Source organism: Notechis scutatus, chromosome 3, assembly GCF_049901735.1.
Source record: "Notechis scutatus isolate UNSWTSFEM ecotype Mainland chromosome 3, rNotScu1.2, whole genome shotgun sequence".
Lineage (NCBI taxonomy): Eukaryota > Metazoa > Chordata > Lepidosauria > Squamata > Elapidae > Notechis > Notechis scutatus.
In genome coordinates, this window is record NC_142011.1 from 70258811 (window position 1) to 70761409 (window position 502599).

The 502599-nt window shown below is 36.2% G+C and overlaps 6 protein-coding genes and 2 long non-coding RNA genes across 37 annotated transcripts; 4 read left to right on the forward strand and 4 right to left on the reverse strand.

Annotated features, from left to right (window-relative positions):
• Positions 1–4816: 4816 nt before the first annotated feature.
• LOC148131230 (uncharacterized) lies at positions 4817–7835 on the reverse strand. Its single transcript, XR_015748601.1, has 2 exons — positions 7258–7835; positions 4817–6912 (listed from the first exon to the last, which is right to left on the reverse strand). It is a non-coding gene; the product is annotated as an uncharacterized LOC148131230 (long non-coding RNA).
• A 2402-nt stretch (positions 7836–10237) lies between these two features.
• On the forward strand, positions 10238–243559 carry PDE4B (phosphodiesterase 4B). 4 transcript variants are annotated; one of them, XM_026665988.2, is made up of 17 exons: positions 10238–10610; positions 32177–32286; positions 34270–34499; positions 183210–183404; positions 186211–186247; positions 187809–187879; positions 190609–190658; positions 214600–214712; positions 229780–229873; positions 230860–231038; positions 231787–231885; positions 232077–232241; positions 233140–233239; positions 234106–234260; positions 234361–234483; positions 237346–237528; positions 241548–243559. In XM_026665988.2, the coding sequence occupies exons 2-17, from the start codon at positions 32245–32247 to the stop codon at positions 241911–241913; spliced, it is 2202 nt and encodes a 733-aa protein (XP_026521773.1). In that variant the 5' UTR covers positions 10238–10610; positions 32177–32244; the 3' UTR covers positions 241914–243559. The 4 variants fall into 4 exon arrangements, with proteins under 4 accessions (XP_026521773.1, XP_026521775.1, XP_026521776.1 ...); XM_026665990.2 differs by lacking the exons at positions 10238–10610; positions 32177–32286; positions 34270–34499 and adding an exon at positions 81840–82439; XM_026665991.2 differs by lacking the exons at positions 10238–10610; positions 32177–32286; positions 34270–34499; ... (2 more) ...; positions 187809–187879; positions 190609–190658 and adding an exon at positions 200768–201059.
• LOC148131231 (uncharacterized) lies at positions 191269–213355 on the reverse strand. 2 transcript variants are annotated; one of them, XR_015748602.1, is made up of 5 exons: positions 212526–213355; positions 207871–207973; positions 207023–207130; positions 192870–192896; positions 191269–191995 (listed from the first exon to the last, which is right to left on the reverse strand). It is a non-coding gene; the product is annotated as an uncharacterized LOC148131231 (long non-coding RNA). The 2 variants fall into 2 exon arrangements; XR_015748603.1 differs by having other exon boundaries at positions 207023–207133.
• A 21409-nt stretch (positions 243560–264968) lies between the features above and the next one.
• SGIP1 (SH3GL interacting endocytic adaptor 1) lies at positions 264969–379802 on the forward strand. 22 transcript variants are annotated; one of them, XM_087960422.1, is made up of 26 exons: positions 264969–265358; positions 302279–302342; positions 306322–306346; positions 310931–311008; positions 312865–312921; positions 314378–314432; positions 314960–315147; positions 323849–323860; positions 324772–324796; positions 326184–326235; positions 328711–328796; positions 329692–329790; positions 330306–330380; positions 332065–332520; positions 338840–338964; positions 340697–340823; positions 344960–344992; positions 346094–346150; positions 347366–347425; positions 371887–371998; positions 373117–373272; positions 373722–373854; positions 374006–374208; positions 375484–375548; positions 376514–376678; positions 378043–379802. In XM_087960422.1, the coding sequence occupies exons 1-26, from the start codon at positions 265349–265351 to the stop codon at positions 378063–378065; spliced, it is 2541 nt and encodes an 846-aa protein (XP_087816548.1). In that variant the 5' UTR covers positions 264969–265348; the 3' UTR covers positions 378066–379802. The 22 variants fall into 22 exon arrangements, with proteins under 22 accessions (XP_087816548.1, XP_087816560.1, XP_087816549.1 ...); XM_087960423.1 differs by having other exon boundaries at positions 264970–265358; positions 344963–344992; XM_087960434.1 differs by lacking the exon at positions 332065–332520.
• Positions 379803–394109: 14307 nt separating this feature from the next.
• DYNLT5 (dynein light chain Tctex-type family member 5) lies at positions 394110–405496 on the forward strand. Of its 3 annotated transcripts, none has more exons than XM_087960446.1 (5): positions 394110–394323; positions 395774–395926; positions 396543–396634; positions 401762–401886; positions 403064–405496. In XM_087960446.1, exons 2-5 carry the CDS (start codon positions 395814–395816, stop codon positions 403265–403267), a joined length of 534 nt encoding a protein of 177 aa, XP_087816572.1. In that variant the 5' UTR covers positions 394110–394323; positions 395774–395813; the 3' UTR covers positions 403268–405496. The 3 variants fall into 3 exon arrangements, with proteins under 3 accessions (XP_087816572.1, XP_026521466.1, XP_087816571.1); XM_026665681.2 differs by having other exon boundaries at positions 394112–394323; positions 395809–395926; XM_087960445.1 differs by lacking the exon at positions 394110–394323 and adding an exon at positions 394338–394388 and having other exon boundaries at positions 395809–395926.
• INSL5 (insulin like 5) lies at positions 404960–406440 on the reverse strand. The gene is made up of 2 exons (XM_026665683.2): positions 406272–406440; positions 404960–405402 (listed from the first exon to the last, which is right to left on the reverse strand). The coding sequence occupies exons 1-2, from the start codon at positions 406438–406440 to the stop codon at positions 405209–405211; spliced, it is 363 nt and encodes a 120-aa protein (XP_026521468.1). The 3' UTR covers positions 404960–405208.
• A 3323-nt stretch (positions 406441–409763) lies between these two features.
• DNAI4 (dynein axonemal intermediate chain 4) lies at positions 409764–455406 on the reverse strand. Of its 2 annotated transcripts, none has more exons than XM_026665992.2 (17): positions 455199–455406; positions 437895–438081; positions 434144–434334; positions 432842–432948; positions 430375–430531; positions 428394–428533; positions 425727–425882; positions 424787–424984; positions 423936–424177; positions 418309–418395; positions 417466–417617; positions 416457–416614; positions 415328–415443; positions 414183–414281; positions 412403–412629; positions 411828–411981; positions 409764–411029 (listed from the first exon to the last, which is right to left on the reverse strand). In XM_026665992.2, exons 1-17 carry the CDS (start codon positions 455249–455251, stop codon positions 410979–410981), a joined length of 2475 nt encoding a protein of 824 aa, XP_026521777.1. In that variant the 5' UTR covers positions 455252–455406; the 3' UTR covers positions 409764–410978. The 2 variants fall into 2 exon arrangements, with proteins under 2 accessions (XP_026521777.1, XP_087816570.1); XM_087960444.1 differs by lacking the exon at positions 455199–455406 and adding an exon at positions 441387–441636.
• A 93-nt stretch (positions 455407–455499) lies between these two features.
• On the forward strand, positions 455500–500996 carry MIER1 (MIER1 transcriptional regulator). Of its 2 annotated transcripts, XM_026665993.2 has the most exons (13): positions 455500–455872; positions 468353–468377; positions 476924–477069; positions 479987–480130; positions 488272–488392; positions 490182–490246; positions 491318–491390; positions 493027–493178; positions 493606–493687; positions 494472–494566; positions 496342–496469; positions 497883–498022; positions 500199–500996. In XM_026665993.2, the coding sequence occupies exons 1-13, from the start codon at positions 455864–455866 to the stop codon at positions 500516–500518; spliced, it is 1500 nt and encodes a 499-aa protein (XP_026521778.2). In that variant the 5' UTR covers positions 455500–455863; the 3' UTR covers positions 500519–500996. The 2 variants fall into 2 exon arrangements, with proteins under 2 accessions (XP_026521778.2, XP_026521779.2); XM_026665994.2 differs by lacking the exon at positions 479987–480130 and having other exon boundaries at positions 455502–455872.
• Positions 500997–502599: the final 1603 nt, after the last annotated feature.

A 502599-nucleotide genomic window follows, 5' to 3' on the forward strand; every position in this document is an offset into this window, starting at 1 on the left:
TTTCTAGAAAATTGAGATATTGGAATTATGGTGGAACATTGAGTAATATTTAAAATATTAAAATATTAGTGGATACAAAAATACATTGTATGAACAAATGTTATTGATGTTGAAATATATTTATGAAGAAAGTGATAAAGAATTATAAAGAGAGAATGGTAGGAATATATTATCTTAAGACCTCGGTATTAGGCATTACTCTAGTCCCCCAGGATGAGAATCTAAAGTTGCAAACAGAGAGAGCCTTTTAAGTCAGAGTTCCCCAAACTTGGCAACTTTAAGACTTGTGGCTGAGGAATTCTGAGAGTTGAAGTCCACAAGTCTTAAAGTTGCCAAGTTTGGGAACCTCTGTTTTAAGTTGACCTGGCTGTGAATAGGCTTCCAAGGAACATATTCACATGTTTGCTTGCTATCATTTTGGTACTAGGCAACCTCCTTATTTTCCTAGTTTTATTTTAACATTGATAACTTTTAAGGTTTAAGAGTTTTCTAAACTGATAATAGCCTTCATTAACTAAGGTTTATTCAGTAATGTGCTAATTTTCTATTAATGCCTGGAATGCTTTTTTATTATTTATATGATACATTTTTATATATTACTTCTAAAATGCAAGTTTGTAGATTTCAAGTTAATTCCTAAAACGGTTAATGCTCAGTTGGTTAAAAAGTTGATTAAAAAGAAGGGATAAAGCTTCAATATCCCAATATTTATAATCATGCTACCTTTCTTTTGTGTAAAATCTTTGCGACCTTTAACAACTTATCACAATTTTAATGCTCACATATTTTATATTCTGGTTCAATATGATATAGCTTTAAATCAGCTATTTGCCAAGTAGTGTGCTTTAGGCAAGGAAGATCAAGAACAGAAACAAGAATAACTAGATCAGTGGAATCAGAAAGGATACATCTAATTCACTCTGAAAAAATAATTAAAAAAATTAGCAAGATTTGTCAAAATTCTCATGGTCCATAAGAGGAAGACAAACCAAAATTATTTTAATACTGTGTGTCCTAAGTCCCAGTGCGGAAGTCTTGGGGATGGTATTCTCCTGGGGATGGTTTTCTTTCCTGTCTTCATATGATTTTAAAAAATATATTTTAATTTAAAAGGCAAGAAAGAAAGAAAGAAGGAAAGAAGGGAAGAAGGAAAGAAAGAAAGAAAGAAAGAAAGAAAGAAAGAAAGAAAGAAAGAAAGAAAGAAAGAAAGAAAGAAAGAAAGAAAGAAAGAGGGACAGCACAATGCAAAACAAAGCACCAACTTTAAGAATGATATTTATATATGTCTGATTCTTCCAGATCTAGAATTGATTCCAGACTATGTTCAACAAGTTACTTGGCATTTGTGTACAAAAATAGTTTTTTTAAAAGATTCGAGATCATTGAACAATTCCATATGCTGTGACTGTAGAGTCAAAATAAGCCAAAAATGAAGAAATCCACTATGTGGATTGAATAACCAACTATGTGAAGGCCCAGCCTAGATTAGTCATTTACTTTACAACCCACTCACATATACCTCATAAGAGGCTAGAATCAACACCTACCTAGCCGCCTCTGAGTCACCTGCTACAATATTCTTCTTGAGCTCATAAAAGTTCCTCAGTGATCCTGATCTGTTGAAAACATTAACTTGCTTTCAAATTCTATAATAAGACAGTACTGACATATTCAGTGAATAAAAAGAAGCCTGGCAGGTTGTCTTTATGATGGCTTTTCTACTAAGTTAGATTTCAGAACAGAGGCAAGCAACCTGGCATCTTCTAGAAATATGGGCTGTTCTTCCCTGTTCTCTTGCCTTTAGGTGAACTGGGTGATAGGTTAAAGTGCAGATCATCAAGAGGGCATTAATTTCTTGGCTCAGATCTAGTGGTTGAAGACAATTTAGATGCCAAAAGAAAAGCAAAATTAAGCTTTAATGTTTTGAAACATAAAAAATTGAGGGAGACAAGAAAAAGAAGAGGGATACAAAAATTAGGAATAGGAACAGCCACATTTCTAGTGAACTTTCAGGGTCAATATGACACATCAGTCTTATAAGATTTCAGATCTCAAAGTATATATTGTTAATTAAAATAAGGGAGGGAGGGCGGAGAGGGAGAGACCGCATAAAAGCAAATCCTACAAATGTATGTTGCTCTTTTGCGTCTTTGTGGTACTTGCATCAGTTTAGGGTGGCTGTTAACTCAATAAAATAATGAATCACTCAAGTGTCCTTGTGTCTTTTTGGGTGAACTAAGAGATTCTTAATTCTTATTATGGCACATCAGTAGAAGGGCAACTTGCTTTGACAAAAAACCACAAATTGAGTTACCCACATGATTTCATTACAATTATCACTGAAATAACATGTTACTGGACCATGAAGACTTCAGGAAATTGGCCCACAAATACCCTAATCTTTTAAAAAAATTTTGCAGCAAAGTCATGGAGGCTTTGTGTCTTAAAAACTCTATCCATGGGATTTGTTTTGGCCTCAGGAAAATAAGCCCAGATAGGCTAATTCTTCAACCAATCATTACAATGGAAATACATTTGCCTGCAAAGTAATAGAAAATGAAGAAGTTAAGATGCTCTGGGACTTTAGAATTCAAACAGATAAGCATCTGCCACATAACACCCTAGACTTAGCAACTGTTGATAATAAAGACAAAAATGTCTGGATGGCATGCATGGCAGCATCTGGGGACAACAAAATAGAAGAGAAAGGGTTAGATATATTCACAAAATTTAAAAACCTGCAAATAGAATTAAAATATCTATGACAAAGGAAAGCAAAGCTGGTACTAATAGTTATAGGCACATTGCATACAATTCCAAAATAATATTCTGAGCACCACTTGAATACCTCTGCAGTGATCGAATCACCATGAGTCAATTGTAAAAGTCAGTTTTACTTTGTATGAATAGTTCACATCCTATGATGGTACTTTTAACAACATCAAACAACATCTGACTTTAGGTGGATAAAATGCCACATCCAGTCTAAACATCTGATTGCTGTGTGATCAACCATGATAATGAAATAGTCATGCTTGTACTTTAGACTATGACTTTTTATAACACAGATTTACTGAATAAGGCAGACTGGCTGATTTCATATATGTTAATGATAAACTACAATTTAAAAACTATAAATGCTGGGTCAATATTGCATGCCAGCATAAGTCAACCATACTATGTGAACCTACTGTGGGAAAAGTACTAGCAGAGTTCGTACTAAGGCTGGGTCCTAATTAGCACTTAATTAGAGCACAACTTTTTCTTGACAACTGCATTGGGAATTGGCTTAAACAAGATAGTGGGAATAAAAAAATAATAATGCCCCTGTTGTTTGTTGGGAATTCAAGGATGATTGGATAGCATTTCAGTTCAGAAATGAAAAAAAAAGTCCTAAAACTGAAAGCTAAGAGCTAAACTGTACTTTGAGTAATTGTATTATTATTAAATAAGCAGGGACAAATATTGAGGTTGCCAAAGAACCTGGTTAGTGCAAAGCTACTTATCAAAGAAGATGGAGAATCACTGAGTGCACCAAAATCATGTATATGCTACTTTACTAAGATCCAGGACTGATCTATCCTGCTTCAGTTTACATGCCTCATAGCTTTTTGTTAGATTAGGAGACTTTACTGTGTTGATCAAGTAATGTTCATCTTATTTTCTGATGCAATTTTGCTTAATGGCATTTTTTATTTTACCAAAGGCGATTGGGCTGATCAATTTCAATTACAATTTAAGCTGTTCTTGCAGCATTTACTTTCCACAAAGTGTTTGCAAGAGACCAGTTGAAGGGGGAAGCTCCCAAGGAGAGTACAAAAACCTCTTTAAATAATATTTTGTGTGAGGCAATTAACACTGCTCGAAACATAGAAAAAAAGGTTCCCTAAATCCTAAATATTCCCTAAATCTTATTTTCCTTCTCCATGAGTCTACTGAAAAAAATGGGAGGTATGAAGTAAGAAAATATGGCAAAATTATAGCAGAGACATTTGTCTGAAGAGAGGAAAGGAACGAAGCCACCATTCTTCTGAGCCAGGGTTTCTCAACCTTGACAAGTTGAAGATGGATGAACTTCAGTTCCCAGAATTCCTCAGCCAGCTGAGAGATTCTGGGAGTTGAAGTCCATTTATCTTTAATTTTCCAAGATTGGGAAACACTATTCTAAGTTGTGTAGTACGAATTCAAAGGAAAAATGGAGCATTGCAGCAAATAAGAGGTACTTCTGCCTATCTGTCCTTAAACCCTTTCCAGCTTAGCCATGCATTCTCAGAAAAAGATGCAATTGGCATGTGTTACACAAGTGCCACTCAAGTTCTTTCCTTTGAATACAAAGTACTGTAAAACCTAATGCTTACTTTAGAGCTGATGCATGGCTTGGCTTTTTTACTCTTTCACTGACCCAAGTACTAACTGGACATTAATAATTGAAGTTTCTCCCCCAGTTACTAACATCACTGACTTCCACTTCGAGGAATCGCAATTCTTAGATGAAAGCTTCCACATGGCACTGTAATAATTTCATCCTTCTCATCTCTGTTTATATATAAGAGATATACAAGAGTAGTCTTTTTTCTCAAACAATACTTTACAAACTACATCAGAGGTAGGATGTTGCCTAAAAGAATATGTTAAAAATCCCTTGCAGCTATCATGGTCCAAACATCTGTTTTTGCTAAGTTGTGTTAGAAGGGCCATAATTTCATTACAGTGGAGTTTTGGATTCAATAAAGTTTGACATAATGTTGGCATAAATGTTCTTTCATAGGTAATAGTCTTCTGGAGAAGAAATCGGTTAACAAAATCAACAGCAAAATTAGACAACTATTGTCTTTATTCCATGAGACACTGAATGTATTGGAGAAATGATCAAGAATCACCTGATCTAAAGCAAATGTATTATACAGTACTTGGCCTATTGTGGGCAATTCTTGTTATTGTGCTTCGACATACATCATATAGAATTCAAATTCTATGGTGAAATATACACAGTCCATGCTGGCATATTAAGCTAACCAATTAAAACATTGTTATTCTCTGCTCACAACAAATTATATATAATGTAATAATATATTATAAGCAAACAAATTATTTTTCCAATACATATTTTTAAAAGGTGACATCCTCAAATAAACATTCAGTCTATTGTATTTATCAACATATAAATACATTTACTTATCAACAGGACTAATTGGTGCCAATCTAAATGAGCATAATTTGCTCTTAATAGCATGACTGCCTGAATTGTAATTATGATTCAGTTTGTTTGCTTTTTCACTGATGTACATAACCCAGATAACCACAGCAGGGTTTCACTTGGGAAAATTAGTGAGAATCTGTCTCACAGCTTCCAATTAAATTATTACAGAGACAAAAAAGATGTTTATAACTAGTTAAGAAGTTAATTCAGCGACTTTTCCTACACTGTCATAATTTGCATTTGCCTTTTTGCATCCATATCATTGTAGATATAATCTCTCTCTAATTGAGTGACTGCTTTTGAGTGCTTAGACATGTCCAGATTTTTCTCATTGTAATAATATAGAAGTGATTTGCCATTGACTTCTTCTCAAGTCTTGTGACTTCCTAGTTTAACCCACAATCTTTGATTTTCTGATGGTCTTTTGTTTTTAAGTATTAATCCAATATGATCATATTTGAGATTTACCAATTAAATAAAATCTAGTTGGGCTCTCCAGATTGGTATACACAAACAGCATATTATTAACTAAATTTTAGATGAACTCAAAATGAACTCAACATTTATTTCATTTATACTTTAAACCTATACCTATTATACTTTCTTGATTCATATCTAATGTGAGAAACTGAGGGCCTGGTTTTGAATTAGTGAGACCTAAAAGATGTCTGCCAATTTTATAACATTCAAGGAGAAAATCAGTTCATAGATTTTATAATAATATGCATATGCTTTTTTAAAAAAATTGTATGTTGCCTTGGGCATAGTTTGCTGTTGATAAACACATTAGGTACAAATATAAATGTAATTTATGAAATAGAATTGACTAGGTCACACATATTAGTGTTTCATAATTACATTGGTAAAATATAATTATGAGTGGAAGTTAGGGTTCCTTGTTTTCATGCCAACATAGAAGTCAGATTTATTATTCACATTTAACACCATGGAATTTTCTAGTTATTTTGATGGCAGTAAGTGGTGGTATTTTCAAGTGTATAATCATGTTGGCTGGTTAGGACTTAATGAAGATAATCAAAGGACCAGTATAAGAAAATATTTTAGTATAATTATAATCTTTGATAATATCACATATATGCATACAGAGAGAAAGACTTTGAAGTAAGAATTATAGTAAGTATCAAGGAGCATAATCCAATTAAGAGACTATAGTAAAGTTACATGAGCTAAAACTGCAAGATTGCACACTCCCCACTACACAAACTTAGATATGTTGCACAATCTCCTGTGTAACTAGCCATCCCAGTTGCAATTTTTATAATAAGAGAACAAGCTAAACATTAAAAGAATATGCTTGCAATTTCATGATTTGCATTGAATTAATAACATTTAAAAGTAACAGAAAAACTAATGAATTTAATTTTTGCCCTAGCTCCCTTCTACTTCTTGATGTTCTCTTTACTCATTTGTGACAATTCATGGTTTGCCGTGCCTAATAGGAAAAAACATACTTCTATGCCTGGCACAAGTGTTATTGCTGTGCCATTTGCCATTGTATGGATTCCTTTCCTTTAGCAATATTGACTCAGTAGGATGCGGCTACTATAATTTCTGTTATGCATTTCTTCCCGTCCAGCTCTGCATCCAACCACAACACACTGCATCTACCATTCAGACGATACACCAGCCATCTCCTCATAAATCCGTATCAATGCAGCCTCATTTATATTCAGAATGCAAAAGGGAGAGACCTAATAATAAACACAATAAAGAAAGAGTCCATGGTATAAGACAAATTAAAAAGAAAAGGAATTAATTGCTGTATTTGCCGTATCAGCAGCCCAGGACTGATTGATTCATATCCTACCTTTGTTATTTTTTATAAATAATTCAAGCAGTGGTGGGATTCAATTTTTTTTACTACCAATTCTGTGGGCGTGGCTTGGTGGGCGTGGCAGGGGAAAGGTACCGTAAAATGTCCAGTCAGAGGTAGTATTTGCCAGTTCTCTGAACTACTCAAAATTTCTGCTACCAGTTCTCCAGAACTGGTCAGAACCTGCTGAATACCACCTCTGAACTCAAGGCAATGAACATACCTAATATTCCTTCCTCCTCTTATTTTCCAAGGAGTGTGCCATTATTCTTCTTCTTGAGCTGTAAAATAAGACAGACATCATGCCAGGATAATATAATGCAATCCCTCTAGAATAAGATGGCACCTACTTTCCCAGGATACTGGAAAGCTTTGAAAACTTGGTTTTGCTCCTGTCAAGGCTGTTTGTTATTTATTTAATGGCTCTTGTGGATTTTGTTACTATAATGTGTCAGCCTGTGCTGTCTGCTGATTTAGTATTGTAGCTATTTTTATGTTTCTTTCAGTTTTATGTGCCACCCAAAGTTCACCGGAAATTGTCAGCCAATAAATGCAAAAAACAAACAAACAAACAAAGAACACCAATCTATCAAAGTAGGTAGCATTGCATTTAAATAAGAATCTGCTTTTAGTTTAGCAATTGAAACCCTTGTTACTTACTGCTCATTTTCTTCACTGCTGAGTGAAGTCAAGGTTGAATACCGCACAACACAGATGGTTTTTCAACACCTTTCCCTTAGCTGATTGTCTATTTCTTATTAAGATTGAACTGAATGTTCCTCTGAATGTATATGATGCAGCTACATCTTTGTTTTTATCTTTTATTACTTAAAGTCACAGAAGGGGATTTGAGGTATATTGATGAAATAATCTTTCTACCCCAACAGTTGGGAACATACAGTTGCTTACATACTGGATGAAGCAATGCACAGTAAAGGAAAAAAAAATCTTTTTCTGCCTGATCAGTATTTTTTTAAATACCTTCCCTTCATGATTATGAGTCTTAAGGGGGAAAAAATTATGAGACTGGGACGAGTAATAAACAGGTCACATTAAAAGGCCACCAGGGTCCCATACACATATCTCTCACATGTAATTCTGGTTAGTTGGAAAAACTATGATAATGTAAACACTATAACATGAATATGTGGCATAATATGGAAAATGAAGATATTTAAAAGATTGTCTTGCTCTTAACAATATTAGATTTGGCCACTGAAACTAAAGAGAGGTTAAGACCAGCAAAAGAAGAGAATATATATTTAAATGACTAAATATACATAATCAATCAAACAATATTTATTTAATTGGAATAGGACAAACATGTGGAATATAAAGCCACAATGTCTACTTGTTATTACCTATTACTAGCTGCTATTCTAAATGAATTAGCAGTTGATTTTCAATATCAGTTCCTGACTAGCAACAGTGCAGCAAATTCTTGTTTTGCTTGTGTCTTTCCCAATAGAACTTGATTGGCTATTGGATAATGTTGAATTACATAGAATATAGAAACAGATGAATGTTTTTCAATTATTATTTTTATAATGCAGCAATAATAGGAGATGGGGCCAAATGAGGCCAAAAGTGATACTACCTTCAAAAGGTTGAAAGCAGTGGTGGGATTCAAATATTTTTACTATCGGTTCTATGGGCGTGGCTTGGTGGGTATGGCTTGGTTTGGCTTGGAAGGCTTGGCTTGGTGGGCATGATAGAGGAAGAATACTGCAAAATTCCCCCTCCCCACCTCAAGCAATAACCTGCTTTCCAGCTCTGTTCTCCTGTGCAGGGCAACAAAAGAAGACCCAGCTAATCAGCTGGGACTTGGGAGTCAGAGAATAGATGGGGGCTGGGCCAGTCAGAGATGGGATTCCAAACTGCTCAAAATTTCTTCTACCGGTTCTCTGAACTCCTCAAAATTTCTGCTACCGGTTCTCCAGAACTGGTCAGAACCTGCTGAATACCACCTCTGGTTGAAAGGCTGAGTCAACCTTGAACTGGTGAGACTCAAACTGCTGAAGTCAGCAGAAGAACTGTGCCACCACCGCTCAGTAAATAAATATAATTTTAATATTTGGCACTTCACTTTGCAATATCTTTTTGAAATCAGATCCAGGTTAGACCCTGGTGTTATTGGGACCACCCTTGATTTTATTCCAAAGCGATACTAAAAAGAATTAATCTGTGTCACTGATCAATGAATTAGATCTTGCTTTGACATAATTCACAAGTATACCTTTAATATTAGCATAGAACTTAGAATATGGATCTTTTCGATCCAAAAATCCAAATTTGAGACTCCAGGACCTATCATAGAATAGTTGAAAGATAAATTCCCCCACAAAAATTATTTTTCCTCCTAGAAAATTAATATTTTTATCTCCAATTATGGAATTCATGTGATTATTCATCAGACAAAAGCCCTAAGAATAGTAGTTGTGTAATGGGGTAAAACAACAACAACCCAACGAGGAATATTCATGTTCCCCACACAACGACAGGATTTTATTTATTATAAATATTTTGATTCAACATTTGTATTGAAAAATGTTTCCTTAGAGTATCTTATTAAATGTAACATTAAGAGAATTCCCTGCCTTCCCATGCACCATCTACATATTACACCAGAAATGCAATTAGGAAATAATCTGCTTTCAATCCCATAGCCTAGCCCATGGCCATAAAACAGTATTTGATATAAAAACAAAAAAAGGGGGGGTGGCATCTGCAGATATTCTTCATGAGATGATACTCTAAACAAGTCTAGCTTTAATACTGTTTCATTGTGATAAATCATAAAAGACCTGGGCAATCTCAACGCTATTGCTAATATTAACTGTGGGGGCTTTTTATAGAAAAGCAGCAGTTTTAAATGTGGAGATATTCTTCAAAAAACAACAAAGCCCAAACATCTGTTTAGGCCAACATGGCTAGATGTTAATATTGGAAAGCATCATAAAGGGCCTATTTTATAGCTTCCTTTGTGCCATGGCGATATTAAGAAGAGTGGGAGGAGTGGGGGGGCAGTGGAAAAGAGACTGATGTGGATCGTTTCTTTTCCACTGATCTCCAAGGTTAATCTTTTCATCCTCCCGCTTCCCAAGAGCTTAATATTCTTTATTTCCCCACCTCTCCATCCCCTAGAGATTTATGCTGCCTTCCCATTAACTAGGGCATCTGGCTGGGATCTGTTTACGCATGGAGTTGCCTGAGTTAACTGGGCAGCATCGACAGGTGGTGGCCCGCGTTTTCTCTCTCTCTCTCTCTCTCTCTCTCTCTCTCTCTCACACACACACACACACACACGAGAGAGAGAGAGAGAGAGAGAGACGACGCACGTACACACACACACACACACTTAGTCAAAGCAACATTGTCATTCAGAGCAGCAGGCAGAGCTCCCTGACGCTGCTGCTGCAGGCGGAAAGGCGCTGAGGGGAACCGAGAAGGGTGGGCTGCCCCATCTCCAGGCAGCTACAGGTTGGACCGCGGCCGCAGTCAGGGGAAGATAAAAAAGCCCGCGCCTTCTCTTTGGGCGAGGAAGAACAAACGCCGACGACGGGCTACCGACAAAAGGTAAGAGCGCCCTGAGGGCCGTCAGGGTGTCCGCCTTTGAGGGAAAGCAACGTCGCGGGTCCCCTACTCACTGAAGCAATGGCCGCGGGTTGGGTCCTGTAATAGCCAGCCCTCCCAGGCAGAGATGGGGGGGGAAGGATCGAAAAGAGGAGAGAAAATACCTAGTCCTAGGGAAATATCTGGTGGGGGAAGTGGCCAGCGCGCCTTTTAGGTCGCAAAACGCGATCTAAGAGGAAGTGCGTGCGCGCGCGCGTGTGTGAATCCTTTCTCTCCTCCCTCCCTCCCACTCACTAACCTCCCCCCCTCCCCCGCAAAAGTGACCGGTGGGTTTGTTTGAATCAGCTAAAGAGAGAGGCACAAAATGCCTCCCCATCTGCGCGGGAAACGTGCCTCGGCGGCTGGAACAGCTAGTGCCTTCTCCCCGCCTGGGCTGTCTGGCGAGCGACAGATTGAAAACTCCTTTCTCGCCTTTTCAGCGAAGCCCCGGCAGGAAGAAGATCTCGGTGAACTTTGAGGCGTCGTGGTGCCCGCTCCGCTTTCTCTTCCACGGCTCTTGTGAGAAGGGGCGTTGGTACTTACCTGACACGCCCTTTCTCTGTGAGCTATGAAGAGCATCCATTGATTGGGATGATGCTTCTGTCGCTCGTTTGATAGGCTGGGCTTTAATTGAGAGGACGCTCCTCCTCCTCCACGGGACTCCTCCCTAGCGTCCCCAGTTTTGGCAAAGTCGAAGTGATGAAATATTTCTTCTCCTTCACCCTTTCTAATACTTGGCCGGAATAGCATCCCACCAGACGAATAAGGGTGGGGATGGATGCTCTTCACAGTTCACAGAAAAAGGGCGTGTCAGGTAAGTACCAACGCCCCTTCTCCAGATGAGCTGTTCAGAGCATCCATTGTTTGGGACATACCAAAGCTTGGCGTGTCTTATGGGAGGGCTTCCGTCTGGTTCGGATTCCCCTTTTCTTGGTCCCTATGGACCCTTTGTAACACTTTCCTGTCAAAGGCAGCCTCCGTAGAGGCGAAGACATCATTCTAATAGTTTCTAAGTAAAACACGATGGTGAGGCCCATGTTGTCGCCTTGTAAATTTTCGCTATTGGCGCATGTTGTCAACATCGCAGCGCTCCAGGTCGAATGAGCAGTGATGCCCCTGGGTACAGGAAGAGATTGTGTCTCATAGGACTTGGGAATTGTGCTCTCAGCCACTTACTGGTCATTGAGGAAGGGGTCTTGCACCCAATGGTGGGTGGTTGAAAAGAAACGAAGAGAACCTTTGTTTCCTAACACACATCGTGCAGTTGAAATATATGCAGAAAGCATCTAGATTGTGGCTTTGTCGTGCCAGATTTTATGTCGGTTTCAGACAAATGTATGGGAGTATCAGTTCCTATGGTCTGTGGAAACCCAAAATTATCTATGGGTGAAAGATGGATCTGGACTAAGGACCACTTTGTCTGTGTGAAAAATACAGAGCTCCTGTCTAACTGATGAGACTACTAGATCCAAGATGTAACTGGCCGATGTAATGGCAACCAAGAGAACCACCTTGTACGTTAGGAATGGAGACGCATGGTCTACATGGGCTCAAAGGTAGTTTTCTTGAGTGGGGTAAGGACCTTGTTGAGGTCCCACATGTGATATCAATGCACTACAGGAGGCTGTAAGATTGTAGCCCCGTTCAAGAAAATGGCATATGCGTGGGTGATGAGAGATGGACTGCAAGTCTCTCCTAGTGATGACCAATGCTAAGGCCTCCCCTTTGCCTGTTTATATGAACAAGATAATAATGAAATGTCATATAAATAACACTGCCATTTAACAGGTGTTCCCCTGAGATGAACAGCCAGAGCCATCAGAACCTTCGTAAGAACCTTGGGCAGATGACAACCCAAAGGACAGTGCAATGTATTCAAAACGTTGAGTATTATAACAAAAATGAAGAGTTTTGCTATGTGAGGATCTAATTGGAATGTGGGGATGGGCCTCCATTAAGTCAATGGAGGGTAGAAAATCGCCCCTTCTGAAGCTCAGAAGTATATTCAGTATATTCATCTTAAGCCTCCTATGAACTATGGATCAATTAAGTCATTTTAAAACTTAAATTGCCCTTGCTGATCTGGTGCCACAGGTTGGTTGCCTGGATCTCCAATAAATGAACAATAGCTGTCTCCATCATGCTCCCTTTAACAGGATCCCCAGAGAGAAGGCAAGTAATGCAAAGGTTCTGGGGAGAGGATGGAAATTCTATAGCCAGGCCTAATCTTCTGATACCTCTAACCCAGGAAACAGAGGTAGAGGCATCCCATCTGTCCGTGAAAGGCTTGAGCCTTCCACCAATAGGGGCACAGTTGTGAGGCCTATGTTGTGCCTCGGAGACCTCTATTTCATGTTTCTCAAGAGATTCTTTTGCTCGAAGTTCCGGTTTGAAGGGCTTTGGCGACAGGCAGGAATCTGCGATCATGAGCGGTTTCTGCCTGGGCTCGCTGCTGGAGCGCCCTGAGCTGACTGGTTTCGGGGCTAAGCCACCCCGTAGAGGTGGTAAAGAGGGGGGAGATCGCCAGCAGGGTCGAGGAGAGCCGCATCTCTCCTCAGCTGGTCAAACTCCCTTTCCCGAAGGTGGTAGGAGCGGCGGTCAGAAATGGCCACCTCAAAGAAGAACTCAACCGGAAAAGAAAGTGCAGGAGGAAGATAAGAAGTAAAAGTTTTGGCTGACCGGGTTAAGCTGAGAAAACAACAATTAAGGTACCCTGGAATTTAAATTTTATAAAAGATTACATCGCTCCCAAAGAAGAGTCGGAAGCAGCAAAGAAAGTGAAAAGGAAAAGTTTTTTTTTCCTTCTCTCTCCTTCCTTACATTGACAACCAAGAGATTTGAATAAGAAATCGGAAAAATCCGCTTTGGCATCAATAGGCAATTAAGCTGAATATATAATTAAATGCCAAAGGGACAATAAAGATTTCTGGACATTTAAAACTTTTTTTTCTATAAGCAGGAAGGGAGAGGGAAAGAATAAGGGCAGGATCTGGAGGGAGGAGACTGCCTGGATTTCAAAAGAATCTAAAGTAAAATCTCAATAAGACTTCTAAAAGATACATTTTAACTGGAATTTTGCAACTAAATAGTAACCCCAGGAAGAGAAAGTGAAAAAAGAAGAAAGTGTAAAAAAGTAACAGCTTGTGTGTATTCGGATTGCTTGGATTTTTTGTTATTATATTTGAATGACTAAAAACAATTGGGTGGTTGTTTAAATTTTTTTTACAATGGCATCACTTCTGGATGAATTGAAAATGGAACTTAAAAAATATAAAGAAGATGCACAAGAAGGGAAGGGCTCTTTTGGCTTCGTTTTTCAATTCCTGGAAATGGAGATTTGCAACTACGAGAAACAACAAGCAAAACAAGAAGACTGGCACAAAGAAGAAGCCATCTTTAATGAACAAGTAACTTTACGTGGGGAAGAAAGGGGAAAGGGGGGAAAGAGAATGGAGAATTTAAGACCTAAAAAAAAACAGCCAAAAAAGGAAAAAATAATTTGAAAAGTGGATATAATGTTGGAAAGCTACAGAAAAGGGGAATACAGAAGAGGGAAATGGAGGTGGAGAGACAGGGGGGTAAAAAGAAGGGAGGGAAGAAGGAAAGGAAGAGAAGTTACAAAGGTTTGGAGCAAGATGTAAAGAAACAGGACTTATTTAGAGATAATGAGTGAAAATTTAACTGAAAAATGGATTCTGTGAAGGTACATAAGATTGTGTTGTTATATTTATAATAGAAATAATGTTAGAAAACTGGAAACAATATATGATTAATAAGAGGGATAAAATAGTGTAATTTAGTGAAATGTTTGTGAATAAAATAAATGAAATAAAATAAATGAGAAAATTGAATTAGGAAGGAACTGGAACATTTTAATTAGTTAATGTTTTATAAAATATAAGTGAAGAAGGGGGGGGGATTAACTATGGAAAGTTTTATAAATGTTCCCATAGAAATATGATATTTATTTGAAAAGTAATGTGCAAAACATTAAGATTTAAATGAATATTAACATTAATGATAAAATTGAAAAGGAATGGATTGTTGTTTTAATTATATTATACATTTATAATTTTTTCTTCTTTTTAAGAATATAGTGTGTAGTTTTAGAATGTACCAAGCAGAATCCGGATTGAAGTTATGTATTATATTAAGTGTTATAATTTTAGGGAAAAGATATAAAGGCGTCATACTCCAATCAGTGATTACAGGAGAAATTTTGTTTAATGAGAAAAGATAGTAGACAGTTGAAACAGGACAGACAAAGAATATAAGTATAATGATTTGAATTGAGATGAAATAAATAAAATAAAATTAAGAAAGTTAAAAGTGAGGAGAAGCTATATAAACAATGTAGAACAGTAATAAGATATGGAATGGAATATAAAAATGAACATGAACTTGAATTTGTGTCTGTACGAAGAGATGCAACCTGGGATTATGCTGCTTTCAAAAAAGATATTTTATGTTTATATGTTTTGTTTGTTTGTTTTTAAAAACCAATAAAATTTGCAAAAAAAAAAAAGAGAGAGAGAGAGAGAGAGATTCTTTTGCTCTGCCCTCCCCTTCAGTATCTATCTCCAGATTGGAAACTATCTGACTGTTGGTGATTCATGCGTCCAGACGGTCCCTGGAGTTTGGAGAGAAAAAGTCCCTGGTAGAGAGAACGAAGGAACCCTCCAAAAAGCTGGGAAGGACTATTTTGGGGTCTATGAAAACAGAGGAACTTATTTTCTGCTTCTAGTCTCTATCAGAGATAGGTCGGGGCACCACCAACCAAATTATCTCCCTATATTGGGGAGGAAGCAAGCTTCCATTAGTTGTATGATATCTGCTTGCCAATGTCTGAGCCATAGCAGTAGGATTCCCTCTTGTTTATTTTTATTTATTTATTTTTTATTTCCTCTTGTTTATTTTATTTATTCTATTTATTTATTTGTCAAGCAAGTAACAGGTATAAGTATAAACATGGTTATGAATACATGAAATGGATACGAATAAAAAAAGAAACAATAGGACAGGGACGGTAGGCATGTTGGTATGCTACAAGCCTCTTAGGAAAGGGGTGAGGTCAATAGTAGAAAGTCTAAGGTTAAAGTTTTTGGGGTTTGGGGAAGAAACCAAGGAGTCAGGTAGAGTATTCCAGACATTGACCACTCTGTTGCTGAAGTCGTATTTCTCTTGTGCTCTAGATAAAGATTTTAAGAGATGGTGTTAGGTGTGAACAACCAGACCCACAAGTACAGAAGTCAAGCTAGCTACTTTATTGTGACTGGCTAGCCTGGATGCTTTATTTATTTATGCTACATTTAGGCAATGTCATCTACAAGAACTCCAGAGATGGGCATTCTCTTTCACGTGTTCTATGGCCAAGTTCTATGGCATAATATTCCTTTAGAAATCGTGTTTTGTAGCACCATCAAGATCTGTCAGTTTCAGCAAATATTTGGGGCCTCAAAGATAGGATGTTTCCTTTCTTAGTATTTTTCAACCTTGGCAACTAGATGTGTAGGCTTGAAGTGGTTTAGGAATTCAGGGGGTTGAAGGCTACATATCTTCAAGTTGCCAAGGATGAGGAACATTGCTCAATTTTAGGGGAAATATTTTTGCTTATGTAATTGTTCTGGTGCTATGTTCTTGTTGAATTGATTATTAATATGCTTTATCTTTATTATTATTTTGTATTTTTAAAACTTGATCAGTGAATGAAGCATCTTAGCTCTCAGAGTTACTTGAATTGACTGGTAAATGCTGGTAAGGCTTATTTAGCCACTGTCTTCTACAACGATTATTCTCAATGAAGATGGTGATGGAAAAATAAAATTGTGACCAATTTTCGCATTTACAACTGTACACAGAAGCGAAATCCTGGAGCCTTACTTAAGTCAGACATCAGGATACGTGTACTTAATCATGACATTTACATCATGACATCACTATGCCTATATGCCATCATTTTGGGGTTTACCTAGGAAACTTCTGGCTGTGTTCTGCCTGTAGATTTGAATAATAAACTTATAGAAAGTAAGTGCTATGGTTTCACTGTTTATGGAGGGCTGTATTTATTCCCAAGAGTGGCAATGTGTGATTGCTTATTTATATGCATTTATTAATGTCTTCCTGACATGGCTGCCAGGCTATTATCTACAGTCAGTGTTATGATTTCCAGTATCATTATTGTCAGGGCTGATGTGACATATATCTATGGGCCTCCTGTTAACTTTTTCTTTCTTTATTCTGCTGCTGGCCATGCATAGATCGATTGTCCATAAGGTATAAGCCATATATTTAATATATATATATATATATATATATATATATATATATATATATATATATATATATATATATATATATATATATATATATATAATATATATATATAATATATATCGTATGTATGTATGTATGTATGTATGTATGTATGTATGTATGTATGTATGGTATTCAGCTTTGTTCGGGTATTTTCCCACGTCATTGTAGTTGTGCTTTTAAAGTTGTAGCAAATTTTCGGCAGAATCTCATCTGCCATCATCAGGCTTCTGTATTGTGTTCGTCTGTGAGTCAGACTTTTACAGTTGTTTCAGTTTTAAATTTGGGGCTAGCCTACTGCTGTGCCAGAATGGTTTTTTCTTCATCCTGATTGGTTGGGAGTCTTGGTCTTGGAGTTTGCTGTGTTCTGCTTGATTGGTGTTCTAATATCTTCTGTCTGTTTTGTGGCTTTTTTTGTGTCTTGATTGGCTGGCAACATTGTGTTCCTGTATTGGAAGCTTTTAGTGCAGCTTGGCTCCAAGTAAATGGATGGCTATCATTTGTTAGGAAGCTAGGTTTCATCTGGGTGCCTGGTTGGGGTGTGTTTGAGCTGGAGGTATCAGGGGGGATCTGTTTGTGCCCAGGTGTTTGGTTGGAGATTTGTTTGTTTGTGAGTGCAGGCTTCCAAATAATTGACAGTCTGGTGGAATCATCTCTTCTATTCATGCTTTCAGGTCTTTTTTCAATCTCTATGGCTTCTCTGATAATTCTCTGGCTGGGGTTTTCTATAGTGGCTAGGGTTTTGGTGCCATTGAAGTTGATGCTATGACCTGTGGCTTTCATGTGTTGGACTAGTGAGGAAGTGTGTTCCAGCTTTTTTACTGCATTTTTGTGTTCATCCAGGCGGGTACTTATTACACATATACATATAGACACACATCGGCACACATGCACACATACAGATCCATACCCAGGACTTAGTAATTTATGTGAGTATCATACTGTGATTTTTAGCGGGAGAAAGAAAACAGCAGCCACTGAACTAGTTTTTATGTAATGAAAAACTATCATGTATTTTGTATGAGTATGTTAGTTTCAGCACAGTTTTATCTGTCTTTCTATACAGCAACTAATTTTCAGATTGTCTTGAGCTTTTGCTTCCATTTTAAGCTAAACAAGCTTGATTTCTATCACAAAATCCAATAAGCTATTGTAAAATTCAGTTCTAGTTTAAGGAAATAATGAAAATCACTTTCTATGATACTTTTAATGTTAATTGCCTATGTATTGTTTATAAATCAGATTTTGAATGTTTTGTAAAAAAAAATTTAAACAGTCTTTTAGTTTTTTAATGTAATTGTATAATGCAGAAATTCAGTGTTTTAATTTAATTTTCAATATTGCTCACAATCATTTTTAATGCTTTTATTATATTTTATTTTTCTACAGCAGAGATGGACATTAGTGAAATATTTCAATGTGAAAATGGAGAATTTTCATTATTAAAAGCTTATAATAGTTTTGTGCATTTATAGCAGAGATTAGTATGATAATTTGCTACACATTAGAAAACTGTAGAATTTATTGTGCATAAGTATAACATTAAAGACCTGAGAAAAATTTCATTGAGCAACTATTACTCATACAAAATGCAATTATTTTTACATTGTGACTAATCTTTATAGCAGATGACAAGTAGAACTGACTAATATGTAATTTTTTTAATTAAAGGAGTGATAGAATTGTTCAGAGATCACATTTTCTATATTTTCAGTGCACTCCTGGTTTGACAAAAATATATTGATCTTTAAAAAATTGAAAAAAAATTACTAACTTAAAATAATATAAACTGTTCCTAACTCCTCACAAATGTAACAAACAAAATATTAAAAAGTTATAATATTTATATAGTTAGCAAATCTAAATTATATTAAAATAACCAAAGTATCTTTATAATCCCCAAGGCATGCCACAACTTTTAAGCGCTCCTAAACAGAGGTGGTTTTCAGCAGGTTCTGACCAGTTCTGGAGAATCGGTAGCAGACCTTTTGAGTAGTTTGGAGAACCAGTAATTACACCTCTGACTGGCCCTGCCCCCATCTATTCTCTGCCCAGAGTCCCAGCTGATCGGTTGGGTCTTCTTTTGTTTTCCTGCATAGGAGAACGGAGCTGGAAAACAGGTTAGTGGGGTGGGAAGGGAATGGGATTTTGCAGTAACCTTCTTCCAGGAGTGGGGAGGGAATGGAGATTTTATAATATCCTTTCCCTGCCACATCCACCAAGCCACACCCACCACGCCCACCAAGCCATGCCATGCCCACCAAGCCACACCCACAGAACTGGTAGTAAATTTTTTTGAATACCACTACTGCCCCTAATGTTTGGAAATTGAAAGTTGAAAAATTTGACACGCTCCAATTATTGTTTGTTCTAAAACATGTCAAATTTATAGTTTCTCTGTAATTTATAATCAGTTTATATATTATTGGCTTAGTCTTTATTTCAAATAGATATAGAATAGATAGATACAGAGATAGATAGATGATAGATAGATGGATGGATGGATATAGTATAGAGACATAGATATATAATATACACACTCATGCACACACATAGAGTATACATTATAATTTCATTTTTCTTTTTCTTGAGAAAGACTCCTTTCTTCTTTCCAAACAGATAAAATGACCAAAGATATTTTTTAATAAAAGTATTAGGCGCTTTTCCTGATAATAACAGAAAGTGAACAACTCATGTAAATACGTTTTAAAAGCCATTTGAAAGCTTCCCTGGAATAGATTGTATTATTCTTTGTTTAATGAACTCATTTTACATATGAAAAACAAAGAACAATGGTTTTTAGTCAATTGCATTACTCTTAACACAGAATTATTAATTTCAGTAGCTCATCTTGGACATCTCTAAGTAATTAAATTGTTCCTTTAAATACTTGAATAGCTGCCTCTAATTTGTGCCTCCCTAGTAAGTCTCACTATGAATTATGGATTATTCAGAAGATCATGTAACCTCACTATGGGGTGCATTGCAATTATTAGAAAGTTAACTTTTGAATCCATCATATTGTCTATTGAGTTGTCAATGGTTAGCATTACAAATATAGAATCAGTTTCTTTGCAAATGAAATTTTCTTACATAAACTAAATTTATAACTATAATGGCTGGAATCTTGACTACATCAGTAGATATATTGGTCATGACTAGGGCATTGTTTTGCAATATTAATTGGATTACCTTTGCCCTGTAAACTGCAAAGATGTAAATAAGGTGCTGTCTAGGTTGTCCTTACTACCTAATGTTTGAATCTCTGCCTGTCCTGGTTACTCTTGGGAGTGGGTGAGGAGGTAACTAGTTGGTTCTGAAATATTGTCAATGCCTCTTTGTGGTAAAAGAAATTATGAGCTGTTGTGCCCTCTTCTAAACAGGCTAGTCCTGCCAGAAGACAATCTAGTCAACATTATATCTAGATTATCTACTTTTTTGCTGTTTTTTCCCTTTTGGGAGAAGGTTGTTGAGACAATGGGAAGGAGCCAAAGTGTAACACTCTAGAAGAAATGTATTATTTTGACCATTTTCAATCAAGGTTCGGCAGACAGCATCAGTTGCTCTCTTAGTTGGCATCTAATGAGCTGGATGGAAATAATGGTCCTCTTCTTGTGGTTTGGGTGTCTTGCAAGTTTTGATACCATTGACCATGCATTGTTCTGCAGTGGTTCTGTTTCATTCTCAGTGGGTAGAGGGCGGGGGATCATTCTTGTGCCTCCTGATATATTCTCTTTCCCTTACTTTTTAAAATGGATATGACACTGCTAGGAAGAGATCATCTGATGGTTCCATGCCATCACAAGCTGTAGGGGAAATACCATTGATGCCTGTGCTGGTGTTGTAGAGGCTGTAAGGATCTGCATGGGAAAGAACAAGCTAAAGTTTTGGATGAGCATGCAAACTGGATCAGGATAGCTTCTTGGTCTTCGGGAAAACATTGAAAATGTGTGATTCCAGAGATTTTTGTTGTTACTGTTTTGCTAGGGGTTTTATGATATTATTGCTATTTTAACCATATTGTGACTATTTTAAATTCTGTTACAAACTTTGTGGGCAGTCAAAATAATCAAGAGCAGCAGTCACCAAACTTTTGGACCTCAGGGACCACCAAACTCATAATATTAAATCCCGGGGACCACTAATATGAATTTTGACTGATGGTGGCTTGCTGACATTGGTGGGAGGGAGAGAGAGGGGGGGGAGAGAGAGAGGGAGAGGGAAACTGAGACTGAGACCTTTAACTTCACGCAAGGAAAGCAGCAGAAGCAGAAGAAGTCTTTCTTACTCGTCCCCAAACTGTGCCAGAATGGCACAGCCTCTTGGAGCATGATACCTTGCAGGGTCCCAAAGACTAATTTCTGGTGGAGTTTAGGGGAGAGAAAGAAAGACTTTTGCTGCTTTCCTTGCGTGCAGCCAAAAGCAGAAGAAAGAAGTGGAAAGAAGCAGCCTGGTAGCTAGGCGAGGCGCTTGGGGCAAGTTCTCCCCTTCCACCCTTTCCCCCCTCCCCTCACTACCCCGTGTTGTTCGCAATGCAAGCAACGCAAGCCTTACGTTCCTGTGGGCCATGTGGGCGGTGCAGCCTGCATTAATTGTTTTGAGGGGGTGCTTTGGTGGTGACATTTTCTCGTGGACCACCAGTGGTCCCCGGCCCGCTGGTTGGCAACCACTGCTCTAGTTGACAGAACCAATTCTATCTTATTCTCATTGATTTTTTTAAACAGAGAAATTTGAATTTGTAGTCCCAAATTATTTTCATTGGTCTTCTCTGCATCTGTTCTAGCTTTCCTTAATGAAGCGCTCAGAACTTGGCACAATACTAGGTTTGAATAAAATAGAATAAGTGGAATGATTACTCCTTGTGATCTAGAAACATAATTGTATTAATGTAGCTAAAATGTCATTTTTTTATTTTTTGAAGCCACATTACATTTAGTAACATATATTTAATATAAATCAAGTATTATTTCTAGGAATTCCTGTATATTTTGTGTCCAAACTTTACATTTATTTGCATTAAAGTTCATTTGGTTGTTTTTGACCTATTTCTTTTTCTAACTGTACTGAATTTTAATATATTTGGTAGATTATTAGCTATCCCATTTATGTTGCTCTATCTACAGATCTGTATATGTTATAAGGATTTCCTCCACATCCTCATCCAAGTCATGAATAAAAATAATAAAGAATAAGGGCCCAGGACCAATCATGTAATGTCCTACTTGATATTTCTCTTTAGTTGAATCATTTATGAGCACTCTTTGAATATGATTTTCAAGCCAGCTGTGTCCTGTTATGCATCCACATTTATCTAACTTGATAATTAATAATTAGAATATGATGAAAATAATTCGCTGAAATCAAAATATGATGCTATAGCATCTCCACAATTTGCTAAAGAAATAACATAGTTAAAAAAAAGAGAGATGGCTTACTCTTGCCAAATTACTGTACTTACTGTTTTCAAGGTGCTTCTAGATCAGGGGTGTCAAACTCGCAGTGTCACAGCAGCGTCATGTGATGTATTGGGACTCCCCTTCACTAAACCGGGCATGGGTGTGATCAGCGTTTGACACATCTGGCCTGCAGGCCAAGAGTTTGACAGTTTGTTCTAAATCATTGGTTTTATCTGTTTAGAATTTTTCCAGGAATCCATGTCAGAAAGCCAACAATTCTTGGGGTCCTTATTCCTATCTTTTTTTGAGGGCAGAGACCACTTTTGCTTTCTTCAGTCTTCTGGCTACTAGCCTTTTCCCAGCATTTCACAAAAATAATATATAAAGCTTCGGTCAGACTATAATGTCTTCCTTTTGTGCTATAGTATCTTGCCTTAGTTATATAAGCACAGCCAAGAAAAAAGGAATCCCTCAGTATATTTTTATTGGCATCAAATTTTAATTCTACCCTTTCTGCAATAGTTGAAAAACTGGTGATTACTTGCAGTTGGTCAAATGGATTCAGAATATCTGGGATAATAACATGATTTTAGGAACTATAAGCTTAGAAATGCTGTTTCATTATATAGACAACTGACATTGAAGTGGATTTGGTGTGCAACATAGTGTGTGTAAAGAGTAATTCGTTTGAAAGGGGTTTTAGTAGAGACAAAATGTTTTCTTCAAACTTAGAAAAACTCAGTTGTTGATCCTTGAATAAGAAAAGATTATCTTCAAATTCTGAAGAGCCTTTGATGGATTAAACTCAGACACAAGCTAAGAAGAGATTTTGCTCAGAGTTACTGCATTCAATATGCAATTAAAATATTTTGTGTAAATGCTTTCATATTACCTAAATGATTAGTTTTTCCATATCCAAAGTACTATAAGAAGTCTGAGAGGGCAAAAAGATAAAGAAAGGAATGGTAAAAGTTTTGAAAATTTGAACCAACTTTTCTATATAAAAAAGTTTACAAGGCTGTAATTGTAATTAAAACAGTGTTTAAAATGGAGTAAAATGTTATTAGATAATTAATTCAGCCATTAGATTATTAGTGTTCATTACTATTTGGAAAAGTGTATATATTTCTTTTTATAGGGCTCAAATTGTGACAATCAATGAGAGATGGAAGCTAACAACTTTCTAATATAGATAGTGCATGATGTAATGATACTAGACTCTCCATTCTATTCCATTTCTTTACTATGATAAATGTTACTTCAATTAAATGACAGAAATGAGGGAGGAAAAAGAAACATGAATTAATATCAGTGTCCTGTCATTCAGAGGAGATAAACTGGCTTAAGTAGAATAATTCAATGAAGTTATATGAAAGGTACAACAATTTAAAGCTAAACAGAACTCTACACAGTAAGGATGTTTGTCTAAGAATGATTGTATTCTCTTGCTGTTAAAATATTATTTCAGTAGCTTCATTTACTTCACCCAATGCTGTTTATTTACAGTCTCTAACAGTAACATTATAACAGAGTTAGAAGTGACCTTGGAGGTCTTCTAGTCCAACCCTCTGCTCAAGCAGGAGACCCTGTTCTATTCTGGACAAATGGTTGTCCAGTCTCTTCTTTAAAACCTCCAGTGATGGCACACCCTCAGCTTCTGGAAGCCAGGCATTCTACTGTTTAATTTTCTCGCTGTCAGGAAATTTTTTCTTAGTTCTTGGTTGGATCTGTCTTTGATAAGTTTCGAACTGTTAGCTTCTTGTCTCACTTTCAGGTGCTTTGGAGAAAAGGTTGACCCTCTTCTCTGTGGCAGCCCCTCAAATATCGGAAGACTGTTATCAACAGTTCCCTAATCCTTTATTCCCTGGGTTAAGAATGTCCGACTTAAGGACAACTCCTAGATATGAACTGTGTATTAGTAAAAATGGTGGTTGACACTGTCCTTCCTTGAGTCAACAAAGTGTTGAAGCTGCATAATGCTTTCAGACAGTACTGAAACCTCACATTTCTAATATACAGGTGTTTTCTGCAGTTTCTAAAAGGATTGCATGGCTGCAGCTTAAGAAGGGACAATGTTGACTACCATTTTTAGTGATATGCAATCTGTAAGTACAAATTCTGACTTAATTATAAATTTGGGCTAAAGAAAGAGTTAGGGAATGAAACTAACCTACAGACGACTGCCTGCATTTCTTTAAACAAGGGAGGTGCAATATTTTTATGCATCCATAGTCTATGCCTAACACCTGTCTCAAGCTATTTATTGATGGATGGATGGATGAATGGATGGCTGGATGGATGACGGAACAGATGATATTGTGCCTCAAAAGTATATGCTAAGGGACTGTTTACCATCACTGTAACCACACCCTTAAAAAATTGTGATATTTTTCTGCTGTATTTAAGATAAGCAAATTCAACACTTTCTGTAGCAGCAAATGAATTACTCTTTAAGATGTAAAAGAACAACTATTTTATCCCGTGCAGCAGATTAAAACAAAAGTGATATTTTTTGTTGCTACTTTTTCTTTCCCTCTTTTTTGTTAATGCTTTATTAATGGAAGAAGCCCTGTTTCACTGATTATCCACTTCATTTGAATAGTAAATGAAAGCAATGTTTTCCCAAGTCACATTTGCTTAAAGAAAAACATCTTTTTGAAAACACTTTTTAATAATTTGCAGATAGCCAGAAGACCATAACAGTTAGCAATCTACTTTGTATGTTTGCAAAAATAAGAAATCTAAGTGGGCTATCTAATATAGGTAATCCTCATTTTGTGACCATTTTGTTCATAAGCAGAATTTCAGTTTCACTTAGCAATCATTCCACTTAACCACAAAGTTTCTAATCTTCATTGTGGTTACTAAATGAGAATCATCTGTAAGCAGCTTGTTATGCGCATTGTGCTTATTCCAATTTTGCAGATATACTTTCCATAAACCTATTTGGTCACATGTGTATGAGTGGGGATGTGACCAAACAGGATAATGGAAAGCAATTTTGCAAAATAGCAATAAACTTACTGCATTGTATGAATAGGAATGAGATCCAGTTTGATGCAGTGGTTTAAGGCACCATGCTAGAACCTGGGAGACCATGTGTTTTAATCCTGTCTTATGCACAAAGTCAGCTGGTGGACTTTGGGCCAGTTCACCCATAGCCCTAGGAAGGAAGGAGGCAGTGGCAAACCACTTCTGAAATCTTGCTAAGAAAACTGCAGGGAGTTGTCCAGGCAATTCGCAGAAGTCAAGGCTGACTCAAAGATGCACGCACACACAAACACACACGTTGTATTGAATGTCACTTTATTAAAATGTAGTGTATGTACACTGTCAATAAAGCTTTAAACATAGGTACATAAAATTTACAAGGTAATGAAACAAAGAACAGAAACCAGATCAGAGAGATAGTTTGCTGCCAATAAAACTGAGACAAAAGGACTGGTCTTTTGGCATAGGATGTGGGTACAGAAATCCTTGCTTACAGACCACAATTGGAACCAGCACCTCTGTCAAGAAGTGCTGGATTGCTAAGTGAAAAATCACATGATTGTACCAAACTTACAATATCACTTCCACTTCCATCATTAATAATTGTTAAGCGAGACATCATATGACTGCAACTTGTGATTTCACTTCTTCATTCTCTGTTAATTATGTTTGTTGGAAGACAGTTTAAGGTTGCAAACATGTCTGTAGGAATCACACAAGTCTTGAGCCTGGGAATCTGTTTTAAATGTGGTGTGCAAACTGCTATCAATCACCAGTTTTAGGAAACAGAAGCTTTTTATTTAAACTCGATTGCTTCTACCACCTCTCTTTATGGGCTTTTCCCTTCTACTGTGTTAAAGTGTTATCCATTCATTCTTAAGTCAATATACATGCTACCATAAGATAGCTGTTCATGTTGCTTATTTCTGTCTGGTCTTTTCTGCATCTGTTGCAAAGCACTGTGAAAATGGTATTGTCCTGTTGGGCGAGTTTCTCTTTTCACCTTTCAGTGTATCATCAACAAGAAACAAAAGAAAGCACTTCAGCAAGAATGATGGGAGTCTGTTTTTCAAGAATCTGTTTTTCTTGTGGATTTATCTGTCCCTCCTCTAATAGCTATCTTCTTGAGACCTCTCAAGTTATGGGAAATAAAGAAATGTGTAGAAAACTGACAAAAATCCTCCCAGAGAGGAGGAGAACATCTCAGAATTGTCATTTTTGGTAATCTCTGAAAGAGAGAAATTATACTCTCTCAGATGATGCAATTTTAGGAACTTTAGCTAAAACTACATAAATTAATTCAGTTTATTCAGTTCGTTTGTTCAACTGTTTATTTGCATGTTTTTACTGCCATATTTCCATTTCTGGCTATGGTAGTGACACAGTAGAACAAACATCCCCAGCCCCTGGGCTGCAGCCCATTACCGGGCTCTGGCCTATTAGGAATTGGGTTGCACAAGTGGCTGGCCAGAGTGTGTACATTGTGTACACAACTCAACTTGTGCGAGTGGTGGGCTGGTGGGCACTGCAAGGGCTGTATGTGTGCAGCCCAGTTCCCCTTTACCCCTCCCCCCCACCCAGGCTGCCAAGCCACAAAGGTTGGGGACTGCTGTAATAGAAATAGAATAACAGGTTGGAAGGAATCTTGGAGGTCTTCTAGTGCAACCATCCTGTTCAAACAAAGGATGGATACATACACACATACACAAACACACACAAACACACACATACACATACATAAATACAAACATACATACATACATACATACATACATACATACATACATACATACATACAGTATAGGAGGCCCTATATTAAAGCATGTCTTTAATATTTTCTGTGTCATTGTGATTTGCAAAGATGTGTTTGAAGCATTGTGAATGAAGCAGTGGGGAACTGGAGAAGATGTCTGCAACAGCAGATAAATTATACAGCTTTTAAGAAACATTGTAAAAGAGCAATGCAAAACCGACAGCTTTATAGGCAAAGGTATCTTTTAGTGTTCTTATATTTACATTATTCAAAACATTGTTGATTATCATTAAAGTTACCATCTGGTTTATTTGAGATTCAGTACAAAAAAGGAAGAAATACTGTGTTCAAAAATTTATTGCTGAGAGTTTATGGTAGATCGGGATTATTTTTTGTGGATCCAGCTTCTTGAAAGCATGGCATATTTTTTAGATAATGTTATGCACAAAGTTTTTGCAGACACCAGAAACCTTTCAAATATTACACAGAGATATCTGGGCCATTACATAAAATATTGTTTTGTAAGCATTCTAGGACAGACTGTTCCTGTCTGTAATAAATCATAATGCTGTCATTTCTGTCATATTTAATACAGAATGAAAACTGTTCTCCTGTCTTCAAGTAATTGGAGTAGAAAGGCATCCATAGCCAACTTACTGTATATACAGATATTTTTATAAATATCAAATTAGACCTTTCATCTTTCTCTGCTTTACTGTTTGTTAGCTTGACACTGTAGATAATGCTTAGTATTTGGCAAATTATATGCTGTGTTTATGTGAGGGCTGAAGCAGTTCTTCCTAATTATTTTCAAACTATACCATACTCTATGCTATACAGTAATAATTTTCCATGAATAATTTCAGTACAGTAACTTTCAGGACTAACAAAGCTCTGTACCCCTATCATATAGAATAACTATAATTACTACTGGTGAATAAAATAGTTGCTATACATTGTGCTGTACATTGGGCAGCATGATGGCTCAGTGGTAAGATGCTGGACTTGTCAGCTGGAAAGTCAGCAGCCCAGATTCAAGACCCAGATACCGTGTGAAGGGGTGAGCTCCCATTCTCACCCCAGCTCCTATCAGCCCACCAGTTTGAAAGTATGCAGATGCGAATAGATAAATAAGCACCACTTCAATGGGAACGTAACAGTGCTCCGTGATGCCATGTGGGCCAAATGACAGTGGAAATGTATTCAGATAGTGCTGATTCAATGGTCTTGAAACAGGAGCACCGCCCCTAAAATCGGCTATAGCTAGCAGAGTAAAATCAGCAAGGATTCCTTTACCTTTTTATACATGATGCCATCCATGTGTTGCTTTGATTTGATCCATGGAATATTTTAGGATTTCTTTTGTTCTTTGTGTATCCTGAAAAATCTATGAAATTTTTAGCTCAGTTTCTGACTGTTAAGAAAGGACTGTGTGCTATATCTCTACCACATATAATTTCTAAGCAAAGCCAATTATTATTTTTAAGAAAATGGATGTGGTCCCATACAGATCTATAAGTTTTTGCGAAAAATAAAATGGTACTAGAGGCTTGCATATTGTTCTGCTGTAAGCTGACTATTTCTTAAATGAATATTTTTTTAAAAAAATAGTCAAAATAGAGAATTTGGTAAGGTTCTAGGCATAACTTCATGGTTATCTATTTTAACTTCTGAAACAACAATATTTTAGGCAGTCTAACAATCTATAACATAATATTTAAACATTTTGATTTGGGAAAAACATACTTTTTATCATTTTAGTATTGAGAACTATGCACACAGTTTAATTCTCACCAATGAAGTGGAAGAATTATTTTTCTTTTCAGTTTAACTCTGCACTCAATTTAATCTATGCAAAGAGAAGTAATATAATGTAGTTGAAATAGTATTGATTTTCTCATCAGAGCTGAAGGAAATTAAAACTGGTGACAGTATGATTATACCTTCTGTAAGAGATCACAATTACTGAAATGCATAAAGTATCATTTCTTGGTTTATGCAATCCCTTTAACCACTATTAAATCATTTTAGAGAATATCTCAATGCAGCCTTTTGCAACCTGGTACTCTCCTAATGTGCTGGATTTCAACTTCCACATTGTTCAGCAAGCACAATTGGATAATTGCCAAATGATTGTATTTACAAATACTACATTTATATGTATGTAATAATTTCTTTTATCCAAGTGTTTGCTTAAAGTTTCTAAAATTCACTCTTTTAGGACTAATATAATCTCTGACGGAATTAATGAAATAAGACTTTTCATGGACATGTATGAATATGGTGGCTCAGTGGTTAAAGACGCTGAGCTTGTCAGCTGGAAAGCTGGCAGCCCAGGTTTGAGCCCTGAATGCTATACAATGGAGTGAGCTCCCATTACTTGCCCTAGGTCCTACCCACCTAGCAGTTTGAATAGCTAACTCCCAAGAAGATAGGCTCAAGATCCATCTGGATCTTGACAGACTAGAACACTGGATCGTATCTAACAAAATGAAATTCAATGTAGAGAAAAGTAAAGTCCTACACTTAGGCAAGAAAAACCAAAAGTACACATATAGACTGGGTGAAACCAGGCTCAATAGCAGTAACTGTGAGAGGGATCTTGGAGTCTTAGTGGACAATGAGCTAAATATGAGCCAGCAGTGTGCAGCAGCAGCCAAAAAAGCTAATGCAATCCTAAATTGTATTAACAGGGATACAATCGAGATCAAGGGAGGTACTAATACCACTCTATAAAGCCTTAGTAAGACCACACCTAGAGTACTGCATCCAGTTTTGTTCACCACATTATAAAAAAAGATGTTGAGACTCTAAAAAAAGTACAGAGAAGAGCAACCAGGATGATTAGGGGACTGGAAACTAAAACATACGAAGAACGGTTACAGGAACTGGGCTTGGCTAGTCTAGTAAAGAGAAGGACCAGGGGAGACATGATAGCAGTCTTCCAATATTTGAGGGGCTGCCACAGAGAGGAGGGGGTCAAGCTATTTTCTAAAGCGCCTGTAAGGAATAATGGATGGAAACTGAACAAGGAGAGATTTAACCTGGAAATAAGGAGAAACTTTCTGACAGTGAGAACAATCAACCAATGGAACAGCTTGCCCTCGGAAGTTGTGGGAACGCCATCACTTGAGACTTTCGAGAAGAGATTGGACTGCCATTTGTAAGAAATGGTGTAGGGTCTCCTGCTTGGGTGGGAGGTTGGACTAGATGACCTACAAGATCCCTTCCAACTCTGATTATCTGTTATCTGATTATCTTTTATCTGTTATCTGAAAGCATGCAAATATAAGTACATAAATAGGTACCACTTTGGTTGGAAGATAATAGCTTTCCGTATTTCTTGGTATATAGTCATGCTGGCCACATAACTATGGAAATGTCTTCGGATGATACTGACTCCCTCAGGTAATAAACAGAGATGAGCACTGTCTGTAGAATTGGAAGCAACTGGACAGGGAAAAAGTTTACTTTTATGAATAATTTATCATTAAATCAATCTTTATTATAACCATAAATCAGCATAAGGAGGGTGGTATATAGTCAATTATCAAGCATAGAAAATACATCATTGTAAAATATTATAAAAAATTAGAAGGTATTAAAACATAAAGTAGATATAAAAAGAAAAGTCTAAAATAATCTAATAGGAGGAATAAGAACATTAAATATAATAAATCCATTCTCCAAAATCAATCTGATCTTCCCAAAAGAGTCCAGATGAGATTGTTTTCCAGTTGAGTATAATAAATCCATTCCCCAATCTTCTTCAGTCTTCTTTTTATCACTTATCCAGTCAGTCAGTTCTAAGTCTGTAACGCCCATATTTCTTTCAGTCTTCTCCACCGAATCGGCCAATTCTCCATTGAGTCGACGGGAGAATCCAGGCTGGGTAGTCTCTAGTCTCATTGCTCTACAGACTGTGTTGAATTCTGAAGACATGCCCCCCTGGTAACAGTCCCCAGTTCTTCACTCGGTCTCAGCTCATTCAGACCACCCTAAAAGGGCTCTGAATTATTTGAGTTTGTTGAAGAATTATTCTACTCCCTGGATTCTCTTCGCCGTTTAGATTTACGGAAAGGTTTGACAGCTGTCTGGCTTTGTTGGCTCAGCCGCCTTTTGTTTATTGCACCCTTTTTATTTTTGCGCTTTTTAATTTTCCTTTTTTAAAATTTCAATTCCCTTTGCTTTGTTGACATTTTGTGTGTGTGTGTTTCTGGTGTGGATTGTGTACTGAGAGTGCCCCAGAGAGCCCATGTGGCCCAAATATAAAGTATAAACCAAGTTCTTTTGTAAATCTAACTAGATTTTACAGTTACTTGGAACTGGGCATTCTTTGTAGCCATTATTGTCAAACTTTTTATAAATGTTTTCAGATTGAGTTTGTATGTTAAAAAACAGTCTTTGCTCAAATGTCAGCTATAGTGTCTGTAAACTGATATATTACTTAACAGATAACAGATAATCAGAGTTGGAAGGGATCTTGTAGGTCAGTCCAACCCCCTGCCCAAGCAGGAGACCCTACACCATGTCCGACAGATGGCAGTTCAATCTCTTCTTGAAAGCCTCAAGTGATGACGCTCCCACAACTTCCGAGGACAAGCTGTTCCATTGGTTGATTGTTCTCACTGTCAGAAAGTTTCTCCTTATTTACTTATTTAAAATCCCTGTAGTGAAAATCCAATATAAATTAAATGAAGTCAAGACACTTTTCACTACCCAAAAATGCACTTTGTCTTCATGGTTATCTGAAAGTTGTCTTGGGTCGTTCTTAAGTGCTCCTGTTCAAATCTAGGAAGTAGCACTGCCAAAGAAACAGCTTTGGCCGCAAAATCAGCAGATAATTGGCAGGGGGAAAAAACCCTCCTACTGTTCAGCAACCATCTTGGGGGAGGATCTCCGAGGAATATTTTTCAATTAGACCATACTTATCTGGTAGGGAAAATGTCAGGTTCATGAATAATTCGTCAGACATTTCTACCATTCTTGGTAATATACAAGACAGACCTTGTTTCCATTCTTAAATTTGAAGACAAATATTGAAATATAATTTTCTTCTTCCTTTTTTTTTTGACCAGGTTTATTGGTTAGGCAGAAGCACAATTGGAAAGGGTGCCTATAATTGAAGTGATTTTCCATCACCATCATGAAGAAAAGTAGGAGTGTAATGACTGTCCCTACAGATGGTGTAAGTATTAACACACATGTCTGTCCGCCTGTCTGTTTCAGATAAAGTATAACTAATCCTGTATTGTTGTAAGTTACAGGTAGTTCTCGACTCACAACAGTTCACTTAGTGATCGTTTGAAGTTATAACATCACTGAAAAAAGTGACATGACTATTTTTCACACTTACGATTGTTGTAGCATCTCCATTGTCATGTGATTTACATTTAGATGCTTGACAACTGACTTAACAGTAGTTCACTTAACAAATGTGGCAAGGAAAGTCATAAAATGGGACAAAACTCACTTAACATAAATTTTGGGCTCAATTGTGGTTGTAAGTTGAGGGTGCTGATTATATTAATGACTTTTAACTTGTATGTAATGCCTTACAGTGTATCTTACAGTGCTTCTGATGCAGAAAATTGTCCAAATATACATTTATTGAATAAATGAATGCCTTGTGAAGAAAACAAGTTATTATAAAATGATGATTGAAGATGATGAAAGTTTCTGAGATGGTCAAAGAAACTTTTTTTGCTTAGAGAGAAAACAATATCTATTTTTATGGCTGACTGGAAGCCCCTTATGTACTGTTTGCATACAATGGGGAAAATTCATGTATCATTTGTGGTTTTGATGATGAGAAAAATACTGAATAATAGAACGGAATTAGCTTTCTTTTTTAATCATAAAATAAGAGATAATTTTGTAGCTATTTTTTGTGCAAAGGACATAGGAACCACCTTCATTTTATTTTTCTTTTCTTGTTTCTGCATTTTTGTCTTTTTTTCTTTCTTTTTTGTCTCTTTTCTGCTTTTTCTTTTTATTAGTTTGTGTTAGTTTTTATGTTCTTTGTAGAAATTCTTAATAAACATTTATACAAAAAAAATGAAACATTGTATATAAATGTTATTTATATTAATATCCTATTGTGTCATCTAGAATATTCTCCAAATATAAACAGCAACCCTAATATGTCTGATGTTGACCGAATACATTTTTTTAAAAAGCCCAAACACTTAGAGATATTTTATTAGGGGTATTGTTCTATCCTTGATAATTTTATGTAACTTTGTGGTCTATTTTTTAGCTCTACAATATTGTTTTAAAGAAGAAGAAAGTATAGTGTTTGAAATATGATTATCCCGTAAGATCTTAGCATTTTTATTTCCAACAGTTTTTCTTAATGACCAATAACAAAGAATTTGGCTTTTTACAGTATCTGTACACAATGCCAACAATTTCACTTAACTTAGCACCCTATTCAAAGTTTTTTCCTGTTTTGTATGTAAGTGAAATTTAAATTTTGTTTTTGCTCGTGTATATGTCTTTAGATATACTATATTCAATGTTGTTAACTCAATTTGGGCAAATCTTTCTTGTCTTTTTTCAAGCCCCTTTAGTCAACATTACTTTCTTATTGTTGTTGAAGGATTATTGGCTCCATTCCAATGGGACTCTTGACTTATATTTAGCTGAAATAGCGGTTCTGATCATTCCAACAATACAACCATATTCAATCTCAATTTCTTGGCCATTACAAGGAAAGGGAGGTGTATGTGTGTGTAGACATTGATAATGATTGTTTCATCCCAGTAGTACAGTTTTTGTTTAGTGCCTGAATAGGGTTCAAATCCTAGTTGGGATTTGCAAAAGTTGAAATTTTGGGAGGACATGGAATGCTTTGTAATGTAATTACAAAGTAATGCTTTGTGAAGAAAGAAAATAATGTATTATAAAATTAATACTATAACCTATAGAGTCCTGTGTAAGAATTAATGATGTGTATTTGCATTCAGACTAATGGTTGAATTGAAGCACATTTCATTTTTCCTCATTTGTAAATTTTTAGTGTGAAATTTAATGCTTATTTTAAGAATCTCTTTTATAGGAACTGTCTGCATTCAATTTTGTAATTAACTTGTGCTGTAATTATAATTTTTTATATTTAGCTTTATGAAATTGCTTCTTGTATAATTCAGTTTTCTATTTATTCTTTTAGATTGTTAAAGATTATTTGGAATGTCGTCTGAGCAAGTCTTATAGTGCATCTAGCCACACTCTTGGCATAGATCTCTGGAGGGGAAGAAGGTGCTGCTCTGCTAATTTACTATTACCACCGTTATCTCAAAGACAGAGTGAAAAAGCAAGAACACCAGATAACATTTCTAGGCCCACAACTTTGCCTTTATTGACGCTTCCTAGTATTGCCATCACTACTTATCAGGATAGGTAAGTTGCATGTTTAAGATTTAATTGTAGAGATCTCTTCCTAGTACTGAAGTGGTAGACATATTTAATAGGGGTTAGTCTACTATACAGATTTATTTTTTTAAAAAAATCATTTTCCTAATACCAATCATGATGGGAAATACATTTTTTTCCAGTGTGACGAACATAGTTTTTTGAGCATGTCATGAGGGTGCTCACAAAATGGCTACCATTTGCCTAGCCATAGACCTTAACATTGCTTAGCCATGAACCTTAATTTATCAATCTGTCCATGACATTTTTATAGCCTTTCAGGATGTCTCTATTTTACAGTTCTCTTTTTTTGTGTTTTTCTGATTAGCTGGGCTCATTTCTTTTTATTTCAGGGGTGTTAAGCTTACATTGTCATGGCGGGACTTTTTCCCCTTCGCTAAACCGGGCGTGGGTGTGGCCAGTGTGTGGGCCGGGCATTTGACAGCCCTGCTTTATTGGGTCTAGAGAGATCTAGTAAATGAAGGAGGTTCTAGAGCTGTGTTGGCGAACCTATGGCATGCAGAGCCATTCCCCCCCGGCATGCGAAACATCACCTGGAATAACCCCACTGTGCCACCCGACAACTAATTGTTGAGTATCTGGCATGCATGCACAGGGGGCAGAGGGGGGTGCATGGGAGATGCACGCGCATGCACAGATATGTGCAGTGTGCAAGGGGATCGCACGTGCATGAGCAGATGCATGGCACACGCAGGAGAAATCGCGCACGGATGCGCGATGTGCAGCAGGGGGATCGCACGCCATGCATGGGGGGGGGCAGCACGCATTGCCTTCTGAGTGCTGGCACGTGAGCACAAGTGCATGCACAATTATCGGCACGGGAGCCGAAAAAGGTTGCCACCACTGTTCTAGAGACTATTCATGTATTTGGCAGTATGTTACCTTCTTATGTTTTTTTTTAAACAAAAATAAGATTATTTCTTTTTCATGAAATTCATGCTGAATAGAGTGTCTGATGGGTACAAATGGAGGTAGCCACAAACAGAATATTGATAAAATTGCTTCTTCTTAGCTCAATAGGTTGGATTTATATCTAGTTCATCAAAGGTGGAAGAGTGATTTCTTCTTTATCTAGTATATCTTTTCTGCTTACAAATGATGGCAATTTTACTAATTCTTCTACTTGCAATCCTCTTTTCTACCCCCACTCCAATTGTTCTGAGTCTATAAAAACACAGGAGATTGGCAAACAGTAACAAGCACTGCATTGTGTGAATGTTTATATGTGCATGAAGAAAAAGAAATTATTGCTTCTTTGACGCGATAACATTGAAGTTCAAACATTTGTTTGTATGATTTAAGGAAGACTATAAACATATTATGAATGTGTAAATATACTGTATAAAACCATGCAAAGAAAAAAACAAGAAAGGAAAAATTATGAAATAGTATCTCATGATAACTGTGGCACATTGATTAAAAATCATTATTTGATTCCAGTGAAATATATACTGTGAATATATATGTGTGTGTATGTGTGTGTGTGTATGTGTGTATGTATGTGTATGTATGTATGTATGTATGTATGTATGTATGTATGCGTATGTATCTGAAGAGATACACAGCCATTCCTGACTGCAATGCAGACAGATCTTCCTGATGGAAAACTGATCTAGAAACATCCCTTCTAATATAAAACACCATATAGGGACAGCAATATTCACAGCAAACTGCAATTATGCCAAAATAACAACATGATGTTTAATGCAAATACATAAGTCACAGAATTTATATGATTATGTCCTTGTGCGTGTTATTTATCCATGAATATAAATTCTATAACTGATAGTGCAACTTGTTCCTTTGTAGTAGGCACATTGGAACATATTTTGAGTTTGTTATTTTAAGACTGTGGAATGGATTGTGGATCAGAAGTTTAAAATGTTCTTATGGCACAGATGAACAACCTGCAGCCAGTCAGATGATCAGGTCTGGTTGTTTCCTCATCCTCTGTTCTCCACTAGCCACAGGGTTCCAATTTCATATGCTCATATACTTTATAAAGTGATACCTGAGAATCTGTTAAGATGTAAAGACTGCAGATCACTGTAAACCTGCCTCTGTGTTAAATTTTAACAATTAAGTAAATTCAAGGCAAAAATAAACTTTTAAGGTCTTGTTATGTAAACATCTTTGACATATATCAGAGTGGTTTGTCTGCTTTTTGACTGAAGGAAAAGTTTCTCACTCCTACTCAGGAGGAACATTAGCACATTACCGGGGCAATGAACTAGTTTGTACAAAATCAATTTTAAATTCTCCCTGAATCAAAATCAATTTTAAATTCTCCCTGAATTTCTTTAGTGCCCTTTTGACAGTTTTTTTGGGTATAGTTAATAGCATGTGAAGGAGAATTTTCAGTAATCTAGAGAAAAAGCAGAAGGAAAAGATGCTGGGTTTAAATTCAAGGGAGTTTGAAGAGTAGATACCTTACACCCTCTTCATTTTTTAAATGATGTTGTTCAATTTCTAGACTACTTTTCAACAGGCAAAATGAAAACTTTATTTCAATTTATTATTCCAGTAATACTCTGTATCCTCAAAAAATATTCAAACTTCAATGTTTTTCTGCTTAGATGTCTCTTATTGTCTATATCCCTAAAAATAAGTTTGTGTCAAATGTCCACACTCTATTATATCTTTGATGGTATGAACTGAACAGTTGTGTTAGATGACTTAAAATTATTTCTATTAAATAAAAGTGAAGTCTTGTTGGAAAAAAAGGAATAGAAAACCCCATATTTATTTGTTCTTACAACTTCAGAATAAACAACAACAGAATCATGCATTTAAATTACATTTCCTAACAGATTAAGATTGAACAGCTTGTCTCAATTTTACTCTTTAATCTTTATAGGTTTCTGTTATTCTGTGAAATGGTCTTTAAACACAATATTTCTGTGTACATTTTAAAACTCAAAACATATTCAACTTAAAAACATATAACATCCAAGGCAATAAAAATTAACAAAAGTATTTAACAAAATTCCATATGTCTCATGTGGGTGGATAAATATGTTTTTAACAGCCACTGTGTTAGAAATATAGATATAATGAATTCTAGGCTAAGTTTTATGATCAATTTATTTTATGGTAATATTTGGTATTAATTTCCAGGAATCTTAGGTTACAGGAAATTAGACAAAAAGTTCAGATTTTGATACATTATTGAAAAACACATTATCGTAATAAAAACTGAACTTTATATATAATTACTTCATCATCATCATAAACAGATTTTTGGGGAGATAACAAAATAAATAAATAAAATTCAAGTAGTTGTTAAAATGTATTTTTGTAGTTCTCGGAAAAAGGAGAAAAGAGAAAAAGGAAAAAGTCCCTAAAATTAAAATATTCAGCTAATATTTCTATATTATTTTATCCAAAGCTATTTCATTTTATCCAATTAAACCATTAACATTTAAGTCATTTATTTAACAATAAGAGAAGAGGAATATGAATGAAATATGCAGTTCAAGTGTTTAAATTGTCTTCAACTAGGATTATCAATTTAAATTTTTACTTGTTCAAATGCAAATAAATATTTAGATCAAATATAATTGCTGAAGATTAGTAACTGAATGTGCAATATAGTCAGGGGTGGGATTCTATCAGTTCGCACCTATTCACTAGAACTGGTTGTTAACATTCTAAGCAGTTCGGAGAACCGGTTGTTAGAAGAAATTACTGGCCTAATCCTGTAAGGAAGGCAGGAAGGAAGCATTCTGGTGTTGCTTACAGAAACTGCCTCTCTGTTAACCCTTATTACATTCTTGGCAGGACTAGACTTCCTGTCTCAGGAACCTCTCTGGAGTTTTTTTTCCCCCTTCTTTGGTTCTTTGCTTGTGTGGAGTGACCATTTAAAGTTACAATGGCACTGAAAAAAGTGACTTATGACCATTTTTCACACTTACGACTGTTGCTGCTCCCCACAGTCATGAGAGGCCAGGCGAGGAGATGCGTGCCTCAATGTGAGTGATATTGAGTTGGCCACGCCCAGCCAATAACATGACCACCAAGCCACACCCACCAACTAAGCCATGCCCACAGAACCGGTTGTTAAAAAATTTGAATCCCACCCCTGAATATAGTATCCATTTCAATTGTCTTCCTGCTAATTTTAAAACTATTAGTTATTGAAAGTTCATTAACATTTGCCAACTCAATTAATCTTGCAGACCAAAATTAATCTGTACAATAACTACTCAAATGTATCCACTGTATCACATAAGCACATTATATGAATCAATGTTAGTGTGTTGAAGATGATATCTTCAGCAGCTAGCTGTATATTTTTATCTAGATATTCAAAAGACACTAACATCATCATAAGTTCAAATCTGAATTAGCATGTTATTCCATAGCCTGTCTATCTAGTAGCTAATATAAAGTATTGAGAATTCCATATTTGGAAAAATAATTGGACCGTAATAGATTTCAACTTTTTAGGGGTGTCAAATATGCCAATTCCAAGATGGTATTTGAAGGCGAATTTCCTACATACAAAACTTCCCATTCATTATTCTGAGAAAGAATATATGTTTTACAAAACAATAGGAACAATAAAATTATTTTCTGTCTCTAACAACTTATAATATCTGTATCTGCTTTATCTGGCTGTATAGGAAAATGATTTAGCCTTTAAATTAAAGAGGGAGAGGAGAGAGGGAGAGAAACAGATTGTGCGTATGTGTGTATGTTGGTAAGAGTTTGGAAGTATTTTGCCATTGTCTCCTTCCTAGGGCTTCTTAGGGCTCAGAGAATGACTGGCCCAAGCTGAAGCAAGTACCAAATGGTTTGATTATATTCATAGAGTTGGAAGGGACTAATTAGCGAGATGTTAGGTCTCCCAGTTTCTAACGTGCATGTATGTGCGAAGACCAGCTGGCGATCGCGCGCATGTGCGTTAGAAACTGGCTGAACACCTGGTCTTCAAGTTGGTCTTCACGCACATGCGCGTTAGAAGCTGGAAGACCAGGTGGCAACGCACATGCATGCACCAGGAACTGCTCTTCCGGGTTTTGGCATGCATGCTCCCATTTTGGCACTCCGTGCCGAAAAGGTTAACTACCACTGCCCTATGACATTCTTAATTGTATTGTGAAGTGAAAACTGGGTAGTGTGGGTAGGCAATTAAATGAATATAAAGCTAAACTAATATATTACGTTATTTACCTGTCACAATCATACAAATAAAAATAAAAATGTCATAGTTTTGTTTGATCAAATACTTTGCTAAAATTAATATATATTATATTTAAAACAACCTCATAATTTATAAAGGAACTTAGTCAGAAAAGGAGAATCATATTGATAAATACATTTTGGACAGATTACTTACAAGGTGATTACATATTGATCTATTCTAGAATTTTCCCAGTTACTGATGTCAAGTTACTTATTCATTTTTTTCTTTGCATTTCCTTCTTTAACTCCTCTTGGAGTTCATGTGTTCCTCTTAAAACCTTCATACATTCTTAATTATCAGAAGTGAAGCTTCTGCAATTAGCTGGGGCACATCAGAGAAATGCATTTAGCTAACTGGCTCGTTGAAATTATGCTGAGGATGAGTTTAGTTTCTATACTGAGCTTGTTGTCAAGGTAAAATCTATTTGATGCTTCAGGAATATTTTCATAGGACAGTAATACATAAAGCATCTCTTTAAGTACATGTGGACAATTCTATTTCTGTTTCCTTCCCCCAAGAATATAATAACCAGACTTTAGCACTAAGGGGCTGATGTTTTAATTTCTGATGTGTAGTATCTGAAATGTAAATAAGTGCAGAAATAATAGCATGTCCTTCAATGAAATTGCTATGTTGTGGTAGTTTTGGGGCCTAAGAAAGACATTGGCATGTACTTATTTCTGGGGTAATTTGCATTTGCATTTTTTCGGCAAAAGGACTCTGTACTTGGTTGAAAGCAACTATGGCCTTTTGTGATCGTATGATAACAATACGTTCAAGAGCTGTACAATTTATTTTAGTGTCTGCTGCAGGTTATTTAAAACTAGAATTATACTCTTTTTTTAAATGCTGAACATCTGTGGCGCTTGTGGGTGGTCAATTTTCCATTGGCAGAATCTCTGCCTCTGTGCACTATGCCTCCTTGCTCCTAAATTTCAGGAGATAAGACAGCTTGAAACATTTGTAGCTCCTTTTCATAGGAATTGATGACCATACAACTAGACAAATGCATACAATCCAAAGTAAGAATATTAGAGTAGAGAGATTGTAGGGGTGCTTGCAGAGGGTTTCAAAAAATCAGTGTGGCAATTGTAGCCACACAACTGAAGCCCTGCACCTTTTCCACATGTTTAAATAACATACAATGAAGCAGCACTGTCTTCATGCAGTTGCAACTGATATTTTCATGCTTTGACCTTCCCAGCCTATAGAGGCTGCTGAGCGAGGATATTTTTTTTTTGCTATGTCAGGACCTGGAGTAGAACAAGTGGGACAGTGATTTTTATTCCGTGTTTCAGCAGTTTTGATAACAGACTATCTTCAAACTATTTTGCAGAAGGGGCAGAGTAAGAAAAATAACAGTATGAGGCTGTTCTCAAAATATTATGTTTAGTATTAGATCTGTTTCATGTTCTACTCCACAATACAGTGGAACATGTACAATACAGTCACTGGCTCAAGGTTGACTCAGCCTTCCATCCTTCCGAGGTCTGTAAAATGAGGACCCAAAGTGTTGGGGAAGTATGTTGACTCTGTAAACTGCTTAGAGAGGGCTGTAAAGCACTGGTTAGCGGTATATAAGTCTAAGTGCTCTTGCTCTTGCTAAGTATGGTCAGTTCCTTAATTAGTTCTACATTTAAAATCTTTTCTGGCCCAATTTATTTCAAATGATCGAAGCAGAAAGATATATCAATAATTGTATGCAGTTATTGGCCTTGGACATCCTGTTCAATATTTCTTTTGTTGCTGTCCTGGCAGTAAAACATTCAGTTGCTCATAGGGGCTTTCTGGAAGATACAGTTATTGACTTTTTAAAAATGATGTTCTTGAACTACAGATAAACAGTCGATAATTTTCTCAATAATTTGACATGACGGCCTTTTAGCACATTTCTTGTATATACTTTGTTTATTGTTTTCTCTCCAGTTTATTTTCTCTCCATATTACTTCTTTAGTTCATTGTATTATGAATATTGATCTGGCCAGTAAACGCTCAGCTCCATCCAGTTTCCCTAATTCTACCCCGAATTAAGGGATTACAGGTTTGTAAGAAGGGCATTTTTTAGCGTTATGAATGTTCATAAACATTCCATCAAATGTTTATGTTTACTTCATCATTTTCTTTTGTCAAATAATTGATTGCAGAATGGACAAATTGACAAAGGAAACGTAGGTTTATATAAATATTGTTAAATATGTAATTTAATAATAATTTAATCAATTGTATCAAACAGAGGGGACGAGTGGTCTGCCACCTCCAAGTGGTGTCCCCTGGATGCGCGAAGCCGTTAAACGCTGACCGTGAATTGAGAGCAGACCCTCCGACAGGCCCAGGCCCGACAGGCCGGCTGGAGTACTCAAATGCCGCATCAACATGGTGGAAACGTCCACTACTGAACACACGCCCAATGCTACCGCGTTAGAGAACTGACCGGGCGCAGGAGACCATTGGCCTGCGTCAAAAATCAGCGAAATGGTCCACGCGGAAAGCACGGCGCACTTGCACCGTGTGAGAAAGCTATGACGACGCGTCCGCGTCTGGCGCAGCGCATGGAGACTACCCGATCCGTGTGAAAAATCGCAAGCGGAACAGAGGATTGCCAGACGCTCAAGGTGGCCACCTGGGAACGTGGATTCGCTGACTGGACGCTCGACCGAGATTGTCAGGGCCATGCGGGACAGGAAGCTGGACATCTGCTGCCTCCAGGAAACTCGCTGGAAGGGCAACAAGGCTACGACTATAGGCGGCTATAAGATCATATACACCAGCTGTAAGGAAAACCGCGCAGCGGTGTAGCTGTGGTTGTCAGTCCCAGCTGGCAAAGCTCCGTTGCAGAAGTTAAGCGCCTCACAGAACGACTGATGATAATCGTCGTGTAGCGACCGAGGCAGCGCCTACACATCTTGTCCGCCTCGCCCCTCAGACCGGATGTCACGAGGAGGAGAAGGATACCTTCTGGGAACTGCTCGACATCCAACTCAGGCAGATCCCATATGAAGACGACATCATCATCTCTGGCGACCTGAATGGTCATGTAGGGCGGGACAAAAACGGACACCAGTGCCACGGTGGGCACGGCACAGGCGATATGAATGAGAATGGCCAGAGGATCCTGGACTTTGCCGACTCCCATGATATGACCATCACGAACACCTGCTTCATTAGGCGAGAACCCCAACTCCTCACCTACCATAGCAGAAATGGGAACCATCACACACAGATCGACTACATCATCGTACGTAATACATAAAGCGTGCTCAACGCCAAGGTGTAAGTACAGAATCGAGCAGTCAGCACAGGCCGCTGATGGAAATTCAGGATATTTCAAGACCAAGATTGACAAAAAGAATGCAGACCAGCCAAGAATAGTGGTGGAATAACCAGACTTTAGCACTAAGGGGCTGATGTTTTAATTTCTGATGTGTAGTATCTGAAATGTAAATAAGTGCAGAAATAATAGATGTCCTTCAATGAAATTGCTATGTTGTGGTAGTTTTGGGGCCTAAGAAAGACATTGGCATGTACTTATTTCTGGGGTAAGTTGCATTTGCTGCAAAAGGACTCTGTACTTGGTTGAAAGTCAACTATGGCCTTTTGTGATCGTATGATAACAATACGTTCAAGAGCTGTACAATTTATTTTAGTGTCTGCTGCAGGTTATTTAAAACTAGAATTATACTCTTTTTAAATGCTGAACATCTGTGGCGCTTGTGGGTGGTCAATTTTCCATTGGCAGAATCTCTGCCTCTGTGCACTATGCCTCCTTGCTCCTAAATTTCAGGAGATAAGACAGCTTGAAACATTTGTAGCTCCTTTTCATAGGAATTGATGACCATACAACTAGACAAATGCATACAATCCAAAGTAAGAATATTAGAGTAGAGAGATTGTAGGGGTGCTTGCAGAGGGTTTCAAAAAATCAGTGTGGCAATTGTAGCCACACAACTGAAGCCCTGCACCTTTTCCACATGTTTAAATAACATACAATGAAGCAGCACTGTCTTCATGCAGTTGCAACTGATATTTTCATGCTTTGACCTTCCCAGCCTATAGAGGCTGCTGAGCGAGATATTTTTTTTTTGCTATGTCAGGACCTGGAGTAGAACAAGTGGGACAGTGATTTTTATTCCATGTTTCAGCAGTTTTGATAACAGACTATCTTCAAACTATTTTGCAGAAGGGCAGAGTAAGAAAAATAACAGTATGAGGCTGTTCTCAAAATATTATGTTTAGTATTAGATCTGTTTCATGTTCTACTCCACAATACAGTGGAACATGTACAATACAGATCACTGGCTCAAGGTTGACTCAGCCTTCCATCCTTCCGAGGTCTGTAAAATGAGGACCCAAAGTGTTGGGGAAGTATGTTGACTCTGTAAACTGCTTAGAGAGGGCTGTAAAGCACTGGTTAGCGGTATATAAGTCTAAGTGCTCTTGCTCTTGCTAAGTATGGTCAGTTCCTTAATTAGTTCTACATTTAAAATCTTTTCTGGCCCAATTTATTTCAAATGATCGAAGCAGAAAGATATATCAATAATTGTATGCAGTTATTGGCCTTGGACATCCTGTTCAATATTTCTTTTGTTGCTGTCCTGGCAGTAAAACATTCAGTTGCTCATAGGGGCTTTCTGGAAGATACAGTTATTGACTTTTTAAAAATGATGTTCTTGAACTACAGATAAACAGTCAATAATTTTCTCAATAATTTGACATGACGGCCTTTTAGCACATTTCTTGTATATACTTTGTTTATTGTTTTCTCTCCAGTTTATTAGTTCATTGTATTATGAATATTGATCTGGCCAGTAAACGCTCAGCTCCATCCAGTTTCCCTAATTCTACCCCGAATTAAGGGATTACAGGTTTGTAAGAAGGGCATTTTTAGCGTTATGAATGTTCATAAACATTCCATCAAATGTTTATGTTTACTTCATCATTTTCTTTTGTCAAATAATTGATTGCAGAATGGACAAATTGACAAAGGAAGCGTAGGTTTATATAAATATTGTTAAATATGTAATTTAATAATAATTTAATCAATTGTATCAAACAGAGGGGACAGAGTGGTCTGCCACCTCCAAGTGGTGTCCCCTGGATGCGCCGAAGCCGTTAACGCTGACCGTGACTGAGAGCAGACCCTCCGGCGACAGGCCCCGCGACAGGCCGGCTGGGTACTCAAATGCCGCATCAACATGGTGGGGCGTCCACTACTGAACACACGCCCAATGCTACCGCGTTCGGGAACTGGCGGGCGCAGGAGACCATTGGCCTCGTCAAAAATCAACGAAATGGTCCCGCGGAAAGCACGGCGCACTTGCACCGTGTGAAAGCTATGGCGGACGCGTCGCGTCTGGCCACGCGCATGGAGACTACCCGATCCGTGTGAAAAATCGCAAGCGCGGAACAGAGGATTGCCAGACGCTCAAGGTGGCCACCTGGAACGTGGATTCGCTGACTGGACGCTCGACCGAGATTGTCAGGGCCATGCGGGACAGGAAGCTGGACATCTGCTGCCTCCAGGAAACTCGCTGGAAGGGCAACAAGGCTACGACTATAGACGGCTATAAGATCATATACACCAGCTGTAAGGAAAACGCGGCGGTGTAGCTGTGGTTGTCAGTCCCAGCTGGCAAAGCTCCGTTGCAGAAGTTAAGCGCCTCACAGAAGCGACTGATGATAATCGTCGTAGCGACCGAGAGGCAGCGCCTACACATCTTGTCCGCCCACGCCCCTCAGACCGGATGTCACGAGGAGGAGAAGGATACCTTCTGGGAACTGCTCGACATCCAACTCAGGCAGATCCCATATGAAGACGCGACATCATCATCTCTGGCGACCTGAATGGTCATGTAGGGCGGGACAAAAACGGACACCAGTGCCACGGTGGGCACGGCACAGCGATATGAATGAGAATGGCCAGAGGATCCTGGACTTTGCCGACTCCCATGATATGACCATCACGAACACCTGCTTCATTAGGCGAGAACCCCAACTCCTCACCTACCATAGCAGAAATGGGAACCATCACACACAGATCGACTACATCATCGATACGACGAAGAGCCGCTAAAAACGTGCTCAACGCCAAGGTGTACCCGTGCACGAATCGAGCAGTCAGCACAGGCCGCTGATGGCGAAGATCAGGATCAGCAAGCCCAAGACCAAGATTGACAAAAAGAATGCAGACCAGCCACGAATCAAGTGGTGGAACCAGAAGAAGATGGCGGGACCCCTCATCAAACCGGAGCAGTTCCTGCAGATGGTCGACGGGCCACAGGAAGCGTGGTCCATGCTGAAGAGCACTGTTCACACTGCCGGCTGCCAACAGCTTGGTTGTACCAAGCCAGGACGGAGACGCATCGAGCGAGATACATGGCTCTGGACACCGGAAGTACAAGATGCCGTGCACCTGAAGAAACGGCTCTACAAGGCCTTTCTTCAGGACAAGACCAGCGAGAAGCTCTGCAGTACAAAGGCGGCCAAAAAGGCAGCCAAGAAAGCAGTAGCGACAGCCAGAAGCTCCCACTACGACGACATCTACGAGAAGCTGAACACGCGAGAAGGCGAGAATGAGATCTACCGCCTAGCCAAAAGCAGACACAGGAAGACCCTGGACATTGACCAGTTTCATGGGATCAACGACGAAAGGGAAATTTGATCGTCAACCCCAGAGGCGCCGCCGAGAGGTGGCGGCAATACTCGAGAAGATCTCCACCGAGGAGTTCCCACACCCACGAACCCGCGAGGTGACCCCGTCGAAGGCCCAGTCTCAGGCATTCACGCCAGCGAGGTCACCGACGCCATCAAGGCCATGAAAAGCGGTAAGGCAACAGGACCAGGCGACATCCCTGCCGACTTCTGGAAAAAGGCACTACCGGGCTCGGCATTGTGGCTGTGCGAGCTGTTCAACAACATCGTCTCCACGGGAATAGTGCCACCACGACTGGTACCGCAGCACCACTGTTCCGATCTGGAAGGGAAAGGGCAGCCCAGCGGACTGCTCCAACTACAGACCGGTCAGGTTACTGTCACACACTATGAAGATCTTGACAGCGTCCTCGATAAGCGCATTCGGGACATCGTCGACATCAGCGTCAACCAGGCCGGATTCATCAAGAACTGCGGCACCACCGATGCCATCTTCGTGTGTGCGGATGCTGATGGAGGCTCACAGAGAGAAGAAAATCCCGCTCCACACCGCCTTCTTGGACTTGGAAAAGGCCTTCGACCGAGTCCCGCACGATCTCATCTGGTACGCACTGCGAGATCACGGCGTGCCCGAGCTACTCGTACAATGGGTCCAACTCTATACAGATGTCACAAAAGCCGTGTAAAAGCGGCAGCTGGGATATCAGAGGAGTTCAATATCACCGTCGGCGTACACCAGGGCTCTGCTCTCTCACCACTGCTGTTCATTCTGGTGATGGACACAATTACACACGACCTGCACACGCCCGCCCCATGGACGCTGCTCTACGCCGATGATGTGTTCCTGGCCAACCTGCGCAAGGCTGAACTCGAGCACCTAGTCCAACAGTGGCACGACCGCCTCGAGCAGTTCGGGCTCCGGTTGAACCTAAAGAAGTCCGAATACCTGACCACTGACAACGAAGCGACAGGCTCCATCCACGTGAATGGGCAGGAGCTACCGCGCGCCTCCACCTTCAAGTACCTGGGAACTACTCTTGGGGAAGAAGGCCTACTACAAACTGAGGTGGCAGCCAGGATCAGCGCAGCGTGGGGCAAATGGAAGTCCGTCACGGGCGTCCTCTGTGACAAGAAGATGCCGATGCGCCTGAAGGCGAAAATCTATAACTCTGTGGTGCGCCCCGTGGCCATATACGGCGCAGAGTGCTGGCCGACGACCAAAGAAGTTGAAAGCAGACTCCAGACAATGGAGATGCGAATGCTCCGATGGTCGGTAGGCCTCACCCTACTGATCGCGTCAGGAATGAAGAAGTGCGCAGACGGTTCAACGTCGTGCCCATCCCCACGGTCATGAGGCAGTCCCGGCTACGATGGTTCGGCCATGTGAGTCGCGCCAAGGAAGAATCCATCATCAAATCTACGATGAAGGTGATTGTCGGAGGAGGCGAGACCGCGTGGTAGACCTAAGCAACGCTGGATGGACACGATCAAGGCGATCTAGAGACCGCGAAGGCAGACCCGACATACGTGGCAGACAGAGAGGCGTGGAAGCAGTACTCAAGGACATTAGCGGACCTCGCCAGAGCGCGAGACAAACACTGAAGAAAAAGAAGAAGAAGAAGAAGAAGAATTGTATCAAACAGATATTACCATATAAATGCCTCCTTGTGTTATAAAAGAAACTAGCCATTGTATTTATTATTATAACAATAAATGGCTAGTTTCTTTATAACACAATTATTATTATTATATAATTATTACAATAAACATAAATAATTCAACCATCAAATCATTTTAATTCCCTCCCTTTGTTAAAGTATAGTAAGGCATTTTTCAATGTAAATGTAGATAGAAATAAATGTAGTGCTGAACACATGGGTAATCTTGCGTCTCAGAAATGGTATTACTTAACCACTGCTATTCTTAAAATAACTTTTAACTGGGCAGCCACTTTCACTGGGCTGGCCATGTTAACTGAGAATTCTGAAAGTTTCAGTCTCAATCGATCTGGAAGAGCTGATATTGCAGACCACTGATCAGGAAGATCAAACATAAAACCTTTTCCTGCTTGAGTGATCATCTATACAGTATATAGATAACATAAATTTTAACATTTCTCTTTTCAAAGTTGCAATAGGGGAAAAAAACCCATATATTTGTATATTAAAATAGTTTTATTGTGAAATGAGATTGAGATAAAAACATATTACTTCTTTACAACACAAGAGGGCATTGCTGCTTCTTTTTCACGTGGTGAGATGGTATTATTTGTTCTTAATAAAATGAAACCATCTTTTCAAAGCATGTTTGAATTTAATGTTAGATGTTGTATTTGGTCGAAATGTATATACTGCTATGCTGCAGTGTTTTAATAACCAAACCATTTTCCTGATCTATAAGGGAAAAAAATAAATGTCATAATTAGGCATTACGTGCTTTTCTGAGATCAATCAAATATACACAATACTGGGAGCTGGTTGTTATAAAAGTGGAAAAAAGAAGGAAAAATCTGACATTCGATTGGATTCATACAAAGGGATAAAGAACACATTTAAACCTAAGCACCTTTCCACATGTGGCATTTGTACTACTCCATGATAAGCACCATGTCTTTTCTTATAGCATAAGGGCTTTCTGAAGTTGTCAATTACAGTATCTTTTGCTTCAGCTGTGATGCTGTCCAAAATACTTGTTTTATATTGTTAAAGCTGGAGTTTGCAAATGGGATAGTTTCCCACCAGTTGTCATCTTGTGCTGCCTCTAGATCCCTTATCCCTCATCTTGGCAAAGTAAAAGTAGCTTGACATCTTATCCAAAATTTACCATGTTTTTAAACTGAGTGACTTCTTTGCATAGAGAAATACTAAGTGCAAAATGAAGAGAATGAAAGTGGAGACGCTAATCAGGATGTTTCCCCCTGCTGGAGACGGGGTGGTGAAAAGCTCATTGAATATACTAAATATTGTAAGAATGGCAACAATGAAAATAATTGCAGGGCAAAATGAACAGCTTCTACAGAGACTTTGGGAATTTAACTTGGCAATGTAGAGTGGTCTTAAACAATTAAGGTTCTCTTAAGTAATATGCCGGTTTCAAATTACACTTCAGACTGTTGAGACAAATATGCAAAGATGAAATTCTCTGATGTTTCAATATTTTAATCTCCAATTTCATTTGGAGATTTATTATTTGAAACATGTAGATTTTTTTAACAGCAGAACAAAAAGAAAGATAGCAACTTTTAAAAAATTTACAACGGAAGGAATTAATTTCAGGTAGTGAAAGTTGTGTAGTTCCTTCACAGATAAAGGGAAAAAAAACGTTTCAATGAAATACAGAAGTCAGTTTATTATTATTCATATTTTCACTATTTTTATTTTATGATTATTTTGCTATATTTTCTTCTTGCAAACAGTGATGATAATTTAAAATGTCCAATAAAAGATAATTATGATAGCCTGCCCTATTAGGCTGAATCTTGTAATATTCCTCTTAGCTTTTTAATTGGGGAGTTCTTAGTTCTTTTACCAATAACTTCTCCCTTCAGCCAAGCCCTAAGAAATAGAAAGGAAAATGTGCTATATCCTCATATAGATACAATACTTAACAAACCTTATGCCAGTGATGTAACCAAGCATTCAGGTATATGAGAAAGATTTATATTGGAAATCCCCTTATTAAGTCAAAGAAGCATCTGTATTTTTTAAAAAAGAATTTATTGGGAAAAGAGAAAATAAGAAGAAAAAAGAAATCAACAGTCATAGGTATAGAATTTCAAATAAAGAAGCTATAGTTAGCATAGTTACAAAACAGCTGAGAACTTATCTTTCAATATTTGTTCTAAGAACACTTCAGAGAAGATGGTAGGAGAGAAATACTCAGACCCTTCCTTGTAAATGTTGATAGATAGCTCTTCCTGGTCCTCTAGCAGGATCCTCACTTTCATAGGAGGCAGAGACAGAAGGTTCCTTTGCGATCAAGCAGAATACTCTGTTTTTCATGGGCCAAGTCTAGCCAGCAAATCAGAAATGATCTAGGGCTAAACCTTCATTACTTGGTGGAATAATAAAAGCCCAAGCTAGTAGTCATCAGTGTAAATGGGGTTGAACGGCAGAAGCTTTTAGAGCAGGGGTCCAACCACCGGTGGGATGGGCAGCGGAACAAGCTACCGCGCGCGCCATCTTTTTGATCCACCTTCAAGTACTTTTGGGAAGCTACCTCTTGCTGGAAGAAGTCACCGGAAGCTACAAACTGAGGTGGCAGCCAGGATGCGGATGTCAGCGCAGCGTGGGGCAAATGGAAGTCCGTCACGGGCGTCCTCTGTGACAAGAAGATGCCGATGCGCCTGAAGGCGAAAATCTATAACTCTGTGGTGCGCCCGTGGCCATATACGGCGCAGAGTGCTGGCCGACGACCAAAGAAGTTGAAAGCAGACTCCAGACAATGGAGATGCGAATGCTCCGATGGTCGGTAGGCCTCACCCTACTCGATCGCGTCAGGAATGAAGAAGTGCGCAGCGGTTCAACGTCGTGCCCATCCCCACGGTCATGAGGCAGTCCCGGCTACGATGGTTCGGCCATGTGAGTCGCGCCAAGGAAGAATCCATCATCAAATCTACGATGAAGGTGATTGTCGGAGGAGCGAGACCGCGTGGTAGACCTAAGCAACGCTGGATGGACACGATCAAGGCGATCTAGAGACCGCGAAGGCAGACCCGACATACGTGGCAGACAGAGAGGCGTGGAAGCAGTACTCAAGGACATTAGCGGACCTCGCCAGAGCGCGAGACAAACACTGAAGAAAAAGAAGAAGAAGAAGAAGAAGAATTGTATCAAACAGATATTACCATATAAATGCCTCCTTGTATTATAAAGAAACTAGCCATTGTATTTATTATTATAACAATAAATGGCTAGTTTCTTTATAACACAATTATTATTATTATATAATTATTACAATAAACATAAATAATTCAACCATCAAATCATTTTAATTCCCTCCCTTTGTTAAAGTATAGTAAGGGCTTTATCAATGTAAATGTAGATAGAAATAAATGTAGTGCTGAACACATGGGTAATCTTGCGTCTCAGAAATGGTATTACTTAACCACTGCTATTCTTAAAATAACTTTTAACTGGGCAGCCACTTTCACTGGGCTGGCCATGTTAACTGAGAATTCTGAAAGTTTCAGTCTCAATCGATCTGGAAGAGCTGATATTGCAGACCACTGATCAGGAAGATCAAACATAAAACCTTTTCCTGCTTGAGTGATCATCTATACAGTATATAGATAACATAAATTTTAACCTTTCTCTTTTCAAAGTTGCAATAGGGGAAAAAAAACCCATATATTTGTATATTAAAGTAGTTTTATTGTGAAATGAGATTGAGATAAAAACATATTACTTCTTTACAACACAAGAGGGCGTTGCTGCTTCTTTTTTCACGTGGTGAGATGGTATTATTTGTTCTTAATAAAATGAAACCATCTTTTCAAAGCATGTTTGAATTTAATGTTAGATGTTGTATTTGGTCGAAATGTATATACTGCTATGCTGCAGTGTTTTAATAACCAAACCATTTTCCTGATCTATAAGGGAAAAAAATAAATGTCATAATTAGGCATTACGTGCTTTTCTGAGATCAATCAAATATACACAATACTGGGAGCTGGTTGTTATAAAAAGTGGAAAAAAGAAGGAAAAATCTGACATTCGATTGGATTCATACAAAGGGATAAAGAACACATTTAAACCTAAGCACCTTTCCACATGTGGCATTTGTACTACTCCATGATAAGCACCATGTCTTTTCTTATAGCATAAGGGCTTTCTGAAGTTGTCAATTACAGTATCTTTTGCTTCAGCTGTGATGCTGTCCAAAATACTTGTTTTATATTGTTAAAGCTGGAGTTTGCAAATGGGATAGTTTCCCACCAGTTGTCATCTTGTGCTGCCTCTAGATCCCTTATCCCTCATCTTGGCAAAGTAAAAGTAGCTTGACATCTTATCCAAAATTTACCATGTTTTTTTAAACTGAGTGACTTCTTTGCATAGAGAAATACTAAGTGCAAAATGAAGAGAATGAAAGTGGAGACGCTAATCAGGATGTTTTCCCCCTGCTGGAGACGGGGTGGTGAAAAGCTCATTGAATATACTAAATATTGTAAGAATGGCAACAATGAAAATAATTGCAGGGCAAAATGAACAGCTTCTACAGAGACTTTGGGAATTTAACTTGGCAATGTAGAGTGGTCTTAAACAATTAAGGTTCTCTTAAGTAATATGCCGGTTTCAAATTACACTTCAGACTGTTGAGACAAATATGCAAAAGATGAAATTCTCTGATGTTTCAATATTTTAATCTCCAATTTCATTTGGAGATTTATTATTTGAAACATGTAGATTTTTTTAACAGCAGAACAAAAAGAAAGATAGCAACTTTTTAAAAAATTTACAACGGAAGGAATTAATTTCAGGTAGTGAAAGTTGTGTAGTTCCTTCACAGATAAAGGGAAAAAAACGTTTCAATGAAATACAGAAGTCAGTTTATTATTATTCATATTTTCACTATTTTTTATTTTATGATTATTTTGCTATATTTTCTTCTTGCAAACAGTGATGATAATTTAAAATGTCCAATAAAAGATAATTATGATAGCCTGCCCTATTAGGCTGAATCTTGTAATATTCCTCTTAGCTTTTTTAATTGGGGAGTTCTTAGTTCTTTTACCAATAACTTCTCCCTTCAGCCAAGCCCTAAGAAATAGAAAGGAAAATGTGCTATATCCTCATATAGATACAATACTTAACAAACCTTATGCCAGTGATGTAACCAAGCATTCAGGTATATGAGAAAGATTTATATTGGAAATCCCCTTATTAAGTCAAAGAAGCATCTGTATTTTTAAAAAAGAATTTATTGGGAAAAGAGAAAATAAGAAGAAAAAAAGAAATCAACAGTCATAGGTATAGAATTTCAAATAAAGAAGCTATAGTTAGCATAGTTACAAAACAGCTGAGAACTTATCTTTTAATATTTGTTCTAAGAACACTTCAGAGAAGATGGTAGGAGAGAAATACTCAGACTCTTCCTTGTAAATGTTGATAGATAGCTCTTCCTGGTCCTCTAGCAGGATCCTCACTTTCATAGGAGGCAGAGATAGAAGGTTCCTTTGCGATCAAGCAGAATACTCTGTTTTTCATGGGCCAAGTCTAGCCAGCAAATCAGAAATGATCTAGGGCTAAACCTTCCTTACTTGGTGGAATAATAAAAGCCCAAGCTAGTAGTCATCAGTGTAAATGGGGTTGAACGGCAGAAGCTTTTAGAGCAGGGGTCCCCAACCACCGGTCCGGGGACCGGTACCGGTCCGCGGAACAAGTCCTACCGGGCCGCTGGTTGCTGGGCGCCGCCATCTTTTTTTGATGAAAAAGTGCTTCCGGTGAGCTTTTCTGGGTAGAAAGCTCACCGGAAGCACTTTTTCATCAAAAAAAGATGGCGGCGCCAGCGCTTCCAGTGAGCTTTTCCGGGTAGAAAGCCATTTCTACCCGGAAAAGCTCACCGGAAGTGCTGGCGCCGCCATCTTTTTTTGATGAAAAAGTGCTTCTGGTGAAGTCACCGGAAGCACTTTTTCATCAAAAAAAGATGGCGGCGCCCAGCTGATGCCGGTACCGGGCCGCGGCGCCCAGCTGATGCCGGTACCGGGCCGCGGCATAAAAAAGGTTGGGGATCACTGTTTTAGAGGAAACAAAAATGAATTCCATTTCTTTAGATTTCTCAGCATGGGATTAGTTAATTGGGTGTTTTAGGAACACTGTTGTGCCAAAACATGGGGGCTGTCACAACATCAATTAATTCTATATATTTTATGGTAAATGTTCTTCAGTATTTGAGGGGCTGCCACAAACGAGGGGGTCAACTTATTTTTCAAAGCACCAGAAGGCAAGACAAGAAACAACGAATACTAATGAAGAAACTAATCAAGGAGAGAAGCAACCTGGAATTAAGGAGAAACTTCTTAACAGTGAGGACAATTAACCAGTGGAACGGTTTGCCTTTACAAGTTGTAGGTGCTTCATCACACAGTTTTTAAGAAAAGACTGGACAGCTACCTGTCTGAATAGGGTTGGACTAGATGGCCTCCAAGGTCCCTTCCAGCTCTGTTCTGACTGATATTGAGAGATGATGCGGAATGAAATTGGTTCACCTTTCTATAAGATTCAAGAGTGTCAAAAAGAAAATGAGACGCATATGGACTGTAAGAATAATTAATTCTTAAAACTTTTTAATTTCTACTTTTTACACAGGTAAGTTTAAAATTTACATCAAAATGACTCATTAATCACTGACATCTTCAGAAACGTACCAATTAGTCATGTTTTGAATCATGACTAAGCTTTGAAAGTCATGACAGGTCATTTGTTCTCACATTATAATTCTAAAATATGCTTCTCCTTATCCTTGGAGTTATTTTTGTACTATCATTAGCTCTGGCTAACTGAGATGGACTGGGGAAAAAAGCAAGATAATCACTAATGGGCAGTAGGGCATTAGAATTTTACAAGAATTTTCCAAGTCTTTACTGCAAATTTATAGTTGCCGTTCAGATCTGGTAGTCCTACATTTATTAAATTTGCAATTAGCAAAATATTTTTTTAAAAAAGGAATCATTCTGAAAACTTTTTTTAATACTTAATATTGAAATCCCCTGAATAAATTGTGCATGAAGCAATAAAAACTGCAACAGAATCCTGAATATAATGGATTAAGTAATAAATTAAATTTTTATTACTGCTATTATTTATTAGCTTGAGCTACCAGTTCAACAAGTAACTGAAAAGTTGGTTTTTCTCCTAGGCCTGGGATTAAGAAGCTGTTCAACCGCAGTTGCTTTTTTCTCTGGGGTGTTTTTGAAGCTTATGGTTGTTCCTTCCATGTTTTCAGGAGTTCTTAGTACTCTTTTCATTTTTCTGTCTTTTATCTTATTACATAAGATGGCCAGAGTTGTCTGGAATTAACCAGCCTCTTAATTTAATCAATTTAGTATTGTTCTGTATTTTTACTATGCATGATATGAATCTACATTGTAATTTAATATTTCTTAAGGAAAACTTGATAAAAGGCCAACACTAAAACTGATGTTATCTCAGATGTCAGATAGAAATTGCAATGGTTTGTTTGTTCACTTAGGCTTGATGGTTGATACTGTGTTCTTACTTTTGGATAGAGAGAAATACTTAGAAACCTATGATTTGAAATAGCAAGCAGTAGTTTAATGAATCACCCTGCTGAACAGCAAGGAACTTAAGTGTAAAACATGTTTCTAACCATTTACTTAGCATCTGTCTGCGGTCTTCAAAGAAGCTGTATCTTTTTCTCAGAATCATATAGCTCATTAATTATTGGGGTAATTCAGTGATGAAAATAATAATGACAATAAGTTTTCTCAACAGGGAAAGGATTTCATGTGCATTCTGTGGTGCACCCTGAGTTACATGGGGGCAATAGGGAAGCTTGAGCAAAGTTTATATAAATTAAATTATATATGGTATTTATTATAAAAGTATAATAACAAAAGATTAATATTTTTACTTATTCATCGATCTTGCCCTTAATATCTATAACACTTTTCTACTGAACAAGCATGCATTTTAAAAAGGTTAAAAAAGATACAGAGCTGTTTATAACATCTAATATAGTCTATAGGAAAATAGTTTTTAATTGCATTCTACTGTTTCTGGGCAATATAAATGATAGCTTAGTTTGGAAAAGAGAATTACTATGATTAAACACAAGTTTCCTTGACAACCAGCTAGATGTCGTGAATACTGAATTGTTTGGGAGCTGTATATAGTCTTCAAGATTTCATCTAGAAAGTGATCTTTCTGTTTGCTTACATTTTGGTATGATATTACTAACATTTTGTACAAAGAAGCCTTTAGAAGCCTTCAGAATTTTAGAGCCCAGCTCATTAAACTACTGAGGACTGTTAACTATCTGCATTGTTGTTTTGTTGCTTGTGCATTTATTTAAAGACTGGTTTGTTTGTTCATTGAACCATGAGAATGTGCCAACAATACTGGAAAGGGTTATTTAAGGCCATATGCCTTTTAGATAAGCTTCAAGTAATTTGTTGCAAGAATTTATTACGTGCACACATACCCATGATGTTATTTTCTTTCAGGAGTGGAAAACATTATGCAGAGTGGAGAAAAGTAATAAGAAATAATAAGCCAAAGGAAGTAAAGACAAGAGAATAAGGAAAAGAAAAGGAAGCATAACTAAATCTACACTGTCCACTGTACATCCCCATTTCTTTCTGTCCTTGCAAACCATGATTGCTTCCAATACATCCATACACTGCTTCATACTTTCATATAGTTCTTATTTCTACTATGAAAAGGTTCAGAATAAATATTAATATAAATCCTTTGTCATTATTTTGGAATGGAGAGGCAGCCTGACAGTTAAAACCATTATTTTGGATATGAAAGAACATGAGTTTAATAATAGCAGACAGCAATGAGTTAAATCTAGCATTTGTGCTTGTTCCATATTTTCTGCTTGTTTACAATATATATTTTGTGACTTTAATGTTAATTTTTATGACAATAACTCATAGCTTATATGATAATTGTGGGTTGGGTAACTCTGTAAAATATAATAAACAAAACTCAATATGTAAGGCTACCATATGAGCCAAGGGAAAAATGTTTTAGTAATAACTATAATGACAACAACGAGATATTATAATGAATTTGCCACACTAAGAATATTTTCGAGAACATATCCTGGCAATAGAATCAACAATGATGTGCTTTTCAAATTTCACCATAGAAACATATGACGATCTACAGACTGCAGTGAACATAGATTTAAAGGAGCTGGACTGAAGCCGATTGCTGGAATTAGAAAATGAGTTAAATAATAAAAAGTCTAGACTGTCAAGTCCCTTAATTTATGAGGTAAAGAAAAAAGCAGACAATTTATAATATCATAATATCCAAAAGTTTGAATGACTACTGTTGTAAAAACAGTCAGATTTTTAAAAAAAGATACTCAAAAAAACCCAAACAATATTTGATTTTAAAAGCTAGGCCTGCTGGATGGAGGATAAGACAAAAGGAAGTCATCTGGTCCTTTGCTGGATGCCTGGTTACCCCTGGTCTTGACAGGACAAGGAAGTGTCAATGATTTTGATCATCAAAATAATGTTCACTCTGTTATCATTCATAAACTTAGATGAATATGTAGAGAATCAATTTTATAACCCTGGGAATTACTCAGCCAACTTCTAACTAGGTATAGCATGAGATGGTTGCAATTGTTAAACAATAGCTGTGATGTGTAATGGTATTCCTAATGGTAGATTATTTTTGGTAATAGTTGTGAATGTGATATCCCACTACACCCATTAAGAAGCAGACTCTAAAGAGACATTTCGGGGGCAGGGGGGGATGTTTTCTAGATGGGTAACCCGAGAATCAGAATGTTATATGAATAACTGCTGCTTTTATTTTTCTGCTTTGTTTACTGTAACTTTAGTTGTTCTTAGTCAAAAGCAGGGGTGGGCAATTAATTTTTCCAAGGGACCACATGAAGAACTGGGATTCTTGTAGAGGGCCCCTGCTGCTGCTACCTACTACTGTCAACTTCTAACATATTACCGTGTCTCCACTAATAAGAATAGCTTAAATAGCAAGCTATGTTCTTGTGGTAGGCCTTGACTTATGACCACAATTTGGACTGGAATTTTGGTTGCAGTCATTGCATTACCAGACCCAAGTTTGTTTGTTTTTTTACCATTTTTACTGCAAACCAATTGCCAAGTATCTGAATTATCATCATATAACTGGGGAGTGGTACAACAATTGTAACTTCAAGGATAGGTCACAAGTCACTTTTCCCAAGGCTGTTGTAACTTTGAACCACTGTACGAATGGTCATAAGTCAAGGGCTGCCTGTACTGCTCTATAGTGCAGATGCAAGTAATACTGGGCATATATTTAATTTACAATTTATTGTCTGTAATTTAATATGGGTAACTCCCTACCTATGGCACTAGAGGTATTCTGAATGCTAGTTCTCAGTTATTCCAAACAATTATCATTTCCTTAACAATGAGTTCAGCCTGTAACCCTTTTATTATAATTGCCTTAATCACAAGGTCTTGGATAAACAACTTGGAATTGAAAAATATCTTCCCTATGGCTCTACTTTCTTGGCACTCTCAGTGATGTAATATATTTATCAGGTATAAATATTTGGCATTAGACTGATTTATTGTGTATAAAATATTATCAAATTTGACCCTTCATCTGACATTAGGCTGAAAATTATTAAATGGAATTAAAATTAAATTAATTGGAAATTACAGTAAGACTGAAAACTATGGTTCTAGTCTGCCTTAGGTATGAAAGTCAGCTGGGTGGCTTTGCTGACCTTGAGTTATTTATAAGAATAAGAAAATTGGGATAGAAAAAAAGAAAAAAAATGAATTCTATTGCTTACAGAAAAAGGCATTATTATTCCTCTTTGCCTAAAATATTGTTCCTCCAAGTTAACTATGAAGTACTTAATAGGAAAAAAAGAAAAGAAAACTTTTGGAATGACATTTACAGGTTCTATATTTGAATATTACTGAAAATCTGTAGGGAGATCTCAAACATAAAATAAACACAAAGACATAAGAATTTATTTGAGTTAAAAGACTTTTGCAAGGAAAAGAAAGACTTGCAGCATGGAAAAATTCTTAGCTAGAATTTTGAAAGCTGTTATTTCTGCCAAAGGTTTTATAAAGTACAGATTAAAACAGTGTACAAAGCTTTGCACCTACCATAAAAACTTTTTTAAATTGTTAGTCTGTAAAAAACTGCACACAAATAGTAAATATACATTCAATTTTGCAGGTGTCATGTTTAAACTTTGTACTAGGTTGTGGTTGTGTCAACTTATTTTTAATTAGGGATTCACTAAAACATACAGTTTCACCAAGTCTATATTTTTGGATGTAACTGTATCTCAAGTTATCTGCAAGAAATTTGACACAGACATTTTACATGTACATTTTTTACAATCTCCCAAATCTCCCAAAATATCAAATGGATATTTAGAAAAAAAATTAAAGGGACATAGATTTTTTTTAAAATCCCAAATCAATTAATATTGCAGAATTCATTAAGTCATAAAGCTGTAGTTTGTCTACAAACTTTATTTCATTCTGTTGGGGCAAAAAGGCGTTAGTCTTTTTTCCATGCTTCAAGTAATGGAAGACGGTTTTTCTGAAATTTATTTTGATTTTGATATCAAACGAGTTTGGGTTACTTCCAGAACAGCCCAGAATAGATTGAGTCCAAATTGGGTTGTAGGACCTCTATGCACACCTAATAGTGTATGAATAATTTAGTATATCCTAATTAGCAACTGACAGAATTACATATATTTAGCTGTATTTCAATCTAATGTATTTGAATTAGCTTGTACTGAGATAAACTGACAAGAAGTTAATTTGTGCTGTTTGTGGCTACCAGTAATGTAATTTCAACTGAAAATATACTGAGGAGTGTTTTGGCTGTCTATATTTAGCTTTCATCTGTTACTGTTATAGTTTTTAAATATCTTGGATCTTCAGTTGTACATAATTATTAGGTTTATGATTCACCTAAGCCCTTTACAATGATTATCTTTTATAATGATTGTAACTCATCATGCATGTGGATTATTTATTAATAGCCCCTGGTTTAAAATACGAATCATTTTTATAAAGGCCCCTATGTTATGATCTGTGGTTACAACAGCAAACTTACTTATTCTATAAATGCAGATGCCCTGGATTTTGTTTGTAGAAGATGAGTTCATCATTTCTCGGGCTTTGCATATATGAAAATTCTTTTTTTAATTTTCAAAATTTCAGTGTATTTACCTTTAAATTTCATTTTATATACCAAATAAATCCATAAGTCTGTAATGCTGCCATTTGTTCCAATAATAAATATTCCAAGACATGGTTTACTTAATCATGATTTTATCAAATCTGACTGAGGAAGATTTTCTCAAATATTTGCTGCCCATAGAAGTATGTTACTGTTACATTAAGAGCTATAGCTCTAAGGCCTCCTTTGAAAACTGTTCAAGCAAAATTTCTAAGTGCATTGTTAGGCACATCCCATTGATTTTCTAATTATCTGTCAAGCTACAGATGGGCCTAATTTTAATTGAGGCATGAAGGTGCCTTTGCTACTTAAAATATAAGCTTGAATTGGTCTATTAGGAGAACCCGTAACTTTCCATTGCAACTCTATATTCATATAATCAAAATAAATGTAATTCTAAGAGACTTTGAAGACTTCTGTTCAATATCTCGGTTGGAATCAAAGAATCTGTATGGAAGAGAAATGGTAGATGTTTTATTTAGATTTTCAGAAAGGTAATCTCTAGTCCTGTATCTTACCACTTCGTTTAACTCAATAGACTTCATCTATGCCCAGAACACAAGAAAGACTTTATCCTAGCTGGATATGGCATTTGGTCATTAGCCTAATTAGACGATAAATTCAATTCTTCTTTACAGATAAATCTCTGTTTATATTGCATGGAGAAAACTGAATTTGTAGGCCACATTATTCTCCATTACCCTTTTTACTTACCTTGACATAATGATTCAATTATGTTGCTTTTATTGCAGAAACCTAAATGACAAAGATTGTTTGTTTTCTGCTCATAGATTTGTCAACAAGGATTTCTTAAAATGTCACAATATCTGATGTAATTGCCATATCAATCCATCACAAGATTATTTAGACTAGAAGAGATTGCATTTCTTTTTTCCAATTTTTATAATAGCTAATAATAAATATGCACATGTGTGATTGGTTATTGCCTATATATAATGCCTATATATGCCTATATATTATATTGCCTATGATATAATGTATATTGCCAGATTTTACAGATTTTATAGGTTTTTAATTGCTGTGTTATAAGACAATAAAGTCTTAGCTATTAAATATGCCACGCTTGGCTTTATTCACGCAACAAGTTAAATTCTAAATCAGGGGTGTCAAAATGGCGGCCCATGGGCTGGATGCGTCACGTGCAAGCCACGCCTATCCCAGGTCCATGAAAGGAAAAAAGTAACAAAATGTCATGTGATGGCAACGTGACGCTGTGAGTTTGACACCTGTGTTCTCAATGATGCTACAAATGATAGTAACTATGCTTACACAACAAGTTAAACTCCATAGATATTACTTGAATATTGGAGTGTAAACACTGATTGAGTGTTTAGTGTTCCTCATGACTTGTTCAACATCATAGTCCAGGTTCAGTTAGCTGAAAACATAAATATCTTAGAATGCAGAATCATAAACATTATTAATTATAACATGGTCTTGTATATTCAGAAGTAAACCAATGGAAGTTACTCTCATGTAAGTGGCTATAAATAGTTTAAGGTAAGTAACTATTTCTATTGCATATTCTCTGCTCAAGTAAAGTAGGGCAGCTTGAAAAGTAAAAGTGGAAGAACAGCAGCAGCAACACCAATTAGCAAGAGAATTTGAGGTTTCTGAAAAAAACTGCAATATTTTCAGCCTACAAAATTCTAAAATAGGACTAATCATATTTATGATTAAAAAAGAAGAATGTTCTGAAAAAGTCCTGAGTTGAAATATTTTCCCAGTTTAGAACAGTGGGGAAATGTTGTATATTGATATTCCTAGGTTTGAATCAAATGATAGGTTTCTAAGAACCAAGAATTTTAGAACATGCAGCATGAGAAAATTAATTTTAGTAATTTTAGTAAATAATAGCCTCATTCATAAAAACCAGTTAAAATGGTTTAATTATAATGCTATCTTATATAAGAAAATGGTGCATCATGTCAGTTTAAAGCGAAGTATCTTATCTAGGTTAGAATTGCATTTTAATGCCATTTTCAATGCTAAAATCTGTGTCAGTGAAAATGTTTATGAGCAGATGATGGCCAAGTATTTATCTATCTGGATTGTACATTATAGAAATGAAAGAAATCTGTATTGTTTTCTTTTTACATACTTTAAGAATGCACTATTTTTACAAACATAGCAGATTTCCTAATTCTATCATATAGCATTAATGTAGCTGAAGATATTTTACGCATTTTTTTGAAGTTTGAAGAATTTGTGTGGATTTAGCTTGTTCTGCCTATTATGTTTGTCTTATTTCATCTTATAGAAGCTGACCTTTCCTCATTTGGCTGCCTAGGCTAGGTTACATATTAATATTTTAGTCCAATTTTCCAAAAGCTTATTGATTAAAAACTAAGATCAACACACACTGTTTCATTGCAGTATTATAAAAGTATTATAAAAGATATTCAGAATTTAAAAGAATCATTTCTTCTGGAACACTGCCTAAAATCTATATGTAGCCAAAATTATTAAGAAAACATAATATCAGAGAGTTGTTTATTGGCAATAAGAAAGTAAACTGAATCCAATAAATTGTCCATAGGATTCTTAATGTGTGTGCTTGCATCTTGTGCATATGTCAAAGCTGTTTCATTTGTTATTCATGATTGAATAATGATATCTCAAGATATTAGCTTGACGTTGTCAAGGATCAATATAACAGTAAAAGATGAGTGTATCAATGAACCTGCTATTTTGGTGGAATAATGTTACTTCCCAATTATTCAATTTTTCTACATATTTTTCTGTAGAAAGCTTTCTTGGGTTTTGAAGTCATTAATAAAATATCCATCTCTGCACTTCAAAAGAATATTGCTAAAGCAATTCACATCTCATTTTGCCAACTGTGATTACCCATCAATAATAGAGCAACTGATAAATATTTTTGATAAATATTCTAAACCAACTAGATTTAAATACTGAAGAAATTCTCAGTGAAGAATCAAATACAATTATTTTAACTACAGCTTGCTTTATGATTCATAAAATACATCATATTTTATAATTCATTTAATCTAATACATTGTACAAGGTAAACCACACCAAACTCAATTGCAGAAAATACAACTTCAGCAACAGAGTGGTCAATGCCTGGAATACTCTACCTGACTCCGTGGTTTCTTCCCCAAACCCCAAAAACTTTAACCTTAGACAGTCTACTATTGACCTCACCCCATTCCTAAGAGGTCAGTAAGGGGTATGCAAAGTGCACCAATGTGCCTATTGTCCCTGTCCTAATGTTCCCTTTTATTGGTATCCATTTCACGTATTAATCATATTTATACTTACCTAATACATGCTCAACAAACACACGTGTGTGTGTGTGTGTGTGTGTGTCTTTCAATCATATTACATATTACATCTTGGAGATTTGTGATTCTGGGTGGTGTACAATAAAAAGCAAAAAAAAAAATCAAAGTTACCAATAACAGAGTAGCAATTAAAACACAATCAAAGTTACCAATAACAGAGTAGCAGAGAGAGTTGTTTTTTGGGGCAACAAAGCCATCTCAATGATTTATTGCTTTGAGACCACCACCACCCCCCAAATCTATTTGCATAGTCATTTTTTAATATTAAGATATCAGGGATAAGACCAATATCAGGATAATATTCAATGGTTTAGCAGAATAATAGAGTTGGAAGGGCCCGTGGAGGTCTTCTGTTCAGGCAGGAAGCCCCATCACATTTCAGACAAATGCTTGTCCAATCTCTTCTTAAAAATTTCCACTGTTGTTTGAAAGATTAGTAAACATTTCTTTGTCCAAAGTAATGGTTGGAATACAATAACTAACAACAGTGTAGGATGTATCCCCAAAAGTATTTGATGGTCTTCAACTCCATTTATGGAGCTCTTGGAAAACAATATACTGGCTTGAAGGTGTTCTTAATTTCTACTTTTTGCTTTTTGGAGGCCCTGAATTAAACATCCAGAATTATAATACTTAGGATTGTTGTTGTTGTTGTTGTTATTATTATTATTATTATTATTATTATTATTATTATTATTATTATTATTATTTATTATTATTATTATTATTATTATTATTATTTATTTATTATTATTATTATTATTATTATTATTATTATTATTATTATTATTAGTAGTAGTAGTAGTAGTAGTAGTAGTAGTAGTAGTAGTAGTTAGGCTACAGAACTTTTCCCATTCAATCAACTGGAATGAACTTCTGAAAATGTATCAAAAGGAATCCTTTATTGAGATAAGACAATTCATGTAGGGGTCAAAAGCAGCATCTAAGGTCTCTCAGGCATGCAGAGATAGATAAGGGAATTTAAAACCCCTCCCCTTATCCTGATGTGTGTTTAGTAAAACAAAGAGCCAACATGTTATTTCCCCCCACCCCATTTTTAGAACGATCTTTTTCAGAGTTTCCCAGGACACATCTCACTGTGGAATTTTTATGGTCTCTTCATCTCCTGGGTGTCTCTCTCAGAGGTGATAGGTTCCGCCCATCTGGGTTTCATCTCTCCATTGTATCGTGTAGGTTATACAAATTCGTATAAAATTAAATATATTCAGGTTACATCAAGAAGGATATCTTTATCAGTCTCCCCCCCTTTTCTTCTTTCATTGAAGAAATGACAGATACACAGATCTGACAATTATTATTATTAAATATAATTGAAATTTAAATAGTTACCTTTTGCCTAAATATAGTACTTTTTAAAAACATAAGTGTGGAACAAATACTTTGCATGTTCATTTCTGTATCAGCCTGCTGTTCACTAAAGCACCATGATGCCTCCTTATAATTGTTAAACATTTTACTTTTTGGAAAGACTTCAGAGACATTCAATGCCGCATGTGATAATTTACATATAAACAATTTAAACATCCCAATTCTATTGTTTGTGATGGAATATAGTAGTTGAAGGGATTAAAATGCATTTAAAATTTCCATTTGAATATTCAAGTCTTATTTTTACTGAATCATAGAATTTAAATCACATTCTATGGTTTCTGGTTAATAGATTATCTTACAAATTTCACGTAAAAGATGAGGACGGTTTCCCAAATATCTGCCTTTTGAAAAGAATATCCTAGAGGCTAGCTCCCGAAAGAATTAATCTGTGAAATAGCTGATGTTGTCAACAAACTGGGAAGGGAAGAATGGGAAAATTCTTTCTCCTAAAATATAAGTAACAGCTGCCATTTGTTCCGTAAATAGGCTTCCTTCTTCACCAACAGTGTATTGTATTAGGAGCATGTTGTTTACGACTCTTTTTTCTCTGCATTAATCAAAATTTTTCTTTGTCTGGATTAAAACTTCAACAGATTTTTGAAAGGGACTTTATCGTTGTCCATTATAACAAAAAACATTAACTTTGGTGGCACAGTGATGCCTTTTAAAGTGTCTAGTGACTTGATCCCAAATTGAAACTGAAAATTCAAAGCTTAAAAACAAAATAGATTTTTTTTCTTGGGAGTGTTGTTTGCCCTTGGAGATGAAAAAACCAGGACACGAGAGAAGGAACCTTGAGCTATAAGTAGAACTGGTCTTGATAAGCTTCTAGGCAGCAAAGATTGTGAGCAGAACAAAATTACGAGATACCAGACATCCAACTTCCCAAAAAACGGTCTATAAAGAATTTGGAATACCTTAGGAATAACATGTGAAATACATTTGCTTTCAAATCACTGTTGGGTTTGAGGTGGTATACATAGGTCTGCAGACGGATATCACAAGAGTATTGGACTTGAACTAAGAAGACCTTGGTCAAGTCCCCAATGAAAAACTGAACTTATTGAATAAATTTAATCTGCCTCAGATCTACCTATCCCATAGGAATGAATGGTGATTAAATTAGGAGACAAACCATGTATGATGCCTTGAGGTCTCAGATATGAGATAGAAATGCTATGAATGAATGAATTAAAAAATGAAACTAGTATTTTAATTAGTTTACTCAGAGTATAATCATATATATGAAAACATGTTGACTTGCCCAAGGCAATTAATGAACCTAGATTTTCCAAAGTGGATCCAAACTAAACAGCATTTTACCGTATTGGTTGTAAAGACTTGTTTATACCAAAATGTGATATTTTTGTACAGAATAGAAACATCTGTTAAATGGAATTTCCCAAAGTTCCATTTTTGTTCTTTTATGTGGGGGTGGGGGAACTAGTGCCAGTTTATCTGTAATTTGTTGAAATCATGCTTTTTAGTTAAGTTGACAGGGTTATCATTATCATTTGACTTTTAAAGTGCATTGTGCTAAGAAGATATAGCATCTGTTTACATGAAGTTTTCTTTTCTTTCTTTTGGTTTGACTAATTGTTGCTAATCCTTTTTATATGGTACAATAACCTAAGTGACAGAAAGAAAAATCTTGTAACTAATTTTATCTAAATAATGTGCTTTCATAGAATGTACCTTCTGGGAGAAGCATCCAATTACTCTGCCATTAGTATTATAAGGAAAGAATCAACGAAACCTCCTATACTTTGTAAGCAAGGAATATAAAATGCACCAATTCTGTACTATGCCCTGTCATTATACTGACAATTTGACTTTAGAGTACAGAAAGTTCAAAAAGTTTTTGTGTTGAAAATCTTAATTAAAATTTGTTAATAGTAATTCTAAGTGATAACATACACATCTTAAGAGTTTTAAAAAATAAATCTAGCCTATTCTTAAGGATGATGACCAAAATACAAAGTTATTATTGATAAAGAAAGATTTTCTTTCTTGATTTTTTATTTCAAAATACATTACTTTTGTATTGATTCCATAAGATCATTTGGGAGTGTACACATTTAGTATAATTGCTGAGGATAATTAATGTATTTATCCTTTCGGCATGGTTTATGTACACATGTAATGAGTGATAGCCTGAAGAGTGAGAGATATAACTTGATTGTACATATGTTTATTCAGAAGTTCAGCTAATTTGGGTTACTACATTCAGAGTCAAGTAGTTTATGGATAAGTCAACACCAGTGCATTGCCTTCTATTTGTATATAGCAGGGTTTAGGCCTTAAAATATTTGTCACAATATTTTGTAAGGAGCTTCCATTATCAGAGGACAGGACATTTTCTAATAACTACCACGTTGCAAATCCTCCAATTTTAGGAGTTAGGACAATGTTACAATATTAGCAGTAACAAGTTTAGAAAAAAAATTGTTAAGAGAAATAAACAACATTCATCTGGAGGACTGTGGTGACACTTACTGTTCTATAACTATTTACTTTATGAATACTGGAGACTCTATTGTGAGAATAAGGAAGACTCTTAAGTAAAGCAAAATGACTTTTGATTGTGGAAGCTGCCTGGACTACTCTAACGGAATGGATTAATAATCCAGAGATGTAAAGAATTATGATTATTGAACTTTCTGAGGAAACATTGGATTAGGATGATATACAGTAATTTCCTCTGTTAAAGAATTAGCAGATGAAGGGGACAATTTACCTTCTTGAAGACCTATTATGTACTTCATGCAGAAGCTTGGGGGAAATTGATAGAACATAAGGACGCTCAGGCTGAGAAGGGAAGATTCAGTGTTTAATTAAATGCAATTAAATTTTGCATTTAGTAACAAGCTAAAGATAAAGGCCAATGAGATTTAAGCCACTCATCAAGTTTTGTTGTTATTAAAATAATAGAATTAAATTTAACACATGCAAAATCCTCTACTTAGAGAAAAGAAATCAAATGCTGAAGTACAGAATGGGGGATACCTGGCTTCAGAACTCTATTTGTAGAAAAGATTGTAACATCATAGTTGAATAGAAACTAAATATAAGACAACAAGTGACATGGTTCCAAAAAGCTACATAAAAAGTATAGTTTTCAAATAATATGAAGTATTACTTCATATTTGACCTTAAATATTGTTTTGACCTTAAATACTGTGACCAAATGGGACTTGGACAAAGTGGAACTGGTTCAGAGAATGGCAAGAAAAATAACCAGAAGACTAGAAACTAAGTCATAAAAAGAAAGATGGAAAGAACAGTGAGTTTAGTTTTGTGAAAAGAAGATGGAGGAAAGGGGTATCTCAGGGGCAAGTGTCAAAAAAAAAGTTGAGATGTTAGTCATGACTGCACTGATAAAAACCTTTTAAGTGGACATAAATAAACTGGGCTTCATAGCTGTGGTTTGGATGTTTTGATCCTCCTGTAGATACCCTGATGGAAGGGGAAGAGCATCTTTGAAATAATCTGAAGGGATATCAGAGAAAATCAAGATAGTTATCTACTGTACGTGATAAGTTCTCACCTGTGTTTAGATCACTATATGTTGTGAGGTATTGGGGCTAGTAACCTAAAGGGCTCCTTTCTATTATTTGACTATTTTTCCTTAAATCCTCTACATGTTTTAGTACATCTACTTTAATTATAGCCAAGTCTGCTTTTGAAAAAAACCCCAGTAATTAATACTATATTAGATTGTTTTAAGTAAGTCAAAGACTAACTGTCAATATGTGTTACTGTCATTCTTTGTTTAGTGGCTACCATCCATTGTTTCTTGTCTTGCCTTCCAATGCTTTGGAAAATAAGTTGACCCTCTCTTCATTTTGGCAGCCCCTCAAATACTGTTATCATGTCATCCTTAGTTCTTCTTTTCTCCAGACCAGCCATATCCAATGCATGCAAACATTCTTCATATGTTTTTGTCTCCAGCCTGTAATCATCTTAGTACCTTCCATTCCATCAAAACTAACCAAGGCAATTCTATAGCAAAGAGGTTATTAATTCTACACTCTTAGCATTGTAGTATGAGCAGCACAACAAGACACGCATGACAGATTCAGTTTCCCCATTGGGTAGGGTTTTAATCAATGTTGTATAGAAATGTTGTTCTACATCCCCATCTTCAAAAAGGGAGACCCCAGCCTAGTTGAAAATTACAGACCAATCTCCTTATGCTGCGTCACCTGTAAAGTCATGGAATCAATTATTAACCAATCCATTATCCTCCACTTAGAGACAAACAACCTACTCTCCAATAAACAATTTGGTTTCAGAAAAAAACTATCCTGTAATCTACAACTCTTACACTGCAAAAACATATGGACTACACAACTCGATCAGGGCAAAACAATAGACGCAATCTACATAGACTTCTGTAAAGCCTTTGATTCAGTGGTACACAACAAACTACTCTTAAAACTAAAATCTTTTTTTAAAAATTTTTTAATTGGTTTTTAAAAACAAACATAAACAAACAAAACCTAAAAACATCAAGCTGTCTTCCATAGGTGTACATGCAGTGTGCCGGTTGGTTTACAAATTGTTTTGTGCTTCCATTTCGTAGTCTTCAATTACAATTACATTACATATAATCTCATATTGTCAATCAAAAACTAAATACCTTGGTATCATTATTAATCAATCATTTGACTATACTTTTATTCATTCATGTTTTACAAGATAACCATAATTTACTTAATTTATTGTATAACAGTTCATATTATCATCCCAAATCTATCCTAAACTCATTTTGTAGTTATAATAAGAAAGAAATACATCTTTATATATTTATTATTTTCTAGAAATCTACATATTTCATTACTGTACTTTGTTACCTAACCATTGATAGAAAAGATCCCAAATTTATAAAATTGTTTATCGTCTTGTTCTCTAATTTCAAATGTCAATCTACTCATTTCAGCACATTCCAATATTTTCTTAATAATTTCCTCCTGTGAGGGTATCTTCTCATTTTCCCAGTTTTTAGCAAATACAATCCAAGCCGCTGTTAATACATTTACAATCAGGTATTTCAAGTCTTTACTATATATTTCAGGTAAAATTCCCAATAAAAATATCTCTGGTTTCAAGTCTATATGTTTTTTCGTCATTTTCTCCAACCACCTGTGGATTTTAGTCCAGTATGTTTTGGCATCCGCACAAGTCCACCACATATGGTAAAATGAGCCAGGTGTCTGATGACATTTCCAACATTTTTCGGATTTATTCTTGAACATTCTTGCTATTCTTGTCGGGGGAAAATGCCACCTGTAAAACATCTTATACAAATTTTCTTTATATGCTGTTGACATTGTCATTTTATAATTTTGACACCACAATTTTTGCCATTTCTCTAAATCAATCCCATAGCCAAAATTCTTCCCCCAAGCAATAGTTTCTTTAACTTGTTCTTCTTCTAGTTTAATTCTAATAAATATCCATACAATTTTTTAATCACCTTTTCATCAGTACCTGTCAAAATCTTATCTAAGTCAGTCAATTTATCATAGAAACCTTCTGTTTTAGAATCTTTATCATACCTTGAATGTATTTGCGCATATGAAAACCAATTCATCTTCATACCTTGTTCCTCTAGTTTTTGCATAGATTTAAGTTCACCCTTTTCATTCAATATTTCACCATATCTAACTGTTTGTTCCTTTTGGTATATTATAGGATATGAAAATGCTTCAATAGTCGATAACCAGACTGGAATTTTCAAATAACATTGTCTTTTAACCTTCTCCCAGTTTAACCACAAAGACTCCTGTATATAATGTCTTCTAAAATACCCCTGTGTTTTAGTTCCTTTGTACCATAAAAAAGCATGCCATCCCAACAACAGATCATGTCCTTCTAATGTCAACAGTCTAGCATTTCTTAGTGTTATCCATTCCTTAACCCACATCAGATTTGTAGCTTGGTAGTACAATTCCCAATTAGGCAAACCAAATCCTCCTCTAATTCTAGCATCTTGCAAAAGTTTTAACTTTATTCTCGCTTTCTTACCTTGCCATACTAAAACTAAAATCTTATGGTATCTCTGGAAAACTGCATAACTGGATAGAAGCATTCCTGTCAAACCGACAACAAATGGTCAAAATTGGGAGTGTCCTATCAAATTCTGTACCTGTCAATAGTGGTGTCCCCCAAGGCAGTGTTCTAGGACCAACTCTCTTCATACTCTACATAAATGACCTCTGTGATCATATTAAGAGCAACTGCATTCTTTTCACTGATGATGTAAAGCTGTTCAATACCACAGACAATACTGCTACCCTTCAAAAAGATCTTGACTATGTATCAAAATGGTCAAACAAATGGCAACTTCAAATCTCAACAAATAAATGCTCTGCCTTACATATTGGCAAAAAAAATCAGAAAATAAAATACAAGCTGAATAGTCAAGACCTTGTTGATGATCCAAGCTCTGTAAAGGACCTTGGAATACTCATCTCTAATGATCTAAGTGCTAGAGCCCACTGTAACTACATAGCCAAAAAGGCATTAAGAGTTGTTAACCTAATCCTATGTAGCCTTTTCTCTGGTAATATCACACTACTAACTAGAGCATACAAAACATTTGCTAGACCAATACTCGAATACAGCTCATCAGTCTGGAACCCACATTACGTATCTGATATTAGCACAGTTGAGAAAATCCAGAAATATTTCACAAGAAGAGTTCTCCACTCCTCTACTTGTTGTAGAATACCTTATGCCACCAGACTTGAAATTCTAGACCTAGAAAACCATGAATTACGCCATCTTCGGTCTGATCTAAGTATGGTATATAAAATCATACATTGCAATGACTTACCTGTCAATGAATACTTCAGCTTCAACCATAACAGTACAAGAGCAAACAATAGATACAAACTCAAGGTTAATCGCACCAAACTTGATTGCAGGAAATACGACTTCAGCAACAGAGTGGTCAATGACTGGAATACTCTACCTGACTTTGTGCTTTCTTCCCCAAACCCCAAAAACTTTAACCTTAGACTGTCTACTATTGACCCCACCCCCTTCCTAAGAGGTCTGTAGTGGGCGTGCATAAGTGCACCAACGTGCCTACCATCCCTGTCCTATTGTTACTTTTATTTTCTTATATGTACCCATTTCATGTATTCATAACTATGCATATACTTATACCTATTATCTTGTAAGCGATTGACAAATCAAATAAATAAATAAATAAAATAAATATCTCCTGTCAGGGTTCCAAGTAACACCCCCAACAGAAACAAGACTCAGAGGCAGGTTTCTTCCTCAAAGTATAAATTGCCATATTGGCACATCTGGGAAAACCTGAATCTAAAATCCCACAGTTTCTCCACCCAAAGTAAAACCCAAAATTCTTTTCCCTGCATCCACCTCTGCATCACATGGTCCAATCAGATCAGCGTCCCAACTTCAGCCAATTTCTATCACTCCTTCTCAGGTGCAGGCTGGACATCCTTGGCTCCCAAGGGAAAGAATGTTGTTATGATTATACATCCCACACTACACCTTCCCCCTTTCGTTCCCACAGCTTGCTGAACCATCACTGTAGCAGCCCTGTAGACTCTCACATAAGATGGCTATAGGGCTGACATCTCCTTTCACTAGGACAGATGAGAATACATTGAAGCAAGGAGAAATGGGGCAAGTTGACAAAAGTTAGATGGAATGAAAGACTTTACAATTTCATAGCTCCACAATAAGGAGAAATTTTTACTGCAATCATTCAGGAGATCAGTGTCAAAGACATATTGCTTATGTTAGAAAATTTTCTCTCACATGTCCAAGTAGGATTAAATATTGGTCTAGATGACCCCATTATCTGGGGTTTTGTTCATTGGCTTTTAGTGACTGCAAACTATGCAAGAATGTGAAGAAGGCCAAATACCTCTAGTTGAAGGTGAGTTTAGATCAGAATTCAACGTGGAATAACTTTATCTGAGCCTTTAAAGGAACTAGTCCAGATTGTAAGCATAATAAAATGTTGGACACACTCTGGAGAACTGAGCAAAGCTTTAAAACATTTGAATTTGACCATTTCGAGGAGTCTTGAATCTTTGTAAATGCAGTTTCATGAACCCACAGCAAAAGGCTAATTGTCTTAGCTTTAAAAATCTGCATAGCTATGAGTTTATGATTGCTGCCAGCAAAATGCAGAATTTTGTTGGCAGTCCTAAGGACCCAATAAGTGACATTTCTTATTTGTTTCTTCCAGGTAGCATAAAAATGAGCAATAATTCTGAGATTTTTTAAAGCCTTGTTTTATTTTGATCTAATTTATTTCCATGTGATAATTACAGAATTTTACCACTTCATAGACCAAGGCAAAGATTTGGAAGCTCCACCATGAGCCTATTTGCTTGGTGGAAAGATTGGATACATAGTAAAATGGGGATGCTTGCTGGCTTAGGGATATGAAAATCATTATTTTTCATTATTTTTAATAGCTTGGGCTATGGAGTTAATGTAAATGTTGAAAATAAGGAATATTACGAATTGTTGCAGAGACAACCTGAGGCAGACAGGCCTTGCACTGAAATATTATTATGTCGTTTCATAATCCAAAGAATTGCACTTTGACTGATGCAGAATACTTCACTTCCAAAACCTATGTTTGAGAATTGAATCAAATGCCACGTTTAGGCTAAGAAAGGCAATATTTTGATTATTTAAAAAAAAAAAAATGCCTGTCATTCTTCTTAATAGCATTGGGTGGCTTACAAAGAACAACAAAACAGTAAAATGTAACTGATACTAATGTGAAAGGTAAGCATTAGTATTAAAAGGCCAATGAAAATAAATATGTTTTGAGCTCCCCCGTAAATTGTATTAAGGATGGATGCTTCTTCAAATCCAGTAACAATTTATACCATAAAATCCAAGCTGCCACAGTGAAATATGCAGTGATTGGTGAGGTCAATATATCCAGTGCTATGTTAATGACCTAAGAATCCAATGCAGACTATTCAGGAGTAGAAAGTCCGGTACATAGCTTAGACTTAAAATATGCAAGGCTTTATGCATCATTGTGTATAAGATTGTATACACCTTTAATTGGTTTTGGAAACCAATGAAACTGATACAACATTTAATTAGTGATGGATGGTATGATTTTCAAAAAAGGAACAGTTTTATTTGCAAAAGAATGATCTGAGTGAAATTGGCAGCATAGAATTATAAGAAATCTTTATACTGTAAGTGAAACTCGAGTACAGGTGGGGGGTTTTCACTCCCCGCTCCCACCAGACTTAATAACTATGGGTAAAAAAAAAAAATCTGGATAGTGGACATTGCTATGGCTGGATATAACAGGAAAAAAAAAAAGAACAGGAGAACTTAACAAAATATAAAGATCTGCAAATAGAATTAGAATGACTGAAAGACAGCAAAGATAGCACCAATAGCAAAGGCTCCTTGGATGCAATTCCAAAATTTCTGGAGCATCACCTGAACATCACCAGAATTGATAAAATCACTGCCAGTCAATTGCAAAAGGCAAGTTTACTTGGAACGTTTTACATCCTTGACGATATCTTTAATATTAAACATTATTATCTGCCTATCCAAGGCCCTTGGAAAGAACTCAAAGCTAGAAAAAAATGTCAAATGCAGACTAAATATCTGGCTGACTATGTGACTAGCCCTAATTTATTAAACTTGTATGCTACCCAACTCTCAAGGATTCTAGGTGACTCAGGATAGTATATTAGGTAGGCAATATGGGATATTAAATTCAGCAAAGGAGAAAGTTCTTTGATATAGTGTGCAAGTTGAATTTCACGAATACCTTGGGAAAAAAAAGAGTATTCCATTCACCATCTGGCAGGATTCTTTCAATATCAAATATTCATTAACACTACAAAATTGACTTGAAATATCATCCTTTTGAAAAAAATCTTTCTGGGTTTTTCCCCTCCAAGGCTGAGATATAATTTTGAAATACCAATGCCAACAAAAGGGAAAAAGAATATGAATCTCATTAAGACATGATTATCTCTGCCAGAAGGGAAAATGTCCCAAGCCAGTGTGTGCCTTCAAGCTTGCACTTCTGAAGACATCATCTTTGCTTCCAGAGATATGGGTGCATTCAAAATACATCTAGAAAACTGGAAGATGTCTCTCAAAATAAGCTAAATTGTTCCCTGATAGTGCATAAATATGCTTGAAAGCCATATTTTATATGGCTGATTAATTTTTGTTTTAAAGTTCATACAAAAATTGATATACATTTGTCCTCCCTATTATACAAAACATGTTAGGATACACATAAGAGAGTAGCGTGGTGGCCAAGAGATGAAGCCTCTCACCTGGCACTTGGAAGGTTGAGAGTTCAATCCTAAGCAGCGACAGATGTTTCTCTATCAGGGTGCAAAGAGAAAATATCTGCTGCAAACTCCATGTAGGCGTCAGGAAGGGCATCTGGCCAGTAAATCCTCAGCTCCAATCAGTTACCCTGATTGCACTCCAAAACAAAGAAATTAAAGAGTCGTAAAAAGAAAAAAATCAGGATGCATACAGCACATCTCTATGCCTTTCCATCCATTGGTTTAATTTGTTCCTTCCGGGCTACTAAAATCTAGAAGATAACCAAAGAACTTGGCATACTTTATGCCATCTGCTGTTGGTATCCATAACATGCTGGGTTGGAAAAACTGCCATTTGTTTTTAAACTAAGCATGTTTAATGTACTTCTTTGCAGTATGTTATCAATTTATTTATGCAAGCCCCTGTAAGTAAGTACATAAGAAAGCAAATAAATAAATAAATATTGTGTTTTTATTTCTATAGTATTGGAAATCTGATTAAAAATAGCTGGAAAAAAATTATTCAGAAAAATGTTGATGAAGATACTCAATCATCTGAAGGTTAAATCACGGAAATGACATTTTTATTTTAAAAACAATTGATTTTTTTTTTCAAAAGTGCGATTCTTCAAGTCAGTTTTTTTAGTGTTGCTGGATGTATTCAGAAAAGCATAATTTAAAGCCTCCAATGCGGTAGGAATAAAAATCAGCATATATGTTACATATTTTGAAGGTTGGCGCAGTTTCTGCTGATTATGCAAGTTTGTCACCTAATTTCTTTCTCAATGTTGATGCCAAGATTTTGACAGTGTCCCTAGCACATAAACTAGAGAAAATATTAGCTTTGTGACTCCATCCTGTGCAATCTGGTTTTATGAAGAGGAAAAAGTCTTGGGTGATGTCAGGTTAGTAATTGGCATTTTATTTTTTTTATTTTATCATTTCTTCATGAAACTTGTTTGATGCCCATCTCACCACGAGGTGACTCTGGGTGGCTTACAACATTAAAAGCAATAAAATCATTAAAATACATATAACTAATCACAATAAAAATACAGATTATGACTAAAAGATGGGGAGAGAGGGAGCAGAATGTATGGAGGAGAGGTGAGATCTGCTATTGATCCATCTACTACTCCTGTGTGATACATTCCCATTGGGACCCCATGCCAACTAGCAGAGCCAGGTCTTCAGGCCCTTACAGAAGATCAGGAGAATGGGAGCCAATCTCACCTCAGTGGGCAAGATGTTCCAAACCCTGCCCAGCCACTGTATACTGCACTGGTTGTAGCTTCTGAATGCTCTTCAAGGTAATCCCATGTAGAGTACATTTAGTTGTCCAGAATGAGGGAGCACAGGAGCTTCTGATCCAGAAGAGGCTGCAACTGGTGCACAACCCAAAGTTGTGCAAAGCCTCTCTTACCCACAACTGTCACCTGCTCTTCAAGTAGGTGTTGCAGGAGAACCCCAAGTTGCAGACCAGGTTTGTCTGAGGTAGTGCCACCCAGTTCAGAACAAAGGATGTTCCATGAATATATATTGAGAAAAAACCAGAATCAACATAAGCGATTTTGTGGAAAGAGCTTTTCATATAGTACAGTTCAAATTCATGGAGAAAGTTTTGCTGAATATGGATTTGTTTATTAATTGGATTAAAATGTGCTATTCACATTCTCTTGTCAGCCTTTGTACCAATGGAATTTCCACATTTATCAAGATGGCTTACTAAAGATTTCTTTATTTTATCTTACGTTTAATAAAGGAGCAGTCAAAGAATCAAAAGGCATTATGGACATTAAATTTAGGTGGTGCTGAATTTAAGTTGTCCTTGTATGCTGAAATACAGATACTCCTCAACGTACAACCACAATTGAGCCCAAAATTTCTGTTAAGTGAGACATTTGTTAAGTGAGTTTTGCCCCATTTTATGACCTTTCTTGCCACAGTTGTTAAGTGAATCACTACAGCTGATAAGTTGTTAAATAATCCAGCTTCCCCATTGATTTTGCTTGTTAGAAGATCACAAAACATGACCCTGGGACACAGCAACAGTCATAAGTATGAACCAGTTGCCAAGTGTCTGAATTTGATCTCATGATCATAGGGATGCTACAAAGGTTGTAACTGTGAAAAATGACCATAAGTCACTATTTTCAGTGCTGTTGTAACTTTGAACGGTCATTAAATGAACTGTTGAAAGTCGAGGACTACCTGTATGATTATATAATAATTATGAATATTCTGTGCCAAAATGTATTGATAAAATACCACTGTTTGGTAAACTGTTAGGTAACTCTGTTAATTAGAATAAGCCTCATATGGTTAATGTATTTATAAATATCTATAAAAATGGAGACTTCATTTGGTATTTGAAATCTTTTAAGTATCTTGGAATATTTATTTCAAAAAAAATATAGTTGTAAATATTTCAAAGTGATATTGAATAAATAGGACGTTAGAAGCACCAATTAGCTTATGGCTAAAGATAAAAACGGAAATTAATATTAGTTCAAGATGCTTATATTTACCCAGTTGAATTCCCATATTAATATCTTTGAAATATTTCTAGCAGATTGACAAATTATTTTTTAAAAAATTATGGGAAGATTAAAACCCTAGATTTATTTTATCTGAGATGTACTATAAAATTTATATAATCTGAAGATAAACCAATTGTGTCTGTTAAATCAGTTACCATGTGACTGTGCTATTGTTAACTTTCTGAACTTTTTGCTTTACTGTTGGACATACATACATATGTGAACTGTATACATCTCATGCATATATGCATACGTACATTTTAACTTTTATTTCTCTATGGAATTAAAGCAATGAACTCCCAAAATAGTTACAGACAAAATTAAAACATTGCTGTTTGACACCTATGACATCAGCCTATGCTAGAGAGGCATTTACATAATTTTGGGACAAATGAAGAATGTTCACCTTTGTTCACATTTTAAATTTATATTTTGGGATAAATCCAGTGTGAAACATGCAGGGATTTTTTGGGGGAAGAGTGAGGTACGTAGGAATTTATGGGCTGATTGTGTTAACACAGACCAGCTAATTACTAATCAAGTTTCTGAGTTGTTGCAAGAGGAATCTGGAAGTCTAAAACTGTCCCACATAGCACTTTATCCACTTTACTGGCAGCAGTCCATTAAGTACATTCTGATTTCACAATTTTGTCCAGATGCATTTGCAACATCTAAATCTTCTAAATTATTCTTAGCACTGAAATGTCTTTTAGGCTATTTCAAATGTGCAACCTTTTTTTAAAATGGCAATTAAAAGCATTGTTAGGGTGAATATTAATTATTTGGAATAACTATGGAATAAATAATGGAGATATACCATATTAAAAATGCATCATTAAAGGCTTTAAAATACTTTTCTTAGTAAAATGAGATTCATTCAACAAAATGTTCTTTCCCCACATTTATTGGACACTTCAGAGGATGTTGGAAAAGGGTTAGTTGTCGTCTTTGTTATATTGGAAGTCAAAATGATAGAAGGAAACATGAAATATATATTAGATATGAACATATCGAACCATCATTCCATTTCAGTTTAATATCCATTTGTTTGTAGTGTGTTGTTAAAGAGATCAAGATGGTTTAGAGATATGAATATGCTTTCAAATTATATACCCCAATTTTGGAATCAATTAATAGATGAAGAATTGAAATTGTAATGCAGGCTCAAATTATGTAATGACCTAGGTCTTGGAAAAGGCTCTAATGCAGGGAAAGGAAAGAGCAGAAGACGAAGACCAGCAACAAGGTAGATGTAATACTCAATTACAATGGCAACATTGGAAGACCCACAAGGCCAGGGTAGGAACAGCATATCATGTAGAAAATCTATCTATGTGGTTGCTAAGAATTGAAAACAACTTGATGGCCCATAATCAAGCGCATATATCAAGTGCAGGCATATCCCAAAGGTGCTTTTTCAAGAGGCAACTGGACTTTCTTGTTTTTCTTTTTCTTTGATGACATTTCACTTTTCATCCAAGAAGCTTCTTCAGCTCATATGGGCATAGCAAAATATTTATACTCTTTGACAGGGAAAGTGGCATCTCAGATTTAAAACCTTGGGTCGATGTTTATTTCTGTGTTAAATGAGTATCCCCACCCCTTTAGTTCATGAGTGAAAGATGACACATGTACAATATTTTTCTTCCCATTTTTTTTCTCCAAACAACAATTGTGCAATTTGCTTATTTGAGAGAAAAAGAGAGGGTAGCCCCCAATTATTTAATGAATAATCACAGCTGAGGTAGATTTGGGGCTCTTACTTCAATCCCAGGAGTTGGTCCAACCCCATAATTATTATATCCTACTGTCTCTGATTATAAACTACTAATGTTATGACAAGACTCATCAATATTACTTACAGACATACTTTTTTCATTTTTCCAGGTTTTTTTCATTTGTATATTCTTTTTTTTCTTTATATATTAAAGCAAACACATTTTAAAAATAAAATAGTTTTAATAAATTATTAACACATCTAAAAATAAAAGTAATATATTTTAAAAAGTTATTTACATATGGGACACTATAGAGCCTATGTGTTTAACTGGGACTATGGGACTTTTATTTAAGATCTACCACTCATATTTCTTTCCAATATAATCAGAACTTCTCCACTCTTAGCCAAATATTAACACTAGTCATGTTTTCATGCTCATTGATGACTCTGTTTTTACTGAGATTTAAATCCAGAAGGCAACCATTTGTTTATTCATTTAAAACATTTACATGGCCACCTATCTTAAAAACTAAACTTTGGGTAGCTCACAATCAAAGAATATGTACAAACAGTAAAAACAGAAAATAAAACAAGAACCTGGTGCCATAATCAATCTTGCCTGATACAGCCAATAGTCTTCTCCCATTCTAACTTCATACTATTCCAATATGAGAAAAGCCAGTTCTTTCTGTTTTCCAGAAAGTGAAAAGGCACCTGCTGGATCTCAAGAGAGGATGTTCTATGGGACAAGGGTCCAAAACTCAAGAATGACATGTGGTGATACTTCCAAGCTGAGTTCTTTATTGTTTCCACACCTATAGACAGAATCTTGCCAGTTTAAGCACTCTAGTATTTGCATTGATCTATTCTGAGAACTATTAGGAAGCAGTGGTGGGATTCAAATTTTTTTACTACCAGTTCTGTGGGCATGGCTTGGTGGACATGGCAGGGGAAGGATACTGTAAAATCTTCAGTCAGAAGTGATATTTGCTGGTTCTCCGAACTACTCAAAATTTCCGCTACTGGTTCTCCAGAACTGGTCAGAACCTGCTGAATATCACCTCTGTTAGGAAGGAACTGTCTTCACCCTCTTTCTCTCACATAAAATATCTGGACTGAGCTGCTCTTATTTCTCTGGAATGTACCTCCACCCCCCTCCTTCCTGGGAATCCAGCCTACTACATCCCTTCACATCCTGAAACGGATAAGGGACCCTGTCTAGGTCCCGCAAAAATGGAATCATTTAAGGAAAGAGATCTGGAACATGCCTATCCTAGCCAATCTGATGGGAAGAATAGATGTCCTGAGTTCCACAAATAACCTGATCCCATGCTACATAAGACTTTACAGATGAAGAGGAATAACCATCATTGTAAATTGCTCCTGAAGAAAACCAGGAGCCAATATAGCTCTTGTGTAATGCAATGTTTGATTAGCCACAGCTTGGTGATAGGGCTGAAATTTGCTGAGATGTAACATATCCAAGGTGTAAGATCCAAAATGTAGTATACTAGATAAAACTGTATTTCTATGTCAATTAAAAAGGCTGGATTTAAGAATCATTACAGTGAGTCAAGCACTAATTCACCATCTCTTTGCATTTCTGATTATAAAGTTTTGAAGTTTTCTGCCTGATTTCAGAAGTTGCTATGTTAATTGTTTCTTTGCAAGATGTTAGCAATCATTTAATTCTTAAATGTGCTTAAGTGCTTTCTGCTTGCCTACCCTACTATTTCACCCTAGCATTGACATTTCCCTTATGGTCTTAAAGTTTTTAGGAAACATAGGATTAGTAAAGCTATAGCTCATTATTGATCTTTTTTTATTGTTGGTGTCAGACATATTTCAATTTGCCCTAAATTCATAACAGGTCTTCTCTCACATTCTTATGATAGTTTTGCATTTGTTCAAAGATTATAAAACTGGTGTCTTGTATACAATCTGTTCTGAAGCTGTCAGACTGATAAAATGTGCTGTCTTAAGGCATAGGGAAGGACGAGCACCCAGTTGTCAAAATAATTTGAACCAATCGGCATGTCGTAGGAGGAGCAGTTGCAATCTGAGCTGTGAACAGATAATTCTGAATGAACACCCTTTCAAACAAAACAAGCTGAATACCAACTAACCATTTTCAATTAAGTCTGTTAATAGGAAGGGGAACAGTCATTTTTCAGGGATCAGGGAGAAACAACATCACAATGTTCTATTTCTGTTGATTAGGTATTTTAATCTGAACATTATCTGGCAAAGGGCTTACGGGGAGTCCTTATGAATTTTCCATGAGCTGCATATGCTGCTGAATGAATTCAGTGAGTGTCACACCATGTAGCTTGCAGACAACCCACATCCACAAGGAGGCTACCGAAACAGAAAGCACTGTGGTGCAAAGCCAAGCCTGATAAAGCTCTTTTCTGACAGGATTGATTTATCCATTCTTCGATTATGCTTCCCTTTCTTCAGGCAGCCTTTTCATTCAGATCTACATGCGATGAATGATCAGCATAGAGCTTGTTGATTTATCAGCCTTTGAATCCCCAGCAATGGGCTGTGCTATTGTTGTGTTTTCTGTATGGTGAGAGCTAACAGAATAAGCTATGACAGCAAAAGATTCTTCTAGGGAACTTGGTGCTCCGGAGACCGATGTTTATATAAAGACTTTCAAAGAACAAATGCATTTAGAACTTGAGCTGCCCAGAGTGTCCGGGAACAGAACCACTTCTCCGAAAATATCTCCCCGCAGTTCTCCAAGGAACTCTCCATGCTTTTTCAGAAAGTTGCTGGTGAATCAAAGCATCCGTCAACGTCGACGTTTCACAGTGGCACATACATGGTAAGATGACTTTGGTACTGATATTTATTCAGCAGGAGATATGTGGCTTTTTCTTTTATACTTTTACAGAAAAAATAAATTCTGTCCTCTTTCAGAGCCAAGCTGCAGTAATAAAAGAATGTATAATTGCATCATTTGTGCAGCTCCTGTCCATATGTAAACACATACTATATTTGGGAATTCTGATTAATCTTTACTAATTTTTAAGAATTATTTCTCTGAATTATTCATTTTCTTAGTCTGATGTAATCACTATTATCCTGCTTTGGAGTGTTTTGCGAACCCAAGACTGCTATATTTTGATTTTCATTTGACTGTAGGGTAAAATAACCCTCTGTGAAGCATCTTGAAGGAAGGTCTACCAGTCAGATAGATTAGATTGACAATTTGGGGCATTTCATTCCTTGTGTTTTTGATTGAAACTGATTGGGTCTGAACTGCATTAATTAAAATCTGTAATACAGAATGAGTAGGTTTTTTCCTATGAATTTCTGCTTCTTTTCTATCTAGATATCTGTTCCATAGTTATGCCTTCTGTTTCTACATAATTATTTAAATTTCCTAATATTTTCTATCTTAATTCATTAAAAAAAAAACTTCAGTTATATTTGCGAATAAAAAACCAAATTGTGAAAGGGTTAAGTGTTAGGAGAAACAGAATCTCAAGTATGTAGATAATAGATGTTTTTTTTCCTATTGTTGAATTAGAATTTTTGTCCTCCTTTGGCATTTATACCTACAGAATAGATAAATAATGTAAAAGACTTCATGTTATAAAAAGTTTATTTTTGCACTAAGCAATAACTTTTTTTTTTTTTAAAGAGCTCTTTAGATGTTTATATATATATGCTTATAGCAAACTCTGGAATTCCCTGAGTTCTGACCAATAGAAAGACCATTATGAAAAGAAACTATCACATGACCACAGACCAAAAATATTCATCATGGATTGTAGACTTTAGCACTATTAAATTTGTCTAATTCGGGACAATTTTTTAAAATATAAATCATAATATTTTCGAATGCATTCTTTTGAATATTACTATTCCAAATTGAAATATGTCGTAGTGCTAGAAGTAAGTTCTACTGGTCTATTCTCAATATTTCATAGTTTTAAAATTCTTTACACCTACCAGTTATCCAGTGTTGCAGTGGATATTGTTCAATTTCATTTCCCATATATGTGAGCTGATATGATAGTGCCCATGTTTTAAAAGAAGGAACTGGAGACCGATATGTGGATAGATATGCATTAAAGTATAGATAAGCATGGGGAAAAATATATACTTGTTTTCTTCTGAGATTGTCCAAACATTTCCATTTGGACTAAACATTTCCATTTGGATGAAAATATTCCCATTGGTAATTTTCTACATTATGTAGAAATAACAGAAAAATAAATATTCCAAAAATTTCTTATATGTAACGAGAGGTATGAGGAACATACAGTTGTTTTGTTTTAACAGTGAGAGATAATTACATGATTCCATCTGGGGTTGTCTTTGCATATGATTCAGAAACTTCAGTGTAAAACGCGTTATGCCCACCTGTTTATCATTTGATGAAAACATGTGCTTTATTTTATAAATAAAATTTAATGAGATTGGAATGCTTACTTTCTACAGAAAATAGTCACAACTTGAATATGAAATATCAATGAATTGGCAAAGTTATCTTGATCTGGCTACTGTTCACTGTGTTCCAAAACCTGGTATACTACTTCAGTGGCAGATCTGAATTCTTATAGCTGCCTCTAAAACTACTCAGATCCTCCCAAATCAACAAAATATTGCGCAATTGGATCTTGGATAATTTGTTATGGAATTCAGGGGAGCTTTGGGTTTGCAAATGGGTTGCTAGGGACTATGGTTTAGAGACTATGAGTTGTCCATTTCTTTGGTGCAGAAAATATGTATAACTATTTTTTGATATATATTTCAAGGAAGCTAGTAGAAGCATGTTAAAATCCAGATTTTTAAAATAAAAATAAAATTTGATCCTTACTGTTCTTATTGATTGAAAATATGTTTTAAACTTTCCCTTTAGATCATTTGATCCAGAAAGGGCTAACAAAATAATGAAAACAACTGTTCAGTAGAAGTCGTAAAGAAAGCAATAACATTAGGTAATCATAAATTAAATTGGGAAGTTGAAAAATATCCTGGAATAAGATAATGGCAAATTAGTTTCATATTACTGCCAAGAAAATTTCTTGAAGGAAATGCATCTTTAAAATTAGTCCATGAGCTAATAAAATAGTTAGCAGATTATTTTACTACAATAATTAGTAAACAGCACTTCATTACATAGAATGGCCTCCTAGGGCCACTGCCAGAAAAGGGATTGGAAAAGAATTCAAGAAATACTGCTGTGCATTTTTCCCTATTTGTTGTAGGTCTTCATGTTCTGGTTCTGCTAACGGTGATATTGGAACAAGATAGGCAATATTATTTTGTTTGATTTAAAAAAAATATGGAAAAATAAGTGTCAACCTGTTAGATGTAAGAAACATATAAACTGCATTTGTGCATAGAAATGGTTAATAATACATATCCTCACTGATTGCAGTGGGAAAATGGCTCAGTTCATAAAATTGGGTTGGATATGCTTGTATAAGAATGAATTGTGCATACGTCCACGTAATACAAAACTTAAATTCAAAGATGACTGAGACAATTTGATTCATTTGAAGCAAATCAAATGGCGCTCATATTCCCTACCTCTGATTCAAAAATTATCTTTGATTCATTGCTTTTGATATATATTTCAGGGATTCTATCACATGTTATATCATATGCTATTTGATTTCTAAAACAGTTGGAGCTTGGTCTTACAAAACACCTTGATGGGAAAGAAAAGAAGAGGGATTATTAAACTCAGTTCACTGATATTCCTGCCCTCAAATCATAGCACCTTGGGACAAGAGATAATGATTTCCTGGAATGCCAAATGTTTAATCACTTATTCCTCTCACTACTGCTCTTCTTCCATCCATAGAAAAAAGAAGTGTTGTCTTATCTACCTGAATGGGTTAAGGGCTACATTTTAAAGAAAAAAATATCTTGTTAACTATTTATCCTTGTCCTTACTCTCTAACTATCTGTTTTATCATATCTAAGAAGGACTATACTTCGTCATAGGGTCTTCTATTTCCATCTGTGAACACTTTGAAATAGACCACATCAGGAAACACGCTATGGGAAGGCCCATCTATGCTTCATTGAAACAGATTGTAATTACAAATTTTGCAAGTCTGATTATGCTTCTCCTGCTTTCCTGCTTAAATCCCAGTGAGTCTGGAAGGAGTCATCTTTTTAATGCTATCTCCTACTCCAGAATAGTTCTGTCCTTATTTATGTAACAGTTTCTGAATATTTGTTTCCAGGTCATCTCCCTGACTCTCTACATCTAGCTGGCAAGCTGAAAATTGCTATATACGTTCTTCATTATAATGTTCATTTCATTGTGTCTCAAAACAAAACATTCATGGGCATTTACCTGAAATACTTTAATGGAAAGAGTGTTGTTTTAAAATCTTTCCCTAAATCCTAGTTACTGTGCAAACAGCTATTAGGATTTCTTGTCCCATCTGCCGTAATATAAAAGAAAAGGTACCAATTTCTAAGGAATTTGACATGTTTCATCCATTTATATTGTTTCACAAACGTTATTCCATCCTATGAATAAAATTATAAACTTTTTATTATTTTCTCAATATTCATAAGGAGAGAGATTTTAGAAGGTAAACGAGCCGGATGGACTATTCCCTTAATAGACACAAAATGAGTTGAGTTCATTTAATATCTGAGGATCTGGATGCAATTGATTGGGAAGTGCTTGTTTGCACTCTAGAAATTACTTGTTTTGTTTTATTTCCATTATTATGAATATTGGGTCAAAAGAAAATGACTAGTTTTGGTGACCAAATATAATCAATATAATAGAACTGGGAAAAGCTAGGTTGAGCGTTATCACTACTGCTGTTTGAAGCAATATAGAAATGTATTAAACTGATTTGACGGGCAACCATAACAGAAGACAATGTATTCAGTATTGGCAGTGACATCCACAAGACCATGTCCAATTTTTGTACAAGTCATCATTTATACAAAACAGCTTTTCAATCTGTTCTGTTTTAGCTTTTTGTTTTTCTATAACAAGTGTTTCAGTTAAATGTCTACAGGAAGAGTTTCTCCCAATATCATTTTTCCATCATTGAATTGAACGTTGAAAATTTATCATCATCATCATCATCATCATCATCATCATCATCATCATCATCTCTTTTATTCAGATAATAACTCAGTCAACTGAACATTTAAAAATGTATCACAAATACCAGTGACTGGTGCTACTGGTTGATACGGGTGGCTGCCAGTGTTCTAGGTATCAATCAAGTATCTTAAAATATATGATGTTCTGAGTAACGCAGTTTTTTGTAGTTCCACTGGTGTTATTGCAGGAAGCTGCGATTTCTTGACGTGTTGTAAAATTCTTGGACATGGTACCAAGTGCCCCGATGACAATGGGTATCACTGTTACATGTTTTACCCGTAACTGTGTAGATTATTATTATTATTGTTGTTATTGTTGTTATTAATATTAATATTGATTTAATCTTCAATTTGAATCATAGTTTGGGACTGGTAAAAACTTAATATTTCAAGTCCTAACCAGGGATTTAAGAGCTGTTAAGGTAGCGTCTGAATATATGGCAATTCCGAGTAGAGTTGTTTTTTTTTTTTTTTTACAGTCAAGATATTCAGATCTAATAAGTTCAAAATTTCCATGTATCTTGGCAACCCTTTGGAGATTGCTCCAAAGTCTCCTTTTACGATTGGTAGAACCATTGTTTTCTTCTTCCATAGTTGCTCAACTTCAATTTGCAATCACAATATTTTGTTATTTTTATTATTGTGCCAATTTGTGCATCATCTGGTATTGTAATATCAATGAATCAGACTTTTTTCTTTTCTATAATAGTGATGTTAAGTGTGTTGTGGGCCAGATTTCTGTCTGTTTGGATCCGAAAGTTCTACGGGATCTTGACTTCCTCATTTTCAAGAAATTTGTCAATCTGTTGTTCCCACTAACTTTTGCATTTGAACCCAAACTTCTGGCAAAGCTCCCAATGTATGATTTTGGCAACTCGATCATGACAATGTAGATAACCATTCTGTGAGATTTTGCTGCAGCCATTGATAAGGTAATCCGCTGTTTCATCTTTCTTGTTGCATAAGCAACATTTGCTGTTGTTGCTGACATGTAGAATTTTTGCTTTCATGGAATTGGTCTGCAAGACTTGTTCTTGGGCGGCCAAAATGAAGCCTTCGGTTTCTTTCATCAGTACTCCTAATCCCTACTATCTCCATGTTAGCTTTGTATCTGCCTTTCCTTCATTGTTCTTCAGCTATTGACTGTGCCTAAGCTTCTTTTTCCAGTTAGAAACCGATGCTCAATTGTTTCCTTTTGATCTCCTGCTTTTAATCTTGTTGTTTTCAAGAGCTTTCCCTTGTTCACCTCCTTCAGCAGAGGCTCCTTTGCTTTTTTCATGTAGTCATTTAAGCCAAGATGTTCCTCTTCCACAATTTGTTTTGCCTGTAAGAGACCTCTGCCACCCTGAGATCTTGGCAAATACAATAAATCAACATCACTTTTTGGGTGCAGAGCTTGTTGCATTGTCATTAGTTTTCTTGTTTTTTGATCCAAGTTATCAAGTTCTAGCTGAGTCCAGTCAATTATTCCAGCTGAGTATCGTATTACAGGCACTACACAGGTGTTAATTGCCTATATGATATTTCCTCAACTCAGCTTTGATCTCAAGATTTTCCAGACTCACTTTATGTATTTTGTTGAAGTAGTTTCCTTGGCTTGGTTGTGCAACAGTCCGAAGCTTCCAAAACCCCTATTTGTACCCCTATTATTATTGTACTTGTACCATTATTATTATTATTATTATTATTATTATTATTATTATTATTATTATTATTATTATTATCATCATCATCATCATTTAAATTTATTAGCCCGCCATTTTACCACATGGTAACTCTTAAGGTCTTTCTATGCCTTATTGCCTTAGAGTTGTTCGACAACCAAAGCTAAAACTAATTCTAAGAATTAGATAGCACCCTAATTGCAATAAAATGCAAGATTTAAAAATGAGAATTGTTTTATATGACATGTCAGTAAGACAAGCCACGTGAATAGTATAGAGGAAAGGATGAAAACACATTATGAGGAGAATCAAAGAGAAGACCAAGCAGTAAGTTCAAAATAGTAAGCAGACAAGTGGTGAGGACATGTAACCAAATCTAATTTTGCTGCAGAAGATCATTGAGAACGTAAATATAAATTTATTTTCACTTAAAATCTAGAATTTATTTTGGTCCACATTTGCTAAATGCAAGGGCAGAGCCCCATTTCAGAGACTGAAAAGGAAATAGAGAAGGTAAAGTCACACGCTTACCAATGCCTAATAGGTGTTCTCAATTTGCAGAACCCATGAGATGACCTTCAGCAAGCAAATTAACTGTCCTTTGCCCCGTAAAGATGCTTTGAATTCATAGCACCCATCTGATATATCAGTCGAACAAGCCTGCTTCCATTCAGGCATAGCTGTGCTCTACACTCGACTAGTACACCAAAATCAATGTTCAGTGAAGACTGGAGGGGGTGGGCGGATGGATGCTAAATAATGTTCTGTCCTTACATATATGATGATGAAATGCATTGCACATTAGGCAGAATAGGCAACCTGCATGTTGACTCTGGAGGGAAGGAGACATATAATAAAAACTAATGTTTTCTTCTTTTTTAATACATTTTTTATTCTTATATTTTAAAAAACATCTCTTGGCGAACAGTGTGATTCCAGGTTTTTACATTTCAATACAAACATGACCATACCTACATATTCATCTTTCTTATTCAATTTCATATCACCTTACTACTTATTCTATTTTCCTTTGAATATTCTCAAATATTAAATTCATTACACTTATTCTATCTAATTCCAGTTCATATCTTTATTTCATTTTTCAATTTATTTCATTTTTCTTAAAATATTTTCATATCTTATTTTACAATATTATCTAAAATTCTTATCATTACACATACTGCTTTTATCTGTCACATCTGCAATTTTATCACATACTCTTATTCCATTCATTATTCAATAAATTTCATCTTTATTCTAATAATTGAAAAAGTTGTCCCCTTTAGTTGTCAATTCAAGCTTGCCACCTATTTACCTTATACATTCCTTCAATTTATTCCCTTTAATTTGTTATAAAAATTTACCATAATATAGTCATTTTAAATTGCCACATTCTACATTACTAACAATATTCTCCTAACTACCACATACCACATATGCATATATATTTTAAGTCAGATTCCATTATGGTATTCTTTTTCTCATTTACCTTATAAATCATCTATGTATTCCAAAAATATTAATTTATTCAATTAATTGTAGAAGCTGATATTAATCTTTCCATTACAATTATCACAATTCATTTTAACTTTATTCATTGCTTTATTAAATATCAATATTCTGATAATAAATACCCATTTCCATATCTATTTCAATAGCATTTCTATCCTGTTTAACAATAATCCTTAAAGGAAAAAAATAAGTTTCAATCTTATCTATTTTTAAATCCATATTCTTATATAACACAAATTACCTTGCAGAATCTCCCTCCCTATTCATCTTCTACCCATTGTCTCTCATTCTTCTGACTATATAATTTTTTTTCATTCTTGTTTGTTTTCTGCCTCCCTTTATTTTCTGGTCCTTTTTCTTAATTCCCCTTTTTTCCTTTATTATTTCCCTCCATTTCTTATTCCAATTATTTATTTTGTCCCCCTCAATCTCTCCTCTGTAATTCCTTCTTCTGCTGTTTCCTTTTCCTTTGTTTAGCTTTCCAAACAATTCCCCCTTTAATTATCACATCAAACCTCAAATTTTTAACTTTAATTCTTTCCCCCCTCTTTTTTAATGTTTGTTGTTCCACTTGTTCTTTAAAGCTGGTTTCCTCTTTAACTCCTTCCCCAGTTCTCTTTGTTCTTCTTCAATCTGAATCTCCATTTTTAATTTTTGTAGTATAAAACTGTACATCTCCATGTTTTCTTTCATAATTTCTTTCATATCTTGTAGTTTTAGTCTCACTTCCGCATATAATTCTCCCATTTTGTATGCTTCTCCCTTCTCCCCCCCCTTTGATAATTATATCCAATCCAAATGTCCAGTAGTTTATTTCAACCAGTGACTTTTATATTTAATTTCAACAATCAATGTCCATAAGTCTTTGTTTCCAGGTTCCTTCTGTTAATTTCTTTTCCAAATTTTTCCCAAAGTCACAAAATAATCCAAGGCAATTTCTTCACGTATCTTTTTCCCTTGTAGTATTCTAGTATTTCACTTTTCAGGGTTTTTATTTTATTATAGTGGAGTTCCTCTTATTTCCTTTTAAATTCCAATTTTAGAAAGACCAAGCACTTTTCAAAGAGTCACTGAAATTTTTCCTGTACCATTAGGTGATGCTCTCAGTTCTGTTTCCACGGTCCACCTTTTCTTTTCCCCTTTCCCTTTTTAAACTTTTATTAATTTCACTAATTCCAGTTATGAGCTATTATTTCTTTTTAACACATTAATAGAATAGAATAGAATAGAATAGAATAGAATAGAATAGAATAGAATAGAATACTTTTATTGGCCAAGTGTGATTGGACACACAAGGAATTTGTCTTGGTGTAAATACTCTCAGTATACATAAAAGATACATTTGTTAAGAATCAGGAATCATAATGTACAACACTTAATGTTAGTCATAGGGTACAATCAACAATCAAATCATACTAGGAAACAGTCAATATAAATTGTAAGGATACAAGCGACAAAGTTACAGTCCTACAATCACAAGTGGGAGGGGATGGGTGATAAGGAGTGATGAGAAGATTAACAGTAATAGTAGTGCACACTTTGTAAATATTTGAACAGTGTTGAGGGAATTATTTGTTTAGTTCAATTCCAGCATTTAATTATGGCTATTTAGTGCCAAAAGTCCAATAATTATCCAGTTTAATTTCCAAGCATTTTGTAATCAGATATTTTCCTCTAAATTTTCCACCTCCAAAGTAATTCATTTCAATGTTCAAAGCCAATTTTATAAGTTCAAATTTTCTTCTCACTCTCTCTGGTCACCGCTTTTACACACTTTCATCAAAAATAGTTCTTTATTTCTTAATTCCAGGGTACCATAATGTCCATGTATATTGTCTGGTTCGCATCCTGCTCACAACTTCACCACTCAGCACAGTCTTAGTTTCCTGGACTGCCTCCTGTCTTCATGGTGGCCATTTTAGTCCACTGCTGCAACTTGTCTTCGTAGGGGGTTTATCTTCTCAGGGAGGGGAGATGCAGTTCCCCTCAAGCCTCAAAGCTGTCCCCCCTTTCTTCACCACCCCTCTAGGGTGGTTCCGGTCTCAATCAGGACCCTCCAACAAGCAAGCACAGAGTGAAACTGCACACAATCGCGGATTCTGCTCTGATGCAACGGAAGAACAACCAGAAGTCAAAAAATATTTTTCCATGATGAGAAGGAGGTCATCCCATTATGTTATTATCAGTCCCTACATTCCTTTTCGTAGGGCACGTTATAATTTATGTTGCTTTTGTAACTCTTATGTACCATTTCCAGACCTATATTACCTGTAATCTTGTGAACTTTGAGGCTGTTCTGCATTCCTTTGGTGGAGAGCCCAGTGATCTCTGCAGTTTGGATGCCCATAAAAGATACTTTATTCCAAATGCTTTGGTTTCTTAATTATGTGGGCATATTTCTAATTTATATCCTCCTCCCTACTTCATCTCTAAACCTTGATTTTAAAAAAGAGGATAATTATTGCTTAGGCTAATTAACCTAGCAAACAAGAGGCTAATCAGAAAACCTTTCTTACTTCAAGACCAGCCTGGAGAATCTACCCTTTGGGAAGATTGTTGAATATTCTTGTTCAAAACTTGTTTTGAAGTCAAGTCTTCTCAGAAAGTTGGAGATCTTTGCTTTAATTTGCAAATTACTATTCTATTTCATTCTCAAAATTATTATATAAATGTAAGATATTTTTTCAATAATATGGCTAAGTGCACTAGTGGTGTATTAGGTTTATGCCTAACAAATTGAAGCTTTACAAGAATGAAATACAAGAGCTAAAATCACAGCTTGCATTGCATTCAATAACATTAATAAGGCCTAGATCTCTAAATGAGTCAGATTTCCATGCTGAGCAGTGACACCACCCAAAGATTCTTTATTGAATGATATCCAAAATCTCTTTGTTAAACCAAGGCATAATTGTTTAAACATGAATTACCATTGCAATGAAGAGAGCCACAACAAGAATCTCTGCCAATGCAACGAGGCTCCCAGAACTAATAATACTACAATCTCCATCCTACTTTTGGGGGTGAAGAATTTGAATGGTTTTGCTGTAATGTATTATACCAAGTCTTTAAAACAATTCATTGTTCCTTAGCTTCACTTACAGATCCTGTGTTGCAATCATATATTTCAGTTAGTTTGGTTTACGAAACCATATTTTGTGAAATTGGAGGATAGGAAAATGGGGAAAGCAATGTTCTGTTCTCTGTTCTTACTATTTTTTCCCAAAAGATGTTGTGATAATGTAATAGTCCTTCAAGGAATTACTGTATAAATTCTTAAGTATGTTCTTGCTTGGATACCATATGCATCTATGTTATTACATTTTTTTTTCAAAATTAGAAAAAGTAGTTAACTTATAAATGTATGGTTTTGCCAGATATCCATTATATGAATATTTTATTTATGTATTTACTTTTTTCTTCTGAGAGCCCAGGGTGTCATACATGGAATTCTTTTATACATTTGTTAGCACTACAACAATTCTGTAAGTTGGTTGAGCTGAAAGAGTATGATTGGCCCATAACCTCATAGTCAATTCAGAGTTTGAATAGGGACAAACTTAGATCTTAACAACTACATTTCATTGTCAAATTAAACTCCCACTATAATTACGAATCGTTTTTAAATCTGTAGGAACAGAAACAAACTTTCTACATGTAGAAATCTGTTCAGTACTCGGTATGGCATCTCTATTTTTTATTCTCACCAGGAACTATTGTAATGCTATATACATTTTGCTTTTTCCTTAAAGATTAATTTTTAAATATTGTTATTTTGAGGCTGATTTTTTAAAAAAAAATTTTTAGTTTTGTTCTTTGCTGAAGTGCTGGAGTTGGATTAAATTAATTGGTTTGCCATGTTTAGACTCGCTATGCTTTCTGGGATTCACTTGTCCCTGCAGACAGAGATTGTCTCTTAGTATTAAATTTAGATTTCATAGCTAATTATAGGTTTCTTTGGTGAATGCTGTTTGTTGCTTGCAGTTTGTGTTAATACATGAGTGAATTCAGCATATTACACAAATGGACAGATGTAGTCTTCCCACTCTTTTTTATATAATAGTAAGTTATGAAAATCTTCATGGGAATTATTAAGTAGAAACAGATTTGTCTCCATATCTTTCAAGAATGTCAGCTTTTCCTTTTATTCTACAGACTCCAAAGAATGGGTTCTACTGTAGACATCACTTACAGAAAGCATAATATCAGTAGCATTAGAAAAACTCCAGAGAAGGATGGGAACAGAATCAAAACAACTCACAGATCTTGCCTAGTGTCTGACAAAAACTGCAAGATAGAGATGGGAATATAAAGAAAACTGGTAGGAAATGCAATTGTGTGTTTTTTTTAAAAGTCATGAATAAATCTCTCTCTACCCACAAAATGCTTCACCAAAGAAGGACAAATTAAGGTGATGCAACATTCATTTCCTTTCAGCTGGTATTTTCTGCCACCATCTTTTTTCCTCATCGGAACCATGATTATAATGATATCAAATGAAGAAAATGGTTTCCTTTTACTTGTAGTTGAAAAACATAAGGGAATTTAAACCCAGAATCTTGACAGTGAATCTGGAGAATCCTAAGCTTACTGAAGCATGTTAACTGATGATATTTCCCCCCAGACATATAAGTTGTCACAAAAGGTCAATCTAAAATAGCATTTAGACTTTTTAATGAATATACGGGAGCAAAAAAAACATGGTAGAGCATCACATTTGTGGAAAAGGATTAAGCTTCAAAAGTGATAAGTTGTCAGCTTCACTAGGGAGACCAGTCCAAAAGATGAAGAATTCTGAAAAAGAGTTGGCTGACAAGCACAATGAACTGCTGTTATTTCACATTACCATTTTTAGGGCAATTTAAAAAAAATAATTGTCTTTACATTTTGAACTCTTATAATTTTAATTATATATTCAAAATTTTGTGGTATTAAATCTTGCCCATTTTAAGGATTTCTGCACAATTATAGTATACAATTTCTCTGGGAGCAAAAAAAAAAAAGTTGAGAGAACAATCTCAGAAATATACGCAAAGATTTTATATTAGTTTGCTAAATTTGCGGTGGTTTATCTGCCCAGAATGTATTAATGGTTATTTCTATATTGCTTCTGAACATTTCAGAAGAAAAAGAGTGTGAGCAGTTATTTATTTAAATTGAGAAATCAGATTTGGAAAGTTTTAAATTTATTGTGTGGTTAATTTATAGGGACAGGTGGGTAGGTAATTGTCAGATATTTGTCTTCCCAATTTGCATTTGCTCTGAAGACTTGATAGGCCCTTTGGAGTAGAATGGCATGAAAGTAAAAGAAACATCATTAATTAGGTGCCTCTGCCTTCCTTGTCAGATATTTCTACTGGATCAAAGAACTTTCTGACACCAAATAAACCTAACTGATCTTTTTGTTTTGCTTGAGTTCCCCCCCCCCAAAAGACAGAATACAGAATGAATTCATTTTTTTCTATTCAGCCAAACAAGTACCAATAAAAAAAAATAACAAAATGATGGTAAGAAAATATTTTGGAATTGTTATATAGCATCTGGTTCTGATAAGACAAATGGCTTGCTTATTAATAATAACTTTTATTTAACTTTAGTAGAGAAAATTAATATTGAAAGAAGACTAATTTTAACAGAACATATGTTATGGAGTCATAGAAGTATTATAAAGGGGAAAAATGGGTTTACTGAACAAAAACATTTTAGAAAATCCAGATGTCTGTTTTCAAAGATAATTATTACCATAATTTCTCCCCAAACATATTTCATAGAATAACAATTGTCAGTTGTACCCACCATCAGCCTAGGAAACCTTCTCCAAACTAATTTTTTAATAGCAAAGCTACCTGTAATCACAAAGTGAAAATATAAACCATTTAAAAATTGTTCACTCTCTCAGCAAAGTTTCTTAACCATCTCCTATTTGAACTTTAACTTTTCTCTGGAAAATTGAATGCTGCACTGACACTTGACCATTTCCGTAAGATAAGATAAGAAGACATAAGTATTTGCGTGCCTTCCCCATTGCATTCAAAGCTTGCAAATGAATTCCTTCCAAAAGTTTCAATAGTGTTTAACCACAGTGCTAAGCTATATTATGGACTTACTTCCCTATAGTTTCTCCTAAGTGCTCTAAGTTGCTGGGATCTCTGTAGGATTCAAAATTTATTATCTCTTGCTTTTTGGTGTTTAGATTTTTACTTTTATCTGTTATTGAGAATAGTAATTAATAACTTTTATATTATATTTTAATATAATACTTTTTGACTATTATATTTTATCAAAAAGGTAAGCAATGCATATAATCAGCTATACAATTGAAGTTGTTTAAGGTGAGGAAATAAATACATATATTTCACATGCCCATATGGAAATGTATTTATTTTTTTATGCACAGGCCATTTAAAATATTCTTTCCAATATACATACATTACAGATTGTTTTCATTTAGTGACCACATTTGGGATTGGTAACTCAGTCATTAACCAAAGAAGTCACTAAGTGAAATCACGACTGTGCTTATGAGCTGACTTCAGTTTTCCTTTGCTTTATAGACCTGTGAAGGTCATAAATGGAAAGGTTGGTTATTTTTCATCAATTTTGTAACTGTAAATAGTTATTAAACAAGGCAGGTATTAAATAAAGACTGAATTCACATTCATCTATGAGATGATAATTATCGAAAGAGTAGAATCTGTTTATAACATACATCCATTCAGTTGTCATTAGTTTTGGATAGTCTGCTAATAAAGAGCTCTCTATGTTTATTTGCAGAGACTCTATTGGAAATTTGAGTTGTAACTTTCTATTGTCTGTCCTCCAGGCTTGTGTTCTACAGAAAGCGGTGGTTTTAAATATTTTGTGACTGAAACAGAGGACTTAGTTGAACTAATACTTAACCAAATAAAGATAATATCCAGGGATTGAATTATTCTTTGGAAATTCTAGAGGACATCTTTTTCCTTAGGTAAAAAATGACACTAATAAAATAATAAAATTGTTCAGAAATTCAGAGATTGTTAACTACATCAAAATGATGGCCACAATACAACTCTGTGTGTTCTCCCTGCAAAATTAGTATACAATGGTTTTTGTTTCTAGAATCCTAAAATGGCTCTCAAAATAGGACAATAGAAATGTTATAAATTTTTGTTCATATATTATAATTACTTGGTATGTGTTAATTCATGAAGTAGAAGGTAAATAAGTCTGTCATATGTTAACTTTTTCTAACATAGTCTCTTTCTCATTCATTAACAATGTCATCAAATAAAATCGGAGTCAAGGTAAAATATAATACAGTACGCTTTCTATAATCAAACACGCATGGATCTATTTTAATCAAACATTGTGCCTTTGTCCAGTTGGATGAATCCTAGTCTGAAAAAATTATAACCAGTCTTTATTGTGCAAATGGAGCAACTATTCTGACAAAGTTTGATGTCATGATTTAAATGGACTTATCCTTCAGTTGATTATTAGCCAGTGTTTTTGTTGTGACTTGATAAAAGGTTTTCCTGCATGCTCAAAGTGAAGCCGCTGCTGTCAACATTACACTAGCTGGTTGCAAAACATTCAGGATACTGCTTTTCGGGATGCTCCTTCGTCTTTTTTTCTTGGCAAAGAGGACTAGATAAACATTAGCAGAGGTAGTCTCCATTGAACACAGATTGGAATTCCTGTGTTGTTACTCAATTAAAGTTCTTGGAGGTACCAGGGTTTTCGAGAGGAGGGAGAAGTCCAACTAAATAAGATTTTTAACTTTTGCTTCAGAATCGCCGTAATAATATTAAATTGGTAATCAAGTAACATATATTCATCAGAAATCTGTTTACATGACACAATCATGCACAATACAAAATATAATTAATCAATTAATTGTCCCTTTCTGTTCTTGTATCAGTAATTTGGCTAATATATTTTATTAGTATCTTTTACATCTCAGATCTGCCTGTTTATATTAAAGATAGTACACTTTGATAGAGTACAGATTTTGATGCAAAGATTAGTTGGTTTAATACTGAATTATTGATATCCAAGAGGATAGACTGGATATGATTTCTCTGTAGCTCTGCTGGCATCTTATTCTGTAGATTATAATTGGGTTTAGTTTCAGTAGTTGTTTGCTCTGTGTAGTTGTTTTCCTTTACTTCTTTAGCAGAATGGTATATTTTAATTAATAATCTACTGAGCAAACATAGTAAAGCTTTGCAATTACCGTTAAGTCTCTTTAAAAAAATATCTGCAGGTCCAAATGACATTAATAGTTTGCAGTGTCTGTTTCCTTCTGTTCCAGGGAAGTTCTTAGGGCAAACCAACAAGTTGAATACATATTATGAACAGAAAATTCCTTATCTTATCTTGTTTTCTTCATTTTTCTGTTCATTTGCTACTTTTCACTGAGTGTTTCCTGTATATTACCACTATTAACCAAGTTAAATGACTATTCATTGAAGCATATATTTATGCACATAATTCATGGTTCATGGTTTTTCTTTTCTTTCTCACTTCATAAGAAGAAACTTCATCACTTTTTACAGTATATGCCATCTAAGTGCAAATGTCTTCTAAATCTGAGGACAGATATTCTACAGCTTGCTTCCTGCAAAGGGTATTGGACTTATATTATTCAGTTATTTGTTTCACCTATTTCATCCTTCACACCTGCTTCTTTGCCATTAAGAAAAGAACTAACTCTTACGGTGCTCTATTTTTTTATGGAAACAGCCTTCTGAAATCTAATTGCACTTACTAATCATATTGGGAATATGTAATATTACATTTTCCAATGATAGAGGAACTAGTACATTTTTTTCAACATTCTATGTTTACTTAAAAATTATAGAAAAAAGAGAATTGTAATACAATGGCAACAACTACTTTTGAAAACCATTCATCAGAAGAAATGTATCCAAGCTGATAGCTAAGATTATGCAGAACCAAATGAAAAATGATGCAAGCAAAATGTAATAAAAGGGAATCAGGTCTGTCTCTTCAGTATGTATTTATATTATCCTCAAATCTATCAGTATAATTTAAGTTCCTAGCTTTCAAATACAGTAGTTGAGGTCAGCTTCTTCGATAAGATCAAATTCCACTTTTCCCAAATGACTTCTGCCCTACAGATCTAAGCCTGATTGTGATGGACTATGCTACATTCAGTGAAACTTATTGGATAATCTTATTTCCCCTAAGCAGATATGAAAGAAGGAATGAACACTCCCATGGAGCAGAATATTCTGATTTGTCACAATCTCTATTGATCACAATACATGCTCCAAAATTTTAGGTAATTAAGCACATATGTATATATCTGCTCAATTACTCATTCTTTGCCCACCATCGGGGAAGAGAATGAGCAGTATCTGGCATTATCCAATGATTAAGTGCCAATAGTATAGTCAATTCTCAAAGATAAGCAAAAGTTGATCTAAAATATTGCTTATATTAAAGGTATTCCACAAAGGTTTCTAGGGAGAAAACATATTTTTAACCAGGAAACAGGAGGAAAGGCAAAGGAGAGAAGAGAGTGGACCAGATAGTGAGCAAAAAGGTTATGTACTGAATAACTACTGATTGTGAGAGGTTCAGCTCACAGTTGCTGATAATCCATTGTGAAGATAGGAGGGCTTTTTTTTTTTTTGCTTTTTTCCTGCTGTTTTCTGTTGACTGAGTAAGTAACAGAATTGAAGGGGAAAGCAACAGTCCATTGGAAGGCAGTCAAACATAAGAACAATTACAGAAGAAACAATCAGAAGCGCAGAACATATTCTTCATCACTGAAACTAGATTTTCAGGTCCTTGCAGAAGAAAAAGGGGAAAGAAAAGAGTAAATGTAGAACAGGAAATAGAAGAGTGCTTCTCCGAAAGGCAGAGTAGATATAGTTGTGACCTGCAAGAAAACAAAGGGATGATTTGTAGTAGCCGGTGACCAATTAATACGAAACAGTGCCAATCAGTTCCACCAATTTATGAAGTGTGATGGCTGTGTGCAGCAAGAAGAAATGATGTGACATAAAAACTTTGAAGACTTATCAGGTCCACTGGCAATTATGTCTTTTTTCTAATCAATGAAAGAAGAAATGATACCAAAAAAGAACAGCTACAACCATACTTTATAGATACTTTAATGCAACTGTCTCCAACCTTTCCGGCTCTGTGGTGGCAGCGGGGAGGGAGAGGAGATGATTTTGCATGTGTGCCTGCTGCTTGCGTGGCCCAATTCCTAATGGGCTGTAGGCAGTATTGAACCGCAGACCAAGGGTTGGGGACTCCTGCTTTAATGGGTAAGTTTTGAACAATGACATTCAAAATTCTGAAGATTCATGTGGTGGCATCATCTATTGCTTTAGTCCAGAAAAGGAAATACCATTGTAAGTACTGACTGATTTAGTTTCTGGGATTTTAAATTATGGCTGCTAACACAAAACAAATTGCAATTCACAAATTTGAATCAGGTTGTAAAAAGAATCCTGTGAATACTGGTGATGAAAACACTGAAATATACAAATAGACGTGTGCTACGGGAGAAAGGGAGACAATAGTTATAGTAAGTTATTTACATTCATGCAGTATCTGTTCTACTTCCTTTGTAAGTAATATTATACAGAGTGTGGGAAAGGAATAAAAATAGTTAAGACAAAAACATAAGTTAGATGAGGGTGCAACAATGGGTTTATACCAACACTATAGCTTTTCATACCTTTCTTTTTGAAGATTTCAACAACTAATACCCAACCACAATCTTTTATCTTGATCTTGATCTATTCAGTCTTCCTTCATCTATTTGTTTTGCAAGTTAGTCCTCATTGATTCTTTCTCCACTACAGGACCACATCAATCTATTTTTTTCAAAGTAGTCATTCACTTTTATATTCAACTCACATTCATTCAGACCCATTAGTTTTTAACCCCGTTGCTTCTCATTTTGCTGTGGAACTATCCATACTAGCCATATTGCATTAAAATTTTATGTTTCTATAAAATACTAAAATTTGCTGTTTATATTAATGAAGTGGCCAGAAAACCCCTCTGATTATCCAAAGCCATTTCTTTCAGCGGTCATTCTTTACAACATACCATAAACCGCTTATCAATTTTCTATTAAGTATTTGCAGATCTTAACATTTCTCCATCTTTGTTAAACAATGTAGCATGATAAATTCATGTATTTGCTCTAACATTCCACTATTTACGTATAACTTGTAGTCCTCTATTCCATTTTCTTTATAAAATACATCTGCTTTGGTATGGTATGTGATACATTACATTTCAGATCTATATTGTCTGAGTCTCCACTGGTAGTCCTGAAGAAAATCTTAGACATCTATTAGGATTGCTTTAATTTGAATTCCTTCATTGAATAAGTAAAAGGTAAAGGTTTCCCCTGTCCAGTCATATCAAACTCTAGAGGACAGTGCTCACCTCTGTTTCTTAGCCACAGGAGCCAGCATTGTTTGAAGTCCCTTTCTGTGGTCATGTGACCAACATGACTATACACTGAGGCACACAGAAGATGTTATATTCCCACGTAAGTGGTACCTATTTATCTACTTGCATTTGCATGTGTTTGAAACTGCTAGGTGAGCAAAAGCTGGGGCAAGTAACAGAAGTTCCTATTGTGCAGTGTTCAAGTCTTGAACTCAGGCTCTCAGTTTTCTACCTGACAAGCATGTTTAACTGCTAAGCCATCACTTCCCCTCATTGAATAGGAGACTGGACTTAATGGGGTAGAGGCCACTTTTGAATCTTTGGATTCTATATTGTTGTGAGTCTGTAAATGAAAAAAAATCTTCTTCCCAACATGGATTTTAAAGCAAAATTCTAAAACAGATGATTTTTGTGATTAACAATGATAAAAACAAAACCAAATCATTGAGTAATTTCTTTATAGCTAAAAACTACTCTTCAAATTTTATCAAATGGCTTTATAGCATAATTTCTAGTTCAGAAAAATAAATAACTGAATTTGATTATCATAATGATTTTACACCCACTCCAGTGACAAAGATTTATTATTGTAACTGAGATCTCAGATCTAAAAAAGACATTTTTCCTAACTAGTTAAACTTTATGGAAGATTAAATTTGGATGCTCTAAAAGAGAAGAAGGTTTTTAAGACCATATTATGAGGAGATCATCATAGTTTAATTTCTTTACTTCTGTAGCTGATTGGAAGGGAAAGCATTTTTGAAAGCCTATGGGACTTCTGTATAGACCATGGATATATGGAAATCTTTAATAAGGAATATATTTCAAACAAGAGGTAAAATGAGGCACAAATAAAAAGGGAATGGGACTTCTCTTTTAGATTTAATACTTTTTCTATTTTGGAAAGCTAGAATCTTTATCTTGATAATGTTTTCCATCAAGAATTATTAATGTTTAAGCTTGCTATAATTCTGGAAGGCTAATAGTTAAAAATAGAATAAAAACATTTATTTAAAAATATATATAACAGAATACAATAACATCAGCTGAGAATTTACAGTACATAAAAGCAGATGTTTGACTATTAGTTTTTCTTTGCAAACTACGACACACAATATTTTTGTTTATTGGTTAGCCACATTTCTAACATATCTTGCAGGGACTCCCAGCAGTTCATATAAAACCATGAAATATATCCTCACACTTACTAAAAAAATAATTTATTCTGATAATAATTCCTTCTTACTCATTAAATGGTCTGGAGAGGAATTCTGTCTTCAAAGCTCAATGGAAAATTGTCTGGATAGGTGTCATTCTAATCTTTGGAAGTAGAATATTTTATAACAAAGGTACTTATATAGAGAAGCAGCATATTTTGCTCCTCCTCTTTGAATATAATTTAGAGTGAACATTTTAACATATCCATCCCACCATCACCAAATGTCTTCCCGACATTTAGTGGCCAAGCCAAGGCTTGATAGTTTATCTCCAAAACTTTGAATTCTGTTGTTAATCTATCCAGAATTTGCAAAATCAATGTTTAATTGATGGCACTGTCAGGTATGATACATCAACAGGTAAGCTTCATCAGTTACAGCTTCTAGCTAGTTTTTAACTAAATAAATCTCATAGCAATAGTTGATAAAATTACTTTGGAATGGGGTAAAAATACTAGTCTTTGCATCTTTTTTGTTCTGATCAGAGTCACTCTAAAATGAAGTGGGATATTGGCTGAAATGAAATTTTGCCTATTTGTAGACTTTTCTTTGTTCAAAGATCAAGAAAGTTAGATGGACATTCTCAGACACCTGTCCCTTTTTAGCTATGTGAAAAATACCATAGGCAGCTAAGTGAGAAACATTTTCAAGGAAAGAATATTAGTTTTTATTTCTCTACTGAACTGATTTAAATCCAGATTTAAATTATCAGTTACTTTTTAAAAACATTTTAAAAACAAATAATTTAATAATTTTATACAATCGTACATGTAGAATCAATCTGAATTCAGCTTCAGAGATAAAAAAAATTCTAGAAACCATAGATTACATACATTTATATAAGATATAACACACACCCTTTCAAGATATGTATGAATAGCTGCCAAGTGAAGAGTATTTTTCAGCTTTTTTGTTTTGCTTTGTTTTAAAATGTTGAATTGAGAGTACAGCACTGGAATCATACAGCTATACTGAAAAAAAAAGGCTGAATGTTCTTTTTATCTGTGGCAATGCATATACCTGTAAATAAGTCTGATGTTAGAGGAAATAAGTTGCTGTTTTTTTTCTTTCTTTCTAGTGCTTCTTGCAGGATTCTCTTCTTTTTGCATTATGCTTACCTAGTTCTTATAGTGAAGCTATAAGCCAGATTGTCACAGATCCTGATACTGATTAGGACTGAGAGGGAGTGACTGACCCCACTTCACCCAGCTGTCTTCTATGCCTAAGGGAGGGTTAGAACCTGGATCTTCCTCTTATTTGCTCAGCATTTAAACCACCATATAATGCTGGCTCTCTTAGCAATATTATATTCACCGATACTCATTGGCTGCCAATAATATACTTGTAAATTCAGCGGCTGAAGATGAATATGCATTGAGTTTCTATGTGGAGCAATGCTAAGGCTAATAATAGAACATGCTTCTCTGCTGATTTTTTAGAATCGTATATTTCTATAATGGAAAGATTACTCTTATTTTGTAATTTGGAAATGGATCTCTGAACTCACTGGTGTTTGAAATTATCTCTTATATCAGAGACAAGAAGCATGACTGACATTTTGTACAGCAATGTTGTAACCATGGCACTAATGACGTCATTCAAATCGTTTGTGAAACAAAGCTAATGCTGCTCTGTTCTTTGTGCTATTGAAGGATCCTTTACTAAATTTTACCGGTGAAATGTATACATTTCATTTCTGGAGAGGCCATCAGTTTTATCAGTTTTTCACATCTGTTTTAAATAGTTTGGAAATTTAAGATTGCACTTGAAAATTGTTTATTTTCAGGCAGGAAGATCTTTTTTTTTTAGTGAAAGAGAAAGACAAGACCTGGATATGGACAGGCTTTTTAATTCAAAGCCATCTGTTTATTTAGTTGACTTCAACTTGCTTCAAGTGCTAGAGGCAGGAATATTAAAGCTTTCTTTTTAGTAATTTTTTGTTGAATTGCAACTTCACTTAGTCAAGAGCACTCCGTTTTATCAATTCTTCACTAATTGGGAAGAAGGGAAGCTAATGAAAATGTTGCATCAACAATAGTTAATGCATTAAACAAATAATTGAAACCATTTTTACTGTCACTATAGCAGGAAACACAGACATTGAATATAAATATAGAGAAAGGTGAAGTAGCAAAGCAAGCAAAATAATTAAATATGTGTGCCCAGAAATGGATGACATAGATATGATAGACTGATCTAAGTTAAAGAAAATCCTGAGAAATAATTAAAATGAAGTTGTTGTTGCTAATGATGTAGCTATTTTGCTAATCTTCATGCATTCAATTATTTTACTCTGGAATTCAACTCCTGCAAATGCTTATTATTATTATTATTATTATTATTATTATTATTATTATTATTCAGAATGGACATTTTATGTTTTATAATCATGATGTTACCCTCTTGCCAGCAGCCTATACTAGAAATTTTGATTTTCATGTGCCTCTCTGATTTGGGTGTGCAATTAAAGCCCAGGAAATTTTCTCCCACCAATGAATGGCCTTTCTACATGAAAATTCTAAAATTTACCCATGTAAAAGAAAGCTCACAAAATTGTGTGGATGTAAATTGCTGCATAGAAGAGCAAAAGCAATACACAATCAAAAGAACAGCTCTGTAATAATTTTTAGAATCATCTAATTTTTGTTGTTTGCCTCTCTGTATGAGAAGCAAACATGCATCCTCTGTATGACCAGAATAATAAAATATTTGTGATAGGAAATTAATCTGTAATAGATCAGCTATAGCTAATATAATAAAATTACACAACTGAAAGGGCCATTTAGGCTAACAAATAATCCTCTGCTCAGTGCAGGAATCCAAATTAAAGTATCCTCAACAGATGATTGATCATTTGATTTGTTCTATTATGTGCCTGTATTTTTCTACGTACAGGCCCAGTGATATGGAATTGTACTGAAAAAATAGTTTATCCTGGCTTTATATAATATTACATATTTTACATATTTTATATTTGTTAGTTGATTTTGAATATTAAACAAAGTATATTTTGTAGATCTATGTGTCTCACATACCCAGAGTTCAAAAATTTGCAGCTTGTTGGTTTGTTTTCTCTGTACTCAGTAAGTAGTTTACTATTACTTACTACAACAGAAGAAGCTATTGGCCATTTAATTCCTATTTCTGTTTGGGAAAGTTTATGCAGCATAAAGCTTAATAGGAATATCTAGAAACTGTGATTCAACTAATATTTGAAGCAATCCATTTCAGTTTATCTAGCAGATTATTTATCTGTTTAATATTTGTTTTACTGTTCTTTTGTAAAATGCAATATTAACTTTTCAAATGGCTATAAAATAATATAATGAAAAACAACATAATTTTAATAATATTGGCCATGCAAGCAAGCAAATAGTTCTTGATTTGTTGTAATATTTGGGAAGCACCAGAGCATGAAAATAATGTTAAATAGGACGACTATGTAAACGTTTGCTGACTATATAAGATATTTTCTTTGTGAATAAATAAGGTCTGATTAATTTTATCTCTTTTAGGACAGAATTACTATTACAATAGACATTGGTTAACTCATGGATAAGTGTGGTATAGTTGATCCAGTAGTTTTACAATTGGTTGAACAGCAATACTCATTTATAAGGTGCTTATTTGCATCCAACTGAAAGGTATTATGAAACAGGATCATTCAGGGTTCTTTCCTTTACTCAAAGCTAGTCAAAATTTTCATAAAAGATGTAGACGTTGGAAGGGTCTTACCAATTAGAAGATGAACTTGTTACGGGTATTAAATGATAGTTTAAAGGACAAAATTGGACAATGGTTCAGATGGTAAAATTCCAATCAGAAATAAATTCGAAAGCTTCAGCACTTAGCCAAATACAATTGAGTATAAACAGACAGCATAAGGAAAATTAAATGCATATAGTAAATACAGGATTTAGCAATGTAATTTGTTGAAATGTCTATATAGAGGACCTAGAAGTATTAATGGCCATCACATATGTTTTAGCAGGTCGATATTACAGATTAAAATTTAATCTTGGACTTAATTAACAAAAACATTGTGTCTAGGTCCAGAAGACAAAAAATAATAATAATTTTACTTTGCACTGATTGGATTCAATTTTAGGCACCACATTTTTACATGACCTAGAACATCTAGAATCAGTTCAGAACAAAGCTACAGATTTGGTAACTAAGCTGTATCAGAAAAGAGGAATTGGATATGTTCAGCTTACAAGGAGAAGACTAAAGTAACAAATGATAGTGGTCTACAAATATCTAAGACTTTCATGTAAGTGTTCTCTAATAAAACTGGGAAGATACAATCACAGTAAGAGCTGTGAAGCAGTGGGAGTTTCCACAACACTATAAAGGACTTCTAATTCCTGGAGATTTTCAAATGTGAGCTGAGTAGCCCAGTACTGGAGATGGTTTAATGTATTTCAACAATGGATAGACACCTGATGGGTGACCTATAAGTCCTTTCGTATTTACACATTCCCATTCAAACCTATAAATCCTTTCTCACATCACAATCTGTGATACATGTTACATGTAATAATGAAGCAGATGAGAGAGAAAGAGTTTTGGAACTCAAGGATGTATAAGATAAATAGTGCAGACAGTGTTAAACATCATGTTTATATTTTTAATTTGCATTCAAATTTGAAGAGACATTTCAGAAACTTAAATATTTTTTGCATACATCTGACATGTAACCTTTTCAGAATTTAGGACATAATTTGGATTCTTATTTTTAAAAATCAATAAGTATTTTCTGGTGTGGAATTATATATAATATCTGCATTTTTTTCATTTTAGAGTCAGGCATGTCACATTCAAATATCTACTAATTGGCATGATTCATTGGCAGTTGCAGCTTGTTTTTTCACTCCGTTTGATTCACTTAAAGTATTTTACTAGGTAGAATTTTTAAATGTTTCTGTATTTAAGAGTAGTTATGTACCTCAAAATATAGAAAATACTTTCAAAGTTCTTGCTTTTAGTTTGTGATTTCTGAAGACTGCTTTATTTCTAAACGCTTTCTGTATTCCTACCCAGATAAGAGGTCAAAATTTTTTCAAAGATAATTATACTTCTATTCATCTCAAGATAATACTTGACTGAGATTGACTTAAATTGAATTTTGGCTTCAGTTAAATTGCATTCTTGAGCCAACTGGCGTCTGTGATAATGAACGAACACATACCATTATCTTAAATTTTTGATTCTGTTAAGCATTTTACAGTTTATTGTAAAATGTTATTGTTATTGAAAGCTCAGCATCCAGCAAAATAGACATAAGAGTTTTGACTGAAATATTTTTGTAAATTTTTGCATATATCACTATCTAAATATGAAACTAAATAAATAGGAACATCAAAAGTGTTTCTACTCTAAACTCAGAAGGAAAAATACATTAACAAATACATTCAATGTTAAAAGGAAATTGTTTACTTAAATTATGTATGTTAGAAAAGCAATATTTCATATAGTTTTTTATAGTAAGAGATATTTATTGGTTAGCATGTGTGTTTATTTTCAAAGTTGGCTTATTTCCACTATGTCTGTTCTCTACAGTTTAGTAAATAGTTTCAGATACTAAACTAAGAAACCTGGTATATCAGCCCAAAGGAAAAACTAAGTTCCTGATGTTTATTTGACACAAATAAAATTAAGCATAGGTACATAATATAGAAGACTATGCAATTACATACATTAAGAGCCTAGAAGTTAGCTGCATGAGAAACATTATCTTGACTTAAACATATTCGAAGTACTGAAGCATATGGTCTTAATGATATTTCCAAAGTTCAACACCAATATATTTCCATATAGCAGCCTTGAGAAAAACGTTCTGAAGATAACTTGGTGCTTATGAAAAGCAAGTTGCTTCTTTAGGAGGGAGTGTTTTGAGTCATGGTAACTCCTAACAATTGCCTGGATTAATCCCTACAGTTTGCTGCACAATATTTCAGAAGTGATTTGCCATTTTCCTCTTCCTAAGGCTAAAAAAGAAAGACCCAGCTGGCTACATCTCTAAGACAGAACTAGAATTCATAGCCTCTTGGTTCCCAGCCTGATGCTTGGAATTACTACACCAGACTGAGTCATATGTAATTAAGCTGTTAAATATTAAAAATGCCTTGAGTAATTATAATAGCAAAAGCATACAGATTAATAATGTGACAAGGCTCTCTTCTTTTTTAATCACACAATAAATATTATCTTCCCAAATCACCTTGTGCATTTATTTATTACTGAAATTACTTAGCTGTTTTGCTGAATGTTTTTATTGTAAAGAATTAAAGCCGTTTATACTAGTGTGATTTCAATTATCTTTGCTATGACTTAATACTGTTTTTTATTTATGAGCTGATTATTGTCAGTCTAAAAATAAATGCTGAGCTAAGTTAGGTTATAGATTAATTAAAGATGATCACTGAATATAATCATTTTGAGAGCTGTCCTGGAGTTCTCCTAAATGCATGCTCACAGATAGACTGTATTGATTTTAGTGGAATCAAATGTTTAGTGAAATACTATTAATTATTGGTTGCCTCATATTATCCAACTATGGTTAAATTAGTAAATGATACAATCAATACCATATTAAAAATTAGAATGGAATATTTTTCTAAATTTAAATAAAATTATAACTTGATTATTTATGACCTACTTGGTAATTTATTTTAAAACGATCAGATTCTTTAAGATATAGCAAGATGACAATTTACTTAGTTTGCTTTTACTTGTATGTAGTTGTACTACTGATTATTGTTGGCTTTTTGATTATATAGAACATAGAAAATTAACTGTACAGAACATGAACTTTAATTATAAGCAATTTTTCAGATTAGGAAGGCATAGAAGTTTTCAAGTTTAAATTTAGGTATAACATCAAATGCTGTACGTTGGGCATTCATGTCCAAGGATTCCTTTCTTTTTAGTAAACTAGAACTAAATGAGCTTTTCAGTCCTTAGAATGCTTACAAGAAAATGGATATATTTTTCTTAATCTCCTGTTCTTCTCTCAAATGATTATTTAAAGGCTTAATACTAGTTCCCAGTAGGTACATATTGAATGAACTGTTAGTTTCTCAAGGCAGAAAAGCCAAAACCATTAATAACTTAATAACTGGATGCCACCAAATACAAAAAAGTATCAGTTAAGTTGTGAATAAGGCAAAAGAAAGAAGTTCAAACCCAGCAAAATAAATGTTTACAGTGATTTCAGTCTAGTGTGCAATAACATTCTTAAGGCTGGAAAGATGCAACCAAGTTGAATGTGTTAAAGAAGAAAGCCTGCCTTTAGCAGACAAAAACAGTAGAGAAATAATTTTATTGACATAGTATGAAAAAAAAAAGTGTGTGTGTGTGTATGTGTGTTTCATTCCATTTTGTAAAAATATATTTTTTCTTCCATTCAATTTAGTCCAGAGAGGCTGATTGGACAAATCCCTGCAGGTTTTTTGGCAAGGTTTTTCAAAAGAATTTGCCATTGCTTCCTTCCTAGGGCTGAGAGAAAATGGCTGGCCCAAGTTTACCCAGCTGGCTTTGTACCGAAGGCAGAACTAAAATTCATAGGCTCTTAATTCTAGCCTGCTACTTTAACCACTACAGTATGCCAATCTGGCTGTCAGACTTATGTTACTTGAAAGGAACTATTTATTATTTAGAATGGTTAACTTTTAAGATTCCTCCTCTACCACACAATATTGTATTTTAATTATTTTTGGAATATGTAAGAAGTTAATATTACTTTAGAAAAATATTCAAATTAAACATTAAAACTAACTAAAAGTGTTCAGTACATATTTGCTGCATTTTCTCATAAAAATTACTATTAAACTACCCTGTTTCTCCAACAATACGGCCTCCCCCAATAGGAAGTCCCACCATGTTTTATAGGCATGAAATGAAATTAAGCCCCTCCCCCCAAATTAAGGCCTATATTAAAACATGTGAAATGGGGGGAATGGGGGGGGCTTGCCGTTAGGAAGTACTTTTGTTGCACACCCGGATATGGTGCTGCTTGCGTTGACCCCGATACAAAGTGCCCCACCAACGCCAAGGTCAACATCCAAGCTGTCGCCGCCCGAAGATGCAAGGGGGGGAAATTAAGTCACCCCCAAAAAGACGGCCTAGCCATTTTTTCGGGCCTCAAAAAAAAATAAGACCCAGCCTTATTATATGAGAAACACGGTATTTGGAACAATAAACCAATTCAAAGCTTCCATAACTTAAGTCTTTTGTACTATTATTATTGAGGATAGTGGTGATGATGATTATCAGTTCCTATACACTGATATGGTAACATTAATAGTCATAAAATTTTCAGTTACAAAAATAACAGCTTGATTATAACTTCAGGGACTTATCAAATATTAGCAGAAAGGGGGCAATACGTAGACAGACTGCCACAGAGAGGAGGGGCTCAAGCTATTTTCCAAAGCTCCTGAAGGCCAGACAAGGAATAATGGATGAAAACTGAACAAGGAGAGATTCAACCTGGAAATGAGAAATTTTCTGGCAGTGAGAACAATCAACCGGTGGAACAGCTTGCCTTCACAAGTTGTGAGAGCTTCATCACTGGAAGCTTTCAAGAAGAGACTGGACTGCCATCTGTCAGAAATAATGTAGGGTTTCCTGCAGGGGGTTGGACTAGATAACCTACAATGTCCCTTCCAATTCTGTTAATATGTTAAACAGTTGGAGCAAATGGTTAACAGAAGGGCATATGGAAAAGAATGAGAAGATTGCTCCAAAGCCTTCATGCTCAAGGTAGGATTTGAAGGAAATAAATAATTTGCACCTAGGTACGTGTAGATTAGTATGACTATGTCAAGCCCAAGCCCAGGGATGACACAGTGAAATCCAATTGAGTTCTATTTCTTACACCTAATAGACAGAATTGTGCCAAACTAAAATTATAATCTTCTAATTTACTAGATACAGTATATCCTGAGAGATTCTAGGGTGTGACTACCCGGAATATCTTCTCCCCTCCCCCATTTAGTTTGGGACTGGGCACTCTCTTAATCTGGGCATCTCTCTGGAAAAGCTCTGGTTTTCCTTAAAAAATCCCTACTACTCTATGTCTGAAATAATATCTCAATCTATTTTATTTGTATTTTTAGATTTAAAAAAAAAATCTATTTAAGGTTTGCACAAATGTTTGTTTTCAAATCTTCCCATTCTACATAACTTTTATCTGTCCCTATTTTACAGTCACTAATGTAACATTCTTATTATATATTGATGTATACATTTCCCTGAAGTTGATTCATGTTCTTTCCCCCAGGACCCTTCTGTATAGATAATATGGTTGTGCAATTCCTTCTGGATATCACATTTATTTTAACCATAGAGGTCACTTGTGCTTGTAATAGTGATGTTAGATAATAGCTTTCTTACTTTGAACTCATCAATTAATAATAAATGCAGTTTCTTCCAAGATGGGTTATATTTAAATAATCTCTTTACTTTGACTGAGTATTAGTTTTACTGTATTCTTTTTGTTTACTTCTTTACTATTTCCAAGCACTAGTTAGCATGCAATTAAATATTTAAACAAATAAACAAACTGAGGTCATCAATAGGAACTTAGAGTAGAATGGGACTTTGAACAGATGAGGAATAGATAATTAACTAAATCAAACTAGCACAGATGGGTATATTCTGTGGCAAATTTGCTTAAATGTTTAGCAGGAAAATGTTTAGTCTATTTCAAAAAATTTCCTAGGGCAGTGGAATATTAAACCTTGAGCTAAACTAAAACTCTACCTAATATTTAAGATATTTGATTATAGCACCCATTAAAATGTTGGATGTTATCTTTGTACATTGTAGTTACATAGTTAATTGCTTTAGACATTTATCATGGAAACAATTACCTTAAAGTATTGATTTGAAGCAGAATAGATTAGTAAACATAGGAAGTCTGAGTTTGTTGCCATAGAAACTTAGATATTTAGAGAGAGAATGCTTTAATTCTTGTTATTTAGTCATAGAACAATTCAAAATAACTTTGCTCCTTTGTCATAATGGTTTTTAAATTTTGTTTACAGAGAGTTAGCTAATCAAATTATTTATTAATATTTAAAAACACCATTATCTAAAATATCATGAAGGAAACCAGTCTTTTAAAGCAGGGGTCCCCAACCCTTGGCCACAGATAGGTACTGGTTCCTTGCCTTTTAGAAACCAGGCCGCGTATCTGGAAGAGAGCAGCAGGTGAGCAAGCAAAACCGAAACCACACCACCACCAACCAGTCTGTGGAAAAATTGTCTTCCACGAAACCAGTTCCTAGTGCTGAAAAAGTTGGGGATCACTGTTTTAAAGGATGGTTGCAAAAGGAGCATATTTTTGTAATTTAGAATGTTATGGCTGAAAATTTTGCTAATCTGATAGATTTTTTTAATTTTTTATTCCTCCAAATGTTCTATGAAATATTCATCCAAACACATCCTCTGAAGTACAAATGCATTATGCATAGGCTATTGGATTCACTTTTATTTGCTTTAGTTGGTATTAATTGGAATTCTAATGCTGACAAAAATGTACTTTTTCACTCAGAGAATATTCTTTCTGTCCCTGAATTAAAAAAAAAAAATTGGAAAGAAAAGTAGTTTTAATAGCAGAAAGAGAAATAGAAAACACTTCTCTGAGCTAACTGATTAACTAAATGTATTTCGTTTCTTTATTCTATTACAAACCTTCTTAATTAAATAATCTGTGGAAATCCTTAGTGTCAGCAAATCTCTTTAAACAAAGTTTAAAGTTATTATAGATCTATTAATGTATATTGCTTTAGTTTCTTTACAAGGATGAAAAGAAGTTTTCCTTTAAAAAATTAACAGCAAGAAATGTTGGAAATGTACTGTATGTAACCTGAAGGAACATTTTATCATGCTTGGTTAACATGTAAAAAAGTTTTTAAAATTATGATACAGAGAATTTTCAAGATCAATATTTAATTGAAACTGGAACCTTTTAGGATTTATGTATTTAAAAAAACCTCATGGAAGATTATTTCAGTGTATGATTATTGTGGCAAGATTAATATATGCACAGAGATGGAAAAATTTGACACATGTGGGCTAGTTTTGCAATGCAACAATTATAAATCATCAGGATATAGCAGTATCAACAATAAAAAGGCAGTTAAAAATAGTTAAGAACATGTGGTCAGTAAAAGTAAAACTTCATATTGTCCTGAAATATAATGTCCAAATCTGTGCTAACCAAGATTACCTCAGAAAAACCTCTGTCATGGAAAGGAAAACTCTCTGCTTATGGCTTTGAAGAAGAATCTATATGGAACAAAATAGCCCAGAAAAAAGTTAGTGTTAATATGTTGCTAATATGAAAAATGAGTATGTAATGAGTAAGATAGAATTCATCTGGAAATAATAATTTTTTTGGGGGGTGGGGGGGATATTCAGCTTTAACTAAAGCCTCACTGGTACTTTGCCCACAGTAAGTTTATTGTAACTGTCAATGAGTATAAAGAAGTTGTTATGACCTTAATGCTTCATAGTTAGATCTGTCAGCTATTAGACAAGAAGATTCAAAAGGTCAGGGTTTTTTTAGGTCATTTATGAACAAACATTCTGTTGGCTCTCATTGGTTCACTCATAAGCCAATGAACTGGAAGATGTAGGTCATTTACAGAGAAGGGATTAGTGTTGTAAAAAGTCAGCAGAAGCAGTCTATTTATCAATGGAAGAAGAAACAGTTTCAGGGAACCAGAAAACAAGCTGAGATTACCAAGAGTAGAGGTTGTGAAAACTGTTAAAACAATCTCAAATGAGACTGTACAGAAGAAATTTATCTTCACCGAAGACTTCAGAAAGCAGAATAGAAGCCTTTACTGATCCAATTTTAGGTTTCCAGCTAGTCTAACAGAGTCAAAGAATGTTATTATAGCTAAAAAAAACAAATGCGTATATTTTTAACTGAGAGAAGCAAATTGTTATTTAAGAATTTAAAATTTATATTCTAATATAATGATAGTATAAGCAAATAATTAAACAGAAGTTATTAAAATATTCTACTTTTATGCACAACTAAGGGCAGCTAAGAACAAGTAAAACAAATACAAAGTTGTTTAATTTTCAACAAGCCTTAGAAAATGTATAAATCCAAGTAAATTATGTTAAAAATGTTAAAATGTTAAAAAAATATTTTTATTCTGTTAAAGGGCTGTAATCATCCTTCAATTCTTCAAAATGATTTTTGTTAGAAAATAAGAACAGGTAGGTGACTCAACAATTTCCGTCTAACATTTGCCAGATTGTATAAAAATATTACTGCAGCACGTGTATTTAATTGACAGCATGAGATCTATTATTTACGGGGAATATCTTGCTTGCCTTCCTATTTTTCACTTTTTATAAATACACTGGTTTCTAAATTCTGGTCTTGATTTTATTTTTGTTAATAATTAGTATGTTTGTGAATTTTGTTGTGCCATATGGACAGAACAAAAATAAATCAATTTTGTTGCTTGCATGTAAAAATATAACTGGCATTTGTAAAACTAAAATTCATAATAATAATTAATCTACATGTGCTAAGCATAAATAGTTTTAAAATAGACGAAAAATTGTCCTGGCAACAATGGAAATCCACAGTATTCCTTTTGTGCATGAGATAAATATTAGTAATCCTCTGGTTAAGAGTCCTTGCTATTCCATTTACTGAGTAATTGGCTATAATCTCAAAGCACAGTTAATAAAAGTGAAACAGTGGTAAATGTCTGGCCTACAGTGACTCATGAGAGCTCTCAGATGGAAATGTTAAATGGTCTAAAAGTTGCTATTGAAAATTACTGTCCTACTTTGGGGCTTGAAACTAAATATTAACACACAGTTGATAGGCTTTACCTTGTGATTTTTCTGGGTGGAATCTAAGGCATGATTATATTTTTGTGAGCATTATCCAAGGAAAACTACAGTTTAAGGCCAAAGAATTATATCTGGAAATAATGTAAAGTCAATAAGAGGTTATCACCTTTATTACATCACTCTTTTGTCTTGTGTGCCCAGAAAACTTCTAATATGATAGTTAAATAATCTTCTCTTAAATTTCCTTAACTTGAAATTAAACTTTCTTCCTGGCCTAGCATATCTCATTAATTGGAAAGTTTTGTTTTCTCCACTTGGCTCTCACTAAAAACATGCTTCATGCAGGAGAGACCCAAGAAAATAGTTTTCCATTTTGGAGGTGGGGTTGTTGATGTCTGAAGCTATACATGAGGCAAATGAAGATTGCATTAATTTTTTTTTATCTCCATAATGGCTTATTGATTTCTGTATGCACTCTTTAGAACTTACTTCCCTGTCTTCCAGCTTGTCACTGTAACAATATACAGCTTTGGACATACCTCTTGGAAGTGTACCAGTTGTCTATTTGACAATCTGCTAGTGTTTCTCCCTCACAATTTACAGGGGTTTTAAAATATTATTTATTTTATTCAATTTTCTATAGTTGCCCAACTTAACCAGGTGACTCTGGGTGGCTATATAATAAAGTGAGAAATGCAAGTGGAAAGATTTGTAGAGTGTCAGTGGTTTGTTTACCTTGTTTACAATCAACTTTTCCTCATAGAAGAAGTCTGTTTTTATTTTTTTATTTTTGATTATTTTCATCCCCACCCTCAATCATGTACATAGAGGTTCATGTATTAAAAGGCAAGCAGAGGAAATAAACCAGAAATATATGTACTTTATGTGAGGAATGGGACTCTGGGATGTGAGGAATAAATGTCATGACATTTTAATTTCTCTTATTAGTATATTCAGTTGGAGAGAAAGGCTATTATATACACTGTTTTCTTCATGATTTTCAAAGTCAACAAAACATAATAACCATTTTTGAACTCTTTTGTGAGAAACTGAGGAATGGAGACATTGGTATGATGAACCAATTTTAGTATAATCACCTTTCCTGTATCTTGGACTCCAGGGTAAGATAATTTTCTGTCCCTGAGGCAAAATAGGCCTACCTGAGAATCAGTCTCACTCTTCTATTCCACGATTCTCTTATAAGCTAAGCTAACCTCATAAAATTAAACCTGTGATGAATTTTTACAATGTTCTTACTCCATTTAATACACCAGAAGTATACTAGTATCTGAATCATACATGACTTAAATTCTAATTATCTTGAAGCATGGCTCCAGTTGCTCACTTTCACGTTGTGTAATTGTCTGAGGTTACTAATGGGGGAATTCCATTAGTATTAACATTCTACATAATAAATATGATACTTCTTAGAAAAGCAGAAGAATGTCTGCAGTGAAGAATGTCTTCTGTTTTTTAAACTTTTATTCTGCTTCTGTCTGGTTTTTTCCCTTGTACTTTGGATGGCTCAACCTGCTAGCCTATTCCATGCATCATGCAGCTGTTGCCGCAGAGATCACTGATAGATTTGGCATTGGTCCCATCCTTTAATTAGTTACTGTAATAGCTATTCCTCAAGATGGCTTAATGATTGTTGTCAATTGTCTTGAATAGTGAAAAGGCATCCACACACACAAGATCAAACTTAAATCTTAACTGTTTCAACCTTAAATCTTAACTATCTTCTGACTGATTCTTAAACCTTGGTAATCCTGTTTAGGTAGAGTCCTTGTTCCATAATCACATAACCCTGGGTATATGGTTGGATGATGGTATGGGGTACTGATTTTTAGGGAACCTCTAAGATAATAAGCTCTTCTAAACTCATGTCTGTCCAAAGAATTATAAGATTTATTCAGATAGTTGCTAATCTGGTTCATGTGGTAAATTAAGTCATTATATGGTCTAATTAAATAGGCCTATCCATTACAAAACTGTTCAGTCAACAGTAAGTGTCCTAGGTTTTCACTTGGTTGAGTAATATTTTCTATAGTCAGGTTGTGGTGTGTGTATGGATATTGTTTTTGTAATTTTATGTACTCTTTTGTTCCTAGAAGATCATGCTTAGATTTTATATAATTTTATCTAGCAGTTGTATTATTCACACCCAGTAAATGCCAGGGACCGACAAATAGAAAAAAAAAACACCTGATGTATATATGTGATATTATATCAGCCATGTATGGCAGGAGCCATAACCCATTCTTTCTCTACCATTTTCTTGTTGCTATGATTAAGAAAGTATTTTACTTGAGGACAAAAATACATTTAAAAATCTAGAAGTAAACTAATCAAACATGTAATTTGAAGAAATTAAACAATAAATGTCTTCTTCCAAGTAGCTTTTCTAACAAAACTTTATTTCTGTTACTTACAAAATGGACTGTATTTTGCAAAACAAAAACAACCTTCTATTTTGTCATGCTAAGGAAAATATAAAAAGTATATAAAGATATGAGTTGGGAAGGAGTAGATGTTTCCTTCAGGCAAAACTCACAGAAAATTAGGTTGTTCAGTTAATTAATACCAACACAAAGTAGAATAAAGGAATATCATCAGAGTTTAAATGTAATTTTGTGGGCCTTCAAATGAAAACATATGTGCTGCACTTTCCTCAGCAAGTTTTTATTAATATTAATATATCTAAATGAATGTGTGATGACTATGAGGCAGGAAGATTGTACCCTCAACTTCATTTCTATGTATTTTCTGCTGATGTTGGAGCAAGTCTTATGATAAGATTATAATTGTAGTTTACAGTAAATAATTTTATAACAATAAAGACCCAAACCTATAAAAACAAGAGGAAAACTTCCCTAATGTCACTCACTACATTTTTATGCCACTTTGACTTCACTCTTACCAGGGGGAAGAGCCACTCTTATCAGGGGGAAGTGCTCTCCAGAAGGTTAAAAGGATGCGGTCTGTTGGATTTCAGAAGGGTATTCCATAGGCAGAGATTGCAATAGAGAAGGCGTACTTCCAAGGAGCTACAAGATGGCAGGAATAGAACTAGAGTTGCCTATCCTAGGTGGGCGGGGACAAAACCTACCCAAAAAATTGGTTGGGGGGGGGGGGGGGAAAAAAAACTCGTGGGACAAAAACTCCGAAAGACAGGCGAAACGGGGGGGGGGAAGAAGGTGTGGAACAGACAACAGATGGTCAAAATGACTCCTATCAAATTCGCCTGTCAATGTGTCCCCAAGGCGGTTCTAGGACCAACTCTTCTACTCTCATAAAGACCCTGTCTATTAGAGCATGCATTCTTTTGCTGTGTGTGCTGGGTTCAAAGAAGGGGGGGGGGGGGGGGAGGGGGGATCCCCAGAGAAAACTGGCACCCCAAAAAAAATCACATGTATCAGAAAGGTCAAACAAAGGAACTCATCACAAAGGGGTGTTTTTTTATTGGGAAAAAAATAAAAAATAAAATACTGTCGTGTGACCCAAGCTTAAAGGACCTAATACTCACCTCTAGAAGTGAGAGACGCAGGGGGACTACATAGGTGATATCCTCAGAGAATATAATCCCAGAAAACTAGATCAATAGCATGAGTCTAACCCACATTACGTCTGTAACCATTTAGGGTTATAAATATGGTAATCTGCACCTTGAATTTATTATTATTACATTGACTATGGATGTTGCTCTTTAACCCCAGTAAAATACCACTTAATGTTGGAACTCTACCACTGTAGTTCAAACTTTGTAGGTCAAGTACATGGGTAAAGGTAGTGGGTGGAGTTTATTATGTATCAAGCTATACTTAAAAAAAAAAAAAAAAAAAAAAAAAAAAAAAAAAAAAAAAAAAAAATAAAAAAAAAAAAATATAAATAATTTGTTGGGTTATTGAATTTTGGTTTAAATATAATTTTTTTTTTTTTATTTTTTTTTTAATTATTTATGTTTGTTTTTTTTTTTTTTATTCTTTTTATTATTAAAGGATTTTGTAGGGAAGGGGGGGGGGGGGGGGGGGGGGAAGGCAGGTGGTTGGACAAACAGACCAATATGTTGAACCTGTTGAAACTCTCTGATGCTGTTTGTCTGATACATTTTTGACCTTGTAGTTTTCTATATGATTTGTAACCCAGCACCTTTGTCATAAGTTTACCCTTTCATTCTGCTAATACAGTTAGAATTAAACTATTCTATTTATTTTTATTCTGCAGTGGTGTTTAATAACCTCATGCTTTCCACAGTCCCACAAAATAGAGATCCAATTTTTTATATATAAACAGGTTTCTTCTGTTTCTTCTGTCTAGAGAACTGATTCATTCATTAGATTACTAGCAGAGGAAAATGTGAATATCACTCATGCTTCTATATTCCCTTCAGTAATAAAATATGAAATTAACTCTGTGGGATCAGTGTTCTAACATTTACTATTGATAAGCATATCCCAGTTTTATGTATTAAAGCCAATTTAAGCCCTCCTTTTTCTTCAGCATTTGCAGTACAATGGCACTGGTCAAATAATTGCCTCATATTATTTTTTGTTTAAAGTAAGGAAATCAAGCTATAGAATCTTGATTGCGGCATAAATTCCACTGGTGCTAATGGATTTAGCTGTGTTTTCCTAGTTTTCTATGGAATCAATTAAGTTATTACGGAATATTTATTTATAAAAGAACATTGACAAATCATCATTAATATTTTTTTCAAAAAATATAATTTTTAATAGAGCATCTTATTATATGGTCTTTTAATGAAATATTTGTCAAAAGTCATTTATTTAATTTGAAATATTTCCCAGAAGCAATATACTTCATAAGGCTGGCGAATTATTACTGATAATGACAAACTAGATAATTTTTCTGAAACATCTAAAGGTTACAACTGTCTCTTGGGTTTGTAGCTATTAAAATCAATAAACTATGATGCAAATATCCATTTAAAATTGAAGTCCCATGAACCTTCTCATTATTAGCAAAAATCTAAAGCTTAGCTTTGTCTCTTGGATCTTTTGAAGGAAATCATAATCTCTAGGATTTGAGTGAGAAGTCTTTTATGCCAAAAAGATCTTTTGCCTCTTCTGTCAACATGAAGAAAAAAATCTTCCTGTGGCCCAACATTTACAAACTTTTCTCTAGAGAACAATGTGATTAGCTGTCTACTAACCAAACACATTCAGATTAAAAATGTCGTGGAAGAATAAATATGTGTGTTTGAGATGACATGGCCATGTATTGTATAAAACATCCTGTATTATCTTTTAAATAAATCCTTTTTATTTACAATCCTTTTTATTATTAGTATATTTTGATGTATAGAATGAATAATAACCTTGTTGCAGATATCCATGTATTTTGAGAAAATATTTAATTAATGATATGGAGAGGATGTAAAAGAGAAGTCTATTGCAAAATATTGTAATATTACAATTCTATTTATCTCAGCTTAACAGTAGTAATATCAAACATTTCTCTACTTTAATTGTGCTTTTTTTTTTTTTAAAAAAAGAGTCAGACATTGAGCTTATTTGGGGAGGGAACCTTTGAATTACATAATCAATAATTCATTGAACTGTATGTTTCTATTTGTTGTGCATATCTAAAGTCAGTGAGCATTACTGTTGCCATTTATTGCAGGATATTTAATCAAATAGCTAGAGAAAGGTCTTGCTTAGGTGAATGGAATTATTTCAGAGAATTATTTCAGAGAATTATTTTTAGAGTTATTATGATGAAGCAAGGATCCCTGAATAGAATAGAGAGGAACTTCTGGTAGAATTAGTTATATATTACTAGTGACTACTGATTACTTATTAAAGGGAACATACTCAATTTAATAGAACTCCCTTTAAAGGTCATCTTCTGGGGTGCCCTTTTCTGGCAAGCTCTGTTGCTAATTCTAATGCCTGATAGTCTTAAATTATGTTAGAAATAAGACACAGAGCAATCTTCAAACATATATTTTCAGCCAGAAAAATATCTCACATTCTCCGTCAGAGAAGCTGTCCCTAAAGCTCAGTAGTTAAGTTCCACTATTCACTATCTCCTTTGTAATTTGGTGTATTCCTGTTTGCTCTTGTTCATTCCTTCACTCTGCTCACCATCTCACAGTTTCTTGTCCTGTTGCTAAAGAGTACTGGCTATGACTCTTGGCATTTTCTATAATAATCATCTTACAACTTACATTACAACTGCAGTGATTAAAAAATGAAATACGTACTAAAAGAGAGAAGGTACAGAAAACAAGAAAGCAGAAAAGAAATTAAAAAATAAGAATATAGTAAAGAAAAAAAGAAATTTATAAAGAAACTGCTTCCCCCTTCATCACAAGTATAAACAATTTCAGAACTTTATCACCTTCTCTTAAAGTCCAGCAAATGATCTCTTCTTCCCATATCCCATTTCTTGCCTATAAACATATTCTTCAAATCTTTGTCATTTTAATCATGATCTGCAAAAGTCCATTAAGGGTTACCAGAGATAACAACTTACCAATTTTAACCTTGATCAAACAAATGAACTTCATATTCCTTCCTTTTAACAATCTTAATCTTCAGTCTCTTCAAATAATGTCCTAGAACTTGATTTTTTTTCATTTTCTTCTTCTCATAAAATGATTCAAAGTTTAATACTCCTGTTTCCAATAGAGGAAAATTATCTAGGTCACTCACCCACTCCTTTCTCCTTCCAAAGAAACACTTCACTGTAGTCTGTTACATCACCTCCCCATCTGTAGACACAATCCTTCACACCATCTTCAGTCCAGCATTTCTTCTGCTGAAGTGCATGCTTGACATTTCAAAATTGGAAACAACAAGTAAGAAAAGGATAGAAACTACAAATCTTCTCCTTCCAAAGGATGTCTTTGTTTTCAAAACAAAACAAACATATCGGAATATTCTTGAATTGCATACCACTTGTTGAAATATTGGCAATATGGTTCTTGGATGTTATGGTAATAACAAACATTCAAACTATATTGAAGAAGTGGCAATTATAGGAAAATGTGCCACATTTTGTTTTTAGCTTGTCCGTCCCAGATATAGTAGCCAAATTTCTACAGAGCCTTCTGTACTAGAATTGGCAAGGAATGTATTTCTCTTTGAAAAGATTTTTTCATTTTTTTAAAAAAAGAAAAACAAAGTAAAATTCTAGGGTTTTTTCCCCCCATAAGAAACATCTCAAAACTAATGTAAACATTCCCATTACCATGCCTTGCCTTGTACTTTCTGGATAGAATCTCTGAGCTCATTAGCAGTTTATCAGGCTGAGGAAATTGCAGTGCTAATTATACATATAAATTGCAGCTGAACATCAGAGAAAAAGGAAGGGGGCTTTAAAAAATAAGAAGAAATGTTGAGGAATGTTGATGTTTTTAAATGACACTGTGTCTATCCCAAATATCAATAATCATTCTTACATTAGAAATAGTAAAGGACAGAACATTACTAAAAAAGGCATTTTAAATTTCTTTCTCATGAGTATGGATGAGAACGAATCAGCTATAGTGCAAAGGTGATTTTAAGATAAGCTTGTAGTCTCTTTGATCTCATACAGAACTGTATAACCTGCTGCTTTTACAAATGTAACAAGAGGCTTGCATTTTTGTCCCCCATTGCTTTATTTAGCAAGATTTAGCATGCAAGAAGAGCTATGAGTCATTATTACATTACCTTGAAAACCTTCTAATTATAAGGGCTATAGGACTTTTCTCTTTTTTGTCTGTCAGTGAAAAATATTACGGTAAAATTACCATTGTCCCTGTGATGATGACATTGTTTCTGCAAAATTATTTATTATATTTCACAAAAATACAAATAAAAACTAGGCCAATGAGTTTTAGATATTTAAACCATCCGTACTTCAGTATAAACACTATTACATAGCTCTCTATTGAAAAATGGGGAAACATCAAGATATTTGTTTATGCTGTTATGTATTCTCTGTGACATTGTCATAATTCAACTCTGAATAACTGTCAGAGTTTTCCATGAATTATTTTAACTTTAAAAAATGATATCTTAGTTATTGGGAATAGTTCACATTTTCCAGAAGCATTGATATCGTATCTCGATTTCACTTTATTGGAAAATGTGAATGTTTATGTTATAATACAGTGCATTGATTTGGAAAAGTGGACATTTTATTTATATCTAGAAACTCATTAAAAACTTTTTAAAAACTTTAAATAATAACATTAACCTTAAATTTCCAGCAGTACCACTATGTTTCAGCAACTTTGATTTTATCCTTCTTCTGGTGATTATATGTTAGGTATACTAACAGATGTTTATTAGTCATATTAAGTATGTTTTAAGGATAATGTTTCTGTTAATAAGATAGGTCTTGAAAAGTGATTGCACTAAACCATTCATTAATATCTTGATATTTAAGGACATTCTGACAGCCACCTCTTATTTCTAATGACTACTCTTGATAAAACTATGATACCAGCTGATTTATTTTCTAATACATTCAAGGCAGGAACTGCAGCTTTAATCAGTAATGCTCAAAACTTTATTGGCGAAGAATTGGGGGAAAAAAACTTCTGCTTGCTTCACAACAGTTTGCCCCAACAACCATTCTAAGCCTTTTAATTAAAGTGATTTAAAACACTAGGTATCTTCTCTTTCAAGAGTAGAGAAGTAAAGACAGAAAGGCAAGCAATATAATGTATAATATTATTTTTATAGTCAGAGTTTTAATCTGTTAATTTAAAAGAAGTAAAATAAGTGCATTTTGCAGTGAAATATTTTAATCTGGATTTAAAGTTTGAAAAAGTACAAATATAAATGTCATATTCCTTATGTAACAGAATAAAAGTAAACTATATTTTACTTGCAGGTGGGAAAGACTATATCTCTCTGTGTATGTGTGTGGGGTAATTAAGTTACACAATCCTTTCCCACATTGTGATTAATGAACTACTGCTGGACCATATATTCTTGCTGTTTAGTTACTCTTCCTACACCCACTTGGATAAGTAAGCAAAAATTACTGCTATAATTATATGTATTCATTCAGTATACTGAATGTAGATATTTATCTTTCCAATAATTATCTGTCCTGCCCTGTTGCCTAATTATTTTGTCTTTGTCCCTTCATTTTAAAACTTTTAAAAATTATTATCACTGTTATTATTGCTGTTGCATTCAGCCAAAAAAAGATAAACTATACAGTACCAAACAAAATAAAAATAAACCAAAGGTGTGAGGGCGAAAAACAAAGATCTAAACAAAGGCTCAGTTTAAATATAGGGATAATAGCAGTTATTTCAGATTTTCATATAGACTGTTAGAGCTAATATAAAGTGCAAGACAACAATTGTTCATGTGTAGGCAGACAACATTGTTTAACCATAGTGATAAACAGCAATTATGAAAATACATGCTAATCAAGGGAGGCAATGCATTCTTCCTCCTCCTCTCTCTCTCTCTCTCTCTCTCAATTGTATGTTTTATAATATTGATAAATCTTATACAAAAATAATGTAATTAATAAAAGTAAAAATAAAATCAATGTTATGAAAAGCATTTAATGTAGAAGACTTCTGGCTACTAATGAGGATAGAACAAGGCTTCTGCTCAGTTGTGCTCTACATTGATATTATATGTCAGTGTGGAAGTTAAAATATTATGATTAATCTTTCTAGTAGAGATAGAAATATCACCATATCCATTTTGAATAATATTAATCTACAGATTGTGATTTACATTAACAGAAATGACATGCAGTTTGCTTCTGAAAAGCTACCTGATTAAATTATAAATGAGCTGAATTTTCAGATATAAATGGTTTTAACTTTATCAATTTGTCTTTCCAATATGTTATTTACTTTTAAATGCACTTTTTAATATTATAGCTTCAAGTTTAGAACAGAGTTGAAAATGATAGCTTCTCTTTACTGTCAGCAAATGTGAGCAAATAAACTCTGTACTATCACTGCAGTTAGCACAAAGAGCTGGAAGAAACTAATCGGCATGTTTAACTGAAGACACCCGGAAATTCTCCATGTTTGGGAATTCTATACAAGTACCTATACAAGGATAACCAAATCTCTTATAGAGCTATACAGACTATACAGACAGCAGTATGTGTAGGGTGAGACTTGCCATCTCCAGCTTAACTTTCTGCTATTGCAAATGAAACCCATGTACTGTATTTCTAGATCATAATTAGGCCATTTCCCTGGGTCTTCCAGTAAGAATGAGATCTTCTTTCTGGTAATTTTCACTGCATCTGATTCAAATTGATTTCATTCTGATTGATCACTGGTAATTAAAATAGGGAGCCATCCAAGTTTCTTTTACCTAATGAATTAATGCTTTCTGCACTTTAGAAATTACTATAAATAAATGATTATAAATCACATGACTATAAAATACAAATGATTATAAATAAATAATTGAATATCTCATATTTGCTGGTTTAAGAAATAAATGTCCAAGCTGTATTTCTGCTAGTTTCTAATGACATTTCTGTTTGCTGTGATCTGAATATAGGGACTGTCTGGATATATGCTGAGTGCAAAATAAACTGGAAATTATCCAGAATAATCATCCAATAAAACCGTGTAATAAGAACTACTGTGTATTATAGATTTGATTTTCTGTTTGTTTACTATATTCCTTTGCCATATAATTGAAGTTCTGTGGGCAGATTGTAAAGTTACTAGTACAATTGCTAAGGCCCTTCATTATAAAATAAAGCTAATAAGTAGCAAAGGAGGTTTACTAAAAGTCTTAGATATGATTTATTGTGAAATTTCAAAATAATTTATCAGATTAGGAAGAGAGTTTTTACTAATTTAATAAAAGAAACATTTCATATTGATTATTAACACAGGTAAAAGTAGGCTACATTTTGGCAAGAATATTTTGAATTGTAGAAGCATTTTGAAAAATGTTGCATCACTTGACTAGTTCTGTCACAATAGAAAATTAAACTACAATTATAGTCATTCAAGCAAATAATATTTTTGTACTCAATAGGTTGTCTTGTTTGGTTCATTGTCATGAGAAAATTGTTTCAGTGAAAATATGATCCTCCTAACACAAACACATTGGCATGTATCTGTTATATATTAAAATAACATGGCATTATATTATTAATCCCTAGTGGTTAAGTTTATTCAATGAAGGTGAAAGGTGTTGTTTCCAAGGAAACAAAATATATTAAGGTTTTCACTGCATATAACATTTTTGTAAGTATATTCCAAAGCTATACTCAACTAACTTATTTGTATGAAGTATAACTGAATACAGTTAATACACTATTCGCCCATTATCACTGATCAAGACCTAGACACCATTTCATATATTAAGATTACCTATGTTAAAAGATGATTGATCAGGCAAATTTGGGCACTGAATGTTAGACAGACATGTGTAAGCTCTACAGTTATTGTATTAGTAGCTCTGGATGTACACATCTGGTGTTTATGTTGTGCTTCAGCATTATACCTTGCTTCATAAGCTTTACAACCGTGTAGATGAAATCATGCAAGGTATAGTGGTTGTGTTTCAGCACTTCCCAGGTGTTGTGTATCAATATCAAGCAACTTCAGAGAGGTCTTTAGTGTGTCTTTGAAATGTTTCTTCTATCCTCCATTTGAGTATCTTTCAACAAAGTGTTTCCAAAAAGTTGCTGCATGGGTATGTATTCATCTTGTATATGAGTGACATGACCTGCCCAATCATTATGTGTCCAAAATATTTAAGCTTCAATTTTTCTGTTAATGTTTTTAATAAACAGCCTAATTTACTGTATTTACAGAATAACCTGTTCTTCTTGTGATCCAAGGAGGTCTCATTTTTTTTTCTTTGTCCAGCCTTTTTGACAATTTGTAATTCACAGAAAAATTCATAGAAACAAACAAACAAACAAACAAACAAACAAACAAACAAACAGGCACCTTGGTGCAATCCAAAACAGTTGTAAAACCACTTGAACACCATTGGCATTGACAAAATCATCATCAGTCAATTGCAAAAGGCAGCTTTGCTTGTAAAAACTTACATCCTGTGTCGATACCTTTAACACCATCAAGCATTTACCTATTTCAGGTCCTTGAGAGCAATAGGTGAATAAAACTGCGAAATCCAAAATGACTGGCTCTGTGATCAAGCATAATCATTACAATAATCCACTCATTTTAAAACATTTATTTCATTTTGAATTTTTGTTGGTAGGCAGCATGGATGCAGCATCACCATCCTCTGATTTAATATCAAATATGACTGCAAAATAGGCAGAGTTTTTATCTACATGGTTCAAAAATTAAACAATTAGTGGCTGTCCCCCTTGGATGATATGCCTTCCTTCCTAGAACTCAACAGAATATGGTAGACAATGTTCTTAGTAGGGAGAGATCATAGCAGTGCCCCATGGAAGCCATCTGTTGATGCCAACCCAAAAGCCCCAAGGACTAAGCAGATGGCAGGGTGCTAGCCCCTAGTGCTCAGACAGCCAAGGAAAAGGAAGGAAGACCCCTCACTATGAAAGCCAAGTATATTGATCCTGCTGGTCCTGCCTCCAACTATTTGGTTTGCCATGGGTCTGAGCTCCTTAGGAACTGGCTGTCTGTTTTAAACAGGGTGGCAAACTACAGTTTAAAACTGCAGTTTACTTCTGATTTCCTGAAGTAACGATAACATGTAAACACAGAGTTTGTTTTGTCAAAAGGCCCCAAAGATGCAAATTATTATTTTCTCTCTTGAAATGAAACTCTTAAGTATAAGAATCATGCAATATTAGAGAAAAAAATACCACAGCATTATATAAGGTGTATGAGCACTGAAGGAAAAAAGGGAGATAGGGGTTGACTATCCTCAAAATATTGGCATGTTTAAACAGTGGGTTTTTTTCTGAAGTGAGATGTATGAAAGCTGTATGAAAATAGTGATTAAATATTCATAAATGAGTTATCTAACCAAACCAAAATAACTCTGAAATGGAAGAAATGGCAATCCTTGAGTAAACCTCATTTGCATAGTTAAGTGGTTGCAACTAGTTGACCTTGACTAATTGGGAGTGCATAGATAGAAGAATACAGAAAAATGCCAAGGCTATAGACTTTACTGGAAAGAGGTGCTGAAATAAGCTGATGGCAAACCATGTCACTAGAAAACCCCATTATTGTATCCAGGACATCAACAGGCATTAGCTATACCTTTACTAAACCCCATTTCCTCAAAATGACATATTTCACTGCTGGATTCACATTCTACAGCATTTCCTGTATACTATCATTAGATTTCTTCCACATTACAACCTTTGTAAATGAAAGAAAATCAAATGTGTCAGAACTTCTTGAGTAAATGTTAAAGTAAAAGAAAATCTTCCCAAAAAATGGCAACTGTATATAACTGAAAAATATTTTTTCATGTAAAAGGGTAAAGTATGATAAATAAACAGACACACAGATAGACAGATGCAATTATAATCTATCCCCATTGTAAAGTTTATCTGTTTTGAGACAGTCCTATGGACCATTCTAACAGAAAACATGTAACAAAATATGATTCTGATGGAGATCTTTTAAAATATTCAGTTATCATGATGTTTTAATATTTTGATGTTCTTTCTTTGATTGTGCGTGACATACTACAGTAGTTTTTCATATTTAAAAGAAAAACAAATATGCATAAAACTAAATGTCCCAAAGGTGCTTTTTCAGGAGGCAACTGGATTTTCTTGTTTTTTCTTTTGAAGATGTTTTGCGTCTCATTTAAGAAGTGTCCTCATTCAGAAACTTCTCGGATGAGAATCGAAATGTCTTCAAAAGGAAAAACACGGAAGTCCAGTTGCCTCCTGAAAAAGCACCTTTGGGACCACCATGACCACCTGGATGACTGAGAATCTCTACAGATATAAGAAATAAACGAAATTAGATTTCATTTCTATTGAAAGTTTTGATTGACTGATACTGAAAATTCTTAATATTTATTGAATATAATTATTTTATAGCTCTTGTAAGGTTTTCGCCAAATCTGCCTTCTTTCGGTATATTTCATATTATCTTTTAGTATTCAATAGAAATTATATACATTTTATTTTTCAGACTTGTGGTATCTGATATTTTATGCTGGTAAAGATTTCTGTTTCCACTTTGGTCTTTTTTTTTCCAAGAAAGGTGAACAAGATTGTTGTATCAAATCCATAAATCCATAAATGCAGTACTCTAACCTAAAGACTTGCCACATCAAGATGTATTTCCAGGGATTTTTAGAAATTATTGCAATACGATAGCTAGTATAAATTGATGCTCAACAACTTAAGCTAGCCAAGTAGATTTTAGCTCTTTTCCTTTGAATAGGGTTATTTATCCAGCACTGCTTTTAAAATTCTTTTGTTTCAAAGCAGCTTTCCTTAGCAGCCTTCAAAGATAAATTGTAGGAATATGTTTTTTGAAAAACAAAATCTAGAGCATCTGTTCACACATAAAAATAGTCAAACTTTTTTTTGCGGCGGGGCGGGGGGGACTAAGCTGCTTCTGAACTGCTTTAAGCATATCATTTATTTATTTTAGGAAATTTATATTGCCACCTATTTGCACATGGTGACTCAAGGCAGCTTACAGGAATATAAAAACCTCATATATAAAACAATAAAACTAATAAAAGAGATAATGATAAAATATCATGATGAAAGATAAAAACAATTTAGATATTTAAATAAAATACGAAAGTATTAAGAAATTTATCTTGAATGAGCGACGCTGGGTGGGTTTTTTTAAAGTAGCTCTTTCTGTGTACTACACAAATACAGATGTATACATGTGCACCAAAACCTGCCCACATGAGCGATTGGACATTTCCTGGAGCAAAAAAAAGAGAATGTGCAGCAACAGGAGAAAAGTCCATTGGAGTGATATTTTGCAGCCCAAATACTATGTGAGCTCTTATCATAGTCCATACAGCATTTGTTAAAAACAATTTACCTTTAAGTTACCATAGGGGTAGGACAGTAGCAGCTTGAGTGGGAAGTGCACATATAGTGTTAGAATCTAATAAAATCTATGGAAAAAAAGTGCCTATAGATTTGTCCTGCTTCGAAAGCTTCCCCCCGCCCCAATTGCTAGCATTCTGATAGCCATTCAGTTTTGCTGTGATGTTGACTGTGATGCTGTGGCAATAAATGGTTGCTGGTGGCATTTCAATAAAGCAAAAAAGGAAAAACAGTAAACAGAATTCAGTGCTTATGATGGGAATAAGCTTCCCTTTATGCCAACAAAGAAGTCATATTTTAAGTCACGATGATCTATCTGCTCAGTGTATAAATGAGCTCAGTTAATTGCACTTCAATATATTATGAATCAAACAATATTTTGTCAAAAGAACTTTGTTTCACAATATAAAATAAGATGTAGTTTAAATACAACTATGTAGATTATTTGACTTTACTGTTCTATCTTGTCAATGAAATTCTTAATGATTGCTGTGCATAGAATGACCAAATTATTAAACCAAATTATGTTTATTTTCTTTATTGGTGTATTTTATTTCACTCCCTCTGACTTTTTCTGTCCATAAACATTTTAGCTATCAATATTCCCATTTTACTTTTTTTTTCCAGAGGTAAGTTACTGTTGGTCATGACTAAATTCTTTGACTTTGGTTGCTAGGTATCATTTTCAGGATCAATACAGAATACACATGCAATTCTAAGAGGAGCATGAGCACTCATTACAAGCTAGGATAAAAATCTTACATATTCAGAGAATTCACAAATAATTATCAGGAAAAAAGCCAATTAATTGTGCCAGCTCACCTACAAGAAGAGGTTAGCAGCTAATAATGTTCAGTGGTTGAACTTTAACATATATGTATATGTAGATATTGTATAGGTAGATATGTGAAATAAAATGCTTCTTCACTTTATTGTTTAAATTGTAGTTCTGGCAATTTGGACAGATGTCTTTTTTCTTTTCACAAAGCTACAAGAATTGAAAGATAATATCTTTACAAATTATGCGATTTCTATATGTTGAAAGATACAGATGCTCACTTTTAAGTTGCATTATAAGTTCAGATAGTCTTGTTGAGTTCTGTATATGAGTAAGTATGCTACGTTTTAGCTCACAATATTCTTTTATATCCTTTCTTTTAAAAAAATGAGTACCCAAAAGAGTTAAATGAAAGAAAAGCCAAACAACAACCAACTTAAGAATGAACTCAGAGTGAACTCACTCTGAGAAGCACAGAGCTGAAGACAGAAGCCTGAAGATGATGAATGAGACTTCATCGAAACCTTGCCTAGATACTTCCAATCTTACGCGGAGAAAACCCGAATAACCAAAGATCCATATATATATATATATATATATATATATATATATATATATATATATATATATATATATATATATATATATATATGGTGTTCGCTTGGTTCGGGTATTTTCCCACGTCATTGTAGTTCTTTTAAAGTTGTAGCAACGTTTCAGCAGAATCTCATCTGCCATCATCAGGCTTCTGTATTGTGTCCGTCTGTGGGTCAGACTTTTACAGTGGTTTCAGATTTAAATTTGGGGCAGCCTATTGCTGTGCCAGAATGGTTTTTCTTCATCCTGATTGGTTGGGAGTCTTGGTCTGTGTTTATTGGTCTCGGAGTTTGCTGTGTTCTGCTTGATGGGTGTCTCTGATATCTTCTGTCTGTTTTTGGCTCTTTTGTATCTTGATTGGCTGGCAGCATTGTGTTACTTTAATGGAGGCCTTTAGTGCAGCTTGGCTTCGGGTAAATGGACGGCTATCATTAGTTAGGAAGCTGGGTTTCATCTGGGTGCCTGGTTGGGGTGTGTTTGAGCTGGAGGTATCAGGGGGATCTGTTTGTGCCCAGGTGTTTGCCTGGCTTGTGGTGTGGAGATTTTTTTTGTTTGAGTGCAGGCTTCCAAATGATTGACAGCCTGGTGGAATCATCTCTTCTGTTCATGCTTTCTGGTCTTTTTCAATCTCTATGGCTTCTCTGATGACTCTGTGGCTAGGGTTTTCCATAGTGGCCAGGGTTTTGGTGCCATTGAAGTTGATGCTATGACCTGTAGCTTCCATGTGTTGGACTAGTGAGGAAGTGTGTTCCAGCTTTTTGACTGCATTTTGTGTTCATCCAGGCGGGTACTTATTCTTCTATTGGTCTGTCCAATGTATGTGGCCGGGCATGATGCACAGGGGACTTCGTATATGCCTTGGTTTTCCAGGTCAATTTTATCTTTGGGGTTGCTAAGGATGGCTGCTATTTTTCTGTCTGTTTTGAAGGCAGTCCTGATGTGATGTCTGTGTAGTACCTTACTAATTTTGTCTGTAGTACCTCTTATGTAGGGCAGGACAGCTGTTCCATAGGTCTGTTCATCTTCTGGGTCTCTATTATGTTTCAGTGTGTTTTTGTGACAAAGATACAAACAAATAGAAGGAGCCCCCATGGGATCACCACTGTCACCTGTCATTGCTAACCTGTTCATGGAAGAATTCGAATCCAGAGCCCTGGCCAATGCCATCCTCAAACCCAAACTATGGTTAAGATACATCGATGACACATTCGTGATTTGGCACCATGGACAAGAAAACCTAAACAATTTCCTAACACACCTAAACAGCGCACACCCCAAAATCAAGTTCACCATGGAAACAGAAACAAACAAACAACTACCATTCCTAGATGTACTAATCTACAAAAAAACAGATGGCACACTAGGACACACCATATACCAGAAGAAAACACACACCAACCGCTACCTCAAGGCCCAATCCCACCACCACCCAGCACAGATAAACTCCGTGGCTAAAACACTAATTACCAGAACCAAACGCCTGGCAGACAAGACACACATTAAGGCTGAACTATGCACCCTGACTAAAGTACTGACAGCCAACGGCTTCCACAAAAGCAAAATCACCAGCTTGATCCACAAAAACACACTGAAACATAATAGAGACCCAGAAGATGAACAGACCTATGGAACAGCTGTCCTGCCCTACATAAGAGGTACTACAGACAAAATTAGTAAGGTACTACACAGACATCACATCAGGACTGCCTTCAAAACAGACAGAAAAATAGCAGCCATCCTTAGCAACCCCAAAGATAAAATTGACCTGGAAAACCAAGGCATATACGAAGTCCCCTGTGCATCATGCCCGGCCACATACATTGGACAGACCAATAGAAGAATAAGTACCCGCCTGGATGAACACAAAAATGCAGTCAAAAAGCTGGAACACACTTCCTCACTAGTCCAACACATGGAAGCTACAGGTCATAGCATCAACTTCAATGGCACCAAAACCCTGGCCACTATGGAAAACCCTAGCCACAGAGTCATCAGAGAAGCCATAGAGATTGAAAAAGACCAGAAAGCATGAACAGAAGAGATGATTCCACCAGGCTGTCAATCATTTGGAAGCCTGCACTCACAAACAAAAAATCTCCACACCACAAGCCAGGCAAACACCTGGGCACAAACAGATCCCCCTGATACCTCCAGCTCAAACACACCCCAACCAGGCACCCAGATGAAACCCAGCTTCCTAACTAATGATAGCCGTCCATTTACCCGAAGCCAAGCTGCACTAAAGGCCTCCATTAAAGTAACACAATGCTGCCAGCCAATCAAGATACAAAAAGAGCCAAAAAACAGACAGAAGATATCAGAGACACCCATCAAGCAGAACACAGCAAACTCCGAGACCAATAAACACAGACCAAGAGTCCCAACCAATCAGGATGAAGAAAAAACCATTCTGGCACAGCAATAGGCTGCCCCAAATTTAAATCTGAAACCACTGTAAAAGTCTGACCCACAGACGGACACAATACAGAAGCCTGATGATGGCAGATGAGATTCTGCTGAAACGTTGCTACAACTTTAAAAGAACTACAATGACGTGGGAAAATACCCGAACCAAGCCGAACACCATACATGTAAGTACCCTAAAACTTAAGAAAACATATATGGTATGGTAGCTTTGTTCGGATTTTTCCACGTCATTGTAGTTGTGCTTTAAAGTTGTAGCAGCTGTTCAGCAGAATCATCTGCCATCATCAGGCTTTGTAGTGTCCGTCTGTGAGTCAGGCCCCACAGTTTGTTTGTTTGGCCTGACTCACAGACGGACACAATACAGAAGTCTGATGATGGCAGATGACATTCTGCCGAAACGTTGCTACAACTTTAAAAGCACAACTACAATGACGTGGGAAAATACTCCAACAAAGCTGAATACCATACATGTAAGTACCCCCAAAAACTTAAGAAAACACACACACACACACACACATATATATATATTCTTAAGCTTTTGCGGTGCTTACATGTATGGTATTCAGCTTTGTTGGGTATTTTCACGTCATTGTAGTTATGCTGTTAAAGTTGTAGCAACGTTTCGGCAGAATCTCATCTGCAGAATGAAGCCTGATGATAATGATGATGATGATAGATGAGATTCTGCCGAAACGTTGCTACAACTTTAAAAGCACAACTACAATGACGTGGGAAAATACCTGAACAAAGTTGAATACCATACACACACACACACACACACACACACACATATGTATTACAATTAACCTCAGAAGAGAATAGTTTCATAATCACAATATATGTAGGTTCCTTTTTGTCTGTTATTTTTAGCACCTATTTCTAGTGTTTGTTTCCATAATGAAACTGCTAGCAATGTCTATAAATATGTCTTGTGTTCCTGAAGGAATTAAAAACAAAATATATTACAATAAATTACAAATTTGTGGTTCTATCTAAAAACCTGTCCCTAGAAGAAGAGTGTGTTTCTATAACTATTTTACTTCAATCATTGTGAACTATTATAATCCATGTTTTTTTTTTGTTATGAAGCAGTATTTCCTTTTAAAATGAAGTTGGGGCTACAACAAAAATTAAAGAACTAAAAAAAAAAATAGAAGGAAACAATGGCAAACTATATCAACCATCAACAATTCATAAATATGTCTAAAAATCAAGAGGTGACCTGAAAATGACTACTGTTTTAGAATCTCTGTTAAAAAAAAAATCAATAAAAAATAGAAGAGCTTATCTTCCTTTTTACTCATGCCATTTGAATTCACAGACTTTGTTAACCAACACTGGATTCAGAAGTTAAGACAAGGCAATCACAATGATATTTTTCCAGCAGTGACCATGTGACAATGAAATGTTGGCAGCTTATAACTAACAGTGCAGCTGATAGCTGGGGTTCTTGCAGTAGCATTGTGCTGTTAATCTACTGCAAGTCTGCCTACAGGATGTTCTTTTGTATGGCAGTAGTGTAACATCCTACTTTGGAATCTAATGAAGCCAATGTATTTTGTAATCAAGAGCTTCCTGATATATATTTCCTTATGGCTGTCTTTATCTTCTATTTGAAATCAGCTGAGGACCAAGCACATGCAATTAGTTCCTATACTGAAAGTACCTATTTGTATGGATGGATCTTAAATAGACATTGTTTTAAATATACCTTTTCTTCATAATTAGCAAAATGGTGAATGTTGAATGGATCCTTCTATGTGAGATTTCCATGAAAGGAATCTACTTATTAAAATGCATATCTTCTCTCACAAAATTTCCCCCGGTTTTACTCAAAGTTTGAATATCTTAAGCACAACATGATATTTGTCAGTGTATTTTTTGGGTTCATAATTCCATGAACAAAATTTAGCATGGCATGCAATAAATATAAATTACTTGTATTTTATGGAAGCAGCTGGAAGCAGTCAATTGGTAAAAGTTAGCTTGTTTAGCTAACACCAATTTAAGCAGGATGATCACAAAACTTGTTAATGTATCCAATGTTATAAAATTGGACATATGCACAGCTAATCCTATATAACCAGGAATGCTTATTGAAATTCTTATATATACATTTATGTTAACAAAATGCTACTGCTAAAAGTCTGTAGAGATTCTCAGTAATCCAGGTCATGGTTGTCCCAAAGGTGCTTTTTCAGGAGGCAACTGGACTTTCTTTTGTTTTTTCTTTGAAGATGTTTTGCTTCTCATCCAAGAAGCTTCTTCAGCTCTGACAGGATAGTGGGGAATGGAAGGATTTATATTCCTTGCAGACAGATGGTAATTTGCATCCTTTTAAGAGCAGGATTGGATGTGTCATGTGCAGGCCACGTCCCCTCAGCTCCATGAATGGGGAAAACATCGCGAAACATGATGTGTTTGACACCCATGTTTTGGAGGATCATTGAGGCACTTGGAGGTTTATCTGTTTCCTCAGGATCACCTGAGTAATGCTCCTGGTTCCTGTCATCTGCAATTTTTCCTCTGGAAATCCATTCAAAGGGTGTTCACCCCAAATTGTATAACTAAAAGTCTGTAAAGATTCTCAGTCATCTAGGTAATGGTTGTCCCAAAGATGCTTTTTCAGGAGAGAAGTGGAAAGAAACTGGAAAATAAGAAAGTCCAGTTGCCTCCTGAAAAAACACCTTTCAGACAGAGTGCTACTGCTGAAATAATCTTTTTTAATTTCCCTGGCAATAGCTATTAATAAGGAAAATATATTTTAAACCCTCTGCAGCTTTAGCAGAAACATTCATTAAAGAAATTTGGGGCTCTGTGATACGTTTGTAGCTAACAAGCTCAGCATATAGAATCAAAATGGGAGGTGTTTACAGCTACATGAATAATACAAAGTAAGGAAAGATGAATGTAAGTAATATCAGGTTTCAGCATATACAGTGGCTATTACATTATCCGTATTTGAATTGCATCATGGCTTAAGTTTGAAGCTGTTGCTGGATTCTGGATAAGTTTCCTGTTTATAGTTCTAGTTTTATATCTCATTACCATTGTGAAGATATATGAATGGAAACAGGAAATCTCAGTTAAAGCTATTCTGTGGAGGAAATAAACATAACTCTTGAAGAAATCTGAGCAGTTCTGACTAATATTTTGCTCTTTACAATAAGAAAAAAATGGAAGTATTGAAAAATGGAGGCTGTCTGCTATAGTAAAGTAGTTAGAGAAGAATTTGTCTTACAGAAGATAAAATACAAGATGGCACTAAAACAGATGCACACAGAGAGAAACATACAACCAATATTTTGTCAGGGGGAAATCACCAGTTTGTACAAAATTGTATTTTAGTTTTTAATGAACAAATAGTATGTTTTATTGCAGTAAAGGTAAATTTCTTCAGTTTTCAAAGTTTGTTATTATTCCTATGTTAGATCACAAACGTTTAGCTCCTCATTTAGTGATTTCAAGAACATCTATCCATTCAATCTACATTATATTTTTTTTAACATTTACATATGTTTTACATTTATACCAGGAATTCTCAAACTTTATGGTGCCTAGAACACCTGCATTAATAAATGAATTTGTCTGATTACTCCCTCCTTTGAATATACTAGATACCATAACAGAAATCACCAGCTGCCAAATGGCTAGTAATCAAAAATAATCAGAGAGAGAAGGAGACCTTAAGTTGCCAACTCTAACTGAAACCAGTCCAGGAGAAACTAACAAAGGCACAGAGATCATCTTCCCTCACCTTCCTAAAATGAAATGAAATGCAAAGTCCAGCCTGAAGTTCTTTGACAGCTTTTTCAGCTTTGAGAAGCTGAAAAAGCTCAAATAACAAAATATAGTTTTGCTGTTTGTAGCAATAAAACCAGTTTGACTGTTCATCCTATATGATAAAATAAACCCAATGTTACAGTAGGACACAACCATTTACACAGATACAAAAAATGGGTACCATTTTCATCGGTGCCATGTAGTAGTAGAAGTGTGTAAACAATATTAAGTAATTGGCTTCCTTTTCTTGTAGGTTATCTGGGAATAGTTTGAGCCTGCTAATATGAGGGTAAGGTCCTCTATGACAGCAGCAATGCCACCTGGGATTAGATAACTGCGTCACTTGTTTTGTGAAAGTTGGCAAGGAAACACCAGAATAATGGATAAGGGCAGTAGGTAATTCTTGGGAAGAGACTATTGTGTCACTCAATTTAGCTATCTTAAGCAACTGTTTCCAACCTTGCCTTTCTGGGAAGTGATGATTCTTTAGTTATAGAGAGCCCTAGTCATAGCAGATTATCTAGAGTTTTTCAACCAGCTTTCAGCAGTGAGATGACACTGATCAGTTTTGTGAATGACCTCTGATGGGATTGAGGTAGATGTGTGCAACCCTCTGGTCTTGCTAGACCTTACAGCTGTCATCAATAGAATCAATCATGGTATCTTTTTGAGCTCTCTGTGAAATATCTGTGGAAGTATGGGCCATTTTGGCCTCCCCTTTACTTTGAAAAAACATATCCTGTATATTTTTTACAGCATACTTTCATATCTTCATGTGAGATAGGCAGCCATATAAATTTGACAAAACAAATACATAGCCCCAGAGATAGAGGAAGGATTATTCCTGCTATTGTTTCAGAAAGCAGTTAAGATTTTGCTCTTTCATAGGACCTTTGTGGATGGTATAAGAAGCTAAATTGTCTTAGAGAATTAGTGCTGGCATTTACTGAGAATTATGATAACTCCAGTTGCATTGATGGTTATGATTTCTTTTGCTGTTTTATATGGCTGTTAATATTGTTGGTTCTAAGTTGCATTTTAATATCACTATATGTAATAAGTAATGTCCTCAACTTCATTTCCTGATTGGAATGGTATAAAGTTGTAGTATAACAAATTTACATATAAACTTCCTTCTTCCTGGACATGTGTTGGAATGAAACCTGGAGAAATAACCATAACAACATAGCAAGTAAGTCCCAGCATCTGGTCATTTCCAATTCTCATTAGTCTTAAATTCACCTTGGGATCCCAAGATTTGACCAGAATATGTCCATCCATGAAGCTTACAGTGGTATTTGGGTTAGCAGCTATATGATGATATGGATAACTTTGAAGAGAAATTGACCTTTCCCATTGATTTTCATGAGTGATATTACCAAGGTTATTTTTAGGCTATTTCTGTCTCCACTGAGAACTGAAGCAGGAACCTCAGCAAATGGAACGTTTGATATCATCTTTATAGGTACAGACAGAAATGGTGGCTCCATCCAAGAACTAAACAAAGACAGATAATGTTTGTATCCTGGCTCTGGCAGATGCAATTCCTCAAATTGCTCATCATTTCTCAGTGCATTGCAAACACAGTTTAAGAATATGACTTTTAATATCTATTGTGTGAAACTGGTATTTAATTTTCAGCAAAGCGTGGTATAATAGTGTGCATTGACCGATAAGATGAGAATTAAATTAATAAGGCAGAGTTCTCCAACCTTTTCAGCTTTGCAGACTGGTGGGGAGGGAGAAGAGATGGCTCTCTACACATGCAGCAGGCAAGCGCATGTGCATGTAGCTCCATTTGCATGAATGGCTGGCATGAGCAACTGCCGCTGATGCAAATAGAGTATGCACGCTTTCATCTGCTGCTCGCACAGATGGGGAAGTGCGTGCAGGTGTTCGCCCACCACTTCCACGGCCCGGTTCCAAAAAGCTCAAGGCCTAGTAGTGGGCTGGGGATTGGGGACCCTTAAATTAAGATATCATTTTTTTTAAAAAAAAATCAATAAGCATAGGTATTCCTTGACTTATGACCACAACTGAGCCTAAAAGTTCTATTGCTAAGTGACACATTCATTAAGTGAGTTTTGCCCCACTTTATAATCTTTCTTATCAAGTTGTTAAGCAAATCACTGCAGCTGTTAAGTTAAAAACAAAGTTGTTAAGTGAACCTGGCTTCCCCATTGACTTTGCTGGTCAGAAAATCACAAAAGATGATTATATGACTCTGGGACACGGCAACTGTCATAAATATGAACCAGGTGCCAAGCATCTGAGTTTTGATCATGTGATGATGGGGATGTTGCAGCGGTTGTAAGTGTGAAAAATGGTCATAAGGCACTTTTTTAGTGCTGTTGTGACTTTGAATGATCACTAAATGAATGGTTGTAAGTCAAGGAATACTTTTATCGACAGGCAATGGAGTATTATTTCAGCACTGGCAACAGGGCAGCATTCTTCGCCACATCTAAGGGCAGCAGATGAATTGGATGGTACAAGGAAGTCTAGAAGTTTCTCAAAGGAAATATTAAGGATATCATCTCGCATTTTCTTTCTCATTATGGCTAATGCTACAATCACCAGTTCATAGTGGATAAGAGTATTGATTGTTTCTGTATATTTATGCTGTACAATTCCTAAATGATTGTAAACAAACATGGGCAACAATTATCTCTATAACAACTTAATATTGATTACCATTAACATCAGGTAACGTGTGCCCTATACATTTGGGATATTGTTTTAATTTTATGCTTAGCGTCATAATAGTTAATTAAGAATCGTAGATGAATAATCTCCAGATACCAGACTCTGAGATTGTGAAATGTGATTAAGTTTCTGCATCATTGTATTCTGCACAAACCGTCTATAATTCTAATAACATCTATTATGACTTTAAAGAGAAAAAACTAAATAAAACTGCCTTGTAACAGATAGTAGATTAAAACCTAAAATTTGTTAAAATAATTTAAGTTTTGTAATCTTGTTTTCTTCTTTAATGCATGTACACAGAGAGACATAGAAACATAGAAAGACAATTTGTCCTGGGCATAAAATAAATAATAGGGATTTAAATAAATCTAGATGAATACAGAATTAATTGATTAATGCCACAAAGACGGGGGGAGTCAAGCTATTCCCCAAAGCGCCTGAGGGCAGGAGAAGAAGCAATGGATGGAAACTAATCAAGGAGAGAACCAGCCTAGAACTAAGGAGGAATTTCCTGATAGTTAGAACAATCAGTGGAATGGCTTCTCTCCAGAAGTTGTGTGTGCTCCAACACTGGAAGTTTCTAAGAAAAAATTGGACACCCATTTGCCTGAAATGTTGTAGGTTCTCCTGCTTGAACAGGACTAGAAGACAGAAAGCAAACCTTGAACTCTGAATTTAAATTGCACTTAAAGTGAATTTTGCACAGAGAGAGTTTTATTTGTAATGGGTTTTTAAAAATCAGTTTCATTTTCCTTTAAAAAAAATCAATTATTTGGGCTAATTCTTCTATTTCTCCAATTTCACTCATAACTGGCATATTTGCAAATACTACAAAATAGGATCAGATCCTTTCTCCAGGACCTGTTGCAGCTCAGGACACTTAATACAGATGTCTGTGTTACACTGAGAGATTGTCTTTCCTACATCTCAGAAATTAAACTCAATTATTAATACTGGAGATAAGGTGTGTTTTTTTAAAATCAATTTTATCTCCATGTTTTACAGGCAGCAAATTATTAATACTTTTAAGACATCACTAAAAAAGTCTTCAGTAATTCTCTCCCCTTTTACTTTCTATTTAGGACAGAGAAAGCAGGAACTGAAAGTATTCTCATAACCTTAGAATTTATTTTAAATGAAGACAAAGAATGGATATTTAAATGAAGACAATGAATGCATGAAATATTTATTTTAATTATGAAAAATTCATAGAACAAATCAATCCAAGGTTCTTATTTGGGGCACAAACTGACCAAGCTCAAACTAGCATATTTTGGAAACATATGTGAAGATCTAGGTCTCTTGGGCAGTCTTGATGCTGGGAAAGATGGAAGGAAAGAACCTGCTGTAAGGTGAATGGACTTAATTATTGAGTGAGGAAGGCTGCATTATAGGCAGACCTGAAGGACCAAGACTTTCAAGAAGAGATTGGACAGCCATTTGTCAGAAATGATGTGGGGTCTCCTACTTAGGCTAGATGACCTACAAGGTCCCTTCCAACTCTGATTATCTGTAATATCTGACCAGTTAGTCACAGATAATCCTGGGGATCTACAGTATCTATGTCCTCACTAAGTAGCATCACTAACTTGATGACACATCAAGTCAAATCGAATATGAAAAGCAACTAGAATTTATTTTGAGAAAGCATTCAATGCTTTTTTAAACGTCTATAATTTTTTTCAACATAAGGCAATTGTCTTCTACCATCAGTAACAATTTTTACTATTTTGTAGACAATACATAGCAAATATTGCATACTTTGCCATTCTTATTGTCTTGCCATAACATCAGAAAAAGGGGGGAAACAGTGTAATTTCTTGAAATGTGTGCAAAATAATTTTCATAAGCATGCCAATTAAAGTATTTAATAATGCTAAAATGCTGTTTTTACTGTTTAAGGTGACTCATAGCCTATTAGGAAACACAGAAAGAATGATCTCAGTTTAAGTAGCTGAGGTACGTTTGCAAGACATTTTCCTCACAAAATCATTTGCATTCACTTAGACTAGTAGTACAAGTGGGATAATTGGAGTCAACCAGAGTGAAGCTATCTGGTGTTCTATTGATTGTGTACTGTTTAAAAATGTGTACATAGTTCTTAATGGCAAGAATTTTGCCAACTGTGGGTTAGGCTCCTGTCCTGCCTGGCTCCTTTAAGCAGCTACAGCATAATATGTCCAGTTGGATTTAGGATGTGGTAAATATTTCCTTAAGAGGAGGGGTCATATTTCTTGCTGTGAACAATACAGTGATATACAATCTGTGAATGCTGGGCGAGATCAATTGTCCATTTCAGATGAGGTATCATCAGTATTTGATGAACCCCACTTTTGTACATTCACACTGATTGGACAGCAGATGAAGTGGGTGATGCCAATAAGATGAGGCAAAACAAATCTACTGTATATTTAATCCTAGCAAGAAGAAATTATATCTTGTCATGAAACCTAAGATAGCTGGCACTTGATGAGGCTTCTGAAGGAACAAGTTCCTGATTTAGGTCTTCTCCTGGATTCATGGCTTCTGCTTGATTAGCATGTGGGGGAAGTCTTTGCTCAGCTTTAGCTGGCATAGACAGCCAGTTTGGTGTAGTGGTTAAGAAATCATGAGGTTGAATTCTAGTGTTGCCTTGGGCACAACAAGACCATCTGGGTCACTTTCTCTACCTAAGTCCTAAGAAGGAAGCAATGGCAAAGCACTGCTCAAAAAATCCTTGCAAAAAAACTACAGGGATTTGTCTAGGAAGTCTTAGAGAGGAAGCAAGTGAATGGAAGGAGAGAAAAAATACGCTGGCTTTGATATCAGTCATTCATGCCCTTGTTATCTCAAAATTGGAAGAAACTTTAGTTAGGACTGCCTCTGCATACTAGAAACTTCAACTTTTTTACAGGCTGGCAGATTATTTCTGTAATGTTATATTTATATTGTGAGGACTGCACTGGCAGTTATTATGTTTCTGAGTACAATTCAAAGGCTGATTTGACTTGGGTCTGCATTACCAAATATCTGTGTGACTGTCTTCTCCAAAATAAGTCTTTTCATCTTGTTTCCAGCCCAGGAAATCAAGTAACAATGGTGAGAGCTGAGAAATGTTTCCTCCTCCCTGCAAGGTTTTTTTTTCTCTGTCTCTCCTTCCCTCCCTCCCTCCTTCTCTCTCTCATATGTGTGTGTGTGTGTGTGTGTGTGTGTGTGTGTGTGTGTGTGTGTGTTATTTATACATTTTTCTTTAACATACGTGAGTGCTCAATAAATAGTGTAAAGTCTGGGTCAATTTACCTAGACATAATATCAATAATAATAACAATATTTACTTGTATATAATAGTATTCTTCAAACTTCTAATTTCTACCTCTGCTGTCTAACCATCGTAAAATAAATCTTATGTAAATAATAGACTAAATATAAATATGTAAATTGAATATATTTGGTCGTAGCCAACTTCCTAGTATCTCTAACCTCTTCAGTGAAAATAATCCTAAAAATATGTCACTGTTGTTATTTCTTCCCAAATGGGTAGGGAAGTTCTGGCTCCAAAGACTTGAAGATCCTTTCACTATAAATTTAAGAATTATGTAACTGTCCATTTTGTAACACACAACTCTGGGCAATTCTCACAATAATTAAACCAAGGATTAAAAATAAATCAAGAAAACCAAGAGAATTGTGAGCCAGTGCAGTTATAATACGCCCATTGCACACTGCTTGACCTGCAGCTTCCAAATGCTTTTGAAAGGCAGCTACATGATCCGTAGGGAGGTAACAAAGGTCTGAGATCCAGACATCTCCGAGCTTACTGTTTTTCATAAGGTGTTGAAGACCAGGCTATTTCCCCAGCCATTGAATGAGATTAGGTAAGCCTGTTCCAAGAGTAAAATTGTTATGGCTGCATCAGCTGCCTCAGGTGATATGTTTTAATGGTTGTTGCATTCTTTGATTAATGTTTTTAGTTGGGTGTTAACTGCCTAGAGTCACGTAGTAGGTGGACAGCCATGTATATTGAATAAATGAATTACTAAATTGTGGGAAAGCATATTTTGAAATACACCCATATTTATGTTGTGAATGGACGACAAGCAGGGGTATTTTTATGTAACTGATATGGAAGCTGTTTACAAAAAAATTGGCAAATACTTATGACTCATTAAAAATACTTGCATATCTCTGCATCATGGTGTTCATTCAAAAAAAAAAATCCAATTGATTTCTTTATTGAGTGCTCAGTTTAATGATTAAACAATAGGACTCAGTTTGGCTGTGTTTGTGCTTTAATGATGCTGAACCCCACAGTAATTTATTTGACTGGCAAAGTGGGAATACATCATATCATTGTATTGTCTTGAAGCAAAAAAAAAAAAAAAATAGCAACAGTGACCTTCAGGTGTTTTTCTCCGTAGCTATCAGGGGCTCATATGCAATTACTCATTCTGAACATGGGGAAAGCTTTTAACTGCAAATTCAAGAGAGCATAAACCATAAAAAACAGTTTAAAAAACACATGGGTTTAAATTAAATAGTTGCTTGAAGAGAAAATCCAAATGATTATGTATCATATGCATGCATATATATGACTACAAAAACATCTGAGTGCTACACAAATTGTTTCAGATGAGATTTCTCCAAGTTTTCCCAAACATGAATTTTGTTAGTCTCAGATCCTTCAAAGCAGTTGATTTTGATTCTTTTAAGATGAATGGGTGAGCCTGTGGCATTATGGCTCAGGTCTGTGGAGGAATTTGGCCATATGGCTTGTTAATTTTTGTAAAATCCTGGTTTAGTGTAATATATGAACTGATCTGTTTTGCTATGCTTCCTGATTTATGAGAGAAAAAAAATGTATAGGCAAACTCTTAATAATTAGGAAAAATGTGGGAAAAGATGGACCTTCAGGTCTCAGCTGAAACAATTTGTGTAACACACAGATATTTCTGTAGGAATTGGCTTAGTGTTACAGGAATTGATCCCTGCATTGGGCAGGATGTTGGATTGAATGGTCTTCACTTTCCCTTCTGACCTTCTAAGTTCCTGCTTTATAGATTTAAGTTTTTCAGAGCAGAATTAGCCCCTTGACTAGTGCAAGAAAACAAAGAGAAAACTAGTGAACCAAATTCACCAGTTCTCAAATTTGGAATTGTTCCCAAATTGTCTGCAAATTGTCTGGAATTGTTCCCAAATTGCACTGTACTTTATGAACATTTTTCAAGGAGTGCCATCATTCAACAATCCAAATGAAGTATAATTAATAAATATGACCAATTATTTTCCCATTTAAAAAAAATACTTAGCTGGAATGGCCAGGCAAAAGGGTCTTGGCCATTTCTGCCCATTAACTTTCTAAAGCCAGCATTGGGTTCAGGGAACTAGAACAAGTCTTACTGTCAATTAGCTAACATAGCCAAATATAAAAACTGGACATCAGTTCTAGTTCTCCTTTTAGATGAAGTACAAGAAACAATGGTTGGAAATGAATCAAACAGAGAAGCAACCTGGAATTAGGAAGAAACTTCCTAATTGTGAGGACAATTAACCAGTGGAACAGCTTGCCTTCAGAAATCATGGGCGCTCCATCACTGGAGTTTTTTAAGAAGAGACTAGACAGTCACTTGTCTGAAATGGTATAAATTCTCCTGCTTGAGCAGGGGGCTAGACTAGAAGATCTCCAAAGGTCCCTTCCAGATTCTACTCTACTCTACTCTACTACAATCAAGATCAAGGGAAGTACTAATACTACTTTATAAAGCCTTAGTAAGACCACACCTAGAGTACTGCATCCAGTTTTGTTCACCACTTTATAAAAAAGATGTTGAGACTCTAGAAAAAGTACAGAGAAGAGCAACCAGGATGATTAGGGGACCGGAGGCTAAAACATACAACGAACGGTTGCAGGAACTGGGCTTGGCTAGTCTAGTAAAGAAAAGGACCAGGGGAGACATGATAGAGGTCTTCCAATATTTGAGTGGCTGCCACAGAGAGGAAGGAGTCAAGCTATTTTCTAAAGCGCCTGTAGGCCAGGCAAGGAATAATGGATGGAAACTGAACAAGGAGAGATTGAACCTGGAAATAAGAAGAAACTTTCTGACAGTGAGAACAATCAACCAATGGAACAGCTTGCCCTCGGAAGTTGTGGGAGCACCATCACTTGAGACTTTCAAGAAAAGATTGGACTGCCATTTGTCAGAAATGGTGTAGGGCCTCCCGCTTGGGCGGGGGGTTGGACTAGATGACCTACAAGGTCCCTTCCAACTGTGATTATCTGTTATCTGTACTCTACTAGCAAAACAATCACAACATAACTCCAGGAAACCCTACAGAAGAGACAGTTACAGAATTTCATTTATATATTGTCAAATACTGTATATACTGTAACATATTGTATATGTTGAATTGTACCTTTAAGTTGAATTGTACCCTTAAACCCTTCTATTTAAGTAGAAAAAAGGGAAGAGAAAAGGTAATGGGGGGTTGTTAAGTAGACCTTTTTTAAATTGTACCTTCCTTTAGATTCATAGATGTGGAAAGATTTACAGATAGAAAATGCCTGCTTTGTGGGAAAAAGGAAGGGAGGAGTGGTCAAAAATAAGAGTGCATTCTGCAGAGTCTCAATATGCCTCTGGTAGTTGGGGAAAATAATGCTTATGGATGGAGGAGGAAGAGATCTCTGCAGGTATGCAATAAACACATATGTATATTTGTATACAGATTTATAACCCATTCAAATTGTTAGAATTCATTAAAATAGTCTGGGTCTACACCAGTCTAAGACAAAATTACTAACTAGAATTTTTTGGTAACAGCCAGAAAGACATGGTATTTCTTTTGGAGACTACTGGCTGGATGATATGGGGTAGCAGACTAGGTCCAGCCCCTTAAGCCTCAGTTGCTGGTCAAGTTGTCTGGCTTAAGTATGTAGTGGAAGAGCAGAGAGGAACATAAACTTTGCCCTACTCAGCCTACAACAGATCTCCAGATTTTGCTTTGGTCAAAACTGTTATGGACTAAGCAAACGCACTGTCTTAAAATCCTAATAGTTTTACTTCTACGGCAGGTTCGTAATCCTGCACTTCTGATTGGCCGCGAGCAGCGGATCCTGATTGGTCAATTCTGGCCGATCTGATTGGCTGTTAACGGGCGTCACTGATTGGCCATTCCCAGCGCAGCAAACTCAAAAGCATTGGCTGTTGTGACAGCAGCCAGCCCTATAAAAGGGCTGCTGCTGCCCAAGTATTTTGCTCTGTTCTGAAGTCACTAATAAAGAGTTGAGTCACTACCGATGCCTCGTCTCCGTTCCTTGCGCCCACGCTCCAGACTTAACAAAAACCCTGAACAATCAAAATGTTGTGGTCTTCCATTTTGCTGTGAATCACATCCCAGCCAATCAATTCAGCAGAATTTGTGAAGTGCTATGTATGTATTCTGTATATAAAACATGTTTTCAGTTTTATACACAGCCATAATACACAGCTTGTAATTCTTTCAGGAATGGAATAATGAAAATCTCAGAAAAGATGCTGTGCTTTCTCCTAGTTGAGGGGTGATGAAATAACTGTTCAACATAATTCTGTAGCACCCCTGAAGAAGCGAGGCAAAGCTGCCTCCAGCAACATAATGAAGTCTTCAAGCTCTTCAGTAACTCCCACTAGGAAATATTCATTAATCAAGTTGTATTTGGCTTGTTCCAATGCCTATAGCTGTCATGCATAGTCCCTTTGCTGAAAGCTACAATTGGAATTTGAATTGGACATCCATACTTCACATATCTATTGTGTCTGTCTATCTATCTATCTCAGTATATGCATTTACAGGCTTCTTTAACATATGAAAAAGAGGGTTTTTGTTCAGAGTTTCTGCAGGATTGCAAATGAGTTTATTTGGTAGGATTAATAATACGGCTACTAATCAAGCTGCAGTTCCCCTCACTTCAGAATGCCTCGTGGGTACTTATAGTCACATTTTAACTTTTTATAATTCAATAGACTTTTTAACGTCTGTACAATTTTCATTTCATGAGTCGTAACCCAATATTAATAGGTATTCTGTCCTCCTTCCCTCCTTCCCTATCAGTCTTGACTCCTGGCAATTGCCTGGACAAATCAATACAATTTTCGTGGCAACTTTTTCAGAAATGGGTTGCCATTGCCTGCTTCCTGAGGCTCAAAGATTCAAAATCTCGTGGTTTCTAGCCTGGCATCTTATTTACTACTCCAAACTGGCTGTCACTAATCTAATGAAGACTCTTTTTTTTCCCCTTTCCCTTTTCTTCTTCTTCTTCTTTGGTTGACTTGGAAACTAAAAATGTAGGCAGCCCCAGGGAGTAGAATCTCTGAAGCACCATCCAATTTCTTACAGAGAAATCCCTTGTTTCAATCATGCATCCTAACCAGAGATGCAAAGGTGTTTTATTGTTATTTCCTGATTTGTTTGCTCATATGTTTCCTTCCTGTAATAAGAAGACAATGAACAAGCTAGTATTACAACTGAATGATAAAATTGCCTGATGCCACTGTGATATCTTTTCCTGCAATAATCTTTGGTCATAAGTTGGAAAAGGTTAGGAAAAAGGGGGGGGCATAGGAATTGTGTGTTGGCTGCTTGCTAAATTCCCTGTCCATAGTCTGAATGTTCTTTCACCTTGTATGGCCTTAAAATCATCAGCTGCATCCATTAGATACCATGATGATGAACACTCTTCCATGTGGAAGGAACTGTTCTTGAAAGACTGTTCTTTTGGGATAGCTTTTCTTAATAGTCCATTTGAGGAAGGAACAAATCTCTCCTACATCTCATAAAGCCATGTAATTTAATTAGAGATACAAATCTTCACTCCTATATTTTTATACTATCTTATGTAATATTTTCTAATGATTTCCCTAAAGTCAAGTTTAGTACATAATGCAGGGTAGTATTCCGCTAGAAAAAAAAGGGATCAGAGAGTATTGTAAAATCAATATAAACTGCAATAAGCCAGAGAGAGAGAGAGAGAGAGAGAGAGAGAGAGAGAGAGAGAGAGATCACTAAGAGTACTTGAGTGGGATCAATGTGCTTTCTACATATAGAGTTAGTGCCATTTTTAGTATTCAGGAGAGGCTAGAATGCTTTGTAGGAATGTGTCAATTACCGTATATATGATGTATAATAGATCCATAATTTATTGATGTGTGTGTGAGAGAGAGAGAGAAAGGGGGAGGGAGGGAGGGAGAGGGAGAGGTAGATGGGGGAGAATTTGTATCCAAGATCTTTTTTTTTTTTTAGATATGTTTTCTTAAACCGTGCTGCTTCTTTATTGGGCTTTTAAATTAACGCCACAAAAGAACAAAGGTATATGTTATGGAAAGAGAGGTAAATGAAACCCATCACTTTTGTTTTCTCTATAAAACAATGCTTGCCCTCTTGAAAAAAATGTGAGAGATCAGTAATAAGCTTTTGCAGTGAATGTCTGTGCAGCTTTATTAAAGCAACTATTTCTTTTGTTATTAATAATCACAATGTGCAACAGAATTTTGGAGAATCTCTGACCTGTTCTAATTGCAAACATTTCCAGAAACTGAATGTGGAAACACTGTCATTTTGGTGCTGTTCCAGGAGTGTCTAGTGGATAATATCTGTCTTGGGTGTCGCCATGAGAGAAAAGAATAAAGCCTCTGTAGATTCAGTGCACTGCAGCTGTCTGGCTTAGCTCTAATTTCTCTGGCCCATTGACGTCATTAGGTGGTTTCAAACCAATCCAAGACGTCTAGTAAACTTGCTCATAAATGAAATGAAGGAATAAAAATGCAATCATTGTATAACCCGCTGCTCAGGAAAAGCTAAGGATTTTGTTTTCTCATTCCAGTGTGCTAATTCCTATAGTAATTATTTTCTCTTTTAAAATCAAAATATTTTAGATCTACAGCTAGAAAAAGGGGAATGCATTTAAAACAAAAACAAAAAATAAAACCCCAGTGTACAAATAACTGTAAAGGGATGTGAAATAGTACTTTATAAGGGAAGCTTTGTGCATAAGACTAAAAGAACATGAGAAAAATACATCAATTAAAACATTAAAAATAATAGTATGTCGGCTTTATGTTTCAAGAACTACAAGGTTTAGATTTAATCTGCTTTTCTTGTATGGTATTTTAACTTTATAGAAAATTATCTTGGTAACCATAATGTACCCTCTGGTTTATCTATACGTTATTTTAAAAATTACAAATATTCACAGCTCATAATTGATATTTTGTTTACTAACCGGGGAAACTTTTTTGTTTCTAAAATATATATTTGTTGTAAGCACAATCTTTCTAGTAATAATGGAATTGTGCCATTAAAATAATGTGATATTAAAATAGTGTGGGTTATTCCTAATCATTTATAATGCATTATTCTTTAAATGAATTCATAATAAAATCAGTCTTTCATCAAACTATTTAGAATCTAAGTGATATCAAATTAGCTGTCTGTATTGATTTCTTCTAAATAGCAAAGCTTTACTCTGGTATGGAATAGCAGGGGTGGGATGCTACAGGTTCTTCTCTATAGAGAAGAGCAGCAGACACCGAACCAGTTCTGTGTTTGCTGCTGTTTGGCCCACCTGCCTGCCCAGGCTCTTATCTGTCCTTTATTTCCTGCTTTTTCAACCTCAGCTGCTGAGGTTGAAAAAGCAGGGAAAAAGTGGCTTTTCAAATGCTGCGCACCCACGTGCAGAGCTTTTCAGCTGTCCAGGTGGCACAGCTTAAGGTTTATTACACGTGCGCAGAGCGCGCATGTGTGTGCAAAATGTAATCACTGAACCAGTAGTAACACCGGTTGAATCCCACCCCTGTAGAATAGTATATTTGTTTGTGTGCGTGTGTGAAGAAAAAGAGAGAGAGACAGAGACAGGAACAGAGAAAGACAGAGAAAGATAGACAGAGACAGAGAGGCTAACCTACCCTGTCTCTGTGTGTGTGTGTGTGTCACTCACATACTCGCTCACACACACACACACACACACACACACACACACACACACACACACACACACACACACACCTTTCCATCCCTAAGCCATATAAGCAATTGATAGAAAAATATAAAACCATGTAAAAGAGTTAAAATGAGAAATGCATGCAACATTTTATCCTAGAACATTCTGTTCTTTAAAAGAGTCATTATGATTCATTCTGGATGTGGTCTAACCTCAACATGGGCCATTTCCAGAACAATTGGCAGTTCTGGAACTTCTGTTTCAGAGTTGCAATGTTCTAGGATGGAACATTTTGCACAATTCTAGTTAAAGCAATCTTTTAAAAACAAGACCACATGAGAGCTAAAGTTATCATCAACTTAATCAAAGACAATAACTTAAGAAAATGGGGAAAAATGGGAACTAAACATGATTCCTATAGAAATGTGTTCCATAGCTTCAGAAACACAGACACACACATATACATACACACCTAAATCCCTTGCTTTAGAATCCAGAGTATCTTTAAATCTCACAGGTTCATACAAAATATGAATTAAATAAATTCAGCAGCCTCGAATATGTTTTTCTCCTAAGCCATTTGCAATAAGAAGGTACGTGAGATTAAAATCAACAGATGCCCGTAAAACAGGTAACAAAACAACAAAAACCATTAAAGCTAACTGTAAGGCACAGTTTAACATAGTTCTGTTATGGTTCAGACTTCACTTTGTTTTCATTTTTTTATTGAAATAACATATTAAAAAAACTGCATTTTTTGAGCCTACTCATCTCTTTTCTCCTCTTTTCTTGGAAAAGTTAGTTAGTTACAGAGTAGAGCTGGAAGGGACCTAACCCCTTGCTCAAGCAAGAAATGCTATACCATTTCAGACAAGTGGCTGTCCAGTCTCTTCTTAAAAAGGTCTAGTAAGGTCTAGAAGCAACTTCTGAAGGCAAGCTGTTCCACCGATTAATTGTCTTCACTGTTAGGAAGTTTACCTTGATTCTAGGTTGCTTCTCTCCTTGATTAGTTTCCTTCCATCATTTCTTGTCTCGCCTTCTGGTGCTTCAGAAAATAAGCTGAACCCTTCTTCTTTGGGGCAGCCCCTCAAGTATTGAAATACTGCTATCATGTCACCCTACACCAGTGGTGGCTAACCTTTTGGGGCTCCTGTGCCAAAAATTGTGTGTGTGCTTGCAAGCTCGCGCTCACGTGCCAGCACCCAGAAAGCAATGTCTGACCCCCATACCTCCTACGCATGCACGTGCAATCCCCACCTACCCACCCACCCATGCCGCCCCCTTACCTGCACTGCGCCTCACAGATGATTTTCAGCCTCCCAAAGGCTTGAGGAAGGCTTCTGCAGTCTTTGCAGGCCGAAAAGTAGCCCCGTTTCATCACTTCCCGTTAGTGACAAAACGGGGCTAGTTTTCGGCCTGCAAAGCCTGCAGAAGCTTGCAGAAGCCTTCCTCAAGCCTTTGGGAGGCCGTCAAAGGCCTAACATGTGCAGTGAGGTAAGTTTGCCTGCAGCTTGCGTGCCGGCATAAATGGCTCTTCGTGCCACCTGTGGTAAGCATGCCATAGTTTCGCCATCACAGCCATAGACTAGCCATATCCAATTCCCTTAACAGTTCTTCATATATTTTAATCTTCAGGCCCTTAATTATCATAATTGGTCTTTTCTGCACTTTTTCCAAAGTCTCAACACCCTTTTCCCCCTAACATGGTGACCAAAACTGGTTGCAATATTCTAGATGGGGTCTTACTAATGTTTTATAAAGCAGTGCTGATACTTCACGTGATCTTGATTCTATGCCTCCGTTTATGCAACCACGGATTGCATTAGCTTTTTTGGCAGCTGCCACACATTGCTGCCAAAAAGGCTAATGCAATCCTTGCACTCCTGTATTCTGTACTCTTGTACAGTCCTTGTACAGTCCTGTACTCCTGTGTGGTTAACAATCTGGCATCATATTGTCTTTCTACCATAGTCTTTTTACAGACCATCTTCATACTCCCAGATCAGACACACAACAAAAGGATAATAAACTGCTGGTGGTTTGTGCTTCCACATGAGACAGGGTGCCTATTTTAAATCTCTGTGTGCCCCTGCAGGGTAAATAAAGTTTGAGGTTTCTATGGATAAAATTTAAAGTGGAACTTAAAGGATACCTGAAATACAAGCAAACAGAAATCAGTTCTGTTGTTTCAACAAGTTCTATATTTATTAACAGGTTAATGATGTGTCATGCTATCTTCTAGTTATTAGTAAGACCCCATCTATCTTCTTGATCAAGGAAAATGTAAGATCAACAAATATTGCATATAAGTAATATCTTGTTTGGTGCCATTTTTTAATCAAATTTCAATAATTTAAAATTTAGTCCATGGGACAAGTACTCAGGCAAAAGCCTACTAATTCTTATATCATGTCCATGTTCAGTCCAGCCTATCATAAAGAATCATTGTACATATAACTGCTCAAAAAAATAAAGGGAACACTTAAACAACACAGTGTAACTCCAAGTCAATCACACTTCTGTGAAATCAAACTGTCCACTTAGGCAGCAACACTGATTGACAATCAACTTCACATGCTGTTGTGTAAATGGAATAGACAACAGGTAGAAAGCAGAGGCAGTTAGCAAGACATCCCCAATAAAGGAGTGGTTCTGCATGTGGTGACCACAGACCACATCTCAGTTCCTATGCTTTGTGGCTGATGGTTTTGTCACTTTTGAATGCTGGCGGTGCTTTCACTCTAGTGGTAGCATGAGACGGAGTCTACAACCCACACAAGTGGCTCAGGTAGTGCAGCTCATCCAGGATGGCACATCAATGCGAGCTGTGGCAAGAAGGTTTGCTGTGTCTGTCAGCGTAGTGTCCAGAGCATGGAGGCACTACCAGGAGACAGGCCAGTACATCAGGAGACATGGAGGAGGCTGTAGGAGGACAACAACCCAGCATCAGAACCACTACCTCCGCCTTTGTGCAAGGAGGGACAGGAGGAGCACTGTCAGAGCCCTGCAAAATGACCTCCAGCGGGCCACAAATGTGCATGTGGCTGCTCAAATGGTCAGAAACAGACTCCATGAGGGTAGTATGAGGGCCCGACATCCACAGGTGGGGGTTGTGCTTACAGCCCAACACCGTACAGGACGTTTGGCATTTGCCAGAGAACACCAAGGTTGGCAAATTCACCACTGGCGTCCTGTGTTCTTCACAGATGAAAGCAGGTTCACACTGAGCACATGTGACAGACGTGACAGGGTCTGGAGATGCCGTGGAGAATGTTCTGCTGCGTGCAACATCCTCCAGTATGACTGGTTTAGCAGTGAGTCAGTAATGGTGTGGGTGGCATTTCTTTAGGGGGCCGCACAGCCCTCCATGTGCTCAACAGAGGTAGCCTGACTGCCATTAGGTACCGAAATGAGATCCTCAGACCCCTTATGAGACCATATGCTGGTGCGGTTGGCCCTGGATTCTTCCTAATACAAGACATGCTAGACCTCATGTGGCTGGAGTGTGTCAGCAGTTCCTGCAAGATGAAGGCATTGATGCTGTGGACTAGCCTGCCCGTTCCCCAGACCTGAATCCAATTGAGCATATCTGGGACATCATGTCTCGCTCCATCCACCAATGCCATGTTGCACCACAGACTGTCCAGGAGTTGGAGGATGCTTTAGTCCAGGTGTGGGAGGAGATCCCTCAGGAGACCATCCACCACCTCATCAGGAGCATGCCCAGGCATTGTAGGGAGTTCATACAGGCACATGGAGGCCACACACACTACTGAGCCTCATTTTGACTTGTTTTAAGGACATTACATCAAAGTTGGATCAGCCTGTAGTGTTTTTTTCCACTTTAATTTTGAGTGTGACTCCAAATCCAGACCTCCATGGGTTGCTAAATTTGATTTCCATTGATAATTTTTGTGTGATTTTGTTGTCAGCACATTCGACTATGTAATGAACAAAGTATTTAATAAGAATATTTCATTCATTCAGATCTAGGATGTCTTATTTTTGTGTTCCCTTTATTTTTTTGAGCAGTGTATTTTATTTTTATGCTTAAAGGCTAATAAGATAATTAGGAATGAAGCTCCGCATCATCCTTTTTGGATTGGAATAATTATTACAGTTCCCCAATCTTTTGGAATGTGTTGGCACTCACCAAAACAGATTGCTGTAAATTGCTTCAGCAGAGATAAAATCAATACCAAGTGCCTTATCTGGTTTAAATATCTTGGATAGGGCTGCAGTAGCTGAAATTGTGACAGGGACACACTTAAATGACAGCTCAAATGGAGCTGAAATTTAAGGTCTACAGAAGGCTCCCTGCCTTTCTGTTTGATATATAATTTAGAAGAGTGGTCTTCCCACACAACTGGGAAGATGTGACAATCTTGATAGGAAGATTACCAGGAAGTTAGTTGTCAACTTCTTACTGGAATAAGAAAGAGTTATTTGAACATGGAGCAAAAATACAGAAGTTTTCTTCTCTTTTTACTTTTTAAAAACTGCTTACAAGATTTCTTTTGCTGTAGTAACTCAAAAACTGTGATCAATATTTAGTCAATTTTATATTTCTAAAAGGCTTTAGGAAGGTCTTTCGGGGCATTCAAAGAAGCATAATGTAAAGGTAATTTTTTCTCCTTTTTTAATTTTGACTCCTTGATTTGGGAGTCTTCAGCAGAGAACATAATGGGATCATTCAGAATGATCAAGTAACAAATTCCAGAAATAAATTGGCAATTTATTTCATTTATTTTATTCTATTCTATCCTATTTTATTCTATCTATCTATCACCAATTTCATCAATGTGAAATCTCATAGGTATATGATGAGTCTGAAGAATTTATTCTCAATAAATATGAACTGCAAATTCTGGGTCTACTTGTATTAAATATACAGGAGGCAAGGGAACACTGCGGTGGCCTAGAGGTGGAGCTCTCACCTCACAATCAGGAAGCTGTGAGTTCGGTCCCAGGTAGAGGGTAATATTTGCTCCTGCTTGCGCAGGAGGTTGGACTAGATGACCTCCAAGGTCCCTTCCAACTCTGTTATTCTATGTTCTATGTTCTTGGAGATCCAAGATAAAAGGATTTGAGAAGAAATTTATTCCCAGACATTCTCTCAGGACTCTTACTTTCCCAGAAGCTATAAACCAGTGCTATATTTGTTTCCCTTTGTTGCAAGTCCTTCTCAAGAAACTACATAGAATCCTAGGAATAGAAGGGAGATCTTCTAATCCAATCCCCTGGCTGAGGGGAGATTTTATGCCTTCCCAGACAAATAGTTGCCCAATCTTTTCTTGAAAACCTCTTGTGATGGGAGGCAAGCTGTTCCACTGAGTAACTGTTCTCACTCAGGAAAATTCTTCTTAGTTCCAGGTTGGATCTCCTTGTTTCCATTCATTGCTTCCTGTCCTGCCCTCGGGTGCTTTGGAGAATAAATTGACCCCTCTTCCCTGTGACAGCCCTGAAAGATGGCTATCATGTCACACCTAAGTCTTCCCTTCTATAGGCTAAACGTGCCTAATTTCCTTAGCAGTTCGTTGTATGGTTTAACCTCCGGACCCCTTATCATCATTGTTCCTCATCTCTGCACTCTTTCTAGGGTCTCAGCATCTATTTTGGATTTTGATGACCAGAACTGGATGCAGTATTCCAAGTGTGGTCTCACAAGTGCAGTATAAATTGGTATATCACTTTTTAACATCTTGATGCTATCCCTCTGTTGATGGAGTCTAGGACTGCATTGGCTTTTTTTTTTTGGCAACTGTAGCATTCTGCTAGCTCATATTTAATCTATGGTCTACCAAAACACATAGATCCCTCTCACAGTTAGTATTATTGAGCCAAGTACTGCCTATTCTGTACATGTGCATTTGTTTTTTGTTGCCTAAGTGTAGGGTCTTACTTTTCTCACCACTGAACTGCTGAAGCCCAACACTGTCGAGATCCTTCTGAATCTTGAGCCTATGTTCCAAAGTGTTAGCAATTCTCCACAGTATTATGTCATCTGCAAAATTGATAAGGTCCCCTTCTATCCCATCATCTAAATCATTTATGAAGATGTTAGACTGTCTACTATTGACCTCACCCCTTTCCTAAGAGGTCTGTAGGGGCGTGCATAAGCGCACCAACGTGCCTACCGTCCCTGTCCTATTGTTTCTCTTATTCTTTTATTTTTCTTATATGTACCCATTTCATGTATTCACAACTATGTATACACTTATACTTATTATCTTGTAAACAATTGGCAAATCAAATAAATAAATAAATAAAATAAAATAAAAATGTTGGAGCACTAAGCCCCAGACAGGACCTTGAGATACCTCACTTCAAGCTTCTCTCATGTAGATGTAGTTCCATTGAGGACCATATTCTGGGCACCACATACATTTGAGGGAGGATCTTTTTTAACCATATTTAATGTAACATAGCCTAAGTTTGTTTAATAGAATAAAATAATAACAGAGTTGGATGGGACTTTGGACATCTTTTATTTCAATGCCCTGCTCAAGCAGGAGACCCTATACCATTTCGGATAAATGCCAAAGACTATTTGTTTGTATGTTTCTTAACTGTCGGATCTGTTTGAAATGGGAACTTAATGGAAAATCCATAACATTAAATTGTTTTTATGATTCAAATAAAACTTGCAAGAGGACTTATTGACAATCTGCTCTTGAAAACACAGCTTTGGCAGGCTATGCAAGTCCATTGCTAGAATATTCAGGCATTAATTACATTCTTTAATTATGGGATTCTGTGCATAGCTATAGATAGCTAGACAGACAGACTGACTGACTGATAGACAGACTATTTAGGGTAAGTTTTAGACTGGAAAAGATTGAGCCTCAATGATTTTTTAATAAGTTTGAAGATCAAACAACAATGACCAGTATGTCTGCAATCATGGTGAGCAAACTGATGCTAATTTTTGAAGAATGGATGATTTTGAGTGTTTAGTTTCTATTTATTGAAGTAAAGCCCTTTCTTGACAAATCACAAACATTTTACAATCCAATATAGTTTATTTCTCATAATATATCAAAAGAAACATGCTTTGGCATATAATCTTAGTAATGTCGAATTATCAGCTGAATTACTATAACAATATGAGCTTATCCCTAGCATTTTCTCTTCGTGTGGATGAAGATTTTTCTCCTGCTTAGCTACACAGCTGTTTCCAAGCACATTGTATTAACCAAAATTTCATCTATTTATTAACACAGCCACTGCAGAAAGAGTCAGACGAACAAGGCAGTGCAGGCAGATAGCTTAGTGCAGCAGTTGTGTCAGCTGCCTTTCTGTTCAGCTTATTTCTACAATTATGAACATAAAGATATTGGGTTAATCACACACAGAATGTATATACTTATGCACATATACACACCTCAAAGCTTTAGGATTAATTTCCAGTGTGAAGAAGTGTTACTTCTTGATTTTATTAGAACACGATCTACTAACAACTGGATAGGCTCTATGCAACCTTAACATGACCTCTATATATTGAGAAGCATATAGCAAAATCGAAATACAAATTTCTATCTTTTTGTGTAGACATTGAAGGCCCATCACATTGTATTCAAAATAGTGAGCCCATCCAATATTTTATGTACCGAAACATTGTAAATGGAAGAGTTATTAGATTTTCATATATATATTTTTCTTGGATTTTATCTGAATAGACAAATTTGAAGCCTAAATGACTCAATCAAACCTTAAGGGCAGGAGCCCTTAAACTTTTCCTAGAAACTAAATTGATTAAGTGCTGTAAAAATTCAGTCCATGTTGCTTTCTTTCCCAAAAGGCAAACTGTAGTGGATAATTTTCCATTCTTGGTTTTCAAATGTATATGGTTTTGAAACAGTAGTTGGGCACATGCTGTAGTTAGACAAAATAGCACTCAGCTGGTTGGGACTAATGGTTCTCCATCACAATGCACCACCCTTAGATAATGGCATGCATTTATTCTCTTTTTGTAGTAGTCATTTTAAACTATTATTTAGAACTGCCTCAGGTTAAGAAATAGTCTTTTATGTTTTATTATCTTCAATAGTTCACCAAAGTGGATGAATAAAAAATTATTTGAAGAACAACTTTTATGATTGTATGAAATGGTTTTATTGAAAAAGGCTACACTTTTTATGTACTTGTCTGAACCTTTTAAAATATTAACTGGAATCGGCTGTATTTAGATATTTCAGAATCAGAATAGAGCTGGAAGGGACCTTGGAGGTTTTCTAGTCCAGCTGCCTATTCAAGCAGGAGGCCTGATACTATTATAGACAAGTGACTGTCCAGTCTCTTCTTAAAAACTCCAGTGATGAAGCACCCACAACTTCTGAAGGCAAGAACATTGTCCAAGAACTGATCATTTCTTTTGTCATTCAATCCACATCATTTAATCTTAACTGGATATTCTTTTGCTGCAATCCTACTAGCAGGCCTCTTAAGGAGATGTTTATCAGGTATTATGGTGTTTATATACTGCTGAAGAATAGACAAATAACACGGGGTGGGAGGAAGCAAATCAAATTTCCGGATTGAATAGGATTCGTGTATGCTGGTTTTATGCCAATTTCCAAATAGTTACTTCTATAATTTAAAAATACACAAAAATCACATTTTGATGTATTTGTGGAAAGTAAATTTGCAACAAGCTTTTCTCCTATGACAAGACTTTTGGGAAAAGCAGAATGGTGATGCTGAACACAAACTTCGGGAAGTCCCAGCCTGCAACTGATACATTGGAGAAGAATGATTCGGTTTAAGAAGACGGATCAGTTAAAACAACAGCAGCAGTTGCGGTAGCAGAACGGACAACACAGCAAAAGAAAGAAAAAAGGTATAGGAAAGGCAAGAAGAATGAAAAAGATAGAGGTTGAATGAGAGTCATCAAAGTGAGGTAACAAGGGAGGTCCTGAAGGTGGATGATAAGACAAAAAAGAGGTTGTGTGGCCAAGCAAAGACATGAAAAGAAAAAACGGGCATCAGAATATAAAAAGAAGCTTAAAAAGCAGAATAAGTATGTGTTTCTTGCCCAGAGAGGATCAACCTTATTCAGGGCACTAAGCACTCTCCATTTAGCCAATTCTCCTCAAGGTTATCACACCAGCCAAGTCTCTTGACCAGCACTAGAGCTCCTGACTTTCCTGCAACTGTGATTGCAGAGTCCAATAGACAAACATCATTCTCCTATTGAATCCATTGTTTCACAAAGTCAAACACCTTGTTTTTTTCTGAACTGTGAGAATGTAACTGCAAATAGGAATGTCTTAATTTGGAATTTTAATTCTGCAGTGGAATTAATGAATGAGGCGGATTGGTTTTGCCCAGTGGTGGGATTCAAATTGTGTTACCACCAGTGGGCATGGCTTGGTGGGTGTGCTTTGCATACGTGCAGAGGCATTCCTACCGAACTTCTCCTGCACTCCTCCTGTGTCTTCAGGAGCGGATGTCCGGCAATTTGCTGTGCTGCGCGATGCAGCTGAGTGTCAAAAGCAGGAAATAAAGGTCCATATGGAGCAGGGGGTGGGTGGGCCCAGCAGCTTATTGTCAGAGCAAACTGGTTCACTCGCAGACAATCTTCGGAGCTTCTGTTTTGGCCAAACCGGGCCGAACCGGTAGAATCCCACCCCTGGTTTCGCCCCTATTTCCAACACAAACCAATTGAAATAATCCTCCCAGTTCTTAGATCAATTGGTCTCCCTGTGTTTTTCAACTAATTTATGTTTCCAATTCTGTTCCACAATCAATGTATCTTCAACATAATATTCTTTTTTTAAAAAAAAAAAAAACTTTATTGATTACAAAACCAAAATATCAAACAAACACAACACACAGAAGAAGAAGAAAAAAGAAATAGAAAAAAAGAAAATAATTAAAAACTAACAATTCTACTATCGACAGTCTATGGTTCCTTGTTTGTTATCAATATTGGTGATACATTTACAAATATATCTTATTGCGAATATATAATTACTACCTCTTTTACATTTTACGTTGTCTACTAATATATTTTCTATTTTTCTTCTATCCAGTCATACCAGCATTCCCAGCTTCTATAATATTCTGATATTTCTTTTTCCTTAAGTGCTAAGATTAACTTGTCCATCTCTGCACAGGCTGTTATCTTCTGTATAACCATTTCCTCTGTTGGAATATCTGCTTGTTTCCAACACTGTGCAAAGGTTATTCTGGCTGCAGTAAGAATATGCAGTATTATATATTTGACATTTTTAGGAACTTATCTATTAAATATCCCCAATAAGAAGAATTCTGGTTTTAATTCAATTTGCTCCGCCATTATTTCCTCTAACCATTTTTTTTATTCTGTGCCAGTATCTTTGGGCTTCAGTGCAGGACCACCACATATGAAAAAATGTTCAAGCGTAACATCAAAACATTACTTCTCTCCAAGCACATATACCAAAATATGTGTATCATAGCTCTCATTCAATAGCAGGACATAGTATTCTTTTTAGGAAATAAACATGTAAACTCTAATCTTAGTTTATTATTAGCCAAGTTGAGGCTACCAAGATAAACCTGCAGGTCAGCCACTGAGTGTTGCTGCCTGCCCTGTAGAATAATTTGAAACTTTAAATATTTATCAACAGAGAAATGAAATAACAGCTTTCTGATTTTTTTTCCAGTGTCAGTTATAGGCTAAAATAATAGCTCCTCTATTGTCTAAATTAGAATATATGTTTACAAACCAGGCTCATTTCTAGATTTAATTAGCAGGTCATATCTCATTTGTTGATTTCATGGCATGCCAGTACTCACTTGAATTCAGGTTATAGAAACAAGGATCTAGCCAGGTTCTTGTCCAATATATGGATCTGATAACAGTTGTATCAGAACTGGATGCTTTGATAGGCAGCTCTTCAAATATTAATAACCTCAACAGAAAGGTTTATGAGAAAAAAACATGGTTAATACCAGTGGTGGGATTCAAATTTTTTTACCACCAGTTCTTTGGGCGTGGCTTGGTAGGCATGGCATGGCTTGATGCGTGTGGCTTGGTGGCCGTGGCAGGGAAAGGAAACTGTATGATCTCCATTCCCTCCCCACTCCTGAGGGAAGGTTACCACCGATTCTCTGAACTACTCAAAATTTCCGCTACCAGTTCTCCAGAACTGGTCAGAACCTGCTGAATATCACCTCTGATTCATACATATTATAATCTAAAGTTAAGTTTAACTTGATTTCCAAAATTTGATCATTTTAAACTGCAAATTCTTTAAATAGAATTTGTCTTCTAGGGAAATGATTAAAATGGTTAAATATACATTAATATTCTGGAGTATATAACCAAAAATAGAGAGTTTTCATTAAATAGTAAAATAATTACTCAAATGCATTTTCAAATCTGACCGAAACTGTACAAATAAAATAATTTTGGTTACCATATAAAGTATTCACTATTTTTGTTTTGTTTATATAAAGTATTCATTATTTTTGTTCCAACAGAGGTTAGAGGAAAAGTGTGTCTTTTCTACAAAGCTGCAGATTGAAAGCTCGGGCAGACTTTTCCGGCACTGTACGAAGGAACATATGCACCTGTCTTTTGGGAATAGTTGCATAGATGTTCCTTTTATATGTAAGTGAATTTCAACATTCTGGTTAGGAGTCATTCAAAGAATAGAACAGGAAGTTAGATCAACCAATCAGTATACAGGGCATGCATCTCTGCACAAGGTGCTGTTGGGATTTGGGATGGGCTTTATGTCAGCCTGAAGGCAGTCATTTGCAACCTCCCCCTACCCATCAACCCCTTTGAAGCATAGATACACAACAATGACTATGGGCATTTGTGGGCAATTCAGCTTTAAATCTTGTGATTTAAAGTTATGTACATATTAAAATTGTGACCAGAGCAGGGTGCAACTTTTTCAAAGGTAGTATGACTCATTTGATAATAATTTCATCAGATTTTGCCAATTGCTCTGGGCAATCGATCTTTCAAGAATTGCTCATCGCTATGCTACTATTGTCTTTCTAAGTCTATGCCAAACAGATTATTTCTAGGAGTATTGTCTTCATATTCAATTTATGTTTTAGTATAGTTTGTTTTATCAGGTTGGATTTTATCAAAGATTCTTGCCACCTGATAAGAAAAAAAAAAAACACCAGGCTGAGTACTTAGAAGAGGATCGAAGCAAAAGAGTCCTTGATATATTATTATTTTTTGATTCCTCCTGTCTGAAATGTAATTCTCTTTAGTTATTTAACTGACATGTCTTCTTCCCAAGTGATAAAAAAAATTATAGAGATCTTTCAAAGCATTATTTATTATGGCTTCCAGCCGTGACCCCAAAAATAAACACTGTGACCTAATCAATCCATCAGACCTTCAAAACAAAATGGGGGATCCAAATACAGGAATTTGGGTTAAATAACCATACAGATGCTGAACTAACGAAGTATCATTCTAAATTTTTCGATCCTTTAAAATTGGTTGAGCTTTCTCAGCATCATCTCTCCTTTTAAAGATGTGCAGTTTGATACTTTTAAGAAATATAAACTCAAGCAATGGCTTAATGAATAAAACATGACCGTGTGTTATGAATGTGCAGAAAAACAGTATGGAGCTCAAAATAATTACAGGGAAGTATCTAAAACTCAAATACTACTTGCAAGTTAGGATTTAATGCCTCACTATATTTGATTTCATTTCACAATATAAAAACAATTTTAAAGAAAGCAAAAAAGCAATTTTATTTCAAAAGCTAATATGTGAAAAAATATATTAATACTGGAAAAATATATAAAGTTTGATTTTGATTTGAAAGAATCTGTTCACATATGAATAGTTCTACAAATGAACGTCCGTGTACAATTAATTTGAAAACCTGAAAATACAGATTTGCTAGCCAGCCATAAAAGGAGCATTCAGCAGAGGAGAATACTTTGCAAGTTCCCTTGGTCTTTGAAAAAGGAGAAGGTTTTAAAAAGCTTATTCTCTGGATGCTTGAGAATTTCTTTGATTTACTGTTGGTGCTGATTCTGAGATTACTTTGTTGTGATGATGGGTGCTGCTGCTCGTAATTCTGTTTTCTATTGCCTTTCAATCACTGTGAAGCTTCTGGACTTATTTCTAATTCCAATGGGAGGAATTTCATCATTATATGTGATACTTAATACTTAGCATCATATAGTTTCACAAAGGATTTGTCATGAGAAAAACCACGAGTGGTCTTTCTCGCCCCTTACCTTAAATGCTAAAATTGTTTCAGAAAGATCCTTCAGTACTGGTATTTCTATGGAGCATGAAGATTATTGCATATATGCATAACACAGACACATATTCAAAGGCACTACCTTGTATTTCCAGACATTTTTGTGTGAAACAGGAGTATCCATGTACAGTGGTTATTAACTTGGAGGGGTTGTTGTTTGTAAAATATGTAGTAATCGATGGCACAAGTTCTGAGTCTGTCTGCAAGAATTAGCTTGTGGTCTTCATTTTGGATCTGAAAGGAACTTAGATTTTATTTTTCTCCAAAACAGAGTTTACCCAGTATTTCCTTAAAATGTGCCAGAATGCAAAAACAGCGCTGATCTATTATATAATTTATTTCAAAAAGGCTGTAATGAAATAAAAAAGATTTCACTGATTTGTTTTTGGGATCTCTTTAATGCTATGGTTGCTGTTAAGTTAGTATTTTATTATAAACTTGCCGTTCCCATGCTGTCATGGTCTCCACCTTTTTCAAAGACTCTGGGAAAGAATACTGAGAGAATGTCAGAATTTGGGAAGCAATCTTAGCAACCACCTTAGCAACCACCTTAAACATCTGGAACAGGAAGTAACAAATGCTGAAGGTCTCAATTCAAAATGACTACCCAGCCTAAGAACACCTGTGGTCTAGCTTAGCAGGCTTAACTTGGTTTGAAAAAAGTCTGAGCAGAGATGCTCTGAGAAAGAAGAGGTACTAGCTCACATCCATGCCAGTTTATATCAGTGCAACCAACAGAGGCTGCATCCCTTTTGGGAAGCCAGTTCAACCTCAACTCTATGCTCTCATGTTCAACTCTATGCTCACTGATTGAGCTTTGTATTTTCTTTTTATCTCAGACCATCTGACGGCCATTCTGTAATGTCTAAGCACCTTGTAAGTTTATGGACTATGCTACTCACAAGTCGATTGTGGTTTGTACTATGGAGAAGGAAAAATCATTTTGTTCTCTGTAGTTCATTCCAAAGATCCTGTTTTCCCAAGATAACTACAAGATACGGCTCTGAATTGTAGAGCATAAAAACTTTACCACAATAGGTCTCGGTTTTTTCTAGAATTCAAGGGTGGATAAGGTATCTACAACGGGTAGAGGGGGGGGGGAGAACCTCGAAATATTTCTACATTGTACAAATACAGATAAGAAGGGTTCAGACGATGAACTATTCGTTGGTCCACTCTGTCTTGTATCTTTTCATATACAAACCGAGGCTCATTGGAACATTTTCCATAAACAACTGCCTGTTGATTTATTTTACTCAGACCTCCATTCGTAATGTTTTTTCCCGTGTAGTTTTTTGGTGTTTTTGTATACAATGGGTCGGATTTGGTTTTTTTTTTGGGTAAGGAATAGTTTAAAGTCATTAATAATTTTTACAAAATGGACACTGTAAATGGATAGCTTAATCTTGAACACCTTTATATTTAATACTGTTTCAACTTCTATCAGAATTGCAAGTTTTATCAGAATTCTCAAGCTGAGCGATGCTTTCTCGTGTGATTCAGTCATTGTTTTTAATTTCAACGTTTTTCTGATCGATCAAATTTATATTACATTTCCAGATGAGGTTATTATTGAGGTTTCACCTATTCATTGAAGTTATTATTTGCATGAAATATGTTTTTCTAAAAATATTGTAAATCATGTGAAGCTTTTAAAGAGATAAGGAAATGACTTTCTTTCGGCATTACTGCATTGCCTTTCTGGCCTGGAATAGTTCAGGTTTTCAAAGTTCAGCTGAGGAAAGGTAATTTCTTTATCTTCTCAACTTCAGACCCATAATTTATTACCTTGTATCAGTAATTAAAATAATGAAAAAGGGGTTCTCTGTTTATGAATTAAGCAATCAAGATAAGAAGAGGCATTTTAATTCAGTGGAGGACCAAGTTTGCAAATTCACATTAATCCTTTTCTTTCTTTTGTTTCTATCAATAAAAATTGCATCAAAAAGGAAAATCAGCTTTGTGCTTTTTGAAATCTAGTGGCTTAAATGATTGAGTTTAATGCAAATTGATTATCAATTTCTGTTGGTTGTTAGTAGCTTTTTAATATATCATGTATCTTGTGGTTAAATGATCCTGTTTGTGTTGTGTGTTAATTCTAGAAATGTTTTCCCCCACTTTCTTTCTTTTGCTGAATAGCTGAAAGTTGCTGAAAGTAAGCCAGCACTAATGTGGGTGGTTAACAGATTCCGTTGTTCATTTCTCTGTTAGCCAGTCTCATTATATAGCTAAGTCATGGATCGGATAGAACCTTCGTTGTTATTCAGATTTTACCATTTTGGAATAAAGCTGTCCATATCAGTCGCCGATACTAACTGATCTTTTGGCATGGAATCACATGATCTGAAACCATTAAGTTGGAATATTATTTCATCTTTGGATGACAAGGTATATGGTGTTTAAGTTTTTTTGCCACTTAAATACTCCTTCAGTTCTTTTCTTCAATATTTCCCCCCAATAAATATTTCTTAAAATAACTCCCAGGATCAGACTCACATGTTTTATTCCAGTGTCCATTGGTCAGGTCTTTACTTTCAGGTGGCCAAAATGATCATCTCAATTTTGGGATGTAAGCTTTCCATAGGATAGGGAGTGACAGAGAAAGCACAAGAGTATTCCAGGTTATTCCAGATTTGGAATCAGAAGTAAAACAATACGAAACTGGAGAGAACTTTATTGGTATTAAGAAACTAGAGAATTTGTAAACTGTGCCCTGCTGATCATTGTTTTTACATAAGAGGTATGATGTTTCTACAAAAGCTTCATAGCCATTGACAACTTCAAATATTTCCCTGTAACCAGGAACTGCATCTCTGTTTCATACTAGGTTGCTCTGGATATTTATTTATTTTATTTATTTATTTGTCAAGCAAGTAATAGATAATAGGCATAAGTATAAACGTTTATGAGTACATGAAATGGATATGAATAAAAAGAAACAATAGGACAGGGATGGTAGGCACATTGATGTGCTTATGCACGCCCCCTACAGACCTCTTAGGAAAGGGGTGAGGTCAATAGTAGACAGTCTAAGGTTAAAGTTTTTGGGGTTTGGGGAAGAAACCACAGAGTCAGGTAGAGTATTCCAGACATTGACCACTCTGTTGCTGAAGTCGTATATATTTATATATTTTTATATTGAGGTATGTTTTCTCAAAAAAGCTATGATCATTTTTCTTAGCACATGCACAATTAAAGTTACAGACATATAACATGCCTTACATTATATAGTGCCTAGAAAATTTGGTGGTGTTATATTTTTAAACCCAAGCACTTTGAATGAAAGAATATATGAGATTTAATTAGTGCATATTTCTCTTGACGTTGCATCTTATTTCTCTATTTTCTAAAACGCATTTCTTAAACTTCCTTCCTTCCTTCCTTCCTTCCTTCCTTCCTTCCTTCCTTCCTTCCTTCCTTTCCTTCCTTCCTTCCTTCCTTCCTTCCTTCTTCATGCATGTTCGTTACCATACAGAGAAGCAATGCTACAGAGCCACCTACTGCCCTCACTTATTAACAACCAAATATTGGAAAAATACTTAGCATGCTGGTTTTATTAATTTTACTTTAGCAGTAATGAACATAAGCACCAGCTGATCAATGTTATTCTGCGGTGATAGTTTTCAGCATTGGTTTCTTATGCAAGCAGTTTTATAAAATGTGAGTTGTACCTTCTAAAGAGTCTTATTGTATAGGTGTTACTGGCAGAGGTAGGATTAGATCTTCAGTTCTGAAAACAAAAGCCTAGAAGCACAGCTTTGGTTCAAATCTAATGAAAGGAACTTAATTTTTTCCTTTCTATTTCATTCTCATATTCAAATTACCTCCCAAGCACCTGCCTGCCTCCCTCCATCAAAATTCTGTTTATTGTTCAAGGCAAATAATCCCTAGTATACTAATAAAAGACTAAAAAAAAAAGGATTTAATTTGAGATGTCTTTAGCCTTACAGTATTTCCTTGGATATCACTATTAGCTTTTGAAATGTGGAAGCAGCAGTTGACATTCTGTCAGTACAATGCAGTATAGAATTTTAATCTATTATCCCATGTTCTTATCTTTTCTTTTTTCTTGTTCTTTCAACCTTGCCAGAAATCAACCTTTGTACTTTGCAGTCCTGCTGATTCCAATGTAAAATGCCATTGAACCTAATTCCAGTTGTTTTTACTTCGTGGATCATTCCTTATTTTCACTCCCTTGTAGCTCTTCCCCTATAGCCCAAAAGAAGTGAGTAGAAGGACACTTGACCTAAATTAATTAGTGTTAGACCAGGTATTAGCAAACTACGGGCTGACTGAGGTTTATGGGCTCTCATCTGTAGATATAAAAGGGATCTCTTGAGTTTTTAGGTCATTTCCTGTGGCTGGATTAGTTAGATGCTTTTCTCAAGTCAGAATTAAGACTGCCCCTTTCTCTACCATTCTATGTGCAATTATGCATAGAGAGCACAAAGAGGAATTATGGAAACAAATAGCAACTTTGCACCTGTTTTGGAGTCAGAGTGGAGAAAGGGCGAAAAAGGTGTTTACATTATGTTTTTCTGCTACTAATTTTACATTGGCCTGTGTAACAGCTATAAAATAACAATTGTATCCATAATCATGGAGTATTATTGATGTACTGCAATCTCATCGCAACAAAAAGAGCAATTTTAAAAAATCAATAGTGATTGAGAGTAGGCCATTAAGAGGAACAAAGCCTTTAAAAATATTTAGCCATACTGCTCACCTTATACTTCAATTGTCCTTTTAGATTGACTGACAAGTGCTTACATGTTTAAAATAGGCTTTACTTTATTGTCCTGGAGTGATGTAGATTCAACTGCCAATCTAAAACACTCTGACAAATTTTACAGACTATCAATGAAACTTGATCATAATTAATTTTCTCTTCCTAAGAAAAGGAACAGTTACATATTAAGAGTTAGACTAGATGACTCCTAAGGTTTATTCAAAGTTTATGATTCTACAGTATGATACATATTTAACAAAATAGAACCAATCTATCTATCTATCTATCTATCTATCTATCTATCTATCTATCTATCTATCTATCTATCTATCTATCTATCTATCTATCTATCTCTCTCTCTCTCTCTCTATCTATCTATCTATCTATCTATCTATCTATCTATCTATCTATCTATCTATCTATCTATCTATCTATCTATCTATCTATCTATCTATCTATCTATCTATCTATCTATCCATACACACCCACGTGCACACAATGTAATTGCATTCTTAACGGCTGGCTAAAGATAAGATTACCAGTACATACCTGAAACTAGAAACATGTAATGATGTCATACCTGAATAACTATTTGTATACAATTTGAATAACATATGATCTGATCAACATTTATAAAATGCAAATAATACAATGAAGACATTTCTAAGACAAGGATGATAGAAAATGACATATTTTCTAGAGTGAGTCATCTAAGAAAGATATAAATTTAACAGATCAATGGTTAAGGCTAAGGTAGGGATATAATAGAACTGCAGCTGGAAGCATTCACTCAGGCAACCAAGAATTTCAAGGCAAACTATCTGAATACTAGAAAGGCCAGCTATGGTTGAGAGGTGTTATTTCAGTAGATGGCACTATGTTAATTCAGCAGCTTCTTGGTATCTGGCTTGTTTCATTCCTGTCACTATGGCATTAGTTTGCCTGTTGAATTTAAAATGTTTTTCTCCTTATTACCTTTCAGCTGACTTTTTCAGTTAAAATTTCAAAATACGTGATTGTTTTTAATCCCAGGCCTAGGGTTGATGTATTATTATTCATCTAGGGCCCCTTGTTTGTTTTGTTTGTGGCCTAAGAGATTATTTCAATCTGGGCTGTCTGCTTGGTTTTGATTTTTTTTAATGGTTTATCTAGTTTTGTACACCATCCTTTGGAGTTGGGCGACTAATAAATTCAAAGTAAGATGGAAATAAATATACACATCAGCTTGATTCCTTTAAGCATGGTCCTTTACCTGTGTCCTTATGATGAACAGATAAAAAGGAAGAGGCAAGAAGGCAAAGAGCAATATACATTTTAAAAAGCTGCAGCAATTCCTTTGTTTTTATTTATTTATTAGGTTTTTATTCTTCCTTTATAAGTAACTTAAAGCAGCAAATATACTTTATACTCTTTTCTCCTCCTGTATTCCTCACAACAAGAACCCTGTGAGGTAGGCTGGGCTGAGAGAGGATGACTGGCCCAAAGTCACCCAGTTGGCTTTCATGCGTAACACAGGACTAGAACTCACAGGCTCCCGGTTTCCTGGCTTTAGATTTTTCTATTTGTCTCCTGTTTCTTAACTTGCTGCAAAAGCTAAGAGTTTCTAAATTATAGTTTAGATCCAAACTTCCCTGCCAATGGATGTTAGATACGTAACAGCTTTAACAACATATTCCTCCCAATAGTAGAAATAAAAAGGAGGGTACGCCTAAACCTCCCAAAATGACAAAAACACTCTGGATTAAGAAAGAATGCTGTCTCTAATCAACTTAGAACTGAAAACTTTCTAACCGTTAATATCTGTGTAGATCAGTCAAATTCTTGTTTCACCATCCAGCACTTTGTTATATTGGGAAAGTTAAGAACTTATATTCCTCTAGGAAAAAGAGCAATTTGAGACCGCAGAAGAAAAAAGATCTGAAACCCGCCCTACACCGAAACCAATGTGGAGCTGCTAGCTAGGGCCTGTCTGTTAACAGCTCAGATGGTAATAATCTCAATCTGCTGACAGCTAGTAAAAAGATTAATGAGGTAAAATTTCTTTTGGACCAGTAACTCTTGAACCAGAGAACCTGGTCACGTGAAGACCAAGACTGGCTAAGATAGATCTCTTGACATTTAAGTTTTCACTTTTACAAGCTCAAACAACCCATGTTTCTTACAACCACATAAACTCAGGCTTTTGATCGCTAATAACCAAATTAATTTTGGCAAAATGTCAGACAAAGAGGGCTGCAATGCACTCCATCTCACAGATTCTTCACTGCCCAATGCTTCGAGAGACTTATTAGATTTGGACTGGCTCCCCTCTTCAGCCCCCAGTATATTAGATGAGTGCCTTTATGCTTTTGTATTAAATCAGAATTAAGGACTTTCTGAATAAATTTGAAATAATCCCCATTACAGTTTTTAAAGACCCCCCTCTTCCCACTATTAAAGCATGAGAATCAGGCTCCATCAAGTGGAATTGGTAAAGAAGCCAGCTCAGAAAACTTCAGCACTGATTCCTGGCAACTAAGAATCAGCTGGACTGGACTGCAGTCAGACTCTCTTTTCTGATTCCCTCCATGTCTGAGAATGAACTCATTTCCATTTGAATGAAGTCCAAAGCTCTTCAAGATCTTCCAGATCTTCACCAAGGACCCTTTTGCCCTGCCTTCTGTCAGAGAGGCTCAACCAATTGATTTATTCATCTCTGAGACTTAGTCCTATGTCAAAATAATTTCAGGGTGTTTTTTTTTTTAACCCAACCAGATACCTCAGTTGCATAAGGACTCCTAAATTTGAAGGGCTTTGTCCTTGGCTAGATTCAATGCCCACTCAATGGCAGTTATTGAAGGAAGATTCTGGAACATCCCTTTTGAGTGGAGATTTATGTTCATGCAGTGAAGAATATTGTTCCCTCTATGCTGAAGCATGCCGGAAGTTAGTATTTCCACTCATGAACAAACACCCAGGCCACACAGATTCTTTCAAACTTAAATTGCTACTATTAGTGTATCTCAGTGGTCTGCGGACCCCTGGGGAGCTGCAATGTCATCACAGGGCTTGAAGAAATGATAGGATTTAAATCTTCAGTTAAGTCTTCGGGGTCCATGGCCACAAAAGGTATTTAAAGGGGGTCCATGGTGAAGAAAAAGTTGAGAACCAGTTATCTATCTACTTTGATCATTACAGCCAAATACATTCCATAGTTTGGACAGATGCTGTAATTTCTCTTTAAATATCTCCTAAATATTTTCTGTTTGGAAACATTTCAAATGTAGCATTAATTTCTACTTTGTATCGATCCTCTATCTCCTTATTTTCAGCTGAAATTTATTTTTCATTTTCCCAAAGTTTCTTTTTCAAGAAGCAACCGGACTTTCTTGTTTTTTCTTTTGAAGACATTTCACTTCTCATCCAAGAAGCTTCTTCAGCTCTGACGAGATAGTGAGGAATGGAAGGGATTTATATTCCTTGCAGACAGCCGGACATTTGCATCCTTTTAGAGGGTCATTGAAGCAATCGGAGGTTTATCTGTGTTCTCAGGGTCACCTGAGTAGTGTTCCTGGTTGCCATAGTCTGCAATTTTCCCCCTGGAAATCCATTCCTAGTCCCACACCTTCCATTCCCCACTATCCTGTCAGAGCTGATGAAGCTTCTTGGATGAGAAGAAACGTATTCAAAAGAAAAAACAAGTCCAGTTTCCTCCTGAAAAAGCATTTTTGGGACAAGCATGACCTGGATGATTGAGAATGTCTATAGACTTATTTTCCATTAATTTAATAAGCTGGCAAAGTCATTTTAACAACACAGGTAAATAATCATTATATATTGCATCACTACATTTTATCTAGATATAATAATAATTTGTCCATAGCATTCAATATTAAGATGGTTCTGCATATTTCAAATTGGTAATTTTTCTATTCTGTTATTCTAAATAATCATTTAATTTCCTTATGTAAATTGTATTATACTTTACATGTTAATTTTTGTACCTTAAATTCTTAAACCTGGTTTTATAGCAATTTTTTTTTACCCAAATCAAAATAACATGACTAAGATAAATACTTTTCTGTGCAACTTCATTTGGTCACATTTACTCAGTCATAAAACTGCTATTATCCATTTTCTTAAACTCTCTTAATCATTTATTGTAGATAGACTGTGTGAGAAAATTATATGGCTGTATCTCCTTTTAAAAAAAATGTATTTTAAAGTTCACAACTGTGGATCTCCCTGCCACATCATTTAATAAAGTTCCCACACATAATGCATTGTGAAGCAATATTGATTTAGTTATAAAAGCCCTATTAATAGCAATATTTCTAACATATTCTTAAGCAATACAGTCAATAAAATGGATATAAGTGAACAATAATAACTCACAGATAAGCAACAAACAAAATGGAATGTTGCCATGGTCAATAAAACCTAAATGGCTTGATAGGCCTATCATGTTTCAACTTTTCTTTTGTTTGCTTTTAGTTGCTGTAAACCTCTGAAAATCTAATTGAGTGGAGTGGGTATAGTTGAGATGGATGAATGAATGCATGTCTGGGCTACAAAACTCCAAAATTAAAGTTTTCTCTACTTCTTTGTTGCTTATTTGTAGTTGTTCAGATTTTTGCAGCCCAGACATAGTAGACCTATGCTAATAATTAGGTCTTAACTTGGCATTGAAATAACAATGTACAACTGCTGTTAAGAACATATTCCAAAATAAACTCGCCCAAAGAAAACCAGTAGCTCAGTTTCCCTCACTTCGATATGGCACCAATTCTGAATCAATTGGTCTACAAATTTTTTCCTCTAAACAGCCTGCTCAGGGATCATTTTTCTAAGCAAGAAGCTGAATCCATATTTTGTAACTGTTTATTCACTCATATACTGCTCAAGGACTCAGAAAAGTTTACAAAGAAATAAAATACCATTTTAAAAAATAAAGTAAAGTAATAAGCTAACAAAAATAAAATAAAGCAATAAACTAACAATAGCTCCACAAGTCATCTATATCAAAACTCATTGGAAGAATGTAATTTTCAAAAACCTTAAAGATAACCAGAGTTGGGTCTGTAATATGGGCCTTCCACTCAGAAATAGTATCCTTACTATCAGGTTGAATCGCTTAGTTCCTCCCCCACCCCCCAATATTCTTTCTCTGGAGATAAATGTGTAATACTAAATTTATAAAATAACTTTATTTTCTTCCATAATGAAGAGAAAGTAGTATTTTTATTAGAAAAATGATCTCAAATGTGATGACCCGGGGCGTGGCACAAAGGCAACACAGTCAGATAATCAGTAGGAGTCCCTTTATTAGCTTAAACTTTGCCCCCAATGTCCTGGTTACCTTCTGGCTGGAAAAAAACTCTCCCAGGAACAGCCTTTGGCTGCAGAGAATCAAGTCCAAAACGTGGTCAACAAAAACTAACTATAAATCCAATCAAGGCAAAATGAGGTAACTATTCCAACAGGGCAGGAGCAAGAATTCCAGATGTGAAGGCATGGCAATAACTCAACATGGTTGGGAAGATGCCAAGAACACAGATAAGCAAAGTCAACACAAGATAAACTCACGATTACACCCAGCAGCTGCCGCACTCAGCATGCATTTCTTTTAAACTCTCTTCCCAGCTGTGGCTAATGAAGGGAATCAGGGCCCTTTCCTCCCCCATAAGCCACACAACCCATGTTGCTCTCGTCTCCATTCCTCCCTGCGTGCCCTAGGATGAAGAGGGGGTGAGCATGGATATTCCTCTGAATTCCCTCTCCCTTGTTCTACCTCTTTCCTGCTCTGCCCAGCTGGATTTTGCCCTTCCCCAGTTTCCTCCACAGCCAACAGAGCCACACTCCCAGTCCCTGTTCATCTTCCTCCTAGGATTCATACTGCGACAGGGGCATAACAACAAATATCCAGTCAGGCATCAGAAGAGCCGGATGACTGGCTTAAAAGATGGAAATTTTTACCTTAATGATAATTGAAATTATCGCTTGGAAAACATGGCTGAGTACATTCTAATTGGAATGCTCTAATGAAAACTTGGTCAATTATTGCTGTTTCAAGTGAAGAAAAACTAACAATAGCTGAGGCTGGCCATAAAAATACATTATTCAATTTGTTATCAGTCATTTCAATACATTTTTTCTGAGACTTGAAAGAGGAAAATAATTCCAAACAAATGCATTGGGATTAATGAGATGTACAATATGGTTGTATGTTTGTTCAAAACAAAAAGGAAAACAATTTATGTTGTACTAATCAAATTATTTGCCATACAACAATCTCTTCCAAAATAAATGTTTGTGGAAGCTTCAAAGACTCTTTTTAAGTACTCTGACGTTCTTTCAAAATCAGCTATTAAGAATCATAACAAAAATCATAAGGGGTTTTGTGCTCATACTGTGCAGTCATATATAAAGATAAATTTTCCCACACCCTCTGCAAATAATATTACTACAGAATTGGCTGCAATGAGAGCAGTGTAACAAAAAAGCTAAGTTTGTTGACATAGCATATGAATCCTCTCCCTCCCTCCCTCCCTCCCTCCCTCCCCTCTCTCTCTGTCTCTCTCTCTATATATATAGAGAGAGAGAGGGAGAGAGGGAGGGAGAGAGAGAGGATTCATATGCTATGTCAACCCATTTAGCTTTTATGTTACACTGCTCTCATTGCAGCCAATTCTGTAGTAATATTATATATATATATATGCATGTATGTACGTATGTATGTATGTATGTATGTATGTATGTATGTATGATGTATGTATGTATGATGTATGTGTGTGTGTATATGTATATATATATATATATATATATGTGTGTGTGTGTGTGTGTGTGTGTGTGTGGTATTCGGCTTTATTCGGGTATTTTCCCACGTCATTGTAGTTGTGCTTTTAAAGTTGTAGCAACGTTTCGGCAGAATCTCATCTGCCATCATCAGGCTTCTGTATTGTGTTCGTCTGTGAGTCAGACTTTTACAGTTGTTTCAGTTTTAAATTTGGGGCTAGCCTACTGCTGTGCCAGAATGGTTTTTTCTTCATCCTGATTGGTTGGGAGTCTTGATCTGTGTTTATTGGTCTTGGAGTTTGCTGAGTTCTGCTTCTAATATCTTCTGTCTATTTTGTGGCTTTTTTGTGTCTTGATTGGCTGGCAACATTGTGTTCCTGTATTGGAGGCTTTTAGTGCAGCTTGGCTCTGAGTAAATGGACGGCTATCATTTGTTAGGAAGCTAGGTTTCATCTGGGTGCCTGATTGGGGTGTGTTTGAGCTGGAGGTATCAGGGGGGATCTGTTTGTGCCCAGGTGTTTGCCTGGCTTGTGGTGTGGAGATTTTTTTGTTTGTGAGTGCAGGCTTCCAAATAATTGACAGTCTGGTGGAATCATCTCTTCTATTCATGCTTTCAGGTCTTTTTTCAATCTCTATGGCTTCTCTGATAATTCTGTGGCTGGGGTTTTCTATAGTGGCTAGGGTTTTGGTGCCATTGAAGTTGATGCTATGACCTGTGGCTTTCATGTGTTGGACTTTCATTGTGTTCATCCAGGCGGGTACTTATTCTTCTATTGGTCTGTCCAATGTATGTGGCCGGGCATGATGCACAGGGGACTTCGTATATGCCTTGGTTTTCCAGGTCAATTTTATCTTTGGGGTTTCTAAGGATGGCTGCTATTTTTCTGTTTTGAAGGCAGTCTTGATGTGATGCCTGTGTAGTATCTTACTGATTTTGTCTGTAGTACCTCTTATGTAGGGCAGGACAGCTGTTCCATAAGTCTGTTCATCTTCTAGGTCTCCATTATGTCTCAGTGTGTTTTTGTGGATCAAGCCGGTGATTTTGCTTTTGTGGAAGCCGTTGGCTGTCAATACTTTAGTCAAGGTGCATAGTTCAGTCTTTATGTGTGTCTTGTCTGCCAGGCATTTGGTTCTAGCAATTAGTGTTTTGGCCACGGAGTTTATCTGTGCTGGGTGGTGGTGGGATTGGGCGTTGAGGTAGCAGTTGGTGTATGTTTTCTTCTGGTATATGGTGTGTCCTAGTGTGCCATCTGTTTTTTTGTAGATTAGTACATCTAGGAATGGTAGAGTTTCGACGTGGTTTCACTATTCACTCAAGTCCCGATAAAAGAAACTCTTGAAATTATAAAAAATAAATACCAACCAGCTAAACACCTCATGGAACTAACAGAACACTGCTTAACCAACACATATTTCATATACAAAGGATAAAGATACAAGCAAATTGAAGGAGCCCCTATGGGATCACCACTGTCACCTGTCATTGCAAACCTGTTCATGGAAGAATTCGAATCCAGAGCCCTGGCTAATGCCACCCACAAACCCAAACTATGATTAAGATACATCGATGACACATTTGTGATTTGGCCCCATGGAAAAGAAAACCTAAACAATTTCCTAACACACCTAAACAGCACACACCCCAAAATCAAGTTCACCATAGAAACGGAAACAAACAAACAACTACCATTCCTAGATGTACTAATCTACAAAAAAACAGATGGCACACTAGGACACACCATATACCAGAAGAAAACACACACCAACCGCTGAAACAACTGTAAAAGTCTGACTCACAGACGAACGCTATACAGAAGCCTGATGATGGCAGATGAGATTCTGCCGAAACGTTGCTACAACTTTAAAAGCACAACTATAATGACATGGGAAAATACTTGAACAAAGCCGAATACCATACATGTAAGTATCCGCGAAAACTTAAGAAAACATATAGATATAGATAGATAGATAGATAGATAGATAGATAGATAGATAGATAGATAGATAGATAGATAGGAGGAGAGAGAGAGAGAGAGAGAGAGAGACTGTGTGTGACTATGTGTGTGTATAATACAGAAACTTCAGCTTTAAATAACCATACCTCTATTTGAAGCTGGATATATATAAGCTTTATTAGAATATCATGGATATAAACCCTCATATTCAAGAGGATTACTAAAATTATGGGGGAAAAGCTAGATAATGAATAATTTTTCACACTTTCTACTGCCATAAAGATTACAGTGAAACCTGGTTTCTACCCTATATCTCAAGTAATGTTATGGAGATAGTTTTGGAAAAACTTCATTATCTAACATCTCTTGGGAGATGAAGTGGAAGCTAAGTTCAAAGTTCTGCAGCTGTGAAAACATTCTCTGTTGGGCTCATATTAGATTTCAGATAGCATCCACTCATTCTCTGGGCAAAGTAGATTCAGATGCTTGTTGATTTCTCAAGTTAGGAATGAATTTTGTGAAGATTGACATGAAATACAGTCGAGATTCTTAAAACATAATTATAGTAATTAAATGTGAATAATTGTTAGAATTAATCATCTGCAAGCATTATCATACAGTTGAAATCTTGTAACATAATGTGATGTTGAATGAAGAATAATGGCCAGTAAAGAACAACTAAATCTGAAACAGGCAAAACCAGCTATGTAAAGAAGCATCATTGACAACAGAATAAATAAATAAGCAAACAAACACACTTTCTCGGACCTTATTATATAAGCAGTAAAAAGAGGGAGATGTTATTAAGAAGTCAAGCCATTAGCAAATTCAGTTCAAGCCATTAGCAAATTCAGTTCAGTTGAGAGTCACTGTTATTATTTAAATTTTTAGTTTGAATCTGATTTTCATGTGGAATAAATTATAGTCCTGGGTGTAGAGAAGAAGGGAGACAAATGACATCTGTGTGTCAGACACAAATTATATAATTCATGACCCCTGTGAGTTGACTTCATGGTACATGTGGAATCATTGTGGAGTACCTTGATTTTAACAAGAAAAAAGAAAGAAAGTAGACTGCTTTTCTCTTCAGTGTAAGGATTTATTACATTACTTCAGAACAGCTGTTCTAGTTAGTGTGTTTTGAATGCATGAATGCATGAAATATAATAGCTGTTTTTCCCACTCTGATAAATCTGCTGAATTCTTAAGTTGTCCAGATTACCAGAATTTAGCTACTCATCACCATGTTGAATAATCAGTGACAAATGTAGTGCTCACAACAAACTCATTGGAACAAGTTCCAAATAATCAACAATACTCCAGATGAACTGTACAAACATCCCCAGCTGCACAGATGCTGGGAATCATAACTCAGCACCATCTGGAATGTGACAGCTTCTGTACTGTATCTCTATTCTAAGTGAGTGCTGAGCTGAGTTAAAAACATAGTTAGTGTATGTCAGCCTTCCTATACTGGTACCTTCCAGATGTTTTGCTATTTCAGTGACCAGAAGTTGTCAGAATGGCAAACTTTTAAAATATGATTGAGTGGCTATTTTGTTCTTGTTCTGTATTTTTAGAGATATTAGAAAAGTTACTTTTTCTCAGTGGTTTATGGACAGCTAATGCTTTTCCATCAGTGTAGAGCATGGATGTCAAACTTGCCATGTCATATTGCTGTCATGTGACATATCGTGACATTTTTCCCTTTGCGGAGCGTGGGTGGGCATGGCCTGCGCATGGTGCATCTGGCTCTCACGGGCTGCCAGTTTGACAGCCCTGATGTAGAGTCAATAATAAGCCATAAATGAAATCTAGTTTCATCATAATCGATATGTTTAATGTCAAAAAATGCAGATTTGCACAATATTGACTAAATCATGGATGCTGAAAAAGATTACAGTTCAGTGAAAGTTCTGTATTCGGTTCTTATAAGGTCTTACACTTTCATTTCAGGATCTGAAAACACCATAGGTGATTTATAAAACATTTGTCAATATGATAGAAATATAAGATAGTGTTGAGGACAGAATGATGGACTTGATCCAAAGACATGTGATCTGATTCTGCTAACTTTTTACATGTTTATAATGATATAGGGCCAGACTAATATAATTAGCTTGCAAGCTGGATGTCATCAAGTCAACTCTTGGGAGTTGCCCATTTTGTTCTTTTTTCTTGCAAATTTTCAAGGGCATTCTAGTAACCTTTTTGATCAAGTCCATCCACCTTGTCCATTTTCTTCTACTTCCATCATAGAGTAATCCATTTTTCTAATCCATTGTCTGGTCACACTACATGTTCAAAGTATGTAATTTTTTGGTTTGTTCGGTGTACCAAGGCAGTCAGATTTTATCTGGATGAGAGTGATTGGTTCTTCTTACAGTTTATATAGTCTTCTTAGCAGCCCTGTCCAACTCTATAATTCAGAGGCATTTATTTTCTTTGTCTTGTAGATTCAGGACCTTTCACAAGCACACATTAATTTTTAAAGGACCAAATTATCCTTGTACAAATTATATTTTAATGCATCTATGGCCAACTTTTCCATAGAAAATTTAACTCAGGAAGAATGGAATTAAAGAAGAGAAATTAGAGAGAGGAGGATAACTATGCAAATGCTGTTCAATAGACTTCCAAAGATAAATGTGCAATCCAGCTAGAAAGCTGCAAGAGAGCCATCTCGAATGGGAAAAATGGTTGAGAGAGAAAGGACAAGGCACCATTTCTCCATAGGCTGCTAAAGTGAAGTTCCTTCCATAATTTATTTAATTCATCCTTCATTTTAAATGGTCCTAGAAGCTCTTGGTATTTTCATGAATACACATGAAGCAAGTATAGTATAACAAGAATCTATGACCAATGGAAAAACTATTGCATAGGAATGTGAAGATTATGGGTGGTGCCTCCAGATGAAGCACTTGTGGATGTGTACTGCTAATTGAGGGTGGCTTACTTTGATTAACATACAATGTGCTGACTGAGCTTTTTTGCCTACGCAGAAGCAGTATTACTGAGTGAAGTGAAGCAGCTGCTCCACTGCATTGCATTGAAGCAGGTTCCCTCTTTGCTTTGTGGAACAGTTTCAAAGAAATGCTACACTTGAATCAACAAAATAGGAATTCCTTCAAAGATCTGGAAGTTCCTTCTGATTTGCATTGTACTTGACTCAGAGCAGGAAGGATATGAGTATGAGAGGCACATACTTAGGTAACGTTCTTAGCGCTACATTCTAAATCTACTCTGCAGGGAGTATTTCATTTCCTAGGTGACAACTGATGTAACTACTGTACTTCATAAATAAAATCCTTCCTATTAAAAGAAAAAAAAAAGTTGGAAAGAGGATTTTAGATTCAGTTGTTTTCAAAATTCCCTAATCTATCATTATATACAATTTGTAAGAGAAGATAGTAAATACTATATATTGTTCAGTTGGGCAATTTATTTGCAGAAATATTTATTTTAAAATTGCTAGACTTAGCAGTGTATGGAAGAAAGCTGCTGAGCCATATGTTTGCTATTGCAATTATAAAAGCTGCCAGCGGTTATTCTTGATGATAAAATCTATGAAATATAAAACCTGAATTACTTAATTATTGATAATTTTTCAGACTTGCAAGAGTGATGTCAGCCTTACAAGGCAGTCCAGACAAGAAGCATGCCCAGAGAACTAAGTCTGCCTGTACTGTAAGATTAATGGAACGTAAATCTCTTCCTCCCTCCCACTTTTAGTCGAAGACACTAGAGATAGTTCCTTCTGAGACTTTTGCCATCGCCCCATTTCTTTTGCATGCTCAGTTGATTTTTGTCCAATCTGCAGCTCTTCCTCCTGTCTCCCAAAATCATTTCCACAAACCATTAGAGTAAGATGGAGAAAAACTGAAAAGAGTACAGTTCCTTAACTACAATACTTTTTGTACAACCACTTTGTTTTTACAGATTCAGCTCTTTCAATAGCTTCATCTTCATTGTAAGATTCCTGAGGAAAATAAATCACGTTTTCTGGTATATGTGTTAGTTGTAACATGGATTATATTCTGCCATGACCTACATGATGAAAGGTTTTGACTGTTGTTAGTGAAGCAAATACAAATCTGCTTTTATTCTCTTCCTTTTTTGTTATCTAGTTTATATTAGCTACCTGATTTCATGACTCTTTGTCCTTTCAGAAATCTCCCTGTTCCTCTAGCTTGTCTTTCTACATGTATGGCTTTATCAATCTTTGTAAAATGTTAAACAAATATTTTCAGGTTTAAGAAATTAATGTTTTTTTTTTCCTATTTGCAACACTTTTTTCAGTATAAGTACGTATACTGATTTTTTCCAATTCCTAGCCATATATTTTTGTTCTATATTTGTAGACAAAGAGCTGATAGCACTTTATGGACTTTTCATAAATACCCTATAATACTTCAGTAACTTTAAATCACTTGGAAACAGGTTGTTACAGCTAAATAGACATGCTTTTATTTTTTTAACAACTGTTTAAGGAAATAAATGTTTAACTCTATAGTTTTCTTTGTACTGTAGATCTCTATGATACAATTTGATGTCTCATTTCTTTTTCCCACAACTATAATCAATACTTTTAAGGAATACTAAAAGCTTACTTTAATTTCACAAATAGATGCTTATATTTCTCAGTGTCTCTTAGGATAGAAGGAGCCTAAGAAGTATGCTTGGAAAATGAATTCTGGGGATCACTGAAGATTCGAGCTGCTGGCAAGCAAAAACTAAACAATTGCAAAGTTACAAATGCCTTCAAGAATGTAAAGGCAGTCAGCTTTCAAAAGACATTATTCTGATTAGGTGTTTACCCACTGTTTCCCAGTTGTGATAAGCAGGAATTAATGACATTGTCATTTTTAGCTTTGAAAATGTAAAATGAAGTCATAATTGAGATGATAAATATGCAATGTCAATCATATTCATGAATTTCTTGTTCACAGCTTTGATGTTGAAAATGGCCCCTCACCTGGTCGTAGCCCACTTGATCCTCAGGCTGGCTCTTCTTCAGGGCTTGTGCTCCACACCACATTTCCAGGGCATAGCCAACGTAGAGAGTCATTTCTTTATCGATCGGACAGTGACTATGACCTGTCACCAAAGACCATGTCACGGAATTCTTCTGTTCCAAGTGAACAGTAAGTAGATCTATTTTATCCTAGAATTTCTACTGAGCAGACCGAAATTCTAGTTTCCACAGATCTGAAGGCAACAAATTGGAAAATGTTGATCTAGAATAATCCTTGGGCAACTTCTTAAAGGAAGAATTTTCTCAAAAAAGTGAAACCAGTTTGCAAGCTGATACTATCAGACAATTATGTGTGTCTAATCATCATGTGGGTAGTTATTGCTATCAGCTTCATGAATATCATCATCAGGCAAACAGCAACAACCTCTTTCTAATTAAAAAAAATTAGTACCTCCATATCGTCAGGTCTGAAGCGTAACAACAGAGAGAACAGAATATGCCGTCTTGAAAAAGAAAAGAAAGATGTTTGTATATTCTGTGGAATCAAAGGGAACATTCCCTTTCTGCCTGCCAAAACCACAACCCAATAAAGAGTGAGTTTTTATGATCATCAGGACTTGGGAGAACAAGGAATGGAATGACTGGGAAGCTGGAATTCTGGACAACTTAGAAACTAAGAATATAGAACAATATTCTGTTGCACTCTAACTTCTGGAACAACAGTGGTAATGGTGGGCTTGAATAATCACAGTTTACATGAGGAACACCTGTTTATTTTTATTTCTTGTATACTTATTATTTAATTTTCTATATTGAAAATCCAGACAAATCGTCTGTATTTAAATAGCATTAAAAGCAGGGTATGTCAACAAAAGCCAGGAAATCCAAAGATGGCCTTTTCTCATAATGTTATGCCCTTTTTCCAACTGAGAGTTAGTATATAAACCTAACTGGAATTTCCTAGTCTTTATTGCCTTATGTTGCAAGAAGAAAATGATAATTTCTGCTTGGATTATTTCATTTCTTTGGACATACATTCTTATTAGAGAACCATTTAAATTAGCAGTAATTATTTATAGCCAAATAAAGTAGAAAAAAAGGTTTTTAACAAGGCTGTTGTTTGTTGATTACTGGGTCTGCTCATTTTGTACAGCACTCACTATAATTCTTAGAGCAATATCATCAATGTGTGATTCAATTAGGTGTTCTTTTTTCAGTGGCTTGTTATACAGACTAATATTGGTATGAACTGAGAGGGATAACTTGCCTAAGGTCGCCCAGCTGGCTTATGTGCCTATGGGGAGTTTGAACCTGGGTTTAGAGTATCACTTTATTATAATAATATAATTTTTAAAAAGTAAGAAATATCATTTCAAACCAGCCACACATATATTAAAATGATTCACTGGACTCACTTTGTAATTAAATGGGACATTTAGACAGAAAATATTTCAATATTAAAGGCAAACAATTCCAAAACTTCATGATTTAATTTGATTTATCCATACAATTTATCCATACAGTTTAAATACTAGGACTGTGCATGCTTAAAAACAATTTGCAAGGGGTACTTTAAAATGCCCAGAAATTGCAACCTGTCAGGCCCAAATCCAAGAATGACAACTGAAATTCTTCTAAGCTGAGTTCTTTATTGCTGTAGACAAAATCTTGCCAAACTCTACTATCTGCATCTACAATATAGTCTGTAAACTATGAGGGAGGGGCTGTTTCACCCACTTTCTCTCTCTAATATCTGGGCTAAAGTGAGTTGCTTCTTCCTTCTATGGAAATCACCGCTTCCTCCTGGGAATCAAACTCCTCATTACACTTCATCATAGAACCCAGCATCTCTTTAAAGCAGCCGTGTCTTTTTCAGGCCTCATACAAGCTTGAATAAAGACATGGCTGCTTTAACGACCCACTTAAGATCAATCAGTTCATTAAAGCAGCAATGGCTTTTCATGTGCAAAGCTGAAAAAAGACATGCCTACTTTTATGTACTAAATGCCTGTTCTCATATTTTCTGAGGTATCTCTTAAAATCGTTTTTAAATGTGCATAGACTTACTAAAATGCATAAAATGATGGATATTTTTCTTTTTTTCTTTTAAATAGAAAGGCATCTCTAACCTGTACACTGAAAGTTGCCATTTCTAATACATATGCTGTGGGAAAATGTATATAGGATCATGTGAAGAAATTTTTGAATCAATTATAAAAATAAAAAGTCAGAGTGCAAAAGGTAGAATCAGGGGTGTGATTCAAAAATCCCAACAACCGGTTCGCTGCCCATTGCTGCGTGGGCATGGTCATGGTGGGTGTGGCCTACCAGAACTTCTTGTTTCCGGCTTCCAGTGGGCCTCCAGAGCCCGGGGGAGGCCTTTTCACCCTTCCAAGGGTCCAGAGGTCCAAGGGCCCAGAGGTCCCAGGCCTCTGGGAGAGCGAAAACTGCCTCCCCTGGGCTCTGGAGGCCCTCTGGAAGCCAGAAATAGACCTGTTTCCAGACTTCCGGAAGACCTGTTTTCTCTCTCCCAGAGCCTCCACACGACCCTGCACTTACCTACATCACATGGAGACTCCTGGGAGGGGAGAGGAGGGGTGGGTGGGACCAGCCGGTCGGTTGAAATACCGGTTTGATGAACCAGATGTAACTTTAACATCCGGTTCACCTGAACCGGTCCGAATCGGTAGAATCCCATCCCTGGATAGAATCCTGAACAACTCCAACTCTGGAGAGAGAAAAACTATACAGCAATAAAGGACTTCATTTGCTACTCTAATTTAAAATCACTATTCACAAGTTTGGTTGTATATCTTTATAATCTTAATTTGTGCATGAATATGAAACTTAAACTTAAACTTAAAATTAGTCAAAGTTTTAGAACAAGATGAATAGATATTGTGATGCTTCTTAGTTATACAGTTATTTTTCAAAATCTAAAACACATGCTCTTTTTTGTTTTCATTTTTTATTAGACATGGAGATGACCTGATAGTGACACCATTTGCACAGGTACGTTCCAAATATTGTAATACAGTTTCTACCACTAACACAATTGAATTAAAACATTTGAGAACCAAACTGAACGTGTAAATACTGTTTGTTGCTTTACTTAGACCTGGCCTCAGGATCCCTACACTCATCACACCTGCCCACATTGTGCTATTCAGTTCCCCTAGGCACATTAGACCTCAAAGTCTTTAAATTCTCCTCTCATTCTCTAAAACCCTTTCTGAAAATTTATCTGATAAACGGTTACAGTTGCTTTATGCCTTTAATGGCAGCTAATTCCGTTGTCAGATTATCTCATAATGTCACAAGGAAAGATCTGGTAAAAAGCATTCAAAATATTCAAAAAGACAATTTTCTTATGACCTCACAATAAAAGATCTGGAAATTCCTATTTCAATTTCCAGGTTCTGTATTTACTAAAAATAGCATTAAATTTATTTTTACTGACATCTGTGTAAATCTTTGCCTTCTTAATCTTGCCAGCTATGTTATGCTAAATTTGCTTCCATTTTACTGCTCACAGTATGCTTTTCCTATAGAAATGCTGTATTAAAAGCATAAATATAGCTTAATTTTTTTTTTATTTACTTATTTGTAACTTACCTTTATTGTTTTTATAAATAACTCAGGGCGGTGAACATATCCAACTCAACTTCTTCCTCCTATTTTTCCCATAACAACAACTTTATGAAGTGAATTGGCCGAGAGAGGGGCTGGCCCAAAGTCACCCAGCTGGCTTTCATGCCTAAGGTGGGACTAGAACTCACAGTCTTCCTTTATCTAGTCTGGTGCCTTAACCACTAAAGCAAACTAGCCCTCTTTATCTCTTTAATGTGACTAATATTCCCAATAACAATGCACAATTTATAAATTCCAGACTTGAAAATAGAAAAACTAATTTATTTCAGAAGAAAACAAATACAAGAAATAGATTATTTTTGTGACATTGCCAAAGCAATTAAGTTTCTTTGTGTTTTGCAGCATTGCTGTTCTTTTCAAGATTTCAGTAATTCCAGAGCCTATAGCCCTGTTTTAACTGTTAAGCTATTAACAGCTTTTTATAATCACACAATAAACTTTTATTCTCTTTTCCAGTTAGTCTATTGTATACCTTCAAACTATTATTGGTAATAAATAGACCATGATTTTTTTTTATTTTCAAATGTATGAATATAAAATTCAGTTAAACATGTATTATATAAATCTGGGCTGCAAAAAATCTATATGGCTATTAGATGGAAGCAAAGAATTAGAATTTTTATTATCTCTTTGCTGCCATCTGGTGATTTTCCAGATTTTTGCAACCTAGATCTAGTATTACAGATATATGATGTCAGCTATAATATTGTTTAATCAATTTGAATAATATAAGTCCTTGTTATTTTATTGATTTAAACATAATTTTAAAAACTGAAACCAAATTGTTTTAGTAAAATATTTTTGTTTAATTCTGTTCTGCTGACATTTATGGGACTTCTAAGAACATCTGCTTATTTATATAATTCTAAATTTTGAGTTCTTCCAATATTATGTTATTCAATGTACTTTTACATTTTAATAGGTCTTGGCAAGTTTAAGAAGTGTAAGAAATAATTTTACAATACTGACTAATCTGCAGGGAACAGCAAACAAGTAAGTTACTTCTTTTCATTTTTCTTTTTAATTAGCTGTTGTAATAATACCTTAAGGTTATAAAACTATGAATTATCTATTCAGAAGTAGGTCCTGTTTAAAATCAGTGGAAGTTACAATCCAAATATTCATTTGATTGAAATACAAGATAATCCCCAAAACAGTTATTGTGAGTTTAGATTTGAATTGCAGAAAGATAATTGTGGCTTTGGTCCTCATGTAATTTGGTTCATCTTGGTTTTTCATTTTTTCCCTATTGTTAGTTTATTCTATCTCTTGGGTGCAACAACTTCTGTTTTCTTTAAAAAGACAAATTCTTAATGAAAAATCATATGTATTTCATCCACATTTTTCCTAATATATTTATTGTGTTTAAGGTGTATTTTAAAAATAGTTTTTTTCCTAATATATTTGTGTGTGTGTACATACATACATACATATATACATACATGCATACATACATACATGCATACCATTAACACGATTGAATTAAAACATTTGAGAACCAAATTGAACATGTAAATACTATTCGTTGTTTCACTTAGACCTGGCCTCAGGATCCCTACACTCATCCCACCTGCCCACATTGTGCTATTCAGTTCCCCTAGGCACATTAGACAATTTAAAGACATTAGTCTTTAAATTCTCCTCTCATTCTCTAAAACCCTTTCTGAAAACTTATCTCATAAACTGCTACAGTTGCTTTATGCCTTTAATGGCAGCTAATTCAGTTGTCAGATTATCTCATAATGTCACAAGGAAAGATCTGGTAAAAAGCATTCAAAATATTCAAAAAGACAACCTTCTTATGACCTCACAATAAAAGACCTGGAAATTCCTATTTCAATTTTCAGGTTTTGAATTTATACATACATACATACATACATACATACATACATACACACACACACACACACACACACACACACACACACACAAATTCACCTCTATCAACAATTTTACAATTTTACCTAAAACACATATATTTTTAGCCATTTGGTAAGAATTGTTCTGCAAAACTCTGAGAAATATAGGTATTAACAAAAAAAAACTGTTCAATTTTACCTGTTGAAAAAAAATCAATTTTGGTGAATTAATATGAGCAAAATTCTCTACTTCTTTCCCTATTTTTGAAAATTACACTAAATTCAGTCTATATTGGAATGAATTATGAAAAAAAAATAACTGTTCAATAATGATAACATTTATCCTGCAGTTTTCACTACCTGTTAATTGGCAGATTTTGAAAATATCCTGTCAATGGTCAAATATAACCGAAATTGTACAAACATCTGGTACAGCATTTGGGGAAGCCTGCTTAAGATTTACAGTTATCCTCATGTGACTGGACCCAATTTTACGACATTTTTGCAGCAGTTGTTAAATGAGGCACTGCGTTCATTAAACAATTCTGCAGTCAAAAAGCAAATGCCACAGTTGTAAGTGCACATTCATTCTTCCGAATGGGCATTTTCCCCAGAAAAATACAAATTGCAGTCACATGAAGGCAAAGTGGTTGCCAAGCACCTAAAACAAGGGTCTTCAAACTTGGCAAGTTTAAGACTTGTGGACTTCAACTCTCAGAATTCCTGAGCTAACATGACAGGAAGAGGAATTCTGGCAGTTGATGTACACAAGTTTTATAGCTGTCAAGTTTGAAGACCCCTGACCTAAAATGTGGTCACATGATGGGGGGAAGTTGGTGCAATGGCCAGGAGTACTTTACAGCCTGTAAAAAGCACCTGTTCCCAGCCTGTCATAATTTTAAATGGAAGTATTTGTGAAATATTTATTACTTTTCATTGTCTATTGTCCAGATCATTATTTAGCTGTCCGGTTTATTTAATGTTTCTTTGAGGAAACTATGTTTTTCTCCTCTGTGGAATCTCATGAGGGCAAAATCAGAAGCATGATACTTACATGTTTAAAAGTAATACCGTCGGTTGGTGTTGACTGATTAGAGAACTCTAATGCAGATGCATGCATCCCCTCCACATTTCCCCTCAGTCATGAGAGTGTGCAGTATGATTTCTCTTAACATTCCTAAACAAGCAGTATGGAAGCCCTTGACACTGAATCTGTGTGACAGCTGCTTTTTGAGGCAAGCAGTTTGTAGGCATTGACTTGCTATATGGATAGGCCAATGTTCTTCACATAAAAAGATGCACTTAGCTGTTTTAGACTGCATGCAGAATCATTTCTCAACTTTAAGAGAGGTGGACTTCAATTCCCCGAATTCCCCAGATAGTGCTGCTGACTGTGGCTTTCCCCGTGTCAAAGTCTACACTTCTTATAATTGCCAAAGTTGAGAAATACTAGCATGGATGAATCATCTCACTAGCAGCTGATGTTAAAGTTACACATCAAGGATGAAATTCAACCACCTCGCCCCCCCTCGGGAGAGGTGGTAGGGATGATTTGAATCAGACAAAAATTGCCCCGGTTGTTATTACTATTGTACCAAGTATACCAAGCCATGCCCACAGAGCCGGTAGAGAAAAAAAATTGAATTTCACCCGTTACATGTTTACAAATTTAAATGGAAGATACTATGTGGCGTATCCTCCATTCAAATTTGATTTTAGCTGGCATCTCTAGCCTTCAGCTTCCCACTACTCCTATAGAGTGAGCCCTTAATATATGTTAATAGGAAAAAACTGCATTGTGTTCATGGGCATCTCTGAATCCCAGTACAGCCATATAATAAGCTTCAATTCATTCCTCTACAGGAGGTCTCCAGCAGCAAGTCAGCTACCCATCTCCAAAGTAAACATTCAAGGTATGTGTTCTGTTGTTCAATTACAGGGCCTGTCCTGTACCTTTACCGCATCAAGCAGAGAAGTATCATTATACATTTTATAATGGATATTTGCTGGTCGAGCATAGGTTACTCAAGCTGTTTTGTCATTAGTTGTGTTTTGCAACACAACTGAGTAGCAGAGATGAGAAAGAACCTTTGTGAAGAGAACAGAAACAGATGGTAAGATATGTGTGAAAAGAATGCCTAGAAGAAGAGTGGTATAGGGGCAGACAGGAAGAGGATGGAGGAAATGATTCATTGTTGAAATGCAAAGGGTTCATTGTTGAAGACTTTACAAAAAACAATCGTGAGCAACCTTTCCATTTAACAAAGGGATGGATTTCATTGCTCAATATGCTCTTTACAAAAACAACATGCCTAACTATTAATGGTATGTGTCAACTGCAATGCAACAATTCTTCATGCATAAGCCTTCTAGGACACTGCAACAATTCCAGGAATAAATCTTCCCTTTTTTGGTAATAATTTTATTAAAGATTATATTATAGAATACATACACTTTACATAGAATAAAAACATATAAAAAAGAAAAATTGCATAAAAAAGAAGAAACCTCTTCTTTCTGCCCCAAAAAGTGTAACCAAGTGTAACTTATCACCGTCTCTTAAAAAGTAATAATCACCTCTTTATTCCATACCCATCCATTCTCTATGCACAAATCTTTAAAATGTCTTCACTCCATCTTAATCAGAAAAAGACCATTAAGGATGATCAGAAATGATAACATATTATTACAAAATACATTAATAAACCCATTTTAAATTCTTCCTTTTTCCATTTAAACAAATTCCTCCATCTTGTTTTTAAATAAACATTAAAAAGCATTCTCGTACAATCCTAATAAAAATGCATTAAACTTCATCAGAGATAAAAATCTGATTTATTCTAACCCTGATCAAATAAGCCAATTTTATCTTCTTTCTCCCAGCAATCTTTAATCCTCTCAAATATCTTAGTATCTGCTTTCTTTGCAAGCCCTCTTCATCTTTTCTCCCAAACTTATTAAGACTTCTATCAAGCCTTTTTGTAAATCCAATATAAATTGGTTATCCACATCGTATCTTCACTGTTTGTCACAAAACTGTTAACAACTTCAATAAGTCCCTTTTGTAACTACATTGGAAAGAAATTATCCACACCAAACTTGTGGTTTTGTTTCTGTGTGTTTTGTATCTATGGAGGTTCTCAGTCACCCAGGTCATGGTTGTCCCAAATGTGCTTTTTCAAGAGGCAACTGGGTTTTCTAGTTTTTCTTTGAAGACATTTTGCTTCTCATCCAAGAAGATTCTTCAGCTCTGTGTGTTTTGTAGTTGTTAAATAATCAATTAGTTTGGTTTTTACATCCAATATATCATCTTTTCATATATCCTTTATTTCATCTTTTTCCTTGCAGGCTACCATTTTTAGTCACATTCATATCACCTTTAGTTTTATTTATGGAGGTTGTACTTTAAAGGCATAGTAAAGTTTTTCTATTATAGAAGATAATAGAATTGTAAAGTAATTTTGGGCATGCAAGCAATAATTACAAAATTCTCTTAAAGAAATCCACTGATCTATTTATCTCCTTATGCCCTCTAAAAACCAACCTTCAAAGTCACCTTATCAGTTATTTTGTTTCCAGATGTAAACATTAAAAAGATTATCACAGGAAAGGATTGTTACAGTTAATTTCAGACTTCTGATCCAAATCCATCTGAACCCTTAATCCATTTAAAACTTTCTGAAATCCACACTATCATCCAGGGGTGGGATTCTACCGGTTCTGTCCGACTCTGTAGAAACAGTAGCTCTGAAAAGCAGCAGACATAGAACCGGTTCTATGACTGCTGCTGTTTTGGTCCACCCGCCCACCCGGGCTCTTACCTGACCTTTATTTCCTGCTTTTTCAATCTCAGCTGCCGTGCGAGGCACAGCTGCGGTTGAAAAAGCAGGAAAAAAGTACTTTTTCAAACGCTGCTTCCCTGCATGCAGCGCTGCTCAGCTGTCCAGGCAGCAAGCTGATGAAGATTTACACGCACATGCAGCGTGCAGGGAAGCACACCGTAAATCACCGAACCAGTAGCTAACCCTGTCAGATCTCAGCCCTGCTATCATCCCTCTTTGGCTGTATATTCAGAAAAGAAAAGTATAAAAATACCTTTGTTAAACGATTGAGGAAAAACTCACCTGGTAAATATGATCACATTTCCCATTCTGAAGGATAAAAAGAGTAGTAGAAAAAAAGAAAATCCAACATGATTATGAGGTTCATCCAGAACTTTAAGTCTTTAAAGCTACATTGACAGCTGTCAGTTCAATGCAATCCTGTGACACACCCCCCAGCCAGCTGCCAACTTGCCAACCAGTTTATGCAGTTTATAAAATGCAGTTTATGTCTTCTACTCTCTCACTCAGAGAGTTAAAGACCACCTATCTGGAGTACATAAGGCTGATTTCAGTATCTCTCCTTACTCCAGATAGACTTTAATAGTCTGAATCCAGCATTCAGCTGCCGTTTTTAGCTTTAATGTCCCCTACTGGCGATGGGATGTTAGTTATCATTCCTGACCAGAAGCAACTCCTGCAGGCATAAATCTTCCTGAAATTCATGCAAACAGCCTTATTTCTAAGCATGGTAGTACAATTGAGCTTACTGGGAACACTGATTCAAATGTTTTTTTCCTCTAGAATAGAGGAATGCAATGAGATCAAATATATTGCCTTAATTTTTTCAAAGTTTCCTTTAAACATTTGCAAAAGCGACTTCAAATTTTATCCAATACCCCTTTGTTACTTTAAATAGGCCAATTTTTTTGTTCAATGACAGCCCCCATCCACCGCTGATGATCTCAGAAAGCTAGGTAAGATCATATCTGTTCGATGCTTAGGTGGGAAGTTGGGAAGTTTTTAGATGAAACTGAAAAGTTGAAAAAGCAAGTTCTCTAATGTTGCCAAAGAATATCATGGATGTCGAGTCCAATTAAATGAAGGAAGGTTTGCTTTTTTGGAATTTATTTCAACATTCCCAGGAGTTGGGATAAGGTAATGATTCTGGGTTGTCTTTCTTTAGCTATATGATTCTTAGGTTGCATTCATATCACTTGATTATTTAGTCTTTTCACTACACCAGGGGTCTCCACCCTTGGCAACTTTAAGACTTGTGGACTTCAATTCCCAGAGTTCCTCAGCCAGCTCAGCTGGCTGAGGAACTCTGGGAATTGAAGTCCACAAGTCTTAAAGTTGCCAAGGTTGGAGACCCCTGCACTACACGATACACAATTATCTGTTTGTGTATTTATTTATCAAATTTAGAAACTAGCCATCTCTCAACCAGAGGGACTCTTGTCCTTGTACAATGAAAATAGTAAAATGTTACAAATATAACAACTGAATATAAAAAATTTAAATTAGAGGCAAGGATAATAAAATTTAAATTCTGTTGGAATCTGGGGGAAATTGGTAACTAGGGAAATATACTGTATATTTTTCATTGTAATAATAAAAGCCAGATGTAACTAGAATATTAGAATTTTAAAAAATGGTTTCCTCTATTACACAGATTTGGAAGGAAATAATATCCAAATTAAGTAAGCATAATTGATTTGGAAACAGGTGGCCTCTAGAATTCTAGCCAGAAATGGATCATGTTTTCTTGATTTCATCTGCATTAAGTAAAAAAGACTAAAGTAAAACTAATTCTTGGCTGTAATCTTCAATGTGTTCTACTTCTTTTCATTAGATCTGTAGTATTAAATGGATTTTTATTCAGCAAAAGGCAGTAACCTATTTAAGAGTCACTTGATAGAATTGAATCTTTGAGCAGATATATTCCATTTAAAGTGTATTCATTTTCTATCAACCTGCAATTCTGTTGTGAGGGTATAGTATTATTCTGAAATAAGCGTATCACATTCTGGTATTAGAAAATGTTGAACATTTTTCAAATGGTCATGCACTGTTTTTCTAGAATCTCAAATATTAGTCATTGGTATTGGTTACTCAATATTAAAATGCATGAGTTTTAATACATCACTACTTCAAAATGGCATAATTCATCTTCCCTTCTCTAATGCCTCCTGTTCTTTGGTTTTCTTTATTTTTAGAAGAATACAAATAGCTCTGTGCTTCGTTGCAACATCAGCTTTCTTGCCCGCTTTTGTCTCTGCTTTCTTTTAAAGTGGAAACTAGTTTTCAGATATCTGCCCCAATCTCAACAAAGTTTCTCTAGAAAATGTAAGCTTGATCTAAACTACAGCAGCAGATGATAAATTAGATGTTTGGAAATATTTAATTGACACCACCATTTAGATGACTCACTCTGTACAGAGAAAGGAGTAAGTGAATTTGCTGACTAATGTGACAAAATTCCCTTGTTTTGTATGCCAGATTAGATGCCTTGAATCTTGCCAAGGCTTAAACAGATTTAACGTACTTATACAGGTAGTCCTCGATTTATGGCCACAATTTGAGCCCCAAATTTCTGTTGTTAAGAGAGACATCTATTAAGTGAATTTTGCCCCTTTTACGCCCTTTCTTGCCTCCATTGTTAACTGAATCACTGCAGTTGATTAGTAACCCAGTTGTTCAGTGAATATAGCTTCTCCATTGACTTTGCTTATCAGAAGGTCACAAAAGATGATCACATGATCTTGGGACACAGCAATGGCCATAAATATGAACCACTTGCCAAGCATCTGAATTTTGATGACATGAGCATGTGGATGCTGCAGGTTGTAACTATGAAAAGTGGTCAAAACTTTCTTTTTTCAGTGCCATTGTAACTTTGAACGGTCACTAAATAAACTGTTGTAAATCGAGGACTACCTGTATTATCCCCTTGTTTCTACACACACCAGAGTTTAAAAATTATACTTCAGAAATTAATAACTTACCAATGTTTTTTTTCTCATATACTCTTTAGACTGTGGCTATGATTTTAATTCCTAATTCAGAATTCCTCGGGGAAGCAGGGCTTATTCAAATATAAATGTTACCTTGAGATAAGATGGGCAGCCTATAAATTTTATAAACAAATAAACAAATAAACAAATAAACAAATAAATAAATAAATAAATAAATAAAACTAAATATGTAGTCCTATAAAATATACAGTTTTAAGCCAGACTTGTGCCATTGTAATGAGATTTTTATGCAGTGGCCCATAAGTAGGCAAAGGAAGAAAGATTGGGACTTAAATGCATGAGGGTGAAGGGAATCGAGGTACTGCTTGCATCTCTCATTAATGCTGCCTCTTGGATAGAGCTGAAGTCAGTTGTCCCAGAAAGCAAAATTAAATCAGCAGTAACAAAATACCTCATATGCTTATTTTTCTATTCTTCATTAGTACTAAGTGCTTTCAAAATTAAAAGCTGATAAGAACGGTATGAGATTAGAAAGTGTTATATTTTCCTTCAAGAAATTTTTATTTTCTGTAAGGAGACATGCAAAACTCCTAAAGCTAAAATAGAAAAATACGCAGCAGACTTCATTTAACATTTTCAGTGTATGTTAAGGGAATATATCTGATTCTAAGAGTCAATTTAGCATGGCAAATAAATGGCATTCAGTCAGCACTTTTTAAAACAATTATCTAGAATTACTCTTGCCCACAGAAAACTTCTGACATTGAAGGACTACATTTTTAGAATGGAAAAGACTTCATTTTCACTGTCTTGTATGAGACTGAGCCCTTTATTAATATTAACATTAGTATTATGGGCACCATATTGTCAGTGTGGCTAAGAGAAATTTCTTGTCTATACAATGAAATTGAGTTTGAAGCTAACCTATAGCCTTTGCCATTGCTATACCAGTTGCTGAATTAAATTTTCTTTACGCATCTATTCAGTCTTACTGTAACATAGTGTACTTGCTTCATCCTTAAACCTACAAGAGTACAAAAATATTACATATACAGACACTGGCGTGCACTCCTACAAATACACACACACACACACAAACAAACACACACACACACTTCTAGTAATACATCCTGTGTTGTTGTTTTTTAACTGCTGAAATTGTTCCCTTTTATTTTGTTTCAATTACAGACCATAGGAACACACAGAAATGTGTTCATTAATTTAAAAGGTCCCTGTGGGATAATAAAGAAGAGTATTGGAGAAACAAACAAATAGTGACTGTGGAAACATGAATTCTGCAATTGCATAATAAACAGTTATTTCAAGTGCTGTGTGCTGTTAAGTTGAACTGAGGTTAAGAAGGCCAGGTTGAAACCCTCATGGTACTTCTTTGTGAATGGCTTCTCTGAATGAGAGCCACTATCTCTTGGTAAAGTTGTTAAGAGCTTAAGGGTTGGGGAGTTAGGATAAAATGGAATAGAAGATATCCATGTGTGTGTGTGTATCTTTGCACATCCGGGTGTATGTATTAATCCAAGTTGTTGAACTATTACATTTTTAAAATCAAAACAGGATGAAGTATTACACTCTTCCACAGTAGGTTCTTTTGAAGGTAGCTTTAAAAACAAACAAAATATTCCACATTTATGAAAACAAAAATATGTATTGGTAGTGACTGATGTTTTACATTTACATGGCATCAATCTAGAAGCCTTGGAAAGTGGCAAATCACTTGCATGAATACCATCGTGAAAACTGCATCATTTGAAGGCATCTTCACCTTATTGTAGATAAAACAAAAACATTATGTTGATTTTTATTTTTAGAAAGAGAGAATCCCATGTTAGCTAGAAACTGAATCACAACTCTGGTTTACAAGCTACTGGATAAAGTGTTATTTTCCCTATTATTGATAGAAAACCAGCATTGGAAGGATATATTTGATTTTAGATAAAATAGAAGATGCAATTCTAAAAAGACTTTGAAAAAATGGTTATTAGGAAAATTTGGGGGTAGACAGGCAGGTAAGAAGTGCCATGGTGGGACATAAACAGCAGTAGTAATTGAAGGGAAGGAAGGACGTTTTAGTAAATCAAAGGCAGATGGTATATGCCACCAGGTTTGGATTGTATGTGCTAGCTGAAAATAGTTTAGAAACTTTGAGATGCAACTATCTTACTTCCATCTTGAAACTAAACATTTTCTGTTCTGTGTATATTCCCACATTTTGTCTCCCTTTACCGTTATTTAAACTCTTTGAATGTCTTTACATGACAAATACGTACAGATTCATGTTTTAGATCATTGTTCTTTTGTGTATACGAATTACCCAAAAAGTGAATTGTTAGATTGTCAATTAGCAACTGTAACAATTCAAACTATTCATACAAACTTCTGTAAAGCATTATCCGGATTGTCCCAAAGGGGCTTTTTTCATGAGGCAACTGGACTTTCTGGTTTTTCTTTGAAGATGTTTTTCTTCTCATCCAAGAAGCTTCTTCAGCTCTGACTGGATGATGGGGAATGGGAAGGATTTATACTCCTTGCAGACAGCTGGTGATTTGCATTCTTTTAGCTGGCCGTTAAGGTCACCTGGAGGTTTATCTGTGTCATAAGGGTCACCTGAGTTGTGCAAATTGTGTGGAGCCTTCTTGGAACTGTTGAAAGAACTGTATTGTAGATTGGGAGAGAGGGCTGTTCAATTTTGACATAGATGGCCTCTTTAACCCCAACCATGACCTGGATGACTGAGGCTCTCCACAGACATTCTCAAGATTGCTATGAGATATATAGTTTTGGCACTGGAACCTCCTGGCTAATTTACAATAGACAGATTAAATAAATTAGCCATGGGACACTGGTACCATTGCCCATAATCTCATGAAAACACTGAAAATCTTCTGACTGGCTTAGGGAGTAAGTAATAATGCTTTATGTAGATAAGCTGTAGTACTTCCACATAAGCAGTTTATCCAGTTTTGGAATATGGTCAGAAGCTGTTTTATCTCACAACATCAGATGGTTTTGAGAGCTGCTTTTCTTTGGATTGCTGACTTTATGCATTAATCATTTTTCTCATTGGTATTGGGATTCATCTGCCTCCTGGACTGGAACAGTCAGTATTGTCTCTTAGCAAGATTCAACATCCCACTCCTGAATTATTTAGAATTTCATTCACCTCTCCACCATTTCAGTACCTTAGCACTATGAAAGTCTGATTACTGGTATTGAGGAAAAGAACTGGTTGCAAAATTGCCAGCATGCTATGATTTCACTTTCACAACTAACCATGAACCAGGGGTTTGAAAGGCAACATAGGAATGATGGTTTGATTGCTGGGATAGCTTTGCAGAATTTCAATCATTTCACTCATTTCTTTTTACAACAGGCTTCTCAGTTTGTTTGTTTTTTCAGAATATCAATGAAATACACAAAAAGGCATGTACGGGAAAAATGTGGGTTGGTGATTGCTAGCAATTTATTTTATTTCTTTTTCTATTTTGGTATTATGGAAAGGGTTGCTATCAAAAGTGCTTTCCAGGGTATTGGGGAATGAAAACATTGGAGGTATGGAAGTGTTCTTGGTCCTCTCAATACCATTATCTATAAAGGGCTGCCAGACATCTTTTAGCAATCACTAGAAAAGGAAACCAACGCAGATGGGAATTCCAGGGTGCAGTTTTTTGCTCTGTATGTTTAGCATATGGTTAAAAACTAATTGGGCCATTAGTATAGAATTCCCATGGCTGGTAATGAAAGCAGGTTCAAATCCTGGCATCTTTTTTTCTGGTCTCATGCTCAGGTTTTACTTCTGATCTTGCTAGAACTAATTCTCACAAAAGACTTCCTACATTTGTATTGCTTTTCTTGCACAATGATGTCATGAGATATACACCAAATCCCTTTCAGGCAGTTGTTTAGATGCAAGCAGATCTTTCACTACTAGTCACGGCTAAGATCACATGGAGAACTTTCAGGTCAATGTGAGCAATCAAGTCAATGTGAGTGTATTTCACATTCAGAGAGACAAAGAAGAGCTCTGTATATGCCACCCTTTTTTTTTAACTGTGAAATGATCTTCATGTGTTAATGTGGAGAAGTGTAATTGAGTTAATGAAGAGAAGTGTAATTGAGGCAGAAGGGACTATTCTATCACCAACAAAGAATAACAAGCACCGTATTTTACTATCTAGCCCTAATTCTTTCTTAATACAAATGTAATGTTTGTATTATTATTTGTAATGAAACTTGGATGATGCAGACAGCTGGAACCAGCAGATATGGTTAGCAATCGTTCTGTGCCAGAAGTCAGTAAGAGCAGTCTTTACAATGCAACAAAGTATTATTGAGAAAAATAAATTAATAGTTCTAAAATCGGCAGAGATAAAAGAGTTACTTTGTTTATGCCAGTGCATCTTCAGATTCTGTCCTGCCACACGGCTGAGTAAATTGACTAGTGTTTCAAAGATACTGCTTACAACCTAAATGTTATTTCCTGCATTGCAGATGTAGTTCATTCCCACAGCAAATCCACTTCTCATTTTCCTATTGCTTAGAAACAAGCTTCCCCCTGAAAGTTGGAATCATGCATCTTAGTAAGTATTTCAGTTATGCTATTGACGTCAATGCAGTCGTTAAATAGATTGTCTGCCCTCCTGACAGTAAGCTTATGCCGAAGACCTAGAGGCAGACAAATTTTGAAAGAAGAACATCAGGTTTTCTTTCAGCAGTTTGAGAGAATAAGGAGGGGAGTATTCTTTCTTAGTATTTCTGTACAATTTCTCTGCATGTCAAAATTGCATTGCTGAGAATCACTAGTAAACTCAGATGTTGCTGTTCAGTTCCTAGATTTACAAACAATTTTAAATGAATGACTCAAGAATGATTTCTTATGATCAGCTTCAGTTGGGAAATGCCACAATTTTTACGCCTTGGAGGTTCATTTATCTTGCATGCATCATGTAACTTTAATCAACTAAACCTTTTTAGCTGTTGACTCCAAACCTTCTGGGATTGATTTCATGAGCCTATTAAAAAATAGCTGCCGTGTCTCCTGTGGGCTCTGAAGACATGTCAGCCAATCATGTATCCATAGCAACCGATGTAAACTGTTCCCCCTCAGCCACACCTGTGAACTTTCATGTTAGACATTCCACACGTGCTACACTCATCATGCGCTCTGCCATTCTATCCAGTCCAAATGCCATCTATGGCAGCTGAACAAGTTATGATGATGTCAGTGGGACTCCCCAAGTGTAGTCAAGGAACCCTTCTGAGGTTCCAGGAGGAGGGAGGGGACTTTTTCCGGGTGAATTACTGACAGATTCATTCATTATCCTGACCAGTTGCAGTCTAGAGCTTCCCATCTTCTGTCATGCACAGTAAAGGATATGCAGCTGTCCGAAACTGACAGATAAGGTTTTTCTTTAAAAACGCTATTAAAGATTCACAGCTGAGGATATATGGCAGCTATAAATATGTGGCAGGCAACTTTGCCCTTTGATGGAACAATCAGGTATGTTGAGAGAAAAAATAGATAATTTTCCAGTGTTTTCTTATTGGTTGCTTTTCATTAAGTTTAGAAATATTCTTCCTACCTTGTTATTGTAGCTTTTTTCAATCTTCACTTATTAACCCGAAGCACTCTAAATATTTCTCTATAATCCGTATTTTAGGTTCATAAAACTGGTATTTGACCTGCTTTACAGGAAAAAAAAGTTTATGTAGATAAACTCAGCTTGAATGACAATTGCAATTTTAACTAAGTGTGCTTTATTACACTTTAAATAGTGCAGTTCTGATTTGGGGATGATTTCTATAATTTTCATTTTCTTTTCATCATCCGATTTCATTTGAATCTGTAATACAGTATTATTTAAAACATCATGGTCCTACCTTGAATCATTCCAGCAAGCTCTCCTGATTTCATAGATTGGGAAAGATAAAACCTAAATCTCCACAAAGTTGTGGATAACATTTTATGTAATTAAGATTTGCACATATTGAAGAATTAATAAATTTAAATTTTAAGCTGTGTGCAACTTCGAAAGATCATATTTATACAGTATTTTGCAGCTGAACTTTGGAAAATGTGTTGCCACTAAGAAATAATTCAGGAATCAAAAAAGCATATGACAACAATTACTCCTAAGACTTTTATTAACTCTTGTTCTTATGGAATCCATGCCATATCTTATGCTAATGTCAGTGATTGTAAGAAATGTCCAAAAAAGACTAGGAACCGTAACATGAAACAATTATGGAAACATTAAAAAATTCTGAGGCAAGTCAGAGAACTCAAAAAATTGAAAGTTAATACTGCTTTCCATACTGTAGTGCTTTCCAGTACATTCCTTAACAGGAAAAATAGTTTTTCATTTGCCTTACTTAGCTGTTTGATAGGAACTTTTATTTTGAGTTTTTACCAAGTATATAAATTACATACATTTTTTTTTGCCAAGTATATAAATTACATGCTAATCCTATAAGGAATCTTAAAGTAATTCAGATAACTACAAGGGAAATGAATTAAAGTCAGGTCAATAAATAATAACAATAAAATAGTCATAAAAAGTGAAATGACTGTAGTTAGAATTGCCAGCACCTCTTAATCATATATTTTGTTAACACTTAAAAAACACAATTTATGCTTTTAATTGATATTGCACTATATCATGCTTCAAGTTCTCAAAACAAAGTATTTTAATATTTAATGATATTGACTTTTGTTTATTCACAACAAAATATATTTATGTATGTTTTATACAAGTGGAAATATTTTCAGTGTATAGAAAACATAGCCATAAATATTAATTCCTCACTAACATTAGAATTCTAATCAAGTGCCTCAATAATGTCTATTCTGAAGATGTTCCCATTAAATTTAAAATAATTATCTTTACTTAATTTGTTCAATTGGGAGCTCTTGGGATGTTTACTTAGAAACAAGTTTTATTCTATCAATTAGTATTTAGTCTCAAGTCTGTTTAGAATGCTGAAAATAACGTTTAATCATCTTTCACCTTTTGGATTAATTTTGCCATGTTTTAAATAAAATTGAAGGGTTTAGTATTTAAATAAATTCCATCACTGACCTGCAAAAATGCTTCATCTTTGCTATTTCGCCTACAAAAAACAAAACTTCAGATGAACTTAAACACATTTTATTGGGAGATATTGCGGTAAGAAATATTTAAAAATCAGAGATATCAAAGATAACAAAATCAAAACCCTGGACAAAAAGTAGGGGCAGATCTTTTTTGGTTTTTTTTCAGTATTTATTCTTGTTATGATTAACAATGTCCCTTCCGTTAGTTTGAATATAAGCATATTTCTAAAGATTAGGCTATAGGTATTTAAAGTTATATCATATAGTTCCCAACTCATGATTCTAAGGACTTCCCCCACCCCCCACCCCCATTTCATTGAAAAGAGAAAGGGACACAGCTGGGTTCTTTGATGGCTTTTGACCCCTGCAGAAAAGAAAGGAGAAACAAATGCTTCAACTCTGGTTGTTTTGCCTGGTATGCTAAATAGATGAAAAGCTATAAAATTAACATTTTCTCCACAGGATCTTAAGTTCAAAAACTAGAAAGGAAAGGGGGGTACAAGTTCTTTCCAACACACACACACACACACACACACACACACACACACACATATGTTTTCTGAGGTTTTCGCGGGTATTTGTATGTGGATCTTTGGTATTTGTATGTGGATCTTCACTCCAAGAAGCACAAAGCCAAAGACACAAGCCTGAAGATGACGAATGAGATTTTGTCGAAACGTCACCAAGATACTTCCAATTTTACGCGGGAGAAAACCCGAATAACCAAAGATCCATATATATTATATGGATTATATTATATTATATTATAATATTAGAAGCCATTTAACAATTATGGCTAAATAAGGTAGAAATCCTCAGAATGATATACCATTACTGTTACCCTTATACTGAGTTACATTTTTCCTTCTTAACTCTTTCAGGTAGGGTGGGAAACATTTGTGGGCTGCATGGGCTTTTATGAAAGGAAACACAATTGAGCTAAATTGAACTCTTGTTGATAAATGATTCAGGTAGCTATGGAAATGGAATTTGGTTTCTTCTAGATTGACAATGGTCTCGTTCATAGTGGAAGGCACTTTAGATTTATTATGCTTGTATTTTACTGAGAAGAGTAGTATTCTGTGTCCTAAATAAGTTGCTGGGTATATCAAGATTATCATGTCAAGAAACAGCTCTGTATTTACATAAGAAGGAGATGGCAAATAGATGCAAGTCTGTATTGTATTTTATTTCTGATGGAGCTGACTGGTATTATAGGACTAGTGTATACAAATAGCAAAAGAACAATGCCAACAGTAGGTTTTTGGAAAGCCTTTAGCCATGCTTTGGGTTCCCATTCTGAGTCAGGAATTGCTAGAGCATATCTGCTATGACAACGTTCTGTATCTTGTTGCTGTCATCTCATGGTCCTCTCAAAATTTTAGGCCATATATGCAATGACAACATACAAGCATGTACGCATATATACCTATTCTGTTATTCCCTCTTTCAAGTGACATATATAAATTACTCAAAAGGAGAAGAAGCCAAACGTATGATAAAATAAAGGATTATATTTCTCTCATCCTCATTTTTGGGGCAATCATTTTCACACATATTAACCAATCCATTATCCTCCACTTGGAGACAAACAACCTACTCTCCAATAAACAATTTGGTTTCAGAAAAAAACTATCCTGCAATCTGCAACTCTTACACTGCAAAAACATATGGACTACACAACTCGATCAGGGCAAAGCAATAGACGCAATCTACATAGACTTCTGTAAAGCCTTTGATTCAGTGGTACATGACAAATTACTCCTAAAACTAAAATCTTATGGTATCTCTGGACAACTGTATAACTGGATAGAAGCATTCCTGTCAAACAGACAACAAATGGTCAAAATTGGGAGTGTCCTATCAAATTCTGTACCTGTCAATAGTGGTGTTCCCCAAGGCAATGTTCTAGGGCCAACTCTCTTCATACTCTACATAAATGACTTCTGTGATCATATTAAGAGCAACTGCGTTCTCTTTGCTGATTATATGAAGCTGTTCAATACCACAGACAATACTGCTACCCTTCAAAAAGATCTTGACTATGTATCAGAATGGTCAAACAAATGGCAACTTCAAATCTCAACAAATAAATGCTCTGTCTTACATATTGGCAAAAAAAAATATCAGAAAATAAAATACAAGCTGAATAGTCAAGACCTTGTTGATGATCCAAGCTCTGTAAAGGACCTTGGAATACTCATCTCTAATGATCTAAGTGCTAGAGCCCACTGTAACTACATAGCCAAAAAGGCATTAAGAGGTGTTAACCTAATCCTACATAGCTTTTTCTCTGGTAATATCACACTACTAACTAGAGCATACAAAACATTTGCTAGACCAATACTCGAATACAGCTCATCAGTCTGGAACCCACATTACGTATCTGATATTAGCACAGTTGAGAAAGTCCAGAAATATTTCACAAGAAGAGTTCTCCACTCCTCTACTCGTTGCAGAATACCTTATGCCACCAGACTTGAAATTCTAGACCTAGAAAACCTTGAATTATGCCGTCTTCGGTCTGATCTAAGTATGGTATAAAAAATCATACATTGCAATGACTTACCTGTCAATGAATACTTCAGCTTCAACCATAACAACACAAGAGCAAACAATAGATACAAACTCAAGATTAACCGCACCAAACTTGATTGCAGGAAATACGACTTCAGCAACAGAGTGGTCAATGTCTGGAATACTCTCCCTGACTCTGTGGTTTCTTCCCCAAACCCAAAAAACTTTAACCTTAGACTGTCTACTATTGACCTTACCCCTTTCCTAAGAGGTCTATAGGGGGTGTGCATAAACGCACCAACGTGCCTATCGTCCCTGTCCTGTTGTTTGTTTTAATTTTCTTATATGTACCCATTTCATGTATTCATAACTATGTATATACTTATACCTATTATCTTGTAAGTGATTGACAAATCAAATAAATAAATAAAAACATGCATTTTTTTCCCACATCCAAAGCCATTTCAGCCTCCCACCAAATTTCTTTTTCATACTTCTCTCAGGCATAACTGAACTTACTTTCCTGGCACCCTATAATATACTTCTTTAACTATGCCACGAGTATCAAACTCAATTTCATTAAAGGCCACATCAGGGCTGTGGTTGACCTAAGGGCGCTGGGTGGGTGTGGCCATCTGGGTAGGTGTGGCAAGCTTGATGCCACTCTCAAAACTGCTGGCTTGCTTCCTCTTCACACTAGGTAGACTGGGCCAAAGCTACGCTCCTTGCATTGGGTAGATGAGGACGGCCTCACAGGCTGGATCAGACCACATCGTGGGCCATATCCAGCCCACGGACCCTGCTGTAAACCAAGCAGTTTCCCTATCTTTCTTCCTTACATCCCTTTTGAATTCATTCTTTTGGGAGATTAATCTAACTTCCAGTTCTTTTTCTTAAGTAATTTATTTTCTCTTCCAGCAGTTTTCCACTTCCCCTGTTCTTTCAACTTTTTTTCCCCTTCAGGTCCATTTCCCCCTGCAATGCACTGTTGAGACTGGGGAAAAAGCTATGTATGCTTAATCTGTACATTTGAAATAAAAAAGTTTTTTCTAAGCAGATAGTCAGCAATGTTCATTCTTATTCATTTTGGAATCTCTGAATAGCTCAATTATTTTTTCTGAATTCTCATTTTATTCCCCGTCATTCATTTATGTTACCTACCAAAACAATTTCTCCCTTAGGCTGCAGAATATAGCAGACTTATTCCAGACACATCTGATTCTTCCATTATTATTGTGGAGTGTATATTTCACCTATCACTAGGCTGTGGATTTCTATATTCATTTGCATCTACAGCCATGTTTTGTCATACATTTTAGTTCTTTGATTCAGAATAAAGCCTACACCTTCATTTCTCTAATTGTCTACTCAGGATTAGTGACTGTCTACCAGTCATGACTTTGGTCAATAGAAGCTTTCCTATAATACTTTGTATACTTTGCTCTGAGAAAGAAAGAGTGGCTTAGTCTACCATTTTATGTCCACACCAAGAGATAAGGATGTACTGTTCAGTTTTGGCATTTAGTTCATTAAAGCACGATCACAGTCAAAATCCAGCTTTACCCCATGCATGCTCAGTCTATTTTATGCAAATTGAGCTTCAAATCTAAAGACAACCTTGCAAGCCATCATACTGTTTATTTATTAAATTTCTATAGTCAATCAAATCAACCAGTGATTCTAGGTGGCTTACAATTCAAAAACATATACTACAAATAAAAGAATAAAATCATTTTAAAACAATAGCAATAGCACTTAGACTTATATACCACTCCATAGTGCATTACAGCAAACGCACTGAGCGGTTTGCAATGTCAACATATTGCCCCAACCATCTGAGTCCTTTTACCAACCTCGGAAGAATGGAATGCTGAGTCAATCTAGAGCCAGTCAGTATTGAATTCCTGATATGGGCAGAGTTAAGCTTGCAATACTGCATTCTAACCACTGTGCCACCATAGCTGCTGACAATAAAACAAAACAATAAAAACTATTTTTAAAAACCATCCAAAATAAATATACCCAGAAGTCAAGATACTTGGTATACTGTTGACTGCTTCTGCCCAATGAAGACAGAAACATACAATGTCCTGAGATACACGCCTAGCAATTGGCCAATCAAATCGACAAGAGTCAGAGATGACTGAATGGATATCATCATCATCGTCATCATCAATTATTAATTACAGCCAAATACCATTCCTAAAAGTAAATTTGGGTTGTGTATAATGCTTTACATTACATTTCATTCTGCCTACAAAACAGAATTAATGTAGAGCATTTCATGTTCTGACAGAGTTATATTTTCCAGAACTGCACAAAGCAAACAGTATATAGCAATACCACTTAGACTTATATACCACTTTATAGTGCTTTACAGCCCTCTCAAAGCGGTTTACAGAGTCAGCATATTACCCCCAACAATTTGGGTCCTCATTTTACCCACCTCGGAAGGATGGAAGGCTGAGTCAACCGTGAGCCTGTTGGGATTCAATCTGCCAAATTGCAGAAGGAGTAGCTTGCAGTACTGCACTCTAACCACTGCACCACCTCTATATACTATAACTACCATAAATCGTTAAAAAAAAATTGTAATTGAATTACAATTCAATGGTAGAAATCACAAAGTGCAGGGAATGTTATATCAAATGTCATTTCACATTAATATGTTAGGAAGCCTTAAAAAATGAAATTTACTTACATACTTGGAAGTATTCTGATCATTGAATAAGCAGGAATAGCAGGAAAAAAAGAAACTTATCTTGAAGCATGGATTGGAAGGAAATTCTACACAGATCTGGTTCCTTGAGGAAATGATGATTTCACATATAATCATTTTATTGACTAACCTTAGTTCTCCAATGCCCAGTGGAATTTTTGCAAGCATTCATGAATCATGAGGAAATTACCATTTGCCTGCAAATTCTATTAAGTTAGAGCATTGTGGGAAGTCCCTAACAGTCAACAAGTGCATCTTTCAGGATAAAATTTTAAATGAAGTAATTAGCTTCGGACGACAATATTCACAGAGACAATATTACGCAATAAAATACATTACTTTTGCACAATTCTATGCGAGAAGTAGCATCAACCAGTTCAAATGTTTGTCCTCCAAAAGTCTCATAACACTCTGAATTCTGTTGATTATATATTTTTATAATACCTATGTGAAACACATCCTTGTCTAAATTTCTTCAATTTAAGTCCTTTACTAAATGGAAGAATACTTCAATCCCCACAATGGACAAATGTCTGCAAAAGTTGATGGAGTTAGCAGAAATGGCTAAACTGACTGCTTTGATAAAAGAAAAGAAACCAAAATTGCTTTTGTTTTTACTTGGAAACCGCTTCTACTTCGTGCTTAAGTTGGGAAAAAAATTGATTTGGGGTTTTACTGATTAGATAGATTTGTTGTTATAGAAATGAGTAGTTTATACTATTGTGTAAAAGTAAAAAAGTTGAAGTTTGATGTAATTATCTTAGTGTACTGTACCAAGGGGAGTCAGAAGTCCTTTTCTTTCTTTTACCCTTATTTTCTATACTTTTCCCTTCCCTTTTCCCTCCCCTATTTTTCCTATTATTTGTTTTTGGGTTTATAGTATAAACTTATAAAAAGGACACCACTAATAAAATAAAATAAAAATAAATTAAGGGCTATACTATAGATTTAAATAGGATAATGAAGACTGCACTCTATAAACAAACAAATGAGACCAGAACAAAACTGATCTTGTATCAGAAAACAATGTGATTATAGCACATTTTAATGAGAGCTAATTATGTGAATCATAATATTTGAACAAATGTATGTAAGAACATTCAGGAGATGGCTAAGATAAACTGTTTAAGAAATTAGCAGCCTGATGCAGGAGCACAAAGAAACAAATCCCTTCCCTTCCTGTTATAGATATGTGTGATTGGGATGAAATAAAGCTACAGTATTATACAAACATTTTGCTTTTATTCAAGATCAATAAAAGAAATGAAATATTTTGGAAAACATTTATCCTAAAAACATTCAAAAAATAGCTGCATAGCTTTCAGACTAACTTCTAATACATCTGAATGTAAGTATTATTTAATAGAAGTACAACGTCTTAGATATGCATTCACTGCCGAAAACCCAGAACCGATGTTGGCTATATACTGTAATTTTATTTCATGTTTTGGCATGTCAAAATAATAAGATGCAGCTCTTTTGCCTTTGAAAGTTAAATGAAGGGTGTTTCTCACATACGTGTTTTAATTTGGGATTATTGAATGTTCACCTGAACCCTGCCCAAATGTCTGCTGTCAGCTGCTGTAGATTATTTTTTTTCTCCTTCTCTATTACGTCTATAAACGCCAGCGTGACTTTCATGCACATGGCTAGTGCTCTGTAAACTTATAGACACATTTTTCCTTGGATTGGGGCTAACTTTGATATGCTTTTGTTCTTTTATATGCCAGTTATCTGCAAAAAAAAAAAGACATGGTTCAAGAGTAATCATAGGAAATACTCATTTAGCCTTTTCTCATATTTATACATAGCTAAAGAAGGGGCCACACAAATAACTTCCTTACCACTGGAGAATCAGTCATATCAATTAATACGCTTATTTCGGTTTTTAATTTTCATGACGTAAAAAACAGAGTTTATGGAACAATCCATGTGCAGGTGTTTTCAGCGCAGTAATTACAGACTTTAAAAGATTGTAAGACAAAAACCGTAAGGTAAACTGATTAGAATGAAGCCAAATATACGTATCCCAGGACAATGTTGCAGGATCAAAACATGCTGGAGTCCATCTTCAGGGAACTTCTCTCTAGCAGAGTGTGTGGTATTTATATGGTGCCTGTTTTATGTGGCTTTTTAGATGTTGATTGGGATGTGGTGGCGGCAGGATTTTAAGTCATTGGCTTTCATTTGCTTATGCTGCCCAGCCCTCACCTTTTAAGTACTTGATAAGCTGGTGGTAAATCAGCACTCCTGTTGACTGACTAGGGGCCTGTTTCCAGGGCCACACTCACTATCAAACAAGGAAATATAGTGAAAACTGAAGGAATCAAGATGCCCCATGAAAATAACATTAAAAGTCTGGATGAAGATAATTATTACAAATACCTTGGTATCCTTCAAGTTGACAATATCAAGCACATTGAAGTCAAGAAAAAGATTAGAGGTGAATACATCAAGAGAGTGAAGATCTTAAAGTCCAAAGTCAATGGAAGAAATATCATCAAGGCAATCAACACCTGGGCAATTCCAGTCATTAGATACACAGCAGGAATGGTGGACTGGACTCAAGCAGAACCCTTCATCTCTTGCAGTGACGTGGACAGACTCTACCTACCCAGGTGGGCATGGAATGTTGCAAGTACATCAGATGGTTGAAGAAGAAAAAGGGGCTTTGGAAAAATATCTGAAGGACAATGAAGAAGATGCACTGAAGTTATGGCTTACTGACTACTGGAAAGACCAAACTGGCTTACAAGAAAGACCAGATAACAGATAATCAGAGTTGGAAGGGACCTTGTAGGTCATCCAGTCCAACCCCCCACCCAAGCGGGAGACCCTACACCATTTCTGACAAATGGCGGTCCAATCTCTTCTCGAAAGTCTCAAGTGATGGCGCTCCCACAACTTCCGAGGGCAAGGGGTTCCATTGGTTGATTGTTCTCACTGTCAGAAAGTTTCTCCTTATTTCCAGGTTAAATCTCTCCTTGTTCAGTTTCCATCCATTATTCCTTGTCTGGCCAAAATAGCTTGACCCCTTACCTTTCTGTGGCAGTCCCTCAAACATTGGAAGACTGCTATCATGTCTCCCAATGAAGAACAGAATGGAGGCATAGGAAGACATGGCCAGTACATTAAAAAAATAGCAGGAGAAGCAGATAATCACAAGACCTGGCAAAGAAAGAGGCTGAGGGACTAATTCTGGCTGCACAGAACCAAGTCTTACGGACAAATGAATACAAAGCCAGAACTGAGAAGACAGCAACAGACAGTAAGTGCTACCTATGCAATGAAGCTGAGGAAACATTTGACCATCTGGTCAGTTGCTACAAGAAGATTGCACAGACTGACTACAAGACTGCACCATTGGAAAACCCGAGGAACCAGGCTGAGAACAAATCACCCTGGAGAAATTTATCTAGGTCAGGGGTCCCCAACCACCGGTCTGCGGACCGATACCGGTCCGCTGAACAAGTCCTACCGGGCTGCTGGTTGCTGGTGCCGCCATCTTTTTGATGAAAAGTGCTTCCGGTGAGCTTTTCCGGGTAGAAAGCTCACCGGAAGCACTTTTCATCAAAAAGATGGCGGCGCCCAGCTGATGCCGGTACCGGGCCGCGGCGCCCAGCTGATGCCGGTACCGGGCCGTGCATAAAAAAGGTTGGGGATCACTGATCTAGGTGATTGCCAGGAGTTTGTGCTGACTTAATGGCACATTGTGATCATCATCATGAATAGGAAGCTCATTTGTGTGGGTGGGTCTCAAGTATTCTATATTTTTTCAAAATTATATTAAATAAAAGTTATTCACTTCACTTGTTGGATTCAGTAAGTTCTATATAAGTTCAGTTTGTTCAATAAGTTCATTTTGATCACTGAAACTCCTTATTCAAACACAATGAGAAACGAACCCTTTTTTGATGATTGAATTTTACTCTTCTTTAAGCTTTAACTTACTTAGTTTTACTTCAACCAGTTAAGGGGGATGGATGCTTTCTCATAATAAGCCCCATCAGCTGCTCCAATAGTTATTTTTTTCTATTACTTACTGACTTTTGCATTCACTTCAACATGGGATACAGATGGGACCTCCCAGCTGTTTAAGTAAGATTTCCCCCTTTAATGATGATACACTAAAACTGCAGCTAACAATCTCAGAACAATCACGAGCACAGCACAGCAAAACCACTTATATAACAAATAGCTAGAGTCAAATTAAAACCTTTTCTTTAATAGTTGACCAAAGATTTGCATAATTACTGGTCTGAAGTTGATTTGACCAGAGTGTGGTCAATATGGCTTCAGGTAAAAAAAAAAAAAAAGGTGTGCTTTCATAGGGTTAGGATTATAAAATTGGATCAGGAGTCAAGTCCTTACTATAGTAGATTTTTGATAATACATTTCTGTTGAGTGTGAAACTGCTACTATTAAAAAAGAATCTTGGATAGGCATGTCATATAACCCCTGGTTTTGTAAGAGGTGGTTTCTCAGATTTACCAAATTTTCTCTTGCTCAGTTTATAAGGAATGTTTAAATAAAATAGCCCAGGTTTAAAAGGACATCCTCTTTTCCAGACTAAGATGTGTAATTTTTTTCAGGAAATGCATACTTTGTGATTGCAGTAAGAGTAAACAGTAATTTACCTCAGACCAGGAGCATCTTTGAAGTCCTTTCTAGGCTTTTAGCACGTAGTTGATTAGCTATCAGGCTGAAAAGGAAGTAGTAAAATGAGAGTACATTGATTAGTATTATTATTTTTTTATTACAAGGGAACCGGTGAAGAACCTGGACCAAGAATGGGGAGACCCAGGTTCATGTCTATTCTTCTCTCTGAAACTCCTTCAGTTACTTAGGGACAATCATTGTCTCTCAGCTAACCTATTTCACAAAGTTCTGGGGATATAACAGAGACTCCATATAAATTACCGTCTGCTCTTGGGTGAAGAGCAAGTTACAAATCCAGCAAATTTACAAAATAAACTTATTTTTAAAAAACATACTAAAGACTGCAAAGAGTTGCAAATATTACCAACCAAACCTGCTAAGAACAGTGATCACAATCATATGATTTCAGCTAAATACACTTATAACCTTCCTGGAGACCCTAATAGTAATTATTATGATTAAAGATGAGCAAACTTATGTGTGTCTTCTCCCAATACACTTCTGTTACATATGAAGGTTTAACATCTCCAGGGGATACCAATATGCATGTATTCACATAATATAGGTGTACAAAAGAAGTTTTTTTATTCTTACATTGAAAAGTTCTTAAAATAGGACGCTGTAGGGCTGGCATTTTTAAGAACCTATCATTTAACACAAAACTAATAGAATGTATTATGATCATTAGCATCATGAAGCCTCATTGTTAGGACTGTTGATTCTAGTGATAACATGATGCTCCAGATCTTAAAGAAGACTAAGAAATATTCTGGCCTTACAATCCAGAGTTTGTAAGCCACTGAAAATCTAAAATCGAAAATCGAAAATCCAGGTATTTGAACAATAAATCTACCTAGATGGTAGCAAAGGGGGTCTAGAAGATTGGAATTTTATAGCCTGGTTTTGGTAGCTTTCCCAAGGCTCTCAAGCAGTGGTAGGATTCAATTTTTTTTACTACCAGTTCTGTGGGCGTGGCTTGGTGGGCGTGGCAAGGGAAGGAAAGTGTAAAATCTCCAGTCAGAGGTGGTATTTGCCGGTTCTCCAAAGTACTCAAAATTTACGCTACCGGTTCTCCAGAACTGGTCAGAACGTGCTGAATACCACCTCTGCTATCAAGCACCTTCCATAAACATTTCTTCCAAAAGGGATCTGGTAATAAACTTAGCTTCATAGACATAGCCAATCCTAAAGTTAAGACTACAACTTTAGAATATCTTTTGAAAAATTCTGTTTCAAAAGGGAGGAACAACTGACAGAAAGAGTAAATGTTTTGGAAACCCCTTCTAGAAATTCAGTCTAAAATTTCTTTGTGACTTCGGCATGAACAAAATGGAAATTTAACAATTTAAGAAAAGCCATACTTTCTATTTGTTTCCCCTTAGATACTTCAAAAATGTAATGAACTAAACCTTAATTAACAGGTGGGAGGGGGGAAGGAAATTAACTTAAACAAGTTTTGCAACTTAAACACATTTATTTTGAATTATTTCTGCATTTCTTTTCTTTTTTCAGAAAAATCTGAATCTGTTTTCTAACAGGAAAAAAAAAAGATGAGTTACGTTGATGGCCTAATCTCCCTTGATATTTTAAAGGTCTTATAAAAATGTCATCACTTTAATAGTAGAAATTGTGAGATGAGTAATGTTTAAGTGGAGGGAGGGGGGAAACCTTTGGTTTTCCTCTGCTGTTCTGTGAGTGCACACATATGCAGATGAGCCTGTCAGGGAGTATCTCTCCTCCTACACCACTTTGTAGAGGAAGTTTGTTGATATATTACTGAAACTGATTCTTCAAAGCCTGCAAGGAAGGACAAAAAGGAAAGCAAGGAACACTCCCACACAAACACACATACACAAAACCACAGTGACCATTCAAAAGCTTGGACGTGCATTGATTTGTTCTACCAGAGAGTGGAACAGCAGCCTGAAGAACTTATGATGAAAGAGCACTGTAGGCCCTACAGCAGTGCCAGACCAAGTCGGATCAGCAATTCCACCATGGAAAGCCTGCCGTCACTCAAGCCTAACTACATGTCTGTGTGTTTGTTTGCAGAAGAATCTTATCAAAAATTAGCAATGGAAACTTTGGAGGAATTGGACTGGTGTTTAGACCAACTTGAAACTATTCAGACCTATCGATCTGTTAGTGAGATGGCATCCAATAAGGTAAGAGAGAAAAATTACATGCAAACACATGTATTTTAAGAACAAAGTGAAAAGTTGTGGATTTTTCTGCCTTCCCTTGCAAGGTCAGGTTGCTGACCTATTGTAAAAAAATTAAAGCAATATAAATGAATGAGTCCAAATTTTCAAAATCCTTACCAGAATGCTATTGTAGTTAATCAAGTTTTGCTGCTTTTAATGTTATAGAATTAAATATAACATGTGCTATAATGAATAAAAGCAGTTTAGAAAGCTGGAAAACAAATTCTAGCATATTACTGCAATGCTAACAGTAATTCTAGAAATATTTTAACATTATTTCTAGAATGTATACCAGCAGTAGCAATCATCAGCAAATCAACTGAAAAGAATGGTGTAGATAAAAAGTACAACTATCCTTATGAAGCTTTTGCTAGTTTTTTTTCCTCTTCAATAAATTATCATGACAATCTTTAGTTACCATGGATTGTATACATGGGGTTTGTTTTAATTTGTTATGTATTTTATTTCTATATATATATATATTGCTTATGGTAGCAATTCGTATAAAATATTGCTTCATCAGTGTAAATATTTCTAAACTGTATAAGGAGGTATAATGAGAAGTTGATTTTTAGACTTGAGTTATCTAAAATATTTTATTTTTATTATAATTTAGTCTGTGTATATGTTTGCATTCTAAAGTGTTTATTTTTTTTTCTAAAGACAAATGCACTTACCTCTTTTCCATGTATTTAATATCTAAGAGTTGGACATTATTTAAAATTGAAACCAGTCCTTAGTTGGGTAGCAGCCAAACTTTTGGGTAACAAAAGGCCAATGTATTCCCTGATGGCATGAGTATCACCTCAACTATAATCTCAGGCATTTTTGAGAGAAAACATGGCTTGTGTCTGATTGAAGAACTTAATAAATTTTTGTGCAGTGTTAAAGCAAAGACTTCACACTCTGGTTTGATTAGTGAACAACATATATAACTTTTTTTCAGATGCTTTCAGTTCCCAATTTATTTAGAACCCTACTGTTAATTCTCTTTTATCAGTTTCATCCAAAGTATGCATTCATATATAAGTAGAAGTAATTTAGAAGTAATTTAATCTAGAAGTAATTTACAATGGCCATTAGGATGGTCACTAGGCTAGAGCCTTATGCAGATACTTTGTTTGCAGATACAGTTTGTTTCTATTATTAAGTAAATAATAATCAACTTCAATAGAGAAAATAGAGAAAAAAGGCTATTCAAGCAAATACTATCAATTTTTGAGTACAAATAAAATTAAAAATAGATTTAAAAAAACCCCCATATAAAAAAATTGCATAGTCCCAATTTTACTTTTCCTACATATATACTGTATATGAAATGAGATTACATTGCCCTTCTCATTTTGTCTCTACTTTGTCATGTTTATTCTGTGTTGCAATTTTTGAAAAACCATTTGAAAAGGTAATGCTTACAGCTGAAAATAAAGAGCAAATTGAACTTTTCAGAACCCAAGAAGCCTTTTGAAATATGCTGAGTTATTGTCAAATTTCCCACATCTGTGAAGTATCTGAATAATCTGTCTTCCTTCCGTCAAAGACTTCTGCACAGAAATTTGCAAATTGCAAAACAATCAAATGTTTTGAAAACAGGATGTTTCTAGCTCCCCATAGTAAAGAACAGAAAAACAGAAGAGAAAGGAAGGCAGCAAGTAGATCCTGCAGGATTCCAAGTGTGAGGGCTGTAAAAACAGTGACCTATCTTCCTGACCTCTGCTATTGCTAAGTTCCTGGCTCCGTGCCACTGAAGCCCAAACTACGTCATTTCAGAATGATAGTGGGCATGGCACAGCTGTTGTAAGTGTGACTCGAATTTCCTGTCTCCTTCCTGACAGACGTAGTTTTAAAAGTACAGCATTGCAAAAACAGGAGACAACAGAGGAAAGATTGGTTTTGAATCGCTTTTCAGAATTGCTTCCCAAAAAATGATTCTTCATATTGATAAAAGCCAAGAGATCCTACATGAAAATATTTCAGGGTTTTTTCCTTTCTTTCAGTAAACAAGCTGAAAGGGTTTAAGTAAAACAATTACTTAGAAATACGACGAATTTATTCTCTGCTATGCAGGAGGAGAGAAATTCAGAGAAACTTTTAAATAAAAGAATTGTGAAGATGCAAAAAACCAAACATCCTCAACAACCACAAATACAGCACATCAATACCCGGGGTTTGACATTAAATCTTTTCAGTTCTATTCAAACACATGATATCAATTAGAAATTTGCTGTTGCTAGCCCTACAATTTCATGATGTTTTTCTGATATAGTTTCTACACTGCCAAAATTTCCAATCGCTAATTTGAATTAATATTCATTATGCTCATTTCTGAATCCTATCCATACTTAGCCATCTCTTATCATAGGTGTAGATCAAATAATAATTTATTTTATTCATTGGGCAGATAAATCTACTTTTGATATAACCATGGTCTCTGTAAAAACAGACAGAGATTGAATGCATCCTCATGTTATAAGATTCTAGGTATTTCTAGATAATTAGTAAGCATTAATCTATATGATAACTATATTAAGGAATAATAATAGGTATTTGTGACTTGCAACTTTGTGATTATATAGCATGGCCTCTTAAATAGACAAAACAATGGACCAAATAATACTCCCAACATATTTATCTGTCTGCTAGTATGAACAGTTTGTAATTCCATGTTTTAATATGACTTTATATACAACTGAGATTGTTGTTGTTGTTAGTTGCGAAGTCGGGACTGACCCATCACCACCCCATGAACAACGTTCCTCCAGGCCTTCCAGTCCTCTACCATCTTCTGGAGTCCATTTAAGCTCATGCCTACTGCTTCCAGTGACTCCATCTAGCTACCTCATTCTCTGTCGTCCCCTTCTTCTATTGCCTTCAATTTTTCCCAGCATTAGGCCCTTCTCCAGTGAATCCTTCCTTCTCATTAGGTGGCCAAAGTATTTGAGATTAGTGAATTTAAAATATGTTCCTGTTAAACATTTTTTGTTATAAAATTAGGACCTCAACTTGCCAGGACAGCATATTTTTAGTTCTCCTGGACAATTTTTTTTATAATGTTGAAGGCTTTAATATCAGTTTGCTTTTACTTAGGTAATTATACTGCATATTATGTTTATGACTGAAGAATTTACAAAGCTTCTTTTTCCACACTTGAGTCTATCTATGGCATGACTGATGTAAGGGGAGCAACAGCAGTCACAGAATTGGACAGGCTGAGATTTTTGGAGTCACTCAAATGACCCCAAGGGAGATGCATCCTTCCATCACGTAGGCACTTTCCGAAATGTCTCATTATACCTCCTCTCCTTTGTTAGCAATGTCACATACTAGACCATTGTCCTCCTTATCTGTAAACTAAAATCTATTGATGTATACAAAACTTTCACTACACTCCTTTTAAAGAGTTTTCAGGCACATAGGACACTCACGTCTTGGTTTTAGGAGGCTAAATAAACCAAACATGAGTACTCTAATGTAAACTTTGGAGGTAATTCCTGGCTGTTTGCCCCTTGCCTATGTGCTTCATTGCACAATGTCCATATTGAGAAATGGGGGGACCTGATGAGAATCTGCCAAGACTGAATCTAGCTCACTTGGTACGTGATGTTTGCTTAAGGTGTGCCAAGCTGTTCTTGCTTTTGAGTTTACTGTAATTTCCTTTGTTTAATCTGCATTACAAAATAGTCATATGTCTCCAAAAGATTTACTTGGATTAAGTGCTGGCAGTCAACCTGCTGCTTCCATTTTCTTTGTTTCTTAAAAGGGGGCTTTAACAGCTGTGAATCATAGAATTCTTTGGGATTCCCTTTTTGTTGATTGCCATTTGTCCTTAGGAACTGTGGCCCAAGCAAAGAAATGTTTCTAGAAAAGAAAGATTAATAAAGAGTTGACTCAGAATTACCCACAGTTTTATAAAAAGCACAATAAACATATGATAAATCTCAAATGAATTTGTGCTAGAGAAATTTAATGCTTGCAAGTATGAAGGTGCTTAACATTCTTATTTTATTTAATTAATTTTAAATTTGATGTTACAATGTGAAGACTTATTTTATATTGAGTCTGAGAAACATTTAATGTGATAACCTCTGAACCTCATCACTTAGTTTTCAGGTAGAATAAGAAAGCATGTTGTTTCTTATTCAAAGAAGTGAATTGTGCAAATATTTGGGTCTATTTGAGATCGTGTTTCTCAATCTCAGCATCTTTACAATGTGTAGTCTTTGATTCTCAGAAATCCCCAAACCAATCCAAAAAATACTGATTTAAGATACTGAACACAATTTAACAATTGCTATTGGTATGATTAAATGACTGCTTGCTACCAAAAAATGAACTAAAGGAGTGTCAGAAAAAGAATTGCTGATGTTTCATTAGTTGCTTTGCATGTAACCCACTCTGATATTTGCTGGATTCAATAGTTATATACTGTATATTAAAGAAATTGAGCACTTTTATAAAATCCATAATTTTTGCTTTACTATTGTTATTTACTCATACATGAATAGGTCCAAGGTCCTTTATTACTGGGCTTTATTCTTTATGCATAAATATCTTAGATCTCATCAAACTGTCCTTTCAATTTACTGGTTTTGTCCTTATCCTTAAGAACTTTACCCTTTTTGTCACCTGATACCTTTCAGAATATTCTTTTCATGTGTCACTTACCAAAATAAAACTCCCGTAACCTCATTTAACAGTAACCCCACTGGTCACTTTAATATCCTAAAATGTGAATGATGGAGGATATCTACCATCACTGTGAAATAATGGTTGTCTGATAAAACGGATACATAGCCCACAGGCTGCTAATTGGTTATTTTAAGCTGTTTTCTAAAAGACAGAACAACCACTAAACATGTCTTTGAAATAGGATGCAGAAAGATCAAATTGTGTCCTAAAATTTCCTCCAGCCAACCAAACTCAGGGTTCCTATCAAAGGGTGTTGTAAATTAGCACAATAAACATGGGATAACATAGTCAAGAAAGTCAGAATGCCGAAACTTCTGGAATGGATATGATTGAATAAATTAACCATTTGTATTCTTGTCATAGAGATGTTTAGATACCATTCCTCCTCTTCACAAATAGGTTGAAAGAGTTTTGTCATATCTTACTTATTTCATAAATACCCACATGTTGAATATGACTCTTGTTTGTCTGCATTTAAAGTACCATATTTTCAACAGGTCAGCTTTTCCACATGATATGTGTGTGTGCATGTGTGTGTGTATGAAAGATGGTTTTAATAGGTGGGAGCGCCTGGTTGCAGAGTTGGACCTGGTAGATGGGAGACCCAGGGCTGTGGGTCAGACTGGGAAGCAAAACAAAAAAGAAATCTTGGAAGAAGGCAATGGCAAACTATTTCACTCTTGTCAAGAATACCAAATGGATATTATGCATAAAGTACCACAAGAATCAAGCTTGATTCAGAGGAGGCTTGTTTTTCATGATATATGAATAGAACAATTCAGGACAAGAGAAAGAAAAATATGTGAGCTGGGAAGTAACTAGTAATTTAATTATTATGGTCTATTATTGATGATTTAATTATTATGGCCCATTATCAGTATTTCCTTATATAAAATGTACACTTACTGATTGCCTGAAAAACCATTTGGAAAATATTAGCAACAGAAGAAACACTTTTGGTCCTTGCCAAAAGGATTGTTAGATTGTAAGGTGATATTCAAGGAAATGTGTGTTTTTAAAATATTGTTGATCTTGAGCAAGAATTTAGTCATGTGCATTCGTGCATAACTTGTCTGTAGCTCTGTACTATTTATTATCCTTTGTTTAAACTGGATTATCGGGCCAAATAAAGCATTAAGTAGAACTAAGATTTCCCAAACATACCATCAGCCAATGCCAACTTCTCCTGCACGTTTTCCTGCATTGTGTTTCCACATCATATGAATTTTTATATAGGTCTTTGTACCTGTATCTCTTTTTATAAGATATATATTTAAAGGCAGGTACTAAATTAAAAGAGTACTAAGTTCTCCCTTTGTTTTTAGAGAAGCAAACTCATCCTGGAAAAGAAAGGTTTTATTCTGACAAGATTCCTACTGCTATTACACTTGACATTGGCCCAAACGTCCATACAATATAGCAAATTCCATCTAAAAATATCTAGTTTTCTTCTAAAACAATAGTGGAAGAAAAATGTGTATAAGAGCTAAAATAGGTTGTATGTAACTACATACTATTTTGTTATATTTTGTTAAAGTGGCATGAAACAAAGCACGAGTATATACATGTTGGTACTCCACTTTAATCTCTTTGCATGATATTACACTTTTTCACCCCAGAATTAACCATAAAGGGAGGAAGTCAGGGAAGGACTTTTGCTCCTTTTCTTTTAAATATCTTACTGCCTAAAATTAATTTAATAAACCCATGCCTTTCCATCTTGGTCTAGCTCCTGGAAATCATTATAAAGGAAAAATGTATCTTATTTTAATTTACTTTATGATGATCAATTCAAAAAGTTAAGTAAGTTCAAGAGACTAATAAATCTTACTTTCATATTATTTTCATAGTGATAAAACAAAAGGCATGTGTTATTATAAAGGCTAAACATTATTAAGACCAAGAGTAATAAATTAAAATAATTTTAAAAAGTTTAGCTTCACTGAAATCAGTAAGGCTTCATCCTGACTGGAACATAAGCAAAATGGGCATCGTGTTTTTATTTCAGAACCGTTTGCACGATCTTGATATTTAGAAAACATTCTGCCCAAAGTTATAACTATAACATAATTAGCCAATCTATGTAAGCTCAAAAGTGCTTTTCCTTCCAGTCTTGTGTTTGCATAAGTAATAAAGGAATTACTATTATGTTTTCAAAGAGTAGCACAACATTTAGATTTCTGCATGCAGTGCAGAAATCCTGGCTAATTACATCATAAGCCAGTTTTAAACCATGGACCAAAAGGGGCTTATTCATCCTAAAGGAGCAATTAACCATAATTCAAACATGCATATAATGGGAAGATCTTGTGAAGTACAGATTTACAGATAGTTCCCAAATCTGTGGAAAAGAAAAAAAGTGAGATTAAAGAACTTTTATGTAATTAAAGCTGCTTGTGCATATTCTGGCTTTGTTGGGATAATACAAAAATAAGTTAGGATAAGTACAAAAAATGGAAACACTAGAACAGAGACTATGGTGTGTACATTACATACATTTACATTTTTATATGGCCATTATCTATTATCTATTTCATCTGTAGGTCCACACGTGCTATATAAACTACACTAATAGTTAGATTTATATATTATCTTTTGTTGAGGAGTTTAGAACAGTTCTCATAAACACCACTCTATGTAGATGGTTGAGGTAAGAAATAGCAACTGCTGTAAGTGGCTTCCATGGAAGGGGCTGGACTTACTGACTCTTCATGGAAAACTGGAAAATCTTTACTTAACCCTTCTGACGCAAATGCCTCCAACCCAAGACATATTTTTTGTTTTGCAAGTTATTTTGATGTAATTATAAATTACTGAAGAGGGCTTGACGAACCTGTACTGAAAAGGGAAAAGTGCTATTTTGAAATAAATGTGTATTGTGTAAATAGGTGTTGACTTTTGTTAGAAAGAAATGCTGCAATCAGTGGTGCCCTAGGACAGTGGTCCCCAACCTTTTTAATGCCGCGGCCCGGTACCGGCATCAGCTGGGCGCCGCCATCTTGTTTTGATGAAAAAGTGCTTCCGTTAGCTTTTCCGGGTAAAAAGCTCACCGGAAGCACTTTTTCATCAAAACAAGATGGCGGCGCCAGCAAACCAGTGGCCCGGTAGGATTTGTTCCACGGACCGGTACCGGTCCGGGGACCGGTGGTTGGGGACCCCTGCCCTAGGATTTGTTTAATAGGGAAAATCTTGAAAATGAGATTAGCTCCTGGTGAGACATCCATGCATAAAAGATCTTTAGATCTGCATCCACACTGAACAAATATCACGATGTTTTTAACAATCTGTTCCTAACAATATTTATTTACTTGGAAGATTTTAAACCTAATGCTAATGGAATGTACCCAGTAAATACAACTAAGATATATTTTTGCACAAATGAAGTCCTATCTAAGTTTAAATGGGATTTTATACAAAACAAATTCAAGATTTTCATGTATAAATTAATTTATTCTAGATGAAATAACAATTAGATTGTGATTTCATGAGGTTAGGAGGAAAAGGACTTTGAAACTAGCCCACAGTTGTAATTTTATACTTTCTATAAGGAGATTAGGCAAATATGATTTCAATTGTAGTCGTTAAGAGTTTTGCTATTTGAATTGTTCACATCCAGTGGTACTTTGCCCTATACTAATCAACCACACCAAATAGATTGTGAATCTGCCTTTTTCATTAATAAATTCCTCAATTATTTTAGCAGATGATACTTTGCCCCTTAGGTATAACAGATACAGCCAAGTTTAATTTCTTCAAAAAGAACTCCAAAACCACCTGGAAATTGAACTATGGGGGATATACACTCTATATAAGCCGAGCAAGGGATATAGAATTCTAGAAATGTTTCCAAACAACATACTAGTTTAAGATTATGAAGAAAATAAATCCTCCTTTTTATTTGGAGAATCATGTTGGGTGGATTTTTTACATCTGAACCAATTATTTCTCAACATGTGCAAAAATGAGCAAGAGAGGAGATAGGCATGATACAAAACTCCATCACTTACATACCTACATGCAATGTGCAACAAAAGTATATAAAGGCAATTTTTTGATGTTTTAATGTACTTTGCATCATTTTAGTATCACAGTGTCAGCAAATAATGCCTATAGCAGATAAGAATATATTATATATTGCTTGGAATCTTTTAAGATCACCATCGCGCAATTGCTTAACTATAACTATTTCAGTTTACTGTATTCACTCATTATCAAAATGTCAGTTTGAATCATAAAAATACATATCAGTTCTTTTCTATAAAACTAGCTTCCCCAAATCGCTGCTTCCCTGACATATTGTATCTGTACCTTTAATAATTCCTAGCAAGTCACTGACTGTGCTGGCTGATTTAATCAAAGTTGCAGTCTATCGTGTGTAGATAGCTTGGCAAAAACATCAATAAGGCTACAACAATGAAAAATGAACTTTTACTTAGCTCTAGTGTAAATCTAAAATAGTAACACCCAAAGATTTGAAAGTAAAAAAAAAGTCACAGTGTTTTTAAAACAACAACCAGAGCAAGGGCTCCATCACACTTAATCACTGTTACAATAGGCAGATCAATCTGCTGAATGACTCAATGTCAGGCAAACTTAATCAGGTCATCATTTTATAGTAGTTTCAAAACATGTATAATAGGAAATTGACACAACTAGAATCTGTTTTTACAGCTTTATATATACTTCAACCATTGTTTAGAGGTTTTAGAATTCTAGAGTTGTCTAATCAGATGTGAAACATGATGTGTAATCTTTCAATACATCATATGTTCAGCATTGTTGATTAAAAATATAAAATGTAGTTTGATTTTAAATGAAGAATAAATATCATTCAAACCTGCATATTCTTTTAAATACATGGTGCTGCATTTGTCAACGCAAAATACTCAATCCAAAGTATTTTCCTTGCTTTATTACCAATTTACAAAAGAATGCACTTCACAGCATTCGTGCATTTATATGAGAAAAAGACATTGCTCAATGTATAGGCGTTTATTAGGATTATCACCTGATAATCAAAAATAGGTAGCTGTCAATTGGTTTTTTTATTCCACAGAACTATATAACGGCAGTGAAATATGGTCCTTTCCTGGCAAAAATCCCTGGAAACAGAAATTATTTATCTAAATAATGTTTGTATACTACTTCCCATTAAATAAAGTTTAAATTATTAATTTTTTTAATTAAATTATTATAAATTAATATATAGTACCAGGGAAGTTAATAATGCATTCCTAGTCAAGAAATAATAAAATGAAACTGTATTTGCTTGCTTTACAAAAATATAACTAAACCAGTGCCAAACATTTATCACTGAACAAAAAGCCCTTTCAAAAGGAGGCAGCTACCATCTGAGAGAACAGCTAGAGCAGGTTCCCCACCCTACCCCAAAAATTCTCATAAAATATGAGCAGGAATATAGTGGAAGATGTTCCTTCAAATATTGTGGCACAAGCTGAAAAATTTACCATCATGTTGAAAACAGTGGAACCAGTTAAGTAAGCACTTGTCTGAATTCAATTAGCTGCTTTCATTTGGATTTCTTTTGAATTGCTACATCCTGAAGGAACCTGTTATTGTCAGGCTCAGTGTCAAGATAAGAATCTTTACTGCATACTAAAATCACTAAAACAGTTAAATGTTTTCTGTCAGCCTGGAGGTGCAGTTCCCAACTTTATATATGCACTATAGTTTAATTCCAGACCTTACTACTCCCGCCTACATTGTTTAATAGTCTTTTCAGGTTGCAGTTCTTGACTTTAAAGCTAGATGTGGATATAACTCGCATATTTACTCTGAGAAATTCAGCGTCTTATCTCTCAATATTATGAGTACAGCAAATCAATGAGTATTAAGTGGTACTTGGAACATTTATGCTGTTTTCATAGAAAACTTTGTCAGTTTTTATTATTTAGGTCAGGGGCGTCAAACTCGTGTCATCATGGCATCATCACATGACATGTGACTTTATCCCCTTTGCTAAGCTGGGTGTGGGCGTGGCCAGTGTGTGACGCATCCAGCCTGCAAGTTTGACAGCCCTGATCTAGGTAGGTAGCCAGGCTCTCAAAAAAATGAATAAAAGCAATTCTCCCTTATCAAGTTTTAACCAAAGAGACAACTTCTTAATAATTTCAGTCTCCTTTTCAGATTTTTTTTAACATTTATATCTCATCGTTTTATTTTGTGATTACAAGTATGAAACTAAATATATTAGGCTGCATTTTTGCCCCAAATTTCTGGGATACTTCAAAGTTTGCCTACCGGTCCTTTGATGTGAGTCTTAAATGAGATTCATCAGCTGAAAGTTATTCTCCCATGTGCCCACACGGCTAGGATTTCTGACCTTCACGATGAGCATCATTTACACCTTTCCTCTCTATATCTTATGACATTTTCGGCAGTAAACCTCCATGAGCTAGAGGAGAGTGACGCAGATCAGAAGTTACCTCTGTTCATGTGACTGCTTCTATAGTATCTTCTTTGAAGCAGAAATTCAAACGGGCAATTCCAAGGGTTCCTATTCAGTTTATCTATCGTTGTAAGCAGCTGTCCATTTAGCATTTAACTTGCCAGAGGTAATATTTTATAAGCATATTGCAGTTTATATTTCAAAGCCTCACAGTTATATGTAGCTGTTACATAAATACAATGACTGTGCCTGGCCTTTTAGCATTTCAAATTTTGGTTACAGGTGTACTTAAAAATTCAAAGCATTGCATAGTCAATCTTTAAGACAAAAATAAAAATAACAGAAACATTATTAACATAGTACACTATTAGCATAAGGTAGCCATGGTACCATATTCGCTGCTTCAGAGAAATGTTTTATCAGAAAACATGGGTCATAGCAGAGTTAATAGGAGTAATAACCCAAGGTACTAAACATGGATGTTCTTCTAAATCACATCCTGACACCTTGTGTGTGGGTTTGTTTGTTTTGACAAATCATAATTTGTTCTAGAATTTTTTATTCATTCACTGAATATTGAGGCCATCTAACTCCCAAAATTTTACATCATTAGCAATATATCAACAATTTCTATTAGCAAGACAATTTTGGTATTGAAATATTTATTGGCTTGATTTTCCAACTATTAAAGAGTAGGTAATTAGTCTACCATATAATATCTTTATATGCCAAAGTGAAATGAGATAAGCATTAGATGGAGGGTGCTTAAGACTTTGTTCTGATCAGATGGCTACAATCACTTGTATCAGCAGTCTCTGGTGGATATTTCTGAGATCAAAATATTTCCTGGTTTTTGACTAGTTGTTTATAGAAGCTCCATAAAAACTAAAAGCAATATTAAATTTGACATGCCCCTATTTAGTTCTGTGACTAAGATGAAGCATCACCAACTTTTATGTGTTATGATTCATTGGAATATTGTTTCTAGCGGTTAGGAAGAAGCAAACTTCTAAATAATGAGTGGTCATACTTTACAATGGGGAGGGGGGTTGGTCTTACCACAATGAATTTTATAAAACCCTACTCAAGCATCCTAAGTAGCTTTTTCAAATTTTAGAAACCAACATTTAGCAAATTGGAATAGTATAATCTCACTTTATAATTGACAATTTGGGTATACAGTAATTTGCATGCTATTCGTACTGTATAACTTTTGACAACAATACATTGATTTCTGCATGTACTAGTTTCTTATTGGTTTTGAAGACAAGGAGCTGGTTGTTTTGCACATCAACATCTACCTTAACAGTGGCTAAAACACCTGAATCTTTATTTTTTAAAATTTTGATGATAAACACTAATTTTAAAAAGAGAAAGAATCTTTGCTGTGTTTTTTTTAAATAATCTACCTTCTCTCTTTCATGGGCTGGATAATAGGAGAGCCTTAAAATGAGGCAATAAAGATATTGGGGTTGCCCAAAGTCCTTGCTTCAAAGAGTCATTCTCATTCCAGACTATAAAAGCTGCAGGAAATTGAGTACCACATTTACAAAATGGTTAGAATCATTTCGGCCCCTTCGTTTTATGATAAACTTTGTTGTTATTCAAGGCAGGAGTTTCATGGAGCAGAGATGGATAATGTAAAAATAATCAGGGAGGAGGCCAGGCTTATTCCACACAGGCAGCAGGCATACTGTTGCTATCATGCTGTTGGCTGTCCTATCACTTGATCTCCCTGAGGTATTCATTCCATTGATTTCTGAAAGGGGAAAGGCATGCTGTTGGGCAAGGCAATGATGCAAGAAACTGGGCTCATCTATGGCTATGGTTAATAAAGGCTAGCCTAAGAGCAATTAAGGTAGCAGCTGAAGAAGGGGACATATATGCAGACCCATTAAACTGTTCTGAGCTCCTATGTATTATGTTGTGACCTAAATTAGAGTGCCGTGTTTATTATTATTATTAAGATTTTAAAAGAGCCCTGGTAGTCCAGTGGTTAGAATGCATTTCTGCAAGTTACTTCGACTGCTTGCAATTTGGGAGTTCGAATCTCACCAGGCTCAAGGTTGACTCAGCCTTCCATCCTTCCGAAGTGGATAAAATGAAGAGCCAGATTGTTGGGGGCAAAATGCTGATTCTGTAAAACCACTCAGAGAAGGCTGTAAAGCACTGTGAAGTGGTATATCATTGTTAGCGCTATTGCTATTATTAAGGTTTTAACTGGCTTTCCAGTAAGGTGGGGGGGAGATGATTTCCTGAAAGCAGCTTTTATAGATCCCGTTCGGATCTGCTAATTAACCCTCAACACCTCCCCCCCCCTTTTTTTTTTTTACCATAAAAAACTTTAAGCCGGAATACTTTTTTTTTTTTTTTTTTTGGCTCTTTAAGACTGTGAAATTAGCTCCTAATTGGTTTCCACCGCTTGCGGGGTTCCTTCGGCAGAGCCGTCATCGTTGCAATACGGGGGATCGGGAGGGAAGCCTTCCAGTAAGAGAGAGAGAGAGAGAGAGAGAGACCGGCGGGTCACGTGGTCCCGTTGCCATGGCGTTCTCTTGACCTGATGAATAGGAGCCCTTAACAAGGGAAAGGGACAGGCCTGGGGGGGAGGAGGGGGGGAGAGGAAATCGTCACGTTATAAAACAGCTCTGGCTGCTAATTAGGAAAAGTAGCGTTTGTGCCCCCAAACTGTGCTCTTAGGAATTTCCTGATGGCTGAAGGTGGAAAGGGAAAGAGAGTAACGATCATTGACGATCATCATTTCATCTTGGATTCTCTCCCGTTTTAGTGGTAACGCAGCTTGCTTCAAAGGACATGGTTCTGTTTGACACTTGGCACAGTCTGTTGCTAAAGACAGCAATATCTGTGAAAAGCAATTGCTATTCCTATTTTTGTTTTTTTAATCTCTCTCTCTCTGTTCAACTGCATATTTTTTTCTGGAAGGGGATACCCCTTCAGCCTGACAAACATCAAGGTGCTTTAAGTTAACTTGCTGTAAACATTTGGATTAGAACTTCTGGTTCCTTCATGCAGCCACCCGTATCATTTGTATGTGTGCATGTATGTGTGCGTGTGCACGCACATGTGCAATTTCCAACACCACAGTCCTCATGCTAGGCTGGAAAGCAATGCTTGCTGACGTGTAGTCACGAGTACCCAGGATTGCTGAAATTTTAGACTTTCACTGACAAAGGCTCCAGGCTGTTCCTTGCTATTGAGAGATTTCTCCTTCTGATCTGCAAATTCTGCATAGGAGATTTCTTGTTTTGCTGTGCAAAATCTTCCAAAAATGCCTGACTATTTGTTATCTGTATCTTGGGGATACATCAAGGTGGGTTTAAATAATAAAAAAGAAATAGTCAAGTTGTCCTATATACGTCAGATTCTATATACGTCAGATTTGTATTACTATATATCATAAACAAAAAAACAGGTTTATCGCTAATCAGTAATAAACTCATGCTGGATTAAAATCAAATAACTATAAAATGTTAATAGGGTGACATGCAAACTGACAGCATTGTTTTATGTTGAATAGCAATATATATAAACTATATAAACATGATACTAACAGAATCTTCCTGTCAGAAATATCTGCAAGTTGAAATTGCCTTTATAAGTAGAAAAATGACAGACATATGACAGGTCTTTAAAGGACACCTAAAAGTATGAAATAAAAAATTGCTATAAAATCTAAATAGTTTTCCAGAGTTATGTAAAAGTGTAATTACCGTTTTTAAATGACATTTTAAACCTTAAACTTAGATAACAATGGATGATTGTATGACAACTAGAAAATATTTTTTTTTATTTGTGTGTCATGTATTTCTGACTGTCTTGTTTAGTTGTCTGGTTTATGTTCTAGTTAACATGGATTTTAATATACCAGTAAGCAGACTGTCTTAACCTGAATTTTTATGTTCTAATTATCAACAGTTCAAGAGAATGTTAAACCGGGAACTGACACATCTTTCAGAAATGAGCCGATCAGGGAATCAAGTCTCTGAATATATTTCGAATACTTTCCTAGGTATGTTAATTAACATTGGATTTATTTCCTTGTAAAAACTCTTTGAGTAAACCATCGCTCAAAGCCAACCTCAACATTTCAGTATCTTTAAGGAAACAATCTCCGTGGTAGTGAAAGGATCTCTTTTCAGGGAAGGAGATTGTGGAAACTGGAAGTTATCTAGGAAGCTATAAACTTAACAGGGCAAAATGTGGTGGAACAAATTCTTTGATAACCTTTCCTCATTTGCATGCTCTCCAGCTGAGAGTAATTCAACTCTCTGACTTTCAAGAATTCTCAGCTCTGGCCATGGAGGCTAAGGAATGCTGGGAATTGAAGTCCTCTCTCAAGAGTACAAAACTAGGAAAGGTTTTTCAATGTCAATGTTACAGATGTACATACCATAACCACGTGTCCATAAGCCTGGGCAGTAACATGCAGAATCAATTATAACGTAATAGTGCAGGTAAATATTTGTTAAATTTATATAGCTGCCTATCTCACTTCCATGACTCTGTGTGCCTTACAGTATTAATTTTATTGTTAATAACAATATTTACAAGTAGAGAAGCATTCAGGAAGATTGTTATTTAGCAACTATTAATGCTTTCCAGGATTCTGGAAGGGGTAGAGAAGTGCTTGCTTGGCAAAAGATCGTTTTATCAATAAATTTTACTCTAGCTTAGAGCAGATAATCATGGATCGTTTTCGGCTAGTCATGGTTTCTCAGCCTATCTTACCTGACATTATTGGGCAAAATAAGTGAAGGGAGTGGTCAGTGTTCTGATTAGTTTCTGAATAAAAAGCAGGATATAAATCTAATTTTAAAATAACAAAGGAATGAATGCTTTCTTCATTCTGTGTCTGACAATTTTGAAAACAATTCTGAAATTCTATATTGGTATCTGCCCATTTTCAAAAGCTTGCCAGGTACAAAATAATCTATTTGGATCTAACCTAATGTGTAATAAGTATAAGACATTAATTTTTATCCTTTTTTAATACAGACAAGCAGAATGATGTGGAGATTCCTTCTCCTACACAGAAGGACAGAGAGAAAAAGAAGAAGCAACAGGTTATGACACAGATCAGTGGTGTAAAAAAGTTAATGCACAGTTCCAGTTTGAATAACACTAGTATTTCAAGATTTGGTGTGAAAACAGAAAAGGAAGATCATTTAGCTAAGGTCAGTGTGATTCATAATATTTGTATTTTTTTAAGGAAGAATGCAAATACATATGTAAACTAGACATATTAGTCATACTCCACAAATCCTTTTTACTTTTCCATCTGTTTTGAGGAGATTGCTTTGCAAGACAGAAATGGTAATAATAACTTCCTCCACAGAATATGTTGCTAATTACTGAAAATAAAACTGTTGAAATTAATTTTGCTAAAGGAACAGTTTAATATGTCCCCATCCCTCCCCCAATGATCTTGGCAATTTTCTGCTGTGTTATGATGGGGAAAATTTTACTCAAAGGTTTAGATACAGCTTTGGAAAATAACAATGCAAGTGGCTTAGGACAAATATGTTCTTAAGAAAGCTCTAATCCTAAAGCATTAGAAACTATTGATAAGAGGAAAAATATATTGATACAATTATCTGGAAGATTTCAAATTAATTTCTGAACAATCCCAGCCCTGAAACTGGTACAGATCAACTCCCAATTAAACAGTTTCAATGGGAGGGATAAGAAAAAATGGGAGATGGGAAATGTCACACTTTCAGAAACTAATATAATAAATTATTTCTCTTTCATATGTCATATTTTGGGATAACTGTAATTCTAATTGTAGTTAGAATTTGTATTCTTAGGATTTAAGAAAAAAGTGATTTGATATCTCTAAATAAATGCAATTATAATCTACCTATGGCCCCATTCTCCTTGTGATGGCATTATGCAGTCATTATTTTTTATTTTATTCTTTAGGAGCTAGAAGATCTGAATAAATGGGGATTGAATATATTTAATGTTGCAAGATACTCACACAGTAGACCTCTCACTTGCATTATGTATGCTATTTTCCAGGTTAGTAATTGTATTATTATTATTATTATTATTATTATTATTATTATTATTATTATTATTATTATTATTATTATTATTATTTTCATTTTCCAATTGCTATATCTTAAAAACAGCACTAATATCATCTTTTCTCAGCAATAAAGGTTTTTAATCTTTCTCTGACTATTTGCAATTTCTATTACTCTGTACAGGAAAGAGATCTACTGAAGACATTCAAAATCTCATCAGATACCTTTATAGCTTACATGATGACTTTGGAAGACCACTACCACACAGATGTAGCTTACCATAATAGTCTCCATGCAGCTGATGTAGCCCAGTCGACTCATGTTCTTCTGTCCACACCAGCTTTGGATGTAAGTTGTTTCCCTCCACCCCTGACAAACAATACTTCCAAAATAATTTACTTGCACTTGGTGATTTGTTATAGCCTTATGCTTTAATTAATAAACTGACTGTAAAAATAAGTAAAATTTCATGCACCGTTCATTTGCTTTGATACCTCTGGCACAGTACAACTGTTTCTGCAAGTTCCTTCATACAAGGCATCAATCAACCAATTTCTAACCTGTTACATAAATAAAATAGGTGAGCTTATAGAATTTCACAGTGTAATCTGTCATCTTGATATAAGTCCATAGATTGCTTGAAATGAACAAGACAGTATACAAAATCCCATAATATTTTAGAAGATTACAAAGATGTGATGAGAAGTAGACATCCATTTCGCAAATCTTCTGTGGTATCCTATTTAATGTTCCTTTGCTTATTCTCAGTATGGAATCTTATATTCCTTAATATGTCTTTATGTCATCTCATTAATATAACAGCTAGATTTGCATTAATTAAGGTGTATTGTTTAGTTCAGATTTATTTATTTCAAGTTTATTGCTAAGAATATGAATGTGGGTTTACACTTTTGAGATAAGATCGTATTAATAGCCTCCTATGCAATATTCTGCATTTTTTGATATTTAAAAAAAATACTTGGACATGAGTTGCAAAACTTATTTTTTTACTGTTTTGTTGAGGATGTATTGGAATTACTGCATCCCCACAAAAATAAGTATCAGAACACAGATACATAGCCAAATGAATTGGCAGTAGCTAATAATTTTTTTTTTAAAGATTTCAGTTCTTTATGTACAGTTTTAATTGCACATTTTCTTCTATGGAGGGTGTTAATAAGTTAACAGATACTTGATGAGCTATGTTTATCATTGAAGTCGATGTGTTGATCTTTTCTGTTTCTAGGCTGTATTCACTGATTTAGAAATTTTGGCAGCAATTTTTGCAGCAGCAATTCATGATGTAGATCACCCTGGTGTCTCCAATCAGTTCCTTATTAATACAAGTGAGTTATGTGCTCATTTAATGTGCATGCACATTTGCATACAATGGGTCTCATGCTCTCTTATTAAGAATAAAGAAAATCTAAAATACTCATTAAGAAGTGAAGTTGAGAATATCAGAGTTGACTTATCAATAGAGGCCACATCTGCACATTACAAAGTTTCCACATTTCCATCCTACTTAATAATAGTACACAGAAACAAGCAAAACTAACCAAGTACATAATCAGTAAAATTATACTAAACTTATACCGTGGGAGTTTATCTGAAGTGAGTTGAGAGTATCCTAATGGATTAATAAACCAAATTTTACAATTCATACCAAAAGCTTTTGAATACTGGCTGCTGGAAAGCTAGCAATAAGGGAGGACTGATTTTGAGATTCCTTTATGCTGGGTGCAGTTTGAATCCAGATTTTATATAGATCTTTCATCTGATCTTTCAAATGTTTTAAAAAGGAATGTTAATTAAATAAAATTTAAAAGATGTGTCCTATTAGCTGGAATAAATGAAAAGAACATTATTTGCAAGGATATTTTACATAATTACATTAGTATATAATGTAAGTAGTCAAATCTTATAAAACAGGCGATACTGTAATTATCTTTTGTGGTAAATTACTTTTAATTAATAAATTCTAGGTCTGAGGCCTTTTATTTCAGCTACCATTGAATTATTTTTAAAATTCTTTAATAATTTTAAAGAATTCTTTTAATTATTTCATTTATTTTATTTACATTCTCTTTTAAAATAAATTATTTCAAGTATAATGAAGGATACCTTAGCTATAAAAGCCATTGCTTAGATATAAAATCATATATGGAATTTAGTGGAGTCCTTTTAAATATATCACTACTCTCTTATTTAGATTCTGAACTTGCTTTAATGTACAATGATGAGTCCGTCTTGGAAAACCACCATCTTGCTGTTGGTTTTAAACTTCTACAAGAAGAGCATTGTGACATCTTCCACAATCTGACCAAGAAACAACGTCAAAGTCTCAGGAAAATGGTGATAGACATGGTAAGAATGTGATTCTGTATAACATTCTAGCTGTTAAAACAGAAAATGACGCTTTGCTCCCAAAAACAAAAAATAAAACAATCTTTCTCCTTTCATGTAGGTCTTGGCAACAGATATGTCCAAGCACATGTCACTTCTGGCAGATTTAAAGACGATGGTAGAAACTAAAAAAGTTACAAGTTCTGGAGTCCTCCTGCTAGATAACTACACTGATAGAATACAGGTCTGTTTGGGAAGCTTTCTTGCTGTCATACCTTCTTTCTCCCTCCCTCTCCCTCCCTCTCAATCAACCTATGAACTTCCCATGTGATACATTCTTACTCTGGTGCAGGGAACTAGTCTTTCTGTAGCACATGTATATTTCTTTTAAGGAAGGCCACTTTTAACATAGCAGTGAATAAGGCAGTGTTTGAATAAAGGAAAGAGGATTGGGGGAAAATTGGGAATTTTAAAAGGAGTCATCTGGATAGTACTGAGGCTCTCTCAGTATAAATGTCTGCCTATGTTGCTACTGTTGTTAGGGGGTGAACCAATAAGCACTTTCGTGTATTGTAAATAATATAATCACACAAATTACTCCTCAATGTAAGAATTTAATAGTCTGTAGTGGCTTGAATTCTTTCCTCCAAACTATTGGGAGGAAAACAAGATCTTACAGCATAAGGAATACAATCTACAATTTAGAATTCCCTTGGATTAATAGTGTGGTAAATGTTGTGCAATTCACACAACATGTTCCTTACATGCTATGGATTAAGTATTGGTCTCAGCATGGGGAAATGTTAATAAGGATATTTTACTTAAAAATAGGGAATTCAGTTAAATATTTAATCTAGTTGCCTATTTAATGGCAATAGACCAGGAACATTTATCTCATTATTTTCCTGAATTGAATCTCTCTATATTTTTAGAATAAGATGCATATTAAGATGTCATTTCAGGAAAATATTTAAAAGGATGTTTAAAATCATCAAATAGGACACAAAGCAGTGCAAATGTTTGAACAGATTTCTTCTCTCTATGAATCCCTTTTATTTTATGGTTATGCAGATTCTAATCCTTTGTGCTTCATATATTCATGCCACAGAGTACAATTTCCAGAACAGGAGAAATTAACTTGGTGACAATATTTAGTGCAGAAGATACTTGTTGCTCTCCTGTTTAATGGTAACCTCACTGGTACAGATTTCCCATTTTTAACATGGCAATAGTTAATCATTAAAAGCAAATCCCCTTAGTGTGATAATGGTTACTCTTTTGTTCATAAAAATATCCTATAGTGAAAAATTAAACTGAAGAATTTTGTACCAGCCTGGAATGACAATCCGACCCAAATATCTTTAAATTATATCTTTTCATTAGTGTGGCAAGATGTCTTTGGGGCCCTTTTGATGCTTAGTTAATGTGACAGTAATTTGGTTCTTCCACAGTAATTTGGCTCTTATAATGCTGTTGTGCAGAAAAAACTACCAGCTTAAAGAAGAAATAAGTACAATGTCAACCCGTACTAAGCCTCAACCCTGAAGCAGAACAGAGATTCTGTCCACACTCAAAACCCCAGAAGTAGAGGGAAGACATAGAGACTGAGAAAAATACTTTCTTTGGAGCTAGTAGCTAAACACTGTGGGGTCAGAGTTCTGGCACTAAAAAAGCTATCTTTTATTGCTTCTCTCCCCTCACTTCTGCCACTGATGACAAGAGAAGCCAGGGAGAAAACAGACCTTTTCCCGCAATCCTAGTATTCCCACTATTTTTTGTAACCAAGAGGGAGCAAATGGATCTTCTGTATCAGTTCTCCAATCCTATGGCATTATTCTTTGGTGGAATTGGAGAAGTGATGGCAAGGGAAGCACGATGCTTTGAAGAAGTGGGCAGTTGTATTTGGAGGTGCGGTTTCCTTATGCATAAGTTTGTTGCCACCAGCTGGCTGCAAAGATGGAATGTCTTTTTAGCTCTGCTTTTCCCATGCCAAAAAGCAAACGGTTCTGAAAATCAGTAGCCTGCCATAGCCTTCATGTGTCCAATAGGAGCAAAGCAGGCTCTCACCCTAAAGTTCCCTCAGAGTTTACAACTGACTTAACCTTTAACATAGTTTCTGCTGGCAGGAACTTTTTTTTTAAGTCACTTTTAAAGCAAAGGAAGAAAGGTGGAAGCTTTCTTTCAGAGTAGATCTGGAGTGAAGAAGAATGTCTTTATGTCCTCAACAAAAGGCTATTGGTAGAATTGTCTTCACAGTGCAGCTAGCAGAACACAAGTTCTAAGAATTACTTCGGGTAATCCTCCAGTTTAAACGAGATTTGCCAGGACAAAAGAAACATATCTAGGTAAATACTTTGTATAGACTTCAGTGGACAATCAGATACCATTTTATATATGCCTAACCTCCTTGAATCTGGACCATACATTCTTCATAAAAGTAATGAAGGCTACGTGTACTTATTTTTCATTATATTTTTTATTTGGGTTAATTTTATTATATATTTGTTATATCCCTTATTATAGTTTTCTGGTACTATTTTATCTTCACCTAAAACTGAGAAATACTGACTAGCCCATAAGCACTGAGATGAGATGAGATGAGATGAAAGTAACCCTAAACTGCCTAGTCATAATCCTAATCATTTGTCGCTAGATTACTCTGACTTTCAATAGGAAGTGCCAGTGCCAACACTTGAAACAGAGACCTTTAAATCTTCTGTTTATCTCCAGTTCATTAATCTCCTATGTTGACTTGTACAATAAGACATGAGAACAATAAAACTATTCAAAGCAGTTTTCTTTTAAAGAAAATGGTAGACACCTTAAATTGGCTTGAAGTTATGCTTGGATAATTCAGGTGACCAATACAATTTGTAACAATTTATTCTGCATATCTACAATTAATCTTCCTTCAAATAATTTAATATGTCTCTTGATGAAAATGTACTTCAGATATATTTCATAAAATTTTCTAAAACAAATCTCTTTAATCAAAAAGTGCATTAATGTGAAACTGCTTTCAAAGTACCAAGAAATATAGAACAAAATGTTGCCCTGTTTTTTACATGATTATATGAGTCTTCATGTTATCATTTTTGCATTGCAGGTTCTCCGAAATATGGTCCATTGTGCTGATTTAAGTAATCCTACCAAATCTCTTGAACTCTATCGGCAGTGGACAGATAGAATTATGGAGGAGTTTTTCCAGCAAGGGGACAAAGAACGGGAGAGGGGAATGGAAATCAGCCCAATGTGTGACAAGCACACAGCTTCTGTGGAGAAGTCTCAGGTATTTGAATTTTCTCTTTTTCATCTGTCAGGAATGTTCCAATTTAGAATTAATAATGTTGATCTGTTGCCAGTAAGTCTTAGGGAAAGGTATCCTTTAAAAATGCCATGGTAATTCCTCAGAGATTCCTCTCTTTAGCATACCAGATAGATAAATCTCACCTTTTCAAATGCCTTTTGCACTTTTTTCAAAACATACCTGCAGCATTATACATAATCCCTTTTCCAAATTCCACTGAATGAGAGAGGATAATGCCAACACCTTCTAACATCAGCACAAGGAGATTTTGTCAATAGAGGGCAATCTGTTTGCCATAAATCCTACATTATGCTTCTGCAAAACTCTGAAAAGACTACCTGCAGAGCATTTCAGTGATGGTGTTGTTTCACATCAACTGGACCAGTATGTGTTCTTAGCAAGGGCCAAGGTTAGCCAAACATATGCCAGTTTCTGGCTTGGCCCCATTGTTTCTTTTCTGGTAATAAAGTCAGCAAGCAGCAGAGATTTCAAGAATGGAAAAAGTAACTCTTACTCCAACCACTTACGTTTTGCAAAGAAACAGGATGCAGCAACTTTCCTCCATTAGCTGATAGGACATGGTTTTCTATTCTCACTTTTTTCATTTTGCAAGGAAGCAGTCAGTGTCAACTGTGAGCATTTCAGAGCCATTTGATGCTGTGGTTAAGGCATCAGGGTTAGACTTTAGAGGCTTCCTTTACTTGAGCCACTGAGAGACTTTTCGTCAGCTTCTAATTTTCCTTCTGTCTATAAACTACTAAAACTCTCATGTCTGTCATCTTTCACTAGGCAAAATATTCATGATACAGCAAAAATGTTTGAACCAAGCTATCTCAAAATGGATTAACTTATAAAATGCATCCCAAATCCAGGACTCATGTGGAATTGAAATTTGGCAAACTTTATGAAATATTTTATGACATAAAAAATACCATAAAGTATTTTATGACATAATACAAAATGTTGTAAAACATTCCCTGTGGCCAACTCCTGAGGTTTGACTGCTATACAGTTCAGCATTGGCTGTTTTCAAGACAGATCCATCTCTGAATATCTGTTGAATTTTAAAGAATTTTTTTCCAGTAAATTAGAAGCTCTGCCATTGTTAAAGGCATTGAGGAATCTGATAAAGAAATATCTCTGAAACAATGGCCTGAGGGATCATGTGTTGCCTTATGTAATTTAACAGAGGATAATATGAAGGGACTAGCTATAGTGAATTCTCTTAATATTTTTAAAGATGAAATATAGTAGCACTATCATACAGAAAGAAGTTATATCATTAACCAATATCTTCTGTAATTCACTTTGGGATTTTTTTTGGGAGGGGGGGAGGGGTTTGTTTGTTTGTTTGGTTTTTTGAACTTGAACTAATACTTTACTTAAATTAAAATTAACACTCAAGTTAGTTCTTCCTTAAATCGATGTAAAGAGCAAAAGTTCTCCGTGTTCTGACAAGCAAACAAGGTGATTTCACTACAATGTCTCCACTGAGTATAGGTTACAGAAACTTTTTGTCACTTTTTGGCTTAAGGTACCTTAGCAGTTACAATAGAATTGTACTGGCTTGTTCAACATCCTGTTGTGTCTGAAGGAGTCAAATGTGATTTCCAAACCAAACATCCTAGCCAGAAATGGGTTCCTTTGAAAACTATTTTCCTGTTCTGCTGAATTGCCACCCAGACGTTTTTGGAGTTAAGCAAGGAAATCCAGTCAGACAAGAAACTTTTCCATAGCTTTTATTGTTCATTCACTTTCCTCCAGCCAGTTCATCCTGCTTGTCAACTAAGAATTAATGTTATCCTAAGCTTTATTACGTAATGGCTATTACCAGGAACAGTCATTATTTCCCCTTAAGGCATACATTTCTCCATTACATGATATTATATTCAAGTATGGTAACCATAAATTCCACAAAATAGCAAAATAACATGAAAGTTCTAAACAGATCCCAGAAAAAGTCAGCTTTTTGACACTAACCCTAAAAATCACACCAATTCCAAAGTTTCAGTGAAGTAAAGATTTTCATCAAAATAGTGTACCAGCATTTTTATCTACACTGTTTGTTTAAGTGATACTTGGAGGAGTCATATTTCTCCTTTAAAAAATATATATAGATACCAACAGTTTAGTGAGATGGCAATTTTCATTGAGGTGCATTGTTATAGTAAGCATGTCCAATAAGCATTTATTGTATAGTTAGATGTCTTTGATTTATACATCATACCGAGTAATTTAAATGTTAATAGGTCCTTTCATAATATATTCTTAAATGTGACAGGCTTGTTAACAGCTTTTCCCCCCGAGTCCTGATATCTTAAAAAATTAGTTACTAACCAGTTTTAATTTTGGAACAGAAACTTAAGAACTCCTCTATGTTCTTCCTCGGAGGAGGAGGAAGGCATCCAAAATTCATTTCAGTTCAAGCAGGCAACAGATGCCACGATTTCCATTACTTCTGAATACCTTAATAATTAAAAATAGCTCCCACTGACAGCACCTTGTAGTTTCTTCATATGCAAATACTGCTATACAGATGTTTCTTATATAATTGCTGCTATAAATTATATAGTAGCAGTGTGACATGATTAAAAAAATAAAACTAACTTACTGAGCAGATGTTTGCTGCTACAGTAGTGGCAGCTTTTAATTTATGAATGTTGTTAGGAGTGCTTTTTAGGGCGAAGCAAGTTATTTGGCCTTTGTCTAATCTGATTCTAGGATAGAAAGAGCCTTGACCTTTTTCGCTTATGCTGAGATTTAGATAATGGGTGGAAAAATCAGTGTTAGCTCCACTGGACATTTGATTGTAATGTTAGACTATCATTTTATGATTGAAGACTGCCAACGCAGAGCTGCATTTGTAGGGGGGCTCTTGGAAATACAGGTGCTCTTGGTACTGATCTGGAAAGAATCGTGGCAACAGGAGTCAGTCAGGAATGCTTTTGTTTAGCTTTGCTAATGCACTGCTTCCTATCTGCATTGCTTCCTGAAGAAAACAAATCTGAGCCAACCATGCCTCAGTCATTTCAGATTGGACCATTTCAGTGTGCTCTATAATTGCCCTTGAAGAGAACCCGGAAGCCTCAGCTGGTACAGTTATCTGCACTCCTAGAACAGCGCATGTTATATCCATGCTCTGCAAGTGCGTAGATTGCCAGTTTGCTTCCAAGTCCAATTCAGGGTGCTGGTTTTGACCTTTAAAGCCATTCATGGCCTGGAGCCAGGCTGTCCAAGGGACCACTCCAGCCCACTCCATTAGATCTTTTCTGAAAAGTGTCCTGCAGATATTATCAGCTGCAGATCTTCATTTGGTGGGCCCCAGGAAATGCGCCTTCCTTTCCTTGGTGCCAGCCTCGTGGAATATAATTTCCCCCCTGGAATTAGATTAGCTTCATTGCTTTTGATATTCCAAACACCCTCAAGACTTAGTTATGTTGTCAGGCCTGAGACTCCCAGGGAAACCAAGACCGTGCTTAGATAGCTCCATTGTTAAGCTGGCTATTCTTATCCTTTCTTCACGTAGGGTTGTATTGCTTTTTTTATAATATTTGCTTTTAATGTGATTTTACCCATTGGTTGTGAGCCATCTAGAGTTGCCTTTGGTAAGATGAGTAGCTATATAAATTTGAGTAATAAATAAAATAAAATAAATAAATCTGGCCATAATGATCCACGCCCAACAAAATTTCCCCAAATGCACAGAAAGCAATATTCTTCTTTAATATCAGCATTCTGGTTTTGACAATTCTCCTCTAGACAGGTTAGATCAGTCCCTCTTTACATATATCATAACAGCAGAGATTATATGACCCTATCTAGTTTTTCATGGTTTTTAGTATTCACTTTGTTTTATTCTTTTAAAAAATTGAGTGGTTTGTTAGATAATAAATACATACTAATATAGTTTCTAGTTGCTTAAAATGTAAGGCTGAGAGAAAATTCATAAGTATTGAGTATAAATAACATTTCATTACAAATTGATTGTACTTGCATTGCAGGTGGGATTCATTGATTATATTGTTCATCCACTTTGGGAGACCTGGGCAGACCTAGTACAGCCCGATGCTCAAGATATTTTGGATACCCTGGAAGACAACCGTAATTGGTATCAAAGTATGATCCCTCAGAGCCCTTCCCCTCCCCTCGAAGAACGCAGCCAAGACTGTCAGGGCCTGATGGAGAAATTCCAGTTTGACCTTACTCTTGAAGAGGAAGACTCCGACGGACCTGAGAAAGAGAGTGACAGTATCCATTACTACAGCAGTACCAAGACACTTTGTGTCATTGACCCAGGAAAAAGGGATTCCCAGCAGGACACTAATATAGAGATTGTGACAAAAGATGCATCGCTGATTGATACTTAACATTACAGTATCCGTCATGGTGATTTTATTCATGCACATGAAGATTGTCTCGTGTGCTATAGCCTGAAAGTCTAGCTGTTAGGCCAGCACCTGTTATTGGCTAGAAGACTTTCCAATTACTCGAGATTGGAGCCAGGGTTACAGAGTGTGTAATGACTGCTCAGGAATTAACAGGTGATATCTACTGCAGCTTAAGTTGTATCAGCCAAAAACAAAATAAACCTGGTGATAGGGAGGCAATGTGAGCTGTTACTGAACAAGCCTGCTAGGGAATGACACACAATCATCATATTTTCTATTCTTAATAGATTCTGACATCTGGTTCGGTCCAACAGCTCAAAATACTCTTTCGTAATTTTGCATTTCAAATTTGTGCACCTGTCTCAGACCTGTGTGCCTTTTTTATAAACACTTCCACATCTTTTCGAGACACCTACTAAATACACAACAAAACTTGTTTGATACCAATATATATTTTATATGATTATTAATCCTGTTTAATGAAGAAAGTCTTCCTCTCTACGGGCAATACTTGTGTTTTACCGCAGTTTAATTGTTTTGACTCACTAAATAAAACAGGGTGCCCTCCCTCCTTGCATTACTGCATCACTGGTCACTTTATTAGCCCCACAAAAATCTACATTTCTCCTGTGTGACTTGCCACACATGAACAAATGGTTTTCCATTCAACTGTTTTCGACTTTTGTTCTACACAGGATAAAGTAGCTTTGTATTCATTAGACAACGCAGAACAGATAAAAACCAACATGTTGTAATATGGTGGACAATCTCCCCTTTAAAAAAAACAAAACTCAGTGGAATTTTTGTGTTTGGTCCTACTGTGCTCCCCCCCCCCTCCATTCTTCATGTTCGCTAGGCTGAGTCTCCTTTTCTTCTCCTCAACTTGCCTTGACCTATTATATGTCCAGTACTGTTTATAACAGTGTATTTATTATGTATTGTATATAATGTAATGTTTTGTAAGTATTAATTTATATAAATTAACATTGCCAGTCAGTGGTGATGTTATTTGTGTAGAAGACTCTGAATGAGAGTTGCCTTTCTTGTAATTTTTTTGTACTGCGTAAAATGGAAAGAACCTGAGCACAGTGAAAGAGACATATGGAACCCAGACAGGGCATTCAGGCATTGGCTCCCATTGGATTTCATTTTCATTTAGATTCTGGAAATCGGGGTTAGGTAACTGGTGAGGATTTAGGAATTTCAGCAGAAATGAAATGATTGGAATGTGGAAAAGGACACGCCCAGTCAATGCCACAAAACCTTCTGTCATTTTCCAATTTTTAAAGCAGCCAATGTGAGTTTCTATGACAAAATGTGAACCGATACTATACTTGTGCTGTGAAACTTCTTCCAACAAAGCTTGTGAGGCATGTATACAGTGCCGATTTTGTAAAGCTATGTTTCAGGCTTTCAGTCCAACTTGTGACTAACTAGTTGATGAAAATAGCACAGCTGTGCATGATACATGGGTTTATATGTCTGTTGAACACTGCATTGTTCCAGGTGGTTATTTTATTGTTTGAAAGTTTCACACAATATATGTTGTTATAGTATTATATATTGTGTTGAGATGCATTCTGAAGAGATTTTTATATGAAGTGAATAAATGAAAGCATGATTTAGTCTGGACTTTTCTGGATGGTCTTTTCAGGTAAACAGACACGACGCACCCAACTTCCTTCAATCTACCTTAGTTTTTATATGTTTATTCAAATATAAGAAATACATTCACTTGAAACTAAATTACCTATATTCTTATACTATGGATATTAAAACTGCAAATAATACAAAATGCCATAGCATAGCACAATTAAAAGTCATTTCCTTATCCCAAATTGATTATTTTTACAGTCTCAGAACACTGAAAATACATCTAGACTACCATGAGCCAAACATTTCCCTTTCTGGCTGAGGAAGAATCCAAGGCCAAGAATATAATTCAATCAGTACTTATCCCTGGTTCTGCTACAACGAAAATCCTCACAGCTTCATTCCACACAAAAGGAATAAAATAAATTACCAGCACCTTCCACATTTGGCATTTTTAGCCAATATTGTTGTTTGTATTTGTCCCATCATTTGCAAAATTTAAAACAATAATATTAAATATGCACAGTTGCCGTAGGAAAATGCCTCAGTTGCAAAGCCTCCCTTTTTCTGCATACAAACACACCATAGTGAACAGTTAGGGTGAAACAAGTACACGTTGGTACCATTCCAACCAGATGGTTTTCCCATTTACTAGAAACATGGTTGCACGGAATGGCGGGGTTTGGAGACAGAGCTATTAATAGCCATCAGGAACCAAGTGACATGATAGCAATGTTCCAATATCTAAGGAGCTACCCCAAAGAAGAGGGGGTCAATCTATTTTCCAAAACACCTGAAGGCAAGACAAAAAGTAAAGGGTGGAAACTAATCAAGGAGAGAAGCAACCTAGAACTGATTTCCTAACAGTTTGAACAATTAATCAGTAGAGCAACTTGCCTTCAGAAGTTGTGAGTGTTCCAACAGTAAGTGATTAGACAATCATCTGTCTGAAATATAGGGTTTCCTGCCTGAGCAAGGGGTTGGACTAGAAGACCTCCAAAATCCCTTTCAAGTATGTTATTCTGAATATAGGGCAAGCAAAGCCAATAGGTAAGGGTTGCTCTGAGCTAAAGAGCCAGGAAGTGGTATGAGGCCAGAGTTCCTATCAGTGAGAAAATATCTTACAGACTCTGCAATGGTGCAGCTTTGTAAGGGAGAAAGCCAACTTTGTTGTGGTTTTCAATAAACCAGCACTGAGCTTGAAAGAATTCAATCTGGTTCCCAGACAAATCTAGACAAAACAGAAGTCTATAGTTACTTCTGACTTGTAGAATTTAGAGGCACTCAGACAAATATCTTCAAAAATCTAGCAAAACAAGCAAATCATAACCTCTCCAGAAATGGAATAAAATCCCACTTACTTTGCAGCATCGTTCTGACTACTGTGGTCTTTCCCCTTTCCATAACCAACGTTTGCACAACACTGAATCAAAACAAATCACACAACATGCTACACCAAAATCAAACCCCATTATGTTTAATGCAAAGAGGTAAACTTATACAACATGGCAAGCCAGCATGTGTTTACTTTTTCAGGAGATATTAAATGTGATTGTTACCAGTGTCTACTTCTACATGTGTAGTCATGTATAATAAGCTATCATGGCAAAATCAAAACCAAATTAGAGTGTCATTATCCAGGGTGTGTGTGTGTTGTGTTGTATAAGAAAGATAACTTTGATTTAGTGTTTAGTCTGAATAAGGACTATACCCTAAACAAGACTAACTTTGAAAGTACAAAATTAATCTAAATTCAAGTAAGTAAATGAACACGTACATAAAGTGTAACTTCACTCATTTACTAGTAAGTCAGTCCTCAGAAAAGAATACCTTTGTAACTGAGTAAATTCACTTACGCTTGTTCTATCATCTTACCAGGCTGGCAAAAAATGTTTTGTACAGTTAAGATGGAAAGAAATTATATCTATTTCATGGAGGTTAATTATAGACATTATACCAACTGCATAACAATAGGAAAGACACTTCAGATTTCTTTTGCAATTTCTGTTTCCTCTGTGGTCAGAGCAGCTATCATACTAATAGTTACTCCTTAACAGCAAAGCAAATCATCACTAGCATTTTTTACATGTGTATTTTCATCTTTCCAAGATTGGCAAGGTTAAAAAAAAAAAGGCACAGCAGGGACCCTAACAATTCTCTTTTTTACTATAGAGTACAATAAATAGAATTGTGAATCTAAATTTCTCTCCGCTTCCTCTTATAGCAAACAAAATTAAGGCCAAGTTGTTTTGATTTTCTTTCTCACACTTTCCTCTTACTCAGAACTAATATCTTTTTAAAGTCCCTCTGTAATGAATTGTTCATTTGTCCCTCAGTCAGAGGTCTACATCCCTTCACCTACTCTGAACCACATTTCAGTTCATATGCTGTGTGAAGCCAGTTTGTGGTTAGTGGACATGCAGTTTGAAGTAATGGAACATTCTGAGCTTAAGTGACCCTAAGTAAGTATATCTTTAAACATGATTATTATAAATAGAAACCCAGTTGTACAGTTACAGTAGCACAACTACTGTATAAAACAGGCTTCTCCAAACTAGTGTCTTCAAAAGGAATTGGATTTCAACTTGTGGAATCCCCCATCAATCATAGAGGAGTTTGGAATTATGGGAACGGATCCAACCCATTTGGAGGTTATCAGCTGATGGGAACTTATATAAAGGTTTTTTTTTTTAAAAAAAAAAATAGTGCTATTTACTCTACTCACCTTAGAAAACTCTGATCCATCTTTCTCCACATTTTCCATTCTGATGGAAACACAATTCTACTGATATTTAATAGCATGACATTCTTCTCCTGCAATCGCAGCAATGCTTGACACTCATCTTATCATCGTAGATATTCCTAAGAGGCAGCATCAGACAGATAATGTTGAAGGACACAACTGGGTATACCTCGTCATCCATTTTACTTTCTTGGCTGTCCTCAGGTGCCCTGTTGTCAAGGTAGAAGTAAGAGTCAGTGTCAATTGGATTAGCTTTCCTACTTGAGAGTAGGAATGCCAATTTGGTATTCATTAAGAGTAGCAAATGCCTCATTGGTCCTGACAGTATATGCCAGAGGTCTCCAAGCTTCGCAACTTTAAGACTTGTGGACTTCAGCTCCCAGTATTCTCCAGCCAGCTGGGAGTTGAAGTCCACAAGTCTTAAAGTTGCCAAGTTTGGGAACCCCAGATATATGCCTTCAAGTCAATGTTGACTCCCAATGACTGCCTAGACAGTTTCTTGGCAAGATTTTCAGCAGTGTTTTGCCAATGCCTATTCCTGGGGCTGAGAATATGTGACTGGCCCAAGGTCACCCATCAGGATTTGTACCTACGTTGAGACTAGAACTCATAACTTCCTGGTTTCTAGCCTGGTGCCTTAATCACCACAACAAATGGGCTTTCTAGGATTTATATAACACTTCTGAACGTTTAAAACAGGCCAGACATTTATTTTATTCTTGTATGGATTTCTCCTTGGTTCTTACCTGTTCTCTGCCTTACTGAATTTTCTTTTTAAAAAAAAGTTTATTTTAAATGCTGAACAGGAGTGGTTTTTAATATCTTTAAAAGAGTAGTGTTCCTCAGCCTCCACGACTACAGTTTTTTAAATTGCTAAGGTTGAGAAAAGCTGAAAAGCCTGCAACTGTATTAGGCACTCTGGGAACAAAAGGTTTGTTTAAAAGACTATCCCCTGGCCCTAAAAAAAAAGTTTTGGGTTGTAGAAAATATCCTTGAGGGCAGATTAAGGAAAGACAGGTAGAAACAAGGTTTGCCTTTGGGTAGATGAACATTTACATTTTGCTAGTGTTACTGTTGTTATTGCACAGCATTTGTGACAAGGTAAGTGCCCAAAGGCAGGCTGTTTTCTACACACACACACACACACACACACAGAAGGAGGGAGGGAAAGAGAGAGAATACTCCTGCTTTCACATAATACATTATGTGATAAACCAGCTATATTGTAGTCTATCAGGTTCTGGAAACCAAGCAATTTAGATTAACTGAATTCCTATAGATTTATGGTGGGAGTGCAGACCCAGGTTCAAAAAGATGGCTTCACAGCATTTTTTTTTTTTTTTGTAAAGGCAATCTATTTAAGCCAATGCTGCAAGTCAGAGAGTAAGAAATTGTAGCCATTAATAATTTCAACTTATAAAAGATATTCAAGTTGAGCATCTCCCGATTCATAACTCTGTGCCTAAAGCTCTATAACAGTGGTTCTCTACCTCAGCAACTTTAACATATACGGACTTCAACTCCTAGAACTCCCCAGTTAGCATGTTGGTTGGAGAATTGGGGGAGCTGAAGTCCACATATCTTAAAATTGCTGAGGCTGAACACAGTTCTATATCAACTTACCTGAAAGTTAGATCCAGGAACTCAGTTGTAGATTATTTTTCAGTGGAATTGTACAGAATTGTCATTGTGCTCAATTAATCTTTAAACTATGCAAAATCCCAGTTCTTGGTCTACATGTTATACCACTTACTGCTCAATCAATATAATTTTAAAACCAAGATCACCTGTTGCTCTTTATGATGCAGAACAGCATGCATTCAATCATAGGTTAATAGCACCATCTGGTGGGAAAAGGTATAATAGGTTTTTAAACAGGCATATTTTAATTTTATTATCTAGCAGTGGGAATGGTTTTACAGAACATGAGGCATTTACTGCCAACGCAATTAAAATATAAATTCAATCATTTGTATGATTGACATAAGGCTAGGATAGCTTCCCACCCAATTCTACATAACAGAAACCAACTACACTGGCACTGAATGTTTCTTGAAAACAATAAGGGGGCAGCCACATTTCTGCCCCTGTGACCCACACTTTAGCAGCAAGTCATTGACTACATGAAACCATGGTCACAAATCCCCTAATAATAGAGTCAATCTCATTTTAAAAAAATTAAAATCAAATATAATTCTTAGGTTAGAGGTACAAAGTGTTTCCATTTGAGAGAAATTTTAGATGAAAAAAACCACTGTCCTATTGTCAAATTGCACGCTATAAAAAATTAAGAACACTTCATTTTTAATTCTATTTTTTAAAAAAAAGTTGATGAAATTTCAGGGTGCAGCCCACTCACACTGTACCTTGCTGCCATGAATAAAATAGAAATTTTGTTTGAGGAAGTTGCATATAGATATGCAGCCGATGCTGTGATCAGAAGCAGCAATACAACAGAAGAGAAGACAAGTAGTACCCAGAACAGCATTTAAGTACAAATAGGCTCTGTAGAGCTTGATCACTTTAGATGCCAAGTTTGGCCTTCCTGGAATACAAAGTATATGTGCTCATAAAGATAAGAAGTTCAGGATCTTGGCATAGCTATAGTGAGTAATAGTGTAAGTAAAGCTTGTTCTCTTTTCACCTCTGCAGTATTTTATGTGGACAAGGCTATTTGTCTTTAAAAAGTGTTTTGGAAAGTGCAAAAGTTCCATTCAATCAAACAATGTGATATCCAATCTACACTATTACATACATAGCTTTTCCAGAAAAGTTATTTTGCTATTTTCCCCTCACAGAATAACTAATGACTATTGGAAGTAGCTTAGACCAATGGCTTATTTTTGCAATAAGTGCCCCAGATATTGCATCATAAATCAGTATTCATAAACTCTTTTTTTTATATTAGTCACAGAAAGCTTTTGAGAACCATCACATGTCAATGGACAGCGGCATGGTACCTTAAGCACTATTTGAATCTCCCAATAGTCTCCTCAGAACATAGTTGATAAAATCTTTCAAGATAACAGATCAGATGAGACGTAAGCCTTGTGGGAAGAAATCCACAGAGGTTTGGGATAAACAAACAAAAAACTGCCTAGAATCACTTGGAGTCAGGTGATTAATTTAATTAATTAAATCAACCATGATAAATTTTGTGATCTCTGAGGCTTTACCCATTTTGAAAACATTTTTTAAATTTAATATCTATTTCACTTATTTGGCTCACACTCAGTTTTGATTCAAGAAAGGTGCTTCAGAACATGCAGTAGTAAAAAGGTACTTTCAGTCTATGAATCTTTAAAGTAGCAGCTGCAGAAGGTAGCAGTGTGATCCCTCAAAAATATAGCAGGCTGCTGCTATACTCACACTCCATCACATGGAATTGTATCTGACATGCTCCATTGCCCTCCTATATTACTAGATGCCTAAGTAACAGTCTACTTTACTCAGAAGAAAGGAAGTCCTCTTCGTTGTCAAGTAGTCATTTCCTTCCTACATCCTCTGACATTTTTATGACTTCCTGTTCTGTACAGCAGTCTTTAATTTGTGGAATCCTTATCGCATGCAGCGAAGGTATATGTATGTATGTATGTATGTACGTATGTATGTATGTATATGGTATTCAGCTTTGTTCGGGTATTTTCCCACGTCATTATAGTTGTGCTATTAAAGTTGTAACATTATGTGATAAACCAGCTATATTGTAGTCTATCAGGTTCTGGAAACCAAGCAATTTAGATTAACTGAATTCCTATAGATTTATGGTGGGAGTGCAGACCCAGGTTCAAAAAGATGGCTTCACAGCATTTTTTATTTTTTATTGTAAAGACAATCTATTTAAGCCAATGCTGCAAGTCAGAGAGTAAGAAATTGTAGACATTAATAATTTCAACTAACTAACAAAAAAGTAGCACATCTTAATAACTATTTTGGTTCATTTGTTTTCCAACAAGAGGGCATTTATTCTTTCAGGAACTTCTGAAGACCAAGTGTGATACTGAAAGGAAGAAGAAATATGTTTGGGAATGTTAATTTTGAATTGATAAATTGCATTCTACAGAATTGAGGGAATATGATGGTCTTACTGGAACTTTATTTATTATCTTTGATAAATTCTGGAGAAATAGTGAAGAGCAAAATAACCCATCCACTCAATCAATTGGCTATCAGTTCTTGAGTATGGTACTAAAGATTCTTGAGAAGTTCATAAAGTTCAGTTTAAGTACCTTGAAAATAATAGAATAATTACCAGAAGCCAGAATGGATTTGTTTTAAGTAAATCTTGGCAGGCTACAGTAATCTGTGACATTCTGATTACCAAACTACAGTAGTTTTGTGTGGGCTGAATGGCATGGAAATTTAGGACTCATTGCTCAATGCCAGCTCATTAATAGTTCATCATTCTAGAGAGAAGCAAGAAATAGGTCTCTACTTTTCAATTCCTTTTTAAATGAATGTTCAAATGAAGAAGTAGAACAAATGCTTATTCAGTCTGAAGATGACACAAAATTGGGGTTACTTTTATACTCTAGAACAGGGGTGTCAAACTCAAGACTGGGGCTAGATGCGGCCCACGGAGTGCTAAAGGACTGGCCCACAGCGCTTCTGCTAACAAAAAAGGAGCTTGGGAGGGCTGGGTGTGGCCCTCCCGAGCTCCATTTTTCCTGGCAGAAGGTTGCAGGATGCCGTCACAGCCAAAACGGAGCTCAGGAGCCCATTTTTGCTGGCAGAGCACTCGGGCCACTACAAGTGCCCCTGACATGAGTTACATTGAGTTGGCCATTCCCACCTTGGCCACACCAACCCCAGCCCCCCCCAAGGTCAAAGGCAACCCTGATGCAGCCCTCAATGAAATTGAGTTTGACACCCCTGCTCTAGAAGATAAGAATAGTTGAATGAGGTATAATAGACACAAATTCAAATGGGACAATAATCAAGTGAACAGCTATAAGGCAGAGGGTACTACTTATTTCAGGTAGCAATTGACTGCAAATATAAATTACAGTAATGTTGTTGCAAAAAAAAAAGTTAGATTCAGTATAGTTTCAGTATAGAAAGTAGCTTTATTTTTCCTTGCTTTGTACAGACTGTATCATGTTAAGGCCTTGGTACCATACTTTCAGAAGTACTTACAGCCCAAAATTTCTAATGCTAAGTGCACTGTAACTTTAAATAGTCACTAAAGAAATGGACTACCTGAAACTAAAACAGATGTCAAGGACTACCTGAAATAGAACAGATTCAGAGAAGAGCAACAATGATTACTAGGAACAACTGTATATGTTTAACTTTTATGAAAAAGAGTTCTTTAAAAAAATATTTTTCAAACATAACCAACAAAATAAGTAACACATCAGTGACCATGCACTTAAGAAACTTCCAATATTACAATGGTAAAATAAATGTGGGTGGAGAAGCAGTGAAGAAAGAAAAAAGAAGAAACAATACCCATATGATATCAATATAAAATTAATACAAACCTTAAAGTGAATAAATTTCACATGGCTACATCTTCTCATTTTTAGAATATAAAGACATTTCAAGGATGGATAAGAATGTATATTTTGAATTCATTCCTTAACATCATATTTCTTTTCATATACATCAGTGGTCCCCAACCTTTTTTGTACCAGGGACCAGTTTCAAGCAGAAACACTTTTTCAAGGACCAGCGGCGGGGGGGGGGGATTCTATTTTCCATTCCCAAAACTTTATGTTTACCCTACAACTATCATTAAAGACACCTGACTGCAGTCTCTTTAGTTCTAGGTCTTGCCCAGCTGTGTAGCTACAAAATTTCATGCAGATGTTTCTCTTATCTCTGTTTGGTGGAAACAGGAATTGAATGAGGAGCATTTAGTCAGTGTGTTTGCCCTAGGAAGCTCCTGTAGTCCTTGTTTAGGGATCATTCAGAGCTACGATGGACCTCTAACATCCAGCCCAGGAAGAAACTGCTTCAAAGAAGCCGGGGGTGGTGGTGGTGGTGGCTTTTCCTGTCGCCACACCTCCTCCGAAGCGCCCGTTCACCCCCACCCCGCCGCCCACCCGTGGTTCAATCCAGTGCTCCGGTCTGCCTGCCTGCCTGCCTGCCTGCGTTTCTGGTTGTTTCGGAGCAGCTTCGGCTGATAAAAAGAGGCGAATAGTTATTATTCTCAGGCGAAGCTGCTCCGAATCAACCAGAAACGAAGGCAGGCAGGCAGGCAGAACGGAGCACTGGATTGAACCGCGCACGGGCGGGCGGGGTGGGGGTGAACGGGCGCTTCGGAGGAGCTGCGGCGACAGGAAAAGCCACCCCCGGCTTCTTTGAAGCAGTTTCTTCCTGGGCTGGTGGAGGAGCGAGAGAGCGACTGAGAGAGGAACGAGGCGGGAGGAAACCGAAGCCGCTGAGCCGGAGAGCAGGACAGGCTTTGGTTGCTTCCTCCCTCCCCTTCTTTCATTTGTGTCCTTGATCCCTGATCCCAGCAGCATTCACCGAAGGCGAAGAAAGCCGCCATATTTTTTTTCTTTGCGGCCCGGTACAGAGTGCTCCACGGACCGGTACCAGTCCGCGGCCCGGTGGTTGGGGACCCCTGATATACATAAAATAATTCCCCTTGTTGAGGCCCAGGATTGACAAAGCCAAAGTCCTTCATTAAAATGTCCCTTTTGTCTTAACTGTTCTTGCCTTCTGGCAGCTCTGCGCAAGTGCGCACTGGGAACAGGCTCCCCCTGTTTCTCTGCCTTACTGATGTCAGATTCTGGAGGCTCCGAAGTCCACACATAACTCTCAGATGGCCCTGGCCCCATCTCTGTGTCATATGCAGATCCCTCCTCCTCTCCAGACTCCAGGACTGGCCCATGTTCCTCTCCACTGTCCAACTCTACTGCAAGCTCCACAGGCCTCCGGTGGACCACAACAGTAAGACAAGAGCAGCTTGACAGGAGAACCAATGATCCAGAGAAGCCATAGTTCCCTCCACCAAATAGATGCCGTCGCTATTTATTAGGGATAGTCGAGTTTGATTCCAGCATTGAAAACAGAAATCAATTGAATTTAGTAGGACCATCTGATTAATACTACATTGTACTACAGGAATCCTGAACTATTTTCACCAGTAACATTGAACTCCACGAAAGTGACATCATTGAGATTCTCTACAAAAGATAAACCAATGTAAGACGGTAATACCTGATTAAATTGTTGCGTATGGAAGCAGGGTTGGTATAAAACAGGTGTACATTGGAAAGAAACTTCTAGCAATGTTTACAGTTAGGAGAATGGAAGCAATTTGGATTTATCTTCTGGGACCTCGTCACTTATCACCAGCCCTGCTGAAATAGACAAATCACAAGAAGAGGAGAACAGTGCATGAATATTTTGCTGAGATTTCTGAATTCTCAGAAGAATTCAGAAGAGAACATGTGGAAGAATTACGAGGAAAATTGCCAAACAAAACTACAAAAACTCCTGTAGGTTTATTCTTGGGTGCTCTTGTTCTCTCTTTCACTTGGTAAAACCAAGTAGTAATAATCTTACATTCATTTCAAGAGGCATACCAATTGATAAGGGCTAAATTTATTGTCTTTTGCTCTGATTTTATCATGGGCTGATTTTTCACACTTTCACAATTTCCATTGGAAACAAATAACAATATTGTCTGTTCGGAAATCGTTAAGTCGGTGCTAATTGTTACAGAGGGATGATCATAACTACTGTCAAATAGTAATTTGTCAGATTTGATTATCATAAGTTCTAGAAAGGAAAGTCAGCCTTTTCTTCCAGCATGCATATATATATATACGATGGTGAATAAAATGTGCACAAAGTGAAACATGAGATGCTTCAGATTCAGAATGCTCGAAAAGGCCAAAGGCATCAGATTCAACATATTAAATGGGCTGAATTGAATAATAGGGTAGGAATACAATAAACATGTCCATGATGTATAGCACATGGCTTCGTTTTAAATGCATTATATAGATTTAGAGCCAAGTGTGTCATTTTTTTTCACTAATCAATTCTTGAGCTGTCGGGGCTGAATGTGAAAAGCCTCTTTTACTTCTGGGGGAAAAAAAGCCCGAAATGCATGGAACATTCTCTTGCTTTTGTTTGTGCTCTTGGTATCTACTGTCACTATATTTTGACTGGAAATGAAGCTGGTGGATTTGAGCTTTATTTAGCAAATCCCTTCCTATCAGAATGTTAAAGCTCCTTTTGCTTAGCAGGATAACAAGACAGGGAGCATCACTTCGAGATGTCAGTGAAGCAGTAAAGGTAGAGTTGCTTGAGCAGGATGCCTCACATCTACTAAAGAATAATTTCATTCTTGGATTTGGTGATTCTCTGACAATTTAAAAAAAAAACAATCCCTTGTGGTGAATTCATTTTGCTTTAAGTTTCTATACATAGGCTGCAAAACCCTAAAGCCTTCCTTAAAGGTTTAAGGTTATAATCCAAGGGATTTTGCTGTGCATCTTCTTATGTCAGGAGTGTTTAAATTGCTGTGAACATCCTAAATTCTAGACGACAATTGGGAATGGTAATGACAGAGCATGTTTTAATGGTATTCCGATGTTTTTATTCTGCCTTTCTATTAAGAACATGCACACCTAATAAGGATGATTCATGGAATATTTGTAACCTTTGTCTTTCCCTGAAAACTCAGTGAGAATTTCAATCATATATTTATTTCAATATTAATATGAGATACACAATTTGAAATAATTGCATTTACAAATAAAGCATTTTTCCATAATAATTATTCCAAGATATTTAAGAGAATTCAAATATAAATATAGCCCCAATTTTTCACAGATTTCTATGGATACATGAAAGTTTATGGGAAGAATACAAAACTTTGCTGTGATCAGTTGAATATCCTATAATTTCCCAGAGTTGTGCTATGTTCTATTGGTGTAGAACAGGGGTGTCCAACCTTGGCAACTTTAAGACTTGTGGACTTCAACTCCCAGAATTCCTCAGCCAGCAAAGCTGGCTGAGGAATTCTGGGAGTTGAAGTCCACAAGTCTTAAAGTTGCCAAGGTTGGACACCCCTGGTGTAGAACATTCATAATGATAGATTATGTACCATCAAATAATTTTCACCTCCTAGCAATCACATACAGTAGAAAGGTATTCTTCATGATGACCTTTGTCCTTGGAGGAATCAGATTATCTAGATCCGTTTCAAATGAGCTTCAGGTCAGGATTCAGCACAGAGCAGCCTTGGTCAGATTTGTTGATGACCAGTGGCAGAGAGCAATGGAGGTGATACAGTCATCTTTGTTTTCCTGATCTCTCAGTGGATTTTAATACTGTCAACCACAGCAGGAGAGGAGGAGGGAGGGAGGGAAGAAGGAAGGAAGGAAGGAAGGATCCAATCTAACCCAACTACTGGTATCATGATGGTGAACCTATGCCACACGTGCCAGAAGTGGCACACAGAGCCATCTCTCCGGGCACGTGAGCCATCGCCCGTTGCTCTTTTGGGTTCCCGTGTACTGGCCAGCTGGTCTTCACACGCAAGGGAGTGCCAGAAACTGGAAAAGCAGCCACCCAGTGTGCATGCGCATGCAGGAAAGATGATCTTCCGGTTTCTGGTGCGCATGCATACATGAAGACCATGCATGCGCCGGAAACCCAAAGATCATCTTCTCAGTGTGAACATGCACCTGGCAGCTGCTCTTCTGGTTTCTGGTGTAGGCATGTGCACTGGCCAGCTGATCTTCCTGCATGCATGCATGCCTGCCAGAAACTGGAAACCAGGTGGCTGGTGCGCATGCATGCACCGGAAACCAGAAGATCATCTTTCAAGCATGCACATGCATGCTGCACTTCCAGTTTCTGGGACACACACACATGCGCACACTCCCATTTTGGCACTCGGTGCCAAAAAGGTTTACCAACACTGTACTAGTATCTTTTAGAGATGATGAGTCAAAACATTAAATATATTATGATTGCATGGCTGGTATTATTAAAAAGTTTTTCCCCCTGACACATTAAAGTATGTACAAAAATTACAAAGCTGGATCAAGGTGTGAAAACTTGTGAGCATAAACATCTATAACTTACCTAGGTAGAAGCATGGCTTGGAATAGCTGAAATTCCCACTAGAGCTTTGCAGAATCTCCCAACCACCTTCCATCCACATGACATGGGGAAAAGAAGGATATTCTCTTTCTACTTTCCTTCCCCTTAAGTGCGTGTATAGAGTGCATGTGAGTGATGTACGGATCTAAACTTGTGGAATATTTTCTAATGAATTAGTGAGAAACCAATCAATCATGCTCCTGGCGTGCTTGATCGAAACTTCACTGAGTGTGCTCTGACATATAATATCCTAACCTTTTTAAATAAATGTCCGGTGGAACAGTAACAATTTAGTGGCACAACATCTATCCTACTCAGTGTCTATAAAGGGAAATTAAATTAACTATGTCAAGGAACAAGTTGAAGCAGGGATGTTTCTTAAAACTCTTAACAGTGTATAGTAACTCTATAGCTGTAATGGCATGTAGAAATGGGATTGGGAGGAGAAACATGGTCAAGGAACCATCAGTTAAAAAATAACTTAGATGTCAGCCTTGCAAGGTTAATCAGACAGGAAGCATGATGGCCATATCAGTGAATTCTACTTTAGTGTAAGGCTACATTAACAGAATCTTGCAAGTCTGAAAGTACATTTCTCCCTTCTTCCCTTTTATAGCCCAAGAAAACTAGGGAGGGTCTCTTTTGAGGGGCTTGCCCCATCCATCTCCCTGCTCCAGACAAAGTTGCCTTTCATTTGGTCCCTTGGCTGCATTTCTTCTCCCTGTCTCCCAAGGTCATTTCCACATACCATTATAATAGCACAACCAGTCCTGCTTGCCTTCCTTCCTTCCTTCCTTCCTTCCTTCCTTCCTTCTTTCTTTCTTTCTTTCTTTCTTTCTTTCTTTCTTTCTTTCTTTCTTTCTTTCTTTCTTTCTTTCTTTCTTTCTTTCTTTCTTTCTTTCTTTCTTTCTTTCTTGTTCTTTAAAATTTTTATTTTTTCTTTATCTCCTTCCCTAAATATTGAATATTATGTCTTAAAGAACTATCTTTTTTAAAAAATAAAGCTGGTTGTTATCCTCTTTCCCTTTTCATTTACAGAAATTATTGTTTAGTCTTCTTGTTTGCTCTTCTACATAGCTCTTCTTTTGCCAACTGGGCCCGTAATACTTGCTGATGTCATCAATCGATCTTGTTTTAGGTCTCTTGTGGATGCTTTTGATTAAGAGGGATCCATTCTGTGACTGCCTTGGTCCACCTGTCCTGACCTCAGTTCTTCTTGCTATGTGACCATCTTATGTCCATTTCATTTCTTTTACTCTATTGATAACATTGTATACTTTCATTTGTTCTCTAATCCACGGGCAGGTCTTTCTATCCTGCCTTGTACTGCCGAGCATGTATCTTTTTGTGGCTCTTTGCACCACTCATAGTTTTTGCATTGATTGTGAGGTTAGGGTCCATGTTTCACCGGCATATTACATCTTTCTAAGGCTTGAAATATAGATTAGAAATTCATGAAGAAACAAAGATGAGGGACTGAAACTACAATGGAACTATAAATAGATACTCAATAGTGTCCCAACTTTTAACAAAAAAAAACTAGTGTGCACATTTGTGGCTTGTTCCTTCTTTTCTTATGAGGTGGCTAACATAAATTGGGAATTTAACACTACTGTTGAGGATGGGGGATTGGACCTATGGCTCTAAACAGACCCAGTCTTGGAAGTGAAGTAGCTCGTGTGCTTAGGACACTGAGTCAGAAGAACATTGAGAGGCTGACAGGTTGCTAGTTCAAAACCTGAGAGTTCGAACCACATGATGGAATGAGCTCCCTTCAGTTTGTCCCAGCTCCTGCTAAACTAGCAGTTGGAAAGCATGCAAATGCAAGTAGATAAATAGGTACCTCTTCAGTGGGAAAATAACAGGGACGTGAAAGGAACCCGCTTGGGAGTCCCCTGAGCAATTGTGGTGTCACTGGCTAATTCTTTGACCCAGAAGCCCCTTGGTAGGGCAGTGGCAGATTAAGGCTCACTGGTGCCCTAAACACTAACAAATCTTAGTGCCCCCCTCCTATGTACATACTATACAAACGAAGCCATATTCTCAACTTTGTGGTGCCCCCTTTGGGCTTGGTGCCCTAAGCACATGCTTAGGCTGCTTAATGGTTAATAATAATAATGGGTAGGAGCTTCTGACACCAATTAAGCAGCAGCAGACACAACCATCAAACTAATATCATAAAAAGGTATTTTTGTAATATTTGGACTTTTCTTTTTCAGAAACATTGTCCAACATCCTGTTGTAATTTAATGAACATGTCTAACTATGTGTGTAGATTTCCCCTCCAAAATCTAGCTATTTTCATATAAGAGTTCAACACCTGTTATTTTCTTTAATTAGACAATAGTTATGTATTATCCTTAAAATTAAATATATTTCTTATTTAAGTTAATTAACAACAATAAATATTGTAGATTCCATGTAAGCAATGTTTTAAACTTGCTTCACTAAAGTATTTTCCTTTGCTACTGTTTAAGCAGCTAATCATGGTTTCATCTTTAAATAACTAAATCTTAAGTACGGCTCCCATAAAGCACCATTCTGCAAAATAATCTTCCTTTCTTGTTAGCTCACTTGGAAAATCCAGTTAGGTTCTTTTCATGTTTTTCAGGGAGAGGGAGAGAGGTGGGGCATTTCTACTCTTAAAGACTGTATAAATCTTGCATTTCTCAAAGCTTCTTTGCTTCCAGTGGGCATCTAGATTTCTACAACCTGTATACCCTTGTCCTACTAGAATGCCTTCTGTTCTTTAATTAATTTGAAATAAGATCCTTAACTTTCTGTTGAATAAGAGGTTGTTGTGTAGAGAGTCCTTAGTAAATCAAGTGTTCCGCCAAGAGACTTTTGATTAAATTGAGAAGAAATTAAAAGAAACATTCAAAGAATTGCAGCGGGAACTGGGTCTGCTGTGTTAAAGAGATACAGGCACATCGTGACCGTGGGCACTACATTTATTTTGTAATCCATTCATTGTGCTTCAAAATGATAAACTTTGGAACTTTCTACATTTGTGTTTTTTATTTTTATTTTGTGCCTTTGAGTCAGTGTTGATTTCTGGAAATTGCCTGGGTATCTCAGGTGGGACTAGAACTCACAATCTTCTGGTAAAATTCCACTTATGAGATAATCTCTCTCTCTCTCTCTCTAACTGCCGGCCTCTCCAATTTTCCAGGTCTTAGATAACTTGGCAGGAGTCAACTCCCTGGTTGGAAGCTCTGATCACAGAATTGCTGCTCAATACAATATTATAAAGTTAATAGATACAATATTAATTTAATAATAAATAATAAAGTTAATAGATACAATACAATATTATAGAATTAATAGAGCCCACTGTAACTACATAGCCAAAAAGGCATTAAGAGTTGTTAACCTAGTTCTGCGTAGCTTTTTCTCTGGTAATATCACACTACTAACTAGAGCATACAAAACATTTGCTAGACCAATACTTGAATACAGCTCATCAGTCTGGAACCCGCACTACATATCTGATATTAATACAGCTGAGAAAGTCAAGAAATATTTCACAAGAAGAATTCTCCACTCCTCTGCTCGTAGCAGAATACCTTATGCCACCAGACTTGAAATTCTAGACCTAGAAAACCTAGAACTACGCCGCCTTCGGTCCGATCTAAGTATAGTACATAAAATTATATATTGCAATGTCCTACCTGTCAATGAATATTTCAGCTTCAACCATAACAATACAAGAGCACACAATAGATACAAACTCAAGGTAAACCGCACCAAACTTGATTGCAGGAAATACGACTTCAGCAACAGAATGGTCAATGTCTGGAATAATCAACCTGACTCTATGGTTTCTTCCCCAAACCCTAAAAACTTTAACCTTAGACTTTCTACTATTGACCTCTCCCCTTTCCTAAGAGGTCTATAGGGGGTGTGCATAAGTGCACCAAGGTGCCTACCGTCCCTGTCCTATTGTTTCTTTTCATTTTTCTTATATGTATCCATTTCATGTATTCATAACTATGTTTATACTTATACTTGTTATCTTATAATTGCTTGACAAATAAAATAAAATAAAAATAAATACCAAGGCCAGTTCCTGCCATCTATCTCTGGATCCTGCTCAGATATGACTGAGAGATAGAGAGACACAGAAAGATACCTGTTTCCCAGAGAAAAGGAAATACCAGGAGCCATAAAACCTGGGTAGGTGTGGCTGCGGGGGTGTCATGTGACTGGGTGGGAGTGAGTTGAATTAGCCATGCCCACCCAGGTTTTGTGGCTCCCGGTGTTTTATTTTCTGTGGGAAATGGGTCCAAATGGCTCTTTGAGTGTTTAAGGTTGCAGACCCCTGGGCTAGTGAAAGATCCAACAACTACACTGATCAGTAACCAGAAACCGCTTGTGGGTTTTTTGCTGAAAAAACAAAAACAAAAGAAAAGTTCAGGAATGAACTTATGATTTATGGATGTGAAGATTAGAAAGGGTAGCTTATATAAAGAAGGAAATTATGATATAAATGTAGAGACAGCAAGGGTAAAATATAAATGTTATCTATAACTGCTGCCAAGAAGATTGGAAGCTGATTCTTTAAAATCTTTTTTTCTTTTTCTTTTCTATTTTTTCTATATTTGTTTTTCAGTTTCTTATTACTTTATTTTTCCTTAATTCAAAAATCCCATTTTTGATTCTGCTGAAAAATGCCTCTTTTTTTTCTAAAAAGGAAGCAACAGCATTACAGACACATTTCTCTAGTACATATATAGAACATATGAATAGTGTTACATACATGTTGGGCACATTCGCACTGCATTGATCCACCCATCATATTTGTACATTAATATCTGAGTAAAAATAAAGCAAAGATATGCAAGTGACTGAAGGAAAAATGTGTCACCTTATTTTATAAGGATTCCCGAATTTGGGTAAATATGGTAATTCCCAAATAACTGTGTTGTGAGAGGAGTATGGAGATGGCTGCTAAAGGGCAATAGCTACTAAGAAGTTATTCTTAGATTAAAAGGCAAAGAAGAATCAGAATATTATGCGGTCTGGGACAAATTGTACAATTGGCTAAAAAGTAGAAATAAAGATTAATGTATATGAACGTGTAGATACATCTATAAATGTAACAGAGATGTCACAGTGTTGTCAAAATGTTATAGATATGTGTACATTGAAAAAGCAGAACAATAATATAAAAGAAGTTATTCTTAGAATGCATAGCTTTAATAGTACCACCCCTCCATGATAGATGAAATATGGGGATTTCTTGAAGCAATGGAAGCACCATGGGTCTACCACCATTGCTAGAAAAATTCAGAGCCATCTACAAATCCTGGATACATACAAGACCATTTTCTTCAATTTGTCTCAGCTTGATTTATTAAACCAAGGGTGTCAAACTCAAGGCCCATGGGCTGGAACTGGCACACAGGGTGCTTAGATCCACTCTGGAAACAGTGAAGGATCAACCTGTGGTGACTCTGCCAGCAAAAACAGGTTCCCGATCTCCATTTTCGGCTAGGACAGCCTCCTACAATCCTCTGCCAGGAAAAATGGAGCTCAGGAGCAGAAAACAGAGATTGGGAGCCCGTTTTCACTGGCGGAGCACTTAGGCCACTACAGGCATCCACAACACAAGTGACGTTGACCTGGCTACCCCCCCGACCACTCCCCCCACTCCCCAAGGTCAAACACAACCCTGATGTGGCCCTCAATGAAGTAGAATTTGACACTCCTGTATTAAAGCATTGAGGGAGAAGTTCCTTGTAGTTTCACACATCCAGATGAAAAACATGTATGATATAAGACATTGGTTCACAGTTCACAAATCCCACTTTGGAGCTCTGGCTACTCTACCTACTTGATGGCTTCCAGAAGATTGTTTTTTTTTTAAAAAAAAAAAAAACCCTAGCTTTTCATTAAATGTTTCAGTAACTGTTTACCTGCTGCACCAACGTTTACATTTTAAAAAACTTTTTTATTTTTGTTATTGCTATGCTCTATTTTTGTCGTTACAGTAATGTTATGATTTATTTCTGGAGTGTGTGTATAATTTCTAATGGAAGTTTTAACAATAGTTAATTGTACCAATACAAACTAAAGTAGAATGAGAAGGAAGGAAGAAAAAAAAAGGAGAAATAAAAGAAAAAAGATGAGAGTGCAAAAAAAGGAAAGCAGAAGGAAAGATACAAAGAAGTGGCTTCTAATTTTCTTCATGGCAGTTATAAGCACGTTTGTAATTTAACCTTTCTCTCTCTAAGGATATATTCTGATCCTCTTCTTTCTATAGGCTATCCTGCTAAATCACAAAATCACAAATCACAAATTCATTTTTTTTCTTTTATGAGTTTATTTTTGTTATTTTAATCACACTATGAATGTTTTAATTTTTGCATATGCCTGTAAACTATTAAGAATTGTGAAGGTATGATTGAATAATCTATCAATCAACCAATCCAACCAACCAGCCCTGAACTAGCAACCCAAATCCTCTTTCTCCTTCCCTCTCCCTCCCTCCCTCTCTCTTTCTCCCTCTTTCTCTCCCTCCCTCTCTCTTCCTCTCTCTCTTTCTCTCTCTCCCTCCCTCTCTCTTCTCTCTTTCTCTCCCTCCTTCTCTCCTCTTTCTCCGTCCTCCTCTCTCTCCCTCCCTCTCTCTTCCTCTCTCTCTTTCTCTCTCTCCCTCCCTCTCTCTTCTCTCTTTCTCTCCCTCCTTCTCTCCTCTTTCTCCGTCCTCCTCTCTCTCCCTCCCTCTCTCTTACTTTCTCTCATTTTCTCTCTCCCCCTCTCTCTCCCTTCTCTCTTTCTCTCCTTTCCTCTCTCTTACTTTATCTCATTTTCTCTCTCCCCCCTCTCGTCTCTCTCTTTCTCCCTCCCTCCCTCTTCCTCCCCCTTCTCTCTATATAAATTGTATACTCCATTTATAATTGAGAAAAACTGTCACTTTAAAAAACATAGTGTTAGCATATGCTATTCCAACTGAATATTTTACTAATTCTGACTTATAAAATATTGGTTTGGCATCTCCTAAGTTTTTTACTTGGATTCTTCCTCTGTAAACTATTGAGATGCAACTGGAATGAGTATAAAGATAAAGTGCGTAAATAATACAAAAAATGGAGATTTTGTACATCTCAAATTCTTTCTGAGTTGTCAAATCTTGTCCTTGAATGAGGATTTGCAAATTCAAATTCCATGCACCTGAATTTTCAAACCCAAATTAAATTATCTGCTTGGATTTAGGTTATTTAAAAGTATCTACAGATGAAGAGTAAAACAAAAAACAAAAAACCCTCAAAACCCTTGTGCAGGACAGGTAATTGGAAATATGTAGGATCTGGTTTGCCAGAATAGATCCTCTAGCAAAATTTATACAGTTAAACAAATGGAAAAAAGATATTTCTCTGTCAGCTTCACCCAAGTTCTTCTAATCCTGGCTGTCATCTAGAAGCTTGTTTGCTTTTCCAAATCACTAGGAGCATCTCAATCAACATCTCACCGAACCCAATATTCACTTCTTCTAGCCACTGCAGAGGCTAACAGTACCCCTGGCCTGTCCAAAAATTTCCATACAGGAAAAAAAAAATAGCAGCGGTTAAAGAAATGCTATCGGGCTTGATTAAATATGGATGTCATGGAAAGGAGGTAAAAGAGAAACTGGAGATGCTTAGAAGCAGCTCGGCATGTCTCCCCTCCCCTCCCTAATTGAAAACAGTTTGGCTTGTCAGAAGGAAAACAATCACCTGTTTGTTGTTCCCTTGCATGTGCCAATTTTTCCAAATTAGAGGAGGCTGTAAGTGGCTGCCTTGAAGTCTTTGCAGGATAAGAGCTGGGAGTCGTAAAAAGCTTAGCTGGAAATCCCGGGGTTTCTTTTAAAAAAAACAAACCATTTTTGAGTAGAGAATGAAGAGTGGGGTTGTTGGGGGTATTTTTTGTGTGTGTGGTTGTTCCTCTGCACAGATATTGCAGAGAAACGCATGCATTTTTGAAGGCTGCTGATGTGAAAATCCTTCTCCTGATGCCTGGGCCTTTTGTTTCCTTTTTTCGTGTCAATTCCCTGCCCTTTGGCACGGATGCACTAAGAGCGAAATTAATTTCGAGGCTCTCGTGGAAGATGGCCTCGATGAAATTCCCCCTGCATCCTCCTCCTGGGGATAATTGGGATGTGACGTCATATGAATTGATTCTTCTCCTGAATGGTTGGGAGGGAGGGAGAGATGGACAGGGAGGGGAGAGAGAGAGAGAGAGAGAGAGAGAGAAAGGAGGGGAGGTCTTCAGCCAACACATAAACGTGAGACCACATTAACAGCTCCTCTGTGTTATGAGAACCTGTCATCTTGGCTTCCCATGCCTGATTATTGCATTGCAATATTGCATTTTCAGGCTGATTTTTTGCTACCTGGTTTTTTTTAAAAAAAATTTCTATTTCCTGGCAGGATCTGTTGATCAAACGTGCTGCTCCAGAAGCTGGTACAAGATGATAAGAGATGGGAAACGCACCACCACGACAGAGAGCTCCAGAGGGGCTAGGCATGCATGTTGAAAGCGAGGGAGGCAAAGAGGGGAAAAAAATTGGTTCCTGTGTTCTCCAGGGGTATTGTGTCAGGAGATGCAAGCAAGGGACCATGTGACGAGTGAGAAAGCTGGAGGGATTGGTTGAGATGCTAGCAGCAAGTGTGTGAGCTAAGCTGGCTCCCTCCACCACCCCTCCCTCCCTTTCTCTCCTCTGCTCTTTCCCTCTCACCCGTTCTCTCTCTCTCTCTCTCTCTCTCTCAGCATCTTTCTGTGATTCTGTAGGTGATAGTCACAGCAGCATCCATGGCCTGCCTTTTGCCTTAGCCCACTCTCCTTTTGGTTTGATTCCCCATATTTCTTCTCCTTTCCTCCCTCCCTCTTGCTCTGACAGCTTCACCAGCGATGCATCTGAGATCCCGGCACTGAGAGTTTACATGAAGCATCTGCTCAACTGGAGTCATAATTTCCCGTATTTTTTTCCGCCTCTGTGGAAACTGAGGAATGCAATTCTGCCACCATGATGGAAGGTAGGTTTCTGGCTTGGGGTTTCTGCTGTTTCTTAGGGCAGCATTTACAGGGCAGATAATGAGGAGGCTTTGAGGTTCTGTCATTTAGTCTCAGTTATGAAGATTGATTTTTTTTTTTTTGGTTAAAAAAAAAGCTCAGCTTTGGATTATGACGATGGTTGCCTTTCCGGATACCCTTTGCAGCGATCAAATTGTCAATTCTTCTGGTGCATCTGAGGAGCTGCAATATTATTATTATTATTCATGGAGCTTTTTATTTCCAGAGTGGAAAATAAAATCCAGCAGTTTGTGGCCTGTAGAAATAGTCTCAGCCCAAGGAAAGAGAGAAGTAGTTGCCCAAAAAGACTGAGATGTTTTTGCTTTGGTCTGATCCCTACCCCCCTACTCTCCCCCCCCCCCCCACCAATCAAAATTGATCCTTGAGAGAATATTGTCACTTTAAAAAATAGGGGGAGATAGAATATCAAGTATCATTCTGAGTAGACGCTCTGCAATCTTTTCAGAGAAAAGGTTTTATTTTATGTAATGGAATTCTTTTTATTTATTTATTTATTTATCCTCATTTCAAGGTATGCCCTTCAATTAATTGGTGGAAATCGGTTAAAGGAAAAGCCTTTTTCATATTTATCTGCTTGTATAAGGTTTGTGGTCGGATGCCTTGAGGTTGCAATCCTTGCCTGCGTGTGCAGCAATTGGAGCCGTGGGTGATGGTGCTTACAGACAGAAGAACAAGAAGTCAAGGCAGCCTCCTTGGGCCTGCGGTACAGGATAGGGTGAGCCGGTTGGGCCTGCGGGCTTTGAAAACCCACCCAACCTGACTACGATATGCTGCAGGCCCACCACATTGCCATCAGGGAACCTGAGCAATTGCTAGGTCAAGACGATGGGTGGGAGCAGGACAGGATATAGGTTGGGTTGTGGACAAGCATTGCAGCTAGCCAGAGCATTTTGACTAGGGACAGCAGCAGATGGCAGCAAAGAAAGAGAGATATCCTTAACTCTCTGCTGTCATCTAGTGGTGGTCTGGATTTTTCACCTAGTTGTCTGGATTTTTTTTTTTTTTTCAGATTTAGTAATTGCCTGGGGGCAAAACAACTTCCACTCCAAAGGAAGCAGAACAGAATTTCTCACTCTTTTAAGTGGCAACTAATTTGGGGGTGACAGAGTCACCCAACTGTTTACTGAAGTTAAACGGATGAGAGTTTACATAAAACACTGAAGTATATACATTTAAACACGTAATAGAATGTAATGTCGTCTGATTGGTTTCTGGAATGGAATTTAATGAAGATGAGTCTGTTTTGATTTCATTTGTTCTTAAGCACCTCAAGTGCCCAGGCCAAAGAAAACATGTTATGTATGGAGTTCTGATAAAAATTCTGAAATGTAGATGGTGTACAGATCACAACGACAGATGGAGTGATGAGGTTTAAGAGTACTAAGCGCATAAATAGAGCTCTTAGTACATAAATAGAGTACTAAGTCTCTATTTCTTCTGGTCTTCATACTGTAGATGATGCAGGGATAGTTTTGGCAAAAACTGACTGACACTTGCAAAGGCCTGCATCTCAAACCTGAAAATTGCACCCATGATGCATATTCATTCCACATTTGTCATTTCAACATTTACACACACACGCATACGCACGCACACCCACACACACCCCACACACAAAACAAACCCTGTTTGAACATCTGCCTGGATGTTGCTTCCTTTAATCTAATCACGAAAATGCTACCTACAGCCTATTCTTGACCATGCCAAATCTTTCACTGATCTTAATGAGATTAGATTACCATTTGCCATTTTGTAAACTCAGGAATTTCCAACGGTGGGAATTGCCTATTTAAGGATTAAAATTCCTGAAATTGATTGGTCTTTTCTATTATAGGATATACAGTCTGGAATGGAATGATTTTAACATCCATTTCTTTTAATGATGTATCTGTCTGTGTATTTTTTAAATTTCTTACCTAACTTGCAAGATGAGTATAGATAATGGAAGCTAAGTTATGGTATTTTCAGGAGGGATGAATAGGAGGAATTATTGATATTTTAATATATCTTATTAATAACTTTAGTTTCATTTTTCCATTACAAATTACTTTTTTCATAACAGACATGGTACCATATGTAATATCAGGATTAATTATCATTGTACTTAATTTAAAATATTATTTTTAAACATGATTTTTCTGGTATATACAATGCATTCAGAAACTATTCAGACACTTTTCACTTTTGTCAATTTTGTTATGCTGTAGCCTGATTCTATAGTTATTGAAATTCTTTTTTTTTTCTCATTACACTACACTCACAATGACAAAAACAGAAAACAGAATATTAGAAACGGCTGTAAATTTATTAAAAAGAAAAAACTGAAATACCACATTGGCATAAATATTCAGACCCTTCACTCAGTATTTTGTTGAAGCACCTTTAGTAGCAATTGCAGCCTAGAGTCTTTTTCGGTGTGACGCGACAAGCTAGGCACACTCGGATTGGGGAATTTTCTGCCATTCTTCCTTGCAAATCCTCTCAAGCTCAATCAGGTTGGATGGTGACCATCAATGGACAGCCATTTATACGTCCCTCTGGAGACGTTCAATAGGATTCAAGTCAGGGCTGTGGCTGGGCCACTCTAGGACATTCACAGAGTTGTCCCTAAGCCACTCCTGTCTTATCTTAGCTGTGTGCTTAGGATCATTGTCATGTTGGAAAGCGAACCTTTGGCCCAGTCTGAGGTCGTGAGCACTGTGGAATAGGTTTTCATTGAGGATATCTCTATACTTCGCTCCATTCAGCTTTCCCTCAGCCCTGACCAGTCTCCCAATCCCTGCTGCTGAAAAACACTCCCACAGCACGATGTTGCCACCACCATGCTTCACTACTGAGATATTGGGCAGGTGATGAGCAGTGCCTGGTTTCCTCCAGACGTAATGTTTAGAATTGAGGCCAAACAGTTTAACCTTGGTTTCATCAGACCAGAGATCTTGTTCCTCACTGTCTGAGAATCCTTCAGGTGCTTCTTTTGTTTTTTGTTTTTCGCAAAGTCCAAGTGGGCTTTCATGTGTTTTGCACTGGGGAGAGGCTTCCATCTATCCATTCTGCCATAAAGCCCAGATCAGTGGAGGGCTTCAGTGATGGCTGTCCTTCTAGAACTCTGTCCCATCTCCAAAGGATCTCTGGAGGTCAGTCAGGGTGACCATTAGGTTCTTGGTCACTTCTCTTACTAAAACCCTCCCCCCTGCACCCAATTGCTTAGTTTGACTGGGCGACAAGCTCTTGGAAGAGTCTTGGTTGTGCCAAACTTCTTCCATTTGAGAATTATAGAGGCCACTGTGCTCTTAGGAACCTTCAGTGCAGCAGAAATTTTATTGTAGCCTTCCCCAGATCTGTGCCTTAAAATAATCCTGTCTCTGAGCTCCACAGGCGGTTCCTTTGACCTCAGGGCTTTTGCTCTGCTACAGTATGCACTGTCAGCTGTGAGGCCTTCTTCAATGGAGAGTTGTGCGCCTTTCCAAATTATGTCCAATCAATTTAATTTACCACAGGTAGACTCCAATCAAACATGTCAGCAACATGTGTAAAAACATGTCAGCAATGATCAAGGGAAATGAGAGGCACCTGAGCTAAATTTCAAGGGTTCTTGCAAAGGGTCTGAATACTTATGCCAATGTGATATTTTAGTTTTTTCATTTTAATAAATTTACAGCCATTTCTAAAGTTCTTTTTCACTTCGTCATTGTGGAGTACTGGGTATAGATTAATGAGAAAAAAATGAATTTCAACAACTGTAGAATCAGGCTTCAGCATAACAAAATTGTCAAATGTGAAGGGGGTCTGAATACTTTCTGAGTGCATGGTACTACAAAGTATCTACGGGTACATGAATTAATGTTATTGGAGATCAAAGAAGGTTATATTTGTATATATATATATATGCTCTCATTAAGACGAGTTTGATCATAGGTTACCTGGCTTCTAATTAGCTTATTGCTTTAGGGAGGACCAGAACATCAAAGAATTAAAAGGTAATATTGTTATCCAGTTTGATTGTGATTGACCAGGTTGAACTCTGTTACAATATTGTTGTGATTATTTTTTTAAGCTTAACTGTAATCTTCATTTCTCCAAGACTCTCAGGGTGACTGAAGAACTGAAGTTCAATATCTCAGAAAAACAGAAATTGGCAAATAAGTCCTCAAATTGAAAGAGCCATGCTAGTTACTTTATAATTTTTGTATTTTAAATAAATATAAAGTATTTTGGTTGAAGTTTTACACAGTCATTTATGGACTTAATCTATGAAATCAATAGACAAATTAATGTGGCTTCTGCCCTGTTTATTTAATTGGTACTATGGTATGTGCCAAAGTATGGATTCCAGAGTTATTTTAAACATACAACAAAATAAGCATGTGAAATTTGTTGGCTCAAAATAACAAACATTTAAAGACTTTTTAGCATTGTTATTGATCTTTTTTTTTATTGGAAAGGCAAAATAATATTTCTGTAGTTAAGTGATATAATCCTTCTGCAACACTGATCTTCTTCATCATTGGCCAACCAATGGATACACTGAATGAACCTCCATTTTATTACGAAGCCTTCTATGTACTAGTGTCTCTTAAGAGATATCAAACTTCCTTTTAATTGATGGAGAAGCAGACTGAAATATATTTCTCTTACTTTAATCTAGCTGTTCTAATGCTAGAAGGAAATAAAATATTTTGAAGCGCCTCTAGCAGAAAGAAGCAGGAGAAACTCAAAACTAGGGAAGCCAGAACTAAGGGAAACAGGGAGATTTAAAAGAACATATACCATGGAAGAAAAATAATTAAAAGCACACCAGAGTACAGGAAAGCTGAAAATAAAATGATGAGTAAAATAATGAACTGGCCAGGACCCAAGTAAGCTGAGATCACAATGTTGGGGGGAAAAAATAGTCTTGGGCTCCTGATAATCCATTTTCATCCATTTAAGAAGACTTAAAGATCAAATAAAATAAAGCAAGTGTGGCGGAGGATGATAATCAAGAAAAGTGGTTTGAAAGTAGATCAAAATATTGCCAAAAATGTTGGTGCATTTTTATGTACTACTGCTGAAACACAATGGAATCTGTAAAACTGATAGCTTGCAGGAGATTCTTTGAAATGGCTAGGCCAAGTCTATACTGCTGAAGCATCTTTTGGGTGCATGTTTGGGCCAAACCTTTGTCTTGCTGAAGATTTGAGCACTGACTTGAAAAGCAGGAAATATATGTTATATATGAGGAAGATAGCTATTTGAAAGTAGTTTGACATAAAAGTGCTATCTGTGCAGCATATTCACATATGTATTCTGGTTAGACATTTGTTTTCTGCATATGGTAAGGATTTTAACAGGATCTAGGCTTATACACATAAGTTTCAACCATACCATCTGAACCTCTTTTTTTTGATGGCACACAGATTGTGCCTTTATTTATTCATTACGAATGTTTTTTAATGTTTTTTAATTTTTCAGCCCTCTAATTCTAAATGGCAGGCAGCAGCAACATACCTTGCCTAACATCACAGTAATTATCAGAATATGAGAATGAACATAAAAGCAATGTATAAACACAAGCCGCATAAATCATCTTGCAGTCATTAAAAATCATGTCACTTCTACTAGTGCTTCCCAAACTTCTCCTCACCCCAAACCACTTATCAGAATGTTCTTTTTACCCAATGCCGGCAAAACACTTTAAGTCAATTAAAATTTCCCAGTTGTCACTGGTTAATAGGCTCATGTGTCATTATTTCCCTCCAAAAAGTATCTTTATCCAATTTTGGGTAATTTACCAAGGTTTGGGAAGTACTGCTTTATTATGCAGTACAGGTAATCTTCGCCTTATGACCACAATTGATCCCAAAACTTTCGTTGATAAGCAAGGCAGTTGTTTAGTGAATTTTGACCCATTTTATAACATTTCTTGCCAGAGTTGTTAAGTGAATCACTATGGTCGTTAAGTTAGTAACATGGTTGTTAAATGAATCTGGCTTGACTTTGCTTGTCAAAAGGTCACAAAATGGGATCCCAGGACATTGCAACTGTCATAAATAAGTGCCAGTTGCCAATTTGTTCACATGACCATGGGGATACTGTAACAGTTGTAAAGTGTGAAAACTGATTATAAGTCACTTTTTTCAGTGCTGTTGTAACTTTAAACAGTCAGTAAATGGGTGGTTGTAAGCATTTTCTCTTGCACAGTGCCCTGCACTTCCATCGGCCGTCCTGTACAGCAAGTATAAAAAGATACCATTGTGTCATGCCCCTGTTGGAGTCTGACTGCAAGGGAGAGGAAGAACAGTTGACAGGGAGTGGAAGTGTGGCTCCGGAGGTTGTGGAGGAGGCTGGGCAGTCAGAGGAAGACCCAGGCCCATCCCCTCTCTATCCTAGGGCACAAAGGGAGGAGAGGATAAGGGAGAGGTGTGAATGGCATGGTCTATAGGGGAGGAAAGGGCCTTGATCCTCTTCATGGGCTGCAGCTGTGAGAATTGATTAAAAGGATGGACATGCATATGGGCCAGTGCTGGAAACAAAGCGTGGAAATATCTCTAGTCTGTCATTCCTCTCTGAGTTTGGCATCCTACCCAGTGTGTGTTCTGATATCTGTGGACGTCTTCAAGCCCTTATCTTGCCTGGTTCCCTTAATTGCTTCAGTGTGGTTTGTGTTGTTTTTATTCTTTATAATTTATAGTCATTTTTAGTTTAAACGGCATTTCCTCCTTTTTGTAACTGCTTGTGGGGGAGTTTTTCTCTCCAGTCAAGGCTATTTGGAGCTTTGAAGCAAAGTGAAGTAATAAAAGGGGCTTCACCTGTTTTTGTGACTGTGTTTATTTTGTATCCCACCCTGGGTCATCACACATTGACTGAAAGACTCTGTTCCTGTGGCTCAGGAGAGGTGGAGACTGTGGTTCACATACTCCTTCGAGGTTCCTTTTACAGAGAGATTAGGGAAAAACATATTCTGCCAATAATTGCTAGGTATCTTGGCCAATCCAACACTGCTTATCTCCAGCGGCTGCTTAAGGATGAACAGTCCATAACTACAGTGCAGGAGGCTAGATTCTGCACAGCAGCACTGGGGATTCATCAGAAACACATGTCTATTCCACCATAGTTATTAGTGGTGATATTCAATTTTTTTTACTACCGGTTCTGTGGGCGTGGCTTGGTGGGCGTGGCAGGAGAAGGATACTGTAAAATAGGATACTGCAAAATCCCATTCCCTCCCCACCCAATTAACCTGCTTTCTGGCTCTGTTCTTCTGTGCAGGGCATCGAAAGAAGACCCAGCCAATCAGCTGGGACTGGGGAGGCAGAGAATAGATGGGGGCGGGGCCAGTCAGAGGTGATATTCCAAACTACTCAAAATTTCCACTACCGGTTCTCCAGAACCTGTCAGAACTTGCTGAATACCATGTTATACAACAAATGTGGCAAACCCTTTGTACTGCTTATTCCTTTCCCTTTTAGTATTAAATTGACATCAGGCCATACAGTTTATGGATTGTAATTTTAGCATAGTAAGACCATGTATAATTGACACACTGGATTTTATCATAGATTTTAGTTGCTATTTATTATTTTATACTAGAATTTTTAATTGTATACTTACTGAGTGTTTTTATTTGTTCTGGTCTCTGGTCTATGACTGTAATAAATTGAATTGATTGATTGAGTGGTGGAGAATTACCTGTATCTTCAAAACAGCACGATTGATCAGTTAGCTTGCCCATTCTTATCTCTTTCTTCAAATGCAAATGGAATAAAATGAGTTTTTGGAAACTTCCTATCAATCAAAAGTGAAATTATGGTTCCTCTATCTCAGGGGTCCCCAAACTCGGCAACTTTAAGACTCGTGGACTTCAACTCCCAGAATTCTCCAGCCAGCTATGCCTCTGCTGTCTTAAAATAAAGTTTGGAGACCTCTTCCTGTTCTGACCCAAGCCTTGTTCAAATCAAACAAACACAAAGTATGTATAAAAGCAAACCTTTTTAATGCAGTTCTGTGAATTCTGTGCATTCAAAACTAATTGTCCCAGATAAGAGTAAGCCCTTTCAAGGTTGTGAAAGGCTGCCAAGAACAAAAGACTAATTGCAGATAAATATCCAAAGCCAGAAGTTTCAAAAAAACAATGAGGACTCTGAGTAGAAAGAACTTCTTTGCTTCCTACAAAGAAGCAAACCCCGAAGGCTGGCTTTTATCCCTTATGGGAGGGGCCATCACTCCCGAGTCACCTGTGCTGCTTCAGCTGCTCTTTCCTTCGAGAAGCCTTGCGCGCATGCGCACTGAGCACAGGCTCCCTGGGGTCCTCTTTGTCATTGCTGCCAGACTCCACAACCTCTGAAGGGAGCACCCCACTCTCTGATAGTCCTGGCCCCATCCCTGCATCACACGCAAGCCCCTCATCTGAGTCCTTGCTGTCAGAGACCTCAGCTGTCCACAGATGTTGCCGGCAAATCACAACATTTCCATGGCAGGGGAGCTCCTGCATGGAATCCTTGTTTCTATGTCTCCTCCTTTCAGGCAGCAACAGGAGTGGGGACCCTCATCAAGCAAGAGAAAGCAGATTTTATTTGGACCAAAATGGTCTTGGGGATGGCCAAGTCCCAGCCAGGAAGGACTTTATGGGAGATCACCAATAGCTCAAATTGCTCCTGGACATTCATGCGTTGATCTCAATACTCTTTTGTTCCTTATTTAGTAATAATATTTGGGCAGTTTGGTGCATTAAAGCAGTTTCTTTTGTGGCTTCTTCAGAATATTTCAGTACTTTCTTCCACACACTGTTCATTTTTCTTCTCTGTACATGCATTCCGGGGCCATTAAAAGCGCTCATACACTACAGGCTGCAGTTTGAGTAGGTATCCCTCAGGGTTTAATTTCAATGACATTTTATATCTCTGCAAATCTTTAGCTTTATCCCCCTAGTTTATTACTTGCCGTACTCTGAATATGTAACAAATAGCACTTCAAATTTAAGCTCACCCCAAGCAGAAGTGGATGGAAGCAAAATAAATAAATAAACAAATTCTTGCCAGCTAGAGATACTTCAGGGCAAGTGATACAACTAAGAGGCACAGAGTGTTGTCAATGCTGCGGCAGCTTCACCGGTTACACATCAGCACACTGTCACTTTATGGATAAATTGAATGGGCCTATTTTCATTGTCACGGGTGCTTGTCTCTTCATGCACATTGTTTACAAGGACAATTTTTTCTAGGTCTCTGTGGCTTTTGCCTTTCTTCAGCTGCTTTTAATGTATTGGCAGCCAACCATTTGTGTTCTTTTTCTTGTTTGTTAAATTATATTTGTTTGCTTCATCTTGAACAATGCCATGATTTCCAGTCCAGGGTTCTACAAGCCCTCTGCTCATCAGATATTAAATCTATTGTTCATTTTCACCACATAATATATGAAATATTCCTGAGATTATATCTTGTTGGCTAATCATTTGTTTTCTTTAGCTGAAGTTTGTGATCTGAGATTAGGTCTTGTATTTCCTGGCCATCTTTGCTAAGAGAATATATAGTCAGTTTGATTTTTGGGATTGCTCATTTTGTAGTCCCAGATATAAATTAATTTCTAAGCCGTTGGAAGAAGGCATTTCCTGTAAACATGAATTTGTCTCAGCAAAATTCTATTAGTCTGTGTTCTGCTTTATTTTGTACATTTTTCCTATTAATCCAGATACTGCTTTGCTTCAAATGTCTAGTATGCTTCCAGTGTGCATTTGTGTTTGTGTGTGTGTTATGAAAACATAATACAAGTGGCCATAGAATTGCTCAACTTCTGTTTTCCGCTCTATATCTGGGGGAGAATAGAGGTCATTCTAATATTAATTATGCTATTAAACTTGTTTCTTTTCTGTTGCAGATTATTGTAGCCAAGCAGTAAATAGATAAAGTGTATATGCTTTTCTGTTTATGAGAGAAGATATTCATATATTTAAATCTGATGGATGAAAGAATGGATGGATGAATGGATGGTTGGATGAATAGATATAGAGATAGATAGCTAAACATCTATATACTTGCATACACACACACATACACACAGAGAGAGAGCTTGTTGGGTAGACCTTTGAAAACATTTTCAGTAGAGTATCCTGAACATTTTAAAATTATGACAATCCATTTTTTGAATTCTTTTTAATAATATATTTAGATTTCATTGAATTTAACTGAATGTTTCTGCTGCCGTCTATGAAATTCAATTAGAATTTGTGGTCATACAGTGGTATGTTGAGGATAATTTAGTTGGGTCTTTTTTATAAAACGTATTTATCAGACTTATATAGCTGACTATTTTTAGCACCACAATCCTGGGAGGCTTACAAAGAATAATAAAAACTGTAAGCAAACAAGAAAAAAATAAAACTCCCAAAGGACACACCCTGCACATCCACACCAATTCTATAGGGCTCCAGCCTCACTGTACCCCCACTTCTGGGAAAACCCAGTTGTTCAATGCTTTCTAGAACAGATGTCTTCAACCTTGGTGACTTCAACTGTTGAAGTCCACAAGTCTTAAAGTCACCAAGGTTGGACCCCTGTTCTAGAAGACTAATATCTCTGGGCTAAAGAGTGTTCCAAAATTTATACTTCACCTTAAGAGCTTGTCTGTATCAATCATTTATTTGTGGAATGTCCTATTAAGTATAGCCTTTCCTTGTGATTTAGTCTCCATATTGCAAGAAAGAACATTTTTGATGAAAAGCAGCATTTAGTAGCACAGGTTTTTTTTTTTAATACTCTGCACCCAGAAGCAGTGGTTGTAGTTTTACAAAGGGGAGAACATTGCGTGCTTGTTAAATGAATGGAACTCCTTAAAATAATTTATAAAGGTCTTCAAGACAAAAACATTGTCACTTTGCTGCCAATGCCATGATGTATGAAGTCAGGGAGGAAGAAAAATTATTTCCTGCAAGAGCTGAAAGAAAAGTCTTGCATATGAAGTAAAACCACCCTTTGCTTAACTTGTCCTCATATTGATAGAAGTCTCTACCTCTTACTTTTGCTCTTTTAGTTCCCTCATCTTTTACGCTTCTAAGACATTATCCTTTGACACTTTATCTCTTTCCCCAACCACTTCGAGGGTGTCTTTCCTCTTTTCCTTCTTCCTCTTTTTATTTTACCCTGAAGAGTGCCCAGGATGTTTCTTAGTGCTACGAAATCATTGACCGTCCTTGTTTGAAAATTTTATAGGGCACCTATAGTCAAAGGAGCCTCCAGGCAGCAAGGAACAGATGGTGAGTTGGGCTCTTGGATGTGCTAATGATCCGTGCAACCCAGCAGCTCGATCCTTTTGGGCCATACAAAGTGGTTGCTTGGATGCATTTCGAAGTACAACAATGAATGCAGCTGTGCAGCGTGAGGTCTACATCTGGCTGTTTTATTTTGAGGGTAAAAGACAGGAAGTGGCTTGCTTATCAAAAAAAAAGGTACAAGGCTGATTGTATGTGAGTGCTAGAAATGGCTTCAGCTATTATTGCTTCTAACTGGAAGCTGCCAGCATGAAACCTATCTTGTCTTTCCAGAGGCCATTTTAGACAAGCAGAGGCATAATTCTACACGTTCCCACATCAAGAAGGCACATCAAATTTAGTCCCTAGGAAGCTTGAAGATCTTAGCCACTTCTCATCTAAAGTGGATAAGCTTCTTCTGTTTTTTTTGAGAGCCATATTATACATAAATAAATAAACCATATGAAAGTACTTATTAATACAGTTAATACAGAGTGTATATCTGCAGAGATTGGTACATTATTTGCAGCTTTGCCTAGATTCTGGGTCACAGGGAATCTTCTGAATAATTCAGGCACAAGGACACTACTTTCCAGACAGTTATGCTGTAGAGATACACAGCAGTGAAGGGTTAGGTAATGTGCCAACATCAGGGACAGTCTAACTCAGTTGGGCCCAATTTGCATTAAACAGTGTCAATAGGATTTATTTAAAAAACAAAAAGCATTTGTGGTGGTATACCGATGAGTTAAATTTAGAGCTGTGATCCAGAGAAGGAGTAATAAAACCTGCACAAATACAATCTGACACAACAGACTGGTTTACATCATAATGGAGCAATATGTAATCACTTAAAAGAGGCTCCCAAGAGACCATTAAGGGCAGTTCCATATAAGGATTCAATGCTACTTAAGAAAGCAACTCTGGACTTCTGTGATTCCACAAGTTCAGCTATGCTGAGAGGTGAGTGTAAGAATCAGTGCTCATGTAGTAAATGAAGATCAACCTTTTATCAAAATGAAAGGTAGATGGAAACCCAGCTTTCAGCCCAAAAGAGAATGTCATCCAACCCAGCGTGCAGGAGGGAGAAAGAGGCAGAGAAACTGGACACTGAGAGCATTTCATATACAGTACAGCAGAGGTGTCAAACTCAAGGCCCATGGGCTGAATTTGGCCTGTGGGATGCTTAGATCTGGCCCACAGGGCCAGCCTGGAAACAGCGAAGGACCAGCCTGCAGTGCCTCTGTCAGCGAAAACAGACCTTGGGAGGGCCACAGTGGTAGAGGGATGCAGGAAGCCATCCCAGCCAAAACGGAGCTCAGGAGTCCATTTTTTTCTGGCTGGCCGCAATAGGAGCCCCCAACACAAATGATGTCAATCTGGCCATGCCCCTCTGGCTACACCAACTCCAGCCCCCTGAGGTCAAACACAGTTGATGTGGTCCTCAATGAAATTGAGTTTGAAACCCCTGAAGTACAGGACTCATTGGAATTCTTTAGAATAGCATTTTGCTTTTAAAAAAAGAAACCAGTGAAGATCCTTATTAGACGTTCCTGCCTGTTGGTTTTGGTTCCAGTCAGGTTTGGCAGGGAGAAACTGGCCATAGGCCAATTTGTCACTATTCTGGGTAGTTGTGGGCAATCTGCTCCCCCATCTGCAGGAACTCCTCACCTCTGGATCTTGGGTCTTTCAAGAGAAAAAGTGGTTTGTTGTCTTTCTAGCTCTCCTCTGTAGGAAGTGCTGTTATTTTCTTTGCATTTGACCAAAGAAGTGCACAAAATCCTGGAAAGAAAGATCGTGGGGGGAGGGGAGAACAGACGTACAAGCAATTAGTTTGACAACCGTTCTGCACAGAGGGAGACAAGGGCATTTATGTTATTTCAGGATGTCTAGAAACTCAGTTGGGTGGTGAGTTTCTCCCTGCCTCCAGCATTTGTAACTTTGAAGATGGATTGCTTTAAATTGATATTTCAATTTTTGAGATAGCCTTGACTCCGTAATAACCTTTGGAGGCTTACCCTAAATGTCTTTTGAAGGACTGGAGAATGGAAGCGATGATGATGTGGAAAGATCTATAGCCTTAATTGGGGGTGTGCTGCGTGGACTGAAATTTTCTTTGCCTGTTAGGAACCTGCAGAAGAATGAAACTGATCCCCCTTCCCATTAGATAAGGAGAGTTTTGGTAAACTGATGAGTATTTATTAGCCATTCACTTTTTCAGTCATAATAGACTTCTGAGACATCACTTCCCCACCACCTGGTTGCCATGGCACTGTCAGAGATGCATTCACTGCAGTCAGCTAAAGAGGGAGATTTTATTTTCCTGCTTCCCAGAAAGATGGGGAAGATGGAGGCTACTGCTGATGACTCAAAGTCATTCCCTGCTCTCTGAATGCTGCAGATTCAGAGGGTAGTGGCACTTTTTATATGATTCCCTGCAATCAAAAGTGCAGATGGAAGACTCAACTGATGATATCCCATACGATACAAGGGCTGCAGGGTTTCAGTGCAGCAATGCAAAAAAAGAAAATGATGGCTCATTATCTAATAGGAATGAACGTAAGTTCCAGATGGAGAGAGATGAAATTGATTACGCTTCTTAGAATTCCAAAAGGAAAAGAAAAAAGGGAAAAAAAGGAATTATTTTCCCCCTTCTATTCATTCATGTCCAATTCTCACAGATTGCCGGGTTCTGTCAAGTCCCTGCAGTTTTATTGGTAAGGTTTTTCAGAAGTGGTTTTCCATTGCCTGCTCCTTAGGGCTGAGAGAAAGTGACTGGCTGAAGCGAAGGTGGTTTTCTGCCTAAGCAGGGCTTGTTATTGTTGTTGTTATTATTGTTGTTAGTTGAGAACAGTGGTGGAATTCAATTTTTTTTACTACCGGTTCTGTGGGCGTGGCTTGGTGGGCATGGCAGGGGAAGGATGCTGTAAAATCTCCAGTCAGAGGTGGTATTTGCCGGTTCTCCGAACTACTCAAAATTTCCACTACCGGTTCTCCAGAACTGGTCAGAACCTGCTGAATAGCACCTCTGGTTGAGAAGTTGTTTCTGACCCATTGCAACCCCATGGACAACATTCCTCCAAGCCTTCCTGTCCTCTACCATCCTCTGGAGTCCATTTAAGCTTACGCCTACTGCTTCAGTGGTTCCATCCAGCCACCTTATCCTCTTCTTCTTTTGCCCTCAATCTTTCCCAGCATTGGGTTTTTCTCCAGTGAGTCTTTCCTTCTCATTAGGTATTTGAGTTTCATAAGCAGGACTAGAACTCCCCAACTCCTAGTTTTTAGCCTGGTACCTTAACCACTACACCAAAGTGGCTTTCAAAGGAACAAATATATGTAGTAAACTAAACTATATGATACCAACTAAATTCAAAGGCATAAGTATACACAATAGAAGGAACTCTAGAATAAGCCGCAAATTAAACATGAGCTAAACATGAAGTATTTGCAGCTTTTAAAACCATGGGATGCCATTTTGGTTTTCTTCCCTTCTTGGCCTTATAGCTAGGATACTGATTTCTGTGGATTCATAGCTGCAATCCAAAACAGAATTTCAGCTAAATGAGGCTTTGATTCTTGTGCGTATAAAACTTGTAATATTTTTGAAGCTTTTCTTTTAATGATTATTTCTAGACCATTGAATTCTATTAGTTCTAGTCCAATGCTAGTTTAGCAGGATACCTAGATATATTAATATTAATAACACCGTGACATCTGATGATAGAGACATGTTGCTTGTCATTAGTGATATTCAATAGCCACAAGGGTCATTATACTTGTGTAATAGAGCTATAACAGGTATTCTGTGAAAGGAAATAATCCTTTTTCTTGTAACAAAATCTTAATGTTTGAAATGTTTTAAATTTTGCTATAAGATACTTAGTACTTAGCATCTTAGAAGCATTGCCTGTGAGATGTGCTTCTAATATTTCTAGAATTGTATCAGCGAGGAAAAGCAAGCTATTGAATTAAAAAAATCATTTGTAAGCCTTCATGCATGTAATGAAAGCTCCATTTTTCTTCTGGGATTGATAAGAAAGGATTTAAGAACCCCATTTCCCTGGTTCATAAAGCTCTCAATCTTGCCTGTGTTGAATCATGTTTATCTTAGCCTCCTCACCAGGAAAAATTTCTCATTGAGGATAGCTGGAATGACTGCGTCTGTCTGACAGCTGCCAATCTAGTTATCCCAGGTTTTAAGCCTGGGCTTAAAACAAGGACCTGAAAAAAAAGCTTCAAATTCAACATAGTGGAGCCATCTATTCTAATTCGTCAGTGCAGTTTTACAATTGCTTCATGTGGTGAAGGAAGGCATAGCCACTGAGGCTGCTTCTGAAACATTTATAGCTAGGCTGATTGATGACTTTAGCAATGTAGTAAAGCTTTCAAAAAAAAAAAGGTGGAGGGGAGGAAGAAAGAAAAGGAGCCAAAACATTGATTGATCACAGTCTACAGTACCAAATGGATTGTTCTAAATACATTCCTTAAACTGTCAGGCAGGAGATACTTTCAGCTGCAATTAATGGATGGACTCACAAGGATTCCATAATTAAAACACTTTCTTTCTCCTAAATTACTCAGGGCCTGCACAATGTCTTTGGTTTACCTATCCGCTTTCTTACAGCAAAGGATGCAATCTGTTTCACGGGCAGTCTGGTTCTTTAATTGAAGGGGGGGGGGAAGTTTAGGGATGTAAATAAAGAAAAAGGAACAGCCAATATGGTGAGTAGGGTCTGGAAACACTCACTACGAGGAATATTTTAAGGAGTCTAGCTTGGAATGAAGGCTAGTTTGGAGACATGCTAGAAAAGTGTTTCTCAACCTGGGCATCTTGAAGATGTGTGGATTTCAATTCCCAGAATTCCCTAGCCAGCCATACTGGGTGAGGAATCCTGGGAATCAAAGTTCATACATCTTCAAGATGCCTAGATTGAGAAATATTGTGCTAGAACAGTAAAATAATGGAGGAAATCAGATCATGTAGATAGCTGTTTTTCTCTCTCTCGGGTTTAGAGCTCAGAGTCATTTGCTAAAACCAGTAGAGGAAGAATCAGGACCCATGCAAGAAATATGTGTGTGTGTGTGTGTGTGTGTGTGTGTGTGTGTGTGTGTATTAAAAAAACAGAGCAGCTATTGTTTTGTTTTTTTTAAAGCCTTTTTTGCTGATTGCAAGGAGGTTATAAGGATTCTCTCAGAGAAAATTTGGATGTGGCCCCAAACACCTGAAACTAAATCTAATATTTAGAGTGTCAAGGAAGGAGACATTCTATCTTCCAGATTGGCTGATGTAGGAAGTGTCTTTTAATGCAACCTACTTCCGGTTTTTATTAAAAACAGTTTTTATAGGCTTTTATCTGGTGAGTAAGTCATAACTTGACAAAAAGCTGATTCCCCACCCTCCCCAAAATTCCTGTATGTATTGAAATATACTGTATCAGGGCATTGTAGTGTATCAGGGTGTCCTTGAAATATATTGCTTATCAGAGATACTTATTTATTTTATCTTACTTACTTGAGATCTGAATATAGCTTAGAGTCCAGGTACCTTTAAGACTGCATTTTCCTATCTGAATATTCTTTCCAGGTGAAACTTTTGGTCATGTCTATTTTCATGAAGTAAAAGGAATAGAAGCTGGAAAGTGTTGCTCTCCTAGACTCATAGAAACTCCCTTCTTAGTAGGAAGACGTTCTGCATCTTTTCTAACATTCTGGAAAATGACTGAAGGCAGAACTTTCCTTAATAACATTTCAATAGATTATTGTTCCTGTCTTTAATTTACCGGTTATTTCAATTTGAATTACTTAAAATAGATTTATTCCCTGAAATGTTATTTGGTTCTGTTTATTTTTCATTACCGCTATTATTATCCCTGTATTTTTTAACTTTGATTTGTTCTTGGTTGTTTATATTTATTACTATTTAGTGTGGATTTTTTTTAACTATTAGGGATGTTCCTGTTGATTGTTTCATAAACCACTGTAACTCTATGTCGATGGGCAGTATTTATTTAGAAAATTTATATAGACGTCTATTTGTTCATACAATACAAATAGACTGATGAATCAAGGAATGCATGAATATTTCAGGGTATGCTTCATTTTCCATATGCCTGCCTGCAAACATAAGGAACTGAGGGGAAACTTTTTTCCAAGTGCCATTATTTGTCCCAAAGTAGAATACAGTGGCTTATTATGGGACATTTTTATCAATAGTCTCTAAACTGTTGGTTGTTTTCAGTATGAGAATGGCAACTCACTTCTATGAATAGTAGCACAATTTATATTTTGATTTAAATATACGTATTTAAATATAAATATTTAAATCTAATTTTGGCAGCTATTTCGGTTTTGTGGCAGTGATTTTTATAGTTCTTTGCCGACAATAACTATTCTTCCATCTGAGGGCCCTTTAGAATGGAATGAAGTGTAGAACATAATTTAAGAATATATTATGTAAGATGCCAAGGGCCTAAACCCTAACTGAAAGTAAAGCATTTTGACATTTATAGCTGACTATGGCCTAAAGCAGGGGTGTCCAACCTTGGCAACTTTAAGCCTTGTGGACTTCAACTCCCAGAGTTCCTCAGCCAGCTTTGCTGGCTGAGGAACTCTGGGAGTTGAAGTCCACAAGTCTTAAAATTGCCAAGGTTGGACACCCCTGGCCTAAAGCTTAATTTGCTGCCTATCTGATATATAAAGGTATTACCAAAATAATTGGTGTCAAACCAGGAATGTGTGGAAGTTGCTTAAAACTGATGTGACCAATGTTTAGGCAGTAATTGGTAGGTAACTTCACTATATGGGTTCCTTTTTGTTCCACATCAGAGGAAGCAGAGACCAAGCTAACAAACCCTGTCAACTCCACTACTTCTGGCATTGCAAAAGACAAAACATTTTTAGCCAGTTTGTCCCCTTGACTACTAGAGAATGCACCCAATAATTTAACTTAAAAGAAAATATTTCACTGGATGTTGTATTGCTTTAATCTTTATTAGCTAATATTTAAAACAGAAATTTTCAGGAACACTTCAGTTATATTTTCCCTGGTTATTACCTTGGTCTGTTTGATGCATTGGGTATTTAATTGCCTGTGATATGTACTGTAATATCTTATGTCTTTATTAATTTACAGCCCATTGCCCATAGTGATGGCTTAAATAGATCTTAAAATAATAGCAAGGTTATTATTTTCGTATAAACAGCAGGGTGAATGAAGAGGATAAAGTGTCTAAATAGATTGTTTAAGGAATATACCCAGAGACCTGTGACATGTTTTATAATTGTGCCCAGTTTTGTGAAGATATAGATATTTGTAGACTACCTCACCTAGCAATGACTAGCTATTTATAAACTACACAAATACTAATATTAGAGGCCCAATGTCAGAACTGAAAATGAGAGAGCAATTTTGTATTTCTCATATTTTCCCATGAATCCATTTCCCTCCCTTTATAATGAGGCATTCCAGCTTTATTTGTTATAACAGGGTCTGAAAGAGTTTTACGGAATTATATTTCTACATTCAGTTTGGTTAATGCCATCATATGTGAAGTATTGAATCTTGTCAATTTGCTGCTGCTAGGCTGTTTCTAGGTTTAGAAACTTTAAAGCTTGGGGCTTTTAAAGTCTAAACATTTTGGAACCTAGAGTTGTCTTCACCAAGATCCCTTCCTACAATACTTCAGATCCTAGGGAACTTGTGCATTCCTTTTATTCCACAAATCTCCACAAATCAAATTATTGACCATGGTCATCTTCACTGCTATATTGATTGAACTACCAGATCTATGGATGAGCCAGTCTGTGCTTATGATGGCCAATAGGGAAACACACATTGAGATGTCTTCTCCCTTCCTTAAAACCTGCATTCAAAAAGGATGAATTGTCACTACTTCTCCCAAGCTCAGCTATAGATCTCAGTTCTCCAAACACTACTTGGCAGGTGTAAGATGGCTTGACTGATTTCTTTATTTCATGAAGCCATAGACAGATATGTCTATGCAGTAACATATAGTTCTCTGTGTTTAGGTTGGTAGGTAGTAGGTCAGTATGGATATGGGTATGGGTGTGTCTATGCACCAAGGTTTAAATTCTAGCCTTTTTTCTCCCAACTTTCTCAGTCAATGAAAATGTGACCATTTTATTCCACTACTAGTACTGACATTATGGTATGGATGCGGTGGCTTAGTGGCTTATTGATCAGAAAGATCGGCAGTTCGGTGGTTCAAATCCCTAGCGCCGCATAAGGGAGTGGGCTCCTGTTACTTGTCCCAGCTTCTGCCAACCTAGCAGTTCAAAAGCATGTAAAAATGCAAGTAGAAAAATAGGCACCACTTTGGTGGGAAGGTAACAGTGTTCCATGCGCCTTTGGAGTTTGGCCATGCAGTCATCTTTGGACAGCACTGGCTCTTTGGCTTTCTAATGAAGATGAGCATCACCCCCTAGAGCCAGAAATGACTAGCACGTATGTGTGAGGGGAACCTTTACCTTCATTGACATTATATAAGTCTGAGGACTGCTGGTTCCTGCCTTACCAGCCTCAAACAGGAGAGAAGGAGACCCAACAAAGGCCTGGTATGTGGGTTGAACTGAAAATTCTTACCAGTGGCAAAGATTTTAGCATTACTGCTAAAAGTGTTTCTCCTGCAATTCCTCCTGTGCCACAACTGACCTGGAAGTTATCAGCTCAGTTCTATGCATTAGAAACCCTGACATACATCAGCAAATAGGGAATAGCACCTACTGCTTATATGAGAATACCTTCAGAAAAGTTTGCCCTATTCTTCTAAGTTTCTGATGTCCTTCTATAGCATTGAGTCTCCCTGACATTGAAAAGACTAGAGCATCAAATAATATTTTTCTTGTTTTTGTAAGTAAGAGTTTATCATTGCTGTATTTATTATTTTCTTTAAATAAATTCAGAAATAAAATTAGCAAATAAATAAAATAATTTTTAACATGTGTGAAAATTTTATAGAAAACATCTGAATATAAAGACAGATTAAGTAACCAAAGCCATTGTGTAAAACAAAGCAGTATTTAAAGAAATTCAATAATAAAAAAGAGGTACAAGTGAATTTTTCTGATTCTTTTTCAAACTGACAAGAGGGTATTACAGTCCCTACAGAAATGGATTCACGCATGAGTACTGGTTTATTTCACAATGATATGCACTCTTTTTTAGTTTCCATTTGTAATTTGATATGTATATTTGATGCACTACTAGCAAAATATTATCTATATACTACTAAAATTATGATTCCTGTATAACCTATAAATGGGCAAAACCATAGGGCAAAACTGTTTGAACCAAGTTTCCTCAAAAGGGCTGACCTACAGAATGAGTCCAAAATCCAGGGACCTTGATTCCTGTGGAATTGAAATTTGTTAAATTTTATAAAACATTTTATGATACAAACATTATAATAAAACAGTTTTATGACATAAGACAAAATGTCATAAAACATTTCCTGTGCTGATGTTTGACTGTACTATACAGTTCAGCATGGGCTAAACAGTTTGTGGCATAATACAAAATGTCACAAATATTTCCTGTGCTGATGTTTGTGCTACACAGTTCAACATGAGCTATTTTCACCCCAACTTTTCCAGTGAAGGTAGTATATTGGAAACTCTGTCATTGTTGAAGACCTTGAGGAATCTGGTAAGGAATATCTCTGAAATGATAATCAATGAGACACAAATTGTCTAGTGAATATTAACGGTAAATCTCACTAAATTCAATAAAACCTGGTAGAGACTGTATGTTAAAAATCTGTATTTTATGCCTTCAGTTATTTACACAAAATACTGTAATGGTGCCTGCAAAGATAAAGGATTTGGATGCTAACTTAAAGGGGATGGTATACATTTTGAAAATGCTAAAATGGCAGTGTGTTCAAAGTTTTTACATAGATGTTAAGGTTGGTACTGAAGTGAATTTTCCTACAGAAGTAACAGCACTGTACAAAAATTCTTAGAAGTTCTCTATAAACTAGATGGGGTTAGCACCAAATATGGGCTTTTGCTCTTGAGTGGCCCAAGTGTATTAACACAGATATTATTTTTTCTCATTAGTTTGAAGTGGATTATAGCATAGTTAATTAACTGCCCAAATGGTCAGGTCCTGAGTGTACTCAACACTTAACTCATCAATATCTTCTATGGATTGCAATTCTAGGATAAAATGTTCTTAGAATACAGAGATTTGCAAAATCTATGTTCTTAATCTTTTCTAGCACTCTTTCACACAGCTGTCAGGCAGATGGCTAGAATACTCCATAACAAGAAATAAATGGGTTATTCACTCAACAAAATCTGCCATTCAAAAGTATCATGCTTCCACTGACACTTCATGTATGTGTATTAAGAAATAGTTTGGTGTAGTGGTTCAAAAACCTAGGACCGTGAGATCTAATTTTGCCTTAGCCACAAAACCAGATTAGTGGCAGGCAATGGCAAATCATTTCCCAAAAATGATTTGTCTTCTCATTCAGTGCTTGGGGAAGAGGGGCATATTTTCCACACTCTAATTCATTTTTTATACTTCTACATTGCAGTCTTCCCCACTTTATTCACCGTATTGCTAGGTAAAAAACCCCAGAGTTGCAATCCTCCCACATACCGGGATAGTTCCAATCCTTGGATCATGGAGAAAAAGGTGGCTCTTTGATTTTCCAGGGAACAGCAGTGACATGTTGGCTGTTTGTGATGTTTTTTAACAACATTTCAGTTCATTAGAAAGTTTTGCTGGCACTTTTGGTGATTTTCTTTTTTTAACTGTGTGAAATTGACAAAAGCTCTGCCTTGCTGCTCTTAAATTTTATTTATTCCTAATCATAAAGTAGCCACACAAACTCTGTTGGAATTAATAGGGCTTGTTTGCTGCAAATAGCCTGTCCTATTGATGATCTGATACAATTAATTTCCTTACTGTTAAGGTTATTTTTGTTTTAATCTACCTAAATTGATGAATTAGTTGTCTAATTTTCCAGCTGACTACATTTGGCTAGATCATATCCACTCTGAATGGCTGTTTCTTTCTCAAAATCCCCTTGGAGTTCAACTCAATGCATGATGACTACATAGTCATGTATATATTATTTTCTTAGCAATAATCTCAAGGGGACGGGGGCACCCGTAGCTTCTGCTGGGATGCCTTTTTAAAAATCTAATCCTCAGCTTTGCGATCTCCTGGTGATTTTCCATCTAGTCAGGTCTGAGCCTGCTTAGCCCTTTTCAAGATCAGCCAAAGCCAGCTAGTTACAAACCATTAACCATTTGGCCCAATAGGCCATCTAGAAATAAGCAACAGCATAAACTGAAAAAGAACCAAAGGCTAGCCTGGAAACATTTACCTGTATTTTATTCAAGTTCAACATTTTTATTTAGTTATAAAATATTGTAAAAGACAAAAGACAAAAGTAAATAGAAAAGCAATGGGGAGGAAAAGGGGGAAGAGAAGTGAGGAAGGATAAGAAAAAAAAACAAAACCATTGACTTCCGTCTCCCTCTATTGTAGTAAGATAAGGCATTAACATCATTTACTGTAACTATATTTTAGATGACATCATAATTATTATCGATAAGTAGTGTAGATTTTTGTTTGTTATTGGAGATTTATTTGTGTTTCTGATCCTACCTCTATTCTGTAGGTTTATTTGTGATGAACTAGCACCATTTCAAACTCTCCCTCCAAATTGTAAAGCTGTGACTTTTCAAACTATATAAAGACTGGTGCTTTGCAACATGTCTTTTGAAAATACCTTGTGTTTATGATAGTTTTTGGAGGCTAAATAGCAGCTGGATTGCAATGTTCTTTGTTCAGTATTTATACTTCATAAATGAGTAAGAAACTTTAAGCTAGCAAAATGAATATTTTCAAATGTTTAGAATGTGGTTTTAAATATGCATGTCTTTTCAGCAGCAATCTCTTTAACATTTAAAAGATGGCATTCTTTGATTTGATTAAGCAATTTGGATGTTCATACATGGTAGGGATTGCCATGGTCTCTGTGCAAATGTATAGTATTACTTGTGTTTCAAATGAATAATCCTCCATCTGTAAGAAACATTATGATTAACCCAACAGACACAGTTGTTGGGAGAAATATCCACCTGGCTCAGTTCCAGTCCAGGAGAAAGACACTGGAAACATGGAGATTGATTGGAAAGATGGTTTAATGATGAAGCCGAATGGGTTTGAAGTCCTGGGCAGCTGACCACATAGAGTTGAGAGTGAGGGGTATTTATACCTTCTCTTGGACTTCCTGTTCCTGTGCAAGGACATGTATTCTACTGTTTGTAGGGGTCATAGCTAGCTCTGTAGGTTGTCTGAGCTCTCAGGTTTGGTTGAAGTTTGGACTCTGGTGCAATGTCCTTAGGAGATAGTGCAATGTAGTGAGCTCTGCTGCTAGTGGGATAATCCTATTATGTCCTGGAGGGTCATGTCTTAATCCCATCATCTTGGAGCTGAAGGTCTTTTGTTTAGTAGATAGGCTGGCCCAGTCTTTCTTAATGGGCAAAAAATATCCGCTGTGGGCTATTAAGAAAGATGGGGGCTGTCTCTAAGACCATGTTTCTCCATTTCTCCTTTAGGGAAATATAATATTTTGCCTTTTTAATATTTCTCAAAAATTTTCATTCTTCTAGGAGAGTGGGTTCCTCAATTCAAGTGACACAATGGTCACTAAAAAGATAAATATTAACATACATATTATAACTTATTGTTTTTGTTTGGTTCCAGACTGGCCTTAATTTAAAATGTTGTTTGGTTTTATAAGGTACATCAGGATAGATTTTTAAAAAACCACTTTTTTGTGTGTGTTTAAATTGCTGCAGATGTAATATTTGATACTTACTTTATGTTACACATTTCTGAAAACTGCAGGCATTTCTCTAGCCAGTCTCCAGGAATCAATGCTGACTCAAAAGGTAACAATGTGCAACTTGGGAAAAAGATCAGCCATTTGCTCTTTCAAAATCTAGCCCAAAAAGTCAACCAAGATACAAGCTAAAGTACTAGGTTTGTCTTCTCAAAAGAGGCTGCCTGCCTGTTATAATGCCTGCAAATCTGCTAGGTTATTGGAGGGAAATTCTATGTTTGTCATTATTTTCCTCTCAGGACAATTTGTCAGAACATCGATGCATTTTACAATTAAAAAAAATAATTAAATAGAAAGGAGCACCTGGAAATGTTTTCCAAAGCAAATTACCTTTTATGTATAATTTTTATGAAAACGATTTTAATCCAGAAAATAAAAGTTGCACAAACGAATAGAAAGTAAGAAAGAAAAAAGCCAAACAAGAGCAAAACAACCTTTACCCTGCTCCCATTACAGGGAAGTGGAGTCTATTTGATCCATCCACCCTAGGCACCTGATGGGCCAGGGTAGTTTCAAGCAGGAATTTGGGGTCTTTTCTGATACTTGGTTACTGTTTGGGAAAGGCTCTTGTTGCAGTTTGGAATGAGCCTATGATGGGAACCTTGAACCTTGTGTGGACTCTTTGTGCCCATGGTTTTCATAGAGTCCCATGGTTTATCAAGCAGTTTAGAGAAATCACGTAACATAAGAGATGCTTAAAGATGCTGGAGGAAGAAAAGAGCAAGGCTTACTGAGCACAGTATGAGCCCATATTAGAACCTACCTTGTAGGAATAAAGTCAGCAAAGCATAACTACTTCACTGTCCATATTGCATCCAGCAGCCCTGTTTGGGTAACTAGATCCCTCCTGAGTAAGAAGGAGCAGAGGAACCTTCGCAAGGTTACTGTGAGGTATATATTTAGAATCTGTCAGATAAAGTTGCTTGACCACTCAGAGTTAAGACTCTGACTGGGCCGACAATAAGGAGGTGATAGAGACACATCTAAACCTTGTTATTTGGGAGGAGTTCAACTTCAATCTGGTTGCTTTTGAGGAAGTGGATTGGGGATGTGAGCTCAGCCACCTGTATTCTGGATCCATGCCCCTTTGAGTGGTTAAGGACTCCAGGAGATAGCATGTGTTGGACCCAAGTGGGGATTAATATCTCTTTGTAGGAGGGAGTGGTACTGTCTGGCCTGAAGAAGTCAGTGGTGCACCCTGTTCTCAAGAGGCCATTTCTGGATCCCACAACCCCAGTGGGATTTGTTCACAGGACTAAACAATTTTTGTCTGTCTCCAATCTTTTAGGGAAGATTGTTGAGAGAATGGTTGGGAAAAAAACAATCCTGGGTGGAATGCATTATCTGGATCTTTTTCAGTCTGGGTTCAGCCCTGAGGAGTAGCACTGAAATGGCTTTGGTAACATTTGTTGATCTTTGGAGGGCTTGGGACAGAGGTGGTGCAACCATTGTGGGTTTCCTGGACTTCTTGGTGCCTTTCACTATTATTGAACATGATGTCTGAACTGGCTTCAGGGCTGGGAGTGAAAGGCACTGTATTATGGTAGTTCTCCTCTTTCCTTTATATATATCCAACCTTCATTGGAACTATATATATAGTTTATATATATATATTTCCAATCAAGGTTGGTAGGAGGAAAGCGATCAAGCAATGTGGGGTACCCCAGGTCATAGGCCTTTCACCACTCCTTTTTACACCACTCCCCTTTTGCTAGAGGAAGTTATCCATCAGTATGCCTTTGCACAGATTTGTCTAATGCACCAATTGCACTCTTTCCTGGGCTGCTCACAGTCCTTCATGTCGATGGAGGACAATATTTGTAACTCAGAGTTGAAATGAGGGATCCTTGGTGCTCTCTGAGCTTGGTTGTTTTCTTGCAATTTTTGTTACCCAAATTAGGTAACTTTATAAGTGCTATTAGGGAGTGGTTTGTTTGTTTTATGTTATTTTATATTCTAGTGGCTTGGCCTGCCAGTGTTCGTGGGAATGGTCTTGGTGGTTCTTTGGTTGGGCTATTTACTGTTAGTTTCTTTGGCAATTCCTGGATTGGGATATTATTTGCTTCATGATCGTTAGTCTAATGTTAGTCTTGGTGTTAATGTCTACTTCTCTGGGTATTAATTGCTGCTAAAGAGGTGTTCTGGTCTTTTTGTTCCCTTTTTTGGCTTAGTGATTGTCTCTTTTAAATGGTATATAGATATTGTTTATCTCTATGTGCCTGTTGATATATGGTCAATAAATGGTCAATAAATAATTTGTCAGAGGGCCAGGCTTCCAGAAATTCTCTAGCATTTTTGGACTTGCCTTGAACTAGGATGGTCATAGTTTCCCATTAGTACTAATGTTCAGTTCTTCAGTTTATGAGTTAATAGGTTCAGCAGCATGCTCATCTTTGGAAAAAGATATTATGTTCAGCTACACTCTTTCAAGGCAGATCCAATGACCTAAATAATATTTTCCAACTCTGTGATACAATGATTCAATAGCTAGTTGACTTTAAGTACAATGCATATTAGCAGTGCAATGTGCAAAATAGTCCCATTATAATACTGAGTAATTGAGTATATATACATGTTCTATATCTGGGGAAATGAAAATGTGAGACTTATTCTTTCCTTGCTCATTTACCAATAGATTGGCTTTGGGACGGAATTTTTCACAGCAAAACCAAGAAACTTCCCAATAAATGGTCAATAAATTTCAGCTTTTAAAGAAAAAGAAAAGCTTGGAACAGAATGGCCCCAATATCTATCTAATAATCTGACAAAACTAATATTTTACCCAGTTGTGCTTTTTCTCTTCTCTGGGAATTCCTACCATGCATATATTGGATCCAAGACATTTTAAGTATTTGATATGTCCTGAAAGCTATTATTATACTTCATTAAATCACTTATAGCTGTGTTAACAGGTTTCGTGTGATCTTGCAGCTGAGATAGTCTGTTCTCAGCCACCTCCAGTTTGGTAGTTAACAAAATTAAAGATAATTTTAATTTGTTGTTTATCCTTCTCTTCTCTATATGGACAGATTTTATATCTCTCTCATGGTTTGTGGCTGTCACCTTTGTGTCAGAGCTTTCTTGGGAGTTATTTAAGGACTCAAAAATAGATTCCATCCAATAAAATTTAGTACACTATTATTAATACATCTCCTGAAGTACAAGCCTTTGTCTATCTGACTAGACAACTATCTGGAATGAAAGCCAGGCTTTCATCTTTGTTGACTTTTTTATTTGTAAAATTTATATAACTGCCCATCTCACAAACAAGTGATACAACTAGGCTAAAAAAACCACCTCGTTAGCTAATAAATACCAAATGGTTGTTATCATTTAAAAAAAAAACATTACATATAATTAAAAAAAGCAAAGCTATAAGTGAATTAATATTCGGATGAAGATATATGTTTATCCTACAGATAGTCCTTGACATGCAACTGTTGACCACTGGAAGGGGTACTGTGGCTTGCTCCCACCTGCTTATCTTTCTCCCAACCTGCCCCTAGGGCCTACTTCCTGCTTGGCTCGATTTCCACGGGGTTTAGGTCTGCTTCCTGCCCCACTGCATCCTACACCTTGAACCTCCTCACACCTTGCACCATTGACCTCTTCTGAAAATTGCTTTTCTGAAAAAGCGCCAAGCCAATCCACTAGGCAGCCTTCCTTATATACAGAAACTGTCTCAAACCATCACAGATGTGGGTGTCATTTTGGAAGGATTTTTGAATTTTTTAAAATTTTGAATTCTCAGATTGCAAGAATTGTGGCCACTTCCAAAATGGTGCCCGCTTCAGGGATGCCACAAGGAAGCTTCGGCGTAGGAAGTCTCTACAGTGCATCGGCTGATTCTGTTTCATAATATGTGCCAGGTCATCTCTCTAATCAACAATTAAATCACAGCTGAGGGAGGCTTTATTACAGACTGATCTGGCCTTGAGAAGCAGCATCTGAAAGTTTCTGGAGTCTCTGAAAGTCTGATGACCAGGTACAGGGATTGAGATCAATGAGTTGGAACATGAAACTGATATGAGACCTCAATCCCACATTCCATCCCAAATGGCTCACCCCTTGCCTCCTGCCATATTTCTCCATGCCCATCACCATTGTAATACTTTGGGCTGCCTATATCACCCAAAGGCTACATTCTCCTCCAATCCATGCCTCTCAATTTCTAAGGCTGGGGTCCTCTTATAGTGCTCAGTGCCATCAATCCCAGGAAAAGGAAACTAAGCACCCTGAGACACTTCAGCTGCAAGTGTCTGGGTGCCCAGTGTCCATCTCCCCCACACATACTCACACATAGACACACAAACACATCACAGGGATATCTTTCTTGCTACATTCACTGGTTGGTAAGGATTTCCTTCCAATCAACCTCCATCCAACCAATTTTCTCCTCTGGGTCTCACCCAAAGGAGGGGATCACACTAGCAGATGAAGTCATACCATATGTTCATCTCTTCTCTAAAGCTAATAGAGTCAAAGGCAAGATGGACTCTGCAGGAGGAAAGGTCTAATCACCTCATCCTTCTTGCCTAATCACCAATTTCCATAAACTCTAGCATTCTGGTCAGTCTCTTCAGATGAAGGGTCACCCAGAGCCATATAGTCCATGTGGGTAGAGGCACTGGCAGCAAAAAGGTAGAGGCACTGGATGCAAACCCAGAAAAGAAAATGACCCCCAAACAGCCAGCACTGCAAATGAAGCCCATCTTCCAAGCCATTCCTTTATCCAGCACCAGGCCTATAAGCACAAGTTCATCCTCAGTGTACCTAACCTATAGGCATGATAATGCAGCAAATGTGGGAGCACAGCTGAGGAAATCCAAAGCCAAGTCCAATCAACCAATCCATAGCAGTCCACATAGTTGCCAATCAAATCACTGAGGGGGCCATGTCTATGGCGCTTCTCAACCATCTAGGTCATGGTTGTCCCAAAGATGCTTTTTCAAAAGGCAACTTTTGAAGTGATCTCCAGTGAGAACTGAAGAAGCTTCTTGAATGAGAAACAAAACATCTTCAGGGAAAAACAAAGTCCAGCTGTCTTTTGCAATAGCAGCTTTGTGTCTTATATTGGCTTCTGTTCTCCGCCAACATGTTGCAATGTCCTTTTTATCATTTCTATAAGAGTGCCACTGCTCTTATAAGAACAATTGTAAATATGAACTAATTTAACATTGAAATTGTTTATACTTATTTGGATTGTGTTGTACATTTTCTTCTTAAACCAGATGGATAAAATTTGATTGAAATGATATGCCCTATGGTGTATAATATCTTCAGCAGGCTGAGCTAAGCTAAGGTTTGAATTGGAGATTTTGCAGCTCATAGTATATTTTATTTATCGGATAGAGAGCTATGAGTGCAAGCAACCTGTCAGCTCTACCAATATAAGCCAGATCAGGAAATCAATTTCACAGGAAGACTAAAAGTACTTTTATTGAGATTGGTTATAATAAAATAATCTTGTAAGTCTGATTGTGCTGCACATCTTCCTCCTCTCATAGTTCAGTAAATTAGGGAGATGTCTTCCTGAAATGTTATTTCAAATACTTCACCCTGGACTTAAAAATGATTTGGCCACTCTTGGCAACAAACCCTAGGGTTTGAATTGGAGATTTTGCAGCTCATAGTATATTTTATTTATCTGATAGAGAGCAAATATTTAACAAGATGAGTAAACTGTGTATACCTAGCGTAAGAAAATCTACAAAGCACTGAAGGAAAGATAAATTAATCCTGAAAAGGGCAATATATTCATTGATGGGGAAGGAAAGAAAAATGAATGATTTGTGCAGCATCTGCAGAAGGAAAGATAGAAAATTAAGAGATGCATTTTCTACATCCCAAATTGCCCTGAACAGTTAGAGCTCTTTCAGAAAATTCAGCTGCATGTCCGGACTTGAATCACAAGAGAACAGGATACTTTTCTGAAGGGAGAGAGTGTGTCCACATCTCACATCTTTCTTACTTAGTAGTTGTGGAAACAATGTGAATATGCAAAAAGTGTGCAGAGATTGAATATAAGTACTGTAAACTATATGTACTGTCTTCCTCTACCTCCAGCCTGAAATAATATGAAATAACTAATAAACTGCTAATATAGTAAAAGAAAATAAGCTGCCTATAAATTAGCTGTCCTAACCATTTCTGACTAAAGAAAAATATGGCAATATTGCTATAATCCATCAAGTGGATGGCAAATCACTGTTTCTTTTCCTTCTCCTTCCTCCTCCTCCTCCTCCAAATATTGTAGTTGAGGGATGGTTTTCTGATCACTTAAAAATATCAATTTATCACTTTTCTTTCAAATAATTATCAGTTTTCCTCTTATAAGCAAGTGACAATCCATTGTAAACCGACCATCTGCCTTTATGGAAACATTTACTATAGATGGTTATAATATCTCACTATTGATGGTGTCTTTGACAATTTGGTGATATCAAAGAAAATATCTGATTAATCTGGAGGGAATGTGATACTTGTGCTTAATTTGAATGTTCTATTGCAAATATGTTGTGTCTTTATTGTTTTTGTATTGTTTTTAATACCTTCAAGTCAATATTGACTTCTGGTGACTGCCTGGACTAATCTCTGCAGTTCTGGCAAGACTTTGGAAATGGTCTGCCATTGTTTGTTCTCTAGGGCTGAGAGAGAGTGACTGGCCCAAAGTTAACCAGGTGGCTTTGTGCCTATGGCTCTGTCTCCAGGTTTCTAGTCTGGTACTTTAATTACATCAAATTGGCTTTCATTATGTTTGTTTACAATTCTGTATGACTCCGGAACTTGATATTTAAACTATTAGTCATCATCCATGGTTTGCAATATTCTAACTTAAATTCGGAGTTATGTATGTTCACTTTGCATAAAAAGGCTACTGTCTAATGCCAGCATTTCTAAGCATTTTAGCATTAGTCTCCTCTATGTGACATCTGCAATTCTTTCTTGTAAATGAGTTCAGTAAAATATTAATGAGCATATCAAATTGCCATGTCAACCAATCAAATTGTTCTTGTGTCTCTGAAGATAATTGTCTCATCTCCTTTTTTTCCCAACAATGAAATACATTGAAGAAGTCAGAAAAATACAAAGCATTATTTGACTTCACACTAAATTTACACAAAATGTTTCTGTCATTCAAGTTCTGAAAATACTGGGAATGGTTTAAATACCTGGATTATATGCAATACCTGATGTAGTACCTTGTACAAAAAATAAAATATATTTAATTAAAAATATTAAATGGGCCTATACATACATACATACATACTTCCTCCATCCTTTCCTTTCTAGTTTGCAACAAAACTTACTGTTATACCTGAACCAGGGAACAATGATAATAGTAATGTGTTGCTTGTCACACAATCTAAGGAAGGATGACATTGCACTGTAAATAAAAATGAAGGAGAAAAAAACACATGTGTTCAAAGCTCCAGAATTAATATAATTAATTCCTATTTCCTGCATATAGTTAACTGTGGATATTCAAAGATAATAACTATAATCAGTATGCTTTCAAGACCATAACACTTTCTGCTGGGGTTACAATATTTTTTCCCATTATTATTTTGGTATACAGAATGGCACGGCACATAACCTTAAACTGTTCTTTAGAATAAGAAATTATTGCACTGCGCTAAAAAATTTTTTGATCTTTTTCAAATGCCTAAACTGAATGATCAGCATATACAGTAATATTTTCAAAGAGCAAAAAGCATCCAATGTATGTTGTCACCATGTACAATGGAGACATAGATTGAAATTTGGTGATTTTGATTCCTATGAAAGTTAATGAATTCACACAGAGCATAGTCTGCTCACTCCAATTTAATCTTTCAAAATGTACTGAACATGAAAATGTGTATACATTCATATTGTTAGTGCTTTCTGTTAAGATTATGTAACAAAGTGCAGCTCTTGATTATGTTGGTGGAAAGTTTCTTCTAAAATTCCACTTTAGAATGAAACAAATTTCCCCACCAACAGAGCTGACTGGGAAATTTATGTTACTTTGTTTAATTTTAACTGTGGTTGATAAAATGCTGTGTAGAAAACACGTGTTTCTGCCTATTCACACATCCATACCTTCTGCATAAAACAGAGAAGTACAGGAACTTCAATATGCTTTTAGACAATACCATTTTATCTTAGAATATTCCGATTTAGTCCTATACTTTATTTTTATGGCTTCTTATTTATTTTCTGCCCATGCTACCTGTCTTATTGCAAAATTAGAATTGTCTCTTAAGTATCCTTAGTGACAGGCAGTAAAAGAAAGAGACCATTATTATATGTTGGGTTTCTAATAGGAATTTATCATGCAACTGCAATTAAAGTAAAGTATCTCATATGAACTATAAGGTTGCCTTATGTTTTAGATGTAATTATTATGGTTATTCCTTCTAACTATGCTTAGTGATAAGTATGTTTATAAATACCTTTATTACACAGATAGTTCTTGATTTACAACAGTTTGTTTAGTGATCAGGGTTGCAACGTCACTGAAAAAAGGAACTTATGACCATTTTTCACACTTATGACCATTGCAGCATCCCCACAATCATGTGATCAAAATTCAGATGCTTGGCAACTGACTCATATTCATGATGGTTGCAATGTCCCAGGGCTATGTGATCATCTTGTGTGACCTTCTGACAAGTAAATTCAATGGGGAAGCCAAATTCACTTAACAACCATGTTACCAACAACAACTATAGTAATTCACTTAACAACTTTGGCAAGAAAGGTGGTAAAAATGGAGCAAAACTCACTTAACAAATGTCTCATTTAGCAACAGAAATGTAGGGCTCAATTATTGTGATGACCTGGGGCATGGCACAAAGGCAATACAATCAAATAATAAGCAGGAGTCTCTTTATTTGTTCCAACTTTGCCCCCAATGTCCTGGTGTGATGACCCAGAGTGGGATACAAAACAAACACACTCACAGAAAACAGGTGAAGCCCCTTTTATTCCTTCACTTTGCTTCCAAGCTCTGAATATTCTTGATGGAAGACAAAAAAACTCCCACACAAACAGTTACAAGAAGAAGGAAAAAAGCAACACAAATCAGGCAAGATAAGGGCTGGAGGACGTCCACAGATAACACACACTGGGAAGGACGTCAAACTCAGGGAGGAATATCAACTAGAGATATTTCCACGCTTTGTTTCTAGTGTTCACCCATACGCAGGTCTGTACTCTTTGTGGCTCCGGGTTTGGATTCTGCTCCTGTGGCAGATATGAGTTCAAGTGAGGAAGACATGGCAGAAAAATATGAACCGGCATTGCTGAGTGATTGGAATAGTAACCAGGATGAGGAGATGGATGTAACAAGGGATGACAGACCTGAAATATTAGAGTGGTCAGAACCTTGACCTCCTCTGGTGCTTTATCTGATCAGCAGCCGGGAATGGATGACAGGGAAGGAAGGAGGGAGTTTTCCAGCGGAGATGAGAATCTGGAAAACTTATGGTTAGACGTTAGGAACAGGAGACGGCTAAGGAGACAAACCCAGTTAGAAAGAAAGAGAAGAGCGAGTCAATAATTAGGGTAATTAGCACGTTGCTTAAGTGAATAAAAGGACATAGCTGGCCTGGTGGAATTCGACAGAAGCAAAGTGACTAATTGAGAGTGAAGACTTTACAGCAGAAGCTCTGAGGCTTGAGATTTATTGCCACGACAGGTTTGCCGGACAGAGTAAAGATTTATGCTGTGGATTGGGATTTATGCCAGCCGTTATCTTGTGGGACTTTGTTTTGTTTGAATTACTTCTGAAACGGCTGCTTTTTGTTTTGCTCGCTTGAATTTGAAGGGGAGTCATAACAACTCTTATTGAGTTGTCACAGTTGCAGTCCATGAAGAAGATCAAGGCCCTCTCCTCGTGAGTAGACCATGTCTCTCCCTTATCCTCTCCTCCCTGCATGCCCTAGGATGGATAGGGGATGGGCCTGACTGCTCAGCCGGCCTCTGCCCTTCCCCAGTCTCCTTCACAATCTTTGGAGCCACTTCCACTCCCTGTCAGCTGTTCCTCCTCTCCCTCAGAGTCAGTCTTCACCAGGGGCACGACACCTGGTTACCTTCTGGGCTGGAGAAAAACTCTCCCAGGAACAGCCTTTGGCTGCAGAGATTCAAGTCCAAAACGTGGTCAACAAAAACTGTAACTATGAGTCCAATCGAGGCAAGATGGAGTAATTAGTCCGGCAGGGCAAGAGAAGGAATTCCAGACATGAAGGAATGTCAGTAAATCAACCCAGTTGGGAGGATGCCAGGAATTCAGATAACCAAAGTCAACACGATAAACTCACATTTGTTCCCAGCAACCACAGCTCTCAACTTCCTCTTCCTTAAACTCTCTTCCCAGGTGTGCCTAATGAAGGGAATCAGGGCCCTTTCCTCCCCCGTAAGCCATGCAACCCACGTTGCTCTCTTCTCCGTTGCTTCCTGCATACCCTAGGATGAAGAGGGGATGGGCCTGGGTCTTCCTTTGAACTCCCTCTCCCTTGTTTTATCTCTCCTCTGCTCTGCCCAGCCAGACTTTGCCCATCCCCAGTTTCCTCCACAGCCAATGGAGCCACACTCCGACTCCCTGTCAGCTGTTCTTCTTCCTCTTCGGATTCAGACTCCAACAGGGGCATGACAATTGTGATCGTAAGTTGAGGATTACCTGCATAAGGATAAAGACTCAGAACCACTGTTGCTGGCTGCCATTAATAGCAAATTCTATGGCAGATTTATATTTGACTCCTTATATTTTCTGGTGTAGCCTACAGTTGGACGGAAGGGCTGTTCAGAATTGTGTTTTAGTTTTATCTTTGCAGTAGCCTGGTCTGGTTACACAATGCCTAGGATATCAGATATTCTTTGCTTCCACTCTCAGTCCTTATGTATCTGTCCTTCTAATGACCCCGTTCCCCCAGCAAACTAACTCAGTTGTGCAGACTTTAGTCTCTTAACGATACTTTCAGGAAACGAAGGTGTGTTTGTGTAGCAAGACATTCATTAGTTTGTCCTCTGGAGGTTAAATGGGTTGGTATCACTGTAGCAACAAGTTGTGAGCAAGCTCTGCAAAGCTAAGAGAAGCTGTTCTGTTCTGGCTTACACAATGTTCATGCAAACGTGGGTAGGGAGGCTTCAGTGGAGGTTATTATTTTCATGCAAGCATTGAAAGAAGGAGATGGATTGTATCACAGGGACATTGTATAGAATCACCTGCAGCCCTAAGCTAGGTGGGGGTAGGTGCAGTGCTTCTTTTCCCACATTGTATTGCAATGAAGGCAGAGCTGATAGTAGCAATCAATAATATTTATTTGGTCAATGACCAGCAAAAATTTATAAGAACGAAAGCAAAGGGAAGCAAGAAAATGCAATAATAATCCAACAAGTACCGGAATAAATCATAGAATATAACATTTACTCCTCTGTTATTATGTTAATATCATTGTTACCCGTGTGATAAATCTAAAACATTGATAAGTACAAAACAAAATTAACAGCTGTATATCCCCCTACACTTTATTAGTTAAGATACTAAATAGATTTATTGGAAAATAACTAAATAACGACCTACTGCAGGCAAGTTTTTTAAAAAAATGTTTACCAAATTACAGTTCCACGAAGCAATTTTTTAGCTGTAGAAGATGGCTATGAGGGTAGTGCCTTCTGTTTTTGTTTTTTTATTCTCATCCAGTTTGATAAAAATAACTTTTTCATTTGTTTATCTTTTTTTCCAAAGAGAGTAAACATAACTTAATTACTTAATAACTAAGGTGACCTAATACTCCTTTCTCTTCTTATTTTCCCAACAACAACAACAACCTTGTGAGGTGGGTTGGGTTGAGAGAGTGACTGGCCCAAAGTTCACTAGTAGACTTTCATATCTAAGGCAGGACTAGAATTCACAGTCGCCTAGTTTTGAGGCTAGCACCTTCGCCACTAAATCATATTGGCTCTTATCTGAGAGGAAATTTTGGATATTGTTCTCTTCAGCATTAACAAATATAAGTAATGTAATTGGTAATATAATATAATTTAATAAATATAAGTAATGTCAATTAATCAAAACTGTTTGCTTTTATAATATGTGTGTGTGTGGATTTATTAATCTAGAAAGGTATGACAGGAATACCAAAATAGCATTTTCTAAACAGCTTGTAAAAACATTTCAAAATATATCTATTTCTTAAAATATTGTGTTTTATTTACTCTGCTGAGGGAGTTTGCCATTTATAATTTAATCCTAGACAGAACCATTATTCACTTGTAATTGTCTATTAAGCCAGTAAAACTCAATAGTAAATCATATCAGAATTCCTTTATGTGAAAAAAGTCCTGTACATTCTGTGCTTTAATTGAGCTGTGTAATATAAGGTCCTCTATAGTTCTTTATTCATTATATGACAATACTGTTTATTTTTAAAACACAACTCTCTATATGCTTCAGTAAGACTTAACTTCCAAGTATGTTGAATCTGATTGCCCGCTAGGCCATCTACTACAGGTGTTCCCAATCCCCGGGCCCTGGACTGACACCGGGCCATGGCATGCCAAAAACCAGGCCACGCAAACAAGTGAAGCCCCATCCGTGGGATGCAGTCAGCATGCGAAACCATGCCTCCTCCGGTCCTTGGAAAAAAACCTCTGTCCACAGAACTGGTGCCTGGTGCCCCAAAGGTTGGGGACCACTGATCTACTGTATTGCTTAGCCCAGTTTAAAGCTGCCTGATATAGTCCATTATTTTTTCTCCTGTCTCCACAGGATTGAAAAAGCGTACAAGGAAAGCCTTTGGAATACGGAAGAAAGAAAAGGATACCGATTCCACGTAAGTATGTACTGTGAATTAACAATCTGAAGAGTAAGATACATAAAGTTAGATTGAATCCAGTCCCATCCTTAAAACATTGCCCTCTAATGGGATCTAGATGGTAACTCCTGAGGATACAAATAGATAAATAAAAATAAATAAAACTCAAGGCAGCAAACATATCCAACACACCTTCCTCCCCTTATTTTTCCCACAACAACAATTCTGTCAGGTGGGTTGGGCTGAGAGAGAGTGACTGGCCCAAAGTACCGCAGCTGAGTTTCATGGCTAAGGCAGGACTTGAATTTATGGTCTCCTGCTTTCTAGCTTGGTGCCTTCACCACTGACCGAGGTCCTGAGTTGGGAGTATGTCCCTTGAAGGCACCACTGACCCAAGGTCCTGAGTTGGGAGTATGTCCCTTGATAGCAATTTTATTATGCCAGGGATTGTTTTAATTGGTGTGGTGTCATCTGTTTATCTAATACACCACATTTCCCTTTTTGTGATTCTGAATTTATTTTTAATTGTTTGTTGTTCAAAATAATTTTTAGTTGGGTGGGTGGCCTATAAATATGAATTGTAAACAAACACACAAATACATAACTAGAGCTGTTTCATGAACGAGACTGTTTTACACAAACAATGAAAGCACAGTTACTCATTTCTCTGGTTCCCTGATAGGATGACTATATTTTATCTAAACTACCAAATTGAAGTTTGCAAGTTTGATTGAATTCATTCAACACTGTGAATATAGAGACTTACTGAAGGTAGAGGCCAATTTCTCAAAAAAGAAAGCTTTTCCGATGTTAGATGTCTGTGAAGAATTGTCTTGGTTTTTCAGTTATATCACAGGATTCTATTGTTGGTTTAGAAGAGTTTTAAAAATGAAACTGTTTTACTTGCTGTGGTACTTAACAGTCCCTGGATGATGTGTGAGGGAAAAATATTTTAAATATGTTGCTGCTTTCTGTTTCTCGAAAACATTTTTCCACACCTACACCTCTTTTTCCCCTGAGAAGTTTCATAGCAAATATAAGAAAAGCTGGGGGGGAAATGGTCAAGGAAATTCACAAGATTTTTTCCATTTTTGACATTGGTGAAAATGCTTTTAATCATCTTTCACCAACATTTTGGAGTACTGTGATTACTGTTGATCAAGTGCCTCTGCTTTAATTATGTTTATTTGACATGATTTAAATCATGTTTTTGAATAATGTGTAAAATAAAGTAAGTTCTATAGATTAGAATTATGGAGTAGTTTATCATCACCTCCACCCACTAAATTGTTTAAATGTGCAGAATAGAGGAAATATCAATCAATGTCCCCCTTTGCATCTCTATTCTGCTTTATTTAAGTATATGCAAATGTTAAAGCTGGAATAAACCAAAGGCGGTAATAACCCTTTTGGGATTCTCCATGCTGATTACCTACAGTATTGATTTCAATGGTTCTGAAAAGTTCTGTTATGTCCTGTCCAAAATATGAAGCCACATTTTGCATAAGAGGTAAAACTCTACCACAGACTTGGTTTGACTAAATTCCTTAGTAACATGCTAGAGGAAGATGCTTTGCAGCTATTCATAAGATCCACTTAAAATGACATGGGTGGAGGGCATTCAGTGCATTAAAACTCCTGGATGTTTCAGCCTATTGAAAAAATGAGACAGTAGTTTAAAGATAGAAAACATGTATGTGTTTGTTTGTATGTTTGCATGTGTATGTGTGTGGACTAAAAAAGGAAACCAGTGGAGGCAAATCAGCTAAGAAATCAAATGTCCAATTGGTGTCAGCACACAGGCTGTTTCTTAGCATCAGATTAGGTAAACCCATAAAACAGTTGGGGTACACTATCTGCATCACGAATGCAGATTGTAACCTAGGGCTCTAACTGACATTATCTAAATGAATGTTTACAGTGAATTGAGTATGTATCATCAGAATATAAACTGTCTTCTGTCCACCAACTTGTCAGCTGGACCATTTTTGGACATACACTAGGTCAGCCAGTTTTCCAGAAGACTGATATGTCTATGTTCAGCAACAGCTCAAGTGTCTGCACCAATTATCTGTCACTGACACAATCTGAAAAGTGGCCGAGGTCTCCATCCTGGTAACTGCTCATATTCACTCATGCCTGCCTGTCACACTTAAAGGAGAGCATTAGTTAATGCTTTTTCCTGGTGACTGCTAACACTAAATAGATGGCAAAACAACACCAATTGAATTGACCAATCATTGCCCTTCAGCATCTTACAGTAAACCTATATATCCATTTACAAGCTTTAATGAGACAGATTAGGGTTCAGATTTCAGGGCAGTGTAAATTATGCTGTGATATACCTTTTCAAGGACTGGAAGGATGTATATTGATGTAGCCATGAAGAAAAGTTTTTTAGCTGACATATTCCCAACAGTGGCCATGTTCACTGAGAATTGTTGAAATTGTAATCTAATATATCTGTGACAGGCCCCCAAAATCTAGAAAGACACGAGGTGATTCTTCCAAGCAGATTTCTTTATTGTTCCACATCTATAGACAGAATCTTGTCAAACTGAAGCACCCTATTATCTACATCAAGGATATAATCTCAGAATTATTAAGGAACAACTGTCTTCACCATCTTTCTCTCACACAAACTATCTGAACTGAGCTGTGGAATACACTCCATCCTTCCTGGAAATCCTGCTCACAACATAACATCACACCCTCCCATTGGATTAGATTGAACTATATTAAAAAGAAATATGGACTATACATGAAAGGAACAGATCTGAATAGAAGATGTAAACATGAGACAACTTATGTTGTCAATTATCCAGATGTTTGCCTGACAGTCATTCTCATAACTTCATAACAGTGCTGAAATTCAGTCACAGCAATCCAGTAATAGAAATGTTAAAAGGAGGAACTTATAATGAATGACATCTAGCCTTGTAGGTACATCAAGCTAAATGCTAGCGTTATTCTGAATAATTTAAAAGGACCTTTTTAAAGCACTCTGGAATCACCAAATGAAGTGGAAATAAAAGTGTCTAATTTTTAATGAGCTAGTCAAAATATAGGTTGGAAACAGATGAATTAACAAAGACATCAACAAGCACGTAAGAAAGTGTGAAAGGCATTATCCAAGCATTCTAGGAAATGGAAATTTGTAGAAGTTTTGCGTTGGTAGCTCTATTTTATTGTTACAGCAATTAAGGTGGTTATTAATGTATGGGCCTTTTCACTTGCATTTTGTGTGAATGTTACTGAGTCCTGTGAAACACCATATTTTGTATAAATAAGTAAACTACTTTCATGATACCCAACCTCTAGTAACTATCCATCTCTGGGGTCATACAGTTTCATAGTCCTCCATACGTATGTGAATGTGCGGAGGGGAGCATATGTGTGGATCAGGGGTAAAATTTAATTTTTTTTCCTACCGGCTCTGTGGGTTTGGCTGTGGGCGTGGCTTGATATAATAGTAATAGCAACCAGGGGTGATTGGGGCAATTTTTTACCGATTCTAATCATTCTTACCACCTCTCCCGAGGTGGAGCCAGGTGGTTGAATTTCACCCCTGGTGCTGACATTTTCCACATGTGCAGAGTTCAACTCAGAATCTTCAGTTGTAGCCATGCTGACAGGGGAATTCAGAAGCTGAAGTCCATTGGGAAAAGGGGGTGGAAGAATTGATGTTGGTATAATTTTTGCCAATTAAGGAGGGGAGGAATGCAAGTTAAGAAGGCAGTGAGAAAAAATCCAATTTATGATATGTGATTTATGTACAGGGGCAGCAGTACAGCTTCATAATTTGATTTTCGGGGTATGTTTGTTGCTTTATTCTTTATTATAGTAGTGTTTCATTAGAAACATTTGAAGCAAAAATATGGTTTTAGGAAGTATAATCTTTTTCGGTGCAGCTATTTTATTGAGCAGTTATGATAATTAAATTAATGTACGTTTTTTTGATTCCATTAAAATAGAACCTATTTTAATTTTATTACAGAGGATCACCAGACCGAGATGGAACTGTAAGTTTTAAAGATATTTCTTTCTGAAATTAGTGTTTATTTTCAACTAGGTGTATTCAATAGAAAATATGCCTTAAGCATTCTTAAATCTTCTTCCCTATTTCTATTTTAATACTTTGAATATATTAACTATATTCTATAGTTAATGTAGAATACTCTATATTTTAAATTTAGAAAACTAAATTTAAATATATTCTGGTTTTACTTGAATCCAGTCTAAGTCCTTTACCTCCTCTTCAAATTTCAAAAAGTTTAAAATATTATATCAAGATTTAAAATTGGAAAATCGGTTTCTGCAATTGAGGAAATGAACCGAAGGTAATCACAACCAGGAGAAAATAGAAATAAGAAAGAAGGGCTGCTCTTAAATTATTGTTGCTTTCATTTATGGTCTTAGTATTTTCATACATGCTAGAACTAATTTTCAAAAGAAACTTGCCTCGGCTATTAGACTTTATGTTTGCAATAAAGAATGTTGGGCTCAGATACAAATTTAACTTTGTTTTATATTGATTCCTGATTTCAGAAGACTTCCTCCTATTAATCTGGTGAGAAAAAAATGGGGGTAATTGTTGAGTGTGCTCAATAGATATTCACAAACAGACTGAAGACCCAGAAATTTCCTATTATTTGCTTTCATATTTTTGTATTTTATTCTGTAATCTAATAAAAATGTTATTTAAAAAAAGAATGAAGACCTAGAAATTATGAATCCTAAGGGCCTTTCCAGATGATACTTTTCTGAACAGTGAATGAACTTCTAGTACATGGGTTATGAGCTGGATTCATGGTCAAATTGATGTCCAGAAATTTAACATTTTCCAAGCATATTTATGTCACTGGTGAATGTGGGTTTGTCTAGCTGGCATGTCCTTCTTGTTTTTGAGGGAAAGCTGTATTGTTGAATTGAGGACTGAATCATATCTGTCTCATCCTTAATGACAAGCATACTCAACCTATTCTTTTATGATTCCTGATTGAAAGTTTATCCCACTCCTTCTTTTAAAAAGTTTGTGTAATCCCTTACACAATACAAAAACACAGAAATGTTTATCCTTTTTAAGAAGTGATAAACATAAAGAATCATTTTATTTCCTTTTAAAGAGTAATCACTTATTATTCTTTTAATTGAATTCTTAATTCAGAAGGTTTTATTAATATAGAAGTATATGCCTTCTAGATACTTTTTAAAAAGTGTCTTCTGTGAAGTAAGGTATCTTCTGCTTCCTCTTACTACTGCTGTTAGTTGAGAGTGAGCTTTATCTTCTGGAAAGGTCCTAATACAATTTTGCTGGCCTAACTTTTTGAACATCTGACCCAAGATCCTTGATTCTCCCACCTTAACATTATTCCTTTTCAGCCCAATAGCAGTGATTTCAGAAGAACTGAATTGGGTAGAAATGCTTGTAGTTGCAATCGTAGGTTGAAAAAAGCTGGCATCTACACATCATCCTGCATCCCCTTATGTCCACTCATTGCTTTTATTATCTTTTTTCCTTTTTAAACAAAAGTAGACCATACCTGGAACACTTATGTATAATCGTTTAGTCAAAGCTCTGTTCAGCAGAAGAAGAAGAAAAAAGACATAGACTTTCCTAGCTTGAAAGCTGATTCATTCCTCAGGTCCCATTCATAGTGCAATCTACTCTGTACTGCAGAGATGGTATTCAGCAGGTTCTGACCAGTTCTGGAGAACCGGTAGCAGAAATTTTGAGTAGTTCAGAAAACCAGCAAATACCATCTCTGACTGGAGATTTTACAGTATCCTTCCGCTGCCATGCCCACCAAGCCACACCCACCGAACCGGTAGTAAAAAAAATTGACTCTCACCACTGCTGTACTGATAGTTTAAATTAGTGATTCTTGAACTGCTTGATGAATTACACCTTTTCCCAGTCTCAACTAATTTCATTCATTCATTCATTCAATCAATTTTATGGCTATCAATCTCAGTCAACGGATCTGGGCAGTTTATAAACAATAAAAACAATAAAGCAATAAAAACAGTCAAACCAATAAAAACACTAAACATGTCCAAATGAAATATACATAGTGCAGAATGCATTGTGCAGCATGATAATTGTACTCGACCTGATTGGACAGGTAGAAACTCTTGAAAAAAGATGATCCCACAGATAACCTAGTCCTAAACCATGTAAGACTTTAAAGATAATCCAACACTACCTTGAATTCCACCTGGAAACACACCAGGTTACTACCAGTGCAGCTCACACGGAAATAGTGTTACGTGTGCCAAATATCTGGCAACATTTATTATTCGTGCCATCACATTCTGTACCAGTTGGAGTCATTACTCTCACAGAAAAAAAGGCTCTATTGTTTTACACAAGCATCTCAGTAATAATTGTCTCAATCCAGATCCTCAACTCACAAACAAGCCATTATGAATTGTTCCATTGTCCCCAGGCTATGCCAAATTGTTGATTTGGGTAATTATCCCCAGTTTAACCACCACTGATCTAAGCACAAGAAAGAGTTGGTAGCTTTTCTGGAGCTGCTATATTAGACATGGAGGAAACAAAATACAGTCCTTTCTTCTTTAAACACATCCAAGCTTGCCTACATAATTCTGAAAGTGGAGCCCATAGGTTTTGCATATAGCATGTACACCATGACTTTGTCACACAGATGAAACAAACAAAGCAAATACAGAAGACAGATCATTTGCATGATGATGTCATGACAGATGTGTTGTCCTTTGCCCTCCTTAGCCTCCTACAAATATCCTAGAATCCATGTTTTGTCCTTGCCATATCTTACTAGCAACTTGGGGAGACAAGCAGTTTATATTGAAGAAATAAATGGGGAAAAAGTAAGTCTTCCGTGCCATTACTCGCTGTCTTAATCTATTTTTCCTTCCCACTTTCTGCAATCTTGGTTAGTGGATTATTTTTAACAGCCAGGCATATTTTTTCCACATGACTTAGAATTTGGCTCAGACAGTTTAAATCAGATCATATCTTTATTAAAGTCGAAGACCAGCATTGACTCAACCAGATATGGTTTCCATTAAATCATCCATACTGATAATGCGCTCGTGTAGTTTTCTATTCCTCCCATCTTTCAATTTTCAAGCAAAATCATATTTCTGCAAACCTTAAAATGACAAAGGAAGCTATCAAGTAGGCAACTTTCCAATAAATTTGCCTCCTGACTTCGGTCTTTGGCTTCATCATTACTACTGTTAGTCTGGTGTATTCACTGCCTGTGACATCTCACTCTTTTTCTGGGTTTCAGTGAAGTCTGAAACTGAAGATTATTTTTATCTAATAATTTTGCATTATTTCAAGTGACGTTATTTGCTTTTCTATGTGACTATGGAGATTCTCAGTCATCCAGGTCATGGTAGTCCCATTTTCAAGAGGCAACTGGACTTTTTGGTTTTTCCTTGAATTGCTTGTCATCCAATAAGCTTCTACAGCTCTGAGGAAGCTTCTTGGATGAAAAGTGAAACGTCTTCAAAGAAAAATCAGAAAGTCCAGTTGTCTCTTGAAAAAGCACCTTTGGGATTGCTATTCTATAGTTATGTAATATGTGTTAAATTTCACTTTAAATGATATAAGAAATTTTCTTGCTTTGTGGGTCATGTTTACTCAGACTAGAATGATTGTAGCTACGTTCCAGTCGGTATATTTTCCATCCCCTGAATTTTGTTGCTAGTTTAAAAGTTTGATATTGTAGTTAATCCTAAATCTAAGAAGAGGTGTTTATTTTGTAAACTCAATGATCAATTTCAAGTTTCTGGATGTGGCATCTCCATTATTACAAAACAAACTTTCAATTTTATAGTTTATATCCCATTTTGGAGTAACAACCCAAAACAATTCATGGCTAACAGTTTCTAGTCCTAAGAAAATATCTTCTTTACCTGCAACTTATTTATTTAGCGTATGGCAAATACATGGACTTATAGAGGTTCAAATGTCAATGTCCAGTCCACCCAGCCATTCAAGGATAGGGTAGTCTATGTTGAAAAAAATCAGACATTGGGCCGGTGTAAGCTCTTGATGGACGTTCGGACACAATGTGATGGATATTTTGTCAAGGAGCACCACAACCCTGCAACTATTCAAAACTTACTGAACATCAAAATACTATTGACCTCTTTTCTTACAAACAGGATGAATTTAGGATCATATCCCTTTTATATAGTTCAATGATTGCTTAATTAAATTATCCCTAAGATTGATCTGTGGCAAAGGTATACTGCATTGAAATACAAAATTGAAAAGGCTATTGACCGATGGGAAAAAAAGAAAGAGGAGGAAGGTGTGGTTTTGAAATACATAGCAATCTAATGTTTGGTTAAGAGACCATGAGATGGTATTTAAAATCATGATAGCTTTCAGCTGAATTCCCTTATAATGTCTAACTTCTGCTGAATAGAGCGGTACACTATGTTCCAAAATAGTCTGCTGATAGCAACATTAATTTGGCAAATAATTCTTTCAGAAAGTTCATTTTCAGCTTGTTTACTCCATGTAGTTTCATGTATTTTTTTGAAGTCAAACCACCAAACACTTTAACCCTTTTTCTATAAAAAAAAAACAAAATCCATTCCAGCCACCCAGTCCTCATCCTCATGATCCATTCTACAATAGCAAACCAGAATGTGCCCAGGAAGGCGGAAAAGCAGCTTTGGTAAGAATGTGAATATTGGCTTAAACTAAAGCTTCAAGTGGGTGGTTACAATAATGTTGAAACTACAACAGTGTTGTTTTTTCTTTAAAATACACCAATGCATGCTTGATATTCTTCATGTGTTACTTATTTCAATGTACTTTCACCACTGATGCTCCAATTAAGATGACTAACTTTTCACTTTTACACAAACTATGATCTAGGTGGTTTCGCTCTTTGTAATTGGCAGGTGGGTTTTTGTCAATGAACAGATTTTCTAAGTGCTGTTCAAGGTTTTCTGGTATGGCACCCGGTGTGCCAATAGCCACTGCAACAACCGTGGATGGTTCTTATGTGTTTCTAATATATGTTCATATTTATTTATTAGATTTTTACCCTGCCTTTATTATTTTGATAAATAACTCAAGGTGATGAATACACCTAATACTCCTTCCTTTTCCTATTTTCCCCACAACAACAACCTTTGAAGCGGGTTGGTCTGGTAGAGAGCGACTGGTCCAAAGTCACCTGTATAGCTTTCATGTTTAAGGTGCATCTAGAACTCACAGTCTCCTGCTTTCTAAGCTAGCACCTTAAAGCGCACACGCACATTTATTTATTTCATGGTTATATTAATTAGTGTTTTGTAATAGAAAGCTTTTGAAGGGGGGAATTAAGTAATATTAATTCAAGTAAATTAGATGGAAAACAGAATGTTTGTTTTATGAAGCTTGGCTTAAAATGGTATTTATAAAAGAAAACCTTGGCTATATTATGTTAATCATACATTGTTTTGAAATGAAGCTATGCATCTTGATTCTACATATTATATGCAAAAAAAACCCCGTTAAATATTCTAGGATAGTTATTATTGTTATATATACAACAGTGGGAATCATGTCATAATGTACCAGCATAGTAAATGTGTGGATTCAAGCAGTATGTCCTTTTGCAATTGACAGATGGAAATTTTATCAATGCACAGATTTTCTAACTGTTCTCCAAGATTTTCTGGTATGGCACCCAGCGTGCCAATAATTATTGGGGACACTGGTTATGCTATAATCTTTTGATTTTAATTTTCAGATCTTTATACTGTGTGATCTTCTTCAATTCTTTCTCTTCTATTCCAACTATCTCCTAGTATTGCCACATCAATTATCCATGCTCTCTTCTTTTCAATCGCAATTAAGTCTGGTGTATTATGACCCAAGAATTTATCAGTTTATATTTGGATATCCCACAGTATAACCCAGCATTCTTTCTCTCAATGACTTCAGGGTTTTCGGCTACAATATCTAAAAACCTGCTATATGAGCCTATGATATGGGGTGGCAGGAATTAAATCTGGGACTTTTGCCACTATCATCTCTTGCATAGTTATAAAAGCTGTGATGGCACAGTGGTTAGAATGCAGGCTACTTCTGCTGCTTGCTGCCTGCCTGAAATTTGGCAGTTCGAATCTGACCAGGCTCAAGGTTGACTCAGCCTTCCATCCTTCCAAGGTTTGGATTGTTGGGGGCAATATGCACTCAGTAAACCGCTGTAAAAGCACTGTGAAGCGGTATATATGTCTTATTGCTATTGCTATACTGTACTTTGCCAATGAAAATTATCATAAAATTTGTTACAATTCCTACACTGGTTCTCAGCTTTGGAATAGTCAAGAGTTCAAGAAAGGAAAGTTGCTTTCCAGATGCAGAGTAAAGAACCTGAAATGGTCTCTTTAGTTATTCATAATGGAGTGATTGATGTTGGAGCATTTCTCCATTGAAAACATTGACTTTTTCATGTCTCCTAAGAAATTATAGCACTTTAATTTATTCCCCCTCTTATAACAACAAAAACAAAAACATTGTTTAAACTATGTATTACAGAAGAGAACAAATGGTGCTCCGAATGGATTTTATTCAGAGATTGACTGGGAAAGATATGTAAGTAATAGTAATAAAAAAATATCTCAAAGTTGACAGCAGTCTTTTAAAACATTCTTTGTTCCAGTGAGACTTGGTTACTTATTGTGTCATAGCTGATCCTATCATGTCAGCACAAAATCAGTAGCAACACCTGTATGTAAAGTATTCTGCTGATACATCCACTTACCAGATACATCCCTGCAGTTGGCCTGGGGACTGATTTTTTCCCTATGAAACTAATAGGTTATGTATAGAAGAGATCAGCCATGTTTATCTTTGTCCTTGATAATAATATCCACCTACTGAATACATTTCTGCTGATTATTTGGAACGCTGAAAGTTAAGAAATAGCAATGGAGTCTAGATATAGTAAAACTATTTTGCAAGATATCCCCTAGGAGGTTAAATGTTTGGATTAAAATATTTTTATGTTTACTCACTGTCTAATAAGTTGAGTGACACATATGCAGGTACAGTATGTATTTAATGTTCAGGTGGTCCTCAATTTACAATCACAATTGGGATCAGAACTTCTCAGTTGTTAAGTGTCCTGATTTTCGTATCTTTCTTGCTATAGTTGTTAAGCAAATGCAGTCATTAGACAAATTTTCCTATTGACTGCTTTTTTGTGGGAAAGTCACAAATGGCAATCACATAACCTCTGGACTCTACAACATTGTAAATATATGCCAAGTGCCAAGCGCCCAAATTTTTATGATATGACCACGGGGATGCTGTGATGGTTGCAAGTGTGAGGACAGGTCATAAGTCATTTTTTTCAGTGCTATTGTACCTTTGAACAGTCATAAAATGAATTATTATAAGTTGAGAACTACCTGTATATGACCATCTACTTGCAGAGTGATTCAAGGTAGTTAACAGAGTTTCGAAAAAAATTATAGTACAAAAACAATGGTAAAGAAACAAAATACATACCCTATCAGGGATAACGCCCAACAAAAATATATTTATATTACTAGCAGGCTCATACATCAGGTTTTGTAGAATAGGCAGAAATTGGAGAGGTAGTCCTTCGAAATCACCTATTTCTATGCTTTATAGATAACCACTGCATCTTGAATTGTATCTGAAAACCCACTGGTACCCAGTGCAACTAATACAATAGTGGTATTACATAGTCTAATTGAGAGGGACCCATCCCTGCTTGCTCCCACTTTTGGGGTCAGCTATAGCTTTAAGGATACTCCCATTTATGGAATTAATTGCAACAGTCCGATAAGGTGTGAATGATTGTGCCTAGACTTTATATGTCTGGTTACTTTTTAATGATATATGGCAGGTTTCTTTTCTGTTAATGTTTATTTGTGTTGTAGCAATTTTTTTTAATTAGGAGGCCTTATAAATTCTCAAAGTGAATAAGTAAAAGCCTCATTAATGAGATTTTGAGGAAAAGGGGGGGTGGGGAGAAAATAATGTTTATATGTTGATTTCCTCACTGTATTTGCCATACCAGAATTCACCTGAACTTGATGAAGAAGGATACAGCATCAGACCAGAAGAACCAGGCTATATCCTTTATTTTTAATTTGCAACTTCCTTCCTCAGGCAGATGATCTTGCTACACCTGCCAGAATTCCCAACTCCTCAAAACGCAGTCATGTAATCTTCCTAATGTCTAAATTCTCTAAAATTGGGGTGGGGGAATCCCAACAGGGATAAAAAGAATAGGATTCCAGTATCATCAGCTTTTTTAGTCCTAGGTTCCCAGTAAAAACCGGTATATAAGTGTGCCACCGGGAAGAGATTGCCTGATTCCAGATGCCATCTGCTCCCATGATGGAGAACTCTCTACAATGGATCATATTCAAGGCTCATTCGAGATCCTTTCCACTGTCTGATTTCCCCTTCTAAGTTTAGAGCTTTACTTCCAAGTTATGTACTGTAATGTAATGTACTGCACTGTATTAAAATTGTATTGTACACCACTGGAATCGTACTGTTCATTTAAAACTGGTGCCTTGATAGGACTATTCTGAAACTGATCGTTGTATTGTAGTTTACAGATCCGTTGCATTTCTCTTTAACTGTGATCTACCTACCAAAGGAAAGCACTTTTATTCTTCAAGTGAATCTGAAGAGGAAGAGGAGGCACACAAGAAATTCAATATTAAGATTAAACCTTTGCAATCTAAAGACACTCTTAAGAGTGCAGCAACCGTTGATGAACTGAAAGCTTCTATAGGCAATATTGCACTTTCACCTTCACCAGTGGTAAGCAAATATGTTTAATTTGTTACTTATTAAGACTTCCCAAATTGTATTTTGCTTATTTTCCAAGTGTGCCATAAAATCAGTTTACATTATTCATCTCCTCCAAATTTGGTTTTATCAAGTGTTTCACAGCATAAGGGCTTCCTACAATCATTTTAGGTTCAAGATATGGTGAAAAATATCATGACTTATCATAGTATTAATATCATGAGTCCTAGTGGACAATCAGTTAAATACGAGCCAGCAGTGTGCTGCAGCTGCCAAAAAAGCCAACACAGCTCTAAGCTGCATAAACAGAGGGATAGAATCAAGATCATATTAATACCACATTATAATGCTTTGGTAAGGCCACACTTGGAATACTGCATCAAGTTTTGGTTGCCACAAAGTAAAAAAGATGTGGAGGCTCTAGAAAGAGTGCAGAGAAGAGCAACAAACTGGAAGCTAAAACATATAAAGAACAATTGCTGGAATTGGGTATGTCTAGTTTAATGAAAAGGAAGACTAGGGATGACATGATAGCTGTGTTCCAATATCTCAGGGACTGCCACAAAGAAAAGGAAGTCAAGCTATTTTCCAAAGCACCTGAGGGTAGGATAAGAAGCAATGAGTGAAACTAATCAAGGAGAGAAGCAACCTCGAACTAAGGCGAAATTTCCTGACAGCTAGAACAATTAATCAGTGGAACAACTTGCCTCCAGAAGTTGTAAATGCTCCAACAATGGAAGTTTTTAAGAAGAGATTGGATAACCATTTGTCTGAAATGGTATAGGGATTTCTGCCTAAGCAAGGGGTTGGACTAGAAGACCTCCAAGGTCCCTTCCAACTCTGTTATTCTATTCCATAGCTACTTTGCACTTTTGACAGATCTTTTAAAGAGAGAACATTAAAGAAGTTACAGCAATTTTCTCTGCATGCTGCTATTAAGGTTTTAGAAATGAATACATGGCATGGATATGATCTATATTTTAAAAAGCATTTGAAAGAAATAAGAGGCTACTTATTCAAAATAGTCATGAAATGGCCACAATTCAGATATTTTTTTAAAAATTAAACTGAGCTGAGTTGTTTGCTCTCTCATTTTATATCAGTTATTGGAAATTGGGTTCCAGTATAAAAAGATGAAGAATGTCATTAGAAATGTGCAGAAGTCAGAGATAAGAGATTTAAGTCTTTTTGAGATGCAGAAGAGATGGGTACCATTACTGTGAGGTGAATAATATACCTTTTTCTCTCAATAGTGCAAAGCTTTTATTTCTAGAAGTTTAACATGACAAGAATTCTCAAGACCTGATATTTTCAGTCAGAATAATTCTGGCCAATTTATTGGCAATGTCTAGAGTAACAAGATGATCTCTATTATAGCACTATCTCAGTATGTACTTCCTTTCACCTATCTATTCAGAGATGGATGCATTCTGCGGTTTTTGTTATGGCTTTTGTATCTCTATTCTTTAAAATTAAGCCTTCCGTTTTCCTTTCTTGGCTTGAGACTAATACCGTTAGTGTTCCCAGGCTAGCTTAGTCTCTACCCCAATATGGTTAAGAATACAAGTTTCTGTATAACTATTTGGCTATTTTGGCTGACTAACATGTTCTATGCTTATGCCCTGTTACCTATTGGTGTCATATGGGTGATCAGTTTTTTCTTTTAGATTCCAAAGATATTCATTTCAAATGGAATGACCTTCTTAGCATTTCTTTCTTTCTACCCCACCCCATCCCTGTAGAAGACAATATAAACATAAATGATTTGGTATTATTACTTTTAAGCATGACAAATGGGAATTGTCCCTACTGCTTATCCTAAATTGTTCTCTGTTCCTATCAAATTGAATAGCCAACTCCAAAGATTTTCTTATTTTCTTATCAAAACATTAATATTTCTTTAAAAAAAAACGCACTACCTAATCCTGTATGCGGAATAAGTAGCATTTCAGGAAAAACAACTTTACAGATTGCAACTTTCAACTTCCAATTACCTATATATATATTTGGCTTCTAGAATTTTATAAGAACATTGGAGGTCAGTGTCGTTCATAGAGTTCTGCATTTTGATCATTGCTTCTGAACACTGTCAATTTATCTAGATCACCTTTCTCCAACCTTTCCAGCTTCATGGACTGGTAGTGACCTGGGGTGGGAGAGAGGAGATGGTTTCATGCATAAATGTAGCTGTGTGTGTGTGTGCACTCACTTACCACTTCTGCGGCCCAGTTCTGAACAGGCTGTGGCCTGGCACAGGACCACGTCCTGGGACTTGGGAATCCCTGATCTAGATGACATATGCTAGCCTTCTAACCCTTACATCAGTTAGCCGAGTAATTGGCTGATCCACCAAGGTTTCTATATACCTATATTTCTTATCAAAACCCCATTTTCAGAAGTGGATACCTGCTCATCATCCTGTCTAAGAAATCTTTCCATTTCCTTAAAGCAATAGCCTCTTTCTCCAATGCAGCACATGGCTAACATTCTGGAAAAAAGTATGGTTCATTGGTAAACAGGAGATATAAGTCCCACGGCCTTATGTCAGAATACCTTCCTACAGAGAGTTTGTACTTTATAGATATCTGAGGATGAATTATATTAGTCAGTTCAAGATTTCTCTGTCCAAACAGAGCTACTCAAACAATATATTGACACAGGATTTTTATTGAGATTTGTTTCTGCTTCATCCGATGATTAATTCATTAAACATTAAATAGTACTTACTTTCATCCCACACAGGTGGTTAACTTCTAATTGCCTCAACTATGACTCAATGGGTTGATTTGTTTATCAGGTAGATAGTTATATATCTACTTTGGACATGAACCATTTTAATAGCATTCCTTCATAAAATTATGCAATTGAATTGTAATTCTATAAGTTTATCACTCTCATAATAATGACCATTCTTTTGTGGAAAAGACAGCAGTACAAAAAGAAGGTAATTACAACATTCTCCCAATTGGTCCCTTGATATTATTAGTTACTGGATATATAAGAAAAGGTTAGTAGTAAATAATGAAGTTGTACTTGCCCTAATTGCATAAAGTTTCTGAATTTCCAGTTAAAGAAAATATATGACTTTGTTTCTTCTATCATTTGGCTTTAACAACATAGAACCCAGCAACATACTGGATTCACAATTGGAAACAAATTTAGCTAATCTAATGTCATGCAAATTTGTTTGAAACCTAACACTGGATATCATCTATGCCTTGATCATTTACTGCTGCACGAAGTTCCAACTTTTATGCAGTGTGTGTGTATGTGCAATTTGGTGGTCTTTATTTCAGTAAACGAACCTTGCAATCATTATGAATTCAGAAGGCTGATGCAGCTGGGTTTGAAGGGAACAGTGTGTTATATTGTAGTATATGGAAATCAAGTTCAAGAGGTGATTTGTAACACTCATTTCCTGGACTGTGGAAGACATGAAAGCTGTTAATCAGAATGATGACTTTGTTGCATTGGAGAGAATGCAGCTTCCTAATCAATTGATGCCATACAGTTTAAGGAAGCTTCTAGAGCTGTAATGCTTTTCCTGAATGCAGGATGCTGAAAAGAATAACTTAAATGGGTTTATACTATGAAAAGGGAAACTTAGAATGTACAGTGTCATTTCTTTAAATTGAGTAGGGCTATACTTTATATTAGTGAGATGTATTGTGTGTACAATAGTTTGCATAATAACGTAAAATCTCTGGAGCATTTAAACCAAATATTGCACTCTTGGCTAATAAAAGTAATACCCCTTAATTAGCAGCATTTGAGTTCAATTTTATGTGCAAAACTATTATATATTTATTTTGGAATTTGCTTTTGGCAAAAAGGGTTTTTCTAAAGTTTCTATGAGCTGTTGTCGATTTTGCTACCTTGACCAGAAAGTTAGGTGTGCTGAATTGAAATCCTTATTTGTTTTAGTACTTCTAGTCAGAATACAATCAATTTTTTCAAGAACTTGTTTTGTTTCTTAAAACAGTTTTCTCTTCACAGCTGTAATAGTATAGATGTTGATTCTAATTGTTGCAGCAAAATTCAGGAGAAATACCCTCTGATACGCTTTTTAAAATATTTCAAGTTTGTTCAGATAGTATTACAAAAGTAAATAGTAATTGTATTATTATTATGGTGGCCTAGTAGTTCTCTAATAGCCAGATTTAGTTTACTTAGGAAGAGAGAATTACATAGTATGTATAGGAAAGTGTGCTTACATGGTTCATATGTATATCTAATGGGTTTAGACCCAGATGTACATTAAATAGAATTTAATATGTTTTGGGGGAAAACATTTTTGGATAATTTCTCCTTTCCCTGCAGCTTAAACTGTTCTAAGAGTTGAAAAGCTATCTAAAACAGCATAAGAACAACACAGCGGGAAAATATGAAATGTCCCAAAATTGTTATCTCATCTTTTTTTTTCCTAACAGGACACTTTTTAAAATGCTGGTTTAATTTAGAAATAAAGTCACGTCATTCACAAAGGTCCAGAGATAAAAAATTTAAATTTAAAAGTGCTATATTTTTGGAGCAAAATGAAATGCTATAATCCAAAGTGTTTTGCCCCATTGAGTTGATTATACAACTAGCATTTTCTTCTTTTGCTCCTGAATATATGAATATTAGTATGCTAATTTAAGGTTTAAGTGTCTCATGACCTGAAAATTCACTTTAGGTCTATTTCTTACTGGAAAGCAGCACCTGAAAAGATTAGAGCCAAACCAATAGCACGAATGAAATTACTCCATCTTTCCTTTGTGCAGTATTACGACAGAAATGGAGAAAATTTGCCTTGTTAAAATGTAAAAGGAATGGCTGGTACATATCATATACTCTATGTATTTTTTTTGTTGCACAACAAGAAGTCATTCCCACTTTATATGAGGGGATATATGGATGGTGGTTGCAGCATATCTGTTGGTTATAATTCTTTCTATAATGGGATTTATTATGCCTTTCTTTAAAGAGATTAGAGAGCAGCAGAACTACAGTATTTTAAAACTATATTTCAGGTATCATTGCTGTTGAATTTATTTTGCAAATGCAAGAAACATAAGCCCATCTTAAAATTTTGCCTCAAACTTCACCGTTATAAAATCATGACTCGCTGGCTATAGCAAGGTTTGCTTGAAATATTATGGAAAAAGATGTTAAATAAAGCAATAATAGCAATTACTTGCTCTTCTTAGTAACATTGTGATTAGCCAATAACGTATTATAAGCCACTGGATGATGCATTATTTTTCTACAAAGAAAATCTGATGATGGTGTGTGTTTCTGTGTGATGAATGTTGATGAGCTGTTCTTCAAGATGATGTGTTAATAAAATAATTTATGTGAGATGGTTATACTGCCAACCTCATCGTTGAGAATTTATGCCCAAATAATTCAACACTGTTAGATGAGGAATAAAAGATCAGTGTGCCCTATTTCCCTCCTTCTTTCTTCCTACTTATTCTAATAGACTTAGCAAGGCTTTGCTGTATTCCATAGTCTACATTAGATAATGACCATCTGCTCAAGCATAGATATGATGGGGAAGCACTTGGGAGCAAGTAACATTTTTAAGGTCCTAAACTATTTAAAAGGAAAAAGAATGGGGAAAATAATTAGGAATTGACACATGATAGAAAATATCAGTTTAGTTTAAACCCTCTTGTGACACTTTGTTACTACCTTCTCAACTAACTATTCTCATACCTTATGGAGATGGCAAGCAGATAATTATGGGCTGAAAATGGAACAGCAGCAAACATTTCATTTTTTGTATCTGGTGAAGGAATCAGTATTTAGAGCCGTCTGTTGAATTTTAATTGGATTTTATTTGATTACAAACGGAAATGTGCTGTTCCAAAACATAATCAGTAAGTTTTCTTCTCAGTTCAATTGTTTAATAGTTTCTGACTGCAAAGCCATGCACCATTAACTTGCGAGCAAATCTCATTGAATACAATATGTCGTGCATCAACAGATATGCATAAGATCTGAACCTGCTTAAGCTGAGAACAATCTGTCAGGTTTCTTTATGATTATATTTAAAATCCCATGTTATCAGAAACCAATATATTTTATATTTTGTTATCCTTCTTAGCCAGGATAATAACCTTATGACTGGTATTTCTTGAGCATTTACTTTTTTTGAAGGCAATTACATTATTTAGATGTTGGAGTAATTCGAAGTTTAACAAAGCAGGCTATATTACCATTGTTTTTCTGTAATGGATAACTATGGAACTCAGTTTAAATTTAAAATTTTTCTGATTGATCAGAGACAAATAAAATATCACCAAAATAATAAAAAATATGCTTAGTCTCTTTGATGGGTCACAGATTATCATTAAGGTCCATCACATATGTTTGATTTTAATTAGTTAAGCTAATTGATTGCACATTGAGAAACATTACAGTGTACATCAATAATGAGTAATTGGGTCTTTGCAATGTTTCAATGTTATGATTCTATGTAAACTCATGTTAAATAGTTTTCTCTATTTTGGGTACTGTCCAGTGGTATGTGAACAACTTTGGGCACTGCAGGGCATTCTGGGGGTTGAAATACATGAATTCAAAAAATGTCCAGGCTAAGGAAGTCTGATTTATGGTGAACCTCTTTAATCCTATTGCAACTTGTTTCTGAACAAGGAGGCATAGCCTACAAATTGTACAAATGCCCATTTCTTTTTGACTTTCTCTTTTGTCTATGATAATAAAACTTTTAGTCTTTTCATTGTTACAAATTTATCTTCATTAGAACTTTTGAAATTATATTTAATTAAAATTAATTGATTTCTGAATAGATGTCTTTAGGACTGATCTGTAAAATATTTAATGTATCATTTCATTAGTTTTTCCATGGATTATGTGCACTGGAAAATGCCTATTTTTTTTTTCTCTTCATCTTAATGCATTTTGCAGAGAAAAAGTCCGGTAAGAAGTCTTCTTATTCCCTCTAATACTCTCATTTTATTAGATGTAAACAGTTTCTGTTTTGGAGGGGGTTTATGTGCATGCACATACATACATACTTCATAGCATTTGAGAAGGTAATACTGTCAGGTTGTTCATCTTCATGTCATTTCACGAGAAGGAATAAACAAAGGACAGTTTTGGAAAGATAGGCTCTGAGAAGGATGCATAGTTGTTCCCCTCATATTGGCAACAGCACTAATAGGAAATAAAAAATGGCTGCATGTTACTTGAACCATTTACTTTCCCTGAAGAAGCAGGAACCACGCTATCCATATAGGCCACCTGGTTGCCTCTCAAGCTAATTGTCCTTCTAAAGTTGTTAGAATAAATAGGCAATCAGTGAGGATTTGAGATGTAAAACTCAAAGGTAACAAAATTCATTCTGAACTTTTGAGCTACAGCTTGATAAAAGATTTGAAGATTAAATACCACTCAGTGTAACAGGGAAGCATCAAAGGAACATAATCTCTCAATGGGATTTAAAAAATAGCACAGATAAAAGATCCTTTAGGGAATATTTAGCCTGCAAATTTTGAGCCAGATAGGTTCCAAGTTTGACACAATAAAGCACTGAAATATTTTTACTAAATGTCGTTAAAGGCAGAAGAAGTGAGGACAGGAAATGAAAAGCAAAGCAGCTTCAAAATTGCCCAGCAGAGAATCTATAGAGAATTTGCACTGAATTCACACAGCAAGTGTCCTATTCCAAATTAATTTTGTTACTAAAGATTGACAAGTTTACTATTCTCATAAACACATATTCTTCTAGACTAGGAGATATATTAGCTTGGCTCAGTGGCAAAATTAGACCTTTCCAGGAATAACTTATTAGATATTGCTTATGCGACAATATTTAAAAGATGAGAGTTTTGTTTTTGACTCTTTTGTACATAACATATATGATGTAAAGAATAGTTTGTATTATATGAAATGGTCTAAAAGCAAAGCATACTGTCTCAAATCACATACAGTGAAGAGAAAAGAAATCACAGATTCTCACTATTTTAGGGGTCTCAATGAGCTGACGAATTGCAGATCGGACACAAAGACTAACAAAAACTTAACTACAGATATGATAAATAGAATGAGACAAAAGTAAACATAAGGTAAAAGTTATGTGGAGAAATAATAGGGATATATGAATATTGACAATATCCAAAGTGTGCTCTGCGTTTTTCAGAAAAAAAGAAAAAGAAAAGGTAGAAGAATATTTAACTCCATAATATGACCCTTTTTCAAAACAAGGAATAACTGCCAATTTTTAAAAATATAAGAAGCTGACAATATATACCAGACATTTTTAAGACAATGGTTTTGAATTTCCAAATAAGTACTGGAAGTAATTGCAAATATGAAAAGGCCAGTCTCCCCAACTGCCCAAAATATATAAAGAAAGAGGACATGGTTTTTGATTAATTTAAAATCTTAATTAATTTTAGATCTGTAACACTTTAATTAATTTTTGATCTATAGCAATCTTTCAACAATTAATATGTGGGATAAAATAAGCAAATGTGGATTTTCTGTATATGTTTTTCCTGCAATATCTTCATAGTATAGGTTCATTTTTAAAATCAAGTTTATACAGGCCCAAGACCTTAAGTGGATTTGGGAAGAGAGCTATTTGATGAAAAATAGTGTTGAAATTAATATTTTATGAAGCTAGATGATCTCCTACCATCCAAAGACATTTTTACTACTGATCTTTCACTCTCTGACTAGGTATCTGTTCTCTCTTCCTTTTTGCTGATCACAGAGACGCAGCCCGGTAGGTCACGAATTCATGTTGAAACAGTTGCGTAAATGACTGTGGGTTATTTTAAATTTATTTGGGGAATATGCCTCACATATCTTGCAGAGAGTGTTTGGGAGATAACAATTCTTGCCAAGCTTAATAAGTATCATATTGATTAAGAAATATTTCCCATTTTATTATCTTTTAAAATCTTCCCTTCTGAACTCTTGATCATTCAGTTCTTCTTGGTCTTCCCTTTTCCTTGGATGTGATATGATGGCCTCATTTTCTGGTGGTAAAATATTTCATGGAATATGATTTGAAAAGAAAAGACCTGCCTTGAAAAATACATGCAGAAATGGACAGAATAACCATTCTGGATCCAGTCATCTGTCGCTCTCTATTTTGATATATAAAGTATAAGGAGCTATCAGAAAAACATATAAGAACACTTACATACACAGATATGTCCTATTTATGTTTCATACTTGAGTATTCTATTTTCAGATTCTATGGTTTTTTTTTTCATCTCCTTCAATACCGCAGTCTAGATTTCCAAATTTAAAAAAATAGACAAAAACCAATGTACAAGCAAATGAGATTTTATAAATGTATGATCCAGCTCTGGGGCTATAAACATGTTGTCTAGGACTTTTTGGCAAATTGAGTACGTGTGAAATTTTTGTGTAAATACATTTGTAGCTATTACCTTCAACTCTATTCAAAAGATATTTGAATAGTTTGCATGTTTATGTAAATATGAGTGAATGAATAAACTGGCAAAGTAACCCACAAAGTGTACTCTATAAACCCAATTTAGTATATGATTTGTTTTACAAATATTATTTTCGATGGCTTTTCAGCATTTCAAAACAGAGCGAAGTTCCCTTTATGTAAATATAATCCTTTAATTCTAAACTGTAGTTTTCTGTATTTAATTTTAGGGTACAGTTAAGAGGAACCTATCTAGTAAGTATCATTTAAAAACACTTTAGACTTTAACCGGTGAATATCCATAGATGGAGTAGATTTCTTTCATATTTTTCATAAAAGAGCAGCAGCAGCTAATTAACAAGAAATATTGTATTCAGAACATTAGTGAAATAGACCTCAAAACAGATTGAGAATACATCTGCATACTGGTATGAAATTCTGTACAAATACATAAGCATAATTAATAGACGCATTCTAAATTAAAGTGCACATGCAGATTTTGCAGTTAGCTGACTGCACAGACCATATCAAAAGGCTGTAAAATATATATTTCTCTGGGCGTAAGTGAAATATCAATCTTAATTCATGGAATATTCTCATATATCTAATAAAAATACATACTTTACATACTGTACATTTAATGAAAATATTTTCATTGCATTATTTTTCATAAAAACACATATGTAGCCCTAAAATGTGAAATGTTACAGTATATGTAGAAAGACTGGGGGCATAATTAATCTCAGGTGAAACGATTTATGAAATCATGCATTATGTTAAGCAGCCATGGTTAGGTTTCTGCCTGATTTATTAAGTATTAGTATGCATTAACTAGAAAAATGTAGATTGCCTAATTATAATTTTAATATTATACAGTTGTTGGTCATTTGATCGTATTTTAAAGAGATATTAAATTACAGCACTACATGTAATGCTTTACAGTGCTTTATAGCCCTCTCTAAGTAGTTTACAGTGTTAGCATACTACCCCAACAATTTGGATCCTCATTTTACCTACCTTGGAAAGATTGAAGGCTGAGTCAATCTTGAGCCTGGTGAGATTCAATCTGCCAAATTGCAGTCAGCCAGCAGTCAGCAGAAGTAGCCTACAATATTATAATTTAATATTGTCTGAAGCTATCATAGCCTTTCACACTAGCAGTTTTACTAGTGTTCCTTCCAGTTGTCCAACCGTGGAACCAATATACAGGCTTTCATTCAGTCCTAGCTTCTCATCCTTAGTCTTGTCTTATGAGCAAAGAAAGAAAACACCCTTTTCTTAAATTTAAAGTCAATGAAATGGTGTCAAGGTGTATGACAAAATAGGAAAAATGCTGAGAAGCCAGAAAGCAGGAAAGTTGAGAATTCCCGTCAAGAGAAGAATTCTCCCATAGCTATCATAGGAGGTAACATTGCAGAATTGTTCATGCAGTAATAACTCCTGCAAAATTAATTGCCTCGACTGCAAAAAGTTTACAAAAGTCACAATATTATGCAAAAGCGAATATACCTGTCGTCTCAGTTCAGCACCAATGGCACATCTTCGTGGGCCCACTGTTCAGTTGATTTTATTTAATATTCAGCAGGCAGTTTGTCTACCCTATACTCCAAGAAAACAATTTTAAATGTATATTTTGTGCTAGGTGAAGAGATAGCAAGACCCCGGCGTTCAACACCTACTCCAGAGCTTCTCAGGTTAGTGTAAACTGTGTTCCCAAAGATGTGGAATTCTTATTCTCAAAATGGACATGTGTGGATGGACTATTATTTTAAGCTTGATTGCCTTAAAAGATTAGGTCTACATTTGTTTTCTATACAAATGTATAAAATTATAATCTCTTAGCTAACTTAAGACCAATTTCCAATCCTGTATGTTCTATACGCAAAATGGCATTCCCTTTTTACTTATACATTAAGTATGAAAAGAATACCGTAATGCACTTTTTTTATCTAACTTTTAGCGATCTGGAAGGAATTCCATTTGTATCAGACTGTGAATTTACACAGATATAGCTTGGCTGCCAGATAATATTATCAAATCAAGACAGGCTATAAGCAGAAATGTGTAAACAAAATTTACAATATTCGAGCCAGTTCTTGCCATCTGTTTATTTTTACTCTATTATTTATACTCATAAGATTCCAAATACATAAATAAAATGGATTGAAAATATAATTGATTTATTATTTTACTGGATTACAGTATTCATTTTCTGAGTATTTATCCAAAAATGTGTAATGGATTAACTATTGATTAAGATAGAACAATTGGACAAAGACAAAACAAATTATACAAAAAGAACTATTAGAGTTTAGAAAAGGAAAGGTACTGTTAATCAACATTTCTTGATATCATTTGATTATTAAATATGTCCAGGAACAAACACAGGGAATAACTGGTACCAAATGGCTTTGAATCAAAATATTTGAAGAATAACCTTTTTTCCCAATCTGCTATGGTAGACCAAATACATAATCTGATATCACAGATTTATATATATACACACAGACACATTTGCACATGTGTGTACACAGACACAGACACACAAAACGCAATTACCCAATCTACACAATAGTTAGTGACCAGAACTAAGTATTGGGATGATACTAATTGTTAAAACATATCTTGGTGATGTTTTTTTTTTTTTGAAAAATGCCTTAATCATTTCAGGTAGTAGACACATTACTTCACTCCATTTAAGAAATAGTAATTGTGGGGATAATTTTCATCTCCTAAATTCATCTATCATATGTGTAAATTTGTTCCAGATTCTTTGGGCAGCATAAATTCATTGTAGAACACTACATGATTTTTTTTAATAATAAACCATTTCTCTTTTATAGAGAGAGAAATCGGTGGAAATTAAAATTTAATTGTCATTAGTACCATTATCTGTTGAAATGTTATTTGTACTCAGGCATTTTTAAATAGGCAGATTTTTAAAATATCTTTTAGAGGTTTTAGGTTTTCTGATGTTTTCTTACTATATTATACTGGGATATATTTTAGAGGATTTCTTGATTCTATTATGCTATCATTCTGATATCCTTGAATGGAAAATATAACAAAATGCCTTTTAATATATATAATCCTGACAGAAAATGTTATACAAAAAGATAGATGTAATATTATGCATATTGGGGTAAACTATTCATATATCTGATAACTTGTGGTCTGTTGACATTTAATTTCTCAATTTTTAAATAGCCAATTAAATCATATTGTCTGTTATGTTGTAAATAAACTGAATAGGGTCCTTAAAAAAAAGATAGGAACTTTCACTACTGGTTGTGAAATGCTGCTTCCAGTATTTAATTCCTGGCTTGTGAGTTTTTACTTACAAGAATAATATTTTATCTTTGGTTGGTACAGTGTATGTGTGTGTGCATGTTTAAAGAAACACAACAGTACTCTAAAGGCTCAGGGAAAGTTTTTCAGATGATTCTCTGCTTCTACTGCAGAACCATTGAGCCCCATTTCTCTATTTCAAAAACTGGTTCCTGAACTTCCCTTTACAGCTATAGAAAGTAACATGAATAATATGAAATAAAATGCAGTAAACAGTACACTTCTTCACGTAGCCCAACGGTGGGCAACTATGGCAACTTTATGGCTGGCTCAGGAATTCTGGGATTTTTGAAGTTGCCATATTTACCCACCCCTGAGATACCCACTGTTTATATATTCCATTCTCCCAACACCTAGAATTTTCTATCACTGTGCAGGTTTAGTCTTTAGTGGCTCTTGGGAGGTTAATAAATTGGCCGGTTCATTTTTCACATGTCCAAATCCTGACAGTATTCAAATCTGGTAATATGGATAGTATTCTTTGATTTCTTAAGGATTAGCACTTCAGAACCTAATTTGTTTTGAATATGTAAGTTTTTATAGAATTGTTCATATATAAACCTTTGAATGACTACATTGACAACTTTCTAGTATAACTTAAAACTGCATAGTTGCTGTGGTACATAATATTCCCTTACATAGATATGGCAATGGTTATTACCGGATCTATAACAAGCAATGTCAAGAGATAACTCAATTCCTGTGTAAATATATGAAATGACATTTAAAAGTTTGACACTTATTTTTATGGAAAATATTTTTTAAAAAAATCAAACCTGTTTGTCACATCTGCTGATATCAAGTACCTAATTTTTCTATAGCAAAAGAACTTCAGAAGATGCTGCTGTCTTAGCACCATTATTTGGTCCACCCCTAGAATCTGCATTTGAAGAAGACAAATTGGAAGGTAAATTATTAAATTGTATTTATTTATTAGATCCATAGCTTGCCTTTCTCCCAGGGGCTCAGGTGGGAATATCTAGCTTTTTCTCTCTATTTGAGTCTGTTCCGATATAGTCCTTGTGTTATTTTGGATTGAAAAATGTGATTGTCTGGAAGTTACCCAATTAACTGCTATGATTGGATCTTGGATCTTACCTGTTCCAGTTCAATACCAAAGCCATATGATTACTCCATGTAGATTTTGCATCAGGCTGCTTTATCTGAAATAATCGTTAGATTCATTGTTTGATTAATTCTGTCCATTTCATCAGAGTGTGTTGCTTTATTCAGAATAACAAAAGTAGTTTTATCCCAGGCTCTGCCTCTTTTGTATCTGCATACCTCTTGGTGCAGGTATGGAAAGGGTGGGCTGTGTATTCCAATGCTGCTTTCATTATGCTGTCCCCTGCTCTCCTAGCAGATGCAGCTGACTGTTTCTTTCTTGTTGTGAGTGTACCCATGCTCCCCTGGGTTGCTGAATTGCTAATCGAAGAAAAACATGGTATCAAATCTATGTTAAGTTTCCTCTTTTTTTTTTTTTGCTCCTATCTGAATCACTTTTAACAAGCATTTTGATTTTTTTTAAAAAGTGTGCCATATTAGATGAATGAGAAGTGTGAACTGGATACGTGCATCAGGAAGCCACTAGTTCCAATACTGTACTGCACATTTCATGGTGAAACAAACACTCAAAATACTACTTACAAGTATTTGGATTAATTTGTTTTTATTTGAATAACTGCTGTAATTCAGTCCTAAAGTTCAAAGTTAAACTGCTACTGGAAATAAAAAAAAAAGAATCAAGCTTTTGTGTTACTTCTAGATTAATATGTTGTTATATATCTTCTGTTTATATATAGCTTCAGGTCCCATAGATCAGTCTGAAGTTTGGGGTTCTGTGCAACCAGAGAACGCAAGTGCAGAATCTCCAAATGCATCACGACCTTTCCCATCTGGAAGTAAGTTAGAACAATTCTTGGTAGAAAAAGTGGTTTAATGTATTGGGCCTGTGTAATTGAAAAATTATGAAATATAGAAAGAAGTAAATCTACTAGGAATCATGGCTCATTATATAGTGTGGAAACAGAGATATGAATTCAACTGTGCAATGAAAACTTACCTTTACTGCCTTTACTTACCTTTTTAATATATTAAAAAGAGAAATCAGAAAACAGAAATTTATCATTAAAATTGCTATGTTTGTTTTAAAATGTGTAATGTTTAGCAACATCATTATGCATACTTCCATATTAAGCGTGTATTTCTGATGGTAGAGATACTCTGCATAAAAATTATGGGATGTTCTTTGAAGGTCAGAAGCTAACAACTGGTGTTCCTGGTGTTCCAAGTGGAAATATATTCTGCTTGTACAATGAACTCTGAATTGTAGCTGAGTACATGAGACCAAGTTGTCAATTCTTTGTGATTGAGCTTTGTCTATCCTTGCCTTTGAAATGTTTCTTTTATGTTACAGCACCTCCACCACTTCCACCCAAAAACATTCCTGCTACACCTCCCCATGCTGGTTCCCCTTTAACAATTGGAGTAGGTAAGAATATTTGACACAAGTAGTCAGGTCTAATACTTGTATAGTTCGCTGCATAATAATGATGACCTAGTTTAGTATATATTACGAAACATTAATATGAACTCAATCATAATTTCTTAATATGCATATACTATATGTGTTTAATATTTTGTTCACAAAATATTTTCAGCAAGTTTCTCTTTTATATCAAAAAATCACTGATGAAGCTTTACACATTATTTTCTAAACCCTTGAAATTTTGAAATGCTTCTGTTACCTGTGCTATATTAAGTACGCAAATTTGAATGTTTTTGGGAATTTTATTAGTAAGCTTTTATTTACAAGACTCAATTTTGTATAAGAAAAGAAGTTGGGAAGCTTAAATATGTTTGTCTTGAATCTCAATGCATTTAGGGTTTTCTTCTCAATCAACAAGTGGTTCTGTTATATAAGGAAAACTGCCGTGCATACAAACTCAATTTTTTAAATATTTCTTTACAAACATACATAACACTTTGGATCAGAATTTTTTCTCTTTTTATCAATATTTCATTTATATATACATGGCCTATGGTAGATGGTTACCTAAGGTAGACTATGAATATACTAAAATATATAATGATTATATTTCTCAAACATAATCTTCTCCAATCTGGAATATAGCAATTGGGAAGTGGGAAGAACTGAATTAAAAATTAATATAATTTTGCTTTCCTAAAGAAATTGGGTGTTTTGGTTTTATATATATTTATTCATAGTTACAGAATAATTATTACAGAAATTATATTCCAACAATGAACTTATTAGCTGTGATCCAGAGTTCTGTACATATGGAATAGTCTCCTTTTCTATGAAAAGAAAATAGTTTTACATAGTTTTCTATTTTGTATGCAGATTTGGAAAATTGCAGCCATTTCAGATAAAAGGGAGGCCGGGGATGTATCTCTTGTTGTCATTGGGAATTAAATTTGCTTAATTTTTATTGGATGGTGACTAATCACAGAGATTAAGACACATACTGAACTTTAAACATTTTCTTTCACAGAAGGAAAAGAATTTAGAAACTGTTTATTTGATTTCAGGTTATCCCAAACATTGAAATTTAGTAATGCAACAATTATTTGAATATAGCAACCATTAATTAATTTTTCATTAAGAATCTTTTCTTGTCCCTTAACACATCTGTGGTCAAAAGTTCTGCTACATTTACTAAAATTTATTTTGGCAATAATGATGATTCAGCTCAAGCATAGAAATGTATTACGAATTATATTCTTTTTGATTTGCTAAAATAATGTTACATTGCATGTCACATAATCCAATGCATTATGCAATATACGTGTTCATATGTGCACATATATCACCTTGTTTAAATTTTGTATTGTTTTGCCATTTCTCTTCTAATATCTAGTATAAAGTCACAGTGTCAATTGTGTTGCCTAGGTAATTCTCTCTATCAATATAGAACGTATGATATTTGATTTTGAAAGAAGAATGTAATTTACATGGAATGTGCTTCAAAGTTATATGGATACCTGCACACAACGATGTTCTCCAAAGCACCTTTTATCAAAATGTGTTATCAAAATGTCTTTGTGCTAGAATGTAGCTTGACTTTTAAAAGCCCCATACATACATAGAGCAATAATACAACTTAACTGTACCAGTTGATGTTAAAGTTTGAAATCAACTACTTTGACCACAGGAAGTGACCAGACAGCAACAGAGGTCAAAAGTGACAAACAACCATCAATCAATGACTTGGACAACATTTTTGGCCCAGTATTATCCCCCAAATCTGTTGCTGATAACGCAGAGGATAAATGGATCAGTTTTTCTGATCAGTCCCTGGAAAATGTAACTTCAGAGGTGACTTCAAGGGAAAAAGTGGTGTCCCCACCTGTGGCATCTGAAATCCCAGAAGAGCCTCCAGAGGCTGAAGTCTCTCGCAGTGTTCCTTCTCCACTCAATTTAGAAGAGGTTCAGAAGAAAGTTTCAGAGCAGACCCACGTTAAAGATGATAACTTAGCACCAGCAGCATCTCCTAAAGATTTTGGGGTGGGACAGAGAGCAACACCACCTCCCCCTCCACCTCCTACCTACAGGACAGTGGTGTCATCACCCGGACCCAGCCCTGGCGGTGGCCCAGGAAGCACCAGTGGTATGTCTAAACAGCTTTGAGTGTGCTTCAGTGTGGCCTTGAATGCTGCCGTGTGAAACAACAAGCCTTTTTAGCTGTTAGTTTTTTGTTTTTGTTTTTGGCTTTTAGCATCAATCATTCCCTTTTGTTTGATTGTACTGTGCCCAGTGGCCTTTTTTTTTTCTTTAATTCCGTGCTCTTGTGACCCAACTCAACTGTGAATCCTTGATAGTAAATTTTATTTTCCTACCATTGCTGAATGTCTAATTGTTGATGGGAGAGCTTTATGTCTTAAGCACCAGCTAAAGGTGGAAATGTGATATCATTGATCAGGATTGCTCTAAATTTATTAAAGCTCTGAATCAAGAAATGAAGTATTTTATTTTACTTAACTTGGCGATTTTCCTGAGGAGGAAAGCATAAAAAAGAATTCAAATTTTGCCAGGTTACCACGGTTCATATTTGAGCTTTTTGCAGAAAAAATAAGTCTTAATAGGACTTTCTCCTTTCATTTATATAATTTAGGATGTCTATAATCAGTAGCCATGAAAATACAATTTTATAGCACTTAAACAGTAGCAGGAAAGATCACATCTGTCTAAGAAACACTTCCTGTGCTTTTTGTGGAAAGTATAAGCACATATTAACATATTAAGTCTTAAATGAAGGATTTTTCTCTCTCTCTCAGGGCCTGTATCCATTATAGAATGACCTGCAAATGGTACAGATTATAGAATGACATAGATTGGTGGAATTCCCTGGCTTATTTCTCCCAACAAACATCATCAACCAAACTGGGATGGGGATCTGGGAGAATGCAAATTTTTTAATTGGCAATCAAAAGGAGCCTCTCAATTAGCTTATATTCCGCTGATAAGCTCTTTTTTTAAAAGATAGATGTAATGCTATTCAAGAATAGTGCTATATCCTCATGAGAATCAGCCCAGACATCAGCTAACAGGTATGATAAGAGTTATACTGTTAATTAGCAGAGAAAGAGTCAATTTTGTCTTTCTTGCTTCACTAACCTCTAGATGTGAGATTGGGGGAAAATTGACATGTCCATACAGACATTAGGAGATGAACTCAATTTAAGAGAGATAATAATTTAATCTTAATATAGTAATCCCAATATAGTAATCCCAATAGGAAATTATATATAGTGCTATTTCATTGGAAATACAAGTGTGGGTATAGCAGATGATTGTAGTAGCCCAAGAACCAAAGATGAGTAGCATGAAAAATTATTTTAGTCCCCAGGAAATCCATTCCTCTACTTCTGAAGCTGTTGTTGTGTACCATGAACTTCAAGGTGCTCTAGAATGACATCAAGGCAAACTCCTATCCTTTGTGATGACAAGAAAATATATGTGGCTATTCTTAGACTAATAGGAACTCTGATGGAAATTTAGCAGGACAGAAAAGTATTTAAATCTCAGATCAATAATCAACACTTCAGGGGAACAACACTTTCCCTGCAAATACTTTTAAATTTTTGTTATGTTTGAGTAGTTTAGAAAATAAAAATGGAGGAATGAGAATGAAACATACACCCCATTATTTCTACAAACAAGTTAAACTCATCTCCCTTTGTAACTAAAAACAATTGTCTAGAGTCTGAAAAAGAATTGTAGCTTCTTCTTATATGGGAATAATTTCTTCAGTATGTCCAGTAAATAACTTGCTTTGGGCAACATATGCCTTGTATTTTTTTTCTCTGGCTCCCAATTCAATTTTGGAAGGAAATGAAAACTATCTACTGCTAATTACAAATAGGAAATCAACGATCTGTTCCCCTAAGATGAGACTGAAGAATTCTTTCTTGTCTTTGATAACCTCTCCCTGTTGATACTTACATAACTCCTGTTTTCAAAGAAAATGTATTTTGTGGCAAGAGTGAATTCTGAGAGAAAGGAACAAAAAGATATATCCAAACGCTATTTTGAGGCAACCTCCCCCACACACACACACACATTCTAAGGGGTCTTAGAACTTATCCTTCCATGCTGTATTTTTTCCTTAATAGCAAATTTCGTTATTACTACTTTTAGGAAACAGAATAAATATTATCATTAGCCTTTAAAATTATTGTTTTTGTTTAAAGCAGGGAATGGCCTGATATGTACCAAATATGATTAATAGAATAGCTTAAAGCTTGCATATATATATTCGCAGATGGATGATGAAGTGAATAACTGCTGGTCTAGGTACAAACAGTTTTATATGGTTTATCATTGAAATAAAAAAATCCAGTTTTGCAAGTTTAAAATGCCTTAGGTGGAAGAAATCTTTTTAAAATTTAAATTATTTTCCAAAAAAAATCAGAAACCAACCTTTCATAGTTAATTTTATTCGGGGAGAAACACTTCTCTTATTTTTTGAAGTGTTTCATTTTCCTGAAGTTTGATAGTTGATGATTAATATGTTCCCTCTGAAAAAGACAAGTTGGGCCTGGAATTGTATCTGCAATATAATTGCAACATCATCTGTTTACAGCAATCTAGGATTCATATTTTTTATTGAGAGCAAGTGCAAAAATAGATGGTGTATTATCTGTTTCACTTATTATTCTCATGAGTGAGTGGAACTGGAAGTTAATCAGGCTTATAGCATCTCTTACACTTCTATATATCAATATGTACAGTTAAGGAAGATAGGGGTCTATAGACACATATGCTTTCCTATCTCAAAGTTCCTTCCTGTGAAACTATAATCTATTACTACATTACTACAATATATTTTGGGGTTGTTGTATTTTTGTTTGTTTTGGCACTTTCAAGGACACAGTTGATGGCTATTGAGGAAGTTTCTTCTTGTGTACTTACCACAACAGATGCCCATGAAGTTTTATGTTTGGATTTAAAAAGTGTGTGTATGTGTGAACAGCCAATCTAGCCCTTTGAAATGTCAGTTACTGCCAAAATTATTATAATGATTGATTGGAGATAGATATAAAATGGTTTCAAAATAAAACATTTTTGTTGTCAGTCAAATCAGCTTCAACATAAACACTGATTTGACAATTCTACTAGGTGTCCACTTCTTGTCCTGATTTTGAGACAGAACTATCCAGTAATTTCTGCACTGTTACATTTTAGAAAATTGCTAAGATATCTGAAGCTTCTGTAGAAACATTTTCAATTCTATGTACCATCCCTTAAATATAAAGCTTCTTTGCTGATTCCAGAAGATAGATGTATCTTCCAGTTTCATAGCATAGATTCATCACAAGGGTGCTTTTTCAAAAGAGAAATGGACTCTTTTTTCCTTGAAGATGTTTCACTTCTCATCCAAAAAACGTCTTCATTTCTGACTGAAGAAGAAGTTTCTTGGTTGAGAAGTGAAACATCTTCAAGGAAAAACAAAGTCCAGCTGCCTTTTGAAAAAGCACCTTTGGGACAACTATGACCTGGATGATTGAGAATCTCCATGGAAATAGTTTCATCAGTATACATTCCCCCTTTATTTCATTTGTCACTAATAGAGAAATCTGAACTATACAGCAATACACAATGAATATTTGTGCAATCATTTTTCAGATTTTTTTTATGATATTGAAGGAAAGGAAAGGAAAAAAGGCAGGGCAGGGCAGGAAAAGGGCAGAGCAGGAAAAAGGAAAGGAAAATTAGTTTCAGAGGAAAAAATGTACTACTCCAGCAGCATGGGGTCACTAAAAAAACCTAAATTATCAACTTTTTCCAAAGTCTCATCTCACCTAAGCAAATTATTCAGAGCATGCTTAGCAAATGGAACATTATTAATGCAACAAATATTACATAATAATTTATGATGCTGTATTTTAAAGCTCCGTCCATCCACCCTCTCCTCACAGCTGAGTGTTTTACTGACTGCATGAAGCATGTGATCAGTCAGTGCTTATAAGTTTCACTAATACTGACATGATAGATCAACCCTCCTGACAAGAATGTCTTGTTTGACACTAAAGGGTTCAGTTTAAGGCTTAGGAAAACACCACAAAAACCTGATTGGTTGAATATAAGCCTCCTTTCTTTATTCCCCTGAAATAAAACTTTTTCATTTGATAGGGCTGTGCCAAATATTTAAAATGGGATCTTTGTAAAGTATTGCAATATTTGGCTTACACAAGCCAAATATTCATCCTCAAAGCATCCAAGTCACCTCTTCCTAAAGGCTTTCTTAGCTGCCTGTGGATTTGTTTGCAGGCACAATTTTTCTATACCGACTGTCCCCAAAGTGGCATTGTATGCACACATACAATACACGCAGACAATCAGGCAAATCCTTCCAGCATTTACTCCAAGCCATCTGGTGGATGTGGCTGCTTTTTTAAAAGAGAGGCACTTCATCCACACTACATGTTTCACAAAACATCCCTTCCAAATGCTTTGTGCAGCCCTGTGTATGCTTAGTATCTTGGGAGAAAGAAGATGTACTCTTCGTTGGAACAGATAATACAATAAGTATGTATTCTTACAAGTTTTATGGGCCATTTTTATATTTTCCCTTTGGCAGCATGAGAGCAACTGCAGCATGCTTTCTTCCTGTGATATACACTAATCACTGTTGTATGCTCAAGGTGCATACAAGGAGTCCTTGCTGTGAATTCCTTCCATGTTGCAACTGTTCTAGTTTCCAGGAAGAATACCGATAGAGTAGAAAGAAGACACAGCTTGAATTCTTCCAATTAAAACAAACTTTTGATGTTACCAAACATAAGCAATAGCTTAGATGTCATTGGAAGTCATTTTGGGATATGATATTGGAGTTCTGTTAGGGTAATTTTTAAAGATACCTCATATTCTTAAGTTTCAAAAAAGACATTCTGGTCTGTTGGCAAAAAACAAAACAAAAACAAAAACAATTTGTATGGTAGTTGGATTTACATTGGCATGTGACTTAAATCAGTTTCAGTATTATTCTTTTATAATGAATGATTATACTTAAATGAAACAGCTTGCTTAACAACTGTCAGTGGAAATTTAGAAAACGTGTTCAACAACTTGGGAAAAATTACCTTGAAAGAGTAAGAAATATACCAATTTCTTAAATTCTGAACATGCATTTTTCTCCAGAGTAATATCAGATTTTCACTAATTTTCATGAATCGTCCTTGGTTGTTATCTGATTTGCCAGCTTTTTATTCTTCTTTTTTACCGTGATTTACCACTCACTAAGGTTGCAAATCCATTTACATGGGAGTATATTCAAGTGAACCCAGTTAGACTTATTTGTAAATAAATATGTGTAGGTTTTGCAGTGTACCTATTTTTAATCATTATTAATTGATGGCAGCTTCCCCGATTAAATTTTTGGAACAATAACATACTGTCCATTTATTTACAAGTTAATATTAAAGAAAGAAGAAAATAACCTAAAATGGTGCAGTTCAACCAATGTTCTTTTTGAATTAAACTTTGCAAGGTTTATGCACAAGCAAATATATAACCAAAGTTATATGTTGTTGTTACATATGTATAAAAACTGCACTGGCACAATAGCAGAGAAATAAGCTGTTCTACTTCATGGTGACTTATCTGGTTAGCAACTGTCTATTTCATCTAGTTTGAGTCCACGTATATGAATGTATATGTTTACTCAGTAACCCCTGACCCAAATCCCAAGCTGGTTTTGCAGTTGTTTAGCTTGATTGACGCTCCACACTGTGGGATATATACTTTAAAGCAGTGGTCCCCAACCTTTTTTGTACCAGGGACCGGTTTCAAGCAGAAAAATTTTTGCCCAAGGACAGGGGAAGAAGAGAGAAGGCCCAGGAAGAAACTGCTTCAAAGAAGCGGGGGCTTTCCTGGCTATTCCGAGCGCCAGCGTGCGTGCTTCAATCCACAGTGTCCCGTTCTGCCTGCTGCCTGCCTGCCTTAGTTTCTGGTTGTTTGCAGCTTCGGCTGAGGCTCTTTTACTCAGCGAAGCTGTTCCGAAAGCCCCAGCAGGCACTGGGTTGAACCCCAGCCGCGGGCGGAGGCAGCGACGAGGTGGGGGGGGGGAGAAGCGAGCGCCCGGAGCTGCGGCGCAGGAAAAGCCCCCCCGCTGTTTGAAGCAGTTTCCTGGGCTGGTGGAGGAGCAAGAGAGTGACTGAGACAGCTGACCCAGAGAGAGAAGGACAGGCTTCGATTGCTTCCTCCCTCCCCTTCTTTCATTTGTGTCCTTGATCCCGATCCCAGCATTCACGAAGGTGAAAGCCGCCATTTTTAAAAAAAAAAAATCTTTGCTGACCCGGTAGAGAGTGCTCCATGGCCGGTGCCGGTCCGGCGGCCCCGGTGGTTGGGGACCCCTGCTTTAAAGGTATCAGGGAGCTGTAATAAGAGCAACTTAACCCCATACTGATAGTGTACATTTCTTTCAGGGTCATCATCACCTGCTCGCCCTGCGACCCCATTGACATCTTGCAGCAGCCCTACCCCACCACCACCACCACCTAGACCCCCATCTCGTCCAAAGTTACCTCCGGGAAAGCCAGGTGTTGATGTGGTATGTTTTAGATTTTTTTTTTAAACAAATGGCTAATTACACTGAGTTAGGATGTCTCTTGCCTACTATGGAGATGCTAAATACTGTAGATATGAACAAATGTTATAGTAACCACTGTGGGCTGGCTTTGTTGTGAGTATAAGGAATACAAATCTAATAATGAAGTAAATGAGTAAAAGATGTAGCAAATTATGTTTGTTAGGTCTCTAGCTAAATTCTTGCTTTCATTTAAAAATATCCAGAAGAGTGTTATAATTTAACATTAGATTTTTAAAATGAATTAAATTTAAAATTGTGGGGTAGTTTTGTTGGCTTTCATGAAGCTTTTTTTTTAGAATTATTACTTTAGCAAGAATATCAAGCTTTTCTCATGCAAAGAAATGATAATAATTTATAGTTCTCTATCATTTCAAATCAATCACCATTGCTACTATTTGCAACTATTTCTTGATGAGGTAATCTCATATTTATTAAAAAGATAGGATTGGAGAAGACTTGTACTTAATAGACTGAAAGATGAAGCTGGAATGTGACTTTTGCTAAAATATCTTCACCTGTTTTTCATGAGTCCAGCCTTACCCAAGAAGGAGGAATAGGAAAGAATTACTGGATAGCCGCTACAGAGAAGTCTAGCCAAATAGCAATTCTGATACAAAGAATTCAGAATTCAGTATACTATAAGATTGCACTACTCTTGCTTCACCAAGAGACACCAAAAATGAGACCACTCAACTAACAAGAGCATCATTAGCTTTGGGCATTGAGCTAGAAGATCAAGAGAAAGGTCTATATTTGCACCTTATACCACGAGGAGGGTTTAATATAATTAATATACACCTTTCAAATAGTACATGCCCTTGAAATTAGAACTGATAGGCATCTGAAGGCATTAATGCTTTGTCCATTATAGTTAAAACTGGAACGGTTTCTTATTATAACCTTATTTTCAAGGGCCCATAAGTGTATTACTTTTATCTGCTGGAATTCTCAATTTCTTGCCTTGCCTTTTGAGACCAGTTTCCTGAGATGGAACTCTAGACTTGAACATAGATTGAGTTAAACTGTCAGCTTTCCTTACCAATTAATTAAAAACACCTAGTTAATTTACAACTTGTTGAAAGGCAGTAGGTCAGGACACTGTGCTCCTTTGATAAACTGTTCTCCGAGAGCATGGGTTGAAGTTTGTGGGTGGCAAAAGGAAATCAGTTAACAATTTAGTCCCAAGCTCCTATCAGATGAATCCTTATTACAATATTTCCATTTTCTGAAAGGCAAGTCTGAATTCAGAACCTATAGATTAAGTTGGAATATGTAACTTTTGTCAGCTATTGACCGTTCAAATGTGATAAGACCATACATGGTTTGGGGGTTGTTTTGGGGATTTTAAAGAATGAATGGATGGTTTTGCCCTTCAGAAAGGAAAGATTCCATTCTGAGTCTTCAAAACAAAATTCAAAAGTGGCCCATGTCTTTGGCTTCACACTCTTCTTGGATGAAGAGAGGAAGCTGGCAAACAAAAGATTACCTTAATTAAAGATGAAACTTGCAATCAATTGTAGTCAGGAAATGGTTGCTGAGAAATCAGAGTAAGCATCTACTTATATTTATGGGTTAATCCTCACTTTACCCCCAAATCTAAGACTATGTAGAGTTATGAATATTTTTGAGTACTGAATGGGTTCATTAAGTGATTATTGTGTGTATTTTTAATGTTCTTTGTGTTTATCTATAGTCCAGACCTTTCAGCCCTCCAATTCACTCATCTAGTCCTCCTCCAATAGCACCTTTAGCTCGTGCCGAAAGCACCTCTTCTATTTCATCTACCAATTCCTTGAGTGCAGCTACTACTCCTACAATTGGTAACAACTTTTTTCTTTTCTTTGGAACAATAGTTTCTGTTAGCAAAATGGCTTAAATCCTTTGGTTTTTAAATTTTTTTATTTCGGTTATGTTTTCTTTGTTTTGTCATCATCATGCTACATGGAAACAGAAAAAAAAAAACCAGGAAAAATCATAACAGAGAATTGTAGCTGTGATTCTCTTTAGACCACTACATTTTTTACATATCTTTATATACGTAATAATAGGATCTTATGTCTCAGGGGTCCACAATCCCCAGGCCGTGGGCCAGTGGCTGTCCGCAGCCTGTTAGGAAACAGGCCGCACAAGTGTTTGGAGTGAGCGAGTGAAATTTCATCTGCATATGTGCAGGATCTAGGTTGCACATGAAACCAACCCTCCCCCTGTTTCAAGGAAGATAATTTTTCTTCTGAAACCATTCCTGGGCACCAGAAAGTTTGGGGGCCATTGTTATAGATTATAAATAGGATTATACAGATTGTATATATGGTAAAGGGGAACACATTCATATTCTGCATACACATTCATTTTCCCCCTAAGTTATACAGACAGAACACACTCCTAACCAACATACATTGGTACAGAAAATTACAACTTTAACTATGTCCTTTTTCCAAGAAGGATTCAGAGCAAGAAAGGAATAGTTCTCATGCAATGTCAGATTTTTACATTTAAAAAGTTCTTAGTTAAAACCAACATAGTTTTAAACTACTGCTTTGTGCTAAATTAAATCGAATTATGTGCTTTCTGATAAGTTATTCAGAAAATGTATATGTATAGAATTGTCATGTATATCCCTTGATATCTTGACAATCTAATAGAGACTGAGGAAAGAAAGAAAGGGAAGCTAGCTTTGTAACACCCAAGTATTTTGATTTTACATTTCAAAAGAAATAGAAGCTGTGTCTAACCTTTGGTGGCATAGTGGTTAAAATGCAGTATTGCAAACAAACTCTCCCCACAGCCTGGAGTTCGATCCTGACCGGGCTGAAGGTTGACTCAGCCTTCCATCCTTCCGAGGTCAGTAAAATGAGGACCCAGATTATTGGGAACAATGTGCTGACATTGTAAACTGCCCAGAGTGTGCTGTAAAGCACTGTGAAGTGATATATAAGTCTAAGTGATATTACTATTATAAGTTCCTCTCTGCTACAGGTCTATGGCATTGGTAGAAAACTAATTGCATACCAGAACATGACCTTTCTAGTCAATATAGGAGGCTAATGGTGCATTGATATGTTCACCACCTTGAGTTATTTGTAAAAAATAATACAGGTGGAATACAAATAAATAAAAATGATGGCCAGTATCCAAGGGCATCTTTCTTGTCCCTTAGTGTCCACCATCAAAGAAATCATCCCCCCTGAAAAACAAACAAAAAAAGGAGTCATCTGAAAGGTATTTGAATATAAGTAGCTCAGGTTGGTAGTTGGACTGTTGGTCTGAGCTCTGATCTTGGCAATTTGGTTACAAACTTTTTGTCACCCTTTGAGGCGACGTCATCAATGCACTTTGAATTGTGCTTGTCTGTACACAGTTCATACAAGCACAATTCAAAGTGCACTGACAACATCGCCTCGAAGAGTGACAAAAAGTTTGTAACCAAATTGCCAAGATCAGATCTCAGACCAACAGCCCAGTCATCTTGTCGTCATGCTGGCACATACCTTGGCAGACTATTGCTGGAATTTGATGTTTTTAATCATGTCCTTCAACCCTGTGATGTTATTGGGAATGTAGAAATTGGAAGGTGGGGAATTGTCAGGCATTTCCTCTTATGGCTATATAAGGCGCCCAGTTAAAGACAAAATGTGGATTGCCACTATTTGCTACCTGCAGAGAGAAACTTCTCATTTTTGTAGATCATGACCACAGGTGGAGGATGCCCAATCTAAGTAAAACAGCAATTCATCAGCAGTGAGCTTGTTTGTTTGGGAAAGACTACAAGGTAGATAGCTTGGTGCCTTCTAGATATTTTTTTTAAAGTTTATTTCGTCTGTCTTGATTACTGTAGTTTTAATAGCAAAGGACTATAGTACTTAGAATTGAAAACATCTAGAATGGTTCAGGCTTATACTTGCTCAAGAATCTATAAAGAACAGCAGTCTGACCATTTGATATTTGCACGAATCACTGCTAAATTAAGTATATTTATGCTAAACACATGCAAGATTCTGGAAATGCGATTGTGAGTAGAAAAAGCAGGAACTAGCTACATATTGACATTGTCAAAATAATGTTGTGAACAAGATGTTTTATTAAAATTTAACTGCAGAAAATGAATAACAATAAAAATTTAAAAGCACCTAAAATGTTTGATATGAACCTTTCTAAGAATTTGAAATGTGAAATATTATTCTTCCCTAAAGAAACTGCATTGTTAGAATGATGAATTTTCTATTTATCCTTTCCTTTTGTTTTATTGTTTCTTTAGTCTTTCTTGTTCATTCTCATCTTCTTGAACCATATATTGTGATTCCCACTGCCATCCTCAGTTTCAATTGCATAACTTTATTTTTTTTTAAATTATTTTATCAGATATAGTTCATTCTGCTTCAGATTTCAGATTTGCTCTTTCATCTGCTTCTTACTTCATCAACATTTTTGCCCTTTTATGGATTAGTTTTATGACATTTAATTATCATTTATTGCTAGGGTACATCCTTTCTTTGCTGTTACTTTACATAGTTGGTCCCATTCTACTATTAATCTAAATTCTGCTTTATCACCATTTCTGTAGTGCCCCTCTCATGTCAATTTTCTCTCAATCTTTTCTTGTCTATGTGGACAGAAAAGACATCTTGACTACCTAATTATTCTGATTGAAGTCACAATGGCAACAGTTTGAATATTCTTTCAAAATAAATCAAAGTTGACAATATGAGAAATCAGAATCAACTGATATGATTGTATTTTTCTTAAGAAGCTGGACACTGATTTCCATCTTTTAACTCTTATTTTATTGTAATTGCTTTTGTTATTAAGAAATGAATTTACTTTTGGCTAGAACATGCATTCAACTAATAACTTGTTAAAAATTTAATCAAGTGCTTCAAAAACTTTGTTGCCTTTCTGAAAAAAAATAAATTCAATTTCATTGCCTATTATGCATAATGTGAAATTGAGAAGGTCAGAGGCACTTTTCTGACTTCTTTGCAAATTCATTATTTATCTCTGTTTTTATTTGCTATTGGTCAATAAAATTGTGAATGTTTTATCTATCAGTGGAATGAATAGCAACTCACTTAATGCTATAATGTTGAAAAATTTGGTCTTTTAGTAGGCTCTGTCATCAGTGAGTCAAAAGTTTGTATTGTACGTGAAGCTGAGCATTCCATATATTAAGCTGAATTTATTCAATACAGTGTTTAAGGAACACGCATCTAATCTTCAAACAGCGAGGGTATTTCAGAAATTACAGTTGCAAATCTTGCAGACTGATTTGTAAAAACTATAAAGATAAAACAAAAGCATGTTTAATTAATCATATATAATTTACCTTAGAGTAATTACTTTGTTTAGGAGAACTGCTCAGATATTTTCAATGAAACCTTCTATAGAAATTAAAATTAACAAAATATACCAGTTCTATTTACAATAGATTGATGGTCTTGGAGTTTTTGTTAAATATACAATGGGATATAGACAGGCTGTAGTATGAAATGATTATGAGAATTATGAAAGAAAAATGGCTAAGAAATCATATTGGCTCTTATTTTATCATCGTTATATTTAATAATTACCTATGTGTTACAACTAAATGGCTAAGCGTTATTTATGCTTAGAATATTAAAATAACTCAATCTAGGTATATATATATATATATACACATTTATATATATTACAATGCAACTTAAATTCTTAATTTCTATATTTGAAATTTTTTGAATCTATATTTCTGTACTACAGAGAGTCATAGGAATGGTCACATTCTTGGCAAACAACTTTTAAGACTATTTTTAATGTGTTATTGAACGCAAGAATATAAGTTTTTCTTGTATTAAAGCGAGCTGTTTTGTCCTTTTGATATTGTTGGATGTTTGTGGCCATGCTCAAAAATTTGTTTCATTGTTCTAAATGAAGAAAACAATAATTAAAATGTCAAATTCTGTATTCTCCCCATGCTCTCCCTGAGCAGGGACAGAGGGAAGGACCGTATTTCCCACAGGTACCCGAATTTTAACAATATCCCTTAAATTTTTCTTACAAGATGAGGGTGAAAAACACACACACTGGGGAATGTTTCAGAATGTATTGGCTTTGGAAGAAAATAAATGGACTTTAGTCTTCTAAAAACAAGAGTGTTTACTTACCATATTTGTTCAAAAGCATCATTTACTCCAAAAGTCTCTTGATGCTGTCAAAATTGGTAAGGTAGTCAGTTATTGAATGAGAGTGAATGGGTTTGGTTAACTGCATATGTCGCAAGGTGTGCTGAATATCCTGAATGGCTTAGCGTGTAATAATGTCTAGCTGAAGGCAAAAATTTGATGGGCAGTTTCTACTGTGGCGATGAAGTGTCAATTACAGTTGAACCAATCTTGGTTGTACAAAGATTAGTTTGGGCCTTTCATTTGAACAATCAACATAGATTTCAAAATACATGCTAGGAACTTGCCCCTTGCAGCAGGACCCCTTCTTGCTGGGTCTGCATCACAGCTGGATCACAAAACATGCATGCTACTCCCATTTAAAGCAAAACAATGAGGGGAAGATATACATTGGGGAAAATCTTCATATTGCAAAAAGGATTGAATGAAATATACTTGAAAACAGAAATCCATTAAGAGTTTGGATTAAAAAAAATAACACTTCAACAGGTATAATTGCAATAGGCAGGAGGAGATGGGAAGGACAAGATTTTAAATCTATGAATGTAAAAAAAATGAAGTGGTTGCCCACATATTCATTTGAAATAAAGAATAATGCTTAGCAGCACAGAGATTTCATGCTTCTCAGTCTTACATTATTTTGTCACGCATTGCTCTTTTAGTTTCTGAGATTTATTCCATGCATTTATACTTTGTCCAAAAGAATATGGCATAGCTTTTGTTCATTCATTTACCTTTTCTTATATTTGTTTTTGTGTTGGTGGTGGTATTGAACATGACTTAGATAATAAAAGAGATGTGTCCATCACTTCTGTGTAAAACTTTTTTTTATTGTAATATTTGTGGATTTGGTTAATAAGGAGCTCCTTGGTTTTCATTTAGAATTTGTGTTTTCATTGTTTTTCTTTTGCGTTTCTTTTGCTTGTGCGTTTCGGAAGATGATACTTATAATAACAAATTGTCCATGTTTACAAGGCACTGTGAAACACCTGCAGGTACCGTACAAGCGGAGTTGTGTGTTTTGTTTTGTTTTAAATCCAAGCCATTGTCATCTAAATGCTTTCTTCACTACCACTCTCACTGCTATGAGAGTCAAATGCATTAAATGCATAGCTGATAGGAACTCATATTGCACATAAAAAAATGCAATCTTCTGAATGCTCGACTGAGTTTCTGAGTGGCGACATAATGTTTGATACTTTGATACAGGAATAACAAAACTTATTAAGGACTATTATGCACAATTATATATGTTCTTCTTCCAAACCTGACACAGAAACACATCAATGCATACATACATGCATGCCTATATGGATACACATATTGTTTCCAGGAATTTCAGAATTAGGTGTGATTAACTTCAATAATAGAAGTTCATCATGTAATTCCAATTGTTAGTCATATGTTGCCTGAATCCTTAAGTAATGAAAGTCAAAGAAACTGCTAATTGCTGACAAGTAATGTTAAAAGCTTCTTCGTTTGGAATTTTAATAAAGTAAAAAGGATGGATTAAAACCCTGCACTTAACCACAATTACAGAAATTATGTCTACCAGTTTATTAATCTCAGTTAAGCATTGCTACTTGGATATATTCTGAGTCAGATACTAATGTCCCCTTGGGAAGGCCATCAATTTTGAAGATCCATAATATCAGATTTACAGTGTATGTTACTTTTATGAATAGTGCATGTGGCTCCAGAAACTTCTTTAGGCCTCCCCTTGATTCATGATTATTTTAAGACATAAATGTAGCATTATTTGGTTCTCTATTTTTAAATGTTTCATGCTCAAACAACTTTGCAAGATTGCAGCTTCATCTTTCAAAGGGAAAAGACGCAGTAATGGCAAATTCCACCCAAAGCTATTGGGATTAAACTATATTAAACTGATATCAGGCATTGATATTATACTCCACCAAGATAAAATGACATTAAAGAAGAGAGAGAGAAAAATCTCAATCACTTTTTCAAAAATTTGCAGTTATCCCCATCTGGTAGGATTCCATACTTGCTTATTTTGTTTCTTCCCAAAACAAAACAAGACCATTGTCAATTAAAATCCTCTCCAATTTTCCTTGCACATTAACAACTTGCAACACCTCCTCTTTCCCTGTAGTGAGATTAATAACCTGCCTTTCTGACTCACACTTATGTCCTTCTCTCTCCTCTCCTTAACCTTTCCCATTCCGCTTCAACTCCCGGCCATACAGAAAATGAACAACCTTCTCTCGTCTGGTTTGACAGAGGAAAGTTTTATTTGACTTTTGAAGGTAAGTAGTGCATAGCATATTGGCTTGGACCTTTAAACATCCTTCTTCTTCTATTTTAATAGAAGCCCATTGGCTTCTCCTAAATAAAGAAACCTATTCTACTTTTCAGTATAGTTGATGCTATGGCTACTTAGTGGACATGATAGGTTCAATCAGAATCATTTTTAAATTGGGTTATTGCTACAATGTCCATTCGACTGTTATAATTATTTTCATATAAAGGTAAAAAGAGAGGCTATTTAGACAGTAAATATAAAAAACAACAACTTCAGTTACTGATCACCAAGGAACTTGACTCTGTCAACCAAGGCTTCTGGTATGCTTTGCAAGCAAGTTTGCATTTTAAAGTCATTATACTACAGTATATATATACAGTATATGAAGATTATGTTTGTGCTACTACTTGTAGAATTTGCCATCATACTGAAAATCTTCCAAAAAAATTAATAAACTATTGTATCAATTCATTAATTAGTGTAATTAATTAATTATACTAATTAACTGCTTGAATTGTATGTTAGTGTTTTTAGAAAATAAAAGTGATTTTTTTTTACTGTAAAGTAATGTTCAGTTTATAAAAATTATGAATTACCCATTTATACTTTAGCATTATCCAATGACACTCATCATGTATGGTCATCATGTAAACTATGTATGAGCTTTTTCCAGCTTTGCTATTAATGAGATTTACATCTTGCCTTATAATGAATGCTTCATTCCATGAACCTATTCCTTGTTGTAGCTGGAACAAGAATCATCTAATTTTAATCTATGGCATTTTGTATTTATATATTAATGGTATCCATGGGATTTTATAGTAGTTCTGCATACTTTTCCAATCTAAACAACAACAACAAAAAAACAATCTCAAAGAAGTCTACACTGTAGGTTGGATCAAGAGTTCAATCATGATCCAGAATTTTGACCATAATATCAGTCCATCATCATCATCATCATCATCATCATCATCATTATTATTTTGCATCTCCATAAAAGCTTATTTAGAAAATTGGAGTTTCTCTTAGGGGGCCTGAAGGGAAACTAGTAAAATTATTTTTCCTTGACTACTTACAGAGGTTCTGTTGGAGCCAATTGCTTCCATGAATCTTTAGGATCAAGCCAATTAATTTTTGCACAGGAATGTCACTTTGTTGACAAGTCTTGTAATTGCTCTGTGCTTTTTTTTTTTCTTTTTCTTTTAAATTGAATTGATATATCTTGACCTGGAAGAAAAAACAACTCATGGCATAAGAGGAACGAAATGTAAGATCGAATAATTCCATATGTGTGCTATATCTAATTTGCCCATTTGTGATGTATTTATAAGAAAAACAATGCAGTTTGGTAGCTTTAGGAATAGACCGTTTCTTTTTCATCTATGTGCTAGATACAGCAAATGTGAAAGAGGGATTTTCCTTACTTAAAAAGTACCTGCCTAAACCTGTCCTAAGAAGTCAAGCTAATTTGTAGATAGTTATTTGTTACTTTGAAGTTTCTGTCTTTCAGGAAAACATTTCAGGGTTTTAGAGGCCTAGACGTAGTACAGCTATTCTAATTACAAATGTCATATCCCTTCTGTGATCAGGGATGGGCTTCAAAAATGTTAGCAACAGGTTCTCTGCCCACTTGCTGTGTGCGCAGGGCCATGGTGGGTGTGGCCTAGTCAGCCGTCTTCACCATGATGGGGGGGGCTGTTTTTGCCCTCCCCAGGCTCTGGAGGCTCTCTGGAAGCTGGAAACGGGCCCATTTTCAGCCTTCCCGAACTTTCGGGAGGTCCAGTTTTCTCCGTCCCCGAGCCTCCGTGCATGCCCTACACTTACCTGCATCCAAAACGGGCCGTGTGGGGACTCCTGGGGGGGGGGTGAGTTGGGGTTGGTAGGAGTGGGATTTGTGGGCTCTCCAAACTGCACAGAATCTTAGCCAGAGGCTCTCCTGAACCCCTGCGAACCCCCAGCAGCCCACCCCTGTTTATAGATTGGAAACTATTCAGAATGGAGTGATTGTTCTGATCTAGAAAACAGCTATGAAACAGGGATTTCAAGTGCACAATGCATGCATTTCTCTCAATTATTCAAACATTGAGTCAACCTGCACCCATATCCTTGCTTCCAATCATATGGTTCCCCACCTAACCTTAAATTGCTCTCATTCTTGTTTGGCTTTAACAGATGTTCAAGGCTTCAGCCTTCAACCTAGGGGCAGAGGGAGATTGCTAGATGTTTTAGAATGTTCCAGTTGTTCTCGTTGCAGCAGATCTTAATATAACAATGTATGCATAAGTGTGGTTGATATTGTGTTTCAACCTTTTGCAAATGAGAGTACTGTATTTCCCATGCTGTCTCATTTACCTTCCATTACATTTAACAAAGCAAGCTAGTGGCGGTTGCAGGCGATCTCAGATTCTCATAAAACATTTTTTTTTTTACTATTGGGCCTGGGGCTAGGAATTTGCAATGAATATATTATTTTAAAATTTGCAATATCTCTACTTCATTCTTCCTGTGCTTTCTGAGATTCCTATTGTATTTTCAAAACAATAGCACCACATAAAACATAGTTTTCAGGGTAAGATTTTCATTTACTTTTCCTTTATAACCCTTTTCACAGAAGGTGTGCTGAGGATGTGTTGTTGAATTTTTGATTCTACCAATTTACTTAATAATAATAGAGTGATTTAGTGGTGCAACCGCAGTAAAAGGCAATACAACATATACAGGACAGTGTCTTTGACACCTGAAAATATCTGAGAGTCTTTTGTATAATGATATTGCTGTTAATTTCCTTGGGTGTTATGGAAAAGTAAACAATTTTAAAACCATGCATAAATTTAGGTTTTGTTTGATTATGTGCTATCTAGTTGGTGTTGACTTTCAATGATTTTCCCTAACCTGTTCCATCAGGTCACCCAATGATCATTTATCACCGCTGTCACTGAATCAATCCACCATAGTGTTGATCCTTCTCCTCTTCTCTTTCCTTCCACTTTTCTCAGCATTAGAGCTTTCTCTAGCAGCCAAGTTTTCTCACAATGTGTCCAAAGTAGGATAAGACAGAACTCTGGGTGGATTTGCTTGAGGATCCATTTGTTTATTATCTTCGCCTCTTCAACACCAAAGTTCAAAACTGTCAATGTTTCTTGAACCTTTTCATTTCATTCTTGTCCATTCTAAGGCTGTTGCCATATCTTTTGTAATTACTTTAGTTCTCTTTAATGTTTATCCCATTTGTTCACTTTGCTTCTTAACTTTTATTACTAGAGCTTGCAAATTCTTTGCAATTTTGGCTATCAGGGTAGTGTCTTCCTTTAATGTGTATGTGTACGTATGAGTGTGTACATACATAGAATAGAATAGAATAGAATAGAATAGAATAGAATAGAATAGAATAGAATAGAATAGAATAGAATAGAATAGAATAGAATACTTTATTGGCCAAGTGTGATTGGACACACAAGGAATTTGTCTTGGTGCAAATACTCTCAGTATACATAAAGAAAAGGTACATTCATTAAGAATCAAGAATCATAACGTACAACACTTAATGATAGTCATAGGGTACAATCAACAATCAAATCATACTAGGAAACAGTCAATATAAATTGTACGGATACAAGCAACAAAGTTACAGTCCTACAATCATAAGTGGGAGGGGATGGGTGATAAGGAACAATGAGAAGATTAACAGTAATAGTAGTGTACACTTTGTAAATAGTTGAAGAGTGTTGAGGGAATTATTTGTTTAGCAGAGTGATGGCTTTCGGGAAAAAACTGTTCTTGTGTCTAGTTGTTCTGGTGTGCAGTGCTCTATAGCGTCGTTTTGAGGGAAGGAGTTGGATGTGAGGGGTCTGTAAATATTTTCACAGCCCTCTTTTTGACTTGTGCAGTATACAGGTCCTCAATTGAAGGCAGGTGGAAAGTAATTGCTTTTTCTGCAGTCCTAATTATCTCTGAAGTCTGTGTCTTTCCTGTTGGGTTGCAGAACCAAACCAGGCAGTTATCGAGGTGCAGATGATAGACTCAATAATTCCTCTGTAAAACTGTATCGGCAGCTCCTTGGGCCGTTTGAGCTTTCTGAGTTGGCGCAGAAAGAACATTCTTTGTTGTGCTTTTTTGATGATGTTTTTGATGTTAGGTGTCCATTTTAGGTCATGTGATATAGTAGAACCTAGAAATTTGAAGGTCTCTACTGTTGATACTTGTTGTCTAGTATTGTAAGAGGTGGTAGTATGGGAGTATTTAGTATTCTTCTAAAGTCTACCACCATTTCTACGGTTTTGAGTGTGTTCAGTTCCAGATTGTTCTGGTTACACCATGAGGCAATTTGTATATCCTCCTGTCTGTATGCAGATTCATCATTGTCTCGAATGAGACCAATCACTGTTGTGTCATCAGCAAACTTCAGTATTTTAACAGACGGATCGTTTGAGATGCAGTCATTGGTATATAGGGAGAAGAGAAGTGGAGATAGAACACAGCCTTGGGGGGGCCCTGTGCTGATTGTACAGGTATCGGATGTGATACATACATCATATAGGTTAAATACATAAGGGAAGCATCTAAAGCCGTGTCTGACTCCTTTGCTGACCTAGAGCCAGTTGAGGACAATGAGATGTTCTTTGATTCCCATTTTTCTGAGCACATTGACATGATTGATTCCATTGAAGGAGTCAATTGATTCCATTGAATCAATGAAACATATACTGACTTTTTCATATTCTTTGCTTTCTCAATTACTTTATTGCATAAGCAATAAAATCTTATTTTCTTTTTCTAAACCCAGTTTAAACATTTGGCATCTCTTTTTCCATGCAGCGCTATAATCTGTGTTGGATGATCCTAAACATTATTTTTCAAGCTTGTGAAATCAAGAATATTCTATAATAGTTTGCACACTGTGCTAAATCTCAGTCTCTCTCTCTCTCTCTCCCTCACCCCCGCTCTTGATTGATCTCCTCTAATCGGTTTGTCACTGTGTTATTCTCCAGATTTGCTGCCACCATAGTTTGGCTAGAAACTTTGCTGTTTTTTTCTTTTGTTGCTTGCCAAAACAACTATACACAAAGACATCATTCTGCTAAATACCAGCGGTGGTATTCAGCAGGTTCTGACCAGTTCTGGAGAACCAGTAGCAGAAATTTTGAGTAGTTCCAAGAACTGGCAGTAACCTTCCCCCAGGAGTGGGGAGGGAATGGAGATTTTACAATATCCTTCCCCTGGAGTGGGGAAGGAATGAGTATTTTACAGTATCCTTACCCTGGAGTGGGGTGGGAATGGAGATTTTACAGTATTCTTCCCCTGCCACGCTCACCAAGCCATGCCCACCAAGCCACACCCACCAAGTCACATCCACCAAGCCACACCCACCAAGCCACACCATGCCCACCACGCCACAGAACAGTAGTAAAAAAAATTGAATCTCACCACTGCTAAACACCTAATTATCACAGTACTGTCTTTTGTCTAAGAATATTTACCCTTGTAGTAGGGCTGGATTACTATTATTCTACTCATCTTTTGTACTACTTTATCTTATTGGTATCTTATATATTACCTGTTGTTTGTATGTACACTAATAGTTTAAGTATGCATACTGTTTGTATATCTGTATGTACACTGATTATATTACCTTATTGTCCATATGTACACTGAGAGCTTATGCACTAGAGACAAATTCCTTGTGTGTCCAATCACACTTGGCCAATAAAGAATTCTATTCTATTCTATTCTATTCTATTCTATTCTATTCTATTCTATTCTATTCCATTCCATTCCATTCCATTCCATTCCATTCCATTCCATTCCACTCCACTCCACTCCACTCCACCCCACTCTACTCTTTTAAGTGGGTATTCCATCGGTTCCTATACCTATCTGAGTTCAGATATTGTTTTTGGACATATTTTATATTAAGGATGCATTTATGTGCATTTGACCTTTATATTAAGAAATATGGGTATACAATTATTTATAAAAATAAACATTTGATATAGCTCTACAAGAGATATTTAACTGCATGCTTTTAATACAACCTTCCTTTTAAAAAATTACATTTAAAGCAATCAACATAAATCATGAGATACAAACAACAAAACTACAGTCATAAGAAGCTAATGAAATAGATGATAGGAAAGATGAGAATGATAAGAGTAATAGTAATACATCCCTACTAGTTTGACATCCCAGGGCATAAGACAGTGTTGTGGGAATTCGTTGTTTAGCAGAGTTATAGCATGTGGGGGGTGGGGCTGTCTTTGTGTCTGGTTGTTTTGGTGTGCAATGCTCTATAGCATCTTTAGGAAAGAAGTTGAAACAGTTCACGTCCAAGATTTGAGGGGTCTGTAGATATTTTCACAGCCCTCTGTCTGGCTCATGTAACATTCAGGTTTTCAATGGAAGGTAGGATGGTTGCAGTTATTTTTTCTGTAGTCCTAACTATCCACTGAAGTCTGTGTCTATCTTGTTTAGTTGCTGTGCCAAACCAGACACTTATAGAGGTGCAAATGGCAGATTCAATAATTGCTCTGCAGAACTGTATGTGAAGGGTCCTTGGAAGCCAGGACAGAATGGGAGAATCCATTGTGATTTTAATCTCTATACAACATGTATTCTCATGAAAGAAAGCACTATATTATACTGGATAAACTACATTTTATTTTGTTTAAAGAACAAGATGAAAAAATGACTAAAGAAAAATGTGAGTCACAATGCTCGTTTTCTGATTTGAACACCTACTTTGCTGATTTTGAAAATCATGTTTTCAATTAACTTCGGTCTCTACCTTTTGCACCCTTAATAATCCTTAGAAGTATTAAATTATAATCACATTAAATGGAGATTATGTTGTTTGTGACTGCATTTTTATATACATTAAATAGCATAATAGTGCAAAAAACACTTTTATATTTTGGCAATTCATTAGGAGCATAATCGTTCAAATGCTACTATATATAAAATTCAAAAGCATATTATAGGATTTTTTTAATTTAAATTTTATTCTCCCATTCCAAAAAGTTATGCTTTTGATATCCTTTGTTTTGCTATAATTGTTAATCTTACCAACTTCAGATATTAGATTCCCAAATTATACAAAAAAATGTTAATGTAAATGACCTCTTTCTATGCATAAGGTCCATTTTTTACCAAGTAAATACTGATTCATTTATTTTGAAATGTTGGTTTTCATTTGCTGTGTATAATTCTGGAAAACTTTAGAAATTATGATAGTTTTCCATGTATCTAAAATATTTTTTCATTCCTGATTCTTCACATTTATAAGTTATAATCCATAGACACATGTTAGTGTTACCTGTTACTGATTATATAAAGTACTGAAATTGTTTATCTCAGGAGTAAGTATTCTGATGACATTGCTGGTCATTTTTAAAAATATTTGTTCCAAACAAGATAAAAGGATGTTTTAGTCAACAACTGAATTCTTCTTTAATCTATTATAAGGTAGTAGATATGTACAGAAATGGCTGGGGGAAGGGGTGTCAAACTCTATTTCACTGAGGGCCACATCAGGATTGTGTTTGACCTCAGGGCACTGAGGTAAACATGCCAACGTGGGCATAGCCAGCTCAACATCACTCATTGAGGCTCCATTTTTGGCTACAATGGCCTCCTGCAGTCGTCTGCCAGCGAAAACGGAGCCCAGGGGCGCATGCAGCCCACCCAGGCTCCATTTTCACTGGCAGAGGGCTACAGGAGACTGTCACAGCCAAAAACTGAGCTTGGGAGCACCACAAAGAAGCACCATGGACTGGCGCTTTGCTCTTTCCAGGGCAGCCCTGTGGTCCTTGAGTTTGACACCCCTGGTTGAGGGGCTTTAGAGTGGGAGGAAATGATCATCCAGTTTTGGATTTGAAGAGGTGCAGAAATTAGTCATACATGGGTTGTTGTGCAGAGCTCAAGCACTAATGATAAGATGTGATGAGAGGTTGAAAAGTGTTTAAAATTTAGCTTGTGACATTTTCTCATATAAAGTCATTAATTAATTGGACAGCTGGCAATGAAAATGTGTCAAAAATAACATTTCAAATCATCATCATGATTATTATTAGAAAAGTATGTGGCCTTAAAAAATTTGTTTAGTTTTTCAATAGCTTCATTTTCGGTAGCTGGTATGCAGAATGATTTGAACTGTGTATCTGAATAATTAAAATACATTTAGTTGGTTGCGTTTTCTTATTGAGAATGAAAAATATTTTCTTTACAGATTTTTGGGCTATGAAAGTTAGCATTTAATGAGCTATTCAGTCCAGCCATTTCAGGTTTACCTAGCTACTGGTATAAAACTATCTGTAATGATAACACAGGTTCAGAAGAGGACATTTTGACTGCTATAATTAATTAAATTTGTTCATGAGTAAAAGGATTTAATATAATTAGAGGCAATTAATATATTTTGGAAAATGTTGTATAGAAGTAGATTATATTATCTTGTGCATTGATTGCCCAAAGTCAAAATTATGTATAATGATGTTGTGGTCCACCGGCGGCCTGTGGAGCTGGCAACAGAGTTGGACGGGGGGAGGAACATGGGCCAGTCCTGGAGTCTGGGGAGGACTTGGACAAGGAATCTGCGTCTGATATAGAGATGGGGCCAGGGCCATCTGAGAGTTATATGCTGACTCCAAAGCCTCCAGAATCTGACATCAGCGAGGCAGAGGAACAGGGGGAACCTGTTCCCAGTGTGCGCTTGTGCAGAGCTGCCAGAAGGCAAGAACAGTTAAGACAAAAGAGGTGACCCCGGAGTAAAGCTTGGAGATGATTGGCCCCTCCCATAAGACATAAAGGAGGAGCAAAGGGACATGAGCCTTTGCAGGAAGCAACTTTGTTCGTTCTGGTCTTTGTGTTGACTTTGTGCTCCTTTTGGCCTTGTACAGCTAATTGGCAATTTAGTCACATTGAAAGCATTTCAAGGGAGATAAAGGTGGGTACCTTATCCCGAAAGACTGTGGCAGTCTTCTGTTGGACTTTTCATAAACTGTTTAGGACTCATTATAGGCTGTGAATGCATATAATTCCCAGCTGTTGAAATAAAAACAAGGTTTTTGGGGAACAGCATGTGATTGTTACTGTCTCAGGAAGCCTTGGTCAGAACAAATGAATGGTTCTGCAATTTTCCTTATATTTCATTTTGGTTTTAAATCAAAGACACTAATAAGAATTTAGGAGTTGGTAGCAGATAGGCAACATATAGGTGGAGAGTGTCTTAATTTTCACATTACAATAGCTTAATGACTGCCCTGTTTAGTGACCATTTGACATTACAATGGTGCTGGAAAAAAAATTATGACCAGTCCTTACATTTACAATCATCCCTCTCATCAACATTTGGACACTTTGGAACCAGCAGGTGTTTACAATTGTTACAGTGATCCATGGTCACGTGATTGCTATTTGCACATTTTACAGATGGCTTCCAATAAACTGAGTTCAATGGAGAAACTGTAAAAATCACAAGTTGTAGTCATGTGATATCTTGCTTAATGACCTCTCATGACTTGCTCAACAACCAAATGTGATATTGTAAGTCCATCGTGGTTGTGTATTGTTTTTCTTAGCGAATGCATCACTTAGTGACAGAGTTGCAGGTCCCAATTGCAGTTGGTTAGTGAGGACTACGTGTATTTATGTAGTCAAACCTTCCCAGAACTGCTTTATTGCCTTCGTATGGGGTATGCAGGGATGGGATCAGACTGTGTAAGGATAAACTTTTCCCTTCACATCCAATGTTAGTTTACTAAATCTACTTTCTATTCAGGGATAAAAATGAGAGGAAAAATAATTGAATTGCTGGTTATGCATAGATATGGTTCTGCTAAGACTGTGGTTTTTTTCATTGTTGCTCTTTATAGTCTTGTGGTTTTTTATTATTTCTATCTGCTACAGTAAACCATGACAATCGTATCAAGTTGCTTTCCCCAGTTATAAATGGCAATTCTACTGTACATAATTTATGTCTTTGTGCTTAAGCTACTCTGGCTCCTTCAGATTTGGAGGAAGATATTGAGGTAGTAAATAGAGCAGGTTTCTAGCTGGATTCTTTCTTCCATAAATCCAAAAGATCTCCTCATTAAGGCCACAGTATCCATAAGTATTTAGATCAAATGCTGGATTAAATGCGCAATTAAATGATCAGGTGGGCTGTTTTCATAACTGAAAATAGATTAGTTATTTGGGGACAATTAGGCTTGAACACTTAGAGATGTTCAAGAATGCAATGGAATTGACTGAAAATGGAATTGGCTGAAAATGGAATTGAAAATGGAATGAATATACAGTCTGGCCAATAAACAATGACAAACCAGTCTCTGGCAGGATGAGCAGGATAATGTTATGTTTTAAATTAATTTTGTAGAATAAATGGTTGGGTAATCATTTTATAATCAAGAAAGACAACCAAGTAATTTGACAAATGTCTTCTCATTCCCTTCCACCAGAGTTTCACAACTTTGGCAAGTTGAAGATATGTGGACTTCAACTCCCAGAATTCCCCAGACAGAATGGAGTTCACAGATTTTCAAATTGTCAAGATTGAGAAACAGTGCCTTACACTATTGCAACTATTGCAGCTTTTTTTTTTAAACCGGGATTCCTCTCTGGCATTACAATCACTGGTGTAGATGATATTATAGATTAATAAAACAGTCAGCATCTGTTATTTCCAGTGACAATGTTTCTGTACTATGCCAAACTGTTCCCCCCTAATAAAGAAACAAAATATTTCAGATGGTTATTTAAAAAAGAGAGATAAAACAAGAGCAACATTTTTATATAATTAAGCATGGTAGATAAATCTCTAATAAATGAATCCTATTCCATTATACTAATTAAATCAGTACTAAATCTATAAAAGATGTGATTTCAGATGCAGCATGGGAATTATTTTCAGATTGTTTTTCTGATGCCTAAATTGGCTTGTTTGAAATACAACAAAACACAATAAATCAGCAATTGACACTTCAAATTGAATAACATAATTAAAAATATAAAACACATTCTAAAAAATATATTGGGATTCATTAAATTAATACAAAAGATTGAATGCTAACCAAATAAAGACTTTTATGGTTTTTCTAAAGAGCTTTATAGCCCAATTTCAATATGTAAATATACTCTTTCTGCAGTACATTGTTCCCAAGCTGAAGAAGTATAGATGCTTATAGGCAGCCAGTGTTGCTGTGCTCCAAAGCACCCTCTAATGTTCACTAGAAGGAAGCACCAGAATATTACATAAATTACAGCTTATAAATGATATTCAGTCTCGTGTATGATGCATTGCACTAGATCAAAGTGGGCAATATTAGCAATGCATGTGTAGAATCATACTGCAACTTGTCATAGAATTGAATTGTCAGAACAGTTAGGTAGCTTCTGAAATGTATTTGGAATAGTATTGCCCACCCCCCAAATCAAATTTTCAATCTGGAAGTACTTCCAGATTCAGCTTTGTACTTAGATGTTAACAAATAAATGGTTAACCTTGTATTTCAAGTCCATCTGTTGTTGTTGGGGGGGGGGGATGTCCTGGCGTTAAGATAAAGCACCTGCAGTGATTTATTGATTCTGAATAGTTTTTGAATTTATTATTCTCAAAAATAGAAGTTAATTTGAAAACCCTTGAATAATCAAATACTCTCGCTGTTAAATAAATTACATATAAGTTATATTTATAGTATGAGTCACTGAGTGGAGAATAGAAGCATGTAAATTTCAAATAAGAACTAAATAACATGTGATATATAAGCATTTGTTGTATTTAATTTTGAAGCAAAGTTATGAGACCTTAATAGAAGCATGTAAATTGAGAAGTTATTTGAAATAAGAACTAAATAACATTTGATACATAAGCATTGGTTTGAAGCAAAGTTATGAGCCATTATTCAACTGTTTTAGTGCTATTTTCCACTGTCAACATTCTTCCACCTGTTTGTGGTTTGCAAAAGAAAAACGCAAGGAAGTCATAATAACAATGGGTTTAATAATGTATCACATATTGGTCAGGCAAGAGAGGCACCAAATAATCTTAGCTCTTATTTTATTTCTGGGGTATATTTTGGCATCTAAAATTCTCAACTCACCTGCGAATATATACAGTAGTTGCACTTCTAATAGGACAGAATATGAGAAAAAGATAAAACTGAATTCTGGATCTAAAATTTAAATAAGTGATCCAGAACTTCAAGGATTCTAACATACAGTATCTGTATTCCAACCAAAATAATTACAGTGTTTGAGTTTTGGGAAGTTAGATGAAAGAAAACAAAAACAAAAAGTGTATCTTCTATTCTTTCTTTAGATATGGGAGGATTGTTCAGGTTGCTTTATGTTCTATAATTATCAAAAGACAAGAGAATTTCCAGAAAAGAGAAGTAAAAAAAAAGTCAGAATTATTGCTTTCAAAATTCTTTTATACAGGGTGAATTGAAAATTAATTGCAAATATCTATTTTAGAATAGAATTCTTTATTAGCCAAGTGTGATTGGACATACAAGGAATTTTGTCTTGGTGCAAATGCTCTCAGTGTACATAAAAAAAATACATTCATCAAGAGTCAAGAATCATAAGGTACAACACTTAATAATAGTCATAGGGTACAATAAGCAATCAAATCATACTTGGAAACAGTCAATATAAATCGTAAGGATACAAGCAACAAAGTTACAGTCATACAAGTGGGAGGAGATGGGTGATAAGGAGTGATGAGAAGATTACAGGTAATAATAGTGCAGACTTTATAAATAGTTGAACAGTGTTGAGGGAATTATTTGTTTAGCAGAGTGATGGAGTTTGGGAAAAAACTGTCCTTGTGTCTAGTTGTTCTGGTGTGCAGTGCTTGATAGCATCATTTTGAGTGAAGGAGTTGAAACAGTTTATGTCCAGGATGTAAGGGGTCTGTAAATATTTTCACAGCTCTCTTTTTGACTCGTGCATTATACAGGTCCTTGATGGAAAGCAGGTTGGTAGTAATTGTTTTTTCTGCAGTTCTAATTCTGAATTCTGTGAATTCAGTGCCTGTCTTGTTGGGTTGCAGAATATTTGATTTTGGATGCAAGAAAAAAACTTTTCTTTTGCACCACCTTTCTGGACACTAATGCATTACTAATCTTGACTCTGTTGTCCCAAATAAATAGGAGTCACATCTGTAGGCTAAATACCAGCATCAGATGTTTTGATCTTCTGTAGAATTCAGTATAATATAGACCTATATTTCAACCATTGAAAGCAATAGACTACCTTGTTTTTCACTCCAGAACTGCCAGAATATATAAGTAACAGTTCATGTTCACTAATACACAATGTCCAAATTGCAAAATAATTACTTAATTAATGTTAATTTATTTATTTATAAAAATTGTTTCAAAACATCTTAAAAATCTATTAAAGGATAGAATTGACTGAATCAGTAATCAGGAAAAAACCCTCATTTTTTCAACAGAAAAAAACATTTCAATTTGTTAAATTAATTCCCAACACAGTATATAGGCAAGTATAAAAACGCACAAACAACTAATCTATTTAATCTATTTAACAAATATATTTTCAGCTACAATTTACCTAGATGTTTCAACAGTTTAACAGGAGCAAGCAATCTCTCCATGAAAAGAACAAACAGAAATACTCAAGTCAACTAAATGAAACACTGTGCTGTGGCTCCCCCCACCCGCTTTCAAAGAATTATTAAAAGTAATTTTGTACTCCGTGCCCCAATGCAAAATTCCTTTTAATAATTATTTGTATTAATAGAAATTTTTAAATAATACTAATATTTAATAGTATTAGCATTCACACTTTCATGTTAATAATGCTACTACTATTTATTGGTATTAATAAATAGTAACTGTAACTATATTAACTATATTAATAAATAGAAATTGTAGATATGGCCAGATGGAGAACAAGAAAAGAAGGAAATCCACTAGTTTAGAGGTGAGTCAGCAAAAGTTGAAAAACAGATGTTAGCACAGAATAGGAAAAAAAGAGCAGAATTATTTATCATCAATGCCAAAGTAACAGAATGAATAGCCTTGAAACTCGACTAGCTTCAAAAAGCTGCATACAATTCATAAACATATCCTAAACCACGTTAAGTCAGCATAAAACAGAATTTTTTCAGTTTTAAATGCGCTCTGAAAGAGCATTAAAAAGCACACACCCAGAATGCATACCACAAGTGCATAAGTGCACAATTGTGCCTACCTGTCCTATTGTCCCCATTTATTCATTCCTTTCCTATTTCCTGTATTTGTATTCATGTTTATTCTTATACTTATTATCTTGTAAGCGATTGACAAATTAAAATAAATAAATAAAAATAAATACCAAAAATCAAACAGATCAACCAACATTAGATAAGTTATCTTAACAGCATGTTAACGCTCACTTATTTATTAAACATATTAATGCAAGCCCATTCACATATATCTTTGCATTATCCATCTGAAACATGAAATATAGCACGTGTATTGTACCTGCTGATCCAAATAAATTCTAACTGCCCAGGCGCAAAGGAAACTCAGATTAAAATCCACCCTTACCTCTGGAAGCTTCCTTTGGGCCTTTCACTGTCTTTTATTTCCTCTTCTTCAGAGGGCTGTTATTGTTTAGAAAAAAAACTGAATTCCTGAAGGAAAAAACAGAATATCAACCTGACAATAAATTAAAGGTGCCTCCAGGATAATGTTTTTTTGAAGAAAAAAACAGCAGTCACTTTCCAGGTATCTGCAAACAATGATTTCTTCTGCCTATGCATTAAACTGCTGTTTTCCGCTTAACACTCCAATCCCACAGTGGCCCATTCTTCCTAGGGTAATAGTAACAGTGGTATAACCAGCTGCTGTTAACAGGTTACCTAGGTTGGGAACAGATTGGAAAAACAGAAACGCATTACAAGCCAGCAGAAGACAGCAGCAACATTTGGGACAATAGAAGAGAATATTAGTCTGCCTATTAAATTTTTGACTGCCATTAAATTATGTCAACAGCAATCCTTCACAGGTGTTTGGGAGAATCAGGAACAAATCTCGCAAATGAATGCAAACAGTGGTGGTATTCAGCCGGATCGCAACCAGTTCACGCGAATCGGTAGCAAAGATTTGGAATGGGTCGCCAAACCGGTAGTAAGTTCTGGCTGGCCATGCCCCCAACCCAGTTACCCAGTTGCTGCTGGCTCACTTGCCCTGCCCGCCTGATGCTTGCTCCCCCCCACTTTATGCTTGCTTAAGGTATTTCTATTTTTTCCCTCCTGACAATCAGCTGTTCATACGATCAGCTGTGCAGGATTCCCCTAGCTTGTCTTACTGCTTCACCCAGGAAGATTCCCTGAGGCCCAGGAAGGCAAAAAATGGAGGGAAGGGCACACACCCCTATTTTTTGCCTTCCTGAGCCCCAGGGGACCCTTCTGGAAGCAAAAACGCCCCCCCAGGAGGCTCCCCAGAAGGCCCCAAAATGGAGCGAGGGTTCTTTTTTTTTTCTTCCTGAGCCCCAAAATGGAGCGAGGGTCCATTTTTTTTCTTCCTGAGCCCCAGGGAATCTTCCTGGGAGCAAAAACACCCCCGCCAGGATGCTTGCCTGAGGCCCAGAAGGCCCCAAAAAATGGGTGGGGGTGGCTGCAAAAAAGCAAAAAGCAAAAAAGCCACGCCTACCCATTCACATGGCCACGCCAACCAGGCCATGCCCACAGAACCAGTAGTAAAAAAAAATTGAATCCCACCACTGAATGCAAATATATGTGCCTCAGGATATTGTTGCAAGATCCAATCTGAGTTGGTCACTGGGACCAGAGGTTTGTCTTCTGAGCTTTTGGACTGGACCCCATCTTCAGGGAATTTCTAGTCTAGCAGAGTGTGTGCATTGGGCTATTCTGTGTGGTATTTATATTGTGGCTGTTGCGTGTTGCTCAGCAGAAGTGGTGAGTTATCAGGTACTTAGGAGGCAGGGGCTTGGCATCACAAGGAAACAACAGCCAACGGTTAATAGCTATCAACACCTCAATCTACATCTAAAAAGCTACACACAATCTGGGCCTAGTGACCAACCCTAAAGGAACAAATCTCTCTTTTTTTTTAATGTGCCTTCAAGTCAGCCTTGATTCCAAGCAACTTACTGAACAAGCCCTTGAAGTTTTCTCCACAACCTTTATGGAAGTGGTTTGTCATTGATTTCTTCCTCGGCCTAAAGGATTGTGACTGGCTCAAAATCAGCAGTTACCTTCATAAAAGCAAGGCGGGACTACAAACGATGGCCCCCTGACTTCTCTAATGCCTTAACCACTATACTAAGCTAGCTCTAAAGAAACCTCTGCAGTATGGTATATAATAAAATATTTCGTGCATTCATGCTAATTAAGTAGACAGTAATATTTATCCTGAAAAATAAATGCACTGAAGTGAATGGCAATTCTGCATGCATTTATTCTGGAAAATGAAACTTTTCTCTTTTGAGACATATCTATGCAGCTGGGTATGAAGAGTGAGACAGACTAGAAATTGACTTACATAATAGATGTATTCATATGCTGTTACTCATGATTTCTGCCCAGAAATGTATTTTTAGAACCTTTTTATCTTCGGGGGTGGGGGGGGGGAGAGGCTGACTCTACTTGCAAATAGCTTATTCAACAAGGTGATTATATACAAATGTTGACACATTGGCACAATGCTCATTTTCAGGTGAATAAATACATGTTATTTAGAAGTTTGCCTCCATATGCATCAAGAAAAAAGAACTTAGAACAGACTTGAATTGTTTCAGATGTATTGCTATATTTTAGCAGTAATGAAAGTTATTAAAAATACAGACAATATATATCAATACAATCAATAACACCCAAAGAGTGCTAAACCAGGGGTCGCCAACCTTTTGGACCTCAGGGACCACCAAACTCATAATTTTAGATTCCCAGGGACCACTAACTGGTTCTGTGGGCATGGCCTAATTTGTGGGTGTGGCTTGGTGGTCATGTGACTGGCTGGGCATGGCTTATATGTAAATATTATAAATATTTATATAAATATTGAATTTTTTATTAAAAAGAGCAACTTTTACCCGAAATCAGGCAAAGCAGGCAGGCAGGTTGAGTTGCTCACAGAATCACAGATTCATTCAGAAATCTATCTATCTGACATCAGCTAGCTCAGTCTCTCAAATTTGCTTGCCATGAGTCTGCACTGAATTTGCTTGTAAGCAAACCTTCAGTCCTAAGGGAGGTTCGGCTGTGCTTAGCCAGAAAGCAAGAAATCCAACCATTTCCTGCTTCCTAGCTAATCTAAATCTCCTAGCACAGCAGAACAGATGATGGACGGAAAAAGGAAAAATAGCAACTTAGCAGACAGGTTTGCCGCGTAAGGAGTGAGTGGGTGGGGAGGGTTCCCACGGGCCATGTGGGCTGAGCAGCCTTGTGTTTCTGTGCAGCCTGGATTAATTGCTTTGGGGGGGTGCTCTGGGGGTGAGATTTCTCTGCGGCCCACCAAAATTTTCTCGTGGCCCACCGGTTGGTGACTGCTGTGCTAAACTAACAATTTACTACAATTCTTAATGTTTCTTATTGTTAAAGTCAAAAATAGAATTAAAAAAACCCTCAGAAACTTGAATATAGAAGACCATATATTAGCAAACAAGTTTATTCAAAACTGTAAAGACTATCTGTAGGAAATTCAATGAAAAAGTGTAATTCCTTGTGTTAAGCCTGAATTCCCCAACGAGTGTTAAGGAAAACAAACTAAACAGAATGTGTAGCGTAGTCAGATAGGCAGACAGGTAAATGTGTGAGATAAGTTTGTATTTTAGTTAACACGCAGTAAAAAACAGATACGCTTGTGCTATCAAAAATATAGTTTATTCCATTAGGAATTATAGCATAGTCAAAATAAACGGTCCATTAGTCATGTATCATTTCAGTCAGTCCAGTCGGGTATACTCAATTTGCAAAGTCCGTGTTGAATAGTCAATGTCAGTTCACTTACAATAAATCAGTCCGTATTATCTCTTCTCTCCGTTGAGAAATCAACACTCCTTTCTCTCCTCCGTTCCAGCAAGGAAAACGCAGTCATCAATCCATCCAGTAATTAGGGATCATTAAGCCAGAGAGAGAGCTGCAATTGACTTGCTTCTTTTATGGTGCTTTTACAACCACACCCTTAATTACATTCTTGTAGTTAAAGTTACACACACTTGAACCAACAAACCATGATAACTTATTTATTATTTTTACCCAAACCAGTTAGGGTAAACAATGTTATCCCTAACACCTTGTGTGCCTCCTGTCTTAAATGTTTATGAATTTATAACATACCAACTTCTATCTTCTTTGTTCTTCATGAACTAGGCAAAATTCTACAGTATAAGCCAGAGGTCCCCAAATGCCAGCAACCGGTCCGTGCAAACAAGTGAAACCCCATTCGTGGAATGCAGGTAGAATGCAGAACCGTGCCCCCTCCGGTCCGTGGAAAAACCTTTCTCCATGGAACCGATCCCTGGTGCCCAAAAGGTTGGGGCAACTGGTCTAAGCTGCTTGCCTCCTTCATAGCTCCTGGCCATTTCTGAAGCCAGCCTTACAAATTCCTTTCTGTATGGCAGAGGATTGTCAGTGGGGTCAGGTTGGTGCTACCAATGGACCAGTCTAGGGGTATCATAGAACTTGACTGGTTGTTCCTTTCTTTCTTGCCTTCTGCATTTGGGCAGATAAAGCTCATTATCTGGCCCTTTGTGGATCGATCCATCATCTCTATCTTTTCCTTTTGACTGGTCCTCGTTCTATTCCTGTGCTTTCCCAGACATTTCCGAATACAGATTTCTGTGTTCTCTCCATTAACATTAACACAGGCCTATTCTCTCCTCCCCCTGCCCATTGTTACCTTGATGCTGCAATAAATTAGTAATGGGAATAAGTGTCAACCTTCTGGAAAGGATCCGACCAAAAAAATCAACTCCGCAATACAACTAGAACTGTACTTGATTGATTATATCCATCATGTCATAGACAGATGTACTACATTAGCACTTTATTGAGATAAGCTACCAGATAACACATAATCAGAGTTGGAAGGAACCTTGTAGGTCATCTAGGGAGACCCTACACTATTTCTGACAAATGGCAGTCCAATCTCTTCTTGAAGGTCTCAAGTGATGAAGCCCATAACTTCCAAGGGCAAGCTATTCCATTGGTTGATTGTTCTCACTGTCAGAAAGTTTCTCCTTATTTCCAGGTTAAATCTCTCCTTGTTCAGTTTCCATCCATTATTCCTTGTCTGGTCTACAGGCGCTTTAGAAAATGCCCTGGTTGTACTTTTTCTCCTTACTCTGTTATAACCAGTGAATCAAGGAGAACGCTGTCTGAGGTTTTTCCAGATACTATCTTGATTCTCAAGACTTCAGGAAAGTTTCAGTCCCTCTTTGTTTATATAACAGTTCCAGCCTATTTCTCTTAAGATCAATTCCCCGATTCTCTATACAGTTAGTCCTTGACTTAGAACCATTCGTTTAATGACTGTTTGAAATTATAGCAGCACTGAAAAAGTGAGTGATGACTGTTTTTCACACTTACAAATGTTGCAAAATCCCCATAGTCACATGATCAAAATAGAGGGGCTTGGCAACTGGCATATATTTACAAATTTTCTAGCCAGCTATTGACAAACAAAGCCAATGGGGGAAGCCAGATTCAATTAACGATTATATGATTCACTTAGTATCTGCAACTTAACAGCTGTGGCAAAAAAAGGTTGTAAAATGGGGCAAAACTCACAGCAACCGCCTTGCAACAGAAATTTTGGGCTCAGTTGAAGTCGTACATTGAGGACTAGCTATACTAGATGATTTTTGTTCTTTGTCCGTACAGAGTAAGTATTAATTTTGCAGTATTAAAGATTGAGATTCATGGAAACAAAGAAATTCCATTCTCAGCCTTCTGTCCTTCTGAGGTTGGTAAAATGAGGACCCAGATTGTTGGGAGCAATATACTGACTCCATAAAACCAGTCAGAGAGAGCTGTAAAATGGTATATAAGTCTAAGTGCTATTGCTATTCACTAAAATTGTGTACCTGTATTCCAACATGTCTACACTGCAGACTTTTAAAAAGAGGTGTATGGAGGAGGGAGCCTTTGCAGTACAATAGACACAAAAGGAGAAAGAAGGAAGAGTATGGTTCAATCACCCTATGCAAATTATGGTCACCTGAAAATTTAAGGATAGAACAAAGGTAGTTTGCAAAAATGGGAATCATGTGGTAGCCAGAATACTTTCTTGGATTTCGTTTTCTTTATGATCCATCAATGAGTCTACTGAAAGAAGAACAGGAAGAAAGTGGAAGGATGAAATAATCATACAGGCAGAAACTTGGTGCTGGGGCGGAGGGAGCATGCAAGATGCTGTACTAAATAGTGCTGGGGGGTACGTTAGATTGGAATAAAATGTGATAGACCAACCACTTGGAAATGCTTGAGATTGCTCGGAATAGAAATAGTATCTTTGAAGCAGAGCTTCAAAACATAGGCAGGGCATATATTTGTGATGGGCTGAGAGTTAATGGAGGATGATATCTGTTCCTTTATTTGAGAAGCGATGGGTGGCCCATAGTTCTGATGGGACTGGGCCAAATTATAAATCAGAGGTGTTTTTTTTACTTTAGGCTTAATCCCCGTTGTTGCACAGTTGCTCCATTCACTTGCATGACCAAAATACAAATCAGTACAGTATTATTATTATTATTATCTGTTCACAGCCATGTGAAGTCAGAGCTGCCACTTCTTTAACTAATGTTGGTCTCCATATAGATCAAGTTCTTCCCAGGAATTTAGGATGCCATAATGCATCGGTGTAGTACATGGGTGAATCCAAGTATTGTGGCCTTTTGCAATTGACAGGTAGATTTTTTTTTCTTCTCCTAAGTACTGGCCAAGACTTTTTCGTATGGCACCCAATATGCCAATAACAAGTGGAATCACCATAGCTGATTTATACCATACTCTTTCAGTTTTGATTTTTAGATCTTGTTAGTTCGTGTTCTTCTTCAATTCTTAGTTTTATATTCTGCTATCCTCTGGTATTACCACATCAATTTATCCACATTTTTTCTTTCAACCACAGTCTGATGTATTATGAGTTAAGATTTTATCAGTCTATACTTGAAAATCCCATAATATTTTCACCTGTTCATTGTCAACTTCTTTTTCAACTTAATGTTCCCACCAATTTTACATAACTGGTATATGATAATTTTTTTTTACAGATGTTCCAATGAATCAGTTTTGGTGACTGTATTCTGTCATTGATTATAATCAGTTTGTGCCATCTTGCATGAGCGAAGTATATAATCTACTGTTTCTTTTACTTCTTTGCACAATCTGCATTTTTAATCATTTAATTTTTCAGTTCTGGCGTTGATTGCATTAGTACTGATAGCTTGCTCTTACACAGACAAAATGGAGCCTTCAATTTCTTTTTTTTACTGTTCCAATTATAAGCCATTGCCAGATTTTATTTTTATCCATTTTCCTCTTGATCTTTTACACAAACTGACGATATAATGCTTTTCTTTACCAGCTTTCCGTTCAGGAATTTAACACACCATTTTGTTATTCACTTTATTTCCTGTACAGGACTAGGTATTTTCTAATGATTTGGGTTCTAAGAGTTTGGGAAGAATGATTATTACTATGCATTGTTAAAAAGGAATAAATAAGTTATTTTAAATTATTTCTTAATTTATGTTTATATGTATGTATATAATTTTATTTATTTATTTTGGAAGTATATCTGATTGGGCATACAAACTGTAGGAGGTGAGATGAAGGAGTTTCGTTAAATGGGATATTTACAATCTGAGGAGTAGGAAAAAGTTAAAATGCACAATCTCCAATGACAGTCAGTGAGAAGGTATGGAATAGGGGTTTGACTCCCCATGACAAAAATTACCTATTTGGGGGGAACCTAGAACTCAGAAAACATAATTTCCTAGAGAGAGATGGATAGAAGCACTACAAAGCTATTTAACAATGTACTTAGAGAAGTAAATGGCTGGGGTTTGCTATAGTAAATGCTTTTCTCTCTTTTTTTTCCCCCTGAAAAGAGCATTATTCACAGTAAATAAAGTGAAACATCTTGCAAGAGCTTGAAAAGAGCATCTTTGGAATTACTAGGTTAAATCTTGAAGCTTTCTGAACTACTAAATATGGTCTCCTCCTGCAGAGAAAACACCTGCTCACAGCTCGATGATATATTTAAGTCTATTTCGCTGCCATGACAATTTAATTGAACCCATTCTATAGAAAGCATCATCATTCTCTAGTTTTAGTTTAAATCATAGAATAGCTTTTTGTTGATCATATGCAAGGATTCAAGATGCATAATAGGCTCTGAAAATAAATCTGTACCTTTTCTTCCTGACTTGATTTCTAAGTTTGACCCTTATCCCAGAGTATTCTTTGAAAATTAAAATATATAAACGCTGCCAAAGGGAGCATGCTGTTGCTTACGTATTAAACATGAGATTTGTAGAAGATGATTAATTAATTAAATTCTCATCTTTTGTAATTTGTTAGTGTAATATACAAAAGCCCACTTTTTTTTCTTGTACATTATCATTGATGTATTGGGAACGGGAGGGGAACATTTGACCTTCAGTTTCTCACTGTTCTAAATCAAATATAATAGAAAAATAATATGGACTATGTCTGCATATACTGGCTACTAAGAAAATATACAGCATCTGTATCTAGTGCTTCATTCATTTTATCTAAACTTTAGCAGCCAACAATTGCTTATAGCTTAGACACTATTACTAAAAAAAGTCACAAATGATGTATATGTCAGCTTTGGAATACCTATTAAAAGCTGCCACACAGCTGCGGAGGTTGGAAGAGGGGCTGTTGTTGTTTGAGTAGTTTTCAGTAGACAAAATAGATATGTAAGACCATCAAGATCATTCTCTATGGTGCAGCAAGAATTGCAGCTGAAGGGTGATTGGTTCACATGATTTATGGTGTGAAAGAAAAGGGGTGGGTGTAGGTTGAGTTTTGTGGGAAGTCTGGGAGGAAACTTTAGTTTCGGAATTCCACAGACGTGCCAAGTTTCTGTTTTAATAAAGCACTTTGAGATAATGGTTGTCTCGGAGTTACTGATTGAAACGGACAAATTCTGGAACCCTCACATTATTCCAAAATCACAGTATAATGCTTCTGATATATGTTATTTTGGTATAATCCATATGAATAATACTTTAATCAGCCTTTTTCCAAACCTGAATCCTTCCAGATATGCTTGGACTTCAATTTCTAGATTTCTAGTAGACAAGTGAATGATACCAGACTGATGTAGGAACCTATGAACTCTTAATGTCTCTCAACCTATTTCAGAGGTTCATAAAACAAAAAACTAACTGTACATCTCAAAGTAATTTCCACTGGAATATATTATCCTTTTTTTTTCAGAGGACGCATCTATTGAATTTAGCCTTTTTTTTGGTGCTGCCTTGTGTTAAACTGGGGGAGGAGGAAGGAATGGCAAGACAGATTATCTTTCTTAGTGTGGTTGTTCCTCCTTCCAGCCAAGGTTGTCATTCCCCAGACATTATCCTAGGTTTATGAACATCATAATCAGATCTGTTAAACACCTTGCCTTCTTTGGCTAATCATATTGGGCCACCAGCACACATTTATCCCTTAGGTTTTCTCTCGTTGACTTCCCCCTTTTTTCCCTTCATATACATTGTCCTTTAAGCAACATTTGAGTACTCACTATTACCAGTAGGTTATTATGATCTTAAATTCAACTACCACTAGACTGCCATTATATAAATCCTCAAATGATTGGCCCAAATGGTCATGTTCTACTGTACAACCATGCAAAAAACAACAACAACAACCCTGTGTTTTAATTCAAATGTTTCAATCAAACATTCCTCTTGTTTTGATACTGTCTGAATTATGTTGGCTTAGCTGTTTAAAGAAATGTATAAATATTGTATATATCTGTAGACTGCTTTTGTGATTAAAAAAAAACAAGTTTGCTTTTAGAGGTAGTCCTTGCCAAACGACCATTCATTTAGTGACTGTTCAAAGTAGCAACGGTGCTAGAAAGTGTGGCCTTTGCTCTTGTCACAGCATTCCCACGCTCATGTGATTGTAATTCAGGCACTTGGGAACTGCTGTGTATTTATGAAAGCCACAGCATCCTATAGTCACATTTAAGATGTTCCCAGCTGGCTTCTGACAAGTAAAGTCTGTGGGGAAGCCAATAAGAAAAAAACACAAATTGTAGTCCTGTGATGCCTCACTTAATGATACCGCTGCTTAACAATAAACTTCCTGGCCCCTAATGGAGTTGTAAGTCAAGGACTACCTGTACTTTTAACTCCACCTCTATCTTTTCTTAACATTGGTTTGAAAGAAGTGGGGGGGGGGGGGGAGGAAATGATTTAGTGAGAAAAAGACTGTCTGGGTTTCATTGGTTGCAGGCTCTTCCAGAGGACCCAGCCCCTTAACAATGGGTGCACAAGACACCCTCCCTGTAGCTGCAGCTTTCACTGAAACTGTGAATGCATACTTCAAAGGAGCCGATCCTAACAAGTGAGTGTTGTGCCCTTTTTTCCCTTCCTCTTCCCATGTAGTTTGCAATTCTGGATTGGATTTATACTACCCATTTCCTCTGGAATAACATTTGTTCACAATATAGCAACAAATCTAGAGAAAATATTTATCTTCATCAGACACATATGTTGGAGGGGGGGGGGGGAATGTGGAATGGCAATGGGACATAATCTTTTTTTTTTTAATGACAGTCTTTAAATGATAGTTTTCAAGATTAATTTATATTGTTCCTAATGCTACCCATTTTGTCAGAGTTCTCAAGATGCCACTTAACGTCCAGGGATTAATATGCCACTTAATTCTTCAAATATCCCTTAATATCCAGGGATGACAAATTAGGATCTAATGAACTTTCTCATGAGTGGAAGGAGATAATGAATTTTCTCTTACTCCCCTACCCCCAATGCTATCAGTCTCTGGGAAATCTTCTGGAGCAAATTTCCAATGCATAGGAGCTGGAAATAGGAGAGCAAGTGCCATATTTCTCCTTCTGTCTTTTGTCCTCAATAGTACACTTAGTGACATTCTACTCTACGCCACTCCAGATTCAGCCCAGAGATAGTTTCCTTAATTTTGGACCACATTTTCAGAATCACTAAAACCAGCACAAATGCATCCTAAAGCTACTTCAGGCCATATGATATAACCTTTCATCTTTAGGACATACATCATTTCTGTTCATGCTAAGTTAGATACTCATGTAACTCAGAGGAACATAATAAATCAAAGAGTGTAGCCTCATACATTTTTCCTAGCCATTGATCTTTCTTTCTAAAAACTGCTTTCTAAAACATTTGGACTACATTTTGTAGTCATTTTTTCAAAGATGAAAATTGTGGATATAACTCAGTTTGTAATTCTGACATGTTTGAAGAACTTGTTTTCTTTTTAACAATAGCACAAATTTCTGAACACCATTTTTCATGTTTCAAATGAGCGTATGATAGATTAATTCTATACAGATGTCTGAAGCGAGAGTAGAATATGCTGAAAATAAGTAATCAAACTGTACATATGTATGTTTTGATTTAAAACTGGCTAGTTGTGCATAACTTGTGTGCTCTTTTTCTCTGCCTGCCGTTCTTTTGATTCTGAAGATGTATAGTAAAAATTACCGGAGAAATGGTGCTGTCATTTCCTGCGGGAATTACTAGACATTTTGCCAATAACCCCGCTCCAGCTGTTCTAACATTTCGTGTGACAAATTACAACAGATTGGAACATGTTTTGCCAAATCCACAACTTCTTTGCTGGTAAATATCATTGTAATAAGTTTTTTTTTTTTACAGGAAATAGCCATTTTTGCAACTTTTGCAAAAGACTTGTTTATGGCTTAAGTTATTGATTTATTAATTGATTTTTAAATTGCATTGAAACCTTTTTTTCCCTGCTATTCTTTGAAAAGGCACCCAAATCAAACTGGCTGTAGTCCAGTGTAATACTTAGGTTAGGTTAAAATTAGTTTTTAAAAAGCATGAACACTATTTCAGTACTCAGAAGAAAACAATCTGTTACCCTAAGAGACTGTGACATGGGTCCATAGGTCGTCTTTACACCACTAGATCACACATTGTGGTTTTTATTTCCCCTAGCCTAAAGAAAAATTCTGCAGCTGGAATTAACTATAATTTTAATACAAAACTGACAAATGTTTTATATTGATGAGAATGGTGTGCGTTCTTCCTGTTTTAAATTAATGCAGTGACAGCACTCATGCTGATGCCAACACAAAGGAGTTCTGGGTAAACATGCCAAATTTGATGACTCACTTGAAGAAAGTGTCTGAACAGAAACCACAAGCAACATACTATAATGTGGATATGCTTAAATACCAGGTATGAGCTCCTTTATGATCTTGCAGAGTCTATAATCATAGGTTAATCATAAACCCTTCAGATGTTCATTACGAAGCATTTCTCTCACACTCTTTTCTTCTCTGTGTCTGATGGCTCATACAGATACTAAATGTTCTTTCTGTCTTACAAGGTATCAACACAGGGTATTCAATCTACTCCACTGAATCTTGCAGTGAACTGGCGGTGTGAACCCACAAGCACAGATCTACGCATTGACTACAAGTATAATATAGAGGCAATGACTACACCAGTAGCTTTAAACAATGTACAATTCCTTGTTCCTATTGATGGTGGAGTGACAAAACTACAAGCTGTGCTTCCACCTGCCATTTGGTATGAACCAGAGGTGTTCCTTGCCTCTTTCTTATTCCATCAATGCACTTTCTTGGTAACTGAAGTTGAGCAAAGCCTTTGGGAAAGCCTGGAATAGTCTTGTCAAGCTATAGCCATGAGGAGCCATATGCGGATTAAAACTTTGGCATAACTTTGTCTGTATAAGTATTTAGCATTTCAAGTATGATGAGAAAGAGGGAATGGCACTCAGAAGAAGCCATCTCTCTTCCTTTGGGGGTTTATTTTTGTGTTTAAGATATTTCTTGCATTCTTATTTGTTTTTGTGTTTTTACAACTGGAAATGGCCCAGAGTCACTAGGAGTTCTGTGGCATGTATATTCGATAAATTATTAATAAGGGTTTCAGACTTTGTGGAAGTGCAGTACCTCGCTGCAATTTATTAAAGCAGCCATGCCTTTTTTTCAGGCTTCTTCACCAATGTGAGGCGGGGAAAGGCCATGACTTCAATGAGTCAACTCCTTAAGGCAATTTTTAAACAGAAGCCTCAAAAAATACACGGTTTGCTTTGATGCAATATTTTTCAAACTGTGGTTTCAGGAACCCTAGGAACCTTCTCAAGGGCCCTCAATATAAAAATTATTTGCCAGCCAATGTTCAAACATAGTACAAATATTTTAAAAATCCATCAAAAAATCTCGAGAAAGGCAGTGAATGTGTCAGTTTTAATATTTAGTTCAGTAAACATCACTGAATATAACATCAAGAAACAAAAGCTCTTTTAAGAGTCTCCGTAATTTGTAAAATTGATCCCTGCTTTAAAGAGTTTACAGCTAGTAGTAACAGTGATGAAATTTCTTTCAATGCTTTCAATGCCTCAGCATGAGGAAAAACACAGCAGACAGATTGCTGAGAAGTAAGAGAGTGATTGACAGAGTGGGAACAGAAAGAATTACCTATCTATTGCTGAAGTCGTATTTCCTGCAATAAAGTTTGGTGCGATTAACCTTGAGTTTGTATCTATTGTTTGCTCTTGTATTATTATGGTTGAAGCTGAAGTGTTCATGGAGTAACTCCAGGACAAGATAGGTGGAAAATAAATTTAACAAATAAATTCATATCTCACATTCAAAACCTTTTGCATAGCCTTACTCTATCCCCTTATTCAGCAAAAAAAATAACTGAAGCTATAACATAAACAAAATTTAGTTAGATGGATTGATACTTAATTTGCTTACTATATATACTAGAATGGAATACAACTTTTCTGGAAGTATTTTCCAGTGTTCTCTATACCAATTTTTGTCATATTTTTAGGAATACTGAACAACAAAGGATATTGTGGAGAATTCCTGATATTTCTCAAAAATCTGAAAATGGAGGTAATCATACAAGTTTATATTGCTAGTGAAACTTTCTTCTCCTTCATCATTCTTTGACCAATCACTCATATCTTTTCAAGGTCCAGTTAGTCTAATAGTTAAAGTATTCAACTAGAAATAGACTAGAATAGAAAGCATAGAAAATATATGATGTATACAAACAATACAAACTATGTTGCTATGTAATTCAAAAATATATTTAGATGTTGAACAATTATCTTTGTAACATCCAGTTAGCAATTTTGTGAATATTAAACCAAAATGGAACACTAATTGAATAAGTATGTTATCTGAGTGCCTAAATAGATATAAAAAATAAACTTTCATTGAATTACACTTATCTTAACAGGAGATATATTTAAAATTTCTGAACCATGAACTGATTCTATGATACCAAACACTTTACCTTGTTCCAAAGTTTTCAAACATAGTTTTATTTATCATAGTAGTAGCATCTTTGTAAAATTTACATGTTGTAATAGTTATACTAATGCAAGACTATTAGATTCATCCAGTGTATCTGGGATAAATTGTGAATTGCAAAAGATACAGTAGGTTAATTGAAGGGTCTCCAAACTTGGCATGCTGACTGTGGAATTCTGGGATTGAAGTCCACAAGTCTTAAAGGTGCTAAATTTGGAGACCCTGGGTTAATTGAATACTCTACCATTTTGCAATTTAGAGTATCTTAAATTCCTCATATAGTGGCTCAAATGGCTTAAAGCATAATTTGCAATAAACTGATTTAAAGCTTGAATACTAGTTACCCATACCTTTAAAAAAAAGTTTACAAAATATTTTCAAACTTCAATTATCTCAGGGCATAAGTTTGTCATGCGAAAAGATTAAGATGCAATCCAAATCTAATGTTACACCAGTATTTTACTAATGGGCCTTCTATAGTCTAGGCACAAGACTGCATTGTTTTCTATATTAATGTATTTTAATGAATCTTCTGTCTGAAGGGGTGGGTTCCTTGCTTGCACGATTCCAGTTATCTGAGGGACCAAGTAAACCTTCACCCCTGGTTGTGCAGTTCACCAGCGAAGGGAGCACTCTGTCCAGCTGTGATATTGAACTTGTTGGATCTGGCTATCGTTTTTCACTTTTAAAAAAGAGATTTGCAGCAGGTAAGGAAAAGCTAAATTCTAATTTTAATATTCCTAAGGTAATATTAATGATCATTAAAGGCCTATCTCAGATTGTTGGGAAAGGTTCAATAGGAAAAATGCCAAATTCTGTCTAAGCATCTGTTTTAGACCAATAACAATAATAATTAATAATGGAACTGTATATCAACAACAAGAAGAATTGGGTTACTAGATGTGATCAGTGTGGTCTCAGTGTCATTTGCACTTAGTCATCAGGGTGTTAGAACAGGGCTGTCAAACTCCCAGTCCATGAGCTGGATGCATCACGCACTGGCCATGCCCACGCTGGTTTAACGAAGGGAGGGAAAGTCCTGGTATGTCACGTGACACCGCCGTGATGACGTGAGTTTGACACCCCTGTGTTAGAAGGTACCTGGTCAAATCTACCAACTTTGGATTTCATAAACAATGACAGCCACATATTTTAGTTCATAATTCAACCAGTCAAACAAGTCAATCAAACACTGAACTGCAGATGTGCAGGCAAAGAATGCAACTTCTCTTTCTTGCTTATTTTCCCATTTGTCTTCTCATGTACTTCTTCTTAGTCTATAAAGCAGATGGAGACAATTAAAGCATGAAGGTATTATCAGATAATTGTTTCAACCAAGTTCAGTAGTTTAATATATTATTTTTTCATAATTTGCTGAATCAGGAAGCAGACCAATGTTCTCCACTGTAGTTCCAGTTGTGTGTGAACTGGAGCTTTGTCAACTTCAGCACATAGAAAGGATACCATCTGGAGAAATATGGACTTAGGTCACATCTTGACCATTTTTATTTAGGACATTTATTAGTGCTAAAAACATGCCTTTTATTACTTCATTAAGTCTCTTTTGCTTGACCACCCTGCCCCGCCCTGCCCTGCAGAGAATATATATGATCTGATTTTCTAGTTTTTGCTTCTTTCTTTTCTAAAGTGTAAGATGTCCAGAAACATCTGGAGTTGTGTAGCCTCCAAACTGTATAAGTAAATGAGTAAATAAATAAATACATCTATACTTTTTCCTCTTGCACCACAAAATGGTACAATGAAGTTCATGTTGTATGATGGGCTCATCAACTATTTAGACCAGGGGTGTCCAACCTTGGCAACTTTAAGACTTGTGGAGTTCAACTCCCAGAATTCCTCAACCAGCTTTGCTGGTTGAGGAATTCTGGGAGTTGAACTCCACAAGTCTTAAAGTTGCCAAGGTTGGACACCCCTGGTTTAGACCTCACTTTGATTCTCATAATTTAACTGATACTATATTTAGTTGGCAACAGTATATTTATAAAAATAAATATAGGCCTTACAAATGTCATTAACTTTCCTTTTTACATGCCTTTAATCATTTTTACAGGAAAGTACCTGGCAGATAACTAACCGAAGTATATGCAAGTATGTTGAAAATCCATATAGCTGAGGACTGCAGTGGTTGGATGGTTTTTATATGCTGTTGAGGGAAAACTAACTGAATCCTGTATTCAGGACATTTCTGTTGAAAGCATCAGCAATTCAACATTTCTCTCTCAGAAAATGCCATGTTGATCAGTCCTACAGTATTTACTTCTAGATGTAATATTGTTCATGTTTTAAATTGTAATTATTGTATTTGTAAATTGTACTCATTCTAGTAAGGCTGTATTTTGGCAGTTAGACACTTGAGTTTTAGCATTTTATCGTCCAAGAAATGGGTGTAATTTAAACTGTGATATATCTATAAATTTAATAGTAGTAATGCTGAATGAGACAAGCTTTCAGAGGCAGATGCATTTTGTCAATGTATACAATTTGAACACAACACTAACAGCTGTGGGAAAAGGAGTGCCTCAAAAAGAATGTCAAATTTAGCTCACCTGCAAATTCATTGATTATGTTTTTCAGTTCACAGCATATGTCATACAAATATAGTCACATAAATAAACAGATATGACTTTAAGTATTTAATTGGTTTAACTTCAGAACATCTCAGAGCAAATGTTGAGGTGATTATGATACAAATGTAGTTTTTCGCTTTAAACATTGTCTGAAGTAAGTTTAAAAGGGGGGCAGGGGAAGAAATTTTTGGATAACAGTTAGAGATAAAGCTTGTACTGAGATAGCTGTTTCTTTTTGTTAGTCTATCATGAGTGAACATGAAGGTAAAGGAAGAGCACAATGGTTTAGAAATATTTCTGCTATGCAAGCTCTATGCAGCCTTCCTCAACCGGTACCTTGCAGAAATGCTGGACATCAGCTGACATGCGAGCACCAGTTTGGGAAGTCTGGCATAGAAAAAGGAAGGAAAGCACAGAAAAGGCAGCAAGGTGCACTTCCCACTATTTTCACTACACCTGGTGCAAGGGGAAGCTGACTAACAAATAACCAGCAATGAAGAGAAATCCTGTGGTGGTGGTTTTATTTTTTTACCTGAGCAAGCCTCTGGTTTCATGGATGTGCTTACAGGACAATTTGCATGCCAAAAACTGGCTCTGACCAACGTTGTGTTCTTCAGCTAGATTTTAACTTAAGTGTAGGGAAACAAGAACTTCAAAGAAGCATGTCTGTCTGTGTGTGTGTGTTTGTGTCTCCTGCACACACATTACACAGATATCATCCATACATATCAACATTTGTAGCCTGGCTGATTTGAAAGCTAAAAAAAAAAAAAAAAGGAAAGAAAGAAGCCATTTGAACAGCAAAGAAAGAACAGGTGACAGAAGAATTGCTGGATTTTTGTTTCTGTTCCTTAAACACCAGGATACTCTACTTCAAACAGGTTTCAAATTGCTAGTCAGTGTTACATGTCATAGGAGGGTTTGAAAAAGCAAAAGATTTGATTATACGTTGCTCACGTACTAGGTGTGTAAATAAATGCTGCACATCTATCTGTTCAAATGGTACCTGAACTGTAGCTGAATGCAGCAGAAATAACGAATATTGTATGAGAAGTCATTGTAAGAGGTGCAGAGTATCTGTTCTGCTATTTTCTGTGCTTATGACTAGTATTTTTATAAACTGTGGTCTTACTAGGTTGGCATCCAACTGTCTCACTTGCATGTGAAAATAGCTGTACTTGACAAGCAGCTATGTCTGCATTAAAACAAGCAGACAAAATTAAAGGCTCTATCTGGACATGAATATATTTGTTTATCATCCAATATAAAAAAATATATATCTTGCAGTGATAGAAATTGAAATCCCACATACATCAAATACCTTGTTTTGTTAGTTCCTTTTAGTATGAGTCTTGTATTTGAAAACTATAGAACTAATTTTATGGAAAATATAATATACAATCCAAAAAATGTGTCCCCCCCTTAAGCTTCATTGGCTTCTCAATCTCAATAATAAATACGATAAAGATTGATTTTTGCTAGAGCTCTGCATGGTTTCAAATAGATAAGTTATCTTTGTGTTTATACTTTGCATTTTTGTAAATCTTACCATGTTTGCTCTTTCCTCTGAAAGTGAAATTGGCCTATTGCTAGCATTTGTTACTCAGTATCACAAAAGCTTGACAAAGGGAAGCACATTTCTGCTTCCTTAATGAATAGAGAATTTTTCTACTCTGGAATTGTTTTGTTTTGTTTTACAATGCATACCAGTTACCAGGTAATTGAGTCTCTATTGGCCATTTCAGGTATCTGTTGCATTTCCTAATTAGTGCCAACAGAAATTTCATATATTCTGATTTGAACTAAACACTTAATTTTATGCAAAGGAAATAATTTACTTGTAAGTAGTTATTCAAATGTGGAGAACCCCTTCCATTTTTCAAAAATATAACATTAAAGCTAATAAAGGAGACTGAAAATCTTTAAACTCTTCATTGATAAATATGAAATCAAAATTCAGTTTAAATTAAAATAATTTGCAAAATTTGTAATGTAAAGATTATCTCAGAAAGATTACATAGATTACAAGAAAGGTGTTGAAACAACATGACTTATAGATTTTATTTTTGCAATGAATTGGAAAATAGGCATTACATTGCATCTAAAATAATAGCATCCAGCATTTTATACAATTTTAAAAATTTAGCCACCAGAGATACATTTACCGGCATTTCTTTAGAAAGTCTTGATTTATTCCTGAAAAAAGAAAAATAGTTATTGAATCTTTAGCCAATTACACAATTCTAAATTTTTTTTACCAGACTTAATAGAAAAAACAAAAACATCTTATTGAAGCTTGATTTATATACCTGTTTAATCTCAAATAACTATAGGCTTTTTTGGTTGTTGATGATTCCTGTTTCCTTAGTACAATTAAAATTATTAATTAGGATTATTAAAAATATGAATAATGTAATGAAAGACAGATCTTTTTTAAAAAAATCTGCTTGTAGATTGTTTCTGAGCTTATTTACCAAAAATAAACTTCCAAGTAGAAGTATAGCTTTCCTCAAGTTGGGGCTGTTCAAAGGTCAATTCCACAAAATTCATGGTTTGTGGCTCTACTGACGGTTTTCTGAAAGTGGCTATTGTAAACTATCAGCCTTTAAAATCTGGGAAATAAATTAATAAGAGAAAAAGTCACAGGTTAAAAGGTTGTCATAAATAATTGTTCATTAGTAACAATATAACAATGGACAAAAACATAAGTATTGCTCTTGCTTAGTGATACGATTGTTCCTTACAAACATCCTTCTCCTAGTGCAGGTGTCAGCAACCTGTGGCTCTGGAGCCACATGCGGCTCTTTGGGCCCTCTGCTGTGGCTCCCTGTTGGGTGATCCCAACAGTGGCTGGCCCCACCCCTCGCCCTCCCCTCCTTGGGAGTGATTGGGCCTAATCACGCCTAAGAAGGTAAAACACAAAAAAACAGAAATGAGAGGGAGAGAGGGAGGGAGGGAAGTAGAAAGAGAGAGAGAGAGAGACCCATTTCCCACAGAAAACATGGGGAGCCACAAAACCTGGGTAGGCGTGGAGGGGGTCATGCGACTGGGTGGAAATGATGTTCAGTTTGCCATGCCTACCTAGGTTTTGGGACTCCCGGTGTTTTCTTTTCTGTGGGAAACAGATCCAAATGGCTCTTTGAGTGCTTAAGGTTGCAGTGTTATGTGAGCAAAGGTAAGGATTTAAATGGGAACATTTTACTCTAGCCATTACTACAGGATATTATTCTAAAATAAATTTTTATCGAGATCTATAAAACTAGGAAGGACTTTATAAAGCATTTTAAACCAAATCAGGTTATAATTACATTTTTGTGTCCAGCTTGATATTTCATAGCTGGAAACTAAAAGAAGAAATATCTTAGCTGAAAGTAAGAACATTAATCAACAGGGTAATCATACAGATATATGAATTCTGTGCTACAGCTGGATGAATCGTCTTTATAAAAAGCATATTCCAGAAAACCTGTTTCATAAAAGAAAAGAAAATTAAATATTTAGCATGCCTTTTAAGCAAGCTACAATGGGAAGCAATTGCCTGTATTGGTGTGCAAGGCCTGTCAATTGGATCAGGTTGTCATTATAGCTATGAGCCCTTATTCTTGTGCACTTATTCATAACATAGCAGATCTGTGTTGGGACTGTCTGCAAATATCCATTGGATCAGGGTCCAGATTGCTCTGTATAGAAGAAATTATTATTTTAAAAAACTATTTCTATAAAAAAAATAGATATTTTGTTTCTTCTAAAAGCCAAGCCATCATAAATTACTATGCTAATTTCAAGGACTTCAATAAAGTCAGGAAAAAGTAAACTTGGTTTTAAGCCCATTTAGAAAATGAATGTCATTTATACTGGTTAGGTAGCCATCTAGGTTTGGTGGACTTATGGTTTTATTGTGAATGTAAGACAGCAATTAAAATATAAAAGGTCTTTGTTCTTCCTCCTTTTTGTTGTTCTTATTGTTTGTTCCACTTGGTTGCAGCACCTCTGGTTGTGTACTGAGACTGCTTAGCAAAACCTATTGGTCGTGATAGGACAAGAGGTGTTATTTTTCACCTAGCTTTTTGCAGATGTGGCTACTGATTGGGGCTGAGAGGGAATGATTGACTGTCCAAATGATCACCCCAGTTAGCTTTGGTGCCTAAGGAAGGGCTAGAACCTGGATCTTTGTGTTCCTAATTCAACACCCTAACCCACAGGTGTGAAACTCAATCGCATCACATGATGTATCATGACTTTTTTTGCCTTAGTGGAGCCGGAGCGGGTGTGGTCTGTGCGTGATGCATCCAGCCCACAGGCTGCCAGTTTGACACCCCTGCCCTAACCATTGTACGTAGTCCTTGACCACAATTGGGACCAGGATTTCTTTTGCTAAGTAAAGCTGTTAGTAAGTGAATTGTGCCTGATTTTACAATCATCTTTGCATGGTTGTTAAGTAAATCACTGCGATAGTTTAGTGAATCACATGGTTGATAAGTAAATCACTGAGATAGTTTAGTGAATCACATGGTTGATAAGTAAATCCGGCTTCTTCCATTGACTTTGCTTGGCAGAAGCTGGATGGGAAGGTCACAAATGATGGTCACATTACTAGAGGACACTGCAATGATTGCAAATACATGCTGATTGCCAAGTGCTCAAATTTTGACCACGTGACCGCGGGGAAGCTTGCAATGGTTCTAAGTGTGAAAAAACAGTCATAATTTACTTTTTTCAGTGCCGTTGTAACTTCGAACAGTCACTAAATGAATGGTTGTAAGTCAAGGACTAGCTGTATCCTCCGCTGGCTTGCTTCCTACTTCACGCTTCCACATTTTCTTTTAATTTTATTTCTTTTAATTTTTGAAATGTGAGAATGGCCTTAGAAAATTGGGGTGGGGGAGGCAGGTGAGGGGAGATGTTGCTCTGGGAACCATCAGAGTAAAAGTGGAAGTAATCCACTACTGAGTAAGTGGGCAGAGAAAAAAAGTTAGAAAAGATCTTCCTAAGTTATCAGAAGGTAGAAAGTGATAGCAGGAGATTTGTACTTTCAGACTTGCAAGATTCTGATAATGTACCCTTACAATAAAATAAAATTAACTCATCATGTCACATTTCCTATCTGATCTACTTGGGAGGCTGATATTTATGACGTGCCTCTCTGCTTGAAAGATTTGTTTTATTTTAAGAAGTAATTCAGCCAATTTTTTGTTCGCGGTGGCATAAAAGTACTGCTTTTATCATCTACACAGCACTCTACATATTTCAGGTAGTGTATATTTTAATTGTTCAAGGATAAGACAGTTTCTCCAATAATCATACCATACTAACTTGAAATTATGCTGTAAAGTATGTGTGTGCATATATGTATGTACTGTGTGTGTATATACATACACACATACACATGTGTGTGTTTGTGTATGTGTGTACACACACATACAGAGAGAGAGTGGGGGGGAGAGAGAGCGCTTAACAGGTAGTCCTGGAATTACAACTGTAACAGAGCCTGCCCATTATGTTTGTACATTTTCACAATTATAAAATGGGTTGGTCATGTGACTGACCTGATTTTTCTACTTTTTTTTGCACTTGTCATTAAGTGGATGTCATAGGCGTTAAGCAAATGCCATGGTCATTAAATGAACCAAGGTTTGCCATGGGGCCAGTTTTTCACAAAATTATAGTAAAACACCATCACATGTCTGCAGGACACTGCAGATGACTATAAATGAGGCCCAGATACAAAGCCTTCCAAGTGTGGTCATTCGGTGATTGGTCATTAATCAAGGACTACCTGTTCTATGCTTTAATAGTAAAATATTATTTTAGTATTAAAATAAGCATAAAATAAGTTTCAAGCATCATTTAAGAGCCGTGGTGGCACAGTGGTTAGAATGCACTATGCAGGCTAATTCTGATGACTGCCAGCAGTTCGATTCCCACAGGCTCAAGGTTGACTCAGCCTTCCATCTTCCGAGGTCAGTAAAATGAGGACCCAGATTGTTGGGGGCAATATGCTGACTGTAAACTGCTTAGAGAGGGCTGTAAAGCACTATGAAGCGGTACATAAGTCTAAGTGCTATGGCTATTGGCTATTGCTATCTTCTTTGTATAGAAAGGTTTGTGTCTTTCAATTGTTCCTTTACATCATGGGGGTTCACAAAATAATAAACCGATTTTTCTTCTTGGTCCTGGTGAGTAGACTATGCTCATAGTGAACCAATCTTGTTCTTGGATAGGCACTCTCCCAGTAGATTTAAAATCTTGCAAGTCTGGTACTCTCCGTGTGTGATTTACTATTATGATTCCTAGGTACAGCAGTCATCGCTAATATTAGCTCAGAATCTGGAGAATTATACTCTAATGCATATGAAGGGTAAGAGATGGGATATCCTGATCCTGTGTCAAGATAGTTCGAGGATGAACATATCTACTCTGTAACATATGAAATAAAATGTACCTACTGTTGAGGGTGTGTGTATGTGTTATATGTGGGTGTAATTCTTCTGCCTGTGTTCCATCTGAGACTTAGGTGAACTACTTTTTAACATTATGTCAACCATCACGTTGAATTTATGAAAAAACTTGCTCATTCATTTTATTTATCTGTATGAACTATATATTATCTAATTGATCTGGGCAGAAGACATTTCTTAGATATGACAAAAAAAAATGCATTAGCTGAAGAATGCATATTTTTATAATTTTCATAATTATAATTTTATATTTTCATAATTTTCCCCATTTTAAATACCTAATTTTAAAATCCACCATGGTATTTTATCACGGTAGCCAACATGTTTGATTACTTTAAAATCAATCTGTTCAATGGTTGGGTCAAACAAATCAACCATTTTTGCTTCCAAATGTATAAGTCTGTTCCTGGCAGATACTGAAAGTAACATGCATTTCTTTAATCAGCTGATGCAAGAGCTAATTCCAGTGATGCTAATCATCTTAAATGATTAAAAATTTGCCCCACAGAGTCATTAGAAATCCACAGTCATTAGAATTTCTCAGAACAATTTCTCTTTTTTAAGTGGTAAGAAGGATTTTCTATAGCTGAAGGTGGTACCTTTTAGATTTCAAATATTAGGGTGTTTATTTATTAGATCCATATCCCATCTTTCATTCAGCTCAAGATGTCATACATGACATCAATCCTCCCATTTTTCCCTGTAAGAATCTTAAATATCAGCATCCTAAATGAGAGGAGCAAAGCAAGAAATGTGCATCAGAATAACACAAAGGAGCACTGCAATACAAGCCCTCTTTTCTGTGTTCATCGCATTGCCCCTCCAACGGTATAGACCCTATACCAGTGCCACTTTCACCATTGTGACCAGTCTGAAATCACCTAGAACTTGGATTTCACCAATCCAATATCACACTGGTATTGATTAGATTATTGATTGTTTTGTGAGCAGCATTTCAGTGCAGACCAAGCAATCTGTGGAAGTCTAAAATCTGCCTTACACACTTATTAAGATCTTAAAAAGTGTGTAATTGTGCTTCAGATGAACATGCATATGAGAACTGTTACCTTCAATCTGTGAGTCTTAAAAAATGCATCTCAGTTGGACACCCTAACACACTAGTGATACTAGTGCATTAGAAGATACTAATTTTCTGAAGTTACGTTTTAATGGCTGGTAAAACTGTAGGCATGCATGTATTTTGGATTAAAGGGTCAGAAAAACTAAATATTAAATTTCAGTCATGTTGAACTGTTGTACACCTTATATTTAAAAAAAATAATTATTTACTGGCATGCAGTTTAGCATTTGCAGGTCCTGGGTTTTACTTCTAAAAGATACAGTATTTGAGTCCTGAAATAGATTCCATGGTGTTTTATCAAATATCATACTGCATCATTTTATATTTTAAAAACCTGTGTACAAACTGTTTATAGATATTTGTGGACACAAAATACACATGCATATTTTTAAACATTAAAGTTTAGGTCTGGACATCTCAGATTTTGTGTGAAATGAAATACACTATCCCTGTAGTCTAGTTGGCTGTTTACTGCTTAGTTTTTAATGCAACATTGCTGCCAAAATGATGGTATATATATAAAATTGTAGAAAAAGTTTGTGACATCAGAGTTCCTGCAGCAAAGCTCTCTCTCTCTCTCACTGGTAATATGAATGTGTTGTATTGACTTGTTGAAGATAATCATAAAACCACATATTTTCAATGTTTCTTTTCCTTATAGATTAGAAAACAAATGTCTATTTTTTTGTAAATAATGATTTTTATAAATGGATTTTCTTCATAATTTCCCTTAAACATCCATTTCACAAAAACCCAAAATATGCAATTATTTATCATACATATTATACAAATAGGGTCCCATTTCAGAACAAACTTTATGAAATTCTATACACGAGGAAAACATTAAATAACAATTAAGCTGTAATTTAAATGTGACTTACTTTTCCCTTTGAAAATAAATGAGAAATCTAAAAATAACATTTTGTTTTGGCTTTTTGTTTTCCTTCTTCCAATTCACATTACTTTTAATTAATAGTTCTATTTGTTTAATAGTCTCTTAACATTAGCAGTATTGGCGACACTAATAATAATGATACTACTAATAATGTAGAATTAGTTTTTGAAGGAAGTTTGAAACAAATGATGCTCCAAGGAGTATTACAAAGGAGGCAGCTTTGATGCTGGTATTACTCTTCTCTCTTTGAAATCTTCAAAAGCACTTAACAATTAAACATGCTTTTTATTTGAGGCAGAATCATTTCAGAAGAGCAAATTCATATCAGGTCTGAGGCTGTCTCCTCCTTCTGGTGTGGCAGGGGTGTCAAACTTGCAGCCTGCAGGCCCATGCCTGGTTTAGTGATGTGGGGAAAAGTGATACTCCACGTGACGCCGCCATGACGATGTGAATTTGACACCCCTGTTGTACGGGAAGCACTCACAGATCCTGGTTCTGACAGAATCAATTCGGCAGTGTTAGAGATAGGTGATTCTATTGAGGTAAAATTATCAAAGCTTTCTGTTGTGGTGAGGGTAGTAATACATCAATAGGTAGATACATGACATTCTTCCAAGTTGATTTTTCACCTTTCCAATCCAGCCAATAGCGCTGGACTTTCCAAATAGCCCCCATCTAATGCTAACCAGTTTCTGACTTTACTTAGTTTCTGAGATCAGCCAATGTAAGACACTACCATCTGAGAAGGCATCATATCAGCTGGAATGATGATGATAATGATGTTTAACTGTTCAATCACGTCCAATTTTTGGTGAAACTCTGGACCAGCTCTTTTTACATTTTCTGATATTGAATGAACTTGTATAACTTTTTCAGTTTTTTTATAGTCTGGCTGCTATTGGCTCTGATGGTATATAGCCAGCACGTTGTTTTGTGGCCTCATTTGCACTTGTCACTGATCATTTCAAGCATAGCTGCTTTTCTTATACATTTGATCAACTGGTATATTTCTTTGCAACCCCACTGATTTCATAGCCTGCTTCAATCCTCACATGTAGGGAAAGGAAGTGGATAACAGTGTTTACATTCTGCAGGACTACCAATGTAATGTAAACCCAACAATCTTTTCTTTCATTTTTACCTTCAGCAAATCATGCATATTTCAAGAGCCCAATAAAATTAGCTAATTGGAAGCCTAGCTGGGTACCCACGGTCTAGTGGGCAGCCAGTTTCTCTAATGAAAAAAAAAATGAAGTGTGAAAAATACATGTAGGAATGTACAGTCCACCAACACAAAGACATGGAAGTAGAGGAAAAAGATATCAAAAGGCTGGAAAGCAATCAGAATATTTGCTATTTTCAGTGTACCAACACTAGTTTTCATTGAGCGGTGATAAGGGCACATCCAGTGTATATATACGGGGGGTGGAGGCGGAATCACTTGGATGGTAACAGTTTCTCCACGCCATATTGTTTTGTATTCCATTCTAGGTCTTTTAAATTGTCTTCATGTGTTCCCAATTTTAATTATCTTCCTTTTAGTTCATTTCCTATCCCAAAATCAGTCTTAACGATGATCACAAAATGTATCTATGATGTAATTCTTAATGATAAAAGAATGTCCCAGACATTTGAATCAGAAAAGGATAATTAGGTTGATGGCAAATGTCCTTGCAAAACTGACAGTACAAAAAAAAAAAAAAAAACCTCTGGCTAAGGTTTCTGTAGCATCCATGTCATAGGGAAAGTGTCACGTTTCATGAAGCGTTTTCCCATATTTATTTCCCTTCCAATACACCTGTGGGGAGAGCATTAAATCAAGCTAAAAGTAAAACTCTTCTGAATTTGGGCACTGTGTTATGATATAAATATTAAACGGGTATAGGAGCTGAAATGTAATTATTTACAAATATGTTGTAGAATAATTTTTTAAATTTTAAAAATAAACTTTATTAAACATTAAAAAATATATACATAATACAAAACATTTCATAAAATACGAAAACAAAAAGTTATACATAACCAATAAACGTAAAAACATAAACATTTCTAATTGCTTAGACGATGTGTTTTTATCAAACAGTTTTCCAATACTTAGTTCCTATATCTGGTATATACTCCTATCATGACCTCTTCATGTTTTCTCTTGCCTATCTGTTTACTTACAGATTTGTATCCTTTATTCCATTATACCAGTTTTCCCAAACTGTAAAATATTTTGAGTCTTTCTTATGTTTTAACTTTTGGGTAAATTTATCCATTTTTGCGCAGTCGTAGATCTTCTGGATTATCAAATTATCTGTTGGCATCTGATCTCCTTTCCAACATTGAGCTAATGCTATCCTTGCTGCGGTTATTATATGTAAAATTCAATATTTGATTTTTTTTGCAATTTCATCTTTTGTTATTCCCAACAAAAAAAAATTCAGCCTTAGGATCTAATTGAATGTTTGTGATTTATCTTGTCTATATTTGTATTTTTTCCCAATACTTTTTGCTCTTCGGACAAAGCCACCCTTGTTTGTTTACATTTCCAACAAAGTGGGCTTAAATTTGGATACATATTGGCCAATCTCAAAGATGCCAGATACCACTGATAGCACATTTTATATTGGTTCTCTTTATAAACCGCTGATTTTATTTATAGTTTTGCTTCCAAATTCTTTCCCAGTCTTCCAAATTGATATTATGTTCTACGTTCCTTGCCCATGCTATCATTGAGCCCTTGACTATTTCTTCTGCCAATTCAAATTCTAAGAATTAGTTGTATATTTTTGAAATTGCTTTTTCATCTGTTCCTTCTGAAAGTTTATCTAATTGATTCGGCTTTATATCTATTCCGTGTTCCTCTACATCTTTTTTATACTTTGTTTTGAGTTGTAAATATGGCCACCAATCCATCTGTACCCCTTGGTCCCTGAGTTCATGGTTAGTTTTTAATATTCCTTTGGAATTTAAGACATCATAATATTTAGTCCTACTTCCGATTTCTAGTGCATTGGGGTGTATCAATACCTCCATGACACCTACCCTGGAATGTTAATGTAATGTTTCTGCTTAATTTCTCGCCAGATTCTCAATAATGAGTTTTGTATTGCATGTCTATTAAAATAAGTATAAGTCTTGTTTCCAGGGTTCCACATGAAGGCATTCCACCCTGCCTGCAAATCATGTCCTTCTAAGATTAATATTCCTCTGTTGTTCAAATTAACCCTATCTTTAACCCACGTTAAGGCTGCTGCTTTATAATATAGTTCCTGTGCAGGGAGTCCAAATCCACCTCTACATTTATTATCTTGTAATGCACTCAACTTTATCCTCGCTCTTTTTCCTGCCCACACAAATTTCGTAGTCATTTGGTTTAATTCACTATAAAAAATTTTATCCAATTTTACAGGGATCGTTTGAAAAAGAAATAATAATCTTGGTAGGATATTCATTTTAATAGTGGCAATTTTCCCTAACATTGATAACTGCATCTTCCCCCATTTTTCTAAGTCTCTTTTTATTTCTTGTACTAACTTTATATAGTTATCCTATTTTATCGTTGATCATCTTGCTGTAAGCCAAATTCCCAGGTACTTGATTTTTTAACAATTTGTAAGCCCATTACTCCCTCTAATTCCTTTTTTGGACTATCAGGATTTTTGTTATCATTTTAGTTTTATCTTTATTAATTGTTAGGCCGGCCACTTCCCCAATTTCTCTATTTCTTTAATTAAATTTGGTCCTGATTCTATTGGTTCTTCTACAAACAATACGAGATCATCTGCAAAGGCTTGAACCTTGTATTCTCCTTGCTTAATTTTTAATCCTTTTATCTCCGGATTCGATCTAATTCTCTGTACAATAAATGTTAACATTGTATGCCACCCAGAGTCACTATTGGACAGCAATATCACTTATTTAATAAATGATGTGACAAAAGCAGCAATTTCTGATCCCCCAAGCGTAAAATCTTTTGCCTTAATATTGAACTAGCTCTAAAATTAAGATCGTATCCCTGGAAAAACCCTAAAGGCTAATTTTTTAAATTTATTTTTTGGATAGCTGTTTCCCAAGATGATTGGAAGTTGTCTGCCAATATTAGACCAGTGTTAGATAGGGCCAGGCAACCAGGATTGTAATATAGTTTTATCCAGTAGGAAAATATATTTATCCAGAGAATAGATTCGAGTTTATTGCTTCCCATCAAAGTACTGCATGCAAAGTACTGCAGCAGATAACCTGAAAGATGCTTCTCAAAAATTTTGTTTAATTCTTTTTAAGGTAATCATGCTTTTGTATGATTCTGATTGTGCTTGTGTTTAGCTACAAGCAACTTAATTGCAGCAGGGATAAACTGTGGCAAAATAATAAGTTTGAGTAGCTGAAGCAGATCACAACACATTACAAGACACATAGCTCTTGTGAGTATTTCTGCTTCTGGAAGTCTGTAAAACTGTCCCTAAATATTGAAAATTTTCATTTTCAATGGACTGGCCACCTATGTTCCAGCTTCTCTGTTTTGGATATTTAGAGAAAGTGACCATCTTAATCTTGAAGTAATGTATTATTTTCCCCACAACATGATAATATGTAAGTCAGAGGTGTCCCATCTTGGCAACTTTGACTTGTGGACTTTAATGGCCCAGCCAAGCTGGGAGTTGAAGTCCAAAAGTCCAAGATTGGATGCTCCTGGTATAAGTCATGTCAAGGCTCTTTTAATGCCAATGGAAGTCAATTAAAGCATTATTATGTCATCAGCATGCAGTAACAAATGAATCTGTCTATAAGCTAATTTGGAAGAATGAAAAGTATAGGATTAATGAGTTAATATAATAATTATATAAAACTGGAGCCAAAGACATCCCTGTCCGATTCCCCGCCTTACTAGTATTTCTGTGGTGACATGTCCTTGGTTATTGCACCTGATCTTCAATTTTGTATTCTCATGAATTATTATGAGCAGCAGAAGCATTACAATGTATTTAAATATACCCCACAATTTAGGGCTGTGATACTATATGAGAAGCTGATCTAAAGTCAATAAATGAATAATTTTTGTATAAAGACATTGTCCAGATTTGTGGATATACTTTTCTATGACATGTTGCAGAACCATAGCATGGTATAACATTGTTTGGCCTGCTCTAAACCCAACCTGTTCATCTCTGACAAGTTAACAGTATTACTGAGTTGAAAGGGATCTTGGAGGTCTTCTAGTCCACCCCTACTAAAGCAGGAGATCCTATACCATTTCAGACAAATGACTGTCCAATCTCTACTGTAAAACCTCCATTGTTGAACATCCACAACTTCTGAAGACAAGCCATTCCGCTGATTGATTGTTCTGTCAGAAAAATTATCCTTAGTTCTAAATTAGTCCTCTCCTTGATAACTTTCCACCCATTACTTCTAGTCCTGCCTTCAGGTGCTTTGGAGAAGAGTAGACCCCCACTTTTTGTGACAGCCCCTTCAATATTAGAAAACTGTTATCATATCTCCAGTCTTTCTCTCTGTTAGACCAGAGAAAGACTAGAGGTGACATGTTAACACTCTTCCAGAACTATCCAGAACTATTCTAGCCAACCAGTTAATGAACATCTTCGTATTCTAGCCAACCAGTTAACATATCCTGCAGATGTTTAGCATATATATCCTTCAGTCGGCTGGATCATCTCTGTTGCCATTCTTCTCTATCAGCACTGTAATGGCCAAACTCTAGGCCTTTGATATCAATCTATTGCTCTGAAAAGTGCTGTTAACACTGGGGGCCACCATTTCAAATAATTTTATTCCTTTATTACATAACAAAGCCTGAGCTGGGCGCTTTCCCTGGTTTGAAGCCTTTCATTATATTTCTGTGTCCATACAGGAGAGAACTGGGTGAACTTGGGTTAGTCACTCCTTTTATGACCTCAGGCTCTGGCAATAAGCCAGAGTCAGTCAATTCCTGCCACAACCAAAAGATCACCACTTGGTTGATCTAAAAAAAAAAAAGTGGTTTCCACACAGGAAAAGGCTAAGAAGGAACAACAACAAATGACCAGGATAAAATCAACTAGAGCTTGACTTGACCAGTTTACATATTAGCCTGGGTGTCTGCAACCTGCGGCTCTGGAGCTGCATGCAGCTCTTTGGGCCCTCTGCTGTGGCTCCTTGTTGGGTGATCCCACCACTGGCTAGCCCCACCCCTCACCCTCCCCTCCCAGTCACTCGTCACCTGGCCTGAGAAGGTAAACACACACACAAAGAAAGAGGAAGGGAGGGAAGGAGACTCATTTCCCACAGAAAATGGGAGCCACAAAACCTGGGTAGGCGTGGAGGAGGGTCATGTGACTGGGTGGGAGTGACTCAGGTTTTGTAGCTCCTGTGTTTTCTTTTATGTGGGAAACAGATCCAAATGGCTCTTTGAATGTTTAAGGTTGCAGGCCCCTGTATCAGCCAAACACTGTAAGTCATATTCCTAGGAAGCCAAGGTTGCCTCATGGGTCAATAAAGTGTCCCCTCCAATCACGTGAAGGAGCAAAAGGTTGCTGGCCTAAAAATTCAGAGGGGGGAACTGCAAGATACTGGAGGTCTTTTGCCGCAAAACAAATTGCCACAGGACCATTGAACAATTCAATTATTCAAAATAAATAAACAATTATTTTGTCCTTCCCTTTGCATCTTTTCTTTAATGATTCTATTCCACCCTTTATTTTTTTATATTCGTGTAACCCTTGTCCCACAGCAAATTGTCCCACGGCGTGTCGTTCCCGCGCTAAGTTGCCTGCGGCGAGTTGGCCGTGGCTAATTGTCATAGACCTCTGGAGGTCGCGGCTGGGAGAAGCCCGGAGGAAGGCAGAAGCAGATGCGCTTTCCTCCCCCCGCTGGTGTTTTTGAGGCCCGACCAGACCCCTCGAGCGCGCAGGATTCCAAGGCTGAGCAGCCTCGCAGCGGGGAGAGAAAACGGGGGAGCCGAAACCAAAGCGCGGACTCGGCACAGCTGCAAAAGCAACACCGCTCGGGAAAGGAGCCGACGAGCGCGCAGAGCTTTTGCATTAATCTCCTTTTTTGGCTGGGTGCTCTGCCGCTTGAAGGGTGGAGCGGACTTCCAGTCGCGTTCTTCACGCGTTGCGCCCACCTAGCCTGGCAGCCTCCTCCTCCTCCACACGGGAGCTCGAAGCCACAAATGCCAGCCCGTCTTTCTCCCGCCCCGAGTCGCTTCGCTCCACTCCTGCACGGCCGCCCTTGGAGGCGGGGGTAAGGCTGAGGCCGCCCTTTCCTCTCAGCCGTCCAGGGCCCGAGTTGTCGCCCTGGAAACCAGCAACATCTCCGGCTTCCCAGGACTGCTGAGGCGAAAGCGGTAAGGACCGCGGCTTCCGTCCTTCGGGTGCCAACGTCCGGATAGCTGGCAAAATGCACCATGGAGTAAAAGGTTGCTTCTCACTTGGATGCCACTTAGCGGTCGTACGGATGTTGGCAGCCGAGATAGGGCGGCGGGGTCGGCATCTAGCGGAGTAGATGAGCCATGTTGGCTCATTTTGCGGGAATCCCAGAATCGGGTTAATGGGGTAAAGAGTGTTTTTGTCGGCACTGGGTTGGGTTCGGACTCAAGTTGGAGGCCTGAAAACGTCCCACAAGGGCAAATGAAAGCCCCTTAATCTTCTCCAGGCGATCGGTAGAAGTCGGATTCCCCTGGGAGAAAGTCTGTAGAGATTCTCAGCCATCAGGTCATGCTTGTCCCAAAGGTGCTTTTTCAGAAGGCAACTGGACTTTCTTGTTTTTTTCTTTTGAAGACATTTCGCTTCTCATCCAAGAAGCTTCTTCAGCTCTGACACCATTCCCCACTATCCTGTTAGAGCTGAAGAAGCTTCTTGGATGAGAAGCGAAACGACTTCAAAAGAAAAAAACAAGAAAGCCCAGTTGCCTCCTGAAAAAGCACCTTTGGGATACCTGGGGGAAAGAGTTTCTGCGGACCCCAGACATAGTGGGGTGCTTCATTCAAAGCAGAATATTGCACTTGAAATAATTACACAGATCACTGATTTTATTTCACTTAGGCATTAAAGTCCCCAAAGTGCTTTTTTTTCCCGCCAAAAGGCATCTGGACTATCTTGGGTGGTTGGTTTTGTTTTTTCTTTGAAGACTTTTCACTTCTCATCCAAGACCTGAAGAAGCTTCTTGGATGAGAAACAAAACATTTCCAAAGGATGGGGAAACAACCAAAAAAGTCCAGGTGCCTTTTGGGACAACTGTGACCTGGATGATTGAGACTCTCCATCGACATTGGGTACTAAACTTACTAGTATGTATGTTAAGATTTTAGTTTTCTCCAAGTATTCACAGTTATTGGCCTGAATGGACAAAAATAGAAGGGGAAAACATCAATAGGAATGTCTTCTGAGAAGTAGAGTTTGTGGAGAATGAGTTGAATGTTCAACTTATGGATTTCTTATAGTATTAAAAAAAAACAACCTAGAAAACACTGAATGTATGATCGATAGAAGGATAGCTATCTGTGGGTTTTTCCAAAAATAAAGTTGCTATTTTAAGGTGTCACTACCATAACAACCTTCTCTGAAGTACTCTTGATTTTTGTTAGTGCCCCTTTCCTGTCATTTCGATTGCAAACTAGGGAGTAACAAAATCTTGTTTGTAATGGTGCTGTGAATCTATTTCTGTTGATCATAGGTGGTTCTCAATTCCACTTTGCAGGTTACAAAGGAAAAAATATATATTTATACCGCTTCTTCAGTTACTTGATTTTGTAAAACGGGCATTCATTTCTTTATCAGCTGCCAATATCTTTTCAGCTAAATATTAGGTTTAAAATGTAATTCCTGTCTAGTAAATATGTCAGAGATCATGAAGGATAAAGCCACCCACTTGGCCAAGAACAGAGGCAGCGTATCTTCTTTGGGGAGCCATGAGATCAGAGCAAAGGATTTCTTTGGTAGATACAAAGAGTAAGTAGCAGCATTATATTTTCTTATTTTTCATCTTGTTAATTCTTTGAAAGTTCTGTTGGGTTATTTTCTTTGGGCACCATGAGGTTAAAATTGTTTTATATTTAGCTGTAGAGGTACCCGGTGATAGTTGAAAATTCCTACAATATTTCGCTATATTTTAGAAGCTGGACTGTCCTGGGAGCATTATTGAATAAAGATTCTATATTGACTTCATAGCATGTTGTTCTGCCATAGTGGGGCTTGTACAGAAATGCTGTTCTAGTTGCAGGATGAGATTGGAAAGAATAGACAGTATGGATGGGAGTCAAAATGGCAGTTATCAAATAACTAAAAGGTTGTCATGCAAATAACAGAGTTGTTGTAGAGCAGTATTCCTCAACCTCAGCAACTTTAAGATTTGTGGACTTGTCCTTCCCCAGGTATGGGGTAATTCTATATCAAGGCTATACTTAATATTGTCTTCCCAAAAACTGCACAGTAAAAAATAAATGGGGCTTAACATACCAAGAATCCCTATTCTGATAGTTCCTACATTCCTTGATGATACTTCACAGTTTGTTCAATTTTTATTAATATAGCAACGAATGCAGTTATTGTTGGTTATTATGTTTAGCTCTGTAAGTACTGTGTCATACATGGATGAACATGGCCACCATGAGGATAGTCTGCGTCCAGCTATTCAGTTGGAGAACACATATCAATTAGGTAAGTACAATTTTCATATTGATCGTCCAGTCCCACACGTAAGATATTTAGGACTTACTGTATTCTCTAGGACTAGACTTATACAAGACTGCTGATGATGGCCAAACAAGTATATTTAAGAAAGGTGATGGAACCTAGCAGTAAGAGCATTTTAGGTGTTTCATAACGGGACATCATTCTTCAGTATCCAGGTCATCCTGTTTCCTTTTGTTTCCAGTTTTGACAGTCTTGTCTCCAAGCACAAGAATATATCTTTCTTGCATGTTCCATCAGTTCCAGACTAAATTTCATTGTCAAAGTCATCAACCTCTAAAGCAGTGGTTCCCAAAGTGGGCGATACCTCCCCCTGGGGGGCGGTGGGATGCCTTAGGGGGGCGCTAAGAGAAAAGGGGGCCGGCGGGGGGGTGCTGGCACTCTGTCCGGCAGCCTCGGGGGGGGGGACAGGTGGCACGCAGATGGCTACCTCTGTCTCCCCCCTTGTTGTCCAGTGCAGCAACTCTTCCCACAGCAGAATCTACCCATGAAATGAACGTGTGTGTGTGTGTGTGTGTGTGTGTGTGTGTGTGTCAGAGGAGGAATGTGTGTCGAGGGGGAGGAAATGTTTTTCTTGGAGTTTTGAGCTGGGAGGGGCCAGAATGAGCTGAAGCACCAATGGGAATTCTCCCTGCTCCAGTGTCATCCGTCTCCAGGCAGTCTCCTTTGACTTCACCCGATGGAGGAGAGAGTTCTGAGCAGAGAGAGAAGCAGAGAAAGTGGGAGGAGGATCTTTTCAATCTTGGGGGGCTGCATTCTAGGGGAGTCTTTCATGCCAGCTCGAGGGGACTTCCTTTTGCACACACACACACACCCATGATTCTCATCAATCTCCCTTTCTTTGTGCGCCTGGAGGGGTGGACTAGATGCCCTTTGAGTTCCCACAGTGCCCAGAGGGCGCCCAGGCTGGAGCTGCCGAGACTCCAGACGGGTAAAATGGAGCCAGAGCTTTGGGCTCCCTCCCAGCTCAGTCTGGAAGGAGGGAGCCCCCAGTAGGTGCTGCGGAGGGCAAGGGGAGAGGCGCAGCCCCACAGCCAGCCAGGACTTGGGAGTCCTACACTCCCCCCAATCCGAAGGGAAGCCAGGAAAACCCTCAGCTGACAGTCCATGCAGGAAGAGACAGAGAGGATCTGCAGGGATGCCCCCTAATCCGGGCCCTCTCCCCTTGACGGGGGGATTTCCATAGGGATCTCTCGGCTTTACAGGAGAAAACAGCGTTTTCCGTCCTTGAAACCTGCGTCTCTCTCGAAGAGCCCCTTTCGATCCCCCCTCAGCCCCCAATGGGAAAGCATCTCCCCCTTTCTGTGGCTCAGGATCCCACTTTTCCTTCAAAATAGCCCCTCATGAAGATCCCGGAACAAAGTTTGGCTGTTTCTCCTCCATTTTCCGCTCCTTTCCTTGGACAATTTCAACATCTGCTCATCATTTCAAAGCACAATAAATGATACTTTCATCAGAAAAAAATATACAAAGTAGCATTTTGGGGGGAAATTGCCAATATAAAAATGAGGACATAGAAATGGAGTCGCGATGAACTTTTTTTCCCTCAGAAATTTGCATATCTCAGCTGTAGAACAGGAAGCGTTGCTATAACAAGGGTCCTTTTTCTAATGGTTTTTCTTCATTATTTCTTTATTATTATTTTATCATGGTGTAAAATAGAAAAAAAAATAAAGCAAGTGAGGAAATGAGAAAAGGAAGGAAAGGGAAGGAGAAATGTGGGAGAAAGGAGGCGCCGGCCCCGCAGGCACGTAGGGAAAGTAGAGCAAAGGCAGTCTGGCTTTGCTCTTATTTTTCAAACGCATCGCCACTGTTGTGTTCTAGGTCCCACAGGTCCACCCCATTGAACCCGCTGCACCGGAGGGACCTGCCCAAGCAAGTCCGAGCGGAGCAGTGCACCAAGTCAATGGGGTGAGCCTGAGAGAGGGAAAGAGAGAGAGAGAAAAGAAAGAGAAAAAGAGAGAAGGAAGAAAAGAAAGAGAAAAGGGAAAGAAAGAAAAAGGAACAAAGAAAGAGGAGGGAGTGAGGGGGGGGGAGAGAGAGAGAGAGACCTGATGCATCAGATTGAAATGAGGCCTAGTTTAGACTTGAGGCCCTTTTCCACATTGAAGCATCTTTGCCAGCATCTTTGCCAGTACATTGAAACATCTTTGGCTTCTATTAAAGGTTTTGTGGATGAAACATGGTCAAGACTATGAGGAAGCTCTCACATTTTGTTGAGGCTTTAAACTGGATCCGTTGGACCAGACCTCCATCCTAAAAAATTACTTTTTCCCAATGTATTACTGTGCCAATTCTGAAGAAGGCAAAACCAAAATGTACTGGTAAATTACAAGAATACACACACACACTCCCTTCTAACCCTGCTGGAGCAGGTGATTGGACTAGAATAGATATCTCATTATCTTTTTCCTCCCTCCCTCCCTTATTTATTTTTCTTTCTGTCCCTTCCTTCCATCCTCCCCTTTCTTTGTCCCTTTTTCTTTCTTTCCCTCTTTCTTTTCTTCTTTCTCTCTTTCTCTTTCTTTTCTCTCTCTTTCCCTCTCTCAGGCTCACCCCATTGACTTGGTGCACCACTCCACTCAGACTTGCATGGGCAGGTCCCTCCGGGGGAATGGGCTCAATGGGGTGGACCTGGGGGGGGCCAGCACCTAGAACACAGCACTGGCGGCACGTTTGAAAAGTAGAGCAAGGCCAGAGGTCGGTAATTTTTGCTGCAAAGAATCACAAAAGCTTCTGGGCTGTGCACAAGAAGGGACACACATGTCAATGCAATTCAGCAACATAAAATAAAGAAATACAAATAAAACAAATCAACAAGAATCAGCAAAGCATCTCTGATTAGATTCTATTCACTGCTAGAATCTAATCAGAGATGCTTTGGCTAGTCTAGTCCAATGACCTGCTCCGGCAGGGTTAGAAGGGAGTGTGTGTGTATGTGTGTGCATGGCTGTCAGGTCAAGTAGCTGGGGAGGCCAGTCATAAATTAGAACACTTGCTAAACAACTGGCCATTAAGTGAGGACCACTTGTATTTGGTTTGCCAGTCACCTGGCTATGCCTACCCAGTCACATGACCACCAAACCACAGCTACCAGGTCACGTGACCAGCAAGCCACACCCAGCCAGCAAGCCATGCCCAGCCAGTCACGTGACCAGCAAGCCACGCCCAGCCAGTCACATGATCAGGAAGCCACGCTCACCCAGTCACGTGATCAGCAAGCCACACCCTCAAATTAGGCCATGCCCACAGAAATTTGAATCCCACCCCTGGATGGGGGGCACCGAGGATGAATTTGTAGCACCAAGGGGGCGGTGGACTGAAAAAGTTCTGGAACCACTGCTCTAAAGTCATTATCCGTCTTGAGCAACTTCTTTTATTATTACTACCTGATATAGGTGCCTGCTCCTTTTAGCTGGAGAGCTTGGAGAAGCTTCATACTTGTAGAGATCACACTGGGAGTATATATATTTAGCATACCTGCCGGCATTCTTTGCACATCCCTCCCAGGAATACCCCTCTTAGTATAATGACACAATATGGCAGGATTTGAGGATGGATATATTTAATAGTAACATCTTTAAAAGGGTTTATCTTTTGTTATCAGCAGGTTTAAAACAGTTTAGTGCAAAATAAATTAGCCTTTCTGCTTCCAATTGGATAGGAATGAAAACATAGATGCAGTACAAATAAAGAATACAATTTAGAAAATTATCTGTTGGAAGGAAATATTAGCTTATAACTCTATTGAAACATTCCCTTTTGAAGATTATAAATGTCTTGCTGGCAATCAGTTTTTTTGGTATGGAGCTGCCAAACTTTGTATTAATACGGAATTATTTCATAATATAATTTCATGCATATACTGCACTTTGAAAGTAAAGAAATAGGTTAAAAAGTATTATATACTATACCTTGACAAATGTATAGTTACAATAAAAATAATTTTAAAAGAGAAATAAAATAAAAAATGGGAGGTTCATAAACAAAAATATGGTCCTTTACTCTTTATAAAAATGCTATTTTTCAATCCTTTTATAAATCAACAGCTTTACACTATTTAAATCCAGTTTGCAAAAAATGACATTCACAGATATTAAATATATGTATTCTGCTTTAATATAATTCAAAATTTCAGGGAGATGCTCATTAAAATATAAAGTTGCCATCCAACATGAGAGATCAGCAAAAAACACATTTAACCCAGAAAGCTACCAACAAAATACATAGCTCCAAATAATATGTAACAGTTTTGCAGTTTAACTCTTTTCCGTCCGTTGGTTTTGAGAAGGTAGGGCTAAGGAAATACTTTTTGAAATCACAGACTTACCTGCTTTGTCTCAAAGCATTATATTCAGTCCTCCATGCTATTCAACATCTAGATTCAGTCACTTGGGAGATCAGAATCTTGAAATGAGGTGCCATGAGTACATCAACAAAACCCACCATTATTCCAAAAACCCTCTCTTCTGAGTTTGATAATGGGCTCAGTGGGGGTGGGGAAAATTGAAATTAAAATTTATCAAGATAGAAATGCTGTTTAGGAAATGTCTTGGGGCACTTCAGCATCACTGAATCCATTTTTTTGAGAAAGGCTTTGCAGATTTCATCAAATTCTCAGAGAGAAGTGAACACAAAAAATTAAGAATCTCTGCTCTAAACAGCCTAAGGACCAACTGTTTGAAGGACAACTCCCCTGAGTGTAAATCTGTTGAGGCATTAGGAACAGAGGCCCTTCTGAAGATTCCACTTTTGCAAAGATCATGAAATGGGTATCAGAAATAAAGTCCTATTCCTGCATCCTTCAAGGCTATGGAACCTTAGAAATTACATTAGCCCCCTTTTCTCTCTGTGTTTAGCAAATTTATAAAGAAGAGGCTCTTTTGTCAAATTTTAACTGTTGATTAATATTAAACTCACTTCACACATCTTTCCTATTTCTGTTTTAATAATTGTTATCCACCTTTTAATTGAATAGAAAGGAATGACATGGATTAAATAAAATGAGTTTGCTTTTGTTGGATCTACAGTCAAGGCTTTTTTCATATTAGAGTCTTCTGGAATAATGCTATGTACTCTCTCTCTGCTTCTCAGGTCCTACAAAGTATTTCCCAATCACGGCTGTGAATAATATCTTGAAGGATGTGGTAGTAAGTTATCTACAGGAAGAACAATATGAAGCAGAGTTGTGCAGGCAAATGACAAAAACTATATCTGAGGTACAAAATTATCATTAAAGTAAGAATTAAAATCAATATTGGAATAGATCTTATAGAAACCCTAAAGTGCAGATAGAGGTGAGCCTATCTTAAGCTGTATTTGAAGGAAGGTTCAATTGTTTTTCAGCAACAGAGTTCAACAAATGGGACATTTGAGAGAGAAATATTAAGATAGCTTTAAAAATATTTAATAATTGTGCTAGCCTATGTTAGGACACATTCAAATGAACTTTTTCAGCTATGATTTATATATCAAGTTACTTGTTGAGAAGCTTTTAGTGCTACTTTACTATTCTTTTGTAAAATAAAAAAATTGCAAATAACTTTTCAGCCTGTTTAGAATGTACTTTTCTTTATTATATGCCTTTATATATTTCCCATATATTGAATATGATCAGGGGTGGGATTCAAAATTTTTAACAACCGGTTCTGTGGGCGTGCCTTAGTTGGTGGGCATGTGACTGGGTGGACGTGGCTTGGTGGTCATGTTATTGGCTGGGCGTGGCCAACTCAATATCACTCACATCGAGGCACGCATCTCCTTGCCTTGCCTCTCATGACTGTGGGGATGCTGCAACAGTCATAAGTGTGAAAAGTGGTCATAAGTCACTTTTTTCAGTTCCATTGTAACTTTGAATGGTCACTCCACACAAGCATTGTACCAGCAAAGGAAGGGAAAAAAACTCCAGAGACGTTCCTGAGAGAGGAAGTCTAGTCCTGCCAAGAATGTAATAAGGGTTAACAGAGAGGCAGTTTCTGTAAGCAACACCAGAATGTTTCCTTCCTGCCTTCCTTACAGGATTAGACCAGTAATTTCTTCTAACAACCGGTTCTCCAAATAGGTGCGAACTGGTAGAATCCCACCCCTGAATATGATGTCACCGCTGCATGAGGGAACAGTTGAAAGTCAAGACTTTATGATCCAATTTATAATTTAAGAATTTATAAATGTCTATAACATAGGAGTAAGTGCCCTGACTAACTGTAGAATCAGCTTTGTGATTTTCAGTCAAGGGTATTTGATATTCTAAATTATTTGGAATTATAAATCAAATTTAATAATACATTGTAATTAGAATGGAATGGTTAAATATTTAAACAGATTTGTACTGTATTCTAAAATATTTTAACTCTCTAACAATAACAAAGAGTTTAAGCAAGTATATTTTTCTCCTAGGTAATAAAAGCCAGGATAAAAGACCTGATGGTACCAAGATTCAAAATTATTGTGATTATATACATTGGACAGCTAGGTAAACAGAGCATGCAGATTGGAAGTAGATGCCTTTGGGACACTACAAGTGATACTTTTTCTTCATACTCCTTTAAAAATAGATCATTGTTTGCTCTTGCAAATGTCTATGCTCTTTACTCTGAATGATACAAAAAATGTGAGCTGAAAAACAAACTAGATCTTATTCTTGAATTACACTTCTATCCACATTAACATGATACGTTGCATTAATCAACTAATGTGCATTGTTGCTATGTTTGCTAAATAATCTATTAATTATGGAAGAAAAAGTTTATGGAAGAAAAACTTTTTGAGACACCACTATTGTAATTGCAATTAATGACACAGGGCTTTTGGTCCTGAATACAGTGGTAGTTAAAAATTTGTGAACCCTTTTGACTTTTCAGTGGTTCTGCATATTTGCACATGTGCAAATGACAAATGTGTCATTTAGAAGCATTTTGCTCAACAAATAAATGAACAAATATGTTCTTGACTCATTAGTTTAATTGAGTTCTCTTTAGTGTGGAGAACAGGTCCTATTTTCAGTAATATTTGTGCAGAAATATTGAAAATTCAGAAGGGTTCACAAACTTTTAAGCACCACTACAGGTTTTCAGAAAGAGATTCAGTATCCTTGATGGAATAATAGGTTTAAATGTGAGATCCAATTACATTCTTGAATAATTATTGGTGTATAAGCGTAAGCAGATTTATTTATACTTATACAGATAATTAGTTTGAAAAGTAAGCTGACCCATTTGAAACACAGTTTGGCTTTTCAGAGAAATGTATATGTTAATAGAAAGGCAATGGGAAACCATATGGTACTGTGCAAATTAGATAATAGCAGTAGTAATTGAAGTGTTGTTCCTTTTCTTTTTGTAAAATGATCAGACAAAGAACAAGACTGATTAAGGAGCAGTCCACTCACTCTTAAGAGGCTGCCTATTGAACAGCTACAACTGAATAATATAAAAATAAAATAAAAAACATGTTAAATGTATTGATAAACTGGATAAAGTTTAAGAAATTTAAAGATTCCATTTGAAATAAAAATATGTAGAAACCATTTATGGCTACCTTTTGTCTATTTGTATTTATATTTTTCCATTAATAAGTGCATGATAACTCATCTTAAAAGACCAAAATGCACAAGAATAAGTAGCCCAGATAATAGCACCTGATTTGAAGCTGATTTAAATTTCAGGCATGAAAGGTTGTAATCACAGTAAGGCAGTCACAAAACTTTGCAGCTTATGAGTAGAGACATCACAGTCACCATCTGAAATCCGTGGTCCAATGGAGGCAACATTCCCCCCAACCCACCCCAATTAAAATGCATCTGGAATGAGGCTATGAGTAGAAGTGGAATATGTAGCAGATGGGCTGCAGCTGTTCTGGAGTACTGAGCATTTCTTGAAACCAAGTTTTTCAACCAAGAATGTTGGTAGGCCTTTCCTTAAATCTGAAAAAAAAAATTGCAACATTCTCTTTCCTGCACTCTTTCCCCCAAATAGTCCCCTCCTTTTCACCAAACATTGATCATCATTATTTGCAGGTTTCCTTGCAAAAACCTCAGAAGCATCTTTATTTTGAGATCAGTCCTGGCAAAAAGTAATTAGAAGAATAAACATTGAAATGTCTACATCAATATTGTCTCTTCTGGCTGTCATTCCAGGATTTCAGTCAGGATTTCTATTAGCTTTATCATGGATTTGCTGAACCACTGAGCTCTAGTCATTCATTCAACATTTAACTCCCTAAGAAAGTGAAACATGTTCAGAGATTTTTTTAATTTGCAAGCCCAATACTATTTTTATGCATTGACAAGAACAGTCTAGGGAAACGAATTACACATTTATTTCAAAAATTAGGAAACAAAGCAGCTAACTTCAGAGGCTGATACACAAATATGGCAAAAATGTTTCTAATTTGTGTAACATCCTAAACAGAATAGCAGCTAGGAGCATCTGCAATACAAAGAGAAACATAAATACAAAGAGTAACAGAAAAGATTTGAAACACTATATTCTCGACAAGATGTGTCTTATTTAGATAAGTTTCCATGGCTGGATTTTAATATTTTTAGCACAGCGAATTTATAGTATTTGCACTGCATCCAATAGCACAACAAGTGATTGTAAGCTGTACGAAATCCTCATTTCTTTTTTGTACAGACTTCTGTTGCTTGTCTTGCAAATCTTTCTCGGACTCCATGTAGTACTGGATTAATTCGTTGCTTTGGGATTTTGACTTCTCCATGTAATTTCCATTGGCATCTGTTGAATGAGATTAAATTACTGTATGAATATGTATTTTTATCTCCACAAACCTAAAATCTGAAACTATTACCAAATAAAAGCTTATGTTTTTAAAATTTTTCTGTGTGTGCATAATCTGTTGTTAATATTTAGAAGATCAACCTGGAAGTTTCAATCTTAAGAATTTATACTGGAACAAGCATTGCTTTCCCAGAAAGTATATCCCCAATTGAAGCTAACTTCTTTTTCAAAAGAATGAAGAAAATTATATTTTTTTTCCAAAGGCTTCTCCAATTAGAATAGGAATTATATACTAACTTCAAAAGATCAAAAGCAAACTGATTTGTGAGTTTTGTAATCTTGATATGCACCTGATTTCACTGAATCTTAAGAGATGTTTCTTCATTCACCAAAATATATATCCGAACAGACTCCTTTAAAGTTCGAAATTGCTATATTCTATACTTAAGTCTCTAAATATCTGTATCTAACTATTTAAAACAAAATAATCCCAACAGCTATCATTAAAAAATAACTTGTAGAAATCTAAAAACTGATTAATGTGTATTATCCTATGCAATATTGTTCACAATATTATGTAGCATATTTCAAAGCTTGCACAGGTTGAGGCATAGGGACTTGAAAAAGTAACTGCCAGCTCTAGTCCATTTAAGAACCTCCTCTGGTGCCCCTACCTTCAAAATAGGGCAGAATGAGATTTATCCACGGTAGCCTATTTTATACGTTATTATGTTATTTAATTTTATAATATAACTCATCTTTAAAATGTTTCCGTTAAACCATAGCATATCAAGGTAATGGTAAATTTATTGCAATGACTGATCGCATGCCAAAATTACAAACATTTGGGCAATTTGTATGCTCACCTCTGAGCCCTTCTGAGAAAGGATCACCAAGTTGTCTTCTCCACCGTGATCCTCCACAAGCAAAGGTAACAGCTCGGATCAATTCTCTCCCGCAGAGTTTAATAGTTGTTGCTTCAGAAGGTATGGCCATGACACAGAGAAAAAGCAGCCCTACTAGTACCACCTTCATTTTGTAGATAAAACACCTGGTAGCAATCTGAGCAGGAAAGAAGTAAAGAGCCAACAGAGGTTCATGCTGAGATCCGGCATCAATTTATATGTATCTGGGCTGTTGGTTGAATGACGTGGGCAGAACTAGTAAAATGTTTTTCTGATGGCTTTAAGTGCTGTAGGTTATGTGCCTGGGTTGTTCTCAAATAGTTACTGATGTTTCAGTATATCACTATATTGGCCAAGAACAGCTGCAGTCAGTGTTCCAGAACATTTATAGAATTATTCTGTCTTAGATCAATATTACAAATGTGCACTTCATGCCCACATCCCAAAGTTTTGCTTGTGATATTTAACGAAGTGCAAGTTATTGTGGCTGCTAAATTTTTAAGCAGTTAATTAACTTAGCTAGTAAGAACATTCCAAGTTGCTTTGGAACATTTAGCAGAATTATTGGAATCCCTGAGTTTTTCCAACACTTTAATCATGTATGTGTTGGTCCAGCAATTGATCTTTTGTATTTAAATTTTGCACAGATTTTGAAAACCATCAATGAATAATTTTGGAATGACAGACAATAATTTCGTATTTTGATTTGTTTTTCTATGTTTCTGCTGCACTCTGATAGAATCTATTTTAAGATAGTATCGGTTTCTGAAATTATGGATTTCACCTAGCAAGAATGACATAGGATGTTGCAGAGAGTTGAAACTCAGAGAAAAAGCCTTTAGATCATAAAAGTGTCTTGCTTTGGCTTCTGCCTATAGATAAAACTAAAATAACTATGAGCATAGTTATTCACAATTGCTGAAAACAATTGTTGATAACAGAATTAACTTGATAGCACTCGTAGATGTTCACAGCTAGCCATAGTGATATTAAAAATAACATGCATGGATGGCATTATAACTCAAACTCACCAAATATAATATCCACATAAATTATGTGATATCCACATAAATTATGTTAGACCTTGCATTAGGTCTTCATGATCAACATTTTGCCACCTGACTCCACATGCCTATATTAGTACTGAAACAATTATTTTTGATTGCCTGATCCTTGAAAAGTGAGTTGAGCTTGCTAACTTTTGTCTTTTCCAAGGATTCTATTTCCATCACTAGAAACAAGAAAGACAGCCAGATTGGCCAAGCAGTTAAGGCACCAGGTTAGAAATAAGGAAACAGTGAGTTCTAGTCCCATCTTAAGCATGAAATGGGTGATTTTGGGCTGGTCACTCTCTCTCTCAGCCCAATCCACCTCACAGAGTTGTTGTTGTGGGGGAAATAGGAGATGGAAGGACTATTAGATATATTTGCTGCTTTAAGGTGCTTATAAAAATAATAAAGGTAAGATATGAATAAACAGAAGAAATGGACACAAGGCTGTTGTCAGGCTAGTAGCCTGTTAGAACAGTAGGATACCATCCTAGGAGAGCTATTTACCGCCCATTTTTAGTCCGTGTGCAGTGAATTATGCAAGATGCAATATTGGAGCAGGAACAGCAAAACAATTCCCAAGTACAATGACAGAAATTCTTGGTAAGCGTAACATGAGGAAACACACACAGGTAATCTTCAGTTATGTTATTCTGTATATATCTTTAAATGATATATACAAAAACTCACAAAATTGCAGTTTGGAGTGCAATGCAAGTTACTTTTGCCTCTCTGGGGGGAAAAAACAACCACCCATATCTTTTTTGTAAGGAAGCAAGCTAGCTCAGAGAACCTTGTATTATTAAGAAAAGAAGCCTGTCAGTATGCAAATGTATATCGTTTTCATTTTTCCTTTGACAAATTCTGATCTGGATTGTTTGATCAATTGTAATTGTACTTCATTACACACTTGGTAGTTTGGATATGGAGATTTTTTAGAATTTATTATATGGTGCTTTTTTAAAGGGTGTTTTTGAAGGTCAGAGGTTGGTACACAGTACTCATTTTATGGGCTTCTGTCATCCCAGATCCTTTGGAATATCTACTAAAAGTTAAATTAAATTAATCTTTGGACTAGAAAGGAACTTCCTCAGAATCCCTTGAATATTGGCCAGCTTTATAAATAGGTTTCTTTCTAATTTTTTTACTGGAAAAAGTAGCTGAGACTAGTTGTTTATCTATTTTTGCTTTAAAATACATAGTAGCTATAATATAAAGAAACCTATTGATACTTACATCACATACTTTCTCCAACTTCAAGACATAAGTGTTGATGACTGTTAACTTTGACATAGAATATCATTAACCTTGATGATACTTTTCAGCTTACAAAAGCATTAAAATATTCAGTTCTTTAGTAGAACCAACAAATAAAAACCATCTCTATCTGCTCTTAAAAGAAAGGATGCATCCTTTTGTCACTTTTAGAAGGATAATGATTAACACACTGTTCACTCTAATGCATGCCCTCTTTAGAAACATGACAGGAGACAGTTGTCACATAATTTCTTCATAAAGATGTGTAAACTGCACTTAGGGATTGGTGTTAATGCTTTCTAACCAGTTTATAATTTGACCTGTTTAAACATTCTGTTCTTGTTGCCATGCTTGGGAAGCCAATTTGATGATACAACTAAAAATTATAATATTTGTTTGTGACAGCTCCCTAGCTTACAAGATTTGGAATGATTCAATAATGTAGAACCTTTAAATAAGTTAAGAATGGAAAAGCCATATGTCCTATATATGGAGGGACTGGTCTAGATTGGGCTGGAGGTTTCCTTTTATCTGCAGATTATTGCAGACAAGACCAGTTGTGGTTTTGTGCTGGAGAAGAAGAAGGAGAACTTGTTCAGCAACAGCCCTTTCCCTTTCCAGTGTCCAATGCTGCTTCTCATAAAACTCTGAAGAATCAGCAATATTTCAGAGCAAATCTGTCACACGTTGTCCGGACTGGAGGCCAACAAAATCCTGATAAGTAGCATGCCGCCAGGTTAAAACAAGTTCCATTCCTAAATTTGCCCTTAAGTTGAATTTACATGTAAGAATGGAACAGGTTATTTAGTTATTTAGTTTGTCAAACTATGAACTGCTGAAAACACGTTTAGTGTGCCAGATGCCCCAAATTTGTATAACCCAGCATGCCCTTAAAAATACCTAAAAAAAAACCCACAACCCACAAAATAAAAAAATTCCCCAGAACTGATATCCAAACCTCCTAACCTTCCAATCTCCAGTGCTCACTTGGCTTGTCAGAGCACACACACAGAGAGAGAGACATGCAAGTAGGAACACATGCAAAGTGAGCTGAAGAAGAGGGGTTAGAAAAATAGCAGTGGGACAGTGTTGCACAGCCATGCACAAGAGAGAAACATCACTAGGACTACTCCGTCTGCAGCACAGGAACTCTCCTTGCCGGCCTTTCTTTTTTTGAGATGTATCTCTTTGCCAGATGGCCACCCACCATTTTGAATACTGCAGGCAGCCTATTCATAACTAGGAGTTGTTTCTAACTTGGAGGTTCATAATCTGGAGACTTCCTATATTTATATGACCAATTATAAATTGGCCTCCCTTACTTTGATGCTAACCAATCAATACCAGTATGGATCTTAGTTACCTGTGGAATAAGATTTGGATTTTTCTTTCTTTATCTATCTCCCCCCCTCCCCAATAATTTTAAAAAAGTATTAGAATAGCGTCAACAAAAACAATCCTGAATCCAGGCACAATTTAAACACTGACCTGTCATTCATAGCAAAAAAGAGAGTTATCTTTCATTATATGTGTTTGAATGCTTGCGTTTGTTTCTGCAGGTACCCTTAGATAGCAACTGTTCATTCAGAGGCCGCAAAAAGTTACAATAGTGCTGAATGCGGAGACTTATTTACAGTCCTTGAAATTGTGGCCATCGCAACATTATGTAATCTTGATTTGGGTGATTGGCAACAGACTTGCAATTACAATGGTTGCAGTGGTTTGCAGTCACAATTGCCATTTATGGCCTTCCCTGCCACCTTCTGACAAGCTAAGTCAATGCAGAAGCTGGCAGGAGGTGGCACGTGGTGGTGATATGACATCCCACCTAGCTACCGCAACCAGAACTATTAAAACTGTCATCATAAGTTGGTGTGGACACATAATATCATGTTTTACGCCCTGTCACTTAGTAACAGAATTTCTGGTCCCAATTATAGTAGCTAAGTGAGGACTATTTGAAATCAATTATTAGTATTTTCCAGTGGTGGGATTCAATTTTTTTTACTATGGGTTCTGTGGGCATGGCTTGGTGTGCGTGGCAGGGGAAGGATACTGTAAAATCTCCAGTCAGAGGTGGCATTTGCCGGTTCTCTAAACTACTCAAAATTTCCGCTACCAGTTCTCCAGATCTGGTCAGAACCTGCTGAATACCACCTCTGGTACTTTCCATAAAACATTTAGGGGCTTTTTAAAAACATTCACCGCATATTGTCTTTGTAGATGTATTATATATGGAAAACAGTCACAGACATATATACAGAACCAGATACATATTTAATAATTACGTTTTTTGTGGTGAGCTATTAAATGCCATGTTTTACATCATCTTCACTTTTATTAAATATTTCAGTTAAAAAAACTACTCTGGACTGGCTAGTTTAGAGCCGATCATATCATGCAACATATCCACCTGAAAAAGAAATAAATATATTTATCGATATAAAACAAAAATATTGAAAGGCATTTTGAATACATTAAGAAAAGCCTATGCACTGTGTACTCAATTCTGAAAAATCTTAAAGAAAATTAGTTTTTAATACTATAAATAAGAATATCCAGTATTTATGGTATAGATTAGTCTTTCTCTATTTCTGTCCTATCCAAAATGACCTGTTGATTGCCAACAATAAGCCCTAACCTAAATATTACTGTCTTAGCACACAAAAAATATAGTTGAAATTTATCATAAACCATATTCTTACAGGCCATTTTAAATGTTACACAGGTGTTCCAATTATACCAACATTCATTAATACTTTTAGCCTATAATTTTATACATAGTTCTTACACCTTTTTTCATGTTCCCCATTTTGTAAACAAATTCAAAATGATGAACGTGGATCTTCTACTTACAATGCATCACAACTATCAATCCCAGACTTGTACATCACTTTTTGCCAATTGATTGACTGATTTATTTTCTCCTGAGATAATATCACTGAGCTCAAGCAAAAGCACTTAACATTAGGTGATCCTAGTGCTGGTGCTTTAATAATGCCTTAAGAAAACACCTGTTCTGCAGTTTCATTCCATTGCCTTAGGATCCACAGCAAATACAGTCCTTTCTTAATGATGATGCAGTTATAGGCCAATACTACAACCATAACCTCAGCAGATTCAAAGTAATAAATTACTACCAAGGAACAGGAGGTTTAGTTGCTTGCATCAGGTACAGAGCAATGCTGACTTTTTATGCAGCGAAACATACCTTCTTTCTGTCTGAGACGGTCATATTTTTCAATGCATAAACAGTGACTAGTCCATCACTGTCCCCAATCAGAAGGCAATCTGCACTTTTAGCAAAAAGTACAGTTGTGAATTTCAAATTGCCAGTAGCAGGATTCACAATCAGGGGATCCAACCTATAAATAGCAAAAGATGTGCAGCTGGAACTGGAGAATCGTTCGGCATGTTCCACTGCAAGGCATTGTTTACCCAATTATTGTTTAATATTATTTATTTATTGTTTCCTAAAAATATTTTCTATGTATTATTTTAATTATGTTACATTTTATCTACTTTTCAGACAACTGTCTTGCAAAAGAGCTTACTACTACTTAGCTTATTACTTAAGAAAGACATACAAGGAAAGGGGGGGATGTAGAAAAATATAAGTTCTTCAAGATCAGAAATATGAATAATCTGCTGGATAAATGTATTAATATGCTGGCAACACAGTTGGTGTAGTCCAATTGTAGCCATGAGACAATAGAAATGTAGTGTGTGATCTTTATTCTGTTTAGTGTTGGTTGGAAATCATTTTTAGGAAACGCAGTTACTTACGTGCTCACACTTAGATCCCAGATTTCTACCCTGGTTTCATTCACTGCTGCAAACACATAGGCGGAACCCGGAGACCACATGATATCATAAATAACATTGGTAGTGGAAGTAAAGACTAAAACTGGGCGAACTGAATCCTGGCGCCACAGCATGATAGTCCAGTCTGCAGAACAACTTAGAAACACTTCCGTGCTGAAAGGATTCCATGTGATCTTATACACAGGGCCCTTAATGAGAAGCAAGAGAAATGTAGCAATTTAAATGCAAAGTTAGAAAGATTTTTGAAATAATCATATCTGGATATATTCCCAAATAGGGTAGCAAAGATCAAGAATGGTATAGCAATATTTTTGCAAAAAGCATACTACTCTTCTGGAAGCTCAAAAAGATTTTAGAAGATAATTGAATTCTGAACAATAATATACTGAGCGACACACTTTTAACCAGGTTAACTATATTGATTACAATCTAGAGGAAAAGTTGAATAAAGAATAATTGGATTCTTTTATATTCAGAATCCTCATGATATTATGCAACTTCCAGAAGGATTGGCAAAGGAAGCAGATTAATTTTTGGTCCAGTTGCTGCAGAGAGAGTTTTGTAGTGTAGTGTAGTGATGACAACTGAGAGCAAGGTATTAGCTTAGATGTATGCTCCTCTACTGGCTGGCCAGGTGGTTGTTCTATTCTCTACTTCCTTATCTCCCACCCCCGTTTAAGATCTGTGTAGCCATGCAAAATTATAAGTGGTGGGCAGTGGGTGGATAGAAATGCCCTTGGGTACTAGGCAAGAGACACCAGAAGCTTCTCCTAGGTTAACAACAGTATTGAAAGAATGTCATTCTTAAGATCCTGCTGGTTGCTGCATATAAAAAAGCCATCGCAGGTGTACACAAAAGGGAAATAAAACACATTATATGTTTTCAATATACTGTTAAGTTTGGTCATTTACAAAGAAAAAGGAAAGAAAAAATGAGGGAAGGTTTCCTGAATGCAAAGCTGACTATGAAGATACCATTCCTCCTGTCTTAAAGAGCCGTGGTGGCACAGTGGTTAGAATACAGCATTGCAAGCTAATTCTGCTGACTGCCAGCAGTTCAGCAGTTCGAGTCTCACGGGCTCAAGATTTGACCCATCCTTCCATTCTTCCGAGGTCGGTAAAATGGGGACCCAGATTGTTAGGGGTAATACACAAACCTTGTAAACTGCTTAGAAAGGGCTGTAAAGCACTGTGAAATGGTATATAAGTCTAAGTGCTATTGCTATTAAAGACCTCTTGTGGAGTATGAAACAATAGCAGCAAATCTAAGCACATTTCTCTCTCTTTTTCCTTCAAATCTAAGTATATTCTCAAACAGACAAAACCAGGACTACATATTTCTGAAGTAGTTAGAATGAGGGGGGGGGGGTATTTATTCTAAACATGCCTACTGACAGGTACCAAGAAAGATTATCTTGAGTCACAAAGCAGGGGAGGAAATAGTTCCTTCCCACCAGTGGAGGGGGAAAGTGGGGCAGCAAAGCTTTTTAGAACTAGAACACTGCAAAAGAGAAAACAACAAGCTTTGCTCTGGTTTCAGGCAAACTGGTGCAGAGTCAGAAAAAAAGTAGACCCATTTCCCAAACTAGCCCACAGCATGAGTCTGGAAATCTCGATCTGCTTGTGAACTGCTGGAAAGCCCTCAAATTGAGATATTTTAACAGAGAAAGAGAGATGAAGTTAAAAAAAAAAAAAAAGAGCAGTGCAGTTTATTTGATTAGGTTTGTTTAATTTTTCTTACCTTGTGTCCTCTGTAGGTCTCCAAGTATTGCTCATTGTAAGAACAAGAACATTTATGAATATAACCTTCTTCAGTTCCTGCCATGTAGATATTAGTGTCCTGAAACAAAACCAAATTATTGTGGCCCCTTTTATTTTATTCAACTTGGATGCCTTTATGAGAATCTTTAATGCAGGACGGTTGCTTTTCTTCTTTCCAGATAACATTTGAAATTCTTAAATTCTAATATAGAGGGATTTTCAAATGTTCAAACAACTGAGCTGACCAACAGCATAATCAGATGTTTTACTAAAACAATATAACATAACCAACCATATTTACAAATGCAAAAAGAGTGGATGTCAGAAGATAGGAGAGGGTGGGAGGGACCTACCATCATTCTTCTGGACATCAGGGCAGCATAACAAAATTACACAAGTGACAACAAGTACCTTTCCACTTTGAATGCCATCCACTTAACCTCCTCTGGCTTTGGGAACCACGTTTTAAAACCGCTAATGAATACTACTTAAACATTCCATTTTAGCCTCAGCCATGCCATACTTTATTTCTCTCCCCAGAAAGAGATCCTTTTCTTTCATGATATGCAATATTTTCACATTCTATATGTTTATATTCCATGATGTATAAAGGGATTCGTATGTGTCCCAGTTTTCACTTCTTGGGAAATTACCATATGTAAATGGGGGGGGGGTAGGGGGGTAGAATCCTGCATGAAAATATACCTAGTCCATCTATCTAATGTGTGAGTTAAATTCCTGTTTTCTTTCTTCTCCTGGAACACGTTGAGCAGAATGTGGTGGTGATTAAAAGAGATACTGCTGACAAGTTTCCCAAAAGCATGACTACCCAAGATTTATGGTCTTTCAATCAGATATCAGGTAACAAAGAGCCAAAAGTGTTTTACCGCCTGGGATAGAGCATGAAAGCTCTGCTGTCTTTGAAAAGATGCCCATTTCTCTGCTTAGTTTGGAGATCTAAAAAGCTTGTTCCATGCAGCTTGTTCCAAACAGTTGATAGGAACAAGCCATCTCTATCAGGTGCTTTGCTCTTCGGGGCAATGTTGTTGCTATGACTTACATGAGTACTGACAAAATATTCCAGGCCAGTGAGTATGAATTAAGACATTATAATCAATTAAATACCTTTGGATGAAAATCGAAACATAGTCCTGGAGCCTGCCGAGAGATAAGCGCTTCACTTTTTCTTTCTGCTCCTGATTTTTTCTTTTCAGCTGTAGTTCGCTTTAGCTTCATTAGGTCTATAATTTAAACAATTGCAAATATCAGGACGGATAGTGAGGGCTGTTCATCCTTTTTCTCATACACAAAACATGCAGGATTATTTGTCCAGAATAAAGGGGGAATGTCCTTATCTTTTTTTTAAAACCACATTCAAAAAATGATTGTGCATCAGATGAACATGAAAGACAGTTTAAGCTCCCCACTTACGATGTCACCCCACTACAAAATCTCAATCATGAGCACAATCTCATGCTTATACAATCATTGGGGGGACGGGGACTCTCATGCAATGGAACTGCGCTCTATGTATTTTAAGATACACAATTCTAAAATACTACAGCATCCCTCCAGTCCCAACCAATAAAATTATCCAACAATTTTCGCAACTTGATATCATCTGACTGGGTTGGATTATGACTCCCCAAATCCTGAAGGGTCTCAGTTTAACATTTCTGGAAGGCACAGATTGGGAAGACTGATCAGTGCATATGTGGAAGCAGATTTCTGAATAGATGCATTTAGCAGTTTTGTGAATAAAAAAACATGCAAGAAGCAAGAATGATAATATTAATTCTTTTTAGAAAACCGGATCTTGTCACTCAGTTATCAAGAAGAGAAGTGATAATGTACATTCTATGACATTAATGTCAGCTAATCTGCATGTGTACTCAGCTTGATCAAATCTTTTATTTGAATAAAAACACATTTATTTTTAATTTCAGTTTTTATTTCATCAGCCTGCCTATAGCAAAAGGCTGAAGAAGGAAAATGAAAGAATAATGCAATACTTTATTTCATTTTTGCTAATGATAGTAGATATTCCTAAGAATATTTTTGCATAAATGTGAAAAAAGTTCATATAGAAAAAAGTTCATAAAAGTTCATAAAAATCTGTAATTATAAAACTATTTTTTTATAAAATCCATTAACATTAAGATAATAAATCACAAATAAAAATCAACACAAACCACTGTCTTGAAATGCAACCCTTGAATTATTTCATATAATTGTATAATGTGAATATATTTACCTGTGCAGCTCAGTCCTTTCCGAACAAACCATTTTGTTATTCTGCCATCTGCTGAAATGGAGACGAGGATCTCCCCTTTGTCTTCTCCACTTGTTCCCCTGTCTTGCTCCACCCACCTCAGCTGCCACACAGGCCCCAAATGTTTATCGTGGGATTCACTGAAACATATTTTCGTAAAAACACAACTCCTGGAATTATATAGCAACTAAAAGCATAAAGGTACAAAAGAAAAAAAAACTGCAGAGGGACAATTATATTATACCCTTTGTTGTTATATTATATATTATATAAGCAGGCATACACGCAGCTTATGCATATCAACTTGGGACAGTTACTTGACATTAAGCATAAAATTGGAATTCTGTATATACCAGGAATATATCTCTTACTACAAAGAAATTAAAAGAAGATAACCTCTGATGGTGAAAGTCTTCGGGGTTTAGACTAGATCCCAACAAATAACTTCTGTAACTTCAAAAATTTCTTAACATTGAAGAACGCTTATTTAAATAGAAAATTTAAGAGGCTTAAACAGTTTGGAAATTTCCTTAAAGATTTAGCTTTAAAACACTTGAAGAGGAAAATGTTTCCTACCCATCAGCAATACATTATAATTAAATAAAATATACATATGGACATTTGAAATAAAATAAGACTCCTGCTTTTTTGAGAGATACACTCTAACTCTATTTGTTTGGAAGTGGAAGGAGATGTCTCTGTTACGGACCAGCATCAGATGAAATTGTCATATATCTCTGGAAAGTTGTTTCTTTCAAAGAAAACTGGCACAGTAACACTGAATTCTTAAAGCTGCTTACCATTCAGAGAAACAGGAAGGACAAATTAATACCATCCCTCAAAATTTTCAAAGGCGCCTCAACCATAAGACAAGGAATTAAGTATTAAATTAAATATTATGAGGCCTTAGCACTGCTTATAAACCTGTATGTTTTTCCAAAACAATTCATTATAACAATAAGAAGCTTGAGGAAGATTTATGATATCATACCTGTTATCTAGAACTGAAGTTTGATTTCGGGACTGGACATTATAAACTTCTATTGTCCCATTAAACAGTCCAACTGCTAGGAGGTTTGGATTGGCTGTAGAGAAATCCAATGCAGTTACCCCATGAACACAGTGGTAGATACGTTCTGGCCACTGAACAGATTGTAAAAATAAAAAGTTAAATAAAAGAAAAGTCACAAAATTCATATTTTTTAAAAAAATACTTTCACATTTCTAATTAAGTATATCCCTATTTGAAATGTGTGTATGTGTGTTTGTGTGTGTGAAATTATTGATAGGCACAAACCCCATCCCTTTAAGACAGGCTACAATAATAACTGTTTTTTTTTTAAGGCTGATTATTATATAGCTATTAGATACAGAGCTATAACATCAATGCACAATGGTATGCACATTAATAAAAGCAATATAAGCCCTAGTAATTAATTTAAGTAACATTTGTTTTATACCTTAAAAGTTTATGTCCTAAAAGTATGTATTTTAATAATGTTAATAAACCACAATACTTTTAAATAATTTATAAAATTAGGAAATGATTTCCAAATGATAAAGGTAAGGTAAGACTTCTGAGATAATATGAACTGAATTAGATAATTTATTAAGTGGCCTATCTTTCAAAAGACAGGCGGGCTGTCAATGAAACATCTGGATTTTACCAAATGTTTTGTTATGGCTTCAGATATGCATTGGTCTGAGATTATAAATAAATTACTTGATTTGATATTAAGCAAACAGGAAAAATATATTGTCTCATTATCAGTTACAATAAAAATGCAACCAATTCTATCAAAATTACTTTAAATATTTTAAATGTGTGCATTACCATAGGGTTTTTCAGCGACCAACAGCATGCCAAGCCTGTCTTCTGCTCTTGAAAACGAAACTGCCCATAACCAACTGCTAAAAGATCCTAAGAGTCAAGAATGTAGATTACTTCCAGCCAACATGGCATTGAAATTGCTATGACTTTCATTTTGAGCAGTTCAGTAAAGCAAGCCAATAAATAGAGCTTTCCCACAGTGAGATGCCCTCCATATCCATAGAGACTACCGCTTCTAAATTTCCAGTCAGTTTGGCACCAAATTGATCACTGCATTCTTCTACCTAAAAGATATCCAGTTGAACATTAAGATATCCGGTCTTATTGGCACAAAGCAGCCTTGATAGTGTCAAATTAATACTAATACAATCACAATTCTTCAGACCCTTTGTTCCTTATTGAACAGTTGTCCGGATTTGACAGATTTCCAGACCCAACTCTGCATGTTTACCATCTTTACTTCAGATAAGAATGAATACAATTGCTCTTTGCAGGAGGCAAAGAGATCAAAAAGCCATTCTTCAAGGTTTAAACATTAGGCATCTCTCCCTGGCCTTTTCCACTGGGTGACCACCTGATAGCTTAGTTGGTTAAAAGATGGTTACATACTGGCCTTCTTTAGCATAAGAACTGCTACTTCCTGTTTTACCAGCCCTTATAAGTATGCCCAACCAAACAACTCAATAACAACTTTGAAAAAACTCACATCTTTTTCTTGCTAACAATATAAGTACAACATACAGTATATAAGCATATAACTAGACAAGAATAAAAATACTACCTTAACAGCTGCCTGACTTCCTGATGCACTAAGGGCAAGATTAAGGTCCCTATTTCCAACACTGCTGGTGTGGAAAATTGCTATTACCGTCTCTATTTTGTTTTAGTGACATATGCTGTAGTTAGTGTTGATGATTGTAAAGAAATGTCTGCCAGTGAATGGTAGATATATTCTAACTACTCTCATGCTTAAGATCTGAAAGCAGAAAGCTGGTTTGTAATTAACAGCAAAAGGTTCATTGCTGCCTCCACCACCCCGACAAGCCTTAATTCAGGAGAAATTTGGTAAGTAAAAAATAATGCAGAGGGGGATTAAATTTAGAAAATATGAGGAAAAAAAAGAAGAAAGTAGGCTAATCAACAAGACTAAGAAACTTATACTTAGGAAGACCATAGAAGAAACGAAGGTATGAGAAAAAGAAGAGAAGGGTGTTAGTTATTAGATAGTTGAAACAAATATTGATAAATAGGGCTAGGGAGAAACTCTGGAATTCAAAAGGACAAAGACGGCAAAGCTTTATAGAAAGGTGGTAGAGAGACAGAAATAAAGACTCCGAGCAGAAATAAAGAGTCCGATGTCAGACAGCAATGTAAAGTAGGCAATAAATGGCAATAAATTTTAAATCTCATTCAGAGCCAAAAATCCAGCCTGAATACCAGTTGTTCCATAAGCTGAGTCAAGCAGGCTTAAGCAGTTGAGAACCAAAGGCAAACAGTGCTTCAGAGCATGTGGACATCTCTCTATAACAACTAAAGCACTTTTCCTTTCCCTGGGATTTTGCAGCTGTGGCCAGAAAATTCCAGAAAAAAATGTCTTTGATTTAAAGAACTGGAAAAAAAAAAGCTACCTATGTGTACTTGTGTGCCATGAAGCATTCCCCCCCAAAAAAAAAAACACTACAAAGCCCTTGTTAATCCATGAAGTCAATTTTCCAATTTTTGTTAATCCATGAAGTCAATTTTTCAACCTCAACAACTTTGGGATATGTGGATATCAACTGGCTATGGAGTTCTGGGAGTTCAGGTCTATACAATTTAAAGTTTTTGAGGTTGAGAAAGACTCTTGGCAAGTATTCACTCCCTTTCTTTGGCAAAATAATTTCTAGGCTGGTTCTAAACTAGTTTAGAGAAACAATTGCTACCTATTATCAAAATATTTTCAAAAAACACATCATGCTGCAATTCTCCAGTTCTAGAATAGTAGGATGGGTAATGTTTATTTATTTATTTATTTATTTATTTGATTTGCCAATTGTTTACAAGATAATAAGTATAAATGTATACATAGTTGTGAATACATGAAATGGTTACATATAAGAAAAAATAAAAGAATAGGAGAAACAATAGGACAGGGACGGTAGGCACGTTGGTGCGCTTTATGCACGCCCCTACAGACCTCTTAGGAAAGGGGTGAGGTCAATAGTAGACAGTCTAAGGTTAAAGTTTTTGGGGTTTGGGGAAGAAACTACAGAGTCGGGTAGAGTATTCCAGACATTGACCACTCTATTGCTGAAGTCGTATTTCCTGCAATCAAGTTTGGTGCGGTTTACTTTGAGTTTGTATCTATTGTGTGCTCTTGTGTTGTTATGGTTGAAGCTGAAGTATTCATTGACAGGTAGGACATTGCAATGTATGATTTTGTATACCATGCTTAAGTCAGACCGAAGACGGCGTAATTCAAGGTTTTCTAGTTCTAGAATTTCAAGTCTGGTGGCATAAGGTATTCTACAGCGAGTAGAGGAGTGGAGAACTCTTCTTGTGAAATATTTCTGGACTTTCTCAATTGTGCTAATATCAGATACGTAGTGTGGATTCCAGACTGATGAACTGTATTCGAGTATTGGTCTAGCAAATGTTTTGTATGCTCTGGTTAGTAGTGTGATATTACCAGAGAAAAAGCTACGTAGGATTAGGTTAACAACTCTTAATGCCTTTTTGGCTATGTAGTTGCAGTGTGCTCTAGCACTTAGATCATTAGAGGTGAGTATTCCAAGGTCCTTTACAGAGCTTGGGTCATCAACAAGATCTTGACTATTCAGCTTGTATTTTATTTTCTGATTTTTTTGCCAATATGTAAGACAGAGCATTTATTTGTTGAGATTTGAAGTTGCCATTTGTTTGACCATTCGGATACATAGTCAAGATCTTTTTGTAGGGTAGCAGTATTGTCTGTGGTATTGAACAGCTTTACATCATCAGCGAAGAGAACGCAATTGCTCTTAATATGATCACAGAGGTCGTTTATGTAGAGTATGAAGAGAGTTGGTCCTAGAACACTGCCTTGGGGAACACCACTATTGACAGGTACTGGATTTGATAGGACGTTCCCGATTTTGACCATTTGTTGTCTGTTTGACAGGAATGCTTCTATCCAGTTATTCAGTTGTCCAGAGATACCATAGGATTTTATTTTTAGGAGTAGTTTGTCGTGTACCACTGAATCAAAGGCTTTACAGAAGTCTATGTAGATTGCGTCTATTGTTTTGCCCTGGTCGAGTTGTGTCGTCCATATGTTTTTGCAGTGTAAGAGTTGCAGATTACAGGATAGTTTTTTCCTGAAACCAAATTGTTTATTGGAGAGTAGGTTATTTGTCTCTAAGTGAAGGATGATGGATTGGTTAATAATTGATTCCATGACTTTACAGGTGACGCAGCATAAGGAGATTGGCCTGTAGTTTTCAACTAGGCTTGGGTCTCCCTTTTTGAAGATGGGGATGACTGTGGCTTGTGACCATAGGTTGGGCAAGGAGCTGGTTCTGAAAGATTTTTCAAAGATTATGCTTAGAGGTTTGGCTATGGCAGAGGATAGCTTTCTTAAGAAGTAGGCACATATTCCATCCGGTCCAATAGATAGAGATGGTTTTAGGTTGCGTATTGCTTTTTCAACATTGTCTTCTGTGAAATCGATATGTATTAGATCATTGTTGTTATCTGTGGTACGGCTAGGAAATACTGGGCATGATCCATTGCTGTTTACAAATACTGAGCCGAAGAATGTGTTAAAGATGTTGGCTTTAATGGTGTAGCCGTCGTTGCAGTCTTTACCATCAGGTCCTATCAAGGAGGGATGGACCTTGAGTCTTTTAGTTTGTTGTTTACAAAATTGTAAAAAGCGCGGGTGGAATTGGTGCTTAGAAGGTTTTCCTCTTGTTTAATGTGATAATTGGTGCATTCGGTCTTTATCTGGTGGCATAGATTTTTGTATCGGTTTTTGAAATTGGCAACGTGACCAGATTTGTTTTTCCGCCAGAGTGATCTCTTTTTGGATTGAAGTTTCCTTATTGATATGGGTAATCTGCTTTTTGTTTTGTTTTGGGAGTTGTTGTTGGTACATATAGTTTGATGACTCTTTTGACTTCAAGTAAAAATATGTTATAATGGTCTTCAACAGTATTGCATCCAGTGAATAGAGATTGCCAATCAAGGGATGAGAGATCGTTGTCTATAAGATCATAGTTGCCTTTTTGAAGTTACAATAGGGATTACATCATTGTGGTGATTTTTGTGTGGATGTATGTTGAGACAAAAGTCGATCATATTGTGGTCACTACTGGAAAAGGGTTCTTTAGATTGTATTCCGTAGATTAGGTTCAAACTGTTGCAGAAGATGAGATCGAGGCAGTTGTTTAGTCTAGTGTTGTTGGTTACTAGTTGTTCCAGTCCCAGATTTGTAATAGCATTGTAGAAGGTTGTGTGTATGATTTCAGTTGTACAATCATTTAGGGTCCAGTTAATATGAGGTAGATTGAAATCACCAAGAAGGATAAAAGGGTATGGGCAGGATGCAGCCCATGTTAGTAATGTATTTAGCTTGTTTACATGTTCGATGTCATAATCAGGTGCTCTGTAACATAGTAAGAATCGAATTGTGATATTTGAGGATAGTTCACAGATGATGGTTTCAGGAAGGGCAAACTCCTGGGTAACTTGGATATTTTTTAGATGTAAGGATTTTTTATAGAATATAGCAACTCCATCTCCTCGACGATTTTCACGATCTGATCTGTAAACATGATAGTCTCTTACTGTGGTAATGGAGTCGGGGAGAGATGCATTGAGCCATGTTTCACAGACAAATATAATGTCGGTTAGCCATATTTAGGAGGAAGAGAAATTCAGGTATTTTATTCACGAGGCTTCTTGCATTGAGTAGTTTGCATTTAAGGCCGGCAGAAGTTGGAATTGAGGTAGTTGGGGCGTGCGTGCCTAGTCTTGGGTGATGGTGGATGGGTTGAGGTAGGGTTGTGGTTGTGGGTAAAAGCTGAGTATTGGGTTGAGTGGTTTACTTTTGATACAGTCAGCATGGTAGTCAATGTACAGGTAGTCAATGCAATTGACTACCTGTACATTGCATTGTATGGTAGTCAATGCAATGTGCAGAATCCTTTCCTCTCTGTGATAAAGTATTTTCCTAAAGTTAAAAAAAAATGGGTAAACCAACATTACCTTGCATGGAAATCAAGGTTCCTAAGGCTCTTTTTATTCTAATATACTTAATGTTTGAAATTTAGATACATGCAACTAGAAAAATAGAATCAGGCTCCATATTTAGATGTATGTACCCAGAAAAGTAGAATATTTTTCTGTGCTGTATTCTTCTCAGCACAGCCTTTTCATGACTTTGAAAATGTCACAGAATGCCAAGCATGCCTGCTGAGGAAGGTATAATAGGAAAGGAGATTCCTGAAACTATGTAGAAACCTTACCCAAATGGTGCTCCTTTGCCCTGATCCTCTTTACCATTTACTGGGGGTTTAAAGGTGGAAAGAAGTGGGGAAGTTCACTTCTACCAGCCCTGTTGTATATCCTTAAACGTAATATACATCATCACAAATTTAGTGGTCTCTTACAGGGTTTAACTTGTTCCAAGCCATACAGCTGACATTGTTGCCTTTCGTCAAACTGCAACCATAGGACCACAAGGCTTCCATAGATGGCGGTGGTAGTTCTTCTTGTCGTTCACCAAACTCTAACAGCAACGATGATTTCATCAATGTCTGTTCTCCCTCAGCTTCTTCTTCCTCCTTTTCCTCCTCCTTTACTGATATATTATCAAATTCCGATTCACTATATTCAGATTTGGCATCTGGCTCTAAGAATATAAGCAGAAAAACAATAAAATGCCAATATCATTACATTCCCCAACAGGCATTGCTTATACTTGCTCAGGTCAGTAATAGCCCTGACCAGTATCTAGATGTTGATGACTGCCATGATTCCCAGTAAAAGGTAGGAGGGCACCAAGAGATCTACTTTTCACTCTTCCTTTGAAAAACAACAACAACAGAGAAGTCATCTACTGTGGAGATTTGCTGTGTAGGAGGTGTTCTTGTTTGATAAACACAACATAATTGAACCTAGTTTTAGCCAGGATTATTTTCTATCCAAATGGCAATGGGATCTGAAGCTATCTCCATTGAAACTACAAATTAAAATGTAGAAACATTCTCACATATCATGATGATCTGTTAAGGAAGGTACACTATGAATCACCAATACTTGAGAAGTGTTCAGCCCTGCTTAATGTTCCCAGTGTGCGAAAAGCTTCAACAGAAAAGCCAGCTGTATCCAAAGAGTCTTCAGTTACTCTTTCTTCTAAGAATAACATTACAATAATGTATACTAACGTAGATATTGTTTACAATAAGAGAAATTGTTCCTGAACTCAGGCTGATGAGTAAATACCTGATCACTTATGTACCTATGAGGATAGGAAGGTGCCGATAAGCTGCAAGTTTAGACTGGAAAATATTCTCCATTAAGACTCTTTCCATATAAAATAGATCTTGATTAAATTTATCAGATTTAAATATAATTTCTGATTGGTCTTCTGTTTCTTCCTGAATTCGGGAGAGAATTACACTTTCAAGATCAATAATGGAACTTGAAGTAAAGCTTTCTGAAAGGAGAAAGAAAAAAAACAGCAAATGTTACAAGAGAACATCTTAAGTATTAGAAGAAAGAGAAAATAATGTTCAGTTTTTCATTTTCTGAACTGACTTGGAATTTTAAGGTCAGAATAAACATCTATTAATAAATAATGTATTAAATGTTACAATATGCTACTTTATTTTATATTCTTCTATTTTTCCAGAGGAGATTGCTCTGTGACATTTCAGTCTCCAGTTCAATCTATAATTTGGATATATATGTGTGTGTGTGTGTGTGTGTTTCTGTGTGCCTATGATTGTTTTGCACTCACATCTTGAAACCATTTCAATATAGATAGAATTCTAGGCTATAAATTATTCCTTCAGTGTTTATATATTGTTAATGTATAAATCAGTATTAGTGTGTTTTTTCATAAATGCTGAAACACTGTGCACTGGAGAGTAAACGCCATTTAAAAAATGGATTTTTGTCTAAATTAACGTTTATAGAATTACTCGTTAGGATTTATTTGATCCCATATCAGAAAATTGTAAGAAAAATAAAAAATAAAAAAATCACATTACACTGTGATAACTCAAGTTAATAGCAATAATACCTCATCATTTTTAAAGATATAATTTACTATAGTTAAAAGGGTAAAACTACCCCCGATATACTTTTCTACATATAATCATGATATACAGGTAATATGTAAATCTTGATTTGGCTAGGAGAAGATATGGAAATCTAAATATAGTATGTAAAAGTACCTGTTTCCACAGAACCAAGGGACATAGCTTTGTCACGCTCTTTGGCTGCAGTTGATTTACCAGCCACCGTAGTTACTGCTCCACTAATTGTTTCTGCTGTAGCTTCTTCCAAAGCATTAAACGAATCAAATAAATCCCAGGTAGTGGCCATTATCTCTATAGAAAAAAAGAAAACACAATTAGTTCTGCTTTTGTTCTATATGTAAGTACCACATATTTATGTTACAAGGAAATACTGCTGATATATTTCAGAAAAATAAACTGGTTGAATCTCTTTAACCTTTTGAATCTCCTTAACCTTCTCTTTAAGAAGCTAAGATAACTATAACTGGATGTCACGGAATTCTTGGGTTTTCTTTGTATAACTGCACATTCTTCCACGGTATGATAAAGGACATGTTTAGATAAAATATTTCACGAGTCTTCTAAACAGACTTCTCCATTTTAATATTTTTAATTATCTTTTAGGGAGGTATATAATTGCTTCCACTCACCTCACAGGGACAGCATTCTTGCACAAATCTACCCCATAAGTTTAAAGTATTGTTTTTAAGTAAAAGCATCCTTGACTAGTGATGGTTTGGTCCATGAAATTTTACTGGCAACATTAAAATCTGGTTTGCCATTGCCTTCCACTAGGATTTTTTCCCTTAATTTCCATGGTTATCCAACAACCTTGGCAGTTCTGCTTACCAGTGCTTCTGAGCCAAGGTCAATTTGGTTCTGCTGCCACCTACTGAGGTTTTAAAACAAAAAGAGGAAATCACTTATCTCCTTAGCTGTACTGACTAGAAATTAGGCTCACTTGGATTTGAAATTAAACCATGGAGAAAGACAAAGAGAGAAAACAAAGAAAAAGACAAAGAGAGAAAACAAAGGAAAATGATGCTTGGAAACTGGAAAATTGTGAGCTCCAGTCCCCTCATAGACATGATAGCCCACTGCGTATCTTTGGGTCAGACACTCTCTCCCAGCACAATCCATTTCACAGAAGTGCTTATGTGGGGAAATTTAGAAGACTATTGTGAGTTAATCAAAATAAAAAATAGGATACAAGACTTAATAAAAGCAACAAGATCAACAGTCATGTCCCACACTAAGCAGAAACTGAAACTAAAAAGATTATAGTATTTCAACAGGATAATAATTAGAAGCATACTCCAAATAGATTATGAAATACTTCCAGAAAAGAACAAGAAAAATAATGGGAATGAACTACACAGTCCCTAGACTTGAATATTATTGAAAATTATTTCTTGGCGAGAAAAGAAGAGGACAACAGCAAGGAAAGCTGTGAGGGGGCGGGAAATCTCAAAACAATTCTTTGTTAGTTACAGGAAATGTTTGGAAGTTATATTTTTTCAGGGAAAGGGTTATTTTGTCTTGATATAAAGGGTGGCCAAATTTTTGCACCTATGATATTCACTGTTTTTCTACACTATTTATTTATTATACAATCTATCTAACATCCACGTCAAATCATTTTTAGCCATCTACGTAGCATTGGATGTATATAAAAATACACGTACAAGTAGTCCTCAGGTTACAACTAGTCATTCAGGGACCATTCAAAGATACAATAGCACTGAACAAGGGGAACTTACGATCTGTCCTCAGAGTTCCAGCTGCCACACATCCCCACAATCATGTGATCACCATTTGTGACCTTTCTTGCCAGTTTCCCAAAAGTCAATAGAGAAGTTGGTAGAGAAGGTCACAAGTCACTCCTGTAAGTTACTCCTATCCCTTTTTCTCCCAAAGATCCCCACATGGAATACCATATCCCAGTATCTGGTACTCCATAAGTGCCAAAATGTCTGCATTTTGTAGCACCTGCCCCAGCCCCCATTAGTTCACCCACAGTCCCTGCTGGTCTGCTTGGTCTCATAAGTGCTTGCACTCATATATTCTCCCCTTCCTCCCACTCACTGACCTGCTTGTTTAGGATTCCAGTCATGTGAGGTCCTCTCTTAACTATGAGGTCTTTGGGTTATGACAGCAACTGGGACTACTGGGATTGTTATTGCTAAGTAATGCAGTCAGGTAATGATGTTGTATTTTATGACTTACATTGTTTAACAACAGAAATTCTGGTGCCGATTATCGATAGCTTGTATTTTCACCCCTAGACAACTTGATTCTAATGCCACCATATGATTTCACAGATAGATACATTAAACAACTAAACAAGTATTAAATCTTACTCCCCACTCAGTGTGAAATCATTGTGTAAGTATTTATTATTTATGTTTACCGCCATATCCCTTAAATCTTATTTAGCAACCAACCTTTAATTCAATATTCAAGTGTTCTATAATTCAAGTCTATCCTCTTTATCATCTTTTTTGAAAATCAATATACAGAGGGAAATTTTCTCATATATATCCGTAGAATGCTGAACTGTGCAAACACAACTTTAAAAAATGTACAGATGTAGGTGTAATATTTTATATTAGTTGATACAATTTCATAAATCATCTTTAGAAGCAATACTCATTATTTCTGCTAAAAGAAAAGAAAAAAATGTATAAGGCCCAAACAATTTTCTTGTTTATATATTTGCACAGGAAACTCAAAAAAATATTCTAGTGTTGCTTCTGAAGTTGAAACTATAGATCTTTCCATCCAATGTCAATGATCTATTTCAAAAAATCCCCACTGATTTACCTTTGTCAGCCATTACAATTTTGTCACATTGTACTTCCTTTGTCTTTGGTGCTCCATTCAATGTTTGCATCATTCTATTGGCATATTGATCATTGCCAATTCTGTTTTTACAGAGTTCCATATAAGCAATATTCCTTCTCCTTTGGAAAACAAAAGATATGCATTCAAAGTGCTGTATACAAATATTTCAACTTTGACTAGATATCCTTTTCCTTTGCAGATATCTTCTTAGAAATAATATGTCCATAGTTATTGTACATGGAAACTAATTCTTAAATGGTACTACAACAGATGTGGAATTCTGAAGTTGCAAACCCTTAGCTGGGAGTAAGTACACTGTTGGATTTGCTTTTAAGCAGATATGGATAGAATTGCACTGTGAAATGTTTTGGGATCCTTTTGAGGGAGTTCTAAAGTTTGCATTTTTCTAACCCCATTAACAGCTGCAAATCAGTAGGTAAACAATATTGCTTGTTTTTTGACACTGCACATTTTTGTATTTCTTTCTACCCAGTTTTGTTTTGTTTTACTGCTATTACCCATTAGATTCTTAGAATCTAGAGAAGGGATGAGCAACCATGGTCCCTTTTTGACTTATGGATTTCAACATATGGCTGGCTCAGGAACTCTGGGAGTTGAAGTCCATAGGTCATAAATGGGACATAGTTGCCCACCTTGATCTAGAAGAAATAACTGTTAAAGTTCACTTGCAGATAGATATAATGAGGCAAATAATATTTGTGTTGTTTTCCCATAGCCGACTGGACTGTAAAACATTAGATATGCCCAGTGGTGGCAAGTTTATGAAATCAAGCAAGCAAGAAACAGATGATTGGCTTGCTAGCTTACCATTTTCTACAGTGACTGATAGTGATTGAGAGGATCTTGTAGGGTGAGACACTTGTGATGCAATACAAATGTGATTTTGAGAATTAGGAGCTGGCCAGAGACATGGTGACGATGGTATGGAAATACCTCAAGTTCTCTTTAATCATACATGCTCTCCTTGAAAATGTGACCCTTCGTTCTGCTGTGCAACATGATCAATTTTTAAAATCTCAGACATGCTTCATTCAATTATCAGTGATTGGTAATTTAATAAAAACATATAAAGGACTTATAATTGGGTATCCTAACATTTAATGACTTGTTTCCTTTTAAAGTAGCTTTTGAGATTGTAGGAAGGAGTTGAGAATCATAATTCAAAACATCCGAAGGGCATTAGTTGGAAAATACTGTCCTAAAACATAATATGAGTTAATCTAGAATAGATATAATAGAAACTACGGTTTGGTGCTATGCACGTTCTTTTCTTCCTGTGCAGCCCTGGCATGATGGAAACTTTCACTTATGGTTTAAATTACTCAGATTGGATCTCTAAATTAACTGTGGCTTATTAAAAATAACCCAGCTTCATATGACACTCTTCAAAACTTGAACTTTACATGAACCCATCTAGTTCTATGAATCTATGTCCATGTAGTCACCAGGAGTTGAGTTAAACTCAAGGGATATTTGATTTGACATTTCTAATTTCACCAGGTTCAGATATAAAGCTAAAGTGTAACCTGTTAAACAGGAGATTTATCTTTTTCAAATACCTGTACAAGAGGAAACAGGAAATGGAAATGCACAACAAAAACTGCTTTAAATAATGCTAAACTATAACTCAGTGTAACAGTAAAATATTTTGTTGCTAGAAAACACAGTAGAAGGCAATATGTGGACCTCATATCTTGTTCCACAATTCTCACAATCCTTCAGTACTGGTTGTGCTGTCTAGAGCTGTTGGGAAATGCAGTTCACTAACCTTAGAGTGAACATAGATTATTCTTCCTTGATACCGTGGAAACAAAATATATTTTGTTATATTTGTAATGCAAACCACCCTAGGAACAAATTCTGAAGTTATAAGTCACATTTCACTGCAAAGTTGCTAATGAGAGGCAAGGTTATATAATAGCCATTGCACTGTGCTTACCTGATATCTTCGGCTTCTTCAGATTCTGAGGATATCATAGCAGTTGGCATGTTAAATAGCCAAATTGTTTCTGTCTCAGTCAGTAATATATCCACGACCTTTTCTAAATCGTGCTTTGTCAGTTGTTCTAACATCTCCTCTCTTCTAACCTGGACATCTACCATGAAAGAAAATGAATTTATACTTTGCATTTAGAACAGGATGTATAGGTTATATACAGGTTATTGAACCTAGTGAACACAAACATGTTTTTCTTTTATATGAATAGGCTTTTCTTTAAGGTGCAGAGACTTCATTGGCGTAAACACATGCTAGAGAGGGGGAATACCTAAAAGCAACATACAATATGCTCCTCTGCTCTCGATGTTGCTTCAGGAACATTTGGTAAAAGAAGCCTTCAATGTAGCACATATAATTCTATTCATTAATAAACTGTGCTAAGAGCAAGTAATAGTTAAAACTAGCCAATACATGACATCAGATACTTTTAAAATAATACACTGCTCAAAAAAATAAAGGGAACACAAAAATAAGACATCCTAGATCTGAATGGATGAAATATTCTTATTAAATACTTTGTTCATTACATAGTTGAATGTGCTGACAACAAAATCACACAAAAATTATCAATGGAAATCAAATTTAGCAACCCATGGAGGTCTGGATTTAGAGTTACACTCAAAATTAAAGTGGAAAAAAACACTACAGGCTGATCCAACTTTGATGTAATGTCCTTAAAACAAGTCAAAATGAGGCTCAGTAGTGTGTGTGGCCTCCACGTGCCTGTATGAACTCCCTACAATGCCTGGGCATGCTCCTGATGAGGTGGCGGATGGTCTCCTGAGGGATCTCCTCCCACACCTGGACTAAAGCATCCCCCAACTCCCAGACAGTCTGTGGTGCAACGTGGCATTGGTGGATGGAGCGAAACATGATGTCCCAGATGTGCTCAATTGGATTCAGATGTGGGGAACGGGTGGGCCATTCCATAGCATCAATGCCTTTGTCTTGCAGGAACTGCTGACATACTCCAGCCACATGAGGTCTAGCATTGTCTTGTATTAGGAGGAACCCAGGGCCAACCACACCAGCATATGATCTCACAAGGGGTCTGAGGATCTCATCTCGGTACCTAATGGCAGTCAGGCTACCTCTGGCGAGCACATGGAGGGCTGTGCGGCCCCCTTAAAGAAATGCCACCCCACACCATTACTGCCCACTGACAAACCGGTCATGCTGAAGGATGTTGCAGGCAGCAGAATGTTCTCCACGGCGTCTCCAGACCCTGTCACGTCTGTCACATGTGCTCAGTGTGAACCTGCTTTCATCTGTGAAGAGCACAGGGTGCCAGTGGTGAATTTGCCAATCTTGGTGTTCTCTGGCAAATGCTAAATGTCCTGCATGGTGTTGGGCTGTAAGCACAACCCCCACCTGTGGACGTCGGGCCCTCATACCACCCTCATGGAGTCTATTTCTGACTGTTTGAGCAGCCACATGCACATTTGTGGCCCACTGGAGGTCATTTTGCAGGGTTCTGGCAGTGCTCCTCCTGTCCTTCCTTGCACAAAGGTGGAGGTAGTGGTCCTGATGCTGGGTTATTGCCCTCCTACGGCCTCCTCCACATCTCCTGATGTACTGGCCTGTCTCCTGGTAGTGCCTCCATGCTCTGGACACTACGCTGACAGACACAGCAAACCTTCTTGCCACAGCTTGCATTGATGTGCCATCCTCGATGAGCTGCACTACCTGAGCCACTTGTGTGGGTTGTAGACTCCGTCTCATGCTACCACTAGAGTGAAAGCACCGCCAGCATTCAAACGTGACCAAACCATCAGCAAGAAAGCATAGGAACTGAGAAGTGGTCTGTGGTCACCACCTGCAGAACCACTCCTTTATTGGGGATGTCTTGCTAACTGCCTATGCTTTCCACCTGTTGCCTATTCCATTTGCACAACAGCATGTGAAATGGATTGTCAATCAGTGTTGCTACCTAAGTGGACAGTTTGATTTCACAGAAGTGTGATTGACTTGGAGTTACATTGTGTTGTTTAAGTGTTCCCTTTATTTTTTTGAGCAGTGTATGTTACCAGAGAGACATATAGAAGAGATGCAGTTCGATAGCACCTATAGCATATAGCTAGGATCAGAGAATGTGCAGTATTGACCATTTTAGGCTAATCACCAAGACAGTTACTAGACCTGTTATTTACTGATATTGATGCCTTTGAATTTATTAAACATCAAAACATTTTTGTACTATAGTTATTTTATTATACTGTACATCATCACCATCATCATCATCATTATTATCATTATTAGATATTTCTCCCATCCTTTTTTATATATTGTATAACTCATGTTATACTGCAAGCTGCCGGGAATCTAGTACAGGTCAGCAACCCATATTAATGGTGAGGAAGTAGAGGGAAAAATTATTTTTCAAATTTGTTTTTATGTAGATTTTTACCTGTAAAACTAGATATGGTGTCGCGTCTCAATCCAGGCTCTACAATCTCTTCTGCCATTGATTCAGTAGAAGCAGATGATTTTGTAACACTGCTACTCCCATAAGTTCTGTAGTTTCAATAGAATATTTTATAAGTAATGGAAATGAAATAGCAAATGACAAAGAAGGAATATTACATATTAACAAAAAATATCCACAGAACTACTGACTTTGTTATAGAAAAGGCAAACACATAAGAACTGAGAAGACATTGATTTGAAATTAGCATGCTCCATTCTTCATGAAATAGCTCACGAAATATTTCTAGTCTAGTTCACATAAATATGGTTTCTGATTAAGTTATGTTTCCAAATTAGCTAAATGCCTTCCACAAGGACAAGAATAATGATATGTGAAAAAAGAATTAATCAGTAAATTAAACTGCCTTATAATAGAATGCAGTTTATTTCTCTCTCTATATTTTTGTAGGACACAGCAATTAATTTTTCACTTGATGAAGTCTATATGCTAGAGTTCAATAAGAATAAACTCTGATTCATATGTCTTCTTTCCACCACAATACACATAAGAAAAATTCCACCAGTTTTTATGTTTTCAATCAACTATGCCTTAACAGTTACAAACCAGGTCTTATAAAATATTTTTCATTTTAATAATTGTATTTTTTTAAAAAAAGAATGTTCAATTACTTTAATTATAGCAGAGAAAGCTGGCTTACTTTAAGAAATGTAGTTTACAAGTTAGCCACTGTTTGAGTTTCAAGAGCAATTAACTATGGAGTTAATCTACAGCAGATGGAGAAACTTTCAGTATCTTGTCAAGGAGGAAACCTTTAGTTTTCTGCATCTGCTTCTCATTATCTTTACTGGTAGGCCCAAGCTTTCCAATACTTTAATAAAATTATACAATTATTTTTATTGATTCAAGTAAAATCAGGTATTTGTGAAACTTACAACAAATAGCAAATCCTTTGTTACAGTATGGTATTCAGCAGAGTTGCCCACTTTTACCCTTGCTTTTTGACTTAATTCTTAAAAGTTTAGCTACATTGTTAGGCAATCTTCAGATATTATTGTTGTTTCTTTGGCACATTATGAAAATTTAAATTGTAAATTTGATATTTTACTTCTCTGCCTAATTTTATACAGATAATAAAGTGTATTGGAAAGTATTCTGGTTATAAGATCAATTGGGATAAATCATGTGATAAACAACAGTATTCAGGAACTTTATGTAGATGTTACATTAGAGGAAATCAGTATGGGATTTGACGAAGTGATTTTATGTGTTGTCATATCATACCTGGAAAATGGACCTGCTAAACTAATACTAGCTATAGAAGTTTGTTGCATTGATAAAGAGGACAAGAAATCAGGTTGAATCACCCCAGCAAAATCATGTACTGATAAAATTTTGCTTTGTCTGTGTGCAACATTCAATTCTGGACGATAAAGTGGACGAGGAGTCACATCTTTTCCCTGATCATCAAAAACCTGTAGATGTAATAAATAACAAAAGTACAGTAAAAGCTCTATTCTTCCCTCAGCCCCAGTCTAGAAACCAATAGACTTGCAATTGTTACCACTAAGATGATATGATATGGCTTACTTCAAGACTGCAGTTCTGAGCTGATATTCTATGCATACATTTAGAAGAAAGGAAAACAAAGCACATATTGATTGTAATAGCACATGCTTCCAGATTTCAAATTATAGCATTATTTTACAGGATCACTTTATTGCGAATAAACATAAAATTTCTTTTTTCTGATTGTTAAGAAATCACCAGACTTAATCAGATATTGGGGCGGGGAGAGCTTTTTAAAAATTGGTTTTGATTGATTGGATATCTATTAATGTGAAATCTTATTTATTCCAGAGTTGTCTCCTTGTAATCCAAATTGTTATAATAGCATTTTGTAAAACAAATTTCTAAGCCATAAATAAGTAAAGAAATAGTCAAATACATACAGTAGTTGTATGAGAACATATCTGTGAATGAAAGAAAATGCTTGAAAATTTTATTTTAACAATATTTAAAATAATGCTTTTCCCCATTAATTTGATTAAAAAGATTCAGATCTTTTCTTTAAGGAGTGATGTCTCCTATTAGCTCAAACATGCTGCTTTTCTTCATTAAATCTTTCTGGGTACTTTTAAGAGTACATTAAAATATTAGGGGTTAGATTGCATTAAAGGAGCATGGACAATTCATGGAAACTATATAGCATTATGGCTGAAAAATTCACAAAGAACATTAACATTCTTAATCTGTTTTAAGACTTTTAGGTAATTGTTTGATTTATAAAATGAATAAATTGTTCAGCCAATGTGTGAAAAGGGGACTGATTTAAATGCCCGATTCTACATTCCACTTCACTAGTGAACATTTACATGAAGTACATCAAGTTGACTGATTCTTCCAACTAAGCTACTGATAGCTACAAGCCACATATTTTGTATTTAACCCAGCTATCTCCTATCATACACATCTTTTTAACTGGGTATTTTCTGAACCTACAGTAGAAACATTTGTATGTTAACCATCTTCATGCTGGACTATATATTTGTTTAAATAGCATTATCAATGTGCAAGAAACTTTATAAAATACAAGATCAGGAGGACTTACATGTTAACAATATGGAATAGCTAGAGGATAATAGAGGAAGAGAAGGAAAATGGACTTCAGAAGAACAGAGAAAAAAGTTTAACTATTTTACTTCCAAATATCTAGACTGTTTACAAGACTTAATGGTTTTGAAAGGAGTAAGCATGATATAGGTGTTTGAGAAACAGAACAAGCCCCAAGAACAATAAACAAACAAAACAAAAAACCCTCAGAATCAACTGGAATGAGAAGATGAATAATTTGTAATTTCTTCTGGAGTCATGAAACCATCTCTGTTAATGTAATGGGAACTGGTTTAATATCACATCAATAATGACTGACTGACACTGGAATATGCTGTAAATCACTAATTGAAAAACAGCCTGTATCACAAAGAATGGAGAGTCTTAGGTTTGTGATGGGTGACCATATAAATTGAATACATAAATAAATAAAAGTTAGTACAGGATACGTACTAAGAATGACATAAACTTTCATATGTACTCAAAATAAACTATTTATCAATTGCTCAGTAAAGAGGGCAAAAAGAGTCTTTTCCAATAAGAGACTTGCGTTCTTCTAACCAGTCATGAAGAATAATTTGAAGGAATAAGCCCTGCAACTTGAGCTTGATGTGTGGTCAGGGAACACCTATTCATTCTGAATATATTCAAAATTTCAGAGCCAAATCCATTAAAAATATTTTTAAAAATTGCTGATAATCTGGCTGGACATCTAGCTATTCTCTATATTACAAAGTAATATACTTATGTAATTAGTTTTATATAATACAGTACTAATTATTACATATATAGAAGAGGACAAATGTCTCTTATGTTTAAATAGGATGGAAGCAGGATACAGAGAATTGCAGAGCAGTCAGTTTCTAACTGGAAAGATTTTAAAACAGATTGTAAAGTAATTGTAAGCAGATAATTAAAAGCTGGATGACATTGTTTTAGATGACAAACAAAATATAGACCAGGTGGAAAAAAACACAACACCTTACAGTAGTTCTCAATTGGTCTACAATGGATGTTGTACCATATATAAACTCTCATAATTAAATGGCAGACTTATGTCTTGTTGATGTTAGTTGCAAAATTGTGTCCAACCCATCATAACCCCATGGACAAAATTCCTCCAGGCCTTCCTGTCCTCTACCATCTTCTGGAGTCCATTTAAGCTCCCGCCTACTGCTTCAATCACTCCATCCAGCCACCTCATTCTCTGTTGTCCCCTTCTTCTATTGCCCTCAATCTTTCTCAGTATTAGGCTTTTCTCCAGTGAGTCCTTCCTTCTCATTAGGTGGCCAAAGTATCTTCAGTTTCATCTTCAGGATCTGGCCTTCTAAAGAGCAGCCAGGATTGATCTGTAGGACTGACCGGTTTGGGACTCGCAGGAATCTTCTCCAGCAGCAGTTCAAAGGCCCCAATTCTTTGGCACTCATCCTTTCTTATGGTCCAACTTTCACAGCCATACATTGCAACTGGGAAAACCATATAGACTTATGTCTATACAAGAATTAACTTTTGATTAAAACTAAAAATATGTCGTATATCTGCAGCTTAGAAGGCAACTAAGCAATTCAGGTATTGGGTTTGATCCAGCATTTTATGCAAGATGTCCTGTTGTTTCCAGCCTTAATATTAAAACTACATATCCAGTTGTATAAAATGAGCAGGAAATAATCTTTTATTTTTTTTAGAAATAGATGTAATTCATACATTTCATTTATTTTTACAATATATTTAAATATTCTTTTTTAATCATAATTCCATTTTTAAATTATTGCCCATTGCTTGAATTCTTATTGTTTTTTCAAATGATGTCTGGTTAATGGTTAGAAAATATAGCTTATTTCAAGAGACACAAATATGCAGACACATTTACTGTTACATCATGCGGCAAAATGTTACTATCCTGAATTAGCATTATTATTTAAAATAAATTATCATTTAATTTGATGGAATGATACCGAAAAAAAATAACATTCATGTTTTTCATTAGAAAAGCACATAGAACTATTCAAGAAGAATGATTTTAATTTATATGTTTTCTGAAATAACAATATTGGCAAAGAAAGCAAAGGTAGTACCAATATTACTGGCACCTTGGATGCAATCGTAAAACAACTGGAGTATCACTTGAGCACCATTGGCATTGACAAATTCACCATTAGCCAACTGCAATAGGAAGCTTTGCTCAGAACAGCTTATATCCTGCAATGATATTTCTAACACCATCAAATATCAACAACTGTCTATCCCAGGTTCTTGGAAGGATTTGACAGGTGGATAAAAATGTCAAATCCAGTTTGAACATCTGGCTGGTTTGTGTGATGAACTAATACATTGCTGACATTTTTGCATCTTTAATAGCCCTTTATCTTAGATTTAACTGTTAATTAGATCTACATTTATGAATCATATAGTGCTTGATTACCTGGACAAGAGGTTTGCTGCTTGGTAAAGCACCCTTTTCCATTTTTGGTTCTGAAGTGATCACAATACTCCTGCGACCCATTGAACCAACTTTACTGGCTTGCATGGCACTAGCGAAGCTCAATCGTCTTCCAGATGCTGAAGTTGATGGTAACTTCTTATACACATTTTGTTCTTTTGTGAGGCTCCTGGTGATAAATAGATGAGTATACAAATTAGAAGTTACAAGGTTGATTCAAATTAATTTGCTGCTTAAAATTTGACACATTTACTGTAATTTATTTTTCAAAACAATTGTCATGCCCCTGGTGGAGACTGACTCTGAGGGAGAGGAGGAACAGCTGACGGGGTGGAAGTGTAGCTCCGGAGGTTGTGGAGGAGGCTGGGGAAGGGCAGAGGCCAGCTGGGCAGTCAGAGGAGGACCCAAGCCCATCCCCTCTCCATCCTAGGGCATGCAGGAAGGAAAGAATAAAGGAGAGATGTGGTCTACTTGGGAGGAGAGGGCCTTGATCCTCTTCATGGGCTGCAGCTGTGACAACTGAATAAGAGGACAGACATGCGTATGGGCGAGTGCTGGAAACAAAGCGTGGAAATATCTCTAGTTTATGGTTCCTCTCTGAGTTTGGCATCCTTCCCAGTGTGTGTCCTGATATCTGTGGATTTCTTCCAGCCCTTATCTTGCCTGGTTTGTGTTGTCTTTTACTCTTTATAATTTAAACGACATTTCCTCCTTCTTGTAACTGCTTGTGTGGGAGTTTTTTGTCTTCAGTCAAGAATATTTGGAGCTTGGAAGCAAAGTGAAGGAATAAAAGGGGATTTGCCTGTTTTTTGTGACTGTGTTTATTTTGTATCCCACGCTGGGTTATCACAATATTATAATTTAGCATTTTTTAACCAAGCCAGGTGTTATTGGACTATAACTGTGAATACTTGGTGACAATTATGAAAATATAGTTCAGTACATTTTAAGGACATCAGATTAGTCAAATGTGCTATAGGTCTTTATAGTAAACAGCATTCTATGGTAAAAATTAAGGTGCTTAGTTTTGGTTGACAAGCTGGATGAATCCAGATAGCGTAAGATTATATATGAATGTAACAATTGTGATTTGTTGAACAATCTACATTTGAACAAAATGTGGCTTAGAACTATGTGTGAACCCAAATGGTGGAAAGGTTCGCACACTCTGATTTTTCTTTAGTTTGTCATCCTCAAGACATCCTGTCTCACCTGTGAAAACTGGATTCTATATGGTGACAGCTATTTTAAACTATCAAGTTTTTAAATCTTAACCTCCATTATCTAAAGTATCATGTTATCTGAATTCCATGTTTTGAATGTTTCAAGACTGAGGTGGTTAAGGGCGTTTCTATGAGTGCCCTAATCATTTTATAATATAGACAAACATGGGCAAATGGAAATTTAGATTATTATACCTAACATAGGAGGGTCAAACCCGATTACATTAAGGGCCGCATCAGGCTCGTGTTTGTCCTCAGGGGACTTGGGTGGGCATGGCCAGCTCGACATCACTCGTGTTGGGGGGGCTGTGGTGGCCCAAGCACTCTGCCAGTGAAAACTGGCTCCCAAGCTCCATTTTTGGGTGTGATGGCCTCCTGCAATCCTCTGCCAGCAAAATGGAGCTCAGGAGGGCCACCATGGGCCCTTGCATGCTGTTTTTGGCTGCAACAGCCTCCTGCAACCCTCTGCCGGTGAAAATGGAACTCGGAAGGCCCGCCCTCCCGAGCTCCGTTTTCACTGGCAGAGGTACCATGGGCCAGTCCTTTGCTATTTCATAGGCTGGACCTAAGCACTCCACAAGCTGAGTTTGACTCCCCTGACCTAACATCTCTTATTATTATAGTCTGGTTTTATATGATTGTATATCATAAGAAAAAAGGAAAAAATAGAATTATGGTAGACAGCTTTTCAGTATTGTGCCTCTGTGCTTTAGTGGATACGCATGCTCATGAATTCAATTGATGGCTAATTGCTATAATTTGGTAATAACTTATCATGAAATGTGTAAATATCAATCTATTATACCCAACTAATACCCAGTAAGTAAATACTTACCCAGTAAGTAAATTAAATAGAAATATATCCTTTCTTACTTGAGCATATCACAGGGTAAACTCTGGATAAATTAGAGAGTTCATATAGAAGACTAAGGTAGGAAAGAGTATCATAACTAATTTAGATATTTCTACCTCTTATCTCTAAATTAGTGTGTATGTGTACATCCACAGACACATCCCCACATACATTTTACATGAAATCAATGCCACGATGTCTTCCATTTAGAATTTGTATTCTTATATTTCTTTTTTTAGTCACCAAAATCTATTAAGGTAGGACAGAATAGATGTTCAATATAAGATGGCAGACCCAAGAACCATTCTTTTGCAAGAACTTTTATTGTGTTTGAAATAACAAATAATTGATAAAAAGCACAATATGGAGACAGAGGACTTACTCATTATGGTTTAATATTAGGTGAATTTGAGACTAGCCAATTTCATTTGTTTCTTTCCCTTTTCTAGCATTGCTATTAAGGTTAAGGTTCATGATAAATTGTCTATACACATTAACCTGTGTCAACCACTTGCAATTTCTTCAAATAAAATAAAAAAAACATTAATCATAAATTCATAAGCACAATAAATATATTATTGAAGAATAAATTTATTCTTAGTAATGATACTAAAATTATTTAATTTGAGAATATTTCAATTGATACATAGTCATATCTTAGTACTCAACTGCTTTGAATCTCATTGAATTTGGTACTCAATGCATTTTGACATGAAAATTTTGTCCTGGTACTCATTGTTTGTTTGGTACTCAACACAAGCTAGATCTTGTCAGTGTCAGCTGCCTGGTGACTCACTGTTATATTCCTTGTAGGAAAAAAATTGTTTGGTACTCATCACTTTTGGTACTCATCACACCTCCCAGAACCAATTAACAATTAGTACCAAGATACCACTGTATTTGTCATTTATCCATCTCCATTTTTCTTTACTTTAGAATGAAAACTTTTAGAACCACATGGAATAAATTCAAATGAACAAATTAGAATCAGAATGACCTCCTACATTCCAATTTTTAATTGAAGGGATTCTTACAAAATGCTTGAGGAAATCTGTTTCTATAGATATCATGCCTTCTCCCCACCCTCATGCCCCACTACCGAAGTCTCTTGCCTTAATACAGGCATCTTTAGTTTTAGGAATACTGCACCTTCAGATTTCAGCAATACATTTATCCTATATTCCCACAATCTGGTCCTCATTGACTGCTATAGATTTCAATGCTTATAAGCCATAACTACTTGTCCAAACTGATTTGATGAAAGTTGTATCTAAAACAGTAGAACAGCATGTTAGGAAAACCTGCATTAGCTTGTCACAAAATGACTGGAGATAGCCTCCTATCCATTGAGCCTGCTACAGAACCATTCATTTGCTTCAACCATATCATGCTACTTACGTATTGATAGTGATGCTGTGCTTGTTCTTGCCACCTTGGTTATTAGTCATTTCTGACATGATCAAGTTGTTTCCAAGTCCTGAATATACTGTCTGTCTCCCAACACAATGGCAGAAAGAACCCTGAAGCTGTCAAATAAGCAGCAGCTCTTATTGCCTGTATGCCAGCTCTCTAAGAAATAAGATTCAGCAAATGTCTAGGCCACTAGATTGCTGCTTTAAAATCCAAATTAGGTACAAAGCCTGACTCCCTCAACAGCTACTGTTGAAACAGGAAACTGTTTATGTGGTAACCATGGTAGCCACCTTTTCCCCACGTGGCTATATGATTGGCTGACAATAAGAGAAAGCCTGGATGAAAACCGAGATTGGATAGCCTTTATTTGCATTTTTTCCCTCTTAGTTATTGCAGGGAGTTAGAATTCACTCTGGAAATGTTATTACTATTGTTACGGTAGTTTCAGATTTGCACATTCTGTCTGCCTTTCATTCCATCTAAATAAAAGGGGAAACTGTGCAACTAAACTGTTACAATTTGAAGTGAATTTGTAATATATTACTAACACATAGACTAGATCATCTTCCTCAGGAACTTTTTAAGAATTGTAGCCCACAGCAACTTTGGGCTTAATCTGAAATCTCATGTAATATTATATTAAGAAGAGATAAATTTGACATAGACATTGCATGGGTGTCTTTTTGCATGTAATTTTTTTTGTCATTATTCTGTCTATACATTTGGCTTAATCTACAATGTATATACTGTATGTTTCACTTGTATCAATTGTTGAACAATGGTCAAAAATTGGGTCTACCCTTAAAGAATATGCAGAAGCTTCATTTTTATATTACATTGCAGAAGCTTCAGCTGGTGCAAAATGCAACAGCTCAGGCAGTTCTGGGTGCTGGTTTCTCAGGACATATGACCCCCATACTTCATGGCTGCATTAGCTGCCAGTATGCTTCCAGGTGCAATTCAAGGGGACCTTCAAAGTCCTTCAGATTTGACACTAGGGTTCTTATAGGACCATCTCTCTCCAGTGGTGTCTACCTCTCCCATTAGAGCTGTTAAAAGCAGCATGCTCAAGTCACAAGGTATTAAAACTTTGGCTTTGTTGTCAAACCCAGTACTGATAATGTACGCCTGCCCACTTTTTATATTGACTCTGACAATTCTTGGTTGCTGTATGCTATTTGTTTTTCATTACTGACAGCATTTTAATTGTTCTTATGTTATTTTAATTGTTAACCATCTACTCCAGAACCATATACATGAGAAGGGAGGACATTTATTAGTAAATTAATTCTAGTTGTACTATGACTTTTTTCTATGTGGGATGGGTAGGATATACTTTACACATCTTCACTCTTAATCTGAGTCCATGTTATTGTGAACTTTTTGACCCATGATAAAAAAGAGCTGCTCTTTATTTTTTTCTCAATGTTTAGCTTTTTATAAAAAGGTAAAAATAGTAAAGTTTATGCCATTAAGAAAGTATCCAGAATGATTAAAGAGAAAATTAAATTTAGAGCTTTTATATTTAAAAATATTACTTCAGGAATAATACTTTTTCATTTATATTAGTAAGACTCCTTTTTATATTACATTGCATTGTTTTACACCCAGAGGACTGTATATAATATCTGATTTATATTCTAATGGTTACTTTCTACTTACTTATAAATATGATATATTTCTTAAATGCATTTGAGGCAAATTGTTTATAAATGCAAAAATAAAAAATCCAAAGGAACAAGTTTTATATCACAAACATGCCATTTCAGGAAATCATATCCAAAGATAAGCTTCTTCTCTCTGATTATTTCTTCTGTTGTATCTGTATGATATATACTTTCTTCCTACAGATTTTGCACTACTGGTTTTATTTGATTTTTAAAAATCCCATTTTTATTACTTTATACATAACTCAAGGCTGTAAACATACCTAACACCCCTATCTTTCTTCCTATTTTCCCCACAACAACCCTGTGAGGCTTTAGAGTAATTGGCTCAAAGTTATCCAGTTGGTTTTTCATGCCTAAGGCAAGACTAGAATTCAGAGATTCCTGGTTTCTAGATCAACTTCTTAAGCACTACACCAAGTTGATCAGCAGATGAGCCTATTTTCTGAAAATTGTGTTGTTTCTTCTTATTGACTTTTTCTGAAGATGCGACCATTGCTGCCTTCCCAAACTAATATTGGATGTTATATTCATAAGATTCCCATGTCTTTTATGTTTATCAAGGCTTAACCAAGGCTATGATACCTAAAGTAATTTCAGTGGCACTTAAACTACATCAAAAATTCAGAATAGCAAAGCAAATGCAGTTCTTCACTTTTTATGCAACTCAAGTCTGTATGTTTCTTCAAGAAATGTGTCTTTCAAGTGAAATAGAGCTAGATCTATTCAACCTGTTTCTGATGGCATTTTGTGGAGAATGTTCAATTCAGTGAAACTTATTATAAAGCATGCATTTAATAGTTAAAAAGTTAAAACAATGAAATTCTTACTGAACATTTTACTACCAAGAACACATTAATTGGATTGGGTTGAGATACTCTCCTCTTGCTCCATATTTGGTTGTGAAGACATATGTCAATTATTGAAGCAATGGAATCTATAATTACAGTGAACCAGTTTTGAAATGAAACCTCATTAGTCAAGTCTATCAGATCTGACCTGTATTAAATCTAGAAAAACACTAAATATCAGCAGAAAATATAAAACACCCTTCTTATGCTATTGGTGTCTTATGATATTTTCAGGCAAAATCTGATAGACGTATCAGTAGTCATCTAAAAAGATCTAGGTGAAATTAAAACTATTAATGCATATGGCAGAGGCTAATTTGTGCGCTAGTTTGCTCATAGTGGGCTCAGATTTGGAGTCAGACGAGGGGAGCAACAACAAAGAGCCAGATCCAGAGACAGCTTCAGCAGTGCCAACAATGAGCAGTCAGCTCCAGCATTACCAGACAGATTACTGTCCAAGTAAACAGAAGAGGTAGGGCAAAACAGCAAACAGCAGATACAACTGCCATCTGAAGATGACAGGGCAGAATTACCACACCCTCCCAATACGGAAGCTCAGTAGGGTGGAGAGTGGAGCAAAGGCTGTGTTCCCTCAGATTCTGAGTCCCAGCACTTTCTTCCTCTTTTCCCCTTTTGTGAAAAACTTATCAGTTCAGATCAGGCTATTGTAATTCAAACACACAGAACAAATACAAAGCTGAATAGACACACCTTTATTCCTATTCCTGACCCAATACATTATCAACTAGTTTTATGCCTCAGTTAATTGTTTTGCATTTTTACTGCATAGAACAACACTAGCAGAAAATAAAAAGGATGAAAAGAACAGAAACCAGATGATGATTTTCTACAAAAATGGACAATATTTATCTTTTCTTAGTTATTCAATTAGGCAATTTGTAAACGTTTTTCCGATCTGCATGCTTTCTGAATTTGTAAAATTCAATTCTACAAACTTTACAATTAGTAAAAGTTTTCTGATATGAGATCTTCGTTAGACAGAAAACTGGTGCTGGAATTAAGACTATCCTCCTCATTATAATTTAATAGAAGACTTCAGGGACTTTGTGCTGCAGGCCTTTTAATGATTACACAGTTTTTAGTTTTTAGGATTTTTTTTTATGATCCTGTAATTCCTTGGGATAGTGTTATAAATGGAACTGAGCATTTACTTGCCAGATGCCCTTCCTGATGCCTATGTAGAGTTTGCAGCAGATATTTTGTGTGTGCACTCCACAAACTGCCACGACTTAGGATTGAACTCTCAACTTTCTGAGTGGAAAGCAAACGTCTTCACCACTAGACTACCATACCACTCATATATAGTTTTTAGTAATTATATAATTATACTTTAGGCTGCCTAAAGCCAATTAGGAGTGGGTGGAAATAAATTTGCTAAATATGGACTTAATGAATAAATTTAAGCTTAGTACTGGATTGAGCCATAGAAGGTGAACCAGTTTGGTTCAGTGGTTAAGATGATGGCCTAGAAACCAGGAGACTGTGAGTTTTAGTCCTTTCTTAGGCATGAAAGCCAACTAAGTGACCTTGGACCAGTCTTTCTCTCTCTCTCAGCTCATGTCAGTGACAAACCAGTCAATCAATTCCTGTTGCAACCAATGGGATCAACTCAGAATATAGAATCATAGAACTGGAAGATCTTCTAGTCCAACTCCCTGCTCAAGGCAGGAGCTTACGTCATCCCAGATAAATGGTTGCCACATCTATTTTTGAAAACCTCCAATGATAAGGCACCCACAACTCTGGGAGGCAAGATATTTCATTGATTAATTGTTCTCTCAGAAAATTTCTCCTTGCATCTAAGTTGGATCTCTTTTTTAATAAGCTTCCACTCATTACATCTTGTCCTGACCACTGGTCTTTGGAGACTAAGTCAATACCCTCTTCTCTGTGATAGCCCTCAAATACTGGAAGAGAGTTATTATGTCCCCCCAAACCTTCTCTTTGATAGGTTAGACATACCTAAACCTCAACTGTTAATCATATGATTTACATAACCTCTCCCCCCAAAAAGCAGACCCCCGCATATGGGGAAAATGCTAGGAAGAACAAAAAATTACTATCATCCATATGTCATTTTGTTATGATTTCAAACTATTTCATTCCATTTAAATGTTGAATTCTAATTTGTTTAAAACCTTAAAAGGTATTATTATGAAATGGTAATCAAAAATCATACATTTTTATCGTGCATCCCAATTCCATGACCTGTATATTTACTTGTGAATTCCTTTTTAGGTTACAATTCTACTACCTACAAAAAAGCTACAATAAATTTCAAAGATGTGTACTGGATTGTAGTTATTCAGTGGACACACAGACTTGCAATATGTTAAAATATATGGCTTTATTGTGACAGAAGCTTAAAACACTAAATAAGACATATCAAGCACTATGCTCAGGTGTCAAATTTTATGTGTATACTGTATGAATACAAATGAAAATAAATAAATAAAATGGGTTTAGAATATTGTGAAACTTAAGATTGTTCAATTACTATACAAATCCAAAACACAAAACAAAATCAATCAGCAACTATTCATAGTAATACCGGCTTCTACCAGCTGATTGAAGTGGCTGGTAACTGCACTTGGAGAGCTTCCATCACCAGAGACTGCCTAAAGGTGAGGGGACATGGGCAGCCACGCCTCACCCTGAAGCGGCTGGGGACTCTGCCTTCAAGGGAGCTTTCGTCTGCCAATAGAAGTGGCCTCGGGGTGAGGGGAATATGTGTGTGTGCTCGCCCTGAGGCTGCTTCTACCGGCTGATCGAAGTGGCTGGTGAATGCATTTGGGGAGCTTCCATCACCCAAAGGAGACTGCCTAAATGCGAGGGGACACGGGCAGCCATGCCACGCCCTGAAGCGGCTGGGGTCTCTGCCTTCAGGGAGCTTCTATCGGCTATCGAGGTATTTTAGCCTAGGCTACCTGCAGGGCACTCCTAAAGGCAAATTAACATTCTCCCATTCAATCCAAAAGGAAAAAAAAAAAAAAAAAAGGGGTTTTCCCCTTCCCCACCTTCTTCCATTTTCTTCACCTCGTGTAGTTCTAACAAACAATGTGAGAAATGGTGGGGAAACGCATGGATTAAATAGGCCTAAATTTTGGGGGTGGGGCTTAATTTTACCTCATGCCTAGAAATCATGCTGGGCCTTCCTATTGGTGGAGGCCGTATAGTTGGAGAAACACAGTATTTTCATAAAAAGCCCATGTTGTCCTGCTGACCACATAATTGTTGGTCAACTATCCAACTATCATTTGCTGCATAGTGCAAGCAGCCCAAGTGAACAGCTTCCTCTCTAGAATATATTCGGTGGAACTTCTTTCTTCCAAATAACTGAAGATTTGAACTTTAATTGTTTTATTGTCAGCTGTAATACAAAGGAAATATTAAAGAAATAAAGGTAATGTAGATACATCTTTTATTTTAAACATCAAAATTGTTACTAGGAGCTTATTCAAATGAATACTGTTGCACTTTAGCTGCAATTTCTTACACTAGGAAGCCCTTTAAAATGTGATGCTGTTACAGAACAAACACATTCATAGACAAGTAAGTAAACAATAACTAACTACCCTAACAAAGAACATTTCAAAAGTAAAAAATTATAACTGATAATAAGCTTAATAAACACTGTTGAAATATAAATGGAAAAAACAACAAAACCTTTTATTAACATTTTAATTTAGTTTATGCACATGTAATCCTTGAGTTACAACATAATTCAGCCTGGAATTATGATCACAGGGCAGCACATGACTGGTTCCAAACTTACAACCATTTTTTATAATTGCTGTTAAACAAACGCCATAGTCATGAAGTGAATGCCATGGTTGTTAATCAAATCCATTTTCCATACAAGCATTTTTTGCCAGAAACAGGAAGTAAATGCTGGAAACCAATAAAAAACATTGCAAATTATGGTTACGAGACTGCAGCATCCATTGCCAAGTGACCAACAATGTGATGACATGACTGCAGAGAGAGATGCTGCCATCATAACTCTGAAAACAAGACATAAATAACTCTGGGAAAGTCCATCATAATTTCAAACCATTGTTAAATGATTGGTTGTCACCTGTATATTTTTCTTACTAAACACAAAATTTATTAATTATTATTTATTAAACAAATTTATATAGCCACCCCACTCACACATTGGTGACTCTTGGCAGCTTATAACATTTAAAAAACCACTACATAACCCTGCCCTACCCATGTTGGATAACAGTAATAAAGTAAGAATGGTGCAGACAAAAATACCCTGTATAATTTGGATTTTAATGTTACAAAAACTACATAATTTCAATTAACAACTACAGAGTCCATAATCAGGTGAGTTACCTTTTCAGAAACATTTTCTTACTTAAGCAGAGAAACAAAATGACAATGGGCGGACTGCTAAAACTTGGGTTTTAAAATTATAGAAAAAAATTATTAAGGAAAATGCATAGCAAGACAAATATAGGTGCTTTCTGTTTAACAAAGGATGCTTTTCATGAGAATATTTGTGGTTGATTTACCACACTTTAAGAATAGTTTAACGTTTTCACATCTTTCTCCTTGACTTAAAGCCACATGTTGGAATACCAGTTTGTCCAGATAAATTAGCACATTCACCATGGTTCGTTTTTGTGCTTTTATGTTTAAAGACAGCAAAGTACTACAGTATTGGGAACATCTTCACCTTCTGATAAATCAAACACAATTCTTAGGACAATGTCATTTTTGAATGCATTGATGCAATGTTGGATTTGCCCTTGAATAATCACAGGATTCAATCTGTTCCTTATTGGAAAGACTTCTTTGGCACAAAAGGATACCATTTTAGAAGAGGCATTTATACTGTTTGATGTTCTTCCTGAACTCATTTGCAATATTATTGTCACAAATTTGAGTTCATTAAGTCGAGGTTGCAAATTGCCTATCTTGACCTTCATATAGCAGAAATTGGCATTTTCCCCCAAGGGAACAGAAACACACAACAATGAGGACAGATTTTGGCCATAGCACCAATATCAGCAGAAATATTACATTGTGCAAGTTATGTATTTTGCCTTGCTTTTCTGTTGAGGTCTTGTTGAAAGTGGTGTTGTTGTGTTGAAGAACTCTCAAAGTAATTAATATTTGGCAGATATTTTCAAGTTGATCTTTTCTTTCCTCTTCCATCTTTTCTTGTATTCTCATTCTGTATCTTGCCTTGTAATTCTGGAGATGTGCAGCCCTTTCATCTATTTCTTCGTCTCTTCCTCTTTGCCACTTCCCAACATTTGGTGTCATCTCTTGATTATGACACCAATCATCTCTTTCTTTATGGCATAATTATGCTGACTGTCAGCTTTGGAAGCCATATTCCACGCTGCCACATAGCCTGAGAAAGTAGGAGGGGGGTGATTTCAATTAAGTAGCTCTAGTAGACAAAATAAAATTCTTTTGTTAGTTCAAGGTCATATAGTATGGCGCAGGATGAAATAAGGATTTACTTTTGGATGGATTGTGATTGGGCGATGTGATGACAACCGGCGGGGGGGGATGGATTTGTAGTTTGGGAAATTGTGGAAAGCCCGAAAAACTTTAGATTCAGGATTCCACAAATGTGCCAGGTGCTATTCTAATAAAGGTACTTTTGAGATATGTCTGTCTTGGAGTTACTGGTTGGAATGGAGGTTTGTTGAAATGCTGACACTGACAATATTTTACTTTATTTTTATTTAATTTGTTTTTAACCACAATGTTGTACATTGCTATTGTCAACTCAGTATACAAGTTTATAATCCCTGTCAGGTTTTCCACTGAGTCACACGAAGCTGTCAGAGATAGCTTAAAAATGGTAACATGTGACCTCCTAGGCAGGACAGGACTACCTTTTCTCTAGTAGCTGAAGAAGAGGCCAATCTACAACAGTGTCAGAGTAGGAAGCAGTTGAAAAATGAAATAAAGTGGATAATGATAAAATATAGAGGCGAATGTATCTGATTGACATCAGAGAGAACTAGTTTCTATTCTATCTGTAGCCACAGCTGCTCACTTCATGAATTTTAGCCCAACTTACTTCACAAGGTTGTTGTGAAGAAAAATAGTAATATAGAACTCTATGCATTGCCTTGAGTTTTTGAACAAATATGGGATAGATACATATGCATGTTTGTCAGCAAAGAGTAAAGGTTCCCCTCGTACATATGTGCTAGTCATTTCCAGCTCTAGGGGGAGGTGCTCATCTCCATTACAAAGCCGAAGAGCCAGCGGTGTCTGAAGACGTCTCCATGGTCATGTGGCTAGCATGACTAAATGCGGAAGGCGCACAGAACACTTCTACCTTCCCACCAAAGTGGTCCCTATTTTTCTACTTGCCTTTTTACATGCTTTTGAACTGCTAGGTTGGCAAAAGTTGGGACAAGTAACGGGAGCTCACTCCGTTATGCGGTGCTAGGGATTCGACCTGCTGACCTGCCAACTTTTCTGATCAATAAGCTCAGCTTCTTAGCCACTGAGCCACTGCATCCCCTTGTCAGCAAAGAACAAGAACATAAATCAATAAAAAATATCCAGGCCTTTCTTCATGCACCTTAAAGTTATTGCTTCTTTAAGAGCCACATGATGAATCAATTCATCATTACAGAGTGAATGAGGGAGAGATTGTGAGATTCACTGGGAAACTGCACAGAATGTTTAAAATGAAGATCATGTAATTGCAGCAGCAACCCAACAGAAGCCAGTAGCACTGAAACAGCCACAACTTCCCCAAATTCCATTCATTCAAGAGTCATGGATCCCAGATTTTGGTTACACTCTGTATGTTAACCAATTTCATGTATCTGGTTCAAAAAATGTTGCCTTAAAAGGTACTGTTTCACCCAGGTAAAAGTTATGACAATGAGTGTTTTAGTGATATATAGTTTAAGAGTCTCTAGATAAAATGCAATAGAGGACTGAAAATTGTGATAGTACCCCCATATTTCAGGAAATGACTTTTTTGCCTGTTATAAAACAAAAAGATGCTAATAAACAGAATATATCAATAACCCACAATGATGAACTGCCATTTACTTGAGAGAGCTAAGAAGTATAGTCAAATGTTCTTGACAGGCAACAACTACTAATAAAACAAGCTGAAAATCCTAAAAATGTCTAACCAGTAGTAAGACAAGTCCAAATCATTTCAATTATTTTTTTCAATTCAATCTAAAAGCAGGGTGATAATATGTAACCCTTATTGAATATTATTTACAAGAGTGATGGCAATTCAAGAACATGCTAAATACAGAAAGGATTAAGGGCTACAAAGTAGGCAAGGCTGTGGTGTTGTGATTTTAAGGAGTTTTAAGTGTCTATTTTTGGGATAACACTTGAATTTTAATTTTCATTGTTTCCCTGCCCAAAATTGAAAAAAAAAGTATTATAGTCAGTTTTCAGAAATCGTGTATCACTGCTCCAGGGATCACAAAACTGTTTATTTCTGCTACAGGTGTCCAATATGTACAAAAACATTTACACTGTATACAGTCACTTGATAGTGAGATGGGTGACATATAGTATAGATTAAATAAATAAAATATTTCATGATTCCTTTAAAATAACCTGCCACTTGTTTCAGAAACAGGACATTCAAACTTACTTCAAACATTGTATGAATGACTTAATTTCATCTCTTTCCTTCATCTTCCTGCAACTAATTTTACTTAATTATTTTAAATACATTATATATTTAACAACTATGGAATTTCAAAGGCAACATTGCTATCAGGACCAGAAAGTCCAAATATTACACTTTTAAGTTGAATTCTACAAAAACTTTAAAGATGGTGTCAAAAGATTTTACTATCAGAGGTCATAATATAATTCTACAGACCTCTGGTAGAAAACAATTTACTAATATAATCAAAAGAAATCCTACAACCTAGTATTTCCTTGTATAGGTTCCACAAATATCAAAAGTGATCCCTGAACAAATTAGATTTCAGTTGTACCAAGCCAACCAGCAGAGTCAAATAACTCTTCAACTGAGCTGAAAGAATAAATCAGTTGTGGAAATCTATATTCCAACCAACAAGCAAAACTAAAATAAATATGTAGTGCAAAATTTGAAAGTGGGATCAAATCAAATCAATGTTTAATATAATCAGATAAGACACTAAATTCTCATATTAAAGATGTATTTATTTCAGCACTTATATAGTCATCAAACTCAAACTATGTGATTCTGGAGGTATACAAATAAATATGCATATTTATTTCGGAGTAATTGCAAATTATTTTTTATTTCTGTTTTATATTTTATCCCTGTGTTCCTTTTTACTGAAATATGATGTGAACGTGCCATATGATAACTAAGTAAGTAAGTAAGTAAATAAGTAAGTAAGTAAGTAAGTAAATAAGTTGCAAATTAGAGCCAGTTTAGCAGTTCCATCAGGCTAGAAACGGGGAGACCACAAGAACTAGTCCCACCTTAGGTACTAAGTCAGCTGGGCAACCTTTGGCCCATCACTTTCTCTCAGCCACCTCAGAAAGCAGGTGGCAAACCACTTCCAAAATCTTTCCATGAAAACTGCATGGACTTTCAGGCAGTCATCAGGAGTCAACACTGACGGAACACCATCATCCCAATTGCAAATTAGGGATAACAGTTTATGGCATGTCTATGAAACACAATGTATCATGACTTGCATACAACAGGATCTAAAGATACACATTTTTAAACTTCCTACCCAATATCAGCACTGTCTATAACATTCTTCAAATATCCCTTCTACATAGTTGGTAATTTGTGGGATAATTCTCCAAGAAGACACATTAAGACACAATAAAAACACCTCCTGGATCTCAACCTTAAAAGAACAGATTGTACTGCAATGCACCTTTATGATTATACTGAAAATTCCACTGCTTTCATCTTTGCATTTACAGTGCAATATTTTATGTCCTAATGGAAATCCTTCTGCGTTCAGCAGAATTCAATCTTATGCATATTTATTGGAGAGTGCAATAGTTGCATGTAACTAGAGACTGTCACACTGAAATCAGTAGATACAAAACAGGCAGCACGGAGTTTTTTCTTTCTTTCTAATGGGTTAAAGCAAGGGTGTCAAACTCACGTCATGTTGCTGTCACATGATGTTTCGTGAAGTTTTTCCCATTCAAGGAGCTGGGGTGGGCGGGGCCTATGCATGACACATCCGGCCCACTGGCCACCAGTTTGACACCCATGGGTTAAAGGGTCTTCTTTACATACTTAACTACATTAAATAGCTCTGCAAATTTTTAGACACCAAATGTCAGAAGACCCAGGCCGCTTTGTTGGCACTGTGTCACCAAACTTTGATGGCCCAATACAGGAATTCATTTTGCTTTGGGGGCGGGGATGGTCTGCAAATTGCAGATGCCTAACCTGAACCTTCCCCCACACATGAGCAGAATGACAAACCATAAATCATTCACCTCAGTCCTTGTTTCCTATGACACTTGCACTCTTGGCTCTTTTCACTATGTAGTCCTGTAAATATACAGGTAGTCCTTGACTTATGACAATTGACTCTAAAATTTATGTTATGAAGCAAGATAGTTATTGAGTTTTGCCCCCATTTTACAACTTTACTTGCCTCAGTTGTTAAGTGAATCAGAGCAGCTGTTAAATAAAACGGTGTTAAGCAACACGGTGGTGAAGTGAATCTGGTTTCCCAATCACATGACCCTGGGACACCACAACCGTCATAAATGTGAGTCAGTTATCAGGCATCCGAATGTAACTCACATGACCCTGGGTATGCTTCAATGGTCATAATTGTGAAAAACGGTTGTCAGTCACTTTTTTCAGCGCTCTTGTGACTTTGAACAGCCAGTCGAGGACTACCTGTAATGTAATAAATAAATGCTACAAAACTAAAATCATCTCCAGCATATCCTTTCACAACTGGAAACACGAAGCTTGCATTACCACCCTGGTTGACATAATTTTCCCGTGAGGATAACTTTTTCAGAAACAAACGGCAAAGGAGCCATTCGATTTTGGCAGCTGCGCCAATGCTTCAAAGCAAGAAGCGGAATCTTTCCACCCAGTGCCTCGTTTCCCACCTGTTCGTCCCCGCTTTGTCTTCGGGAGGAGGAAGCTGCCATTCTTAGACCATGGGCAAACAGGTACATGAAGAGATGAATCAGAACCAGAATAGAGCTGGAAGGGACCTTGGAGGTCTTCTAGTCCAGTGGTCGTCAACCAGCAGGCTGGGGACCACTGGTGGTCCGTAATAAAATTTTGATGGTCCGCAGAGAAATGTCACCCCCAAAGCACCACCCAAAGCAATTAATCCAGGCTGCAAGGGAACACAAGGCTGCGCTGCCCACATGGCCCGCAGGAACACAAGGCTTGCGTCACTTGTATTGCGAACAACACGAGGTAGTGAGGGGAAGGGGGAAAGGTAGGAGGGGGAAAACTTGCCCCACTCGCCCCACGCACTTCGCCTGGCAACCGGGCTGCTTCTTTCTTCTGCTGCTTTTGGCTGCCAAGGAAAGCAGCAAAAGTCTTTCTTTCTCTCCCCCAAACTCCACCAGAAATGAGTCTTTGGGACCCTGCACAGTACCCTGCTCCAAGAGACTGTGCTGGTGCGACAAGTCTTACAAAGACTCATTTCTGGCAGAGTTTGGGGGAGAGAAAGAAAGACTTCTGCTGCTTTCCTTGCATGAAGCCAAAAGTCTCTCTCTCTCTCTCTCTCTGCCCCACCCCCACTTGAGAACAGAGCTGGAGATGGTATCCTGCGATCCCAAATAAAGAATGATCAATTTAGGAAAACAGGATGGGGAATTTTCCTGCAGACTTTTTGGGGGATTTTCCCAGGGTCTCTGGTCCATGGTATTTAAAATTATGAGTTTGGTGGTCCCTGAGGTCCAAAAGGTTGGCGACCTCTGTTCTAGTCCACACATCCCCTGCTCAAGCAGGAGATCCTATACCAGACTAGAGGGGGGCAGAGGAAAGACGGGGCGAGCCCTGATCGGCTTTTCCGGCCTTTCGGGGACGATAAAAGGCAGCGGTAACCTGCTCTGGAGTAGAGGGAAGAAGATTTAACGCTTTCCCCAGTCACGAGTCCCCCTCTTCTTGCTCCTTTATCGGGAAGAGCCTACGGTTACTTATTCGACCCAAGTCTGGAAAGAATTTGGGCTCCATTCTTCCCCCTCGGCGAAAATGCTCGAAAGGAAAACGTGCGGAGAGAGCTTTCAAAGGGGGCGGGGTGGGTGGGGTAACTTTGGCGAAGCGGAAGCTTTTGACTCACCCCGGCCCGTCTAGGCGGGTGGGTTGAGCCGCGGTTTTGTACAAGGTGCTCATTTTTTTTATTTTTTATTTTTTTGGCGGCCCCGCGTTACGTTGTGGGGAGTCGTCGTCCGCCCAGAGAAGTCGGGACCTCGCCTCTGGGTGGAGACTGCGCGTGCGTAGCCCGTTTTAAAAAGCACGGATTTTTTTTTCTTCTTCTTTTCTTCAAACCCCTCTCCCCCCCTTCGCCGTCCCCGAAAGAGACCGTTTATCTTCCCGTGTTCGGGGGAGGGGGGGCGGGGGAAAAAGCGCCTTCCGCGAGCGCGACGCCGGGAAGCGGACGCCGCCGTCTCGTGACTGAAGCGCTCGCGCTGGCAGAGAAAGAGAAGGGCAGGCGAAGCGAGCGAGCGAGTTAAAAGCGGGCGGGGGAGCGGAGAGGCGGCGTCGCGGGCGCGCCCACCTCCTTTGCGCGGTGACGTTGGGCCTCTTCCTCCCCCTGGTGGCTTCCCGCTCCCTCCTCCCTGTATCCACTGCTGCCGCTTCCCAGAGCCTGTGACCCATCGCCGCCGCCGCTGCTGCCGCTGCTGCCGCTCCCGCAGCCTTTCCGTGCCCATTTCCTCCTCTCCGCCGCGGCGGCGATGTGATTCCCCTTCTCCAGGCTCGGCCCGCCTCAGCTGAGCGGCGAACATGGCGGAGGTAAGTGAAGGAGAGTCGCGGGTGGCGGCGAGGGGATGGAAGGAAAAGGAGGCGAAGGAAGGAGGGAGACGAGGAAGAGGAGAGGAGGAAGAGGAAGAGGGCGAAGAAGCGGCGGCCGGAGAGGGAAAAGACATAGGAGTCGAGTCTCTGGGGCCAACCGGGAACTTGTTGCACGGCCGCTGCCCTCCTTTTCCTTTCGCTTCCCCCACAAGTTAGTTAGGGAGATGGGAGGAAGGTCCCGAGATGGGCCTGGGTGGCGTCCTGCGCCTAGACCTCGCGGGGGGCCCGAGTCGGGGAGGACGCCCCGGCCCTGCGGGACCCCGTCGTGGCGGGAATGCGTTGGGCGAAGGGGACGAGAAACGGTGACACCACCCTTTCGTTTCCTTCTGGGATATGAGAGGTGCCTTCCTGTGAACAGCAGAAGAGAAAAAGGCTGCTGCTTTTCTTCCTGTTCGGGACAGTCTGGATTCACCCAAGTTGCCCCCTTATTTGTCTTCCCCCTCCCTCCAACAGTTGAATGGCAGATCTGGGGAGACCCAAAAGCTTCGTGGGACGAGTTGGGGAGTCAAGAGGCTTATTTTGCTGAAGCGCCTCCTCCCCCCCCCCCCCGCCTTCCGATGGTTGGGTGTTTTAGTACTATATAGTCTTTGAAAGTCTTTGAAGTAGGCAGACCTCTGTGCTGCTCCAGCATTTGGCAGGATACTACTTTCTAACAGGTTAAGTTCTTGGCTTTGTGGACACTGGAAAAGGCCATTTTCGGGATGGGATGGGATGTGGGTTGTAATTTGTCAAAACTGCAACATTTGTCGTTCACTAATACCACCCCCTTGAAATTCAGAAGTTCAAAATGGTATTTTAAACTCCCAGGGTAAGGTTGAGCAACTTATAAGACTTGCTCAAAGTGCCTGGGTGGTGGAGATGGTAGCACCTGTCCAGCTTTTTGTATGCATGTAAACTAGGCAGGGACTGGTCTGGTGAAGAGTTGGATGGAAGACCAAGGGATATCAAATCTACAGGGTAGAGAGGAAAGTCTTTTTAAAAAAAACCCAGAAAAAACCCAATAGCAAACCATTTCTGTTTTGCTGCCAAGAGAAAAGCATATGGATGTAGTTGAGCTGGTCTAGGAGAGGTTACTTCAATCCTTTATGCTACCTTATTAGCCTTTGATTGGTTCCCACAAGTAATGGGGTATTGTTTCAAAATTGATAGTAGTATAGTTTACTGACATTTGAATATTCTTTAAAACATTGATGTTTTTAGGGTTTTTTTGATACAAGGAAAACCTCTTAAAATCTCTTATCCCAGCTTGGATGAATTACTTATCTCAAAAATTGATAACTTGTTTTAGCACATGTCTTTAAAAAGAAGCATCTTTCCCCACTCTTTAAGCAGGGGGAAAGATGCTTCTTTTCAAAGACATGTGCTAAAACACGTTATCAATTTTTGAGATAAGTAATTATAAGTGCTATAATTAATCCATGTGGAGACAAACAAGTACAGTGCTTTGATGCCTGTACTGCCCTCACCTTTGCTCACTTAAATAAGATTGTGTCCATATGACATTTTTGTTTAAAATGATACCAAAAATGAAAAGATGTAAAAGAAATTGGTCTAATTTGCAATTATATTAATATGTGAAAAAAATAGGGAAGCTCATCTCAGGACTTGTGAGATAGCAGTTTTCAGATATCCATCAAAATGATAAAAATAAGGGAAAGATCAGAGAATATTAATCATTTTAGTTGAGATTCAGAAAATGAAACTGATTAGTTTCATGAACATGTGGCTCATGTTCAAACTTGCCTCTTCGCAGTTTCCTTTTCGAAAACCTGATGGTTTTTACATCTGTTTGATACAATGAGTTAAAATGGATATACTTAACTTTTCTTTGTTTTATTACAATGTTGAAAGTTTCTTCTGTTTTAGAAACAGCTTTTGCCTGCTTTTCTTTTCTAAATAGATAAAGTAGAATACCTTAAAGTTTATCATTTATATAATTCAATTTTTAATGGTAGGGCTGATGACTTCCTATGAATATGTCCTCTTGTTTTCTGGAGTTTTGTATCTACTTGTATAATTGTATTAGTGTTATACTTATTTAGTCAGTGTTATACTGACTAAATAGTTTCTATTTTATTCTAACAGAATAGTGAAAGTAAATTCAATCAAAAATTGGGGCTCTTATAATTATATAAGAGAGGAAGAAATATATGAATACACATGAACCATATTCGACATTGTTTCTGAAACAAGACTGCGTTTTGAAGTAATGATCACTGCTTAGATCAGGGATGGCAAGCCTTTTTGGCACCAAGTGCCCAAAGCGTGCACATACCCCCCAAATACAATGCACTGGTGCTCCCTGTGCATGCATGCACACACCCCGCATATGCATGGCCCTCACATGCGCACATGACCCTGTGCATGTGCCACGCCCCCTGCATGCACCACACGTCCCGTGCATGCACGGCAGAGATACAAAGACCAGCTGGCCGGTGGGAGGTACACACTCATGCACAGTGGTGCTGAGCTGGGGCGATGGCACACGTGCCCACAGAGAGGGCTCTGTGTGCCACTTGTGGCACGCATGCCATAGGTTCGCCACCACTGGCTTAGATGATCAGGCTATCTAATGATTTTTCTTTTCCTCTGTTTACTCTTTTGTTATAAGGGGGATTCCTAAAGTAATATACAAAGGAATATATTTTTAAACAAAACCTTGATAATCAAAACCCCAAATAATAGCATATTAAAAATAGAAATAAATTGTAAAACAAGATGAAATATTGAAGGTTTTTTTTTTACTTTAGGGACACACTGTTTACTGAACTCATCAAAAATTCTCTAAATCATTACCTGATCCAAATAAAGAGGCACTAAAGCATTTCTGGGGGGGAAAACCCCTCAAATTTGCATGAATGAGAGTATTAATAATATTGCTAGCTATTAATTTGCTTCAGTAGTTTTAAAATAATTCAAATTCCCTTTAATTACCAAAATATTTTAAAGACCAAATAATCTGATCATGTAGTGGTTTTTATATATAGAATTAAACTATTGATTTTTAACTGGGAAAAGGTATTGATTGCATTGTAGAATGTGGAAAGTCATACATTGTTTGGACCTTGTCACAAATTTTATACATTATATTGGCTTTGCAAAGCTAGGTGTTTCTGTTGTAGGAAAAAAAGCAGGCTTTTCTGGTTTCTATAGTTTTCATTTTCCCAACTAATCAATAAACAATAAACTAAAGTTTTCAAATTTCTAAAAGCTACCGTAGTAAAAGTTTTTGTACATTTTGTAATAAGTTTAGATTAACTGCAGAGTTTTGATATGCATTTCTTATATGGTTGAATCAATAGTATATGGGAAGTTGAAGCTGTAGAAAAAATGTTTATGGTAAATTAGTATCAGACTCATTGACAATTGCTTAAGTGGAAAGTTCCTCTTAGAGGTATGAATGTCACAGAATTCTCTTTAACAAAATTAATTGAGATAGATAGGATGAGCTTACTAGAATTTCAACAATTAGTTATTTTCAATTTAGAATCAATATGTAAATTAAAATTCTCAACAACATTGAGACAAGTTGATAAGGAAGTGGATTTCTGTCCTGATAACAAGGAAGCTTACATAGATTATTTATATGTCTTTATTAGTTGGGGAACTAATTTTTACTCTACTTTTATTTGCTTATCATTATGTCAGTGGTTATCATTAGTTCAAAGTTATAGCAGCATCTGAAAAAGTGACTTATGACCATAATGATTCTTGAAATTACAACTATTGCACTACCCTAAGGTCACATGATCATAATTTGGGTGCTTGGCAGCTGGCTCACATTTATGATGGTTGCAGCATCTTGCAGTCATAGTAATGTCTTGTTACATTCCCATCCGGCTTCCAACCAGCAAAGTCAATGGATTCATTTAATGAATGTTGTTATTCACTTAACAACCACAGTAAAAACGGTAATGCACTCCAGTTCAAGTCACCTGATGACTCACTTAGTGACCACATCACTTAATGACCAAAATTGCCATCCCATTTGTGATCATAAGTTGAGGATTACTTGTTGCAATAAAAATATCAATACTTATCATGCAATCAAACAACACAATACCAACTTTGAGAGAGGTGTTTAATTTAAATAACAACATAGCATCACAGAGATAAAAGCAGGGGCATACAAATAGCAAATGCAAGGCTTTTTCCCCAGTTAAAAATTAATTCTACACATTTTGAGCTCAGAAATGCAGGATACTCCAGATTTTCCCTTGCTCTATACCTTCGATCTTTCAAAGAAATAAGCCTGGTCTCACAATACTCCAGCAAGAGAAGAATGGCATGTTGAGGGTGAGACTGCTTACTTCATCGTTTTCCACTGTTGTTCCCAAGTAAGCTGTTACTTTAACAACAGTAGTGGTGCTATTATTGACAGTCACTTTCTAGTCCTCAGCCAGGAATGAGATGCTTTGTAATGACTTTCTTCTCTTTCTTGAGAATCAATCTCAAGAATCAACAACTTAACTCTCAAATTGCATAGCTCCTTGTGAGAATTTTGCTTTGAGGCCCAGAGAGCTCTACATACACTTCATGTATGTAGTGTACATGTATTTATTTGTTGAAAGCAGAATGAGAAAGAAGCCAAAATTTTTTCTTTGTTGGTAGTAAATTCTGTAATTATGCTACAGAATCTGGTTTCCAGTGATAATAAATTACCAATATTTATTTATTGCACTAATATCCTATCACAATACAGATAGACTCTTGCCATTAACATTAATATGGAAATAAATGATACTTTAAATTTCCTGGTCTCATATAGTTTAGATTCTTTAGAACTTTGTAGATCAACATGAGTACATTGAATTGCACTTGGAAGCACAATAAAAAGCAATGAAATGTTTGATGAGCAAAGTAATATGATGTCTGGAGCATATGTTTTGCAAAGATCTCCCTGCTGTCTTTTACACAAGCTCCAGTTTCTGATATATAGCTTGTTATATAAATCAGGTTTGCCTAAGATGATAAAGTTGAAAAGTTCTTGAAAATCACCTGGCCCAGTTCACTGTTCATTTTAACATTTTTTTTTAGTGAAAGGGTGCTGTTTTAGAGTATGCTTGACAGGAGGCTGCCTAGCTTCTGCTTCAATACCTCCAAAAAAGAAGAAACATATAACTACTTGAGGCAATCTGTTTGATTGCCAAACAGCCCTCAAATTTTAGAATATTTCCTCAATCTATTTATACATTTATAAACTTTCAGTCAAAGTGATTCTAAATGATGATAAAGCAGTTGCCAGTGCATTAAAGAAAAGCAGTATCTTATTAGTTTTAAAATTATAACATAGCATTCCTACACCAGGTACTCTGTAGCAGTCAAAAACCAAATGTGTTCCAGAAAGCCAAGTTTTATGATCTTTTGGAGCATCATGACAGTGGGAGGTACTCTTGCCTTGGCGGGAGGGGACAGACTTTTCCAGAGAGAGAAGCCTACTTCAGAGCATTCTTTCATTGTACCTTTTGATTGGCTGAGCAACTTTTTTCCCATATTTTTTTATCTCTTGGTGTAGGAAATTGGTTACCTTTGGAGGCAACATGCTTCAAACTGCCATTTGCAGGGTGACTGACATGAAGAGATGAAACTCCACCTTCTACTTGCCAATACCTGGAGCTAGCTGATTGGCTAGTGTGAGACAGAATGCCAGAATAATAGATTTTGCCCTAATCCAGCTGGGTGTTCTTTTTTGAAATTATATATTTTTATATTTCTGCGAAATTTAGATTACCCTGAAAATGATGAAATATCTCTCCTATCTTAGTGGTTAGGCTTCACCTTTTAAGTTTGTTCTCTGACATCATGCTGGTTGGAAATTCTTAGATTTCCATCTTAAAATATGCAGAGGGCACTAGGATTATGAAGAGTATTAAAGGGATGAGGTCACTCTCTCAGCTCAATCTACTTCACAGAGGGATTGTTGTGAAGAAAATAGACTTCATCCCTTATATAAACTTATCTTAATAGTACAAAATAAAGGTAGAATATGCATCTGTTAGTAAATAAGTAAATACTGCTGTCTTTGGAAAAACTTAGTTATAAACAAAGCAGTAGAAATTCCTAATTATAGTGCATGAACTTTGTAGTTTGAATAATTACAGGTGGGGATCAACTTACAGTTGGTGCTATTTATCCTTGGCCTGTGACAGTCTTGTAGTTAAAATGTCTGGCTGGGGCTGATCTTGAGCCCCAGAAAAAAGTGGACTATCAATATAATAATCCTAAATGTATGCCACTATGAATCTTTGGACACCTAGGCAATAACTTCCTTTCATGACTTACTGTGAACTCAATATTCTTTCTTAATCAGTTAAAATAATAGTCTGATTTCCAGTGTTATATCATTATTTTTAAAATGTAATCGCCAAAAGCTATATCCAATACTTTTTTGTTGTGGTTATTGGACATATATTTGAGAGATAGTAGGAAATCATGGCATTTCAAAAACTTATAGTTGTTTTTGTATATTGGGCTTTTAAAATCTGTAGTTGTTTCTTCTGGATATCAGGAACAGCATAATATTGACTTTGAATAGTTTATTGAAAGCTGTGCAAGTGGTGTTCTTTTTATTTGTAATTTCTTGGGCTTCTGGCTTGGTGGACTGGAGTTGTGGAACTGACAACTGAACCACACTTCGCTATTTCTTACTCTGTTATGATAAAAGAAACTTGGTACTCTGTCCATCAGCATATAATACTGACCAAGATGAGACAAAACTTGCTATTAGGATAGAAGCTGTCAAAAGAAAGCTTAAATTTGAAAATAGGCTGAATAGGGCCAGCGTTGCATCAAAAAAAAAATCCAAGAAAATTTTACCACTATTCCCCCTTGGAGCTCACAGTGTCATGTAATATGAGCTTTTTAAAAAACTTTGAACTCCTTTCTTTCTCTTTGCCAGTCACATGACTTAAAGTGGAGCTATTATTAGAGGGTTGGAATGAATTCTGAGTGCCATGCTCTGCATCTCTAGCTTTTAAAAATATGTTTTTGATAAATTTGCATCCAGCTCTCATTGTCTCTCATATCCTAATCAGAACTGATTCTTATCTGATCTGAATCTGATCTGGAACTTTTGGAATATGAGTGAGATGAAATGGAAAATATATATTTATGCAATAGTGGTGAATATCTATTCATGTCGTTTTAGAGATACTTTGTATATTTCACAAGTTTTTTGTCTATTTTGCTTGATTTTTTTCCTTCATTAAGAACCAGGTATTTTATTGTTTGAATGAAAACTAAACCTGGGAGTAAAAACCAGAGTAAAAACTAAGGCTATAAGGATATGGTTCCTAATTTTGCAAAATTATTGAGAACATGCTTTTCATTTGTTATGAAATTTTGTGCTTCCTGAAAGGTAAAGGAGGTGGCTTTTTTTTGAAGTGACTGACTGAATGTTGAAGCAGCTCTCTATTATTGTACAAGGCAGCTTCAGTGAGTAGAACATCAACATTTATGCGTAGTTGATGAGCAGTGTCTAAGTACCGATATTAAGATATTATCTTAATGTCTTTAGTATAGCTTCCTAGGCACTTTAGTCTTTGAGGAAGACCCTACTGCCAATAACAAAACATTTAAATTCTGTTTTGATATTACATGTACCATGTAGTATTTAAATTACTATATCTACTGCTGCTGAATGCCAGATCCATCTGTAATAATACTACTTTTATTCATAAGTTGGTGGTAGATGAACAAATAGATCTAAGGTATATATTATTGGGCAGAGTAGGGCTGTGGTCCTCTTGAAGATTTCTCCTCCTGAGTTTTGTGTCTAATAGCAGCTTCAATGCCAGGGTTCAAGAGGAAGGATGGTTGTGCTTTTAATAAATAATTTATCTATGACCAGGCATCCTACTTTTGAGATGGTGTGGTGTAAGTGTCTGTGCATTCAGCTGAAATATAAGGACAAGTAAAGGATCCCACATAGCTGCCCCAACAAGGTACATCCCTCTTGGATTTCCCCATTGCTCTGATATTGGTGTTTCAGTAACTATTTGTCTTACAAGCTTTCAGTCTCTGTGCCTTGGAGGAGTGTCTAGGAAGGCTCAGTAACTCATGAATACCTGTAGAGTAAGTCAAATGAACTTGATAGAGTCTGCAGCTTTGTTGCTAAAAATATATGGGATAAACTACATTGTCCACAACATTCAGGTAACATTTGCAAGTGGCTCAGACAAACACCTTCCTAATAAATTGGACAGTAAGGAGGAGGTACCACATGATCAGATGTGCCAGATTTTGTGACAGACAATTTCAATAAAAGTAGTTTTAGCCACCTTGTGGAGTTGGTTTCTTGCCTTGGTTTATCTGTCTTGGCTGATATTACCATAACTTGCCTCAATATAATTTCAGGCTCAAAATACATATGCAAGCATATACCGTATCTCTCTTTTATTTCAGATAAATTGTGTGATGTTAGAGGACACTAATATAGTCCTTTTCCATTTTCAAATAACTTTCTGGTCAGGTGAGATTAACCACTCTGCATAATTTCTGCAGGGTGGCATGACTGACTATCTACCCAAGGCACTTTTTGCATCTGGAGGAGTTCCACTAAGCACTTAGGGATTTTCCTAGCAACTCGAGAAACAGTTCCATTGATGTTGGTTGGCATTTGGAGGTGACCAGATGGTTCAATTGTCCCTGTTCAGCCTCCTCCTGTCTGCTAATCCCATGTGCTGCTTAGCTTTCTGAGGTGGTACAGGAGTTAAAATAGCAGAAGCTAATAGAGTGCCATAGAAGAAGACAAAAGTAGACTTGGCCAAATAAGAGCTCAGGTTCAAGCCTCCATGGCAATAGGAGACAAAGCTTCAAGACTTCTCTCCTATTACATTGGTGGGATATTGTCCCATGGCATTGTTTAAGGTCTATTGGAAAAGAAGAGGCACGAAGATTTACCTGAATCTTCCTCTTCAAAGGCAGGATCTAAAGCAGTATCTGGGGAAATACCTGTAATGTGAACTAGGATCTATCAGTAATTTTGGGGGAAGGTTTTTGGGAATATTGTGGGGACTATCTACACGAAACTGGTGGGATAGTTTATTGATAAATTTGTGATAAGCTATAGTTAGTGTCCTAATGATAGTTATTTGTATATCTCCCAGTTACTATTGGATTCTGGAAGAGAATTCACTGAAACTGAGAGAGAAGCACGAGTATTGCATTTCAAAACATTTATGAGGAGCATGTAGATGTTTCAATATCATGTTTATCTGAAAGGGTGGTTCTTCAGTTTTGCAATCTGGGGAAAGTGCCTCAAATTCCACCTCAGTGAATTCTCTCATAAATGAGGGTGAGATTTTACTTATTTTGCTTCCAGGTTTCTACATCCTAGCCCCTTATTTTTTATATAATAAAGTTATTGAAAATTATGTTATACAGATAAAATGAATACAATTTATATGTAGTGTGTGTATCTAATGCAGACAAGAAAAAAGAAAAAGAGAAAAAGAAACCTCCCTCTTCATCCCCTGTAAATCTAATCATCATCTTCACTGTCTCTTAAAATAGCACCAAGCAACTCTTCATCCCATACCTCATCCCATTCTATATAAATAATCTCTAAAAACTCATCTCTCCATATTAATCAGCAAAAATCCATTATCAAAAATAACCCTATCACATACTATATCTGCTTAAATTCAATTTGAATTCTTTTATATTTAAATTTCCATCTCTATTTAAACATATTCCCCCATTTCCTCTCTCCAAACAAACAAAACTTTTAGAACATCATCATCCAGTCTGTCAACAAACCATTTAAACATTACCAAAATATAGCAATCCATTTATTTTAACATCAATCAAATAAGCCAATTTATATTATTTCTTCTTTCTCTCAAAAATCTTTAGATCTCTCAAATAAAATTCTAGCATCCCCTTTTGTTCCTTTGTCTCTTTTCTCAAATGGCCTTGTATCCTTTCAGGTCCCTTTGTAATTCTAGTAGAAAGAAGTTATTCACCACTCTTCATATTCTTATTATCTCTTTTTAGAAAATCCTTGACAACTTCAACAAGTCCCTTTTGTAAATCTAATGTAGAAAATAATCCACAGCACTCTTCTGTTTTAATATGGATATGCAGGGGTGGGATTCAAATTTCTTAACAACTGGTTCTGTGGCTGTGACCTAATTTGTAGGTGTGGCTGGGTGGGCATGGCATGTATGTAAATATTATAAATATTTATGTAAGTACTGATTTTTTTTTATTAAAAAGAGCAACTTTTACCCAAAAGCAGGCAAAGCAGGCAGGCAGATTGAGTTGCTCACAGAATTACAGATTCACTTAGAGATCTATCTTTCTGCAGTCAGCTACTTGAGTCTGCCACATTAAATTTGCTTGCAAGCAAACTCACAAATTAATTCACAGTACACCATGTATGTAAATATTGAATTTTTTATTAAAAAAGAGCAACTTTTACCCCAAAGCAGGCAGGCAGATTGAGTTTCTCACAGAATCACAGATTCACTGAGAGATCTATCTATCTGCAATCGGCTACCTGAGTCTGCACTGAAAAGTAGAAGCTTCAGTCCGAAGGAAGGTTCGGCTCTGCTTTTAGATTAGCTAGAAAACAAGAAATCCAAGGATTTCCTGCTTTTTAGCTATTCTAAATCTCCCAGCAGAGCAGAACAGCTAATGGTTGGTGGGGGGGAGGAAAAATAGCAACTTACCAAACCAGGCAAGTTGGATGGCTCGCATGCCAGGTAAGGAGTGAGTGGGTGGGGCGGGGCCAGCCAGTGGAGTGATTTGCTGGTTCTTTGAACTGCGGACAATCATTAATACGTGTATGTGCAGTGTTTGCAAGAAATCATCAGCTGTGCCGCCTGGACAGCTGACAAGCGCTGCACGCTGGTGTGCAGTGTTTGAAAATCCTCTTGTTTCCTGCTTTTTCAACCTCAGCTGTGCCACGCAAAGCAGCTGAGGAGGGGAAAACAGGGAATAAAGGACAGTCTAGAGCCCAGGCAGGCGGGTGGGCCAAACACTGAACCGGTTTGGTGTCAGCTGCTCTTCGCAGCTACCAGTTCTATAGAAGCGGGCTGAACCGGTAGCATCCCACCCAGGGGTGGGATTCAAATTTTTTAACAGCCGGTTCTGTGGGCGTGACTTAGTTGGTGGGCGTGGCTTAGTGGTCATGTTATTGGCTGGGCGTGGCCAACTCAATATTACTCATCCAGGCATGCATCTCCTTGCCTGGCCTCTCATGACTGTGGGGATGCTGCAACAGTTGTAAGTGTGAAAAATGGTCATAAGTCATTTTTTTCAGTGCCATTGTAACTTTGAATGGTCACTCCACACAAACAAAGTACCAGCAAAGGAGGGGGAAAAAACTCCAGAGAAATTCCTGAGACAGGAAGTCTAGTCCTGCCAAGAATGTAATAAGGGTTAACGGAGAGGCAGTTTCTGTAAGCAACACCAGAATGTTTCCTTCCTGCCTTCCTTACAGGATTAGGCCAGTAATTTCTTCTAACAACTAGTTCTCCGAACTGCTTAGAATGTTAACAACTAGTTCTAGTGAATAGGTACGAACTGGTAGAATCCCACCCCTGATCCCACCCCTGTGTATGTCTTTTTCACTTATTAAATCATAATTTAGTTTTACTTGTAAATCCTCTATTTCCATCTCTTTCTTATAAGTTTGTTGTCATCCATCTTCAAATCAATTTCAGTTTTATTCAGTGGGCTTGTTCCTCTTCAGTACCATCTTCTAATTCTTCAGTAATAGTAAATAACTTCCTGAAATCCATTCATTGTAGATGTCCAGTAGTGTCCAACCTTCAAAGTTATCAGTTTAAATCCAACTATATAGACATTTTCCCAAGGGAAAAATCCTTTCAATAACTTCAAAGTCTTAAATAAGTCCATTTGTATTTTGTTTGTATGTTTGTTAAAAACTTTCTAAAGTCAACACTAAACATCCTTTTGCTATAGTTACCATTTTTTTTACAAATCTTTTTTATAACCTTTCGTAGCAATTATTAAGCAAATCACCATGGTCATTAAGTGAATTTTTGGGCATTAAGCAAATGTATTATTCATTATGAGGCATTTTGCCAAAACTGAAAGTAACACCGGTTTTCAGCAAAACCATCATAAATTGTTGTCGCATAATGGCTATAAATGTAGGCCAGTTACTGAGTGCCCAGAATGCAGCCATGTGACCATGGGTGGGGACTTGGCCATTGGAATTTCGTAACAGGGTAATATGTATCTTTGGCGGGGGTTGTAAGACAAGAACTACCTGTATTGCCTATGGCTAAAAATAATGATTGAAAATATCTCCATGATGTGTTTATTTTTCTTTTTTGTAACAAATCATACATCAGACATTTTCTAGGCAATTATATGCTTGATTTAAATACAAAGGTTAACATAATTAGTGTTATTACTAATAATATTTTCTTTTTTTCTTTTGGACAGCCATCAGTTGAATCAGCAAGCCCAGGTAATGTTTTATTTTAATATTTACTAAACTGGAGAAGATATAAGTTCTTTATTCAAGTTCATTTGATTATATATATTATAGAATGCACAGTTGTTGCTATAATTAACGACACTGAACTTTATTTAAAAGAGTTTGTGTTCCATACTAAAAGGCAGTTTGATCTCAAGGGACCACTTCTAATGATTGTTACATGCTCGGCAAATACTAGGGCTTTATAAAGCTTTTGAATGAAGTGCTTCACAATGTGCTTTCTCCTCAGCAAAGCAGCTAGCTGTGGATGCAGGCTATGAACAGCTATATTACACTTGCAGAAGATAATTGCTTTAATAATTTTAGGAGAGATGTTTCATTTGAATGTTTTACGTAGCTCTAACAGATGTGCCTGTGTCACGTTGCTCTTATATATTTCTAAAAATGTGTCTTTCAACTATCACTAGAATTTGGAAAATATGATGCATGTAACTATGGCGTTATCTAACAAAGTTCAGATTAATGCAAGAATGCAATTTTTAAAAAAATGAAGGTTTATTATGCCATAACTAAGGCCAAGTGCCAGCATGAATATTGTTATCCACTTATAATAGAATTGTATTGCAGATTTATTGATTCTTTTTGGGTAATACACATATTTTTGGTGGGTTAACCCTTTCAAGATCTGCTTAATTAGCAAAAGAGATCTCACTTGTATTTTGTATTTTTTATATAATTTAGGAGTCTTAAACAAAGGCAGCAATTAGCCTACTACTGATATCAAAAAGCTAAACCGGTTCACATCTGGTTAATATTTGAATGGGAGACTACTAGAAAATCTCATAACTTTTTGTATTCAATAAACATAAACCACAAGATTCTGTGTTATAATCAGAAATGTAACATTTATAAATAAGAATCCAATAGAAGAGAATATACTGTATGTAGCTTAGGGTTGAACTCTGGGGTCCTTCATGATGTCTACAATGAAATGAAATGTTTTCAAGCAAACAACTGAACTTAGAGAGCACCAAGGACTCTATAAGCCACCTTGAGTTACTATGGCGAATAGGCAGCAATATAAATCTAATAAATAATAATAAATAAAATAATAATAAAGAATATATTTAAATTCTGTCCATAGCACTAATGTATTTGAAATATTACATGTTAAGGAATCATAAAGAAATTGACAATTTGGTAAAATCATAATACAATATTTTGTTGTAATGTAACTTTATTATAACACCTTGATTAGGTTTTTTTTCCTTCTTATATTTGGGAATAGCTGACTTGATACTGAAAGCAAAGCTACTAACTTGAAATGATTTAAAGTACTATAACGAATTATTTTAAGACACTTGGATTGTTTAGCCTTAATAAAACTGGGGGATGATAGGAATGAATGGGGTAACATTCTTCAAATATGTAAAAAGAAGTGACACGGACAACCAAAATACATTCTGTATTATTCCCAGATTCAGAACAAAAAATAATGGATTCAAAATAAAATAAGACAAATTCTAATTCACCCTTAGAAAAATTCTAATTATCCAAAGAATGCTGGGATCACCTTTGCTGATTTTGTTTAAAGAGGATTTAACAATCATTACTGGGCCACTATAATTTGACATTTAGTACAGAATCTAAATGCTCCTTTCAACTCATATTCAATACCTCTCACATTTTTTCTACATAATCTGAGAAACCTGGAAATAAAGCTGTTACATAAAGTCAGTTCTTACATTAATATCATAGACTATGATATGGAATATGAGGTTAATTAGAATAAGTAATTGTGGCAAATTTTTCATGTAATTGTCATTATTGTCTACTTTATGTAATGTAACATAAGAGCTTAGGAAGCTGCTATGCTAGCCAAAATAAATACTACATTTACTCTCCATAAATGTATTGGAGATTTTTGACTTTCTACTGAGCTTTTTTAGTTAATCAAAATGAGAATATTAAGACATACTGTAGTTTTGATAAAAGAAAAGAGAGCATAATACAATATAGTTGCAGAAATATTAAAAAAGATATGGTATTTTTATGGTTATTGGGTACAAAGAATTTTATTCTTAATAATTGAAATATTATTTTTACTCTTCCCCTATTCAACAGAAACATTAGTTTGTTATATGTGTCTGGAAAGGGGCTTGCAGAACTCTGGGTAAAAGGGTATGAGAGGTGACAGCAACATTTTGGAAATGCAATTTCAGTTTTATGCCTGGTACGAGTTCTACAGTCCAGATTTTTGTACTTCAGATAATACAGAAATATGTAAGTGAGCAGGTTTTTATATGACTTGATGCAGAGAAAAGGTAGAATAAAGTGGGTAGGCTTTAAATTTCAAAATGTTTTGAGGAAATGAAGAATTAAAGGTAGTTTTCTGAATATGTATTGTAGAATGGAAGCAAAACAGGCACGAGAATAAAGAGAATGCTTCAGGAATAGTTCAGCATTGAGCAGAGGGTAACAAAGTAACAGTGTTGGAAGGAAACTTGTAGGTCTTCTAATCCAGCGGCCCACTGGTGGTCCATGAGAAAATTTTGGTGGGCCACAGAGAAATCTCACCCCAGAGCACCTCCCCAAGCAATTAATCCAGGCTATGCAGAAACACAAGGCTGTGCCGCCCACATGGCCAGCGGGAACTCTCCCGCCCACTCACTCCTTACCCAGCAAACTTGCCTGCTAAATTGCTATTTTTCCTTTTTCTGACCATCAGCTGTTCTGCTGTGTTGGGAGATTTAGATTAGCTAGGAAGCAGGAAATAATTTGATTTCTTATTTTCTAGCTAGCTTCTAGATCTTCGAACCTCCCTTAGGACTGAAGGTTCTATTATTCAGTGCAGACTCACGGCAAGCAAATTTGAGAGACTGATCTAGCCCATGGCAGATAGATAGATCACTGAATGATTCTGTGAGCAACTCAATCTGCCTGCCTGCTTTGCCTGATTTTGGGTAAAAGTTGCTCTTTTTTTATAAAAAATTCAATATTTATGTAAATATGTATATTTACATACAAGCCATGCCTAGCCAGTCACATGACCACCAAGCCACACCTACAAATTAGGGCATGCCCACAGAATCGGTTAGTGGTCCCTGGGATTTAAAATTATGAGTTTGGTGGTCCCTGAGGTCCAAAAGGTTGGCAACCCCTGTTCTAATCCAACCCCCTGCTCCAGCAGCAGACACTATACAATTTGAGACGGGAGAGGTTGTCCATTCTCTTCTTAAAAGCCTACAGTGATTGAGCACTTACAGTTCCACTGGATAATTATTTTCACAGATACGATTAGAATGTAAATGTAACTTTAGAATTTTAAGGTAAGATTAGAATGTGTGAAATCCTATTGGTTATTTAATGTATTGGTGGAGATATCAAATTCTGTACCTGTCAACAGTGGTGTCCCCCAAGGCAGTGTTCTAGGACCAACTCTTTTCATACTCTACATAAATGACCTCTGTGATCATATCAAGAGCAACTGCGTTCTCTTCGCTGATGATGTAAAGCTATTCAACACCACAGACAATACTGCTACCCTTCAAAAAGACCTCGACTATGGTCGAACAAATGGCAACTTCAAATCTCAACAAATAAATGCTCTGTTCTACATATTGGCAAAAAAAAAAATCAGAAAATAAAATACAGGCTGAGTAGTCAAGACCTTGTTGATGATCCAAACTCTGTCAAGGATCTTGGAGTACTCATCTCTAATGATCTAAGTGCTAGAGCCCACTGTAACTACATAGCCAAAAAGGCATTAAGAGTTTTAACCTAATCTTACGTAGCTTTTTCTCTGGTAATATTACACTACTAACTAGAGCATAACAAAACATTTGCTAGACCAATACTCAAATACAGCTCATCAGTCTGGAATCCACATTACATATCTGATATTAGCACAGTTGAGAAAGTCCAGAAATATTTCACAAGAAGAGTTCTCCACTCCTCTACTTGTTGCAGAATACTTTATGCCATCAGACTCGAAATTCTAGACCTAGAAAACCTAGAACTACGCCGCCTTCGGTCCTATCTAAGTATAATATATAAAATCATACATTGCAATGACCTACCTGTCAATGAATACTTCAGCTTCAACCATAACAACACAAGAGCAAACAATAGATATAAACTCAAGGTTAATCACACCAAACTTGATTGCAGGAAATACGACTTCAGCAACAGAGTGGTGAATGTCTGGAATGCTCTACCTGACTCTGTGGTTTCTTCCCCAAACCCCAAAAACTTTAACCTTAGACTGTTTACTATTGACCTTACCCCTTTCCTAAGAGGTCTGTAGGGGGCATGCATAAGTGCACCAACATGCCTACCATCCCTGTCCTATTTTTTCTTTTATTTCTTTTATTTTTCTTATATGTATCCATGTATTTATAACTATGTTTTTACTTATACCTATTATCTTGTAAGCAATTGACAAAAATAAATAAATAAATATAAGAAACACTTATGATTATAGAGGTGTTTTGGCTGCAGTGGTAAATGTTAAGTGCTTCTTGTATATGGATGATGCCATGTTTTTGGCTGGGAATAGGAATGACTTAGTGAATGTTAAATAGACTGTTTAATGCAGATTTGAAAATTGTATGAGACCAAAATAATGGTGTCTAAAGAGTAAAATGGTGTGCATGCTTGAAAATTATAAATAAATGACAAAAATTAGAGCAAATACAGTTTGTGAACTATTCAGAACTCTTTGTAATCCTGCAGTACTGGAGTACAGTGTGCTCAGAGCATCGTCTAAATTCTGTTAATATACTCTGGTTAAACAAAAAAAGCATAAAACAGTACATTGTGTCATGTCTTTATCAAACACATTGAGTCAATAATCACTACCTTTAAAAAAAAAAAACTATGTGACTCCCTGGGTCTGCAACCATACATTGTTAAGTTTAAACCTAGGAAAATCAGATGTCAGATGTTTCAAGTCTTGAAAGGTTAGTTATGTGTGAGTTTGAGGGGAATTTTCACCACCACTGGAGTTCACTTAACGTGAAACAGATCTGCAGAAATGAATTACACCTTGATCAAAAAAGCTCTCTGTGGCCTCAAGAAAGATAATGCCAATAATGCAAGGAGGGATTCACTACTGGAACAATGTTCTTTGTATAGCTATAACAAAATAAAGAACTTTGAATAATTGCTCTATTAGTGAGAAAAGAAATGTTTCATTTCAACAGAAGAACTGAGTCATGATTTTGAAACATGGCACATACTTCAGAGTTGGTTTGCAGTCTTACAAACTCATACAGTTGCAATTACTGAAAGAACATGGAATGCTGGGTTGTTGTAGAAAATTCTACTGCAGATTGTCAGGATATATCCATCCATGAACTGAAGCTTAAACAAATATGGGTCATATAGCACAACAATAACTCTAAACACACAAGTAAAGCTACAACAAAATGGCTGAAGCAGAATAAAGTTTGCAATTTGGAATTGCTAATTCAAAACTCTGATCTTAACTCAATTGAAATGTTGCAATATGTCATGAAATGAGTAGCTCATGCAAGACAACCCACAAATATCACAGTTAAAGCAGGAATGGTCTATAACTGGGGTTGCCAACCTTTTGGACCTCAGGGACCACCAAGCTCATAATTTTAAATCCCAGGGACCACTAACCGGTTCTGTGGGCATGGCCTAATTTGTGGGTGTGGTTTGGTGGTCATGTGACTGGCTGGGCATGGCTTGGATGTAAATATTATACATATTTACATAAATATTGATTTTTTTATTAAAAAAGAGCAACTTTTACCCAAAATCAGGCAAAGCAGGCAGGTAGATTGAGTTGCTCACAGAATCATTCAGTTATCTATCTGCCATCAGCTAGCTCAGTCTGTCACATAAAATTTGCTTGCAAGCAAACTCACAAAATTAACTCACAACACACCATGTATGTAGATATTGATTTTTTATAAAAAAGCAACTTTTACCCAAAATCAGGCAAAGCAGGCAGGCAGATTGAGTTGCTCACAGAATCATTCAGTGATCTATCTATCTGCCATGGGCTAGCTCAGTCTCTTAAATTTGCTTGGCGTGAGTCTGCACTGAATAATAGAACCTTCAGTCCTAAGAGAGGTTTGGCCCTGCTTAAAAGCAGAGCCGAAGATCTAGAGGCTAGCTAGAAAGTAAGAAATCAAATTGTTTCCTGCTTCCTAGCTAATCTAAATCTCCCAACACAGCAGAACAGCTGATGGTCAGAAAAAGGAAAAATAGCAATTTAGCAGGCAAGTTTGCCGGGTAAGAAGTAAGTGGGTGGGGAGGGTTCCCGCAGGCCATGTGGGTGGCACAGCCTTGTGTTTCTGCACAGCCTGGATTAATTGCTTTGGGGGGGGTGCTCTGGGGGTGAGATTTCTCTGTGGCCCACCAAAATTTTCTCACGGCCCACCGGTTGGCGACTGCTGGTCTATAATAATTTAAGCTGATAAAACAGGAAGAATCAACATATGCAGGAAATGTTTAGTTGATGTCATTGCTAATGAGGTACTACCAGCTATTACATTTATAAACCAAAAAAGAGTGTATGTTCTAAAGAGAAATCAGTTATATTTCTACCCAAAGTTACTAAATGATAAAATTCACATACTTTTTCCAATAAAGACCATGAAGATTGGTGTACTGTATTCAGCAAAAACATGACACAGTACTTTATTTTGGGACATTGTTCTATCAAAATCATTTTATTATTAGGACTTAGATGAAGTTCTGATCACAATTTAGGTCACAGAACTACAGGATTATAAATAACTAGAGAACTCACAATATTTTTCTCACTATAGTTGAATTTATATAAATAGAATGCTTACTTACAATAGGAAAATAGGTTGAGAAATGTATGTGCAAATGCTGATGAAAATGAAATGTAGTACAGTGTTAAGAGGAATGAGTAGTGAAAGAAGAAACAACCGCTTGTCTAGAAGAACATATTTTTGCCCACTTGACAATATGGAAATTAGAACTGGGGGAAAAACTAAAAGCAAGTTACTACAGTAAAAATGGTTATTTAAACATTATGCAGAATAAACAAGAAGGGATGGGGTCAGGAATGAAATGATTTGGAGATGACTAATCAGTAGAACAGTAATATTTTAAGTTGATTTAATCATATATACAGAGTGAATGCAGAGTGAAGTATGTTCTACTTTGTCAATTATTTAAGACCACACTTGGAATGTTGCATCTAGTTTTGGTCAACTACAATATAAAAAAGATGTTGAGACTCTGGGAAGAATGCAGAGAAGAACAACAAAGATTATTAGGGGGCTGGAAGCTAAAACATATGAAGAATGGTTGCAGGATTTGGGATAACTTGTCTAGCGAAAAGAAGGACTACGGGTGACATGATAGCAGTCTTCCAATATCTGAGGGGCTGCTACAAAGAAGAGAGTGTCAACCTATTTTCCAAAGCATCAGAAGGCAGAACAAGAAATAATGGATGTAAACTAATGAAGGAGAGAACCAACCTAGAACTATGGAGAAACTTTTTGAGAATAAGTAATCAGTGGAACAACTTGTGAGAATAAGTAATCAGTGGAACAACTTGCCTTCAGAAGTTGTGGGTGCTCCATCACTGGAGGTTTTAAAGAAGAGATTGGACTATCCAGAATGGTATAGGGTCTCCTGTTTTTGCAAGGGGTTTGACTAAAAGACCTCCAAGGTACCTCAACTCTTACTCTGTTAATTCTATTACTCCATTGCAGGTTGGTTAATGTTTAAATGAAGTTTGTGGTTTTTTAAATAATTCTTTACCAGTTTGGTCCCAAAGGTGCTTTTTTCCCCCTCCAACTTGACTTTTTTTGGGCGGGGGGTTGTTTGTTTTTCAGTTCCTGAAGTACTGAAGAAGCTTCGTGGATGAGAAGCGAAAGATTTTCAAAGGGAAAAAAAATCTAAGAAAGTTCAGTAGCCCTTTTGAAAAAAAGCACTTTTGGGGAATCATGACCTGGATGATTGAGAATCTCCATAGATTTTCCCAGTTTAGAAAGATTCTATTAATTCAAAATTCAGAATAAACTTAGAATTTCCAGACTGAACAGCAGGATTTTGAGATTTAACCATATGTTGGGACCACTGAATTTCAGGAAATAGACACATGAAGTCTGACTGATGCCATTTTGTAGTTGCTGAAAGAAATGAGTCGGGTTATTAATCATTCACCCAAGCAGTCAAAGATATTTTTTCCCCAATAAACAAGCTAGCCATATTTTGGAGGGGCGGATCAATGTTTTAGACTAAAAAGGGGGTATTTTAAAAAGATAAGGCAATGGATACGAGAATCTCTTCTTAGCTAATAAAATCATCACACTACACTGAATTAAATTGAAACTTTAAAAAATTAAAATAGGACTAGGGCTGAGGAGGCAATCAACCAGGTACTTTACCAGTATTATCACCAGCAGAAGTAAATTACTATAATATCGTTCTATGATTTCTTCAAGTACTGTTTTATCTTGCCTTAGTTGTTAAAGTATTATTGATTTTTGCAGTCATGTAGTAATACTATACTTAAATATGTGAGATAATCAATTTTGTGATTATTAATCTACTTCTAGGAGGGTCTGCAACATCAGATGACCATGAATTTGACCCAACAGCAGACATGCTGGTACATGATTTTGATGATGAACGAACACTAGAAGAAGAAGAAATGATGGAAGGTGAAACAAACTTCAGTTCTGAAATAGAAGATCTTACAAGGGTAAATATTTTTTTAAAAAACTGCAAATATTACACATATTGTTCTCACAAATGTCTGAAGGTACATAGATATTTTTTTAAATTTCAATGAAATAATGACTTTAGAATTCTTACCCTATATTACATTTTTTGCACATTGCCCCACTTATGGTATCATCTGTTTATATTTAGCAATAGGTTTATCATGACTGTCTTGTGCATTATTATGTTAATGTTCCTGAAATGAATATTATCCAAGTAAAAATAGAATTATGTAAGTACTTATATATCTGACATGTCCCTGCAGTTATTTTAAATGGCGCACTTAAAATGCTGTTTGAAAAATAATGGAAACAAATAAAATTTTTATATCTCAGTAGGACATATAAAATATTATATAGTCATGTTCTCCATACCCCTAACTCTTACAGTTTTTCATAGATATTAAATATTATGGAAACTTCAGTCATTTCTTTCTAATACTGTGTAAAGTTTATTCAGGCTTTATTTAGTATAAAGTGTTTCCATTTAAGCTATTGATAAAAGTGTTTTAGGTGTATTTATTTTCTAGGAGCCCAGTTGGACACAAAAATTTTAGGAAGATAATTTTTTAGACTAAAATGCAAAATCTTCAGATTACTTCATGAAGTAAGTCTGAAAGTAAAAAAGAAAAAGAAAAAAACCTGATGATCATAAAACAGTAAACGCTGGCATGCTTATGATTAAATTATATCCTAAGCAGTTCTTGGGACTGTTAGGATAAAAAACAAGTAAACAATTATTTTCCCATTGTGAATTATAAAAATCCAGCTGCATTTAAAAATTTGTCTGTTTAAGCAATCACAAATGTTCTTTAGTAAGTGGAATATGATAGTGCTTACATTAACGCTGAAGATACTATCTGCTGGCTAACTTTTTTTTTAAGTCAACCTACATGGAAAAATTTCCCTCTGAAAACAGTACAGCTTATTTTAGACTTGTTCTATATGTAAGGGTGAAAATAGTTTGATTATTGACTAATTGTATTAGCAAATATGGGATTAGAATTAAATTGATGGTTATGAATTCTTGGTATGTGCACATTTTGAGAAATATACAATATTTTAGTTATATTAGACTGAAGTGAAAAATATTTAGATTGTTTTCAGGTCAATGATTAGAAATAGGAATGGAATGGAATGGAATGGAATAGAATAGAATAGAATAGAATAGAATAGAATAGAATAGAATAGAATAGAATAGAATAACAGATTTGGAAGGGACCTTGGATGTCTTCTAGTCCAACCCCCTGCTTATGCAGGAAGTTTCTGAGATAATTACTTTGTCTTCTTGAAATCAAAAGAAATACTGAAGTGAACATGCCTAGAAAATAAGAGTGATTGTGAGATTATGAGAACACTGCAAGTTCCATGTCACTGTCCTAATCATTTATGTAGCAAACATCACCATGAAAATGTGTGTCCCATCAACTGATGCAGCTTCTTCATAGAACAAGGAGCCTGCACTCCAGTCAGATGTCAGTTGCTTATAAAACAGGCAGCGAAGGTCAGAAGTATTGACTTTCAGTGAAAGCCTAGAACAGATAAAGTGCTAGTGCATGTTAAAGATATTGCATATATTCCGTTCTATGGATAGTTTGATCAGTACTGAAAAATGGCTCAAAGGGATATATTATGTCCAGTTACATCAGATTTTTGTATGAATGGATGACATATTTAGCTTGTGTATTATTTTATTGAATACAGATAAAAGATTACTAGTTGGTGAAATCATCATCTAAAAGGTGTTTTTAAAAACCCTTGAGCCATATCTGTTAGAATTTCAGAGAATTTCCAAGTCTTGGAATTCACAAGACTTGGAAAATGCAGTTACGTTTTGAATTGTCTTTCTTTATTTCATTTATTAGATTTTTATTACTTTATAGCTAACTCAAGACTGTGAACATATATATTATCCCTTCCTCCTTTGTTTTCTCCACAACAGCAATCCTGTGAAGTGGGTTGGGTTTGGTTGAGAGACAATGACTGGCCCAAAGTCACCTAGCCGGTTTTCATGCCTAAGGCGGGACTAGAACTCACAATCTCCTGGTTTCTTGCCTGGTGCCTTAATTACTACAGCAAACTGACTTTTCTTTTTGTTTTATTCATTTGCTTTGTTCCAATTGCTCTTTCTTTAAGATTTTATTTTTTTTAATCTCTACAGTCGTGTGTGTGCATATGTGTGTTGTGTATAATACCCATGCAAGTATTTGTATATAATCTATATACATAGTATATGTATGTGCATGTGTGTTATGTGTACAACATGTTAACAATTGCTGGCCTACATAAATATTTTTCAAGATGAAAAATTACCTATTAGAATAAATACACTATTATAGTGTATTTCTGGCACTATAGAACAATATTGGTACTAATTATATGGCACTCATCAGCCATGTAATTAATGTGTTTAAAAAAAAGATAAACCTAGTTTTCTGCAAAACACTTATAACTGTAGATTTATATGTACACATTTGTTACTCCATTCAAAAGACATTTTCATTTGTGATAATTTGACATTTGTTGTCCTGCCTAGCATCAACTTGTTCAAAATCAATATTTTACAAACCGATCGCTTGTAGCTTTTTCTTCCTTGTTACTATTATCAAATTGAGTCGTGTGTGTGCCTGTGTGTGTCTTACTGTTTCCTGTTCACACAGAGTAGAAATTGCTCCATCCTGCTTTTCCTATCCCTGATTGTTGTGTGGCTCTCCTGTCAGACTGCATCCTACCCTGCTTCTCCTATTAACAAGCACATGTACACTTGAAGTCTGTCACTATAGACATATAAAGTTCAACATATGCTCACCAAGGAGCAATTGTTGCTACTGTTGATCAGTCATCCCATAATGGTTTATAATTGGTTAAATTCTCATGTCCTGTTTTAATTCTTTTTAGGAAGGTGATATGCCAATTCATGAGCTTCTTAGCCTTTATGGTTATGATGGTTCTGTACCACTACCAGAAGAGGAAGAAGAGGAGGAGGAGGAGGGTGAGGGTGAAGATAATGATAACAACAGTGGGTGCAGTGGAGAAAATAAAGTGAGTTAGATTTATTAATTTAAAAACTTGGTTTGTGTTTTATGTACATGTGCCTTTGGTAAGAAAGAATTTAATTATTTGAAATCTGCAATATATAGAGAAGCTCTTGTAGATAAAAGAATGTAAACCTGGTACGTAGTTTTGTTTTTCAGATTTAATCTTGTGTATATATGTGCAGGGTCTTAAAGATTGGAAGGCAAGCTGGGGTTGACTGCTTCTATAGGATTATTTTGAAGAAGCACAGTGTTACAATAGCTATGTACATGTTAGTGTCTTCTCTGTTTTTTGTTTAAGTAATTCCTAAAAGTTGAGGCAAGGTGAATCTTGAGGGCTTTATGAGACTGAATTTGGGCTGTGAAGAAAGGTGGAGCTTGTTGTTCCATTCACTTAGTTAACAGTTGAATAGAAAAGAACTTATATTTGTTTAATTAAAGGGGAGTGTTCATGGTTGTAATTATTAGTGACTATTAGTGACTTTCCCAGCTCAGTCTCTGCCGTTATCATTACTTGTGAATAAAATAAATGAGCAAGCATCCAGATTCAGGGCCCTTGCCTGCTTTAATTTCAAATACAGTCTGAGATCCAAGAAATAAGTAACTTCATAGAAAATTGGAGTAGTGCTATTGACATTGCTAATCATAGTTTTAATCTTGGAGTAGAGGTATTGGGTTATCATATTAGAAATGTTCAACTTTGCATCCTTATCTAGGAGTATTTATTGCTCACTTTTGACCTGAAAATATATGGCACGTTTTAGAACTATTGTAGTGTATTATAATAAAGGAAGTGTTAATGAATTTTAGAGTAGTACCAGAAATGTTGCCATGTTGCAATATTAATCAAGAGCATAATATGAAACAGTGCAGACCACAAAAAACAATGTCAGAAATCTAAGAGGCACCAATAAATAATAGAAAATTCACATTGAATGAAGTACTGCGGTTTTTGTTCCTAAGAATCTTATTAATCTTTGGTCAATGCATTTAATCTACTAAAAATATTTCCTTGTTTACATTGCTCCATTTTCCATAATTAAAATCCTATTTTGCTGTATGTTATTAGAACAAAAATCCTATTTGGTTTCTGAAAGTGCTATAATAGAGCATCTGGTAAATATATAGCATCATGCTAAGATTATACAACATCTGCTATTGTTCCAGGCTTTTTCTTTTGTTCTTGCTTTCTTTTTTAAAATGAAACAAAATTTCCCCCAAGCAAACAATGTAAAGAATTACCATAAAACATTTAGAAATCAGTTTTAGAACTGCAACTAGTTTGAAAGCATTGCAGAAATTTGGGGTCCTTCACATCCTTCATTTTTCTCCTTAAAGTTTTCCTACTTGGGACTTTGTCCTTTTTGTAAACAACATGCATGCTGATCAGGAAATACAAAAAAGGAAATGGAGTTGAATTTTTCTCTTTCAAGCCACATCTTTTCTTCAGATTTCAACCTAAAATATTAAAATGTGAAGCCAATTTGTTAAAAATTGCCTCTGTAATATTTATTTAGGATATTTAATTTCAGTTTTTTCTTAAATTGCTTTGTTTGCCCTGATTAATTACTTAAAAGAGTCATAGAAGATGTGCAAGTTTGATACTTTTTATTGGTTTCTTGGCACCTTAAAGTTACTTGACAAAACTGGGGCCTGAAAGCATGTGCATGCCTGCATGCATGTGTGTTCATGTACACACACATACACACAGACATGGAGAAACTTTTTTTGCTTTCAATTTGCAATGGAATATAGCGAAACAGACCAATATAGGTGCATGACCAGAGCCTAATGACAATGTGTGGAATGTTTTTACACACACACAGGAAAGGTAGCTTGCCCACAGAATCATACTCTGATGACTTCTCGAATAGACTTATCATGTGCTCCAGCTTGGTTTCTTCTTGAAAATGGTTCAGAGATAGTTGCTTGTACAAAATGTAGTCAGGATTTGGTGACATAGATCAATATTTCCCAATCTTAGCAACGGTTAAGATGTATGGACTTTAACTTCCAGAATTCCTCAGACAGCATGATTAAAGTTATGAAGGTTCAGAAATACTGACATAGATAAAATCTTTAAGTGAGCTCTTTTGATAGTTTTCTGGGCATATTATGGCTACCTTTCAAAACTATGAAAGTGCTTTTTCCACTTCCTTTTTCTGAGTTGTTTTTGTTTCTACTACGCTGTCTAGCATTCCCTGTCCTTTTTTGGTGGTCTCTATCTAAACAGATCTGGATTATTTTGAAATTGGGTTAGTTAGCAGCTGCCAATATTTGGGCTTACATTACATAATAATGGCAATATTACTTAGACTTGTATATTGCTTCACAGTGCTTTACAACCCTCTCTAAGCAGTTTTACAGAGTCAGCATATTGCCCCCAATAATCTGAGTCCTCATTTTACTGACCTCGGAAGGATGGAAGATTGAGTCAACCTTCAGCCAGTGAGAATCAGACTGTTGACAGTTGGCAGAATTAGCTTATAATGCTGCCTTCTAACCACTAGACACAATTCGGTTTGATCACTTGATCACTCATAAATACCTAAATTCCCTAGATTGGAATTACCTGAAGAAGTACATTTCCTTGCATTATTCTGCCATAGTTAGATATTTGCCAGGAAAACTTTTTGGAGCACACCCTGAATAAAAGATGGTGTTTCAATACTGAATTCAATGGAATTGTCTCTTGAGAGAAAATTGATGTTTGTTAGTCTCCTGTGCCAATGGTACTAAATTTTATTCATCAGGTTTTGATTGGTAGTTGGACGATGTTTTAGAAATGAATAATTGAAAGGCAACTTTCTAATATATGAACACTTTGTATATTAAAGTGTTTGCATATGCAGTGGCTACTTAGGCATCATTATATTTTGAACAATATGCATATGTGTGTGTATGTACATATGCACATATACACACACACACAAACAAAACTATAAATAATTATTTCTTTATATCCAGTATGAACTGAAATTTCTAGAAAATTTATTTTTATGCCTTTGTTGCATATGCCATTTTCTTTTGTCCAAGAAGGTCTTCAAATTAAAATGCTTTTCCTGCCAATTTTCTTTTGCACTTACTAAGAGTTGCAGAATTTTTTGACAAATTGATATATCAGTACTTCCAGTTGGAAAGGTGAATTAAAAACATCTTTGTTTCTGGCTGTGCTGCTAAGAACTTTATTTTTTCCTATTTTGAGAGACTTCAGATAAAACCTTCTCAGTTATTTTTTATAGGTAGTTAGGAAATAGCCCACTTATTGGCTCCACTGTGTAGATATCACCCAGCATTTTTATAATTAACTCTATTTATTTATTCATTCATTTATTTAATCAACCAATCGCCTTAACAAACTGCATGCAAACTAAAGTTTCTTATTAAGTGTGACAAAGTCTTACTGTAATTAATGTGAAATAATGTTTGTGAGGCATTGAGAATTTTGTATTTCTCTGTATTTTTTTTTAAAAAAAACATATAATTAGTAACACAAGATTATGGGAGTAGAGGACTTTATAAGCTAGGGGCATATTTTGAATGTGGTAGGTGCATTTGCAAAGTAGCTGTCATAATTGGTATTCCATAAGTTTTCAGAAGGCAAACTAGGCTCTCACAGTGCTCTCTATCAACCTTTTTGTGGAGACCAAAGGCATTCCTGCAACGAAATATATTTATTATAATTTATTACATGCATCTGTATATTGCCAGTTTCTTCTCATTTGATGATAAAGGCTGGCCTTTTGTTTTATAGCATAATAATAACATATTTTATTATTAGATCTGTTTCAGAATCTCAGGTGAGATGGGAGAAACATTGAATACTTAAAATGCCTGTTTGTAAGAGAGTTTACAGCCAATATTTGTTTATCCCTAATTCATAAGTTTGTTCTGAAATAAGAACATTAAAATAGGTAGACACTGGCCTTTCTTTTCCCCCACAGATTGTGGAAGATTTGAGGTATATCCGTTAAGCTAGAATCAAAGTAAGAAAGGGTTAGCTATTTAAGGTTCTTGTTTTATGCTATAAACAGCATACAAACTAATTTGCATGTTTCATGTTCTGTCATAGAATCTTGTTAGAATACTTAAGTCAGTTTTTCTTTTAACTGCAGAGTTAAGAATACATTTTGTGATAATGAGAATGTCTTGAAAAAATGAAACCTGTACCTAGGTAACATTGAAAATCACCCTTATCAAATCTGGACAAAGCAAATTCAGGCTACATGATCTTTTCTTTTCTTTTCTTTTCTTTTCTTTTTTTCTTTCCTTCCATTCCTTCCTTCCTTCAATATATCTATTTATTAAGCGAAGTTTGTTTATTTTATATTTATATTTTATATTTACCTTTAAAGTAATATCCAAAATATAAAAAGGTTTGAAAACTTTTGTTTCTAAAATCGGATCCCAAGGAAGCAGATGAATTCATATTTATATCTAAATATTTTAAAAAATAGTATAGAAGGAAGGCACGAATGAATGAAACGTTATCCTATATCTAAACTAGGAGCATTAACAAAAACTGATACACATAAGAACCTCCTGTAAGGAGTGTTTATTGCTTTTCTTCGTTTCATGCCATTTTTAGATGTTCTGGTGGTGGCTGTGGCTAAGATGCTTCTGACAAGTGTCAGCTGTTTCATCATCTGCAGTCTTTTAATGAAGAAGGCATATCAACCTCAGTTATCCACGTAGTCATTCTAGGTTGTAATATATTGTTAATATTTATGTATTTTCAGCTTCTTTTGTATATCCTACAAGAAACTGCTTACAGTTAATCTATAAGAAGATGAGATTTTCCCTTGCCCTCCCCCCCACATTAAATAATTATTTGTGGATGGGGATCTTACATTCCCTGTAATTCTTAAAAGAGTAGAAAATGATGCTGAAATTAAAAGTGGGCAGGAAATACAAGCAATTGCAGGGTTCACTGCTGAAAAGCTTTGGTGCCTTTGAAGATGAGCCATTTTCATGCTGAAATTGTAATATACCTGACGAAAGCTATCTTTTATTTCTTTTCCTTTTCTTTGATCTCTTTCTCCACCTACATTTGCATCTAGTTTTGTTTTCCTCTTTCGCTTTACTTCCTAGAGCTGCTACTGCTGACCCCATCCTATGATTATTTTATCTACTTTTCTTCTGATATTACTTATCAAAGCTAATGCAGAATAGTGGGCTCTTATGCTGGCCTTTTTTTCATATACATTGATTGCTCTGTCCAGTTGCTCAGAGACTGCTATTATTGTATTACAGTGCCAATCTTTAAGAAAAGTAAATTAAAAAAAACCCTATTAATTTCTGTCGAAACAGTCTCTTAAGTGTTGTTAATAAATAATATAACAAACATATGTAGGGACCACATTGTTTGGCTAGAAGAAAAGCAGGTCTTGGCTGGTAAAGATTCAGGACAGAACAATTCCAAACAATCAATTGTAGACTACAATTATCCTAAACCATGTAACAGAAATTTTATATCTCTAAAAATTATAATAGAAATCATCAAACACGTCTGTGGATTGCAATCTTACTAGATTAATTATTATGTTCTGTAAAAGAATATATAAACAAATCAAATGTACAGTGAATAGAAGCATTTCAGCCCAAATTCACATTGTAAGAAGGTTTAAACAAGCCTCTTTTTAATTTAATATGCATATCAAGTCCCTAACAAGTATCTAACTTCTGACAAAACGTTCATTTCATTCCCCAGGGCTGTTTTTCTTTATGCAGATAATGTAATCATCCTCTTCCTGATACATGCTGACTTCAAAATTAATGTTTACAGCTAGTCCTCAACATACAACCATTTGTTAGTGACGCTCAGAGTTACATTGGCACTGGAAAAAGTGACTTAAGAGTGTTTTTCATACTTATGACTGTTGCAGCATCCCCATGGTCATGTGATCAAAGTCAGGTGCCTGCAACTGGCTCATATTTATGGGGTCAAGTGATCACTTTTTGCAACTATTGATAAGCAAAGTGGAGAAGCAGATTTGTTTAACAACCATTTTACTAATTTAACAACTGCATTGATTCACATAACAGTTATGGGAAGAAAAGTCATAAAATGGGGTAAAACTCGCTTAATAACTGTCTCACTTAATAATGGAATTTTTGGGCTCAATTGTTGTATGTTGAGGACTACCTATACTCTAAGGAAGAAAAAATAGAAAATAATTATAGTAAAACAAAAGTAGTCATATTCACAAAACAAAACAAATATGTCATAAATAGAAAATCAAATGCAATCAGTTTCAACAGATATTTACGAGAACTGAATGACAATTCCTAAGTATTGAAAAGTGTAAAATAATTTTTGTTTCAATCCTCTGCTAGAAAGAGCAAGAGAAAACTATTTCATCTTGTGCACAAAGACCTAATCATTAAATTTGTCAAGCACTATGAAAATAATCACATTCCTTTTGGAATCACAGTTTTCAAGGCCAAAGAGCTGAGTTCAATGCACTTTGGCACACAAACTTGTGCCTATAAAGATGAAAAAAAATGAAGGTAATTCAGTACAAGTTCTTAAGAGCAATTCTTCACTCACTGCATTTCAGTGCAAGCTGAGGCCAGAGCTGCATTACAATGAAAGCCCACATGAGGATTTACTGATTGAAATACTAGTTAAAATTAATTTTGAGAGAGAAAAGTATCTATCCCAATTACTATATGTTGAATCTAAGCTTGACTACTCATTTAAAAAAAAAAAGCACATAACTTCAGCCTGTTGTGGAATCTCAGTTCACTGGAGTCTGGGAGGCCCTTATAAGAAATCATGCTATGTGTTCTGTATCTAGGGTTTACAGTAGAAGCAGAATTTCCTATAACATTGGCCTTTGGAACAGGATTTATCTACTCTTTTAAATATTTATATATTTTATCTGTCCCTCACAGAAGAACACATACTCTTGCCAGCTTTTGGCCTTTCCATCAAGGTTGTAGATGGGAGTTAGAAATGGCAGTTTGTATTATTGACAAATCAAATCAAATAAATAAAAATAAATAAATAAATAGATGTCAATCCTCTTTATTAATTGCTTCAACTGTACCATGGAAGAAACATTTTTTTCTGTTAGCTGACAAATCCTTAGAAATCTTTTAAAAGGTAAAAAAGCACTCTTCCCTCATGATCACTGTAATGATCATGTAGAATTACTTTCCCTATAGATTGTTCCATGTCAAAAGATAATTATGATTTTCTCTTATTTTAATTTATGACGTGTAGGATATACTATATACATAGAATGTTGGTCTATGATCACAAATAAACATTTATACTTAGTGCTATTCCTATTTCCTCTGAAAGTTGCAAAGAAGTCTTTCATCCCCAAACTTTTCTCACATGAGACGGGATTGTATATGAGATTATGCAGATAGGAATCAATTACTTTCCCTGAAAATTTTACCCAGTAGTAGTTTATGCTTTCGTTTTGCTTTGTTTTTGTCTTCATCTCCTTTTTTGGAGTGTAACTTTTTGCAGGTATATAATGCCTGTGCAAAACTCCCACATTTTGGCAAATACGTTACATATATACAGGGTATTTTTCAGCTAAACTTAGCAAATCTAAATTAATAAGGGAAGAAGCTTTCAACAGTGTATATGTCTATATACAAACACACATGTGTGAGCATGAATGTGCATATAAATCTGTGCATGTACATTCAGTGTTTTCATTTGGGGGAATCATAATTTTTTAGGGAAATTATTTCTGTCCTTTAATTATTGGTTAAAGTTTTTTTTAATATCTTGGGAGCAGGTAACCTCAATAACTGTTCAACTTCATAAATAATAATAAAGCTACCCAATTAAATATTAACATAAAATCAGTTATCATTTTTATTGGTCTCATCCTTGATGTAAAAGGATGAGTAGGTGAAACAAAAAATTTCCAATGATAGTATTGAAACTGAAATATTTCCTGTGAATATTTACTAGGCTGCTTCTATTTTTAGTTTTAAGATGCTTCTTAAGATATACTGATCTTTGTGTTTTAATATGTAGCTTTGGTCTGCTTTATTTGCTGTACTCATTTAATTGGACCTTTGCTTTAAGATCCATGTTGTATTTATTTTGCTGCATTATGTTAGAAGTCAAGTAGAGTTAATAAAAATAATTGCTTTTATTTTTGTTACATTGTTTCTAAGGAGGAGACTATAAAGGATTCATCAGGTCAAGAGGATGAGACACAGTCCTCAAATGGTGATCCAGTTTCATCCGTAGTACCAGAAATAATTCGCCCACGTCGTTGTAAATACTTTGATACAAGTATGTATTTTTTAAATCAGTTTTCAACCATTTTAAAAATGCATGGGCGTTGTACAAATATTTGAGCGTTCTCATGTGCAGGAAAACTGAACCATTTGCAATGATGAAATCTGGAATTTTGAATCAGGTTGACGATTGCAGTGCTTACTTTTATGTATAGAAATTTGCACAAATTTAATAAGACAAAGGCAGTGATTTTTTATCTCTAGAGTTGAAATCTTCTGGAGGTATGGAAAGAGTCTCTCTTCTCAGTTGTCTAATATTTTAAAAGTATCTGCAAGGAGAAAATGTTTTCTTGTGGAAAGAGTATGTTTATGAGCTTCAGAGCTCTTATCAGCTACTGGTTGGAGACAGTAAGAACTTTCTGTACAAATAAAAAATTGCCTTTTCCTTTCTCACAGAGAAAGACAGATAGCAGTTGCTGTTTGTCTTTACAGTGAAGGTACTTATCAAGGATAAATTGTGAGGGGAGTGGGAGAATGATCTCTAAAGTCTTGTCTCATTGGATCTATTGAGCATGTTAGAAGGTATTTTCTTTGTAAAGATAATGGTGGTTGGTGTTAAAACCTCTGAATTCTGTATTTGAATCTCAAGATCTACTGCCCTACTTTCTAATACATTTCTGAGAAGAGTATAACCTGAACAGTTATGCGTAAAAACAAAATCCAGGTATATATAGCACCTGTGCTGCTATGACTGCATTCAAGTGAGAAAAATTCTCTGCTTTGGAAGAGAGCATTTCTAACTGCTAGATATCTTTTTCTTATTTGCTAGTGAGATAATAAGCTCTGAGCACTGTCACGCTGAATATTGAAGGGTGGGAAAAGAGGAAGGGGGTCTTGAAGAGAGGTAAAAGTGGCTGGCTGATTTGTTAAACCAGAGATTTTACATTTCTGATTTTAACAGCTAATATTTGAAAACTGGCTACAGAAATAGAGGCTAAACTGATGTTAACTCTGACCCAATCATTGCTCTAATGTTTATATTTGTCTGTATGAATGCTAAAAATTTTAACTAGCTTTTCTTCCATTACTGCCTCTTTTTTGCTTAGTTTATTTCTACTTACATATACATGTATATGAGCAGAAATGCTCTTTAAAATAAAGTTAGTCCAAAAACTGCAGCAAAATAATTGTGTATGCTTTCAAAACTAATATATGACATGATAATTTTTAATCCATGAATCTCTGCTTTAAAATGTCATTTGTACTTACCATTTGTGTATGGAATATGTGGGATGATGAAATGATTAAATTATTTTACAATGAATTGCTTAGCTAATATCTTCTGAAACTTTTGTATACATCCTTCTAATGTATATCCCTGAAAGAATATAGCTGTGTGAACCTTTCTCCCGATTCTTTACATGAAGAACATTTCTATTTTTTTAAAGTATTGCATGCTAAGACTTGTCTCTGATAAAAACTTTGAATACTGTTTTTGGGGGACTTTCAAGGTATAAATATTCCTAAGCAACATCTTGTTGAATGTATCAGATCTTTAGCAGTGCTCTTTACCTAAAATAAATATATTAGCATGTACATTTTTCAATATTTTTCAAAATTGGAAACCTCCAAGCTTATTGTAGTTCAGAGTATTATGAGTCAGGACATACCAACCACAATTAGTCACACAGAGTTGGTTGTGACATCACAGTTCAATATTTAATTAACCAACCAGATATGTGACTTGAAAAATTTGTCTGTAGAAAATAGTTTGTTTGAAAAAATGTAAATTCAGGATAACTAACCCTATGTAAGTGAAATTGTTAATTTTTTTTTAAATATAGATAGTGAAATAGAAGAGGAATCTGAAGAAGACGAAGACTACATTCCTTCAGAAGACTGGAAAAAAGTAAATATGAGCTTTATGATAAACTGTCAACATAATATGACTATTATAAAAATTAATTTGTGAGGAAAATCATTCCTAACGTTATGAGTATTTAAAGCTCCTTCTTATGAAGCTAGTCCCAGCTAGATGGGACTCAAGGGGCCTTTGCAGTTAAGCTATTTGAATACATTGCCAGAAGATCTGAAGCATGCAGCTATAGTTTATTTTAAAAGTTCTAAATCTGACTTAAATAAAATCATTGTTGAAATCTTGTTAATTAAAATGTATTGAGCATTTCAGAGAACTTGGTTAAAACCCCAAGGTTTTGGGAGGGAGGGTTGGAAAAAATGTTTTTGTTAGTTACATCTGCAATTTTATTATGTTTCATTGGAATTTCCTCCCCTCTCCCTTCTTTATCCAAATAATTGTCCCTGGAAAAAAAGACATTTCACTGTTGTGTCTGCCTGATAATTAGTGGTCAGCTTGAAAATCTTGTTCTGACTCAGTGCAGATTTTTGTTTTTAATCTGTCATTCAAGGTTCACAGTTTGGTTTTGCAGATAAACTGGAACATTTTTTACTTAAGTCTACTTGCTTCATTCTCATATGAAAAGTCAGAATTCCAGAATCTTTTCTTATTGTTCTTATATGAACAATAACAGCAAAGGAAACCTTAATTTTATATGCAAGTCGTCTGCTTTGCCAATTTCCTAATTAGACTCAATCTGGAGACGTAGTTTATAGTTGCTGCAAACTCTTTGCATTTGGCAGCAGCAAGTCCAGAATTTGGATCAAAAGTTAACTTGTTCTTTGTTTCTGAGTTCCTGAGTTGTTTGGCAACTCAAGTTAGGAGCCACTTGGCAGTTTTTGAAAAAAATGCAGTGAAATCTGACAATTTTATTGGCAAATTTGGCTACAATTAAGCCCATGTAATAGTTTACATTACAAAAAGAAGTCAATATATGAACAAATATACTTATTTAATACTCTTAAAATGTTTGTATTGCAATTGGTATTCAACTGTCTTTCTAGTTATTGAACAGTATGGTGTTTGATCTGTGATTACAGATGATTTATACTTTTTTCCAAATAGGAAATTATGGTGGGCTCCATGTATCAAGCTGAAATTCCAGTTGGTATGTCTAAATATAAAGAGAATGAGAAAGGTAAAGTAATTGGCAATTCATTTTAATTAAGGTTGCAATGAAAAATAAGGCATAAGATACAAAGAATATGTAAGGAAGCTTTACATTTATCCATACTGAGGAAATAATGCAAAAAAAAAAATAGAAGCTGGCTTTGAGCACCATTTTAAACAAATTGATTTGTTTGCTTTGGTGTATTTCTCTAATGCTTTTAAATGAATGTTATATGTGAACTGAAATAACTTTGAGTTATTTAAAAATATGGTTAAACAAACTGGCTTCAATATATAGACACACATACACACACAAGAGCAAGGCATGATACAAACCCCTGTGCACAGTTTCCTTACCACTTACAAAACTGGATTTCCTATTACCAGGTGCAGGAGTTTCTATTGCATCTCCCATGTATGTAACTTCAAAATTCCTAACATCCCACAAATTACTGATCAATAAAAATATTTTAAGCTGCCTGAATTACAGGAGCTATAATAGTGAAAGCATTTTTCAGAAATTGTAGCTGTGGTGCTTTGGAGATTGCAGAAACTCTTAAGAACAAATTATTGATTGAGCAACTCCAACACTTCCTGGAAATTTGACACTGTATATATTACAATGAGATAAATATAATTTTAATTAATTTGAAACATTGGTTCTGCCTGGTTCAATGATTAATGATTAATTAGCTGGGTAACTAATACCTTGATTCCGTTATTGCCTATATTTATGGAGGAATTTGAAATATGGACTACTTGTCAGAATAAGATGATGTGCTCAGAAACTAGTCTGAAATATTTCCTATAGTTGAGAGCCAGTTGGTCTAATGATTAAGGCACCAGCTAAAAAACAGGAAACCATGAGTTCAAGTCCCAACTTAGCTAAAAAGCTATCTGGGTGATTTGGGGCCAATCTCTCTCTCTTAGCCCAATCCACCTCACGGTGTTATTGGTGTGTGGAAAATAAGAAGAGGGAGAAGTATTGTGTGTATTTGCCACTTTATTTGTAAAAATGATAAAGGCGGAATATAAATAAATACAGAAAATATGTAATTTGTTTCTATTTTGCTTTGTGTGTTTTTTTCTCTTTCGTACGTTAAAGGGAAAAGTTATAAAATCAAAAGACACTTCAGTTTTCATCTTTGTGGTTTATTATGAGGCTGACAGCATTTATATAGGTCAGATTTGGTAACATCTTCTATAGTTGGCAGGTTATAATAAAATTTTAGAACAGTTTCTGCAAGAAATATTAGGAAGCAAGGATCAGGATATTTTTGCTATTATATTCCCCAAAAGGTTATTAACATTCAAGTACTAGTTTTTCCTTATATATAAATATTAGATAATAATTACTGAATGTTTGCTCTAAAATGATATTTTCTGTGTAAAATTATAAAATTTGATTAAACCATTCTGCAAATGTAATGTGAGAAATCTCATTTGCACTTACTTGGAACTGGATGAAATAAGTAAAAAGGTAAACAATAAAGTAAACAAATGAGGCACTTTCCAGAAGCTGTTTGCTTTTCCCTTCTTTAATTCGGGTCTCCTATTTTTCATTAATATTTTAAAAAATGAGAAATTTATGAGTCGTATGCAAAGAATTATCTGATCTATAAGTATTTGTTAGGAAATATTTAATTATCTGTCTCTAATTTTAGTGTATGAAAATGATGATCAATTGCTATGGAATCCAGATTACTTGACTGAAGATAAAGTGATTGAATTCCTTAATGAAGCCTCAAGACGTACAGGTGATGAAAGAGGAATTGATGCAATTCCTGAAGGATCCCATATTAAAGATAATGAACAGGTAAAATACATGGAAATCTTCATTTGCCAACAGAGCTTTTTCCATTGGCTAAAAAGGAGTTGGTTTTTAGCAGCAATCCTCCCCATTTTATTACCTACATTTTTGTTAAAAAATTTCTCTGGAAGGGTTATCAGCTGTCAAGAACAGTGGAAGAAGATTGTGTGGATGATGAAAAGAGACAGAAATTCAGGGAAAAATGGCATTTTAAGCAGGCCACTCCTTCAGTATGTTCCTGTCAAAGGAATAATATCCTATATCCAATCCATAACATTTTTGAATATCTTGAAGAGCTGATTCAGAATTTTTATATTAGCTATAGCAAAACCTCGAGATCATAGTTCATATTGCTTGAGCTCTGTCATTTTTAACATAAAAATTTAAAATTGAAACCTCAGGTGACAATTTGGACTTCTTCTTTTTTTTGCAGGCTTTGTATGAATTAGTGAAATGTAATTTTGATACAGATGAAGCATTGAGAAGATTGAGATTTAATGTAAAAGCAGCTCGGGGTATGTATAAATTATTTATTTTTAAATGTGTTTCACTATTGTGAATTTCTACATCATTTTTCAAATTGGTTTCTTACACTTACATGCACATGCACAGCCACAGTGATTACTTCAGTTGAATATTTTATTCTCTTAAACTTCAGCTCTACTACAGATACTACTACTACTACAGATACACATACTACAGTAACCCTATTTTCCTTCTGGTAGATACTGAGAAAGAGAGTTCACCTGAAGATGGGGTGGTGGAGGAGGTGGGACGGGAAGAGGACAGGGAGGACCTAATTCATAGCACATCTTTTGCTGTGGAGGTATTTCCATATTACCTTGGTTATCTTGAAAACTAGTACGGCGTTAAAAAGATAATGATGGCAACTCATGGCATTGTATTTTCACAGTGCAACGATTTCTGTAAAAGTGTATGAATGTGAAGAACTTCCATGCAGAAAAGATTTTGTCTTCTCTGAAAATGAAAAAGGACAGAAAGAAAGGAATGGCCCCGTGCTAGATTAACCTCCCAAATTAACCCCCAACCCTATCCTGGGAAATAAAGTAGGCAGGAAGAAGATGTTTACAATACGAAGCATTTGCTGACTTTCCCCATGGACTTTTAAAAATACATTATAAAGAGCTTCCCTGTTTCCAGATACCTTTATCTACATAAAAGGTCCTGTATCAAACATGAGACATGCTATCATTTTTAATACTTAAGAATTCATAAATAGACTTCCTTTTTTGACTTGTAGTTTCTTATTAATTTGTGTATTGTATTATTTTAATTCAGAGGAGCTGTCTGTTTGGACAGAAGAAGAATGTAGAAATTTTGAACAAGGTTTGAAGGCTTACGGAAAGGATTTTCACTTAATCCAAGCAAACAAGGTTAGTTGTATAATTAGTTGTATAAACTTGTATAATGATGAAAGCATTAAGTGAAAAACTGTAAGGTGGGAGATTTCTATTTGCTTTCTCTCAACATAGAATTAGAAGAAGCTCAGTAGTTCATGGCCACCATGATAACAACAGGGATGGTCCATGTTACTGGGCAGCTTGAATATGCAATACTTATTTTATCTCTGACCTGTAAGCCTAAAATTGCCCTTCCAGCTGTCCCAGTGTGGAAAGTTAATTTGAATGAAGTCACATTTTTATTGTAATGAAGGCAATACAGGTAGACCTTGACTTACAACCATTCATTTAGTAAGTTCAAAGTTACAACAGCACTGAAAAACGTGACTTCTGACTGTTTTTCACATTGTAGCCTTCCTATGATCAGAATATGATCAGAATTTGGATAGTTGGCAAGTGGTTCATATTTATAACAGTTGTGGTGTCCCAGGGTCATGTGATCACCTTTTGTGACCTTCTGACAAGCAAAGTCAATGGGGAAGTCAGATTCATGTAACAACTGTATTACTAATTTAACAACTGCAGTAATTCACATAACAAATGTGGCAAGAAAAGTGGTAAAATAGGGCAAAATTCACTTAACATCTTGCTTAGCAGTGGAAATTTTGGGCTCAATTGTGGTTGTAAATCGAGGACTACTTGTGTTATTGTTTAGTTTTACTCTAATGTAGTAGAGTGCTTTTAGCTTTGACTTCATGAGACCTCAATATGACAAATGCAGTTATGCTCAGTTATAGAATGTTATGATCCTTTCACAGATTGAATTTTCCTTGTGCATATTAGTGATTATCATTATACACCAGTGGCTATCACTTAACTGTCATTAAGTTTGAGGCTGACCAGGTTGCTACATAATCACTTTCTATCCATCTTAAACAGAGAATCTTGTTAACTTTAACCATGCTTAAGTTTACGGCTAAGTTAGAGCCCTGGCATTACCATGTGACAACCTTAGAGAAGCTGTTAAATCCTATTTCACCTATAGGATCCTACACTGCTGATGTATGTCCTACTCCCCTTATGTTATCTAGTTGGATCTTCAAGCAGTCATGTAATGTGTAGCAGTTCTTTGAAAAGTATTACTTAAAACAGACAATGGCATTATGGAGAAATTATAATGGCTCCTTATAATGGCTCCTTAAGTACTGCTGTCAAATCACTGGCTCTAATATGGTCAATGTATCAGGACATTTAATATTGATTCCATCTCTTAAAACCCTTTTATTTATATTCTGCAAAATATGTTACACTGTTTGATTGAAATTCTAGTGGCTTATGCAATTATGGCTCTAATTCTATTGGGTTATACAGTAAGATAGTGTTCCTTTGATTATACAGAATTCTGTTAGCCTCTTTAAAAGTATTTGCATTTCAGAAAGACATCAGTGATTTCTAAGGCTGTTATGGCTTTTGATTAGCTTCCTGCTTACAATCCATTGTTGTCGTCAATTAGTTAAAATGTTGAGTTCTTCTTTTTCCCATCCCTTTCTTAGCAAGAGTTCAGTTACTAAAAAAAAATCATGATTTTCTGTAATGTGTTATTTCAAATAATTCTTCGTCACATCTACTCCATGACAGTGGAATTCTTCTCCAGCAAACTCAACAGGATTTTATTCTTTAACAGAAATGGTAGTTTTTTTGTTCATTTTTTAAAAAACCAATTTGCCTGAGGCATGACTTACAGACATCTCTTTCTGATTATTGTTTGTATTATGGTAGATTATATTCTTGATGTGTAATAAATACAGGTACGAACAAGATCAGTTGGAGAATGTGTAGCATTTTACTACATGTGGAAAAAATCAGAACGATACGATTTTTTTGCTCAGCAGACAAGATTTGGTAAAAAGAAGTACAATCTCCATCCTGGTGTAACGTAAGTCTTGTTGATTACTTGTCAGTTTCCTTATCTTGCACTGGACTGAAGTATTTAAAAAAAGATGACTTTTTAATTAATGAAAATGTTTATAGTCATCAGTCTGGATACCACTTTTATATTACATTAGAATATTATGTTGTCTTTTCAAAAGTACAGATCCTGTTATTGAAACTACAACTTTACCCTTTATTCCCAAGGTCCAGATTATATGTCTCACTTCCCCACAAATATGACCAATAGTATAACTGATAATAATATCAGTTTAGAAAAGTATTGGAAAAACAGTTGAATGGGAATTTTAACCGAGATTCCTCTAATCTGAATCTAGGATTACACTCACCCTCTCTCTTTTATAAAAGCATTATACAAAGTGAGGAGCTTGCTAAGTATGCCAGTTACCTCAAGAATTTCTATGCACATTTCAACAATATATAGCCCCAAATCACCTAGGAATAAAACAGAAAAAAAATGATAAACAGACAACAAATAAAAAGGTCATATAATTAGTTTAAAAACTCTACCAGCTTGGCATAGAAAAGTTATTTTAGACAAGCCTCTGTTGTACTGTTTACTGATAATAAATCTCCATTCAAAATTTAAAATGGATTATTCTCTGAATGACTTAAATGGACATTTTCTATTAAGGTGTATTAGAATGATGTCTTAGGATTACTGGTCATTTAACAACCAAATTTGGGACTTGGGACTGGCAACCCCATCACTAAGTGACATAGTTGTTAAGCAAGATATCATATGATCACAATAGGCTTACGATGTCACTTCATCTACGGTTATTAAGTGAATCACTCATATTCACATCACATGACCACAACTTGCAAGTTTACTGCTTGCTTCTCCATTGACTTTATTGGTCAGAAATCAACAATGAGGCATGCACATGAAGATCATGTTAATGCAAGACACTGCAACAGTAGAAATATGAAGACGGATTATAGTTATTTTTAGCATCCCCATAACTTTGAACAATGGCTAAATAGGGTAGTCATTAAGTGAAGACTATTCTCTAGTACTTTCAGCAAGAAATAGCAATCAAAAAATATCAAATCATATGCCAAGCTGTAAACAAATTAATTGTTAAATTTCTACGGTTTTACTCTATTGTTTATTTTATTACATATTTATTGAATTTGAGATTTTTATCTTAACTATGATAATAAAACTTGCCTAGATCATATATAACACCATGTCATTTTTCTGGTTTTACTTTAGCATAATATGACTTAATGTATGTGCAAAGCAGGCAAATTTGTCTTCTTCAATAATAACTGGTTTTAAAATCTTGGCTTAGCATTAGATGAATGCAGATTGTTCAGTGTAGGACTGTATCACATGGGAACATTAAACTGAAACATATCTGAAGAGCAAATTTCTTGATCGTTTTTTTTAAAGGGACTACATGGATCGTCTTTTAGATGAAAGTGAAAGTGCAGCGTCCAGCAGAGCTCCCAGCCCTCCTCCTACAACTTCCAATAGTAGCACCAGCCATTCAGAAAGAGAGGATAGCACAACCAGCAATAGTAATCAAAATGGTAGGTAAAATATCTTCTTCCATCTAAATTCCCTAATGATGCATTATTTCAGCCTGCAAAGTACATTTTTGAAAGTAATGTTCATCTAATTTTAAATTATTCTTCTGTACATTTTCCCATTTTTGTCATTTTTTTAAAAGATGGAAGCTACAATATTCAATTCTGCAAAAATGAATTTGGCTCATGTACAGTCTGCAGACTCTTAATCACAGGGCTATTTTAAATATTTTATTTATTTGTCTGTCAGATTCATATTCTATCTTTCTCAAAGAACTCAATGTGGTGCTCCTTCTACCTCTTGTTTTCACTGAGCTCCCCTTCTGTGGAGTAGCTTGGACTGAGAGAGAAAGATTGGCCATGCCCAGTGGTGAGCTGCTGGTGGTTTGGACCAGTTCTACTGTGTTTCTCACAAAATAAGGCCAGGCCTTATTTTATTTTTTTTGAACCTCGAAAAAACGGCTAGGATGTCTTTTCGGGGATGAATTAATTTCTCTCCCCCCCCACGCGCGCACCAGCACCGTCTCCAACAACAGCATCTGAATCGCTCCCGCTTTTCCCCGTCCCCATAACAACCGGGGAAAAAAACATTTTGAGGTACCTGGGAGCACTGCACGCTGCGTTTTGGTTTAATCCCGAGTGGCTGGGTGGGCGTGAGAAGAGCCGAGTGAGCGTCTCTGCTGCTGCTACTCTTGGTGCTCCAGCCTCGGGCTCTGCAAGTTTGCAAAGTCCCGGTGTGCAGCCCGTTCCTGCATTTCAAGCACCCAGGCCGAGCTGCAGCTGTCCCTCTCTCGCCAGCGCCGTCTCCAATAACAGCGGCAGCAGCAGCGGGAACCGTGGAAGTTACAGAGGGGGCTCCCCACCCAAGAAGTGGCTGAAACGCTGCCATGGTTCCCGCCACTGCTGCCGCTGTTGTTGGAGACGGCGCTGGCGAGAGAGGGACAGCTGCAGCTCAGCCTGGGCACTTGGAATGCAGGAACGGGCTGCGCACCAGGACTTTTGCAAACGTGCAGAGCCCGAGGCTGGAGCACCAAGGGTAGCAGCAGCAGAGACACTTGACTCTTCTCAGGCCCACCCAGCTGCTCGGGATTAAAGCAAAATGCAGCGCATGGCACTCCCAGATACCTCAAAATGTTGTTTTTTTCCTGTTGTTACGGAGATGGGGGGAAAGCGGGAGCAACTCAGGCGCTGTTGTTGGAGACGGCACTGGCGAGAGAGACGCCAGCATCGGTGGGAACCATGGAAGCTACGGAGGCCTGAGAAATGGCTGAAATGCTGCCGGACATCCATGGTGACGCCGCCTGCCTGCTGACCCCGGTAAGGGAGGGGTAAGGGAGCCCTCCGTGCTCCACCATGATTGGCTGTTAGGAGCAGCTGATGGAGAGGCGTAGCTGCCTGTGGGGCACTCCTAATGGCAAGTTCCCCCCGCCTTCCCCCCACCCAATTTCGCATGTTTTAAACTAGGACTAAATTTGGGGGGAGGGGCTTAATTTCATTTTATGCCTAGAAAACATGCTGGGTCTTCCTATGGGGGGGGCGTATTGTTGGAGAAACACGGTAGTGAACTGTTAGTTCTGACAATCACCCACCCCCACCCTATCCTGTCCTAATTTCCGTCTTTTTCAGCTTAGCTGATTCGCGCAGCACAGAGAATTTCATGTGCCACAGCTGTTCTACTTACTGGGGCTGCCCTGTAGAGGTTCAAATTGGTGATTTTTAATGCTGCGCACACAAGCAAAGCATGCACTCTCAGAACTGGTTGTTAAACTGGTTGCAGCCCACCACTGCCCATACCTACCCTTGAAACATCCATCACTAAGGATAAATTTAAAACTGTGCTTTCCCAGCCATAGTGTAACATCTCAATGCAGTTCTAGAGACATCTGAAATAATAATATTGAGTAAATAAAAGCAGGGGAAAATACCAGATGGTAAACATTATTTAAATGCAAAAAACACACACACACACACAAAAACTGAAATAAAATTTAGTTTGGGAGATCAACCACTTTTGTACTGTCACTCAAACTGTTTAAAAGCTAAATACTTACAAATTGGCTAAGTATGTATTCTTTTTATTTGATAACAACATATCCATGCTGTATGGTTTGTTTTTATGACTTGTTTTTTAAAGATGGTAGTTCTTTCTTTTCTGTTTTATATTCTCTTTTCTTTGTAGGTGTATCTACTAATGGGCCAAGTGAGTTATCAAATAAAGATGATGTGAAAATTGAAGGACTACACATAAATGGACCAACAACTGGCAAAAAAACACATCTTGTAGATTTTGATACAAATGGTTATGAGCCTGAAAACCTTTCCAATCATTCTAAACTTCCTCATTCAAATACAAGGCATGATCTTGAAGATACGAATGAAAGGCCTATGAAAAGGAGAAGAATCAACAGCAGTGACAAAGAGTGCACAGCTTCCTCTGAAATTTTCCAAGAAACAGTAGCCCATGGAAATTTTGAAGACCAGGATACTGTGGGTGACTGAATACGTTTCATTCAAATAATATTATGGGATGTCTGCATTTTCAGGGTTAATAGGTTCGCTTTACAGATTCAAATCCCATAAAATAATTTATGGTGATTTTGAAATATATTTTAATTGCTTCCTAATCCTAGCCAAGGTTACCTTTTAAAATCCTGAAATGCTGAAACAGCATAAGGGACAATTTTCTATCGGGGAGCCTGTTATATAAATTATACTTTGAAAAATAACTTAAAATTCCCAAGCAGAATTGATAAAATGGATGTGAAGAAAGAAGCAATATTGAACAGTTTAAGAAATGCCTGTAAATCCTGAAAGTTGCATGAGAATTCATTGGTGTGTGTATATGTATGTCTATGTGTGGACATATGTATATATATATGTGTGTGTGTGTGTGTGTGTGTTTAACTGCGTATTTTACACACACACACACACACATATGAATGAATTGTATTTTAAAAATAAACCAAGAGGTTTGTATGTAAAATTATTGACATCAGTGATGTCTTTCCATATTCTTATCTGGAAATAAGAAATACTTTCTGTATTTTTCCAGATTTTGTAGCCTTTGAAAGATTTTTACAATACTGAAAAGAAGTAATGTAATTTTCATAACTTGTACAGTATGGTAAACTTTGATCTTCTGAGAGTTGATCATCTAAGGATTTGTCAGCTTCACTTTATTTTGCTAAAGCTTTTTATTAATAAAGTCATGTTTCAGAAAGCAGTAGAAATTTTAAATATTTAAATTGCTTACCCAAATTACGAATATCAGAATTTTCAAACTTTTATCTTGGGACAAATGGTGATTGAAAAGTTTCTAGATTAGCATGATGCTATGATTGCACAAGTGTTCTTGCTTTTATAATTGTTTTTCAGATTTCTTTTTATGAGATAGTCTAAAAAAAAAATCAGCTAAAGGCTTTAATGTTTAACTCTTGTTAGTCCAGGTTGTCCATTACCTTATTTTATCAGCTTATATGTACATTTTGGGTGAGAACAGTAGAATTAGGAATTGAATCAATTACATCTGGCTACCTTGATGAGGAACAAATTCTTAGCCTGCGTGCTGCGGGACCTTATGCTGCATCCAACAAATCCATGGATTAACTGCTGAGGAAGTAGAAATGTGTGGGTAGTAGCTATTATGGTGTGTATGTATACTAATATGTATGGATTTGAGGTACTCTAAGGGTTGTTAACCTTTTTTACATTTGAAACAATCCTTGTCTGGGGATAGTTTCAGTAGTGACAGTTTCCATAAAAATAAGAATTTGGATTATGGCCATAATGAAGGTTTACAGAATCAATCATTCAATGATATATAAAGTCTTTTTGTTTTTTCTTTGCCACATTGGCTATATAAAATAAATTTTTATTTTGTGCTTGGGGCTTACTTGAAATGTTACAACTATAGCTTCAAGTTGATCTGCTCATTTAATGATTTGGCAAAATAGTTCGATTTTAATTATGAAGTCCACTAGACTTTTAGATTGTCCCAACACAACTTTGTTGTAGTTTCTGGAGAGATCTTTTTTTAACCTTCTGCATTCTCATGAAACATTTTTGATGAATTTCATGCTTTAACATTATAGGACTAGTATTTATTGTCTGTTGCTTTCAAACAGTATACATGTATAGATAAAATATTTAATCTTTTAAATTTTACTGCTTTAGGGAAAGTGCCATGGCTGACCAAACCCAGTTTTGTTAATATGAAAATCCAAAGTTTTTGTAGCCTCGTATCAAAGATTATGTTTTAAAAAGTATATCAAAGCAAGGCAGTGCAATGCTTTTAGAAATCTTATTGCAACTTTGAAGGCCTATTTTCTGTTCCTTGTCTGTATTTTTGCAGGTTGGAAATGCTTGCAAGACTGTTCATAGGAAAGTTTATAAATATATTGTTCTCAGGCTTGTAAGTAAAATATAGCACTGTGTACATTTTTCAGAAACTTTACTTTGGTCTTTAATCTTACCTTTGATGGTATGCCTAAGAAAATTCCTGACATTCCATACTCAATATGTAATGTTCAGATGTTTTTAAGTATTTAATTGTAATGTGCATCTCATTTATGCAGGTGTTT

Coding starts and splice junctions, on each gene's coding strand:
- MIER1 (XM_026665993.2), top strand. Junction 480,131..488,271: donor GGTGCAGTGGAGAAAATAAA/GTGAGTTAGATT, acceptor ATTGTTTCTAAG/GAGGAGACTATAAAGGATTC. Junction 493,179..493,605: donor ATATTAAAGATAATGAACAG/GTAAAATACATG, acceptor TTTTTTTTGCAG/GCTTTGTATGAATTAGTGAA.
- PDE4B (XM_026665988.2), top strand. CDS start 32,245: ATGAAGAAAAGTAGGAGTGTAATGACTGTCCCTACAGATGGT. Junction 34,500..183,209: donor ATCACTACTTATCAGGATAG/GTAAGTTGCATG, acceptor TCTTGTTCACAG/CTTTGATGTTGAAAATGGCC. Junction 234,484..237,345: donor ACTACACTGATAGAATACAG/GTCTGTTTGGGA, acceptor TTTGCATTGCAG/GTTCTCCGAAATATGGTCCA.
- INSL5 (XM_026665683.2), bottom strand. CDS start 406,440: ATGAAGGTGGTACTAGTAGGGCTGCTTTTTCTCTGTGTCATGGCCATA. Junction 405,403..406,271: donor TTTCTCAGAAGGGCTCAGAG/GTGAGCATACAA, acceptor CTCATTCAACAG/ATGCCAATGGAAATTACATG.
- DNAI4 (XM_087960444.1), bottom strand. CDS start 441,445: ATGTCAGAAATGACTAATAACCAAGGTGGCAAGAACAAGCACAGCATC. Junction 425,883..428,393: donor AATTGTAATGGCTGACAAAG/GTAAATCAGTGG, acceptor TTTTTTCTATAG/AGATAATGGCCACTACCTGG. Junction 424,985..425,726: donor CCTTGGTTCTGTGGAAACAG/GTACTTTTACAT, acceptor TTCTCCTTTCAG/AAAGCTTTACTTCAAGTTCC.
- DYNLT5 (XM_087960446.1), top strand. CDS start 395,814: ATGTCAGAGATCATGAAGGATAAAGCCACCCACTTGGCCAAGAACAGA. Junction 395,927..396,542: donor TTCTTTGGTAGATACAAAGA/GTAAGTAGCAGC, acceptor TATTATGTTTAG/CTCTGTAAGTACTGTGTCAT. Junction 396,635..401,761: donor GGAGAACACATATCAATTAG/GTAAGTACAATT, acceptor TCTGCTTCTCAG/GTCCTACAAAGTATTTCCCA.
- SGIP1 (XM_087960422.1), top strand. Junction 371,999..373,116: donor AAAGGAGCCGATCCTAACAA/GTGAGTGTTGTG, acceptor TTGATTCTGAAG/ATGTATAGTAAAAATTACCG. Junction 374,209..375,483: donor GTGCTTCCACCTGCCATTTG/GTATGAACCAGA, acceptor TCATATTTTTAG/GAATACTGAACAACAAAGGA.